Source organism: Polistes dominula, unplaced genomic scaffold, assembly GCF_049000335.1.
Source record: "Polistes dominula isolate Pdom_NZ unplaced genomic scaffold, Pdom_raw_medaka contig_373, whole genome shotgun sequence".
Taxonomy (NCBI): domain Eukaryota; kingdom Metazoa; phylum Arthropoda; class Insecta; order Hymenoptera; family Vespidae; genus Polistes; species Polistes dominula.
In genome coordinates, this window is record NW_028300899.1 from 7,346,837 (window position 1) to 7,875,491 (window position 528,655).

Consider the following 528,655-nt stretch of genomic DNA (forward strand, 5'->3'; position numbering starts at 1 on the left):
ATAATAGGTAATCTCCTTTTTGCGAAAAACGGTGATTAAAGTACAATACACGTTTGTTATTTTTTTTTTCTACTTTATAATTTTAATTTGATTTTTTTTCTCTCGCTAGAAATTTATAGAAAATTTTCTCCACCATTTTCCGATGAAGATTGAAGGTTTATTAAGACGTTCAACGCACTAACTCGCTGAATATTATATCTTTCAATATCGCGCAAAATTCCTTATACACCTTACAACGTTCCTCGACATACTTAATTATAGGTGTATAATAGCAAATAAGATCTTACGACAGGTAAAATACAAGGTATAGAGACGCATTGAAAATATAAGATAACGTCGTAGAATGTTATACTAACTTTCTTATCTTATTTGTTTGAAGAATTTTGTTCGAGTGATCGGTCTTACGTGAAATACGAGCCTCAACGGGATGGCTCTTTTCAAGCGATCATCAAAGGATCGTATGACTTTATAGAGGGTAGGTGGTACGCGATCGGCAAACCGATATGGAGGGTCGTCTCTCCAATTCGCCTATAGAGAAAGGGAGAAGAAAAAAAGAAAAAGGTGCGAAACGTAGCAACTAGCGGGAAATCGTTTCCGCCAGGGAATTAGATCCAAGTGGGAAAAAGAGACAAAAGGGAGGAAGATCGTTTGATTTTCGCGGTCACGTAGCTGTCATCTCCCGTGCGAGCCAGCTCCCATAAAGGAGTTGCATTTTCTCTTCCTCCTTGTCGGGTCGTCTTGTCATAAACGGTCCCATTTTCCGTAGCCTCACCTAAATTGGATGAGTTTGCACGAAATTAGCTCGGAATTCGATGGCTCCCCGAAGACAATTAAAACAGAATCAAAGTCATTGCAAATTTTCCTATTTTCTTTCTAATTACACCTGACTTCGTAACTTTAAATATGCAACTGCAAAAGCAACAACAAAAAGCAACCCTTACGAAATTTTCATCTCGAGCATTTATTCGACAAAATAAATAGAAGCTTACTTCGATAATGGAGGTAATGAAAGTGTTCTCGCGAAAATTCTCACAATTAGGGCTAATAAAAAGGAATCGTTTTGTTGGCAGAACTCGCACGGTGGTAAAACGTATCGATGGGAAAAGGTAGCATCTGCCGTTCGTCATGCAACTTTCGCTTCGTACACCGTTTTAATTGCTAATTATCCCGCATATTTAACGCGAATGTCGGGGAACAATTGGCCGATCAACCTATTTCTCTCTTTCTCGGTGTGTCCTCTTTACAAATTCGCTGGACAAACGAATCGCGATCATTACCGGAGCATCGCTAGATCCACATCCTGATTGTAATTTTATCACCAGCATTCTCATTCATTTGATACCCCTATTCCTCCACCCCCTGCTCCCTATTTTGTAACTAGTAACGAATCGTCCATTATTATTTTATTTCGTCCATTCGTTTTTGCGATCGACCATTTCATTTTTTGCTAGCCCCTTTTCCTTTTCGTTAAAACTACGAAAGAAAATGTGCAACATGAAAGGGGTTGAAAGAGAAAAAAGATAACAAATGTGGCAACAAGAGACATATTTCGCGAATCACTCTCGTGTCGTTTCGTTTCGTTTCGTATATTTCTCTCTTTCTCTCTTTCTCGCTCTCTCTCTCTCTCTCTCTCTCTCTCACTTTCTATGCTAATTTACTTTTTCCACGCTCGAGCTTGTAACGCCATGTCGTATTACGTTTACCGCGTAATATCGCGACTACATCTATACGTACTTTCATATTTTCATTCCCTTTTTTTTATACGCACTGTCATATACGGGATTCATGCTGGTTTTTTTTTGTTGCTTTCATTTCTTAGCGCTCACGTAATACAACGCGTCATATTACATAGACACAAAGCTCGTGACAATTGCAACGCTCTCACTCTCTTTCATTTTCTTCTACTGCTGCATCGTCGACATTGATTCTTTCGAGCAATAACGCAGTCTTCTTTGAAATCTTACTTTTTCTGATAAGAATAGGTCGACAAAATAAATAGAAAGAGAAGATAGAGATAATTTAGAGGGATTATATCTTATCGATTTCGAAAGAGATGCCAATATTACCAATCAGCATCTTCATTATCTGATATAAATATTTTAGATAACGGAAGGAGATGGATATAACGTCGAACGGAATCGTTTGCTGGTATGTTTGATTATATGTGAAAGGAACGAAACATATATATATATATATAAATGATGGAACGAATTGAAAAACGATTCGCGATTTCGATTAAATGCGCTTGCTAGCATTGCCAAAGAGGATGAAAAGAAGAAAAAATTCAGAAAAGATCTCTCGCACTCGTTAAAGGGAATTACAATAAGACGGATGAAATGGGGGGAGTGTAGAGGGTTGCTGCGTGGTATGATAACAGAAGGGAAACAGAGAGAGAGCCAATGAGAAGATCCATTTTGTCGCTTACAAACACCAGGAACAGAGCAGGATCCACGACAAGAGATTTGGATTTATTCGTGGTATGATTTACGTTACGGTGGCACGAACACGTGTGTGCTTTCTCTCTCTCTCTCTCTCTCTCTCTCTCTCTCTTTCGTTTGCTCTTTGCTGTACAGCAGTATCATCGACAAAAAAAAGAGACGAGTGCACTATTGTTTGTGCATCGAGTACGCTCTCTTTCTCTCTCTCTTTCATTCGCTTAGCGGGTCGGTCGTTGCATTGTATGCAAATATCGTACGGTACGCGGCACGGTACGTACGCGACACGGTATCGCGATTTTTTCCTCAAATGGCCCGGACGATATCGTTGCTCCGTTTTCCCTTTCAGTGTGTTTTCCCGTTCCTACATAGTAGTATCACCCTCTCCAACCGAGTTGGTATAATTAACATTATGCAAAACTTATGAGTCATTACTCATTTCCTTCTTTTCCTAACTTTTTTCTTATTTTATTTTTGGTACCTTCCTCTTCTCTTTCATATTTTTTCTTCTTTCTCCATTCTCTTCGTACATTTTCGCGTTTTCTATCCTTCCTTCCTTCCTTCCTTCCTCTCCCCTTTCGTTAACGTACTCTATGTTCAAGCAGGGTTTGAATGTATAATGTACTTGAAAAAACTACAGACGATATTATCTTTAGTTTATATCAACGGTAAAGTAAACTCAAGTCTCTATACAGGCGTATTCTAGAAAAGCATACACACACTTATAATATATTTATCATAGCATGTGCGCATTATTTTCGTGGAAAACAACGTGAATTTGAGCTTCGTTTAGAAACAGAAGTAAAATTAAACAAGAATAATTATTAATCTATTTTCAGAGACCGGGGTCGGTTCGAATTTAACGTTTCAATTTTCATAAATAAGATACGAGTTTATTTGTAATTCAATATTTTAATTCTATTCGATTATAAACAATGAAAATTGTACTCATACGTACGTATGTTGTCCTTTTTTTTACCTCAAAGAATATTTATTGTCTCATTTACTTTGGCCAAGCAAAGTTAATGCTTTCTCGTCGCGAAATAACGCGGATTAAAGTTCGACGAAATGTTCGAAAGTAGAGAAGAAAGGACCGATGTTGTAGTAGTGCCACCACCTGCCAATAGAAAAATCTTTTTCCTTCTCAGAAAATCGAATTGAAGTTTAAGTCTTCTGGGAAATTACAATAAAGTTTTGTTGCATCGTCGTCTTATGCATTATTTAAGGACACGCCTTTTTACATTTGGATCCGTGTTGCGTTTCGCAAACCGGAGATGGCCTGCTGAGAGATGGACCAGATCCTAAGTCTCCTTTTCTTTAAGCGAGACAACCGGGGAAACTACATATCTTTTTCTGGCTCCTCACATTGAGAAAAGTTTTATGCCAGAAATTTTCTTCCAATGAAAAAGATAGAAAGGAGTTACGGAGGGATGGTAAAAAGGTCAGGTCAAAGGTTCGAGCGAATTCTCGGAAGTTAGGATAATTGCAGTTAAAGCGGAACCTCTCGTTCTCCTATAAAACGATTCAGACTCGATTTCTTTATCTTCCCTAAAGTTGTTCGTGCTCATTGTCGGATCTAAAATTTTCCTTTTTTTCTTCTACTACTCTATCTCTAATTTAACCTTTTGCCGAGTGGCGATTTTATCACAAAATTTGACCTAAGTCTTTTTCTTTTGTATCAATATTTTCGTATTTCTACCTTCACCTTCTACTCGCACTACTCAAAGTTTACTTTTCTTTTTCTCGCATTTGCATTCTCTCTCTCTCTCTCTCTTTCTCGCGAAGATTTCGATATCTACCAGGGCGAAGTAGTCGCTTCCAATTACCGCGGAAAAAGCCGCCAATTACCGGACGGAATTTGTTCAGCGCGCCCGCACTCCGTTCTGGAGATCGCCCACGCTCCATCGGAAAAGACACGCACGACTTCGTTCGAACCTTTTTACTTTGCAATCTTTCTCCCTTTTTTTCTTTATCTTCCTATCGAAAAGTTTCGTTTACTTTCTTCTACGATTGGTTTTATCGATTCGATAAAAAATAAAAAAAGGGGATAGATAGAAGGAAAAAAGAGAGCAGTTAATATTTATTTAAGATATAATAATATTCGATAGATATCGAAAATGTTGGGAAAGTTTCGTATAAACTAAATGTCCTTTAGATGGAATTTATAAGAGACGTATAACCGGTTAGAAAGGACGAAAATCTCTGGTGCAGTTTTGTGCATAAATTCTGTCGAACGTGTCTTTACTTTATTAATGATAGAAGCAGCAATTTAATCTATAGATCGTGCAACAACTTGGCAAAATAGATGAAAATAAATATAAGGGCAAGTATCACCTTTAATCGAAACGCGATGCGATAGAGAAAATCAAAGTTTCCACGTATTTCGATAACCCAGATAGGAGATTTCGGATTTAACATTCGATATCGTGCTTCTAGAAAAAAAATAAAAGAAAAGAAAAGAAAAGAAAAAAAAGAGGCAGACAATTTTTGTTTCGTTTGGAATATCGTTCGACATTCGAATCGATGCTTACCATTCGACGTTGTAACCTCGGCCGACGTTGAAATCTATTTTTCCTCGAAATATACCGATCGTTGAAATCTATTTTTCACGAGATGAATTTTCGACGTTTCCGTTAAATCTACGAGCCTCGCAGGAATGCGCGACTTTCAAAATTGAAACAATCCGAACGGCGTTTTGAAAAAGAAGGAAAAGAAAAACATTCCAAATCCTAGTACATTCTTTGTACGTGTGTGCGTGGCATCTCCGATGAAAACGAATTTACGGTGTCCTACCTCGAAATAATCGACAAGAATTTAACTATGTTTTTCTAACTTTTACCTTTTTCATTTTATAAAATAACGAGAAAAATCTCATCCAACGAACGCGAGAGTAAATTTTTGTTGATCTGATGTTTTCTCTTTTCTTTGTTCTCATTCGTAAGATAGTAGTACACATACTTCCGAAGGAAGGTTTTTTCTTTTTATTCGATCGGACATTCTTGTGGAAAGCGTGCGCAAGATGCGAACCGAGAAAGGTGGAACGCTGGAAAATATTGCGAACCAGCTTTATCGTGTTTCTTTTCTCTCTCTCTCCTGTTATACACTTCAAAAGACGAGAATACGAGGACTAAAACGATGAGCAGAAGAAGAGTTGAAAGGAAGACCAATTTTGTCGTAAACGACGAGGGAGGAGATACGCGTGTCCTTCGTTTTTCTACAGTTAAAGAGAGAGAGAAGAGAGAGAAAGAGAGAGTATGATACTGCTTTTTATACCTTTGGAAAATTAAAAAGCTGTCGAACGATCTGGCGAAATTTAGATAGAATATTATATATATAGAAATTTCCGGCATATGGATATTACTCTCCCGCCTCTGTCAAGAACATCCGATTGAATACGTAACATCGATACTTAAATATTTAAACGTTCCATTAACGTATCAGTCATTTCATCGCAATTGCTTATTGCTCGGAATTATTAACGCTCGATATCGCGTCATCCGCTTTTATTCCTTTTAACTTTTTTTTTATTTTTTTTTTTTATTTTTATCTTCTCTCTGTCTCGTTTGTAACGAACATTGTAAATCCGATTAAAAAATTGTCAAATAATTACAGGGGCAAATTCGTGTGTGTCGATCACGACTAACACAATATATAAAACAGAAAATAGTAGGATATGGTTTGGGACAATATTAAAACTTGTATTCGCGTTAGAAATTGTGCGCTAATTAAATCCGAATGTCGGTCAGTCGATTTCTCTCTCTCTTTCTCTCTCTCGTTGTCTGTTCCCCTCTATTTAGCTAATTCGTATGTCGGCCGCAGGCAGAAGCATTAATGGGACTGTCACTTTGCGTTAGACATTCGATGCCAAATCGGTGAGTCCCACGACTTCCATTTAACGAAGCTTAACGTACTACATGAAAGGAAAAGTTGTTTAGAGGACGATGACGTGTCGTAATAGTTTTAAAACGAGGACGCACTCGTCTTTCTTCATCTTCTCTCTACTTTAATAGTACTAACCTATGCGATTTTATCCGTGCTTCCAAACGAACAGGAATCGATCGAATCAACCAACGAACGATTTAACCGATAAAAAAGCTTTCCTCGATAGCTGCTGAATTTATCTAAAAGCTAGCTACTATTCTTTCCCTCTTCGATTAGTCGGAGACAAGAAAAGTCCCAGCGGAAGTCCACTGCGACTGAAGATAATTTGTTCGAGGCGTCGTCGTCGTCGTCCACTACCTATTTTCTTTCTTTCTTTTTTCTTTCTTTCTTTCATTCTTCCTTTCTATCGGCGAGCGGGAAAAGAATTCTACGAGAAAAACTTGAACGAGACAGGGACGCTTAATTTTCTAACGTTTCACAAACGGACGGATGGACGGGAGCTACACTTTTTGTCCAATTGCGAGAAGGATAGCCTATAATAATAGCAAAGTCTACTACTTTTGTTTTATTTGAAATCTCTTTTACGATACTTTTCATACCATCCTTGTTATAACCATTCGAGTTCTATCCAACGAGGTAATAAACGCTACCGAAAATAAAGCAACCCCCGTTAAATTTCAGTGGCAACGAGGAAAACGTGCCTAAGGCAACTTTTCTTTCTCTTTTTTCTTTTTTTCTTTTTTTCTCTTTTTTTCTCCCCTATGTTTACTATTACTTAAGGCACTTTTCCTTCGGACATCATCGGTATCGCGCGTGCGCGTACCACCCGTGAACGTTTACTTAGGATTCTCTTTGCAATTTACACTCGACAAACATCAAACAATTCCGCGCGAATACACCTCCGCGGAAGAATCTTGAAAAGTAGGCAAGCGCTGTTGATAAACTTTCATTTATCTATCGAGTATCATCCGTCTACTGATTTTCTATTAATTGACAGGAGCCGTAGGCACACCTAGTCCTCCTCGTCGTCGTCGTCGAATTTAGCATTCTCAAAGCCGGATGTTAGGATAGAAAAAGTTTTTTTTATTTGATTTCTTAACAAATCGGCGCGAGTTTAGCCGACTTTTAACGAGCTTTCCTCGCACTGACATATCTCCATCGAAATCTTTCGGTAAGCGGCACGTAACTTGGACTCCCGCTGGCTTTACCCTTCTCGTAGATGAGATTATCGGAAGCTTTTCGATGGATCCATCCTAAAAGTTCAGTTTTATGACGCGCGTCGCCTACAACACCTCGATAAATTCGTCTTTTTCGCAAGGGACAACTTTTGGCAGCTCGTATGGTGTATGCTCGTTCGGTTTGAGTAGCAACATCTTTCGATTCTTTTTCTTCATCTTCCATCTCCTCCGTCAAATTACTTTAATAGTAATAATAATAGTAATAATAATAATAATAATAATAATAATAATAATAATAATAATAATAATAATAATAATAATAATAATAACGATCTTTTAAGGATTAGTCGAGAAGAAGGACAAAAAAGAAAGAAAAAAGTAAAAGCTGTACAGCCCTCGTTAACGCTCGTCCTTTGTCTACTTACTTTTCCTCTTCGTTAATTTTTCTTTCCTCGGCAAACGTCCAAGGTAACTCAACGTTCTTGTCTTTTTCCATCCGATTCTTCGTTAGATTTTTTTCTTCCACTTTGTCATACTTTGAAATTTTCGACGGATTTGTTTTATCTTCCTTTTTCTCCCTGTAATTCGTATCATCTTTTACTACACAGATATCGTTTGACGTCATTTATATATATATATAGCAATTTGTAACTTTTAGATATACTCGTTGAGTAGAAGAAACGTCCGTTTGTTCATTTTCCTTCCAACGACGTCAGTCGTATCCGAATGAACTTTCCTCAAAAGCTTTCTCTCCCTCTCCTCGTATCTTTTCACTTCCGCCGCTATCATTGATCGAATAAGCCCGTACAACTTTTCTTCCTCTCTTCCACAGTATTTGACCACCCTAAACAATTTATTCTTACTTCCTGCAGTCCTTTATTTCTCATGAACTTACGGTTACCCTGACAAAATCTGTCCAACTTCTTCCTTCCTTTCTTTTTCCTCGAGTTTTTTTTTCAAATTTATTTCGATAAGATCGGTCATTTCTGCTGCACCATTCTCCTTTTTCTTTGTAATTTTTTCTTCGAAAACAATGGGAAAGAAATCTTGTGGTCCAACTGCATCATCATCATCGTCGTCATCGTCATCATCCATTGTCATTGAATTAGTTAATACGATCCGTTGTTCCTGGTCGTCTTCCATATCCTTCAAAGACATTTCACGCTTCAATTGTTCTACTATAAGGTCCAAACTCATCTTAGCTTGGACGCTGGCGCTGTCCATCGAGTTAGTTGACGAAACTTTGTCCTTACTCGGATCGATTTGATGGACTCCTCCGTTAGTTTCGGTTTCTTGCGTTCTGAAATGACGGAAATAACGAGAAACGCCTACTCATTTTGATTACCCGTGTTTTCGATCGAACGAGAACAAGCCCATATGTTCCATGTGTTTTTGACGGTTAGGAGTGGTCGATTCGTAATCAGAAGCAATCGCTTTTGCGCGTTCATTAAATCGAATGAAATTTAATTGCAAACCCGGTACTTGAACTAAAATCGATGTACTCGATTGAGCTCTCTCTCTCTCTCTCCCCCTCTTGTCGTTAATAATAACGTGATACGAATGCGAAGAGAATTTTGACGATATCACAAATCTGGCATCATCATCGATTAACAAAACGAACGTACTTGCTTTTTCGAGGACACGTCGATCCCATGGTTGTTAGTCCTCCTCTCTAATTCATCCAAATTCCTTACAAATCCAACAATATTTTCATAGGATAAAAGGGTTAATAATTTGCCAAAAATATCCAAGAAAGATCAACGGTGTCAGGATTGATAGATCAAAAGTTCTCATTCCTCTCATGATACCAAGAATTTTTATCTATCTTTACAACATTACGAAAAAATATTTGTCTTTTTTCAGGTTAACCAAATCGCGTTTTTTTTTGTCTTTTGTTTATCGATATTTTTCATTAGACGTGCGATTTGCTCGTATTAATTTAAATAGTTGATTAAGTCAGAGCGAAGGTAACGCATTGGTCCAGTAGCTTTTTGCCTGATTAAGAGGAACGTTTGAAACGTACAGAGACTAGAAAATACATCATCCGCTTTTGTTCAATTTTTCGGTACGCGTTTCTCTACGTCGCGTCATATTTATTGCTTCTTTTCTACGTGTGTGTGTGTGTGTGTGTGTGTGTGTGTGTGCACTCGGGTCAAGTACTCGTTGCGAGAGAGCGAGAGCCTGTTCAAATAAAGTTTCTCTGTTATTTATCCAATGTGTATATGCATGTACTGTTACCCGGATCATACTTTTCGCGTTAAATCGCGATCTACTAACTGGTCTATCGATCGAGTCTTAAATCGAGAGGAAAATTCAAGAAATGGATGAACTACGAACGCCTACTATTATGATTAAAATGATTGAAAACATTTACGTTAAATGTCGAGCGTGATGCAAGAGAATCGCGAAAAAATGTAACGCGTCGTAAAAACATTTGATTTTCAATTTGATCCATGTTTATTCGAATCGATTCATCCGACCGAAAGTTATATCACCGGTGGAGTAAGAGTCAATGAAAATACAAAAAGCTCGGGGTAATTTTTAAACGTGCATATAAAGCCCCGAGGGTTCCACTGTATATTTTTTAAAAATATTTTTCTTCTCTTTTTATTACCAGTATTCATAAATTCACCTCGACCGCGTGCACCTCCTGGCTTTCTCTTTCCTTTTTACTTTTTTTTTTTTTGTTATTTTTTCTCTTTTTAACAAATAAATCAGAATATAATAGCGGAAAGAGAAAGGGTGGAAGAGTAGTTACGTTTTATCTTTTACAGTGATTCGGTCGGGCGGAAGGGGGGATAGAACAAAAACTAATTTTGTTCGGCAACGAAAACGGGAGAAAAATCCAATTGATCCGCTACGTTTTCCTTTAATTTATTTGGATAATGCATTAGAACACGTCCTCTCAATCGGCGAGAATTCGAACACGCATCTAACGTTAATTCAATGCTGCAATAGAAATTCGAGTACCGTCGTTAAGGATCTTCTATTAAACTTGACCTTTTGACGAGCTTTCATTTCTTTCCCAATCGTAAATCGTATTGGCATTCGTTCGATATCTCTCGAAAAATCCTCTTCTACTCTTTCGTTTATTTTTCTCTCGATATTGTTGGAGAAATTTCTTTTTACGATTCTTTTCGAATGGAATTTACTTCTTACGTATTCAATCTCGTCATGCGAGTGAATTTCTTTCATATAAAATGTCTTCTCTTTCTTTCGCGTTTGCTTTTGACCTTTCCACGTTGAATTCCCTTTTTTTCTCGGAAGGCGAGGAGAAAAGAAAGAAAATGTATCAATACCTTCTCCCCCCCCCCATTGTATTCGTGGACGCGCGTGGCAGAAAAAATAATAAAAAGGAAGGCATGAGAAGAAGGGACCGAACGAAAGGCAAACGAAGACAGAAAGAGGAGAGCTGAAAAGGAAAATGACGAGGAACGTGTCTCTCTTTCTGTCTTCCAGGCACGGCCGAAAACGACGCGGTTCAAGCCCTCCTGGCCAGATACCTTCAGAAACGTCTCCAAGGTACTCAACTGTCGACCCTGCCGCCACCAGCCGTCATCTTCAACTCTCGTCATCGGGCCAAAGTTCGTCAGGCCGGTGCTCATCAGAAAACCTCCAACACTGCTGGATTAACTCGTTACAAGGATACTAGGAAGAACAACAAAGAGGACTACGTGGACGATGATTACGTGGACGATCTTCAAGGGTTCGAAGACAGCGATAGGAGTAGGACTAGAATCGATCTTCTTGCTGGTAAATCCTTCCTCGTCATCTTCATTTTCTTTTTATTTCTATCCGAACCAACCCAACCATTTTTCTTTTCCTCGTACTATTATTAGTTTACTCTTTTTACTCTTTCTCTCTCTCTTGAAAAACACGCAACAGGGTAAGAAAGAAGAAAAAGAGAATTGGATGGAACTAGGCTGATAGATAGCCCGCAGGAGTAGGCGATAACGAGGATATGCAGCCAGATACGAATGCACGCGGCGTTGACTTTCATTCTCCTCTCATCGATTTTCTATCTTCCAAATTCTCGCTCCGAACGTGTATCCTTCTCTTTGAAGGGAAACAAAAAAAAATGGGAAATAAGAGTGTGTCCACCTATGTTGATTTTTCTTCTTCTTCTTCTTTTTTTTCTTTATTCGCGCGGATCTATTTCCTCGAAGAAAAATCGTTTTACTTGAAGGGCTTTGAGAAAAGCAGAGAACAGTAATTTTATTCGTTGATCTCTTCTCTATCCGCGGGATACCACCTTGCTAGAGATTTTTCTTTTCAATTCATTTTATTTGTTCATCGAGTGAATGCCTTTATCGATCTTGCGTAAAAATGCCACGTGATTCATATTTCCTTCTTTTTTTCTTTTTCCAATTGCAACATATCTAGGAGCTGTCAAAATTGTTTTATTATTTTGTTACATTACGATGAAAGTAGAAAAATATTGAATAAGTCGATGTGTGAAAATATTAGGGATGCATAATATATTCCATTTTCTGTTTCATCAAACGTGTGTACGCACATAACGTATCTAAAAGAATCCCGTTTATTCGCGCACGTCCTATTTCCGTCGGTCGCATTCTCTCTTGTCAGCGTTTTAAACGACCACGCCGGAGACGTACGTTTACCGAATCGACTTGCTCAAACTATGAAATACGTATATCTATGTATATATATATTGTACGTGCAACGGATACGCGCGACATGACTTTACTGTAACGTAATACGTAAAATATGCGGACAAGCATATGGCGTGTCCGCGTGCGTCCACGTGTACACATACACACACACACACAGACACACATATATATATATATATATATATATATATACCTATAAGCGAAAGCAGTCCGGCAATACTTCCCGTTCAAAGTATATCTGCTATTTGCGAGTTTATTCTCTAACGTCATACTTCTTTTCCAAACCCTACCTATTTGTTTCGATAAAAGATCTGAGGGATGATCTACGAATCGAAAAAATACTTCAATGTCTTTTGATCTTTTGATATTTGTGATTATTATATGAGTATCTCTCTCTCTCTCTCTCTCTCTCTCTCTCTCTCTCTCTCTCTCTCTCTGTGTGTGTGTGTGTGTGTGTGTGTGTGTGTGTGTGTGTGTGTGTGTGTGTGTGTGTGTGTGTGTGTGTGTGTGTGTGTGTGTGTGTGTGTGTGTGTGTGTGTGATTTCGTTATTTGAACAAAAGCTGTCAAGGATTTAATCGAGTACAAGAGGGCTTTGATATCAAACGAGCTATTCAATATGCAATCGGTTGACCAATCCAATCGCGAATACACGCGTGACACGAAACATCCGAATCACGCGTGCTTATTCTCTTTTGTATTTCATTTCTTTATCCTCTAGAAATTTTTCTTATTCAAATTCTTTCACCGAAGGGTTGATTCGAAAATTGCCATCGATATTCCTCTTTTTATTCTCCCCTCTCTTTTATTTCTTTACTTATCACGTAACAACGCTCTATTTTTTTTTCTTCTTCTTCCCTTCATCTACCTACCCTCCTACAAAAGTATTGCATTTTGATGGGAAGAAAAGAGTTCCATCAAACTTGGAACGAATAATCCAGCAGCAATGGCCCTCTTTTTTCTTTAACTCTTTTCTATTTGACGATGAAGAAAGAAACGTAGCTGTAGATCAGAAATTGACAAACACTCTCGGGGTATTTGGGTGCTCGCGGCAATACGAAGCAACGATAAGGGGAGGAAAAGGAAAGCAAACTGAAAAAATAAGCGAGAGATGGCCAATAAACGAACAGAAGAAGTATGGAAAGTGAAAAGAGAAGATGGAATAGAAAATGAGAGAGACAGGGATAAGAGATATCCAGTTGAAATTTGAAACGAGAGGAACAATCCTACCAATATTCTGTTTCATTTAAATACAAAAAAGATCCAAGCGCAAATAATTCACAATATACAAAAATATTTGGAGATTTGATTTTGAATGCGTGTACCCAATACATAGAATTTGAAGCAAGCGTTTCAATTATATTTCGGGGGAAGGGGGAAGGTTTATGATAAAGTTTAGTACGAGCGTGTCCCGAGTAAATGTTTAAATCAAGTTTAATTTGGTAAACGTTCCGCGATATCCGAACCCAACGGGGGAACGAAGGTTCGAGTACAACGTGAGTAATTTTAGCCGACAAACAGCGACTTTCTGCTCAAGAGTTTCCAAACTTCTGTTTGTCTTGATAACTCGCTAGCAAAAGTGAGAGAGAGAGAGAGAGAGAGAGAGACATGAAGTGGAAGAAGGGAGACAAAGAAAGGGAAGTAGAAGGCATAGTTGAAGGAGGCAGTTGCAGAAGCGACCTCGATGTATACGGTTCGTATAAATAAGACGAAGAGTACTGGTGGCTTCAAGTTTTAAGTGGAACTCCATAAAGGTTCCAATAAAAGAGGTGGAGAAGAAGGATTGAGGGAGAGAGATAAAGAGAGAGAGAGAGAGAGAGAGAGAGAGAGAGGGAGAGAGAGAAAGAGAAAATGTTCAGCATCGTCGAGCATAATCACCCTTCTTGCGCGAACTATGATCGAGATTGCAAATGTGTCTTTAAGGAGAACATTCCTGTCGATGTGAGAGTGTATATGTGCATGTATGTATCTGTGTCTATGTGTGTGTGTATTTTAGACGTTCTAGCATGATGGCATAATTCACAAACGTCCTACATGGTGTTTGGCGAAAGCATCGGTGCCGGGGATAGAAGGAAGGTCTCTCGCTCTTGTTAGCTACCACTTGATAATCCTGAAGCTCTGGATATGCAACCACGGATGTTGCTCCCGAGATGGTGCTGGCGGTAATGGTGTTGGATGCATATGCGAAGAGACCCTGCAAAGCATTAACGTGTTTGTCTACTTCGGGCCACCCATTCTGTGTGTCTTTGTCAGAGACCCTATTCTACCATATATAAATGTATCTCTCTCACTCTCTCTAACGAACCCCATCTTACGAACGCTTGAGCGCCTCGTGGAAATAATTAATGGTTATGCTATTCCATGTATGACGATTAAACGTACATATGTATATATACTGTATGTAGCCATGCTCGCGATATACTCGCTAATCGTTCTAATCGTGCAACGAAACTTTATCTTCAATCTGCAAGTAAAACCTTCATAGATTTATTTCGCTACGTAATAAAAACTATATTTTAATTACAGATGTAAATTTCATACGAACTTGTCAATGATTCTTTAGGAAACCCATTAAAAAAGATAAAATGTTTTATCTCGTAGACCATTTTTTCTCTCTATGAATTTGATTTTTATTGATATCCACGAACCAAAGTTGAAATTGTAAAAGTAAATTGGTCTTCCCATCGAATCGAATGTAAAAACCATGACCGTGGATCTTTAATGCAAATACATATTCAGTATTTCCAATCGGGAAGGATAAATCCGGAGAAATGTGCGCTTAAATGAATCCAGTTTAGTTTGCCAAGGACGGCTGGCTCGGGTCTCGGAGAAAGTGGTTTCGCTGGACCGTGCGTAACGTAAATACGTGACCACTCTTTCTCTATACAACCTTTTGCTAAATATTTCATTATATTGCTTACTATTAATTTCCTTTTAGATTCGAATAGATGAATAAATTTCCGAGATGACTCTCTGTGATAAATATTCGAATTCATTTAGCGATGCACCTCTATAAAAATAAATGAAACGGACAAGGATGGAACACCCGTGTGTATGTATTTGATCGTGCATGTGTTTCGTTCAATAAAACATTGTCCCTGATAACGCCTCTCGACTTGTGTGCTCTCTTTTTCTCTATTTTTTTTTTTGTTCTTTTTTTTCAAAAAATTTCAAACGATATCCAAGTCTTTTCTCAATTATGAAAAGGTCGATGAACCAAAATTTTTTTTAACCTTTGAAAGAAAGGAAATATCGATTTGGAATAGTCTCTCGAAGCCTATCGTTCGTTCTCTCATTCGTTCGATATTCATGCGTATACGAACACGCGTCAACAAATTTGCTAATTAGCTGTCATCGGAAAACAATGATAGCTGACATTTTTATGAGTGTCGTTGTGCTACTAACGAGTAGACCAAACTTTCTTTCTGGCGTATCATATGCACGTTCCTTGTTTTAATCGAAAATCAATGTTACCTCGTAGGAAGAACGGGTTTTTATGAAAATCAAAAAGCAAAAATTGAAATAAAACGAATTTCTCGTGTAATAAAATACTTTCGAAAGTCGAAGGTCGAAGAAGAAGAAAAAGAGAAAATATAATTGAAGAATTCGAGATGATCGGTGGGTGAGAATATCATCTTTGTCCTCGAAAAAGAACGGAACGAGTTTTACCTGTAGGGAATGTTGTATCGATTGGACAAAAAGTGAGATGTTTGTCCAGTTAAAGAGGAGAGCCTCCTCTCTCTCTCTCTTCCAATGCCTTTCTAAGCAACCAACGGTGCACGCGATTGCGAAAGATCCCTCCGTGGAATCTCAACTTTCATTTTCAAGCGTTCGTCCCGACTCTCTCGCGACGTTTCACGAGCGCATGCTGATACACGTGATGCTGAGAGAGAAAAACTCTTAAAACGCTCTTCCACCACTTTCGGAGATGTAATAAAATTGCAAAATATCCCGTTTAGTTGGAAGAGAGAAAAGGATTCGTTTTCTTTCAATTAGTCGGCAAATTTGAGGTCACCGTGTCCCGATCCTGATAGTTCTGACCGAGGCCTACATTCCTTCGCGGTGTGTTCACTTGGCAAAACACGTTGCGAAAGAATCCTGCAGGCTATTCCATTCTATAGAAACAAAACGAGCAATCAATCGGCCGCGCCGGTAATGCCATGTTATATTACTGCTTCGTGGATTTGTGTGGTCAATGTTCTCTCGCGCGACAGTAGCCGTTGCCTTGATCCTTGAGTGCCCTCGAGAATATATTTTCTGTTTCTTTTTCTTTTTCTTTTTCTTTTTCTTTTTCTTTTTCTTTTTATTAATATTCCCTAACTTTTAACGACCTTTTCCAAACTTCTCTTCTAGACATATTAAATGGATATAAGTGTCGATACTACTGATATCGTTCGGAACCGTAATTAACGACGGCATTTTTTTTTCTTTTTCTTCTTATTTTTAAACTTTACAATCGATACACTCGCCTCCTTGCGATCAGTCATCCGTGAAGTTCGCTAATGGCTAAATAATAAAACTTCGAACATTGATACCCATTGGAAAAGAAAATATTCGATACACGACTCCAATACGAAAGAGTAATTCTTTCTTGTCATTCAAATATAATTCGAATTCTATCTCTGTAGCTTTATTCCGGCCAGTTTTCCATCGAATATTCTTTGATAGAATCTCTCTATTCCGATCAGCGCGGCACACATATATGTACCACCTACACGCGTCCTGCAGAGGGTTCAATTACGGAACGTCACACGGACAGAGGCGTCGAGTAATCTCGGTACAAATCTCATCTCATGAATAATTCGCTAGGTGTGTACCCCTTGTTGGCCGTTTCCTATATCCTGCGACTTTTCATGAATGTTGTATCGACGATGCTTAGTTTTCTCTCTCTCTCTCTCTCTCTCTTTCTCTCTTTCTCTCTCTCACACATGAGCATCTTTGTCGCAGAGAGCATTAAATAATTTTCTTTGCACGTCGCTGACAAATCTCTCTCCCTCGTGTGCGTATTTGCGTGTATGCGTATGTACAGGGTTCGATAACATTCGGGTGGTCTCTCTCGTAGCTTGCACTCATGAATAAATTTATATCGAACGCTTGCGTTTGTCGTGCGAGCAGTCTGTAGAATGGTATGTTTCCAATTCGAACGCAATTAGGACTTGTTTCGTTTACAGTTACCACGAAACATAATTTCCTTGCTACGTTCCATGTTTACCAGGTTTCTTGGCTTTTACATAAAATTCGAGCTGGTAACAATATTACGGAAGGAAGGGCCAACCAACACCCGTGCGTTATTTCGAGCATGTGCATCGTACCACCGATACAAACAAACGTTTTCTCTCTCTCTCTTCACTTCGCATGATATTTAACGAGTGAAAGTAAACGAGTATGCCGAATACGTCGAAATGACTGCTTCGCTCTTCTTTTTACTCTTACAATATACTCTTGTAATACATCGGTTATTGCAACATTTACCTGCAACATTTACCTGCAACATTGCTCGTTATATTCTTTTTTCATTTTCATTTTCATCTTCTTGGTAAGCGACGACAAGCGATTTACTTTTCAAATTTGCACGTTTCTCTTCGTATCAAAATAAGTGTTGAGGAAAAACGCGTGACGTTTTAACATCTAACATCGTTGTCTCCTTTCATAGTTTTATCGGATCGAATAACATCCCTCTCGTCTTCATCATCTTCTTCTTCTTCTTCCTCTTCTTCTTCTTCTTCTTCTTCTTCTTCTTCTTCTTCTTCTTCTTCTTCTTCTTCTTCTTCTTCTTCTTCTTCTTCTTCTGTTTTCGTCATTGTCTTCGTTCTCGTAGAAGCTGTACTCTTGGATAAATAAAATGGTTGCGACGCTAAGCAAATAATTGTATTACGTTGACAGACTCAGGAATATTTATGAGACGTCAGAGAACTGTCTTTCTCGTTCTACGGTAATAAACTTTGGAGACTGTAATATTTTGTCGAAGTAAAAGAAAATGCTCGACTCGTAAAGAGATCGACATCGCAAAATATTTCAAAGTGCCTTCCTTAAGTTCGTTAAGGCTATGGACAGAGCATCTTTCCAATTCGCTAGAATCTTTCCTCATTGTCGGTTAGATAGATCTCCATGACGTCAACTTATAATATCGTATTTCTCATTTTCATATAAATTCGTAAAGTTTCTCGAAAGATCGTATAATAAGATGGGAATAATATTTTCGAGTATATTTAATACACGTTTTATTACTACAATTTTTCGTATTATATATATATATATATATGATAATGACTAATATTAAACAAATATCATAGGTATAAAGATAAATAGAAAAAGATTGAAATTAAAATGGTATTTTACATGCGTGAAAGTAAGTAATACGTGTTTATGGACGTATGCATGTGGGACGGTTCGCGTAATTCGCATCCCATTGGGGAAGCAAGATGTTGTAGAAGCCGGTTAAGGTCGGCCAGTGTAGAATCCTAATTGAAAAACGAACGTCGGAGCTTGTGATCGCTCAGTTCTTCGTCGTAGTTTGCCTTAGAAGGTTGATCGTGCTTGGAACCGGCTATAGATCGATACTCTCTCACTCTCTCTCTCTCTCTTTGCCAGAAATCGAAATTATAACCAAAGGGAAAAGAAATAAACCCTTGAACTCGTTCGTACTCCGGTGCATCTCCTTACATTCGTCGAAGGTTTTGGCAAGGTTAAAAGCAAAATACTTTAGTGGTGAAAAGGTCCTTCCAGAGTGTGTTCGTATTCGGTCGCTCGTAGCTACCACTTTCACTTGGGACGGTATTTTCAGAGGGGACAACGGCGATTCGATCGAAATATAATCGCACTTGTAACCCTACTACTATTTTACTTTCTAAGATTTCGTGCAAAGCAAACACAAATTTGTCCGTAGAAAAATATAAAAGGACATTTCTCGATACTTACATTTACGTTTACATAAAAACGGTGATGCAAAGTTTAGATAGCGAGAGAGAGAGCGAGTAACAGCTGGCGAAGTAAACACCAGAGGTCGAGAGATATCTCCTCTCATTCGGAGTTACACGCCTCTCGAGTATAGTTCGTGCGTCGTAAGTCGCAGAGTAACAACTCTCGTTTTCCTTTGAAAACGTGACTGACCCTCTCCACGTTCTCTGCATACATGTGCATACGGTAATTGCATAGGTAGACGCGCTTCTGCATTTTCTCTTTCTTACGCGTTTTCCTTCTACTCTATCAAGCGTGTGTGTGGTGCGTAAAAGAAGAAGATTCAAAGAAGAAAAAAGAAAGCAACCAACCGCCATGACGAAGAGGAAAAGTCATTTAATCGTCCCACTACTCGTTCTATTCGTGGCTTCCTTCGATGCGATTTCTGGCAGACTAAACGGTACGTTGCACCTTGCCAATCCTACTTTACCACTTTCTCTTGCAAACCAGAGAAAGAAAGAAAGAAAGAAAGAATGGAAGATAGAAAGAGGGAGAGAGACGAGAGGCGAGTAAGTATATAGGTGTCTCTTTATCGAAACTTTCCTCGGTACTGCAACGCATTCCCAATCTTTGATGGTAGATTAGTTTAATGAAATACCTCGAAAAGATTACTTTGCTCCCAACGAACTTTTAACCTAGTCCTACAATGTCCTATAACTCTACCAATAAAATAGCTTTTCTCTCTTTCTTTTTTTTTTTTTAATCTGTTTTTTAATAGAAGAAAAAGTAGAGACAGACAATGTTAATTTTAAATTTAAAACGAACAACCCGTAAATTTTCATCATCGATTTTCTTTTTCTGTTCCCTTGGGCGTTTGAATGAAAAGAAAAAAATTCCATTCTCTTTTTTTCTACGATAAACGGATCTGATCCAGTTGCCGTCCTTTCACTGACCGTGATCGTTGAAAGTTTGTAACCTTGGAATTGGCGACGCAGCCGTGTCTATACAAAGAATACGACGTCGGGATCGAATTTTAATAACCTTTCGAGTTCATCGGCTCGAGCTAAAATCGAAGGTTTTTTTAATGCAGAGAGAGAAAGAGAGAGAGAGAGAGAGATCGTTGCACGTCAGGTTAAAAGCGTAGCAGACCGAACGGCCGGCCGTTTACCTTGCGTTCAACCGCACCTATTCCGCAGTCAGTGCAACGCAACGATTTGCAACGGCGACTCGCTTCGCATAGCGGAAGTGCAACGGAGCTGCGCCATCCCCTATCCTCCCCATCCCTCATTTCAATCCTTCTCATTTGCAAAACTTTCCTCTCGCGACAGCACCGAGCTTAACGACTCGTGTCCCAAACTTGAACTTTAATTTTTTTCATAAAAAAACCAATGACAAAAAGTTAAGATCACGAAGAAAACGTTAAAAACGAATGTTAGTTTATGGTAGTTTATTATAAAGCCACAAACTTGTTCGAATGGTTGGTCGGCCGATTATATGCATCCTATATTTCTATCGGTTATGCGTTTTACGGTATTACACGGATAACCTCAGAATGGCCAGCGATTATCTCGTTCATCGCGTTATCGCTCGTTGCGGTCGAAATCCATCGATGTGTGGAACGCGCTAACGCATAGGCGTACTTCATTCGCGATATATCGAAAATTTATTTGGTAAAACCTTTCGAACGGGTCGAGCCCTTCCAGTTAGTACCGGCCATACTACTAGAATAGAAATCACTGTATTTAGTAGATATATGGATAGATAGGTTTGTAGGTTGCTAGGTAGATAGGTAGGTAGGTAGCTAGCTAGCTGGGTAGGTAGTAGGTTGATATCTAGAACGTAATTTTACGTTTGCATTCTGCTAATGGGTATTAGCGGTGGTAATATTCGCGATATCGCGTTCCTCTTGGTCCTCTTGCATGTACCTTAAACGGATATTTCTGTCGCAGTAAATCCGTCGTGGGAAAATTTGTAATGGCGCGTACTGTGCGTTTATAGCTCTAATTGTGACGTGTGCACAGACCGTAAACGACCACTAGGGTCCACCATCGTCTAATGGTACGCGTTGAATTTATTACAATCTCATTACTATCATCTCACCTTCGTAATATCTTTTCTTTTTCTTCTTCCTCTTTCTCTTTCTCGTCTTCGATAAATTCTATCAAATAAAATAGAATAAAATAAAATGGAGAAAATAGTTTTCATTAATGCGAGAAACGCGTTATCGGTGTTTCGCTAAGAAAATTCCTTCTCTCGCCTGTTCTCTCGTTTTCCTTTATCTCTCTTCAAAGACGACGAAACGCAGCTCTACGTTAAGAAGAGGGTGTTACAATTCCTCGTTATTCTCGTACAGCCTCTTCTACGAAATGCATTCAATTTCTCGACGATGCTCCAAGGGCTACCTTTCTCTCTCTTTCTCTCTCTCTCTCTCTCTCTCTTTTCTTTCTCCGTCTGTTTCATTCGTCGTCGACTTCGTTCCGTTCCTAAGGGGGTAGAGGTTTCGTCGAATGAAGTCTGGAAGGGACGATTCGTGCAAAATAGGAGAGAACGTCTGCTACCTTACAAAGTACGCCACGGGAAATGACGTTTGCGGATAAGGAGAAATTTTCTCGAGAAATAAGAAGAAGAAGAAGAAGAAGAAGAAGACGAGAGGAAGTAGTGGAATAAGAAGAACGAAAGGGTGCGAGCACTCTCTTCGGTGTCTTCTTGGATGGCACGTACGTGCGATAGTAAGCGTTACGTAAAGTCTCGAGTATCCTCTCTTTCTCTCTCTTTACTTTTTTTTTATTTCTCTCTCTCTCTCTCTCTCTCTCGCTTTCCATGAAGAAGACCATCCGTTCATCCTTTAAATATCAAACTAATTATCTTCTTCGTGTACTTGCCATCCCTCCCCGTTATCTTCTCGGTGTATACACATTTACCACACACACACACACACACACACACACACACACACACACACACACACACACACACACACACACATATATATATATATATATATATATATATATATATATATATATCATCGTAAGACTTCGTAACGTAGAACGCAAGAACCAGCTTTCACAATATTCCAAAGAGCGAGTCACGCTCGGCGTTACAATGTTCTAACCACGGCATGATTTTCCACCTTGCTTGCTGCTCGTGGCTGGCCTTGCTCAAGGTCGGATCTCGGAGAGAAATTTATACTTCTCTAGCGCATTTACGATCGACGACCTTCCTTTATATGACACGTACTTCTCGCGTAAACGCATACTTGCACCTCATAGAATTGATATTAAAACAAATCCTATATAGTTTTAATGAAATGTTTGCAAAGGCGTCAGAAGGGTGGGTAGACGATGCAAACGTGTAGGTGGAGACAGATAGGTCATTCATTCCTCGCAATGGAACATTAATAAAAAAGAAATGACGGTAATTTGCATAAAGCCAAGTACGTCGAGCTCATCTTTGTCTATTCTCGTTTCGAAACGTAACGAACCGAGCGAGCGAACGAGATGATAAAAGAGGATGATAGCTTTTTATTTCGTTAGCCTTTCTCTTCTCACGTGGCCGATCCACGTGGCGCGTAGAACGAGCAAAGTAAAACGAGCAGACAACCGAGGAAAAGCCTGGTCTTCTTCTTCTTTCTCCTCTTATTCCAAGAGAACTCTAAACGCTGAAAATAAACGCACCAACGCTCGCTCGCTCGCTTGCTATTTCGCTCAGCCGAGCGTACGTGAAATATTCACGGTACTGGAAAAGAGACGTTAAGTTCAACCACGTTGGGATGCGATTCTGAACGATACGATGCAGGAATATCGACGTGGAATATCGACGACCCTACGTTGACGCTTATCAACATTCTTTTTATTTTTCTATTTTACTATTTTTCAAAGTAATCTACTACCTGTCAAATATTAACGATAAAATGAAGATAATGATCGATTTCATCCTGATCAGTTTATTTTCGTATGACTCCAAGTGTCGTAAAAGTCAATAACGTTGAATGCAGTATTAAAATAACAAATTTACAAGTAATCATTTGGTCGGTCGTTTAGTATCAATTGCAGCGAGAAAAAGGTTAGCATTAGAATGGATGGATGGATCTCTCTCTCTCTCTCTCTCTCTTTCTCTCTTTTTCTCTCTCTCGTTTCGAAGAGAAAGTTTCTCCTCTGATTGAAGAACGCCGTTTCCTCTCCCGACGACTCGGTGGTTCTCCGCGTTGTTGGATGGAAATATCGAAGAAAAAGAATAAACATTCAAGCGGAGTTTAATATCTTTATTGAATAAAAACGAATCTGGAGTTTGTATTTTACGTTTGTATAATGTTTCGTGCATGGAAAAAGAATGAAATTGTGCGAAACAAAGTTCGAACGAAGCCCGGTTTGATATAGTTGGATACAATAAGAGAGAACGCGAAATTATTCCGATTGAATACAAGGACGTTACTTTCCAGAGCGCACTTTTTGCATAATGAAGGCTCAAGGCGACGTATCTAAAAGCGTAAAGGACAAGACAGGACAGGGAAGACAGCAGGAACGTTGTCAGTACCGTTGTTGATATTCGAGAAACGAAAGAGAGACGGCAGAAACTTTTTTCCAAATAGAAAAAAGAAACTAGCTTAACTTTGTTTTTTACGTTTCGACCAAACACCCTTTATTTCGGAGAAAGCACAGGAAGCTTCTTCTTCCGAAAGAAGAATTCCTTTTCTTGAGATGATAGAAAGAAAGAAAGAAAGAAAGAAAATGCAATGTTGGTTGTCTTGCAGGACTCGTCCGAACGAATCGGAAGGTTCCATGATTCTTCGAGCGAGTAACGTCTTCTCTCCTTCTTTCGTCCTGATTTCGCTTGGATAAATCCCACCCATCTTCCCCCCGGACTTTTTATTTTTATTCTTTTCGTTCGGCAACTAAACGCTAAAGATGTAAACTTAATCTTTAACCGAAGATGCTTCGCTTCACGTTCCCTCCCTTGAAACGTTAGTTCCGTCTATTCGGTCAAGTGGTTCGGAAAGAGGGGAGAAAAAGTTGGATAAACAAACTGGGGAGGGGGGTTTCGATTTATCGAATTTCGTTAATCCTTGGCCGTGTGCGAATTCCTTGAAAATCGAAAAAAATGAAAAAAAATAGTAGCACTGGTGGGTGGGTGGATGGGCTTTTAGATGAACCAAAGCTCGCTCTACCGAAATTAAAAACATCCACGTACTTTTTCCCTTATTTTATTTTCTTTTTGTTAGATGTACAACAACAAATCCTATAAATGGAAATGAAAGTTTGGAGAGCGAAGGACTATAAGAAAAAAATTAGATTTTCGTCGCGCGTAGCAACGTTCTTTCTAATTGCGATTCGGCAATGATTCACGAGAAAAAGAGAGAGAGAGAGACAAGGAGAGAGACTGGCTTTTGCTGGGTTTTGCTGGGTTTTGTTGATTGATGTTGTAGAGGATGGCACAGAAGATGGTACAGAGGATGGCACAGAGGATGACACGCACGTGCGCGCTTACTCGTTCGCTTCTAGTTTGCTTCTAGTTTGCTTCTAGTTCGCTTCTCGCTCGACTCTCTCGACCGAGTCAATTCCAGTCGATGGCAGCCGTTTCCATCGGTGGAGGATTGAAACCTGTCCCTTTCATCCTTCGGAAAACGAATCGACCAAGCGGAACAGAAGTTTCCCCGAAATCGTTTAAAGTTTGAAGAAATGCTAGGCAGACAAAGATGAAGAAGAAAAATCGAATATCTTAATTTCATATATTTCCACACACACACAAGGCTAAGATCTTCCAAGATTTTAGCGTGCACTTACCCTAACATTTTGCTATACTCCTACCCATTGTTTGCGTCTTGGAAATTAATTACGCCAATAAGGGAAGAGTTTTCGGGTAACTCGAAATTCGCGGTTTCGCGTTATATGTTTAGAATAATGAGAGAGAGAGAGAGAGAGAGAGAGAGAGAGAAAGAGAGAAAAGGGGGTGTAGTAACAGACGAGGGCAAACTCGGCTATAATTCGATATTTCATACGGCCTTGGGAATTTCGTATCGACCTTACGGAACTCGATTTTGCAAATTCAATCTATAAATTCGTATAAAATGAATGGAAATGCAATTTATGCGTTATTTAGCATTGACTAACTCATTGTAACTAGTATGTAATATTCCCTGACCGTAAATGCAATCGTTTTTAACGCGTATCAGTTCTCACGATTCGGTTAACCATTCGATTTCGCGATATTTCTCTCATTTTGATTAATCCTGTTTGAAGAATATATCAAGAAGATTTGAAACGATGTAAAGTAGAGAATCTCTGGGCGGAAAAGCAATCGCAAACGATACGCGAACGTACGAACGAACGAACGAACGAGCTATTTTAAGCTCTGATAATGGTTGCTCGCGGATTTGTAAATCGAACCGATGGATTTGGGTCGATGGTATTGTAAATGCGGTATTGTGTGAAACAACTTGTTCGTAGTACGTGCGTACGTATGCACCAACCATGCTAAAAAACATCCATGCTAACGTGGTACAACAAGAGAGAGAAGAGAGAGGATACACGCTGGGAGCAACGACGCGTGCCTTCATTTTCCTCTTCCTCTCAGTCAAAGTTGGAATTTTCTGACATAAGAGTATACGTAGATCTCGTTCGTGAAACAAGCTTTACAGGAATGTTTAGAAACTTCTCTCTGTCTTTGTACGTCCTCTTCTCTCTCTCTCTCTCTCTCTCTCTCTCTCTCTCTCTCTCTCTCTCTCTCTCTATTTTATTCTCTTATCTTTCCCACTCGAAAGAGAGAGAGGAAGAAAACTCTATGCTCCCCCATTTAACCACCACGAGAGCTAGTAATTACGAGAGAATTTAATTACAATTTAACCGTCTTTAAACGGACTTAGACCCTAAACGAGTACTCGAAAATGCGTTCGTCCTTCCACTCGTTCAACCTTTCGAACGCGTTGCGCGTTCTTTTCATCTTCGCGTACACTCGCAGGAATTTAATTACCGATGGACGGAAAATCGGTAGCAATCAAGTTTTCCCAAGACGAAGAAGTGCCCTTCGAATGACTATGTACCTATGTATTAGTACAACCTTTCCTCTTTCTCTCGTACATCGTCGAGCTCGTTAAATTAAACCCTATCGCTTTCCACTATCCAAGATTATATCGAAGACCAAATACGTTTCCTTGCTTAATACGGAGGAAGAGAGAAAGGTCGTCTTAATCGATCTACCCCTATTCGACCCTTCCCTCTAACCTTCTTACCTTTGCTCTCTTCCTATCTTTATATCGACGCGACGATCTACTATCCTAAAGTGCACTTATTCTTGACCATAAAGAACCGATCGAATAACAAGTGGAACAGGAAGTAACATCTCGAGATGTCTGTTAGAAAATTTCCTTGAATATTAATGCAACGATGCAATTACTAAAATATGCAATACACCCCTTTTAATTATTACCTTTTTTTCTTCCTATTTGATAACCGTTTTCGTGAAGATTCAGGCACTTGTTGGCCATGGTTGTTCTTTTTTGTTTTTTTTTTGAAGGCACGCGTTAACTCGCTCGATTTAATCCCATTGGAGATAATCTTACTCAGGTGTCACGACCGTTGACTGCGGTCGAACGAACACAAATTCGTTCAACGTGTTTCTCTAACCTATGCCACGAGAAAAGAAAACCTTTTTAAGATAGAAAATTGCTACCATTTTTTACCACTTCCTATTCGTTTAATCTTTCTTATTCTTCTTCTTCTTCTACTTTTTCTTCTTCTTTTTCTTCTTCTTCTTTTTCTTCTTCGAAGATTCGAATCACGGAAAACTTTATCAAAGGGAATTCCTTGTATCGGGGAGAAATAAAAGAAGAAAAATAACCAACATAAGTCTCTCTCTCTCTCTCTCTCTCTCTCTCTCCCTCCCTCCCTTTCTCTTTTTCGATTAATTTTCTTTTACACTTTTGTCTTTTTAGATCTCACATGTGTGTTGCTAAATAAGTAAAATATTTGACAAAATTCTGTTTGAAATGATAATCCGTTAATATATAAAATAATATTGGTATAAACTATATTACTTTAAATGATTAATGTAAAAGTTTATGAGAAATGGTGAAGAAATTCGATATTCTCTCGGAAACCGGTACGGTATAGAGAAGTAACTTTTGGAGGATGCAATTTACCCACAGTTGTTATATATAGTATCCTATAAAAACTTTCATTTCTAACACAATACTGTGATATAAATTAATAAGAAAGAAAGAAGGAAAAAAATGGGGATATACGCATAGATAGTAGAAGGTGTATACGTCATCTTCCTCCGATCCTTTCTTTGAAGAGCTTTCCGTGACTCGCCTTTTTATTACGCAATTGCAATTCCAAGCATGTCGATCATTCGAATACTACACTAAGCTCGGCCAAAGCGAATTTCCACTTTTGGATAAAGGGGTGGGAGGGAGAATAGCAAGCATTCTTTTTCATTATTTTTCTCTGTCTATGTTTCTTCTGCATGCTGATTTATCGAACCGTATTGGATCGTTTATTTTTCAAAACGAATAACATATGCACAATGAAAAAATGTTTTTTATTATTTAATGGACGACATACTTGTTTTGTCGGACAGGAAAAAGTATTTTACATCGTTTGATGTAATTTTGAAAATCATCCGAGTATTTGTATACGTCTATGCTTGTACGGAGATAATCGCCGTTAAATTAAATTGAAATTTAATCGTCCTCTTTAAAGCATTTTCCGTCGTAAATTAATTACAGATTGGCAACGTAGATATCACGCATAGAATCAAGCGTAATTGATACTACAAGCGAATTTTCGTGCTTTTCAATTATGTATAAAACGAAAATAATAGTGATATTCGAAGCATACATGTATGTACGTATATCTATGTACTATAACCCACCTACAGATAGTCCCCATTTTTATGATTCCATTCATTCCTATCTGTATTTTTCGTAACATGAGAGAGCGATACTAAATAGTAATAATTTTAAATAAGAGATGAAATTGATTGATGTTATATCGTGGCAGAAAAAAAAATAGAAAGTCGGGAATGGATAAAATGGAAATTCATAAGGCTGGAATTAACCGTACGTCGCAAACGACGAACGTGCATCTCTTTGAAGTCAAAATAATACTAACAAATAACGTATGAAACAATTTTCATGAATTCGTTCGGACGAAGCATGCAGTCCATCGATTTCGATCATATTTTTCATTGAATGAAAGAACGACGAATGTACGATTTAGGTAAGAGATCGTAAAAACTTTTCGGTCTTTCGCCATTGCATTTCTCACGGTGAAAGCAATAAAATTATGCGAATGAGAGACAAGTCAGTCCCAAGAAAGAAACTTTTTCTTCATACCACTTTCTCCAATAATCTTCGATATCGTATAATTATAATTTGCTTACATTAGTTTTTCTCTCTGTTTCAGATGACTGTCCAAATTGCGTGGACGAACAGAGCAACACCTTGAGCACTTCGAGATGGACGATGCCGTTGCTGAAACTTGGGGAGAAACGATACTACCTGGGTATATTTTTCAAGGTAAATCGCGTTAGTTCGATTTAGCTGTCGCGTTCTCATCGGTGTCATCGCCCTCTAAAGAGAGGAGAGCCACTACGAACACGCTCTCCAGCCCATCCGAACTTGATTCGATTATTTCCGTATCTCTAAGCACATCGAGTGACGCTTCACGGTGCATAGAGTAATATACTCCTATACAACCACAAATATCTACACGATATTTTATCGATCTTTCTCAAGTCCACATGCTGTCTACTCGAAACTTTTCATCCCTTCTATTATAAATATTAGTCACAGTACATTTCTATTATATTATATACGAGTATTAATTTAAACAATTTCAAACTTATTAGGATTAAACGAACGTACGCTTTTTACGATGGGAATATGTTGAGATAGACAACAATTACTTTTGTTGAAATAACGTTTATAAAATGTTTTTCTTCACTCGGTAAGAGAAATTCTACTCACAGGTTTCCTGCATTCATAGAGTTAGAGGTACATTAGATTTTATATAACGACTATTGCGACGTTATCGCGTATTCATAATTCGAACGAATGACTTAAGAAATATCTTGACTCTTTCGTAACTAGTATATACATATATATATAAGTTCATCCGGAGATGCATCTCGATAGACTCTTGAGTACTTGATAATCGGGCGCGTCCTCCGTAATGTGTTGTAACCTATAGAAAATAGGAAAAAACTTTCGAAATGGTCGCGTGAGTCTATGTGGAGACGTTTCCACGTTATGATCGTTCTTAAAGGCGAATAGGATAGAACCCAACTTCTATGTGAGCTACCAAGTAGATACATATGTACTTTTCGTAGAAACACCTATCCAAGCAGCTGATCCAAGCAAGAAAGAACGTGCCACTCGAGAGCTCGTAAAATTCGATCGTCTTCATGGCTAATAGGAAAAATTGCAAAGGTTTTTTTTTCTTTTTAAATCGTTTGGTAATGTTTTTCACAGGCAAATTGGTACAGAGCGTCGCAGTACTGTCGTTATCATGGTATGCACTTGGCTAGCATAGCATCGCAAGAGGAAAACGATAGACTGGAGAAACACATCAAAGATTTTGGCCTTGGACACGAACATTTCTGGACGTCTGGTACCGATCAAGCGGAAGAAGGAACCTTCTTTTGGATGGCCAATGGTCGGCCAATCACATTCGAGAATTGGAACGTTGGCGAACCGAACAATTTTCGGTCGGTAACATCTCTCATTTATTTGTAATCCTTTAAAAGTATAGCACTTATTCGCTTAAACTTCCTACTTCCTCTTTTTCATTTCTCGATCGTTCTTGTTTTCTTTTGTTTTTTTTTTCTTTTATAGATACGAGAACGGCGAAGAGGAACATTGTTTGGAATTGTGGAATAGGGACGGTAAAGGGTTGAAATGGAACGACAGTCCTTGCAGCTTCGAAACTTTCTTCGTCTGTGAAGTGCAGTGAGGGAGAGAGAGAGATTGGGTCGTCGTAACATGAGCGATAACAACCCACACACGCGCACGTACACACATAGACGACGACACATGTTAAAGGGTAAGAAGGACGAATAGGATAGACGTCGAGGAGACGTCGAAAATGGAAGTAGGAAGGATGGAAAGAACGAGAAGTCTGTCAGGCAATTTTCAAACCTCCTTCGAGCTAACCCGGTGCCAAAGGTTTTCCCAGGAATGTGTGTAGTCAGTCCTTCATCGATCACTTTGGTTTCGTTTACGCTTACGCGAGGCGGCGTACGGAAAGAAGGAGAAAAGAGTGGAATGGGCACTTCCAAGGAAATCTATGGAGAAGAAAAGAGTTTCCGAATTGACCGAAAAAACAAACAAAAAAAAACGTCACAGGATGGAGAAGTGTTTTATTGTCAACGTCGTGCCAGGGAAGTTCTTATCGTGTATTTTTTGGTGTTTTCACGTGTTCAACGATCCGTGTGTGTATGTGTGTGTGTAAAAAAAAGTGCGTGCATGTCTCGTTGGTTTTATTTTATTCTCTCTATTTTTTTTTTTTTTTTTTTTTTTTTTAATTATCGTCAGAAGGTTATTCTATTGACTCCACTTTTTGTACGAAAAACCTTCGAAAGAAGAACGTTAAAGTTAGATGAACGATGAGAAAAAAGAAAATGAAGAAACTAATCGGGCCATCGAGAGCCCCACTCATCGTTCGACGTTTCGAGTTATCGAGTTATAATTGAAAAACAAAAAAGTTTATTTCAGCTAGAAGTAAAGTTTCTTGCTGAACGCGAAGCGAGATGCGTCGGTCACGGTTACATTATTACACGATTTTTAGTTATCCTACATACTGCTTTTTTTGTTTTCCTATTGTCTTTAATTAAGGTGAGATCGTCAAAGAAATAGATGACGATGATAATAATGATGATGATGATGATGATGATGATGATGATTATGACGATGATTATTGTTCTTTCAGGAAAAGAACATGCTGGGAATCGTTTTATGTACATATGAAATAGAAACATGCGAATGGATAGATACTTGCTTTAAAAAGCATTGCTTTTGCCTTTCACCTTACCCAAACTATACCTATATATATATGTATGCATGCATGTACAGTGCATAGACGGATACATATGTATATGCATATAGTATATGGACGAGTTCGTTCGATGTAGCAAATAAAATCCAGACGTAATGACAAAACAATAATGGTCGCTTTGAAAGTCCGAATTTTAGCCATCTCTCGTGGTTCGCGGACGAGTTGAAAAAAATATTACGCCAGTAACGTTATTCTATTTTTTTTATTTTTTATCAGCGAAAGCATACTAACGAACGAACGAGATGGAGATAGAAAGAGAAAAAGTGCGAAAATGAGAGAGAGAGAAAGAGAGAGAGAGAGAGGTGGATGGATGGATGATGGGTAGAGCGTGGGAAGCCGAACGAGTTGGCGAATAAAATACAAGGCGACCTCCTGTAAATGCAACCTCGTTGTATTTTCATAGGAACGCGAGTTGTAATTTAAAGCATCGCTCTATGAAGCTACGGTGAAAGAGTAACGGTCCTTTTTGAACTTGAATTTGTGCGCACTCCCGACGAGCCTCTCTCTCTCTCTCTCTCTCTCTCTCTCTCTCTCTCTCTCTCTCTCTCTCTCACTTTTCTCTTTCGCCTATTTTTTAATCATTCGGGATGCGGCACGTATCCATCGATGGTCAAAAAAAGAAAAAAAAAACGCTGGACAGGATCTAATTGGAGAAGTTACGGTGGTTGTTTGTTTTTTGCTCATCTCGTCCGAGTTCTTCACGAGCAAAGGACAAAAAGACCGAAGAAAGAAACCTCCTAACGAAATTTCGACTCCGACGCGCGCTAAAAATGGAAACACGAGGATGAGTTTGGGGTGTTACGTCGACGCTAGGAAAGGTTTACTTCCCTCTTCCCCTCTCAACGACCGGATTGACAGAACCAATTAGTGGTTCTGTCGATTTTTCGCTCTTCCACGAGACAATGCACTAGGGAGAGGCACTGAACCGAGCAGAGAGAGAAAGAGATAAAGAGAGAAAGAGAAAGAGAAAGAAAAAGAAAAAAACAGCTACGATATTAACGAGAGTAACGTCCTCGATCTGTCTCTGTATCTCCCACCGAAATTTTTATATCAAATTTCTTAAAACTTTTCAATTTTTTCTCAAACGGAGTTAACCTCTGGTACGTGACGTTTCAGTTGAAAATGCGTAATAATAATCGTCGGGGGAAAAAATGTCATTAGCGTAGGTAGAGAAGCGACGATTCGGCTGATTTTATTTAGTAGGCAATAAACGTGAGTTTAGGAGAGATACAGGTGCACTTTCATACGAGTCGTAAAGTATATAAATAACATAGAGAAACTAAAATACATACGCGCTTCTCCTCCTCTTCTTCCTCCTCCTCCTCCTTTTTCTTCTTTATATTCGCACGACTCGAACTGCAATTCGGAAGGCAGGAAATCTTTCCCATGTGTCGCCTACCAACCCTTTTTTCTCTCTCTCTCTCTCTCTCTCTCTCTCTCCCTCTTTCATAGGATTACTGCAAGGTATTCCGTACGTTGAATACTGCTCGCGCGAGATGGTACCGAGAAGAAAGAAAATTCAACTCGGATTTCCCCGGACGTTTTCCCCTGACGCGCACTTAAAAAGATTTAACTCGAGCGTAGAGACGCGTCCGTTTAACCCAACTCTTAATTTAATCCTTTCGTTCCGCTTGAAATCTTCGGCGAACAAACGACCCGTCGATCACTCTTCTTCTCGCTTAGATTATACGACGTTTATACCTAACGTTTCCGTCACGATAAAGACAAACCGAATGTTTTCTCTCTTACTCTTTACTTCAATCCTTTATCTCCGACACACACACACACACACACACACACACACACACACCAAAAATTCCAACTTTTTATCTCGAGCTTGAAGCTTTTTATCGTTTGATCGTTCAATCGTTAGAAAAGCGTTTGCTTCTTAATAGCAAATAGATAGATGAGATATAGAAAGTGATGGGTAGGTGGGTGGTTAGTTGGTTTCTAGAATCCAATTGATAGACAGCATATCGAAGGTAATAGCGTGATACGGTCGAAACGTCTTCCATTATTATCCATCTCATCGAAATTGCTATTGCAATTGGAAGTTTGAATTAGGGTCGGTACGATATAGGTATATACTACTACTTAGGTTGATATTAGTTCGATATTAAGCATGTTAGAGACATCTGGGATATTGCGTCGATACGTTAGCGTCAAGCGACTTCTCTCGCCGATAAAGAAAACTGCAAACTCGTTTCTAAAGAAAATCGATAAATTCGAGCTACCGTTGATAACATCATCGAGTCTACGAAAAATTTCTATTGGCATCGAATTAGAAGAAATTAGGAATTGTAAAATTGGTAGGATTTGAAAATAAAATGAGACTGCGCTGTAGGTATACAAAACAACAATGTTTTATTTGAAACAACATATATAATTACGTGCCCATGTAGTTTCCTTATTAAGCCTTTATCATTCGTACTTTTCGCAAAAGTGCATCGATCAACGGAGTACGCGAGTAGAAATAAGTTTTTTTTTGTTTTTCTATCCTCTCTTCTTTTACTTTCCCTCTCCGTTTTCATCATCTTCTTCTTCCGAATCAAAGCTCAATCCACGAACTACCACCTAATATTATAAACGTTTCTTCGTATCTCAACAAATGACGTATTTCATGACAATCCTCTTTCTTTTTCTTCCTTTTTATTATCTCGGAGACAGGAAACGGGGGAAATATTGAGAAGAAAAATCCAACGGGAACAGGGTTGAAGTTGAAAAAGTTTCCTGACTTACAATTACTTTTTCTTCTTCCTTTTTCTTCTTTTTATTCGCACTATTCTAATATTTTCCTACGGTTTCTCTCATTCTTTTGAAGTCTTCCTATATCATCGGTTCAGGATGATGATGAAGAAGAAGCAGACGACGAGAACGAAAAGTTCCAATCGGTCGGATGATAGTTTCCCGTATTTTAGATTTTATTTTATGTACAAGTTAAACACACACATCATACATACGCATACGCGCGCGCACACATACAAGAGAGATATAGAATTCGTACAACGATTCTGTTTTTATTTCTTTTTTTTTTGTTTACTTGGCACAAAATTTCTCACCTTAGTTTAAATTTCTCTGACTGACTACACCAACGAGGGATACGTACTCTCTCTTTCTTTATACTTGTTTTTTTCTTCCATCGGTAAAATGCATATACTATGTATATATGTATTTATAATATTCACACATATGGATTTACATTAATAACATATAAGAAATGTCAAATAGATTTAATTGTAAGATAAAACAAGAGACAGAAACAGAGACAGAGAGACACACTCGAGTTTGATTGAGAGGAAAGATGAATAGAAAAGTCACGTTTGTTTTATTGGAAAAATGATATATCTTCGTATTCTCGAAAAGGAAAATGAGAAACAGACAGATAGATAGACGAGAGAGAGAGAGAGAGAGAGAGAGAGAGAGAGAGAGCAACGCGTGTTCCGGTTTCTTCGTTGTACCGTATCGATCCTTTGTATTTTTTACGCGTAAATAACAAAAGACAAAAAGGGGACGTCGCGAGCTATAATAAATCAATCGTAGAACAATTTTCCTGGACGAATAAATGAATTGATCGCGTTGTTGATATTTCTTTCTTTTACTTTGATTTCTTCAAATAATCCAATTTCCATCCATCGCATTGTAATTTTTCATGCAACTTTTAAAGGTTTAGATGTCACCGTTTTCATCGAAAGAATCACCTTTGACGTAGATGGAATATAAGAAAAGGATCGGAAACTCTTTTTTTTTTGTGTATAGATAGATTGATAAATAGATCGATCGATCGATCGGATAGAACGAATATGCGTGCGCATCTGAACTGCGTCTGCGTGTATGTTGCGTGTATGGTACGAGTGAGAGGTCATTGTCATTTGGCAAAACAAATCTTAGAGTGTTCCTACGTCAACCATATTTCATACGATCGATCATCTATCATTACAAACGGGAAGAGGAGGGATTGCAGTAGTAAATAAATATTAGAAAAAAGAGAAAGAAGAAAAGGTAATAAAAGTATTCGCGCTTTTTAACCCTTTGAATGTGACGCGCTCTCGAACCAATCCATTAATATGAACGGCACGGTGCGATTTTCGCATGTCAGTCGCTACGACTGTTTTTCCATTAACTACTGACCAAAACAGATAATAATAGCAAATAAAATAAAAATATGAATTTTTTTAAATTTTTTTCAAGTAATTTTTTAAGCTATTTTAATTTATTTTATTTATTTTGTGCATTCCTTCAATAATAATTGGTAATTTAAATATCAAAGAAAAAATACAAAATTTATAATGTAACACAGAGTATAATAACTTTTAACAGGATATTTTTTATAATTTTAACCTAATTATAAAAATAATAAAATTAAAATAGACGAATTTTAAATAAAAAAGCAATTAACTAAACGACATTGAAATAATTGCCAATATTTAGTTGCTATGTTACATATCATAATAAATTCCATGTTAAATTAATCGATAAAACAGCAATATAAAGGTGTTATAGTAAAAAAATACAGAGGGCCTATGTATATTTACGCCTTTCGTGTATATTGATGGATTTGTGAGAGCTTATATATACGCCTTTAGCAGTCAAAGGATTAATCTAAACATATATGCATGAGAATGTGTTTGTGATTTATGCGCATGGTTGTTTCACGTGTATATATATGTAATAATTAATTCACCTTCCCTTATATTTTTCTTAAATTTAAGGAGTAATTAACATAGCTTTATAGTTTAGACTTTTAGAAGACGGCTTATTTCGTACTCCGCGACGACGCGAGATAATTATCACGTGCAATCAAGTTTCCTCCCTTAACAAATGTAACACTTCCTTTTATCTTTAACAACAACAGTAACAACGTGTTCTAAGATTGTTATCCGGGATAGGTCATTGGCGCTAGGACCTCTCCCATCTGCGCGCACTTGAAATTTTTTACTTTACTTTACTTTACTTTACTTTACTTTAATTTATACTTTACTTTACTTTATCTTAATTTAATCTGTTTTATTCTTTTTTTTGTTTTTTTTTCAATTATATTTATCCGTATCGTATGTATATATATAATATATTTATACACTTAATCTCAAAACCGACAAGTTGAATTCTCAACGGTCAACAACGTTGACCGTCTTTCCTTCTATTTCTCTCTCTCTCTCTCTCTCTCTCTCTTTCTCTCTCTCTCTTTCTCTCTCTCTCTCTCTCTCTCTCTCTCTCTCTCTCTTTCGAGAAAGGGAAAGAAAATCGTAGAAAAATTATTGTTAACATTTCCCATTCGTCGTTTCCGCTTCCGGTTTTGAATTGACGGGACGCATACGTCATATGTGCGTACTCTTGTCGACAATTATGCAACGCTTGGAAAGTAGAAAAACGTAGTTAGTGAAAGCGCCTTGGAAATATTCGAGAGAAGACTCCGACTAAAGTGTCGCGACAATTCCACTTTATATTTTTTATTTTATTTTTTTTCCCTTCCTCTTAACGAAACGTCCCGTCAGTTAGGATTATTGTTTATTTATACCTCTCTTCATTTGAATAATCTTCTTTTTTATTATATTTGTTTTTTTTTGCGTATTTCTTACGATCACGGGACGTTTTTTTTATTTTGACGGCACACGCACGATAATCCCACCACTTTTTTTTTATTAATTACGATTATTAATCATGTACTTATATGAATATATATATATATGTATATGTATATTTTTATTCGTATGTATAATATGTGTATAGTTAACCGTGTTTTTGCAAAAAATTTATCGGAGCGTCAGAACGTCGAAGCGAACAATGCTACAGATGATGATAATCTTTTTTTGATATGATCTAAAAAATATGACGATTCATTTACAAATAATATCTCGACAATTGATATTTCAGGCACAAAATTACGCTTTAGAAAATATTTTTTTTTCTCATTCTCCTGAGGGGCTAGGGGAAGAGGGACAAGGGGAATGGGGAATTCTTTTATTAAATCGAACGATCATCCTAACTTCTATCCCATATTTTCCATTAACGCGTCGTCTACACGTTGTACTTTGCCATCTTATTATTATTAGAATATTGTTTTTTCATCTCTTTTACTTTCTTTTTTTTTATTTATTTTTTTATTTTCTGGACACAATTTTGTTCAAAATTCGAACAAACGACGCCTGACGCTCCACGACTCGTATTAACCCTTTTTTTCTTTTCTCCTCCCCTATTTCTCTTGTTGACTTTACATATCGTTCATCGTTACATATATATATATATATATATATTTATAATTATATTTATTTAATGTATTTTATTTTTATATGTGTTTTTTTTTTCGTCGAGCGAGTTATTACGTCCTCAAAGTAAGGTTGTTGTTTTTAGAATATCTCATTGTTGTCCATAAGTACATTAATTGTCTTTTACTCTTTCTCACATTACGTGGAAATATAACTTATGCATCTAGTATGAATATGCACGTATATAATATACCTATATGTATAATTATTAAATATATCGATGCATGTACAATATAACGTTAACCGACATACATAATATTTTTTCTTTATTTTTTTTTCTTTTATTTTATATTAATTTTTTTTTATTATTATTTTATTTTTTTTTATTTCATTCGCAGATATCCGATCTACAATTTCGTAGGATACACATAGACACGCTTTTTTTCTCTTTGGGATAAACTACCCTTCCTTTTATTTTTTTTTATTTTTCTTTTTTCTTACAACCTCGTCGTCTTTTTCTTTGTACGTGAATTTGGATGTACGTATATATGTGTATGATTTTTTTTCTTATGTATAATTACGTTACGTGTCGCGTATGTGTAATGCGTGTATGCGTGTATGTGTGTTGCGGTTGTCGGTAATGAATTTATACAAAGTTTAAAATAGTTCTTCTTAAAAATGAGAAGAACTCGGTTAACTATCTATTGCATTGTTGGTACCCGATTGTGTTTTTTTTGTCCTAATAATAATAATACATAATAATAATAATAATAATAATAATAATAATAATAATAATAATAATAATAATAATAATAATAATAATAATAATAATAATAATATAATAATAATAATAATAATAATAATAATACATAATAATAATAATAATAATAATAATAATAATAATAATAATAATAATAATAATAATAATAATAATAATAATAATAATAATAATAATAATAATAATAATAATAATAATAATAATAATAATAATAATAATAATAATAATATTTATTTATTCATTTCAGTTTCCCTCGCGCAACAATTATTAAATAGCACACCTCCTTACGTGAATATCTCTCAAATACATTTTTTGCCCATTACAAACACGAAAGGACAATGAGAAAATCGAAGAATAATTTCGTTGCGTTTTTCCTTGTATTTTTCTTTTTATTTTCTTTCGTGTTCTTTTTTTTATGTTTCATTTTGTTATTGATGTTGGGGAAGGAAAATTAATTTGTTCCTTCTCCTAATAAAATCGGTCATTAGCCAAAACCACCCATATTTCAATAGGATTTCTTCTTCCTCCTTCGTTAGTATCGCACCACCGATATTTGTAGGCACAAATTGAATTTAGAAAGGACCGAGAAAAATGTCGCTCGTACGTTTCACGGTACGTGTTAGAATATATTTCATACAATCATTTTTTTTTTCTTTTTCTATTCAATTATTTTTCATTTTCATCCAATGTTTTTTTTTTTTTATTATTATTTCTATTGCGAAGCTTTCGCAATTTATTCTCGTCGCATTTCCTCTTTTTCCAACCTCTCTGTATTTGATTTCGTGAAAATTTCCTTTCTCCGGATGGAAGAGAGAGAGAAAAAGAAGGATAGAAAAAGATAGACAAAGAGAGAGAGAGAGAGAGAGAGAGAGAATGAGAAAGAGAATGAGAAAGAGGATAAGGGATATAGAAGGATACTTAATCATAAAGAAAAATATTAGATAGATATCTGTGTGTATCTGTGTCTGTATGTGTGTATGATGTGTATACGTGTGTGTGATATATATAATACAGAATAATAGAGAAAGAGAATTATAAGAGAGTGATAAAGAATGAGAGAGGTTTTAAATGGACCTCCGTTATTTATCTTTATCAGTGAACTAATACGACGAGCTAATTAGGCACTGAACCTTGCCCAAACATTATCCTCATCGTGCTGTTCTCTCTCTCTTTTTTTTCATTTTATTTCTTTTTCTTTGATATCATATACATGATACTGTTCTCCCTAAGATTAAGCAGAAAACGTTGTAAAATTGAAAGTGTTCTCCTGCTGCTGTTTGCGAAGGAGCTTCGAGATTTGGAAAAATCTTTTGGATTAACCTTCGCAAGAGAGACGAAAAAACTGGTCGTCCGTGATTCCGCGATGGCAGAAGGTAGTAAGGAAGCAATTCGAAACTCGTGCTGGATTCGACGGAATTTTTGTTCTTATTTTTATCGACAAAAAAATAAGAAAACATCTTTTTCTCTCTCTCTTTTCCTCTGAACTCCTCGCTTGGTTGGTTGGTTGCTTGCTTCCTTCAATTGATTTTTAACATCTGGGCGATCTAGGCCGATCCTCTTACGATCACAGAACTGTTTCCATCTCTGCAATTTCCGTTCTTACCCCTTCCGTGCCCGGAATTCTAAAATAAAATAAAAAGCAAAGAGTGAAATGAAAGACTGGGGCAAAAGAAAAATGATGTATCATAATTATGTTATATAATATTTAATACTTTAGTATGACATAAAAGTTCAAAAGATTAATAGAGAAAATGAAATAGAAAAGGAAGAAGAGAAAAGACTCGACGAATGACCAACCTGTAAATCTCCGTAGGTAAAAACGTTCCCGCGTATTCAGTGCTTACAACATGGTTGGTGCTCATATCTCTCGGCCTGGCAACTTCGACCGCGTCGATGAATCTAGGTAAAAAATGATGACAAAAGTGAGAGGAGAAAACGCACGTCCTCGTTGAAATCTTCGATGCGTAATAAATGTTCTTTTTGTTTGTTTTTTTTTCTTTTTTCTTTTTTTCTTTTTTTCTTTTTTCCATTTTTCTTCTTACTTTTTTTCTCACGCACGCTCGCACACAGAAATACCAATTTCACAGTCCAACGAATAAGATGATACATCTTTGTTCCGTTCAATGAATAGACCGACATAGATTAGAGTTGGCCCATAACAAGAACCAACCCTTTATTATCTACTCTATCTCCGATTTCTCGAATTTGTCATTTTTAACTGGCATGCCTCATGCTTTACGAGCACATCGAAGTGTAAAAGTATAGATAGTTTTGTGATAAAGTACAAATATATGAGAAAGTGTGAGTATATTTATATGTGTATATATGAGATAAAAATTCGAATGCATATACGCACAAGATCTAACAATCTACAAGCGAAGCAGCTAATCTACGATTCGGGCTTTCTTTTTTTTTCTTTTTTCATATTTTTTACTGTGCCCGCGCCATCCTTCGAGTCTCGGAGGACGCGTTCAAATTGTCTTGTAAATCCTCGTCAAAAACAAATTTTAAATCTTTTGTTCATTAGACTGGATATTTCATTTAAAAAAAAAATTAGAAGTGAAACCTTCAAAAAAGCAACTTTCGAGAGAATGAGACGAGTGCATAGTATCAGGAGTAGGATAATTTATTATATAATATTATCTATTTATTTTATAATTATAAAAATGTGCGCCTGTAGGCATGCAGCCCTCCAGACACACTTTGAAAATGTTGCTTATGAGCGACATCTGCTGGGACGGCATTTTTTTCAGCCCAAACTGTTCGTACACGTGTGTATTACGGGTTGCCTATCTTTCGGGCAGAAAAAAATTCCGTCTTAACAGATGTCGCTCGCAAACAACATTTTCAAACGTTGTCTGGGGGGTTGCATTCCTAGAGGCGCAATGTTTTTATAAATAATTATAAAAATTTAACTTTAACGAAGAAGAGATCGAGAATAGGAAAAACTACATAGTATATTTTATCTCATTCTCTCTTATGCTATATCCTATAGATGTTTGTCGTCTCTCTTCTTACTAACATAGCTGGTCTTTTTGTTTCATCGAGTTTGTTTATTTTATTTATGGCTACCTGTCGCTTTTTCGTCGCATCCATTTTCAAGTCGCCACTATTCTAAAGAAGTTTTCACTTCAATAAAAGAAATAATCTCGTGTTCGCGACGCACGTCCGAGACTCGTCGTTGGTAACGTAGGAACTGTCCTTATCCGATATTCGGTTAACTCGGACAAAGCGGTGATTTTGAAAAAAGTAAAAAAAAAAAGAAGTTTTGTGAAAGGTTCCTACGTCACTTTACGTGACCTTAGAATCGTAACATTTTTCGATTTCTTTTTAATATTATATTTTTGAGAGTTTCTTATCATTTTTCTTTTTTACTTTTTTGTTGTTATTGTTGTTGTTGTTGTTGTTTTTGTTGTTGTTGTTTTCGTAGAGCGGACTTACGAATCGATGTATGGCGGTAGCGGATGCGGCGGTTCGACCGTCAATGGTTCCGGATGTCGCTGCCGCTCCGAACTTTGAAAGCATCCTCGCCACCAGGCCAGACTTCCGGTTTTCCTCCTTTAAAAAAGCCGACGTGCCAGGATATGTGCCAAGATATTTCGTTAGGTCTCTTTCCATCATCATCATAACCATCATCATCATCATCATCATCATCATCATCATCATCATCATCATCATCATCATCATCATCATCATCATCATCATCATCATCATCATCATCATCATCACCATCATCATCAGAGAAAGCAACGTTATGTCCTCGTCGATTCCTTTACAATATCTTTTGCTATCGTTTTGCGACACGCGAAGTTAACTTCGACGATAAAAGTTTTTTTTTTAGTTCTTTGAGAAATGAAACGAAACGATTCGCGCTACTTTCTTACTTTTCTTCCGATACGCGTAATTGATTTTATCATTTTGTTTAACCCTATCAAACTTCTCCTTTTTAGATTTTATTTCTCTCTTTATAGAGCGATATACGAAAAATTATTTCCTTCCGCGAAATTTCCCATTTATATTTTAACAAACGAAAAGTATGAACGCGATTAAAATAACCCCCACCTCAGATTCGATGGACTAACACGAATAAACGCTTACCCTTTTTCAAACTATCCACGTAAGAAAAGTTTTTGGATCGCGAGTAGACAAGGCATTATTCTTTTATATTTCACATTACCATTTACCTCCACCCCCTCCCGTTATACCTCATCGAATTCTTTTCCATTTTCAAGTTATTTCTTTCTTTCGCTCTCTTGAAATCTTCGTTGTTTCATCGATAACATCCGAACTCTGGACTTCGATTCTATTAATTTTCTATAACGAAAAGAATAATTTAATACTGATTCTCATTCCCGATAAAATTTTTTGAAAGAAAGTTAACTTAGCGAAGAAACATTTTCTTCCTATCATTTATATTCCTTGAAAATTGTTCTTTTCTCATTTTGATTCTTTCTCATTTAACGCTAAAAAGCCACGCGTCTTTCTTTTTTTGTTATTTTCTTATGCATTTCAAAACGAGTACGTAAAAAGACAAGTGTAAGTATATACATGTGTACATACTCGATTAAAAAAATCGGTGATATTGGAAAATACGCGCGTGCATGCTGGTGCGAGCTAAGTATTGAGCAAAAGAGTGACATGAGAGAGTATTATTATGTATAATATACATATTGTGTTTTATATATATTTTTTCTTTTCTTTCATTTTCAACTCTCGGGCTAGAAACAAGATAGAATCAATTCGACTATATGAGCTTACATGCTTAGATGATATACGGGAATCAAGTATATATATATATATATATATATAAAGCACTTAGAGCAAATATTCCATATATTTTCGATAGATTGATAGATAGATAAAAAGCTTGCGAGTATCGTTCTGCGGAAAAACAAAATAATAAAAACAGAAAAGAAATGTAATAGAGAGTAATATTAGTAGAAAGCAAAAGAAAAACAAAATGATAGGAAATAAGATAAAAGTAAAAGGGAATAAAATAGATGTCGATCGACCTTTTCTGTATAATATATGAGTATAATAGAAAGAGCACGTATGTAAGTAGAGCATACTCGAGAAAACGTAGAAACCATTAAAATCGGAAAAGGGAAAAGGAATAGAGAATTGAAGGAAGATAAAAGGAAAGGTCAACCGATCGTCGAGTGCGAATGAAAGAAGGAATTTTGCGGGATTCGACAACGAAAGCTTTTGTTCGGAATGCGATCAGAAGCGGTGAGCTTCCTGGACCATAACCAAGCAAGGCAGGAGGAGAGGATTGGATAGCAAAGAGAGATAGATAGATAAATAGATAGATGAACCCAGAGAGAGAGAGAAAGAGAAAGATCTAAACGGACCGAAGCGTGGGAAGGATCTACTCGACTCGTTCGTTGGAAGAGTCCTTGCTCAATCGCAATGCAAATACTCGATGCGGGTAACTGCCGAGTGGATTTTCCTTCTTAGGGTAGACGGAATAAGATAGAAATAGAAATAGATAGATAGATAGATAGATAGATAGATAGATAGATAGATAGATAGATAGATAGATAGATAGATAGATAGATAGATAGATAGATAGATAGAGAGAATCAAGTTAGGTAAAACTAGATGGTAGCAACATAAGACGTACTTGGTCTGACTGGGCTTTATTCCATGCGCCTCGAGATCCTTCTCGAGTTGTCGTATTCTGATCCTGGCCATGTCCAACTCGTGCTTCACTTTCCACAAGTGAGTGTCGCAAATTGGATCTCTGCATCTGTGATGTCTGAGTATGTCCTGCGCCTCGTAGACCGCACCGCGAAAAGTCAAAGATTTTCCCATGCTCTGCAAAGTTAATATTCGTCGCGGTTTAGTTCGGCTCAAGTCCTTAATTCGTCGTCTACTATTTTACAACTAAATACAAGATGGAAGAAATTACCAAGCTGAATAGAGCGCAACATCCACCGCCATCGCTTTTAGCCAAATGCTGTCTCACGTATTTGAAATAGAGATGTTCGAGAAGAAGAAAAACGGCTGCCAAAAGGATTCCCATCATCAACAATAGGAAAGCGCTTAAAAATTGTTCAAGCGCAAGGGGATCGCTACTTTTCTGAACTTCTTTTCCCGGCTTACAAGTGCCCGTCATCCAAAAACGTCTCAAACGTTCCAGATCACCTGTTTGTCGTCGAGTAACTTATATATATAGTCGTCCTAATAATATTATAATTTAAATGATTTCTTACCGTTGTCCCGAAAGTCGAGCAAATGTTTATTGAACATTTGCAAATACTTTGAATTTCGTGAAAATGCCAAACCGTATCCCGTCATGGCGTACCAAGATCCAACCGTGAGAAGCCTGCAATCTTCGTCTTGAGCAACTAAATAGTCGAGGACTGTTCCATCGTATATAAACGCGTCCATTTCGCTGCGCGACAAAAACATTTTTCAAACATTTCATAGATATTCTATAGGAGGATAACGAAAGAGGAAAAAGTTTCTCTACGATAAACTTGCTAAAGTATATTTGTAAGAAGAAGTTTGCGTTGAGATGTTTTTTCGAACTTACCCGCTTATGACAGCCTCGATTCCCTCGGCAACGCTGCTCTTGTTAAAGGCCTTCATGTAAGTGTGCATCTCCTTAAAATATTTGGCCAGCGTACTATCGGTGTGACTCCATGGTATGGTGCCAAATTTAAACATAGGCTTGTGCGACCACGGTCTGGCCAGTCGATGATCGTCGACACCGGTGAACTCGTGAAACTCTTCCCTCGTTATCATAAAGGCAGCCAAGTTGGCAGTGTAAATGGCTAGGAAGACTACAGCGAATAGCGCCCAAACGTTCGTCATGAATCTGTTTAAGTAATTGGGTTCGTTTAATCGCTCCAACGGATCGATACTAAATGATCTCGATTATTTGTAGGTTCGCTAACCTGGCTGTAAATCCTCTGGGAGAATCGATATGAACCGCTGCTTGGAAGAGTACTGCCCAGACCAGCCAGTATGTGCGACAAAACGAAAACCGATGATTCGGCGATGGATTTGTCTACATATTTGAAATAACCAAAAGAAAATATTTTTCATTCGTGCGAATATTTGCGTTCAGGAAGAAAAATAAATGCGGCAAGCGTGCAAAATAGTCATATCTTGTTTTTCTTTCTTTACGATAACAATAATATTAAATAATAATAATAATAATAATAATAATAATAATAATAATAATAATAATAATAATAATAATGGTGATTAAAGTGTATATAATATATGTAGGTACATGCGAAAAGAAACATACAGCCATACACACTAATTAATCGTAGATATGCACGAATTATTTCCACAACGTTGACTATGAGAGTCACATTGATGTGCGAGAGACGACTTTAAAAAATAGACAGACAGAGAAAAAGAGAAATAGAGAGAGAGAGAGAGAGTGTTGGTGCGAAATGATGTAAATAGAAAAAATATATTATAATAATAATAAGAATAAAGTAAGAAGCAGAAATAAAAGGTACCAGTTTCCGCGCAGCGACTGAAGGTTTTACCTTCATGTTGAAACCGGATGGTGACAGCCACTCGAAAAGGAGTATCATTACCGTCGCGGTGTGGATCGCAACGATTCCCACTAACATCCAGGAAGCCGTGTCGAATGGCTCTGAAAGTATTTATGCGTGTTTTTGTTTTTCTTTCCAAAAAAACCCCTCCCAAAAAAAAGAAACTCACCCAAGAAAGCAGTGGGTGATATTATCCCAGTACGTTTTGCAACGACGATGGCTATTCCAGTTTCCATGTAAGGAACGGTAAAATCCACGAAGGCCTCTCTTTCGGAATTTATCATCAAGGACGTCATTACCATGTCTGTTTTCCGGTTTACCAAATCCGCTATAAGGCCGTTCCACTTTCCGTTCTGCATGGAGAAAGAAAGTTTCTTTCAGATGGAACAATTTGAAATATTTTATCGCGCGCGTCGTTGTCGTCGTTTTCTTAAACGGCATTATTTTTCAAATTTACTACCTCAAGTGTACCCCATTTGCCATCCTCCACTCTGACCAATTCGTAGGTGAACCCTATCTCTTCGGAAAATTTTTGCAACAGATCTATGCAAAATCCGCTGCAGCATTGAAAGAAACTATCATTTTTTTGTGCCGATTGAATGTCCACCCTGAAACGAGTCAAATTTATCGTCGTATCAATATTTTATCTAAAATGTGTTGTACTGAATGTATTATAGGCAAAACGCATTACATCTCTTTATTGTAAAATTTATCGGTAACTTTGTTATTTCAATCGCTACATCAAAAATTCTACTCTTGAAAGGTACAAAGTTTTAGAGGAAAAAAAAAATAGAAGCAGAATAAGAAGAAAGTTGTTCACCAAGAAGTAATTTGTTGTATAGCGCTTAACGAATGTTGCTATATCTGCGTACAGATACGTAAGTAGGTACTTATTTAGAGGCGAAGTAGCAAAAGCCATTACTCGTAGTAAAAGGCACGATAACGCGAAAGAAAAGTATACGGCAGTTATACTTGAAAAGGGAATGGAGGAAAAAAAAAGAAAAAAGGAATAGGTGGAGAGTAAAGAGGATGATTTAAAGCTTATATTTGCATCGGGTAGTATCGCTCGAATTACAGCGGATCCATTGGCAAACCAGCAACAGTAGCAAAGGATAGAGACGCGTAAAGATCCATACGGACGTTTATTGCTGCTCATAGGACACTCGTAAATAAAAAAGAAATGGTCGAATACGAGAAAAATGTGTCGTTTCGTTAAATGGTCAAAACTTATATCGAGGAAAGCAATAAATATTTGGCGTACGATACCAAAGGGAACACTCGTCGGACTCGATGATAGGAAAGACTACAAATAATTCATAATTAATCAAGTGTCGGTTAATAGATTCATAATTATACGAATAATACTTCAAGTATGTATATGTGTGTGTACTCTGTTTGTAATGCTTACAAGAATCCTTTAAAAGGAAGGATTCACGAAGGATATGGTTAAATCCGTTTGAGGATTTACCGAAAATGCATTCCATTTGTTGTAGATAAGAAAAGATTTGTCTTTGCTATTAGAACGTTAAATTGCATAAACGAAAAGGAAAGAGAACTAGATATGCGAAAGGATAAAGAATAAAGCTTCTGGTTTGCAGGTTAATGTACGGGGACGATACTGGCAAATGTACAGCCCTTAAACGCGCTTAGGGAAGTTCCTCTGTCATGTGGATTACTCGCCTGGGGTTGACTCCCCTAACTTACGAGGCAACCGTTGTCGATTCCTGTGGGATGCCGCTTATTTGGGAAAGAAAAGAAAGAAAATAAAATCGTTCGTTTGCTTTTCTCCATTCCTTGCGTTTTTCCGGACGAGAAAAAGAAGAAAAAGGAAAGTAAATCATCGGTATTCGATTTTCTTGAAAAAAAGTTTTCCCTTTTTTCGTTTGCATAGTATAACGTGCATGTAATATATATTAACGTATGTTATAAATTCTGTCTCCAGGGAGAAACATACATATACATAAATGTACATATAGTGCAGGTTACATCGTTTCGATGGAAATATTTGTACTCGTTTATCTAACGAAAAACCGTGCGTCAAAATTACTTCCAACGGAGGAAAATGAAATAACGTCGATTTCGATGTTTGGTGTCTCTATGTATGTACTAGGCTCTCGTTCGTATAACAAACGGAAAAATAACAAACTAACTGTGAGAGAGGAAGTTCGAATCCCCATTAGGTTGAATTTAAATTGTATCGATGTTTTTTTCACGAGTGTTAATCAATTTTACTTGTCTTTTTTTCAATCATCATTTTGCTTGGAATTTTGAAGATATTCTTTCCGATGGACTCGTTAGTCGGTTACTTGATCCTCTTTCGCTATTATTACGTTCAAACCCTAACCCCCTTCCTTTTCCCGCGCTCGAATCGTTCTCAAAGGCCTCCTCCGCTTTCACCTTAATTTTGCATAAACTACTACAAGCCCTAACTCTCTTTAGCTACGTTTAGCAAGTTGGTAGAGTTAGGAGAGAAACAACTAGCCTCTTGAAATATTTAAAAAAGCCCTTGCACGTTAAACCCTATGTGCATCGGACGGTCTCGATTGACCTGAGGGATCTTGGATTGCTCAAAAGAGAAAATATTCGCCTTTTACATTTTCAATAGCATTTCATTTTTCATTATCTTGAAAAGATCAAAATTAAAAGAAAAAACAAGAGTAAAACTTTGATAAGATTGTTTTCACTTACTCGGTAAACTCCGATTCCTTGGCTACTCGACAGTGAACACCACGATCCATTAAGCATTTCCCGCTGACGGGATCGGGTGGGGCGAGATTGATGTACGGTGGTTCCTCGAGAAACGTTATCTTCAGATTAAACTTTTCCGGTACTCCTTGAGGTGGCGTGTGCGTGTTACCCGGCCAGACGATGTCCTTTATGTCCAATCCTTCTTTTTTCCAAGACTTCCACACGCCAATCTGTCGACAGAGAAAAGGAAAAAAGAAAAACAAAGGAAAAGAAGATTAAAGGCTCAACGAAGCTCTCATCCCGTCGAGATAATTAATGAAATACGGTATATGTATGTAATTTATACTGGCAATCAAAAAACAAAAATCAAGTCGTACACGTGGACGTAATTAAACGTGTATATACGACCATCAGATTGCAATATCGTAGATACTATAGTAGATTTTACTAGAAAGGTTAAATGGCAGTCGCTTGGTCCCAAATCAAAGGAACCTCCTCTTGTAAGAGGATTTTGCGTGTGAATCTCGGATTAAGAAAGGATAGATAGCCATCCCCAACAGTTTGAAATTTGACGTTTGACGAAGCTTACGCTAATCGATATTATCATTGCCGACTCATAGTTCAAACGACTAAAGCCTTGAATATGCGAAATAGAGTGGATCGCGTTGTCCTCTCTTATTCCTTCGTCGGACGCAACGCGATCGTTCGACACACGCTTATTGGAAGTCGATATTCCTTGAAATTCGACGAGGTAGAATGTTTCGTCATGAAAATTCATGAACACGCATGTTGCCACCCTCGCGAGACTTTTTTCCCAACCCTCTCTCTTTCTGTACACGATTATATACGCTAGGATGTACGAGCATACACACACACACGAATACATTTCATCGAGCGTGAATTTTTTTCATTTAGGCACTGACACCAAGTTGACGGACGTTCGCTAAAAGAGATTTTAGCAGCACAACCAACGCCTCCTCTATATGAGAAAAAATAAAAAAAATAAAAAAAGCCGAGCGCGATAATAGTGATAATATGGAAAGTAGGAAGGAGGATCTTCTTTCGCGTTTACACGCGAAAATGAAAGCTTATATAAGTTTTGGTATTTCATTTTGTAGAATAGCGACGAAAAGAGAACGGAAAGAAACGTCAAGGGATAGTGGACGCGCGAGTACGGATTAATCGAAATAACGTCGAACATGACGAGAACGTAATTAAGAGCGTCGACGCCCATCTGCTAAAGGAAGGAAAAGTGACTATGTATTTTATGGAGGTTACCGCGACGAAACATTGAATTTTCCTATTTACCCGGCCTTCACTACGACGTTTTAATTACATCTTCAATGAGATTAGAACACCGTCATCGTCTAACTACTACTCTTCACTTTGCTTCGATCCATCAAAGTCTGCCGATTTTTATCTAAAGTTCGTTTATCGAAAGGGAACGGCTTTCAAACTTTTCACTACTTTCTCGGATGACAGTTCATCGCGACACGAACTAAACTTTTGCAAAATTAATGGCCTCTATTATTCGTAGCTTGTCCTTCAATGAAAATTCGAATGGACCTCTAATCTCTATATCTCTATATCTCTCTCTCTCTCTCTCTCTCTCTCTATCTATCTATCTCGATTTTTCTTTCGGATGACTGCAAAGATCTTAAAATCATCGTAAGCTCCCTCTTCCACTTTGAAGATAAACAGACGATATTCGTGCATTTATTCCAACCTAACATTAACTCACCAAGGTAGAATCCATGAATTTTCAGAAATGTGAGGAGACCCATAGGAGCAAACTGAGTTCTAATAGTCTCGTAAATATTCATTCTCACGCGATAGAAAAGACCAACGATTTAGTTCTTCAAGTCGTTTCACCTATTTTTCGATAGGAAAAGTAAAAAGCGAAAACGACGACTATGATGCCGACGAAGACGATGACGATGAAGATCGACGAAATGCTTTCGTAATTAGCGAATAATATTCTGTAGAACAAGAGATATTCTCTCTCGTTCGCAATTCGAACAATTCTGCTAATTAGACGTCCATACTAGGCAACGTTCGACGTGCAAACGCGTACTAACTCTCTCACCCTCGGTGTATTGAACAAGAAAGAGAGAGAGAGAATATCGAAGCGTCCGCTATTTCCGATAACCGATTAATTACTAGCCTCGACCTTGCACGATTAGCGCGCGTTTCATGCTTGACACACAAAACTCGCAAAGTTCCACACCGGTGTGCCTATCCCATTATTCGCGTTTTACGCGTATCATTTTATCGACATCGAATTGGCCGCATCAAAGGAAAAATATTTGTTCTTTCCAAAAAAAATAACCGAACAATAAAAAATGAATTATTTTTAATTAAAGAATGGTCCAGAAAATAACAAACAGAAACAACGGGATACGAATTAAAATTATAATTGAACGTGTGCAAATTTTAAAAGTGTGAAAAATGCATTGGAACATTTTGTTCCTCTCGTAGAAAATAAATGAGTGAATAGAAAGATAAAGTGTTCATAATGATTCTCCCTAATTTCATCGACGCGTAAAGAGCAGCAATAAAATTCTCTCGACGTAGAATCGATAGGAACGCGTTTAGTGGCCATCAAACGAGAGAGTAGAACGTTGATATAATTCTCATTGATGTCAACCCTGCACGAGGATCTAATTAGAAACGAAACGAAGGGTGCTTGCGGCTTTCCGTTAGGAGATTGATATCCGCGCACCTCTCAATGCTATTCGTGTTTTTGGAGAAGCCGATAATGCTTATTCGATCAAATCGATAAGTTCCAAGGTATTTGCAATTTCTTTCTTGCAATGCAATACAATTGCAGGTCATTTTTCTATCAACCTGTGTAATGTATCCATAAAAAGGAATCTAGTGTAAAAAGTATAGATTCCAAGGGGAAAATTTCTCACCCTTTTTTGTCCGCGACAGAACAAAATGCTCTAGCCCATTGTTCCTTTATAACGTTGCAAAGCTGCGGCATTCGCATTGCTTTTTCTCTTTAGGAACATATCCCTTTGTTTCAAGATATCTCTCTCACCCCTTATCCCCATCTCTATCTCTATCTCTATTTCTCTTTCATTCGCTATCAATATGCGAAAAATCGCATTCAATCAATGTTCGAGCATAGATATAGGTGGTACCCACCTACGCGTTCACTGTTTTTACCCTCATGCATTTCTTTTTCTAATAGGTTTTTTCTACGACTAGAACAATGAGAATCCTTCCTATGTTTTTTCCCTTTTCTCTCTCTCTCTCTCTCTCTCTCTCTCTCTTTCATTTTCCTTCATGCCCACGCACACACAAACAGATGAATTTATCGCCAGGATTTCCCGAGCACTCGGAGTAATGTGTTTAAGCGAACGAAAGGGTCGAATTAACGGTACTGAGAATTCATGTAAATAGAAAGCTGCCAGCACCTGCGCACATGCACTTGCCTAGTTTTGCATTCTCTCTCTCTCTCTCTCTCTCTCTCTCAAAACCCCTTTTTTATTTCCATCCTTTCGAGCTAAATTGTATTACAACTTAACTTCGTAGCGAATGCAGAAAAATGCTTGATTCCTTTAATTGTACGTTTCTGCCTACATCGTTAGAAACAAAACTTTTCGTAGATGATTAGCCCGATTAAATTACTAATAAAAGTATATTCCATGAGTACGTACCTCCTCCCAAACGAGTTGCCGACTAAGTCCAGGTCGAAGATTCATAATCTTCAATTCTGCAGCTTTGAGAACACCGTCTTGAGTGAACTGAATGTTTGGCTTTCCTTGATCACCCTCCACCGACACGTTCTTCAAATATCTACGTTACAAAAGTTTAGCATGAGCCATCCTCTTCTTTCTAAATAAACATAGGATACGTGCTTAGCAGATATCGAAGGATTACTTAAAAAATAAGTCGCCCGTTTTCCATCGAGCTTCTCCGGCTCCCTCGCAACTCAGTTGAGTATCCAAACTGCGGTTCGCGTTCTCGGGATCGTTTACAAAGTCTTCTACAGCATTGGCATAAACTTTGACAGCCGTATTGATTTCGTTGATGAGGCTCTCGCTGCTCGTGTCGAAGTGCACGCCTTCGAATACGAATGCAGACGAAAAAAAGAGATGAAAAGATTACGGATGCTGATCGTTAAACCATCGTACGCGGTAAGATCCCAATACTTAACCGTTTCCAAGAAAACGATGGGAAAAGTTTCGTACGAAGAAACTAGTAAAAGATATTCTTATTTACCGAGCATTCCAACCGGGAACTGACTGGCAAATTGAAGGTTTTCGATGACGCTTTGGGTGACGATCCAAACGTAATTCTCTCCAGTGATTTTGTAATCTTGCGCTGCCTTGAGTATTCGCGTTGCCTCTTCTCTAGTCGAATATAGAAGCATAACCCTTGACTCGCTGTTTACCAACTCTATGATATCTGTCGGATCCGTAAACTGTATCGTGGTCAATATGTTAAACTTGAATCTATCTTGCATCTCGGAAATTCGTTCTCTTATCGCCTGAATAAAATCGTCGTGACCGGCGATTTGCGACGTAACTATACTGAACTGATGCCACTTGTATCTCTCCATGATACTCAACATAGCAGCCGTTTGATGCTCTAACGAAGGGGCCAACTGTAGTTGCAGATTACTCTGCGAGGCTCGCTGAAATAAACAGACATGGAGATATATATATATATGGATAGTGATGGATGACCAGAGTGAGAGTGAGAGAGAGAGAGAGAGAGAGAGAGAACTACTTACCCTTTCGAGGCCAGAATTATCGGCATTCCAAGCAATAACGGGAATCCCTAGATAACCGGCCAATTGAAGAAAATACTGAGCGCTGGCCGTACTACGACCGTATTGTTCGTAATTCATCAGATATAAAATAGCCGATACGTTCAACGACAGGAAATCCTTGCAGAGGGAATTCAGTATTGCTGTAACAGAAATTCACACTCGATTCTAGCATCCAATTGTAAAATGATTTTACGAGCTTTTCCTTACTTCCACGCGTGTTACTCGAAAAACTTTCTCTCGCAATTGAGAGAAAAAGGAAAGAAAAATATAAGGAAGAAAATAAAATGAAAAAGGAAAAAGCAAAAGAAGAAAAAGAAAAAGAAAATAGCTAGCGCTCAGAAAGCTTCAGCGAAGAAACTAGTTCGATATCCAGGGTCTCGAACGTAGGGCACGAATGCGATGACCGAGTGACCTCTTTTCCACGTTCGACTCCAACGTTTTGCCAACGTTCTCTTTTCCCTTTAGTTTCTTTCCGTAAGTACTTGCTTGCATACGCAGTACTTAAACGATTCCTCGTTCGATCGATAACGGATCGAAGATGATACTCGAGAGATTTTCAAAAACGAATACGCGACATCGTTGGTAGATAGGTTGATAGGTAGGTAGATTGGTTCTTCTCAGTTATCTATGTTCCATCCGAGTTTACGTTATTCCACTACACACTTCTCGATAAGCAAAAGAAACTTTATCGATCGTTACTCCGAACTTTTTCTTCGGTCCACTTGTCTATTTTCGTCTCTCACCTTTTTTTTTACAAACGAATACTCCCGCCGTTGCTTTCTTCTCGTCCTTCCCTCTTTCTTATGTCCCCATCAAAAATGCATACCATAACGAGATTCCGTAGTTCGTTCCTCCCTTTTTACTCGAAAAGGGAGAGTAATCCTTGCATACGCGAGGAAGAAAATATCGATGGATGAAAATTTCAACTTTTCGTGCTTATAATAATGCATTATTTAATCGTAATTGTCGAGTGATAAGAGTCGTGCCGTGCCGTGCCGTGACAAAACCAAAAGACAAAACCAAACAAGACGAGTCGAAGAGTTTCCCAAAAGTTTTGTTTTTCCAAGCCGATTTTCCTTCTCGGTGCTTCAGTATTTTGCATTAAATACCTGCTCGTAAAACTTAATTTCTGTCGCTCTTCTAAATCCCTGCTCAACTCATTGAGGAAAGAAAAAAGAATTTGAAGATAGACAAATTTCTCGTGCAAATGTTGTTTCGTGTTGATTTCTTTGGCAAAGCTTTCATGCCTTAAACCGTGAAAGCAATTTCGACATCATAGGTTCGGCTGACGAAGAGAAAGAAGAGACAGGGAGAGTAGAAAAGATTATATTCGATGTAATAAAGTATCTATTTTGAACGTACTTGGAAGGGTGTATCGGTCAGATACAGTCGAACGATTTCTCGATCGTGCGTTCCTAATTTGTCGATGTAAAAGCATTGTACATACTAATCCCGTCGTTCTATAAGAAAATAAAAATGGTCAAGCAAACGCAATACATTGGGAAACAAAGGGAGAAAGAGAAACTAGAAAAATAGAAGGAAGATGGAAGGAAATTCAATTTCGAATTGACCACTGGCGCGCATCCATATACTCGTGCGTTAAACGCAAACTTGGATGTTGAGAGAGAGAGAGAGAGAGAGAGAGAGAGAGAGAAAGAGAGAGAGAGAAAGAGGAATGGAGAATGAAGGAGAGGAGGGATGAAATTTACAGGGGAATTTCATCTGGTGTATATACTGGGTGACAGTAACTCGAGCGTATAAATAAACACAGGGACGCAAACTCGGTAACGTCGAGAGCGCTTTGGTATGAGTTAAGCCTGAAATATTGGCTGGTCAGAAGATCTTTCGGATATGCCACGAGATAAGAGAAAAAAAACCGAGTACTTCCTGTTCGAACTTTCATTATCCGCGACAAAGAGAGAAAAAGTTACAGAAGGAAAAGGAAGAAAAAATAAAAGAGGAATTAAGAGAGAAAGGATTAGAAAAAAATGAGAGAAGTACTTGAATTATCTTTCGTTACATTTCACGCGAACGATTACCTTTAACGTGTTGGTATTTCATTTGTAATTTTTACCTGTAGGACTTGGCGTGAGTCTCAGCATAGTACTCTTGACATGGTGCTGGGTGAACGCGTACTTGTCGAAAAACGTGAATCTCCCATGACCCTTGTTTCTTCCTGTGTGACCCTTACGAAGATTATTGACCACTCGATTGATCGTTTTCGTATACTCGCGAGCATTGAAATTCGTATGGGGCACCACCAAACCGATTGTCAAATTCGGTAAATGACCAGTTTTCTCGACATTTTCTTCGATCGATCTCTCACGAATTTCATTTTGACCGATCGACGATCCCCAAGTTTGCACTCCCGAGACGACTAGCGTCCCGAGAAGTGGAAGGATCATCATCGCCGATAAAATCTTAGCGTCTCGCATCTTCACCCCTTCCTTCCTTCCTTCCCTCCTCTTCTTATCTTCCAACACTCGTCATTTTCTCATTCGTGTTTCTTTTGACTTTATTATAGATTGTCACTGTATATTTGAAACTATTTATCGCGTGCTTCTTTTACCTTGTTATGTTTCGCTTGAGGAAGACGACATTGAATGATTGAACAATCGCGAAATATAAGTTACTCTTTATAGCATGTATCTAATATATGTTGTACGATTCGGAGATTGTTGTAAAATACGATTAATCGTCACTCGTCCCTTATCAAAGGTATTGTTTTACGGAAGACACTGGAAAAAAGGAAAATAAAAAGCACGTTTTATTGCGTTTTATTTTTGTTCTTTTAGTTTTGTTCTCGCCTTTTAAATAGGAAAAGTTCGAGCCTCGAGTAATAATTTAAGGGAAGAAAAGTCGATGCCTTGTAGACTCGAGTTAGAAACAAGGCGAGTTCGTGCAAACCTTCGACTAAAGGACATCGCAAAGTTTTAATAAAACAAACAAGACTAGAGTAATTACATTGGAAAACCGATTTTGAAACCCTACGATAATTTTCTTGAAGAAAGTTTAGATCGAAAGCGTTAGACGATCGATGAAATTTTCTTTGCCTCTTCCATTTCCTCGGACTAATCTCGATTTAATAGGTAATTTAATCGAGCCTCGTCTACGCAACCCTGACATTCACATTCTTTGCAAATTCCGATCGTTTTCCTTAGAAAAATGTTACAAATATTTGTCGTATCTTTCACTCAACGGTAGACGGCGAGTCCATTGTCGAACGTCGAGTCCATTGAAAGTGTCATGGCTTGAAAGACGAATATAATCGAATAGCAACCCGATTCAAAAAAAGGATTATCCGATAGTATCATACCGTTCATTTTTCCATAGTTTTTGCATTGGTTTCTTTATAAAAAAAAAACCCGATGTCCAATAGCTCCCGTCGATGGAAAATCGAATTTCAACGAACTGACAATGAGAGGGGGACTAAGAAACGCAATTTCCCTTAGGTAGATCCAATTGGATTTATCTGCGGTCCCGCTGAAGGAAAGTACTATCGGGGCAACGCGATATTCATCGGAAATACCGGATTTAAGTTTGCGACAGTTCGCGTCAGAAGACATTTTCACGCGTATCGAATTTCCTTCTTTGTAAAATAGGAAAAAAATGAAAGAACGTGATATAAGTTAAAGCTTGTAGTTTTGAGATATCAGTTATTATGCATGGACGTTCATGCAAATCGTGCTGCTTCGCACGTTTCGAATACATTATCTACTATTTGGTAGAAGACTCATAATTTGCACGCGTTGCTTGCTACCCATAAATTATTCGCTCTCGTGCACTCATTAAACCTCACCTTTTACAACGCTTTAATTGATCATTACCTCCACGGACAATAACTAATATTAATTATAATTATATAAAACGAAAGGTTGCTCCTTTGAAAAGCTAATTTGTGCGAAGGAATATCAAAGATAATAAAAAACGAAGGCAATGATAAATGGCAATTGGTAATTTACGAGCAAGTATTATTTCATTGACAAGCTAGAAGAAGAAAAAGTACTAAACATTCCTGACTGTTGCTTTCCTTATTCCTTTTTCGAATTCTTCCTACGATCAAGAATGATCGAGTGTCGAGTTCGATTATCAGAAGGGAACCTTTTTTCCCCTCCCTTAGGAAGTTGCGTAAAGAATAGAAATCGGAGCTAGCATTTCTCTCGATGGAGTCCTTTGAAAAAAGAGGAGCTTCTTCGATTATTGAGAAAAAACGCTAGCAACGTTTTGGCCATCTATTTTCTTTTTCATTTCTTTTTTTCTCCCTCGACACCTCAAACCCTATTATTAAACACATTGTGTTTGCACGCGCGGTAAAAAGAAAAGTTTAATCAGCGTTTATTTTTCAGAGGAAAAATTTTCACCAAACTCCACTCATATATTTATATATATGGTGCTGGCGGTAGAACGCGTTCCTGTTTAAGAGTTAAATCAATTTTGTGAAGTGCACGAAGCCGATGTTTTAATAAGAGCGTCTATACTGGTACCTCGGTACTTTGAGTAGCTTGTCCAGCTATTATTAAGTTAAAGTTTCTCACGAGAGCTTGTCAGAATCGAAGCAGATAGATGATATCTACGTCATTGGCGAACAACCGAGTTTTCTATGCGATAACACCTAAGAAAAATATCTACTTTGATGATTTAGAGGAAAGAAAAGAGAAAAGACTTTCTAAGCAATCGTAGTACTCTACAAAATCATTTCAAACTTTCTCTTAATCGTTACTAATTCTTTTCTTTTATTTACTCTAACTTTATCCACGTGCCTTCGCCAAAGTAAAACTTCATACTCATTTCCGACGTTTTTTTCTTTGACAGAATTTCAAGATAGTTTTGATAAGATTGTTCGGTGAAAAGTCGATCGCGACGATGCTTTCGCGAGAATCTAAAATTGAGGAAAGAAAGAAAGAAAGAGATAACGAATCCTCCTCCCCTCTTGAAGGCCACCTAACCCCTTTTTTCTTTTTTTCTTTTTTTTCGTTGCCGTTTGAAGCGAAAATGAAATTCGACCTCGATTAAAAGTGTACACTGGGCAAAGTTAATTAAATTCCTTTGATTTACGAGTCCGCATTAAATCGATGATCGATTTTCCACCCAAATGAAATATAATAATAAGAAAAATGAAACGTTTTCATTTGGTTTCATCACAGCTACTCTCTTTTACTATTAGCGCATCTCCCAACTCTTTCATTTTTATTATTTTTTTCAATTCTTTTTATCTTTTATCAAATCGCGACAATTTTTCTCGTATTATACAAGAAGAGAAAGAGAGAGAGAGAGAGAGAATACTGTCCTCGGTTTAACGCCGTCTCTAAAAACGACGTAATTAAACACAGCTCGCTCGCGGAAAGTGCGAGATGACAAATGGCAAGCATTAAATTACTCCTTCTTGCTCGTTACTCTTCTTCGTTGAAAACGTACTATATCTTTGTTGTCCCTTCGATCAGAACTCTTTTTCTATTTTTTCTTTATTCTCCAACGAAACTCCATTGAAACTTTTCCTTTGACATTAAAGAGATACTTTGATTTCCATCACGGTGTAACAGAAAAATAAAATTCCAATGTAAACAATTAGTTGTTGGAAAAATGCTTTTTACATTTTACATAAAAGTAAAGGATAATATAAAAGAAAAATGTGAGAATGTTCTTTATCGTTAAGAGGATCCTTCGTTTTCAACAATTCGACGTTAAATTGATCGGACGACGTTAGTTATCGGTAAACTCGTTATCGGGATCTACGAGAGAACAACTTACCCCAAGGTTGATATCTTTTTTTTTCTTATTTTATACTTTTTTTTCTTTTGGTATCGCATCGAATACATTGACATGGTCGATAAGAATTGGGTGATAAAGCATCAATAGTCTCTAACGCGTTTCCACTGACCGCGATATTAACCAAGAGGGAACCTACATTCCACATTCTCGTTGCGAAGGGGGACTCGAAAAAGTGAGTCACAGCTGGCACGCAAACTTTTTTTCCATGCCAGAATGTATTTCCAACGAGAAGATTAACACAATTTTTTTTCCCTTTTTCCTCGACGACAAATTCTATGCCTAGGTATGTTGTATAGAACTAACATATATGCACAGAGAAAAAGGTCGCGAGATGAAAAATTATTGAAATATTTAAAATAAAAGGTTAAACACAGGATCGAACGATAAACCTTGATTACCGTTACGACGATTTTTCTGGCAATCTATTTGAGAAAAAGGAAAGGATTTTTGCGATAAATACCGGAATACGTGAGTTCGATCGTGCATGAAAAGAAGAGATAAATAAAATTGAAAATAAGTATTTCGGATGTCCGATACTCGATATTAAAACGAGGATGATGGAAAAAAAACTCGTTTAGCTACATATATGAAATCAATAGCAAATTGAAATTCGTTAAAAAGAAAAAACTTATAAAGCTTGTTTTGGTCGATAAAAGAAAATGCGAGAATATGTAAACGTGTCCGAACTTGTGGCTAACTCTTGCGAATGAAATATAACGAGATGGAAATAACCGTATGAAAGAAAAAAAAATAGATAGTAGAAAGTTGCGGAAGGAAGTGCATAATGGTCAGGTTGGAGGGTCGCAAGAGGTAACCGCAGGTCATGGCTTGAAGCTGTGCCATAATCGTCAGCGGTTCTGTTCTCGTCAGAGTCAAGTAAACAAAAGATGCCTCAGCTTCCTGCGCTTTAAAGGAATCTCGATAAAGCTGCCTGAAGGAATTGTTTTCTCCGATCGTATCGCTAAGCTTCCTTTTTTCTACCCTCGTACGTGAATTGATGCTTGCCAATCGACTTAATATATATTATTTATATTAAGATGAAAGAACGCTTTCTGCAAATCCATAAAGTCCTAAATAAATACAAACGAGCGATGATAAAGAATAATAAAAGAGAAAAAAACAAACTAGCTATTACGGAGATCAATGCTTTATAATCATTATACGCTTCAATTTACGATACTTTTGTCAACTCATGTAGATTATTTTGAGCCGCTACCACTCTCGACTCATCAAATATTTACAAACGTAAATTCGCTTGTATATCGATGCAAAAGCGTTAGCAAGTTTCGCGTGTGTGTATTTAACGACGACGCGATCTACCTCGTAGAATAGCAAAGTTTATTAGAGATAATAATTAATCGGTTGGTTTACAGGAGGATTCTATTTATCGTACGGGAGAGAGAATAAAGGGAAATAAAAAGAATAATCTTCCATTAAATCGGTTGATACATCGAATTGATGCACCTCGAGTGTGACTCGAGTGGACCGAGCCAGGTTTCCCCCACCGTTGCTGGAAAATGACGAAGGATAGCGAAACAGAGATAGACTCTGGCATGGTCAAGTAGTAATTTATCGCGTCAGTTACAAAACTCGCTCTATTTTTCAACGATTTGGACAGCTAGTCCGCGTGTCTATGAAACGTAATACTCGAGGCTCGGAGAGTATCATCCATCGAATAAACGTATGTGTGTGTGTGTGTGTGAGAAAGAGAGAGAGAGAGAGAGAGATTTACGTACCTTCTTCAAAAGAATACCCGAGAATAAATCGAGCGGATTTGGCAGTGGTAAACAATCATCGGGTTCAACCAGAATAACTAAAAGTTATCCTTTAGAAAATTTCGTGTTCATAAGTGTGCGTGCGTGGATCGTGGATCGTATAACATGGAACGAAACGAGATGATGGTCCAGGGAGAACAACAAAGAAATACAAGAGAAAAGAGAGAGAGAGAGAGGCACAAGCTCGTAGAGGATCGATCCTCCATTCGTTCAAGGACGAAATCAGGTCAACTCAATTCTCGATCATGCGGAACTCCTGGATAACGATACTTTTCAAACCAAGTTGTAAAGCATTTCCTCATTTCGGCCGTTGTTCTACCTCTATCTTTCTCGAACGTTAAAAAAGGCACACTTTGAGAAGGCCGCCGAGCATTCCCCCGAGCGGATAAGCAAAGTCATCGTCACACACGCACACACACACACACACAGGACGTGATTCGCGATGTTTACGCGGTTATCTCTTCGACACTTTCACTCGTTGCAGGATGCACGATGCACCCCCCACCCTCTCTCCTACTTTCTTTATACAGTATTACTTCTTTACTTATTTTTCAACACACGTGTCGATTTTTCGCGCTATCGAATGAACGTACGATAAGATAAAAGAGATAGATAGATAGATAGATAAATAGGATAGGATAAATGAACAAGAAAGGTGAGAAAGGAAAAGAGAGAGAGAGAGGAAGAGAATAGAGGGAAAAAGAGAAAGAGAAAGAGAGAAAGAGAGGAAGGAAAAGGAAGAAAAAAACGTGGCGGTCAGCAGCCCCGTAGCCTTTGATTTTCGGGAGGAAAGTGAAGGCTGCAGACACCGCCCAGCCAGCAGAGAGCCCGGGTGTGCCAACGCGAAAAAGCAGCTACCCGTGTTGTGTTCCACCGCACGACGTGGATCCTTCTAATGCGCTCGCGCGCACCTCCTGCGCATGCCTTGGAAACCTGATCACCATGACGACGCCTCCTCGCCGCGAAACGCTTTTAACCACCCTCGCATGCCACCCACGAGATAGGTGGATATCTACCCCCAGTCCTTCCTGCTACTTTTCTTATTCTCTTTCTTTTTTTTTATCTAATCGACTCCGAAGGTGGTTTCCAATGAAATTTCGCGAATTCGACCACCCTATCTCGTTCGCAATTATTCTACAAATATCTTTTTCGTTAGAGAAGATATCTTTAGAGTTGTATGCGTGCGCGTGTCCTACTTTTCCTTTCATTCGCGAATAGCCTGAAAAATAATACATTCCCTGGGACATATTCGATTTTGCTGATCTCATTCTTCTTAGATTTATTATATTATACGGTATAACATAGTTATAAATTATGGTAAAGTCATTTTCGTATTTGCCGGATAGATCGGAACGGTTCGTTGTTAATAGAACTTGTACTATTATATATTAAATTGTGAAATTTGATAAAAATTGTGTCGTTTAATTAAAGAGCGTATTTTCTATCTCGTAAGGAATACACGAAAGTGCCGGTCCATTCGCAAAAGGAACAAGATATTCCGCGATGAATACAAAGGAAAGGAAAAGCGAATTCCGTGTTCGCATGCATAATGAAAAATGACGAACTCTTGAATTCCCTCGCCATCTTCTGAATAAATCGAGACAAAGGCTCTATGTATATACTTTCGTTTGCAAATCGATTAGAAAATTTGCAACGATAAGAATCGAAGCTTTATAAATGACGTTGTTGCATATTACAGTAGGTACTAATATGTTGTTTTCCATTTTAGATTCTCTTACAAAGGAAGAAACCATTTCGACAAATTCGATACTTTTTATTTTCCCTAGGAAATTTGGCGACGGTGAAAGAGATATCACCCGATGTTAGGTTTAAATGTAAATCAAAGGTACACGCGCTCTGCGTTTGTCGGCTGTGGCCAAAGAAAAGGGAAAAGGGAATAAAGGGAATCGATTTCGTATGCCACGCCATGGGAATATCCTCCTAGGTTCGCGGAAAATTTAGCTTACAAGTATTTTCGAGACTTTCTTTCTTTCTCTATTTCTCGATTATAGTTTCGCGTTTGGAAGTTCACCCTTAGGGAAAAGGGAATGTAAGAAAATAGAAAAGAGCATGCTTTCAACGTGGCTTTTAGAAAACGAAAAAGTCTGACTTTAATACCTTATTCTAGCTTTCTTTCTCAATGGAACCTAATCTTCCTACCTTTCTTTTACATTTGATTTTTTTTAATATCACTCGCTCCCTTTCTCTTTTACATTATTAATGCTGATACTTCTCTTTAGAAAAAGAAAGTCCAAATTTACGAGACACCGTACGAAAGGAGCCATATATTTTTGTTAGTACGTACTCTTTAACGGAAATAGAAGAGATCGTTACTACCAGGTTAGTGCCATTTGCGTTATTTTTCGCAAAAACGTTCGTCGTTAAATCCTCGAATAGATGGAAACGAAAGCGTTAACTATCAAATTTGTTTTTTTTTTTATTGGAAACGAAACACCATTTCGATATTTACACCAAAATCAAGAGCCATTAACTCAAATGTCAGAAGAAAATGATGCTTTACTAATTATGAAACATATTCGATCGTTGCAGCACATAGATAGAAACGACAGCAAGTGGCGTCGGTGTATGTTTAACGAGAACGTTGATCGAATTTTCGCAGATAATGTACATTCCAATTCATTTTCCATTGTGAAATCTGAGCGTAGCAAGGTAATTAACTTCGTTTAACGATTAACATGTAATTGGTATCGAATGAAAAAGTATTACACTTTTCTGCATCAAGTTTCATCAACGATATATAGGTTTATAACGCGAATAAAAAAGTATCTTCAACGATCTATCAATGATATTTGAAGATAATCGAAAAATGTCTAAAGTTGACGAGCGGATGCACATATATAATATAATAATAGAAGGAATCGTGATTTCCCAGTAGAATACGTAAGGTGTGTCCTGAATGCGATCGAATTCGCGATCCTACCATAGTTGGCTTTTGGAATTTGCTGTGGTATTCGCCGGACGTTCTACTCGTCCTATAGACCACATAGGGATGCTGGGATGGAGGTGGAAAACGATCGCGAGTTGGTTTTGTTCTTGTCCTCTTTCAATAGTAGTTATCTTTTTGCCTAGTCGCCAAGAATTCCAAGAGTAGTCGAGAAAATTCTTCTTGTATCAGGCACGCATTTCGCGATGAGGATTGCTAAAGGGCTCCAGGGATAAAAGGGATAAAAAAAGTCAATCGTCCGTTGGAAAGTGGTAGTCGAGTGACCGTCTAGTGCTCGTCGAGTGGTCATCGAGTAAACTTCGTCCCTACTTTCGGAAACGAGCGGCCTATCGATCAACCGATTGCTTTTTTCTTTAGAAAAAAAAAAGAAAGAGAAAAGTGTCTTCTCTAGCATATTCAACGTGGCACGTTTTTACGAGTGTTCGTTAGGGTGAGTTGCGTCAGCTTGATATCTTTTCAAATAAATTATTCTCTTTGAAAATAAACGCTAACATTTGATCGTAATTAAATTGACTCGGCTAAAAGAGGACATCAATTATAATGAAAGAGCGAACGCGCGAACCTTTTCATCGTTCGTGCAAAGCGGTGGGAAATTTGTTGGTTTATCTAGCGTCGTAAATTACAGATCGACCGTAACATTTTTCAAGCCCTCTTTTATGGAAATGAAAGATCTTGAGAAAAATCAAACTATTTATTACCGGCAAACGCGTTAGACGACAAACTAAGAATTATTTTCGTTAAAAGGGTGAGACGGTTGAGACTTGGAAGATAACGTTTAAGAGTAAAAATGTTGCGAGATCCTTCGACAGATGGCAGGAGCTTGCAACTTCTCTCTGTTCTACCCTCGATCGCTTTATTTAATCGGATTTATGTAAAGCTCCGAGGGAAGAGAGATCAAAGAAAGCTCGACGAATTGCATCTTACCTCGACGCGTTGTCGTCCCGTTATCGCCCTGACTAAATTAATCGAAATCGTTAAACAAAAGCTGGCAACCAAATGGTGGATAGAAACTGCACCGACTTAAACGACATCCTCCTTGATACAACATCCCCTAGTGGGATGTCACTGCACGATTATTCTAGCGCCCTACCTTATTTAGCTCTCGTTTCTTATCCATCGATTATTTTTCTACTCTCCTATCCTATCCTATTTCTATTATTTCCTCTGTTTCCAAACCAAACAGAGTATTCACATGTTGCTGGAATACGTACGTTTACACTCTCTTTTTCCATTTAAAACGTGCTACCCTTCACTCATTTCCCTTCATTTGAGATTCAATGAACGAGTACATAGATGTACATTGAATTTACATGTACGCATCGCAAATTCATTTATAAATGAAAATCATTATGCTTAATTCGTGAAGAATCGTCAAATTAAATTCCTGACAAATTTCAACGCTTACTCGTTATTATTTAATATTATTCTCGTCAACGATCGTCATTGTTACGAAGTGAAAAAAAAATATAACAACAAGAAAAATAGCTATAAACATTTCGATTTCAACGAATTAAATAGCAAGGTGGTTTGTATATACTACTATATAGGTTAATGAAAAATATAAGTAAAAAGGATTGGATAGGAGAATCGATTTTCGTTACGTTTCAAGCAAAGTGTAACGTTTCGCGATATCGAGATACGATCGTCGTTTTCTATTTCACGATTGCTGATAATGAAAGGTATCGTAACGAGGAGGATGAGATTGCCTTCGAGTGACGTACATACTCTACACGCGCGTACGCAAATACATGAATATGTGTAAATACATCGGTAGGATATGAAAAAAAAAATCAAAAAAGAGGTGAAACGGAAATCGAGAAGCGTATCGATCACGGATGTAAACCACAGGATTTACTTTTGAGAACATGTCAGCCACCGCAGAATTCGCGTTTAACCGCGATGTTCAATTTGCTCTGTGGTCGATATACCTTTCTCTTCTCCCTGCTTGTCCAATGCTGTTTCCCAACGTCATTGAATTTTCCTCGTCTTCTTTTCTGCCATTGCAAGAAGAAACGTGCGAAACAATCCTAACACTAATATCCTCCTTTAGAAAAACTTGAACAAAAATTCTGCGCAGATATTCTAATTAATCCAAGCAAATGTTAAAAGAAAAAAAAGTCTTTCAGCGCTTACAACCGAGAAAGACTTCCTTTTAATATCACGGTTACATATTCCAACCAATTATAAAGTCTCTCAAACTCCGACGCATAATGTAAATCAGAACTGCGCAAAGTTTTCGTGGAAGATGAAACCGTGGCAACTCTATCCTAGTTCGATTTTTTTTCCAACCGAGTATACACGGCTCGGATGACTCACTTGAACGACTAATATACATAGAAATTATAGACATTTGCAGACGAACGGATAGATCTTTGCTAAATGAAAATTTCTACGAGATTATTTTACAGAAAGAAACGACCAGATAAAGGATCCTTTTTTATTATTACGAAATACTTGGATTCATTAAGTCAGCCCTTTGGTAGAAATTACAAAAGAGATAAAGAGTGAAATAGAAGGCAAGTTAGCGATCGTAAAACGTCGATCAGAAAAACGAGCTTTGCGCGGATGTTTAAATTGGAGGTATAAAGGATCGATGAATAATCTATATAGACCTTCTTTACACTATGTTTCCCGATAACTTCGCGAATAATAAAATAATTAAATCATTTATCTTAGATTTAACAAATGGTTAAAAGTAACATCAAATTTCCAACAAAAAATACTGCATTTTTTAACGTCTTTAACCTGAAAACGTTAGATGATTTAACGCTTCTGTTAAAAACGATAAGATAAAAAAGAAAGATGTGCAAGGTGAATAGGAACCTCGAGGCTATTTCGAATTTTTCTTGAAAACGAAAAAAAAAATGGAATGGATGCTTGAATGCAAGGCTGCCAAATTGATGGTACGAAGGTACGGTTAAACGGGAATCCTCCGTCAAGGAGTTTCTCAACATCATTCAAACGAGATCTTTATCTCCCTTTTCATACGTCGCTTTAAACTTTACAACTCGTGAAACGCACTCTCCATTGCACTAGCGCATGCATCCATGTAAGTCGTAAGTGCATGAATTATACGCGTATTTTACGCGTATTGCACGTATAACCGAGATTGAATGGAGCCGTTTCTTGGAGCATGAAAAAGAATATATGGAAAAGAAAGAGGAGGGAAACTTTTCACGAGCATGATAATCAAATATTTTTCGATAAATGAATTTAAAAATGATTAACTAACATTTCGACTTTCATCATTTGCAAAGCAGTCATTCGAGAGAGGAAGCTAATAATTAATGTCTTAAGATAAGAAAGTGCAAATATTGTCTTACGAGAGCTCCCTGAGCAAAGCTATTTTATTATATCGTATCGATGAAAATAAAAGGGGATAAGGTCGATATCCCTTTAGCAATGGGAACCCCTTGGAGAGACCTTTATTCGAGAGATCTTCGATACGTCTGTTGAGAAAAATTAAAGGAAAAATAGAAAAATATCTAGATAGAAAAGATACGGAGCAGGGCGGGGGCGGGGCGGGGGCGGGGGCGGGGTTATGTAATAAAAAGAAGGACTCACTGGTCGGGCTAGGCGTTAGTTCCATCATGGATATTTTCACACGAATACCATGCTGTTGGAAGAGTCCTAGTTTTGGTCCTCTCGTACTCTTCTGAAGCGTATTTATCGCCGATGTAACAGCCTTGGTGTAATCCCTCACGCCGAACGTTTTGTACGGTACCATCATGCCAACCTGCCAAGCAAAATTACGGGAAAAACCTTTCTTTAATTAATTATTCTATTCTTTTATTCAGTCGTGATTCATCTTAACGCGATACATAATTCTATAAAAAGAACTTTTAATCCTCGTCGTAAATAAACGAAACGTTGTCGAGAAAAAACAGCGACAGAGAAAGAAAGAGAGAGAGAAGAAGAGAGAAAGAGAGAGAGAAATTCTAATAATAATATTTCATAATATTCTTTCGCAGAAAGACGACGAGTAAGTGCTAGCTGAGTTTAAGAGAATTTCAACGAGTAGATACCCGAATGATACAATAACACTTACCAGGAAACTCCAGTTTAATGAATGAATATAAAAGCGATTAAGCGTTGGACCAAATGAATGATCGTTAACTTAACAAAAAGAATAATATGAAGGGAAGAAAAAACAATATGAATATATCATACATTGGTGCAAATCTAATTAACAGTAAAAAGAGAGCATATGTGTGTTTCGCGTATACTTGAAAAAATTCATTCGGGAAAAAGCGAACAAATATTTGCCACTTTTAATAAACGAAAGCTCAATCTCCAACGGATAAGAACACTCGATGGACGTTTATTTGACGCGATCATTACGACTGATAATCGATAAAATAATTCAACAAAAAACATCTCTCTCTCTCTCTCTCTCTTTCTCTTGGCAAGTTTCGCGATCGAATAAATGTAAGAGGCTACCGTCGTATCGTTAAAAATACTCTTTCATATGTTAGCGTAGAAATGAAATAAAGGCAACGAGATATCAATACGAAGCCTAGAAACTTGAGAGAGCTTTTAGCTGATAAGACAATCAAGAGAATTGGCAATTAATGTGAGAAAATTCTTCTCTCTCTCTCTCTCTCTCTCTCTCTCTCTCTCTCTCTCTCTTCATCTTCATCCAAGAAATTTTCTCTTTCGCATAACAAGCGGTGAATCATTAAGTCTTTTACGGTAGCCTTTCTACACTTATACAATGAAGGCAATTAAAAAGCCCAAAAGTAAGAGCATTTTCGCGACTTTATTATCGCGCAACGAACCACCACCGATGAACACCTGTTGCATAAATCGATTGTTACCGATGAATAGACCACAAACACACTCGCGCATCGAGAGACTAATGCACGAGACCAAAGTAGTTTCAACTCTCTTGGTATATCGAGAAGAAAGATTAGAAATGAGATTTCTCTCTCTTCCTTTTGTCTTTCATAGCACAGTAACGAGGGGAGATCATTAGCGGAGAATGATAGATACTATGAAGATTTTACCTTCAAGTAAGTGTTATTATTATTATTATTTTCCAGGGATGATTGTGGAGGATAAGTGAATCTTGGGGGTTGCAAAGTCGTCGTAATCATCCTCGTAGTAGCAATAGTCGTGGTTGTCGTGGTTGTCGTAGTCGTGAAGATTCTCTTTCTCGTTGAGTTTGGAAATCCACCCTCTCCTATCCTTACCCCGGAACTACCCCTCATGAGAGGACCTCTCGGCGTGGTCGTCCCTCTCTCACCCATGCCTATTTTAATCCCACTTTCGCCACGAGTGACGGCACCCTCCGGAAGACCAGCGAGCACCGGCATCATCAGCAACGACGCGAACCACCACCAAATAGACTTCATCTTACCCCGCGCGCGCAAGATCCAAGTCGACGAACCCAACTTTCCGAGCAAAGATCCTTCCTCCTTTTTCCCTCTTTCCTTCTACCGAATTTGTTCACCTCGATTCTTCCTCTCTCCTTTTCGCTGCCTCTCTTCCATTCAAGACGCTTCCGATCTTCTTCTGGTAAGCCTTTCGATCATCTCTGTCTTTCCAAGCTCGTTTCACCGTTTCACCGAATACTGAAAAACAAATCGTCCGATCGATGAACATTCCTTTTATTCATTATTCAAACATTGAATCTTGTGCAACATTTTGGTCCATGAGAAATGATCTTATATTCTTGTAAGTAGGTCAACCCCTTTTGTTGAACGAAAGAAAGAGCAATGGCAGATGATTAATAAGATGTAGGAGTAAGTCGATTAAAGAATTTGTCAGCGTAGCAATTGGCGGCTACCTTGACCCCCGTGGAAACGTCTATCAGCTTTCAGAATATCGAACGTGTCGCATATGGATGGCTTTGGTAAACCGAGCGTTCTCTATCCTAAATACTTGTGGTCTGCGCGATCTCCGAAAGCCTTGTGTACACTCTCCTATTAAGGTAACCAGCCGCAACGGCACAAAGGACACTAAGGTCCCGAAGATCCCCGTTTGGGGGATATACCCATGCTGTTTAGACGGTCCTTTTGTCATGATTTCGACTATCAGATCATCCGAAATCCTACAAACGCTCGTGCACCTTTACTATATTATGCCAAAGTAAAATGTTTACAAAACGATTCGTCCAAATTTAATTAATCGAGGAAAAACAATAACGATCGGATGGATAAAAAGGCTTCCCAAGCTAAATGACGAAGATAAGATTGAAACCGTGAATTATCTTGGCTCCCATTCTTTCATCGAAACAATATCGTCCCATTATGAGAAAGTCTTTAAAAAGGACAAAAAAAAAGAAAAGTAGAAAAGTCTCTTTCACGCACGAACGGGAAATATTTCTCGAAAGGAAAGTTCGACTAAAGAAGCCATCGAAAAATGTAAGTACCTTAAAGAGACATTCTCGTAAATTATTCTATTACGATTCGTTAAGAAGAAACCGGTCGAGTAATTACACTTTCCTTTCTTCTAATCGAATATACAGAGATGTAATGAACGGGGTTTGTTCTTTGACAACGAAATGGGAACACGTTTGATTGTTTAGTAAAATAAGATTAATGAGATTAATGGGCGATAAGGTATAAATTGGGCGGTATCCAATTAAAAGTCCATAGAGATCCGATTTCGTTCGTAATCCGTTTACGTTATACCGATGTTTATTAACGTCATTAATACGAGCCAAGTTGATTAATAGCAACATCCGTGTTTCATCTACCTCGTCGTCAAATTAACGTTAGATGACGTTTTATCACAGCATTAATTAAGACGGTCTCTCGTCGTCGTCGTCGTCGTCGTCGTCGTCGTCGTCGTCGTCGTCGTCGTCGTCGTCGTCGTCGTCGTCGTCGTCGTCCTCGTCCTCGGTCGATGCTGACGTTTTGAAAGTTACATATCTGTAGAAGAAACGATCCGATCGGGAAGAGATTATAGCGAATCGCTGGATCGAGACTAGCTGTTGAACGGATCATAGGTATTGTAACTAATTCTTCGTAAAGTTCGTTGGAGTATCGAGGAGAGATAAACTATCTCTAATCCTATATACCTAACTAACTAGATCCTACGCCAGTAGTAACGAACTCTATCAGTCTCGCGAAAGTGCAGACCAAAACGATCCTTGCTCTTGTAATCGGCCTGTCTTTCGACTCGTAAGCTTGCCCTGTTACCTAGCACTACCGTTATCCGCGGTACAACAAAATCCGATTTACCTCTCGCTATTCCGATATTCGACATGACGTAGTTTCACGAACAACTTAACTCGCATTTATACAATTTTCTTCCGATTCTACGCGTTTTCCTATCATTCTTTCAATTTGTCTACTTCTAAATTTCGAAGAATGAAAGGTGATCTCTTAGGTTCGTTCAAGCGAAATGACCAAAGGTCCTATTTGTTTTTCTAATTGTACGGAACGATCCAAAGATTTATAGAATCATTAAGCATTGATATATTTTTCAAAAAAAAACTTTTCTCACTTTCTATTATTTTTGTTCTTTTTTAAGCGGCTTATCAAACATTTTTTGTCGCAGTAAAAAATCGTTACTCTGTCAACGTAGAAAAAAAATAATAGAATACCTCCCCCTTTATAACAAAATGTGGCTATCTGGTTATTTATTTCATAAAGAATGAAAATATAGAGACGAGATAGACGGTGCACATGGTTGACAATATGAAACTATTTCAACAACGAGAGGGAGCTTCACATCCGTGGCTGCGAACTGCGGCAACGTTTGCGGCCCCGAATGCAGCTCCGAATGCAGCCAGAAACGCGACTATGCGTGCGGTTCCTACGAATCAATCGATCCTTCTTGTTTTCTCCTTCTCTCTATCGTATCTTTCTTCATTTCATATTTTTCCAAATAAACGAAATTATATTTTTTTTCTACGAATCAAAATATAGAAGTATAATTCTTAACACTATGAACCTTGAATGCATAGAGTTAATGGCATACTCGTTCGCGTTATAAGTGGAAAAGTCAATATTTCATTTAGACTAATTCTTTACTTTCTTCAACACATAGAAAAGTAAAATGGAAAAAAGAAGTAGACATTTGGAGGAAAGACTGTAACAATAAAATAGAGGAGGTTTTTTTGTCGGGCTTAACGCGAAAGAACGAGCACCTTAGCGTACGTCCGGAACTTCAAGGAACTTAACTTCGACGAGACTATAAATTCAATAAGGGACAAAGTGAGAGAAAGAAAGAGACATTGTAATTTCAGTATATACGCTCCTGAGTATCCCTCTTGTCTTTTCTCGCAACTCCGCCCCTATCACCCTTTCTCGCTTCTCTTGGAGGCCACCGCCCTTTTATAACGCAAGACGAATATCTTAGGGCGTGAAATAAAGAAGATAAATCGGGTAATCCTTGCCACCGACAAAAGTGGCAAACAATGTTTTCTTACGCGAATGAACGCGTCCATTTGCGGACAAAAAAAGTACAAGATGTATTCTCCAATCGGTTCTTATCCCTTGCGTTTTCCTTTCAAAACTTTTGTCACAACGCATTCCTGGATCCTATTTCGTTCAGAGAAATAAAAAGTAATGGAAGTTGGTGAAAAAAAAAACGCAAACCATACCAATCTACTTGATCTAAAATTTGTCGAAATTATAAATAATATTTCTTTGTAAAAAAGAAAAAAACTAGATAAATGTGAAATTGGCTTGAAATCTGAACGATCCGACACGCTCGATTTACAATGATTCAAAGCGAATGCGAATCGAATTCAAAAGAACGATATTCTAGATAAAAATGAGTACGCTCTTTATCATCTCTTCGACGACGAAGACGAAGACGACGACGATGGTATAAATCCCCCATCCTATTTGAGGATTTTTATCTTCGCAAGGAAATATATTTATTTCGCGATAATAAGGAAGAAGGAAGAGAAAATCTCGCGATTAAAGAGGAACGAGGATGAAAATAAGAGACGAATAGAAAGGTTTAACCGAGAACGGATTATAGCTCTTTTGTCGCCTTTCTCGAGTAGGATCCCATTGTTATGGTGGGTCATACTGCTGGAGAAATAAATCCGAGGATCTCCTGGTCATCTTTGCTTTTTACTCAACACTATACTCTTTCATATACCAACCACGTACTAACTTTATCGAATGTTTATATACGAAGAAATACGCATGCGCGCAACGTTAAACACAACACGCAGCACGTAATATATTACAAATACGCATAGGTAGAAATACGAATAGGTAGAAATCGAGGGAGAAAAAATGATAGTTTCCGATTGCAGGAAGACCCACTTGCAAATTTATTGCTATAACAGATACACAATATAGGAGCATTAATCAGTAGAGTTTCGCATAGTTCATTAAGGCTACCTTTATATTTCTATCGATTTTATTTCCAGCCCACCTCATTATCATTTATTAAATTGTTGTTACAGCTACGATGAGGTATTGGTATTATTATACCGATTGTCTTGCGTATTCATGATCAGCGTTGGGAGAACAAACGAATAAAACTATTTCAGTCGGTGAAACATATTTGATCGGTGTATATTTTCTTCTCGCGAAGCTTTGGGTCGACGTTTCATTTGGGTCATACGGTTGATCCAGCTTGGTTCTACGTGATCCGGCTACGAACCATTTCCGCGACAGCTTTAAACCGTCGCACCGTTAGAATTTTTCTAACCGTGTAATCTTGCCGATATAACCAGAGGCACGGCAACACTCTCGGAAGAAGCCAGATGGAGGGAGGAAAATTCTCAAGCGTTGAATAACTTTCGCCTGTTGGTAAATAGAACGCCTCGAGGAGTAAAAGCTTCGTTTAAGTTTTTCTCCCGAGGATAAAAAAGTAAAGAAACGATGAAACGGCCCAAAACTACGAGAGAAAACTTATAAAACATTCATATCCGTACACTGATATTTTTCAAATATAAACGAAACTCACAAAAAATCAACGCAATATCGGCATAGCAAATTTCAAAAGGACAGATTTTAGAATAAACGTATTTGCATGTTTACGCCGTACCGCAAAACGATCCTATTTCATTGCCGAGATGCTTCTAAATGTCGTCGAAAATGCATTTAGTCGTTCACAGGGAAATTCCAAACGAGTTACCACCTTTTTTTTCTTCCTACTTTTTTCACAAATAAGTTGAGGATCGATCGAAAATTTGCAAATGATCGATACGAATCTATTCTTCTGTTTTCGCTTAATTCTCTCTCTCTCTCTCTCTATCTATCTATCTATCTATCTATCTATCTATCTATCTATCTATCTATCTATCTATCTATCTATCTATCTATCTCCTCTCTTATAAAGTTTCTTGCTTTATTTGCTAGCTCACGTAGAACTCATTTAAATACTTATCTAATATCATGCTGACTAATTCTCAGCATGCGAATGCAACGAGAACACACGTAGAACGTAGTTCGTGAAATGTTATCGTACATACAGATTCAGCTTGTCGCGTTAGTACCTTGATATTTCTACCCCGTCGCTTTTAAACCACCGTTTCCATTCGTTTCCCAAAAGTCGTTTACGTTGTCAAAACTCCCTTCTCTCTCCCTCTCACCCACCATTTACATTTATCTCTCCGATCACGATATTACATTTGCTCTCACAAGTATGTTCGTCATTTTTTAAATGAAAACTTTTTTAGAATAGGGGTCATTTGAAAATGGATGAGGACAAGTAGCAATAAACAAGACAAACAAACTCAATGAACGATGAATATTATTTTTACTTCTGTTCTAATTATTTATTTAATAATTATCAAAATGTGCGCCTGTAGGAATGCAACCCTCCAGCTATACTTTGAAAATGTTGCTTACAAGCGCCATCTACTGGGACGGAAATTTTTTTCTGCCCGAAAGATAGGCAACCCGTAATACATGCGTGTATAAACAGTTTGAGCTTAAAACAAATTCCGTCCAAACAGATGTCGCTCGCAAGCGACATTTTCAAAGTGTATCTAGAGGGTTGCATTCCTACAGGCGCTCATTTTTATAATTATTAAATAAATAATTACAATAATATTATATAATAAATTATCCTACTGATGATACAATGCACTCGTCTCATTCCTGGAAAACTTGCTTTTTTTTAAATGAAAAAGGCGAAATTGCGTAGGTACTATATACACATATATGCATATATATATCGAGAAGAAAACGTCCTCGAAATTTGTAGAGCTCGTACACTAGGGTAGGTACTTTGGATCCAAGAGAAGTTGGAAAAGCAACGACGCAGAAGCAGCGAACCGCGGCACGCGCCTCGAAATACCAATGTATACCTACGCGAGATACCAAGGAATGCAGATTTTCTTCGTGAAAATTCGCCTAGCAATCTGTGTGAATAAAAACGCTCACGGATATCTTATGCCATTTTTTCTTTTATTTCGATAAAATTTCTAAAGTGAAGACACATATTTGAATAAACTTAAAATAAAGAATTGGTATTACATTAGAATCTCGTATTTCTTCATCTGACGGTTCTCGAAACAGCTTATCTTTGAGAATCACTGTAATAAAATCTCTCACATTTTTCGTCAAATAAATTCGAGTCGGAAAGGAAAAATAAGAGACTAGTCGACTCGCATGCAAACCCTTTAAGAACAAACGTGTTCCCGTCCGTCCGTCCGTCCGTCCGTCCATCTGTGTTCTCCACTTTCTTTATTTCCTTGCATTCCGTAGAGAAGAATTTCCATTTGAACGAAAACTATCCTTCCCTCTCAACCCCCGACCGATAAATAATCGTCGAGAGTCACTCGTATTTATTTGCTTCGCTTCCTTGAATAAAATATGAAGAAAAAAAGCAAAAAAAAAGATAATGTTATAGTTCGATAAGGCGCAAATTGACGTTGCGCGTCCAAAGGATTAAAGGATTTACGGATCGTCAACGAGACTAATCCTTATTACATACGTAATGCATGTTCAGTTAATTTCCCTTTGACTAGTCAGCTTAATATTGCTAAAGAACATGTAAATTCTCGCTGGAAAAGTCGAGTAAATCAAATTTTCGATCAAATCGGGCATCCCCACCCCCTCTCTCTCTCTCTCTCTCTTTCTCTTTTGAAGCGTTCCCTTTATGTCTCGCTTTATTGCAGACTTTATCGCGATACCGTTTCGTCCCTCTTTATCGTCACGTCATTTTTCCTTACCTTCAAACTGGTTAGTCCGCCTTCCTGTTATATACAATAACTTTAGAGTTACTGGTTTCGACGGGCGTTACTCTTCCTCAACAAATTTGTCATAAATTGACGTCACTTTTGGAGATATTCACTCGACGAAACGTCAATTTCGCAAAGACTCGCGCGCAACTAGTCTATCCTAAAAGAGAATTAGCCTACATATTAAAACTATTTATATTTCACGTTTGAACATTTTGCCAAAGTGTATTCTCGATATAAAGGGAAATAAGAAAATGATTTGGTGAAAACCAACAGATTGCTTTAACTTCGATATTCGGTATTTCATATTTTCGTGCACACTCTAACGCGTCCCGTAATGCATATCGTATAACTTATTTTTCTTATCCTATATCCAAGCGAGGAACTTGGACGAGTAGCTTATTCACCCTATTATACACCCCGTATTCTCGAAAATAGACAGCAACTTTGATCGTTACGTACAACGAGTTACGAGTAAGAACGGTACCGTGCCATCGCGATAAACCCCTTGCGAATAGTATTTTACCTTTTAACCTTACCCTAGGCAAAATATCAAAAGAGGGGGAGAAAGGTAGGAAAAAAAAAGAAAGAAAAAATAATGAAGGAAAAGAAAAAGATCCGTATAAAATCGCCTCTTCGCACTAAAATCTCGTTGAAACTCACGTTGAAGAAATTGGTTCGCGAACGTGGTTTCGCATTAAACCACGACCCAGCGAGTATATTATAAATCGCGAAATAGCGCCGTGAATTTCAAGAGAATACGTTAGGGGTTCAAATATATATATATATAGAAGGAGAAAAAGGAAGGGTGTGTCAAAGCCTTGGTAAAAATTCACGAGCATTTCGTGATTATCGTTGGCTATCCACAAATAATATACCAGCAATCTTTTCCTTTTCTTCTTTCCCTCGCGAAACTAATTACTTTTGAGTGCGCGTGTTGCTTTCTTTGTTAAGAAAAGAACAGAAGATTCTTTTTATCCATATAGAAAAGTGTTTGTTATCTAACGGCGTAATTATAATTTACGGCCGCGTTACTTCACAAGAGGATCTTTTTCGTTCGGTTAAAAAAAACTTGTTGAAATTCATGTCACCTTTTGCTAGCTCCTCTTATTCTTTCAGCAAAACACGCTAATTTCACGACTCTATAATTTCACTACTATATTATATCCGATTTTCAATGTAGAAAATTCGATATTCCGCATTTTGTCTCGTTCGCATCACCCCGAGATCGGATATTCCGCTCGATTTCCATAGGATGATGATACCAAGCACGTTTATTCCAATACGTCAAGTAGATCTCGATGATACAGTTACAAATTTAACTCGACTGCTCATTCCATCGTGCTTTACGAGAAACATCCTGATTACGAGAATACCTTTGACGAGTGATAAGAGAATAAATATTTCAATGATATATGCACGAATAAACGTTACAAGAAACATCTGCTTTCGGCTTTTCTTCTTCTTCTTCTTCTTCTTCTTCTTCTTCTTCTTCTTCTTCTTCTTTTCTTACATTTTTTTCTCCAAGTCGCAAAGAGAGGTGCGACTCGACGAAACTAATGACGAGTTTCAGGGTCAAGACACGACAGTCTGGAAAGTCTCGACGGAAAGAATGAGGAAAAGAAATAAAAGAAGGAAAAATATGCGTCCTTAAAAGCGAAGAAAGTCTCGAAAAACTGACAGAGACGAACGGCCGAAATTTACTCGAGCGGTATAGTTTATCTCTCTTTACATTCGCTCTGAAACAATAACTTTTTCTAACTTTTTTTTTATGTACCTACTTTATTAGAACTCCGTCTCTAACTCTTTCTCTAGCTCTTCTCTCTCCCAATATATCAACTCTCGCGAAAAATTGTCAAACAATACGATTATTAGAGGTAGTTGGTTAAGAAATTTCTTCGAGAAAAATACACGTGGATTATTCCAGAGAATATAACAGTATATATACATATATATATATAAAAGGTACTCTCACTTTGATGAGGATTTTCTACTCGAAGAAGCACGAGGATTCGAATTTCGTGCCGACACAACCGTAAAGACGAAGTTTAATTTGTCGCGACTATCACGGTACGCCTTTCTATTTTCGATTAAACGGCACTCGCCTAAATCGATTTGGGAGAGTCAAAGATTAAGTTAAGGATCTTTGATTCCAACTTAAAATTCCACCGAGAGAAATTGCCTTAATTAATTTACCAACTCGAGAGCAAATGAAAAAGTTTTCGGATAATTTTGTAAAACGATAATAAACGATTACCTTACTTACACTACCCTTTCTTCAATTTGATTATTTTGAAAAAGCTTTTCTTTCGCGAATATTTGATATCTCTCACATACGGTACAGTTCATATCGATTTCCACATTACTATTCTCAACATGTAGGTCAAACAATAATAAAATCCAATATCCTGTTATCCCTTGTTACTTTAATAAACGTCGATAGATAAACACGACGCAGCTATTGAGTGCATTTCGTGGATCCGGAACGCTTAGCTGCAATGATTCAACGCGAGCGAGCGAGGTTTATCAATTTCTCACTAGAACGAAGAAACTTCTCGCCTTTTCGTCCTATCTTCCTTTCTCTCTCACCCTTAATTGAAATGTCTAATGTAAGTGGCAGTATTATGCGCGTCCGTTAGAGCTGCCCAAGTTTCTCCTCTTCAAAATCAATTAACCTTAATTATTTCGTTGATTGGTCAGAATTTTTCCAAGCTTATTTCTACGCTTCTAGCGAGAACAAATGGATGAAGAATTTTTTCCTAATCTCGAATGACGAATAAACGCGCTTTGTTCGTCGCAAAACGAACCCGTATAGAAAAATAATCGCACAGTTATAGTTATACGGAACAATTATCGTTTTTTTTCCAAAAAGAATTGTCACAATTTTTCCTACCATTCGTTCGGAATAAAAGGATAAAGAAATAAAAATTCATATATTTTGGAATCTTTTCTCATTTCATTTATCTTTAATATCTATGTAAAAAGTGACCATCCCCTATCACGGTTTTCTGACTTATATCGACACTCGTAATAAAGGGAAAAAAGGTGAAGAGATACAAAAGTCAAATCGATCAGTCGAAAGAAGATCATTGGAAAGCTTTTACGAAAGCAAAGAGATTTTCTTCGACTTTGTATCGAAAAAAAGTTGCTTCGCAAAAAAGGGAAAATCAATCATTTCGCGTAAGGACTTGCGTGCGTGTGTGTATGTATAGAAAATAAATGGGAATGCTTGGGGACAGTTGGCACGAAAACTACATTGCTGTATCACGTCCTGCTTCGTCTGAACAAATCTAACCTTGGCCTCGTGCCTTAGAAACCACTCGAAAAGTACTGCACCCACTCTATTTTACCACACCATTCGATAGATTTTCTTGCGTTCACCTAATTATCCGTCTCTCCTAAAGGACTTCTCTTTTCTTCCTTTCATTACTTTTATCTAATCTACGACTTGATCGATTCGATTAACGTGCAAGACGACTTACACTCGATTTACATTTTAAATACGACCAACTCTTTTATACTTTTCCTCTTTCATCGAACGCGTGCTTTGCCAGCTAAATTGTATGAGAAAAATTCTATCGTTAAATGGAAATTTCAAAGGCAGGTAATTAGAGAATATTTTGATATAATAGCTTTGTTATAATAGCTTTGAAACCCTTTTACATTTTGAAAGAAGGAAGAAGGATCAAGCAAGGGTCGATCGTAGGTAGTAGCAATAGTCGGTAAGTGTCAAACATTACGCTACGTCGTGCGGTAATTTGAAACTTCTTAGTATTAAGGACAAAAGACAATGGACTTCTCTGAAGGAGAAAAGTTTCTTCGATATAGGGAGGGATCAGCTCACGAGAGAAAAGTAGTTGGCAAGACAGGAAGTAGGTTTCGATGAGAAACCGTCTCTGGGTCGTTGACAGCTGTCCGAGTTGGCAACCTCCTCAACGACATCTCCCTTTCTCTGTCACCAAGTGTCCTAAACTTTGCCACGATCGGACAGACCAAGTGGAATTTTCAACGAACTTGAAAACCCAACTTCCAAAGATATTACGGTCTTATGTATCTGTAAAAAAAAAAAAAGAGAAACGAAACTAATAAAAACTGGGAAGGGACCTTGAAACTTCGACCTATCGAATCTTTCTCTAGTAAACGGTACACCCACGCGAGGGGGTGAATTTTAATTCGCGATTACAAACGACCAGAAAGGAAGAGAAAGGTATCCTTAGGAAAAACAAAAAAAAAACTAAAAGAAAGAACCAGGTCGTTCCAACAAAAGGTTCGTTCGGTCGGTGCGGCTAGAATTTAAGACACGGCGTGTCGTTGACAGATAGTCACGATCCTGTTTCTAACTTTTAATTACTGCATCCTTTGCATATCCGAGGAATTCTATTTAGTTCAGAGTATCCCACGAACGATCTATCGTTTATACTGCACACATTGCCACTTAAAAAGTAAGAACAAAAGTAGACATGCAGGGAGAGAGAGAGAAGGGAACAAAATAGCACGCTTAGTTCTCGTTAAAAAGTGAAAAGCTTTCCATTGGTCTCGTTAACAAAAGTCGCGTACTGTATTTTTCCATTCATGAAAAATGATTTAGCAAACTCAAGGAAACAATTGGACAGCCTGTGGCTAGTCCAATATTTAAAAATATTAATGAAAAAACGAAACTTCTCTTATCATTTTTTTTTATTCCAATTGTTTACTTTTCAATCCATGGAAAATTCATTTGAAAATTTAGCGAGTTATTTTTTTGCAAATTGCTCGAAGTGAATGATATTCTAGTCTACGGTTAAATGTGCTCCGCGCGAAATTTGATTAGATTTGTTTCTGCCAATTTGTCGTATTCATCGAAAAAAGTTGACGGACGAGCTCTCGCTTGGCAACTTATATTTATGTTAGATAACGTCATGATTTATACAGTGCATCAAACAGAATTAAAATTTGTTATTTCTGTCTAAAGTTATAACAAGCAAAAGCTATTCGCGCAACGGTGATTGCATAAGACACCCACCCACCCACCATGGTGGTTGTGCCTGAAAAGCAGAAAAAAAGGAATGAACAATAAAAATATTCTTCGCTATTGGATGACTGGGAGAAAAAGGGAAATAAAATGGAAATACGAATAGAAGGTAGGTACTTTTGTTTCTCTTGGAACGTTCACCCAACGTACAGTCGAAGCTTATTCATAGGCATGAAAAAGAATAAGATGTATCGCAAAGGGTAGTTCAAGGGGTAGAAAGGAACAACATATGTGGACAAAAAGGGGGATTCGTATAATAAAAAGACCGAAGAACAAAATATTTCGAAATCTTTCGGACTAAATTTGATTGTACTACCAATTGTATGAACCTTTGTCATAGCATTAATAACACAAATAATATCAATATCCTTCGCGAGATTGCGAAAATATGTAATTATTAAATCAAATTCATTTATTTAGTGAAATATTTAAATATTGGACATTGTTTTCTTTTATGCATACCGAGGCTAACTTCCAATAAAACGAAACATGCTAGATATTTCATAACCATGAATGCATATTTTCTCTCTCCTCCCTCTCTCTCTCTCTCTCTCTCTCTCTCTCTCTCTCTCTCTCTCTCTCTCTGGTTTTATCCCTTTTCTTTTATATGAACACGCTTACACGTAGAGGCAGAAAAACACCCTCGCTAAGCTTGCCTTGCGTTCGTTAACCTCCAACGTATTCAACTTTTGTTGGCCAAGCATAAATGTGTTGTTTTCCGATTCAATGCATTTTCCAATTTTTTCGCATTGCTTTTCCTATCTATTCGCGAATTTTAAATGTTTGAATAAAAAAAAAAGGGAAGGAAAAAAGGAGGAGGCTACAGGTATTGTATTTCTCGAGTTCAGAAGACAAATCGGGGAAGAGCACCATTCCTTTTTTTATCTTTTTTTCTTTTTTGTTTCAAGAGAACGAGAAGAATTTTAATTATTCGTCCAAAAGAAAATAACATCAAGAAAATATTCGACATAAATCTTAAGCATTGTCCTACGAAATAATCATCGAAAAAAAGACCATTTGTGAAACGATTAAAGCTAATACTTTTTTACTTTCAGAGAAAATACGTCAAAGTTGTTTTTTAATGAAATATCTCGAAATGGTACGAGCAGTGATAAAAACAAACTCATTAAACTAAACGAGATGAAATGCGAATCGAATAACGTTGAAAAATAGAAGGAGCATTCTTCGTATAAACGAATGAAAGGAAAAAAAAAGAAAACATCTATATAATCTAGCAATAAGCAATAACGATACTCTCCCGGTCTTACAATTAGAAATTAAAATGCTCTCTCTCTCTCTCTCTCTCTCTCTCTCTCTCTCTCTCTCTCTCTCTCTCTCTCTCTCTCTCTCTCCCTCTGCATCGTCTCTATATACATGAAAGACATTCACAATTCCGGCCCAATTCCGTTAACTTCCAACTAAAAGTTCAAACCGCAACTCCATGAGTACGTACTTACATTGTACGCAGAACTAGGGGCAGAATAGAAACAGTAGTATCGTTCTACTATGATTCACTTCTTCTCATTACGGCAATTATGAACACGCCTGAAGAAAATACGATTCGCGATCATTTAAAGAAATAACTGAAGTTACAATTCTTAAGTGAAAAAACTTACAAAGATTAAAGTTAACAAAAAAAATCGTATCAAACCCTGACGTAATCCTTGCACGTGGACAATTCGTCGTATTTTTATTCCCTACTTAAAATCACAAATCATGGGACTTATCCGACAACTTCTGCAGGAACGACGAGCTATAAATTGAACTAGTGTATCTTACTTTTGCAAAGACCTCGTTCTTAAATATTAAGTTTCAAGTGACTCCTCCTTTCATACTTTATCGTTATTTCGCAAGACGAATAGTGTATCGGAAAAAAAGTCATTATCTATCCATCTAATATCTCTCATTTTCATTCTCGACGAAGAGCTCGATTATAGCCCAAGTGTTCCTCCAGCTTTCTAATAAGCAGGATCGACATGTATATACATTCTGTTATCAAGTAAAAAAGCTTAAAATGAAGATAAATATATAAAAGAGAAAGTACGATTACGTTACTTTCCTAGATCGTATAGTTATGGTCGTATGAGAGTTATGAAAGGTGAAACAAATTGTACAACATTTTGAAATAATATTTTTCTAACACCAGCGAAAGAAAACTCGAGGAAGAAACTGGCCTTACCAAGAGGAAGTCACGCGCAAGTGTATTGTGCCAGAGTAGGCTGCCCACTTTTCCAGATAATGTGAAAACCTAGGTGGGCGCAAGAACTCGAGTAAAAGAACGTTTCTGTTCGCCCTTTAACTTGCCATTGTACGAGACCCATTCAGAAGACATTATTACGGCATCCGTCGTAATATGAAAGAATGTTCACGATCTTTTTCTCGTGTTTTTTTAAAACCGAACAAGATGAGAAAGGGGTGAGCAAGAGAGATCGCGTAGATTAACATTTCAGATTTTGTTGAAATGTTCTACATACATGTATAAAAAGCCATGAGGGAGAGACATCGAATAAGATTGATATTTGTTTGCGTACTATGATATATTGACGAATCATTTTCTCCGCGATATATTTTTGATCGTACACAAGAAAGAAGATAGAAACGAAGTATTTATTGTCTTTATCTATGCTTTATCAAGTTCTAGCTGATTGCAACAATACCGATTAATATTTTGTCGAGAATATCTAATAACTGTTCATCTATCTTTTTTTATCCCTTCTCAAGACAAATATAATTTCAGTGAAAAGCTCTGTTAGTAAAAAGAATGAAAATAAGTGGTTACTTTCCTAAATTTGAAGTAATACATACTTATCTCAAAGATGAAACGTTGTCTCCGAAATAAGAAATACCATTTACTTTTTTAAAATCATCCAGAATAAAAAGTTCGAAAGGAAAAAAAGTATGAAAGTAAGATCCGAACACGAGAAAAAAGTCGTCAAAAAAGTTGACCTCTTTTAGGATTGATTCTTCTTGTCAATTATCTTTTATTTCTTATCTTCCAAGTTCTTCCTTTACTCCTTTTCTTCCGTTCTTCAATTTTGCTAACCGCGATTACAGGAAAATGATTACATTTCAGCTTCAGCTACGTCTACTATCATTTTATTCACGATGTTTAGCGTTGCGTCTTCAAAACAGGATCGTAGAATAGATAGCACATTTTCTTTCTAACCTGATGATATTCATAGCAAATAGGAATATATATGTAATCTGCATAATTAGAATTTGCATTCGTTGATTTGAACCAGCAACACCTAGGGCAAAAGTTAAAACGAACCTTTTCCTCTATCCACCTATTTTAGTTTATAGATGATATCGCCAAAAATATCCTAAAAAAGATCGAACCAAGCATACATTTCGCGTCAAATCCTTCCACCGTTCTTCAATCCAATGGAAGGAAAAACTTTGTTTCTTTCCAATAACGCTAGAAATATTATCCAACGAAACTAGCGTTTCTCGCTACTAAGCGGTTTTTCGCTACTAAAACAAAAAATCAGAACTTTGTGATCGTTCGTTAAGCATTATTATTTTATCGATTTTCCGATTTTTTTTAATTAACCACACGTATCGATCCCAGGAAAAGACGATATTTATTTCTCGGCGAAAATTTTCGTTCTTTCCGATTGGCCGGAAATTTTTGTCGAACTAGACACAGGCAGAGAGAGATAGAGAGAAAGAACTAATAAACAGAAAGTGTACTATTAAAACGAAAACAATATCACGTATCGAGTAACACAATAAAAGCAACGAAACTGATTTAAAATGCAGGACATACGTGACCGGGAAACTATCGATCGAACGAGAAGAGTCCACTTTTTTCTAATTTGTTCAAATTTTTGTCAGTCGATAGAAAAATATTACCTAGTATTATTTTGATAGTAATACGTCAATAGTACTGAGACACTTCTGTAAGGGTATTTTCTTTCTTTTTTCTTTTTCTTATGCACATTTACACATTTCGCGACGAAGGAAATCGCTTTATGCGTTTATCGATAAGAAAAATCGCGGATTGAATTCCAATGAGAAAAGGTGGAAAGAAGAAGTCGCTGCATCAAGGAAAAAAAAAAAGAAAGAATGTAAAAAAGTCAATATCCAGGGTCATTCTATTACATTGTCTTTTTGTTTCTCCTAGTCAGGTAATCCCTAAAACTCCTCACTCTCTCTCTCATCCTGTTTCTATCCATTTCTTTTGTTCTTTCTCGCGTTTAACATTACGAAAGGAAATTTCATTGTTCGGCTCCATCGAGCAACTCTTCTTGAGATCGATAAAGAAGCTGAGAAAAAGTCACATCGTTCGTCGAAAATATACGGTTCGTTCGCAATCACTCACATTTATTTAGACGAGAGAAAAAAAAAGAAATCCGCTCCTCGCTTGGTTTTTTATCGATCACACTCAGCTTCGTTAAAGTTAAGCGACGCTATGAAATTCGAGCGAGAGCCGATAGTCCAATACCGAAAACCTTAGGGAGAGATCCGTTGGGGCTTATTTTCAGATAGAGAAAAGTTCCAAGACAAAGTTTCATCGTGGATGCAGACGATGGTGGTAAAGTACGTTATATGGTGCTGTTCAACTACTCAACCCACGTAAACCCGCGTGAAAAGGAGGTAGATGAAGTTCATGGTGGTGGTAGAAGGGTGGTAGAAGGGTGGAAAGGTAGTAGTGGTCTGGGAGGCATTTGTTTCGCGGACAAGATATGCTTTCGCAGAGTGTCGCCAGACAACACAACAACTAGGAAAGCTTTGTTTGTTTCCTCTTACTTAGGAAATACGCAGCACCGATGGTGGTGGTGTAGCACTCTCTTCTACCGACGATGGCTTTGAGTTTACTCTAGACAAATCCTTACGAAATACTGACACGTCTTTTTCCCGGGCTGAACAAAGGGCTGGCTACTACTTTTCCTCCTTTTCCCGCGATTTAAAACTATTCTCTCGGAAACGCCAATACATCCTCCTCCTCCCTATGATAGTGTTTGCCTTTTCCTACTATACTCACGAACATTCCTCCTATTCCTTAAAAAGGATAAAGAAATAACGGACCTTATTTTTCCCTGTCTATCCTACTACGTTATGGATTTCATTGAGAATTTTCAGAGTAGAAAATGGAAGGATAAGTAAACTTGAAAAGATGTTCGCTTTCTATCATAAGAGTTAAAGGAAGAGAAATAGAGTCCAGCAACGTTGTAACGCTCGTTCATACACCCCATCGTCAAAGGACACTCGAGAGATGTTACTTCGAAAACCGACGGATAGAACGTAAAGCAGTATTTTTTCAAGTAAAACGTAAAAGCGATTCGCAAGATACACGTAAATAGTAACATCTTCCTTTCAATTTCATGGGGTTATTTGCTTACGAACGCGTCTAATTCATTATCCCAGGACGAATGAACGAAATTAGATTTTCTATCGGATCGTAACGTTTGCCTGCAAATTTCATTTTCTTTTGATTCTATTGGAAAACGAGTAGCGCATTATTTAAATCTACCAATGCGCAAAGTTAAAACGACCGAGTTGTGATAGATTTTCTAAACGATTAATACGCTCTCCCACTGACTTTGATTGTCAATCAATATATTGATTTATAATCAAGCATGTATATTTTCTTGTTTTTTTTTTCTATTTCCGTTGATTTGGTTGTATTCATTTTTTGTACGTTCATTATTCGTTCATTTAGCAAACGAATTGGCTCTTTGATCGTGTATTCTGTAATTTAGAATCAGAGCTTGGTCTCTTTGAAAGGACCCAATCAAGTTTTCCATCTCTATTCCCGAATCTTCCTGTCCCGTTGATAACGACATTAACGTAACGAACATTAATGCCTAGCAAGGGTGAAGTCGATCGCGCTTAAGACCACCACCTTTCGTCGTCTAGTTGAAAATTTATTCGAAACTCGATGTGTCGTTTCCATTCTCGAAGACGAATGAGGGCGTGGTCTTGACATATACTCCCATACATGTACCTATCTCGAAGAAGAAGCTTTCGCGAATATATTTTTACATGTATACTCCTTTTTCCTCCGTCTTCCCTCAACGATATTCGTCATTTTGATCGAGTTACAATTACCCGCGTCTCATTTCGTTAAGTACCCAAGAAAAGGGCACGAACATTAAGCGTCCAAGAAAGTTAAAAGGAAAGACAGAATTTCTGCTTACTCCATCAAATTTAAATCGCACGTCAAAAGAAGTTTCCTATTTGATTAACCAAACAACGGCAACACCAGAAACAACGTAGATTACATTAATCAGTTCAGTTCTTAAGTATACGCGCGAAAGCCTTCGACGGAAGAACGAACGAATTTGTTAGAGAGAAAATGAACCATCGTGGGAGAGAGAGAGAGAGAGAGAGAGAGAAAGAGAGAGAGAGAGACAAGGATGAGAATAAGAGGAAAAGTAAAGTTATCCATCTGAAATGCTTCTGTCTCTTCGACGGGATAAATCTATCGCAGAAGGTTCATGATAAATCCAGGAAATTGCGAAACTTTAATTGCAAATTGCAACGGCTCGCGACAATTTCCAGTATAAAAGCAGGGAAAGGGTTGGGGCGATGCCCGGCCCGGGACGTCCATCGATTATGTTAATGAGTTTTCACTTTAACTTTTTATTGCGATCAATTTTGGACGGTTAGAAGATAGTCCAGTAGATTCGCTAGCTAAACGACCAATGAAAGGATCATTGATCTTTCGATTCTTATTGTCTACCTGCTTTTACTGCTTTTTGTATCAGTTTGTTTATCAATCGATAGTTTGGATCTTTCCTTTCTTCGATCGAATAGATTACCATAGCAATTATCTCTCATACCCTTGATCAGTTTCTAAGATAATCTCATTCGGTGACAACATTCTCTGCACCTTCTTGTTAATAGTATTAATTTATCGAGCGGTAATTACTCTATTCGACTAATGTGCACCAATTTATCTTGTAAAATGGTGCAATTGCAATCTCCTATAAAATATTTGGATATATCAATATCTATAGCTGCTCGATATTATTGAATACGTTTCGAATATCAATTCGAAGCATATTCTCTTTTTCTATCGTCGAATGAACTTCCCTTTTTATTTTCTCGAAAATGTAATAGTCGCTGGGGAATAGAACAAAAACGTTCGAAATGTTTTCCGAGTCGATTGTCGTGCGACCAAATAAGAGGGAACCTTTTTGTAGTTACTATCGGCACCAATGATTACACGCCAAGCTGCTCCTATTTACACGATCATTGGTTGAATCCAATGAAAAGGAAATTAGTTAGATGCGTTTAAACGTAATCGGTGTTACTGCCTACGGTCTGATGAGAAAAAAAAACAACAAGAGAAAAGTTTCAAACAAATTTATTCTCGTAGTACGTTGAAAGTGCATGTACTTTCGCATGTTACCAGAGTATGCCAGAGAGAATGTGGGTTTATTCGTCCATGCTACTGCAACGATTGAGAAACATCGAGGTACGTGAATTCAAAGATAAGAATTATTCGAAATTTCTATCGCCATTTCTCCCAGATGTTATATCCGTCGTTAATAGCACGTGTCATTGCAATCTACGGAAAGAATGGTCTTCGTATTATATCAAATGTGCTGTGTTAAGATGATATCGTTCGAAATTGCTATCGCCAATGAATTTTCCAAATGAAAATAAAAAAAAGGAAAAAATGGTGCACGGGACGTTCGTTGCGTGTTGAGTTGTCGTTTATTTTCACGTGTAACAAATGTGGTCAATGCTGGATGATATCAAAGGTAGAAAAGAAAAATATTCATTTCGATAGAACAGCAAAATTGGAAGAATCGGCAAATCGTCGGTTCGGCTACCGAATGGAAATCATTTTAAACTCTCCGTGAAAATAGCTTCGTAGTGGATGCAATTTCACCGGTGAATATATCGAAAACGATTGTATTCCAGATTGTCGACCTCCAACGACGTTACACGTCGTCCTGGTGCTTTCTCTCCCTGACGACCAAAACTGTGATCGAATCGTTTTTCCTAGAAAAATTCTGAAATTGATCTGCAACGCTTTGGACCGCTTTCCCCAAATTGCTATCCCCCTAAGAGAAGAATAAAATCAATGTTTCGATAGCGTTTCAAACCAGAGAGAGAACACCTCCCTTTTTCTTTTTTTTTCTTTACCAAATCCTAAACAATTTATTCGTTGATAAAAGATCGAGATAATGAATGGGGTAACGACTATAACTTTGCACAGCGATCCACCATGAGCAATGAAGATAATTTGTATCTGAAAGTAACGCAACCCGTAATTTAGCAGCTCGATCTATCTTTATTCCATCGACATTTCGTAAGAAAGTATCTACTCGGAATAAATTTGAAGACGTTCGTACGATGAAATATTAAAGACAAAATTTGTATGAAAGTAGAAAGAAGAAGCACATTGGATAGGAGAAAACTTTATATGTACACATACTATATATGTGTACATATAACTTGTATGCATAGAAGAATGAAAACCTCAAGTTGCGCATGTTTTTACCTCTTTCAAACTACATTCTTTTTTTCCTCTAAAAGCGAAACACGCACAATTTGACATCGCTTCCTGTCCTACTTTCCATCATTCGACATAGCGAATTGTTTTTTGTCTCTTTTATTCCACTCGCTATGTCCATGCTAAAATAATCGCTCGAATCGATAATAATGCTTCGAGTATTTCAAGCATTCTACGATTACATTCTTTTCATCTATTCGCTATTATCGATATCGCGCGAAATTCAAGGAATTGCACAAAAATTTCGCTTGCTTTAACTTCTAATTTATATCCAAAGGAAAAAAGCAACCAACGAATGACCTATTATACCTTTATCGTATCCCAATACTTTTCAACTTTCTTCTTTTATTTGCTCTAATTAGCTAACAATTAATGAGCCAAACTGACTAAACATCAAACAATTGCAGTGCTTCGTAAATTGGATACCGTACGATCGTTGTTTCGTTAATTAATTGCTCTCCCATTTTATTATTGTATATTCTTCGATCTCTTCGAATAGAAATTTACAATTATCGCGCAGAATTTCCATTCTAACTTGGACTATTTCTTTACTTGTGACTAGAAGAAGGAAAATCCTTCGTAATATAATATATCTAGAGAAGCAAAGATACTAAGAATAATCCTAGACACGACAACACTGTCGGGTGTGTAAAACAGTCGCATTATCAATATGGTATGAGCCATTTATTATGTAAATCTGGATGATATCGCTAAGAACGCAATCGCGCCAAGTACCTACCACTAAATATTCGTCTTCTTACAGTTGTTCCGTTGGAAGATAAGGAATGCAAGCGTTCTAAAAGGATATACTCTTAAGACGTCACGAATTTCGAACGAGGGATTAACAATTATATTTCCAAATAATCCACTCTCTCAAAAAGTTGACTTTGCATTTTCTCAAATTTGTAGAAAAACTTATTCGGAAGAATTATTATTAGTTGAAAATATATTTTTCTTTACAAATTGCCGTACTCGTAAAAAGAAGATCTACTATGTTACTTTGAAGAGTCTACATTAACTGAGATTTTCCTCTGTATATTTCAGAAGGAGATAGACCGGAAAATAATAATACACTGGAAGAACGATCTAAAGTTTTTTTGGGGGGTGGGGGTCCTCGATGGCTTCCACGGCGATGTAACGAGAGAACAAGGAAAAAAATATAAAAATTCGTAGAGGAGAAGGTGAAAGGAAAATACGTTCCCCGTGGAGTCACCCTTTATCCACTTTCTAGTAACGCAAGTATCTCGCCAGGAGCAAAAAGCAGGAAGCATTTGAAAGGAAAAGAGAAAGTATGTAAAAGTTGATGCGATACGCGTTTTTCCTACGAGCTTTTCTACGCACTTTTTTATGCACTTTTTTATGCACTATCGCACCATCCTACCACTTTTAATTGATTGATAACGTTAAAAACAAAATTTCATTACTCGCTCGAGAGGGCTTCTTATTTTCTGAATAAACAAAAAGATCATAGATATTTCCTAGCTTGGAAATTAGTCGACTTGGTAAGAAAAAAAAGCAGTTTACAGTATGTACGAGTGGAATATGCATTTGCAGAAGAACAACCGTACAGAGTAAGATACATTAGGTCCATTAGAGCGTTGCTTCGTACACGTAATCGCACTGGGATCGTTGAAAAGGAACTATACTACCCATTTCCCTCCCTTCCTATACATATGAACGACCGAGGTTTTTCGACGCGTTCTTTTCCTCGCGAACTGTTTCTGACTTACGATAACATTCGGCGAAAAACGTTGAAGCGATAATCCTCGCGAGGAAAATATTTTCATCTCTAAAATCTACGATGGAACACTAAGGATAGACATTTTTTTTTTTTGATAAACAATAATATAGAAAAAATATAATAGAAACAAGTTCGTTGTTATAAGGAACGTTATAACGCGGTGGTTTGCGAGTATTCTTCAAAAGTTTCTTTCTTTTTTTTTTCTATAAAAAAAAAAATAAAGAACGAGCTTGAGAAAAGAAAGGGAAAAGAATATTGCTGTCCGGCATGGGTATACGCGCGTGAAAACTTTGTCTAACTTAATACAATGTTGATAACTAGTTAGATACTTCGGAGATCCCTGTAAAATTCATAATTGAAAAGTCTCTCGACCATTCCCGATGGTGATTTCAATACGTTTAAAAAGTTTCACAAGTTCATAAAATCCACACGTTCCTATGAATGATCTACGAAGCGCGAATAAGAAATGAATTATTCAACGACTATATCGTTCTACAAGATCGCCCTAATACGTTTCTATTTATTTTACTCTTTTCCTATTCCTTAAGAAAGATCATCATGATGGATCTTCCGTCCAAGTACAATCGACATTTGTAATATTCCCTATTAGAATCGATGTACAAACGCGCATACATATTTTTATAAATAGAAAGACGCATTTTTTTTTCTTTTTTCATTGAAATTACAAAGAAATAAACCAAGGAAAATCGAATTCCGAGCACGCGTCGACCTATATCCGTTGATGAACTATGAGTCGTCCTAAGAGATTCGGGGATACTTTTTAAGAATACCAACCCATGGCTTTTGTCCAAATTTATTCTGAAAACGAGAATTGTTTGAATTAAAAGACCGAACGTAACGATAAAACTATGATCCGATAAACGCGATCCCTTTTCGCGCCAAAAATCAACTTGCCAATTCGCCTAAAGAAAATTCCTTGTTTTATGAAAATTCGAATATTCGAAGATGAATCTCGCTACAGAACTACAAAAGTTCCAACGATTTAGGAAGGATTTAACTTAAACTAGCAAAGAAATAGGTAGTAGTCATTTGGTAGCGTTTAATTCGATCATTGTTACTCTCTTGACAGTATTAACGACGTTATTAAATTTTATTAATACCGAAACTAGAAACTAGAAGTAAGTAAAGGATAGGGGGGAAGAAACGATGCAAGAGTATGTACCTTAAATACCGCCCATCTTTCCTAAGTTCACTCGACGTTCACGCGATTAACAACGCGATGTCACTCGTGATGTTTACTCGACTTCCCATTTCTCTCGTTTATGCTCGAAGGAACACGACAATAGCTGAAGCAAGTTTTGACAATATAATTAATCATATTTTCTTTGACGTTTTTTATTTTGATCGTCCGATATACACACAACTAACGTTCAGAGAGAAAGAAACAACGAGCTTGCCAAGTCGTTGGCTAAATTTCTACGTAGATAAAAAGAAAGAGACAAAAATTCGATGAAAATGGAAGTACCACGTGATTCGGATTTCGCACAACGGCCAGGAAAACGCTGTTAATGGTTATCTCCGGCTAATGCCAGAACACCAACCTCGATATTCTGGATTCCGTTGACTGCAGGTAGATGAGAGGAAAGGAGAACGCAAATACCGAAAATATCTTTGAACCTAGACACACAAGCCATTAACGTTCTTCCGTTGTATCATTTTATCCTCCTCCTCTATCCAGCTCATTCTTATCCTTGTTTATCCAGAATGGCATACCACGAAAGACTTGTAGTCTACTGTGATCGGACGGATCGATTTTATCCTTTCCACCCTATACAGCTTTCATCATAACGAACGATGACTTCTAATAGCCAAAGGAAAAAAAAAGTCTCTAGATATACCCGAAGAAAATGATGTTAAAGCGTCGGTTAATAATCTCTTTATGAACTCGAAACATATCGGATTTGTCATGATCGACGGCATAGTCGATTCGTGACGTTGACGCACCATTCATCATGCTACTCGACGTGCCAACGTATATGTATGAGTAGGTACGTATTTATGTAGGTGTAAATATAAAACGAAAGGAAAAATAGATATCTATGGAAAAGCAGAGACAAAAAGAAAAAAGGAGAGAGAAAGAGAGAGAGAGAGAAAAGGGAATGAATTTTATTAAACGTACGAATAGCAAAAAGGAAATCACGATTTAAAGAGCGGGAATGTGTTAGCTCGATCACGTTACGACCCAAATCGAGAATCGTTTTAATAGCTATCGTTCCAAAATTGATGCGATTCAAAAGTTTTAAATGGCATGGTCAAATTAGAGCCAAATCTTTAATCGTATCGAAGCTTGATAAAGACTTTTCTCGTTGTGCTTCGAGCTCGTATAATAGGGAAGAAGATACTTCGAAAAGATAAATATTATCAGCTATTCACGTTCCTTCTCATTCTCCAAATGATCGATTTAGAAAAGTCACGAAAAGTGATAGTTATTCACCCTCTTGTCCTGAGCTATTTCGTCAGACGTGTACTATTGTAGACACATAGGGTCGGAGGTAGGACCGACGCGCGTTTATACACGACGTGCCTCGTGCATAAGCGAAATGAGAATCGATACCCAATTGCCGTCACAACGTCGAGACATCGAATGTTCCAACGAGAAATAAAAACAAATCCAACGAATTCGCATTCGTCCGTCCCTCCTAACAAGATAACGATCGATCGATCGATCGATCCATAGATCAATCCTTCTTTTTTTCCCTCCCATCTCGCGAGGATCCAAACAATAAAATAATTTGAACAATTCGAGAAAAAAATGAGAAGAGAATGGATATCGAAGAAGAAAATTGTAAAAGTATTTTACCAGCAAAGATTCGCGCATTCCTTCGTGTCGCATCTTCCCGACGGTGAGAATCTTCCTTCGAATGTTGCTCCTCCTTGTTGTTGCTTCAAACCCTTTTCCTTTATTCTCCCTTGAGAAAGAATGAGGAATGATAAACGTTGTCTATACGCTACACGACTAAAAGAAAACGACTTCGAGGAATGATACGAGAACGACGCGGTTAATAGAAAAGTCGAAATGCAAGAGGACAGTCGTGGAACGCGTATCAAAGCCAACTGGGGAGCAACTGTTCTCTGCCCCATGACCGCGCCCCCGCCCTCACCCTTACCCTCACCCTCGCCCTCGCCCTTCCCTCTCCGTCTCCGATTAAAACCGCTCGCGCACGCGTTTCACCTCGAAACTCGCTCGAGCTAACACCTTCGGGGGTGGAGGGCGAGTACTATACCTTCTACTTCTATTTCTTCTTCTTCTTCTGCGTCTTCATCTTCGATGTCCGATCCTGCAACTCTTCTTTTTCTCTATATACTATTTTTCTTTTTATCTTCTTTTTTATTTTCAACCTTTTACTTCCTAAAAGATTTTCTCCCATCCCTTGGTTGGTACCCATATAAATTAGAGGATTTGTTGGGCTCCTTGATTGAAACGATCCTGCGTTCCATATTCTCTCTCTCTCATTTGCTCTCCTTCTTAAGTAAAGAAACGTAAATATTTTGCTACGATTAAAATCAGGACATTCGTGGAGACGAAAGGGAAGTGTACTCTTAATGAAAGTTCCGGATGGAATCCAACGTTAAATGAAGCGCGAAGAGAGACGAGAACGATAACAAAATAGAAAGGTAAAACAACAACGAACTCTCGTCTCATTCCGCGAATTTCCGCGAATCTCCTGGCGTTCACTTGATCGTGCATCGATGAGAATGACTCGATAATTTGATAAATATTCAAGGCAAACTACTCGACGAGTTCGTTAAAATTAATGGAATAACGATATGTGTTTTTTCAAGCGAAAATCGGGTTACTTGTGAGTGGTATACCAATTTTAATGGATTTTCTACGAGCAACCCTGAAAACACATATACGAACGCTGCTTCCTATTAACGACAGTTGCGTTGTTAATTCATCGAGAGCTTTTCAATGATCGGTTGATAGATAATCGTTGCTAATTAAATACCTCACGGCACCACGATTTGCCGTAATAAGCTTTTCCTCCCCCTGGCCTCTTTTCAACTCGATATAATTACAAGTGTAGGAAATGCATTTGTACATTCAGTTTCTATCGATGCTCGAGATAAATTTTGCAAATCATACTCTTCTATATACCATACTGTATACCTATGAGTTTAACATAAGAGCGAGATCGTTTTACCATGCACATAAACGTCCAACGATTTCTATATCTCTTTATTATTAAATTCAATTGATTAAGAAAATTCAAAACAAATAGAACGTTCACGCGTAGAAATATCTTGCAAAACGAGATGAGGTTTAAAAGTAAACCGTGGTTCACGCTCATCTGCTACGGTAAGATAAAACCTAATATAATTATGGTAATGAAATTAGATCCTAGGGAGAGAGAGAGAAAAAGAAGCGCCACGTCGCATCCGATGCGTTATTTCATTTCCGACCTGTCGTAAAATCCCTACTTACATACGTCGTGTTTGACGATAAATAACGGTGATGATAATAATAAAAACATTGGAAGGAAAGTTTCGACCGCTCGTTTATGTGACCTCGGTAACGGGGTAACGATGAGACGTACGTGTTTAAAGGAAAAGACATTTAATATCCGTGTCAAGTTTGACACGAAGAGAAACATTTCCTCGGTTAAATTCTCGAACGTCATCGAACAATGGTACTTAATACCTCCGAAGATCATGATTCAAGTGACGTTCTACGCGTTGCTTCCAACTCCTCCAAACGACGCGGAATTATATGGAATGTTGTCTGTTCCATCTGTCTCTACGACGAAGCCAAAGATCGATTAGCTACTCGAATAATCTCCATAGACGACGATCTCTTCTCCTTTACCGTCTACTCGATGTCTCGCCATGCATTTCACTCGAAAATAATATTGCAAGAGTACGTGCACGAAAGCAGAAGGATTGGTTGGTTGGTTGGTTGGTTGGTTGGTTGGTTGGTTGGTTGGTTGGTTGGTTGGTTGGTTGGTTGGTTGGTTGGTTGGTTGGTTGGTTGGTTGGTTGGTTGGTTGGTCGTGATTAACGCATATATAGGTGGGACGTATTTTAAGTACCTATGTCTTTCAGCAAGTTTACTCGGAAAGTATCCCACACGGTTGAAAAAAAAGAAGAACCTGTTGCGTTTGTACGTGTGGGTCAATATCATTGAGGGTCCTCTTTCTCTCCCCCTCCCCTTTTTCTCCTCTTTCTATCTCTTTGTTCGCATAAAGTCTCGTTAAAACTCGAACTTGTAAACTCGTACTTGACTCGAACCACCAAGCAATCTTATCACCACTCTCATTTCTCAGTTGGTATCCGAGTTTTAGGCACATCCGCCTAAGAGAAAGTATTTCGTGCCAAGGGCCATCTTCTTACTTTTTTGGTCTCTTTCATAAATCGAAGAAGAAGGAGAGAAAATAAGACGACGGTCATCCTCCCTATCAACCTTTTCATTCGAAGATTTTCTTCTTATACCTGTTGCTACCTGAACGAGTACGTGCAGAAGTGGTACGAGAAAGCGAATTACACGTCACCGTTACAGAGGAAACGTACGGCGTGTCTAGCGTCATCGAAAAGCTAGGAGAACCTCATTAAAGTTCGACAGGATCGAGATTGAAAAGAACGCAGTACCGAGTAGATTTTATCTCAGGATAGAGTACCTCCTTTCGACGTTGAAACTTTAGCGTTTTCTTTGGAAAAAGAAGATGGACCAAAAGGAAAACAAAGACAAGAGAAAGAAGAGAGAAGGAAGAGAAAAAAGATAAGGAAGAAAAAGGAAAGATAGGGGATGATGATCTTCTTGGCTTTTTTTTTCTTGGTCCACCAATGACTCTCGGTCCACCAAAACTTTTATCCACGGTCGTCTAAACCCTCGAAACTTTCTCTCGAGCATATTTCGCTTTTGAAATCAGTCTTGAAACTTTTAATCGAGTCCATATTCCACCTTAGTGGTACGGGAAAGATCGCGGCGAAAGATCAACCGAATCGCGAACAATGAGCACGATTTACCGGATTAATAAAGAAATTCTCTCAGGGGAAAAGAAGGTAAATCTTTGAGAAATTTAACGATTAGTCCAAATAAAAGGAAGTAAAAATATAGGGACAATTAACGAACAATACCGAAGATGACATAATGAATTAAATTGTGCATCGGTAATTTTCAAATACTTGACAACAAAATCCAAAAGTTGTCTGTCTTTCTTCTATTAGCATTTTCTGATGGTGGTTCTCGATCTTTCTCTTTTTTTCTACCAGGAAGCATTGAAAGTGTTGTAACGAGACGTGACAGGATGCGCGTATTCTCGCGCGTTTATTAATGTCTGGCATTGTTGTTTTCGAAATAGGAGATGCAAATTATAACATCCGAAATGTCCGACGGGCACAACGATGATGTTGCGAGGATGTCCCTAGAGACTTACTATTTTCGTATTTTGTTTCCATCGTGAAAAATGAGACTGGTGAGAGATCATTAACATGTAACAAGGAGGATCCTTTCTTGTATCTCTTTTCTACCATTTTATTTTCCTTTCTTTTCTACACGCGTACCACGTATCGCGAACAAAGAGAAAACCTCATTCTCTGTGCATTTTCTCCGTATACACCTAGGAAGATATTTAACCCTTTAGCTGCACTGTGTTCTTTACCAGTCATTTACATTTCCCTACATTGAGTTTATATTTAATCGGTTAACAGTATATTTACCCCCGTCGGGCGCGACATATATCTAAAACAATGCTGAATCATAATTACAGGAAAATTACGAACCACGCAGAGAGATTTGGAAGTTTGGTTATGCGCATTTGGAATATTATTCGTAGAGCATGTAACCTTTAATTACATTAATTTACATTTTATTTGACAATTTCAAATTGATCTCCCGTGGTTTTCAATTTGGAATTTTTAATTTGGAACGATTAAACAAAAACGGGATAGGAACTCTACGTGATGAAGATTTTTCTATTATAATAATATTATATCGATTTGATAAGACAGAAAATTATATTGTAAAAATAAACGAGAAGAAAAAATGACAATATCCGTTCGGCGTGAAATTCGAACTTGTCAAATTGGAAAGCAACATTGTAAAAAAAAACATCGAAGCTTAACGATAGATAGAAGCATCAAGCGGGAATAGTTCGATCCGTTCTTGATCGATTAACTCTTTCTACGGACAACTTGCAGCGAATGTAGCTTGTCAAGAAAGAGATAGAAAGAGAGGATTCGCATACACCACTGGCATCAAACGAGTCGGAAACTTCTGTTCGAAGGTCACGTCGAGGTTACGTCATATTTGTTTATGGGGCACAAGAGCAGAATGGTTTTATTGTGAAACAATGTTATTACACGTCAATTCTTCCACGGAAAATGACTGAATGCGGTACCGTTACTTTAATTTTTTTTCTTTTCGATGAAATATACAAAACATTGAAAATATTCATTTATAAATGTACCGTTTAGAGAAACAACAAAAGAATTCATTGCGATTTCGTAGTAAGTTCGAAGAAATCGATACAAAGTTTGTCGAAATGAAATTACAATCAGAGAAGCATCGAAAAGAATTGGGAGGTAATTTTCCTGTTAAATAATAATTTAACAATTGGAAGTAATTTAGTTGCTTTTTTTTATCCACACACACACACGTACTATATTTGATCTCCTCGATGTCGCGAGTCCTTCTATAGATATAACGATAAAACACGAACTAACAACAAACCCCATCTAAGGGTAAGGAGAAGAAAGAAAAAAATGGTCGATTAATCTTCAGAGATTCAAAGATTCGCCGAGGAATGCTTGCGAGACGTCACGGAAATGAAAATAAAGTTGAAAAAGACGGAGAACGAGAGGGACCTTTGGAAGAACACGGCGATGCGTGAACGAATACAAGGTCATAGAACAAGGTAACGATCCAAACACCTTTGATCGATCCTACTTACACGTCTTGTACACATTGACAAACAAAATTCATATACCGTCTTGTAAAGTAAATAGTTAATATTGTAATACATACGTAGGGTAGTCAATGTCTCGAAGAAAAGGTACTACATCGATCTATCTTGATTCCCATTAATCTTGATTAGTCGCACTGGATCGAGCATGCATTCCCTCATTCCTCCTCGTTGTTCGAACGAGCGAATAGTATCTCGAATCTCTATACTAGAAGGAATCCGTGAGAAATTCAATTGCTGGCATATTTGATCGGCACGTGCGATTCGTGGTATCATATTGAATATCGGCTTGAAAAATTAAACAACGGTTAATACCTTCCAACGTGCCGAGCTTTATTTGTCAAACGAATAATTTCCATTTTTCTTTCTTTCTTTCATATGCCCTTTTTGCTTCTTTCTCCTCTCTCGATTTAGTTCCCGAGGCCGTGTCATAATCTTTTTTTCAACCGAAATCAATCGTGGATCGCGAGGGTCGCGATACTCGTTCCAATGAACCAAATCGTTTGTGAAATCAAACGAAACGAAACGAAACAAAACAAAAATTCTCGTGAAAAAAGCGTTTCCATGTGCTTCGCGTTCTCCTGTAAAAATAAATTTCATTCGAAACGTGCTCGGAGTCCGTTCAGAGAAACACTACGTGTAATAATAATAATAAAGTATCGGGGATGGGTGGGGTCAAATTTAGAAGAAGTTCCTCGTCCTATTATCATTAATATTGACGATATGAAAGGAAGCTTTGAAAGTGTATTCGGAATACTATTAATTGACTAAAATATGTATTAAAATGTGTTTATGGTCAGGATGAAAGCGCGAGGAGTTACATTTAAGCACGTAAAGCACACGGCGTCTTTATGCACACGCATTATAAGCTGATATGAAACGCAATCTATGTATATGGTTATTTATCGTTATACATATCTAGCTTGACACGAGCCAGGAAACAGGGTGGTGTAAACACACACACATACACGAACGAACGACACGTACAATAGTAGTACACACGTTTGCGTGATAAATTTAGTTGAGACGGTCAGATAAATCGCTACAAGCAAGGGACACGCGAAGATAAGGGATGGAAATTTTCAAAGAAGAAATTCGAACGATGATCCAGTTGATAGATAGATAGATAGATCGATAACTTGATCTCGTCGTTATGTTTTCTAATATCCTCTTCTGTTATCTTAAAGGGGAAAACGAGGGGAAAACGAGGAGAATGAAAAAGTAAGTAGATGTGTCATTCGATCGAGTTCGAGTTGATGCAAATTCGCAAACAGACGTACTTCCCGTTATATATATAGAGAATATATGTATTTACGGTTAATAGTCTTAGTTTGTTGACTCATCTAGAGTGAGAGGGAAAGAGCCGGCCGGCATTTCGTATTCCAACGTAGTACACGAAGGATTAAGCCGAGCGCAGAACGATCGTTTGTCCGCGCGATTACGCCCTCAATAATTTATGTTACGATAGTGATAGCGTAGATGCGCGACAGAGAAAGCTGCATAATCATAGACGGCTTCGTCTCGTTATTCCAAATACGAATACTCGCACTACGACTCGAGATCAATCAATCTATTGAAGATTTGAAGAAAGAAAAAAAACAGCTATACTAAAGACTAGGAAAATCTTGAATACCATCGAGTACGATTTTCGTTTCAGAAGCGAGATCAAAGACGCGACAAAATCTGTTGAAAAGAAGTGGGAACATGAAGAGATGGATAAAAAGCACGACGAATTATACTTTTTTTACAAGGAAGCAAAAGAAAAGGTATATTTATGTATCTTTAATATTTACCAAATTGATAAACGGACAAAGAAGGAGAAATGAGAGAGATGTTCAATAGAACGAACGAAGTAAATGTAATTCCCAAGTTCCTTTCGCGGCTGTAAATTCAAAGTCCATACGACACTCCCTTTCAAGGATCGAAAATGCAATTTCGATTACAATAGTGACCCGCGTGCGAAAAGCTTCAGGATCAAAGTACTTCTTCTTGACTTTACTTTTCGCCATTTGCACCAATACCCTATTCGATATAGAGAAATCCCGAGGTCCTCTGTCTTCCATTTATGCGAGCTAAACGTTCTCGGTGCGAAATCTAATTCCCTAAATCTAATATAACGAACTATCCGATCGGATAATTTAATTGGTGATTTCTGTCGAGCTGAAAACGGAAATAGTAATTTCTATTTAATTCCCAAAATAACGATGGGTTTCCCAATATATTACTCCAATACAAATATACGTATATACGTGTGCATCGAAATGTTCTCGCGTTAATCAAGCAGATTTTTATCTAGATATGTCGACTCGACGAAAAAATCAAGGAACACGATAAAGAAAAGGTATCCTTCGAAAGGAGAACTCGCGAATTAGCAAATTTGTTGGAAACTTTAGAACACTTCGATCTCGACGTTAAAACCTTGTGTCGCCTTACCGCGGAAGGTGAGTTTAATCGACGATTTTCCAACTTCTTGAAAATACCTTTCAGCTTACTTCCGCAGCCGTGGCAAATTTAACCAAAGTCGAACCACATTTCGAAGAAGCTATAAAGAAACTGAGACAGTTTACTTGGAAAGTCAATGAAAGAGAGTACGATAAGGAAACAGACAAATTGAGGTCTCAAAATTTAGTACTGCGAGAAATTATCAAGAGTCTCAAACGAAAGGTACCAACTCCAATCAATTGTTCTAAATTGAAAATATTACAAAGCTCCTCATCTCGTGATTGAATCCTAGACACAAAATGATTTAAGCAAAAGTACCGATGAGAGCACGCAAAAAAACAACGACGTACAAAATCTAGCAAATGATTTTAAAAAGGAGCAAACGATTACAAATGATTTGACAAAATGTACAAAATGTTCTTTAACAAAATGTAATCTTGAAAATAAGGACATCGTGTCGAAAAGCGTTGATAAAAAAGTGCTCTGCATCGAGTCGCATAAAAATGGAATTTTTTATGATGAATATGTGATCGGATTCTCAAACACTCGGCAAATGAAAATCAAACATTCGCCTATGACTAGTACAAAGATGGCACACTTAAAATTGGAAATTTTCGATTGCGAGGAAAAATATCATGAAAGTTCGCCAGATAAAGTTGTAATACTCTTAAAAAATCTTTCAACATCCATTAAAATCGAACGTACTGGTATTAACTGTGCCACTCAAACTGTGTTAACACGAAAATGTGATAATTATACGCAAACTTCGATCACTCAAATACGCGATTTTCAACGATTAAACGTTGGCCATACGGTATGTATTCGATCATTTTTTTTTTTATAAAATGAATATCATGTTTCTACAAAAAGTTTCATCGATCAAACAGATGTTAAATAGCGAAAAACGTGCCATCGAAAGGAATTTATCAAATTTGGAACGAACCGTAGACCTTTTAAAATGTAACACGTTACATCACGCAAGATCTATGATCGAGAACAAATCAAAGTGTTTGAGAAAGGAGGAATTTGTTGAATGCATCGAACGTTTAACTGGAGGATAAATAAAATATCCTACACGTTGTAAAAAAGTTTTTATAATAGGTAAGAAATTAAATAAAAAGTGACTGGACAATTAACAAAACTCTCACATTTAGTAGAAGGTCACTGATCGTGTTTTCTCTTTAAAAACGCTATCCAATTAATCTTATACAAGTACTATACACGCATAGATATACATATTATAAAACATATACATATCATACATACACATATGCGTGTTGGTGTGTGGGTGTTTGTGTGTGTTACGTACTTATCGTTAAAATTATGCAGTAATAATTCTGCGAATTGCATCTACTATAAAAATTCACCAATCTAAATTCACGTATATAATAACATTTCATTGCTTTTATATTATTATTAATAGTAATAATTCTAGAACACGTTTAGAAAAATTTGTTCCTATTTTTGTTTCAACATAAATATCTCTTTTTTTTTCTTTTTTTCTTTTTTTTTTTTTTGTAAGTGCCGAGAAGAGCAAAATTTTTATTAGTGTAAAATGCAATTAATGTGAAAATTCATTATATATATATATATAAATTCTTACAATCATATCATATATATATGGTATATATATATATAAATTCTTAAAAGTAAAAGTTGAAACTATCTACCCACATACTTTTGTCAATTGTGATTACAATATCGATTAAATGCTTTGTGCATTAAGTTAATTTTACTATCCACATGAATCTTAATTTAAAGATGTAAAAATCGCACGGAATTTTTGTTGTGTTTATATACATGTTTATCTTAACGCGTATTATATATATATATATCGTTAATTAATAGAGAAAATCGAATTGCAGAATAGCCTAGTACCTATGTTTAGATATTTCTTTGCAAAATAAAATAAATAATTCATCATGCATCAACGTTTTCCTAATTATTTCTATAAATCTTATTAAGATAGTGTATGCTAGAACTAGAAAAAGGTAAAAATTTTAATTTCATATAATACACGTGTCTCTTAAACTGGCGAAGTAAAAGATAACATTGCATTAGAATACGATCAAAGGTAAGAGGAATGTTGTTTAGTAGCATATGCATCAAATAATGCTATTCTCCTTTCCTCTTGTTTTTCCGCAATATTCATCAACTCGTTATCAAAAATTTCACAAGATTTACCTGTGCTTTTTTCTTATATATATTTGGGCTTGCGTTTGCGTGTTGTGTAATACGATCTGTGTTACGGTTTTAAGTCAGAATAGTGTCAAGGTTGCACCAACTTTGAGATTATCTTTTCTGCTTCTTATGTCTGTTTGAAAACGTTCGATTGTAACCAACAGTTTCGGCCTGGCACTAGGAGCTCGAATTCCTGGTAATATTTTGAACTACGCGCTTTCCCCACCAGGCTTCCAGATCAAATGGCTCAAAATCTATATAAACAAACAAAAAAAACAATTTATTTAATATCACTGATTCTTACATCAACTACAGTAATTCTTTATATAGTCAAGGAAATGAAAAGATTATTTACCTTTAAGTTTAGGATTAGGTTCGTGCTCTTGATAATATGTAACGGTAATGCCATTCCTATAACTCGAAGAATTCAAATGCGGTTGGTTACACATGTCTAATTCTTTTGATACGGAGTTCCAAGCTGTAAACAGAAACAATGCCCATCTTATTTGTTTCTATAAGAATAAAATAACATTGATTGATTATTTGAAATACATACAATCAAATATATATTTAATCAAGTCGAAATGCTGAGCTACAGTTTCAGGTTGATGTTTGGCAGGCATCGTAGATAGCCTTTTTCCATTCATCGCCGTCATTTGTGATCTTCCACTGAAAACAGTCAAGCAATCATTAAACCATCAGAAAAATTCTATATTTTGTTGGTAGCTAATTCTAATGGCTTTACATCCAATAATAATATCACTTTCATATATGTAAATATTGCATGAAATTGTATAAAAAAAAAAATGATCGTCAATCATTTGAATAACATTTATTAAATATCGATGAGAGATAAAGTAAATATGGAAAGAAAACACTTGTATCTATTATCTTAAGAATCAACGATCAACGCATAGCGTCGTTTAAAAAAATATGGCGGCCTTGTATGACAGCTAACGTACCGCCTTTATCTCTTCCCGCCTCTCCCTCCTTATCCTAATAGCAATACACTACGGTACGTTCGAGCTTGCGACGAACGTTTATCGTTTAATTGGATTGGCATGCCGCCCAAAACATCCATAAAATAATGTCGTGCCAAACGTGATTTTGGAAATACGAAACATTTATTTAACCAATAAAATTTAGGATAAGAGAGGAGAAGAGAGTATGCAGCATGTAAAAGAAGTCACAATAAGAGAAGCCAGTGAATACTTACCTCATTTTGTTCTTCTCACGATATCTCCCTATGGTGGATCGTCCGATGAAATCAAAACTAACTTTAGAATAAATTCTTCAAACAATTTCTATCGTAGAACAATTTTCGAAATTTTCTAAACAAAATTCCAGATATCAGCATACAAACTCTCTATAGTCGTACAAGCTTCTACAAGCTCATTCCAACAGAGCTCTGTCAACAATCATCATGTCACTAGACCACTGTTACTAGAGACTACTATAGAGAGGAAACTCACTTGCGAAAATGATCTCCCTAAAGAAAGAGAAAGAGAGAAAGAGCCGTTGACCTCAATAATAATCTATTTTTATTTTTCTATTTTTCACGCTATCCTACACATTCAAATCTTTTCTTTCCTACTACTGCGACTTTGTTTTTTTTTATCGAAAACAATCGCTCCAAATTTCATTTTTATTTTGTTTTATTTTGTGTGAGCAACATGCCTTTTACAGGCATGTGTACATATGTCAATATGTGCCATATTTTTATCGTAAATTTTGTAAATAACATTCGAATTACATTAAAAAAAAGTATGTTGAATGAAAATGAATTCCTGCAAATGTCTATTATCATAATACATTACTTTAAATAAACATGTACCATTTATTTAAGCCTACATCAACGTTATATATCAATGAAGACTAATTGAATAATTTAACATGTTAGATTAATTTATAGTTGATTAAAGCATGAATCATAAATTAAATTTTATACCGTATGAAAAAAAAGGGAAAGAAAAACAACAATCCACTTAACGATAATGATCCTTCGACAAGTTGGACTTTCAACTTACGCGTAAGAAAGTCAAGATAAATAAATTAAATTAAACTAAGAAGCACACAAATATTCTTATATACAGTCATCTTATTTTTTAATTTAATTGTAAATATCAATATCATACGACTTATTTCTGTCTTCTATCTATTATCTGGTACGATAATTTCAAGTAATTAACTATACTTTATTTGCATTTATATTATTTCTATTATTTCTATGTAAATATATATTTGTTATTATAAAATTAAATCCCAGTTATTATTTTAATTGTTGGAATTTAACTTTATTTGAGTGAAATATTTACAAATAGTGAAATACTACGTAATGCAGAACTTGAGGTTATATGGTGAGCTTGTATTCATGATATGCATAATCGGACGATCGAATCGTATAGATTTTTCTCATCATTTTCTTTCTCTTCTTCTCTTTAGGAAAAGTCCGTAATTTTGTTCAAACATGTTACTCGAGTACTCGAAACATCGCATCAATTTCTTCTTTACCCGAGACACATCAGATGCTATACAAAACTTGCAGGTTATAATCATTATTTTGTTGATTATTATTTAGTTTTTCAAATTACAAATGAACACTTATACATGTATTATAACACTATATACTTTCTAAATCTCTCTAACTCTCTAATAATATTGAGTTAATATATAAGCCATCGTTGATATTTTAATATAGAGACTTCGCAGAAGGTGAACTAAAACCTATCGCAGCAAAATTGGATAAAGAACATCTTTATCCAAAAGAACAAATAAAAAAAATGGGAGAGCTTGGTCTCTTAGGTATTGCGGTTCCTGAAAATTTAGGTGGAACTGGCTTAGATTATTTGGCGTATGCAATTGCCATGGAAGAAATATCTAGAGGTTGCGCTAGTACAGGAGTAATAATGAGCGTACATAATTCATTGTATCTGGGACCCATTGAAAAGTTTGGCACTGCGAAACAAAAAGAAAAATATATTGGAACATTTATAGATGGGGAAAAAGTTGGTTGCTTTGCTCTAAGCGAACCTGGTAATGGATCAGATGCAGGTGCTGCTTCTACCGTTGCAAAACATGTTGGAGATGGATATGTTATCAACGGAACTAAATCATGGATAACAAATGGGTATGAATCGAAGGCAGTTATTTTATTTGCTACCACGGATAAATCAAAGAAGCATAAAGGAATAAGTAGTTTTATAGTGGACAAACCTATAAAAGGTTTATCCCTAGGTAAAAAAGAAGATAAGTTGGGTATTAGAGGTAGTAGTACCTGTTCTTTGATATTTGAAGACTGCAAAATACCGGAAGAAAATATTTTAGGAGAACCAGGAATGGGTTTTAAAATTGCAATGATGACATTAGGTCGGTATATCCACGTTTTAGTACATATAACGTTAGATGATCTAATCAAATTACAGATACTTTCTAGATTCTGGAAGAATAGGTATTGCTAGCCAAGCTCTTGGAATAGCCCAAGCATCTCTTGATTGTGCAATAGAATATGCAGCTAAACGCGAAGCATTTGGAAGTCCTATTATGAAACTACAAATCATTCAACAAAAATTAGCAGATATGGCTTTAAAATTGGAAAGCTCCAGATTATTAACATGGAGAGCTGCATATCTTAAAGATATTAGTAAACCGTATACGAAGGTATAACATTTCTTTCGCATATGTTAAAGCTATATTATAGTTATTTAAAAAAAAAAAACTAAGTAATAAGAAGACATTATATACAGGAAGCTGCTATGGCAAAACTATCAGCATCTGAAGCTGCTACTTTCTGTGCGCATCAGTGTATACAAATATTAGGTGGTATGGGTTACGTCACTGATATGCCAGCAGAACGACATTACAGAGATGCACGTATTACAGAAATATATGAAGGAACTTCAGAAATTCAAAAATTGGTTATAGCTGGAAATCTTATTAAAGAATATGATTTCAGTTAAATTTTAGTTCGTATTCACAAGTTACATATTTTATATATTTTTTATATGACATAATTTTATATATATATAAGAAAAAAAAACAATACGTCTTGCATATTATGCTCTCTATTTTTATTTACTTTTATCTATGTAAATGTTTGACACATAAATACACATGTATATATGTATGCTAATGCACAGCATGCATTTACACATATATACTGGTATTTCACTGATTAATCCTTGTCAACATTACAAGAATTGTTATTCACGATTTTTATCCTGTTTGTTATAAGAACTAGCTAATGCTTACCTACATATTAAGTAATGAATATTATAATACAGGTAGTATCTATTACGCACAGTGTAGTCCAACTCCATAAAAGTAATCTGCATTAATGGAATTTAATGAAGAAACTACAGGTTTGAAACATATAGTGAAAGTTCTAATTGAGCAGCATAGACATCATTTGTTGGCAATCAATATTCTAACCAAAAGTAAATTAATTATTTGTTTATTTAACTATTAACGCATATAATATTTATAATAATTATATGTGTACCGATTTTTATTATATATATATATATATATTGTATTTTCTTTAAACTATTATTGTAAATGAATTCAAGTTTCAAAGTCTATCTTACACATTAGCCTAAGTTCGAAACTGTATAATTAGTTTTGTGCAAACGACACCTCATACTATTTTCTTTATTTTTAATTGCTGCAGTTTTCATCAATACTTTCACTATGCACATACTATATTATTTCAAGAGTGCGCATACAGAACCTGTTTTGAAAAAATTTATATCATTTTATAGAGATCCATTGGAATGCAAAAGAAACATTATATGTGTTATTTTAATTTGGATTTTATCATTATTTGCCTTCCTTATATACAATAGACGATTTTTTTTCCATTTCTTCTTTTATCATTTATATTGAGCAAAGAGTAATTTTTTCTCGATGCCTGTCATATTGATATTTTTAATTAATTTTTTTTTATTGTTTTGCATAAAATATATACATCCCACAATTCCATACAATGAATTATTTATGCCATTTTATTGCATTCGAATTTATTATTTCAGAAATCTATCAATTTGGTCCTAAATAAAGAATGTGGGACAACTTGGCTTTTCGATGAAAAGCACATAATACACGAGCCTCACTTTTTGTAACCTACCATCTATTATAACATTGGTATACATTCTGAGAGATATATTAGTGAAATTCGTATTGTGATTCTAACAAAATAGATTTCTTTAATTTCCTGATTATAATACATTGTGCAGGCCTTGAGGAATGCTGGAGAACATCATCACAATATGCCAGTAAGCTTGAAGATACAAGAGCAAAGGTATCTTATCTACGCAATTTAATTATTATATAAATATGTAACCAGATTCCACTATAATAAGATTTAAATCATGGTCTTCTTTTTTTTTTCTTTTTTTTCCCACTTCCCCTTTTTAAACATCTGCCTATAAATTAAATTCACATCAAGTCACATTTACCCTTGCACGTACCTTGCACCAAGCAATGTCAGTTGCTTGTCAATAAATTTAATTATATATTATTATCGAACTACTAAGTTATTAATTATTACTGTTTTTTTTTAATCTATATCGGTTTCAAACAAATCAAATTCTCTTTTTCTTGTAATTTATGCATTACTTAAATAGGACCGATTTATATCAGTTCTCCATGTTAACAGTTATATTCTAATGACAATCTTTGACTGTAGGTACATTTATCTAAAATGGTTGTAAATGTAAATAAATTAAAATTGTAAGTAATTGTATTAGACACTGAATCTAGACACATAAGTTCTGGAAAATGTCCCGATCCTGCAGGATCGCCTATGGCAGGGTTTGTCTGGGTATACATCCATAGGTATGCGCATATATCTATGTATGACAAGTATAAGGAAATTGATTTAAACCATTTATGAGAGAGGCTTTTGAAGCCTCAATCATCGGCTCGCATTCCACGTACTTCTCCTTGATGTCTTTGCTAAAAAAAAAAAAAAATCAAAATAAATTGTTAGTATTTTATAAATATTCATTGTTATGTAATTAACAAAATAGAGATGATTCCATACCCTGTCCAATTCTTCTTTAGTATTGTCTTCGATAGCTCTGATATCTTCCATTGTTAATCCATACCAACGGTCTATCCAGCAGAAGACTTGTCTATGAAAATTTGTAAATAGACGTCTCTCTGCTTTTTGAATAAAACTTTCAACACGCGTTTGGAAACCAAACCATTTAAATTCACAAGTAACTAGCTTATAACATGTCATCACAGGTTGAACATTGTTCATCCAATCTTTGCCCACAAGAGGACCCCGTCCTGTTTTTTGCGATTTAAACTTTGTTGGGTCTTCGTCTTCTTTATAATCAGCACTAGCAATAGGATCATTTGCTATATCTATATGTACTACTTCTCTCATCTTAAGCTTATCAGGGGGTAATTCATGAACCTGCCGAAATAAACAAAATAAATATATAAAAAAAACAATAAATAATGTATACCATTACTTTAAAATGACACTTACATTATGCTGATTTCCACAATCTCCAATATGAAAGGATTCTATCATAATTATAAAATTCTCTTTCATATAACCAGGATTCTACGAAAGAAATTGATATAAAGTAAAATACAATTTCAATATAATGAAGAAATATTTATGGATGGATAATTACAGTTATAACAGTTTTGCAGTATGGATATGCATTCCAAGCTTCTTCATGAATTTCCAAAGAATTCTTTGGAAGTAAAATACGAATAAAAGCAGGCACTTTACTGGCTAAATGATAAATCTTATATGTATATTGACCAGCAGAATACTTTCCACCGAGCAGAGGATAATCCGTAAAAGGTTCATTTTTTAGAACCTCTATACCTTCTCCTCCACCTGTATTATTTTTACTCGCTTCTGCCACGGAATATAATTGGGCAACTTGGTACTGTTGAAAATAGAGAAAGATCAAATAATATTAATATATATTTTTTCTATTACCATAGACAGAAAAAGTCATATAAAAATCTGAACATGAAATAAAGTTGTCACATAGTATCTAAGATTTAATTATCCTTGAAGGATTTAAGACAATTATTTGAAAAAAATTTGTATTCAAGAATTTGCATATCTTATGTAAAATTCTTCTTTTTATCACAACTAATTAATAATAACATCTGTTTTATAGAACATCGTATAATTAAGAAGTAAAAGGTAATATTCCAGTAATGAAGAAATAGTAATTAGATGAATTGCAATAAAAGATAAATATAGAGTATCATCATAAAAAAAGATCTCAGTTATAATTAAAGCTTAAAATGATTTTAAATACATACTTCTTCCACGGTCAGAGGTAAAGTGACACGACTGTAACAAAAACATATTATTATTTGTATTATAAATATGTAAGAACATGAAGAAATATCAAAAGTTAGCCTTGAGATATCTTCCTTCATTAAATAGAAGCACGTACATAGATAAGTGCAGGTACATACGATCAAGTACAAGAAAATTTTGCTCGAGCAGCAAATTCGTAATAAATCAATATTGCCGAAAAATTTGGAATAAGGGATTAAATAATGAAATGCTAAGATAATAATCACTTTGTGTATAGAACAAATGCTTCCCTTAAAAGGCCGTGAGGGATGAAAATGTCTCTTCTCCCTTCCATTATCACGTACCGTTAAAGATCGGTAACCATATCTCAAACTTCAGTTTCAAATTTGGTATTTGCGATTACGCATAGTGCATTCATTAATACTAAATGTAATAGAATGAAACAATCTACTTACAATTCTTTGATGAGCATCTTAATCAGTTGTGCATGTGGTCCGTATTAATTTCGTTTAATCGAAATCCACTACCCTTAGTTCGGTAAAATCACTCGCGTTATCTTACTACTCGTAAGCATAGACATAGACGAGTAATGCAGACTTAGCAAGCAACTGACACTCTCCTCCGCCACTCTACGAACTATACGATGCCACGGCCACCAGCCAGGGAACACATATACTTGCGCACACGTGTACAACTATTTCCCCTACCACTTTTCATTCTTACTTCCTCTCTCTTTATCTCTCTCCTTATCTTTCTTTTGCCAATGACGTCATTCCAGCCCACACATGTAAACCGCATGCGTAAACACAGTACTAAATAAAGACCTTTTTTTTGATTATTTTTCTATTAGAAAGCATCGAAAAATCAAACAATAACCTAATGTATAATCTGCAAGTTAATAGGAAGAAATAATCAGTAAATCAATGAGTCGCGTATTAAATGCGCTAGATTTCACGTTCGAGTCAACTACCAATCGAACTATTTGCCCTCTTGCGTCATATCCGTCCAAAATCTAGTATCTTTTTCTCTCTTCCTCTTTCTCTTTCTCTTTCTCTCTCTCTCTCTCTCTCTCTCTCTCTATTCCTTTTTTGCACTGCTATCAGTAACTTAACACATGCAGGGACACGAATACTCGAGATTTTTTACGAAAGTCAATTAAAGAGAGTACCAATCAAATACCGGCTTTATATAATACGTTTACCGATTGGTATATTTCAAATGACACCGTTGACAGTGACTAGTTTCAAGAATACTACTATTTCATGTAAACTCTAATATCTATCGGTAATATTCATTTTTAAATATATCTGTCAAAAAGTTATTTGAACAATTATTTAATTATATTTAAAATAACAGATATTTTATAAAAAAGTTACCATATCAGAGATTTCGATAAGATGTTAATCATGTAGTTGTTGAAAGTTGTCCAATTAACAAGTTGTGTTGAGTAATGATAAACAGAAGCACAGGCATTTCTGAATAACGTGCGTTCAAAGACAAGCAATTCAATGCTGCACCCAGATACATCTCCGCGCATTTGTAAGTGGTCATTTTAAACAAAAAAAAAGCAACCAAAGATGTCGAATTATGATTTATTATCAATCATTGTTAAATTAGCATTAGTTTTGTAAATGACGCGCATAAAATTATATTTTCCTAATGGTAGGTATTATCAAATTTGTGGACCGGATTCGTAATCGACAAGTGCGATTGATCGATGCACTGTGCGCAACGGTGTGCGACAATATTCGTGATGAAAGCAGCAGTTGGATGACAGTACTTTAAACAAACTCGAAGAGTATCATTTTCTTCCCATTTCCTTGGTTATACAAATTCATTAGCAATTGGAGAAATCTAAATAGATTTTCGATGGCGTTTTGAATAATTCAACCACGTCATCCGGTTGATAAAATTCGCATACTTTTCAGCACGGAATAGTGTGCAGTGCTGTGGCAAAGCAATTCCGAATAAGATGACATGAAGGAAATGAACACATTTTTATGAATAGAAGAAAGACAAACCATGGTTTTAATGAACCATGGTTAAGATAGAGGGTGTACTAATTGTGAAAACAGATGCACATGTAAGCTGAAGAAATTAAAAGGCTACAAATAAACGCACGTTTTATTAAATACAAATACAAAATGGATGAGTGTATGTTAAACGATTTATTGGAATGTTCGGTGTGCTTAGAAAGGCTGGATACTTCTAGCAAAGTATTACCTTGTCAGCACACTTTCTGTAAAAAATGTTTAGAAGAAATTGTTAGTACGCACAGAGAACTACGCTGCCCTGAATGTAGAGTGCTGGTCGATGTTAAAGTAGACGACTTGCCACCAAATGTATTGCTTATGCGTATTCTGGAAGGAATGCGCAATGCTGCGCCTAAGAATATAAAAACTGTTATTCGAAATAATCCAGGTCCGCAGCGGCTATTTGGTGGTCATCAAGTTGCTCCAGCACCTATTGTAACCGCAAATATCACATCTGTTACGCACACTAACGAAGTAGTACGTCATGCTAATGCAGCAGCTAAGCAGGTACATTTACACAATCAGACATATAGTCGAGCCATATATGATTATGTGTCCAAAGTACCTGGGTAAGTATTACTAAATCTATGATAAAATAAGATATAATTATATCTTTTATCATTTCAAGTTATTTACTGATGTATTTATTTCTTTTCTTTTAGCGATTTAAGTTTTAAGAAGGGTGATATTGTTATCCTCCATAGAAAAATTGATAATAATTGGTATTATGGAGAATGTGGTACTATTCATGGTGTTTTTCCACTATCCTATGTGCAGGTATTCAAAAGTTTTAAATCAAATGAAATATTATTTTACTTGTGTGTATCCATTACATATACTGCTTCAATTGATTATATATTGCAGGTGATGACTCCACTGACACCACATGTACCACAATGTAAAGCTTTATATGATTTTAGAATGACCAATGACGACGAAGATGGTTGTCTTACTTTTAATAAGGCATGTATTAAAAATAGAGGCATTTCATTGATATATCTTTCAAAAATGCTTTGTAATATATCTATTTATTTTGTAGGGAGAAGTGATTAGCGTTATTAGAAGGGTAGATGAAAATTGGGCGGAAGGAAAACTTTTAGATAGAATAGGCATTTTTCCTTTAGCCTTTGTAGAACTTAATAGCGTTGCTAGAGCTTTAATGAAGTTGTCAACAAAGTAAGTACCATCCTTGATAACATATGTATACATATCATGAATATATTTATAATAATATTGTCTATGCATAGTGTACAACCAGGTCCTTCACGAATAGCACCACCTACTCCTACCAACGAAGAAACTACTCCTTTGATACCAACCGATCACTCACGTAACATTCAAACAACGAGCCAACCTCATTCACAGATAACACAGGTGCATGATAAATTTTATGATAGAAAACAAAACAAAATATATTAACATGTTTGTTATTTTAATATATTAACATATATTAAAATTTGTCATGTTTTATTTGTAGACCACAGCATTGCCAGTATCAGATTCTAGCTCAACTGTATCTTCTGGAGGTAGTTCTACTACAACTACTCCAAACACACCTAATAGTTCGAGTACTTCCAGTAGTTCTAGTACTGCTCCTAGCAGTCCTAGCAGTCCTGCTACTTCTCCCTCAGCAGTTGGAAACAGACACAATGTCAAGCGTCATAGTTTTACTGCTATGAATACTGGTCATCATGCACATTCCCATCATCGACATAGTGCTGAAATACTTAGTCCAGCTATAGACAGTGGCCTTAACAGTGGAAACAATAGTTCTGCCAATGAATCCTCATCTGTACAGGTAAGATTTTTGATTGAAGTAGTCTCCTGAATAGTTTTTTTTTTTTTTTTGTATTAAACACTGATAATGTTCTTTTCCTACAGGCATTAGGTAATAGCGTAGATCAAAGTTTCCGACATAGACGAAGTGGTAGCAGTGATTTAGTTCTTGCTCAACCATCCCAAAATTTATCCAGTAATTCTAATAATGGTACTCATTTACCAGCTGCTTATGTAGCTTTATATCCATATAAACCACAAAAAGCAGATGAACTTGAGTTAAGGAAAGGGGGAATTTATATGGTAACAGAACGTTGTCAAGATGGTTGGTTTAAAGGAACATCCAATCGTACACAAAAATGTGGAGTTTTTCCTGGAAATTATGTCACACCAGCAAAGCAAGTACTTTTTCAGATGGCATATATTCAGACTATTTACGTTTATAGTTGTATTTATATATATATATATATATATATATTATGCAGGTGCCAGCGTGGTTTATGCAGAGGAACATCAAATACTACACAACATCAAAACTCTCCATTGACAATTGGTCAGAGCAATAATGAATCACGATTAACTGTTACATATACCAAAAACAAAGGACCTGCACCTCAACCTTACAATATAAGAACATTACCACCACCTGCATTACCACCTCGTGCTATTAATCCAGTTCCACCTGTATCGTCTTCACGACTCAATCAAAATCAAGGCATAACACAAGATAATAGTCCTCCCAGACACAATGAACAAACCTCTGTTATAACGCCGTTAGGTCGTAGTCATAGTGCAGTGATGACATCAAATTTACGTATGTATTTTTATTCATTGTCCTTATTTCGAAATTTATAAGAAATATTTTACGATTATAGCTTCCCCCGGTAAACAAGTATTGTTGCAACCTGCTTTGACAACATCAACAACACCTGCTATTAGCAGTATAACCAATAACAACGGTACAGGTATAAGTGCTACTGTTGCTGCTATTTCTGCTGTACCCGACAGAAGCAAAAGTCCAAATAATACTTTGCATACAGCTAGTGTCTCTACTCCTACTTCAAGTACTGCTCCAACTTCAAATAAAACTGGTGAAAAGGTAATTTTTCTCTAATATTGAATAATTATTAATTATAGTATTAATATTCACTTTTTCTTGTTCATATTTCAGCCAAAGGAGAAAAAAGATAAATGTGTTTCATTAATGCGTCGTCTAACTAATATAAAAAAATCTAAATCACCCCCGCCTGCTACTTATTCAATGGATAATCCTGTATTTGAGGATGGTAATGCCGTGAATACAATGCATGTTAGGTAAGCTTTATGTATACTTTTTATAGCCTAAAGCTTTGTGCTTGTATATGTTACATGGTTCAATTTTTTGATTATTATTCACAAGAAAAAAATTTTTAATATATTTAGTCTGCATGTTTCTTTATGCATTCTTTTTAATTTTATTGACAATATCTTTGTGCACGTACAATTGTGAATGTACTCATTTTGGAATCAAATAAAATATTTTATGTATGTGTGCTCGTATTTGCATATTTTGTTTTAGCAGAATTCATTAACATATTTTACATTAGTTCAGCACTACCTATGGAATTACATTTTGTATGATTATTTCATTGAATAGAGATATTAATGTTCCTGTGATATATATTTCATTAATATACATTTAATAAAGAAATCAATTTGAATAATACAATTCAAAGCCAGAAACAATAAGAATAAGTGATATTTTGCACGCATCGATATGTATCTAATATATCTGTGGGGTGGGGGGTTGTATTAAAAATTAGATCGGGATCTTGTCCAAGTCAGTTGCTACAGGTGGCACCCACGCAGGAATTAAATGCTTCGAACAGCCTTCATCGCATGTACCCAGGCTCTGTGCAAGGGCACGTCACGTCCTCACAGAGACTAAAATTCAAGGAGAGACCCTCTTTACAGGTCTCAGTTTTTGAGAGGTTAGTCGTTGCAAAGTAGTTATAAATATAAACTTAAATTCGACTTTTATCGTATTAAAGTACAATGTAGCTGTCGCACAAGCTATCTATGCTTTTGGCAGTTATACCTTAAAATACAATTATGAGTTTATAGTGTCGACTATTATAATACTATATGTGTTAATTGTGTAATTTAGTCAGGTAAGTGTTTTATAAATGCACTCAAACAAATAACATGCACTAAATATTTTGTTCTCTTTGTTTGTAGTATTTCATGATAGCAATAAATCTAGTATCGTTACATGTGTATTAAAATGAATTAAAACGTTTATTTTTATTATTATTATTTATAGTTTTTTATTGTTCTCATTTGTAATAATTCTAGATTATTTGTTATATAATACTCATTTGTTCTCGTTGTATTTTTATTAACACACTCATGACACATATAATCCATTTTGATAAACTGTATATTTTTTGTTCACATAGAGATAAGAATGCTCGTGAATGTGTTAATTTTGTATGAATTTTCAAGCTCGTGTTTAATAGTTCTATATTTTATATGACATTCTTTTTAATAGATCGAACGATACAAGTGGAGTAGTAATGTCTATGCCAATTGCCGGTAATCATCATCGTAAAAGTAATTCTTTGGATACTGGTATAGGTAAACAAGTGAAACAGCAACCTTCGCGTGAACGGTAAGATAAATAATTTTGATTTCATTTGCAACGCTCTATTATATTTCACTCTGTTATTTATTCATGACTATTAATTAGAGCTACTCAATTATTATTTTTATACAGTGACCGAATATATAGATTTCGTTGTATAGTACCGTATCCACCTAATAGCGAATTTGAATTAGAACTACGAGAAGGTGACATCATTTATGTTCATAAAAAACGGGATGATGGATGGTACAAAGGGACACAAGAACGTACCGGACGTACCGGCCTTTTTCCAGCAAGTTTTGTAGAAGCTTTCTGAGAACCAGCTCAAGGTAGATTAGTATTGGAGACGTGTATATAACAAGCGTGGTATAATACTGTAAAAAGATACTAATAAGTCATGACAAATGTAAGAATTAACAAATCATTTCTTAATGAACTTTCGGTATCGCATAAAAAATAATACTGCAATTAAGATATGCATGATCAGAATGTTCAAGGTATATATATTATCCGAATATTATACACTAGACTAGTAAAATGTGCTTACAATTTATATACTATTTATACCAGAGAGGGGACAGAATAATGTAAATAAATACGCTGATACTTCAAACATATACTGCCATTAATAACATAGTAAGTACAGGAATGACTAGGTAATAAAATACATTTTGTGCAATTTTTATACTGCCACTTATAAGTGACTATTGTAAAGACTTTTTGTTATTCTTCTTTTAATGCTTTTTTATTTCATTTGCAATAAGGCTGCAATTATAACAAATGCAAATACGTAGTGTCTCAACTAAATGAGATCACTAAATATTTCCTTTGTTTTTAATTGTATAAAAAGATTTCAAAGGAAATAGTAATATTGAAAAAAAAAAATATATATATATATATACATAGAGCTTCATTCAAAAAAACATGGAGCATCTTGAAATTTCGTAATACGAAATACGACGACAAATATATATATATATATTTAAATGAGTACGGGTATACGTAACATATTAATATTATCAGCACATTAAAATAATAATAACATTAATTCCAAATCATTATTTGAAAGAATTAATTCAACGTAACAATTGTTAATATTTACATATCATTAGTAACTTGATTAATATTGTTCCAATTCTGAACAATAATTATTTTCTTCCATTTTTATTAACAATATATTATTAAGTCGATCCAAAATGACACAAAAGTGACAGTTTCGAGGTAATGATTCTGTATCACATATAATGTTTTCTGCTAATATATTATATATATATATATATGTATGTATGTATATGTAATAACAAAATTATTCATGCTACTGCTAATTATTTCAAAAATTTGTAGTACTGTAATTATCTGTTGGTATAAATTTTTGATCTCTTTTATAGATCTTCATGTACCAAATACATATATATATATACCTATGTATCTGTTATATATGAATCAGTTTAATCTTTAAAATATGATAATATATTAGAGAAAATATGTATAGGAAATTAAAAATAATGTAAATAATAAAGTGATTCTTGATGATACACAGAATGATCGAATAAGTTATATCGCATAAAGAAGCTTAATTGAAATATCTTGATCGATTAGCATGAATAACTAATAAATTGATTTCTTTTTTATAAGAAATAATCACAAATATACATTGTTAATCTTAAGTACAATTATAATCATAGGAGAACTACTTGTGTTCAAATATATCATTATAAAATCAATCACTTTGATTAGTATTGGAGGAAAATACTAAACTGTATTATACAGGATGATTTAAAATGAATGGTAATAAAAGTTTGTAACTTTTATCCTTATGAATTATCAAAAAATTTAAATTATTCTTTTGTTTTTTTATATATTCAAAATAAACAACGTTTGTATGAAATTTTTAAACGCTTACTTTAAACTTATGTTGTAAAATATAATTCTCTACTTGCGTTATAAATAAATAAATAAAAGGTGATTGAAGTTTTTTGGTAGTTCATGAGTTAGAAACTTGGAAATTATTGCCATTTATTTTGAATTATCTTGTAACTACAAACGATGATATATATATATTATCCTCATTACGCATGCATGTGTATTTGTGCGATAAAGATGATAGAATTGTTAATAGTGACAACTATTTCTTACGTAATACGTAATAGTTCTTTAACTTATATAATATACATTTATAATTATATTATACCATATTTATCATGAACATTTTATAAGAATTCAATTTCAAGGATATTATTAGAAACAGCATAAGAAAAAGGGCAAAAGAGGTGAAAGAATACTTTATCATCAATTAATTAATAGATAAAAAACATATTAAAAAGTCTAACATTTAATACTGCAATAATATTAATTACCATATGTAATGACTCAAAATTAAATCTTTCATAATACTATGTAAAATTATCCTCGAATGCTATATCATTGAATAAATGTAATCGTCTATATATACTCGATATACAAGGCACCAATATAAATAAAACTAAAACGTAAACGTATCTAGAACTATAATTACTGTAAATAATATATCTATAATTTTATGATAAATTACAATAAGATATCGTAATTTTACGAAATTTTTAATTATTTGTAACATTCTTTTTTTTTCAATTAATTTATTAAATCACGAAGCAACGCTCCATGATGTTATGAAGAAAAATTGAATCGACTGCGTATAGTTAATAGTTCGTGCAATCTGTTAAATAATATTTTATATATTAACGATTTCGTACGTAAAAAAAAAGATAATATTTCAATTGAATTTTGGAACATTGTGTGTACGAATTTAAATGTTAATGTAAATGTTACTTTGATTTAAGTTTTAATAATTTATAATGTTTCTTCAGGACTGCAAATGTGTGTGTGTGTGTGTGTGTGTGTGTGGATGGGACACATAAATTTAAATCATTCGCACGAGACATAAGTCAGTACGAAATATTTCTATCATTAGCATATAATAATCTATAAAGTTAATCTTGATGTTGTGTCCACGGTGTAATTTGCGTATCTACAATTATACAAATATTTAAATTATAATCGATATATATATATATATATATATATATATGTATAAGAGCTGTAATAAAACAATGAACGAACGCCTATCACCAATCGTTACATGTGGGTGCGTGTGTCGCGTGTGTATACATATACATATATTGTTTTTTCTTGATTACTTCGTACTATTAAAGAAAATGACACGTCAGATAATATATCTCAGTGTATAATATAAGCATCGTATTTCTGAAATAGAAATAAAGAACCAAAAAGAAATAATGAATTACAGTCTAGTTTGCATTATGCGGTCTTGAGAAGACCGCGTTCCATACGAAAAAGACTATACAAACTACAGTTTGAAATAGGATATTTTGTAGTGTTAAAAAGTTTGAAAAAGTTTTCACTCAAACATACTATATCGTTTCATTTATCAACGTTTTAATGATGCCAAATGATAAAATTATATTTGCTAACTTTCCACGATGATAAGAATATTCCAACCAATTTTGTAGATGAAACAAAGGTCAGACAAAATGAAATTTATTATCGGACAATGAAAGTTTTATCGTCTTAAGTGCTTCTCACGTTACTAATGCGTGCCGATTAATTCATCATTCGTATGTCAATGAAGGTCATCGAATATGAAAAACAAACGAAAAGTGATCAAGTTAATTCGTAACAAATTGATGTTGCAGATTTCGTCCTGGATTTCGTCCAGAATGCTACGTTTTTTGAATATTTAAATTAATAGAATAATTCGAACAAGGTTATGTTCTCAATTTTATTTCATTCATTTAATTAATTAAATAGTGTTTGCATCCTTAATTGCGTGCTCATTTATGAAAGGAAGATAGAAATGTAATAATGTTTGCAAAGATCATGCGATTGAACCTGTTCAATATGTTTATTATTCATTTAATCGTCGATCTTTGATAACAAATAGTAATCTTTTTTTTATGTTAATATATCAACCTCATGAAAATGATAGTGTCGTTGACATAAGAGCATGCGCGATCTTATTTTTAGTAGCTTCAATATCGTGTAGTTAATTATATTGAATTCAGTGAATATACATATTGACACGCAACTGTAGTAGCATCGGTACAACCACTATCATTTTAAGTATGTATTCAAGTCTAGTTGAAGCCAGTCTGCATTAATGCTTTGTCTTCGACAGAGTTGCATCTTGTAAGTTTAATTTTTAATTACGTAGTATTTGTACACTATTTTTACTTTTGTAAATTTTCTACAATTTGACATTTCATATTGATTACTTTTTCTCATCTGGTTTCATACAACTAAACGTTTACGTGCATTAATTCATTGTTTTGTTTTGGTTTATTGTCAGATTTATTTAGATTATTATCATTTAACGTTTAAACAGATCGTAGCCTAAATCCAAATTACATTCTTTTATACAGACAAAAGGATTACAAAGCAAACAGGTACACGTAGATTGATTTAAATTTCAATCGACTCGTCACTACTTGGCAATAACTGTCAACGTGTCATTAACTGTTTACAACTAAATTCAACCTCTCTCTTCAAATATGTATTCACATCTTAATTCGATTCATTTCAATCTGAAAAATTAATAATCGAATTTAAATCGAAATTTGATCTTCGCTATCTTTCGATATCTAGGGTATCTACATGATTAACAAAAGATACAAGATTACGGCGATAAATAAACATGTGATTTACCTAACACATTAATCCAACAGAAGTAGTTTTAGATTCGTGCAGTTATGATTACCATTTATTCGATTAAAAGTATTGATATTATAGCCACTGAAATAAACTCTTCTTGCCATAATGGTACCCGGAAGAATATTAATGTCTTCCTTTTTATGGAAACAATTTAATCATCGTTTACTGCCTAAACAGTTAATCACTACACAAAATAAGGTAACTTTTTTGACACTTAATGAAATCATAAATATCATATAAGTAATTATTAGAATTAATTGTTCTACCAAATTTTCTTTTATTAGGCTGTTATGCTAATATATCCCAGACTGTTATCAACTTGTGAAGTCACCAAAAATATTAAATTCATTTCTCAAGATAATGACGTTAAAATATTAAAATATTCAGTACAGAATTCTAATTCCTCGGAAAAACGGCCTTTGTTAGTTTTGCTTTGTTGGCTTCTAGCTAAAGAAAAACATATTATGAAATTTGCTGATCTGTATTTACAACAAGGATTTGATGTTACATTAGTAACAATCACTCCATGGCAACTTATGTGGCCTGAAAAAAGGTTCCAGGGTGAGTTTGAATGAATTTTATATTATTTATTAATATGTTACCTAAAATATAATAAATTAATTCCTTTGAATGAATTTTACTTGTAGTTAATTGCAGTAGATTTGTTGACATTTTTACTAGAGAATCAAGATTATCAACAAATTATCTTACATGGGTTTTCTGTAGCTGGCTACATCTGGGGCGAAGTTTTAACTTTTATACATGCCGATCGCGAAAAATATAACAATGTTGTTGATAGAATTATTGGTCATGTATGGGACAGTGCTGCAGATATTAGCGAATTTGTTGTAGGTACACCACGTGCCATTTTTCCTAATAATCCTTTGTTACAATCTATAATACGAAAGTATTTAATGTAAGTTTAAAAAAAACATTTAGAGTATAAATATATTTAATTTCAGACTAATTAATTTTTTTATATTTTTAGTTATCACATGAAAGCGTTTTACAAACAATCTACACAGTATTACCTTCGTTCTAGTCAGATGTTTCATACAAATTTGATACGGAGTCCAGCACTTTTCTTCGTAAGTAATAAGGATCCTGTGGGTTTAGTAAGTAGTAACATGAGAGTTCGAGATTCCTGGGATTCCTCAGGTACAAAGGTAAAGAGAAAAATTGTTATGGGTAGTTTTGGACAAATATGAATACTCCCAATTAATCTCAATCTATTGATTGTAGACTTATGTTAAAATATTTGATGGATCACCCCACGTTGGACATTATCGAAAATATCCGAAAGAATATGTTGAGGAACTTAATGCATTCTTAGGAATGTTAAACTTAATCAAAAATAAAGATAAAATTACAGCTCAAGGCTAAGCTGAAATGAAAAATTGAATATAAATATTTTCAAGATATTTATATTCATCTCTATTTCTATGTAATATAAATGCACCATTTATCATAATTCAGTATCTATATACGTAATTAACTGATATCAATTTTGCATTAACATATTAAAAACCTAATTAAGCAAATCGGTATGATTGAAAGTTTTAATTTTATATAAATAATTTCATTAATGAGATTGTGTATTATATATAGGGAATAAAAGGGAATAAAAGATCTTGATTATTTAAGGTGAAAGAATATATTTTTAAAATTAATAATGATTTTAAAAAATATATATATAATACTTATTCGAGGCTGAAAAAATTTACATTTTAAATTCACATCTTTGTAATATATTTTTATAACAATTATTAAAATATAAAAATATAAATATTATTAAATTCGTAATTACGAATGAAGTGCCTTTTTTATAATACAAATCATTGTTTAAAATACTAAAAATAAACAATTCAATCTGCATTATCTATGGGTATTTTTATCTGATATTTCTTTTTTCTTTTCTCTAATTTTCGTCGTTTCTTATGTTCCTTTAAAAGTAAATCGACTTCATCTGGATCTTTCCCTTCCAAGATTAATTGTTTTCTTTTATTAATTATTTTCTTCTCATAAAAATCGGCTTCATCTAATTTTATTTCTGCTTCTCTTTTTGCTACAGATACCTGAGTTAAAATTGTAACAACCTCTTTATCTATAAAAAAAAGAAATATAATATTTATTATAAATATAACAAGATTGAACCCTACAAATAGAATGTAATGTTGGAAAAAGTATCTTACCATCTATCTTATATTCAATTAATTTCGTTCCAATAACATCTTCTATCGCATGTAATAATTTAATATCATATGGTGTTATCAGACTAATTGCCATACCACCTTTACCTGCTCTCGCTGTTCTACCAACTCTATGAATATATTCCTTTGGTACATTTGGTATTGTATGATTAATTACCAATTCTACTGCAGATATATCTAAGCCTCTTGCTGCAACATTGGTTGCTATTAAAATTTTAATATGATTTGACTTAAATTTATTAAGAGCTGCTAAGCGTTCTTTTTGTTTTATCATTGCATGAAGTGCAACGTTTGGAAATCCTACATCATTTAATGTCATAGATAACAACTGGCAATTCCTGTAAAAATAACACGTTTAAAGAAAGCTTTTAAAAAATTTACAAATATATCTCTTACTTGCAAGTATCCGTAAATATCATAATGGACCCAGTTTCATTTGTTCTACGAAATGTTCTTACAACTTCTACAAGATAAGAATCTATTGCATCTTTAGAACACAAGACATAACGTTGATCAAGTTCTTTCACTGTAGCAATACCAGATTCATCTTTTGCTTCCCACATAAAAACCTGAAACAATAATAATAATAATAATAATAATAATAATAATAATAATAATAATAATAAATATATATATATATATATATATATATATATATATATATACAAGCATAATAATAGATATAAATATAGTTGCCATACCTTCCCAGGGGCAAGGTTTTTTGCTTTTTCAAGAGCATCTGTAATTGTAGCGCTGAATAACAGTACTTTTTTTTCTTTAGATAAGGTAGGAAATATAACTTTAAGTTGCTCGTCAAAAGATCCACCCAATAATCTGTCAGCTTCATCTAATACTAAGAACTTAATTTTTTCTAGAGAAAATGTATTACAACTTTCTATATGATCTGCTAATCTTCCAGGAGTAGCTACAACTATGTGTGGTCTTTTTGATAATTCTAAACCTTGTACCATCATGTCCATTCCTCCTACGACTACACATGTTTTTAAATTGATCGATTTTCCAATAGCAGCAAACTGATCAGCTATCTGCAAATAAAATCTATTATAAATTACATTCTTATCAAATATCTAATCTTACAGAAATGTTGTACAACATACTTGGAACGCAAGCTCCCTTGTAGGCGTTAAAATTAAAGCAAAAATGCCATAAGGATCTTCACATAATTTCTGTAATATAGGAAGTGCAAAAGCAAGTGTTTTACCACTTCCAGTTTTTGCACACCCTATACAATTATCGCCTGCAAGTATACGTGGAATACATTGTTGCTGGATTGGTGTAGGTTTTTTCAATCCTATATATGTAAGAATATTAAAGTTAATGATCGTTTTGCTTAAAACGGTTAGGTATAGTTTAAAAAAATCATAAACAAATAATAAAATTAAATATTTATACCCATAGAATTGCATTGAGTAATGATCCATGAATTGAGATTTAGATTAGCGAACGATTTACAGTCTGTTGCCATTTTATACTTTTGCGTAAAATAATTATTTAAATAGAAACTAAACTAATTAAATTGAGAGCTATTTTTCAAACACGTGGTCATTGGTCAGATACATCACAGAACTGTAAAATGTAATAAAATGTTTTTATTTCTTCAATACAGCCGCCATAAAGTGTTTCTTAGTATGTAGGGAACATTAAAAAATTACTATTTTCTCGTACTGATGCTAGATGGCGTTAATTAAACCAACAACTACGACCATAACCTATCTTCTTTGTTTTATTCCGTGGCTTCTTCTGAATGCACGCACATCACCTGGTCTTGGGTTTTAACAATATATACACAGTGTTTTGAATTTAAAATATTTGATGGCTAATCTGTTAGTAAGAATAGCAGTAATCCCTCATAAATTCTTACAGAAGAATAGAAATAATTCTAGGTAGAGATTAATAATTCTAAATCGTGTGTTAACCTTTTATATTCGTCAATGTAAAATAACAAGTCAAGAATTTCATTATGTGATTGATTTATTACTATATCTTAAATCATAGAAAATAATAATATGGTAATATACATTGTCTATATATATATTTTTTGTTTTAATAAATCATTTGTCGAATTACTCAACAAAGACAACAATACAATTATAATGAACAGATGAAGATGAAAGTATATGAATTATTCTGATGAATCTTCAATAATATTTCTGTTTGTTTTTTTTAACGCCATACATACGTAAAACTTGTTTATAGGTATTATAATAATCATGATACTAATAACATTGCACTTCACAAAATCTCGTGAACGCTAAAAAAACAGGATTTTTTTTATTAGTGGCAGTGATGTGGATTCTGCCGACAATGAAAGCTAAATATTTATTCATAGATTTAATAGAATTATAAGATTAGATTTAATTTTGAAAATGTACTCATACGCATTACTTTGACTAATAATTTAGTTTGTTTTAAGAATACATTTGTGAACGCATTCAAAATATGGACGTAGTGTTTCCTTCATCATGCATATCCATCGAAAATACGTTATTCAAACTACACGAAGAACCACAATTTTATAGTCTTCTATTGTCACATGAGGCTTTTTCTTTCATCATCGAAGATTAAATAATAAAATGGGCCGTTACGTTTAGATTATATTTCAGATAATCAATGTGGATATAACGATTAACACGTTATTATATAAGAAAAAAATGTTTAATAAAATTCTATAAAATGCACATAATATTGAAATAAATATAAAGTAAACATTTACGTAGTTTTCAATTTTGGAGAGTACACAAATTGAAATCCATTCAAATGAAATTTATTTTGTTTATCTCTTCTGAATGAGTGACGCGCTTTATTTTTTTATTTTCTATTTTTATGTAATTGAATAAATTCCCTATACATTATAATATAGGATTTACACTTAAATTATTCATTCTTGCATATATAAATAAACGTTGAAATTGCCAGTAGATAATTAGAATTAGCTAGAAAATTACTAGTAATTATGCATATTTAAATCGTGCTATTGTACCCATTACCTGTTTTCATGAGACATTAGAGTAATTATAATATATCAAGAGGCAATACTCAATTTATCGGCTTAAATATTCTCCGAAAAAAGAGAAAACTAAGAAAAATACTTAGTAGTATTATTTAGTAATATTTACATTGATTTGATCACAAAAATGATTGAGATACAAAACACATAAAAATATATTAATGATTGCTTGTGTTTTGTACCGTAGCCATGCAGATAAGAGGCACAAAAATAGATACAATTTGTTTACATATGAACTATTACAGTTTTAATTCTGCCGTATTATTTCGTATTTATTTCTATATATACGATACTATAATTAATTCATAATTATTTATAGCAGAAAAAGCGCTGTCTAAATCATATATTAAAAGATGCAAATTGAAATAAGTTTTGTATGCAAATGTAACTGATAAATATTTTACTTGGAATTTTCAATATTTTTGTTGTTGGTGTCATCGGCTTACTTTATATTATTTATTATTATTATTATTATTACTATTATCATTATAATTATAATAATCATTATTATTATTATTGTTATTATTATTATATGAAGATATTTTTATTGCAGTCGCGGTGATGTAAAATTTGTTACTTATAATTCCCTTATAATTTGTCATAAGCATAGTTCCTAAATAATAAAGAAATATACACCTAATTATTAAATAACATGTATAATACACAGATCCAAATAGTACTTATATTACAAGTAACGGCCCATTTAAATAATAAACTTATATATTATACCACATAAAATAATCGAAATAAGAACCTTTATCTGGCAAATATCTCAATAAACGATTACAATTTTATGTACAATAGTATATGCTCACACAAAATGTATGTGCATAATTTTCCTTGCTATTTAATGATTTTTATAATGTTTTAAATATGTTGTAATTTGTTAATAAACATAACAGCTCTTTACAATTAGTGCTATGTTAGCGACTTCGATTACGTATGTATAAATTCAAGTGATATCAGGTCACATCACGTTATGCGGATAAATGTAACAGAAAATATAATATTCCAAAAGTATATTATAACGATTGCTTTAAATTATAACAAAAAAAAATTTCGGAATATTCAAGTAAGCATTTCATAGCCTGTGTCACTAACTAAATTTTCTTTTAATACTTTTGCACAATTAATGAAATGGTAGTAGCATTCGGTATAATACCCTGGTATGTGTTAATGCTCGTTTTTGATATTAATTCGTATCAAAGCATTGATTTACATCCAGATACAGAATACAAATACGAATTCTTTTTACACACAAATACGCATGTACATTGTTTTCTACAGGCGCCAACGTACACACATATTTATATATAAGTATTATTTACAAAGTTATCATGAAATTCGATCACGCATTTGGAAATAATAATTATTACATGCTGGCTATTACTTAGCCAATTCAATTATTTAATATTAATTATTATACATAGTATAAGTGTGTGTGGATCTTTCTCTTTTATCCGTGTTGCCTGCAGTAACACACAAAGACACAGTGTGTAGTATACCTTGTCCTATTTAACCACAATTATTTATCGTTAAAAAAGAATCAATATTATATATAAACTTTACATGAGAAACATTTTTTCATCTAATTCGTGAATTTCGTTAATTAATATTTCAAATAGCCACTAAAATGTATATTTTTGATGTTTTATATCTTAAAACATCAAAGTTGTGGAAGAGAGTTAAGTTTTTCGGATAATTATCTATTAATACTTCATTTACTAATCAACACAATATAAGTAGAAAAAAAATGTTTGTGTTTTATCTAGATTACGATGACTAAATAATTACGATGACTGAACAAGTCATTTTATGAAACTATTTTGCATAAATATTTCTATATTATGGACTAATCTTTCCAAATCTAATATCATTTGCCAATTTTAGTTTCATATATAGAATTTATAGATGATATTTTTGTGTTCATATAAAAATGACATATTTTGTTCAATTTATAAGCATATTTGAAGAACGTTACTAGGCCTTTAGCTATTCGTTGTTACAGGAATATAAGTACATTTTAATTGAAAAGAACAAGGAATAAATTAAAAATTGAAGAGAACTAAAGAAAATAGAAAAATCTAATAGGTCATGTTTCTTTTGTTGTTAATAATGAATCATAAACAATACCTATATAAAATCTTAAAGGACAAGGAGGCTTAAATTCTTGACAGTGCGTAAATTAAATTATAATGATAATAATAGTCTGTTATAATCAATGAGAATGTATACACAATGAATTTTATAGCTGTTAAGAATGTGGCAGATCAATAGTGTGTGTTTCATTTCCAAAAATTAATCTCAATCTTTTCATAGGTGGTGGAGGCGGATCAGGATTTGATTCACGTTTCTTATGCCGTCTTTCTCTATCCCGAGTTTTATGTTTCTTCCGACGTTTACTTCTTTCAACTCCTTCAACGCGTAATACTTCGTATTCAGGTTCGTAACTGTCTTCGCTCAGACTAGTACCTGATTCTACTATATCATCTAAAACTGGAGAACGTTTCATACGTAATGTGAGCTTTAATCTGCCACCAGTTCTTTCAGGAGTTGTGGGGCAAACTCGACAATTACTATTGTCAGTCTGCCATTGACACTCGGATAACGTTGGTCTTTTTTCTATACTACCATTGTTGCAAACGGTCAATCTGGAAAAACAGCATTTCAATTTGTGTTTATATATTAGTTGGATATTAGTTAAAAGTGTTATGTATATCTGTGTATAATAGCTCATAGATTTGCTAACTGCAAAAGCATACCTTTTCAAACTCTCACCAACATCGACAGAGTTTTCTCTCGATTGGCTACTGATATCCGTTTCCGTAGAATGATTCACATTACTAGATGGAGGCCATGGTTCTTCAGGTATCAATATCGGAGGGTCAGTTTTATTATATTCGTTATTACACTGTACTTCTTCAAGATGCGACGAAACTCCAGACATGTGACGATTACTTTCGCATTTGCCGCGTCGTATTATCGATGGTATACCAATATCCTCCAAGTTACTTTCCTTTTCGCTAAATTCATATATATCACCCTGTATGCCTGAATCATCATCCGCTACTCCAATTTCAGAAGCCTGTGGTCTTTGCTGATCCCTTCTTTGACTCCTTGTTAGTCTACTTTTTTCTTTTTCCGTTTTAGCACAGTTCTTAGTTACCACCGCATTCCCACTATTTTCTGTATGACATTGCACATCAGTTATGATTTCATTGAATCGAGATTTTGAACAACGTTTTGTACTTTTCTGATTCTTTCGCGATTTTTGCGGCACATCCGTCGTTATCTCCTTTTGTTGATGGGTGGATCTTTTCATTGTAAAACTACAACTATCGTCAGAATTTGTATCATTAACACTCGCAATGCAGTCATTTTCTTCAATTCTACTTAAGTTTGTGCTAATTTCTTTAGCCGTTAGAATCTTAGATTCAGTATCTGTTGTACTGACTTCAGGTATTTCACAGTCTTCAGGTTTGACATCTACTTTGCTTTGAATATTTTTAAAATACGTATTGCCTTTTGGATCAAGCTCATTTGTATGATCCAAAATTGCATTACAAGACATTTGAACACTTTTAACACTTTCACTCTTTATATTGGCAGTATCTTTAACTGTATCAAGTTCACAAAATCCAACGTTAACAGAAGTATTCGTTGGATCACTCACAATATTTTCCACCTTTTCTTTTACCCTATCACATTTATTATCCACTATTATTATACTTGCAGTATCCATTTTGCGGCACTCGTCATCAGATCTAATTTCACACGAAATAGAAGATATTCTATTGGATTCTCGAAAATCATTATTCCGAGAAATGTTTCTATACATCGGTGAATTATAACAATTGATCTCCTGAGAAAATTCATTATATACAACATTACTATCGTTTTTCGCGTCATCTACTAACACTGATTTGGAACATGTCGTTAACTTATTAATACAATTGTTAGACATTTTTTCAGGTGTTTCGCAGAGGTTGCCTTTTTCATTAACATTTTGCGTATTCGGTAAAGTGCAGCAAAAACTGTTAGATGTATTATTTGTATTTTGTATACCTGGTTCATGATTATTCGTGGCACTTAAATGATCGACATGAGGCAGGGATGTAGAACTTATTTGAACTGAATCACAGGAATTTGTACTATAATGTCTTTTTTTATAACTGAAAGTGTCAATATTACTTAAAATATCTCGATCAACTTCTACCGCAAGTTTAGGTATTCCTTTCTCTTCTATGTTATCGTTATTTGCGTGTCTTGTATTTCCAACAATTAATCTAATAGAACATTCTTTTTGAAAGGCAGAGGAAGTCAACTGCTTTGACGCATTGTGAATAGAATCTCGAAGATCAGGCTCAAAATTTGGAGACGAAGATGATGTATCATGAACATGGTGTTTCGGCACTCTTGAAAATACCGTTTCTTTATCTGCTATTGTTCTATCTAATTTTTCTTTGTGATCATCTGATTCTAATGCTGACGAAGTTTTTTCTATAGATACATCCAAACAGATAGGTTCACTTTTTTCATTATTCTTTGATCTTTTGGACTCTGTTCTCTTTTGAAGCCTATACATAAATGCACATAACAACATAAGTTTAAAAAGGACAAACAAAATTTTAATATGAAATAAAATATTGAATTTAATTAGAGATATTACCTGGAAGCTCGGAGACTTTGACCAGTTTTTATATTTCTTTCATTGCTATTGTTTTCGCATTTGTTATGTTGCACCTTGTTTCGAAGATTTCTTGTCACAGAATTAGTATTGGTGTAGGGATGAGGTCGAGAAGTTTGCAAGACATTTTCTCCATTATTTATCGATGGTTGTTGTTGAGCGATATCTGAAAATCTACAGCCTTGCGCTATCAAAAGTTCTGCATCATACTTGGTAAGTCCTTTGCGCCGTAATTCTTTCATACTAAGAGACTGGGGAGCAATAGCTGCATTGTCAACGAGGACTGCATTTTTTTCTGTCAAAGCACCATCAGCTTGTTGTTTGTTTCTACCCAATGGTTGTTGTCGATGCTTTGTTCTATTAATGCGGTTATCCGTTTCTCTTAAGCGGTATCCTAAAATGTTATAAGATTTTAATAAAGAGTGTTAGATTTTTACTAAACAAATTTGTACTTCAACTACCGGAAGAAAGTTCTTCTCCAGGTTTCTGACTGGCAAATGCTCCGGTTCCTCTTCTTTCACACGTTTCACATTCGCAGTAACAATTTCCATCTCCAAAAAAATCTTCAGCATAGAAACAAGTTATCTCTTCGCCTATTTCGATATCTCGTAGTACTTTGACGCACGCAGTATCTCGACCGGTAGCTACAAACTGAAAAATATTACGAAGTATATAAATATATTTGTGCATAGGATATTGCGAAATTAATAATCTCATTTAATATCAAAAATATATATTTATTAACTTTGCAATTGGCTCTACAGTCGTGATTTATATAAGCTGCAGGACCTAGCCACAATTGAGCACAATTTTTTCTACAACTGTACATCACAGAGAAATCATTTTTCCCTGGATGCAGAAGAGCAGCTTCTTCCTATAAAAAAGAAAAAATATTCTCTTTGAAGTACTGATAATTTATGCTTAGTTTGACTAAAGTAGTTATGTCGCAACAACAAACCTTTTCGCTAAGTTCTGCAATACAACCGACGAGACAAGATATTTTTTCATGCTTTAACCACTTACGAGTAGCACATATCTTAGCTCCTTTTTGTCCTTCTAAACTGTATCTATAACACGGTTCAATGGCAAATCCAGAATCTTTATCGAACACTCTCAAATACCTGTAAATCTATAAAAGTGAAACAATTTGTAATGTTTCTGAAATACATACTTGTATTGTATACAAGTAAATCAGGAAAATATACTTTAAACATTGCTTACATGTTTCTCCAAATTAATCTGTTGTTGTTTAGATTTAGTGTGAGGAAGTCTCGCTCCCCAATCTCCACCCATAAGTTTTTTATAAGCCTTATCATAATTTTGCGTTTGAATAAATTCACAAATAATTTTGCGTAAATCTTCTTTATTTGCTTTGGGCGGTCGATATCTATAATAAACAAATGGGATTCGTCAAATGGGAAAGATTCAATTGAATAATACATTATATACCTTATATTCATCTTATGAGTGGTAAATCCTAAATATGGATCTAGCACGAGGGAAGTAGCTAGGTCATCGTTATCTGAAAGTTCTTTCGGTGTCATTCCACCTCCACCTCCATTCCCACTGTTAAGGGCATTTGATTGCATTTTTGCACCTACGGATCCACCTAGCCTTCGCTCCTGCTTCCGTGCTGCAGCTGCTGAGCCTTGGATCGAGAAACAATCTACCACCATTCTGCAATCCGGACTTTTACTGCAAACACACCGTTAAATTAAAAGATAGTTTGCAACCAAAGTATAAACGTTGCATGTCATTTCGTCAAAGTTATCATTAGTAAGTTATCATTCGTAATTAAATAGAAGGACATCCTGGTAAATTTCGATCGATAAAAACTCTCGTTAAACATAGATTATTCTCAATGGGGAATGTAACAAATAAATAGTAAATATTAATTAACGTAATTGAAGTTGAACGTGAAAGATGGTTTGGTAAAAATATGAAATGAAAAAAAAAGGAAAGAAAAAGGATACAAAAGGAAAAAAAAAAAAGAAAAAAAAAGAAAAATATAAAGTAATGTTTTACTTGGAAAGTCATCACGGCCAATTGGAAAAAGTTTAGTATAGCACAGCGTTATCGATCGAAGTGCATACTGATTAAACTTTTTTGCATCGTCGATCAAACGGAGAGAAGAATTGGAAGTAGTGTAAGAAAAGCACGACCGTATGTTATTTCCCTAAATTTTCACGAATTGTTGTAAGTATCGTAAAGGAAGATAGGGATGTACTAGGACCATGCCCTAAACGCTAATGGCGCAGGTAGAATCCGAGCGCTTTACTCGGCTCTCTGCCTTTTCCGAGCTTCTCTAAAAACCGTTAACCGGATTGATATCTTTATTCACTTCACTCCTCGGATCGAAGAAAATCCTGACTTTTCGACAAGGAGCGTACTTACCACGAAATAACACTCCTTATAGCAGTATTCACGCATTTTTCTAACGGTCCTCAACTATTTTCGGGCGCCGCGAAGACGCGTTCGGACCTATATCATGGCAGATCCGATCGCGACGCACACTTTCACACTCGAGTCTGCAATTCGTCGAAAATTTATTCTCGCCGCTTAATTCAAAAGTAAAAGAACTCGTTCCTTTTCTTTACGAAGGGAAGACCTTCGACGAGATCTTTTAATTCAGCTGATAGGAGAGAAGATCCATCTTTTTCGAGTATATGACTGTAGCGTACGTCATGCATACACATATGTGCACTCTGGAATACGACAGAGTATGATCATCCTTTAGGGACTTTGCTCGATGGACCATCTTTCTATTTCTTTTCTTTTCTTTTTTCTTTTTTTCCTTTTCTCTCTCTCTCTCTCTCTCTCTCTCTCTCTATTTTTCTCCCCCTCCTTTGTAGCTCTTTCGCCTCTCTTACCTGTTTTTATTTTATATTTTTTAAATTTCCATTAGATGCAATTTTAATTTAGAACGTCCGAGGAACTATCTTTCGAAAATAATTGCGAGATTAAAAGTGAATTCGTTGTTGCGAGGTCGATACCTTCCTTCTATCTAATTTAAAGGGATTCGACATGTGCTGCTACTATCGCGTGTTAGTAAAGTGCCTAGAACATTCTAGTTATTTATTGTTCTTTAGTTACATTTCTGCGTTACCATAGTAACCATATGTTGCATCTTGCTGTAACTAAGCAACAGTGTCGACATTTTTTACTTAACAATAATGAGTGATAATAGTATAAGATCTGTCTCATATATATTTGTATATAATTCTAAGTTTTCTCCAATTTGCAACTTTTTATCAATCAAAGATTCAAATTTGTAGATAACCTTCTTTTATAGCTATGTTCAGACAAACAAATGAATTTTTCGTTTTGATCCGATGCAAAATCTTATCGAGATCTTATCTTCGTACATTTAATATTTGTAATTAAAACAAACAATGTTATTCAATCATCTGTTATTCAAGCCCTGCATCCGTAACTGGATCATACCGTAGTCTGTAGACCTAGTAATGCGCATGCGTCTGCTGTCGAAATCTTGTGGACCTTTCAACCTGTTTCGTATGAGTGTTTAAGCATGCTTTTATTCTTTTTTCATTTTCATTCTTATCTCATATAGAAATATCGCATTTATTAAACTTAATTATAATAGAAAGAAAATGCCACTTGAATCTGTACAAGACCAACCTAATTATATGAACAATTTAAAGGATGGAATTATTGACTTTCTTGCTGGTTCAATTGGTAAATATCAAGTTATTCATGTCTTTTCTATGTAACATTTAATACATATTTCTTGTAGAAAATGTTAATTTATTATAAAACAATATCTCCTTATCTTGTGACTTGCAATTCTCCAAGTTTTTTTTCCAATATTTTTGTTTTCTTTTTTCTTTTCTTTTCCATATTTCTCCCATTGATAAGAGAACAATGCTAAACGATTGATAAAATAAAAAAATATCACGATAAACTTGCACTTTTACAGGTGGAGTAGCATTAGTATATATTGGTCAACCATTGGATACAGTTAAAGTAAAAATGCAAACATTTCCATCGATTTACAAAGGAATGATTGATTGTTTTGTAAAAACAGTTAAAACAGATGGAATAGTAAGAGGTTTATATGCAGGAACTGTGCCTGCTATTGTAGCTAATGTAGCTGAAAATTCAGTATTATTCACTGCTTATGGTGGATGCCAAAAAGTTGTTTCTAAAATATTAGGTAAATGTTTTTCTTACATTTTTCATTTGTTTACTTTAGTTACATCATTTGTTAGTCAAGCTTTTTAATTTTTAATTTTATATGTACAAAGGTTTAGACAAAGTTGAGGATCTTAGTTCATTGGGCAATGCGTGTGCTGGATTTTCCGCTGCATTTTTTTCTTCATTAACATTATGCCCAACAGAACTCATTAAGTGTAAATTACAAGCAATGCACGAAATGCAATATCAGACCAACATGCCAAACACAATTATGGTAATAAAATACAATGAATATATTTTGTAATATACTAAATGATTATCTTATGAATATTAATGATTGCATAGAAACGAATAGGACCATGGGAGTTGACTAGAAATATCCTTAGAGAACAAGGTATAAGAGGTCTATTTACGGGTCTAACCTCGACCATAGCCAGAGAAATGCCAGGTTATTTCTTTTTTTTGGTGGTTATGAAGTTACAAGAGAACTTTTAGCAAATTCGAATCAAAAGAGAGATGACATTGGTTGGCAAAAAACGGTGATAGCTGGTGGTGTGGGTGGTACGGTTTTTTGGCTTGTCATTTTTCCAGCAGACGTAGTTAAAAGTAGAATACAAGTCAGTAATATCTTTTAACTTATCTAATGATATTTTCTATCTTATGATTTAATAGTTTTAGCATGTTTATTAATCTTTCGTTATAATTTATGAAGGTACAAAATCTAAAAACATCTGCTTTAGTGATCACAAAAGATATTATAAAAAAGGAAGGAATTGGGGCATTGTATAATGGTCTAACGCCAACTTTAATAAGAACAATACCAGCAACTGCAACATTATTTTTAGCTTTTGAATATAGTAAAAAGCTAATGCACAGATTTGTTGATAACTAACTTGGTTTTTAATACGTTTCTTAATTATTGGCTACCTCAAATATTTTTAATGAATTAAACAAAATATATTGGGTAAAAATCGCTTTAATTGAAATAGTCTATTTTATTCTTGTGTGTGTGTGTGTGTGTGTCTATATCCAATATTACATTTCTTTTATGTTATTTTGCATTTGTTATAAGATTTTTCAAATAATTCGTTTTCCCTTCTATATTTCCTCCTAATTGAAACCATTCATGACTCGAAACCTAAAATGTAATACATGAATTTGAATTCATATTAGAATTGACATATCAATGTGAAAAATTGTCTGAAATGTAAAATATTAAACTTACTACAATAGGCGTATATCCAATTAGTTTCAGTTGCCTTAATTTTGCCATTAGAATGCCTGTTGGACTATTAGTTTCTCTTATTGTATGCTTATAATGAAATACAACAAATATTAGCCATTTAATGTTTTCTGGAAATGTATCATCTACTCTCTTAATGTCAGTTTCAGATTTTTTTGATAAAATTGGTTTTGCTGAGATGAAATTCTGATGTTCATCGATACCAACGACAATATTATTTTTTACAAATTGAGGTAATACTCTACCATTATATAAATCTACGTCCTTTACGACAGTCTCCTAATATTATTATATTATTATATTACAATATCATAGATTAGATAGACAGAGATTAATTGAATAAATTGAAATATAAGTATAGTCATACCTTCAGGACAAACATAACTTCATTAAATATTTTACGAATCAAGGATGAATTCTCCAAATCCATTATCTTCCAATGTCGCTATTATAAAACACACATTCTCATTTATATCTCTAATTGTGAATTATTTTCAATAAAAAAATATCTACAGAATATTACCAAATGAAGTAAATAATATTTATATACCTTAGTTGAAGTTAGAAGAATATTTTCCGAAAGAAATGGTCCAGTATATTCAGGTTGTTCTACCTTTACACAGTATTCTATTATGGAATATTCCCAGCCAATTAAATAAACATTACCTTTGCATCTTATGCTAACATAAGATGGATCTAATACTAGTTTTATCAAATGAAGAGGATAAACGTTTGAAAAGCATAAATACCTAATAATACTAACAAATATCCATGGAAATCTAGGCAAAAGCAATTTGAAATAACATTAAAGCTTTTCAGCACTTAAAACACATTTTGATAAATAATAAAAGTATAGTTTTAAAAGGAAACTTACTTAAATATTTCTTTCTTATCGTTGGATATACGACAAGTTAATTCGTCAACTATTTTATTCCATATAGGATGTGTTGATTCAAAAGAGTATATACATAAGGCAAATGTCAATTTTTCTATGTCTTTCAATCTTGCTTTTTCGATGTTATTGAAAAAACTGAATAATTTCATTAAAGTTTCATTACTTTTATAATCTTAATTGATTGATTTAGGAAATTTTCAATTACCTTGTTATAATGACATCCATAAAGGGTTTTGAGTACAAATGTGCTTTAGCAAAAACGTGTACTATATGTCCTAGACTTTGAAAATCGTATGTAGGAAGCATTGGACTGATACATTTCATTAACAATTTCAAGTTTTCCAATTCGTTAAATTTCATGCTATACCTAAAATAGACACATATACGATATTATTTGATTATTGTATAAAGTTAACTTAAAGCTTAATATTAATATGTTTTATTACCGTATAAGTTTTAATAAAGATGTTAAGCTGATTTTATCCACAATATTTATATCACGAGCTAAACGATCTGTCATTTGTTTCAATAGTGCAGAATCTCGGATTTTCGACTTACTTTTAAAAAATCCCATCGCTATCAGACCTAATTCATTTATAGTAAGATCATCTAAATGTTGGTCTAGAACTGATTCGACTTCGTACATATTTAGTGGATTATCACGTCTAATATTAACAAGAAACATAAGTTGAACAAGATTATTTGTTGTTAGTTTATTTAGCTTTGAATTCATTTTTCTCATAAATTTCCATACAAAATTACTATTGTAATAGTAAAGACAATAAAATGCGTCACTTATTAAAAACATTGATTCAATAGGCCAGTTTATATATTGTTTTGCACAATAATTATCTAGTGATGCCATTAAATCTTTGAATTCTTTTGTTCTTCCCAAATGTTTCTGAAATGGTATTAAACTGATTAATATTTCTTCTAATAAATCATATGTAAGATGATTACTATTTTTTTTTAAAGCATGTAAGATAAGATTATATTTTGGCAGTTGATGCATAACATCATGATCACTTTGATTTTCTATATGATGTGACAATCTCTTTAAAGCAGAAACCAGATCATTGATAGTAGCCGTCGACCAATCTTTATTTAATAATTCTTCTGCCTCTGCATCTGATATAATTACTTCCAATTTCCTTTGAGGTACAGTCGTTTTATTATAATGAACAGAATTTAGAAAATAATTGCGAGCATATTGATTTTCCGTTAGTACATTTTCATCTTTATAATCATCATGTAATTCTTGTTTTGTTGATTGTACATTTATATTACTTAATTGATTACTATAAGTTCGATTAATAACATAGTAATTAAATTTTTCTCTAGGTCTTAACAATAATTTATTCATTTTGTTCGGTTTATAGTTAACATTGCAAATGTTTTTGGTATCACGAGTTAACCTCAAAAATAAATTTCTATGATTTTTGTATCCTGTTCCTATGATTGATCTCGTTATATTAATCATATTGAATGACTAGATCTTCAATTGTATAAATAAACGTTAAATCAATATTGTTTTTATTTATAAGTAACAACTTTAAATAATAGCACAACAATTGTATATATTATACCGGTGGACAGGACACGATGCGGATGCGCATAAGATGACATGAGGTTATCATGAGGTATTCAGAGGCATACAGGGTGTCTTGACAAGTTACTACATCATTTCAAAATAGATATGATTAGAAATTATATTTCGTAAGAAGTAAAGATAATCAAATTTATAGCAAATGATATAATGATAAGATTCTTTATTATTTGTTATTGGAGGAATAAATTTCCATTGTTTGTACATAAGAATACTCGTATTTTCGACACCCACATATCATACGTAGATGAAAATAGAGAGATTCTGATATTTTATAGAATATAATAAATATATTTCTTTGATGATGACTTTTATTTTTTTAACGATGATAAATGAACATAAATGATACAGGGTGTGTCGTTTTCTAGATTACTTATATAATTTACAAGCTAAAAATGGTTGAAATATCATTGCAAAGCGAATAAGACAAGGCAAAAAGAAATGATTTTTCTTCTTATTCGATGTATTTATCAAGAAAATTCATACTTATTTTTTCATTTCCAAATGTTTACATGCACATATACGAGGAAATAAATATACATAGATTTAAATATGTAAATAAGTTGTAAAGTCAATGTATGAAATATGAGCAAGAGAGTAAGGCATTTATAGAAAATTAGAATTTTGTGAGATATTTGAGCTTAACGCGTGACATTTATTTCGGCATTTTCCAAATTAATAGTCGTTCGAGTTGGTCAAGTCTGACAGAAAGATCGCGTCGATCAGTGGTATTCTTTGGTTGCTGTACTTCTTTTTTTTCGATTGTCTATCATAATCCGAATCGTAGATGTCATGGATGGCATTTAGGCTGATCCCCTAAATATAAGATTTATAGAAAAAAAATCAATTGTCTAAAGATAAGTTTAATTATAGTATTTAAACTTACGCTCTCGAGAAGGCTTTTCCAAAATTTCGATCTTGGATTCGAGACAAAGTGTCGATTAGTTTCGTGCGATTTTATTTCGCCGTTTAAACAATTTCTATCCCTTTTAGATTCATCGCATTCCTTATAAACTCCAATCGTATTCATTCGTTTTGTCAACATTTGACCTCGACATGTTGGATAAAAGGGAAACTTTCTGCAAAATGATCATTAAATTCAAATTATTATATAATCGTTTGTTAGTGTTATTTAATATTAATAATTACAAAGAAGCAAGTACGTACTCGCAATCCACATCGTCGAACATGTCCGACCATGCGTGAGTATAGCAGACGAAGAGAGGAATAAAGATGATGCATCGACGAAGAAAATTTTTAGACTGAAACATTCATTATTACATGATTAAATTAGACTTATTTATTAACAATAATTTCTTTTTTAGAATAGGAATGATTTGAAAACGAATGCTACGAAAAAGCAATATATAGGTAGCGATAAATAAAACAAACTTATTATTTCTATGACGATCATTAAATGTCTAACATTGAATAATTTCAATCTTTCAAAATTTACTTTTCATGTAAGATACTAAATATTATTCTAAAAATATGCATATAAAATTAAAATTAAATTTTAATTATAATTTATAAAAATGCGCGCCTGTATGGGATGCAACCCTCCAGACACACTTTGAAAATGTTGCTTGCGAGCGCCATCTGTTGGGACGGATTTTTTTTCGACCCAAACTGTTTATACACGCGTGTATTACGGGTTGCCTATCTTTCGGGCAGAACAAAAATTCCGTCTCAACAGGTGGCACTCGCAAGCAACATTTTCAAAGTGTGTATGGAGGGTTGCATACCTACAGGCGCAATGTTTTTATATAATTATTAAATAAATAATTATAATAATATTATATAATAAATTGTTCTACTCCTAATACTATGCACTTGTTTCTTTCTCTCAAAACTTGCTTGTTTGAAAATTTTGCTTCTGACTTGTGTGATCTGCGTACATGTTTTTTTATATTTATGTTATTATATTTTTTATATTATTTTAATAAACAAATTAAACATTTTATTAAAATATAAGAAAAAACTTACTTTTTCTTTTCAATACTTTTATCTTTTCTAAGACACTCATCATTGAATGGAAAGAAATCTCCTTGTTAGTTTCAGTAACAAGTATGACGGAAATTGACGAAAAACAATGTCGTTTCTTTCACATAAAGGAAAAAGTATAAAAAGAAGAGAAAATAATGTACTCCTATAAGTGGATATATGTTGTCCAACATTTTTCTTCAAAAAAATAAGATCTCGCAATAGAGGAAGGATAGAATAAGATGTTTCTATCGAGCGTCCACCATATATGATTTGTTTTATTTTTTTCAAAACACACACTATAGAGATACTCGGAATAAAAAGCAAACGAAAGTATGAAAGAAAACAAGAAACATACATAGTTGGAAAGATTGTCTTGATTGTACAATGATTCCTTCTTCGTTATTTTACTCGATACTCGATACTCGAAAAGTGGGAGATGGTAACTGAATAAATGTCCAAGGGATTATTGACGCACGGATCACGTAACGTACACCTCATAAAAAAGAGTTTCGTCATATGCATTAACTTTCTTTTCGTTAATTCATTTTGCTTTTATCGTTATTTATCCTATAATAAGTATGGATATCTGTTTTACTTGTTATTCTTCACGGTTAGATTTTCAAATAATTCGAGCCTCTCGAAAGATTTAATCGGTCACGGGGGAACACTTTAAAGTTACATCGATTTTTTGGAAAGATATGGAATGGAAAATAACGGAAAATATTTTTCTTCGGCTAATACTGGTAATCGTTTAACAAGTAGTAAAAAGCGATAAGCAAAGACGATGAGTTCAGAGAATTGTTATCTCCCCGAAGAATTCTTACCTATACGCGGAAAAAATTAACACGTTACCCCTATCATCGATCTTCTTCCCTTTTCGTATTATAATGTGTTTAGTTAATTACGAATATTTCACCATAACCATATAATATATGTGATACATAGCGTTAGAAAACAGAGAGAGATTTATAAGTCATTAAGGCAATGGCCTTAATTGTAAGGTCTCATTTCGTTATATCAATAAACTCGTTCATTTTTACGAAATTAATCAGTCTTATTTGAATAGCGATTTAATCCTATCTCAAATATGATATAATATAAGTTCGTTTAGACACAATTTTTTAAGGGGTTTCAACTTGGGTCGTTAGTTTGCCTCGATCGTGGGTTCTCACGTCTATTGAAAATTTATCAAAGGACCTACACACACGCGCACATGTCAGAGAGTGTGAGAGAGAGAGTAGGTGTTTACGTGATGTCGCAGCTGACTGAATTTAGTTAATTAGCGGCAATCGAAATTGCGGAAATTATACAAATGGATTGGTGGTGTGGCTCGAAAAAAGCCGCTGGTAGCCGCAACGATTGCACGTTGCGTCTCCTTTTCATACAAGGATGAATTTCAACGATTTGCACAATTACTTGCGGACAATCATCGATGTGTACGTTTAATAAAAAGAAAATTAATGCTTATTTTGCATTAATGTACTGAAATATATCGGAGCGAATTTTTGCGCTAATTTGATAAAAAGAATGCCAAAGTTTTCCCAAATTCATCGTAAATGGTGAGAAAGTCGATAGGTCGTTCACGGAACTAACTATGAAAAGAAATAGTTAGGGAATGATTGAAACAATTCAATCGTTTGTTCTATTGAAAAGCATCAAAGCGAATGCACATTGTTTATGAATACGAGTTTATATACGTATCAGCATTTCGGTCATTAGCATTCACACTAGGGACAATGTGCTTCATGAAAATTACGTACTAATCTTTACAACATTTACGTATGTGTACCAAACATTACGCGTTCCTCTCTTTTTTACTTTAGAAAATTAAATTGTACCTGTAAAAACCTACATTTTTCAAGCATATCTCGACCACCAATGGTGTAATATTAGCGTTGAGATAATAAGCCATGATCATTAGAAAGATTTTCTCTGTTTTCCTGTACGTAGATTTTGACGCTAAGCAATGCGTGTAAGGCGTCAGAATGACGATTTATGTAGCAATTATGCTACCACGTACAAGCCCCGTATAAAGTAACACCATGGGGTCACGTTATTAGCAAGATTAATCAATAAGCCTTTGAGCACGAAACGTGTCGAGGAGTTTCGTTGATCGCTTGAAACGTTTCAATATATATATATAACACCTTGTTAGTTTGATTTGTCACATGTTTGACATTATATCGATTTTATATTTCATTAATTAATCGGCAATTTGCATATCGCGGTAACGAAACGGCTAATCGAGAATGAAACTCTAGGCAACAGCTACTACGATGTAAACTTTTATATCAATTTACAAAACCACGATCTACTACTATTAATTGAAACTTTTAGACGACGTTTTGTGGAGGAAGATGGTAAACTATGTTCATAAAATGAAATTTGTTTTCGTAGATTGTAGAATAGTTTTTGAAATCGATAGTTGACGTGCAGAAGAATGTGTGACGTGACAGAAAAAGATATCAAATAGGTCTTAAGTTGAGAGATGATCGATAGCAGATCGGTAGAGATGACTACAAAAGAGAATAGAAAGAAAAATGTAATTCGAGTTTTCGCAAAAACGCTTCATTCTCGCTGACTCGTCGAGATCCGGTTAAAGCTCGTGCAATAGAAATCTTCAACATTCCCTTTTTCTATCATTTCCGTGATTTTCGTAATACCGATTTTCCCCTAAGTCAAACAAAAGATTGATTTTGACAAGATTTGACTAACCCTCTTGGATTGATAACGAATAAATGATCTAACAATAAGATGATGAATCGATTTCATTCGAAAGTACAAAAGAAGATGAGGGAGATGACAATAAGAATGAAAATAAAGATAGAGACAGAGATAGAGATAGTTTCTCTATCGCGGATGTAGGACATAGTGGCGACTCTCTGTCTCGTGGCATATAAAAAGATTCCTCCTTCTTTTAGCTCGATTGCGTCCCTTCGTCGCCATCGAATTTTTTCTTTGCTTTAACGTAACGAAAGAAGAGACTTTTGTCTCCATTCTACGAGAATCGATCAACGAGATCGCGAATCGCATTTAAGTTTTTCGTTTAATCTCGTAAATATTTTCATTCGTTAGCTTGATCCACCAAAGGTTTCTTAAATCACGCGTTTACTCTTTCTTATATAATACTTTTATCGCGCGCGGGTTCACAAGTTTTCTCTTCATAATTCCAAACAAATAAGCGTTCGATTTTGCTACGAGTTAAAAGAGGATAGAATATTTATAAGGATACAATATGAACGTTTTTATGATTTTCTTGAGAGTAATGAAAAACTTTTTAGTTTGTATATATTTTTGCAAGAGAAAAGTTTATTTGGCAAACTCACAAGTAGGCGACTAGAAACGTCTCGTATTCAGTTATGTATCTACTTAAGTAATGCGTACTCAATAAGCGTAAATAATAAAAAGGATTATCATCTATCAAAAGTTCGTTAAAAGCGCAAACTTTTTTATTCGACAATTTAAGTACCCGCTTTGAATAGAAATACTCGCGTATATCTAGTTTTATCAAGTTTCGAGTAAAACTCTACAAACAATGATTTAACGAAGAAATATTATTATTTGCCAGATATTATTTGTAGGATACTTTTTATTCGTTACAATAGGATTCATCGTCGATCGATTCGATTCTCATACGAAGAAGATGAACGAGTTCGACAAGTTTCGACAATTTGTCTAGTTCATTTTCCAAAGTGAACTTTAAAAGTACATTTTAAAAGTGCATCAAACCTAGATAGCACATTCGCGAGTCGATCGTTTGCATTTCTGATTGCTTTTTCGAGATACGAAACGAAGGGTTAGAAGAGATTGCGACCGAACGCAACTTATTGCCCGAGGCATAACAGTCTATAAACTAATAGTCCTTGAGAAAATTGCTTTAGAGAAGTTAGAGAATTTAGCCTAGAGAATTAGTTTACAAATAATGCATATGCAACTTGTACATGATTCAAGATTTACATTTTTTCTGGAGATTTCAATTAAAAAGGAAGAATTGCTAGAGACTTGTCACTTGTTCTCGTGCGGCAGTCACACTTTTGAATAAAAAACGAACTTTCATCGATGATGATAATAAAAAGGAAAAAAGGAAAAAGAAATAAATAGATATTAGGATTTTTCTCCTCACCGTGGACATTTTAGCGTTGAAAATCTTCAAGTGGATCTTTTGAAATGAGAAAAATCTCTGGTAAGAAGAAGTAACCACCACCACGAGGTTGTCACGAGGCACGAGTTCCTGTCGAGGGTGGCGGGTTGTAGTTCACTGAGGAAAATAAGGAGGGGGTCGTTGGTAGCGCGGAGTTTGGTGGTTAGAGAACGAGTGATTGGTCGAGCTTGCGCGGGCTACATTTATACCAAGCGCGAGCTCTCACCCCCTTCTTCATTCTTCTTCCGTACCATCAAGAGATTTCTCCTAGAATTCTATCCAGCATTGTGGATGGTTGCACCACCACCACCACCACCACCACCACCACCACCACCTCCACCTCCACCACCACCATCATCGTCATCCCTGCGTTTCTTCTTTTCTCTTAGGGGCGTACTCTATTCTTATTACGTCATCGAGCTTAGTCTTCATCCAGGAATCCACGACGATGATATTATGAAAAAATTCGACGAAACCACCAACGATGCCAAAACAGGGTGGAAGGGAAACAAAGAGAAAAAGAAAAGAGGAAAAATATAACTGGCAGACTCTGTGTCTCGGCGCCGAGCATCGACGTTTCTTAAACGCGCTCATGAATGAACTTTCATGAATGACTCCTATCCGGTTGTAGGGGACCGTCTACGACAATGAGAATATCAATGGCGAGTCAACGAATCGCGCCAAATCAAATTGACTTGTATTTCTTTCATCAAATATTCCTGCCCACGAAGAAAAAGTAAACCATCGACACATATATAATATTCGCTCTCTCTTTTTTCGGAAAAGAAGCTTTTTAATTCATCATTAACAATGTGTTCGTAAAAGCGTATATTTTGTTTATTAGAGAATTTTATTTGTTTTCTATTTAAACAGAAATGAGGATGAAATCTCGGAGTTCTAGTTACGATTACGTACGTTCGATGAATTTACGTAGGAAGGTGCATTTAAAATCAAGAAAAAGAAAAAGAAAAAGAAAGAAATCAAGAGTCTGGAACTAGTGCCCTCCAAAGAGAAGATCTTAATCTCAAAACGAACTTCGCAATTTGTATTTATAGTTATATATATATATATATATATATATATATATATATATATATATATATATATTTAATATACCAGCGCACATTGGAAGAAGATACACAATGGTAACTTTTATGTCTACAACGAAAGCTCCTTCGAATATTTTCATTTTCCTCTCACATCGCGTAAAGTACACGGAATAGACAATACTTGCGTCTAAAGCAATGGATACTTTAATACGATTCATCGTTTTTTCAAGAGCCCTAATAAACGAAAGTATTTACTTACGTAGAAGAAAAACCATAAGTTGCTTGGAGAAATGAAATGAAAGTGATCATCATGTGTTTTTGAAAGAAAAATTAAGAGAAACCTACTCTCTCGTAAGAAAAAAAGCGCTATTATTATTGCGTTGGTTTTGCATTGGAGAGTAATTATTTTGAGAAACAATTATCTCGCCGCAATGACGTAGAATATGCTCATTAAAAGCAACAAGCAAGACTTGTCTTGACTTGACAAATATTCGTTCGACGACACAAGTTTCTTTTGTTTGGCTTTCCTATCTTCCCTTTACATTGGACAGTTTATTGTACATTGTCGTGATTTACGTCGAGAATAACTTTTCTAAATCATACAGCTTGAAAAATATTTCTTGACCATATTTTCTATTTATATTAGCATATATTCTCTTTTTTGCGAAGATCTAACGAGTTGCCAGGTGACCTAGGAAATTATATTTTTTAATATAAGCGGGGGATAACTAATTTAGCGTCCCAGATGGATTGAAAGAGACGGAAAAGAAAGATGAAAAAAGACAAAAGGGAGATATATCTAAGTTCCGAGATGGTTTTAAGGAGAAATGGGAGACAGACCTAGTGGCGCCTTCGCACCAAAAGGACCTGCGTAATTCACTATTTATCGCCGATTCTCTTCTATATATATACTATTATATTTTCACTATATCGAGAACTAATAATAAAACAAAGATACGTAAGACAAGTTGAGAAATGAAAAAAGAAATTTTTAAGCCCTTTTCCACTCGGATAAATTCTTCATCAAGTAACAACAAATAGATCGATTCAAGCGAAGGAAAGTCAATCGTTACTATTAATTCTCGATTTGTGTCTTTTCTTGTGAAATTAATTACTAACGCTTCGTAAGTGTAATAAAGGATCATTTAATTGACTTCATTTATGTAACGAGAGAGAAATTTATATAGGTAGGAGACCTCTAAAATTCACAGATTGCAGATTATGGCAACGGTAGGGCAAAATTGAAAAACGTCATTTTCGCGTCTGCTTCTCTACCAAAGTTTCCTTATTCTTTCCTATAATTGCGATAATTGAATTCACAACATTTAAAATATATCAATTAATTACGTAATTACACGTGCCGATCTTTATATCCGATTATCTATTGCTCTTCGTTTAATATTTATGCGGTATCGGAGATAAATCAAAGAAATGTATCAATCGATTCGTACGTCGATAAACATTGAAATTTTTCTTTCATAAAAATTCACTTTTAGTACGTTTATGAGTGTTTGGGATATATAGGACAGGTTGTAGGATGTGCGTAGGTTGCTGGCGCCTGTAATAAGCTAAGCAGATATACATTCGTGTTCTAATTATCTGCATTCGAGCTCAACAATTTTAGATTTTCTGATATTATTTCAATCGAAAAAGTAAAAGCATTATATTTTACAAGTTTTACACTCTTATGTTAGATATTTTATCTTGACGTCGCATCAACAATTTCAATCATTCTCAACGATACTCGGAAGTTTCATAATTGCAGAAAAACATCGAATCGTTTCGCTCATAACATTATGCTAACTACTCGACTCGATAAACTCCTTACCTTATCATTTGCGCGATGACTATGACTATTAGTGATCTCCTTAGCAGCAACAGTACCATATGATTTACAGTAATTAAGTTAATGGGAAGAAAATGTAATTATCCTTATTCATATGGCCTATTGATTCCGGGCCAGTAATTAAACGAAACCTTTCCTTTCTTTACTCTATATATTTCTTTTAGGCTTATCAACGTGAATTCCTCGTTTTTCTAAAAGGAATGAAGCTTGGACTTTACGTGTAAAGTTTACGAAAGAAAGTTTAGGGTAAGACAAACCATGGGTCCACATATTCTATCTATAGTATTCTTATCATCTTTCTACCATCTCTTCCGAAGATACCGAAATCCTTCTAAATTTTTGTAAAACTTTTTAACTCTGTTAAACTAATTCCTTCCGATTCGTTTCCCGCGTACAGACCCAATCTCGTCTTCCTTTTAACAACTTTTTCATTAAATTCGACATTGATGCGATTACGAGGTAAAAGAGGGCCTTTCAAATATTTTTTATTATCAAACAATCTGATTCTGATCCGTTGTCTCACGTATACGTATTTCTTCTACATCGTTTAGTTTTAACAAACGTTTACGACAATCTAAAGCGTTAATATCTTATGCGAGAAATGACCATAAAAGGTAACTATAAATGAAACAGTATCTTTACAAGATTGTCTTCAAATGTCCACACCATTATCGTTCTCTTTTACGCTACGTTCATCAATTATGATCGTCGTTTACAATCTAAAACGTCTTGTTCTCATTTTTGAATTGAAGAGAAAACTTATTTAAAATGGGGGTGATTTGAAAACGAATGCGACGAAAAAGCAATAGATAGTGATAAACGAAACAAATAAACTTATTATTTTTACAACGATCATTAAATGTCTAACATTGAATAATTTCAATCTTTCAAAATTTACTTTTTATGTAAAATACTAAATATTATTCTAAGAATATGCATAATTAATTGCAAAATTAAAGTTAAATTTAATTATTATTTATAAAAACACTACGCCTAAAGGAATGCAACCTTCCATACACACTTTGAAAATGTTGCTTGCGAGCGCCACCTGTTGGGACGAAATTTTTGTTCTGCTCGAAAGATAGACAACCCATAATACACGCGTGTATAAACAGTTTGGGTCGAAAAAAATTCCGTTCCAACAGATGGCGCTCGCAAGCAACATTTTCAAAATGTGTCTGAAGGGTTGCATACCTACAGGCGCGCAATCGATATTACAGATTTCTATAATATTTTATAAAATGTAATTATTTTTTTTTTATTGATATATTTTATCATAATCTTGATCTATCTATATGTTCCATACAATATAACAAACGTGTGTAATAAAAAATTAAATTTCGTGAACTTTTGATATATGAAATGTCGTTTATATGTATATAAGCCTCGTACTATTCTACGCTACGTAGCCATATTTGTGAAACGTCAGTAACGTGACATACGCTTGAAACGTCATACTAATATTAAACTTGTAAATACATTAATACTTTAATCGAATGTATTGTTTTTCATTATACCAATCAATATAAAACGAATGAACGAAAATCGTCATGAATACGTAGTAAGTTTTAATCGAATAATATTTATAAATGATCAGAAAATATCCTACAATCGTTTTATTTTCATTTCCTCTAGTTTGATGATAAGATTTTTATCAGTAAACGAATAAAACTAGTGTCAGAATTTGTACATTTTCATTTGTAATCTAATTTATATTCTATTATATTAGATAAAAATGAAAAATGTTTGTATGTTAAAAGCGACAGAAACAATTCAGGAATATCGGGAAATTCGTTTGATCGATGGATACAAAAATCAAATGCACAAAATGACTCTCCCATAATTAAGATGCAACATCAATATTGGGTAACAAAACAAGCCTTATCTCGTAAACTAGGAAAAAAAGAAGATGACTGTATAGTCGCTTCGGATGCAGAGTTGGATGCCAAACTTGAATTATTTCGTAGCATTCAAGAATCCTGTTTCTATTTGCAAAGAGTTATTGATAAGTATCAAGAAAGATTATGCAGTAAGTATTATTCTAGTATATAAAGTGATTAATATTTTCATTATCCAAAGAAAAGTAAAACAATAATATTTGTTACAATGGTATGTCTCTTCTTCGTAGATCTTGCACAAGAAGAAAATGCTATGGGTCGTTTTCTAAAAGAAGCTGGTAAACAAGATAAAACGAGAGCTGGCAAAATGATGTTAGCTGTTGGAAAATCCTTGTCTTATTCCGGACAACAAAGGCTTGCGCTAAGAGTACCGTTGGGAAGGTTGTATCAAGAGGTTGAAACATTTAGGCAAAGAGCTATCGAAGATACATTGCAAAATGTTCAGTCCATGGAAAAAGCACGAACAGAATATCGAGCTGCGTTATCGTGGATGAAAAATATTTCTCAGGAACTGGATCCAGATACATCTAAACAATTGGAGAGATTTCGAAAGGTTCAAACACGTGTCAGACAGTAAGTATTTTGTATCTGTAATTAATAATATTTCTTTTGAGAAATAATATGAACCATCTAATCGATATAATATAAATATAGAGGGAAACAATCATTCGATAACTTGGCTTTGGACTGCCTACAGAAAGTAGATTTATTAGCAGCAGCCAGATGTAATATGTTTAGCCATGCCTTAGTTTTATATCAAAGTACTTTGCTTAATTTTACCAAAAAATCTGCACAAGCTTATTCTACAATCGCGAATAGCTTCAAAGGCTATCAAAGATACGACTTTATGGTTGTAAGAGAACTTGCAGAAACCTCTTCTAAATTGGCACAGGAAACTGGCGGGGATGACGATCCTGATAACAAAGATAAGTAAGTTAGAAAAGAAAAATGAAATTATTTGTAATATAAGATCATCTCTTTTTTTCAGATTATTATTTTTTGAATCAGAGTATCATGACAATGTTGAAGAAGCTGAAGAGGTGAAACCACTTACAGAATGTACAGATAATCCAAATGAGAAACTCTTAGATATCGAATCTGATCCAAAAGATAATTTGGGTTTGAAAGATTTAAATATTAGTCCAAATTTAACCAAGAATGGAGTAGTAGAACATCATAATATTGAACATGATAGTGAACTAAATCAATTTTTTGGAGACTTGAATCTTGAAATAAATAAATCTCTAGATGAGAGCAAACAAAAATTAGACAAAATAAACATAAAAAGTCATTTAGATATAGATAAAAGTTTGTCAGAACTTGATTTGGCAATGAATGTATTTGATATATGTGATACAAGTTTTAATTTAACAGACCTGTCTTCTACAATATCGGAAAATCAGAGCAACCAGAGTTCTCAACCGCTACAATTGTTGACTTCGGAAAATGCTGCACTTTTAAATGATATAATAAATGACAAAGATGAAAGTAATTCTAATGAGTGGGATGCTATATTAAATGATACATTCTTGCCACCAAATATATTAAAACAAAGTTTAGGTGATGCAACGCTAGGCGTTGGACAAAAAGATATGCAACTTACAAATACAGATGATAAGGTAAATTTGTTTATGTTAAGATATCTGAGATATATACCAAATGTTCCACATATCAAGTGCTTGCACACATCACATTTGATTAATAATGTATGTATATTGTTTGCAGAAAAAAGATAAGGTTAAAAAGAGCAAAGGTAATTCATGGTTAGATTTATTTGCAGAACTTGATCCTCTAGCGAATAATCCGATGGAAAGCTTAGGTAGTGATGGAAATGCACCCGTATAACTTGTTGTATGACGTCGATATAGTATTGTCACAAAACGATGATTAGTTGCATTTGATAAACGGGACAAAGAATGATGCTTTATTTTTCATTATGTATATCGAGTGTTGATAAAATATTCATCTGTTAATCAACATCAAGTGATTGCATAAACCTATACCTGCATTTAAGCTATTTAAAATAATGAAAAATATAATGAAATTTAATATTTTAAAAATGTATGGTTTAAACATAACCATGATAAAGAGATATATTTCCATTTCATAAATTTTTCATACAAGTTCTCTACCAAAGATACAAGCTCCAAATAGTTATTAAGGTCTACCTGTCAAATATTTATTTAAAATATATGAAAGAAATTTTGTTCTCACGATAATAAAATGTATTATGAGATTACTATGTAAAGGTTATAGTACAATTTGCCAGAAGATGCATTGAAACATCGAATGTATATAAGCACTCTCATATTTTCTTGTATTCGTAATCTTTCTAAATGTTTGATTTTCCTTACTGTAATCGAGAACTTGGATTACAGACCTTTGTTTGTGAAGTACTCAGAAGGTACCAAGCAGCATTCCATATCCCTTCCTCTCTCACTTTTTATGTTCGTGGGATATATGTTCATTTTCTAAGATAATTTGTTTTCTTTAAATTAAATAAATATAGTGTAAATAAGCTATAAGCTCAGGCTTACAAGTATTATTTTCACCTTATTTCAGTAGCTTTAAAATGCTTATGTATTAACAAAAGCACAGGATCACAGTATTAATTCTACATCAAATAATATCATTCAAATAAAAAATTCACAAATTGAAAATCTAACCTTCGTTATTAACATGATTAATATTCATGCATCGTAGAATTGTGCCATGGCAGTTTTTACTCTGAAATGAAGATGATAATAATGTTAAAACTATCATATATAAATGTTTTATCTTCTTAATATACGCGTAAGTGTAGTAACTTATAATATATAACGGCGACATACTTATCAAATAATTGAGAATCTTTTGTATGACGTAATTGTTGGAGAATACGATAAAGGCCTAACTCTTTTAAACGTGCTTGGCGTTGTGCTGCTCCGGGTTCTTCTCTCCATACTAAATTGCACACGCAAAAGATTGCTGCGACTTGTAGCTTTACATTGCTGTGCATCTACAATAATAATGAAATATCTTACATACAGCAAACTATATAACAGTTTAACTATATAAACAGTTAATTATACTTAATACTTATTAGTTATTCCTTAATATCTACAAAAATGACTAACATGTACCATATAATCCATTAACTTTTTCAAAACATCTTCGTTAGCCATAATGTGATCTCTGGCGCGATCACCGTCAGCTACATTTGCCAAAATACAGAGAGCTTGTTCCTTCACATCTGCTGGATGTTCTGGATCTTCTAATACTAATATAACTGCTTGCATAAAATGAGCAGCATGTTCACCCATTATACGATCTATATGTGCTTTTGTAGAAAGCAAATTTCGTAGCAAACCAAGTGTCTTCATTAAAACTGCTAATTCTGGGTCAGCCAAAAGACGAAAGATTTGGTCAGTGCCTAAGCAAGATAATATTTGTGACTTCACTCGTTGTTCCGCTTGAAAAGCAACATTCATTAAAGCCCAAATTCCGTTTAGTCGTAATGCTGGATCGGGTCGTTTGGTAAGAGAACATAATAGTTCTACTCCACCAGATTCAAGAATTGGTTCTTTACTTGGACTGAATTCTAATAATAAATTACATAAAGTACTTGAAGCAACAGTCAATAAATCATCTTCGCTCTCTGTTCTACCTATGAAGAAATGATAACAAATTCATATTTGATCAATAAATGAAATTTATTGTATATTTATTTACCATTACCAACAATAATAAGATACCTTCCAACCCTTTATCTGCACCATGAAGCAATTGCATGAGGGGCCTCCACACAGCATGATCTTGAAACGTTGTGCGAAGCTGTTGCACGCTTCTAGAAAGAGAATGTAAACATCTAACTGCAGCTAATCGAACTCGAGGACCTCCAGGATCTTGCAAACCAGAAACAACTTGCTCCATTAAACTTTCTGTTTCAATGATGCGTTTTCGAATTCCTTCGTCATTAGCACCAAGAGAAGCAAAAGCTCTAAATGCTGCTTGGCGCATATCTTGCGTTAATGTCGCATCTTGAACCTATAACAAAGTTCAATTAAATTCAATTTATGGAAAATTTAATATTAATTTATATGAAGAAAATATATCACCTTTACCTGCGAATGTGGTCTCAGTAACTCGGCTAATGTTGGAATGAGATGATTACTAATAGAAGCTAGACGTTGCAAATCTGTATCAACTTCTGTAAGATAAGCTAAAGTTTCTGCTGCAGCTATTCTCTCTCTTGGTGGTCGATCTCTATGACAAAGTCTCACAAGACAAGGTAAAGCACGATATAAGACTCTCGGGTCCGTAGACGACAATGCACCAGCCCTATGCATGTATGCTATACATCTTGCAGCTTCCAGTTGAACTAATGAACTTCTTTCACGTCCCATCAATTGTCCTAATGCTACAGGCACAAGTTTACCCCTAAGAGTATTACTTGTTGTCGCTGCAGCAACCATAGCAGATACCATATGATTTTGATAGCACATATTTGCAAGACAAGCCAATGCAGGTAATTGTACATCTGCTAATGGCGAATCAAGTTGCATCGCTAATGTTTCAACTGCTCCTCCTTTGGAAAGGGCATTTTGTTCCTCTGCAGTCTAGTAATATCAAATAAATCATTTCTATTTTACTTATAGAAAAATTAAAAGCCAGACGTATCGTTTATTCATACCTTACATGCTGTTGTCAAAATAGTTGCTACGCAGACTTGACAAGTAACAGATCTACTTGCTAACGATAACAAACGTGGCACCAAAGCAGGATCCTGGTATATAGAATGAACAGGTGCTGAAGTGTGTTGGAACACTGTACGTAAACAACGTAAACATGCTTCATTTAAGGAATCTAAAAGTTTTCCTTTTCCTTCTGCATTAGGATCGGAAATAGGCATAGAAAGCAAAACTTGAAGAAGTAATGGTACCACACCAAGTTCAATAAGAGCTAAGACATGTTGATCGGTACCCTTAGCCAAAGAACCTAATGTTACAGCCGATTCTAATTGTATACGCTCTGCAAGTGGACCAGATGAATTACCAAGTAATTGTAATAATCGAGGCACTACACCTTGCGCTATTACTGAACCTTTTTGTCTATTGCTTCCAATTACAGAATTTTTAAGGCATCTAAAACAAATAATTCAGTATTAATTTAACTTCTAAATATACACAAAATTATATGTATTTATAAGAAAGTATCTCATGGATAGTTAGACTTATATGAAACATATATGTCAAGTTCATATTAATCACAATAATGGCAGTTCATTTAAAATGAATTTAAAGTAAAATATGTACGATTTATTTAAATAATTAATCCATATAAATAATGTATATTTTAGAAATAATAACTCTACATAATCGGAATTAGAGGTTAAGTCTCGCGCTTACTCACATAATTGCTTGTAAACATTTAAGAGGATCCGGCGAATACAGCTCATCGATGTAACTCCTTGAACTTTCAACATCCTAAGTATAAAATGAAACAATTATTTTTAATTCAATGTAGTTAACTATACTTATACGATTTAAAGAATACCAAAATCAAAAGCAAAACCGGTGCAAATTTCTAAGTTTAATCTCGACGACTCACCATGAATGGCTGCATCACCGAAACCATACTTTCTCTTTTTATTTCTACATAAGTATTAATAATCTTTTATTTTACTATATTTCGTTTGACCGATCACCACAAGGAACAATCGATGCCAGTTTCCTTATTACGTGAAAATTCGGAATTTTTATGCCCTAACCGAAGATAAACTACGTCCTGATATTGTAGCAAATTTTGTTACAGTTTTGCCAACTATTGGAATTACTTCAGTCTAGTTAAAATTATTTTTCTCTGTTGCCAATAGGAGCGCTAATATTCCTACTAATAGCATTCAACATATCAAACATTTTAAATATGTCAAAGATTACTTAAAAATTACATTTATATAATTTTTGTCTATTTTCCTGGTTAAGTATCAACAAGAAATTAGAATTTCATAAGATCTGGGATAATATCAAAATAATCTAAGTTCATATCTCTAAGAAAGTTTATTAGATTTTAACATTGTCACTTTAGGGAAAGTTGCAACATTTCTATAATTTGTAATTTCTTATCATAAAATATTTGAAAATAAAAGTCAAATGTTTAAATAGATTTTTATTAATTGATTATTGATATTGATTAAATTTATTCAAGACAGCCCACATATATTTCTAAATCATACCCTCTTAAATATCATCAATAAACTTTAAATATATATATAATATCTATGTAATAATAAATATAAAATTTAAATATCTGTGAAGATAAGTATCTATATACAAATAACAAAAATTTCCAGTGCCTTAATTAACATCAATGTACTTCTGGCGATTGCGAAAAAAGTACCACAAGAACCCAGAATTGAAGTAATGCCTAAAAAAAATGCAAAAAGTAATTAATGGATGTTTATGTGCAATAACAGATTTTGACTATATACTGACCATATAAATTAAAACTAAAATTCTTGCAAGTGGGTATCGTCTCAAAAAAACTCCTGTACGAATACTAATAGCATCCAATGATGAATAAGCTCTTTTCACTCGTCTCGTGACACCAGTATCGAATGGTGTTTCCATTAAAAACATAGGAACTTGAGTTTTTATGTCATCATTATCATTTGTATTACTGTACGTTACATTTCTATTGGAATTTCTTATAATAGTTCTGAACTCGTGCTAGAAGTAAAATAAATGATTATAATTTAAATAGATATTCATTTTATATTCTACTTAACTTACTTCTAGCTTTTCAAACTGAAGACGTAATGCATTACGTTCTGTAGTTATGTTCTCTAATGCTTGTTGTTTTAGAACTAAAGTTTGTGTAAGAGCTGCTAATCTAGATTCTACTTCGCTATTTGGTGTAGACGTTGCGGACACTTGTAAACGGAGTCTCGATATTTCTGCATCTTGTTTTTGTATTTGTATAGTATAATTATTTTGTTGATTAATCATTTCATCTTTTAACGACCTTATCTCCTAAAATAAATTATTTTATTCATTTTTATTTTTTTACGATTGAAGAATCTTTAATTGCATACTATGTATTACCTCTGAGTGTAATCTTGCAATTTCTTCCGCATCTTGTCTTCTTTGTCTTTCGCTCGCAAGACTTTCTTGAAATTTTAAATTGACTTCATTATATCTTTGTCTCATCTTTTCTAAAGTAAGGTCGCTAACGTTTAATTCATCGCGTACTGTTCTTAATTGTTCATGAGTCTGTTGATTTTCTTCTCTGAGGAGATCGCGCTCTTGCCTATAATATTATGTACATGTTTATTGAATAAAGGAAATAAATTTTAAATAGATTTTTTGTTAAGGAATTATTAAGAAATATAGTTTAGTAATTATTACCTCAATTGTTTCAATTCCACAAGTGTAGCATCATCTATGCCTGCAAATTCACTTCGCCTTAACTCTGCTATTAGTTTCTCTTTGTCTTGTAGTATTCTAAAAGCTCTTGCTTTATGTTGTTCTAATTCAGATCTAGTTGAAAGTAATTCTAATCTACTTCTACTAAGAGCAGTTTGTAAATCTGCCATTTCTTTTAATATTTGGACATTTGTAGTTCTTAAGGATTGTAACTTATTGCTTAACACTATAATTTGTTTTTGATGATCTGTTAAGGTTTCAGATGAAGATTTTAATAAAGAATCAGGTGAAATCATTAATTCATCCGTTTCTAATAATTGCAATTTGGAATCATATGAATATTTTGGCTCGACAGCTTCCAAAGTATGATCTAGAAGTAAATTAAAGAAAATAACAACAAACAAAAATGAATTTTCACAATATACCATAATAAAATAGAAAGTTTAATGAATAATTAATAATCACATGTTATTACCATTATCTGCAGTTCTTTGTAGCATTTGCGTATGGAAAGCATTATCTTGATATCTGTGCATTTGATTTCTTAAATGCACATTTCTAATTTGTAGATCATTTTCCAAATTGTAATTTTCAGTATCAATTGCATTTGTAGAAGTAGATGAGTTTTCTGGATTTGATTCGTTACTCTGAGTGGACGATTGCAATCTGGGATCTACATTATTTGTGGACCGATCCATTAATAACGAAGATATTGGCGATGACAATTCAGATTCAATTGCTGTGTTTGTCACACCTTTGGATGATGTATTTAAATATTCGAGAAAATTATCTTCGTGTGTAAACTGTTTTGAATTTTCCAAGGAAGATTTGGTAATAATATTATTATCGTAGCTGAAATGGACATAAATAAATAGTTCTTATAAAAAATATATTTGAAAATCCCTTAAATTAATATCTAGTTTGTTAAGTGTATATATAGAGCACTTCATTACAAAAATAACGTTAATATTTACCGCTTCCAATAATCACTGTTCAAAACAGTTGCACTATTTTTATCTATCTTATTCAATAGGTCCTCTACTTTATCTGTAATATCTGACAGCCAAGCCATTTGGACGCATATACACACTTACGTATTTTTTACAGCAATTATTACAACTGACGGCAATTACAGATTAGAGTACTGAATAGTACTAAAATACCTACTCGCAAATTCTCGCACTCGTTCGTGGTTATGCTGGTTTCATTTACAATTCCGATCACGGAGCCTAGATAACAGGAGGGCGATCGCAATGTATTAGAAATGTTCGAAAATGACAGGACAGATATTATGCCACTAGACCGCGTTAATGTGGCTAATATCAGGTTTTTAAAACCTTGTTTATTATCACGGGAATGTAACAATTGTACTCACGCGTTAGTCAAAATAAATTAACCAAATCTTATAATTAACGTTAAAAATAACAATAAGAAAAAATTTTTTATTATTTTACAATTATTCCCGAGATATTATCGTCCACTTGTTGTGTAAATCTATTCAATTTCATCTTACTTAGTCGTAGTTGAGTAAAGGATGGAAAACTAAATTTAAAAAGTCCAATTAAAAGTAAATTGTAATTTATTATCGTAAATTGCACTTTTTACAAGACTAGAATTTTTACCATTTGCATCATTGCATTTTTTTATATTAGTAATTAATAACTATCAATTAAGGTTATATTACCTGTGGTAAAGTGAATAAAGACGTATTTCTCTAATTTAATTTAATATTCTTATTACGATCCTTGACTCATCCACTTGTACACCCGTGAACAATACATTTATTTACCATTTTTAAAGAAATATTACTTTTTATAAATTAAAAAAACATTAATACAATTGCTAATGATGCAGTATTGCCAACAATTGTCAATGAAAAATATGACGTTATAAACTTGACATTGTAGAGGGTTTCTCTATAGTAAAAGTAATATTAGACTGAATTTTATTTATTATTTTTATTTAAAGGATGCGATTTGCTTTTCTTTCTTGTACACTTCTCAACGGCTACGTACAGACTAGTGATTACTTCTTGTTAGCGTGGTTCCCTAGCCTTCTAGTAACCTTAAAGAACGCGACCTTCGGTCGTACCGTAGGGATCCTACGGTACGATAGGAATCCTATAGGAGGGATGCGCCATGTACATTTTTGAGGGACCGGAACTCGATTTTGCGCGCGAATGATTTAAACGTTGAAATAATTATAAAATAATGAATTGCATCAAACACAGAAAAAAAAGAACTATATTTAATGATAATTAAAAATTTATATTAAAATAGAATAGATTACATGAAAAAATTATTATAAATTCAAGCTGTCCCCCAAAATTTTCAGCCAATGGCACATGAGCTGAATATGAATGGCGCATCCCTCCTACAGGATCCCTAATGCAGTGATACTATTCGTAAAATAATTCTTGTACGCGTCACATAATTTGAAGCATTGTACGATCCAAAATTTAGCTTGTACGATCCAAAATTCAGCTTGTATGTAATTAACGACAATTCGAAATTTCGATGTCTTGATTTTGTTTTTGTTCCGCGATTCGGTTGTCGGTCGTAGCGCACCCTACCGTACACAGTTAGACAATTTTTTGATGACCACAGCCAGGTAACAAATGAAAATAGCTCGTAAACCAATTAAAAGTCAAGAAAAACCTGAAAACTGAAAAACAGAAAATAGGAAAAAGAAAGATACGGAAACGAACTTGAGGACCTAAAAAAAAAGGTCATCAAGTTTGAAAAAGTTGGTACTTTTACTCTTTTTGCAGATTTGAAAATGTAAAAATTATAAAATTTATAAATCTAAAAACTAATCTTCAGAAAATCAGGAGTGTCAAACCGAAAATTCCAAATTTTTTCCTGTGCGTACGATAATTTTCCGGTGTGTACGATAATTTTACGCCCCTGTGTCGATCAGACGAACTAAAGTCTCTGGGATCATTGGGGATCACTGCCTACATTAATAACACGATCGTTTAGAAGTTAGATAGTTATTCGCGTAGATACAAATATTAATATATAAGTTTATATTAAAATTAAAATTTTATGTGTCAAAACAATTTTATAGTTAATAAAATTTATTTATTTTTAAAGTGATATCATAAAAATGTTATCTTTTAAGGTAATATTAAATCATTTGACAATTAAAAGGTTAGGTTAATTATACAATTTCTTTTGTAGGTTGGTTCTACTATGTTCAGAATTATTATAAGTGATACAATTTGTCGAGAAACTGGACGTATTGGAATTTTAACAAAACCCTTCTCCGCATTAGTGAAAGTAAAAAAAACGAGGATTTAAATATAAATATATTGAAGGTATTTATATGTTTTTTTAATAACATTATGTTTGATGCGTATTTTTTCTAGCCTAATCCTGACAAATTATATAAAAAAATAGAAATTGAAGTAAGAGGAAATGATCCTGCAGTACTTAAAAGTTATGGTCAATTTACTGAAATGACTGCAAACCATTTAGGAATTAATATGTTAAGAAAGTAAGTTTTTATTTATCTTTCTTTTATTTTTTTATAATAATGTTTTTATAATATAAATCAATCAATTAAAATGTATATATTTTTATTTTAAAGTACGACGCCAAGAAAACCTATTCATGAACGACTAACGGTATTAAAGTCTGTACATGTACATAAAAAACATCGCGTACAATATGAAACCAGAACTTATTACAGATTTATGGATTTTGTCAAACTGACTGGATCAACTGCAGATACTTTTTTAGAATATCTTCAAAGAAATTTACCGGAAGGTGTAGCGATGAAAGTTACAAAGGTTTGTTTAAATATGCATTTTATTCTCAATATTTACATATTTTTTTTCAATTAAAAAATTCTTTCATAGGTTGAATTACAAAAGTTACCAGAATCTATACAAACGCCACCGATTGTTATTTAATTTTGTATAAATTATTAAAGATATATAACCACAGTGCATATAGTAAGTTAAACGAAATCACTCGTTAAAATAATTTATCTGTAATTTATAAATTACATATTTTTAGAGTTTTATCTACGAAAGAATAAAAAATATTACATATTCATACTCACTTTTTTAAGTCCATCATATATTACGCGTGACTAATTATTTCCAATGATTTTATTAGAACTACTATTTTTCTGGCAAAAAGAACAATATCTTTTTATGATTATAATGATTTAATGGTAATAACATTAGTCGGCATTTCAAATGCATTGTTGAGTGCATTATGTTAAAGCTCAGGTATTTTTCTTTTGAAATATTAAATGCTTATCTTTAAGTATCAAGTAGTAATCAAAAATATTAACAGTTTTAAGAGAACAATTTAATATCTTCAATATTTGTAAATTTTAAACGTTGTCGATCATTGTTGCGTGATTTAATTCGTTTATTATTTCGTTGCATTGTAGCAGTTTCATCAATATTATAAGATATATATATATCAGATGAAATTAATCGTATTTTATTTCTTTCAGCTAAATGCGTTTTAATTAATTCAACATTAGCGATACACTTTCGTAGGATAAATTCATCTGCAAAAAATAATCTTTATTTTTATTTTTAATTAATTAATCAGAAAATTAGAAATAATTCATAATCACTCGATCATTTCGGATGATAAAAAGTTCTCGCGGAAGATTCATCATTTAAAATCAAAATCAAGAAAACACTAATTACGAGTATGTTTCTTATATTTATCATTTGTAACGAAATGGATCAAACAATTTTTTCAGTAATAATTTCTTGAAAAATATAATTATATAAAAAAATAAATAGTATTTGAAGATTGTAAGGAGAGATACGTTTTGTTCACACCGATACTTCACAAATGTCAGACAACTGAAGAATGTAGAAGAAAAAATGTTAAGATTCATGTTCAAAAAAGAAAGGAAACTAGATAGGGTGGTATAGCCAGTTTAAGATCATTCTCTATATCTCTGGAGATTTTATTATTCGAATTTATTTCACAAATTTTTCAAAAGTAAGATAATTAAAGCTCATATTAACTTTCATTAAATGTATTCATTTTAGACATTTCGTATATTCGCTTATGTTTAAATCATCATAAATCGAGAAGAAAAGATAAAAATCTTTATTTTTTTTAATATCAATCTAAGTAAACCAGTTTCGTATTAACACATTGTTGACCGGCTATTTTTTTAAGAATTTATCTCATGTCATCGGCTATTACTTTGTAATTTAATTGAAAAGTAAAACAATATAAGTAATTTTTAATAAATTTTACTTATTATTAGACTTTGAATATTTCTTCTTCGTATGATAAACAGTATAACAATAGTACAAAAAAATCTGTTATTATTGTAATATTTATTTTCGCTGCGTTTTCCTTTTAAATATCGTGATGCGAAAAAAGCGCATCACGAGTTAACTCGTGACCGGTCAGCGACGTTCGGCTACAGAAATACGAGTTAATTCGAGACAGATTAACAATGTGTTAACATCGAAGGTCAATATGCCGTTTTTATAGTAAACCGGTTATTTTTAGAGTAACAAAACACTGATTAAATTTATGTGTATGGGTGTTTAACAATTACATTTTTTTTAAATATAAAATACCATACACACATAAACAAAAGAAAACAAGTTTTCAAAGAGATTTATTAGGGGAGAGTAGGGTAATGGGAGTCAGCGGGTAATAGGAGTCACCCTTACATCTACGAATCAGTACGTGTGAGCGACGCGTAAACAACGTACCTAGCTTCCCTCTGACCCCTCAACACTACCTGGAACGGCTCGCGCTAGTCAGCGCCCGCGCTATTGAGATACGCGCGGTATTTTTTTTTGTGCTCCGCTGATATAATTTTTCGTCAATGCAAATTAGAAGGTAAGTGTCGAATATCTGGCAGTATGCGATTAAGACTTTTACACGAGCCTAGTTAGACGTTCGAAATTGTGATGTGCAGTTCAGATTATGTCAATGTTTTAAAGATTTTTTTTATTTTATTCTTTTACTCATTAGTGTAATTGTGGGAAATGAGAGTCAGGTGACTCCTATTACCCGCAAGTATAGGGTAAGCAAAACAAAACAAAACAAATAGATTCACCGGTTCTTAGGATGTCTAAACAAGTAGGCCCACTTGGTTCTGAACCAGATATTGTATCACCAGTACCTGGCCCGTCAAACCAAATTAGTGCTAATTTGCATGATTTAATCAAGTTGCCAGAGAAAACATCTATTATAATTTCAAGAAAGGGTCGAAAGAAGCAACACGCAACAATTATAACTTCAACGCCAATAAAAAAAAACCTAATAGAAAAAGAAAATAAGAAAAAGAAAAAAACAGGGGGTATAGAAAAAGAAAAGAGATGGAAAGGTAAAGGTCAGGGAAAAAAGACTGCGATACAGAAAAAGGGTTCTGAAAAGGCGAAGCGCAAAGTATTTCAAGAAACAAACGAGACTGTTAATGTGGTTTAGATGCACCTCATGTGGGCTATGGGCTCACGATTCTTAGATTTTTTTTGACTCCAATTGCCCACAGGGTGACCACCATTACCCCCATGTTGGTGCAATGGGAGTCAAATCTGTTTTTTTTTTAAACTTTTATTATATCCAAAGTTGATTGCCAAAGACACTGAGAAGTATTTATAATGATAGTTAATAAGGTAAATGATTTTTAAAGGCCGTTGCAATAAATAGTTTGCTTATAATTAAAAATTTATTTGAATTCTCGCTTAAGTGACTCCCATTACCCTACTCTCCCCTACTCTTAATTATAATAATAATAATTTATTATTAACTTCTTAATGCGTATTTAAAAAATATTTTATGGGTACGAAATGTTAGAAAAATGATCAAAAATGATTATAAATTGCAGTTATAATTCTTTTTCTATATAATAATGACTTCCTTCGAGATTATTTCTTTTGAGATCGTTCAACTTTTATTCCAACGACCAAACCTTCAAATAATCGATTTCCAAAGCAGTTTTGCGGCTGTCCTCTCGTCTCCAGCTTTGCAACCATTGATTTCTGGAATTCCAGAACTGTATCATTGCCTATAATTAATGAAAGATATTAATAAAATTTTATTCTGCTGAATAAATAAATGAATTGTTTTGAAGAAAGAAGATCGAACCTTTGCGCCAACATTTTTCCAAGGTTTGATAAAACCAGAACTGATTGTTTTGTCTGGGAAAACTCTTATACCACCAACACCTACACCAATACTGATATAAAACTGTAAAAAAATGTTTCTTTTAACCCGTTACACTATAGATAATAATAATTATTTATATAATTATCATAAACTTACTTCTTGATCAAACGGAGAAATGTTTGTTATACTACTAATATTAAACTGGTGTAACCAGATTCCTTTTGTCGTAGAAGTTAAACGACCAATTTCTTCACCATCCACTAAAAATTCAAATCCATTTTCATTCCAAATAGTTGTATAAACATGAAAATCTTGATTCCATCGAGAACCACGATCCATTATTTTGTGAACAGTTTCTTCGTGAATCGTTGAGGAACCTGATCTCAAACCAAATTCTAATTTTCTCGCATCGAAAATTTTTCCAAAATCTTCGGCATCGACCAAATTTTCATTCCCACGAGTAAAACCAAGAAGAACACGACCACTAGCATATTTTGGACCGTAAAGAGAGTAAAGTGGTTCCAACCAAAGTTCTATCGATTAAATAAATCAATATTTAATGATTATTTTTAACTTAAAGAATGTAAATTATTAGATATAATTTTGACTGACCTGGATAAAGCCAATCACCTTCAGGAAATTTAGCACGAATTTCAATTTTACCATATTTAAATGCAAATCGAGTTTTTGTATTCAATCTGGCTGATATAATTGGAGGTAAAATGTTAAAAGCTACAGCGTTTTGTGAACATTCTTGAGGGATATTGCTGGTGCAACTTAAAAAATACAAAATACAAAAATATAATAACATTTTAATCATACATATATTAATTATAAATAGAAATAGAAAAAAATATACCCAGCAAGATTTAATTTTCCATAAAGAGTTACATTTATTCCATACAAATCTTCTAAAATAACCGGTTGAATACGAAGAACCCCATCAATAATTTTAACAAGATATGGATGATTGTCATTGTGATAAACACAAAACTCGTAATCCTAAGATAAAAACATAAAAAATTAGGCAAATATTCAGTTCTCCATTTAAATTTCTTATGTATCATCGATTAGTATTAAATATCAAAAATTCGTGCTCACAGGTTCTAACGGTATTTTTACATCGCGAGACCAAAGCGATTCATTTAAATAATTAAAATCTTCGTTTAATATCAATTGGCCTTTTTCAGGACGTGAACTAACTGTTGATTTTACAGGAGATGCAATTGTAGGTGTAACAGACGATACAATTGTAGTTGGTTTTGAACTGTCCAGTGCTGTAAAGAAATTATTAAATAAATATGATTAATTTATTAGAAAATAATTGAATAATAATAATAATATTGTAGGTATTTAAATTTAATTTACCGTTAATCGTATAACTTTGATTTTGTTTTTTAAAAGGAGCGCCATTAACTTGCACGTATATCCAATAATTAATAATATCTCCATTTTGTATGATAAGATCTTTTTTTTCTAACGTCCATCGTCCATTTTTTGCTCGAAAAACATCATCTGTTAATTGTCCAACTTCCTCCGATAATATTGGACTATTTATATTTCCGTGAAACGTAAAATATTGCAATCCCGGTTCATCTGTTAACACAGACATATATTTAATTTAAGCAAAAAATTAAATATATATAATTTTATATAATACAAACCTTTTTTTTCTCATCTAAAATTATTTTCAATAAATGTGAATAGTATTTAGAAACTATAATCGATTACTAATATATAAATAGCAAATGATCGATGTAGTATGACCTAGCGATAACAATGATTACATCGTCTAAAAAAAAATGTTCTTCCTTCTTCGCTTAACGAACATCGGTAATGCGTTATGATCGCAAGATTAAAAACTACGGGGATTCACCTTAGATGATGCATCATTCTTCCAATAATTTATTTTGGAAGAATAATTTATTATTTGAAAAATATTATTTATATACATTCAATAATTTATGTTGAAAGTTTTTATGATTTATTTGTCAAATTTTTCAGGGACATTACATTTTATTTAAAATAATTGAAATAACATAATAGCAATGTGATATTTTATTTTCAATTATTAATAAGAATTATCCGTTATATGCAATAATTAATTTAATTTACCTGGTATAGAAATACGTAATCCTTGTGGTTTAAGTACTTCAAACAACGGTTCTGGTATTATATAAGATTTTACTAAAACTATAGTAATTAATAAATTCAATTGGAGTAAAATTAACGTTGAAATTGAATTATTTTTTAACGAATACATTGGTTTTTGTTTTTATTGACTTATTTTTTTTTTAATGAACACTTTATTCAAAGAAGTTTACACATGCGATGCTGATAGATGATTCAGAATAAATCGAAATAATCTCTGTTTATGAATATGATAAACTTTAAAAATATACTCAAGCTTGAATCTTCTATTTCTTTACCTCTACACTATCCTCATCTCTTACAATACTCCCATCTTTTACAATACCCCCACCTCCTACAGCACTATATATATATATATATACACACACACACACAATATATATATATATATATATATATATATATTCAAATTTATTTTAATACTTATAATTAATAATATACAGGATGCCCCGTTTAAATCGATCCACTTAAATATTTTCGAAACTGTTAATGGTAGAAACAAATGTGTTAGACAAAAGTTGAATGATTTAAGGGGGCACATTATCTGATATTATTTATTTTTTTGTAGGTGAACCTTTAAATGTCACATAAAGGTCAACTTTGATTTTTTAAATAGAATCATATACTTTTTAATATACCAGTTCATGCAGGTTTTTATTCCCTACATAAAAGTTCTAACCAGTTATGATGAAAAATCATTAGTTTATAAGATATTTTAATTTTAATATTGATTAGTCATATTGGTATATTTAGTAATATTGTACGCGATTAGTATAATTACCTTTCCTTAGTAGGTGTTCAAAAGTAGATGCTTCAACTTAATAGTTTCGAAGATATTTAAATTGATCGATTTAATCTTAAGTTGTCCAGAATGTTTGTACTGACTTGTTGAAAAATTATTTGTATTTAATAAAAATATTAATCGGTAGGAACTTTTCAGACAACTCAATATAAATACTAATACTACAAAATATTAATATAATATTAATATTTAATAGAAGAAATAATATTTAATTATTAAATAATAATTCTTTATTAGAAAAATATTTAAATACGGAATACGTCTAATTATTTAGGATTAATTAAACTTAAAAAGAAAATATTACATGAATAATCGACAATTACTCTATCAATTTCCGATAAAAAAATCCCTAATTATTAAATAGCTACATTGCTTATAACTGCGTTGGTCTCGTTTTCTTTTTTCGAAAAAATATAAAAGGACAAGCCTGTTTTCTCGTAAGTCGGTAGTTTAATAAATGAATCATAGTTGTAAAGTAAAAGTAGACTTCGAGAAGAATTTCCAATTGAAACAAGTTCATTACAGTTCATTTTGAAGACGCGATGATCTGCACGTAGCCATGTCAAAAAAGGCGGGTAGTTGATACCTCAGGAAAGCACGTAGATTTTTAAGCACCCGTGTAAAAATATTCTTTCAGTTATTAAAATTATTTTATATTTTTTATTATATTTTTTATAATCGTTGTTAAACAATAATTGATAATAACTAGTATTAATATATAATAAAAGATAAAATAAAAAAAGATAATAAGATATAATAAAAGATAATAAAAGTATTTTATAAATTAAATTTTGTTCCTTTAATTTTTTTGTCTATACTTTATTAATATTTATGTGAATAATTTAAATGCATTGAATATTTAAATAAAATGTTTATCAATTTCTCACAATTGAAAAGAAAATCATGATGAATTTCTTACGATACAGTTTTTCGTTTCTATTCATACGCTACTGTTACAATAGCCTATATATACAATCAAAAAATGAAGGGATCGCGCATTATAATGATACATACGTATTTCTTAAAGGTTAAATAGTGGAAGATATTATAAGCTTGTTTTAATCTGTAATGTCACAGAGTGAATTATATAAGGTAAGCAATATTGTACGTAATAAAATTACTATACAAAATAAAAGTCATTTTTAATGAAATAATGTCAATTTTTATTGATCAAAATCTAAAATAAATAACCAACTTTTTTAATAACTTGTTCTATTTCTATTTTTTGTATTGGCGTAAAATCTCTATTTAAAAAACATTTATTATTAGAATTTAACCAATAATATGTTGATTGACAAAAAATGATTAATGATTGATCATCATAATTTTTAATTAAGTTTAACTTCCTTTTTATTATGAATATTGTTTATTTGTAAACACATTGACAATAAAATTTTGTTAAAAATAGCAAATTAGCATTTTAAAAAAGGAAAAGTATTTTTTTTTACAATATGAATTTTTTGATATGCATACAGATATATACAGATAAATAACTATGACGCAGTTAACATACAGTTCAATATTATCCAGAGTAATAAGACAAGTTTATTGTAATGGTAAAGGAAAGAATAAATTTATGTCGACACAAGGCCCTAAAGTAGAAACCAAAAGTAATCCTGATCCTGTTCAAAGATTAGGTAAAAAATAAATGATTCATCTAAGAAGGAATAAAAGAATTTATTAGATAATTTTATAACTTCATTTTTGTAGGGCCTCACATGTATGCTCCTACCAATCTAGACAAAAGGATGTTAGTGTGGGTGAAACGATATCCATCCATGGCTGAAATACCTTCTCAAGTGACGTAAGTTTGATGATAATATTAGCGTTATTATAAAATATCTTTCGTTCTTTGATTCGTATATTAACATTGTATTATAATATATTCTATGAATAACAAAATTTTCTTTATTTTTTTGTTTATTCTCAATAGACTTGATTGTATGTTGCAAGCACGATCCAAAGTTAGAGTACGCATATGTAATATTATGATAGTAATCACACTAATAGGATTTTTAATTGCCGCTGTAAGCGGGAAAAAAGAAGTGGCATCAGGGAATACTCTTTTTAAAATAGATCAAGACTGGCAAAAGAATTTACGAGAAGAACATGCAGAAGCTACTAATAAAAATGGAAGTACTTAAAATCTATATCGATGTTGTTTTTTCATTTTATATAGATACTAATTTATATAACATGATAAAAATTAGAATATACAAATATACACTTTTATTATATGCAGTATTTTAAAAATTATGAAGTGTTATGGTATTACAATGATATTACTATTTAGATTAGTTTTGAAAAATAGTCGACTGTATTTATTACACGTAAAAATAAAAACTATTTTTATGAAGTAGCCTTAGTAACCAAAATATATATATATATATATGAGTACGCAAATTTCTTTATATTTCAATAATATAACTGTCATATGTACATATATAGATGCATTAAAGTGTCATTTATACCATATTCTTTTTAATGTTAGGGAAAAATATTTTTTAAATTGTGAAATGTATTTTGTTCGTAACTGTTTGGTGTTTTCATTTGTTTCTTTTTATTATATTTTATTTATATAAAATATGTATCATAAAGACAATGAATAGCAAATTTCCATTATATGTATATATAACAAAATATTTTATATTTGTTCGTTGTTATAATTAAACTTTAAATTCTTTATTACACAACTAAGTAACTTATACATTGTAACAAGAGAATCAAGAATTCTTCCATATTGATCTCTCCATAGAGCAAACCATATATACTTTTTATTGTAATAACTATTACATACATTATTTTTTATATAAATTATACATCATCATGCAGAAGAATTCTATTAAAAAAAATTTTATAAGGATACATTCGTTGGCTTGTAATAACCACGACACTTATCATGAAAAGCGTTCATTGTACGGTTTTTCAAAACTTCTTCAACGCTGAGCTCTGATTGTAGTAAGCGTAAGTTAGTCTGTTCTTTTCTTAAATTTTTTATAAATATTGGATTATCTCCTTGACTGTCTTTTTGATTCTTCAAATATTTCACTCTTTCTTTGGCAGCGAGTAAACATTTGTTTATAGCACTTTCTCTTTGTATATGACTATTCTGAACTTCTTCAAATAATTCTTCACACTTCGATGATAAATTTATTTGCCCTTTAAATGATTCAGTTGGAATAGTTTCATTTAGCTTGTAGATAATTTTATCATCGAATTGTCTCATTTTTTTTAACGTATCCTGGAATATAAACAAAAGAAAAACAAATATATTTTAATACATCACAATTCACACGTATATTAGTATTTAATTATAAAATTACTTTTACAAAACGATTAAGATTAACCTATAAAAAAGAAACATTTTCTGTAATTCAAAAAACCGAATCATTTATATTATTATCAATTACGAGATACATTAACGTTGATGTTAACATGAACTATTGTTTAAAAATAATTAAACTAACCTTAAAAAAGGAACGGTTTTTTACTTTATCAAAAGCAAATCATTTATATCGTCATAAATAACGACAAATATTAATTGTAATATTTTGACATCCATTTTTATTTATAAATTTAAACAAATCTCTAATCTACAGATTTCCATTAATAAAATGCAATTAATACTATCAGCCGGTAAAAATCTAAATCTAAGCATGGGTTTTAAAAATTATTTCTATTGCGTTATTTTAAGTGTTGTATAACATAGACGTTATATAATATAATTATATTAATTAATAGAATATATTTTTTTCACTATTACGTTATAGTTTATTACAAATATACCTGAAATTCTAAAAAATCGACACATTCCACGTTAGTCGCAGCCATCTTTATTAAGGCGAACTTTGTGGTATCGTTGATATGTTTTTTAAGTATTATGAATCATACATGTGTGTGCGAATTTTCAAAAAAGCTTAGGGTGATTTCTCATCAAAAAAGATTTATTGCATCTTACAATTGAAAATTTTTCTTTTTTTATGGATACCATCATAATTAAATAAATTTAGATTTTGTAGATATATTAAAATTTCATTCAAATACAATTTATTAAATAAATTATAACGTAATAATATTAGTACTCCTAATTTTAATTATACGTGTTAACCATTGTATTTATTTTTAAGCCTTTTAAATAAAAATACCCACATAAGGAAGATTTCATTATAATTTTATAATGAATATATACATAATTAACATTAACTAAAAGCTTTAATTTATTTTAATGAACATTTATTTTAACTACAATATTAGGTTGGTAAGAAAATCAAGACGTCTTTTTAAAGAAATTTTAATTTCTTATATTTAAACTCATAAATGAGATTAATTAATGTAATATTAACCACTGTTTTCTATGACCTTCTTCCATTTGTCAACAAGGTCATTTATACCTGATGTATAAAAGATCCTATCTTTTGAAATCAGGAAATATCCTCAGAACATTTTTTTCTTTAAGAACATTTACATTGGGTCGAACAAGCAGTAGTTAGATGGTGCTAGATCAGGTGAGTATAATGGATGTGATAAAACTACAAAATCAAGAGCTTGGAGCTTCTCCTTCGTCTATAAAGCCTTGTTAGATCTGGCATTGTCATGTTAGAAGACAACACCTTTTGGGTTATACAGTGCTGAACGAAATTCACGTATTTTTGTATTCAGTCGGATTAGTTGATCACAATATAGGTTTCCTGTGACAATTTGATCTGGTTGCAATATTTTCCAGTGAATAGAATCTCGACAATCTTACCAAATGTAAAATATTAGCTTTTCTTGGTGCAAATTGGCTATGCAAGGGTAGGAGGCGAACTGCCTGGTATCACCTTAACTCTTTTCTTCATTACATTGTCATACATAATCCACTTTTCGTTATTAGTAACCAGGCGATCCAAGTGTGGCTCATATTGTTGTCAAGTAAACAAAGAAGAAGCAATAGAAATTCGATATGCTATATTTTATTAGTTTAAGAGGTTACATCACCCTGGCGCTCGGAAAAATAGCTATAAATTTAAATTGTTTTTTGACACAGACATTAAGTATAATAAAATAATCTTTATTCTACATATAATACATAGTACTTTTATGAACAATTTACAATGTTAAAAATTAAGAAAAAAAAGAATGGCGGGGATATAAGATATGTAGAACTCTGTTTTGCTGATGGTTGGCAAGATATCTCAAGATTTTTTTTTTTTTTTTATATAGCTTTATTTAATGTCGCATCAACCATCGGGGATTATTAGCGACATAAGAGTTATACATTAAAGTATGTTATACATATTGGTTTGCTTAAGATATTTTAGTAAATTTATTGTAGTTGTTTTGGCATTTAAGTTGTTTTTAGTGGTAGATTTCGTAAAAAATTTCTGTCGGACTGAAGTGAGTTTTCTGCAGTGCAAGATGATGTAATGCTTGATAGAGGTTGCAATTTTTGTAGGTTTTTAAGTTTTCCAGTTTCCCTGAGTTGTCGTTTTTTTTAAAAATTGGTTCCTTGTGGCAGATTATTTCTGGTTGTAGTTCGTTAGTTAATGTTTGTAAGTGTTCTAATCTACTGTAGGAGCTGTTAAGGTTCCACTGTATTATGCGTAAAGGCATTTTTTGTTGTTGTTAAATTTGTTTATGATGATTCGAGTTCGGAGTCAGAGGATTCGCGAGGATTTATTTCTTTCTCCAATTTTTTGACAAGGCGATGTAGCCTGTTTTTGATGCTTCTTTCTTTTAGTAGGGTCCGTACTTCTCTAATCATATCTATTGTTGATTCCGTGTCTGAAGTGTACTCCTTTAGGGTGTCAAAAGGATTTTCTTTGTTGTAGGTATTTTATTATTGGGCTTTTAAATTGGTTGTAATTGAGGATGAAATTATTTTTTGGGTCGTTAATGGTTGCTTTGGCTGGCTTTAACATTTCGTCTATTTTCTCAATGTTTCTTGTGGCAAGTGAGCTTTTTTTTTGGTTTTTGTTTAGGTTTGTTTTTAACAGTATCCCAGCATCCAGCATCTCAGGAAGAATTCATATTTCCATCTCCAGGAATTGTGGAGATGGGTTCGATTTCAGGTAGGGTGGCTGTTTCATCTACATCTGTGTGGTTGGTTGAGGAAGCAGATAGTGGTCTTTTGTTTGGGAAGGGTTTAGAGATGGTAATTAAGTGGTCTTCTATAACCATAGTGGTAATGGAAGAGAGTTTTGGTTCGATGTTGCTGGAGTTGGTAAATTGTTGGCTGTCCGTCTTTACTATTGCTGCTGTTAGGGGGAGGACAGTTTTTGGTTTTTCTATGTTAGATATTGGGATGTTGGTTTGTTGCTATCATTGGCTGGTGATATGACCATTTTGCTTAGATAAGGAGAAGATAACCTTGTCGTTAGCGGTGAAAATTCTATACTGAATATCTTCGTGGGTGACCATGAACGATTCAGGGGCCTTTCTTGCGTCGTCTGGGTTAATGTGTCGATTACAGGCCCGTGGCAAAAATCGATGGGTCATTTGAACCACCAGGAAACCTATTTGAAAAGATGCAGGGGCATGAAATAATAACATTTAGCACTATGCCGTCACTTGTAAGCTGTCCAACTGAGTGCAAGTGAGAATTCAAAAGCATAGGTAGAGGGGTTACTTTTTGGTCATATATTTTTGTACGGCATTCTTACCACCAATAGATCTATCGAAAATAATGAGAAAACAGTGTGCCACAAAGTCGGAAAAAATTTTTGATTTTCCGGCTATTTTCTGGGTCAATTTGGTCATTTGATTTTGTACGGCGTTGGTTCCATACAATTTTAATACCTTTTATAATTCATTATTCCGCAACGCCGTACAAAAATCATGCAACAAGGGTGAAAAATCGAGGGTGTCAACCTCCCCCTCTTCAGTGGTCCTGGAGGGTGATTTGACACAATATAAAATTAATTTATTTTGAAAGTATTTTATGCATAAATAATATTTTTCCACATGAGGTACATTTTTTGGAGTCCAAGGTTCTGTAGGGGGAAAAAACTCCCGAAAAATCCATATAAAAAAATTTACTTTTGGGTGATATTTAGTACGACATTTTTTTGTACGGCATTTAGATAGTTTATTTTTATTGAATACAATTGTTTATAAAAAATCAATGCCGTACAAATTTGAAAGTTCATATTCATAAAAAAGTAATAAAAATAATAAATATATATAATTTTCATTTTATGTTGTTTGCTTCGTAAAATGAACTCTCCTTTAAAATAATTATTAATTAAATTATTATTATTACTATTATTAACTGGCATTAGGAACTCGAAAGTTCATTGCCGCAAATACCAAATCCCACCATTGTTCCCGTCCCTGAGCGCGATCCTTCTATTTGCGGTCTTCGTATCCTATTTCTTTCAGGTCCCTTCTAATATTATCCTCCCATCTACGTCTTGGTCTACCTAGTGGTCTTTTCCCGTTTGGTATACCGACCAATATTTTGTGCGCCGTTCGATCCTTCCCCATGCGCGCCACGTGACCAGCCCATCTTAATCGGCGTGATTTTACGATGTTGATAATGTTTGTTGTACAATCGATGTACTTCAACGTTATGGAGTTTTCTCCATTTGCCCGTTCTCCATCGCGTTTTGCACCGAAGATTTTACGAACAACTTTGTTTTCGAAAACCCTAAATTTCTTTTCGTCCTGTAACGTGAGCGACTACGATTCGCTACCATAAAGAACTACCGGCAGGATGATTGTCCTGTATATCCTGATTTTTAATCGCCTAGACAGCAACCGCGAGCAGAGTAATTTGTTAACCGAATAGTAACATGAATTGTCTAGATTAATTCTTTTCTTAAGCTCTTCGTTAATTTCATTCGTCTGGTTTATGATCGATCCTAAATACTTAAAGTTGCTGACCCGCTCAAAAGTTTTATCCCGGACGACCAAAGTTCCAGTATTAGGCCTATTCTGAACTCTATCGGTTACCATATATTTGGTTTTTTCCGCGCTTATTTGCAGTCCCAGATCTTTAGTACTATATATTAATATTTTTGCGTTATTAGTTAATGCCTTATCATTGTCCCCTAACAAAGCAATATTGTCCGCGTATGTCAACAATTGTGTTGTCCCGTTCAACTGTAGACCATTTTTACTTTTCTGCAGTTCTTTGACAGCGAATTCCAGTACTAAATTGAACAAAAGGGGTGACAATGCGTCCCCCTGTTTTAACCCGCTATGGATATTAAAATCTTCCTAAATTTGGTTACTTAACCTCACTTTACCCCTAGTTTCCTTTAGGCAAAGTTGAACAAGGTTGACCAATTTTCTTTGTATCCCCTGTCATATTAGGATTTCTAGCATTTTTTCTCGTTTTACCGAGTCGTACGCTTTTTGAAAATCTATATAAAATTGATGTACCGGCTGATTAAATTCCCATGTTTTCTCTAAGATTTGCTGAATAGTAAAAATTTGGTCTGTAGTCGATCTATTTCTTCTAAAACCGCACTAGTGATCTCCTATTATCTCGTCCGCATACGGTACTATCCTAGCTAGTAAGATGTTTGATAGTATTTTGTAACACGTCGGTAAAAGTGAAATACCCCGGTAATTATTACAATCCATTTTGTCTTCCTTTTTAAAGATTGGGATTATAATCGACTCTTTCCATTGTTCCAGCAATGTTTCCTTGCTCCATAATTATTTGATTAGCTCAAAAATTTCTTCGATTAATCTATTTCCCCCCCCATTTTATTAGCTTCTCAGGAATCGAGTTGTTACCCGGTGATTTATGATTTTTTAGTTTTTTAATCGTGCTTTTTATTTCTAACATCGTTGGTTCACTAACCATAGGTTCCGCCGTATGGAACTCGAAATTCTCAGTTTCTCGGTCGTTCTCAGATTCTACATTTAATAACCGATCAAAATAATTTTTCCACCTGTTCAACATCCCCGTTGTATCCGAAACTAAATTATTGTTCGCATCTTTCACTAGATCCGTCCTAGCTTGGAATTCCTTTCTGAGTCTATTAATCCCGGCCTACATACCACGGACGTTACTGCTTTGGCAATTTTCATCAATTTCCTCAACTTTTTACTTTAAAAATTGTCACTTTTTGTTCTTAATTAAATTTTGAGTCGCTTGCCTAATATTGTGAAATTGGTCCCGGGTTAGATCCGTGTTTTGGGTCAGCCACGAGATACGCGCTTCGTTTCGGACTTTGACAGCTAACTCGCTTTCTTCGTCGAACCATGGTTTGTTTTTGTGTCTTTTGCAAAAACCAACGACAGCTTCCTAGCAATCCAAAAAGTGATCCGAATCACAATCCGCTCCCCTGTACGACCTAACATCTAGTAAGTTCGTGTGTTGTCCTTTATCTGCCAGAACGTGATCTATTTGGTTACGCGTATTTCCGTCCTGGGAAATCCAAGTTTGTTTATGAATATTTTTGTGTTTAAAAAACGTGCTTTTAACGATGAGATTTTTCCTGGTCGCAAAGTTAATTACCCTTACTTCGTTATCGTTACTTTCCTCATGGAGACTCTCGGACTCGATCGTTGGTCTAAAGAACTCTTCTTTACCGATTTTCGCGTTAAAATCTCTCACGACTATCTTCATGTAATCTTTCGGCAATTGATCCACGACGCCCTCAAGTTTCTTGTAGAACCCGTCTTTAACTTCGTCCTCTTTATCTTCCATCTGCGCGTGCACATTAATAATCGCGATCTTGTACTATCGCCCCTGCAATATGATCAATCCTAATCTTTCATTTATAAACCTAGCGTCTTTTACCGCGGATAGTATTCTTTTCCTAATCATGAACTCGACGTCGGAACTATGGGTCTCCGACTCTCCATAGTAAAGCGTATACGCCCCCGCATTAACCGATCCTTCTCCAGCCCATCGAGTTTCTTATAGCGCGACGATTTCTACCCCGTACTTCTCGACCTTCCCGACCATCACCTGGAACGCCCCGAGTCTGAACAGGCTTTGCACGTTCCAGGTGCCCACTTTAAAGTCCCTTCCGTTTTTTGACCTTACCCAACACGAATTCCCTAAGGTAATACCCACCCGGAGATCCGAACGGGGAACTAGTTTACCTCCGGAAAATTTTACCCTAGTAGAATTCATGGCGGTATTTTTTGATGCTCGATAAAGTCTTTTTACTGAGTGGGGTAATCAGACCTACGTCCAACCCCCGAACAGGAGGGTCAATTCCAAGTAAGGGGAATTGCTGACAGCTGATTTAAACTATATGATATTTATGTGGAAATATTTATATTTTTAATTTTATGACTTGTTTATTTATTATTAAAAGTAGAATTGAAAATAACTAGTATCGTTAAACTAAAAAGTTGTTGTAAAGAATTTTTTTTTTTGTTATGGAGTTCCCAGCAAAAAAAATACAAGTAAAGTGTATTGTTGTGTATTTGATTGTACAAGCATAGGTTGTCGTGATGAAAAAATTAGGTTTTTTCAAATTCCACCTCGTAAAAAACAATTTGTTTATCGAATAAACAAATTTGGTGATAAAGAACTAATTGATATACATATAACTTGGGTACGAGCGCTAAAAATTGGAAAAAGTATAACTCCCAGTATCAAAGACTGTTCACTCCATTTTATTAAAGATGATTTTTTAGCTTAACGTTAGTATTTTCAACAATTATTTTTTCTGGTTATTATAAATTGTTAAATCAATAAATTTACTCATGCTTATATTGTTTTTGTGTATTGTTATAGCTATTGATTCAACTCGAACTTATTTACAAAAAACAAGTATTCCTAGTCAAAATCTTCCTTTAGGATCATCCAAAGAATGTGCTTTTCTTGTAGATGAAATAGATTCTCGAGAAGAAAGAATACGTAGAAGATCAATTGAATTTGTGACAGTTAATGATATTGCAATACTGCAACAACATGTTTACAAATACCACTTAAATCAACCTTGCATGAACAACTCATTCTAATTATTCGACCATTTTTTAATATTTCACCAGTTATTTCATGTGGATTATCTTTAATATGTGAAGTTTGTAAACAAAAAGTTAAAATACTTATAATATTACAATCACGACTTGATACTTGTTCACACTTAATAACATGTCCAGTATTTAATACACTTTCACCACCAACAAAATTTTTATTGCTTGGTTTTCTGCAAGCAAACTTACAAAGGGTATAGCCGGATTAATATGGGAAATCTGCCCCCGTGGCTTTTTTGACTCGCACTTGGGGGATTGATTTAGTGTCGAATAAAAATAATTCACCTCAAATTTTAGCTGTTTTACTCAAACGGTTCTCGAAATTTTCAAAAAAAATCCTGTTTTTTCGATTTTATTTTTATTTTTATAGTAAAATTCAAAACTAATCAATGATGATTTTTTTCTAGTTCTTAGGAGTCCAAGACATGAAAAAAAAGTATAATCATAATATTTAAATGAAAAGCCGATTTTTAGCGGACGAAAGAAAATTAAAATCTTTTTTTTTCTATCTTTTTTGGAATATGTCACTCACCAAAACTCGTCATAAAATGTCTTTTGTACTCCTCTACACTCAGGAATTTTCTTGAATTTTTTGAAGTGGTGGAACAATATAAAAAAAATTAAAAACTCATTTTTTTTTCTAAAATCTCAAGTTTTACCTAACTTATATTTTTTTTTCAGTTAAAAAAAATGTGAAAAAATATTTTTTTACTCAAAATACACTTTGCCAGAAATAAACATAAAGATTATTATAAAACAATTAAGATATATTCCGTCTAACGTAATTAGACGGATTATTGATTATAGAAAATACACTTAAAGATGATACTTATATATTTTTTATACGGTTAGATATTTTTCTAAATCTTATGCAATAAAAATAAAAATTATAATAAAAGATGTAACTATATTAGTCTTCATCACTGTCTTCATTCACTACGACACTAATTTTTTCATCGATGAACAGGCGACTCAGGATCTCAGCAAGTTTTACAATTTTCGCTAAATATCGAGCGTAAGATAAATAATATATGTATAATAATATGTAATAATATAAATATATGTATAATAATGTAATAATATAGCAGCAATGTGAGAGCAACATCCAACAGTGCATCTACCATTCGCACAATCACAACAATATCGAGTTATTCCGGAAATATCGTTCTTATCTGGCTGATATTCAATAAAACAACGATATTTCTTCGAATTAATATGTCGAGATCTAACTTCGAACTTTATAATATTAGGTGTAATTTTTAAATAATGGAATGTGATTATTTCTTTTTCATCCATCATCTCAGCTAAATACGATACAGCTTGAGTCATTTGATATGATCCAGTGAAAAGAATTTTGAGTTCTTGCTCTGATAATTCTGGAAAGTCAGTTAATGGCTTTGAAATTATTGCAAAGGGAACTTTTCTTCTGGCCCAACGATTAGTTTCTATCTCCAAGGCTGAAGTATTCTCTTGATCTTTTTTTTGAATTCATGGCAGCAATTATTTTTTTCTGTAAGATCAAGATCAGAATCAAGTCTTGTTCCAAATTAAAAAAAAATAGATATAAGTTAGTAAAAACTTGAGATTTTAGAAAAAAAATGAGTTTTTAATTTTTTTTATATTGTTCCACCACTTCAAAAAATTCAAGAAAATTCCTGAGTGTAGAGGAGTATAAAAGACATTTTCTGACGAGTTTTGGAAAGTGACATATTCCAAAAAAGCTAAAAAAAAAAAAATTTTAATTTTCTTTCGTCCGTCAAAAATCGGCTTTTCGTTGATCATACTTTTCGTTCAGGATTGGTGCACGTCGATGTCTTTGAGGATTAACCCGAATAAGACTGAAATGGTGATCTTTACGAGGAAGAGGCATTTCAACATAAGGCCTCCCTCAATATTTGGAACTGAGCTGAGGAAGTTCTCCCGGGAAGTTCGCTACCTGGGGGTGACGTTTGATAGCAAGCTCAGTTGGAAAAGCCACATCGACAACCAGGCCAGGGAGGCTATTAATACCTTCTGGGCCTGCAAGATGATGTTTGGAAAGACGTGGGGGTTAAAACCACGGATGGTCAGATGGATTTACATTGCCATACTGGTCCCCCAACTGACGTACGCCTCCCTAATTTGGTGGCCCAGCGTTGAGCGGGCTCAAAACAAGAAAGCGTTAGACAGGGTCTACAGGCTAACAGGGCTGGGAATTACGGGCGCGATGCGCACTACCCCGACCCTGGCTCTCGGGGCCCTGCTCAACATCTTACCTCCGCACATTGCAGCGGAGGAGAGAGCCAGAAGCGCAGCCTTCAGGCTGCTGGTCAGTGGGAGCTGGAGGCGGGCCACCTACGGGCACGCATCGATCCTGTCAAGAACGGCAGACTTCGAGGAAGTCAACCGCCTTGGGGGTGACTGGTGCCCAAAGGAGTACCATTTCCAGCACAACTATGAGGTCCTCTTCCCAGACAGACAGTCTGGCAGCACAGATTTACAGTGATCCAGTTTTTATCGTTTTCATGATAGGGTTTTGAACTTGGTGACTAAAAAAAAAAAAAAGGTCCTCAAAAATTTTTTTTACTATAATTTTACGCCCCTGTGTCGATCAAACGAACTAAAGTCTCTGGGATCACTGCAGTGATCCCATTCGTACGATAATTATCGTACACGTCACATAATTTGAAGCATTGTACGATCCAAAATTCAACGTGTACGATAATTTACGATTATTCAATATTAAATATAATTTTCGATATGTCTTGATTTTGTTTTTGTAACGCGATTCGGTTGCAGCTCACTCAGTTTGATAAGATAATAAGATATACATTATTACTTTTTTTTGCAGTATTTCAAATCCTAAAATTATCCTAAAATTTGGAATTTAAGAAAATCGGTCCTGTGCATACGAGCGTACGATAATTGTACTGAGAACCCGATAATTTTACGGCACTGTGTCGATCAGACAAGCAAAAGTTTCTGGGATCACTGGAGCAGCTGCTTTTTTATTTCGGCGCAAAAATAGTTAGTGTGTCAACGTTGTGTATTTTGCAGCTCGATCATGTCGGAATCCGATGAGATTGCAAATTTTAGTGAAAATGAAAGGATTGTTGAAGAAAATAAACAAGAACCAGTGTGTTTTATTTGTAGTTTAACGAGTGATCCGATTGACAATAAAATAAAATGTTTAACAAGCGCAATTTTAAAAAATTGTATAGAAGCGACTAAGGTTAGGAAAAAGCAGCAATCTAACACCTCCAGAAGATCCATGGATGTTTCTTCAATCGAATTGCCCAAAGATCTTGAGGAGAAAGGATATCATCAAAAATGTTATAGACAACTAACAAACTTATCTGGAAACGCAAAATTGAAAAAGTTGTTGATATCGACGCCAACGAGGATTCAGTCAATAATAATAGAAGGTAATAATTAGTATTTATTATAAGTAGCAAAAAATTTTTAGTTTATCGCATTCATATTTTTGTATTTACGTTAGTTAATAGTAACATTTGTTTCATATAATCTGACAATAAATATCATAAAATATACATGAATGAATAAAGGCGTAGAATTCGGAGTTTAATATTATTTCGTACATTGTGAAAAGTATTGCATTAAATGTAATTGTAATATTTTAAATAATAAGTGCAAAATTGAAAACAACATTAACTTTTTTCCATACGAACAAAATATTATTTGCTTCAAAATGGATTATGTGATAGCTATATTATATGTATATGTGCGTTTACACGATCTCGGTGTACACACATTTCGTGCAGAAAATGGAATCTCGAAGTATTTATTTTTTCAGTTGTGTTCATTTCATAAAATACAATAAATACTTTATTAACAAATATATTTGAAAAATTTTTTTTTTATTGAAATAATACCGAAATTTTAAAGAGTTCAATTATCAAACTAAAATTACAAGTATTGTGACAATCTTCAACGTACTATGAATAATCAGAATAATAATTTTTTTTCAGCGAAAATAACGAAAAACATAAAGAGCACGTATCTTTTGAACATGGTGCAAGTGCTTGTGTATTTTGTACACAAGTTCGCAAAAGACAAAAATTATGAAACATTTCATGTAGTTATAGATAAAGCTACTCAAAATTATGATTTACCGATTTTACAAAGAATTGATCAGTGTCAAGACATGTCTGTACCCATACCATATCACAGAGTTTGCAAAACGGAATATTTGAACAAGTGCAGGCAAAAAAAAAGAAATTACTGATTGGCACTTAAGGAGAGAGAAACACGAGCGAGCTCGTGTGAATTTGTTTAAATTTATTCAAGAGGAAATTGTCGATAATATGCACATATTTCAATATTCTTTTTTGCTTAATTTATTCAGACATTTTTTATTGGAAGAGTATGATAACGAAAATTACCAAAATGTTTTGACACGTCAAATTTACAAAAAAAAATTGTACAACATTTCAAAGAGTCTGTTAAAATTATTAACAATCGCGGACGCAAACACATTGTTTCTACTAAAGCTAGTTTAGAAAATATTGACATGACTTACGTTAATGAAGAAAATGTTATCAATTCTTCGGCGTTACTTTTACGCAAGATTGTTTTAAGAGTAGAAAAAAATGCAATCAGTGACAATGTAACTGCGCCACAACTTATCAAAGGTGAATGTGAAATTCCATATGCTCTATTACGGTTTTTTTGTCTTTTGTTAACTGGAGATAATGTAGATAGAATAAAAGATCCGAAAATGTTGGTGTTAGCCAAGTCTTTTGCTTTTGATGTTATATATGCAATTCACAGAGGAAGAGTTAAGACATCCAAACATATAAGTCTTGGAATAACATTAAAAAGTTTGAGTAGTAGTGAAAAGCTTGTACGGTTCTTACATTCCTACGGACATTGCATTTCATACTCAAAAGTATTAGAATTGGAGACGGAAGCAACCTATGCAATCTCGGAAACAAATCAAGTATGCCCTGCTGGTATGGTATTACAACCATCTCTCAATAGTGGTTTTGCTTTCGATAATTTTGATTGATACGTGGAAACATGTGATAGTAAAGATACCATGCACGATACGGTTGGAATTTCATTTCAAGATCGTGCTCCACAAGCTGAAACATCTTCTCAGGAAAGTAACTGAAACGGATGAGGAATCAGGCGAAGAAGCTGATGACATTGTAGGTAAACAAATTTATCCTTACATTTTTAATTTGCACGTAACACTTTGATAATGAAAACACATATTTATGTTCTAGAAGGTGATGAAGAAGAGAATTCGGACATCGATGAGGACGATGATTCCGATGACGACTCAGTTGCTGATTCTGATGACGAATTATAATTTAAAAGAGAAACCTAATTTTTTTCATTTTTGTAAAAATTTTACTTTTACTTTTCATTAAACATATGTGAAATTATTCAATAAAATTGTAGTACTTTTTATTTTTTTATTAATACTTCCTATATAAACAAATTATAATAATGTTTGAAGTATATTTCATCAAAAATTATAGAAAAATGTTAATACTGAGTTTGATAATTTTTATTTTTTGGATATAATATTCACACTGTTTCACTTTAAATAGACGGCATAATGATTTTTACATACTATCAATTGTTCCCTTCAAAAGTATGTTAATGCCGTACAGTATCAGATGACCATAAAGTACCCCTAAAACAGTAGTGTCTGCCAAAAAATATGGTCTGCATTAAAATGTACGGCATCATTTTTTCTTCATTCATTTACCCAAATACTATTTAAAACAACAATAATATTTCAAAAAATTGCTTTATTTTATTAATGTACGATAATTTAAACTTTTGAAAAAATTTTTAAAATTTCATTTTTTGTTTTTCTCTATATTTTTTTTAGAAGAGTTTTTTTTTGAACGGCAATAATATATAACAATTGTATTTAGCAATATCATATTAAAAAAAAGTTGCCGTACAGGGTCAAATGACTTTACAGCTGTAAAAATCAAATATACGATTAAATTAAGTTAATTATTGATATACATTCAAATTAATAATAATTTTTAGACGGCATTATTTTTAATAGTACTTTTGAGTGCTAAATAATGATTTGAAACCGATGCCGTACTTTTTCAAATCACCCCCCCCTTTCCCGGACTACTGAAGGAGGTGGGTTGACACCCTCGATTTTTCACCCTTGTTGCATGATTTTTGTACGGTGTTGCGGAATAATGAATTAGAAGAGGTATTGAAATTGTATGGAACCAACGCCGTACAAAATCAAATGACCAAATTGACCCAGAAAATAGCCGGAAAATCAAAAATTTTTTCCGACTTTGTGGCACACTGTTTTCTCATTATTTTCGATAGATCTATTGGTGGTAAGAATGCTGTACAAAACTATATGACCAAAAAGTCTCTACCTATGCTTTTGAATTCTCACTTACACTCAGTTGGACAGCTTACATGTGACGGCATAGTACTGAATGTTATTATTTTATGCCCTTTCATCTGCCCTTTCTCATCTTTCCAAACAGGTTTCCTGGTGGTTTAAATGACCATAGGGTTTTGTATACCAGCTCGCAGAAAGGTCATTTTGGAAGTGAGACTGATATTGTTTTTTTTAAAGAGGTTTTCTAGAAATTCGTACGGAATGAAAAGAGAGACATTGAATAATATGATTCTTTGAGATGAGTTTATCAGGGGTCTAACGGTAGTGGCTATATTGTTGATGGTTAATGTTTTATGCTTATTTGTGAAGTTTGTGGCTGTCATTTTGCAGTAGAGGTACATGCATATTCTGTTGTTGGATATTCGGGAGACAAAGTGAATTGCTTGGGGCCCGAGAATGTTTCCAACCATGATTGCGTAGTCTAGAATGGTTGCACCTTTAATTGCGTCAATTATGATAGCCTGGTCTTTTCCTGCTGATTGCTGCTGTTGTGGCATATGATTTGGTAGGTTGGGTGGATGGAAGAGTCGTGGATATGTATGGATATTTCTTTCTGTTTGTTTCTTTAATTCATATTGATGGATTTTTTTTCTGTCGTGGATATTTCTTTCCATTCGTTTCTTAAATTCATTTTGATGGGTTCTTTGTCTGAAGGATTATTCGTGACGTAGGCAAGATAACTCATGCTGTACACATAGTCGTCGACCCACAGGTATAGGCACTATCGCTATGCAAAGATACACCACATTGTAGCGATACGATGGTAGGGGCGATAACGGTAGGAGATAAAACACGAAGAGCGCTCGAGCAGAGCTGGGGAAAAACACGTCCGATCGGTTCGGTTGCTTCGGTAAGACTGATTTCAAGATTTACTCAACCGATTTGTTTGAAATTTATAACACACTTCATAAAATTGTTTTAGTATTCATCGGACCGTTTTTTGATTTTGTGTCTTGTTCAAAAGTTATTAATTTTTTAAACTCAAAATTTCAAGAAAAATTTGAAATTTTTTTTCAAACAGCTGCTATTTCTAGAAAAATTTAAAAAAATTTTTTCTCGCAATGAATACTAAGCCATTTCTTTTTTTTATTAATAAACAATTATAGTTTTTTTTTCAGAACATCTGTTAAACCGAAATCAGGATCACCCTCAGAAAAACACCCACATAACACGAAAGGTTTTGAAATCTTTCAACGAAAGTTTCGTAAAATATTTCCAAAAAATCTTTCAGAAACCTTGCAGGCATCATTCTAAAATATTTTAAAAAAGATTCATAAAAGATTTTACAAAAATATTTTACTGGTAGAGTAATCTTTTGCAAGTCTCTGAACGCGGACATTTTCACCTTGTAGAAAAATTTTTAGAAACCTTTTTGAAAGGTTTAAAACTTTTTAAAGAAATGTTTTAGAAAGTTTTTAGAAAGTTTTTATGTTATGTGGGCAGGGCTCTACATATCATCTTATATCTCCGCAATTTTTTTTGTTTCTTAATTTTTAATATTGTAAATTTTTCATAAAACTACTATGTATATATGTAGAATAAAGACTATTTTATAATATTTAAAAATGTCTGTTTTAAAAAAAAGTTTAAATTCTAAGTTACTTTTCCGAGTGATAGGGTGGCATAACTCTTTAATACATTGCATGCAGACATCGTACTTTTATGTTTTTCACAGTTAGTCACTGCAGCACGGATCACGTAAAAGTACGTATTTAGTAGATTTTTGCTAGAGAGCGGACATTTTATAAATACAATGAGCAATGTATGTATGGTGTTTATTCGAAGTAGTTTTCGATTTATTGCGATTTTACTGAATGACCAACGCATCTTACTGCACGCGTAAGACCGTGGCGAAATATACCTGCATGCAATGTATTAACACTTAGCCGACCACTCGGGGAGATCTCCCCGTTTCAATGTAGATCGGTGCCCGACCGATCGGGGAGATCTCCCGTTTGACCTTACCAACGCATTTTTTTTCGTTTATTTATCTATATAGTGTAGGAAAAAAAACTAGTATTCAGTTCTTTTCGTTATATTTTATTTTCTGGAAAGGAAAACTCCATTCAGAAACTAAAGGGAAAGTTTAGGAGGACCATAAAACCATAAACAAACCTAAGAATTATCGGGATATATTGGTATTTTGTATAAACAAAATGTGAAATCGTTAAATAAAATTGTTACGTAGGATATAATTATAATGATAATTGTAATGTAAGATATAATTGACAATTAAATAATTTTCAAACTACTTTGATTTCAAATGTCGCATATTAGTACGCGTCACTTACGAAAAATGCGTGGTGGACAGCGTAGTTTTGGTTGCTCAAGCGTGGTAGAAACCGTACAGTTCGCTGCGGCACGCATGGTTGGCTAAGTGTTAATGCACGAGAAATCCAACGACACCATTCGTAGACAAATCCAAGCTTATTCAAGTGGTTCTCAATCGTTATGTGACTAATGCTTAACTTATCCCTGATCTTCTTCGTAGCCAATAGTGGTTCATTACCCTCTAAGGCCCTCAGAATGTCGTCATCAAACTTCTTTGGTCTTTCGGTGCGAGATTCATCTTGAAGATTCATATCGCCTGACCTGAATTTTTCAAACCATTTTTGAATCGTATGCATTTTAACTTTAAATGGTCCAAAGATAAAAAACAAGATTTATGAGTTTCCGTCGCATTATGATCAAGTTGGAACTCATGAAGTATAAAGTACCTAAAAGGAAGTTTTTCTTGATGCATTAAATATTACTATTTTTAAAAATTTAATGATTGAAAAACATCTGTTATATAAAAAAAACCATGGAAATATTAGCTTTTGATTTAATACCAAAATTTTCTAAATTGCAAAAAGAATAACGAAATAATGAACATTTTAATTGGAGCAACAGAAAGACAACGTAACTTTCTTACTAATCTAATATATTCCACAAAAACAAATTGTATTTAATAGTACTACATTTGTATTTTTATTGAAAAGAGCAGAGCACCGTAAAATAGGAGAATGATGTTTTTATCGCCTTAAATAAAAGAAGATAATTATTATTTATAAAGAATAAAATAAGAAAAATGGTAATTAAATAAAAATATATTTATAGACTACGTTACCACACCAAAACTTTGATGCGAGATTTCGATTGATTTCATAAAAATGATGGGAGTATCTATTATACTTCTTTTTATTACTAACAATAATAATTTTTGTGCTTTAATTGGTGCGAGATACCAAAATCCATTGTATCTACAAATTGATGGAAATCGAGCAATAGAATTGAATTATAATAATAATACTTAATTATAATAATTTAATACTTAAAAAAATATATATATTTATATATTATTACTAACGCATTTTCGAATAAAATATTACTATGATCCATAACTTTTTGTGCAGGATAAGCACAAAGAAATCCATGACAAAAAACGCTTCCAAGTAAAGTTAAATATAATAATACTTCTAATTTTCCAAGGAGCATTTTAATCTAATTGTAAAAAATATAAATTTATCATCAAAAATATATTGCTACTTTATATATAATATAAACATGAGTGAAAATAAACACCGAAAGAATAATGAAACGATAATTAAATAAAAATATTTACTTACTTGGACCAAAATGATACTCGTTAGTAGTACAATAATTAGAAATTGAATAATAAAGGAATATTCATGATAGGAAATAATAGTTGCGACGAACCTTGATAAAAAAAATAATATGTCATTTAAAAAGAAAATCATAGCCTTACTAAGTTCTTTCTTTTTTTTTTAAATATAAATAATTATCTTCTATATTATCATTGAAAATATTTAAGAATAGAGGTGATCCAATGATTAACATTTATTATATGATAAGGCACGTTAAGTGAATGTTATTTGATGTTTACATCTTGCATAGATTATGCGATTAAATTATAAAAAAAGAAAAAAGATTGATTAGAATGAAAAAAAAATTATTGCATTGTTGATAATTCGTGGTAGTTATTAATCATGATAAGTGTTTTTTAACAACAATTGATAGACTGTGCGCAATTATATGATATCAAACGATATTAGAAATATTTTTTATTAATAAAATGATGATAATCGTTGATGTTGCGTTCAATTAAACGGCGTCTTTTAATATAGAAAGAAAAGTCTATAAATGATTGGTTTATATCAATGAATCCAAGCCACATTAATACCAACTCCAAGATTTTTGTATGATATTTAACGCAATCCGTTATTTTATAACGAGCCTCGTAATAAGCATTATCCATATCAGTGTTTTCTAAGTTTGTATCAAATGCATGCTCCAATCTGTAACTAATAATCATTTTTAATTAAGAAAACAATCATAATTATAATTATACGAACTGTTAATCGATTTCTTTATGAAATAAGAAAATAAGAATACAATGAAACATTCTAAACACCTATTTAATTGCGTTCGATAAGATCAAATATTTGTTTTAATTTTTTAATCTCTTCTATTATGACTTTAATTATGAAAAAAAATACATAGGCATATATACATACATGCAGAGAAAATTCATATATTCACATACCAAAGTACTTTGTACATACTGCAACAATGTTGAGCGAACATAAGAAATATACTTTCTGTAGTGACCAATATAGTTACGCCAAAAAATAGAGTTATCCACGTGTGCAAGAGAATTGGATAAAAATATTTCTCCGTATCGAGAAAAAATTCTGCTTGATACAAAAATTTACGTGTTCGCGTAACGTTGAGTGGCAAAACGATGTCCAATATGCACGGCATTAAAGATAATAAATTTACGAAACCTAAGGAAAAATAACTGATCACTGCAACAAATGGTACAATGCTAAGTAATTGGAAAAATCGAAATTTAAATGGATCCTGACATTTGTCTTTTCTTTTCTTTTTCTTTACCTGTAAGAAATAAAGTATAATTTCTATTTTCTTTAGCATACATTTTCATTATTTCTATTTCTTCCTTCTTTTTTGTCACATTCCAAAGATCTTGAATATCTTTAAACAATTTTGTAAACTATGAAACAATTGCAAAAATGATTTATTTCTTTTCTTTTTATCGAATTTTATGATAATATTTTTTTATTTTTATTTTTTCTATTAATTTCTCACCTTTTTCACATTGACGATGCAATTGCAGTACCTTATTATGCAAATACTATTAGACAAGAATGATACTAAAATTTCAAATATAAGATCCAAATGATGTTCAGCTTTGACGAGCTTAATTATCTAAATTTTTTTAATCCATCAAAATTGTGGAAAAGAATATACAGTATGAAATATCCAGATAAATCAGAAATATGAATAAAGATTTGAATATTTCTTACCTGTCCTAACAAACAGAAACCTAAATAGGAAACCATGGTAATCATAAGAATTAATTTCATTTTGCAATCTTGATCAGGCCATTGGCCCATTATTAATAGAAGTAAACGATTGAGTTTGTAATAGCCATCGATAAACAAATCCATTCTTTTATTTTATTGTTTTTTTGTCAATTCCAAGGATTTTTTTACGATCAATGATATCAAAGAAAAATTCTAGTTTACGTTCCCTTTCAAGAAACACCAGCGAAGTCATAATATCCGAGGTTTTTTTCTCTAGTCAGTATTTTCTTATGAGTATATTGCATATAATTATTGAAGTGTGAGTGTGACACGAAAGCATATAATTTTGTATTCGTATATACCCTATAATTTTCTATAAAAAAAGTTTTGTGAAGCGTCGAGACAATCAATAAGACTTTACGCAGAATTTTTCAAGCAATTCTATTATTAGGACTGAAATACCATCCTTCGATGCAACGTCTCATACACAAATAATTTATTTATCAGTTGTTATCTAGATTTCTTTTTCTTTTTCTTTTTTTTCGTGATATCTGTCCACCCAAAGAAAAATATTCATTTAACTCTTCATATTTTTATTTTTTTTATTTCTTTCTCCAAACAAAGTGATAAGTCCATGAAAATTTTGATTTTATTTTAACATATGTTTGTTAAAAATTATTTTTCTATAAAAAAATTAAATTCTTACAATTGGTACATATATATTCGATTTACTCAGTTATTAAGTTTTTTTCATTCACGTATGTATGTAAGGTATTGCCTATTGCTAGGAACCCGGTATTTTAGTTATACGTTCCATCGCTAGATGGTACTTCGAACGATCGATAAATTATCAACAAAAATCTGTAAGATTCAAATTTAAGGTTATTTTAGTGTTGTCTTGTGAAAATGTATTATTAATGTAATATAAAAGTGTTATAAAAATAATTGTAAAATGGAAGATATAAGAGAACGTGTAAGAAAAACTATTAGTGTCGAAAGGAAAAAGCAACGTGCTAGAATTCTTAATGAAAATCGTCCTGCTCTTGGAGAATTTATAGAAAATACATCTTATTCTGCAGCATTTGTTACAGAAATTGCAATGAAGCTTAAAAAAAACACGCTTCACGTCAACGATTATCGTCGTTTGCAAAATGCTTTAATTCAGGTTGTAATTATATTTAGAAATAAATTTGCAAAACTACAAATTTTGATAGGCTTAATTGAATAATTTCAATTAATTAATATTCAAATATATTGTAGTCAGAATCGAATATTAAAGCATTATTACAAGTTGATAATATAATATTTGCATTGGCACGAGATATTTCTGGGAACAATCCAATCTCGCAATTGGGCGCTACAAATTGTTGTTGCAACATTGCTCTTGGTAATACAAAAGCTTGCACAGCGATAGCCAAATATATATCTCCGTATTTAATTACCGAATGCGAAAGCTTGAACTGTCCTTTATTGGTAAATAATATTAGTGTATTTTTTAAATATTCACATCTCTGAATTGATATGACAAAAATTATTAATACTTTAATTCTAGGAAGTCTGTCTTTGGACCATTGGAAATTTGTCTAGCGAAAGTAAAAAAGCTTTTGAAATTTTACATGCGCAGAAGTGTCTATGTTATCTAATAAAATTGTTAAATGAATGTGATGATAAAATTCTTCCTTCCGTAGTATATGCAGCTTTGCACTATCTATATGGGGGATTTTCTTTTATCAAGTACATAACTTTAGAAAACACTAAAAATTATTTATTAAATTCCATATTTATTATCTTATATTGTAAACATTGCTAATAAATTTATTAATTTTTCAGGGAAGCTGAGTTGATGGAACTTGCGGAAGCATGTAAAAACAGACACTTGTTTGAAGAAAATTCTGATACTCTCTGGCTACTGGCATTATTATCTTCCAATGTAGCATGTGGCAATTCATTATATTACGTGTTATCATCTATCGTTAACTTTTTGCAATTCTCTATTCCTAATTATTTGTCTAATAATAGTTCCTTGGTACATATATATGTTTTTATTCTATAAATACTATATTATGTTCTAAATATTAATATAATTGAATTATATCAGATTGCAGCGTGTTTACGTATATTAGGAAACTTACTAACCGCTAATACGCTTGAAGATATTGTAAATACTTTTTTAATGGATCTACAGATTGGTGATTTGAATGTGCAAGAATTACTCAGAATTTTATTATCTCATCATCATAAGCATATAAGAAAAGAAACCTTGTGGTTATTAGGTAAAAATTCATTAATAATTTAATTATTAAATTTATATAACAAAAAGAATATCTTTGTAGGAAACTTATGCAATCATGCATCTTCGAATGTGAGTCAAACATTTCAAGATATCATCCCATTTTTACCACCATTAGAAGAAATTATTGCATCCACGATGGAATAGTATAAAAGTAAACTATTTATATCGACAATGGTATGTATAATAAATAAACAGTATACATTAATTTGTTTTAATATTTAATTATGTCAGATTTAAAATAGAAAAATTGTACAGTTTAAAAAATAATCTGTCAAAGAAGACTAATACTTCATTTTCACAGAAATAAATTGCTTTTCAGATTCTTGATTCCATCGACTTGAAATATCCTCTATGCATGGCACTCTTATAATATTAAAATATATGTTGCCTATAAGATCGGCTATTGAATTTTTAGTATTTTTTAAACAGTTGTAAAATAATTCGTCACAAGTACAGTGCGATCTGAAATAGGTAAGAATAAAAATCATATGATGATTCATCAAACGTGTTGATATTAAATTTCTTACAGATAAACACATTTACATATAATATTATTTAATATTTATAGATATATTATAAGAAATGTGGGATATGCTTGAACAAAATAAAAAGAGGGTAAATTGTATATTCAATTATTAAAAATAAAATTTAATACAGACACACAGTCTCACTTTTAGACACACTTTTAGTCATGTCGCCTCAGAAATACATACACACATATTCTTTTCACTCATTCTACATAACATTTTTATTTTAAATATTTATATATAAAACAAAATATTGTATTACACTTACTTAGTGTACAAAGAATTATTGTTTAAGTTGAAGCGTGATGTACGAGCTCTTACTTTTACAGGGCACAAATCATGATTGCGACAGCATCTGTTGAAGCAGAAAGTATTTGTCAAATTAATTCTATTTGCATTTTGATATTAATAAAGGTATTCGAACCTATCAATATTTGCTTCTCGTCCCAAATCATGATAATTATCAGCTATGTCTCCAGCTCCACACCATTTTGTTCCTTGAACAAAATGAACAAAATAAATTAGATGTTCAATTCGAATGACATACTGTAAAAGAAGTAAAAAGAGTATAAGAAAGTAATGAATTACCTGGTAATATTCCTGAAAACAAAGTAAACGGACTTATTCGAGAATAATTTTTTCCATCTTGTGTATCTTCCGAAGTATCTAATAAATCTTGAGTTTGTAGGCCATCCAAAGTTTCACATTGTTGTAGAAGCTTCATTATTTGCATAAATGATACTCTTTGTGGATTTACAGTTAGTGATAAATTTCTAAGTACTTCGATAGCTTCTTCTGGTTCACTATAAGATGAATTTATAAATTATATTTAATCATTTTTTTCTTATAATTTTTTAAAATTATTTAAACTTTAACTTACTATACTTCAACGATATTGCAATCGTGTAATTCGTTGTTAAATCCGAGATCGACGATAGCAACGGTTTGCTCGTGATAATAAACCGCTCTTATGTGTTTTAACAAATTTATATTCGTTGAAATTCCTCGCAATCCTTTGAAAGTATTTTTAAAAAAAGTAGGCCTTTGCAAACTACTCGCGGATAACGTTAGTAAAATAAATACTATCATATTCACCGAAGTCATTTTGATATTAGAACAAAACTTGTCATCCATAGATTAAATTAATGATATCCGAATGCTATAATTTTGTTATCTCTTCCACAATATTTATACTTAGAACCTTTCTTCGTAAATAAGTATAGTAACGAATATATTGATGATTAGTTTTAAATTAATTAACGAAAACAAAGACACCAAAATTCTTATGTTTGAGATTTAATAAAGTACAATTATTTAACAAAGTTATTTAGGATAATGTTATTATGCGCGTTCAAAAGATATTTTTTTAATTACGATACTTAATTTTTAAGGTAAAGAAAATTTAACAAAAAAAAAATTCTTTTTTTTGCGTCTAACGTAAAACGTGACAAAGCAATTGAATTATATCAATTATAAGTGATAACATTTAAAACGTACCGTCCTGTCGTAGAAATTGATAGAATATGTAGTAGTTAAAAAAGACATCGTACGGTTTTTTGATGATTACTTTAAAGATTTAACTTTCCTTTTGTATTTTTTTACCTTAAAATGATGATAAATTCCATATTTTTCATGATGTTTACCTAGAAATGTTCATTGAATTACGCGAAATTTGATGTGTAAAAATCGTTTCCAAATAATAAAATAAAATTTCAATTTCTTTGAGTTCATATATTTTAACTATTTAACTCGAAACATTTGTAATTCTCGCTTTTTAATCTTTAAATGATTAAACACAAGAGAGGAAGAGATAATCTGTCGATAGAATTAAATTAAATAACTGAATATAACTGTACGAATGTAATATCTTATTTTCTTATATTAATGATCCCTTCTCTGTCACTCGAAACAACGTTGTTGTGTGTCGTTTGATCACGAAGTCATCACTGAACATTCACTGCGACTAGGACGAAGAAAGTGGGACGCAGACAAGAAGAAGGGAAAAGAATATATATAAGAACACAGAAACGTTTTGCATTAGTGGTAAATTATAGATTTCCTTGCAAATTTTTCGTAAGTCGAATTTCATCTCGACTCCTTAGATATTGTAATACGTATTTTAAAAAGAAATGACTTTGAGTTCGATTTACATTTCTTAGCAGAGAGAGAAAGAAAATACATTTTATTAAAATGAATTTTTATTGTACCGTACACATAAACAAATATTTTTATTAATAAAGAATAAAATAATAAAAAAAATATTAGAAAAAAAAAGTTGGAGAAGTTATTTCCGTATTACTCTTTCGATTTCTTCGTTGAAAAAGAGAAACTTTCATAAGTAACATTGGCACGATAGCCTAGTTATCGGAAAATAAATCTATAATTAGTCTTTAACTATAGATTATATGAATCATGGATCGTGTGAACATGAAATTTGAAAGATTTGAAGTAATTGATATCAAAGAGGAAATAAAAAAGATGAGAAAATTATCACTTTGAAGCTTTAAAGAACACTATCGCTTAAGAAAGATTTGATTTCAATGGTGATAACTCTTGGGGTGAAGGCGTTGATTTATTATTGGTAAGATTCGACGAATATTGGCCTTCGGCACGTGCCGTGCTTAAAGTGATGCTGATAGGAGTAGCGTTGGATAATTGCAATCTAACAGGACATTGTCGATAGCCTAAAATATGACGATTATAATGAATACAATGAATGAAGATTAAAATAAAAACAAGAACACAGGAGTATATCGAATTAAGTTTACCCGCATGATGAGGGCCGGAACAGTGACAACAGATAGGATTATTTCTTGGTCTTGGACAAAATTCAACGCTGTGCGGTTCACCACAACGAACGCATCTTGGTAGATGTCGACAATTAGCAGCTACGTGCCAAAATCCTTGGCATCGATAACATTGAAGAACACTATCGCCTTGATGAGAATTGGATGTTTCAGGAGGATGTCCTGGAGCGAAATTACCCGAAAGAATCGGTGGCATAGCTATATTTCCAGCTCCAGGACGCCACCATCTTTCGGGAATAGCACTGAAGCGTACAGCACCGAAGAAATCTAATCCTTGTCTTAATAGAAGCTCATAATGTTCCGCATCCAAAAGCTAAACGCATCATTGTTAGTGTCTCATTTACTTCTTTGTATTCAATCGTAATTATGAGATTATTTAAATCATTATTGAGATTACCTCAACTCGAACATATTGACGCGATCTTTCGATAATTCCAGTCGCTATTCCTTGCTTCGCCAAGGCAGAGCTAAGTTCTTGAAGTGGTATTGCCCAAGGTACGTCACGAAGTAGCACAGATTGTTTATAACGAGTATCTTTTGCAGCAAATCGAACTACCTGATATATAAACTCATTAAATATTTTTACATTAATAGAAACTGAAACGTTCAACTTATATATAAAACATGATTAAGACTAACTTGTACAGGTCCTTCAAAAAGTCGTGTAAAATCGCAATGTTGTAAGAGATTATCCACATCACTTTCTCGTTCGAATGTTACAATAAAGCCACACAAAGTTTCGAAAATTTGGCACTTTCCTGAAGGCTCTGAACTACCAATAGCTTCTTCTAATCGCGACCGAAGAGTCTCTCCATCTTTAATAATTATAATAAATATAATAAAGCTAGAAATTATGTTCTATAAGGATTTACAGGTTCTCTTAATCAATCTACCTTGACTTCGGTGATCCTGACCACAAGGAATACCACTGCAGGAAAGATAGAGAGAACATGTAAGTTGTTCGTCCGAATTAGGAGAAGAACAGGGTTGTTTATTTACAACAATTTCTTGTTCTTCTTTTTTATCTACGTCCTCTTCCATCCTTTGCAGGATCTCCTTCGGTTACCTAAAAAATAAACAAAACAAACATGAAACTAGATTCAAATAGTATGATTTAATGTTTTATTTAGTATTATTTTTCTATTACTTTATTTATTATTTAGATAAAAGACAAAATTAATCATTTACCTTAAATACGTCTTCTAATCTTTTTTTAAATGAAAAGAATATGGGCCTGGAGAAGGCATGGCCCAATAATCGCGTCATTTATTGCCCTCTCGTACGATCATAAAAATATCGATTCTATAGTGTCTCTTTTTTTTAAATCGATTATTCATTGACTGGCAATGTTCGTTGATCATTTAATCCTTTGTTAACCGTTTGTTTAATTTTTGTTAATTACGATTGGTGACGTGTTTTATCGCTTATTGGATATTCATAAATAAAAAACATTTTGATTGATCATTTATTAAATAGAAATGAAAGAAGAGTATATATATATATACATTGATAAATAATAATAAATTAACACACACGTTATATGTTCGTCATATTTTTGTGTGTTTTAAAAGAATAAAATTAAATTCTTAAACTCCTATTGATTTATTTTTCTATGTGCTTTTTTTCTTCTTTTCTAATTATCATATTTATTTAATAACGTTATCCTTTTACATGTTACAAGTTTTATCCGGTTGATTTGGTTCTTTATCTTCTTTGGCGATTGGTCGTATTGATAAAATATTATATAAAGCACGAGGGAAAAGAGACGTTGGTCCCAACACGTGCAAACGTACATCACATTTTTCCATAACATACATCCATTTTAAATCGGCTCGTTGAGCTACTGTCATAGCCTATAGTATATTGTATCCATACATAAAAAAAATAATATATGTTAATTATAAATCGTAATTAATTTAATTCCAAAATTTAATTTTGAAGACCACACTAAGATAACAAATTAATAAGAAAAAATAGCGCCGAGGTTGGCTTTCTTCTTTGAACAAAGAAAACCTCTTGACCTCGTACATGCATATATACTATGCATAAGTACATATGTAAGTATACATGCTGTGTAACGATACGTATCGGTAATATACAGGAAACCGGTTAACGATATAGCAACCAGAATGATTTCTCTCAATATATTCCGTATTCTATACTCGTTTGAACTCATGTAAATACGCATGTTACGGTTGACGTAACAAAAAGAACTAACTGCGTCCAAAAAATATACAACGATGAATTGAAAAGTTTTGAACTAGGCTCAAAAATGTTCAATACATTTACGTATATATATATATTCATTTATGATTAATTTTAATAATTTTATTGCTATCGTCGTCTTTGTTGTTGTTGTTAATGTAGAATTTTGATTGAAGAATTTGTGGATAATACTATCACCTGAAATTCATTAGCTGTACAACCCAAAACACATTCCGCAATTTCTCCACTTAATCTACAACCGATTAGGTATCCAGTATCGTCTTTTAAATTAACTTTCACATTAATAGTTATTGCATTAAATGGTGGACGAGTACCGTTACCACATGGACAATTCAAGTTCATACAAGAGTCATGATTTTTCAGAACCAATCTTTTACACAAAGCGCTGTAAATTTAATAATTATTCCTTAATCATAATCATATAAACTTATATTATATATTTATTAGATGAATATTATGATAACACTGAAAATACCATCTCGTTGATATTAAACCAGGATTAGTGTCATCCAAATTCATATCAGTTACCATCGCTTTCAAAATTGTTGCAAATTGTAATCTTCCATCTTCGACAATAGTTGCTTGATTTATTTTTTCTGAAATTTCTTCTATAGTCATCACCGTGACGATCGTATCGGCTATTTTGTTCAAATTATAAAATAAATGTCACTAATTCGATTTTCTATTAAAGAATTTAGAAGTAAAATTTAAAATTCATTCTCACGATTAGGTACTGCAAAAGGATCGGCAGAAAAAATATCTCGACCAAAGTGATCTACTGCTTTCCTTACGAGTTCTGTCTCCGGTATATTCGGATTCTCTGTGATCAATGTCTTTCTGACTAAATAAATTATTTCATTACATCGTTAAATTTATAAATAATACAATAATTGATTACTGAAAAAATTTGTATCGTTCTTAGGTTTGCATATTCATTTTTTTCTATTAATTTAAACAACAAGAACTTTCGTGGTTTCCTTATACTTGGATGGATTAAAAAGTTATGAACCTAACATAGAAATAACTTTTTTCTTTCCAATTCACTTTTATTTTAAAAAAATAATAAAAGCTTTTTTTGTTGAGGCACACAACTTTTTAACCTTCCCTGATATAAAAATAATATAATATTAAGAAATATTAAAAATTTATAATATTGCATAAAATAAGATAATTTAGGACCTATACTTATGACGGTTTTTTTTTAAATTTATCAAACATGATACGAGCATCGGATAGAAAAAGAACAGTGTATTTAGGTTGCCATGTAGCTGCTCTTTCAACCCATTCGTTTTCCCAAAGTATAAAAACTATAGGCGACTCGCTGGATCCATCCGTAGCTTCGAAATTACGACATTTTAATGTTCTACCATCTCGAGTGGTTATATTACGTTCTCCGCTAACCTATGCACAATGTTAATAATAACAATTGAAAAATTATCTTTAACATAAGAATAAGAAAAATAACATTTACGTACGAACGTGATCACGACCAAAATGTCGACATATTGATCGCATAAATTTTCTAGTTGTTGTAATACACTTTTTAATGTTTGCAAACGTTCAGCACTTTTAGTTGGTATTGTTAATAATTTTTCATAGGTATCTCGAACAGGTGCATAGTGGGTCTGTATTAGTGCAACACCTTCATTCACTATTAATTTATATGGAATTGATACAAAAGGTACAAACATTTCGTCTTTGTCCTCAGCTTGTCGAGCTAATATTTTTGCATTTATCACTTCAACTGCAATCATATTTTAATACGTATAATAATTACTATAGTAATAATGATATAAATAATAAATCAATAAAATAAAAATGACTATGTTAAATTATAATAGAAAAAAAAAACAATAGTATAAAACTGCTTGGCATTCAATGCATTTATCTATACGGCCTTATTTTTAAACAGTTGAATATCTAATTGCAACGTTTAAGTTTCCTTGAACAATAGTAAATAATAACTAATTTATTCATTATATTTTGCTCTATTATTTGTTTAATAAAAAATTATATCTAAAAGAATTTATATAAATAAAGAAATAATTTTTAAATGCTGGAGAATTAATTAGCTTATGATATTAATTATGATGATATAATATTTGTTCAAAAATCATTCATCTATTTATCTAACATTTTTTGCGTTTATCTATGCGCTTATCTATGCGTTATAAGGCCATATATATGACTTTGTCATTTAAAAAGTAAAATATTTAACTACAATTTTTAAGTAAATTTTAACGTTAGTAAAATATCTAATTTATTCACAACGTTTCGCTCTCTTATTAACCCTTTTGTTGCGATATAATTTAGCAGAAATATCATTTCATATAAATTTGTTTGTAAATAAATGCGTGACGTTGCATGATATACGATTCCTATATGGGGCCTTTACATGGACAACCCGTATAAGGATTACTCATACATACGAGCCTTTGTATGGACAACCCATACATGAGTCGCTAGTAATGAAAGAATTAATTTTTATAATTAAATTTCATTACAGATTTGCTATGAAAATTTATGGTACAAACCTATTGAACCTATATGAAATGCGGTTACTAATTTTTTAACATATTCTACAGTACCCCATACAGTTACGTTAATAAAATCTTCTTCGGAATCTCGTAACGTAAACGTCCAAACAGCACGTTCGCCATTATTAACTGCAATAAATACATTCAATATTTTTTGAATAGTCACGTTTAATATATTTATATTATGATATAAGTTCTGTAAGTCTAAGTTATGATATAAAGTTTGTAAAATAAGATGACCAATTCGTACATCTCGTTTGTGTAGCGTCGAATGTTCTTACATTCGAACTATTAATAATAATTCCAATAACTAAAGTATTAACAGCGCCTGCTTTTAATGTTCGTAATACTTGCTTACAAATTCCTGACATATCTTTCAACTAATTCGTAATAATTAATAAACGCCAGTTGTAATACGTGTTTCGAATTTTCGAATATGTTAATCATATGAAGGGTGAATAGAGACAATTATAGCGGACTTTTTAAAATGGGCCAATCAAAAAGCACGTTGTCATTTCGATATGATAATCGATTGAAAATTCGATTTTAATCGATAGTATTTAATTATGTTCTATGCTTCATAAAAAATGTTAAAATATTGTTAAAAATAATAATAATATATTTTAAATTTACCCCCGGCTTGGATCGAATAGTCTGAAAGTAATCTTTGCTGTCTGTTCACAGCAAAAGTTATACGTGAAGGACTTGAATTAGGGCAAAAATTGGATAATCATTTTCTACAAAATGATCCGAACGTTGAACAAGCTCTCTTATTTCAGAAAGATATTAATAAACGCTTAATTTAATATGAGGAAGTCTATAAACATTTGATCAAATACCAAACACAATTGCTAATTATGGATTTCATTACCAAGACTATCCAATCTGAAATTGTTTTTAATTTATTTTACATCGAACTTGAATTGCATCAAGTATTATCAAGGGAATCAAAGTGACGTCATACCAATCAGGAATAAAAGATTAATAGTTGACGAAAGTGATAACAGTAATTAAATTTTTGTTTAATTTTTGTATTATATACTACTTGTTTCTATATGTAAAATAAATTACATACATATATCTTTATATTTTTATCATTTTATGAATAAAACGTTATTTTCATGTTTTTTGAAATATATTTAGTTTTATTTTACATTGAAATAAAAGACTGAATTATTTACATTTTAGTTTATTTTCAATTTACACGGTTTTCTAAGGAACCTATCTTCAGTGTAAATCGGGGGATAAGTATATTTATGTTTATAGAAAAATTTTGTATTTTAATTTATTTGCTTACATGCGTATAACATAATAAAAATGTTAGTTTATACAAATGTTAAGTTACAGATAAAGTTCCACCGGCTTTGGAAATTTTGGCAATTTCTTCTTTAAAGTTGGATATAGTTTCTTTAGCTAATGTCAATTTTTCTTTGAGTTCTATCACTTGTAATCTAATCTTTGTACGAGCATCTATCAACGCCTTCATTGTTGACTCTTTTTTAGCTTCAACTGTTTGATAAAAATAAGATATTAATGTGAAGTAATGAAATAAATATATAAAGAGTATTTAAGTAATTTAATAAATTTATATCTGGTAATATTTAATAGTTTATATTTACAATCTGAATTATGTCGCCAATTTCCAGCGGAAATAGGTCTAGTTGTACTCAATAAATGTTGCATTAACGCTGTAGGATCTTGGAAAACAATTTCTTCATAAAATTCAGATACTAAACTTTTTTTTCCAAGTTGTATTTCCGGAGTCGATTGAAATAATTTTAGTATATGATATATAGTCACCTATAAAAAAACAATATGTAATTATTAAAAATCTTTTATATTTTATATAATAAAGTATATGTGTATACATACAGGTCGTTCATTGGGATCATGAAAATATATTTTAATAACAATTTCAAATTCACCCCAACCTGTTTCAGTCAATTCGTATGGGGGTTTAATCACAATGCGATTAGGATTATTATAACTTTCATGTAACTTGAAATGTATTTTTTTAACATATGTTGACATATCTTCATTATGATATGGTTTAACGTAAACAGTCCATTGATGTGTATGACCATCTTCTTCTCTTTTTTTGCCAAAGTAACGAGAAATATTTCCATAAACTATAGGTTTAACTATAGTAACACCCTAAAAAAGAAATTTGCAATTATTACAATATTATTCCATATTGTAATGGTATACTAATATATTTTAAATCTTAATAGTTTTTAAGACTATTCTAATAAGTGAAATATAACCTCAAATACCTTGATTCTACCACCAGAATCAGGGCCAAATTCATTGGTGCTTGCCATTGTATCAAAATTAAAATATATAAACAATTAACTGTTTCTTCATTAAACACATTATTAATGAAACATTGAGTTCATTAAAATTGTCATTTTTTTATATTGCAAATCCAAAGTAGAACATCGATTCTTTACACTTTTTAGTATTCATTTATTCTAATAAAAATAATAAGTACATAGGATACATACAAAAATGATTTATGGAAATAGATTACCAATTGTTACTACACATCACTAAAACAATAATAATAATTATTATATATTATTTATTTAATAAAACAAATTCATATTTCAAAATTAAAAATATGATATAAAATTAATATAATTAATTACTTCCAGAAATTACAATTCAATGTCCAAATTTTAAACAAACTTATGTTGAGAAAAATTTAATGAATAATATGTAATAAGGTAATTAATTATTTAAAAAAGAGAATAACAATAGGGATCCTGTAGGAGGGATGCGCCATGTACATTGCTGGGGGACCGGAACTCGATTTTGCGCGCGAATGATTCAAACATTGAAATAATTATGAAATAATGAATTGCATCAAATACAGAAAAAAATGAACTATATTTAATGATAATTAAAAATTTATATTCAAATAGAATAGGTTACACGAGAAAATTATTATAAATTCAATAAGAAAGACTTAATTAAGTTTGATTTGATAAAAGGCATTACAGTATTTTGAAATTTCAAAACAATTTGTAGGAATTTATACAATTTTGATAAATATAATTATCTACTATATATATTATATTAATAATAATAAGAAGAATAATAAGACAAATATATAAAACAATTAAATAATAGATTTATTTTAACACATTTTTATTTCTCAATGTGATACATGATCATAGTTTTACTCGAACTGAGATTGGTTTGCTTAAAATTTTGTAAATTTTAGCGATTATACCTACGCGATGGTATAAGGTATTTACGGTCGTGCGTAGTTCTTGTTGAACTTTTCAGTAATTAAGAATACACTGTCGAACCATGATTATTCATCACAAACAATAAGTCTGTAAACAAACGATAAGTTATAGGTTAAGTTTGTACATTTATACTTGTAACTATTAAATGAGTAAATTAAACTTACACTTATAGAAAACTACTAAAAAAAAAAAAAAAAAAATAATTAAACATAAATATCGCAATAAAAATTATAAGTATTCCAAACTTAAACTAACCACAGCCGTTAATACATACTAAAGATAAACATGGCTGCGGGTTGGATCGGAAACGGTCCCCTAAAATTTTCAGCCAATAGCACATGAGCTGAAAATTTTGGGGGACCGCTTGAATTTATAATAATTTTTTCGTGTAACCTATTCTATTTTAATATAAATTTTTAATTATCATTAAATATAGTTCATTTTTTTTCTGTATTTGATGCAATTTATTATTTCATAATTATTTCAATGTTTGAATCATTCGCGCACAAAATCGAGTTCCGGTCCCCCAGCAATGTACATGGCGCATCCCTCCTATAGGATCCCTAAATAGCAACTATTAACAGTACCATCTATTAAAAATTTTTGTAAACTCACACGTTGTCATCAACATAGAAACATTTTTGAGAGAATTAAATGGGAAATGTAAATAATGAACAAATGCTTTATTAAAAATATCTAAATTCTTATAACCTCATTTCAAGTTAGTCATTTAAAATGATATTTTATAATTATAAAAATAATTATGTTTGATTTTGGTATAAATAAATGCAGCAACTATAAACTGCATATGATTGGTCGACTTTTCGAGTATTTAATTTCATTCATGGAAACTTCCATAATGGCGGATTTTAAATGATTTTGTCGTGACTTGTAGGGCATGATACGTACTATAAAATTGAACCTTTCTATACATTGCTATAGCTTACATAATGTATGGTTATAATCAGTGAAAAAAGAGACGAATTAGTTTTGTCTCGATTAAAATATCTGTGAAAATGATTGCCAGCAGAATAATTGTTAGTAATTAATACTTAAATCTTATAATATCAACATCAATCTTTTTTTGATTAATTAAGAATACTAAGCAACATTTTTCAAATATTTTTCAAATCGAAATTAAATTTTAAATATTTCACTGATTTAATTATAATCGTATTTTTGTTGTATAATATTAATATAAATTAAGACAAAATAATACTATTCCATATTTATATTTAAAAAAATATCATTATTTTAGGTTCGGTCTTTCTCATCATCTACTACTGTACAACAATTGGTGAAGGTATTAAAATGTTCATATTTTAATCAATAATGCTAAATTGTATAATAATTTGTATAATTTATTAAAATGATTATGTGACTGTAGCCACCAATTCAAGTGTTCGGCTTAGAAGGAAGATATGCTACCGCACTTTATTCTGCTGGAAGCAAACAGAAGTCGCTTGGCAAGATCGAACAAGATTTAGACAAATTCCAGGTGTTTAAATACGAATACTTATTAAAAACATTTGAATAAAGCATTCAAATGAAATATTCATATTTATTTATTGATTTATATTATTTTTTATATAACTATTATTATATTGTTCTTAACAGGGCTTAATGAAGACAGATGCGACATTAGCAGAATTCGTACGAGATCCTTCAATTAAGCGCAAAACTAAAGCAGAAGCGCTTAAGCTTATTGGAGATAAGATATCTCTTAACCCAGCTACTTCTAATTTGTTAATTTTATTAGCTGAGAATGGTAGACTTAAAAATTTTAGTCAGGTATTTAACGCATATAAAATTATTATGGCTGCAGATAAAGGAGAAGTAGTTTGCGAAGTGATCACTGCTAAAGCATTGGATGCCGATATTAAAAATAAATTAGAATCGACTTTAAAAAATTTCCTCAAAAAAGGTGAGACTATCAAGCTTACTTCCAAAGTTGATCCATCAGTAATTGGTGGTATGATCGTGTCTATCGGTGATAAATATGTTGACATGAGCGTTGCTAGTAAAATTAAGAAATATTCTGACATTATTCAGTCTGCAGTTTAAAAGTTTTATTGCTTACTACCCGTAATAAAGTCAAAACCGTAAATGAAACTTAGGAAATTACCAATGTAATGTAAATAATTGGAAAATAAATACATATAAATAAAAATTAAAATATAACAAATAAATAAAAATGTTTTTAAAGTAATTCATTTTATAAATTAATAATCATTATGTCTCATTTATTACATTATATATAACACTTATCTGTTTATCATTTGTAACAGCATCCTACTTACATGCTTACATACTTATACTTTAATACTTTTTTGTTACCCAAGTTTCGTTTTTCTTTTTTACATACAATTATAACGATATTCGTTTTTATTAATATAATTATTGCCCATATTATTGTTTACAAAAAATAATTACATAATAATAGTTACCAGCGAAGGTTGTTTTTTACTTAACATGAAAAAAATTATGTTATATTCGTCGCAGACAGTAATTTAATAAAAACTCAAGATAGTCGAGTATTACAGCTAAGTACGAGAACGATAAAATATAATGTAAAAATTAATTTAAATATTATATATAAATATAAAATTGAATGAGTTTAATTTATGATAAGCAAAATATTATTATAAAAGAATTTAGATAAGGCAAGGAAAAAAATATTTAAAATATTTGAAATTTAAGACTAGATCGTAAATTTAAAAACTTAAATATTAAATTAAATAAATATTTATATATATAATATATAACACAGATTATTACAAAGAAAACAAAAAAAATGTTTTTTGTAATTAAAAATCGTGTTCGTCATGTACACAAAATATGTGACTTCCTCATTTTTGATCTATTCTATTATAAATGCAAGATTGTACACGAGGAGATAGGATCGTTTAAAAATTAATTTATCCGAAAAAAAAAACAATAAAAAAGTAAATTTTTTTACGATTCTCATTTAATTTGATCCTTATCGATCTTTGGGGAATGTTTATGAACCAAAACCCAGTCTTCGTCTTCAGAAATGTTCGATGCTGTTATACTTTCATTTAATACTGAAACCATAAGAAGAATTCAAAACGAATAAGTGTTTTTTTTTTTTATTATTATTGAGTTTTTTATTTTATTTTTATTTTTAAGCGTTACAAAATAATAGTAAAATTTTTGGTAATTCATATGGTAGACAGACGATCAAATGATAATAAGAAATTAATTTTATTTACCTGCTAAATCGATTTCAAGATCACTCCAGCTTGAGTCACTGTTGGTGGCTCGAGTCGTTCGTTCGTGCGTAACATCTTGTAAATCTTCCAGGGAAATTAATTCCGCGCTCTTTAATTTACTTTTTATTAATTCTTTACTATTTTTTTCAAGCTCTTCTAATTTTTTAAATTCCATTTGATGAACGGCTTCGTCATTCTCTATTTCAGCAGATGCCTTATCAAGTAATTTTTCGCTTATTAATTTAGTTTTTTTTCTTTTTTACTAAATTCACGAATCTCCTCTAATATTTTTAACACCATATCATAAGTAATTTTATCATATTCTGACTCATCGGACGCATTGCCAAATAATAGATCGTTCTTTAATTTATTTTTTGCTATTTCTTTAGCACATTCTTCAAGCACTTCTAACATTATTAATATCGCTTTATAACAGTTTTGATCATCCCCTGATTCAACAGGTGCCTTATCAATGAATTCTTTAATTTTTAATTTACATTTTGTTATTCCTTCGCTACTTTTTAAAAGCTCTCCTAATTTTGTTAATTCCGTGCCATAGTCAATTTTATTCTCTCTTGACTTGGTAGGTGTGTTATCAATTAATTCATCATTTTTAAATTTATTTTTTTGTAGTTTTTTAGAAGTTAATATGAGCAGATCTAACATTTTTAACACTACTTGATAGGAGGCTTTTTCATTTTTTATTTCAGCACATGCATTATCAATTAATTTTTCACTCTCCAATTCGCTTGTAGTTAGTTTTTTACTACTTTTTTCAAACTCTTGTAACATTTTTAAAGCAGTTTGATGGTTGGCTACATCATTCGCTAATTTAGCATGTATGTTAACAGTATATTCGTCAATTGTTATTTCTTTATTAGTTTCTACAAGCTTCTTAAATATTTGTATTATTGTTTGATAACTGATTTTATCATTCTTTGATTCATCAGATATATTGTCCTTTAATTCCTTAATGATTAATTTACTTCTTTTTTTATCTTTACTAGTTTCAAGAAGCACCTCTAACTTATCTATAACTGTTTGATAGCTATTGGTTTCATCATTCCTTGATTCATCACATGAGTTATCCAGTAATTCTTTAATTCTTAATTTATTTGTTGTTATTTCTTTAGCAATTCCCAAAAGTTTCTTTAATTTTTCTAAGTCTATTATATAGCTGGTATCATCATTCTCTGATTCAGCTAGTATATCGTCTACTAATTCTTTATTCCTTAATATACATTTTGTTATTCCTTCACTACCTCCTGAAATATTTTCTAACTTTTTAAATTCCGTTTCATTGCTAGCTTTGTCATCCCCTGACTCAGTTGGTACTTTATCAATTAATTTTTCATTACTTAATTCATATTCTTCTAACATTTTAAGTGCCTTTTGATAGTTAGCTTCAATATTCTCTATTTTAGCAGGTGTTTTAGCAATATCTTCATCAAATGTTAATTTACTTTTAGTTAGTTTTTTATTAGTTTCTACAAGTCTTTTAAATGTTTCTAACACTGTTTGATAGCTGACTTCGTCATCCCCCGATTCAACAGGTTTGTTATTATTGCTTTGATTATATTCATTTTCATGATTTCCAATATGCGAGTGATTACGGTCCCAATCAGGAAACTCATTGCTTAGATTAACATTATTCGATTCAATACCTACAATAGAGCATGAAATAGTACTAGAAGGATCAGTAATGATATCAATACTTTTATTAGCAGCGTCGATGTTCTTCTTAGAACTAATTAAATCAAAATCGAGCATATGTGCAAGTAATTTTTCTTTATCTTCAACGTCTCGTTGAATTGATTCCAAATCTCTCGGGGATGGTACCATAAGCTTATCATCAATACTTGTCGACATAAATGTTTGTATTCCTTCAATTCGTGAAGGAAAAGATGCTTTCGAAATTTCATCAGAAGTCGATACTTCAGATTTATTTCTATTTTGCGATTTACTACGTAATTTCTTATTTTTCTTTTCCGGCGTGAAAACAACGTCTTCAAAATCTTGTTCGCTAATTTTTTCAAATATTTGTCTCCTTAAATTTTGTTTATTTTCTTCCTCCTCTTTTTTGTTTTGTTTATTAAGATCCATTTGCGAGTCTGTACTAAAATCTACTGAAAAGACAGATGGTATTTCCACAGCTTCTTCTGCGTCTGTTATAGAATTTGCTTCCATACTAGTATTATCATTCAATGTAATACTGAAACATAATCCACTTTTTGGTTAAACTATATTCTAATGCAATTTTATAAGTTCTATATATCGTTTTATCACGTTTGAACAGAAATAAATTAATTAATAAAAAAATCAAATGGGTAACTTACGACGTAGATGAAGTTTCGTTTTTTTGTTTCTTTTTGGAGAACGACAAAACTGGAAGAACTTTACTTTCCGCAATTATAGTAGTAAGTTCAAGTAAACCGGCAGTCCTCGACTGACTTAAAGCAGGAAAAGACATGACATCTATTGGGTTAAGAAAATTTAATGAAATATTTAACAAATAAATTATAAATTTAATATATAGCTAATATACAACTGAAAATAATAACGCATTACCTTTAGCCGTAGTATCGGGGTAGTATGAAATACGTATAATATTTCTGTCTCCTTCGACAATAAATATTTCTTCTTTAGTACAAGCAACGTTAGTAACTCTACGTACATCCGTTACAGCTGTTACAGTAATGTTATTTGGATTTACGATATATATTATATCACTGTTATATGTTATTAAATAATCTTCATTAAATTGCAACAATGTGCCGAATGCTGTCTCCGTTCGACTATTTCTTACACTTTCTGGAGCAGGATTTAATAATTTTACATATGCTTCGTTAAACTTAATTGCATCCTTTAACACACATAAAAAAAAAAGAAAGAGATAATTTATTACTATAACAATGATCATTAATAATGTTTCTTACAACTTTCCTTATAATTCATTTGATAAAAAATGTATTTCAAATTTCATTAACTTCTCGTGAGATTTCATATAATTAAATGGTCGAATAAAGCTTACCTTAAACATAAGAGTTTTTAATACTGTTCCCTTTCGATCTGCTTCCCATATTCTAAAGCCTGGTCTAGTAGCATAAATAATAAACTTTCTCGTATAACTGTGCCGAAATATGGCACCAAATGGACCTAAACTGTAATTTAAAATGCGTTTTTTCGAACAAATTTTCATTTTGTATACACTTCGTTTATTGATATTGTTCAAATACTATTTTAAAAATACTTACTTTTTACGTTCCCTTTGGCCAATTTGCGTAACTCTATTATTGTCACATCTGTCTAATAAAATGGTACGTAATGTAGTTGAAATTAATAATAATCCGCGATGACAACTCAATTGTACAATGGGATATTTTTCATTGCACAATTTACTAACTTCAAGGGTATTCTGTGTGAAAATATATATTAAATAAATATTATATTCTTGATAGATTCAAGATACATATTATCAAATATTTATATAAAAATGTTATCATCATTACGTACATTGTAATAATCGAAGTCCGCTACTACTACTAAACCATTTTCATCTCCACTAAATAAATGCATGCCATTTTTTGACCATTCTAATGCCGTCACTGTATCTTTGTGTAAATTTATAGAATTTTGTAGAATCTTGAAATACAATAAACACATTAATAAACACATTAGTATTACAAACTTATTTCAGTCACATATCGCATGTAATAAAAATTCAATTACGTGCAATGTTTGTATACCTTTTTTTCTCCTTTGGTTTTATTCTTTCAGGTACTGAATCAGGAATAACTTTAGGTATTCGAAAAATTTTAACTCCTTTTTCGCTACCAGCTGCAACCATGTAATCAACGGTTGATACTATTTGCAAACAAGTGATTGGTGTATTTACACACTAAAATCAGAAAATTATTGGAATCGTTAGTATTTTTTATTTTATATGCATTTTTTTTAAGATTCTAATTCAAATGATAATCATTATACCCAGCAACTAAGTTTGGTAGTCTCATGTGTTTCCCTATTGTACCAGTAAACAGCACCAGAATTAGTTCCTACAGCAATGAAATCACATAATGCAGCAATACAAGTAAAATTAATATCATGATTGAATAAACCAATTGCTGTTCTTGCAGGAATGCTTTCTAGAAGTGCAGTAGGTGGTGCCCATTCTTTTAAAGGTCCAGCATCTTCACACTTAGGGGTTGTCATATCGCTTTTTGATTTACATAAAAATTCATGAAATTAATTATACAAAATTATACTAAGTTACTAAATGAATTTATTTTTATATTATAAATTAAGATCATTTACTTTGCTTACGTAAAATAGACGCACAAAATAATGTTTACAATAAATACATATACAATCATTAATCATGTAAACTATTTAGCATCTTTTATCTTAGTATAAGATAATAATAATCATCTCTTAAACGTCACATTGTTTTCATGTACAATTAATTATACGTATTGTATATAAGTGATAAAACTGTTTAAAACGCCACGATGCTTGCAACGTTGATCATAAAACATATCACCTCTTTTATCATGTGTTTATAACGAGCCTGCGCAACTTAACCATACCAAGTGAGCATATATTATACATATAGTCTATATACATATATATAACAGCGCCATGTTTTTACCAATGCCATCTATAAGATTTTACCTTTCACTGAATCCGTATTGCCATTAGTTGAATAGCAAAATGTCAATGATATCTTATGATAATGTGTTATCATACAAAATGATTATTATTAGATACTTTAAATAAATTTTAATTTTATATTTTGTATTTAAGAAAAATTATCAATCGCATAATTTACAATTATATAATTTAATAATAATTTAGTTAATAAAGAAAAACGTTTATATGTAGATAACTTATGTTTTAAATTATCGTAGCTCAGATGATAAGAGAGATGTAAATGTTCTGCTTAATTATTTTATTTTATTTATTTACATTAATATCAATTAATTGATTTAATTAATATTAATTTATCGAAGCAAACTCGTGTTATTTATATTTAAAAGGCTTTCTATTTAATATTCGATTAAATAATAAGTTATAGTTTAGGAAAAAAGTTAAAAGGTAATATATATATATATAAATAAATAAAATAATTTTATTCATACCTCTCCATCTCGCTATAATTTTTCAAGGTCACAGCATTACGTTACAAGTAGATTACTAGTTGAACCTGTTTCGGTTTACGATTTTACCACCAACTGACTTAGAAATCTGACTTAGATAAAAAGAAATGAGTGAATTATATGTTTTATACTTATACACAAACTAATGAGTTTTTAGAATTAGTTACATAGGTAACAAAAAGATCCCAGGAAAAAAAGGAGGAATACGAAGGGAAAATACGATAATAACTCGCGACAATACCCCGCTATTGTATTCAACGATTATTTGTATTTTCCACCGAAGAAAAAATTTGAAATTATCGATCTATTGCAACAATTATAGATCCTTTTTAACTTTCTCTGGCAATTAAAAAAATTATTGTAAAAAGGAAGATTAAAAAACAATTTCTTAGCACAAATATACCTTAGAAAAATACAGACAAGTTAAACGAAGAAGAAGAAAACGAAGATACAATGCTTCTACAATCTTACTTAATATCTAACTCGTATTAGATTAAAACCTATGCTTATATACCAACCATGTATAAATGTATAGAACAAGAGAAATTAAAGGGAAATAAGAAAAGAATAAAAAAAAAACAAAAACAACAAGAGAAAGTTTATTTTATATATACAAATACAAAACTATCGTTTAAGGTCGCCTTAAATATATTTATATATATATATATGAAAACAAAATGGATAGAATTTGAGTTAACAAATATGGAAGCATGGTGGTCTGATTAATACTCAAAGCTCAATAAAGAATGTTCTTGACACATTCATTGATCTTACGTTTCGTATTCGAATAATCTTAGTTGGCTTTAGGTTTAGAGACACCTTCTCTTACCAGCACTGGTCCAATGTCTCTTACACTCTTCATATAGGTAGGTGGCTTTCTACATTAAGCAGTGTACACAGCTGTGTGACAAATCCATCTCTGTTTTCACCTCACCCTACTTCACCCCTGATAACCACCCTCCTCTTACTCCTCCTTTTCCTGACAGGACACCATCACGCACTTCTATCCCTATAGCAAACAACAAGAGCCGCAAATAAAAGGAGGGGATATAGTTTCATCAAAAATTAATTATCGATTCTTTTTCTATCCTTCGTGTCTTTCCTATTCTCTCTTTTGTCTTTTTATTTATGGATATTATTATAAATTTGTGATTAATCGAATTTATTTGATAAGAATAAAAAAAAATATTGAAATAATTGTGTATCTCTAGTTTGAAAAATAATGCTCTGCTTTACAATGCATAAACATTTTATTTTAATTGGGTAACAAATATTAAAAGTTATTAGCAAATTTTGTGTACCTATTTTTTCTGCAATGTAATATTTATTGAGATCTCTAATATAAAATAAATGTGAATTTGTATACATTTATCTATAAGTATAGATCTCTTACCGAGTTCCTTAAGTACTTACAATTAGTTTATCTTACAATTAGATGTACTATTCGGTAATATCTAATAACAAAATAATCTTGTCAAATTTAAAGCATAAATAACTGATTTTAATGCATTTTCAATATTTCCTTATGTTTATTGCTGTCGTAATTTATAAATTAAAAAACGTAAGAATAAGCATTAAATAAATGAAACTAATCTTATTTAATGTCTAAATAAACGTTGCCCTTTATATATCTTTAACAGAAAATGATTCATTCCATTTTTCTCTAACGAGGGGAGAGCTAAGTTGATGGGATAGCAATATTTTTTTAAAATTCTATACAATTATAGAGATATATGGGTCCATACATTGTGCCAACAGTAAGACCCAATACTTAAGGGGGTATTCTGGTCTAGAGGCATGAATTTTGGATACTTTTTCAAGTGTAATAACAAAAAGACGAATAATATTTTCACTATCTATAATATTACAAGATATTTATTAATATTTCAAGAATACATGGAAAAAAAATGATGAAAAAATTCAAAATTGAAAAAGATATAGGCTGATGAGTGGGGGGTTCGCTAAATTACAACTGTTTGAAAAAAAGATACATTATTCTTATCACTTTTTTTACTTTTCCAAATTTTTTTAAAATAGTAAAAATTGAAAATTGTTATAAGAGTTTAGTTAGTACGATAGAGAAATGCATAGAGAAGACTCTCACCAAATTTCAAGCAAATCGGTTTAGTAGAACTTGAGATATCTTGACAATTGTGAAAAAAAAACAGTTTCGAGAAAAACGCGTTCAAAATTTCGTGTAATAAGAATAGGATATAGGATGCCGTGTCACTAAAACAACTAAATCTCAGAAAATAATTTAAATTTTGAAAAATCCTCTTAAGGACATATTCTTAAAAGGTTAAGCTTTGAAAATATGAAAAAAATCGATTTTTTCACATTTCTAGACCAGAATACCCCCTTAACTATTTCAAAGAAAACGGATAGAAAAGTTTCACATGTATTCTTATATATCAGTTCATTTCATTTTACATAGAAAAGTAATTTTTTACACTTTAATTAAAAACAAAAGAAATTGTAGAAAAAATACACATGAATGGAATGAAAAATTCTGATTGTGAGTCTAATAAACGACGGTGAGTTGAAAAGTTTTGAGCCTAATATTAGAAAACTGAAAAAAGTCTTAAGCATAATATTCGAAAAGGGGTTTAAAAGTTCTGAGCTTAACGCACGAAAGTGGATTGATAAATTTTAAGCTTTCTTTTCTTCTTAAGGTTTCTCACATCTTCTTAGGCTCAAGACTTTTGAACCCTCTTATGTAAATATTTTCTAGAATTTCTTTTTTTCTTTAAAGGGACCTCTTTATACCTTTTTTTAAAATGACCTGTAAACTTCGTTCTTTCCTTTGTAACTTTCTACGATCATTGTGTATTTTTTATCTATTTTTGTTTTACTACTTTGGCTATCTTATTCTAGACCAAGTGAACTTCGTATTAACAAACCTCATTCTTTCCATTTGAAAAAAAAAGAGATTTAGTTAAGTCATTGAAAAGTATTCACAAATTGTATATATTCCGATGTGAGATCAGATAATACTTTTCGTAAAATAAAAAACCATATTAGATTAATTTCAACACAACTTTTGTTTACATACAGTAAATCAAATCATTTTTCCAACGATCTCCAATTATTATCAATCAGAAGAGAAAATAAATAAAATAATAGGAGCAAAAATATTTTTCCATACATTTTGTCGCGGTAGACCGCAAAGGTAAAGAAAAAACCTGTCCGATTGAATCAGGATTAAATTTATCATAATAGGATGAGGTTTTACGGTGAATCGAGATCACAGTACGGTTTTAAAAAGCCACCCACCCTTTTTAACTCACCCCTTTAGAAATAGCAATAGCGGTAAGAGAAGAGAAGAGGAGCAAGGTGAACCGGACATATTGTATTGGATTAAATTAAACACATGGGGTGGCTCTCGGACTAGTATTAAATGCACTGAACTCCTGTGCCAAGTGAGCCGAACTCGGTGGAGGCTGGCTTTTCAACAGAGAGCATGGATTCTCGATCTAGAAAAAGAGAACGAGAGAGAAAAAGAAAGAAAAGGGATGCAATATTGCTATCATTATTATTATGTCATGTGACCCGTGTCACCTGCATTTTTCTCAATGCAACATTTTTGTCTTTATTTTTTTTGCAGATCAAAATTTTAGTAAAACTTTCTCAATCAATATCATTTATTTTTCAATTTTTATTAAAGGAATCAAAAATATTATTATTATCATTATAATTATATCAAGTGATTTGTGTTACCTGTATCTCTCTAAACGCAAAATTTCTTTTTTTATGGTTGAAATTTTACTGAAATTTTTATCAATCATTTGTTTTCAATGTTCATTAATACAGTTTTACAAAAGTTAGTTTCCAAATAATAAACGTGTTTGCTAATAAATATGAATTGACTCTTAAAATCAAGTAAATAGCTGCTAATGGTTAAATACAATTTTCTTTCCATAGAGTTTGCGAACGAAGTGCAAAGAGCTTATGGGGTATCTCTGATGGTCACGTGTCATGTTACACGGTATTCACTTCTATGTAACAGTGGCAATATGTCCATGGCACGTGCCCAAAATAGAACTTGATTTTTCATCTGTGAACAAGTACATACTCGATGAAGTCATTTGAGAAATAACTTGACATTCGATTTCAGAGAAAATTTGTTCAAATTTGCTAAAATTATTTTTATTGTAATTAATTTTCGATCGATATACATGCACCATTTTTACAAAAGCTGTAAAATTGAATGTTAGTATTTTTGAAATTACGTTAATTAAATATTAATCAATCTGTTCAGTCAAGAAATTATCAAATAATGGGTAGTTAACGAGAAAAGTCATACAGAAATGGAAATAAATAGAAAGATTGGAAATGTTAATAATACACGAAGCGCTCTGTCTATCTCTCTGTTAGAAGAAAAAAATCATTAGACTAGGGGAACTTTTGACACTTGCAGAACCGAAACGAATCACCTTTACGAGTACCTCCCCGCAAAATTCACCATAATTCAGAATTCACCCTGCAGCATCCGGTGTTCCCGTGTAACCATACATAGTCCTTGCATAAGTACTATGCGTAGGTCCTACTCTTGTAAAGGGTCGAATAACAATAAGATTTGTTCCATCTCCGCGATGACGAAGAGACTAAAAGTTACTAATACAACCTTATCCAACAATCGATTTTATTATTTTCGCACCTCCTGTATCGCGTATTTGAGTATTTTATACAAAACATAGATTTTCGAAAATGAGAAAATAATATCAATTGACAATTTCCTAATCATGTTTTCTAATATACAATTTTTATAATAATTAAGTACATACTTTTTTGAAAAAAATGAATTCAATTTTAAAAACATAAAAAATCATTTTACGTGTATACAAGGGACATTTATTTTTTTGTCTTTCTTCTTTTTTTTTTTTAATAATCCTATTATTATAGATTCTAAAAATGTGTAGAAAAAGTATGATATTGCTTGTACTAAGGTTTGAGAAATACCATGCGTACAAGCAAAAGAGGGTATCTTTTGTAGGCTTATTTGAAGGATCGTGCGTAGAGGAGAATAACGATAATAAGTAGATGATAATCGCGATATTAATATCGCATTGGGAAGTGCACACATGCGTGCAAGAGCCCATTGGTCACGGAGGAACACTTGCTCGCTTGCTGGCTTGTGCTTGCTTCTCTCAATGCACCCTGATTTTAGAAAGAGATGGACTATCCAAGGGTGGGGGTATCTAAAAGTGGGGGTATCCAAGGGACCATCCCCTTGCCTTAGATGCGGGTAAATTTTTGAGGTTCGCCAATAAACCACAAGAAAAATCTACAAAGAATCTTGTCAACGAAATAAGAAAACAAATTTTTATTTCCTTTCCTATATTTTTTGTTTATTTCATTTTTCGTTTTGTGAAAATTACGTGTTAACGTTTAACCAATATGAATAAGATTAAAAATTTATGAAAATACAGTCCTGAACACTTGCAGCAACTTTCGAAGAAGAACGAAAGGCTTGCGTACTCTAGTTTCGAAATATCAGAGAAAAATAAAGAGAGAAAAACAGAAATAATTATATGTGTATATAAAGAGAGATATACATATATACAGAAGGGTCCTCCTAGGAGATGGTGCGGTTTGTGAAGACTTGTCATTCTCTGCTACGGAACCATAAACCTACATGAATCATGATGTTCACGGCGACAAGAAGTATCGCTATCTTTAATTTTTCCTCATTAATATTATTTAATATAATTATTATTAATTTCAATGTTATCGTTAAGAAAACACATTAAAGCAAGCATTTTAACTCGTATTGTTATATGACTAACAATAAACGCTTGTATTGTAGGTAATATTTTTGAAAAATCTATACTTTTAAACAAATATCATCGAAAATAACGGGAGATAGAAGTCTCGAGTATAAAAATGAGTCACTTAACTTTCGAAGCGCTATTTACTTATGTTAATATTTTATATTTTTATTCCACTTTTCAAAATAAAAAGACAAAAAGAAAGTATTAAATAATAAAAGAAAAAGAAAAAGAAAAAACTTATCGTCAAATGTTCGATAAATCCGATTGGAATAAAATACCCGATCGAGATCGAAACGGACGATTAGGTCAATCCTTGATACCTATATCGCACTTGTTAGATCTGTGCAAGAGTGCATAGAAGAATGAGCCACTTAATTTCCTAATCAAGCGTTGATTCAGATGCACCTTTCGACAGTTCCCCCTCTTCTCTCTCTTTTTCTCTTTGGATAGGTCCTAGACCGAATTGCAGCTGAGCCAAACAATGTCCTTTCACATGAGGCTTTTATAGCCCCATCAAACGTGTCCCATCATCTCCCGTTGACGTTCCACAAATCGCGAATCTTCTTTTTCTCGGCATACGATCTAACACTTATCTCGATTCACTCTCCCTCGAGTCCCTTTGTAACAATTTTTTTTTAAATTTGATACGCAAATTGTCTATAAAGATAAAATTGTATGAATAACAAGAAAATTTGGAAAGAAGTCTGAGGTTTTTATTAAAAACTATATTTTACATAGTAATAATAAGTTATAAAAATACTTTAATAATAAAATTTGTATAAATTGTTAACTATTTTTAAATATAAAAGTGTTGTATAGACACGAGAGTCGACACGGATTTTTGGGGATTATGTTAAATTATATTATGCTAAAAGTGTACTACAATTCATTTTTTAAGGTTTTAAAGTTAAAAGAAAATGATAGATAAGAATAATTAAATTTGTTCGTCGGGCAATTCAAAGGTTCATATTTAAATTTCTAACATGTTTTATGGTTATTTTTGTACCAAAAGAGTTCTATTGTGAAATTTCTGATCATGCTGATTTAATCCTTTCAAAAATATAGCTATTAGATTTTACCCTTTTCTTATCAAATCCATTGCTCATTAAAGAAAATGATCTTCAATGGAAATTACATTGCATTGTCCACACGAAAATTGAGCAATAAATCATCCTAATCTATATTTTTTATAATTTCTTTTGAAAAATGTAAAGAATTTCAAATTACTCTATTTTGTTAGTTAAATAACATTCTCAAAGAAACACGAGTAATATTTTTGATAAACATTTATCCAAAAATCTTACAACAAATGTATCACAATAAATATTTCATTTGCTGTTTATTTAAAATTTGAATGAAACTTCTTTCAATTTTATTGGTAAATTTTGGATATTATCAAATATAAAATTTATAATGAAGTGTCAAAATTTTGTTATACCATTTTTTTGTATAACAAAATTTTCTTATGAATAATTATTAATAATATATTAACAATATAAATATATTATTTATAATGTATTATATAAATTATATGTTTAAAAATCTACACGGATAAGAGTGGGGGGCCTAAACTGTAGGCGGTCCTACTGCATCTTCCATTAAGAAAAATGCTTACCATCCCTTTTGAAACCCCACCATCCTGCGATACTATTGGGCAATAAGTCTAGGATGGATGTTAGAAATACTCCCTCTAGAACATTTAAATACGATTAGATCTTTGGAAAGAGGTAGTAAGGATCAAACCAACATACTCGAACGTAGATAAGTTTCATTCTTTACTTATTGTCAGTTGACATTTAGTTGGCAAGTAGATGACCGTCAATAACACAAATCAGTAGAACTTTAAGTGAATTTTTAACAATTGACCTTGAAATATTAAATTAAAATTCTGTATGAGGATTATTTCTAAGTAACAATTTTGAAAGTGTTGAAGTATCCAAGTTTTTAGTGAATTTGTTGTCTTCTGTAAAAACAATGTGTACCCCGGATGAAATTAACTCAACGATGATAAGATTTTATCGTTTTTCTGATCCAAGTTCGTTAAATAATCGTGGTCCAATTGTTAAAGCAACCAGTTTTATTAAAAAAGATGCTACCAGCGACATCATTGATCTTAATAAACTTTCACAAACATGCATGTATACAGTAAACTGTGTAAGTATTCGATTTTTTTTTGTTTACATTTGTTATTGTTAGTTCGAAAGAAAAATTATTCTAAAAAACTAATCCCAATAATCATCTGAGATAAAAAAAAATATATTAAGATTTGCCAACCATTGCAGGTTGAAATTATCGAATCGGAAGGAAGACTCCACAGTACAAATAAACGCATTAATGCTAACTTTTGGCTGAAGATAGTGAATTTAGCGGTTGATTGTCAAACTTATAATATAATTTTAATACCAAGCGAAAAGGGTGTAGTGATAAAAGCGATCAGAGATATAGCACCAGATGAAATTTTGTTTTTGTGGTTCTCAGAGAATCTCCTGATCATCTTAAATATGCCATTCTTGACATTAAAAAACATTCAAAGTAAGTAGAAGAAACACTTAAATACTTTCATTAGAAAAAATTTTTTTTTACATTCCTTATAATTTTGTTTATTTGTTACAGGACAAGATCGATACATTTGTGATACGTGTTACACTGTTTATGAACATCCAAATCCTTTAAAAATTCACATGTTCTTAGATTGCGATCGTTTAGATCATGATCATTTGTGGAATGTTTTAGTAAGGGAATTTGCGTCTTTGCAATATCTTCATCATCCAAGACCTTTTCTATTCCAATTGAATGGTCCCATAAACGCGATTTCACCAGATCCCATTGATACGTCCAATTTGCATTTATATTCTAATCCATCACCAACACTATCTAATCAGCTATCTTCTTCATCTTCAAGTCAACCTTCTTCAATTTCACCACAGTCTCTATCTTCGATATATCCCAATGGACACAACATTTCTCATCGATTATCGGCGTTTAAACCATACGGAAAGGCAAAGAAATTAAGAAGTGTATCTAACGTTTGCCCATCGGTCGCAAATACCACAGGCTTAACTTTGAGAAGCAATCTCTCTACTGATCCTGCTGATATTGAAAATTATGCCAGTAATATTGGCAAAAGTATAAATGGTTATATTTGTGTGTATTGTAGTAAAGTATATTCAAGAAAGTACGGATTGAAAATTCATATAAGTTAAGTAAATTGATCATTTTCCATATTGACTTGTAATTTGAATTTTGTATAATAATGTAAATAATGGCATAAGTGATAACAAAAATAAATTTTTTATTTGATTTTCTTTTTTAGGACTCATACTGGTTACAAACCATTAATTTGCTCCTATTGTAAACGATCATTTGGAGATCCAAGCAATTTGAACAAACACGTTAGACTTCACAGGGATTCTTCCAATTCGCCATACAAATGCGACATTTGCGGTAAAGTTTTGGTTAGAAAAAGAGATTTAGAAAGGCACATTAAAACGAAACACGAAAATAACAATCGACATACTGATATTTCCAACGAAGGATTGGAATTTTAGAATTATATATTCGGTAACAGTTATTTAGTTTTAGTTCGTGATGTTCACTGTGATGGTAATCTAATAAAAGAATTTTTTTAAATTGCAATAACAATTAGAAATAAGAAAAGGTTTAAAAATAACAAAAACATAAAAAAAGATTACCAACAAATTATTGAGTCTATAATTAGTAATAGTCCAATAATCACGAAAGACTTCAATATCAGTTTCAGCACATTGCGTGTCTAATAGCATATAATGTTGCATACAAGCTAATATGAAAAATTTTTTTAAGAAATAAAAATATATATTTATATAATCAATTACATTGTAATGTCAAGATACTTTTAATAAGATAGAGAGGACGTAAAAAAATAATTTTTATTAATTAGATATATATTCTTATACATTTAAAATATATACGATTCTAATTTCTCGCAAAGTGCAATTATATTTATTGTTAAAGAATTTAATGTGCCTTCTTCGCCATATTTGATGCATTGCTTTACATTAAATTTACAGATAAATATATATCTAATAATTCGTTATTTCCCTTTGTAAAGTATATTGTTACAAAATGGATAAATTTAATATAATTATTAAAAGCTCTATTAATTAATTAATAAAAGAATAATGTATATTGTGATAGATATTAAAGTGTATTTTTAATGTATTTTTTATGGTTGATCATAAAATATAAGTGTTTTATAGTAAAATTGAAAATTATACAATTATGTTATATAAATCATTTCACTGCGAATTTCGAGATATCCAAAGTGAGAATATCACAATTTTCTACCAAATAAATACGTGACCATCTATCGATAAGTTCGAATTTTCTATTACCAGTAGCTATACACTAGCGACTCTAGTTAATCAATTAAGAAACTAAGTTACAATTCACTCCGAAATCGTCTCTGTGCTGTGTGATCTTGGATAGCAGCATTGAACTTTAAATTCACACAGGTAAAAATTAATATCTTAAAGATATTTAAAACATTAAGATATAATTTAGAATATGTATAATTCTTTAAAAAGTGATTATGTATATATATATATATTTTAATAAAAAAACTTCCAGTATAAATAAGATATAATTAATTGAAATTAAGGTTATATATTTCGATCTTATGATGTAACAATGTCACTGAATCATCTATATCAAAATGATATAACATTTAAAAAAATGGTAATTTTTAGGTCAGTAAAATGGCAACTATCGCTCGTAATCTTCGGCCGTATTTAAAATATGTACGTAACCAAATCAGAACTTACGCCGATGCACCTACTAGCGATGAAATGAAATTCACATTTGCTGGTGCGAATCAGGTACAATGTAATACTTGTTAAATATTTTCTCATATATATATAACTTAAACAATTATCAAAGAAGTATTAAATATGTATATACAAATAAATAATCAATTATTCTTATCAAGTAAATTTTATTTTTAGGTATTTTATGATAAAAGTGTCATTCGACAAGTAGATGTTCCATCATTCTCTGGTTCCTTTGGTATTTTACCAAAACATGTACCCACTCTAGCTGTTTTAAAACCAGGTGTTGTTACAGTTTATGAAGAAGATGGTAATACTAAAAAAGTATTTGTTTCTTCCGGTACGGTAACCATAAATGAAGATAATAGCGTACAGGTAGAAATTTAATTTATTAACTAGAAATGTTAACACAATTTTGTTTCTATATATATATAGAACACATGTACACATGTATTTATAAAATATGTAAAGATTTTAGCGGAAGAAGCACATCTTGTAGAAAACCTGGATGGTTCTGCGGCAAGAGAAATTCTTAGTAAAGCTCAACAACAACTTTCTTCTGCATCGTCGGACAAAGATAAAGCTGAAGCAGCTATCGCTGTCGAAGTTGGAGAAGCTCTTGTGCAAGCAACACAATAAGTATTAAAAATTGCTGAATTGTTTGCTATTAATAAAATCTTAGATACAAGTATTTGACATACAATTACAATTATCTTATAATTGCTGTATAAAATGCAGTACAAATAAAATCTTATATTAAGATCATTTGTTCTCTACCAGATAAATTAACTTCTAAATAAAATTAATATATATATATATATATATATATATATATTAATTATAATATATAAATAATTATTTTATAGGGGAAAAAATTAATATATATATATATATATATAAAGAAAAAGATATTTTCGTATTATAATTTATTGTATCATTTTATTTTACTTTCTTTTCTATAACAGCATGGAAATATTTCAAAATTATGATTTATTTAGGTACATAAAAGTTATCTTGTGATTTGATATATATTTTTCAAATAAATGAACACCCATAAAAAATCTCACTCTATTATTGTTAAAATAATATGAAATATATCATAAGAATCATATTAATCGATTATTATTAAAATATTAGAATATGTATGATTAATCGTAAAGGTTAATTTGTAATCGTTTATATATATATATATATATACGACATAGATATATTATACAGGGTGATTTAGCTCTTGCGACCCAAATAGCTCCAAAAGTGAATGAGAAAAAAGTTGCATGAAAATTTTAAGACTACAATATGACATAAGTATTTTTTTTGCTAGGTTGAGACATTATCAAGATTTATTGGTCAATTTTGTTTTTTTAAATACAATATTATATTTTATTACTTATTTTCGAATAGTGGCTGGCAAGACGAATCCAATGATGTGCAACATTAAATACAAAACCTGACAATGACCAATAAAAACTATTCGGAAAATATCTGTTCCGTCCGTTGTAGAAATAACTAAAGGATGACGCAACCCTGACGCGACCATGACACGGAAGAGCTGTATTGTGGCTGACTTGTTCGCCAGTTTTGACCTTCGTTGACCTTTAAAAATATTAATGTTGCACATCATTGGATTTATCTTGACAGCCGCTATTCGAAAATAAATATTAAAATATAACATTGTATTTAAAAATACAAAGTAACCAATAAATCTTAAAAATGTCTCAACCTAGCAAAAAAATACTGTCATATTGTAGTCTTGAATTTTTCATCCACTTTTCTGTTACTATCATACTTTCGGAGCTATTTGGGTGGCAAGAGCTGAATCACCCTGTATACTACTCTACAGTATAAAGAATATATTACTTAAAAATATCTAACATTTTTTTTGTTTTTCTGAGACATGGTGTATAAGTATTTGGCACTTTGTACAATATAGTTATACAGTAATACATAAACATTCGCTAATAATTAAATAATAAATAATTTTCTTTTAATAGTTACTATTAATTTATAATTATTTATAATGCACAATTTATATTTAATACCATTTTACTTTAGTATTTAATATATTCATATTAAAAATAATAAAAGTTCCGATTGATTGTGCACAAATTTTACCAATAGAAAGAAAAAATAATCCATTATTGTTTACATTCCTTTTTCAAATGTATTTATATAATATAATATAATATTAATTTAATTTGTACTGATTTATAACCATATTTAATATGTAATATCAAAAATGCATTTCTACTAATTGAAATTGTGCAATAATAATAATTAATATAATACGGTATATATATAAAAATGTTATAACAAAATTTATCAACATTTTGGCACAAGAATCTCACAGCTTATATATTGCATTTTTAAGAAATCTTGTTAAATATTGCATACGCGCGCGCGCACACACACACACTACATAACATATATATATATATTAGGGTGGGTCAAAAAAATGCCTTTTTTTTTTTCAAGTGCCACGGAAAAATGGGTTGCTAGACACCTTAAAACAATTCTCACCAAATATGAGCTCTTAATTTTAATAGGAAGATCCTCCGCATCGCAGTTTTTTATTTTTTTTTTCAGTCCAATAGAATAAAACTCATACCTCATTATTTATTGATTGTACAGAAAAATGTTCTGGACGAATTTTGTAGGAAATTTAATGCTCTACAAAAAAGGTATCATATATTTTTTCCTCACCATTTGAATGATATTGAAGATTTAAATTTGATGATTTTTAGACAAATTTCATTTTTGTTTAAGAATTTTATAACTCGACAATAAATGACAAACTTTCATGTGTACTGATTTTTGTCTCTGAATATCTTTTGAACGCTTAATTTAATCGCCAAAACATAAGACACCATTTTTATAGAGTAGTTAATTTCCTACAAAAATTTGTATTGTGCACTTTTTAATAGTCTTTTATTGTCGAGTTATAAAATTCATAAAGAAAAATGAAATTTGTCTTAAAATCATCAAATTTAAATCTTCAATATCATTCAAATGGTGAGGTTTACGGAAAAAATATAAGATGCCTTTTTTGTAGAGCATTAAATTTCCTACAAAATTCGTCTAGAACATTTTTCTGTACAATCAATAAATAATAAGGTATGAATTTTAATCTATTAGACAAAAAAAAAATAAAAAACTGCGATGTGGAGGATCTTTCTATTAAAATTAAGAGCTCATATTTGGTGAGAATTGTTTCAAGGTGTCTAGCAATCCATTTTTCCGTGGCACTTGAAAAAAAAAAGTCATTTTTTTGACCCACCCTAATATATATATATGCATGTAGTCATATTTTCTTAATTTATTCTAAGTAAAAACCTATAAAGGCATTTCAATTGCTTAAATTAAATTTAAAGCTAAGCAACGTAGTGTATCTATTATAGAATTACAAATATTTCTTTTTTTTTATACATAAGTTTACACTGTACTTTTTTCTTTTTTGATGACTAGTTTATTTCACACGACTTTGTACTTCATTGATTCTTAGTCAATTGGCATTTTAACGATGATAACAAAGATTTTTCTTTATAACAAATATCGGCGTTAACATCTCTACAGCAATTAGTATTAAATATTTTTTGAAGCTGCTGTAAAGTTTGCAAACAAACTACCACGCAACAAGATTCACCATTTCCAGAAATGGAATTGCAAGCGCATTCTATTTGTAAACATTCATTATTAACATTTTTCAATAATATATCTTTTTTGGTAATATCAGATAAGGTAGAGTTGTTAGTGCAATCTTGACAATTCTGCAAGTGATTACATTTACAATCAATGCATTTACAAATGTCTGCATCAGCTGCAATCTCTTGCAAAACATTTCTATGCTTTTTATATCTTAAGTAATCAACCTTATGTACGTCATTTTCATTTTCTTTAGACTTAGTTTCAATGGGATTTGAAATAGCAGTGTCTATACTTACTGCATTAACCCTTTCTAAATTTTGCGTATTATGAAACTGGTTTTCTATTTCTAATGGATAAGGATCGGGTCCTACTAAATCTACTAACGAATGTACCGCCGTAGGAAAGGCATTCAATTCTGACCAAGATTCAGTCTTGAGCACAGGTGCTGTAGCCAATGCTGTAACGTCTACCCAAGCTGAAGGTATTTCTTCTTCAGATGCTATAGCTAATTCCACAGCCTCTGATGGCCCATTTATTAATGCGTTAGATGCCAAGGAATGAGTCATTACTTCGAGAGATTCCGTTTGTAGTTTTGCACCATGGATGAATGAAAGGTTTTCTAATTCTTCATTAAAAAGTTGCACAGGGTCTGATGAATTCAATATATTTCTATCTTGACTAGTCTCGTTGTTGTATAATGTAGTTGCATTATTATTTTTATTTTTCAACGTTTCATTCATCAGATTATTAGTAAAATCATTTTCACGAACCAATGGTTTACTATTAAAATGTGTACCTTCCGAAATCTCGACTATCGTACTTTGTAAACCGTCTTGGATAATTTTCTGTTCTAAATTTAGCGGATTAGGCGATTTATGATCACTTATATCGCTGTGCAAATTGCTCAAAGAACAGGGCAATACTTCAGGCTCGTATATTTCGTTTTGAGCTTTTATCATATCTGTTATTTTAGATTCCATGTTGGAATCGTCGACGTGATGAAATTTTTTATAATCTTCGTTATCAAAATTACAAATTGTCTGACTATCAAAGCTATTAAGAATATTATTAGTTGAAAGAAGATTAACAGTTATAGTCTCGTTTGGACAATTTATTATTTCATTGTCAATGTTATATTCTAATTCTTTATTAATTGAATTATCGTTTAAAATATTTAATATCGAAGTTTCTGATATGTGTTCGTTATTATCTGAAGTCGCGATATACGCTATACTTTTATGTTCTTGTGCGTCATCCGCAGGTAATGAAATATCAAAAGACGATACAGTTGCATCATTGACACAATCCGTTTCATTTCTTATATCCTTTACAATTTGAGATTTATCTCTTTGGTTTTCAATACTATCGTCTATTGTGTCTTGCTGACTCTGTAATAATGTATACATGCATAAATATTAAATATTTATTATCTTTTTAATTATCTATTATGTTTTTTTTAATAAATTATTTCCTAGTACTATTAATGTATTACTTACCACGTCTTCGTTATTAACAATCTTATTATGAGTTTTAATATGACTCTTTAAACTATGAGGAGTAGTGAACGATCGTTTACAATTCTTATAGGTACATGTGTAAGGTCGTTCTCCTGTATGTGTTCTCTTATGTGTTTTTAAATGATGTGAAGCTGTAAAAGCCTTTCCACAACCTTTTTCTCTACACCTTTAAATATTAAAGAAAAAGGAAAAAAATAATTAATATATATATATATAGATATACAATTAAACTCATTTATATGTTAACATATTTAATAAAACTAATAAAGAAGAAGAAAAATATGTTATCAAATGTTTAAGCGAGTTTACAAGAAAATTCTTACCCTTGGACTACAAAGCGCTCAAAAACAAAATATTAAAATTGTATAGAGATTGGTGACTTCTACTGGACGTTTATAGATGCTTTGCGGTCAAAGGGTTAAAAGAAATACCTTAGATTGTTAAATTTCTCAAACGTACTTGTAAGGTCTTTCTTGAGTATGAGTACGAACATGTTTCTTGAGATCGCTTAGAGTAGTGAAGAATTTAATACAGCCAATTTCTTTACAGTTGAATGTATTGCCACTATGAAGTCTTTGGTGAGCTCTCAATCTGTAAAGGGTATTAAATGCTTTCCCACAGCCTTTGTGGGTGCATTCAAATGGTTTTACTTTTGTATGTACCCTAGAGTGAATCTTTAGGCTGTATGATGTGAGAAAAGCCTTTCCACAACCTGGCTCTGCACATTTAAATCGAAACTCGCCTGAAAGTTTTGAGAATCCCTCCACATATAAAAATTTGTGGGGCTACCTTTTCTTGCGGCATCTGAAAGCCATGCAGGTCAAAGCATTCCCTTTATACTAACACAATGATGACGCTATAATTTTGAATCAAGACTACATAAGCGACAATTTTAAAAAACATTAAGCATTGTAAATTTCATATATTAACAATAATATAGAAATTTAAATATACGAACTTACCTTATCAAACTATCCTTTGATAGCACTAACACGAAGATTATTATTAATATAAAAGTCATTATTATTTTCTTTTGTATTCTTTTTCATTTATATTTAACTATATAAACATAGCATTATAATAATATATAAATTCCAATTATAGTTAACAATATACAATTACTTTCTTTAGAAGAAAAACAAAAATGACAAGATGCTGAAGCATGTTAAACAAGACACACACTTTGCCTGGACTAACAACACACTAACGGATAGAAGAAAATGTATAGATGTATTTGGTTCTATTAGAATATATTATACATTATTTTAGAAGAATATATATATATATATAAATAAAAGTATATTGTTGGTAAAATAAATACTATGTTAAACAAGCGAGTTGTTTTATAAAAAAAAAATTTAAATTAACCTATAAACAAATTGATAGACAACACTGCATTCGTATAAACTTATATAGTTAAATATAAAGGAAAAGAAACTCTTACCTTTGTGAGTTTTAATATGAGTGCGTAAATTTCCAATTGTACTATAAGTTCTAGGACATCCTTCGTATTCGCAAGTATAACGATTAATATGCTTTTGATTGGTATCCATGTCTACATTATTATAGACGATAGTTTTATGCAAGGGATCATTGGATGACGTATAAATTTCTTTGGAATGAATATGCATATGAATTTCTTGAGGACGAATTGTATGGTGGATGTGCCTAAATATAATCATAACAATATTATTTTACGCAAAGAAGTAGGTTTATACAAATTTTGTAAAGAAGAAACAGAAAAGAAAACAAGATATTATTTATATTAAATAATTTAATAGGGATAGATCATTTAAAGAGTATATTGTAACACATTTTGAAAATAAATTATAAATGAAATTTATTGGAAAATAATAAAAGAAAATATATAGAATACAATGAATTATCAAACATTGAAAGTATAAAAAATATTAGAATTCAATTTCAAAACTACTCAATCCTTATAAGGAAACGACGCAAAATCTTCAGATACATATAGATATCATCGAGATTTTTTAAGGTAAAGTTAGTTTATTTTAATTCTAATTGTTAAAATATCTAATTTATGAGAATAAAATTAATCAGTTATTATAAATATCGATTAAAAAAAATGATCCAACCTTACCCTGTACTGTTGTTGTTAGATAGCCTTTCATTATTAACATGTTCATCATCGGACTGTTTTCCATATTCAAATACATCCGATTGTTCGTAAACTTTTCTGAAACTAGGTAAATCTAAACTATCATCCAAGTAATCCTGCAAATCAGGTGCGACAATAATATCGTTGAAATTATCATTAATACCATCGGCATTTTCATCGTCATTTATATTATCACTTTCCCACGTCGCCATAATTTTTAGGCCTGCACAAACAAATCATGAGGTAACATGAACGTAGATGATATTATACTATCATCCACATTGGAACCACTCTTCAAAATTATTTTACAAAAATATAACTTTTCTCTTTTTATTTTTCTTCCTTTCTTTATTTCTTTATTTATTTCTGCCAATCGTAGATAAGTTATAGAAGATTAATATTTTCTAGCGGGAACTTTAAATAATTCATTTATTCATATTTCAACAATATTAAGAATCTTAATACTTCTGTAAACTAAATTCTATGTTATGCTATATCATTGCATTATTTTTAATCGTATTACATTTAATCCATGTTAATTATTATTATTTAATTTATAATTTATGTTATCAATATTATAATACAAAAACTAAGAGAGATTGATTTTAATATTCTTCGGTGAGTAAAAATATAAAAAACGAACTGACAAATAAAATAGTGCGCCTTCTTACTTACGATCAGTAAAGTAGGAATCTTTAATACCGTTAAAAATACCTTAATCGTTTCTTATGGTAATTTCATTTTTTTCTTCCTAATGCTACATATGTGCAATTCTTCTAATCAACGAAAAATAAAAGCTCGTGATTATTTCTTATCTTATATCAGTAGATTTAGTATATCGACAATATTCGTTAAAAGAATCTTGAGTATAAAAGTAGAAATATGAATTCGAAAAAAAGTCCTCGGATTCTCTCGATCCAAAGTCATGTAGTTTCAGGATATGTTGGTAATAAAAGTGCTACATTTCCTCTGCAAGTAAATACAAAATTTAATTATTATTTAAAGTAAAAATTTATTTATTTTCTAGATTTATTTCTAAAAAATGTAATTGATTTCTTTTTTTAGTTATTGGGCTTTGAAGTAGATGCCATCAACTCTGTTCAATTATCAAATCATACAGGATATAAAGTTATTAAAGGCCAAGTACTTAATGATAAAGATATAGGTAAAAACAATTTTACAGTAATAAGCTTTATTATTTGTTGTGTATAGAATATAAGTATAATCAAAAATATATGTTTTCTATAATATTATATTATCTAATATAAAAAATATATATTTATATTTTAGATGAATTGGTAGATGGTTTGGCGGAAAATAATTTGAATCATTATACTCATCTACTAACAGGATATGTAGGATCTGCATCATTTTTAAAAAGAATAGCTGCACTGGTTCAAACTTTAAAACGCAAAAATCCTAATCTCATATATGGTATAATTATTTGTTTCATATTTATTCATTATAACTAATAACAATGAATTATTAATGATTATTTGTAGTATGCGATCCTGTTATGGGTGATAATGGTCATATGTACGTTCCTAAAGAATTAAAGGATATTTACAAAAATGACATAGTTCCACTGGCAGATATTGTAACTCCAAATCAATTTGAGACGGAGTATGTACAAATTTAAATATATATTCACCCTTTAATAATATTTAATCATCGACAATCACACTTTCTTTTTATTATGAACGGTATGTGTGTTGTTATAGATTGTTAACAGGTAGAAGCGCTAATAGTTTAAATGAGTTGCAAACTATTATAAAAGAGTTACATAAAATGGGACCACAAACTGTAGCCGTATCATCTGTAGAAATGAATAATAGAGTAATAGCAGTAATCAGTTCATTGAAAGGTAATTTAAACGCTTTAATGTTCAGCATTTGTCCAATTTGTGACACTAACATGGTGCCAACGGACAGTATAGTGTCGAATAATTTATATATTAAGAATTATTATTAATTAATTTCTTTATATTTATAAATGTACTGAAGTAAAACTTCTTATTTGTATATACAATGTAAAATAAGTTTTACTTCTCCCATTTGTATTCATTGACAAGTATAATGCATACTTTTCATTTACAGATGATATATTGCTTAAAATTGATATTCCAAAGATACCATCAACCTTTACTGGTTCTGGTGATTTATTTGCTGCTTTATTTCTCGCTCATACATATCTACAAGAGGATATCAAAACTGCCACTGAAAAGACAATAAATTCTTTACAAGGTGTTCTTTGTGAAACTTTTAAATCATTCCAAGGTAAAATTTATATTTAACTCTGTTTCTTTAACTAAAATATTCATATATGTCTTTAATTATTTAATTTTCAGAATATAAAGACGATGGGGCACAATTTGCACAAAAAATAGAATTACGCTTGATACAAAGTAAAAGGCACATAGAAAATCCAGAAATTAAATTACGTGCTGAATTTCTATGATGACGAATTTATTACAAAGAATAATTGTATATATATATATAATTATATATCGCACGTATATATATTTACACATGTTCTTAAATTTAAACTATTATTTTATTTTGATTTTAATGCTATGATAATATTAATAAATACAAGAACAATATATCATAGAGAATGTTTTTATATATTATAGACTATTAAAGATTAATAATGGATTTAGATAAAATGTAAAAATTAAAAAAGAGAAGATATTTTATTATTATACTTACAATAAATGAAAAATTATTTAAAGCATGTATATACAAAAATAAAAATAAAATATTTATAAATAGGATTCGTGAAAAAGTTGAGTTGCTGGACTGACTGGACAGGAACTCGAAACCAGGGATCTTTTACTTTCAAGTGACTGCTCTTATCCATTGAGCTATCCAGGGCCAACCGTCCAATCCTTTCACAAATGTCTATTTAATAGATTTGGCATGAAGGCACTCGTCCCATGATCTACTGTCTCTTTAAAAGGTAATAAACAACCTTGCCGATCCTTTTAGCATACGTTTTCCGTACACAGATTTATACAACTCGTTCCAACCCAACAATGCGCTGGTATCTTTAAAGTCGTGGATCCAATGATTTACTAATAGCTTATCGTTTCTACTGAAGTATAAAAAGTTGTCTTCACATTATTCATCTTCCATCGCATTCTTTAAGCGATTTCTTAACGCCTATTTGTTGCCTAACGTAAATAATCTTAATTTCTTTAATTTTGCCTTCCTTAATTCTATTAATTTTATTAAATTGATCTGTTCATATGTATAATTAATAGTTTCTTCTTCTTTAGTTATTTTGTTTTTGTCTATACGTTTCTGCTCTGAATATTTTCTTCTTTGTGTTGTGTTTTCAACGATCGTTTCGTCCAATTCTTCATAACCGATCTCTTGCTCTTCCTCACTACTTTCAAACGTTAACTTAATTTAAGCCATTATTTTAGTCTCTTTACTTACTTTCATCACTTCACCGTCTAATTATTTTATTGTTACATCACACTACCGATTGTTCGACGACTTTTTATTATCATTCACGCCTAGTCAACTTACCTCACGTAATACTCGACTTTCACACAATTGACTTAAAACAACTTCATTTTATACGACTTAATACTGCACTCATGAGATTTATTCTCTTCGCATAATTTTGGCTAAAAAAAGACTAAAGAGAGGTTAGAGAAAGGGATATATATATAAAGAAATTATAGTGCATATCTATGTTAAATTGTAGTCATAATTAGTGGAAAAAAATATGTTTATGAAATCAATTAGATATACATCGTACATTGGATTATACAAAACAAATGCATTTGTTTTATTTGCAAATGATCATAAATTATAATTATGTTTAATCACAATAATGCTTCAATGTTAAACGAGGTACAATATTCATAGATTGCAATTCTTGGAACAGTAATTTGCAAGCGTATGGCATGGAAATAGTTGAAACACAAGTGCTAGATCTGCAACTATGACAATAACCGCTGTATGCCATTAGACCACACTTATTACAAATATCAACATCAAACGCATCACTTGATATCATCAGTCTTTCCACTAACATCATACTAGCTCCGTAGCCGATCAGGCAATCACGTTCCATTTCACCTAAACGTAAACCACCTTCTTTAGAACGACCTTCTGTCGGTTGACGCGTTAGGACTGCTCTGGGTCCACGAGCTCGAGCATGCATTTTGTCCTGTACCATATGTTTGAGTTTCTGATAAAATATCTGTTCGAGAAAAAAATAAAAATTTTTAATATTGAATAAATAATATTTATACAATTATAAAAAGTTATTTATAAAAATAAAAATAAAATATTTTATATTAGATATCTTACAGGGCCAGAATAAATGTACGCTTCAAGTGGTTCACCAGTAGTTCCAGAGTAAAAAAGTCCTTTCCCATGTAATTGAAACCATTATTAATGAGTTCCTCACGTAGATCTTCAATTTTGGAACCACCAAATGCTACGAATATAATTTATAATTATTTACAATACTTAATCATTGTAACTTTTGTTTTTATATAAATTCACCTGTTCCATAATGAAATTTTCCTTCAAGAACGCCTGCTTTACTAGCAAGCAATTCTAGTAATTTTCCAACAGTCATACGGGATGGAAAACCATGAGGATTCATTATCATATCAGGAACTATACCACAATCGTTAAATGGCATATCTTCTTGTTCGACTATTAAACCTATGTGGAAATACATTATATAATTATTAAATAAAAAATTGCAATGAAAAATATTTCTTATTTTAGGTAAATAAGAAGGAAAAAGAAATAAAGAATGAGATTGTACCCGTTACTCCTTTTTGTCCGTGACGACTACTAAATTTATCGCCTACTTCAGGTCTCCGAGTTTGTCTTAACAATAGCTTTATTAAAAATACTTCTTCTGCATTACTAGTAATCATAACTTTTTCTACATAAGCAGGAACTGGACCTTTGAATAGAAGAGGAGTATCACGATATTCTGTTTCATTTTGGGCATTAGCAGGATTAACTACATCGGCGGTGGATGGCGTAGATTTATTTACCATTACTTTTCTATTTTCTACCATTTCACCCGGAGCAGCAATCCCATCGCTGTCAATGATCTCGTGCTTCCATACTGGTTTTTTTGTATTTGAATCGACTAATGGACCCATTATTCTATCAAACGTTTGATTAGAGTATTTTTTTAAATTACATTTAGCACTTCGATATACTAAGCATCTTCCATATCCTCTATCAATAGAAGCTTTATTTAAAATTAAAGCATCCTCAATGTCATATCCACTGTAAGACATAACAGCTACTATTGCATTTTGGCCAGCAGGTAACTTGTCATAATTAATTAAATCTATTGTACGTGTCTTAACCATTGGTACATGTGGATATGCTAAAGTATACAGAAGAGTATCAATGCGATTGCATTGATTGTAACCAATAAATCCCATAGCTTGTTTACCCATAGCACATTGGTAAGTGTTTCTTGGACTTTGGTTATGATGCGGATATGGTATTAAACCGGCACAAGCTCCCAATAATGTAAAAGGTTCAATCTCTAAATGTGTCGTGTTTGCGTTTATATGTTTTTCGTCAAATGCTATAAGACTATCATTTTCTTCATTCACATCTAAATATTCAATGTAACCTGCAAGTAAGAATATTAAATATAAAATTAGAACATTTGAACATAATTTATTTATTTTAATTTCTGAGTTACATTTACACTGTACTTACCCTTTACTAAAAAGTCTTCAAATCTCATTACTTTTCTTTCCAACAATTGAATATGATTAGACGTAACAAGTGGTTGTCCATTTTTTACGATTATATACGGCCTACATAAACGGCCTCCATCAGAACTAATATGAATGCATCTGTAAAAAAGACATTAGATTATGTTGTAATAGTAAAGAAATATAACTAATAATAATAAGAATGAGAACAAAAATTTTAGGTATACCTATGTTGACGTTGCGTATATATGGAAACAAAATTATTTACTTGACCGCGTCTGCGTAAAAATCTGAACGTATCAACAAGTCTTTGATGATCTCGCACGATGCCCAAAATATTTCCGTTTAAACATACTATATAACTACGTTTATCATAGATAGCTTCTCCACCAAGAACATTAATCTTTTCAATTCCGAGATTGTATATTAAGTTTGTAATGGGTTTTGCATCTACTTCCGTGGTAATATGTGTCATAAGAGCTAAGTTTTTAACCAATCCGCAACTCTGTTGAAATAAATCATATGAAAAATAATGAAATATAAATTATGATAAAAGATATTTTTTACCTCTCCTTCAGGTGTGTCGCTTGGACATAACATTCCGTATTGAGACGGTTGCAAAGATCTAGGACCAGAAACTTTTCTACTTTTTTCAAACTGTGAGTTAACACGTGTCATCATACCAAGTGCTGAAATATATGATAATCTTGACAAAACTTGAGTTACTCCATGGCGTTCCATTCTGAATCTTTTAATAATCCAATTGCCCTACAAATTTAAATATATTTCGATACTGACCATTTTTGTTCATGTATTAGTAAATTATTAAAATTAATTAAATATTTATAAATTAAATTAATAATAAATTATAACTTACAGATGCTATAGCAAATGCTAAACCATTTGTTATTTGATCTTGTCTCATATGTTTTACAATATCAAATTGGGCCGCTTTAACTTTTGGTATATTTTTATCAGCAATTTGCTTTAACTGCAAACAAACAAAAGTGGTAATATGTAAATATTTTTTTCACAGGATAAAAAAATAATGTTAAACATACCTCTCGATTAAATCTTTTAAATAAATCCTCAAACATAAGAGATAAAAGGGAACCAGCCAATTCCAAACGTTTGTTACCATAATAATCCCTATCATCTAAAAGACTTCTATCATTTTGCACTTGTATGACTTTGCGAATCATCAAGCCTAGATAAATGGCTTTCAATGTTAAATCGAAATTATCGACCTATATTTTCATACAATTTTCCATTTTTTAAATAGATATTTTCAATAAATATACTATAAACATATTCTAAAAATACTTACAGGAACATGAGATAAAACATTGGTAGCTAAAATATCCTTTATCTCATCAGTAAGATTACCTTTGATTAAGGGATATCTTTTTTGCTTTCTTTTATTACTCAAATATCTAACAAGAAAGAAAAATAATTAGATTCATTTTTTATATTATGTTAATTTAATGTTATTGTAAATAAAAACCTTAAAGCCTGATTTTGAGAGAAAACGTTTAACGTATGACATTCTTCTAAACTTAAAGCAAATTTTGTCATATATTCTTCTTCGGCTCCAATAAATTGCATTATTTCTAGATCACTTACTATTCCCATTGCCTTCATTACCACTGAAACAGGTATATCCTAAAAAATAAAATTAATTATTAGTCATTTTTATTTTTCATCAACGCGAATGTATATTATTCATTATAATTTTTTATTTATTTACATCTTGAAAAATATTATGCCTCATGTAATACTTTCCGTTTTTACCAACTACAGTAGTTTTGGTTTTTCTTTCTTGCGTGGAACTATTAACAAACGCTATTGTACACCCTTTATTATCTTCTTCTACAATGATTCTATTTCTAAGCATTTGCTCTTGAATGAGTATAACTTTTTCTTGACCGTTAATAATGAAATAACCACCAGGATCATGTGGACACTCATTTATATTAGACATTTGAAATGGAGTTTTATTAGTTAATACGCAATTGGAACTCCTAAGCATAATTGGCATTCTGAAAACAAATATTCAACCTAGTATCTCTAATAATGTACTTTTAACCATAAAAAAAAAAATACCTTCCAATCGTTAAATTATTTCTAATAATGGGTTGATGTCCTCTGATATATTCTATGTCTACGGTAATCGGTGCTGAGTAATTTAAGTCTCGTAATCTACATTCATGTGGTGTTGTAGTTCGAACTACACCAAAACCATCCTCTACATCCGGAGTACCAACGTGTACGTCCAAGTACCTAGGAATAAAATTTGAGCAAATTAAATAAAAGATTAGTAACCAAAATATTATTTATTATTATTAAAACATTGGAATAATAATAATTATTATTATTATTAAAAATACTTACTTAACATAAAACAAAGGGTCGGCATCGCTTATCATTTTTTCATTAGTTTTAACAATCTTTTTTATTTCAACATTTATAAAATAATTAAACGAATCTATATGTTGCTTGACTAAACCTTTTCCTTCTAAAAAAGCGGGTACTAATTTCCATTTATTCTACAAATATAAATATCAAATGAAATTTATTTTAATTATTATTGTTATTATTGCTACACATTTATCAGGTCAATCCAAAAGTTAGTGCACATTTTTGTGAAATTTTTAAATAGTGTAAATAAAACGCAATTTAACATTTTAATCAATGATATATTTTCCTCCGCTATTTACAATTTCTTACCATGTTATAGGTAGCTTTTTAATTCCATTTTTGTAGAAAGAATCTGGTTTTGATGCAAAAAAAACTTCAAAGTTAATTTTGTAGAATCTGTTTAGAATTAAGCTTTTTCCCTAGTAAAAAATTTTGTAAATCATGAAATAAGTAAAAATCACTTGGGGTAATATTCGGGGAGTAAGCAGGATACAGCAAAAGTTTCCAATTAAATGACTGACTCCACAAGATTTTTAAGAACGTCGCTATCAAAATTAACAGGATGTCCTGAACGGAGCCTATCATAAATGCTGTAAATCATTTTTGAGCAGTTCTTACACTGACAGTATGTCCACAATGTACACTATTAATTTTTATCACTGCAGATTTGGCAGATTCGCCACACGAAAATAAAAAATATAATACAGCACGTTTGTATTGATTATCGATATTCATTTTTAATGGGTACTAATTGCGTCTGATTTTAAAAATTTTCGGCAGGTTGGAAATCTTATTGGTCTAGAAGTGAATCATAGTGAATCCCATGCATGCTATTAATGCGCACGAAGTTATGGATTGACCTGGTCATTTTTTCAATACAATTAATATAATTAATTACAGTTACAAATAAATAAATAAAAATGTATTTCAAAATACTACTTAATAAAACATAACCTCTTTAATACCTGTATTGGTTTTACAACATTGTTAAATTGTTTTTCTGACATCTTATCCTTCGTATTGCTAAATTTTACTTCACCCATGTTTTATTTTTCAAGTACAACTAATATATTTCATTTAATAGTCAGTAAGTTAGAAATTCAAGTTTAGTACGGTAAAAAAGTATTTTTGTACCACGGAGCTTAGATACCAGGACTGACCAGGAAGGCGATCGACATAGGAAAATATCTAGTAAGGATCCTGTAGGAGGGATGCGCCATACATATTCAGTTCATGTGCCATTGGCTGAAAATTTTGGGGGACCTCATCCGATCCAACCCGCAGCCATGTTTATCTTTAGTATATATTAACGGCTGTGGTTAGTTTAAGTTTGGAATACTTATAATTTTTATTGCGATATTTATGTTTAATTATTTTTTTTTTTTTTTTTTTTTAGTAGTTTTCTATAAGTGTAAGTTTAATTTACTCATTTAATAGTTACAAGTATAAATGTACAAACTTAACCTATAACTTATCGTTTGTTTACAGACTTATTGTTTGTGATGAATAATCATGGTTCGACAGTGTATTCTTAATTACTGAAAAGTTCAACAAGAACTACGCACGACCGTAAATACCTTATACCATCGCGTAGGTATAATCACTAAAATTTACAAAATTTTAAGCAAACCAATCTCAGTTCGAGTAAAACTATGATCATGTATCACATTGAGAAATAAAAATGTGTTAAAATAAATCTATTATTTAATTGTTTTATATATTTGTCTTATTATTCTTCTTATTATTATTAATATAATATATATAGTAGATAATTATATTTATCAAAATTGTATAAATTCCTACAAATTGTTTTGAAATTTCAAAATACTGTAATGCCTTTTATCAAATCAAACTTAATTAAGTCTTTCTTATTGAATTTATAATAATTTTCTCGTGTAACCTATTCTATTTGAATATAAATTTTTAATTATCATTAAATATAGTTCATTTTTTTCTGTATTTGATGCAATTCATTATTTCATAATTATTTCAATGTTTGAATCATTCGCGCGCAAAATTGAGTTCCGGTCCCCCAGCAATGTACATGGCGCATCCCTCCTACAGGATCCCTAATCCTACAGATTTTTTTACATGAAAAGTGGTCTTGCGGTCTTCTATATACTTCTATATTCTTTGGTGCTACAACTCAACGTATTTCTATAAATATTTTGAAGATAATTATTTATCACTTATTGATAACATAATATTAAAAATAATCTTATATAAATTCTAATATACAAAATAATAATTATATAATATATACCGAGAGAATGACTATAATACAAATAGAAAATTATATATATATATATATATATATATATATATATATATATATATATATATATATATATACATATATGTTAACTGTACATACAATAAATAATAAATATGCATGTTAATTTATTATTATTATATGCATTATAAATATATAGAATATACATTTTTATTATCATATTTATTATAAATAAGTTCATTATTTCCTTTAAAATAATGATCTTATGTTGTATATTTTTCTTGTGTTTTATATTCATCCCTATTTCATTCTTTTTCTTTTTTTTTTAAATATTAGATGAACAACCTTGTTTTTTTTAAACGCAGTTTTTAAATTTGTCGTTTTAAACACTTTTTTAAACGTTAGTATTGTGAATATTTTTGAATAGATAACTCAAATTGTCCTCAGTTGCGCAATACTTTTGTAAATAAGAAGACGAGTTAGTACGTTGTCTGTTTAACAGACCAGCACCTATCAATAAGTTCTTGATTTTGGAAAATGTGGCACTTTAATTTATTAAAAAGAGTACGGCTTGATAAATCAATAAAATCTGTGTATGGATGTCATGTTAAATATTCAACAAGATATTATAAAATAGATGATAATGTCATCGGATTAAATGAATCGCAGAAAGAGGTTAGTTAATTTTACTTTTTAATGATGATAACAAGAAAAAAAACGACTCACAGTTAGCATGTCACTACTAATTCAAAAGTTACTCGATTATTAATCGTTCGATATAAATCGAGATTGATTTTTCAAATAGCCTTCCACCAAATTATCGAACTAGTGGCTCGCTCTAACGGAAAAATGTAATAATTAATTTTTTAACACTTAACGTACGGGCCCCTTAGTTTTACGTTTTTCCTTTGTGACTTCCTAGGACGGGCCACGTAAATCTAAGTTTTTCCTTGAATTTTTAGTATGTTGCATTAGGGTTTTCTTTTATGCACATTGTTATTTCTTCATGATACCATCAGTTACAGATATAAATACCGTTATAAAATATTATAAGAAATTTAATTGATTTAATAAAATTACAACGCTTTAAATCCATACATTCATGTTTATTTAATTCTCCTGAAAAATGCCCGGAAACTAGAAAAGACAGAGCTGATTCGACCCGTCCCTTAAGTGTTAAGTTTAAGTTAAGTAAAATTTACTTTAATATGCCCCTTACATTAAGCAATTTTTGTTACAAGCATGCATATAGAAGTATCAATGCCATGGCGCATATTAGCACATTTATTTTATTATTTAATTTGATCTTATATTTTTATTTATTTCTTCAGCTTCGCAATTTGGTTTTTAATTTTGCTCAAAAAGAATTGGCTCCAAAAGCTGCAGAAATCGACAAAGAAAATAATTTTACCGAACTCAGAGTAGGTATTATTAATTTTTTATAATTAGTAACGTATTTTATAATACAAATTAATTAAATACCGAATTTATACGTATTCTTTAGACATTTTGGAAAAAACTAGGCAATTTGGGTCTATTAGGAATAACAGCTGATGCAAATTATGGGGGAACTGGTGGTTCGTATCTCGATCACGTAATAGTTATGGAAGAAATAAGTAGAGCATGTGCAGCTATTGGGCTTAGTTATGGTGCGCATTCGAATTTGTGTATTAATCAAATTAATCGAAATGGTACAAACGAACAGAAGCAGAAATATTTGCCAAAGGTAAATTCATTAATTATTAGGAAAATCTATTAATTATGTTAATAATTATAGTTATAAGTAATAATATAGTTGTGTAGTGGAGAACACATTGGTGCTTTGGCTATGTCAGAACCAGGATCTGGATCAGACGTCGTATCAATGAAATTAAAAGCCGAAAGAAAAGGCGATTGCTTTGTTTTAAACGGTAATAAATTCTGGATCACCAATGGCCCAGATGCTGATGTTCTTATAGTTTACGCTAAAACTAATCCAAACGCTTTGAAACCACAACATGGAGTCACAGCTTTTATAGTAGAACGAGGAATGGAAGGTTTCAGTGCAGCTCCAAAATTAAATAAATTTGGTATGCGAGGATCGAACACATCGGAATTAATTTTCGAGGATTGTAAAGTTCCTGGTATATCATTTAAAATACTTTTCTATACAAATTTTAATCCAATTAATATAAATTAATATTTAATCCATATTTTTGCAGTGGAAAATGTACTAGGTGAATTAAACAAAGGAATATATGTACTTTTCAGTGGTTTGGATTTGGAACGTTTAATCTTAGCAGGTGGTCCTGTAGGGTAAGAACAAGATGATTATACAATTTTTTAATGAAATTTTTTATATTGTTCATAATATAAATGTACTTTTATTTTTTTGTAGTTTACTTCAAGCTTGTTGCGATGTATCATTCGAATATGCGCACACTAGGAAACAATTTGGAAAATATATATCTGAATTTCAATTGATACAGGTATCATCTACAATATACAAAAAAGAACAGTGTAAAATAATTTAAAAAAGCGTGTAATTAAATTTGTTGTATTAAAATTTACAGAAAAAAATCGCGGATATGTACACAACCCTAAACGCAAGTAGAAGTTATTTGTATTCTGTTGCAAGGTCTTGCGATACAGGCCACATAAATCGCAAGGATTGCGCTGCAGTGATACTTTACTGCGCTGAGAATGCAACGAAGGCTGCTCTAGATGCTATACAAATACTTGGTAATTGTTCTTTTTCAATTAACTTATTCTATAACATCTATGACACCTGTTTTATGAATTTAATTTTTATTTTTTATTAATTTTAGGTGGAAACGGATATATCAATGATTACCCTACTGGAAGATATTTAAGAGATGCCAAACTTTATGAAATTGGTGCAGGTACCAGTGAAATACGTAGAATGGTTATAAGTAAAGCAATTACCGAAGAATATTTACAATAATACGAGAGAGTTTGAGAGAAAATTTGTAGAATCTTTTACAAAATAGTTGTAACAATTTCCAAAGAGGAAAATAGCAAAAATTAATTAGAAGAATATCAAAATTGTGTAAAATAACATTCAGGGTTTACGTGGTTATTTTGACTTTAGCCACAATTAATAACGTTTTATTAAATTTGTCTACTATACCAATTTATTTTAGTTAATTTCCTATCTATATAAAATAAGTATTTTTATATATAAATAAATCAATCATTTGAGAAACATAACTTTGAATAATTAAAAAGTTATTTTCTTTACTAATAAGTGTACTCAAACTTTTTGTCTATAGTTTATGCACAAGGAATATTATTTTTACATACTTTTTTCAAACTGGCAAAATATATATTATTAAAGATCATTAAAATAGATAGAAGAGTTTAATATCAATTAATGAATCATTTCGATAATGTTATATTTGAAAACAATCTATATAGATGATTCTTATATAGAATCGTTCGAATAAATCTATACAAATGAGTCACTAGAACAGTAAAGTCTTAACACTCTGATTGACTAACCTTTCGCGCCATAGGTTGCTAATTTAAGGCGAAGTTTACGTATACAATAGATCCCTCTTGCTCCATCTTAGGTGCCTTACACCTTATCTCTCACTTCCTTTCTCTTTTCTATCTAAAGAGAGTTAGAATCAGACAGTGTAGCCAAACTAATTCAATTGAAGGGATGCGTAAGGGAGGAGCTTTCGAACGATTGCGGACCTCGTACGGTGAAAGCAGCACTTTCTCTTTCTCTTTCTCTTTCTTTTTCTTTCACTGATTGTGAAAAAAATACAAGGGGAATAATAAGGATTTTCATTAATTAGCAAGTTAAGAAGAGATGGCTCTTAAGTTCTCTATAGGCAATTATTACGAGACCTATGTGAGTATGTGACTCAACCCGGAATTGTATTTAATTCTCTTACCTTATTATAGTGTTTTAGTTTTTTTACGATTTTATATCTATATATATATAAAAAGAAAAAATAAACCAAATATCTACAATGTTATATTCCCCTTCCCGCAATTTATCGTATGTAAACCTTTGTAAAGATTCTGTTAAATGTGTAATAATATATTTAACTAATTGCGTAATATATATAATATATGCAATAATATATCCTTCGTGTTATACTCATTTACAATCCCTACAATAAATTATTTTGCATAGATCATTGTACGTAATAAATTATCCTTGTTTAATTGATTTTATTTACACACATGAATGATATAATCAGCGATGGATTAAAACAGGCTAATAATATCAACATTCTAATGAAAGGTATTAGATCATCGGTGAAACCCCCAATGAACCGTTCCACAAGTTAGAATTGTATGGAAATAAATTTGAGCAGGGTTGTGATTTTGTCCGGAAGAAAGATCTTATGTGCGCGCGCAAATATATGTGCATATGGTACGTGTACATATATACTTACATGGATACATATGTGTATGTTGCCGCCCTCCCCAACTTGTAAATGCCAGAGAAATGAGTGCAGGTCGAGCCAGAACAATACAAGTGGGATGCCAATTCAAAATGGGGCCAGAATAGCAGAGGCTCTGTTAGTTGAGCAACGAGCTTTCGAGTTAGGCCTGTCAAAGTCAAACACCGACGTGAAACACCTCAGTTCTCTTCTAGATTTTCTCTAAACGCGCATCTTTTTTTTCTAATCCACTGTTTATTGATAAATCATAGAATAATCCTCATTTTATTTATTCGTTCATTTTATTTATTTTTTATTGGTTTCTTTTTAATCATTCGTGCTAGAAGAATCCTATCAAATATTCATTTTTTGAGAAAAGTTTTTACATTCTTTCTCTCTTCTTCTCTTCTTTTATTTTTCTGTTTCGTTTGGTGTGTTTGTTTGTTATCACATTTCATCGTGAAGTAAGGGATTAGAGCATGACGAAGAAGCAAACTTTGATCATAAAACTTAAAAGATCCAGTACTGGTAGACCTTGGGGAATCAGAATTGCCGGAGGGGCTGATTTGGGCTCACCCATTGTTGTCACCCGCGTGAGTTTCTTTTTAATTTTATATGTATGAACGGAAAGGGATGAAAAAATGTTTTAGAGAAATCTGAAATATAAAATAATTATAGATCTATAATAATTAATATGAGACTAGATGAGACTTATATAAATCCAATTTCCATGTGTTCATTTTTACATAACTTTTAAACAAAATATATATGTGATAAATGAAAATATTGAGAATATACGATCGTGTATCTAAAAAAAAAGAAAAAAAAAACAACAGGCTGTTAAAAAATACGGACAATGAACTCTTTAATTAAATTTAAAATTGTCACGTGAGCAATAAAGGTTCCTTAAAGTTTTTAAGTTTTCAATCGAAAAATGTTAAATTGAGTATTAAAATATTGTTGTATTTGATTTGCACGAATAAATCTTACAGTTAGTTAAAAAAAGTGAACGTAGATATATTGTAAAATTAAAGTATAATAAACTGTAAAAGTTTTCATGAGCTCCACGATCTATGAAATCTTCTGGCACGATTATTAGATATGGGAGGAGAACGATAAACACAAATGGACCAATGCCAACTATTTTACTATCAATACGACTGTAAGACTAGTCTCGTTTACTTTTACACATAAATACTACAGATATTATGTGCGTGTGTGTGTTCATGAATACACTATTTCATTTAGGAAATATAAGTTATTATTTTTATTTAAAAAATATAATTTATTTGATAAAATGTTATTCTTAAAAAACAATAGGGAAAGTGTCACAAATTTAATAAAAATAATTTGATATTGATATCTCCTATGTGAGTGCCATTTTTAAAGTTTGTAATGTCCACAAAAATACTTTAAATACTTACTTATACCAGTAACACTTTACTGATTGATATTTTTCTTTTTTCTTTCTTCTATGAAAAATAATGTATTTTGCTTGTTTAGCATATTTCGAAAATGTTTAGTGTCGTCTCATGTAACAGATTATGTAAAAATCTTTATTTTGATTTTTAATGAATATAATGGCTTTATAAAATGTGGACGACTCATATAATATAAAAATATATATAATATTATGTATATTTATTTATTAATAACCATTTATGTCCGAAGAATTATTACAAAGGATAACACATATGTATAGGTGAAATTAGGCGTATTTTACTCAAACAGAAAATATTTATAAATAAATTATGTAAACACACGGACATGGAAAACTTTCATTGTGTGCAATCCCAGTGGCACAGGGAGAGGGTAAGATTTACCCACGATCTGACAGCACTGGATCGGCTTCGTTCTCATTCCTACTCCGTGCTGTTTACTGGGTCAGAAGTGACACCTGTAGACATCTGGCGGGGATAACTAATTAAATGACGATTGATCAGTTTTCGACCGGAGAGGAAAAATGATTAAATTACTAAAATGGCTATTAAAAAATAAGGGTTGATCGTAGAAGGGTGAAAATTGAGGATTGTATGTATTTTTGTATGTTGTATCATAAAAAAATAGAAATTAAAAATTTTGTCTGAAAAATGAAAAAAAAGTTTAGGGGTGGACTACCCCTAACATTTAGGGGGATGAAAAATAGATGTTGGCCGATTCTCATAGATACCGGATAAGCACAAAAAATTTCATCAAAATCGGTCAAGCCGTTTCGGAGGAGTATGGCAACGAAAACTGTGACACGAGAATTTTATATATTAGATATATATATATATATATATTATATATATATATATTATTAATTAATATTATTATACGTAAGTGAATTGAAAAGTTTTGACCTTAATATAGAAATAATTATTTGCTTTCCAATCAAACCAATTTTTATTTCATAGATTATTCTTGAGGATCGAAATTTTTCAACACACTCACGTATATATTTTTATTATTGTTTATTATTATTTAAAAATATTTTTATTGCGCATATAATATATTAAAATATATTAATAGTATTATTAACGTGTTTAATTATAGTCGGAGAACGAGGAGCTCCAGAGGGGTGACGTGATAAGAAAAATCGACGATTACGACGGACGTGATGTGAGGCATGTAGACGCCCAGTATCTTCTACAAAACTCAGAAAGAATAAAGCTCGTCGTGGAAAGGTCCGAGAAATCTAAAGCATCTCGTATCGACATTCCTACAACATCGCCTATGATTAGCGGATCGATCATTGGCGACAGGGCTGCGGTTACTAGTCTGTCAGAAAATCACATAAATATATTAAATTATTATTATTATTATATAATTCAGTTGAGTTTAGCAAAAAAAGAAATAACGCCACTCTTTATCAACGCTTTTATTTAATTCCTTATCATTTACGATGTGATATAACCTTCTAATATTTTATAATATGTATTTTCGCATATAATCGACAGCTTGCAACACCGCAGAACAAACAAACAAAAAACTTTCGATTGGTCTTTGAACAAACATAAAAGAGATTTATATTCGAATTTATTCGTAGGTAGGTTTGAAAAGTTTTGTACTAAAACTTGTAGAAAAGAATAGGCTCATAACTTTTCAAACCACCCTCATAATTTGTTACTTCAAAAAGTAGTATACAATCGAAAATGCGTTTAAATCGTTCAAAAACAGTTCGTTGGTTTCGCTATGACGAAGCTCAAGTAAACATTAGGTTAATTATTTCTTTACGAGTAAAAATAATATTGTTATTGATCATTTTTGTTTGTAATTTGATCGAACAGAGCTAAATCGGCTAAAAATCCAGGAGAATTACCAAAAAGCCCAGTACCACCGGCATCGTACGAAGAATTTATATCATCTCCTATTCCGTCGGATCGTTTTCAACCACCACACGAACATCTCGATGAAGTCCGCGAAGAACGAGCATATTTATCACAGGTACTTCAAATATATAAACCAGAGATTATTTAAACTATTTCTAATTACCACAAATATATTTTATATTTCTACAATATCTAACAATTAATTACTGTTAATATTATTGATTATCTTATTGTTGCTTTTTAATTGTAAGATTATATATTTAATTTTTCTGGAACTAATACAATCGAGAATTTTTTTCAGAAATCTATAATATTCAGACATTAATTGATCGGTCAAAAATAAAATAATTAAAAGCAAGTATTTATCTATTTGAAGGCTGTTTTCTACCAAGATTAAACGATTATTTATCAACATGCATAGAAATGCACACTACTGAATTTAAATTATCAGTAAAAATTTCGACGAAATTGCGATGCAAATGTTTATAATGAATTCCATTTGTGAATAGAAAGGAAAACGTTACCTATTTCTTAAGAACGTGCCTAAGTTCAAAAATATGTATGGGAATGGTTCTTCAAAATACATTTCACAAAATGATCAGAAAATTGGATCGAAATCAGAATCTAAATTAAATTGAAATTTGATTCAAATCATTTTTGATACTTCTATGTATACATTTAATTAATTTATTTATTTATTTAGTAAATATATCTATAACTGTAGAATATCATTGTAATATTCTCTAGCAATTTCACTGTACATTTCTGTCCAACTAACATAAGAGTTATCGAATTTCAAAAAGCAAACGAGTACTACGTTTGGCAAGCTCTTGCACGTCCAAAATTATATTTCCACTTTGAAATCCAATAACTAATATATTTAGGTAATGATATCCAAGATAATTTAATTTTTTATTCTTGATTTTCTTCAGTGGCATATAAAATGTAGGCTAGTTAAAATGAATTTGTTAAAAACGAGAACATAAGTAATTTCATTTCGTTATTTAAAAAAAAATATTTTATCCAAGTTAGGAATATTTTTGTAGAGTATAGAATTCGATTTTGTCGAATGGTATCGGATAGATGATTATCGCGAAAAAGCGTACGCGACACCGTCTTTATTTGTGGAACACTCGAAGTGTGAATATATTTTTGTTGGCCCGATACGATGCCGGAAAGTCCGCGTGCGGAGGCTGTTGCCACGCTATAAATATCGCTTTTGCATCGAAACCACTGTCTCGATCCAATACTATCTCTTTCTGATCTAGAAGGTTTTATAAAACGATTCGATTAATACGATTTATTGATCAAAATGATAGATTATATTTGACAATAATTTAAATCCAGTTAACGAGTGATTCTTCTGCTTACCAAAGTTTATTATAAATATAAATAATTAATTATTGATTGCACATCGATTTTGTTTGTCTCTCTGATATAAAGTTTCTTCAAAGATGACTGACGATGAGATAAATGTGATGGAATACAACAGAGAAGACTTCTAGACGTACAAACGGGAGTCATTAATTTCAATGTGAGATTAAATGTTGCCAAAGAAAACACTTCTCCCATGTTTCATCGTTGTCTCAACGTCATCTTTTATCGTATCGAATCGGTTTACTAGAATAAGAAATGTAATCATTAATGATGAAAATTTGTTGATTATTCTAGCGACCTTTAATGAACATAATTCCGATAGAACATGTAATGGGAAATTTAATTCAACATTAGAATTGAAATTGGAATAACAAATAAGGGTATAAGTGTGTTTAACTGTTAACGCCAAATTCAAAATGTTCTCACTTTTGAGGAAACGATGAGACAACTGTTCAACGAAATTAAGTCTCTTGCATTTATATAAAAAAGGTATCTTATATCTATCTAAACGTCAAAAACGTAGGAGTTGAGTTAGCCCTCGCATAATACGTTAGAGAGAGAGAAAGAAAGAAAGAGTGAGAGAGAGATGGAAGAACGAGAAGTCAAACGGAGCCACTTCGGAAAAGACTAGAGTTAGTGCCTCCCGCGCAACGAACCAGTGCGTTAGCGAATTATCATTACGAATAAAGATAGTATAAGTCGAAAAAATAATTTATAAAATTAGCAAGTAGGATTTGATTGTCTTGATGATCGTCTTGTAAAAACAAAGACGAAAGAAACAAACGAGAAGAAGAAAAAGAAGAAGATAGTGTTACGAAAAGGAGGATTTTCAACAACAGCAAGTTTTTAACAAGAAGAAGAAAAGTTTCAAAGAAGGAGTGAAGAAAATAAAGAAAATTATTTGACAGGAGAGAGAGGAGGTAAAAATGCCAGCTTTTACCACTGTCTATCGTCAAACCATCGAGCATCATCCTAAAGAGGAAGAGGCTGCTGTTTATTGGGTAGGAATATGTTAACGTATGCACAATTCTAATTTGTTCTCGGTCGTTCAATTACATTTGTCTCTGTCTTTTCTTGACATTTTATTATCTAGGAATTTTCATCATGTCTCTCATCAACGTACACGCGTACTTACTGCGTGAACGTATGTATGAATATTTTTACTTATATTCGAATATATTATAGTCGTCATGAATGAACGAACTTTCTAATATCTCTTACTACAAATGACCCAGAGACTAGAATATTTCCTTGAGAATTGTTCACATTGAAATTTATTTAAACTCGACAACGTAACGTAGCGTAATAAATTTTTTCGACGTTTTGGCAATGTCCAAATCCTTGATCCTCATCATCAACTACAATGTCTCTCTTGACACACAATGTGTATTATTTAAATTAAATTAATTTATTAATAGTTAACCTTGACATGATATTCATGCACATGAAAATATGACCTACTGAAGATAACGCGTTGACAAATTTTATTCATATTTATAATCTAAGTTTGATATCGTTAAATTGATCATCGAATTATTAGAGTTGGTTAAGAGATACAGAAATAAGAAAAAATAAGAAGCATTTATACTAATAAACATTTGCAATAAAACTACGCATAACGTATCGCATAAGTCGTTCATCGATATCTTATTCTATTTTCGTTAACGGGATCTGGGTTACTCAAACATCGAAAGAGGTATGATCATGTTTACACCTACAGCATACTAATGCCTTTTCAAAGGCGATATTTTTCACTGAAGTACGCTACTGATCTTAAAAAAGATTTTAGCGACGTTAGCGAATTCTTTTCTTGTCATCTTCTTTTTTTCTTTTTTTTTAATAGATCTACAAAGATTGAGGAAAATAAAATAGAATCGTTTGTACCAAACAATAATCGATTTCAAATAATAATTGATCAGTTAATGCCCACTGCTGACTATCAATTAAAAAATATAATTACTTAAGATATCTACTCGTATAAGTCGAGCACTTGCCAATTTTTGAAGAAAAATTTAGTAAAGAAAACTACAAATTTCATGGCACTGTTAGCGGTACATAAGCAATAAAGTTTCAACGAAACAGCTGTATCGTTATGTCTGAATTTAGTTCGGCCAACTTTTCATCAGAAGACACAGATAGAACAGCACATCTGTAAAACAATAAGCTTTTGAACTTAAGAAAAAAATTCTTTCTCTCTTTTTTCCATCAATATACGCATACACACAAAATTCCAATTTCTTCAACACTAATTATGTATCACTGGTATCTTTCTTTTTTCACAAAAAATAAGTAACATAAAGTTTTGTTTGTCAATAAAAATTCTTCTTCCAAAACAATCTTAAAGGAAATTAATCCTAGCTTCTCTAATTCGATGATTCTTCTGCCGACGATGACCTTGAATCTGCCCTTCAACATAGAATGGCGACCTTGTTGGCGAGAGGATTCGTCCAGATTTTTTAATGGAAAAACTCAAGAGTGGACATTGTAGCGACACTGGCTTATTCCGTATCACACAAACACAAATACATAGGGTGGACGTTATTTTTGTCAGCTGGGAGCCTTCATCTATTTCGAGAGAGTCACTCTTGCTCACCCTGTAACATAATGTTCCTGACCCATTTATAATGAAATTCTCCTAATCGCAATTTTCATCTTAGGTATGAGAGATAAATTTCAACATCAACATTCATAATGATTGTTATCAATTAAAAGCTTCTTTTAGTTGCCAAACAACTAAATAATCGTATAATAGTTATTAACAATAATTAAAGTTTAAACAGTTTTCCCGTTTTTATTTGTATTACCATGCATTATCATAAACAAGCAAGAATTTACATAATCCTTGGTAAAAGAAAATATAAAGAGTCGATGGTTATGATGCCAAGTTTCTCTTTCGCGAGGAGATATAAATTCGGCGTATAATAATAGTCATCGCGTTCCTCTGACGTACAATCCTAAGAAGTTGTTTTTAAAAACGAAATGAAGAAAAGGAAAGAAAAAGAAAAAGGAGAAGAAGCAGAAGAAGAAGAAGAAGAAGAAGAAGAAGAAGAAGAAGAAGAAGAAGAAGAAGAAGAAGAAGAAGAAGAAGAAGAAGAAGAAGAAGAAGAAGAAAAAGAATCATAGATTAATTTTATCTTGTCAATTTCAAAGATCTTTCGATACTTCAACACCATTTGTCGTTATTTCGTAATAGTTTCAGGATGAGGAGTGGAATGGTGAAGTAGATAGGGGTGATGAAGTAATAAGAGAGAAGGAGAGGTTCAACGAAAATAATATAATGAAGAAAATCTTGTCAAACTTTCCTTCTAGCGACTTTGTGCAATTTTCTTCTTACACCAACATAATGAGCGAACAGTCTAAAAATTCTTTACAGCATTTATTTGTTTTATACTTACTGACAGCAATAACAACAGAAGAAAGAAGAAGAAGAAGAAGAAAGAGAAAGAGGAATGGAGGAACAGCATCGCGTAATACGTTCTTATATACTTCCGGTTTTCCAAACGATGCCAAGAATATCGTTAGATTTACGTTAGACGAATTTGCTCGAGTTCCTCTCTTAGTTTAATGAAAAATTATTGACAATTAATTTTAATGATAGGTTAAAAGAGAATTTAATGAACTATCGTTTAGTGCTAGTTCGTTAACGTTTAAACGCTGATTATGTTTTACCATTGACGATATATTTTTAAAATGTCTGATTATACTTATTTGTATATTCAAACGTAACACGTATTATTCTTTTTATATCATCCTTAGTCATATCCCAGTTCTTTTTCGAGATTATTTATAAAAATAACTGAACTTCGATTTAAAAAGTACTTTCATTTTAAAATTGAATGAAAATAAATTGTATGTCTATGCAATCGTAAATGCAAGGTTACTGCAAATTATTCAACGAATTTTGACGACATATGAAAGAGAAAGAAAAAAACCTAATGCAATCCCTTCTTTTGGTAGAAGGAAAATGCCTTATGAATTTTTAGAGGATGATATTTTGCTCCCAGTGTGTGGAAGCAAAATCCGTTCATTCATTCCCAAATCATCCATTAAAAAATTCCCTCCTTAGTTTTTTCTAAATCATGTTCTCCGAGTGGTAAAATCGTTGAAGTGATTTCATTATTTTTAATGACGCAATCTTGATGCAAAACAAAATCCAATGAATTCTTTGTAATAATCCTACATTATATTTCTTTTATTCTTTCATATATCTTATAATTGAATTGAATGTATTTTTTGTTTTAGCCATACCGTACGACTCCTTTAGTCTTGCCTGGTGCTAAGGTTAAAAAGGATGCCCCCTTGGGAGAATGCTACCTTCGTCATCATCCCAATCCTATGATTCGTGCTGCACCACACCATTACGAACCAGCTCATCCTGAAGTAGCTATGAAACAAAAAGTATGTAATTAACTTATTAATTGTTTATGAAAACGATTAATATTTATAAGATTTTTCGAAAATGAGAAATAACGAATTGAACGAAACGTTAAAAACAAATGCTGTGATTAGATCTTACAGATCTTTTTGTTAGTATGTATGTGATTAGCAGAATTAAATAGCACATATATTTGATTAAATATCTGACCAGGTGGCGGAAACAGTACTTCAACGTGTCTTGGGACCAAATGAAGTTCCAAAGGTTTGAACGAAATTATCTCTTTAATTAGTTTCTCTGCTTTTTGAGATTATTCAATGGTTTCGCTTATAATATATTTAATTAGCTAAACAAATGCATTTACAGTAATTTATTAACTTTATTATATTTAAAAATAATCATCAATCTAAAATATAAATATATATATATATTAATAAATTAATAAAAATAAAATAAATTTATATATATATATATATATATATATATATTTATATTTATATTTATCGTACTTCATTATGTAACATTTTTAATTCTTACATTTGTTAAGATTACAAATTATAAATAAAAATGGCACATTTAGGGCCAATTTTAATATAAATTAGATATAATCTAAGCTTGCAACTTTTACTAAAGTTTGACTAATTTGCTGAAACGCTTTTATAATATATATTGATCTGGGGCCTGTGTGCAAATATCGGATAAAAGCATAATTATAAAAATTGTGGCGTTAGATTTTATGAATAAAGATAGATAGATCAATAATATACTAATTATTATCAGAGATTTAAAAACTGACATACATAGGAGAACAGGTTGAAAAGTTTTGAGTCTTGACTAAAAAACTATTATTTATTTTTAAATAAAAATGAGTTTATTCCTGTATTAAATTCAAAACTTTTCAACTCACCCACGTATATTGAGCAACCCGAAAAGTTCGTGCCGTTTCTAGGTTTGTACGTCATTTATTTCTGTTGTTTAAAACTTCACGAACTTTCTTAATTAAATTAAAAAATGATTTTATACTAGAAATAATCTTACTTCTCGCATAGGTCGTCCACAAACAATTCAATTCACCGATTGGACTATACTCCGAACAAAATATTGCAGATACTATCAAATGTCAGGCATCGGCCATACCGTAAGTATAGTTTCAATGATAACATAATTTAATAATATCAATTATTATGGAATTTCTTCAATACTTTTCTTATTTATTTCATTAAAAGAAAAAATAAAAGGAAACAAAAAAAAAACGAAAAAACGCCATACTAATCGCCATACAAGTTTGCGATAGCATGATTACATAGATTAGATTAGATGTAACAAAATAATTTATTATACATATTGGTTTTTCGTTAAAATACTGACAAATACTTATCAAATAATCGTTTGATTGACATGATTTATTCACGAAGAAAATTTTTGTACTTACTATCGTTAATTGTAATAAAAAAAATATAAATTTTTTTAGTAAATACAAATTAATTAGATATTTTAAATCAATTAATTCGATATACAGTGTTGAACAAAAGTATCTACACACATTCAATCTTTTTAAAACATTTTCTGTACATTTATAAAAAGTGCTATGTTTTATTTAATCTTTTTGGTAAAATATATCACTCAAATATAAAATTAAAAGTTTCGTTTTTAGTTACAAATTATTTTTTGATATCTATTTTTTAATATTATTTTTTACAATTCATAGAGTATATATGTATATATACATTATAAACAAATATAATTTATTCAATATTTTTGTTCACAACTGTACATTATGATCAAGTTACAATTACAAAAATAAATAAATAAATAAAATATTACTCTTCACACAAGATGGCGGTCCTCTGGAAAAAGAGTACAAGATTGAAGTTCTTCTTCTTCTCTATCTCTCTCTGTCTTACGCAGCTTTATCCAATTCCTTCTTATTTAATCCTATAAAATTGACATGCCTATTGTTTGTTTTACAGCATTTTCATAGACTTTTCCTTCCTGAAACAAAAACAGGATATAAGGGAGCAAGCGAGAATTTTGAAGGAACAGGCCAAAGCCGCTTCCTCGAAGAACGTATGGCCGCAATTCAATAAACCGAATTAGAATCACCTTCGAGATGTTTTTGATGTTTTATTTCCGCGATCAAAGAACATAAAAGTACTACTTATCAATTTTACCGACTGATTTATGAAAGATCTGCATTATCGATTGTCGATCACGCTCGTCATCATCTTTCTTTTTTTTTGTTATAAATTTCTTTTTCAAACAAAATAATTAAATTCGTGCGAACGTGATTATTCGATCGATTAAATTATAAATTATCGATATTAATTAATCTATTATCTTTAGTGTGTGCTATATATTCTACGGATTGAATATATTATAATCTTCGAATTAAAGAGGAAAAAATTTACACAAAAAAATTATACAAAAAGATTTAAAAAGTCATGTATATATATATATATATATATATATATATAAAATAAATAATAATAATAATAATGATTGCATGCAGTAGAATAATAAAGTAGAAAATAATAAACTAACTTAACATGCGGTATCTCGCTATAGCTTTCGAAGATTACGTTCCTTTATTTTTACAAATTACTTATATATGTATACCCAAAATTCGTAATTTCGAATTAATATATATATAAATATTTAAGTATATCGTTCTATAAATATTTCGCAGAACGCCTTACATCAAAAGTAATCTGAATGGAAATGCAAATACGAATGGAAAAGCTGGGTAAGTAATTGTGTAATAGCGAATTGTTTAAATTTATAATACTATTCTTTTCAAAGCGAATATGATATTACATTAACATTCAATACTTTTTTGATGTTATGAATAAATAACGCACGTATGTTAATATATATATAGTATTTTTTATGCAAAAATATTTTAAATCTATCGCGCATGAAAAATGCAATTTTCTCTCTCTCTCTCTATATATATATACATATATTAGGGTGGGTCAAAAAAATGCCTTTTTTTTTCAAGTGCCACGGAAAAATGGGTTGCTAGACACCTTAAAACAATTCTCACCAAATATGAGCTCCTAATTTTAATAGGAAGATCCTCCGCATCGCAGTTTTTTATTTTTTTTTTCAGTCCAATAGAATAAAATTCATACTTCATCATTTATTGATTGTACAGAAAAATGTTCTAGAAGAATTTTGTAGGAAATTTAATTCTCTATAAAAAAGGCATCTTATATTTTTTCCGTAAACCTCACCATTTGAATGATATTGAAGATTTAAATTTGACAATTTTAAGACAAATTTCATTTTTGTTTATGAATTTTATAACTCGACAATAAATGGCAAACTTTCATGTGTACTGATTTTTGTCTCTGAATATCTTTTGAACGCTTAATTTAATCGCCAAAACATAAGACACCATTTTTATAGAGCAGTTAATTTCCTACAAAAATTTGTATTGTGCACTTTTTAATAGTCTTTTATTGTCGAGTTATAAAATTCATAAAGAAAAATGAAATTTGTCTTAAAATCATCAAATTTAAATCTTCAATATCATTCAAATGGTGAGGTTTACGGAAAAAATATAAGATGCCTTTTTTGTAGAGCATTAAATTTCCTACAAAATTCTTCTAGAACATTTTTCTGTACAATCAATAAATGATGAAGTATGAATTTTATTCTATTGGACTGAAAAAAAAAATAAAAAACTGCGATGCGGAGGATCTTCCTATTAAAATTAAGAGCTCATATTTGGTGAGAATTGTTTTAAGGTGTCTAGCAACCCATTTTCCGTGGCACTTGAAAAAAGAAAATAATTGATTTTTTTGACCCACCCTAATATATATATATGTAAATACTCGATTAATTATTACTTTTATTTTCCATCGTAAAATAATAAAAGTGTCAATCGGACGAAAAGCCTTTTGTTATAGATTTCTTTTTAAATTATTAACTATAAACTTTCTTGCTATGTGTAAGAATAGGGCTCGTAATTTTCGGAAACTTTGGGGTACCGTTTAACGATCTTTTCGTGTACTCTCTCTCTCACTCTCTTATTTTCTTTTTCTTCTTCTTGCTTATCTTCTTAACGGAGCTTGCACGTCATAGTTGCTGCACTGTTGTTGCAAATAGTTGCTTTAACATTAATTTAAAAAAAAGCACAAGATTTAAAGTGCGCGCCGAAAGTAGCTCTTGGACATTAATGAGCAATAACATTGATGTTGCTGTTAATTGATGTTACTCGAAAACACAAAAAATAATAAATTTAAACGAAATAAGTCGATTAAAAGTGATTCGTATATATATGTATAAATATATATATATGCATCGCCGACAGTCCGAAGGTGTCAGTAAAGTACGATCCGAGCAAGAGTGAAGCTTACAAGGCCCTTCAAGAAGAAGCTCTCGGTGACACTGTTCAAGAAAGGCAACCGGCACGTACCGGTGTATTTTCTCCACAAAAAGTCAATTATAATAGGGTAAGTTAACAAATCATTTCATTTATCTACATACAAATTGAATTCATTCTTTTAAAATTCATTCTAATTTCAAACTGCGCATTTATTTCAATTTTTTGGGTTTAAAATTTCCCTTTCTAACAATTAAACGTCTTATAATAAGCCGGGTAATCTAAAGATTACGGTACGAAAGTAAATTATTTTCGATTTAATTTTAGGTTTCTCATGCTCGGCCGAAAAGTCCTGCTGCATCATATGTAAGTGATTTTTAAATAAAATCAATATTATATCTGTTATTTAACTTACATATGTATAAATGTCTAATATATGTGCATATAAAAATGCTTAAGCTTGAAAAATACCCAAATGTTTCTTTTAAACACTTTTCGATGAATACCATTTTTGGAAAATGAATATCATTCGTTCGATATTTACTATGTAATATGAAATTTTTTAATTGTTCTAATTTGTCTGATTTGTTTAATTAAGGGTGGAAATAATAGACGTCCCTTCCCCCTTCCTTTCATTAAGGATCGCATCAACGACTATTAAATTTGTTCATCGAATTGTACGTGTTATATGTTTATAATTATCAAACCTTAATTATTATATGAATGCTTTTCTATTAAAAATTTTATGCAAATTAGCCTTTTCGAAAGAGTTAATCAATTATATAAGTATATACATATATATTTAGACGAATTAATCAATAATAATGATAATAATAATAATAATAATAATAATAATAATAATAATAATAATAATAATAATAAAAAATATATAATATGTAATTAACATATAAAAACATAAATTATTACAATTAATTACAATATACGTATAATAACAAGATTACTTCCGTAAGAATTTAATATATTTTGAAGAAATTGTTACTAATGCGTTGTAGGTAAATGTTCTTGATGACGATGGTGAAAAAATACATCAAAGCAACAGCTTCAAGAGGATTATGTACAGTGTTCTGGGACAAACCGATTATTAAAATAGTTCCTAAACTGATATTATATTATTGAATATATATATTTTATTTATTGTACTGTGCAATAAAAAAAATTTGACGTGCAAGAAGAACATCGGAGATAAAAAAGAAAAAAGTAATCATATAATATTTTAATCAACATTTGTAAGCATAGTATTATTATTATTCTCTTCAGAGCTTGTAGACTTCTTTTTTAATTTAGTGAAAACGTGTTAATTAAAAGAAATTAATCCTCATCATTATGGTGTATATCTTTTGTTGAATACATTAAATTATATTGCTTTTATCACGTTTTTATGAACACAACGAATAAATTATTTGCATGCTGTATCATATACGTTTGACATTATGTATTTCAAAGAAAATAAATCTTTTCAATGATTTTTATTTTAATTATTACACACTATCTAAAAATATCTCTAGTACATAACTTTAAGATTCACGCATGAAACACGTATATGATGTTGAAGAAATAAATATATTACCAAAAAAATAAGTGTAACAGTTTTTATTTTAAAGTACTACAATTTTATGTTTATTTATTTATTGAATAAAGTTTATTTTCTTGATTTTTTGTAATTCTTTTTATTTCTTTGTTTTCGTTATCAGTCATACATATGCATTTTTAAATTGTTGTTATTATGCATATTATTACAGGATTGTTGATAACACAACACTGCAGTTCGCATTTGACCAGATTGCATCTCTATATAATATCCTAGCAGTAATTTCCACAAGTATCATTTCACTATCGATGATTAGAATCATTAAGACAAACAAAAATTTTCTAGGAATTACCATTTTTCATTTAAATAACAATCCAATTTCTTGGATAATATCATTATTCAAAAACACAGCGCGTGTAATTATTATTATAATTATTCATTGATTATCAAATAATAACACGCCCCAATAAATATAATTCGCGAATCCCAAAATTTAAACTTTTCACAAATAGAGAAATATAAATATTATCCCTTCGTAAACTATGTAGTTTCCAATCTGTATAATTGGCTCTTTCTTAAGATGTTCGATTATTAAAATTATATATTAAACTAGTTGTACTAGTTTATCACCATCATCATATCTTTATTTTCACCACCTTCTTTTCATAATGAAATATTTACTGAAACTCTTCATGTAAAATATTATTTATCAACGAAACCATAATGAATTGTAGATAATAATAATAATAATAATAATAATATTATTATTATTATTATTATTATTATTATGTAGTCCTCAGAATATTAAATACCAATAAATAAATATTAATTAAGTTTTTCATTCATATTTTTACTTTACGGTAAAAGATATACATATTTTTCTTAACTACGGTAAAAGAACGTAGTTGATAGTTCTTTTTTACCTTTGGCATGTATGGATCACAGGAAAAAATAAATAATTATGTTTTGCTTCTTTATATAATAAGACATAAAGAGATTCAGTTTATATTTCGAAAATGTTACTATTAATAGACACATACGCTCTGCGTAGTATTTCATTAAATTAAAAATAATACTTTTTGTTCACAGGATCGTCGTATTTTTTTTCTTCCTCATCGTAATATTAACAAATAATATATTTAATACTTTCACATGAGTATCTTATCCTAATACAAATGTCAAATTTCCTTCAAATCTATGGACCGGCATTGAATAATACATGACGGCAACATTTCATAGAACTGATTTAAACGAATGAAAATTACTTTTTCAGAAATTTTAATTTAATTTTAGCATGTATATTTATTTGTAAAATATTTATGCGTACGCTAATCAAAGAAACAAAATAACATTTAATTATATTTAAGTAGTAAATGAAAAAAGATGTTACATATATGTATTATTCACTGCAAGAATATATGGGTAACTATATAAAAAGTAATAATTAATTATTAACAAAAAAAGAGAGATAAAAAATACAAAATAAAAATTATATAATATATATAGCTTCGTTTACCCATAAAGTTCATGCAATTAAAAATATAAGCCATATAAATAATATTATATATATATAACAAATATACATCTTGCATTAGTCAGATAAAATATCCATGTGTATCAGTTGATTTTAAATGTTGGTCGTTAGCAAAGAAATCATTTACATAGTTGAATGGTGATATTATCTCCGTAAAGTAGTAAGTGTAAAGTGTAAAATAGAAGAGGAAAAGCATTAACAAATATGGTATAATAGAATAAATAAAATTTGTTTCTACATAGCGTAACGAAGGATTATTAAACATTCAATGAATCGTCCAGGATTTGTTTAAGTTCCTTTAGATGTTGCATTTTGCTACCTGTTGCGGGAGACGCTGCAGTGGGACGGCCTGCATATCTGTAAAATAAAAATTATTGATCTAATTATATTTGATAATACGAAGAAAACAAATAAATAAACAAAAAAACAAACAAAGGACTCTCTCTTTCTACGAAATGCGTAATATAAATAAATGTATAATGTATAATTTACAGCGATATACATATAAGTGAAGCATAAGCAATGTGCCATCGATATTACCTCACTATTCTTGGCTTAGGTTTATTAGAATCTGATGACTCAGGCATAGGAGTAGGTTTTACTGGTTTCAATGAAGAAAACCAATCACTTAACCATCCTCCACTACTTTCACTTGCTTTGGAATTTGTCGCATCTTCAAAACTGTAACATGGCCCAAATTTCTTTCATTTTTTATTTTCTTCTAAAGACATTTGCTTTTTCTTTTTTAAATAAGTGTGAAATTTGAATGAACCATTATTATAACATTATAAGTATTATTATTACTAACATACTAATAAAGTGGAAAAATGTGGGCCATGTGAACAGACAAAATTATAACAAAAAAATAAAAGAAATATTTCAATGTATAAAACTCACTCTCTCATACATACAAATGTAATTATTAAACAATCTGAATGATTATTAATAATTACATTTACGTATTTCTCGTCAATCATATCACAGAATTATCAAACATATCTTCTTCTCTTTTCTATATGAATCTAGAGACTCAAATAAATTCAAATTAATTCATATTAACACTAGATTTATGGGCATTGCCTGTATACCTTTTTTTACTGAAATCCGTCTTTTTGACGGGCATGTTAAAATGCAATTTTATTTGAAATTATTTATTAACCCTTTGACTACTAAGTACTCTAAGTTGAAGCGAATAGATTTTCATGTACTGTTGTCTTCAATACATTTTTTTATATGTAAACTCTATCTTATAATCTTTCACTTTGATCTACTTGTTTTATAAAATAATAAGAGATGTTTCACCTCCAAAAATAACTTCTTTTACCGGCAAAGCTCACCAGTAAACCGTGAGCATTTGTGATATGAAAAGGTTTGATCTAACGGTAGACAACAAGTCCAAACTTGTATATTTACTGGAAAATAGCCGTCATTTGTTTAGTGTTCTTTTTTCTTATTCATTGTTATTTCATTTCTATTATTTCCAGATATTGTCTATCTATATAACTTAAACCGTTAAATAGACGTATTTTTGTAAAAAGAGGTATACCACATGTAGAAATAATAAAATAAAGGTGTTCCAGAGAACATGACTAAAAATATATATTCACTGCATTATATAATAAAAAACGAATATGTAATATTTTAAGAATAATAAAGAATAATGTTTACATGTTCAGAATTTTTAAGGATTGAATCGAAAACCTGTCATTTTGACGGGTTCCGTAAATCTAGTGTTAAAAAAAAAAGAATATGATCGTGCATCAACAATAGAGGGATCAAGGAAAGTACTCTCTTATAGAATTTCTTTGATATTTGAATTAAAAAAAAACAAAATCTGTAAAATGATACTTACGTAACACCGCGCGTTCCATTGAGTGCAGTGTGGAATCTTGGTTGCACATAAGTCCATGCGCCTTGATTCTTGTGTTCCTCCTGAGACCATATTAATTCTGCATTTGGATATTTAGCAGCTTCTTTTTTCACAAGGTCATATGGGAATGGTGAAATCTGTAAAGAATATAATATAAATAAAAACATTTTTAAGAATTAGAATAATGTTTTATCCTTTATATTTACTTGTTCAACTCTGGCGATAGCAATTTGATCATCAAGTTTCTTTTCAGAACGTCCCTTTTTCAAATCATAGTAGACTTTGCCAGAACAGAAAACTAATCTTTTAACATTACTAGCGTTGTTTGCAGCTGGCCCTTCCTCAGGTATCACTCTCAGAAATTCGGTGTCTTCTAGCATCAAATCAAAACTTGACTTTGCTTCTGGATGACGAAGTAGAGATTTGGGTGTCATCATTATCAATGGTTTTCGGAACGGTAATGCTATTTGTCTTCTTAGAATGTGAAAGTAATTAGCTGGTGTACTACAATTGGCAACGATCCAGTTAATGTCATGTAATTGTCTTACGGCAAATTCTTCGCTTTCTGGTGGAAAATAATCCGGATCGTCAGCAGACATTTGCAAGAAACGTTCTAAACGAGCGCTTGAATGTTCAGGTCCCTACAAATATATTATTATGAAGACTTAAGCACTTAGCAATCTATTTTCATTTTTGAAGTGAAAACTTCTTTAGAATGGATGTGATTTGAAAAAAATGTAACGGAGCGGTAGGCGGCTATAAAACGGCCGCGATACTAAATAAGAAGAGAAAAAGAGACAAACATATAGGATTGAGCCTGCGAGAGAACGAGACAGAATATAGCTATACAGTTTTTCCTATTCTCAGTCTTTGATTCGTAGTCCCCGCTCCTGGCTACTAAGCTTTTTGTGTGTGTGTGTCAAAGCAAAGGCAAGCTCTGCGCGTGGCATGATGTTGCTATGTCAGAGCGTTGCTACGTTAACCATCAACGGTTTTTCATAACCAACATAATCAACCAACCGTACTTTGTCCATTACAAAAAAAATTTTCCTATTTCTTCACTGGACGTCTACGGCGATACATCTTAGACAATCTGTGAATAAATAACATTACAAGCAACTAAGAGTTGACGAAATTCGACAAACAAGGTTAAGTTCCACACTATCATTTATATTTATTATAAATAAGACTTCATCGTTGCATTTGCATACAGGCGAAGTCAAAAGAAGGTAAGCTACATGTCCTATTTTTGCTTGGACGATATTATATTTTTTATATATAAACTAGGGTTTTTTAGGAAGGGAATCTTTCCTTTAACGAACAAATAAGGTTTTATTATACCATCTATTAGGTTCGATCACATGTTTTATTTTTCATTTTAATTTCTCTCATTTTCCCCTCATCATAGCTTTTCGTTTAGGCCAGAAGACTTTATTTTTCATATATCTGTTTAACAATAAAAAAAAATGCCGCAAACTAGAGAAAAAAAGTGTGATATTAAGCAGAAAAACACGATAAGGAAGATTCCAAAGAGTTCAACAGAATGTGTTCGTACATTTCGTGCACTCCAAAAGGCGTTATTAAATGTGCAGAATAATATCTCTAATGCGGGTAATAATGCGTCCACTATTAGAAATAGTGAAAACGATCATCGTAAGTCATTAAATAGCTTTCAATCAATATATTTCTTTCTTAATTCTTTCTACTCATACTAAACAAGCATAATCTCAATAGATTACTTTTGTATCATTATTTTTTATTTTCTATTCAGATGATTCGCAATTGGATATTGTGAATTGTGATTCAAGTGTCTCTTTACTGAAAAATAACGCCGAACAGTGTCGTGAAAATCTGCAGAAAGAAAATATTAGCAAAGTTTCAAAGAGTTCGACGGAACGCGTCGTGCATTTCGTGCACGCAGAGAGGTGTTTAATTACCATACATATTTTAGTTACCTCATTTCTTCAAATTGAGAACTTGCTTATTGTGTAATATGTTATGTATTATATGTCAATAAAACGTAAAATAATTTTTGAATTTGGTAACAATATTATAATAATAATATTATAACAAATAAACCCCCTACAATTATCCTATACCTGATATTTTGCATTCGTCTCATTCTCTCGAAACTTAGTTTTTTGAAGGTTTCACTTCTAACACGTGTTTATTTATGAAACTTACCATTCCTTCTAGACCATGAGGCTGGAGCATAACAAGTCCAGACTGACGTACCCATTTAGCTTGTCCACTACTAATAAACTGATCGATTATGCATTGTGCTGTGTTGTTGAAATCACCGAACTGTGCCTCCCAGCATACCAATGCATTAGGATTCGTCATGGAGTAACCCAATTCAAAACCTATTAAATTAAATTATAAATGTAATTAATTTAAGATATATCTTCAAATATATAATTAATTGAGAATATAAGAGTTTAATTTTTTTTATCTTACCAAGAACACCAAATTCTGAAAGAGAACTGTTGCACACAGTGTAAGGAGCTTGATCGGGATACAAGTAACAAAGTGGCCTATACGTAGCTTTGTCAACAGTTTGATGATGCAAGACATGATGCCTGTGTGAAAATGTACCTCGTTCCACATCTTGACCAGACAACCTTACATGTATTCCTTCTTTTAAAAGAGAACCAAATGCCATTGCTTCTCCAAGAGCCCAATCAACTGTTCTAGCTTCGACCATTTCCATACGAGATTTTAAAATACGTTCGATACCTTGATTGAAAATAATAATTAGAGATTATCATGATAGTTCATTGTAATTTATGTAAAATTTTGAATAATTAAACACAACCTTTGTGAATCACAAATTCTGCGGCATTAGGTGGAGGAGACGAGAATTTCTTTCCAATATGCACAAGTGTATCTTCCTTAATTCCAGTAGGAGATACTTTCAATGGATCTTTGCCTTCAAAAAAACCAGACCATGGAGAATCTAACCAATCTTTATATTTAATATGTGTTTCTTGTTTAGCATTCACGTATGCTTCTTCGCATATTTTTTCATATTTATCTTGCACATCCTATAGAAAAATATGAATATGTAATATGAACATGAAATAATAATTAGATGATTAAAAAGAATAGAAAGACAAATAGTATACCTTTACTTCTTCCTTTGTAACAACGCCATCATCGATAAGTGATTTAGCATATTTATCAAGAGCCGGTGGTGTATGTCTAATTTTACGATACATTAAAGGTTGCGTAAACATTGGCTCATCAATTTCGTTGTGTCCATTACGTCTATATGAAACTATATCAATAACAACATCTTTATGAAATGTTGCTCTCCATTCAGCAGCCACTTTACATACGTGCATTACAGATTCAGGATCATCAGAGTTTACGTGGAAAATTGGTGCGTTTACCACTCTGGCAACATCTGGAAAAATGATGTTTTAAAAAATAATTCCTAAGATATAAAAAATATATAAACGAATGCATGAAACTAACCAGTACAATAAGGAGAAGATCTGGAGTGTCTTGGATCCGTCGTAAAACCGATTTGATTGTTAACAACAATATGGATAGTACCATGAGTTGTATAATCTGGTAAATCTGATAGATGCATAGTTTCAAATACAATGCCTTGTCCACAAAATGCTGCGTCACCGTGAAGGAGAATGGACATTACCTAATACAAGGATTTAATAACATTAATATAATTCATTCTTTCATGCATGTATAATAATAATAATAATTTATATTGATCAAATACATACTTTTTTACCTTCACCATCCCCTCTGTAAAATTGTTCAGCTCGAGTTTTTCCTTGTACGATCGGATCAACTGCTTCCAAGTGAGATGGATTTGCCACAACTGCTAAACGAATATTTTTATTTGTTACACGATTAAGACGTTCAATGTATGTTCCCAAATGATATTTCACATCTCCAGAACCCTTAACAAATAGTTATTTTGTCATTAGAAAGTAATATGATTAATAATATAAATAAATTAGATAATTTATATGCATACATCATCAGCAGCTTCAAGTGCAGCAAATTGTGTAAATATCTGGCTCAATGGTTTACGACAGACATTAGCCAAAACGTTGAGACGACCACGATGAGGCATACCCATAACAATAGATTCCACACCAAGCTCTGTAGATTTGTCTATTACTTGCTTCATTGCAGGAATTAAGATTTCACAACCCTCCAATCCAAATCTTTTTTCAGATGACCACTTGCGTGCGAGGAAAGCTTCGAACCTAAAAATAAATTAATTAAATATATTTTCAAAAGAGAGAGAATATTGTAACTATCAGTTGATAATTAAATTACCTTGTTGCTCGAGTTAATCTAGCCAAAATAAGTCGTTTCTCATCGTTTGTAACTTCCATGATACCAGGAGTTTCCATCTTTTGTCGAATCCAATTGCATTGCTCCAAGGAATTAATGAACATAAATTCTACGCCGATATGACCGCAATAAGTTGCTTCTAATCTTTTAAGAATTTCACGCAGCGGTAATGATTTTTCTTTACCGCCGATAAAAGTAGTGGATGGCAATTTAAATACGCGATCCATATCTGATTCCTCTGTTTAAATAATAAAATTAACAATTTTAATTTCATTAATGATCATCTATACAAATTAAAAAATTACCTATGACTTATAATCGAAAATATTATTATTAGATATCTTTTGTTAATGTACCTTTATACTATAATGGAAATTTTTTAAATCGTGATAAATATAATATTTTATTGAATTTATCTGATAATAATATTTTTTGTTTTTCATTTACAAACACAATCACAGAAATTATAGAAAGATATAAACATAAAAAATATAATAGATTTATATTTCTACATTATATTTACACTTCTCTATAAAATTAAAACTGATACTGAAATTGTATTTAATATATACTGTGTAACATATCGTATATAAACTTTTCATCTTAAAATTCAATTTTAAAGTCTTATGCTTTAGTTATTTAATACATACAGGAACACATGTCTTCTTAAAAGAAAACTTAAATGTGCAAACTTTAATTAAACTTCATGCAAATTTCAAATCGACAAATATAATAGCTTTTCTTATAAAACTGCGTGTAAAGCATTTAGTAAGTATTTCATCAAATTTAAATGCTGTTTATTATTCTTCTCAAATCATATAAAGCTTTATATATATGTACACAAGAAGCATATTAATGTTATAAACATCTACTAAACAAATTTAAAAAATCGAGAAAAGCATATTACTAAACAATTACAAGTTAATCAATGCTATATGAAATTATTAAAAAAAAAGTAATAATAATTACTAACAAAACTATAAATATAATAATAATAATTAAAAAATAATACAAATAAAATTAATGCAAAGCGATTAGTTTAAAAGTCAAAAAGGAAGGTCATATTTTTTTCTTACACCTTAGCTCTATATTATTTATATGATTTTGAATTAATCATTATAACATGCACGTGGACCTTCACCAGTACTTTGTCAACAACAACAAAATAATAATTAATAAATTAATTTTTTTTTTAATAAAAATAAAGAAAAAATAGTTTTAACATGTACAGTAGTGTAATAGTTCCCAAGCACCTTTATTGTGACATTAGAAACCGTATATACTTCCAAAATGAACCAGTGCCTTCCAGAGAATAATACAAATGAAAAAGAGAACTGCAGAAGGAATTTCTGCTTTGGATGTAATAATTACATACTTTTCATAAGAGCAGCTACTCGGTATTGTAGTTCCTGAGCGTAAGTAGTGCGTTGTCCCCTCCCTGTGGACATCAGACTCAAACTCAATAATAAACTTGAGAGCTAATTTTCACTTCATTCTTTATTTGTACTTACTACCGAAGTACTTTTGTGAAAACGCACTTTGAGTTCGAGTGAATCTTGGTAACACATTTCCATAAAAAATAATATATATCTTAAATGTATTCACATAAGTTTATATATAACTAAATTTTTTAATAAATATCATCTAGTTCACTGGTTCAAAGATTCACTGGTTATTTGAAAGTTTAAATTTCATATACATTTATAATATAAACGATAAGGTTTACTTAAAAACGGATAAAACAATAAATGTCATAATAATGTGTACGTGTTTTTAGAAACTAATTAATCTACAAATCTTGTTAGTTTTTTTAAAGACAATCTATACTTAGTTTACGATATAAAAGATTAATTCTGTGTCCAAAAAAGACTAGATGATAACGTAACTTCTCTTGGGCAATAAAACTTTCTTATTAAATATCGCTATTGTGCATATTTATATCAAAATGACTACTATTACATATTAAGCTAAATAAATAGCAAAACATAAACTAATGATTGTGATTAATTGTTAAATAAAAGATTTTATATGTATGCGTGTTGTTTCCTCTACAATATATAATCTTAACTAATATAAATATAATTATATCTTTTTTTAAACTGTTAAGTACAGGTGCTCCTTTATCTTTTATGTTAAATATTCCTCTTTTTACACATATTCACGTTTAGTTGGGCTTACCGAATGAGTAATGATTATAGAGCAACTCTTGAGGATGCCTATCATCAAGATCTGCACTGTTGATTCCAAGTGGGTCCAATTTTGCGATATGATGGCCACGAATCTGTCAATGTAATGCCATATTCATACGGACCGAATTTCATTTACAAATTCGGAGACACCAGATTACAGAATTTTTTTTATTCTGTATTCTGTATTTATTTTTTAAATCATAATTTTGTATGATATAATTTAAATATTAAAAATTAAAATATAACTATTATATACAATTAACATTAAACACAAATATACATATAATAAATACATTCGATTTTCACAATAGTTCCTTTGTTTATACAAAAATAAATAAATTCCTTTTTTTATATGGAGTTTGGTAGTAAAGCAAAAAACTCGTATAAAGCAAGTAATCGAATAAATATTCAAGTTACATTGAACATGCCAAAAAAAAGTAAAGCGGAAACATATATAATAGCATAAGTACGTGCAAAGCAATAGAAAGTATATCTTATAGATTATATTCTTACCTATATTGTTTTGTATACATATTAATATGTAATTAAAAATGTTTAGCAGTAAATATACTTTAGTAGTAAATATAACTTTGTTTGTTTTCTTTAACCCTTAAAGTGCTATGGACGCATATATGTGTTTAATAAAAATTACCAGAGTGGTCTATCGACGCATATACGTGTTTGTCAATATTAATGTAAAATAATGTAATGTTTATGTTAATTAATTAAATTATATTCACAGAAAGAAAAACTTTAATTATTAAATATATTTTATTATTAGAATCTAGTTAATAATAAATTATTCCGTTCCTACAAATCATTTTAGTTAAAAGTATTCAGCACTCAAAGGGTTAACATATACAATAAATGATTTGATCTGCAAATTTACAAACATGTGTTTGAATACAGTGTTGTACACGTGTTGTATACAGATATTCATTGGACAAAATACATTAACAAAATAAAACAAATAAATATTGATATTATACTTTAGATTTTTTCCTGATATGTACCTTTCCTTCATAAATATTTCATCATTATACATAAGCAATACATTTTCAGTACCAGCATAAAACTATGATGTTTTCACATTTACCCCTTTTTCCTCCATTGCACCCAAAATATACAAATATATAAAGGGAATAACCATGATATCAAAATCACAATTTTCTAATTTAAATAAATCTTAACATTGTATATGTGTATATAACTAAAAATATCTTGTATACCAAATGCATAATGTCAACGAGCCATTAAATATTAAAATAAAGAATTATATATTTTTTGAAATATAATTTAGATAACATCATATAAAAATATATATAACAAAAAATAAATAAATTAATATAGATATATACACATATACATGATTAAAAAAGGAGATAATGCAAATGAACATCATACATATGTATGTGACAAGATATCCTGTGTGCATATTGGCATAAGGTGATATAATATAGGATGAAGAATGCTCTTAATAATTGCATGTCATTAAAGTTTGGAAAATATACTTTTTTTAGTAGAATATATTTAGTACACCTTTACCTTATCGCACACAGGCAAATTAACAATTTTAAATGATAGCTCAAAGAAATGGCTTAGGACAAAGCCTTACCAAGCATGTATTGTCGCAGAACTTGTTCTGGAGCTCCTTGCGGGCTGCATAATGTGTATGTATCAGGTCTGTTTGCATGATACCCAGTGGGTCCAAATCAGCGACTAAGTGACCTCGAGCCTATATGCCAATGAATAATCCCAACAAATAGACCTCACATATATATATATATATATATATATATATATATATATATATATATTTTGTTTAACTAATTGTGTAAATTTTTTAAATAAATAATCACCATCACGTTCATGATAAATATATAGTATCAAACAATTGTATTAGTTATATGTACAAACGCTTCATCAGTTAATTTCTAATTTTTTCAAATTATATAAGGTGTACTAATAATCGCATCAATTCTTCACATATCATTAAAGTAAAATTGATTAATTAGTGTAATCAAAAAGGAGCATATTTGATTAAATAAAAAAATATTAATTAAACCCAAGAAAAAAAATTATTAATGCGATGCTACTGCTTTTTCCTCGTTCATTAAAAAATGTATACGAGAGATGTTTTGTAATTACGACAAGCAATCATTGAGCAGGAACATTGTTCATATTAAAATTATTTAAAGATAGATTATTTTGAGTAAAGAGAAAAATATAAATTGCATGACATGCTTGAAATAGAAGATACAGTGTACAGCCAGTGTAATCATATGATATAAGGGTCATTATGCAACATTCAACCATGATACAATCTTAAGACACCTCATGTTTAAATATTTTTAAACACATATGATAGTCCTAAACAATAAAGAATAGAAAACAATGCGTCAACCATCTGAGCTTTGAACAACTACATTCTGCTTCAATAGATTTTTTCTAAATTTAAAACAGAAATTGTAATTTTTAACATCTTTAATATATGCAAATATACACAAAAACTTGTTTAATAAATTTTGTGCTAGATGGTTAAGCATAGTATTTGATATAATTCTACATGCATTCAGATATTTATGATTTCCCCTAAACATGTAACACACATGTATTTGATATAGATAGATAATACATGCTATGACAACATAAAAATTCAAATAAAAATGAAATATGCGGGCAATAAACTGACTAAATCGTACAATTACCAGTGATACATTATCTGTGATTTGAATTAATAAAATTAATAAAAATTGACATAACTTTTAATAGAATAAATATTGTGTAATATATATAATATTTTCATTTGATTTATATTTTTTTTATATCTCATAATTCTAGATATATATTTTTAAATAAATTCATTCTTCTCAATAAATTCAAATAAAAGAAAATAAAATACTTTAAAAAGTTAAACATTCTATCTAATCACTTTTATTGATATAAAATTAAATAATAAGCATGGTAAAAAAAATTAATCCAAATAAGATATAATCAACAAAATAATAAAGACGATATCATACCTGATAGGAACGAATAATGGCTTGTACTGCCAAATGGTCATCTATAATTTTTTCATTAATGGGCATCTGACTTATTTGAGATCCACCGCCGAGAGGCAACAATGCTCCAAGTGGTACCTGATTATGACTTGGAGCAAGAGATGGTGGAGCTTGATATGCAAGGCCTGGACCAGCTCCAGCAGTACTACTACGGAAAAATGAATCCCATGACTGCAAAAACATAAATCGATGAGTACTCACACATAAAATTATACAAAAATGTTATACATATTTAATGTGTAACATGTTATATTTAATACAATTAAAAGAATACTTACCACATGTACGCTGTGAGGATCTTGCAACCATGCATTGTACATTTCTTCTACATAAGAGCTGGTACTACCATTTAAGAAAGGTTCAGTAGCAACACGACTGTTATATTTCCGAGCCGGTGTTGCGACTATGGTTTGAGTTGTTCTAGCCAAAGGATGACTACGTACTAACCATGAAGCAAATCTTTCCGGTCCACACACACGTGGTGCCAAAGGCACCAAGGTGTTCAGCATCGTCCTGGCTTTATACATTTTACCTATAATTTAAATATGATTATAGAATAATAAACAAATTTTTGGATAAAAATAACAATAACAGTTAACATATAGACGCAAATATAGAATATTATTTAAAAAATTAGCAATGATCCAAAACATATTCTGTAATATGAAAAAAGAAGTATGGAAAATTTTATAAATAAATCAGACTTTTAAACTCTTATATTAAATAATTCATTGATGTAATGTAAATTAAATTGTGCATTAGATATTTCAACAAAAAACATTACATACCAAACTAGTCTGAAATAACACAAACAATGATTAACGTAAATAAGTATAAGTTACTTAAAGACGTAAAACATTAGAGAACATCATCGGTTACTGTGATAAATATTTTTATCATTTTAAAAAGATAAATTAAAAAGTGTTTATAAAGATATGTAATACTATATGCATATAAGCGCGTAGATTCGTACGCGCACGCACCAACAAATAAATATATACGTCTTACAATACAATCGAAAAGAAAAAAAAAAGCGATACGCATCAATACACATATATAGTTTGTTGCAGGATATTACACAATACTAACCCATTGCTAACGTCATACTAACCTAATTATTACTAACCTCTATAAGACGAATCTACAAAATAATCGATTAAAATAATACCGGAATATTTATAAATGTTCTAGAACATCAAAATATATCGCAAATCGATCTATCTATGTCGAGAGAAATTTTATTTGTCGATATTAATATACAATATACAGGTGCATATATAATATATATATTATATATATATACGCGTATATAGTATATGTCAAAATCATGTGACACTAATTTCAAACGCATGTTACTGATCAAAAATCGTTCGTGATACATATTAGTTTGTTATATTGATTATATTCATAGATATAAGAACTATTCAATACGTATATCGAAATTTACCTATGTATATCTGATGCACTTCACAGAGTACGAATAGAATTAACTATTTATATATAATTCCTTTATTTAAATCTTATTTTATATATATATCTTTTATATATATATATATATATATATATATAAAATAAGATTTAATTCTTTATCTTTATTTTTTACTCTTAGATAAATATTCTATACTTCTTCGGTTAATTATCTTTTTGTTATAAGAGAAAAAGAAAGAAAAAGATAGAGATATCTAATGGTTGAGTTACCGGGAAAAATCAACTTTCTGGTGAATGCAAGGTTTGGTTTATTAAGGATCAATTGACTATTTTCGTCTGGTGTAAAAATTTTACGTAATCGTAAGGAATTTTGAAAATATTTAACGAAATCCGTATCGTCAAGTGCCGCTTTTTGTATTAACTTTTAGTAGGTTTTTTCCAGAATTATAATTATATTTTATAATCCTTATAAATGTAAAATAATCAGAAATAAATGTTTACCTGATGTCACAGAGCAATAATGCCAGGCCGTCCACCATTTGCAACTCGCAGGTACACCGATTTACGTCTTCTTTAAAATACATTAAAGAAGTTGATTTTAACGCACCTAGCGGTAGAATAGTGTATTGAGATTGTAGTGAATTTTATTCACAATTTAAATGTATTTCGCGCCGTTTTTTCTAGATTTCAAATGATACAATAACACTAATTGTTTCTTCTTTTTTCAGATTGATTTTCATTTAAATCTTTCATTTTTAACACTGAAATTTTGTATGAAATATTTTATCTTTATTATTTACAGATTATGTATTTATAACATTTCTAATAATAATAAATCATAAAACAGTTAACTTCTGAAGTCTCTCAAACGATGCTCATCTGTTCTTAAGTCTAATTTATATTGATTTCATTTATATTAATTAATTTTATTTATATTAATTTTTTTGTTTAGTATTTTAAAATTAGTTCTTTTTTTTACTATGATCAATTCATCCTTCGCATAAATATCAGGTATATAATTTTATATAATTACTCTTTTTTTTTATAAACAAAAGAAACAGATTTTTAAACAACTTTTTTTTATTAATAGTTCTAGAGACGTAACCTGCGCGTAACCTTTTTTAATTTTTAAATATTTTATATAATATTTATTTTTTGAGAAATTTTGTTAATTATTGTCTTTTTTTTATAAACATATTCAAATGATAAACTTAAATTTAAACCTAAACATTTAATGTTTACTCAGTTTCTTTCATGTTTTATAATAATTCAAATATTCGCAGATAAATTTTTAAATTCTATATAATAAATAATTTGATACAATGACAACTAAAAAAAATGGAGCAGATATCAGGCGAACAGGTTTTAATTTTCTCTTCTATATTTTGAATATATTTAAATTAATTTATGATAAATTTATATACAAATTTATTGATTAATTTAGAGTTGGAGCAATGCTGTAGAAAATTAAAAGTAGCAGAAACAAAATGCGGCTCATTGAAATCTAAAATAAATTATATGAAAATGTATTGTCAAATTAAAACAGATAAGACAAAAGTAGAACCGATAATTGAAACAATTACTGATAATTCTCAAGAACATAATTTAATACCAGAAAATTCTAAAACATATTGTAACATCAATCTTTGTGATTCAAATGTCAATGATATAACAAATCCAAATTATTTTAATTTTATACAAGAAAATAAAAATTCTGAAGAAAGAATTCAAGGAGACAATGGTATAAGTCAAATACTTCATTTTAGTAATTTTTAAACTATTATTATTTATTAATATTATAGAAATGAATATGTGTAACGAAAAAGTATCAAAAGTAGATGAAACTGAAAAATTGTATAGAATGCTTGATTCTATTTCTGTTTGCTCAACGTTAAAATCGACTACACATGAAACAAAAGAGGAAGAGAAAGGGAAAGAAAAAAGGAATTTTTGGAAAATATGATTTGCGATGATAAAAAGCAAGAGATAGAATATATGACGCAAAAGAATATTTTTTCTTTTAAAGAACCAAATGAACAATTGATAATAAATAATCCAACCGAATGGACCAGTCAAATTTCATCTTTTACAAGTCCTGATATTAATTTACAAAAATTAAGGTTGAATATTTCTAGTAATATAAAAAGTTCGCAAATGTCCAAATGTAGAAGTTTAATCAAAGGAAATAAGGAGTCTGCAATTAATGCTGTTAATATAGATAAAAAACAATCTACTTGTAAAGGCGATCAAACAATTAATAACAAAATTAAGAAGAGACGAGGAAAATTACGTAATATTAATTCGAAAAGTACAGTAGCTACCAAAGAAATGAATTTAACTGCAAGAAAAGATGTTAGAAAACCTAAACAGAAAAGTAAAATATTTTTTTAAGTTTCTGTTTTTTTGATAAATTTATTATTAACACAATTAATATCACAGATCATAGAACAAATCATCAATTATTTGAGCAATATGTACCATCTTCTAAACTTCAACACAATTGGAGTGGAATAGTAGAACTTTATCATAATGCTGCTATGAAGAGTGATAGCATTTCTGCAATTTCCAGTAAACTTGAAGTGAAAAAAATGAACAAACGGCTAAACAATGGTCAATGTAATATACATATAAAATTACCTCACATTTATAATCAATCTCAAAATTATCAGAATCATCAAACAAATGAATATCATAATGATAATAAGCTACATCCTACTTCTGAAGAGATTACAACGTAAGTGTTCATTAAAAAAAATGTAATTAATTTTAATTATAAGATAATGATATAATATTCTTTTCATAAATTAGGGTTAAAGATCAATACGCTTATAAATCAACTCAAAATATAGACAAAATAGCAATTTCTAATAATGAGCCTAAATTATATCAACAACAGAACACAATATTTGATTTAGCGTGTTATGTTCCAATGGTTAATCGTAATTATGAGATGCCAACTTTAGCTTCTAAATTAAAAAGGACAAATCGATCATATTTTAACAGATTTAATTTTAGGAATATACCATTTGTAGTGGGAACTTCAGTAACTCCTAGTCACAATTTAGGATTAAATATTCAACAAGTATATTTAATGTAGAATGTTAAATATTATATTTATGTTTAAATTTGTTTTTATAATGTGGTAGGTATTAAGTATTATGAAAACAAGGCAACCAAATACAACTGGAATTACTCCATTACTTATACGTAAAGTAAGTAGAGGATTAGAACCTGTATCTACTCTTATGAATCAAATGGTTATTGAGATGGGAAATGATCATCACATTGTTAGCATATTAGAGAACAAATGTTTATATGATGGTCAATCGTCTTCAAAATTTATAAAACAGTCTCCAACAATACAACCTCAAGTGAAACCGCAAATTATCGTACAGAGTGAAACTAATTCTTGCATTAACCTTGATAACATAGAAAAACAGAAAATTCAAGCAGGAAGAGAATCAATCAAGGATTACTATTCTCCTGTAAAAAATACTGCAACAAAATTTACTTCCAAGTGTAATTTCAAAAACTATCCGCAAACAATGCATTCTGTTTCAAAAGTAAGTGACAAATAGATGCTAATAAATTAATCTATATCTCTAAAAATAAATATTATAGCAAGAGCACAATACGGTGGACTTTATTAAATCTAATTTCAAATCAAATATACGATTATCTGAATCAAAAGGAATAAGAGAAGTCTTAATGAATCTTCATAATCAATTTGAAGCAATGAACGTGTAAGTTTTTACACAAATGTTGTATTCTTTTCAAGAATACTTACATGCATTTTATATACAGGAAATATGAAAATTTACGAAAAGAAGCAGAAAATACTAATGATCAATCATTAATGAACGAAATCGTTACGCTCGAAAAAGAATTGAATTCCAAAGAAGAAGAAATAAATGCGTTGATTAGTCTTTATAAAGAGGTAAGATAATATTGCATACAGTTTGTATAATTATTGTTCTATAAATATATCATTCTTTTAAAACATACATATATATGTATGTTGTTATATGTATATAAAATAGACATAGTATATAATTGATGACTTCATGCTATTACAGTTATGGGTAACTGACTTTTAATATTATTTTCCTCATATTTTATACAGGTTATGGCATTGAAACAACAAATGAAAATAATACAACAGAAAAATAGTTTTGTATGCATTGATACGAAGGTTCCCGCAACTGATAAAATGTATTCTTCTACTCCGGTTAGTTTAAATAAAACAAGCAAGAATTGTACAAGAGATGCAATGCATGTGTTCAGTATGAAACGCCAAACTATTACAAATACTCCAAAAGAAGTTTCGACTTCAATGAAACTTGCAGGTCTCTTAAGACAAATTCAAATGTTCCAAAAACAGCTCAAGCTCCTCTCTTAATGAATAAATCGTAAGTAATTTCAACATTTTATTAAGATTTCCTTAATAAAGAAATATTATAATAATCTGATTAGAAATCTGAGATAGTAAATAATGCATATTAATGCGGATCATACTCTTTTTATTAATTTTTTGTTAATTTTTTTCGTGCTACTTTGTATAATACGTGATATCTATATGTATTCAGGCATTGATTGGATTCATGCACAACACCTTGTTTTTATTCATATAATGTATATGGGGCATTCCACATCAAATTGACCACTTTTGACCCCGACCCCTTTCGATTTTGCTGAAACTTTGTTATCATTTTCAAGTTCATTAAAAACCTTTTGTGAGTATTTTTTTTTTTTTTTTAATTTTTATGCCTAACCCACAAAAATTATGAATGTTTTTTCAAAATGGCTTTTTTTGTTCAAATAGCCATAACTTTGTCAAAAATTGACTTATCGAGATGTTTACTTTTTAAATTTTTTGTTTTTAAATGTACTTTTTGAAAAAAAAATATTAAAAAAATATTCAAAATCAAATTATTTAAGAAATTTAGTTCTTTTGGAAAGAATCTCAAATTTTTCAAATTTTGGTATTTTTGATTTTTTTTTATTCGTTTTTTTTTTAAAGTTTGGTTCATTCTAAACTTAATTTATACCTTGTCTAGATGGGCTGACATTTTTTTCTATTTTTTTTTTTACTAATTCAAAATTTTTGTTTTTTCGCAATGTAATTTTGTTTTCATACTAAATAAATATTTTTAAAGGGGTCGGGTGTCAAAAGTAGTCGATTTACCGTGGCATGCCCCATATGTATATATATGTTACTGTCAATATATATTATATATTCTGGGCATTATATAGATTACTCGGGGCATTTTATAGAATGCTCATTAAAATTGGGCAATATATATAATGAGCATGTATTTCAGACATCACTTGGTCATTCTATAGAATGCCTAGAGGGTTTTAATCAATCTATAAAATGTGCTTCAGTGGGGTATGTTGAAAACACAGAGAGAGGAGAGAAGAAAAAAAAATCTTAAGCTTCTTAAAATTTAAAACTTCTTGGATATTGTACATAGTGTTTCCTAGAATAAAGTATTTAAATCTTATGTGTGTAGTTAATGAAAAAAGATGCTTTTATATTTATCTTATTTCATATATTCTATGGAAAGTACCTTGGAAAATAACAATAAAATAATTTTAAATATATTTCATACTGAATAATAAACAGTGTACACATTTCCTATTATGAGTGAACATTTACCAAAAAATATCATGATAAACGATTCAAAGAATGTTCATGCACAATTAACAAATCCAACTGTATACTCTTATGAAATAGAAAAATGAACAAAGTGGATTGAAATTCATAATTTAAAAAAGATTTGTATCTTCTTTCTTTTACATTTAATTTTTGGTAAAAAATAAGATAATTCATATTATATATATACTATGTTCAATATAGGTTTGTTGGTTTAAAACGTATTATAATTAATATATTATATTTTGATACTTTTAATTTTATGGCATAACTATTAATTTCAATGTAAAACATGAAAAATGATATATGTTTATAGATATGTTTACAGTTCCCAGATGACATTTTGAATTTTTTTACTGAATAGATTCAGTGAACATTGCATTAAATCTAAAAAAAATATAAATAAAAAAGTATATATTGTTACGAGCCAGTTTGATTGTTACAGTGAGATGTTTTAGGGAGAACTTTATGAATGGTTGCATTGTACATACGTGTAAAGAGAGATCGCGGAATTATCTAAGAATTTATGTCTATTATATTGTTGATAATACTCTTCGAATAAAGTTTTTGTTCTTGTTTTATTCCGTGCCGGAGTGTTACAATATTTTGGGAAACACTACATGTGCCAGTTGTTATGTCAATATAATTATTGCTCAACACGTCAATGCTGATAGCATACATTTTGGACATGCTTGTCTTAATCCTATAAATTAAATATCAGTTTTTCATGTGTTACCAAAAAGAAAAATTGATGTTTATTGATGAATTTGTACAATTGAATACATATATTTAATATATATATATATATATATTAATTGATACAATTGAAAAAATTGATGAAGTTTATTTTAATCAGAAATAGAGTTAAGTTATTTTATTATTTTCAAAATTTATATACAGCAGTTTACAACTTACATTTAATAATTTAATTTTATTCTTATTAAAGTATACATTACAATAAACACAAATGTGGAATTTAAAGATTTCAAAAGTTCATCAAAAATGATTATTTTAGATAGAGTATAGAGCAGATATGCTTTAAATCGTAGCGCACGGCACCACAACCGTGAAGTTAAATCGTAGGTCAAGTGGTTAAAGATGCTAAAGTTGTAGGTATAGTTGTGATTTTATTAGAAATTAAAGATTATCTGAAATGTATATCAATGTCTAAAAATACTTTTAAGCAAAATAATAAAAAGACATATATTTTGTCCGTTGGTAAAATAGATCCAACAAAATTAGCTAATTTTCTAGAAATATGGAAAATATTGTACTTATCCATCTATTAATTTAGTTTTAATAACTAAAATGCGCATTTAATGTTTTATTTTAGATCGATGTCTTTGTTGTTAGATACTTTGTTGATAGCATGTTCAGAGAATGCGATATTTGATTCTCGAGATTTTTTCTGATCCATGTCAATGTATTTTGAAGTTGATTTAATATTCAATGCTTCAAGGAAATTTTCTACACAATATTGCATCGATTTTAGGCAAATACTGCTTAGTGGTTTAAATTACTGTGATTTAAAAACATTCAAGAAAACAATTATTTTATCGATTTCTGGAGAAATTAAAAATACAGATAAGGATATTCTCCACATAGATAAAATGGATGTTTTAGTTTTAAAAACACCAGGTAATGTTTCAGTTATAATTACATACAAAATTAGCAGTTAAATCCACGTTAATATTCTATATGTGTTGTCGCTATTGGCTCTACAGGAGCGCAATTTCTTCAAGAACAATCTTGAAAAGGATTTCAGCAAAATTTAGAAAAAGATTTCCATGTCCTGCGCAGATAGGATACAGTGATATAGCGAATTATTACAATGAATTATTATATACAGATATAAAAAGAGGATATGCAACATAGGAAAATTTTTATAGTTGTAATTATACTAAATAAAATAGAAATAAATATTGATTGTAATATCAATAAGGAATTATTTTCGACTATATATAACATAGAAATTGTCCATAATATGGATGAAATAATGTAAGATAAAAACAGGTTTAATTGATTGCCGCCTAAATAGTGTCATGGCGTCTAACATTTGATTGGATTTTTATACGCTTGCGTTATCATATTACTTTAAGTCTAACCATTCATATTCCATTGAATACAGCGGAATACCAGAAATTAAGTAACTGTAATATGTGTAATTAAATTCCTTTCGAAAGTAATGTGATTTATATTTAATTCGTGGAAATAATTATGTAAAGAAAAGTGTAAAAATGAATCTATTTATAACACAATATAAAGTGCTGAGTAAATGTTGTGTTCTTTTTTTTATATGGCAATTTGATGTTATGTGTGGTGAAACATCTTTTATGACAGAGGTTCCTAACCTTGAAAACGATAAATTGTCATTGGCAAATAACACTGTTTTGCCGATCCTTGACAATTCAAAAATTATTATAAATACAACGAGTCAAGTGTCTGTAATCACAAATACAGATTCGATAAATGAAAATGAAAGTAAGGTAAATGTGTCTAAAAATTCTGATGATGAAGTTAAATTGTCTACAATTAATGTTATTGAGACGACTTTAAAATCTCAAAGTATATCGGCTAATATTGAACAAAATGACAAAAATATAACGACTGAAAAAATTAACACTGAAGTAACGGCTACCTCGATTAATGAAAAAAATGGAAGCATGATTACAGATTATCCTTCTCAAAATCCAGATATCACTAATGCAACAAATACAAGTACAACAACGGTTACACCCGCAGAACCAGTACTTCCTGACAAAGGTTCTGCAGAAGAGGAACATAATAGTTCCATGTCCATATTTTTTGTTCTTTGCGTATTAGCATTAGGAATTCTATTAATACATCTTATGCTTCAAACCAATTTCCAATATCTACCGGAGTCTGTGGTTATTGTTTTCTTAGGTGGTGCTATTGGCATGATTATAAATCTTATGTCCCATCAAAATATAGCAAATTGGAGAAAAGAAGAAGCTTTTTCTCCAACTGCTTTCTTTCTTGTACTCCTACCACCAATAATATTTGAGTCTGGTTATAATTTACATAAGGGAAATTTTTTTCAAAATATTGGTAGCATTCTGGTATTTGCAATTGTTGGCACAACGATTTCTGCATTTGTTATTGGCGCAGGAATTTATTTATTAGGTTTAGCACAGGTTGCATATAGACTTAGTTTTGTGGAAAGTTTTGCATTTGGATCATTAATATCTGCTGTAGATCCAGTTGCTACGGTTGCAATTTTCCATGCATTAGAAGTCGATCCAATTTTGAATATGTTAGTTTTTGGAGAATCTATTTTAAATGATGCAATATCCATTGTTTTAACTACCTCGGTGTTAGAATCTAATAATGCTACTACCACTAGCGAAGCAATTATTCTTGGCATAAATAGATTTTGTCTCATGTTTTTTGCCTCTGCTGGTATTGGAGTTGTTTTTGCACTTATAAGTGCTTTACTATTGAAGCATGTAGATCTTAGAAAAAATCCATCTCTAGAATTTGGAATGATGCTGGTGTTTACATATGCTCCTTATGTCTTGGCGGAAGGCATACAATTATCTGGTAAAAATCTTTTTTATTAATTTAATATACATATATAATAATATTAAATTACACTTTTCTTATATAATGTGTGATATTATTATAGGTATTATGGCAATATTATTTAATGGAATAGTGATGTCACATTATACTCATTTTAATTTATCAACCGTTACTCAGATTACAATGCAACAGACTATGAGAACTTTAGCTTTTATAGCTGAAACATGTGTCTTCGCTTATTTAGGATTAGCTCTCTTTAGTTTTAGGCATAGAGTAAGTATATATAATGCAGTATTATATAATATTAGAGTAGTTTCATTGAACATCCTTAGCAATAACTGTGATTGGTTTCTTAGATTACTATATTATTTAATTTCTTACAGGTCGAACCTGCTTTGGTCGTATGGTCTATTATATTGTGTCTTATTGGTAGAGCAGCAAATATTTTTCCCTTAGCTCTTCTTGTTAACCGATTTAGAGAACATCAAATTACAAAAAAAATGATGTTCATCATGTGGTTTAGTGGTCTTCGAGGTGCTATATCATATGCACTCTCTCTTCACTTAGATTTTAGCGATGAAACTCGTCATGTGATTATTACAACTACATTGATTATTGTGTTAATTACAACATTAATATTTGGTGGCTCTACAATGCCATTGCTTAAATTTTTGCGAGCAGAAAAGAAACCAAAGAATAGTAGAAGAAAAAAGAAGGATAAAGAAGTTTCATTAAGTAAAACAAGAGAATGGGTATGATTAAATGTTATGCGAATTATACACACAAATTTTATTCATATTATATATTCTATATTTTGTATCTGGTAGGGTCAAACAATCGATTCTGAACATTTGTCAGAACTAACTGAAGAAGAAATGGAAGTATCTTTTCTCCAATCTCGGATTCATGGTTTCGCGAGATGGGATCTGAAATTTTTCATTCCTTTCTTTACTCGAAGATTTACACAGCAAGAACTGAAAGATTGTAAATCACAAATGACAGATCTAACGAACCAATGGTATCAAGCAATTAGGATTAGTCCATTAGAATCAGATGACGACGTGACGACTACATCAACAGCACAATTAAATATTAATGTTTCTGGAGAGTCTGGAAACGAAAGATGGATAAAGAATAAAAAAGGACATTCTAGTCATGGGTCGATATTAAGTATTTAATATATTTCTTTAAGTGTGTCTAATGCGTATTAAAAAAAAGTGCTTCTTACTGAAAAAAATTATCCGTTTATATATAGGTAGTATATACAAATATACTACATATACTATATATAGACCGTTTATTTAGAAAGTGGTGTAAATCCATTTGTAACACCAAACGAACCGGTCGAATCTGCTCTGTCTTTCCTAGTTTCCGGGCATTTTTCAGGAGAATTAAATAAACATAAATGTATGGATTTAAAGCGTTGTAGTTTTATTAAATCAATTATATTTCTTATAATATTTTATAACGGTATATTTATACCTGTAACTGATGGTATCATGAAAAAATAACAATGTGCATAAAAGAAAAGCGTAATACAACATACTAAAAATTCATGGGAAAACGTAGATCTACGTGGCCCGTCCGTTAAGCGTTAAAAAAAAAAGATATCACGTAATTTATGCTTAATTTAATGTAAACTTTTTATGGATAACTAGTTAATATTTAATTTTTTTAAAAGTGCCCATGTTTTGTACAATTTAAAATTGGTCGGTAAAAGAAATTGAGTAATAGAAAGTAGACTTACACCACTTTCAAAATAAACGGTCCATATAATGGCGTGCTAAAGTTTCCGGCCAAATAATTTTTTCATGATTTCTATCCAAAGACAAGTTCAAATGAAATTTTCATTAATACTAAATATAAGGCTATATCGTATAAAAAGCTACTAAAAAAAAGAATGCTAATGATTCTTCTATATATGTTTATTTAAACAATCCTGGAATTATCATGTTCAAAAGTTTATGCAAGTTTCATTGTATCCTCTTTTATGTACGTGCATATGATTATTATTACGTTGCTCAGCAAATCTTGGATGATATATGGTATACAATTGCAAAAAATTCTTCTGCATCCTTTGAAGTGTTTGGTTTGCAGTAAATAATGCTTCTGGTGGTGATGGGTTGCGTTTTATCATTAATTAATTTTTGAAAAATTACTAATCAAATTGTAATTAATTTGCAGAGATGATGAAGAATGGTCTGATTCAAATTGAAGTTTATATAATTGTTTAAAGAAATAATACTATATCATGCAGCGATATGTAATTGTACAATAAGTGACTTTTAAAATGTAAAATCTGGCATATCTTACTTAATTATTAATTTAATATTGACTCTGTGTGGATAAATTTCTAGATAATATTATAATATATGACTTCTTTTTTACAATTAGTCATATATGGTACCCTTCAATATCCTATTTATAATTTGTCACTATAAGTGAACGTTAAATCTGTTATGTTTTTATTTGAAAAAAATGTGCATATTATATAAACATTTTATAATTAATTTAATAATTTATGCTTATATAACTTTATTACAGATTATAATGGAAAGTGTTACAGTATTTAAGACTTAAAATTAAACAGAAATTAAATATTTTTTTATCTTCTTCACTTTTTTCACTGGCTACTTTATCTTTATAAAACATTTTAAATGACATAAACAAAGATAATGTAAACTGATATTTTTATCTATTACGCCTTATATATTATGCACAATTATATCTGTACAATTTTACAAATATATTTAATACTAACGATGTAAAATAATTTTCCAATGTATTTTATAATTTATAAATATTCGTATATATTATGAGTTATTGTATTTTATAAGTAATATGATGCATAATATCGTTCTAAGAATGTAAGAACGAAATTACGTCTATAAATGAATATTTTTTTAAAAACATGAGCATTTAGATGGATAGCTTAAAAAAATATTATCCTTAAAGATGGTTTATAAAAATCCTGTTAGTACGTAATTTATACATACGTACAGTATAAGTATTTACATTTAATCTTAATAATGTTATTTCCAATTATATTTCAAATGACAGTATATCACGTGCTGGCATAGGGTTCAAATATATTGGTCAAGTACTTTACTTTTTATTAACGTTTATTCATATTTTATGTAAAAACATAATTTATCTTTTTTAAAACATAGAAGGTTGAAGAAGTATTTATAATTACGTGCATGCTCGAATACAATTTAATTTATTATACGTACGAATGTAATATTTGTGATGAACGTTAGTATATATAATCACAGCTTATTTAAATATTATATATTCCTATCTTATAGAAAGTGATATTTAATACGAAAAATAAAAAAAATTGATAGTATATATTAGATTGTATTTGGATTGGTAGAAGATACCTATTTTTCGGAGATTTATAAATAATTAAATTAAAAGAATAATTAAAAAAGTGAAGAAAAAGACTTTATAAATAAATTTTATAAATGCTATAACAATGATAAGTAGTATATATATAAAGTAATGGTAAAGTCATTTTAGAATTCGTTGAACTGTGATTTAATTAAAAACAGTGTAAGGTGATTACGTTTAATGACTGTTTATGTAGACAACAATAATAAAACTGTCATTTTTCACATTCAATTCATTTTATACAAAAATTGCACATTTATATTTCAATATAATTATAACTCTTCTTAAAAGAATTTTTATTTTTAAAATATCTTGTTATGATTTAAAATAATTTAGTATATAAATATAAGTAAAAATTATCATTTTCTTTGTTATACGTAAAATGTATAAAAAATTAATATTCTTAACATAAATATGTAAATTATGTAGTATATATTCTATATTATTAATGATTAAAAATAATTTTATTAATTGAAAATATTTCGTAAAATAAAAAAAATGTTAATTTCTATAAAATCAATAAAATGCGTAACTGTATTGAATTTTTTCTTTTTGTATATTATATCTCTATTTGTTTTACTCTTCCTCTCTCTTCCTTTCTCATTTGATGGGACATTGAATAAAGTTGAAAAGAAAACATTACCGCTTTTTTAAATTTATTTTTATTTTCTTGCGAATTTATTTTTTATGTATATATCATTCTTTTAAAGGTGGGTACATGGGTCTATGTTTATTATCTTACTTTTTCCTGTGGCAGGGCATATAATGGAGGCAGCATCTAAACATCAAATCCATTTATTTCCTTCGGCTTGTTTCTTCCTTGTCTACTGATCATAATAATTTACGAATGCCTCATGTATTTATTACGAGAAATTTATTAATCTCGAAGAACTGGAGCACATGAGACATCGTGCCGATTTAACGTGCATAATTTTACGGATTTATTTTTCCTTTTTTTTTTTTACTTATTTCTTGTTTTTTTTATTATTATTATTCTCAATTAATTCATTTATCTTGCGAAACACATAAGAAAAATTTACAAATAAACATATGTAGAGGCGGACACAATGCGAAAATAGATAATGATTATTTTTGTGAAACACGTGATAAATTCAAAAATAAAAATATTTAATACGAAATAATTCTGTTTCGAAACTATCTAACAATATGAATTCACAATCATCAAGAAATGAATTTAGTTTGAAGAAAATAAAATCAAAGATAAAAAGTAAAACCAAAGAAAAAGAATCAAATTAATTGTCGCTCACTCCTTTTCTTTACAATTAGTTGATTAAAATTTTCTAATCATTTCTTTTTTAAGTACTTTCTCGTAACGATATCGGAAGGAGGGGTTGGCCAGGAAGGGGCACTTTTATTGTTAGTGCTAATATTTAGGATATTGTCTAAAAGCTCGGAAGCTTATTTTTCCTAAAAACACTCCAGTTAATTTTTATAACCGCTATTTCTGTGGGTATTTTCTTTTTTACTCTTTTATATTGTTGTTCAAAGTTTAATTTTTTCGTCCGATCTCACTCGTATCGATAAATGATTCTAAAAATGATCACGCGTATGAAGATGTCCTATATAATGTATTTTTTTTTCTTTTTTACTTGCTTTCGTTTTTTCTTTTTTTCATTAGTATTTATAGTTATTGTTTGTCATTTTCTTGAGATGTTGCGAGAGCTTGTAATATATACCTTTGCGCCTTAATTTTCTAAACATGCATAATTTTTTAACGAAGAGTCTTACGTGACTGCACGATCAAGACTGACTATATGTACCAATCAGTAAGATACGCTTCTTTTACCAATTTACTATTGTTTCTGACAACTGTCCCGTTATTCATGATTTAATCTGCAGACTGATGAAAAAACTCAGTTCATAGTTAGAACACGGTGCAAAAACAAAAATTGTCTTCTAACCATTTTCACGTATATTTACAAAAAGCATCGGCGAGAACAATGCTATGTTGATGTTCTTTTCTCATCCGAGTGTCTTATTTTTCTTTTTCTTCTCTTTTCTTATTTTACATTTACTAAAATGATTTAATCTTCATTGTTAATCCTTACGGTACCTTTTTATCATCAAATAGTTCATTCTTTTTGTCTTCTCTGTTATTTTGAAATTATATAAAAATCACAGACAACTATAGCATTAATTTTCTATCTATTTTTCGAATCTCTTCCTTTTTTTTTTTTTCATACGAGCCTCGACATTTTACCACAATTTATTTGAACGAATCATTACCAAACATTTTAATGTTTCCCCTACCGATTGGAACATGATCTGCTGGTGTAATTCAAAATTGGGTCCCTATACAAACCATTTTATTCCACTATCTTTTTCTTTTCTTTTATCTTCGAGTAGATAGAAATACACGTAAATATGACACGCTATTAACAGTGTGTGATTCTATTATTAATTATAACACGCTCGAGAAGATCATTAGCCATTGAAACGTCTATTAAGTTTAGATGTTTCAAAGTTATACAAGTTAATTAATTTTGTCTCCTAACTATAGCATTTAAGCAGCCATCGTATGCTTACGTAAATAATTGATGTATATCTCTATATAAGTCGGTATTCATTTTTCTCTTTCAATTTAAACGTTTTTTTTTGTATTTCTATTTTAATTTTAATATACGATCTACAAGACGAACTTACGACAGGCCAATGAAATTCGTTAATTTTTTATAAAGTCGATCGAAAATTCTTCTGTCTAATGTTAAAAGTTCAAAATATTTTGTTGTTTACAAAACTTTTGTCTTTAAATTCAATTCTTAGTTCAACTAATTTCTCCTTCTTCTCACTTAACTCTCTTATTTTCAATAGGATTTTTATGTATTATGTAAATACACGTTTATAATTGTATTGAATTTTATTGACCGATTAATTTAGAAAGAAATAAAAGAAAAAATGATAAAGTAGACGCGATCCGTCAAACTATCTCGTGATGATAGCAACGAATTTCAATGGCCATTAAATCTTCTCACAAAAAATTATATCAATCTATATTCGCTATTTACTCTAATATTTACTGTACAAATTTGACAACATTGTCATTAAACGATGCGAAGCCACGATTATACCTAGAGCTCGCATACTTCATTGGTAGCTTACAGAATCAATTAAAACAGACATTAATTTGTAGGACGCATCATTAGCTAAATGAATTATCTATAATCTTAAGCGCGTTTCATATTAATTAATGTATTACAAGTAAAGATCTTATTTATTCGGTGTTGTTTTTTCTTTTCTTTGCTTCTGTCACAGAGAAAATATCGTACTCCTCATATGTGTCACAATATCTTTGCTTTTATACAGAACAGTGATTCATAATAAATCATAATTTTAATTTCAATAACGAAATTAATAGTTGTTTTGTTTTCCTCCCAGATATAACTACAATAAACAACACGTCTTTCTTAAGTATGAAGAATATATCATGCAAAGACTTTTGTCGACATTGACAAATTGATATCTTGTTAGTGACATCAGATGTACATTGTTTACATGAGATCAACCATTGAACAGGCTCCCTTTGTTTTTATCAAATATCTTGTTGACATAAAACGAAATGACTATATAATACGAGATAATAAATACTTACATAAATAAAATCGCTTACCTGGTGGAATACACCAAGTACACAAAGAAACAAAATATGATTTTATTATGATCCTTGTACGTATACATAAGCCTATCAACATGTCGATATGAAACCCTTAAGTCTTACAAAAAAAAAATAAAAAGGAATTAAAAAAAATAAAAGGGAACAATATAAAAGATATTGGAAATGATAAAGCAGGGTAACAGGTGAACGAACCAATGATGATTAGTATACTGTGTATACACTGTTCTTTTGTTTTTGTTTTGTTTTAATATAAAACAGGAAACAATTTATCGGCGGAAAACATAATAATCAGTTAATGAAGATGCAAAACTTGTGTGCACGTATACACATGATGTTTTAAGCTTATATAGAGAGTTTCAGGCATAAGAAAGTATCCAGGATGTTAAAAAATATCATTCAATATTTATACAGTACACAGAACACACTATACCTACTGATGTGAGTAAACCAATCTTATTGTTAGTAAACATAGGTCGAAAATTCAACCGTTTCTAACATAACATTTTTGTATGTTAGTATTATAGGAATGACTGACTTTTTTGAGTATTTAAACTTTGTGTTAAGTCAAAGGTGGATTGAATGTGGTGGATTAATGGTGTGGGCCCCTCGATCCCTTTTTGGATGTCTTTTTATGAGAATATTTGAACAATAAAATGTATTCTTCACCAATAAATGACATGAATAGTTAGAAAAATTACGAAACTGAATCCACAATGCTTTTTTTGCATCGTTCGACAGAGATGTAAAATTTTCGAGACTGTTCGCGACTATGTAATGCTAAGAATGCATGGAAATGGAAAGACATGTAGAACATTATCTATAAATCGAAAAGCTAGTAAAAAGTTAATTGTAATACTACATTCAAAAATATTTATATCTCAAAACCGGTTCACTTTTCGATTTATGTTTATTAAGAAAAACTTTTTTACTTGGTATAGCGTTTTTATGAGCTTTATAAATATTGAATAGTTTTCTTTAATATCCTGTATACAATTCGGAACACACAACGAAATAAGACAATTTGTGTGCATTCGTTTCATTTTCAAAAGAATATAGTAATAAATATAGTGAGTAAAATTGATATTGGGAAACCACAAAATTTTTATTTTTTTATTTCTATAGCACTTTTGGGTAAATTATTTTTTAAATATTTAGATGTATGTGTTTGTCCATTCTGTTAACAATACAAATTATTTCATGTCAAAATACATCTCATGTAAGCACATTTTTATTTCTGTTTGTTTCATATTTTTAAAATTATATTTTTTCTGCTTCTATCGTTGCACTATTCTTCGCTTGTTTTCAAACCAAAAATGTTAAATTTACTTTTTGCCTTAAAAGTAACGTCATTCCACTCATGTATTTTCCTTTAAAACAAATTATTTTGCATGATTTATTCATTTTTTTCTATTCACTTTGTTCATAAATGTTTTTTTTCCGAATAATTTCCATTATAACTACTTTTTTTTAATATACTGTATATTATATTATTGAAGAGCGTACAGTTTCTTCAAAGAAGTTGTTAGTTAATTTTCGTGCATTTAATGTAGAATTTTATTTTACTTTTTAGATAATTTCCTTTCCGTCACAGATATTCGATTTCTTTAATTGGCCTCTTTATGATCTAGACTGTATACGATTCTCGTGTTTAAATTTTCTAATGTCTCATAGTGTGCTTTTATTTATATTAAGCAAGTCTATACGATTTTCTGTTGGTATTATGAAAAACCACAAGTTCGCGTTTATTACAACTAGTATTAATTTTACCTACTATTATGACAAGTAGATTTCATAAATATCGAAATAAAAGTAATTATACAAGATTTTACATTATCCATACGGACTATTGTGTTTATAAACCAACATTATTCGGAATTAATCAAAGTTGTTAAATTTCTACAAATCTAAATATTAGAGTAGCATTTAAGTCAAACATTATTTCATTTAAAATATATTATTTAACAGATATTATAAATTATAAAAAGAAAATTTATATTATTATTATTTAAGTCTTTTACATTATTATTATTTAGTCTAAACATTAATATTATACCTATTTGTTTTTATTTGATTTTTTTTCGTTATAAAGAAAATTATAACGTGGAAAAATAAAAATTTTGTGGTATTTGAATATTAAAGTTACTCACTGTATTTTATTGCAATTAAAACAATAAGATATTAATCATCCCATAAGTAATGTTTTTTTCTCATTAGACAGAATAGATAATCAATTTTCTTTTTCAATATTTTACAACTATTGTATATTTAACGGAATTTATACGATACAGGGAAGGAAGAGTAATAAAGCAGAATGGATCATATTTGAAATTTACTAAAAAAACGCAGGAAGTTTTTAGGACGATCCAATATCTTAGATTAAAGTTGCATATTTTTTTGTTTCGTTATTTAAAAACTTATTTTAAATAACCGTATTACTTTTGGGACGATTTATCAATATATAAATTCATAAAATTTGTTCAATCAAAACTAATATTGCTTTAGACACTTGTACGTTCGACTCATATTTCTAATATAATATATTAGTTTAACAATCTTTTCTTTACTCAAATATTTGTGCCCCTTTAAATATTCCATCAAAACATATTGTCTCATATCGATTTGTGTTCACACTTGGCTTTATATACCAAGAATCTGATGACCGACTCTCACTTGATATCAATCATTAGTACGTTCGAATAAATTGTAAATTCGTAGAAATATTCTGTGCATTAACTACATCTTTCGGCATGTGTGTATGAGTATTTTAAAATATCTAATGCAACGAGGTAGTGAGAAATTTACATTGTATGTCTAACAGTTTATAGAAAATTCTAAATAACAAAAAGAGAAAAAAAATATTTTTATTAAATTTGACTATAACCGCAATTATCTTAAAAAAAAAAACGTAGCTAAGTGAAATGTAAATATGTTTTAACGGGCCAGCCCTTAAATATCTATAAAGTATCTTATGAGTGGGTACTCTAGGAATACTTGTAGATAAATGAAGAGGCTGGTACGAAGGATGTAATGAATGCATAAAGTAATAAAATACTATTTACTTTAATTTAAATTGTCATCACTAAATGAAGATGATTTAACAAATTTATAAATACACGCATAGGTGGCTGATGTCGAGAGTATTTCATTAGGAAGCATATCTCAGTATCAGTACAGAGATTTTGTAACAAGATTTTACATAATCGATTTCTAACTTCTTTTATAGAAGCGTTTTTTAACTCTTAATAATATCGAGACATTACATTTATCAATAGAGTTTATTATCGTAGCCTATATTTTTACATTATGATGTGCTATGTTTGTGTCATATATAGACTCCATTTTACAATTCTTTTGTGAAATAGAATATGATGTAAATATAAGGTATGAGCGTCTAGTAGTGGTCGTTTTACATAAAAATTGAAACTGTAATTAAATATAAAAATTTATTTTTTCTGATCTCTGCTTCCTGTCACACTCTCGACTTTTAATTGCATCAGGGTTGTAAAGAGTAAGGATCTCAGAAATTTTAAAATAAAAGAATTAAAAAAAAAGAAAAAAGATAAAATAAAATAAAATAAAGTAAAAACAGGATCACTTGATTTGCAACCAAGGGTGCTTCAGGCACTCAGCAGCAGTAGCACGCATACTTGGATCAAATTCTAACATCGGAGTTAAAAATTCAGCAAATTCACGTGCTTCACTGGGTGACCAATCATATTTTTCTGTAAGCACCTCATAAAGTCCCCATGGCTTTAAACCGGTAATGTGCTTCAATTCACCTTTTTTGTTAAAGTACTTTTTTGAATTTTTTCCGGAAAATGCTATACGTCTAGGTATTTCTCCGAGTAGCTCTATAATATGAGCTAAATGGTCTTCGTCTCTAAAATTATTTTTTAAAATGCATGTATAGAAAATGTTACCCATTCTAAAATGATATTCTCAATAATGTGTGCCAAATACTAACCTACAATATTCTTTACCACTATGTGGCTCAAACAAATAATCACCAGTAGCCAGTTCAAATGCCATACATGCTGTGGACCATATATCTGCTGAAGTATCGTAGCCTGATCCTAACAATACCTCTAAAGATCTATATTGACGTGTTTGTATATCATCCGTAAATTTTTTATGAACCCAGCATGCATTTCCAAGATCAGCTATCTTTACTTCAACTTCACAATCTACCGTAGCTGGATCAAGTGGTGCTACAGATGCCCGTTTTAATTGTTTACTCTCGGGTGGATTCAAATTACGTCCTAAATACAAAAAAAAAGCCAAAATTAATAAAACTATGATCATTTCACAATTTTAATAATGAAATTTACCTTCACTACATTCGTCTGTATCTTCTGGATCTCGAGGTAGAGTAGTACTCTCACCACAACTTTTGTCAACGTCACACAAAGTCATATTCTCCACTTTGTCCGACCGATTGGTTGACTGATTTTGTATTTTTTCTCCACCTGCTAAACCATCCACTCCATTAACGTGTAACGATGGCGCAGATGGTTCTGAGATTTCGGGGGAACCTTTACTTTCTGTATTATCTTCTATACTTTCTGTATTCACATCTTGATCTGGACTATTTGTCTCCAATTCACCATTTTCTCTTGTACTATTTGCAAGTTTATTCTGCTCTTCTATTTCCTCTATTTGTTCCATTTGTTTCTTCAACAATTCGTTTTGACGTTTAGCCTTTTTCTTTAATTTCTTCTTTTTATTTTTAGACATTTTGGAATTTGGCGTAGGTTCTTGAAATTCTTTGGGCGCAGTAGAAATTAATGAAACTGGTAATTTTATACCCATAGAATGTAATTCGGTTGCTTCACAAGCTAATTTTCTTATATAAGTTTCATCAACGCATATAAGAACATTTTCAGGTTTAATGTCTGTATGAATAATTTTACCTACAAAATATATAACATTAGATATTACGTTTTTTGTGCGTTATCTATATTTTTAAAGTTGTAGATACTTGATTTATTTAATCTGTGCACATGAAAACTTAATCTAAAGTAATAATTAATCTATAGTTGTGTTTTATTTTCTTACATTTATTATGAAGATAATCTAAACCTTCAAGGACTTGACGGATGATGCGCTTAACATTGTTTCTTGGAATTCCTCTATAGCTAGATTTAATGATTAATTTAAGAAGATTATGTCCAAGCACTTCGAATACCATGCAAACATGAAGACCATTAATGCCACTGATTTTGAAGTCATTGAGCAATTGGACGGTCTTATTTCGCTTAGGATCAATAGGATCCGTATCACGTACATCTTTTAATAACTTTATTTCATCTAAAGCAGTCTCAGTAAAATGAGTTGCGGATTTTACCACTTTAAGTGCCACAAATCGCTTATCCTATACGTAAAACGATTTTAAAGTATTAACTCATACATATATTCAAAAAGTATTAGATGCAAATAAATTATCTTAATATTTGTATTTACATACCTGTAGATCCCAGCAAAGCCAGACTGTAGAGAAATGACCCCAGCCAAGTTTTCGAGTCACATGATAACGACTTAAAAACAAATCCCCTATCTTTACAGGATGATAACCTCCTTTACAATAATCACCGCTATCTTCTTGCTCTTCATCTTCGCTACTGTACACTTCATCGTCATCCTCTATTGTTTCATTGCTGGAGCTGTGACACGGTTCCATTCTACAAATTTAATCGATCGTTAATAAGATTCTGATATCTTTATAATTTTCCTGAACATGCAGTTGTTATGTTTGTGTTTGTGTGTGTGCACACTTTTATGTAAATGTTATTTATATACATTTTTCTCCAAATGTGTAAATAACTTTAAAAATGACAAAAGAACGGATTCGTTGTTATTGACACTAGTGATATATCAAAGCAATAATATCGCAAAGATCGATTTATTAAAAAGACGAATTAGCTTCTATATCGTCGTATAAAAAAATTAAATTTTGTTTACCAATTGTAAACTGAAAGAAAAAGAATGTATTATTACGTCGTTATTAGAAAACGGAGGAAACCTAAATAGAACAAAAAAGACGTTTGCTTAAATTTAAAAAAGAATATAAAATATAGCTAGGAATAATTCTAGTAAGGTTTGAATAGATAATATTTTAATAGTAACCGGTTACCTATTTCCATTATCGTTAGAATACGGTCTCTGGCCCGAAGAGGCGTCTTGAAAGAAATCGGATCCTTGTCCTTGTCGAGCGACGCTTGGCTGTGGTTTCGAGCACTGTCCGGTGGTTGAAGAGTCCGTATCACCCTGAGAATTACCCTTTCCTTTTCTTTTACTCGGCTTGTGTCTCTTTTTTTTCGCCTGAATCGCTAGGACTCTTCTGTTAACGTCTGTCTTTGCGCTCATACCGTCTGCTCAAAGTCACCACCGATATTCGACGGCGGAGCCCCTTCTTTTCCTCGATACACTCTTTCTTTTTCCTCTCCGAACTTTGCCGCACTTCCGCCCTGATTCTTTTACGGCCAATCGGTCAAACTCGCGTCTTACGCCTCGTCCCAGGCCCTGAACGTTTAAACGTGCCGTATTATCGTTTCATTTCTATGCCGCTCCGCGCTCTTCGCACTTCGCTCGGCGGTTGTTTGAGTATGGCTGCCCCCGCTGCCACTGCCGCCTCCACTGCCACCACCACTGCCACCACTACTACCATCAACAGTAACAGCTCTATCACTACCATTACCATTAACACCACCTTTACGACCACACCAGAGTACCAACACTACACGCGAATATAGTTAGGATCTACCACATCACCCCACCTTTATTACTATTGGATACTATCGAACCTCACTACTGTTCGTTTTGTCCTTTTATTCCTTTTCTTCTTGTTATTATCAATAAATTTTTCCGCGTTTTAATTAGCTTCGAGCACTTATTTTTGTATCCTATATTACTGTATTCTTGATCTTATGTTAGTGAACTCTTTTTATTTCTTATGATCGTACATCTCTCGATTAATCATATTGTAGTTTCTACTCTGCGTGTGCTTTAAATATTGACAGGATCATTATTTTTTTTTCCTTCGTCGTCTTTTTTATTAAACACGGTCAATCACCGTAACTTACTGCACTATCGACTATACGAACGGTCGTTTTTCCACGTAATCTTTTGTAATCTCTATTTTTGATAATTCTTTGCAAAAAAAAAGTCGCGTGTTTATGAGATATCAAAATGCTCCAATTAATAGTACACATTTAAAAAATGTCATTTCTGAAGACTCGACTAATCACAAAGTGGTATCAGCGTTATTTCTTTTTCCAATGGATTAAATAAAATCTTATTGGTAGATACGTTACACAAAATGGCTTTTTATTGGCTGTTTTTTACATAGCAATGTAATTCCTTAATGTATCACATAACGTTCATGAGAATTATTCATAATAGACAAGAGCGCCATTCGACGAGTAAACGAGGTAACCTATCTTTCTAGATTATTTTCCTCGTGCATGCTAGTGACATAAAAATGTCTATGGAGAGCATACTGAGCTTATCTTATCTGTGATTCATCTGTTCCTGCTTTGATGGCAGAATTATGTGCGAAGTAACTGATTAATCAATGTGATGTTTTGTAGAAACAATAACAAGGTGAGTTTAGATATAAAAATAAATATCTACGTTAATTCTTAATCGAATCGGTTTATGATACAATGATAGAAGCATAAATATATTTTGTGGGGATAAAATGTAGAATAGATGTTACGAGCATTTATTGCACATAATTAAACAATTTAATTGCGACGATCATGGGACAAGAATGTATATTTGTAGTGTGTATTTGTGCGTGTCTGTAAGCGTTTGTCTGTTGGACTGTTTGTACGATAAGCCTTGATATATTAATAATATTAATTCTATAGAAATATACATATTTACGAAGTTTACCTAGATCGTTTTCGTTATAAAATATAGAAATAAAAGTTGATGAGCATTTAATATTGAATTTTTATTCGGAGATGTATTAAAACAAATTCTTACAAGTATATTGCTTGCAATATGCATTAATATTTTGAGAAATTTAGTTACACGTGCTTATCTATTGTCTATTAAAATATTGCAAATGGTTAAAGTATGTACAAAATATTTAATTTTCATAAGAATTTTAAGTTCTTCAAAATTTACAGATTTAATTGAATTGTTATTTTATTATAAAAAAAATTAATAATTATATTTAAATATAAATAATATAAAATAACTTATTAAAATAATTTGTTTTTATGTTTTAGAATGCCAATACAGGCACCACAGTGGACTGAATTTCTTTCTTGCCCAGTTTGTTGTCATGACTTTGATGTGGCTGTACGAGGTCCGATATCTTTAGGATGTGGTCATACTATATGCCGTACATGTTTAGCAAATTTGCATCGCAAGCAATGTCCTTTTGATCAGGTATAAAGTCCATTATCACTTCATAAATTATATATATAATATAATATAATGGAACTTAATAAATAATATCATTTTTAGAGTACTATAAACACTGAAATAGAAAGGTTACCAATAAATGAAGCTCTGCTTCAACTAGTTGGTAATACTGTTCCAACAAATGTTGCGACATCTTATCAAAAATTATTACCACCTGAAGATCATGCTAATTATTTAGTGGCTAAGCGCTGTGTAGAAGAATTAGCGCTTTATTTAAAACCATGTCAAACACATCCAACTATAGCAGCAGGAATGGGACTTGTGTCTCGTCCTATGCAAAGAAAATTAGTTACGTTAGTAGGCTGCCAATTAGTAGAACCAGAAGGAAGAGCACGTGCTGTACGAGCAGCTCGAAGCCTAGGAGAAAGGTCCGTCACAGAACTAATATTACAACATCAAAATCCTCAACAACTTAGTGCCAATTTGTGGGCTGCTGTACGTGCACGCGGTTGTCAGTTCCTTGGTCCAGGTACAATAATTATACGTATTAAAATTTTAACTTTTTCAATAATTTTTCTGCACAAAAAACTTATTTTTCACTTCCCTTTGTTTTATACTCTTTTTGCTTTTTTTTTTATTCTTTCTACTAGCAATGCAAGAGGAGGTTCTCAAACTAGTTCTTTTAGCTTTGGAGGATGGTTCGGCACTTTCAAGAAAAGTTTTAGTAATGTTTGTGGTTCAACGTTTGGAACCGCATTTTTCACAAGCATCGAAAACAAGTATTGGACATGTAGTACAGCTTCTTTATAGAGCAAGTTGCTTCAAGGTAAAGTTTATTTATCTTCTATAATTATTATATATTATTCAATCTACTTCTATAATATTTAAAGTAATAATTTCTGCATAATTAGGTATCCAAACGAGAGGGTGATTCATCTTTAATGCAGTTAAAAGAAGAATTTAGAACATATGATGCATTGAGAAGAGAACATGATGCCCAGATTGTTCAAATAGCAACTGAAGCTGGATTACGAATAGCTCCTGATCAATGGTCAGCTCTATTGTATGGAGATACTGGTCATAAGTCTCATATGCAAAGTATTATTGACAAGCTACAAACGCCACAATCTTTTGCTCAAAGTGTGCAAGAATTAGTTATTGCCTTACAACGTACACCTGATCCAGGACAACTTAGTGGTTTAAGGCCACAGCTAGAATTATTAGCTGCCATAGATCCTAGTCCAGGTATTTACTTTTTTTTCACCTCTTTAATATATTTTATATTTATAAATATATAATATTGCTATATAGAAACAGAACTACCCACATTAGCTGAATGTCGCGCAGCATTGGAAGCTGTTAGAACTGTGGTTGTAGCATTGGTGGAATTCATTCAGCAGCATGGAAGTAGAAAATGTTCAGATGGCACTCATAATATTGGTCCAAGTCAACCAAAGTATAAAGTGAGCATGTGCAGAGATCTTGCTCTTCGAGGATCTTGTCCAAGAGCTACAAATTGTACTTTTGCTCACAGTGACATGGAACTTGACAAGTAAGTTTTCATTAATTAGATAATATATTTTCGTTTCTCATTATAGTATTACATTTTTCTTTTCTTTTTACGTTTTTGGTCAGGTATAGGTCAAAGAATCGAAAGTTGAGTATCAGGTCAAATTTACCTTTGAACAGTAACACGGAATTAAAAACAGATAAATCTATTGTTCAAAACAATAAGGTTTTTAAGCAAAACGAAGAGGCACATTATCATTCCATAAAACCACATGATATTCATAGGGATAGTATGTAATATTGTAATGAATTAATAATTGTCATTTTATTTTCAAAGTTCTAAAGCATTCTTATATTCTTTATAGGTTTTACTTCATTGAATAAAGTTAATCCAACGCAACATCCTATTATTAATAGTGAAAATAATTTGGTTGGATCTGTGACAAATTACATGTTGGCACCACCACAGAATTTATCACATATGGTTCCAGTAAAAAACATGGATATTCATTGTCCTCATTATATTATGCCTGTAGCATCCTTAGATTATAATACAACAGATATGAATATGTGGGATTCGCCGCAAGTAACGTCAGGTGTTACAAATGGAATTTCTAATAGTAAAAAGGTAATTTATAAACATGAGTGAATGTATATAAAATGTACAAAAAGTTTTAATTGTAAATATTTTGTATTAGTTATACATAAATGATCGTGTATCTATATATTAATTGTAGCAACGAATAGTAGCAAAAACGTTGGCAATGTTGTTACAACGTAGAATGGAAATTCTAAATCAACTTAAAACTATAGTCAACAAGCAAGCTCCACAAATGAAAATGGTATAAGAAATGAACCTATACTGTTTATGGTTCTGCATATGTCATGTTATATAGTGTATAATTTTCTGTTCTGTTTTGTTCTTTTTTACAGAATTGTGACATCCAAGGAGATGTGCTTTCATCGAATTTATCAATTTGGACAAATTCATCTGGAAGTCCCATAGGTCCTTCATCAAATATGAGTTGCAGTAATAATTTTCGATGTGCAGATCCTGTATTATTGGATGATGAATTTGTACCATTCGATGCATCATCTTCGAGCAAATATGGACCAATATCCAAAATATCAACAACCATGATAAGGTTTGTTTAATAAATAAATGATTTTCCTTTATTTTTTCCTACATCTTCATAATACTTCAATTTTTCATAAGATCTCCAAATTGTGTATCACCTACAAGTTTATATAATGAGGGTCCAACTACAATATCTACTTTTCGACCTATGCCTCCTAATTCCATTTCATCGTGGTATTACGGCAATCAACGTATGTACTAATAATAAAATTATTCTTCAATGATATGTCCAGAAAATAAAGTCGTATTTGAGTGATATTTATATTCGTAATAGCTTATACACCTATTGGTACAAACGGAGGAATGCAATCTGTTACAACATCTAATTATGGGGATGGATATATTGCTCTTGGACGAAATATATCAGAATCACATACACATTCACATCTTTTGCAACAGGAATGTATGTCGAAAGAGTAAGTTTAAATGTACTAATTAAATTAATAATTTACTAAATATTTTATTGGTTGAAATGATTTTAGTAACATTTATTACAGTTTAATCTTGGAGTCACAGAAAGTAAAACAACAATTAAAACATTTAGAGAAAAAAATAAATGATTTAAAGGTACCACTAATTCCTTAGAAACAATCGTATTTTGTTTTATTAATTTAGAATATGTTACAATATTATGAATGTCCGTAGATTGCAACACAAGGTGCAACTTTAACAGCCAGTGAAAAACTTGCACAGGAATTGCAAATGATTGAAGCAGGTATTAGGGAAAAAGAAAAGGATGTAAGAAATTGGAGTCCATATGGTACCGTACCATGGATTCAATCATCAACTAGCTTACTTACAAATCAAAGTTTCAATCAGGATTATAAGACCGAAGAAGTAATAATTTAATTATAATATATATAACAAAAATATATAAATTTAAATATATTTAAAGTATATATTTTAATATCTACATTAATTATATATTTAATATCTAGGAAGATACATATGAGGCTGGTATTGCAAATGATATGCGTGAATTAGAATTACGATGGGAGTTTGAACTGCAAGAACAAGAAAAACATTGGTCAAGCGAAGAAGATAGCTCGAAAAAGTAACATAATTTTGCAGTATTAAATATTAACTCCCAGATTTGACAATGACTCAAGATAACGCATGTGTTTTCACATGTTTGTATAATTTTTGAAAAAATCTTTTATGCGTCAATGCGTTTACTTCTATAATTGGATAATCGAAAGTAAGTAGAATTTTTATTCTTTGCATAAAAAGATCTAAGATTATTCTATTTAAAATCAACATTATATACAAAAAATGATTATATGAGCATTTTTAAAACAGCATAGATTTATTATCTGATTGAGATAAGTGAACCCTTTTGTTAATACTATAGTATTGTAAAAAGTGGACTCACTACTTTTGCATATACGCTTTTGTAATTACCGATTTTGTAATATTTCTTATGCAGAAAAATAATACCTTTCTTGATATTTAACCTTTTAACTGGGGATAACTTGTCATAGTACTTTGAAGACTACGCATGTCGTCTATATTCTTTAATATCATACGTATTATATATAATATTCTTTAATAATCGTATAAAGAGCAAATTTTTATTTAATATGTTTACTGTTATTACATAAAATATTTGCGCTTTTAGTAAATTAGCTTCCCATTTAAAAGGTTAAACATATTAATTATTGCTGTAAATATGTGATATTTTAAAAAATTTGTTAAACATGTGACAATTTATAAAAGCAATTCATTTAACCAAACAGAAGGTTAGATTGTTTTTACTTATATTATTTTGCTGATATTTTGAAAGTAATTTAACGTACTTGGAAACTTAATAATTCAACTGCCGCTTTGTCAAATACATTCAGACAAGCGAAAGGTAGTTGTTACTTGTAATAAAATAAAAAATTTCATTGAAAACAAATGGACATATGAACACAGATTTGTTAAAATTTAACAGAAATTGATGTCAGTGTTTTATAAACATGACAATGTAGTATACTCAATTTATATGTTTGCACAATGAAGTAAAACATACTATAATACAGAAACATTCTAAAGGAATGTTATTTAACCTGAGTGAAGGTTATATGATAAAAATATACAATTATATATAAGTATTGCAGATAGGTGAAATTAACATATAATGTGTGTGTGTGTGTGTCCAAATTTTATATAATTATTATCATTCTGGTCATCTACTAATTCATTATTGACATACAAGATATTAATGATAGACTTTTATTATCCTACATAATTTTATATAAACAGAATTTGTTTTAAAAGAGCATAAGTATCTTCTGCTTAAAAAAAGATTTTAAGTTGTATAAGTAACTAATATAACTACAAAATTATAACCTTATTATCCTTAAATATCTATAGAATAATTATAATAATTCTATTATAGCATTGTTTAGTATGTTCACCTGTACAAATAGAAGAAAATTATTTAAACAAGTTTTTCATATTGAAGTATTTATGGTACTGTACTGATACTAAATTATGTTTTAGTTTAAATAAATTTATTAGTGTTATATATACATATATTTTATTTTAAATTACTTTTTTTATTTAAAAGTCTTATTTTCAAGCACACACCATACTTATCTTAATTCTTTAAAAATTTTTAAAATTGACACTATTAAATATAATATTATGAATCTATCTGGCAAAAATTAACCAGAATTTTTTTTCTGTTTGCAAATTTATTTCTTTTAAATTTTTTTTTTAATACGATCAGAAATCAGATGAACAAATTGTCTTTTTAATTTCTATTTCTTTGTCAAAACTTTAAAGAGTTTACATTAATACTATCATTATATTTTGTGTTTGTCAATTAATAAACGATAGTTGACCAAAAAAATAGTGATTAAAAATTTGCTAGCAATTGCCAACTTGACTTTTTAAAAGATAATATATTTTTAAATAAATTATTCACTTCTCTAGAAACAGTGTTTATAGATCTATAGATTTTATTTGATTATCAATATAAAGCTGTCGGCTTTTTAAAATTGATATGTTGACGAAAAATTTCCTAGGATAAGATATATTAATCAACTTACTGTGTTCTTTTATAGCATCTTAATATATGCATTGCAATAGTCTTTAGGTTTTCTTATTTTTATGAAATAATATATAATATAAATATTACGATAATTTTCCAGTTTTAGTGGAAGAAACATTATTGATTTTTCGTGCAAAATGAAGGTTAACACAAGTTGACTTATTATGTATCAGAATTTTAGTTAGTAAACTTATATTTGTTTATTAAGTATATCCATTGATAACTTACTTGAAGTTGGTACACAATAATACTATTCAGTATAATAATATATAATTGATTTACAATGTCTGTTTTATTATGTTATATAAATTTATTGGAAATAGTAAGAAGTACATTTATTTTTAGAGCATAATATTTTTAGTAATTATAGAGACAATGGTGCAATTTTCTTTTTACACGATATCTAATATCAGAAAATATAAAATGTTACGAATTATGCAAATAGTGTTCATAGATTAAATTTGTTTACTAGATTTTGTATGCGAATGAATAGCAAAAATTGTTCATTTCATATTGGAAACTTATTATTAGTGTTGGATAAATTTTAGATTATTATTCTTTTTTATTGTATTAAAAGACTTATTTCCATTGTTGCAAAATCTATAGATGGAATCAAAATATAAGCATTCGTTTAGTAAGTATACTTTGATAAAATCAGACTATTTTCATTTTTTCAAAGTCATTTCATATATACAATTTAAAAATTGACCATGGCTATGGCCACCGTCATTAATCAATATAAATGACAATATCGCAGAGAAGGGCAATCTATTAACACATTCTGTGCTAAGCCGTTTTTTGCTCGACTTTTCATTCAAGTTACTTGATGTTTTGACGCATTAAATAAATCAGCGTATATCATTGGTGGTACACAAGGCCTAAATGAAAAGTTTAACGTGTACAATCGGTGGTACACATGACATGGAAAGTGTTAATTTTGCTCATATATAAAGAAAATTGAAGTAGAAAAGCTATTTTAAGAAGGAATAGATACAATATGTGAAAATACTTATTAAATTTCTTTTTAAATAACGATTAAACGATTCTGCACTAGATGTTAAGTTATTTTCCGAGTTTAATAATTATTCTAATTTATAAATAATTACGTTAACGTTTAAATTGCGGCTACAGTATCTATATTTCATTTATGGTTTTACATAAAGAACATTGAATAAAAATGGAATGGTTTAGTTTGAACAAAACAAGATTGAAAATAAAAATTTTAATTTTATTTATTCTCTTCTCAAGAAAATTATGTTCGTATATCATATAAAAAAAATTGTATTTTATTTTTTTGGTATAAATAGATATCTATATATATCTATGTATCATTTTCTTAATAATTCCTAAATATGCATTTTGAAAACTGCTATGATGTGTTTACCTTTTACATATATAATTTATGTAAGATTTCAATCTTTTCCGTTAAAAGTTTTGTGTAGAATGTAAAACAAAGGATAAAATTGATGGAAGATTACTAAGAAATATCTAGACTTTCTATCAATTTTATCGGTTTCTATATGTAATCTTATTCTGCAAGAGCTCAATGATAGCTCTAATTATTTTGTCTCGTTTGTATACATAATATGAAGCATTAACTTGAATGCAGAATAAAAGCGAAGAGGGCTGTGTACAATGGGAAGTAATAAGCGCAACAATACTGTTTGTGCAAGCTTCAGATTAATTGCATGTTAAACATGTCACTATGTCTATAATAATACACACATACCTATGTTGATGGTATGAAATCATATACAATCTATACTAACGTTCTTTGTTTGAACATACAAAACTATAATAATTATATACATATCGGTATATAATGTATAGTCAATGCACTTGGCACTTAGCAGTACAGATCCTTAATAAGTTTTTTGTTATATTACACGCTTAACCCTTTTGCTACGGCGGTCCTCGCTGCGGAGTGCGTTGCGTGGAACGGAGCACCGTGCCGAAAGTGCGAACATTAAACGCGTCTTTAACATTGGGAACCAAGATTTTTGTCTCAAAAACAACTTTGTAACATTACTTTTAAAAAGTAAAAAGTAAAAAATAGCGCTTGCAATTGTTTGTGAACAGAAAAAATCGAGTCGATAGCATTTGGCTTGATTTTTGACTCCATTTCAGTAAGAGATGCGACGGTTGACTAGAGTCACCCATAGTAGCGAAAGGGTTAATGACTTTAAGTATCTTTCTTTTTTCAACATTTATATAGTATTCATTATATAAAATTTTTAGACTATATCTAAACCGGTATTCACAATATACAACTTTTATATTGTAAATTTACTTTTTCTAAATATTATGTAAAAGAAGAAAATTGGTTGCTTAAGACATTGAGAATAAATATACATGCTATATTAGCATTATGCTTTAGTAATAGGAATTTGAGATTATAATTTAAATAAAAAAAAGTAAAAAAATATTAGTAAAGAGCTCTGTTTTATGGAAGACAAATTTTTATGTCTCTTTTATCATCTTAGATGTTGAAATATAAGAAAACTTTGAAAAGACTTATTATATATGTATATGGTATAGTATGTTAATATCATATATATATATGAAAAGATTATTAAAACATATATTTAAATATTCGTTATTTTGGAAAGGTTGCTAAAAGTATGGCCACGATGTGGAATATATTGCATAGAATATTCATTTCCGTTTATCGTTCCTTACCATCAACATCACACGATAGCATGTGAAAAATAGATCTTTTACGTATAAATGTTATTAAAATGGACTGTACTGAACAAATTTTTATTAGATTGCGTCTTAATTGTCCATGCGATATAGCTGTGTAAGTCTGATGTATTTTTCACAAATGTACTGTAAGTGAAAGTGTAATATATTTATCTACTCAATATTTTGTGTCAATCATTTGACCCATTGTGATCTTTCATGTCTTTAGTTATAAATATATAATAATAATATATATGTAGGGATAATTTATTTAGGGTGAGAGGTGCGAGGTGAACATACACCCAGTTTAATCCTACTAATAAGATTTATTTAAAACAGGTATTAGAAAAGGTACAATATTAGTTTCACAATCTTACGGTTACAACTTAGATGAGCGACTGAATTCTTACGACTGTTACAACTGATACAACTGCGACTGTTACAACTGATATCTAACTAAGGCTACGACTGCTACTGTTCTACTTCTACGACTGAGACTACCTTACATCTACCACCGAGACTCCTTTACTTCTACCCCCGAGACTCTGCTTTCTTATTCCTTTCCATGTCTTTTATATCAGAAATCATCTACACCCCTTTTTGAGAGGGAAGAAGCTTACAAATCTTACTGACCAATAGCATAAGGATCCACCCTATAGTCCACCGACAGGTACAGCCTATGGTTTTCGGTAGTGGGAACTATGCATACAGAAACTTAATCTAGCACATCGGAATGTTACCCCTTTTTATGGCATCGCATATGTTTACACAGGTATTGGAAATTCTTCAAAGGGTCCCTACACTACACACATGGTTTTTTATTACACCAATATCCTAATAACCCTCAAGGTTCGTTTATGGTTTTATGGCCCACCTAATCTTTTCTTTTAATCTGAATAGATTTTTCCTTTTCAATAAAACAAGATCTACAGAAAGGACTGAATACTAGTTTTTGTCTACCTCTGCTACACTTAAAACTCTCCTACATATATATTATTATCTAATTTTGTTTAGGTTTGCAATGAAAATACACCTCAGACAAAAGTTACTTGTTTTTACATAAGATATGTGAGAGTGAGAGAAAGACGAAGAGTGCGAGTGTATGGTGTGCGTGAAAACAATTGATGAATGTGAAAGATGTGTAAGAGTATGCAGCGATATGGGTATAAGTGAGTGCACGCAGCGATATCGGTATAAGTGTGAGTGCGCGCAGCGATATGGGTATAAGTGTGAGTGCATGCAGCAGTATAAATATGAGTGTGTCCAGTAAGAAAGAAAAGCGAGCGTGCACCCCGACGTCTCTCGAATATTCCCGAACCGGAAATCGGGAAAAGGTCTTTTGTTTAATCGGTCGGGAATAGTCTGGAGATTTCGAGAATGATTGACGGAAGTGATTGGGACCATTGGTGGGGTGAATGAGTATATAAGCGCGGCGAAGAATGCGATCTTCGCCTTTTTGATTCTGTGCGACTATTTGTGAGTGAAAGAGTGTAATACGAGTGTACTTAAGATTTCTAAGTATTGTTACTTACTTTCCTTTTCTTTTCTATCTCTTTATTATTATATTAAACCTTAATAATTAAGTATTTGTTCTATTATAATAAATACTTATATTTTTAAATTCAATAAATCTTACATTTTTGGGGGCTCAGCCGGGATAGAATCGATTTTATGAGCGTGTAAGTAATTGTTAGTTGGAAGCGTTAAAGTGTTTAGTGCATCATGGAATCAAGGGGGACATCACAAGAAGATGTATCTTATACGACTGTTGTGGCAGCAGAGCCAGACGTCGATCAGATGAAGTACCTGGAGCTGAAAGCCAGCTTGAAGAGAATGGGCTTAAGCTCAAAGGGTAGAAAGAAGGAGTTAGCGGAACGCTTACGAGCAGCTAACAATAAAAAACAAGATGACGATGATGATGAAGAGGATTCAGAGGATGATGATACCGAAGACGAGGAATCTATCATCGACGAAAAAGAAACTTCTGCAAGTGCAATGCAGATGTTGTCTTTTAAAGACGTTGAAGAGTCGGTCAACACATTCAGTGGAGACGGAACAACTAGTGTTAAATGCTGGTTAAGAGAGTTTGAAGAGATGGCTGAAATATGCCAGTGGGGTAATTTGCAAAAAATTATCTATTGTAAGCGATTATTACGAGGACCGGCGAAATCTTTCGTGCGGTATGAAAAGTGTTGTAAGTCGTGGAAACAACTGAAGAGGGCATTAGTAGAGGAATTCATGGAAGTAACAAACACATATAAGGTACATGAGACACTTAGAAGACGACAAAGAAAAGCAGATGAAACCTATCAAGAGTACATTTACGAGATGTGTGAAATTGCCGCTCAAGCAGGTATCGATAAAACATCTACGATACAATATATCATCGACGGCATTCAAGACGAAGAAATAAATAAAACAATTCTGTACGGAGCTACAACGATCAAAGAACTAAAGAAGAAAATTGCATTATATGAAGTCATGAAAGAAAAAATGAAGGAGAAGACGAAGATGACAAAGACGTAAGGGACACATGTTACCAACGAGAAGGGGAAGTAGTCACGCAGACCACCGTCGGAGACTAGCGGCGAACGCTGCTTTAGTTGCGGAGGGTTGAATCATCAGAGACGGAGTTGTCCATTTAAGAAAAAAGGATCAAAGTGTTTTAAGTGCGGTGAATTCGGACATATTTCAACAGCTTGTCAAAAGAACGAGAAGCAACGGGACGCGTCGGAGAAAGTGTGTGGTGTGAGTATGGAAACCAAACGGAAGTGTGTAAAAGAGGTGTAAATGGGAAACGATGTAATTACAGCGCTAATAGACACGGGTAGTGACATAAGTTTAATAACAACAGAACAATATTTTAAGGTAGGCACACCGAAATTAAATAAAGAGATTTTGCGTTTTCGGGGTGTGGGCTCTGATCTAATTAAAACATATGGCGTGATAGAAACAAGTATCATTATCGATAAGAAAATGTATCCGATCAAAGTTCACGTAGTTTCCGATGCTCTTTTAGATCATAGTTTACTAATAGGCAATGATTTTTTGCGGAAGATGAGTGTAAAAATAGACGCCGGTAAAGTTTCCATTAGTGACGCGAACGAGGTTGCGAAGACAGACAACGAGGTACACGAAATCTTTAAAATCAATGCATTGAATGACTGTAGCGAAATAGATCTGTCACATATTGTAAGCGCGGAAAAAAGAGAGAAAATAGAATCAATTATTGAAAATTATCGACCAGAGAAAGTCCGTGAAGTAAACTTAGAAATGAATATCATTTTAAAAGACGATGAGCCGGTATATGCGCGCCCAAGACGGTTATCGCCGAAAGAGAAAGACGAGGTAGACGCCGAGATAAGAAAGTGGCTGGACGACGGTATAATACAACCATCGTTTTCTGATTACGCTAGCCCGGTTGTATTAGTAAGAAAGAAAGACGGGTCGGGAAGATTGTGTGTCGATTATCGTAAACTAAACGATAAGATTGTAAAGGATCGATATCACTTACCGCTGATCGAGGATCAGTTGGACGCTTTACAAAACGCACGCGTGTTCACCACAATAGATTTGAAGAATGGTTTTTTCCATGTGTCAGTAAATAAGAGCAGCCGAAAATACACAGCGTTTGTGGTGCCGAATGGTCATTATGAGTTTTTAAAGGTTCCGTTTGGATTATGCAATTCACCTTCTGTTTTTCAAAAGTTCATTAATCTGGTATTTGGGGAATTGATAGCTTCAAAAAAGGTATTAACTTATTTAGATGATATAATTATACCCTCTGACGACATCGAAGACGGGATAACTAGCTTAGTTCGGACTGATAATTAATTGGAAAAAATGCGAGTTCTTGAAGAGACGCGTGGAATATCTAGGACACATAATTGAGGACGGTCGGATACAACCTTCTGTTGTTAAGACGGCCGCGGTCGCGAGATTCCCTAGACCGACTAATTGTAAAGGGGTACAAAGCTTTCTCGGTTTAACGGGGTATTTTCGGAAGTTTGTACCGCAATATTCGATAATTGCAAGACCGTTGTCTAACCTATTGCGGAAAGAAGTAGAATTTAAGTTCGGAAGCCAAGAAGAGGAATCCTTCAAAAAATTAAAAGAGATATTGTGTGGTAAACCGGTTTTGCGCCTATATAGGGTGAACGCCGAAACCGAGTTGCATACAGATGCGTCCGCTAAGGGATACGGTTCTATTTTGATGCAGCGAGATAACGCTGATAATATGTTCCATCCGATATATTACGCGAGTGGAAAGACCACACCTGCCGAAGAGAAGTATCCTAGTTATGAACTAGAGGTGCTCGCGATTATCAAGTCGTTGCGAAAGTTTAGAGTGTATCTACTAGGGATAGAATTTAAGATAGTTACAGATTGCCGTGCTTTTACACTCACTATGCGAAAAAAGGATTTGTGCGTTCGCGTTGCGAGGTGGGCTTTACTTCTCGAAGAATTTCGGTATACGATTGAACATCGAGCGAGCAGGCAGATGGTGCATGCGGATGCGTTGAGCCGCAATCCTTTGCCGACGGTAATGTTTGTTCGCGAGGACGAAAGTGGACTTATAGCTAGCTTCAAGCGAGCGCAGCACGAAGACGAAGGTCTGCGCGGCATAGTTAACGGTGTGAAGGAAAATAAACTAAGTGGTTATATTATAAGAAACGAAATATTGTATAAAGATGTAAACGGTGATATGCTGGTGGTAGTACCTAGGGCATTACAGGCGCAAGTTGTTCGTCGAGCGCATGAACAGGGACATTTTGCGGTAGATAAGACTGTAATGTTGGTAAAGAAAGACTATTGGTTCGAAGGAATAGGCAACGTCGCGGAGAAAGTAGTGCGAAATTGTGTTAAGTGTATTTTGGCCGAAAGAAAGGGTGGAAGAGCGGAGGGGTTGGCTGCATCCAATCGACAAGGGAGAGGTTCCCCTCCACACTTTCCACGTCGACCACCTTGGACCTATCCCCTCCACCAGGAAGAACTATAGGTACATATTCGTAGTGGTAGATGGATTCTCGAAGTTTGTATGGTTGTATGCAACTAAATCTACGGACTCAGCTGAGGTGTTACGTCATCTACAAAAACAGGCGAGTGTGTTCGGAAATCCGAAACGAATTATCTCGGACAGAGGAACCGCTTTCACATCAAATGATTTCGAGAAGTATTGCGAGGAGGAGAACATTGAGCATATAAAGATCGCAACCGGAATGCCGAGGGGTAATGGGCAGGTGGAAAGGGTTAATCGCACGCTTATACCCCTATTAACGAAAATGTCTTCTCCAAAACCGGAAGATTGGTATCGCTACCTTGACTTGGCTCAGCGATATCTGAATGCTACGCCTAACAAGAGTATAAAAACAACCCCATTTAAATTGCTGTTTGGTACGGATATGAAGATGAAGGAGGATCCATCTATACGTGAAATGATAGAAGACGAATGGAGACAGATGTTTGAAGAACAACGGGAGGAGTGTCGCAGACGTGCGAAAGAAGCCATCCTAAGGGCACAAATGAAAAATCGTAGATCATTTAATAAAAAAAGAACTGTCGCAACGCGATATAAAGAATGGAGTTTGTCATCTGCTTCTAATGTTTTCTATAGCTTTGTCTAATTTTTTTCTCTGATGTATTTTGTAATTTTTTAATATACAGAGTAAGATATCCTTAACAAAAGGATTTGAGAAGTGAGTAGGAATGATGACAACACGCCCATATTTTTTGCAAAACTATAGGCAAGAATATTATCAAACCAATAAAAAAGATTAGGAATATAGATCAAATTTCAACGAACTTTCTCTGTTTATTGAAGTGAAAACTTCTTTAAAATGGGAGTGATCTGAAAAGTAAATAAACGGTAACGCAGCTATGAAACGAAGCTATGTAACGAAGCTATGTAACGAAGCTATGAAACGGCTGCTATACTAAATAATGAGAGAAAAAGAGACAAACATATAGGATTTACCCTGCGAGAGAATAAGACGGACATAGCTATACAGTTATTCCTATTCTCGGTCTCCTCTTTATGCTATGCTTCGTAGTTATCGCTCCTGGTTTTATATGTGTGTGTTGTGCGCGACTGCATACTACAAAGCGTGGACACGTATTCTTTTGATACTCGAAATGTTTGTAGTTAGGAGCGATAGAAGGGTAGAACGAATAAACAGAGATAAGCACGTAGGTATGCGACAAAAGTATAAGGTCCAAACGAACCGACGGTCGAAATAAAGAAAGAAGGTGCGTGGTCTGTTTTTATTTTACCAAACGTGTCATTTCTTTTCTATTTAAAAATGTTTCTATTTTATTAAAAAAATAATATTAATTATTTATTTCGCAAATATTATAATAAATAATTATAAAGTACATAGAATATATAATAATTGTATTGTCTGCAATATTTTGCAAAAAATGAAATGATTATCAGATACATCAGAGAGCAAAATTAAACAACATTGTAAAATATTTTTCTTATAAATATCCAGAGACATGTTTTTTAATTATAATTTTGTGTATGTAAGATTTATTTAAATTTAAAGTATAAGTATTTATTATAATAGAACAAATGTTTAGTATAATAATAAAGAGATAGAAAAGATAAGAAAAGTAAGTAACAATAGTTAGAAATCTTAAGTACACTCGTATTACACTCTTTCACTCACAAATAGTCGCACAGAATCAAGAAGGCGAAGATCGCATTCTTCGCCGCGCTTATATACTCATTCACCCCACCAATGGTCCCAATCACTTCCGTCAATCATTCTCGAAATCTCCAGACTATTCCTGACCGATTAAACAAAAGACCTTTTCCCGATTTCCGGTTCGGGAATATTCGAGAGACGTCGGGGTGCACGCTCGCTTTTCTTTCTTACTGGACACACTCATATTTATACTGCTGCATGCACTCACACTTATACCCATATCGCTGCGCGCACTCACACTTATACCGATATCGCTGCGTGCACTCACACTTATACCCATATCGCTGCATCCTTTTACACATCTTTCACATTCATCAATTGTTTTCACGCACACCATACACTCGCACTCTTCGTCTTTCTCTCACTCTCACACTCGGCCGTTCTGACAAACATATCTGTCCTCAGCTATACGATCAACTTTAACCGTTTTCGTTACACATTTTTTCTGCCTCTTGAGTCCATGGTTTCATCGAATCGGCTACAGTCGATGCTATATATAGATCTTCATGTTCCCCCACTTTCCGCACCATATAACGATCGCTCCTTAACACCGTAATTACCTCATATAGTCCTAAATATTTTGGGTGTAATTTCAATCCCGGTCCAAATTGCGTTCGTCGTATCGCAACCAAATCTCGTTCTTTATATCGCATAGCGGCAGTTCTCTTTTTATTGATCAATCTATGGTTTACCATCTGTGCTTTTAGGACATCTTCTTTCGTACGTCTCCAACACCTCTCATGTTCTTCTTTCGTGGATTCAATCTTGACTGTTTTTTCAATTTCTTCTGGAAATACTATTGCAATTACTACAGGTTCTTCAAGTTTACCTTCAGCTACATCCATCATTGACATCTCCTCCTTGATTTCTTCCCTTGTTATCTTTACCAGATCGACAATTTTCGTTTCTGGTTTGATTTCCGTTTTCTCTTGAATTTTTCTAACAGGTTTCGATATCACTCCTTCTCTAATAACCATCCCTTCATGTACATCTTCTTTTGGTTCCTCTTTGACTACCTGTTCCATGATCTCATCCTTGACTGGGGACACAATTTCTTCTTTTTTACCGAACCCTTTACACTTTTCAACTTTAGCACTAGGTAATACACTTTCAGCACTCTTTTCCGAACATTGTGTTATCTGTTCCGCGTGTTTATAATCTTTAACCAACGGTTTCGCTTCTTCCACACTTGCAATATGAGACAGATCTATTTCGCTACGGTCGTTAAACGCATTGATTTTGAAGATTTCGTGTACCTCGTTGTCTAACCTCGCAACCTCGTTCGCGTCGCTAATGGAAACCTTACCGGCGTCTATTTTTACACTCATCTTCCGCAAAAAATCATTGCCTATTAGTAAACTATGATCTAAAACAGTATCGGAAACTACATGAACTTTGATCGGATACATTTTCTTATCGATAATGATACTTGTTTCTATCACGCCATATGTTTTAATTAGATCAGAGCCCACACCCCGAAAACGCAAAATCTCTTTATTTAATTTCGGTGTGCCTACCTTAAAATATTGTTCTGTTGTTATTAAACTTATGTCACTACCCGTGTCTATTAGCGCTGTAATTACATCGTTTCCCATTTACACCTCTTTTACACACTTCCGTTTGGTTTCCATACTCACACCACACACTTTCTCCGACGCGTCCCGTTGCTTCTCGTTCTTTTGACAAGCTGTTGAAATATGTCCGAATTCACCGCACTTAAAACACTTTGATCCTTTTTTCTTAAATGGACAACTCCGTCTCTGATGGTTCAACCCTCCGCAACTAAAGCAGCGTTCGCCGCTAGTCTCCGACGGTGGTCTGCGTGACTACTTCCCCTTCTCGTTGGTAACATGTGTCCCTTACGTCTTTGTCATCTTCGTCTTCTCCTTCATTTTTTCTTTCATGACTTCATATAATGCAATTTTCTTCTTTAGTTCTTTGATCGTTGTAGCTCCGTACAGAATTGTTTTATTTATTTCTTCGTCTTGAATGCCGTCGATGATATATTGTATCGTAGATGTTTTATCGATACCTGCTTGAGCGGCAATTTCACACATCTCGTAAATGTACTCTTGATAGGTTTCATCTGCTTTTCTTTGTCGTCTTCTAAGTGTCTCATGTACCTTATATGTGTTTGTTACTTCCATGAATTCCTCTACTAATGCCCTCTTCAGTTGTTTCCACGACTTACAACACTTTTCATACCGCACGAAAGATTTCGCCGGTCCTCGTAATAATCGCTTACAATAGATAATTTTTTGCAAATTACCCCACTGGCATATTTCAGCCATCTCTTCAAACTCTCTTAACCAGCATTTAACACTAGTTGTTCCGTCTCCACTGAATGTGTTGACCGACTCTTCAACGTCTTTAAAAGACAACATCTGCATTGCACTTGCAGAAGTTTCTTTTTCGTCGATGATAGATTCCTCGTCTTCGGTATCATCATCCTCTGAATCCTCTTCATCATCATCGTCATCTTGTTTTTTATTGTTAGCTGCTCGTAAGCGTTCCGCTAACTCCTTCTTTCTACCCTTTGAGCTTAAGCCCATTCTCTTCAAGCTGGCTTTCAGCTCCAGGTACTTCATCTGATCGACGTCTGGCTCTGCTGCCACAACAGTCGTATAAGATACATCTTCTTGTGATGTCCCCCTTGATTCCATGATGCACTAAACACTTTAACGCTTCCAACTAACAATTACTTACACGCTCATAAAATCGATTCTATCCCGGCTGAGCCCCCAAAAATGTAAGATTTATTGAATTTAAAAATATAAGTATTTATTATAATAGAACAAATACTTAATTATTAAGGTTTAATATAATAATAAAGAGATAGAAAAGAAAAGGAAAGTAAGTAACAATACTTAGAAATCTTAAGTACACTCGTATTACACTCTTTCACTCACAAATAGTCGCACAGAATCAAAAAGGCGAAGATCGCATTCTTCGCCGCGCTTATATACTCATTCACCCCACCAATGGTCCCAATCACTTCCGTCAATCATTCTCGAAATCTCCAGACTATTCCCGACCGATTAAACAAAAGACCTTTTCCCGATTTCCGGTTCGGGAATATTCGAGAGACGTCGGGGTGCACGCTCGCTTTTCTTTCTTACTGGACACACTCATATTTATACTGCTGCATGCACTCACACTTATACCCATATCGCTGCGCGCACTCACACTTATATCCATATCGCTGCGCGCACACACACTCCATACCGATATCGCTGCGTGCACTCACACTTATACCCATATCGCTGCATACTTTTACACATCTTTTTTCACATTCATCAATTGTTTTCACGCACACCATACACTCGCACTCTTCGTCTTTCTCTCACTCTCACATGTATTTGGGAAATTTATACTAATTTTTCAACAAAATAGAAAAGTTTTTAAATAGAAGAAACTAGACACGTTAAAAAAACAAAAAAACCTTAATAAATACTTTATGTTTTCAATAGGAATAAAATAATATAATTTATTTTACAAATATAAAAGATAAATGTAAAAAAAATTTTTAATATTATAAAATAAACCAACGAAAATTGAAATAGATTTTAAAATCGTTGTAATTCATAACCCGATGAAACGAAAAAGATACTACCACAACTGTTCCCTTCCTTAACAGCATCTACAGTTATTAGTTGCAACACAAAAAGAAATACTTGTGTATGCTAACCCATAATAAAGATATCTCTCATTCACAGAAAGTGTGAAAAGTGTAAGGAAAAAAAAATATCATATGGGCAGATCCCACGAGTTAGAAGTGAAACCTTCCAAAAACTAAGTTTCGAGAGAAAGAGATGACTGCTGAATATCAGGAGTAGGATAATTGTTGGGTTTATTTGTTATAATATTATTATTACATTACTGTTATCACATTCAAAAATTATTATACGTTTTATTGAAAAATATAAATAGATAACATATTACACAGCAAGCAAGTTCTTAATTCAAAGAAATGAGACAAGATGCTTCTGGTAACTAAAAAATGCATGGTAACTAACCACCTCTGTTAGTGTAGTAAACATCTCTATAGTAAGGTTTTTCCCGATAAGTAGTGAGGTTTTTGCCCAAAAGTAGTAAAGTTCTTTCCGAAAATTGGTGAGGTTTTTTTCGAAAAGTAGTAAAGTTTTTTCTGAAAAGTAGTGAAGTTTTTTCCCAAAAGCAATGAGGTTTTTTTCAGAAAAGTAGTAAGGTTTTTTCCGAAAAGCAGTGAGGTTTTTTCTACTAAGTAGTGAGGTATTTTCCGAAAAGTAGTAAAGTTTTTTCTGAAAAGTAGTGAAGTTTTTTCCGAAAAACAGCGAGGTTTTTTTCCGAAAAGTAGTGAGGTTTTTTCCGAAAAGCAGTGAGGTTTTTCCCGAAAAGTAGTGAGGTTTTCTACGAAAAGTAACGGGGTTTTTTTCCGATAAGTAGTTGGGTTTTTTCCCAAAAGTAGTAAGTTCTTTTCGAAAATTAGTGAGGATTTTTCTGAAAAGTAGTGAGGTATTTTCCGAAAAGTAGTGAGGTTTGTTCCGAAAACTAGTGAGGTTTTCTGCGAAAAGCAGCGAGGTTTTTTTCGAAAAGTAGTGAGGTTTTTTCCGATAAGTAGTTGTGTTTTTGCATAAAAGTAGTAAGGTTCTTTCCGAAAATTAGTAAGGTTTTTTCCCGAAAATAAGTGAGTTTTTTTCTGACAAGTAGTGAGGATGTTTCCAAAAAGTAGTGAGGTTTTTTCCAAAATTAAGTGAGGTTTTTTCCGAAAAGTAGTGGGGTTTTTGCCAAAAATTAGTAAGGTTCTATCCAAAAATTAGTGAGGTTTTTTTCGAAAAGTAGTAAAGTTTTTTCTAAAAAGTAATAAGGTTTTTTCCGAAAAGTAATGAGGTTTTTTCCGGAAAGTAGTTGGGTTTTTGCCAAAAAGTAGTAAGGTTCTTTCCGAAAAGTAGTGAGGTTTTTTCCCGAGATATAAAGAGGATTTACTCGAAAAGTTGTGAGGTTTTATCCAAAAAGTAGTGAGGTTTTTTCTTAAAAGAAGTGAAATTTTTTCCGAAAAGTAGTAAAGTTTTTTCCGAAATGTGTAGAGGTTTTTTCCAAAAAGTAGAGAGGTTTTTTCCGAGAAGCTGTAAGGTTTTTCCGAAAAGTAGTGAGGTATTTTCCGAAAAGTAGTAAGGTTTTTTCCGAAAAGTAGTGAGGTTTTTTCCCGAAAATAAATAAGTTTTTTTCTGACAAGTAGTGAGGATGTTTCCAAAAAGTAGTGAGGTTTTTTCCGAAATGTGTAGAGGTCTTTTCCAAAAAGTAGTGAGGTTTTTTCCGAGAAGCAGTAAGGTTTTTTTCGAAAAGTAGTGTGATATTTTCCGAAAAGTAGTAAAGTTTTTTTCCGAAAAGTAGTTAGGTTTTTTCCGATTAGTAGTTGTGTTTTTGCCAAAAAGTAGTAAGTTTCTTTCCGAAAAGTAGTGAGGTTTTTTCCCGAAAATAAGTGAGTTTTTTTCTGACAAGAAGTGAGGATGTTTCCAAAAAGTAGTGAGGTTTTTTCAAAAATTAAGTAAGGTTTTTTCCGATAAGTAGTGGGGTTTTTGCCAAAGAGTAGTAAGGTTCTTTCAGAAATTAGTGAGGTTTTTTCCGAAAAGTAGCAAAGTTTTTTCTAAAAAGTTGCAAAGTTTTTTCCGAAAAGCAGTTAGGTTTTTTTTCCAAAAAGTAATATGGTTTTTTCCGAAAAGTAGTAAAGTTTTTTCCGAAAAGTAGTGAGGTTTTTTCCGATAAGTAGTTGGGTTTTTGCCAAAAAGTAGTAAGGTTCTTTCCGAAAAGTAGTGAGGCTTTTTCCCAAAATATAAAGACGATTTTCTTGAAAAGTTGTGAAGTTTTATCTGAAAATTAGTGAGGTTTTTTCTTAAAAGAAGTGAAATTTTTTCCGAAAAGTAGTGAGGTTTTTTCCGAAATGTGTAGAGGTTTTTTCCAAAAAGTAGTGAGGTTTTTTCCGAGAAGCTGTAAGGTTTTTTCCGAAAAGTACTGAGGTATTTTCCGAAAAGTAGTGAGGTTTTTTCCGAAATGTGTAGAGGTCTTTTCCAAAAAGTAGTGAGGTTTTTTCCGAGAAGCAGTAAGGTTTTTTCCGAAAAGTAGTGTGATATTTTCCGAAAAGTAGTAAAGTTTTTTCCGAAAAGTAGTGAGGTTTTTTCCGATAAGTAGTTGTGTTTTTGCCAAAAAGTAGTAACGTTCTTTCCGAAAAGTGGTGAGGTTTTTTCCCGAAAATAAGTTAGGTTTTTTCCGATAAGTAGTGGGGTTTATGCCAAAAAGTAGTAAGGTTCTTTCAGAAAATTAGTGAGGTTTTTTCCGAAAAGAAGCAAAGTTTTTTCTAAAAAGTTGCAAAGTTTTTTCCGAAAAGCAGTTAGGTTTTTTTTTCCAAAAAGTAATATGGTTTTTTCCGAAAAGTAGTGAGGTTTTTTCCGAAATGTGTAGAGGTTTTTTCCAAAAAGTAGTGAGGTTTTTTCCGAGAAGCAGTAAGGTTTTTTCCGAAAAGTAGTGTGGTATTTTCCGAAAAGTAGTAAAGTTTTTTCCGAAAAGTAGTGAGGTTTTTTCCGATAAGTAGTTGGGTTTTTGCCAAATAGTAGTAAGGTTCTTTCCGAAAAGTAGTGAGGTTTTTTCCCGAGATATAAAGAGGATTTTCTCGAAAAGTTGTGAGGTTCTACTTGAAAAGTAGTGAGGTTTTTTCTTAAAAGAAGTGAAATTTTTTTCGAAAAGTAGTAAAGTTTTTTCTAAAAAGTTGCAAAGTTTTTTCGAAAAGCAGTTAGGTTTTTTTTTCCAAAAAGTAATATGGTTTTTTCCGAAAAGTAGTGAGGTTTTTTCCAAAATAAAGTAAGGTTTTTTCCGAAAAGTAGTTAGGTTTTTTCCGAGAAGCAGTAAGGTTTTTTCCGAAAAGTAGTGTGGTATTTTCCGAAAAGTAGTAAAGTTTTCTCCGAAAAGTAGTAAAGTTTTTTCCGAAAAGTAGTGTGGTTTTTTCCGATAAGTAGTTTGGTTTTTGCCAAAAAAAAGTAAGGTTCTTTTCGTAAAGAAGTGAGGTTTTTTCTTAAAAAGAAGTGAAATTTTTTCAGAAAAGTAGTAAGGTTTTTTCCGAAATGTGTAGAGGTTTTTTCCAAAAAAGAGTGAGGTTTTTTCCGAAAAGTAGTGAGGTTTTTTCCGAAAAGTAGTGAGGTTTTTCCGATAAGTAGTTGTGTTTTTGCATAAAAGTAGTAAGGTTCTTTCCGAAAATTAGTAAGGTTTTTTCCCGAAAATAAGTGAGTTTTTTTCTGACAAGTAGTGAGGATGTTTCCAAAAAGTAGTGAGGTTTTTTCCAAAATTAAGTGAGGTTTTTTCCGAAAAGTAGTGGGGTTTTTGCCAAAAATTAGTAAGGTTCTATCCAAAAATTAGTGAGGTTTTTTTCGAAAAGTAGTAAAGTTTTTTCTAAAAAGTAATAAGGTTTTTTCCGAAAAGTAATGAGGTTTTTTCCGGAAAGTAGTTGGGTTTTTGCCAAAAAGTAGTAAGGTTCTTTCCGAAAAGTAGTGAGGTTTTTTCCCGAGATATAAAGAGGATTTACTCGAAAAGTTGTGAGGTTTTATCCAAAAAGTAGTGAGGTTTTTTCTTAAAAGAAGTGAAATTTTTTCCGAAAAGTAGTAAAGTTTTTTCCGAAATGTGTAGAGGTTTTTTCCAAAAAGTAGAGAGGTTTTTTCCGAGAAGCTGTAAGGTTTTTTCCGAAAAGTAGTGAGGTATTTTCCGAAAAGTAGTAAGGTTTTTTTCGAAAAGTAGTAAGGTTTTTTCCCGAAAATAAATAAGTTTTTTTCTGACAAGTAGTGAGGATGTTTCCAAAAAGTAGTGAGGTTTTTTCCGAAATGTGTAGAGGTCTTTTCCAAAAAGTAGTGAGGTTTTTTCCGAGAAGCAGTAAGGTTTTTTTCGAAAAGTAGTGTGATATTTTCCGAAAAGTAGTAAAGTTTTTTCCGAAAAGTAGTTAGGTTTTTTCCGATTAGTAGTTGTGTTTTTGCCAAAAAGTAGTAAGTTTCTTTCCGAAAAGTAGTGAGGTTTTTTCCCGAAAATAAGTGAGTTTTTTTTCTGACAAGAAGTGAGGATGTTTCCAAAAAGTAGTGAGGTTTTTTCAAAAATTAAGTAAGGTTTTTTCCGATAAGTAGTGGTGTTTTTGCCAAAGAGTAGTAAGGTTCTTTCAGAAAATTAGTGAGGTTTTTTCCGAAAAGTAGCAAAGTTTTTTCTAAAAAGTTGCAAAGTTTTTTCCGAAAAGCAGTTAGGATTTTTTTCCAAAAAGTAATATGGTTTTTTCCGAAAAGTAGTGAGGTTTTTTCCAAAATTAAGTAAAATTTTTTCCGAAAAGTAGTTAGGTTTTTTCCGAGAAGCAGTAAGGTTTTTTCCGAAAAGTAGTGTGGTATTTTCCGAAAAGTAGTAAAGTTTTCTCCGAAAAGTAGTAAAGTTTTTTCCGAAAAGTAGTGTGGTTTTTTCCGATAAGTAGTTTGGTTTTTGCCAAATAGTAGTAAGGTTCTTTCCGAAAAGTAGTGAGGTTTTTTCCCGAGATATAAAGAGGATTTTCTCGAAAAGTTGTGAGGTTCTACTTGAAAAGTAGTGAGGTTTTTTCTTAAAAGAAGTGAAATTTTTTTCGAAAAGTAGTAAAGTTTTTTCTAAAAAGTTGCAAAGTTTTTTCGAAAAGCAGTTAGGTTTTTTTTTCCAAAAAGTAATATGGTTTTTTCCGAAAAGTAGTGAGGTTTTTTCCAAAATAAAGTAAGGTTTTTTCCGAAAAGTAGTTAGGTTTTTTCCGAGAAGCAGTAAGGTTTTTTCCGAAAAGTAGTGTGGTATTTTCCGAAAAGTAGTAAAGTTTTCTCCGAAAAGTAGTAAAGTTTTTTCCGAAAAGTAGTGTGGTTTTTTCCGATAAGTAGTTTGGTTTTTGCCAAAAAAAAGTAAGGTTCTTTTCGTAAAGAAGTGAGGTTTTTTCTTAAAAGAAGTGAAATTTTTTCAGAAAAGTAGTAAGGTTTTTTCCGAAATGTGTAGAGGTTTTTTCCAAAAAGAGTGAGGTTTTTTCCGAAAAGTAGTGAGGTTTTTTCCGAAAAGTAGTGAGGTTTTTCCGATAAGTAGTTGTGTTTTTGCATAAAAGTAGTAAGGTTCTTTCCGAAAATTAGTAAGGTTTTTTCCCGAAAATAAGTGAGTTTTTTTCTGACAAGTAGTGAGGATGTTTCCAAAAAGTAGTAAGGTTTTTTCCAAAATTAAGTGAGGTTTTTTCCGAAAAGTAGTGGGGTTTTTGCCAAAAATTAGTAAGGTTCTATCCAAAAATTAGTGAGGTTTTTTTCGAAAAGTAGTAAAGTTTTTTCTAAAAAGTAATAAGGTTTTTTCCGAAAAGTAATCAGGTTTTTTCCGGAAAGTAGTTGGGTTTTTGCCAAAAAGTAGTAAGGTTCTTTCCGAAAAGTAGTGAGGTTTTTTCCCGAGATATAAAGAGGATTTACTCGAAAAGTTGTGAGGTTTTATCCAAAAAGTAGTGAGGTTTTTTCTTAAAAGAAGTGAAATTTTTTCCGAAAAGTAGTAAAGTTTTTTCCGAAATGTGTAGAGGTTTTTTCCAAAAAGTAGAGAGGTTTTTTCCGAGAAGCTGTAAGGTTTTTTCCGAAAAGTAATGAGGTATTTTCCGAAAAGTAGTAAGGTTTTTTTCGAAAAGTAGTAAGGTTTTTTCCCGAAAATAAATAAGTTTTTTTCTGACAAGTAGTGAGGATGTTTCCAAAAAGTAGTGAGGTTTTTTCCGAAATGTGTAGAGGTCTTTTCCAAAAAGTAGTGAGGTTTTTTCTGAGAAGCAGTAAGGTTTTTTTCGAAAAGTAGTGTGATATTTTCCGAAAAGTAGTAAAGTTTTTTCCGAAAAGTAGTTAGGTTTTTTCCGATTAGTAGTTGTGTTTTTGCCAAAAAGTAGTAAGTTTCTTTCCGAAAAGTAGTGAGGTTTTTTCCCGAAAATAAGTGAGTTTTTTTCTGACAAGAAGTGAGGATGTTTCCAAAAAGTAGTGAGGTTTTTTCAAAAATTAAGTAAGGTTTTTTCCGATAAGTAGTGGGGTTTTTGCCAAAGAGTAGTAAGGTTCTTTCAGAAAATTAGTGAGGTTTTTTCCGAAAAGTAGCAAAGTTTTTTCTAAAAAGTTGCAAAGTTTTTTCCGAAAAGCAGTTAGGTTTTTTTTCCAAAAAGTAATATTGTTTTTTCCGAAAAGTAGTAAAGTTTTTTCCGAAAAGTAGTGCGGTTTTTTCCGATAAGTAGTTGGGTTTTTGCCAAAAAGTAGTAAGGTTCTTTCCGAAAAGTAGTGAGGTTTTTTTTCGAGATATAAAGAGGATTTTTTTCGAAAAGTTGTGAGGTTCTACTTGAAAAGTAGTGAGGTTTTTTCTTAAAAGAAGTGAAATTTTTTCCGAAAAGTAGTAAAGTTTTTTCTAAAAAGTTGCAAAGTTTTTTCGAAAAGCAGTTAGGATTTTTTTCCAAAAAGTAATATGGTTTTTTCCGAAAAGTAGTGAGGTTTTTTCCAAAATTAAGTAAGGTTTTTTCCGAAAAGTAGTTAGGTTTTTTCCGAGAAGCAGTAAGGTTTTTTCCGAAAAGTAGTGTGGTATTTTCCGAAAAGTAGTAAAGTTTTCTCCGAAAAGTAGTAAAGTTTTTTCCGAAAAGTAGTGTGGTTTTTTCCGATAAGTAGTTTGGTTTTTGCCAAAAAAAAGTAAGGTTCTTTTCGTAAAGAAGTGAGGTTTTTTCTTAAAAGAAGTGAAATTTTTTCCGAAAAGTAGTAAGGTTTTTTCCGAAATGTGTAGAGGTTTTTTCCAAAAAAGAGTGAGGTTTTTTCCGAAAAGTAGTGAGGTTTTTTCTGAAAAGTAGTGAGGTTTTTCCGATAAGTAGTTGTGTTTTTGCATAAAAGTAGTAAGGTTCTTTCCGAAAATTAGTAAGGTTTTTTCCCGAAAATAAGTGAGTTTTTTTCTGACAAGTAGTGAGGATGTTTCCAAAAAGTAGTGAGCTTTATTCCAAAATTAAGTGAGGTTTTTTCCGAAAAGTAGTGGGGTTTTTTCCAAAAATTAGTAAGGTTCTATCCAAAAATTAGTGAGGTTTTTTTCGAAAAGTAGTAAAGTTTTTTCTAAAAAGTAATAAGGTTTTTTCCGAAAAGTAATCAGGTTTTTTCCGGAAAGTAGTTGGGTTTTTGCCAAAAAGTAGTAAGGTTCTTTCCGAAAAGTAGTGAGGTTTTTTCCCGAGATATAAAGAGGATTTACTCGAAAAGTTGTGAGGTTTTATCCAAAAAGTAGTGAGGTTTTTTCTTAAAAGAAGTGAAATTTTTTCCGAAAAGTAGTAAAGTTTTTTCCGAAATGTGTAGAGGTTTTTTCCAAAAAGTAGAGAGGTTTTTTCCGAGAAGCTGTAAGGTTTTTTCCGAAAAGTAGTGAGGTATTTTCCGAAAAGTAGTAAGGTTTTTTCCGAAAAGTAGTGAGGTTTTTTCCCGAAAATAAATAAGTTTTTTTCTGACAAGTAGTGAGGATGTTTCCAAAAAGTAGTGAGGTTTTTTCCGAAATGTGTAGAGGTCTTTTCCAAAAAGTAGTGAGGTTTTTTCCGAGAAGCAGTAAGGTTTTTTTCGAAAAGTAGTGTGATATTTTCCGAAAAGTAGTAAAGTTTTTTCCAAAAAGTAGTTAGGTTTTTTCCGATTAGTAGTTGTGTTTTTGCCAAAAAGTAGTAAGTTTCTTTCCGAAAAGTAGTGAGGTTTTTTCCCGAAAATAAGTGAGTTTTTTTCTGACAAGAAGTGAGGATGTTTCCAAAAAGTAGTGAGGTTTTTTCAAAAATTAAGTAAGGTTTTTTCCGATAAGTAGTGGGGTTTTTGCCAAAGAGTAGTAAGGTTCTTTCAGAAAATTAGTGAGGTTTTTTCCGAAAAGTAGCAAAGTTTTTTCTAAAAAGTTGCAAAGTTTTTTCCGAAAAGCAGTTAGGTTTTTTTTCCAAAAAGTAATATGGTTTTTTCCGAAAAGTAGTAAAGTTTTTTCCGAAAAGTAGTGAGGTTTTTTCCGATAAGTAGTTGGGTTTTTGCCAAAAAGTAGTAAGGTTCTTTCCGAAAAGTAGTGAGGTTTTTTCCCGAGATATAAAGAGGATTTTCTCGAAAAGTTGTGAGGTTCTACTTGAAAAGTAGTGAGGTTTTTTCTTAAAAGAAGTGAAATTTTTTCCGAAAAGTAGTAAAGTTTTTTCTAAAAAGTTGCAAAGTTTTTTCGAAAAGCAGTTAGGTTTTTTTTCCAAAAAGTAATATGGTTTTTTCCGAAAAGTAGTGAGGTTTTTTCCAAAATTAAGTAAGGTTTTTTCCGAAAAGTAATTAGGTTTTTTCCGAGAAGCAGTAAGGTTTTTTCCGAAAAGTAGTAAAGTTTTTTCCGAAATGTGTAGAGGTTTTTTCCAAAAAGTAGAGAGGTTTTTTCCGAGAAGCTGTAAGATTTTTTCCGAAAAGTAGTGAGGTATTTTCCGAAATGTAGTAAGGTTTTTTCCGAAAAGTAGTGAGGTTTTTTCCGAAAAGTAGTGAGGTTTTTCCGATAAGTAGTTGTGTTTTTGCATAAAAGTAGTAAGGTTCTTTCCGAAAATTAGTAAGGTTTTTTCCCGAAAATAAGTGAGTTTTTTTCTGACAAGTAGTGAGGATGTTTCCAAAAAGTAGTGAGGTTTTTTCCAAAATTAAGTGAGGTTTTTTCCGAAAAGTAGTGGGGTTTTTGCCAAAAATTAGTAAGGTTCTATCCAAAAATTAGTGAGGTTTTTTTTCGAAAAGTGGTAAAGTTTTTTCTAAAAAGTAATAAGGTTTTTTCCGAAAAGTAATGAGGTTTTCTCCGGAAAGTAGTTGGGTTTTTGCCAAAAAGTAGTAAGGTTCTTTCCGAAAAGTAGTGAGGTTTTTTCCCGAGATATAAAGAGGATTTACTCGAAAAGTTGTGAGGTTTTATCCAAAAAGTAGTGAGGTTTTTTCTTAAAAGAAGTGAAATTTTTTCCGAAAAGTAGTAAAGTTTTTTCCGAAATGTGTAGAGGTTTTTTCCAAAAAGTAGAGAGGTTTTTTCCGAGAAGCTGTAAGGTTTTTTCCGAAAAGTACTGAGGTATTTTCCGAAAAGTAGTAAGGTTTTTTCCGAAAAGTAGTGAGGTTTTTTCCGAAATGTGTAGAGGTCTTTTCCAAAAAGTAGTGAGGTTTTTTCCGAGAAGCAGTAAGGTTTTTTCCGAAAAGTAGTGAAGTATTTTCCGAAAAGCAGTAAAGTTTTTTCCAATAAGTAGTTGGGTTTTTGCCTAAAAGTAGTAAGGTTCTTTTCGAAAATTAGTGAGGTTTTTTCCGAAAAGTAGTGAGGTTTTTTCTTATAAGAAGTAAGGTTTTTTTTGAAAAGTAGTAAGGTTTTTTTCTAAAAGCAGTAAGGTTTTTTCCGAAAAGTCGTGAGGTATTTTCTGAAAAGTAGTATAGATTTTTCCGAAAAGTTGTGAGGTTTTTTCCGATAAGTAGTTGATTTTTTGCAATAAAGTAGTAAGGTTCTTTCCGAAAAGAAGTGAGGTTTTTTCCCGAGAATAGATGAGTTTTTTTCTGACAAGTAGTGAGGATATTTCCAAAAAGTAGTGAGGTTTTTTCTAAAATTAGGTGAGGTTTTTTTCGAAAAGTAGATAGGTTTTTCCCGAAAAGTAGTGAAATTTTCTCCGTAAAGTAGTGAGGATTTTTCTTAAAAAAAAGTGAAATTTTTTCCGAAAAGTAGTGAGGTTTTTTCCAAAATGTGTAGAGATTTTTTCCAAAAAGTAGTGAGGTTTTTTCCAAGAAGCAGTAAGGTTTTTTCCGAAAAGTAGTGAAGTATTTTCCGAAAAGCAGTAAAGTTTTTTCCAATAAGTAGTTGGGTTTTTGCCTAAAAGTAGTAAGGTTCTTTTCGAAAATTAGTGAGGTTTTTTCCGAAAAGTAGTAAAGTTTTTCTAAAGAGTAGTAAAGTTTTTTCCGAATAGCAGTGAGTTTTTTTTTCCAAAAAGTACTGAGGTTTCTTCCGAAAAGTAGTGAGGTTTTTTCCGAAAAGTTGTGAGGTATTTTCCGATAAGTAGTGATGTTTTTCCCAAAACGACGTGAGGTTTTTTCAGATAAGTAGTGGTGTTTTTGCCAAAAAGTAGTAAGGTTCTTTCCGAAAAGTAGTGAGGTTTTTTCCCGAAAATAAGTGAGTTTTTTTCTGACAAGTAGTGAGGATGTTTCCAAAAAGTAGTGAGGTTTTTTCCAAAATTAAGTTAGGTTTTTTCCGATAAGTAGTGGGGTTTTTGCCAAAAAGTAGTAAGGTTCTTTAAGAAAATTAGTGAGGTTTTTCCGAAAAGTAGCAAAGTTTTTTCTAAAAAGTTGCAAATTTTTTTTCCGAAAAGCAGTTCGGTTTTTTTTCCAAAAAGTAATATGGTTTTTTCCGAAAAGTAGTGAGGTTTTTTCCGAAATGTGTAGAGGTTTTTTCCAAAAAGTAGTGAGGTTTTTTCCGAGAAGCAGTAAGGTTTTTTCCGAAAAGTAGTGTGGTATTTTCCGAAAAGTAGTAAAGTTTTTTCCGAAAAGTAGTGAGGTTTTTTCCGATAAATAGTTGGGTTTTTGCCAAAAAGTAGTAAGGTTCTTTCCGAAAAGTAGTGAGGTTTTTTCCCGAGATATAAAGAGGATTTTCTCGAAAAGTTGTGAGGTTCTACTTGAAAACTAGTGAGGTTTTTTCTTAAAAGAAGTGAAATTTTTTCCGAAAAGTAGTAAAGTTTTTTCTAAAAAGTTGCAAAGTTTTTTCGAAAAGCAGTTAGGTTTTTTTTCCAAAAAGTAATATGGTTTTTTCCGAAAAGTAGTGAGGTTTTTTCCAAAATTAAGTAAGGTTTTTTCCGAAAAGTAGTTAGGTTTTTTCCGAGAAGCAGTAAGGTTTTTTCCGAAAAGTAGTGTGGTATTTTCCGAAAAGTAGTAAAGTTTTCTCCGAAAAGTAGTAAAGTTTTTTCCGAAAAGTAGTGAGGTTTTTTCCGATAAGTAGTTGGGTTTTTGCCAAAAAAAAGTAAGGTTCTTTTCGTAAAAAAGTGAGGTTTTTTCTTAAAAGAAGTGAAATTTTTTCCGAAAAGTAGTAAGTTTTTTTCCGAAATGTGTAGAGGTTTTTTCCAAAAAGTAGTGAGGTTTTTTCCGACAAGTAGTGAGGTTTTTTCCGATAAGTAGTTGGGTTTTTGCCAAAAAGTAGTAAGGTTCTTTCCGAAAAGTAGTGAGGTTTTTTCCCGAAAATAAGTGAGTTTTTTTCTGACAAGTAGTGAGGATGTTTCCAAAAAAGAGTGAGGTTTTTTCCAAAATTAAGTAAGGATTTTTCCGATAAGTAGTGGGGTTTTTGCCTAAAAGTAGTAAGGTTCTTTCAGAAAATTAGTGAGGTTTTTTCCGAAAAGTAGTAAAGTTTTTTCTAAAAAGTTGCAAAGTTTTTCGAAAAGCAGTTAGGTTCTTTTTCCAATTAGTAATATGGTTTTTTCCAAAAAGTAGAGAGGTTTTTTCCAAAAAGTGTAGAGGTTTTTCCAATGAGTATTAGGGTTTTTTCCGAAAAGTAATGAGGTTTTTTCCGAAAAGTAGTAAAGTTTTTTTTTGAAAAGTAGTGAATTCTTTTCCGAAAAGCAGTGAGGTTTTTTACGAAAAGAAGAGAGGTCTTTTACGAAAAGTAGATAGGTTTTCCCTGAAAAGTAGTGAGGTTTTCTCCGTAAAGTAGTGAGGTTTTTTCCGAAATGTGTAGAGGTCTTTTCCAAAAAGTAGTGAGGTTTTTTCCGAGAAGCAGTAAGGTTTTTTCCGAAAAGTAGTGAAGTATTTTCCGAAAAGCAGTAAAGTTTTTTCCAATAAGTAGTTGGGTTTTTGCCTAAAAGTAGTAAGGTTCTTTTCGAAAATTAGTGAGGTTTTTTCCGAAAAGTAGTGAGGTTTTTTCTTATAAGAAGTAAGGTTTTTTTTGAAAAGTAGTAAGGTTTTTTTCTAAAAGCAGTAAGGTTTTTTCCGAAAAGTCGTGAGGTATTTTCTGAAAAGTAGTATAGATTTTTCCGAAAAGTTGTGAGGTTTTTTCCGATAAGTAGTTGATTTTTTGCAATAAAGTAGTAAGGTTCTTTCCGAAAAGAAGTGAGGTTTTTTCCCGAGAATATATGAGTTTTTTTCTGACAAGTAGTGAGGATATTTCCAAAAAGTAGTGAGGTTTTTTCTAAAATTAGGTGAGGTTTTTTTCGAAAAGTAGATAGGTTTTTCCCGAAAAGTAGTGAAATTTTCTCCGTAAAGTAGTGAGGATTTTTCTTAAAAAAGTGAAATTTTTTCCGAAAAGTAGTGAGGTTTTTTCCAAAATGTGTAGAGATTTTTTCCAAAAAGTAGTGAGGTTTTTTCCAAGAAGCAGTAAGGTTTTTTCCGAAAAGTAGTGAAGTATTTTCCGAAAAGCAGTAAAGTTTTTTCCAATAAGTAGTTGGGTTTTTGCCTAAAAGTAGTAAGGTTCTTTTCGAAAATTAGTGAGGTTTTTTCCGAAAAGTAGTAAAGTTTTTCTAAAGAGTAGTAAAGTTTTTTCCGAATAGCAGTGAGTTTTTTTTTTCCAAAAAGTACTGAGGTTTCTTCCGAAAAGTAGTGAGGTTTTTTCCGAAAAGTTGTGAGGTATTTTCCGATAAGTAGTGATGTTTTTCCCAAAACGACGTGAGGTTTTTTCAGATAAGTAGTGGTGTTTTTGCCAAAAAGTAGTAAGGTTCTTTCCGAAAAGTAGTGAGGTTTTTTCCCGAAAATAAGTGAGTTTTTTTCTGACAAGTAGTGAGGATGTTTCCAAAAAGTAGTGAGGTTTTTTCCAAAATTAAGTTAGGTTTTTTCCGATAAGTAGTGGGGTTTTTGCCAAAAAGTAGTAAGGTTCTTTAAGAAAATTAGTGAGGTTTTTTCCGAAAAGTAGCAAAGTTTTTTCTAAAAAGTTGCAAATTTTTTTCCGAAAAGCAGTTCGGTTTTTTTTCCAAAAAGTAATATGGTTTTTTCCGAAAAGTAGTGAGGTTTTTTCCGAAATGTGTAGAGGTTTTTTCCAAAAAGTAGTGAGGTTTTTTCCGAGAAGCAGTAAGGTTTTTTCCGAAAAGTAGTGTGGTATTTTCCGAAAAGTAGTAAAGTTTTTTCCGAAAAGTAGTGAGGTTTTTTCCGATAAATAGTTGGGTTTTTGCCAAAAAGTAGTAAGGTTCTTTCCGAAAAGTAGTGAGGTTTTTTCCCGAGATATAAAGAGGATTTTCTCGAAAAGTTGTGAGGTTCTACTTGAAAACTAGTGAGGTTTTTTCTTAAAAGAAGTGAAATTTTTTCCGAAAAGTAGTAAAGTTTTTTCTAAAAAGTTGCAAAGTTTTTTCGAAAAGCAGTTAGGTTTTTTTTCCAAAAAGTAATATGGTTTTTTCCGAAAAGTAGTGAGGTTTTTTCCAAAATTAAGTAAGGTTTTTTCCGAAAAGTAGTTAGGTTTTTTCCGAGAAGCAGTAAGGTTTTTTCCGAAAAGTAGTGTGGTATTTTCCGAAAAGTAGTAAAGTTTTCTCCGAAAAGTAGTAAAGTTTTTTCCGAAAAGTAGTGAGGTTTTTTCCGATAAGTAGTTGGGTTTTTGCCAAAAAAAAGTAAGGTTCTTTTCGTAAAAAAGTGAGGTTTTTTCTTAAAAGAAGTGAAATTTTTTCCGAAAAGTAGTAAGTTTTTTTCCGAAATGTGTAGAGGTTTTTTCCAAAAAGTAGTGAGGTTTTTTCCGACAAGTAGTGAGGTTTTTTCCGATAAGTAGTTGGGTTTTTGCCAAAAAGTAGTAAGGTTCTTTCCGAAAAGTAGTGAGGTTTTTTCCCGAAAATAAGTGAGTTTTTTTCTGACAAGTAGTGAGGATGTTTCCAAAAAAGAGTGAGGTTTTTTCCAAAATTAAGTAAGGATTTTTCCGATAAGTAGTGGGGTTTTTGCCTAAAAGTAGTAAGGTTCTTTCAGAAAATTAGTGAGGTTTTTTCCGAAAAGTAGTAAAGTTTTTTCTAAAAAGTTGCAAAGTTTTTCGAAAAGCAGTTAGGTTCTTTTTCCAATTAGTAATATGGTTTTTTCCAAAAAGTAGAGAGGTTTTTTCCAAAAAGTGTAGAGGTTTTTCCAAAGAGTATTAGGGTTTTTTCCGAAAAGTAATGAGGTTTTTTCCGAAAAGTAGTAAAGTTTTTTTTTGAAAAGTAGTGAATTCTTTTCCGAAAAGCAGTGAGGTTTTTTACGAAAAGAAGAGAGGTCTTTTACGAAAAGTAGATAGGTTTTCCCTGAAAAGTAGTGAGGTTTTCTCCGTAAAGTAGTGAAGTTTTTTCTTAAAAGAAGTGAAATTTTTTCCGATAAGTAGTGAGGTTTTTTCCGAAATGTGTAGAGGTTTTTTCCAAAAAGTAGTGAGGTTTTTTCCGACAAGTAGTGAGGTTTTTTCCGATAAGTAGTTGGGTTTTTGCCAAAAAGTAGTAAGGTTCTTTCCGAAAAGTAGTGAGGTTTTTTCCCGAAAATAAGTGAGTTTTTTTCTGACAAGTAGTGAGGATGTTTCCAAAAAGTAGTGAGGTTTTTTCCAAAATTAAGTAAGGTTTTTTTCGATAAGTAGTGGGGTTTTTGCCAAAAAGTAGTAAGGTTCTTTCAGAAAATTAGTGAGGTTTTTTCCGAAAAGTAGTAAAGTTTTTTCTAAAAAGTTGCAAAGTTTTTCGAAAAGCAGTTAGGTTCTTTTTCCAAAAAGTAATATGGTTTTTTCCAAAAAGTAGAGAGGTTTTTTCCAAAAAGTGTAGAGGTTTTTCCAAAGTGTAGTAGGGTTTTTCCGAAAAGTAATGAGGTTTTTTCCGAAAAGTAGTAAAGTTTTTTTTGAAAAGTAGTGAATTCTTTTCCGAAAAGCAGTGAGGTTTTTTACGAAAAGAAGAGAGGTCTTTTACGAAAAGTAGATAGGTTTTCCCTGAAAAGTAGTGAGGTTTTCTCCGTAAAGTAGTGAAGTTTTTTCTTAAAAGAAGTGAAATTTTTTCCGATAAGTAGTGAGGTTTTTTCCGAAATGTGTAGAGGTTTTTTCCAAAAAGTAGTGAGGTTTTTTCTGAGAAGCAGTAAGGTTTTTTCCGAAAAGTAGTGTGGTATTTTCCGAAAAGTAGTAAAGTTTTTTCCGAAAAGTAGTGAGGTTTTTTCCGATAAGTAGTTGGGTTTTTGCCAAAAAGTAGTAAGGTTCTTTCCGAAAAGTAGTGAGGCTTTTTCCCAAAATATAAAGAGGATTTTCCTGAAATGTTGTGAGGTTTTATCTGAAAATTAGTGAGGTTTTTTTCTTAAAAGAAGTGAAATTTTTTCCGAAAAGTAGTGAGGTTTTTTCCGAAATGTGTAGAGGTTTTTTTCAAAAAGTAGTGAGGTTTTTTCCGAGAAGCTGTAAGGTTTTTTCCGAAAAGTAGTGAGGTATTTTCCGAAAAGTAGTAAGGTTTTTTCCGAAAAGTAGTGAGGTTTTTTCCCGAAAATAAATAAGTTTTTTTCTGACAAGTAGTGAGGATGTTTCCAAAAAGTAGTGAGGTTTTTTCCGAAATGTGTAGAGGTCTTTTCCAAAAAGTAGTGAGGTTTTTTCCGAGAAGCAGTAAGGTTTTTTCCGAAAAGTAGTGTGATATTTTCCGAAAAGTAGTAAAGTTTTTTCCGAAAAGTAGTGAGGTTTTTTCCCGAAAATAAGGGAGTTTTTTTCTGACAAGTAGTGAGGATGTTTCCAAAAAGTAGTGAGGTTTTTTCCAAAATTAAGTGAGGTTTTTTCCGAAAAGTAGTGGGGTTTGTGCCAAAAATTAGTAAGGTTCTATCCAAAAATTAGTTAGGTTTTTTTCGTAAAGTAGTAAAGTTTTTTCTAAAAAGTAATAAGGTTTTTCCGAAAAGTAATAAGGTTTTTTCCGGAAAGTAGTGAGGTTTTTTTCCGAAAAAAAGTGATGTTTTTTCCGAAAAGCAGTGAGGTTTTTCCCGAAAAGTAGTGAGGTTTTCTAAGAAAAGTAACGGGGTTTTTTTCGAAAAGTAGTGAAGTTTTTTCCGATAAGTAGTTGTGTTTTTGCAAAAAAGTAGTAAGGTTCTTTCCGAAGAGTAGTGAGGTTTTTTCCCAAAAATAAGTGAGTTTTTTTCTGACAAGTAGTGAGGATGTTTCTAAAAAGTAGTGAGGTTTTTTCCAAAATTAGGTTATTATTTTTCCGAAAAGTAGTGGGGTTTTTGCCAAAAAGTAGTAAGGTTCTATCCAAAAATTAGTGAGGTTTTTTTCGAAAAGTAGTGTGGTATTTTCCGAAAAGTAGTAAAGTTTTTTCCGAAAAGTAGTGAGGTTTTTTCCGATAAGTAGTTGGGTTTTTGCCAAAAAGTAGTAAGGTTCTTTCCGAAAAGTAGTGAGGCTTTTACCCAAAATATAAAGAGGATTTTCTTGAAAAGTTGTTAGGTTTTATCTGAAAATTAGTGAGGTTTTTTCTTAAAAGAAGTGAAATTTTTTCCGAAAAGTAGTGAGGTTTTTTCCGAAATGTGTAGAGGTTTTTTCCAAAAAGTAGTGAGGTTTTTTCCGAGAAGCTGTAAGGTTTTTTCCGAAAAGTAGTTAGGTTTTTTCCGAGAAGCAGTAAGGTTTTTTCCGAAAAGTAGTGTGGTATTTTCCGAAAAGTAGTAAAGTTTTTTCCGAAAAGTAGTGAGGTTTTTTCCGATAAGTAGTTGGGTTTTTGCCAAAAAGTAGTAAGGTTCTTTCCGAAAAGTAGTGAGGCTTTTTCCCAAAATATAAAGAGGATTTTCTTGAAAAGTTGTGAGGTTTTATCTGAAAATTAGTGAGGTTTTTTCTTAAAAGTAGTAAAATTTTTTCCGAAAAGTAATGAGGTTTTTTCCGAAATGTGTAGAGGTTTTTTCCAAAAAGTAGTGAGGTTTTTTCCGAGAAGCTGTAAGGTTTTTTCCGAAAAGTAGTGAGGTATTTTCCGAAAAGTAGTAAGGTTTTTTCCGAAAAGTAGTGAGGTTTTTTCCCGAAAATAAATAAGTTTTTTTCTGACAAGTAGTGAGGATGTTTCCAAAAAGTAGTGAGGTTTTTTCCGAAATGTGTAGAGGTCTTTTCCAAAAAGTAGTGAGGTTTTTTCCGAGAAGCAGTAAGGTTTTTTCCGAAAAGTAGTGTGATATTTTCCGAAAAGTAGTAAAGTTTTTTCCGAAAAGTAGTGAGGTTTTTTCCCGAAAATAAGTGAGTTTTTTTCTGACAAGTAGTGAGGATGTTTTCAAAAAGTAGTGAGGTTTTTTCCAAAATTAAGTGAGGTTTTTTCCGAAAAGTAGTGGGGTTTTTGCCAAAAATTAGTAAGGTTCTATCCAAAAATTAGTTTGGTTTTTTTCGAAAAGTAGTAAAGTTTTTTCTAAAAATTAATAAGGTTTTTCCGAAAAGTAATGAGGTTTTTTCCGGAAAGTAGTGAGGTTTTTTCCCGAAAAAAAGTGAGGTTTTTTCCGAAAAGCAGTGAGGTTTTTCCCGAAAAGTAGTGAGGTTTTCTAAGAAAAGTAACGGGGTTTTTTTCGAAAAGTAGTAAAGTTTTTTCCGATAAGTAGTTGTGTTTTTGCAAAAAAGTAGTAAGGTTCTTTCCGAAAAGTAGTGAGGTTTTTTCCCAAAAATAAGTGAGTTTTTTTCTGACAAGTAGTGAGGATGTTTCCAAAAAGTAGTGAGGTTTTTTTCCAAAATTAAGTTATTTTTTTTCCGAAAAGTTGTGGGGTTTTTGCCAAAAAGTAGTAAGGTTCTTTAAGAAAATTAGTGAGGTTTTTTCCGAAAAGTAGCAAAGTTTTTTCTAAAAAGTTGCAAATTTTTTTCCGAAAAGCAGTTCGGTTTTTTTTCCAAAAAGTAATATGGTTTTTTCCGAAAAGTAGTGAGGTTTTTTCCGAAATGTGTAGAGGTTTTTTCCAAAAAGTAGTGAGGTTTTTTCCGAGAAGCAGTAAGGTTTTTTCCGAAAAGTAGTGTGGTATTTTCCGAAAAGTAGTAAAGTTTTTTCCGAAAAGTAGTGAGGTTTTTTCCCGAAAATAAGTGAGTTTTTTTCTGACAAGTAGTGAGGATGTTTCCAAAAAGTAGTGAGGTTTTTTCCAAAATTAAGTTAGGTTTTTTCCGATAAGTAGTGGGGTTTTTGCCAAAAAGTAGTAAGGTTCTTTAAGAAAATTAGTGAGGTTTTTTCCGAAAAGTAGCAAAGTTTTTTCTAAAAAGTTGCAAATTTTTTTCCGAAAAGCAGTTCAGTTTTTTTTCCAAAAAGTAATATGGTTTTTTCCGAAAAGTAGTGAGGTTTTTTCCGAAATGTGTAGAGGTTTTTTCCAAAAAGTAGTGAGGTTTTTTCCGAGAAGCAGTAAGGTTTTTTCCGAAAAGTAGTGTGGTATTTTCCGAAAAGTAGTAAAGTTTTTTCCGAAAAGTAGTGAGGTTTTTTCCGATAAGTAGTGGGGTTTTTGCCAAAAAGTAGTAAGGTTCTTTCAGAAAATTAGTGAGGTTTTTTCCGAAAAGTAGTAAAGTTTTTTCTAAAAAGTTGCAAAGTTTTTCGAAAAGCAGTTAGGTTCTTTTTCCAAAAAGTAATATGGTTTTTTCCAAAAAGTAGCGAGGTTTTTTCCAAAAAGTGTAGAGGTTTTTCCAAAGAGTAGTAGGGTTTTTTCCGAAAAGTAATGAGGTTTTTTCCGAAAAGTAGTAAAGTTTTTTTTGAAAAGTAGTTAATTCTTTTCCGAAAAGCAGTGAGGTTTTTTACGAAAAGAAGAGAGGTCTTTTACGAAAAGTAGATAGGTTTTCCCTGAAAAGTAGTGAGGTTTTCTCCGTAAAGTAGTGAAGTTTTTTCTTCAAAGAAGTGAAATTTTTTCCGATAAGTAGTGAGGTTTTTTCCGAAATGTGTAGAGGTTTTTTCCAAAAAGTAGTGAGGTTTTTTCCGAGAAGCAGTAAGGTTTTTTCCGAAAAGTAGTGTGGTATTTTCCGAAAAGTAGTAAAGTTTTTTCCGAAAAGTAGTGAGGTTTTTTCCGATAAGTAGTTGGGTTTTTGCCAAAAAGTAGTAAGGTTCTTTCCGAAAAGTAGTGAGGCTTTTTCCCAAAATATAAAGAGGATTTTCCTGAAATGTTGTGAGGTTTTATCTGAAAATTAGTGAGGTTTTTTCTTAAAAGAATTGAAATTTTTTCCGAAAAGTAGTGAGGTTTTTTCCGTAATGTGTAGAGGTTTTTTCCAAAAAGTAGTGAGGTTTTTTCCGAGAAGCTGTAAGGTTTTTTCCGAAAAGTAGTGAGGTATTTTCCGAAAAGTAGTAAGGTTTTTTCCGAAAAGTAGTGAGGTTTTTTCCCGAAAATAAATAAGTTTTTTTCTGACAAGTAGTGAGGATGTTTCCAAAAAGTAGTGAGGTTTTTTCCGAAATGTGTAGAGGTCTTTTCCAAAAAGTAGTGAGGTTTTTTCCGAGAAGCAGTAAGGTTTTTTCCGAAAAGTAGTGTGATATTTTCCGAAAAGTAGTAAAGTTTTTTCCGAAAAGTAGTGAGGTTTTTTCCCGAAAATAAGTGAGTTTTTTTCTGACAAGTAGTGAGGATGTTTCCAAAAAGTAGTGAGGTTTTTTCCAAAATTAAGTGAGGTTTTTTCCGAAAAGTAGTGGGGTTTTTGCCAAAAATTAGTAAGGTTCTATCCAAAAATTAGTTAGGTTTTTTTCGTAAAGAAGTAAAGTTTTTTCTAAAAAGTAATAAGGTTTTTCCGAAAAGTAATAAGGTTTTTTCCGGAAAGTAGTGAGGTTTTTTTCCGAAAAAAAGTGATGTTTTTTCCGAAAAACAGTGAGGTTTTTCCCGAAAAGTAGTAAGGTATTCTAAGAAAAGTAACGGGGTTTTTTTCGAAAAGTAGTGAAGTTTTTTCCGATAAGTAGTTGTGTTTTTGCAAAAAAGTAGTAAGGTTCTTTCCGAAAAGTAGTGAGGTTTTTTCCCGAAAATAAATAAGTTTTTTTCTGACAAGTAGTGAGGATGTTTCCAAAAAGTAGTGAGGTTTTTTCCGAAATGTGTAGAGGTTTTTTCCAAAAAGTAGTGAGGTTTTTTCCGAGAAGCAGTAAGGTTTTTTCCGAAAAGTAGTGTGGTATTTTCCGAAAAGTAGTAAAGTTTTTTTCCGAAAAGTAGTGAGGTTTTTTCCGATAAGTAGTTGGGTTTTTGCCAAAAAGTAGTAAGGTTCTTTCCGAAAAGTAGTGAGGCTTTTTCCCAAAATATAAAGAGGATTTTCCTGAAATGTTGTGAGGTTTTATCTGAAAATTAGTGAGGTTTTTTCTTAAAAGAATTGAAATTTTTTCCGAAAAGTAGTGAGGTTTTTTCCGTAATGTGTAGAGGTTTTTTCCAAAAAGTAGTGAGGTTTTTTCCGAGAAGCTGTAAGGTTTTTTCCGAAAAGTAGTGAGGTATTTTCCGAAAAGTAGTAAGGTTTTTTCCGAAAAGTAGTGAGGTTTTTTCCCGAAAATAAATAAGTTTTTTTCTGACAAGTAGTGAGGATGTTTCCAAAAAGTAGTGAGGTTTTTTCCGAAATGTGTAGAGGTCTTTTCCAAAAAGTAGTGAGGTTTTTTCCGAGAAGCAGTAAGGTTTTTTCCGAAAAGTAGTGTGATATTTTCCGAAAAGTAGTAAAGTTTTTTCCGAAAAGTAGTGAGGTTTTTTCCCGAAAATAAGTGAGTTTTTTTCTGACAAGTAGTGAGGATGTTTCCAAAAAGTAGTGAGGTTTTTTCCAAAATTAAGTGAGGTTTTTTCCGAAAAGTAGTGGGGTTTTTGCCAAAAATTAGTAAGGTTCTATCCAAAAATTAGTTAGGTTTTTTTCGTAAAGAAGTAAAGTTTTTTCTAAAAAGTAATAAGGTTTTTCCGAAAAGTAATAAGGTTTTTTCCGGAAAGTAGTGAGGTTTTTTTCCGAAAAAAAGTGATGTTTTTTCCGAAAAACAGTGAGGTTTTTCCCGAAAAGTAGTAAGGTTTTCTAAGAAAAGTAACGGGGTTTTTTTCGAAAAGTAGTGAAGTTTTTTCCGATAAGTAGTTGTGTTTTTGCAAAAAAGTAGTAAGGTTCTTTCCGAAAAGTAGTGAGGTTTTTTCCCGAAAATAAATAAGTTTTTTTCTGACAAGTAGTGAGGATGTTTCCAAAAAGTAGTGAGGTTTTTTCCGAAATGTGTAGAGGTCTTTTCCAAAAAGTAGTGAGGTTTTTTCCGAGAAGCAGTAAGGTTTTTTCCGAAAAGTAGTGTGATATTTTCCGAAAAGTAGTAAAGTTTTTTCCGAAAAGTAGTGAGGTTTTTTCCCGAAAATAAGTGAGTTTTTTTTCTGACAAGTAGTGAGGATGTTTCCAAAAAGTAGTGAGGTTTTTTCCAAAATTAAGTGAGGTTTTTTCCGAAAAGTAGTAGGGTTTTTGCCAAAAATTAGTAAGGTTCTATCCAAAAATTAGTTAGGTTTTTTTCGTAAAGAAGTAAAGTTTTTTCTAAAAAGTAATAAGGTTTTTCCGAAAAGTAATAAGGTTTTTTCCGGAAAGTAGTGAGGTTTTTTTCCGAAAAAAAGTGATGTTTTTTCCGAAAAACAGTGAGGTTTTTCCCGAAAAGTAGTAAGGTTTTCTAAAAAAAGTAACGGGGTTTTTTTCGAAAAGTAGTGAAGTTTTTTCCGATAAGTAGTTGTGTTTTTGCAAAAAAGTAGTAAGGTTCTTTCCGAAAAGTAGTGAGGTTTTTTCCCAAAAATAAATGAGTTTTTTTCTGACAAGTAGTGAGGATGTTTCCAAAAAGTAGTGAGGTTTTTTCCAAAATTAAGTGAGGTTTTTTCCGAAAAGTAGTGGGGTTTTATCCAAAAAGTAGTAAGGTTCTATCCAAAAATTAGTGAGGTTTTTTTCAAAAAGTAGTAAAGTTTTTTCTAAAAAGTAATAAGGTTTTTTCCAAAAAGTAATGAGGTTTTTTCCGGAAAGTAGTGAGGTTTTTTTCCGAAAAGTAGTGAGGTTTTCTAAGAAAAGTAACGGGGTTTTTTTCAAAAAGTTGTGAGGTTTTTTCCGATAAGTAGTTTTTTTTTTGCAAAAAAGTAGTAAGGTTCTTTCCGAAAAGTAGTGAGGTTTTTTCCTGAAAATAAGTGAGTTTTTTTCTGACAAGTAGTGAGGATGTTTCCAAAAAGTAGTGAGGTTTTTTCCAAAATTAAGTGAGGTTTTTTCCGAAAAGTAGTGGGGTTTTTGCCAAAAAGTAGTAAGGTTCTATCCAAAAATTAGTGAGGTTTTTTTCGAAAAGTAGTAAAGTTTTTTCTAAAAAGTAATAAGGTTTTTTCCAAAAAGTAATGAGGTTTTTTCCGGAAAGTAGTGAGGTTTTTTTCCGAAAAGTAGTGAGGTTTTCTAAGAAAAGTAACGGGGTTTTTTTTCAAAAAGTTGTGAGGTTTTTTCCGATAAGTAGTTTTGTTTTTGCAAAAAAGTAGTAAGGTTCTTTCCGAAAAGTAGTGAGGTTTTTTCCCGAAAATAAGTGAGTTTTTTTCTGACAAGTAGTGAGGATGTTTCCAAAAAGTAGTGAGGTTTTTTCCAAAATTAAGTGAGGTTTTTTCCGAAAAGTAGTGGGGTTTTTGCCAAAAAGTAGTAAGGTTCTATCCAAAAATTAGTGAGGTTTTTTTCGTAAAGTAGTAAATTTTTTTCTAAAAAGTAATAAGGTTTTTCCGAAAAGTAATAAGGTTTTTTCCGGAAAGTAGTGAGGTTTTTTTCCGAAAAAAAGTGAGGTTTTTTCCGAAAAGCAGTGAGGTTTTTCCCGAAAAGTAGTGAGGTTTTCTAAGAAAAGTAACGCGGTTTTTTTCGAAAAGTAGTGAAGTTTTTTCCGATAAGTAGTTGTGTTTTTGCAGAAAAGTAGTAAGGTTCTTTCCGAAAAGTAGTGAGGTTTTTTCCCAAAAATAAGTGAGTTTTTTTCTGACAAGTAGTGAGGATGTTTCCAAAAAGTAGTGAGGTTTTTTCCAAAATTAAGTTATTTTTTTTCGAAAAGTAGTGGGGTTTTTGCCAAAAAGTAGTAAGGTTCTATCCAAAAATTAGTGAGGTTTTTTTCGAAAAGTAGTGTGGTATTTTCCGAAAAGTAGTAAAGTTTTTTCCGAAAAGTAGTGAGGTTTTTTCCGATAAGTAGTTGGGTTTTTGCCAAAAATTAGTAAGGTTCTTTCCGAAAAGTAGTGAGGCTTTTTCCCAAAATATAAAGAGGATTTTCTTGAAAAGTTGTGAGGTTTTATCTGAAAATTAGTGAGGTTTTTTCTTAAAAGAAGTGAAATTTTTTCCGAAAAGTAGTGAGGTTTTTTCCGAAATGTGTAGAGGTTTTTTCCAAAAAGTAGTAAGGTTTTTTCCGAGAAGCTGTAAGGTTTTTTTCCGAAAAGTAGTGAGGTTTTTTCCGAGAAGCAGTAAGGTTTTTTCCGAAAAGTAGTGTGGTATTTTCCGAAAAGTAGAAAAGTTTTTTCCGAAAAGTAGTGAGGTTTTTTCCGATAAGTAGTTGGGTTTTTGCCAAAAAGTAGTAAGGTTCTTTCCGAAAAGTAGTGAGGCTTTTTCCCAAAATATAAAGAGGATTTTCTTGAAAAGTTGTGAGGTTTTATCTGAAAATTAGTGAGGTTTTTTCTTAAAAGAAGTGAAATTTTTTCCGAAAAGTAGTGAGGTTTTTTCCGAAATGTGTAGAGGTTTTTTCCAATAAGTAGTGAGGTTTTTTCCGAGAAGCTGTAAGGTTTTTTCCGAAAAGTAGTGAGGTATTTTCCGAAAAGTAGTAAGGTTTTTTCCGAAAAGTAGTGAGGTTTTTTCCCGAAAATAAATAAGTTTTTTTCTGACAAGTAGTGAGGATGTTTCCAAAAAGTAGTGAGGTTTTTTCCGAAATGTGTAGAGGTCTTTTCCAAAAAGTAGTGAAGTTTTTTCCGATAAGTAGTTGTGTTTTTGCAAAAAAGTAGTAAGGTTCTTTCCGAAAAGTAGTGAGGTTTTTTTCCAAAAATAAGTGAGTTTTTTTCTGACAAGTAATGAGGATGTTTCCAAAAAGTAGTGAGGTTTTTTCCAAAATAAGTTATTTTTTTTTCCGAAAAGTAGTGGGGTTTTTGCCAAAAAGTAGTAAGGTTCTATCCAAAAATTAGTGAGGTTTTTTTCGAAAAGTAGTGTGGTATTTTCCGAAAAGTAGTAAAGTTTTTTCCGAAAAGTAGTGAGGTTTTTTTCGATAAGTAGTTGGGTTTTTGCCAAAAAGTAGTGAGGTTTTTTCCGAGAAGCAGTAAGGTTTTTTCCGAAAAGTAGTGTGCTATTTTCCGAAAAGTAGTAAAGTTTTTTCTAAAAAGTAATAAGGTTTTTTCCAAAAAGTAATGAGGTTTTTTCCGGAAAGTAGTGAGGTTTTTTCCGGAAAGTAGTTGGGTTTTTGCCAAAAAGTAGTAAGGTTCTTTCCGAAAAGTAGTGAGGTTTTTCCCCGAGATATAAAGAGGATTTACTCTAAAAGTTGTGAGGTTTTATCCAAAAAGTAGTGAGGTTTTTCTTAAAAGAAGTGAAATTTTTTCCGGAAAGTAGTAAAGTTTTTTCCGAAATGTGTAGAGGTTTTTTCCAAAAAGTAGAGAGGTTTTTTCCGAGAAGCTGTAAGGTTTTTTCCGAAAAGTAGTGAGGTATTTTCTGAAAAGTAGAATAGATTTTTCCGAAAAGTTGTGAGGTGTTTTCCGATAAGTAGTTGATTCTTTGCAATAAAGTAGTAAGGTTCTTTCCGAAAAGAAGTGAGGTTTTTCCCGAGAATAGATGAGTTTTTTTCTGACAAGTAGTGAGGATATTTCCAAAAAGTAGTGAGGTTTTTTCTAAAATTAAGTGAGGTTTTTTTCGAAAAGTAGATAGGTTTTTCCCGAAAAGTAGTGAGATTTTCTCCGTAAAGTAGTGAGGATTTTTCTTAAAAAAAAGTGAAATTTTTTCCGAAAAGTAGTGAGGTTTTTTCCAAAATGTGTAGAGATTTTTTCCAAAAAGTAGTGAGGTTTTTTCCAAGAAGCAGTAAGGTTTTTTCCGAAAAGTAGTGAAGTATTTTCCGAAAAGCAGTAAAGTTTTTTCCAATAAGTAGTTAGGTTTTTGCCTAAAAGTAGTAAGGTTCTTTTCGAAAATTAGTGAGGTTTTTTCCGAAAAGTAGTAAAGTTTTTCTAAAGAGTAGTAAAGTTTTTTCCGAATAGCAGTTCGGTTTTTTTTCCAAAAAGTAATATGGTTTTTTCCAAAAAGTACTGAGCTTTCTTCCGAAAAGTAGTGAGGTTTTTTCCGAAAAGTTGTGAGGTATTTTCCGATAAGTAGTGATGTTTTTCCCAAAACGACGTGAGGTTTTTTCAGAAGAGTAGTGGTGTTTTTGCCAAAAAGTAGTAAGGTTCTTTCCGAAAAGTAGTGAGGTTTTTTCCCGAAAATAAGTGAGTTTTTTTCTGACAAGTAGTGAGGATGTTTCCAAAAAGTAGTGAGGTTTTTTCCAAAATTAAGTTAGGTTTTTTCCGATAAGTAGTGGGGTTTTTGCCAAAAAGTAGTAAGGTTCTTTAAGAAAATTAGTGAGGTTTTTTCCGAAAAGTAGCAAAGTTTTTTCTAAAAAGTTGCAAATTTTTTTCCGAAAAGCAGTTCGGTTTTTTTTTCCAAAAAGTAATATGGTTTTTTCCGAAAAGTAGTGAGGTTTTTTCCGAAATGTGTAGAGGTTTTTTCCAAAAAGTAGTGAGGTTTTTTCCGAGAAGCAGTAAGGTTTTTTCCGAAAAGTAGTGAGATTTTTTAAAAAAGTAACAGGGTTTTTTTTCGAAAAGTAGTGAGGTTTTTTCCGATAAGTAGTTGTGTTTTTGCCAAAAAGTAGTAAGGTTCTTTCCGAAAAATGGTGAGGTTTTTTCCCGAAAATAAGTGAGTTTTTTTCTGACAAGTAGTGAGGATGTTTCCAAAAAGTAGTGAGGTTTTTTCCAAAATTAAGTAAGGTTTTTTCCGATAAGTAGTGGGGTTTTTGCCAAAAAGTAGTAAGGTTCTTTCCGAAAAGTAGTGAGGCTTTTTCCCAAAATATAAAGAGGATTTTCCTGAAATGTTGTGAGGTTTTATCTGAAAATTAGTGAGGTTTTTTCTTAAAAGAATTGAAATTTTTTTCCGAAAAGTAGTGAGGTTTTTTCCGTAATGTGTAGAGGTTTTTTCCAAAAAGTAGTGAGGTTTTTTCCGAGAAGCTGTAAGGTTTTTTCCGAAAAGTAGTGAGGTATTTTCCGAAAAGTAGTAAGGTTTTTTCCGAAAAGTAGTGAGGTTTTTTTCCCGAAAATAAATAAGTTTTTTTCTGACAAGTAGTGAGGATGTTTCCAAAAAGTAGTGAGGTTTTTTCCGAAATGTGTAGAGGTCTTTTCCAAAAAGTAGTGAGGTTTTTTCCGAGAAGCAGTAAGGTTTTTTCCGAAAAGTAGTGTGATATATTCCGAAAAGTAGTAAAGTTTTTTCCGAAAAGTAGTGAGGTTTTTTCCCGAAAATAAGTGAGTTTTTTTCTGACAAGTAGTGAGGATGTTTCCAAAAAGTAGTGAGGTTTTTTCCAAAATTAAGTGAGGTTTTTTCCGAAAAGTAGTGGGGTTTTTGCCAAAAATTAGTAAGGTTCTATCCAAAAATTAGTTAGGTTTTTTTCGTAAAGAAGTAAAGTTTTTTCTAAAAAGTAATAAGGTTTTTCCGAAAAGTAATAAGGTTTTTTCCGGAAAGTAGTGAGGTTTTTTTCCGAAAAAAAGTGATGTTTTTTCCGAAAAACAGTGAGGTTTTTCCCGAAAAGTAGTAAGGTTTTCTAAAAAAAGTAACGGGGTTTTTTTCGAAAAGTAGTGAAGTTTTTTCCGATAAGTAGTTGTGTTTTTGCAAAAAAGTAGTAAGGTTCTTTCCGAAAAGTAGTGAGGTTTTTTCCCAAAAATAAATGAGTTTTTTTCTGACAAGTAGTGAGGATGTTTCCAAAAAGTAGTGAGGTTTTTTCCAAAATTAAGTGAGGTTTTTTCCGAAAAGTAGTGGGGTTTTATCCAAAAAGTAGTAAGGTTCTATCCAAAAATTAGTGAGGTTTTTTTCAAAAAGTAGTAAAGTTTTTTCTAAAAAGTAATAAGGTTTTTTCCAAAAAGTAATGAGGTTTTTTCCGGAAAGTAGTGAGGTTTTTTTCCGAAAAGTAGTGAGGTTTTCTAAGAAAAGTAACGGGGTTTTTTTCAAAAAGTTGTGAGGTTTTTTCCGATAAGTAGTTTTGTTTTTGCAAAAAAGTAGTAAGGTTCTTTCCGAAAAGTAGTAAGGTTTTTTCCTGAAAATAAGTGTGTTTTTTTCTGACAAGTAGTGAGGATGTTTCCAAAAAGTAGTGAGGTTTTTTCCAAAATTAAGTGAGGTTTTTTCCGAAAAGTAGTGGGGTTTTTGCCAAAAAGTAGTAAGGTTCTATCCAAAAATTAGTGAGGTTTTTTTCGAAAAGTAGTAAAGTTTTTTCTAAAAAGTAATAAGGTTTTTTCCAAAAAGTAATGAGGTTTTTTCCGGAAAGTAGTGAGGTTTTTTTCCGAAAAGTAGTGAGGTTTTCTAAGAAAAGTAACGGGGTTTTTTTCAAAAAGTTGTGAGGTTTTTTCCGATAAGTAGTTTTGTTTTTGCAAAAAAGTAGTAAGGTTCTTTCCGAAAAGTAGTGAGGTTTTTTCCCGAAAATAAGTGAGTTTTTTTCTGACAAGTAGTGAGGATGTTTCCAAAAAGTAGTGAGGTTTTTTCCAAAATTAAGTGAGGTTTTTTCCGAAAAGTAGTGGGGTTTTTGCCAAAAAGTAGTAAGGTTCTTTCCAAAAATTAGTGAGGTTTTTTTCGTAAAGTAGTAAATTTTTTTCTAAAAAGTAATAAGGTTTTTCCGAAAAGTAATAAGGTTTTTTCCGGAAAGTAGTGAGGTTTTTTTCCGAAAAAAAGTGAGGTTTTTTCCAAAAAGCAGTGAGGTTTTTCCCGAAAAGTAGTGAGGTTTTCTAAGAAAAGTAACGCGGTTTTTTTCGAAAAGTAGTGAAGTTTTTTCCGATAAGTAGTTGTGTTTTTGCAGAAAAGTAGTAAGGTTCTTTCCGAAAAGTAGTGAGGTTTTTTCCCAAAAATAAGTGAGTTTTTTTCTGACAAGTAGTGAGGATGTTTCCAAAAAGTAGTGAGGTTTTTTCCAAAATTAAGTTATTTTTTTTCGAAAAGTAGTGGGGTTTTTGCCAAAAAGTAGTAAGGTTCTATCCAAAAATTAGTGAGGTTTTTTTCGAAAAGTAGTGTGGTATTTTCCGAAAAGTAGTAAAGTTTTTTCCGAAAAGTAGTGAGGTTTTTTCCGATAAGTAGTTGGGTTTTTGCCAAAAATTAGTAAGGTTCTTTCCGAAAAGTAGTGAGGCTTTTTCCCAAAATATAAAGAGGATTTTCTTGAAAAGTTGTGAGGTTTTATCTGAAAATTAGTGAGGTTTTTTCTTAAAAGAAGTGAAATTTTTTCCGAAAAGTAGTGAGGTTTTTTCCGAAATGTGTAGAGGTTTTTTCCAAAAAGTAGTAAGGTTTTTTCCGAGAAGCTGTAAGGTTTTTTTCCGAAAAGTAGTGAGGTTTTTTCCGAGAAGCAGTAAGGTTTTTTCCGAAAAGTAGTGTGGTATTTTCCGAAAAGTAGAAAAGTTTTTTCCGAAAAGTAGTGAGGTTTTTTCCGATAAGTAGTTGGGTTTTTGCCAAAAAGTAGTAAGGTTCTTTCCGAAAAGTAGTGAGGCTTTTTCCCAAAATATAAAGAGGATTTTCTTGAAAAGTTGTGAGGTTTTATCTGAAAATTAGTGAGGTTTTTTCTTAAAAGAAGTGAAATTTTTTCCGAAAAGTAGTGAGGTTTTTTCCGAAATGTGTAGAGGTTTTTTCCAATAAGTAGTGAGGTTTTTTCCGAGAAGCTGTAAGGTTTTTTCCGAAAAGTAGTGAGGTATTTTCCGAAAAGTAGTAAGGTTTTTTCCGAAAAGTAGTGAGGTTTTTTCCCGAAAATAAATAAGTTTTTTTCTGACAAGTAGTGAGGATGTTTCCAAAAAGTAGTGAGGTTTTTTCCGAAATGTGTAGAGGTCTTTTCCAAAAAGTAGTGAAGTTTTTTCCGATAAGTAGTTGTGTTTTTGCAAAAAAGTAGTAAGGTTCTTTCCGAAAAGTAGTGTGGTTTTTTTCCAAAAATAAGTGAGTTTTTTTCTGACAAGTAATGAGGATGTTTCCAAAAAGTAGTGAGGTTTTTTCCAAAATAAGTTATTTTTTTCCGAAAAGTAGTGGGGTTTTTGCCAAAAAGTAGTAAGGTTCTATCCAAAAATTAGTGAGGTTTTTTTCGAAAAGTAGTGTGGTATTTTCCGAAAAGTAGTAAAGTTTTTTCCGAAAAGTAGTGAGGTTTTTTTTCGATAAGTAGTTGGGTTTTTGCCAAAAAGTAGTAAGGTTCTTTCCGAAAAGTAGTGAGGCTTTTTCCCAAAATATAAAGAGGATTTTCTTGAAAAGTTGTGAGGTTTTATCTGAAAATTAGTGAGGTTTTTTCTTAAAAGAAGTAAAATTTTTTCCGAAAAGTAGTGAGGTTTTTTCCGAAATGTGTAGAGGTTTTTTCCAAAAAGTATTGAGGTTTTTTCCGAGAAGCTGTAAGGTTTTTTTCCGAAAAGTAGTGAGGTTTTTTCCGAGAAGCAGTAAGGTTTTTTCCGAAAAGTAGTGTGGTATTTTCCGAAAAGTAGTAAAGTTTTTTCCGAAAAGTAGTGAGGTTTTTTCCGATAAGTAGTTGGGTTTTTGACAAAAAGTAGTAAGGTTCTTTCCGAAAAGTAGTGAGGCTTTTTCCCAAAAATAAGTGAGTTTTTTTCTGACAAGTAGTGAGGATGTTTCCAAAAAGTAGTGAGGTTTTTTCCGAAATGTGTAGAGGTCTTTTCCAAAAAGTAGTGAGGTTTTTTCCGAGAAGCAGTAAGGTTTTTTCCGAAAAGTAGTGTGATATTTTCCGAAAAGTAGTAAAGTTTTTTCCGAAAAGTAGTGAGGTTTTTTCCCGAAAATAAGTGAGGTTTTTTCCGAAAAGTAGTGGGGTTTTTGCCAAAAATTAGTAAGGTTCTATCCAAAAATTAGTAAGGTTTTTTTCGTAAAGTAGTAAAGTTTTTTCTAAAAAGTAATAAGGTTTTTCCGAAAATTAATAAGGTTTTTTCCGGAAAGTAGTGAGGTTTTTTTCCGAAAAAAAGTGAGGTTTTTTCCGAAAAGCAGTGAGGTTTTTCCCGAAAAGTAGTGAGGTTTTCTAAGAAAAGTAACGGGGTTTTTTCCGATAAGTAGTTGTGTTTTTGCAAAAAAGTAGTAAGGTTCTTTCCGAAAAGTAGTTAGGTTTTTTCCCAAAAATAAGTGAGTTTTTCTGACAAGTAGTGAGGATGTTTCCAAAAAGTAGTGAGGTTTTTTCCAAAATTAAGTTATTTTTTTTCCGAAAAGTAGTAGGGTTTTTGCCAAAAAGTAGTAAGGTTCTATCCAAAAATTAGTGAGGTTTTTTCCGAAAAGTAGTGAGGTTTTTTCCGATAAGTAGTTGGGTTTTTGCCAAAAAGTAGTAAGGTTCTTTCCGAAAAGTAGTGAGGCTTTTTCCCAAAATATAAAGAGGATTTTCTTGAAAAGTTGTGAGGTTTTATCTGAAAATTAGTGAGGTTTTTTCTTAAAAGAAGTAAAATTTTTTTCCGAAAAGTAGTGAGGTTTTTTCCGAAATGTGTAGAGGTTTTTTCCAAAAAGTAGTGAGGTTTTTTCCGAGAAGCTGTAAGGTTTTTTTCCGAAAAGTAGTGAGGTTTTTTCCGAGAAGCAGTAAGGTTTTTTCCGAAAAGTAGTGTGGTATTTTCCAAAAAGTAGAAAAGTTTTTTCCGAAAAGTAGTGAGGTTTTTTCCGATAAGTAGTTGGGTGTTTGCCAAAAAGTAGTAAGGTTCTTTCCGAAAAGTAGTGAGGCTTTTTCCCAAAATATAAAGAGGATTTTCTTGAAAAGTTGTGAGGTTTTATCTGAAAATTAGTGAGGTTTTTTCTTAAAAGAAGTGAAATTTTTTCCGAAAAGTAGTGAGGTTTTTTCCGAAATGTGTAGAGGTTTTTTCCAATAAGTAGTGAGGTTTTTTCCGAGAAGCTGTAAGGTTTTTTCCGAAAAAGTAGTGAGGTATTTTCCGAAAAGTAGTAAGGTTTTTTCCGAAAAGTAGTGAGGTTTTTTCCCGAAAATAAATAAGTTTTTTTCTGACAAGTAGTGAGGATGTTTCCAAAAAGTAGTGAGGTTTTTTCCGAAATGTGTAGAGGTCTTTTCCAAAAAGTAGTGAAGTTTTTTCCGATAAGTAGTTGTGTTTTTGCAAAAAAGTAGTAAGGTTCTTTCCGAAAAGTAGTGATGTTTTTTTCCAAAAATAAGTGAGTTTTTTTCTGACAAGTAATGAGGATGTTTCCAAAAAGTAGTGAGGTTTTTTCCAAAATAAGTTATTTTTTTTCCGAAAAGTAGTGGGGTTTTTGCCAAAAAGTAGTAAGGTTCTATCCAAAAATTAGTGAGGTTTTTTTCGAAAAGTAGTGTGATATTTTCCGAAAAGTAGTAAAGTTTTTTCCGAAAAGTAGTGAGGTTTTTTTCGATAAGTAGTTGGGTTTTTGCCAAAAAGTAGTAAGGTTCTTTCCGAAAAGTAGTGAGGCTTTTTCCCAAAATATAAAGAGGATTTTCTTGAAAAGTTGTGAGGTTTTATCTGAAAATTAGTGAGGTTTTTTCTTAAAAGAAGTAAAATGTTTTCCGAAAAGTAGTGAGGTTTTTTCCGAAATGTGTAGAGGTTTTTTCCAAAAAGTAGTGAGGTTTTTTCCGAAATGTGTAGAGGTTTTTTCCAAAAAGTAGTGAGGTTTTTTCCGAGAAGCTGTAAGGTTTTTTTCCGAAAAGTAGTGAGGTTTTTTCCGAGAAGCAGTAAGGTTTTTTCCGAAAAGTAGTGTGGTATTTTCCGAAAAGTAGAAAAGTTTTTTCCGAAAAGTAGTGAGGTTTTTTCCGATAAGTAGTTGGGTTTTTGCCAAAAAGTTGTAAGGTTCTTTCCGAAAAGTAGTGAGGCTTTTTCCCAAAATATAAAGAGGATTTTCTTGAAAAGTTGTGAGGTTTTATCTGAAAATTAGTGAGGTTTTTTCTTAAAAGAAGTGAAATTTTTTCCGAAAAGTAGTGAGGTTTTTTCCGAAATGTGTAGAGGTTTTTTCCAAAAAGTAGTGAGGTTTTTTCCGAGAAGCTGTAAGGTTTTTTCCGAAAAGTAGTGAGGTATTTTCTGAAAAGTAGTAAGGTTTTTTCCGAAAAGTAGTGAGGTTTTTTCCCGAAAATAAATAAGTTTTTTTCTGACAAGTAGTGAGGATGTTTCCAAAAAGTAGTGAGGTTTTTTCCGAAATGTGTAGAGGTCTTTTCCAAAAAGTAGTGAGGTTTTTTCCGAGAAGCAGTAAGGTTTTTTCCGAAAAGTAGTGTGATATTTTCCGAAAAGTAGTAAAGTTTTTTCCGAAAAGTAGTGAGGTCTTTTCCCGAAAATAAGTGAGTTTTTTTCTGACAAGTAGTGAGGATGTTTTCAAAAAGTAGTGAGGTTTTTTCCAAAATTAAGTGAGGTTTTTTCCGAAAAGTAGTGGGGTTTTTGCCAAAAATTAGTAAGGTTCTATCCAAAAATTAGTTAGGTTTTTTTCGAAAAGTAGTAAAGTTTTTTCTAAAAAGTAATAAGGTTTTTCCGAAAAGTAATGAGGTTTTTTCCGGAAAGTAGTGAGGTTTTTTTCCGAAAAAAATGAGGTTTTTTACGAAAAGCAGTGAGGTTTTTCCCGAAAAGTAGTGAGGTTTTCTAAGAAAAGTAACGGGGTTTTTTTCGAAAAGTAGTGAATTTTTTTCTGATAAGTAGTTGTGTTTTTGCAAAAAAGTAGTAAGGTTCTTTCCGAAAAGTAGGGAGGTTTTTTCCCAAAAATAAGTGAGTTTTTTTCTGACAAGTAGTGAGGATGTTTCTAAAAAGTAGTGAGGTTTTTTCCAAAATTAAGTTATTTTTTTTCAGAAAAGTAGTGGGGTTTTTGCCAAAAAGTAGTAAGGTTCTATCCAAAAATTAGTGAGGTTTTTTTCGAAAAGTAGTAAAGTTTTTTTTAAAAAGTAATAAGGTTTTTTCCGAAAGTAGTAAAGTTTTTTCCGAAAAGTAGTGAATTCTTTTCCGAAAAGCAGTGAGGTTTTTCCCGAAAAGTAGTGAGGTTTTCTGCGTAAAGTAGTGAGGTTTTTTCTTAAAAAAAAGTGAAATTTTTTCCAAAAAGTAGTGAGGTTTTTTCCGAAATGTGTAGAGGTTTTTTCCAAAAAGTAGTGAGTTTTTTTCCGAGAAGCAGTAAGGTTTCTTCAAAAAAGTAGTGAGGTTTTTTTCGATAAGTAGTGAGGTTTTTTCTTAAAAGAAGTGAGGTTTTTTTCGAAAAGTAGTGAGGTTTTTTCCGAAAAGTAGTGAGGTTTTTTCCGAAATGTGTAGAGGTTTTTTCCAAAAAGTAGTGAGGTTTTTTCCGAGAAGCAGTAAGGTTTTTTTCGAAAAGTAGTAAGGTATTTTCCGAAAAGTAGTAAATTTTTTTCCGAAAAGTAGTGAGGTTTTTTCCGATAAGTAGTTCGGTTTTTGCCAAAAAAAAGTAAGGTTCTTTTCGTAAAGTAGTGAGGTTTTTTCTTAAAAGAAGTGAAATTTTTTCCGAAAAAAAGTAAGGTTTTTTCCGAAATGGGTAGAGGTTTTTTCCAAAAAGTAGTGAGGTTTTTTCCGAAAAGTAGTGAGGTTTCTTCCAAAAAGTAGTGAGGTTTTTTTCGATAAGTAGTGAGGTTTTTTCTTAAAAGAAGTGAGGTTTTTTTCGAAAAGTAGTGAGGTTTTTTCCGAAAAGTAGTGAGGTTTTTTTCCGGAAAAAAGTGAGGTTTTTTCCGAAAAGCAGTGAGGTTTTTCCCGAAAAGTAGTGAGGTTTTTCCCGAAAAGTAGTGAGGTTTTCTAAGAAAAGTAACGGGGTTTTTTTCGAAAAGTTGTGAGGTTTTTTCCGATAAGTAGTTGTGTTTTTGCAAAAAAAGTAGTAAGGTTCTTTCCGAAAAGTAGTGAGGTTTTTTCCCGAAAATAAGTGAGTTTTTTTCTGACAAGTAGTGAGGATGTTTCCAAAAAGTAGTGAGGTTTTTTCCAAAATAAGGTGAGGTTTTTTCCAAAAAGTAGTGGGGTTTTTGCCAAAAAGTAGTAAGGTTCTATCCAAAAATAAGTGAGGTTTTTTTCGAAAAGTAGTAAAGTTTTTTCTAAAAAGTAATAAGGTTTTTTCCAAAAAGTAATGAGGTTTTTTCCGGAAAGTAGTGAGGTTTTTTTCCGAAAAGTAGTGAGGTTTTTTCAGATAAGTAGTGAGGTTTTTCCCGAAAAGTAGTGAGGTTTTCTAAGAAAAGTAACGGGGTTTTTTTCGAAAAGTTGTGAGGTTTTTTCCGATAAGTAGTTTTGTTTTTAAAAAAGTAGTAAGGTTCTTTTCGAAAAGTAGTGAGGTTTTTTCCTGAAAATAAGTGAGTTTTTTTCTGACAAGTAGTGAGGATGTTTCCAAAAAGTAGTGAGGTTTTTTCCAAAATTAAGTGAGGTTTTTTCCGAAAAGTAGTGGGGTTTTTGCCAAAAAGTAGTAAGGTTCTATCGAAAAATTAGTGAGGTTTTTTTCGAAAAGTAGTAAAGATTTTTCTAAAAAGTAATAAGGTTTTTTCCGAAAAGTAATGAGGTTTTTTCCGGAAAGTAGTGAGGTTTTTTTCCGAAAAAAGTAAGGTTTTTTCCGAAAAGCAGTGATTTTTTTCCCGAAAAGTAGTGAGGTTTTCTAAGAAAAGTAACGGGTTTTTTTTCGAAAAGTAGTGAGGTTTTTTCCGATAAGTAGTTGTGTTTTTGCAAAAAAGTAGTAAGGTTCTTTCCAAAAAGTAGTGAGGTTTTTTCCCGAAAATAAGTGAGTTTTTTTCTGACAAGTAGTGAGGATGTTTCCAAAAAGTAGTGAGGTTTTTTCCGAAATGTGTAGAGGTCTTTTCCAAAAAGTAGTGAGGTTTTTTCCGAGAAGCAGTAAGGTTTTTTCCGAAAAGTAGTGTGATATTTTCCGAAAAGTAGTAAAGTTTTTTCCGAAAAGTAGTGAGGTCTTTTCCCGAAAATAAGTGAGTTTTTTTCTGACAAGTAGTGAGGATGTTTTCAAAAAGTAGTGAGGTTTTTTCCAAAATTAAGTGAGGTTTTTTCCGAAAAGTAGTGGGGTTTTTGCCAAAAATTAGTAAGGTTCTATCCAAAAATTAGTTAGGTTTTTTTCGAAAAGTAGTAAAGTTTTTTCTAAAAAGTAATAAGGTTTTTCCGAAAAGTAATGAGGTTTTTTCCGGAAAGTAGTGAGGTTTTTTTCCGAAAAAAAATGAGGTTTTTTACGAAAAGCAGTGAGGTTTTTCCCGAAAAGTAGTGAGGTTTTCTAAGAAAAGTAACGGGGTTTTTTTCGAAAAGTAGTGAATTTTTTTCTGATAAGTAGTTGTGTTTTTGCAAAAAAGTAGTAAGGTTCTTTCCGAAAAGTAGGGAGGTTTTTTCCCAAAAATAAGTGAGTTTTTTTCTGACAAGTAGTGAGGATGTTTCTAAAAAGTAGTGAGGTTTTTTCCAAAATTAAGTTATTTTTTTTCAGAAAAGTAGTGGGGTTTTTGCCAAAAAGTAGTAAGGTTCTATCCAAAAATTAGTGAGGTTTTTTTCGAAAAGTAGTAAAGTTTTTTTTAAAAAGTAATAAGGTTTTTTCCGAAAGTAGTAAAGTTTTTTTCCGAAAAGTAGTGAATTCTTTTCCGAAAAGCAGTGAGGTTTTTCCCGAAAAGTAGTGAGGTTTTCTGCGTAAAGTAGTGAGGTTTTTTCTTAAAAAAAGTGAAATTTTTTCCAAAAAGTAGTGAGGTTTTTTCCGAAATGTGTAGAGGTTTTTTCCAAAAAGTAGTGAGTTTTTTTCCGAGAAGCAGTAAGGTTTCTTCAAAAAAGTAGTGAGGTTTTTTTCGATAAGTAGTGAGGTTTTTTCTTAAAAGAAGTGAGGTTTTTTTCGAAAAGTAGTGAGGTTTTTTCCGAAAAGTACTGAGGTTTTTTCCGAAATGTGTAGAGGTTTTTTCCAAAAAGTAGTGAGGTTTTTTCCGAGAAGCAGTAAGGTTTTTTTCGAAAAGTAGTAAGGTATTTTCCGAAAAGTAGTAAATTTTTTTCCGAAAAGTAGTGAGGTTTTTTCCGATAAGTAGTTCGGTTTTTGCCAAAAAAAAGTAAGTTTCTTTTCGTAAAGTAGTGAGGTTTTTTCTTAAAAGAAGTGAAATTTTTTCCGAAAAAAAGTAAGGTTTTTTCCGAAATGGGTAGAGGTTTTTTCCAAAAAGTAGTGAGGTTTTTTCCGAAAAGTAGTGAGGTTTCTTCCAAAAAGTAGTGAGGTTTTTTTCGATAAGTAGTGAGGTTTTTTCTTAAAAGAAGTGAGATTTTTTTCGAAAAGTAGTGAGGTTTTTTCCGAAAAGTAGTGAGGTTTTTTTCCGGAAAAAAGTGAGGTTTTTTCCGAAAAGCAGTGAGGTTTTTCCCGAAAAGTAGTGAGGTTTTTCCCGAAAAGTAGTGAGGTTTTCTAAGAAAAGTAACGGGGTTTTTTTCGAAAAGTTGTGAGGTTTTTTCCGATAAGTAGTTGTGTTTTTGCAAAAAAGTAGTAAGGTTCTTTCCGAAAAGTAGTGAGGTTTTTTCCCGAAAATAAGTGAGTTTTTTTCTGACAAGTAGTGAGGATGTTTCCAAAAAGTAGTGAGGTTTTTTCCAAAATAAGGTGAGGTTTTTTCCAAAAAGTAGTGGGGTTTTTGCCAAAAAGTAGTAAGGTTCTATCCAAAAATAAGTGAGGTTTTTTTCGAAAAGTAGTAAAGTTTTTTCTAAAAAGTAATAAGGTTTTTTCCAAAAAGTAATGAGGTTTTTTCCGGAAAGTAGTGAGGTTTTTTTCCGAAAAGTAGTGAGGTTTTTTCAGATAAGTAGTGAGGTTTTTCCCGAAAAGTAGTGAGGTTTTCTAAGAAAAGTAACGGGGTTTTTTTTCGAAAAGTTGTGAGGTTTTTTCCGATAAGTAGTTTTGTTTTTAAAAAAGTAGTAAGGTTCTTTTCGAAAAGTAGTGAGGTTTTTTCCTGAAAATAAGTGAGTTTTTTTCTGACAAGTAGTGAGGATGTTTCCAAAAAGTAGTGAGGTTTTTTCCAAAATTAAGTGAGGTTTTTTCCGAAAAGTAGTGGGGTTTTTGCCAAAAAGTAGTAAGGTTCTATCGAAAAATTAGTGAGGTTTTTTTCGAAAAGTAGTAAAGATTTTTCTAAAAAGTAATAAGGTTTTTTCCGAAAAGTAATGAGGTTTTTTCCGGAAAGTAGTGAGGTTTTTTTCCGAAAAAAAGTAAGGTTTTTTCCGAAAAGCAGTGATTTTTTTCCCGAAAAGTAGTGAGGTTTTCTAAGAAAAGTAACGGGTTTTTTTTCGAAAAGTAGTGAGGTTTTTTCCGATAAGTAGTTGTGTTTTTGCAAAAAAGTAGTAAGGTTCTTTCCAAAAAGTAGTGAGGTTTTTTCCCGAAAATAAGTGAGTTTTTTTTCTGACAAGTAGTGAGGATGTTTCCAAAAAGTAGTGAGGTTTTTTCCAAAATTAAGTGAGGTTTTTTCCGAAAAGTAGTGGGGTTTTTGCCAAAAATTAGTAAGGTTCTATCCAAAAAATAATTAGGTTTTTTTCGAAAAGTAGTAAAGTTTTTTCTTAAAAGTAATAAGGTTTTTTCCGAAAAGTAATGAGGTTTTTTCCGGAAAGTAGTGAGGTTTTTTTCCGAATAAAAGTAAGGTTTTTTCCGAAAGGCAGTGATGTTTCTCCTGAAAAGTAGTGAGATTTTCTAAAAAAAGTAACAGGGTTTTTTTTCGAAAAGTAGTGAGGTTTTTTCCGATAAGTAGTTGTGTTTTTGCCAAAAAGTAGTAAGGTTCTTTCCGAAAAGTGGTGAGGTTTTTTCCCGAATATAAGTGAGTTTTTTTTCTGACAAGTAGTGAGGATGTTTCCAAAAAGTAGTGAGGTTTTTTCCAAAATTAAGTAAGGTTTTTTCCGATAAGTAGTGGGGTTTTTGCCAAAAAGTAGTAAGGTTCTTTCAGAAAATTAATGAGGTTTTTTCCGAAAAGTAGTAAAGTTTTTTCTAAAAAGTTGCAAAGTTTTTTCCGAAAAGTAGTGAGGTTTTTTCCCGAGATATAAAGAGGATTTTCTCGAAAAGTAGTGAGGTTTTATCCGAAAAGTAGTGGGGTTTTTGCCAAAAAGTAGTAAGGTTCTTTCAGAAAATTAGTCAGGTTTTTTCCGAAAAGTAGTAAAGTTTTTTCCGAAAAGTAGTGAGGTTTTTTCCGATAAGTAGTTGGGTTTTTGCCAAAAAGTAGTGTGGTATTTTCCGAAAGATAGTAAAGTTTTTTCCGAAAAGTAGTGAGGTTTTTTCCGATATGTAGTTGGGTTTTTGCCAAAAAGTAGTAAGGTTCTTTCCGAAAAGTAGGGAGGTTTTTTCCCGAAATATAAAGAGGATTTACTCTAAAAGTAGTGAGGTTTTTTCCAAAATTAAGTTATTTTTTTTCAGAAAAGTAGTGGGGTTTTTGCCATAAAGTAGTAAGGTTCTATCCAAAAATTAGTGAGGTTTTTTTCGAAAAGTAGTGTGGTATTTTCCGAAAAGTAGTAAAGTTTTTTCCGAGAAGTAGTGAGGTTTTTTCCGATAAGTAGTTGGGTTTTTGCCAAAAAGTAGTAAGGTTCTTTCCGAAAAGTAGTGAGGTTTTTTACGAAAAGTAGATAGGTTTTTCCCGAAAAGTAGTGAGGTTTTCTCCGTAAAGTAGTGAGGTTTTTCTAAAAAAAAGTAAAACTTTTTCCGAAAAGTTGTGAGGTTTATTTCGAAATGTGTAGAGGTTTTTTCCAAAAAGTAGTGAGGTTTTTTCCGAAAAGCAGTAAGTTTTTTTTTGAAAAGTAGTGAGGTTTTTTTTTCGAAAAGTAGTAAGGTTTTTTCCAAAAAGTAATGAGGTTTTTTCCAAAAAGTAATGAGGTTTTTTTCACAAAGTAGTGAGGTTTTTTTTTCGAAAATTAGTAAGGATTTTTCTAAAAAGTTATAAGGTTTTTTCCAATTAGTAGTAAGGTTTTTTCCGAAAAGTCGAAAGGTTTTTTTTTGAAAAGAAGTGAGGTTTTTTTCCGAAAAGTAGTAAGGTTTTTTCCAAAAAGTAATGAGGTTTTTTCCGAAAAGTAGTGAGGTTTTTTCCAAAATGTAGTGAGGTTTTTTCCAAAAAGTAGTGAGGTGTTTTCTGAAATAAAGTGAGGTTTTATTCCGATAAGTAATAAGCATTTTTCCGAAAAGTAGTGAGTTTTTTTCCGAAAAGTAGAAAGGTTTTTTTACGGAAATAAGTGAGTTTTTTTTTCTTAAAAGTAGTAAAGTTTTTTAAAAAATTTAGTGAGGTTTTATCCGAAAAGTAGTAATTTTTTTTTGAAAAGTAGAGAAGTTATTTTCGAAAAGTAGTAAGATTTTTTTGGAAAAGTAGTGAGGTTTTTTTCCGAAAAGTAGTAAGGTTATTTCTTAAAAGAAGTGATGTTTTATTCCGATAAGTAATAAGCATTTTTCCGAAAAGTAGTAAGGATTTTTCCGAAGAGTAGTGAGTTTTTTTCCGAAAAGTAGTGATGTTTTTTTTAGAAAGTAGGGAGGTTTTTTCCGAAAAGTAGTAAGGTTATTTCTTAAAAGAAGTGATGTTTTATTCCGATAAGTAATAAGCATTTTTCCGAAAAGTAGTAAGGATTTTTCCGAAGAGTAGTGAGTTTTTTTCTTAAAAGTAGTGAAGTTTTTTCCCAAATGTAGTGAGGTTTTTTCCAAAAAGTATTGAGGTTTCTTTCAAAAAGTAGCTAGGTTTTATTCCGAAATTTCGTGAGGATTTTTCCGAAAAGTAATGATGTTTTTTCCTAAAAGAAGTGAGGTTTTATTTTGATAAGTAAGAAGCATTTTTCTGAAAATTAGAAAGGTTTTTTCAGAAAATTAGAGAGGTTATTTTCGAATAGTAGTATGGTTTTTTCTAAAAAGTAATGAGGTTTTTTTCCTAAAAGTAGTAAGGATTTTTCTAAAAAGTAATAAGGTTTTTTCCAAATAGTAGTAAGGTTTTTTTCAAAAAGTAGAAAGGTTTTTTCTTAAAAGTAGAGAGGTTATTTTCGAAAAGTAGTAAGATTTATTCCGAAAAGTAGTGAGGTTTTTTCCAAAATGTAGTTAGGTTTTTTCCAAAAAGTAGTGAGGTTTTTTCTGAAATAAAGTGAGGTTTTATTCCGATAAGTAATAAGCATTTTTCCGAAAAGTAGTGAGTTTTTTTCCGAAAAGTAGAAAGGTTTTTTTACGGAAATTAGTGAGTTTTTTTTCTTAAAAGTAGTAAAGTTTTTTAAAAAATTTAGTGAGGTTTTATCCGAAAAGTAGTAATTTTTTTTTGAAAAGTAGAGAGGTTATTTTCGAAAAGTAGTAAGATTTTTCTGAAAAGTAGTGAGGTTTTTTCCAAGATGTAGTGAGGTTTTTTCCGAAATGAAGTGAGGTTTTATCCGAAAAGTAGTAAGTTTTTTTTTGAAAAGTAGTGAGGTTTTTTTCCGAAAAGTAGTAAAGTTATTTCTTAAAAGAAGTGAGGTTTTATTCCGATAAGTAATAAGCATTTTTCCGAAAAGTAGTAAGGATTTTTCCGAAAAGTAGTGAGGTTTTTTTCCAAAAAGTAGTGAGGTTTTTTGCGAAATGAAGTGAGGTTTTATCCGAAAAGTAGTAAGTTTTTTTTTTTAAAGGAGTGAGGTTTTTTTCCGAAAAGTAGTAAGGTTTTTTCCAAAAAGTAATGAGGTTTTTTCCAAAAAGTAAGGAGGTTCTTTCCAAAAAGTAGCTATTTTTTATTCCGAAATTTCGTGAGGATTTTTCCGAAAAGTAATGAGGTTTTTTTAAAAAAAGTGAGGTTTTATTCCGATAAGTAATAAGCATTATTCCGAAAAGTAGTGAGTTTTTTTTTCGAAAAGTAGAAAGGTTTTTTCCCGAAAATAAGTGAGTTTTTTTTCTTAAAAGTAGTAAAGTTTTTTAAAAAATGTAGTGAGGTTTTATCCGAAAAGTAGTAATTTTTTTTTGAAAAGTAGTGAGGTTTTTTCCGAAAAGTCGTAAGGTTTTTTCCAAAAAGTAATAAGGTTTTTTCTTAAAAGAAGTGAGGTTTTATTCCGATAAGTAATAAGCATTTTTCCGAAAAGTAGTGAGTTTTTTTTCGAAAAGTAGAAAGGTTTTTTTACGGAAATAAGTGAGTTTTTTTTTCTTAAAAATAGTAAAGTTTTTTAAAAAATTTAGTGAGGTTTTATCCGAAAAGTAGTAATGTTATTTCTTAAAAGAAGTGAGGTTTTATTCCGATAAGTAATAAGCATTTTTCCGAAAAGTAGTAAGGATTTTTCCGAAAAGTAGTGAGGTTTTTTTCCAAAAAGTAGTGAGGTTTTTTGCAAAATGAAGTGAGGTTTTATCCGAAAAGTAGTAAGTTTTTTTTTTAAAGGAGTAGGGTTTTTTTCCGAAAAGTAGTAAGGTTTTTTCCAAAAAGTAATGAGATTTTTCCAAAAAGTAAGGAGGTTTTTTTCAAAAAGTAGCAAGGTTTTATTCCGAAATTTCGTGAGGATTTTTCCGAAAAGTAATGAGGTTTTTTTAAAAAAAAGTGAGGTTTTATTCCGATAAGTAATAAGCATTATTCCGAAAAGTAGTGAGTTTTTTTTCGAAAAGTAGAAAGGTTTTTTCCCGAAAATAAGTGAGTTTTTTTTTTTAAAAGTAGTAAAGTTTTTTAAAAAATGTAGTGAGGTTTTATCCGAAAAGTAGTAATTTTTTTTTGAAAAGTAGTGAGGTTTTTTCCGAAAAGTCGTAAGGTTTTTTCCAAAAAGTAATAAGGTTTTTTCTTAAAAGAAGTGAGGTTTTATTCCGATAAGTAATAAGCATTTTTCCGAAAAGTAGTGAGTTTTTTTTCCGAAAAGTAAAAAGGTTTTTTTACGGAAATAAGTGAGTTTTTTTTCTTAAAAGTAGTAAAGTTTTTTAAAAAATTTAGTGAGGTTTTATCCGAAATATAGTAATTTTTTTTTGAAAAGTAGAGAGGTTATTTTCGAATAGTAGTAAGATTTTTCTGAAAAGTAGTGAGGTTTTTTCCAAGATGTAGTGAGGTTTTTTTCGAAAAGTAGTAAGTTTTTTTTTGGAAAAGTAGTGAGGTTTTTTTCCGAAAAGTAGTAAGGTTTTTTCCAAAAAGTAATGAGGTTTTTTCCGAAAAGTAGTGAGGTTTTTTTCCAAAAAGTGGTGAGGTTTTTTCCGAAATGAAGTGAGGTTTTATCCGAAAAGTAGTCAGTTTTTTTTGGAAAAGTAGTGAGGTTTTTTTCCGAAAAGTAGTAAGGTTTTTTCCAAAAAGTAATGAGGTTTTTTCCAAAAAGTTAGGAGGTTTTTTTCCAAAAAGTAGCTAGGTTTTATTCCGAAATTTCGTGAGGATTTTTCCGAAAAGTAATGAGGTTTTTTTTAAAAAAAAGTGAGGTTTTATTCCGATAAGTAATAAGCATTATTCCGAAAAGTAGTGAGTTTTTTTTCGAAAAGTAGAAAGGTTTTTTCCCGAAAATAAGTGAGTTTTTTTTCTTAAAAGTAGTAAAGTTTTTTAAAAAATGTAGTGAGGTTTTATCCGAAAAGTAGTAATTTTTTTTTGAAAAGTAGTGAGGTTTTTTCCGAAAAGTCGTAAGGTTTTTTCCAAAAAGTAATAAGGTTTTTTCCTAAAAGAAGTTAGGTTTTATTCCGATAAGTAATAAGCATTTTTCCGAAAAGTAGTGAGTTTTTTTCCGAAAAGTAGAAAGGTTTTTTTACGGAAATAAGTGAGTTTTTTCTCTTAAAAGTAGTAAAGTTTTTTAAAAAATTTAGTGAGGTTTTATCCGAAAAGTAGTAATTTTTTTTTGAAAAGTAGAGAGGTTTTTTTCGAATAGTAGTAAGATTTTTCTGAAAAGTAGTGAGGTTTTTTCCAAGATGTAGTGAGGTTTTATCCGAAAAGTAGTAAGTTTTTTTTTGGAAAAGTAGTGAGGTTTTTTTCCGAAAAGTAGTAAGGTTTTTTCCAAAAAGTAATGAGGTTTTTTCCGAAAAGTAGTGAGGTTTTTTCCGAAAAGTAGTAAGGTTTTTTCCAGAAAGTAGTGAGGTTTTATTCCAAAAATTCGTGAGGACTCTTTCAAGAAGCAGTGAGGTTTTTTCCGAAATGTAGAAAGTCTTGTTCCGAAAAGTAGTGAGGTTTTATTCCTATAAGTAGTGACTATTTTCCGGAAAATTAGTAAGGTTTTTTCCGAAAATTAGTGAGGTTTTTTTCCAAAAAGTAGATAGGTTATTTTCGAAAAGTAGTAAGATTTTTTCCGAAAAATAGTGAGGTTTTTTCTGAAAAGTAATGAGGTTTTTTCCGAAGAGAAGAGATGTTATTTACGAAAAGTAGTGAGGTTTTTTTTTGAAAACTAGTAAGGTTTTTTCTAAAAAGTAATAAGGTTTTTTTCCGAAAAGTAATGAAGTTTTTTCCAAAAAGTAGTAAGGTTTTCTCCAAAAAGTAATTAGGTTTTTCCCAAAAAGTAGTAAATTTTTTTTCCGAAAAGTAGTGAGGTTTTTTCCGAAAATTAATGAGGTTTTTTCTTAAAAGAAGCGAGGTTTTATTCCAAATAGTAACAGGCATTTTTCTCAAAAAGTAGTGAGTTTATTACCGAAAAGTAGTGAGGTTTTTTCCGAAAAGTAATGAGGTTTTTTCTTTAAAGAAGTGACGTTTTATTCCGATAAGTAACAGGCATTTTTCCGAAAAGTACTGAGTTTTTTTCCGAAAAGTAGTGAGGTTTTTTTCCAAAAAGTAGTGAGCTTTTTTTCCGAAATGAAGTGAGGTTTTATCCGAAAAGTAGTAATTTTTTTTTGAAAAGTAGTAAGGTTTTTTCCGAAAAGTCGTAAGGTTTTTTCCAAAAAGTAATAAGGTTTTTTCTTAAAAGAAGTGAGGTTTTATTCCGATAAGTAATAAGCATTTTTCCGAAAAGTAGTGAGTTTTTTTTCCGAAAAGTAGAAAGGTTTTTTTACGGAAATAAGTGAGTTTTTTTTCTTAAAAGTAGTAAAGTTTTTTAAAAAATTTAGTGAGGTTTTATCCGAAAAGTAGTAATTTTTTTTTGAAAAGTAGAAAGGTTATTTTCGAATAGTAGTAAGATTTTTCTGAAAAGTAGTGAGGTTTTTTCCAAGATGTAGTGAGGTTTTTTCCGAAAAGTAGTAAGTTTTTTTTGGAAAAGTAGTGAGGTTTTTTTCTCGAAAAGTAGTAAGGTTTTTTTCCAAAAAGTAATAAGGTTTTTTCCGAAAAGTAGTAAGGTTTTTTCCAAACGTAGCTTGGTTTTATTCCGAAATTTGGTGAGGATTTTTCCAAAAAGTTGTGAGGTTTTTTCCAGAAAGTAGTGAGGTTTTATTCCAAAAATTCGTGAGGACTCTTTCAAGAAGCAGTGAGGTTTTTTCCGAAATGTAGAAAGTTTTGTTCCGAAAAGTAGTAAAGTATTATTCCTATAAGTAGTGACTATTTTCCGGAAAATTAGTAAGGTTTTTTCCGAAAATTAGTGAGGTTCTTTTCCAAAAAGTAGATAGGTTATTTTCGAAAAGTAGTAAGATTTTTTCCGAAAAATAGTGAGGTTTTTTCTGAAAAGTAATGAGGTTTTTTTCCGAAGAGAAGAGATGTTATTTACGAAAAGTAGTGGGGTTTTTTTTTGAAAACTAGTAAGGTTTTTTCTAAAAAGTAATAAGGTTTTTTCTTAAAAGAAGTGAGGTTTTATTCCGATAAGTAATAAGCATTTTTCCGAAAAGTATGAGTTTTTTTTCCGAAAAGTAGTGATGTATTTTTTAGAAAGTAGGGAGGTTTTTTCCGAGAAGTAGTAAGGTTATTTCTTAAAAGAAGTGAGGTTTTATTCCGATATGTAATAAGCATTTTTCCGAAAAGTAGTAAGGATTTTTCCGAAAAGTAGTGAGGTTTTTTTCCAAAAAGTAGTGTGGTTTTTTGCAAAATGAAGTGAGGTTTTATCCGAAAAGTAGTAAGGTTTTTTCCAAAAAGTAATGAGGTTTTTTCCAAAAAGTAAGGAGGTTTTTTCCAAAAAGTAGCTAGGTTTTATTCCGAAATTTCGTGAGGATTTTTCCGAAAAGTAATGAGGTTTTTTTAAAAAAAAGTGAGGTTTTATTCCGATAAGTAATTAGAATTATTCCGAAAAGTAGTGAGTTTTTTTTTCGAAAAGTAGAAAGGTTTTTTCCCGAAAATAAGTGAGTTTTTTTCTTAAAAGTAGTAAAGTTTTTTAAAAAATGTAGTGAGGTTTTATCCGAAAAGTAGTAATTTTTTTTTGAAAAGTAGTGAGGTTTTTTCCGAAAAGTCGTAAGGTTTTTTCCAAAAAGTAATAAGGTTTTTTCTTAAAAGAAGTGAGGTTTTATTCCGATAAGTAATAAGCATTTTTCCGAAAAGTAGTGAGTTTTTTTCCGAAAAGTAAAAAGGTTTTTTTACGGAAATAAGTGAGTTTTTTTTCTTAAAAGTAGTAAAGTTTTTTAAAAAATTTAGTGAGGTTTTATCCGAAATATAGTAATTTTTTTTTTGAAAAGTAGAGAGGTTATTTTCGAATAGTAGTAAGATTTTTCTGAAAAGTAGTGAGGTTTTTTCCAAGATGTAGTGAGGTTTTTTCCGAAAAGTAGTAAGTTTTTTTTTGGAAAAGTAGTGAGGTTTTTTTCCGAATAGTAGTAATGTTTTTTCCAAAAAGTAATGAGGTTTTTTCCGAAAAGTAGTGAGGTTTTTTTTCCAAAAAGTGGTGAGGTTTTTTCCGAAATGAAGTGAGGTTTTATCCGAAAAGTAGTCAGTTTTTTTTGGAAAAGTAGTGAGGTTTTTTTCTTAAAAGTAGTGAAGTTTTTCCCAAATGTAGTGAGGTTTTTTCCAAAAAGTATTGAGGTTTCTTTCAAAAAGTAGCTAGGTTTTATTCCGAAATTTCGTGAGGATTTTTCCGAAAAGTAATGATGTTTTTTCCTAAAAGAAGTGAGGTTTTATTTTGATAAGTAAGAAGCATTTTTCTGAAAATTAGAAAGGTTTTTTCAGAAAATTAGAGAGGTTATTTTCGAATAGTAGTATGGTTTTTTCTAAAAAGTAATGAGGTTTTTTTCCTAAAAGTAGTAAGGATTTTTCTAAAAAGTAATAAGGTTTTTTCCAAATAGTAGTAAGGTTTTTTTCAAAAAGTAGAAAGGTTTTTTCTTAAAAGTAGAGAGGTTATTTTCGAAAAGTAGTAAGATTTATTCCGAAAAGTAGTGAGGTTTTTTCCAAAATGTAGTTAGGTTTTTTCCAAAAAGTAGTGAGGTTTTTTCTGAAATAAAGTGAGGTTTTATTCCGATAAGTAATAAGCATTTTTCCGAAAAGTAGTGAGTTTTTTTCCGAAAAGTAGAAAGGTTTTTTTACGGAAATTAGTGAGTTTTTTTTCTTAAAAGTAGTAAAGTTTTTTAAAAAATGTAGTGAGGTTTTATCCGAAAAGTAGTAATTTTTTTTTGAAAAGTAGTGAGGTTTTTTCCGAAAAGTCGTAAGGTTTTTTCCAAAAAGTAATAAGGTTTTTCTTAAATGAAGTGAGGTTTTATTCCGATAAGTAATAAGCATTTTTCCGAAAAGTAGTGAGTTTTTTTCCGAAAAGTAGAAAGGTTTTTTTACGGAAATAAGTGAGTTTTTTTCTTAAAAATAGTAAAGTTTTTTAAAAAATTTAGTGAGGTTTTATCCGAAAAGTAGTAAGGTTATTTCTTAAAAGAAGTGAGGTTTTATTCCGATAAGTAATAAGCATTTTTCCGAAAAGTGGTAAGGATTTTTCCGAAAAGTAGTGAGGTTTTTTTCCAAAAAGTAGTGAGGTTTTTTGCAAAATGAAGTGAGGTTTTATCCGAAAAGTAGTAAGTTTTTTTTTTAAAGGAGTAGGGTTTTTTTCCGAAAAGTAGTAAGGTTTTTTCCAAAAAGTAATGAGATTTTTCCAAAAAGTAAGGAGGTTTTTTTCAAAAAGTAGCAAGGTTTTATTCCGAAATTTCGTGAGGATTTTTCCGAAAAGTAATGAGGTTTTTTAAAAAAAGTGAGGTTTTATTCCGATAAGTAATAAGCATTATTCCGAAAAGTAGTGAGTTTTTTTTTTCGAAAAGTAGAAAGGTTTTTTCCCGAAAATAAGTGAGTTTTTTTTTTTTAAAAGTAGTAAAGTTTTTTAAAAAATGTAGTGAGGTTTTATCCGAAAAGTAGTAATTTTTTTTTGAAAAGTAGTGAGGTTTTTTCCGAAAAGTCGTAAGGTTTTTTCCAAAAAGTAATAAGGTTTTTTCTTAAAAGAAGTGAGGTTTTATTCCGATAAGTAATAAGCATTTTTCCGAAAAGTAGTGAGTTTTTTTCCGAAAAGTAAAAAGGTTTTTTTACGGAAATAAGTGAGTTTTTTCTCTTAAAAGTAGTAAAGTTTTTTAAAAAATTTAGTGAGGTTTTATCCGAAAAGTAGTAATTTTTTTTTGAAAAGTAGAGAGGTTTTTTTCGAATAGTAGTAAGATTTTTCTGAAAAGTAGTGAGGTTTTTTCCAAGATGTAGTGAGGTTTTATCCGAAAAGTAGTAAGTTTTTTTTTGGAAAAGTAGTGAGGTTTTTTTCCGAAAAGTAGTAAGGTTTTTTCCAAAAAGTAATGAGGTTTTTTCCGAAAAGTAGTGAGGTTTTTTCCGAAAAGTAGTAAGGTTTTTTCCAGAAAGTAGTGAGGTTTTATTCCAAAAATTCGTGAGGACTCTTTCAAGAAGCAGTGAGGTTTTTTCCGAAATGTAGAAAGTCTTGTTCCGAAAAGTAGTGAGGTTTTATTCCTATAAGTAGTGACTATTTTCCGGAAAATTAGTAAGGTTTTTTCCGAAAATTAGTGAGGTTTTTTTCCAAAAAGTAGATAGGTTATTTTCGAAAAGTAGTAAGATTATTTCTTAAAAGAAGTGAGGTTTTATTCCGATAAGTAATAAGCATTTTTCCGAAAAGTGGTAAGGATTTTTCCGAAAAGTAGTGAGGTTTTTTTCCAAAAAGTAGTGAGGTTTTTTGCAAAATGAAGTGAGGTTTTATCCGAAAAGTAGTAAGTTTTTTTTTTTAAAGGAGTAGGGTTTTTTTCCGAAAAGTAGTAAGGTTTTTTCCAAAAAGTAATGAGATTTTTCCAAAAAGTAAGGAGGTTTTTTTCAAAAAGTAGCAAGGTTTTATTCCGAAATTTCGTGAGGATTTTTCCGAAAAGTAATGAGGTTTTTTTAAAAAAAAGTGAGGTTTTATTCCGATAAGTAATTAGAATTATTCCGAAAAGTAGTGAGTTTTTTTTCGAAAAGTAGAAAGGTTTTTTTCCCGAAAATAAGTGAGTTTTTTTCTTAAAAGTAGTAAAGTTTTTTAAAAAATGTAGTGAGGTTTTATCCGAAAAGTAGTAATTTTTTTTTGAAAAGTAGTGAGGTTTTTTCCGAAAAGTCGTAAGGTTTTTTCCAAAAAGTAATAAGGTTTTTTCTTAAAAGAAGTGAGGTTTTATTCCGATAAGTAATAAGCATTTTTCCGAAAAGTAGTGAGTTTTTTTCCGAAAAGTAAAAAGGTTTTTTTACGGAAATAAGTGAGTTTTTTTCTTAAAAGTAGTAAAGTTTTTTTAAAAAATTTAGTGAGGTTTTATCCGAAATATAGTAATTTTTTTTTGAAAAGTAGAGAGGTTATTTTCGAATAGTAGTAAGATTTTTCTGAAAAGTAGTGAGGTTTTTCCAAGATGTAGTGAGGTTTTTTCCGAAAAGTAGTAAGTTTTTTTTGGAAAAGTAGTGAGGTTTTTTTCCGAATAGTAGTAATGTTTTTTCCAAAAAGTAATGAGGTTTTTTCCGAAAAGTAGTGAGGTTTTTTTCCAAAAAGTGGTGAGGTTTTTTCCGAAATGAAGTGAGGTTTTATCCGAAAAGTAGTCAGTTTTTTTTGGAAAAGTAGTGAGGTTTTTTTTCTTAAAAGTAGTGAAGTTTTTTCCCAAATGTAGTGAGGTTTTTTCCAAAAAGTATTGAGGTTTCTTTCAAAAAGTAGCTAGGTTTTATTCCGAAATTTCGTGAGGATTTTTCCGAAAAGTAATGATGTTTTTTCCTAAAAGAAGTGAGGTTTTATTTTGATAAGTAAGAAGCATTTTTCTGAAAATTAGAAAGGTTTTTTTCAGAAAATTAGAGAGGTTATTTTCGAATAGTAGTATGGTTTTTTCTAAAAAGTAATGAGGTTTTTTTCCTAAAAGTAGTAAGGATTTTTCTAAAAAGTAATAAGGTTTTTTCCAAATAGTAGTAAGGTTTTTTTCAAAAAGTAGAAAGGTTTTTTCTTAAAAGTAGAGAGGTTATTTTCGAAAAGTAGTAAGATTTATTCCGAAAAGTAGTGAGGTTTTTTCCAAAATGTAGTTAGGTTTTTTCCAAAAAGTAGTGAGGTTTTTTCTGAAATAAAGTGAGGTTTTATTCCGATAAGTAATAAGCATTTTTCCGAAAAGTAGTGAGTTTTTTTTCCGAAAAGTAGAAAGGTTTTTTTACGGAAATTAGTGAGTTTTTTTTCTTAAAAGTAGTAAAGTTTTTTAAAAAATGTAGTGAGGTTTTATCCGAAAAGTAGTAATTTTTTTTTGAAAAGTAGTGAGGTTTTTTCCGAAAAGTCGTAAGGTTTTTTCCAAAAAGTAATAAGGTTTTTTCTTAAATGAAGTGAGGTTTTATTCCGATAAGTAATAAGCATTTTTCCGAAAAGTAGTGAGTTTTTTTCCGAAAAGTAGAAAGGTTTTTTTACGGAAATAAGTGAGTTTTTTTTCTTAAAAATAGTAAAGTTTTTTAAAAAATTTAGTGAGGTTTTATCCGAAAAGTAGTAAGGTTATTTCTTAAAAGAAGTGAGGTTTTATTCCGATAAGTAATAAGCATTTTTCCGAAAAGTGGTAAGGATTTTTCCGAAAAGTAGTGAGGTTTTTTTCCAAAAAGTAGTGAGGTTTTTTGCAAAATGAAGTGAGGTTTTATCCGAAAAGTAGTAAGTTTTTTTTTAAAGGAGTAGGGTTTTTTTCCGAAAAGTAGTAAGGTTTTTTCCAAAAAGTAATGAGATTTTTCCAAAAAGTAAGGAGGTTTTTTTCAAAAAGTAGCAAGGTTTTATTCCGAAATTTCGTGAGGATTTTTCCGAAAAAGTAATGAGGTTTTTTTTAAAAAAAAGTGAGGTTTTATTCCGATAAGTAATAAGCATTATTCCGAAAAGTAGTGAGTTTTTTTTTTCGAAAAGTAGAAAGGTTTTTTCCCGAAAATAAGTGAGTTTTTTTTTTTTAAAAGTAGTAAAGTTTTTTAAAAAATGTAGTGAGGTTTTATCCGAAAAGTAGTAATTTTTTTTTGAAAAGTAGTGAGGTTTTTTCCGAAAAGTCGTAAGGTTTTTTCCAAAAAGTAATAAGGTTTTTTCTTAAAAGAAGTGAGGTTTTATTCCGATAAGTAATAAGCATTTTTCCGAAAAGTAGTGAGTTTTTTTCCGAAAAGTAAAAAGGTTTTTTTACGGAAATAAGTGAGTTTTTTCTCTTAAAAGTAGTAAAGTTTTTTAAAAAATTTAGTGAGGTTTTATCCGAAAAGTAGTAATTTTTTTTTGAAAAGTAGAGAGGTTTTTTTCGAATAGTAGTAAGATTTTTCTGAAAAGTAGTGAGGTTTTTTCCAAGATGTAGTGAGGTTTTATCCGAAAAGTAGTAAGTTTTTTTTTGGAAAAGTAGTGAGGTTTTTTTCCGAAAAGTAGTAAGGTTTTTTCCAAAAAGTAATGAGGTTTTTTCCGAAAAGTAGTGAGGTTTTTTCCGAAAAGTAGTAAGGTTTTTTCCAGAAAGTAGTCAGGTTTTATTCCAAAAATTCGTGAGGACTCTTTCAAGAAGCAGTGAGGTTTTTTCCGAAATGTAGAAAGTCTTGTTCCGAAAAGTAGTGAGGTTTTATTCCTATAAGTAGTGACTATTTTCCGGAAAATTAGTAAGGTTTTTTCCGAAAATTAGTGAGGTTTTTTTCCAAAAAGTAGATAGGTTATTTTCGAAAAGTAGTAAGATTATTTCTTAAAAGAAGTGAGGTTTTATTCCGATAAGTAATAAGCATTTTTCCGAAAAGTGGTAAGGATTTTTCCGAAAAGTAGTGAGGTTTTTTTCCAAAAAGTAGTGAGGTTTTTTGCAAAATGAAGTGAGGTTTTATCCGAAAAGTAGTAAGTTTTTTTTTTAAAGGAGTAGGGTTTTTTTCCGAAAAGTAGTAAGGTTTTTTCCAAAAAGTAATGAGATTTTTCCAAAAAGTAAGGAGGTTTTTTTCAAAAAGTAGCAAGGTTTTATTCCGAAATTTCGTGAGGATTTTTCCGTAAAGTAATGAGGTTTTTTTAAAAAAAGTGAGGTTTTATTCCGATAAGTAATAAGCATTATTCCGAAAAGTAGTGAGTTTTTTTTTCGAAAAGTAGAAAGGTTTTTTCCCGAAAATAAGTGAGTTTTTTTTTTAAAAGTAGTAAAGTTTTTTAAAAAATGTAGTGAGGTTTTATCCGAAAAGTAGTAATTTTTTTTTTGAAAAGTAGTGAGGTTTTTTCCGAAAAGTCGTAAGGTTTTTTCCAAAAAGTAATAAGGTTTTTTCTTAAAAGAAGTGAGGTTTTATTCCGATAAGTAATAAGCATTTTTCCGAAAAGTAGTGAGTTTTTTTCCGAAAAGTAAAAAGGTTTTTTTACGGAAATAAGTGAGTTTTTTTTTCTTAAAAGTAGTAAAGTTTTTTAAAAAAATTTAGTGAGGTTTTATCCGAAATATAGTAATTTTTTTTTGAAAAGTAGAGAGGTTATTTTCGAATAGTAGTAAGATTTTTCTGAAAAGTAGTGAGGTTTTTTCCAAGATGTAGTGAGGTTTTTTTCGAAAAGTAGTAAGTTTTTTTTGGAAAAGTAGTGAGGTTTTTTTCCGAAAAGTAGTAAGGTTTTTTCCAAAAAGTAATGAGGTTTTTTCCGAAAAGTAGTGAGGTTTTTTTCCAAAAAGTGGTGAGGTTTTTTCCGAAATGAAGTGAGGTTTTATCCGAAAAGTAGTCAGTTTTTTTTTGGAAAAGTAGTGAGGTTTTTTTCCGAAAAGTAGTAAGGTTTTTTCCAAAAAGTAATGAGGTTTTTTCCAAAAAGTAAGGAGGTTTTTTCCAAAAAGTAGCTAGGTTTTATTCCGAAATTTCGTGAGGATTTTTCCGAAAAGTAATGAGGTTTTTTTAAAAAAAAGTGAGGTTTTATTCCGATAAGTAATAAGCATTATTCCGAAAAGTAGTGAGTTTTTTTTTCGAAAAGTAGAAAGGTTTTTTCCCGAAAATAAGTGAGTTTTTTTTCTTAAAAGTAGTAAAGTTTTTTAAAAAATGTAGTGAGGTTTTATCCGAAAAGTAGTAATTTTTTTTTGAAAGGTAGTGAGGTTTTTTCCGAAAAGTCGTAAGGTTTTTTCCAAAAAGTAATAAGGTTTTTTCTTAAAAGAAGTGAGGTTTTATTCCGATAAGTAATAAGCATTTTTCCGAAAAGTAGTGAGTTTTTTTCCGAAAAGTAGAAAGGTTTTTTTACGGAAATAAGTGAGTTTTTTCTCTTAAAAGTAGTAAAGTTTTTTAAAAAAATTTAGTTAGGTTTTATCCGAAAAGTAGTAATTTTTTTTTGAAAAGTAGAGAGGTTTTTTTCGAATAGTAGTAAGATTTTTCTGAAAAGTAGTGAGGTTTTTTCCAAGATGTAGTGAGGTTTTATCCGAAAAGTAGTAAGTTTTTTTTTGGAAAAGTAGTGAGGTTTTTTTCCGAAAAGTAGTAAGGTTTTTTCCAAAAAGTAATGAGGTTTTTTCCGAAAAGTAGTGAGGTTTTTTCCGAAAAGTAGTAAGGTTTTTTCCAGAAAGTAGTGAGGTTTTATTCCAAAAATTCGTGAGGACTCTTTCAAGAAGCAGTGAGGTTTTTTCCGAAATGTAGAAAGTCTTGTTCCGAAAAGTAGTGAGGTTTTATTCCTATAAGTAGTGACTATTTTCCGGAAAATTAGTAAGGTTTTTTCCGAAAATTAGTGAGGTTTTTTTCCAAAAAGTAGATAGGTTATTTTCGAAAAGTAGTAAGATTTTTTCCGAAAAATAGTGAGGTTTTTTCTGAAAAGTAATGAGGTTTTTTCCGAAGAGAAGAGATGTTATTTACGAAAAGTAGTGAGGTTTTTTTTTTGAAAACTAGTAAGGTTTTTTCTAAAAAGTAATAAGGTTTTTTTCCGAAAAGTAATGAAGTTTTTTCCAAAAAGTAGTAAGGTTTTCTCCAAAAAGTAATTAGGTTTTTCCCAAAAAGTAGTAAATTTTTTTCCGAAAAGTAGTGAGGTTTTTTCCGAAAATTAATGAGGTTTTTTCTTAAAAGAAGCGAGGTTTTATTCCAAATAGTAACAGGCATTTTTCTCAAAAAGTAGTGAGTTTATTACCGAAAAGTAGTGAGGTTTTTTCCGAAAAGTAATGAGGTTTTTTATTAAAAGAAGTGACGTTTTATTCCGATAAGTAACAGGCATTTTTCCGAAAAGTACTGAGTTTTTTTCCGAAAAGTAGTGAGGTTTTTTTCCAAAAAGTAGTGAGCTTTTTTCCGAAATGAAGTGAGGTTTTATCCGAAAAGTAGTAATTTTTTTTTGAAAAGTAGTAAGGTTTTTTCCGAAAAGTCGTAAGGTTTTTTCCAAAAAGTAATAAGGTTTTTTCTTAAAAGAAGTGAGGTTTTATTCCGATAAGTAATAAGCATTTTTCCGAAAAGTAGTGAGTTTTTTTCCGAAAAGTAGAAAGGTTTTTTTACGGAAATAAGTGAGTTTTTTTTTCTTAAAAGTAGTAAAGTTTTTTAAAAAATTTAGTGAGGTTTTATCCGAAAAGTAGTAATTTTTTTTTGAAAAGTAGAGAGGTTATTTTCGAATAGTAGTAAGATTTTTCTGAAAAGTAGTGAGGTTTTTTCCAAGATGTAGTGAGGTTTTTTCCGAAAAGTAGTAAGTTTTTTTTGGAAAAGTAGTGAGGTTTTTTTCCGAAAAGTAGTCAGTTTTTTTTGGAAAAGTAGTGAGGTTTTTTTCCGAAAAGTAGTAAGGTCTTTTCCAAAAAGTAATAAGGTTTTTTCCGAAAAGTAGTAAGGTTTTTTCCAAACGTAGCTTGGTTTTATTCCGAAATTTGGTGAGGATTTTTCCAAAAAGTAGTGAGGTTTTTTCCAGAAAGTAGTGAGGTTTTATTCCAAAAATTCGTGAGGACTCTTTCAAGAAGCAGTGAGGTTTTTTCCGAAATGTAGAAAGTTTTGTTCCGAAAAGTAGTAAAGTATTATTCCTATAAGTAGTGACTATTTTCCGGAAAATTAGTAAGGTTTTTTCCGAAAATTAGTGAGGTTTTTTTCCAAAAAGTAGATAGGTTATTTTCGAAAAGTAGTAAGATTTTTTCCGAAAAATAGTGAGGTTTTTTCTGAAAAGTAATGAGGTTTTTTCCGAAGAGAAGAGATGTTATTTACGAAAAGTAGTGGGGTTTTTTTTTGAAAACTAGTAAGGTTTTTTCTAAAAAGTAATAAGGTTTTTTCTTAAATAAGTGAGGTTTTATTCCGATAAGTAATAAGCATTTTTCCGAAAAGTATGAGTTTTTTTCCGAAAAGTAGTGATGTATTTTTTAGAAAGTAGGGAGTTTTTTTTCCGAGAAGTAGTAAGGTTATTTCTTAAAAGAAGTGAGGTTTTATTCCGATATGTAATAAGCATTTTTCCGAAAAGTAGTAAGGATTTTTCCGAAAAGTAGTGAGGTTTTTTTCCAAAAAGTAGTGTGGTTTTTTGCAAAATGAAGTGAGGTTTTATCCGAAAAGTAGTAAGTTTTTCTTTTAAAGGAGTGAGGTTTTTTTCCGAAAAGTAGTAAGGTTTTTTCCAAAAAGTAATGAGGTTTTTTCCAAAAAGTAAGGAGGTTTTTTCCAAAAAGTAGCTAGGTTTTATTCCGAAATTTCGTGAGGATTTTTCCGAAAAGTAATGAGGTTTTTTTAAAAAAAAGTGAGGTTTTATTCCGATAAGTAATTAGCATTATTCCGAAAAGTAGTGAGTTTTTTTTCGAAAAGTAGAAAGGTTTTTTCCCGAAAATAAGTGAGTTTTTTTTCTTAAAAGTAGTAAAGTTTTTTAAAAAATGTAGTGAGGTTTTATCCGAAAAGTAGTAATTTTTTTTTTGAAAAGTAGTGAGGTTTTTTCCGAAAAGTCGTAAGGTTTTTTCCAAAAAGTAATAAGGTTTTTTCTTAAAAGAAGTGAGGTTTTATTCCGATAAGTAATAAGCATTTTTCCGAAAAGTAGTGAGTTTTTTTTCCGAAAAGTAAAAAGGTTTTTTTACGGAAATAAGTGAGTTTTTTTTCTTAAAAGTAGTAAAGTTTTTTAAAAAAATTTAGTGAGGTTTTATCCGAAATATAGTAATTTTTTTTTTGAAAAGTAGAGAGGTTATTTTCGAATAGTAGTAAGATTTTTCTGAAAAGTAGTGAGGTTTTTTCCAAGATGTAGTGAGGTTTTTTCCGAAAAGTAGTAAGTTTTTTTTGGAAAAGTAGTGAGGTTTTTTTCCGAATAGTAGTAAGGTTTTTTCCAAAAAGTAATGAGGTTTTTTCCGAAAAGTAGTGAGGTTTTTTTCCAAAAAGTGGTGAGGTTTTTTCCGAAATGTAGTGAGGTTTTATCCGAAAAGTAGTCAGTTTTTTTTTGGAAAAGTAGTGAGGTTTTTTTCCGAAAAGTAGTAAGGTTTTTTCCAAAAAGTAATGAGGTTTTTTCCAAAAAGTAAGGAGGTTTTTTCCAAAAAGTAGCTAGGTTTTATTCCGAAATTTCGTGAGGATTTTTCCGAAAAGTAATGAGGTTTTTTTAAAAAAAAGTGAGGTTTTATTCTGATAAGTAATAAGCATTATTCCGAAAAGTAGTGAGTTTTTTTTTCGAAAAGTAGAAAGGTTTTTTCCCGAAAATAAGTGAGTTTTTTTTCTTAAAAGTAGTAAAGTTTTTTAAAAAATGTAGTAAGGTTTTATCCGAAAAGTAGTAATTTTTTTTTGAAAAGTAGTGAGGTTTTTTCCGAAAAGTCGTAAGGTTTTTTCCAAAAAGTAATAAGGTTTTTTCTTAAAAGAAGTGAGGTTTTATTCCGATAAGTAATAAGCATTTTTCCGAAAAGTAGTGAGTTTTTTTCCGAAAAGTAGAAAGGTTTTTTTACGGAAATAAGTGAGTTTTTTCTCTTAAAAGTAGTAAAGTTTTTTAAAAAAATTTAGTGAGGTTTTATCCGAAAAGTAGTAATTTTTTTTTGGAAAATAGAGAGGTTTTTTTCGAATAGTAGTAAGATTTTTCTGAAAAGTAGTGAGGTTTTTTCCAAGATGTAGTGAGGTTTTTTCCGAAAAGTAGTAAGTTTTTTTTGGAAAAGTAGTGAGGTTTTTTTTCCGAAAAGTAGTAAGGTTTTTTCCAAAAAGTAATGAGGTTTTTTCCGAAAAGTAGTGAGGTTTTTTTCCAAAAAGGAGTGAGGTTTTTTCCGAAATGAAGTGAGGTTTTATCCGAAAAGTAGTCAGTTTTTTTTGGAAAAGTAGTGGGGTTTTTTTCCGAAAACTAGTAAGGTTTTTTCCAAAAAGTAATGAGGTTTTTTCCAAAAAGTAGTGAGGTTTTATTCCGATAAGTAATAAGCATTTTTACGAAAAGTATGAGTTTTTTTTCCGAAAAGCAGTGATGTATTTTTTAGAAAGTAGGGAGGTTTTTTCCGAAAAGTAGTAAGGTTATTTCTTAAAAGAAGTGAGGTTTTATTCCGATAAGTAATAAGCATTTTTCCGAAAAGTAGTAAGGATTTTTCCGAAGAGTAGTGAGTTTTTTTCTTAAAAGTAGTGAAGTTTTTTCCCAAATGTAGTGAGGTTTTTTCCAAAAAGTATTGAGGTTTCTTTCAAAAAGTAGCTAGGTTTTATTCCGAAATTTCGTGAGGTTTTATCCGAAAAGTAGTAATTTTTTTTTGAAAAGTAGTGAGGTTTTTTCCGAAAAGTCGTAAGGTTTTTTCCAAAAAGTAATAAGGTTTTTTCTTAAAAGAAGTGAGGTTTTATTCCGATAAGTAATAAGCATTTTTCCGAAAAGTAGTGAGTTTTTTTCCGAAAAGTAAAAAGGTTTTTTTACGGAAATAAGTGAGTTTTTTTTTCTTAAAAGTAGTAAAGTTTTTTAAAAAATTTAGTGAGGTTTTATCCGAAATATAGTAATTTTTTTTTGAAAAGTAGAGAGGTTATTTTCGAATAGTAGTAAGATTTTTCTGAAAAGTAGTGAGGTTTTTTCCAAGATGTAGTGAGGTTTTTTCCGAAAAGTAGTAAGTTTTTTTTGGAAAAGTAGTGAGGTTTTTTTCCGAATAGTAGTAAGGTTTTTTCCAAAAAGTAATGAGGTTTTTTCCGAAAAGTAGTGAGGTTTTTTTCCAAAAAGTGGTGAGGTTTTTTCCGAAATGTAGTGAGGTTTTATCCGAAAAGTAGTCAGTTTTTTTTGGAAAAGTAGTGAGGTTTTTTTCCGAAAAGTAGTAAGGTTTTTTCCAAAAAGTAATGAGGTTTCTTCCAAAAAGTAAGGAGGTTTTTTCCAAAAAGTAGCTAGGTTTTATTCCGAAATTTCGTGAGGATTTTTCCGAAAAGTAATGAGGTTTTTTTAAAAAAAAGTGAGGTTTTATTCTGATAAGTAATAAGCATTATTCCGAAAAGTAGTGAGTTTTTTTTCGAAAAGTAGAAAGGTTTTTTCCCGAAAATAAGTGAGTTTTTTTTCTTAAAAGTAGTAAAGTTTTTTAAAAAAATGTAGTAAGGTTTTATCCGAAAAGTAGTAATTTTTTTTTGAAAAGTAGTGAGGTTTTTTCCGAAAAGTCGTAAGGTTTTTTCCAAAAAGTAATAAGGTTTTTTCTTAAAAGAAGTGAGGTTTTATTCCGATAAGTAATAAGCATTTTTCCGAAAAGTAGTGAGTTTTTTTCCGAAAAGTAGAAAGGTTTTTTTACGGAAATAAGTGAGTTTTTTCTCTTAAAAGTAGTAAAGTTTTTTAAAAAATTTAGTGAGGTTTTATCCGAAAAGTAGTAATTTTTTTTTGGAAAATAGAGAGGTTTTTTTCGAATAGTAGTAAGATTTTTCTGAAAAGTAGTGAGGTTTTTTCCAAGATGTAGTGAGGTTTTTTCCGAAAAGTAGTAAGTTTTTTTTGGAAAAGTAGTGAGGTTTTTTTCCGAAAAGTAGTAAGGTTTTTTCCAAAAAGTAATGAGGTTTTTTCCGAAAAGTAGTGAGGTTTTTTTCCAAAAAGGAGTGAGGTTTTTTCCGAAATGAAGTGAGGTTTTATCCGAAAAGTAGTCAGTTTTTTTTGGAAAAGTAGTGGGGTTTTTTTCCGAAAACTAGTAAGGTTTTTTCCAAAAAGTAATGAGGTTTTTTCCAAAAAGTAGTGAGGTTTTATTCCGATAAGTAATAAGCATTTTTACGAAAAGTATGAGTTTTTTTCCGAAAAGCAGTGATGTATTTTTTAGAAAGTAGGGAGGTTTTTTCCGAAAAGTAGTAAGGTTATTTCTTAAAAGAAGTGAGGTTTTATTCCGATAAGTAATAAGCATTTTTCCGAAAAGTAGTAAGGATTTTTCCGAAGAGTAGTGAGTTTTTTTCCCAAAAGTAGTGAAGTTTTTTCCCAAATGTAGTGAGGTTTTTTCCAAAAAGTAATGAGGTTTTTTCCGAAAAGTAGTAAGGTTTTTTCCAAACGTAGCTTGGTTTTATTCCGAAACTTGGTGAGGATTTTTCCAAAAAGTAGTGAGGTTTTTTCCAGAAAGTAGTGAGGTTTTATTCCAAAAATTCGTGAGGACTCTTTCAAGAAGCAGTGAGGTTTTTTCCGAAATGTAGAAAGTCTTGTTCCGAAAAGTAGTCAGGTTTTTTTCCTATAAGTAGTGACTATTTTCCGGAAAATTAGTAAGGTTTTTTCCGAAAATTAGTGAGGTTTTTTTCCAAAAAGTAGATAGGTTATTTTCGAAAAGTAGTAAGATTTTTTCCGAAAAATAGTGATGTTTTTTCTGAAAAGTAATGAGGTTTTTTCCGAAGAGAAGAGATGTTATTTACGAAAAGTAGTGAGGTTTTTTTTTTGAAAACTAGTAAGGTTTTTTCTAAAAAGTAATAAGGTTTTTTTCCGAAAAGTAATGAGGTTTTTTCCAAAAAGTAGTAAGGTTTTCTCCAAAAAGTAATTAGGTTTTTCCCAAAAAGTAGTAAATTTTTTTCCGAAAAGTAGTGAGGTTTTTTCCGAAAATTAATGAGGTTTTTTCTTAAAAGAAGCGAGGTTTTATTCCAAATAGTAACAGGCATTTTTCTCAAAAAGTAGTGAGTTTATTACCGAAAAGTAGTGAGGTTTTTTCCGAAAAGTAATGAGGTTTTTTTTTAAAAGAAGTGACGTTTTATTCCCATAAGTAACAGGCATTTTTCCGAAAAGTACTGAGTTTTTTTCCGAAAAGTAGTGAGGTTTTTTTCCAAAAAGTAGTGAGCTTTTCTCCGAAATGAAGTGAGGTTTTATCCGAAAAGTAGTAATTTTTTTTTGAAAAGTAGTGAGGTTTTTTCCGAAAAGTCGTAAGGTTTTTTCCAAAAAGTAATAAGGTTTTTTCTTAAAAGAAGTGAGGTTTTATTCCGATAAGTAATAAGCATTTTTCCGAAAAGTAGTGAGTTTTTTTCCGAAAAGTAGAAAGGTTTTTTTACGGAAATAAGTGAGTTTTTTTTCTTAAAAGTAGTAAAGTTTTTTAAAAAATTTAGTGAGGTTTTATCCGAAAAGTAGTAATTTTTTTTTGAAAAGTAGAGAGGTTATTCTCGAATAGTAGTAAGATTTTTCTGAAAAGTAGTGAGGTTTTTTCCAAGATGTAGTGAGGTTTTTTCCGAAAAGTAGTAAGTTTTTTTGGAAAAGTAGTGAGGTTTTTTTCCGAAAAGTAGTCAGTTTTTTTTGGAAAAGTAGTGAGGTTTTTTTCCGAAAAGTAGTAAGGTTTTTTCCAAAAAGTAATAAGGTTTTTTCCGAAAAGTAGTAAGGTTTTTTCCAAACGTAGATTGGTTTTATTCCGAAATTTGGTGAGGATTATTCCAAAAAGTAGTGAGGTTTTTTCCAGAAAGTAGTGAGGTTTTATTCTAAAAATTCGTGAGGACTCTTTCAAGAAGCAGTGAGGTTTTTTCCGAAATGTAGAAAGTTTTGTTCCGAAAAGTAGTGAGGTTTTTTTCCAAAAAGTAGTGAGGTTTTTTGCAAAATGAAGTGAGGTTTTATCCGAAATTAGTAAGTTTTTTTTTTAAAGGAGTTAGGTTTTTTTCCGAAAAGTAGTAAGGTTTTTTCCAAAAAGTAATGAGGTTTTTTCTAAAAAGTAAGGAGGTTTTTTCCAAAAAGTAGCTAGGTTTTATTCCGACATTTCGTGAGGATTTTTCCGAAAAGTAATGAGGTTTTTTTAAAAAAAAGTGAGGTTTTATTCCGATAAGTAATAAGCATTATTCCGAAAAGTAGTGAGTTTTTTTTCGAAAAGTAGAAAGGTTTTTTCCCGAAAATAAGTGAGTTTTTTTTCTTAAAAGTAGTAAAGTTTTTTAAAAAATGTAGTAAGGTTTTTCTCCGAAAAGTAGTAAGGTTTTTCTCCGAAAAGTAGTAAGGTTTTTCTCCGAAAAGTAGTAAGGTTTTTTCCAAAAAGTAATGAGGTTCTTTCCAAAAAGTAGTGAGGTTTTTTCCAAAGAGTAGAGTGGTTTTTTTCCAAAAAGTAGTGAGGTTTTTTCCAAAAAGTAGAGAGGTTTTTTTCCAAAAAGTAGTGAGGTTTTTTCTGAAAAGTAGTAAGGTTTTTTCCGAAAAGTAGTGAGGATTTTTCCAAAAAGTAGTGAGGTTTTTTCCGAAAAGTAGTGAGGTTTTTTCCAAAAAGTAGTGAGGTTTTTCCGAAAAGTAGAGAGGTTTTTTCCGAAAAGCAGTGATGTTTTTTCCGAAAAGTAGAGAGGTTTTTTCCGAAAAGAAGTGAGGTTTTTTCCAAAAAGTAGAGAGGTTTTTTCTAAAAAGTAGTGAGGTTTTTTTCGAAAAGTAGTGAGGTTTTATTCCAAAATTTCGTGAGGATTCCTCCGAAAAGTAACGAGGTATTTTCCAAAAAGTACCTAGGATTTATTCCACAATTTCGTGACGATTTCTCCGATAAGTAATGAGATTTTTCTTAAAAGAATTGAGGTTTTACTCCGATAAGTAATAAGCATTTTTCCGAAAAGTAGTGAGGTTTTTTTTGAAAAGTAATGAGGTTTTTTCTAAAATGTAATGAGGTTTTTTTCTAAAAAGGAGAAAAGTTTTATCTAAAAGTAGCGAGGTTTTTTCTAAAAAGTAGCTAGTTTTTATTCCGAAATTTCGTAAGTATTTTTCCAAAAAGTAGTGAGTTTTTTTCGAAAAGTAGTAAGGTTTTTTCGAAAAGTAGAGAAGTTATTTCCGAAAAGTAGTAAGGTTTTTCTCCGAAAAGTAGTAAGGTTTTTCTCCGAAAAGTAGTAAGGTTTTTCTCCGAAAAGTAGTAAGGTTTTTTCCAAAAAGTAATGAGGTTTTTTCTTAAAAGAAGTGAGGTTTTATTCTGATAAGTAATAAGCATTTTTCCGAAAAGTAGTGAGGTTTTTTCCAAAAAGTAGTTTAGTTTTATTCCGAAAATTCGTGAGGATTTTTCCAAAAACTAGTGAGGTTTTTTCAGAAAAGTAGTGAGGTTTTATTCCGAAAATTTGTGAGGACTTTTTAAAAAAAGAAGTGAGGTTTTATTCCGATTAGTAATAAGAATTTTTCCGAAAAGTAGTAATTTTTTTTTCAGAAAAGTAGTGAGGTTTTTTCTAAAAAGTAGCTTGGTTTTATTCCGAAATTTCGTAAGGATTTTTCCAAAAAGTAGTGAGTTTTTTTTCTGAAAAGTAATGAGGTTTTTTTTAAAATGTAGTGAGGTTTTTTCCAAAAAGTAGAAAGGTTTTTTCCGAAAAGAAGTTAGGTTTTTTCTGACAAGTAGTAAGGTTTTTTCCGAAAAAGTGGTGAGGTTTTTTCTAACAAGTAGTAAGGTTTTTCCGAAAAGTAGAGAGGTTATTTCCGAAAAGTAGTAAGGTTTTTTCCAAAAAGTAGTGAGGTTTTTCCTGTAATGTATTGAGGTTTTTTCAAAAAAGTAGTGAGATTTTTTCCAAAAAGTAGTGAAGTTTTTTCCAAAAAGTAATAAGGTTTTTTCCAAAAAGTAGTGAGTTTTTTTCCGAAAAGTAGCGAGTTTTTTACCGAAAAGCAGTGAGTTTTTTTTCCAAGAAAGAGCTTGGTTTTATTCCGAAATTTCGTGAGGATTTGCCCAAAAAGTAGTGACGTTTAGTCCTAAATGAGGTGAGGTTTCTTTCGAAAAGTAGTGAGGTTTTTTTTGACAAGTAGTAAGGTTTTTTCCGAAAAGTAGTGAGGATTTTTCCAAAAAGTAGTGAGGTTTTTTCCGAAAAGTAGTGAGGTTTTTCCCAAAAAAGTAGAGAGGTTTTTTCCGAAAAGAAGTTAGGTTTTTTCTGACAAGTAGTAAGGTTTTTTCCGAAAAGTAGTGAGGTTTTTTCCAAAAAGAAGTGAGGTTTTTTCCGAAAAGTAGAGAGGTTTTTTCCGAAAAGCAGTGATGTTTTTTCCGAAAAGTAGAGAGGTTTTTTTCAAAAAGTCATGGGGTTTTTTCCAGAAAGTACTGTTGTTCTTTCTGAAAAGTAGTGAGGTTTTTTCCAAAAAGTAGAGAGGTTTTTTTCTAACAAGAAGTGAGTTTTTTTCTGAAAAGTAATGAGGTTTTTTTTAAAATGTAGTGAGGTTTTTTCCAAATAGTAGAAAGGTTTTTTCCAAAAAGTAGTGAGGTTCTTTCCGAAAAGTAGTGAGGTTTTTTCCAAAAAGTAGAGTGGTTTTTTTCCAAAAAGTAGTGAGGATTTTTCCAAAAACTAGTGAGGTTTTTTCAGAAAAGTAGTGAGGTTTTATTCCGAATATTTGTGAGGACTTTTCAAAAAAAGAAGTAAGGTTTTATTCCGATTAGTAATAAGAATTTTTCCAAAAAGTAGTGATTTTTTTTTCTGAAAAGTAATTAGGTTTTTCCAAAATGTAGTAAGGTTTTTTCCAAAAATTAGAAAGGTTTTTTCTGAAAAGTAGCGAGGTTTTTTTTAACAAGTAGCTAGGTTTTATTCCGAAAAGAAGTGAGGTTTTTTCCAAAAAGTAGAAAGGTTTTTTCCAAAAAGTAGTGAGGTTTTTTCCCAAATGCAGTGAGGTTTTTTCCAAAAAGTAATGGGGTTTTTTCCAGAAAGTAGTGTGGTTCTTTTTTGAAAAGTAGTGAGGTTTTTTCCGAAAAGTAGTAAGGTTCTTTCAAAAAAGTAATGAGGTTTTTTCTTAAAAGAAGTAAGGTTTTATTCTGATAAGTAATAAGCATTTTTACGAAAAGTAGTGAGGTTTTTTCCAAAAAGTAGTGATGTTTTTTACAAAAACTAGTGAGGTTTTTTCAGAAAAGTAGTGAGGTTTTATTCCGAAAATTTGTGAGGACTTTTAAAAAAAGAAGTGAGGTTTTTTCTAACAAGTAGCTAGGTTTTATTCCGAAATTTCGTAAGGATTTTTCCAACAAGTAGTGAATTTTTTTCTGAAAAGTAATGAGGTTTTTTTTAAAATGTAGTGAGGTTTTTTCCAAAAAGTAGTGAGGATTTTTCCAAAAAGTAGTGAGGTTTTTTCCGAAAAGTAGTGAGGTTTTTTCCAAAAAGTAGTGAGGTTTTTCCGAAAAGTAGAGAGGTTTTTCCGAAAAGCAGTGATGTTTTTTCCGAAAAGTAGAGAGGTTTTTTCCGAAAAGAAGTGAGGTTTTTTCCAATAAGTAGAAAGGTTTTTTCCAAAAAGTAGTGAGGTTTTTTCCCAAATGCAGTGAGGTTTTTTCCAAAAAGTAATGGGTTTTTTTCCAGAAAGCAGTGTGGTTCTTTCCGAAAAGTAGTGAGGTTTTTTCCATAAAGTAGAGAGGTTTTTTTCCAAAAAGTAGTGAGGTTTTTTCCAAGAAATAGTGAGGTTTTTTCCGAAAAGTAGAGAGGTTTTTTCCGAAAAGCAGTGATGTTTTTTCCAAAAAGTAGTGAGGTTTTTCCTGTAAAGTATTGAGGTTTTTTCAAAAAAGTAGTGAGATTTTTTCCAAAAAGTAGTGATGTTTTTTCCAAAAAGTAATAAGGTTTTTTCCAAAAAGTAGTGAGGTTCTTTCCGAAAAGTAGTGAGGTTTTTTCCAAAAAGTAGAGTGGTTTTTTTTTCAAAAAGTAGTGAGGTTTTTTCCAAAAAGTAGAGAGGTTTTTTTCCAAAAAGTAGAAAGGTTTTTTCCGAAAAGAAGTTAGGTTTTTTCTGACAAGTAGTAAGGTTTTTTCCGAAAAGTAGTGAGGATTTTTCTAAAAAGATGCGAGTTTTTTACCGAAAAGCAGTGAGGTTTTTTCCAAGAAAGAACTTGGTTTTATTCCGAAATTTCGTAAAGATTTGCCCAAAAAGTAGTGAGGTTTAGTCCTAAATGAGGTGAGGTTTCTTTCGAAAAGTAGTGAGGTTTTTTTTGACAAGTAGTAAGGTTTTTTCCGAAAAGTAGTGAGGATTTTTCCAAAAAGTAGTGAGGTTTTTTCCGAAAAGTAGTGAGGTTTTTCCCAAAAAGTAGAGAGGTTTTTTCCGAAAAGAAGTTAGGTTTTTTCTGACAAGTAGTAAGGTTTTTTCCGAAAAGTAGTATGGATTTTTCCAAAAAGTAGTGAGGTTTTTTCCGAAAAGTAGTGAGGTTTTTTCCAAAAAGAAGTGAGGTTTTTTCCGAAAAGTAGAGAGGTTTTTTCCGAAAAGCAGTGATGTTTTTTCCGAAAAGTAGAGAGGTTTTTTTCCAACAAGAAGTGAGTTTTTTTCTGAAAAGTACTGTTGTTCTTTCTGAAAAGTAGTGAGGTTTTTTCCAAAAAGTAGAGAGGTTTTTTTCCAACAAGAAGTGAGTTTTTTTCTGAAAAGTAATGAGGTTTTTTTTAAAATGTAGTGAGGTTTTTTCCAAATAGTAGAAAAGTTTTTTCCAAAAAGTAGTGAGGTTCTTTCCGAAAAGTAGTGAGGTTTTTTCCAAAAAGTAGAGTGGTTTTTTTCCAAAAAGTAGTGAGGATTTTTCCAAAAACTAGTGAGGTTTTTTCAGAAAAGTAGTGAGGTTTTATTCCGAATATTTGTGAGGACTTTTCAAAAAGAAGTAAGGTTTTATTCCGATTAGTAATAAGAATTTTTCCAAAAAGTAGTGATTTTTTTTCTGAAAAGTAATTAGGTTTTTTCCAAAATGTAGTAAGGTTTTTTCCAAAAATTAGAAAGGTTTTTTCTGAAAAGTAGCGAGGTTTTTTTTTAACAAGTAGCTAGGTTTTATTCCGAAAAGAAGTGAGGTTTTTTCCAAAAAGTAGAAAGGTTTTTTCCAAAAAGTAGTGAGGTTTTTTCCCAAATGCAGTGAGGTTTTTTCCAAAAAGTAATGGGGTTTTTTCCAGAAAGCAGTGTGGTTCTTTTTGAAAAGTAGTGAGGTTTTTTCCGAAAAGTAGTAAGGTTTTATTCTGATAAGTAATAAGCATTTTTACGAAAAGTAGTGAGGTTTTTTCCAAAAAGTAGTGATGTTTTTTACAAAAACTAGTGAGGTTTTTTCAGAAAAGTAGTGAGGTTTTATTCCGAAAATTTGTGAGGACTTTTCAAAAAAGAAGTGAGGTTTTTTCTAACAAGTAGCTAGGTTTTATTCCGAAATTTCGTAAGGATTTTTCCAACAAGTAGTGAATTTTTTTCTGAAAAGTAATGAGGTTTTTTTTAAAATGTAGTGAGGTTTTTTCCAAAAAGTAGAAAGGTTTTTTCCAAAAAGTAGTGAGGTTCTTTCCGAAAAGTAGTGATGTTTTTTCCAAAGAGTAGAGTGGTTTTTTTCCAAAAAGTAGTGAGGTTTTTTCCAAAAAGTAGAGAGGTTTTTTCTAAAAAGTAGTGAGGTTTTTTTCGAAAAGTAGTGAGGTTTTATTCCAAAATTTCGTGAGGATTCCTCCGAAAAGTAACGAGGTATTTTCCAAAAAGTACCTAGGATTTATTCCACAATTTCGTGACGATTTCTCCGAAAAGTAATGAGATTTTTCTTAAAAGAATGGAGGTTTTACTCCGATAAGTAATAAGCATTTTTCCGAAAAGTAGTGAGGTTTTTTTTGAAAAGTAATGAGGTTTTTTCTAAAATGTAATGAGGTTTTTTTCTAAAAAGGAGAAAAGTTTTATCTAAAAGTAGCGAGGTTTTTTCTAAAAAGTAGCTAGTTTTTATTCCGAAATTTCGTAAGTATTTTTCCAAAAAGTAGTGAGTTTCTTTCGAAAAGTAGTAAGGTTTTTTCCGAAAAGTAGAGAGGTTATTTCCGAAAAGTAGTAAGGTTTTTCTCCGAAAAGTAGTAAGGTTTTTCTCCGAAAAGTAGTAAGGTTTTTCTCCGAAAAGTAGTAAGGTTTTTTCCAAAAAGTAATGAGGTTTTTTCTTAAAAGAAGTGAGGTTTTATTCTGATAAGTAATAAGCATTTTTCCGAAAAGTAGTGAGGTTTTTTCCAAAAAGTAGTTTAGTATTATTCCGAAAATTCGTGAGGATTTTTCCAAAAACTAGTGAGGTTTTTTCAGAAAAGTAGTGAGGTTTTATTCCGAAAAATTTGTGAGGACTTTTTAAAAAAGAAGTGAGGTTTTATTCCGATTAGTAATAAGAATTTTTTCGAAAAGTAGTAATTTTTTTTCAGAAAAGTAGTGAGGTTTTTTCTAAAAAGTAGCTTGGTTTTATTCCGAAATTTCGTAAGGATTTTTCCAAAAAGTAGTGAGTTTTTTTCTGAAAAGTAATGAGGTTTTTCCTGTAAAGTATTGAGGTTTTTTCAAAAAAGTAGAAAGGTTTTTTCCGAAAAGAAGTGAAGTTTTTTCCAAAAAGTAATAAGGTTTTTTCCAAAAAGTAGTGAGTTTTTTTCCGAAAAGTAGCGAGTTTTTTACCGAAAAGCAGTGAGGTTTTTTCCAAGAAAGAACTTGGTTTTATTCCGAAATTTCGTAAAGATTTGCCCAAAAAGTAGTGAGGTTTAGTCCTAAATGAGGTGAGGTTTCTTTCGAAAAGTAGTGAGGTTTTTTCTGACAAGTAGTAAGGTTTTTTCCGAAAAGTAGTGAGGATTTTTCCAAAAAGTAGTGAGGTTTTTTCCGAAAAGTAGTGAGGTTTTTCCCAAAAAGTAGAGAGGTTTTTTCCGAAAAGTAGTGAGGTTTTTCCCAAAAAGTAGAGAGGTTTTTTCCGAAAAGTAATGGGGTTTTTTCCAAAAAGTAGTGAGGTTTTTTCCGAAAAGTAGTGAGGTTTTTTCCGAAAAGTAATGAGGTTTTTTCTTAAAAGAAGTGACGTTTTATTCCGATAAGTAACAGGCATTTTTCCGAAAAGTACTGAGTTTTTTTCCGAAAAGTAGTGAGGTTTTTTTCCAAAAAGTAGTGAGCTTTTTTCCGAAATGAAGTGAGGTTTTATCCGAAAAGCAGTAATTTTTTTTTGAAAAGTAGTGAGGTTTTTTCCGAAAAGTCGTAAGGTTTTTTCCAAAAAGTAATAAGGTTTTTTCTTAAAAGAAGTGAGGTTTTATTCCGATAAGTAATAAGCATTTTTCCGAAAAGTAGTGAGTTTTTTTCCGAAAAGTAGAAAGGTTTTTTTACGGAAATAAGTGAGTTTTTTTTTCTTAAAAGTAGTAAAGTTTTTTTAAAAAATTTAGTGAGGTTTTATCCGAAAAGTAGTAATTTTTTTTTGAAAAGTAGAGAGGTTATTTTCGAATAGTAGTAAGATTTTTCTGAAAAGTAGTGAGGTTTTTTCCAAGATGTAGTGAGGTTTTTTCCGAAAAGTAGTAAGTTTTTTTTAGAAAAGTAGTGAGGTTTTTTTCCGAAAAGTAGTCAGTTTTTTTTGGAAAAGTAGTGAGGTTTTTTTCCGAAAAGTAGTAAGGTTTTTTCCAAAAAGTAATAAGGTTTTTTCCGAAAAGTAGTAAGGTTTTTTCCAAACGTAGCTTGGTTTTATTCCGAAATTTGGTGAGGATTTTTCCAAAAAGTAGTGAGGTTTTTTCCAGAAAGTAGTGAGGTTTTATTCCAAAAATTCTTGAGGACTCTTTCAAGAAGCAGTGAGGTTTTTTCCGAAATGTAGAAAGTTTTGTTCCGAAAAGTAGTAAAGTATTATTCCTATAAGTAGTGACTATTTTACGGAAAATTAGTAAGGTTTTTTCCGAAAATTAGTGAGGTTCTTTTCCAAAAAGTAGATAGGTTATTTTCGAAAAGTAGTAAGATTTTTTCCGAAAAATAGTGAGGTTTTTTCTGAAAAGTAATGAGGTTTTTTCCGAAGAGAAGAGATGTTATTTACGAAAAGTAGTGGGGTTTTTTTTTGAAAACTAGTAAGGTTTTTTCTAAAAAGTAATAAGGTTTTTTCTTAAAAGAAGTGAGGTTTTATTCCGATAAGTAATAAGCATTTTTCCGAAAAGTATGAGTTTTTTTCCGAAAAGTAGTGATGTATTTTTTAGAAAGTAGGGAGGTTTTTTCCGAGAAGTAGTAAGGTTATTTCTTAAAAGAAGTGAGGTTTTATTCCGATATGTAATAAGCATTTTTCCGAAAAGTAGTAAGGATTTTTCCGAAAAGTAGTGAGGTTTTTTTCCAAAAAGTAGTGTGGTTTTTTGCAAAATGAAGTGAGGTTTTATCCGAAAAGTAGTAAGTTTTTTTTTTTAAAGGAGTGAGGTTTTTTTCCGAAAAGTAGTAAGGTTTTTTCCAAAAAGTAATGAGGTTTTTTCCAAAAAGTAAGGAGGTTTTTTCCAAAAAGTAAAAAGGTTTTTTCCGAAAAGAAGTGAGGTTTTTTCCGAAAAGTAGTGAGGTTTTTTCCAAAAAGTAGTAAGGTTTTTTCCGAAAAGTAAAGAGGTTTTCTCCGAAAAGCAGTTATGTTTTTTCCAAAAAGTAGAGAGGTTTTTTTCCAAAAAGTAGTGAGGTTTTTTCTGAAAAGTAGTGAGGTTCTTTCCGAAAAGTAGTGAGGTTTTTTCCAAAAAGTAGAGTGGTTTTTTTCCAGAAAGTAGTGTTGTTCTTTCTGAAAAGTAGTGAGGTTTTTTCCAAAAAGTAGAGAGGTTTTTTTCCAAAAAGTAGTGAGGTTTTTTCTGACAAGTAGTAAGGTTTTTTCCGAAAAGTTATGAGGTTTTTTTTAAAAAGTAGTGAGGTTTTATTCCAAAATTTCGTGAGGATTCCTCTAAAAAGTAACGAGGTTTTTCTTAAAAAAAGTGAGGTTTTATTTCGATAAGTAATAAGCATTTTTCCGAAAAGTAGTGAGGTTTTTTCCAAAGAGTAGAGTGGTTTTTTTCCAAAAAGTAGTGAGGTTTTTTCCAAAAAGTAGAGAGGTTTTTTTCCAAAAAGTAGTGAGGTTTTTTCTGAAAAGTAGTAAGGTTTTTTCCGAAAAGTAATGAGGTTTTTTCTAAAAAGTAGTGAGGTTTTTTTCGAAAAGTAGTGAGGTTTTATTCCGAAATTTCGTGAGGATTCCTCCGAAAAGTAACGAGGTATTTTCCAGAAAGTACCTAGGTTTTATTCCAATATTTCGTGACGATTTCTCCGAAAAGTATTGAGGTTTTTTCTTAAAAGAAGTGAGGTTTTACTCCGATAAGTAATAAGCATTTTTTCGAAAAGTAGTGAGGTTTTTTTTGAAAAGTAATGAGGTTTTTCTAAAATGTAATGAGGTTTTTTCTAAAAAGGAGAAAAGTTTTATCTAAAAGTAGTGAGGTTATTTCCAAAAAGTAGCTAGTTTTGATTCCGAAATTTCGTAAGGATTTTTCCAAATAGTAGTGAGGTTCTTTCCGAAAAGTAGTGAAGTTTTTTCCAAAAAGTAGAGTGGTTTTTTTCCAAAAATTACTGAGGTTTTTCCCGAAAAGTAGAGAGGTTTTTTTCGAAAAGAATTTAGGTTTTTTCTGACAAGTAGTAAGGTTTTTTCCGAAAAGTAGTGAGGATTTTTCCAAAAAGTAGTGAGGTTTTTTCCGAAAAGTAGTGAGTTTTTTTTGAAAAGTAGTAAGGTTTTTTCCAAAAAGTAGAGAGGTTATTTCCGAAAAGTAGTAAGGTTTTTCTCCGAAAAGTAGTAAGGTTTTTCTCCGAAAAGTAGTAAGGTTTTTTCCAAAAAGTAATGAGGTTTTTTCCTAAAAGAAGTGAGGTTTTATTCTGATAAGTAATAAGCATTTTTCCGAAAAGTAGTGAGGTTTTTTCCAAAAAAGTAGTTAGGTTTTATTCTAAAAATTCGTGAGGATTTTTCCAAATAGTAGTGAGGTTCTTTCCGAAAAGTAGTGAAGTTTTTTCCAAAAAGTAGAGTGGTTTTTTTCCAAAAATTAGTGAGGTTTTTCCCGAAAATTAGGTTTTTTCTGAAAAGTAGTGAGGTTTTTTCTAACAAGTAGCTAGGTTTTATTCCGAAATTTCGTAAGGATTTTTCCAACAAGTAGTGAGTTTTTCTCTGAAAAGTAATAAGGTTTTTTTTAAAATGTAGTGAGGTTTTTTCCAAAAAGTAGAAAGGTTTTTTCCCAAAAGTAGTGAGGATTTTTCCAAAAAGTAGTGAGGTTTTTTCCGAAAAGTAGTGAGGTTTTTTCCAAAAAGTAGTGAGGTTTTTCCGAAAAGGAGAGAGGTTTTTTCCGAAAAGCAGTGATGTTTTTTCCGAAAAGTAGAGAGGTTTTTTCCGAAAAGAAGTGAGGTTTTTTCCAAAAATTAGAAAGGTTTTTTCCAAAAAGTAGTGAAGTTTTTTCCGAAAAGAAGTGAGGTTTTTCCGAAAAGTAGAGAGGTTTTTTCCGAAAAGCAGTGATGTTTTTTCCGAAAAGTAGAGAGGTTTTTTCCAAAAAGTAGTGAGGTTTTTTCCCAAATGCAGTGAGGATTTTTCCAAAAAGTAATGGGGTTTTTTCCAGAAAGTAGTGTGGTTCTTTTTGAAAAGTAGTGAGGTTTTTTCCGAAAAGTAGTAAGGTTCTTTCCAAAAAGTAATGAGGTTTTTTCTTAAAAGAAGTAAGGTTTTATTCTGATAAGTAATAAGCATTTTTACCAAAAGTAGTGAGGTTTTTTCCAAAAAGTAGTGATGTTTTTTCCAAAAACTAGTAAGGTTTTTTCAGAAAAGTAGTGAGGTTTTATTCCGAAAATTTGTGAGGACTTTTCAAAAAAGAAGTGAGGTTTTATTCCGATTAGTAATAAGAATTATTCCGAAAAGTAGTGATTTTTTTTTCCGAAAAGCAGTGATGTTTTTTCCGAAAAGTAGAGAGGTTTTTTCCGAAAAGAAGTGAGGTTTTTTCCAATAAGTAGAAAGGTTTTTTCCAAAAAGTAGTGAGGTTTTTTCCCAAATGCAGTGAGGTTTTTTCCAAAAAGTAATGGGGTTTTTTCCAGAAAGTAGTGTGGTTCTTTTTGAAAAGTAGTGAGGTTTTTTCCGAAAAGTAGTAAGGTTCTTTCCAAAAAGTAATGAGGTTTTTTCTTAAAAGAAGTAAGGTTTTATTCTGGTAAGTAATAAGCATTTTTACGAAAAGTAGTGAGTTTTTTTCCGAAAAGTAGTGAGGTTTTTTCCGAAAAAAGTTAGGTTTTTTCCAAAATGTAGTAAGGTTTTTTCCAAAAATTAGAAAGGTTGTTTCAGAAAAGTAGTGAGGTTTTTTCTAACAAGTAGCTAGGTTTTATTCCGAAATTTCGTAAGGATTTTTCTAACAAGTAGTGAGTTTTTTTCTGAAAAGTAATGAGGTTTTTTTTAAAATGTAGTGAGGTTTTTTCCAAAAAGTAGAAAGGTTTTTTCCAAAAAGTAGTGAGGTTCTTTCCGAAAAGTAGTGAGGTTTTTTCCAAAAAGTAGAGTGGTTTTTTTCCAAAAAGTAGTGAGGTTTTTTCCAAAAAGTAGAGAGGTTTTTTTCCAAAAAGTAGTGAGGTTTTTTCTGAAAAGTAGTAAGGTTTTTTCCGAAAAGTAATGAGGTTTTTTCTAAAAAGTAGTGAGGTTTTTTTCGAAAAGTAGTGAGGATTTATTCCGAAATTTCGTGAGGATTCCTCCGAAAAGTAACGAGGTATTTTCCAAAAAGTACCTAGGTTTTATTCCAATATTTCGTGACAATTTCTCCGAAAAGTATTGAGGTTTTTTCTTAAAAGAAGTAAGGTTTTACTCCGATAAGTAATAAGCATTTTTTCGAAAAGTAGTGAGGTTTTTTTTGAAAAGTAATGAGGTTTTTTCTAAAATGTAATGAGGTTTTTTCTAAAAAGGAGAAAAGTTTTATCTAAAAGTAGTGAGGTTTTTTCCAAAAAGTAGCTAGTTTTGATTCCGAAATTTCGTAAGGATTTTTCCAAATAGTAGTGAGGTTCTTTCCGAAAAGTAGTGAAGTTTTTTCCAAAAAGTAGAGTGGTTTTTTTCCAAAAATTAGTGAGGTTTTTCCCGAAAAGTAGAGAGGTTTTTTCCGAAAAGAAGTTAGGTTTTTTCTGACAAGTAGTAAGGTTTTTTCCGAAAAGTAGTGAGGATTTTTCCAAAAAGTAGTGAGGTTTTTTCCGAAAAGTAGTGAGTTTTTTTCGAAAAGTAGTAAGGTTTTTTCCGAAAAGAAGAGAGGTTATTTCCGAAAAGTAGTAAGGTTTTTCTCCGAAAAGTAGTAAGGTTTTTCTCCGAAAAGTAGTAAGGTTTTTTCCAAAAAGTAATGAGGTTTTTTCTTAAAAGAAGTGAGGTTTCATTCTGATAAGTAATAAGCATTTTTCCGAAAAGTAGTGAGGTTTTTTCCAAAAAGTAGTTAGGTTTTATTCTAAAAATTCGTGAGGATTTTTCCAAATAGTAGTGAGGTTCTTTCCGAAAAGTAGTGAAGTTTTTTCCAAAAAGTAGAGTGGTTTTTTTCCAAAAATTAGTGAGGTTTTTCCCGAAAATTAGAAAGGTTTTTTCTGAAAAGTAGTGAGGTTTTTTCTAACAAGTAGCTAGGTTTTATTCCGAAATTTCGTAAGGATTTTTCCAACAAGTAGTGAGTTTTTCTCTGAAAAGTAATAAGGTTTTTTTTAAAATGTAGTGAGGTTTTTTCCAAAAAGTAGAAAGGTTTTTTCCAAAAAGTAGTGAGGTTCTTTCCGAAAAGTAATGAGGTTTTTTCCAAAAAGTAGAGTGGTTTTTTTCCAAAAAGTAGTAAGGTTTTTCCCAAAAAGTAGAGAGGTTTTTTCCGAAAAGAAGTTAGGTTTTTTCTGACATGTAGTAAGGTTTTTTCCCAAAAGTAGTGAGGATTTTTCCAAAAAGTAGTGAGGTTTTTTCCGAAAAGTAGTGAGGTTTTTTCCAAAAAGTAGTGAGGTTTTTCCGAAAAGTAGAGAGGTTTTTTCCGAAAAGCAGTGATGTTTTTTCCGAAAAGTAGAGAGGTTTTTTCCGAAAAGAAGTGAGGTTTTTTCCAAAAATTAGAAAGGTTTTTTCCAAAAAGTAGTGATGTTTTTTCCAAAAAGTAGTGAGGTATTTTCCGAAAAATAGAGAGGTTTTTTCCGAAAAGCAGTGATGTTTTTTCCAAAAAGTAAAGTGGTTTTTTTCCAAAAGGTAGTGAGGTTTTTCCCGAAAAGTAAAAAGGTTTTTTCCGAAAAGAAGTGAGGTTTTTTCCGAAAAGTAGTGAGGTTTTTTCCAAAAAGTAGTAAGGTTTTTTCCGAAAAGTAAAGAGGTTTTCTCCGAAAAGCAGTTATGTTTTTTCCGGAAAGTAGAGAGGTTTTTTCCAAAAGGTAATGGGGTTTTTTCCAGAAAGTAGTGTGGTTCTTTCTGAAAAGTAGTGAGGTTTTTTCCAAAAAGTAGAGAGGTTTTTTTCCAAAAAGTAGTGAGGTTTTTTCTGAAAAGTAATGAGGTTTTTTCCAAAAAGTAGAGAGGTTTTTTTCCAAAAAGTAGTGAGGTTTTTTCTGAAAAGTAGTGAGGTTCTTTCCGAAAAGTAGTGAGGTTTTTTCCAAAAAGTAGAGTGGTTTTTTTCCAGAAAGTAGTGTTGTTCTTTCTGAAAAGTAGTGAGGTTTTTTCCAAAAAGTAGAGAGGTTTTTTTCCAAAAAGTAGTGAGGTTTTTTCTGACAAGTAGTAAGGTTTTTTCCGAAAAGTTATGAGGTTTTTTTTTAAAAAGTAGTGAGGTTTTATTCCAAAATTTCGTGAGGATTCCTCTAAAAAGTAACGAGGTTTTTCTTAAAAAAAGTGAGGTTTTATTTCGATAAGTAATAAGCATTTTTCCGAAAAGTAGTGAGTTTTTTTCCGAAAAGTAGTGAGGTTTTTTCCGAAAAAAGTTAGGTTTTTTCCAAAATGTAGTAATGTTTTTTCCAAAAATTAGAAAGGTTTTTTCAGAAAAGTAGTGAGGTTTTTTCTAACAAGTAGCTAGGTTTTATTCCGAAATTTCGTAAGGATTTTTCTAACAAGTAGTGAGTTTTTTTCTGAAAAGTAATGAGGTTTTTTTTAAAATGTAGTGAGGTTTTTTCCAAAAAGTAGAAAGGTTTTTTCCAAAAAGTAGTGAGGTTCTTTCCGAAAAGTAGTGAGTTTTTTTCCAAAGAGTAGAGTGGTTTTTTTCCAAAAAGTAGTGAGGTTTTTTCCAAAAAGTAGAGAGGTTTTTTTCCAAAAAGTAGTGAGGTTTTTTCTGAAAAGTAGTAAGGTTTTTTCCGAAAAGTAATGAGGTTTTTTCTAAAAAGTAGTGAGGTTTTTTTCGAAAAGTAGTGAGGTTTTATTCCGAAATTTCGTGAGGATTCCTCCGAAAAGTAACGAGGTATTTTCCAAAAAGTACCTAGGTTTTATTCTAATATTTCGTGACGATTTCTCCGAAAAGTAATGAGGTTTTTTCTTAAAAGAAGTAAGGTTTTACTCCGATAAGTAATAAGCATTTTTTCGAAAAGTAGTGAGGTTTTTTTTGAAAAGTAATGAGGTTTTTTCTAAAAGTAGTGAGGTTTTTTCCAAAAAGTAGCTAGTTTTCATTCCGAAATTTCGTAAGGATTTTTCTAAAAAGTAGTGAGTTTTTTCCGAAAAGTAGTAAGGTTTTTTCCGAAAAGTAGAGAGGTTATTTCCGAAAAGTAGTAAGGTTTTTCTCCGAAAAGTAGTAAGGTTTTTCTCCGAAAAGTAGTAAGGTTTTTTCCAAAAAGTAATGAGGTTTTTTCTTAAAAGAAGTGAGGTTTTATTCTGATAAGTAATAAGCATTTTTCCGAAAAGTGGTAAGGTTTTTTCCAAAAAGTAGTTAGGTTTTATTCCGATAATTCGTGAGGATTTTTCCAAAAAGTAGTAAGGTTTTTTTAGAAAAGTAGTGAGGTTTTATTCCGAAAATTTGTGAGGACTTTTCAAAAAAAGAAGTGAGGTTTTATTCCGATTAGTAATAAGAATTTTTCCGAAAAGTAGTGTTTTTTTTTCCGAAAAGTAGTGAGGTTTTTTCTGAAAAGTAATGAGGTTTTTCCCGAAAAGTAGAGAGGTTTTTTCCAAAAAGTAGTGAGGTTTTTTCCCAAATGAAGTGAGGTTTTTTCCAAAAAGTATTGGGGTTTTTTCCAGAAAGTAGTGTGGTTCTTTCCAAAAAGTAGTGAGGTTTTTTCCAAAAAGTAGAGAGGTTTTTTTCCAAAATTGCGTGAGGATTCCTCCGAAAAGTAATGAGGTTTTTTCCAAAAAGTAGAAAGGTTTTTTCCGAAAAGTAGTGAGGATTTTTCCAAAAAGTAGTGAGGTTTTTTCCGAAAAGTAGTGAGGTCTATTCATAAATGAGGTGAGGTTTCTTACGAAATTAGTGATGTTTTTTCCGAAAGTAGAAGGGTTTTTTCCGAAGAGTAGTGAGGTTTTTTTCTCAAAAGTAGTGAAGTTTTTTTAAGAAATATAGTGAAGTTTTATCCGAAAAGTAATGAGGTTTTTTCCAAAATGAAGTGAGATTTTTTTCCAAAAAGTAGTGATGTTTTTTCCGAAATAAATTAAGGTTTTATCCGAAAAGTAGAATGGTTTTATCCGAAAAGTAAAGAGTTTTTTTCCGAAAAGTAGAAAGGTTTTTTTCCGAAAAGTAGTGAGTTTTTTTTCTTAAATGTAATAAAGTTTTTTAAGAAATTTAGTGAGGTTTTATCTGAGAAGTAGTAATTTTTTTTTTGAAAAGTAGTGAGGTTTTTTTCCGCAAAGTCATAAGGTTTTTTCCAAAAAGTAATGAGGTTTTTTCCAAAAAGTAGTGCGGTTTTTTCCGAAAAGTAGTAAGTTTTTTTTCCGAAATTTCGTGAGGACTTTTCCAAAAAGTAGTGAGGTTTATTCATAAATGAGGTGAGGTTTCTTTTGAAATTAGTGATGTTTTTTCCGAAAAGTAGTAAGGTTTTTTCCAAAAATTAGAGAGGTTATTTACGAAAAGTAGTGAGGTTTTTTTTTCGAAAATTAGTAAGGATTTTTCTAAAAAGTTATAAGGTTTTTTCCAAATAGTAGTAAGGTTTTTTCCGAAAAGTAGAAAGGTTCTTTTTGAAAAGTAGTGAGGTTCTTTTCCAAAAAGTATTGTTGTTTTTTTCGAAAAGTAGAGAGGTTATTTTCGAAAAGTAGAGAGGTTTTTTCCCAAAACCAGTTAGGTTTTTCCCGAAAAGTTGTAAGGTTTTTTCTGAAAAGTAGAAAGGTTTTTTTCCGAAAATTAGTGAGTTTTTTTTCTGAAAAGTAATGAGGTTTTTTCAGAAAAGAAGAGAGGTTATTTACGAAAAGTAGTGAGTTTTTTTCCGAAAAGTAGAAGGGTTTTTTCCGAAGAGTAGTGAGGTTTTTTTCTTAAAAGTAGTGAAGTTTTTTAAGAAATATAGTGAAGTTTTATTCGAAAAGTAATAAGGTTTTTTCCAAATTGAAGTGAGATTTTTTTCCAAAAAGTAGTGAGGTTTTTTCTTAAATAAAGAGAGGTTTTATCCGAAAAATAGTAAGGTTTTTTCCGAAAATTAGAGAGGTTATTTACAAAAAGTAGTGATTTTTTTTTTTCGAAAATTAGTAAGGATTTTTCTAAAAAGTTGTAAGGTTTTTTCCAAATAGGAGTAAGGTTTTTCCGAAAAGTAGAAAGGTTCTTTTTGAAAAGTAGTGAGGTTCTTTTCCAAAAAGTAGTGTGGTTTTTTTCGAAAAGTAGAGAGGTTATTTTCGAAAAGTAGAGAGGTTTTTCCCTAAACCAGTTAGGTTTTCCCCGAAAAGTTGTAAGGTTTTTTCTGAAAAGTAGAAAGGTTTTTTTCCGAAAATTAGTGAGTTTTTTTTCTGAAAAGTAATGAGGTTTTTTCCAAAAAGTACCTACGATTTATTCCACAATTTCGTGACGATTTCTCCGAAAAGTAAGGAGGTTTTTCTTAAAAAAAGTGAGGTTTTATTCCGATAAGTAATAAGCATTTTTCCGAAAAGTAGTGAGTTTTTTTCCGAAAAGTAGTGAGGTTTTTTCCAAAATGTAGTAAGGTTTTTTCCAAAAATTAGAAAGGTTTTTTCTGAAAAGTAGTAAGGTTTTTTCTAACAAGTAGCTGGGTTTTATTCCGAAATTTCGTAAGGATTTTTCCAACAAGTAGTGAGTTTTTTTCTGAAAAGTAATGAGGTTTTTTTTAAAATGTAGTAAGGTTTTTTCCAAAAAGTACCTAGGTTTTATTCTAATATTTCGTGACGATTTCTCCGAAAAGTAATGAGGTTTTTTCTTAAAAGAAGTAAGGTTTTACTCCGATAAGTAATAAGCATTTTTTCGAAAAGTAGTGAGGTTTTTTTTGAAAAGTAATGAGGTTTTTTCTAAAAGTAGTGAGGTTTTTTCCAAAAAGTAGCTAGTTTTCATTCCGAAATTTCGTAAGGATTTTTCTAAAAAGTAGTGAGTTTTTTCCGAAAAGTAGTAAGGTTTTTTCCGAAAAGTAGAGAGGTTATTTCCGAAAAGTAGTAAGGTTTTTCTCCGATAGTAGTAAGGTTTTTCTCCGAAAAGTAGTAAGGTTTTTTCCAAAAAGTAATGAGGTTTTTTCTTAAAAGAAGTGAGGTTTTATTCCGATAAGTAATAAGCATTTTTCCGAAAAGTGGTAAGGTTTTTTCCAAAAAGTAGTTAGGTTTTATTCCGATAATTCGTGAGGATTTTTCCAAAAAGTAGTAAGGTTTTTTTAGAAAAGTAGTGAGGTTTTATTCCGAAAATTTGTGAGGACTTTTCAAAAAAGAAGTGAGGTTTTATTCCGATTAGTAATAAGAATTTTTCCGAAAAGTAGTGTTTTTTTTTCCGAAAAGTAGTGAGGTTTTTTCTGAAAAGTAATGAGGTTTTTTCAAAATGTAGTAAGGTTTTTTCCAAAAAGTAGAAAGGTTTTTTCTGAAAAGTAGTGAGGTTTTTTCTAAAAAGTAGCTAGGTTTTTTTTAAAATGTATTGAGGTTTTTTCCAAAAAGTAGAGTTGTTTTTTTCCAAAAAGTAGTTAGGTTTTATTCCGAAAATTCGTGAGGATTTTTCCAAAAACTAGTGAGGTTATTTCAGAAAAGTAGTAAGGTTTTATTCCGAAAATTTGTGAGGACTTTTCAAAAAAAGAAGTGAGGTTTTATTCCGATTAGTAATAAGAATTTTTCCGAAAAGTAGTGATTTTTTTTCCGAAAAGTAGTGAGGTTTTTTCTGAAAAGTAATTAGGTTTTTTCCAAAATGTAGTAAGGTTTTTTCCAAAAAGTAGAAAGGTTTTTTCTGAAAAGTAGTGAGGTTTTTTCTAAAAAGTAGCTAGGTTTTTTTTAAAATGTATTGAGGTTTTTTCCAAAAAGTAGAGTTGTTTTTTTCCAAAAAGTAGTGAGGTTTTTCCCGAAAAGTAGAGAGGTTTTTTCCAAAAAGTAGTGAGGTTTTTTCCCAAATGAAGTGAGGTTTTTTCCAAAAAGTAATGGGGTTTTTTCCAGAAAGTAGTGTGGTTCTTTCCAAAAAGTAGTGAGGTTTTTTCCAAAAAGTAGAGAGGTTTTTTTCCAAAATTTCGTGAGGATTCCTCCGAAAAGTAATGAGGTTTTTTCCAAAAAGTAGAAAGGTTTTTTCCGAAAAGGAGTGAGGATTTTTCCAAAAAGTAGTGAGGTTTTTTCCGAAAAGTAGTGAGGTTTTTTCCAAAAAGTAGTGAGGTTTTTTCCAAAAAGTAGAGAGGTTTTTTCTTAAAAGAAGTAAGGTTTTATTCTGATAAGTAATAAGCATTTTTCCGAAAAGTAGTGAGGTTTTTTCCAAAAAGTAGTTAGGTTTTATTCCGAAAATTCGTGAGGATTTTTCCAAAAACTAGTGAGGTTTTTTCAGAAAAGTAGTGAGGTTTTATTCCGAAAATTTGTGAGGACTTTTCAAAAAAGAAGTAAGGTTTTATTCCGATTAGTAATAAGAATTTTTCCGAAAAGTAGTGATTTTTTTTCCGAAAAGTAGTGAGGTATTTTCTGAAAAGTAATTAGGTTTTTTCCAAAATGTAGTAAGGTTTTTTCCAAAAAGTAGAAAGGTTTTTTCTGAAAAGTAGTGAGGTTTTTTCTAAAAAGTAGCTAGGTTTTTTTTAAAATGTATTGAGGTTTTTTCCAAAAAGTAGAGTTGTTTTTTTCTTAAAAAGTAGTGAGGTTTTTCCCGAAAAGTAGAGAGGTTTTTTCCAAAAAGTAGTGAGGTTTTTTCCCAAATGAAGTGAGGTTTTTTCCAAAAAGTAATGGGGTTTTTTCCAGAAAGTAGTGTGGTTCTTTCCAAAAAGTAGTGAGGTTTTTTCCGAAAAGTAGAGAGGTTTTTTCCGAAAAGAAGTGAGGTTTTTTCCAAAAAGTAGAAAGTTTTTTTCCCAAAAGTAGTGAGGTTTTTTCCCAAATGCAGTGAGGTTTTTTCCAAAAAGTAATAAGGTTTTTTCCGAAAAGCAGTGATGTTTTTTCCGAAAAGTAGAAAGGTGTTTTCCAAAAAGTAGTGAGGTTTTTTCCGAAAAGTAGAGAGGTTTTTTCCAAAAAGTAGTGAGATTTTTTCCGAAAAGTAGAGAGGTTTTTTCGAAAAGCAGTGATGTTTTTTCCGAAAAGTAGAGAGGTTTTTTCCGAAAAGAAGTGAGGTTTTTTCCAAAAAGTAGAAAGGTTTTTTCCCAAAAGTAGTGAGGTTTTTTCCCAAATGCAGTGAGGTTTTTTCCAAAAAGTAATAAGGTTTTTTCCAGAAAGTAGTGTGGTTCTTTCTGAAAAGTAGTGAGTTTTTTCCGAAAAGTAGTAAGGTTTTTTCCGAAAAGTAGAGAGTTTTTTTCCGAAAAGTAGTAAGGTTTTTCTCCGAAAAGTAGTAAGGTTTTTCTCCGAAAAGTAGTAAGGTTTTTTCCAAAAAGTAATGAGGTTTTTTCTTAAAAGAAGTGAGGTTTTATTCCAATAAGTAATAAGCATTTTTCCGAAAAGTAGTAAGGTTTTTTCCAAAAATGAGTTAGGTTTTATTCCGAAAATTCGTGAGGATTTTTCCAAAAAGTAGTGAGGTTTTTTCAGAAAAGTAGTGAGGTTTTATTCCGAAAATTTGTTAGGACTTTTCAAAAAAGAAGTGAGGTTTTATTCCGATTAGTAATAAGAATTTTTCCGAAAAATAGTGATTTTTTTTCCGAAAAGTAGTGAGGTTTTTTCTGAAAAGTAATTAGGTTTTTTCAAAAATGTAATGAGGTTCTTTCTAAAAAGGAGAAAAGTTTTATCTAAAAGTAGTGAGGTTTTTTCCTAAAAGTAGCTAGTTTTGATTCCGAAATTTCGAAAGGATTTTTCCAAAAAGTAGTGAGTTTTTTTTCGAAAAGTAGTAAGGTTTTTTCCGAAAAGTAGAGAGGTTTTTTCCGAAAAGCAGTGATGTTTTTTCCGAAAAGTAGAGAGGTTTTTTCCAAAAATGAGTGAGGTTTTTTCCAAAAAGTAGAAAGGTTTTTTCCATAAAGTAGTGAGGTTTTTTCCCAAATGCAGTGAGGTTTTTTCTACAAAGTAATGGGGTTTTTTTAGAAAGTAGTGTGGTTCTTTCCGAAAAGTAGTGAAGTTTTTTCCAAAAATGAGAGAGGTTTTTTCCGAAAAGTAGTAGGTTTTATTCCTACAATAAGTGAACATTTTTCCGAAAAGTAGTGAGACTTTTTCCGAAAAGTAGTGAGGTTTTTTCCAAAAAGTAGTGAGGTTTTTTCCCAAATGCATTGAGGTTTTTTACAAAAAGTAATGCGGTTTTTTCCAACAAGTAGTGAGGTTCTTTCCGAAAAGTAGTGAGTTTTTTTCCGAAAATTCGTGAGGACTTTTCCAAAAAGAAGTGAAGTTTTATTCCGATTAGTAATAAGCATTTTTCCGAAAAGTAGTGAGTTTTTTTCCGAAAAGTATTGAGGTTTTTTCTAAAAAGTAAAGAGGTATTTTCCAAAAAGTAGCAAGGTTTTATTCCGAAATTTCGTAAGGATTTCTCCGAAAAGTAATGAGGTTTTTTCTTATAAGAAGTGAGGTTTTATTCCAATAAGTAGAGAGGTTTTTTCCAAAAAGTAGGGAGGTTTTATTCCGAAAATTCGTGAGGACTTTTCCAAAAAGCAGTGAGGTTATTTCCGAAAAATAGTAAGGTTTTTTCCGAAAAGTAGTAGGTTTTATTCCTATAATAAGTGAACAATTTTCCGAAAAGTAGTGAGACTTTTTCCGAAAAGTAGTGAGGTTTTTTCCAAAAAGTAGTGAGGTTTTTTCCCAAATGCAGTGAGGTTTTTTACAAAAAGTAATGCGGTTTTTTCCAACAAGTAGTGAGGTTCTTTCCGAAAAGTAGTAGGTTTTATTCCTATAATAAATAAACATTTTACGGAAAAGTAGAGAGGTTATTTCCGAAAAGTAGTAAGGTTTTTCTCCAAAAAGTAATGAGGTTTTTTCCGAAAAGTAGTTAGGTTTTATTCCGAAAATTTTTGAAGACTTTTCCAAAAAGAAGTGAAGTTTTATTCCGATTAGTAATAAGCATTTTTCCGAAAAGTAGTGAGTTTTTTTCTGAAAAGAAATGAGGTTTTTTCCAAAAAGTAAAGAGGTATTTTCCAAAAAGTAGCTAGGTTTTATTCCGAAATTTCGTAAGGATTTCTCCGAAAAGTAATGAGGTTTTTTCTTATAAGAAGTGAGGTTTTATTCCGATAAGTAATAAGCATTTTTCCGAAAAGTAGTGAGGAATTTTCCAAAAAGTAGTGAGGTTTTTTTCTAAAAAGTAGTGAGGTTTTTTCCGAAAAGTAGAGAGGTTTTTCCGAAAAGTAGAGAGGTTTTTTCCGAAAAGCAGTTAGGTTTTTTCTGAAAAGTAGTAAGTTTTTTTTCGAAAAGTAGTGAGGATTTTTCCAAAAAGTAGTGAGGTTTTTTCCAAAAAGTAGCTAGGTTTTCCTCCGAAATTTCGTGAGGATTTCTCTGAAAAGTAACGAGGTTTTTTGCAAAAAGTAGCTAGCTTTTATTCTAAAATTTCGTAACGATTTCTCGGAAAAGTAATGAGGTTTTTTTTTAAAAGAAGTCAGGTTTTATTCCGATAAGTAATAAGAATTTTTCCGAAAAGTAGTGAGTTTTTTTCTGAAAAGTAGTGAGGTTTTTTCTGAAAAGTAATGAGGTTTTTTCCAAAATGTAGTGAGGTTTTTTCCCAAAAGTAGAAAGGTTTTTTCTGAAAAGAAGTAATGTTATTTCCAAAAAGAAGTGAGGTTTTTTCAAAAAAGTAGGGAGGTTTTATTCCGAAAATTCATGAGGATTTTTCCAAAAAGTAGTGAGGTTTAGTCCGAAATTAAGTGAGTTTTTTTCCAAAAAGTAGTGAGGTTTTTTCAAAAATGCAGTGAGGTTTTTTCCAAAAAGTAGCTAGTTTTTATTTCGAAATTTCGTAAGGATTTTTCCAAAAAGTAGTTAGTTTTTTTCCGAAAAGTAGTAAGGTTTTTTCCAAAAAGTAATGAGGTTTTTTACAAAAAGTAGTTGAGTTTTTTCCAAAAAGTAGTGTGGTTTTTTCCCAAATGCAGTGAGGTTTTTTCCACAAAGTAATGGGGTTTTTTCCAGAAAGTAGTGTTGTTCATTCCGAAAAGTAGTGAAGTTTTTTCCAAAAAGTAGAGAGGTTTTTTTCCAAAAAGTAGTGAGGTTTTTTCTAAAATGTAATGAGGTTTTTTCCTAAAAGGAAAACGGTTTTTTCTAAAAGTAATGGGGTTTCTTCCAATAAGTAGAGAAGTTATTTCCGAAAAGTAGTAAAGTTTTTCTCCGAAAAGTAGTAAGGTTTTTTCCAAAAAGTAATGAGGTTTTTTCTTAAAAGAAGTAAGGTTTTATTCCGATAACTAATAAGCATTTTTCCGAAAAGTAGTGAGGTTTTTTTCAAAAAGTAGTTAGGTTTTATTCCGAAAATTCGTGAGGATTTTTGTAAAAAGTAGTGAGGTTTTTTCCCAAATGCAGTGAGGTTTTTTACAAAAAGTAATGCGGTTTTTTCCAACAAGTAGTGAGGTTCTTTCCGAAAAGTAGTAGGTTTTATTCCTATAATAAATGAACATTTTACGGAAAAGTAGAGAGGTTATTTCCGAAAAGTAGTAAGGTTTTTCTCCAAAAAGTAATGAGGTTTTTTCCAAAAAGAAGTGAGGTTTTTTCAAAAAAGTAGGGAGGTTTTATTCCGAAAATTCGTGAGGATTTTTCCAAAAAGTAGTGAGGTTTAGTCCGAAATTAAGTGAGTTTTTTTCCAAAAAAAAGTGAGGTTTTTTCAAAAATGCAGTGAGGTTTTTTCCAAAAAGTAGCTAGTTTTTATTTCGAAATTTCGTAAGGATTTTTCCAAAAAGTAGTTAGTTTTTTTCCGAAAAGTAGTAAGGTTTTTTCCGAAAAGAATAGAGGTTTTTTCCGAAAAGTAGTGAGTTTTTTTTCCGAAAAGTAGTAAGGTTTTTTCCAAAAAGTAATGAGGTTTTTTACAAAAAGTAGTTGAGTTTTTTCCAAAAAGTAGTGTGGTTTTTTCCCAAATGCAGTGAGGTTTTTTCCACAAAGTAATGGGTTTTTTTCCAGAAAGTAGTGTGGTTCTTTCCGAAAAGTAGTGAAGTTTTTTCCAAAAAGTAGAGAGGTTTTTTTCCAAAAAGTAGTGAGGTTTTATTCCGATAAGTAATAAGCATTTTTCCGAAAAGTAGTGAGTTTTTTTCCGAAAAGTAGTAAGGTTTTTTTTGAAAAGTAATGAGGTTTTTTCTAAAATGTAATGAGGTTTTTTCCTAAAAGGAAAACGGTTTTTTCTAAAAGTAGTGGGGTTTCTTCCAAAAAGTAGAGAAGTTATTTCCGAAAAGTAGTAAAGTTTTTCTCCGAAAAGTAGTAAGGTTTTTTCCAAAAAGTAATGAGGTTTTTTCTTAAAAGAAGTGAGGTTTTATTCCGATAACTAATAAGCATTTTTCCGAAAAGTAGTGAGGTTTTTTTCAAAAAGTAGTTAGGTTTTATTCCGAAAATTCGTGAGGATTTTTCCAAAAAGTAGTGAGGTTTTTTCCCAAATGCAGTGAGGTTTTTTACAAAAAGTAATGCGGTTTTTTCCAACAAGCAGTGAGGTTCTTTCCAAAAAGTAGTAGGTTTTATTCCTATAATAAATGAACATTTTACGGAAAAGTAGAGAGGTTATTTCCGAAAAGTAGTAAGGTTTTTCTCCAAAAAGTAATAAGGTTTTTTCCGAAAAGTAGTTAGGTTTTATTCCGAAAATTTGTGAAGACTTTTCCGAAAAGAAGTGAAGTTTTATTCCGATTAGTAATAAGCATTTTTCCGAAAAGTAGTGAGTTTTTTTCCGAAAAGTAATGAGGTTTTTTCCAAAAAGTAAAGAGGTATTTTCCAAAAAGTAGCTAGGTTTTATTCCGAAATTTCGTAAGGATATCTCCGAAAAGTAATGAGGTTTTTTCTTATAAGAAGTGAGGTTTTATTCCGATAAGTAATAAGCATTTTTCCGAAAAGTAGTGAGGATTTTTCCAAAAAGTAGTGAGGTTTTTTTCTAAAAAGTAGTGAGGTTTTTTCCGAAAAGTAGAGAGGTTTTTCCGAAAAGTAGAGAGGTTTTTTCCGAAAAGCAATTAGGTTTTTTCTGAAAAGTAGTAAGTTTTTTTTCGAAAAGTAGTCAGGATTTTTCCAAAAAGTAGTGAGGTTTTTTCCAAAAAGTAGCTTGGTTTTCCTCCGAAATTTCGTGAGGATTTCTCTGAAAAGTAACGAGGTTTTTTGCAAAAAGTAGCTAGCTTTTATTCTAAAATTTCGTGACGATTTCTCGGAAAAGTAATGAGGTTTTTTCTTAAAAGAAGTCAGGTTTTATTCCGATAAGTAATTAGAATTTTTCCGAAAAGTAGTGAGTTTTTTTCCGAAAAAGAATGAGGTTTTTTCCAAAATGTTGTGAGGTTTTTTCCAAAAAGTAGTGAGGTTTTTTCCGAAAAGTAGTGAGGTTTTTTCCAAAAAGTAGTAAGGTTTTTTCCAAAAAGTAGTGAGGTTTTTTTTCCGAAAAGTAGTGAGGATTTTTCCAAAAAGTAGTGAGGTTTTTTCCTAAAAGTAGTAAGGTTTTTTCCAAAAAGTTGTGAGGTTTTTTCCGAAAAGTAGAGAGGTTTTATCCGAAAAGTAGTGAGGTTTTTTTCAAAAAGTTGTGAGGTTTTTTCCGAAAAGTAGAGAGGTTTTTTCCGAAAAGAAGTGAGGTTTTATCCGAAAAGTAGTAAGGTTTTTTCCAAAAAGTTGTGAGGTTTTTTTCGAAAAGTAGAGAGGTTTTATCCGAAAAGTAGTGAGGTTTTTTCCAAAAAGTTGTGAGGTTTTTTCCGAAAAGTAGAGAGGTTTTTTCCGAAAAGTAGTGAGGTTTTTCCGAAAAGTAGTGAGGTTTTTTCCAAAAAGTAGCTTGGTTTTCCTCCGAAATTTCGTGAGGATTTCTCTGAAAAGTAACGAGGTTTTTTGCAAAAAGTAGCTAGCTTTTATTCTAAAATTTCGTGACGATTTCTCGGAAAAGTAATGAGGTTTTTTCTTAAAAGAAGTCAGGTTTTATTCCGATAAGTAATTAGAATTTTTCCGAAAAGTAGTGAGTTTTTTTCTGAAAAGTAGTGAGGTTTTTTCTGAAAAGTAATGAGGTTTTTTCCAAAATGTAGTGAGGTTTTTTCCCAAAAGTAGAAAGGTTTTTTCTGAAAAGAAGTAAAGTTATTTCCAAAAATTAATGAGGTTTTTTACAAAACGTAGTGGAGTTTTTTCCGAAAAGTAATGAGGTTTTTTCCGAAAAGTAATGAGGTTTTTTCCCAAAAGTAGAAAGGTTTCTTCTGAAAAGAAGTAAAGTTATTTCCAAAAAGAAGTGAGGTTTTTTCAAAAAAGTAGTGAGGTTTGATTTTGAAAATTCGTGAGGATTTTTCCAAAAAGTAGTGAGGTTTAGTCCGAAATTAAGTGAGTTTTTTTCCAAAAAGTAGTGAGGTTTTTTCAAAAAAGCAGTGAGGTTTTTTCCAAAAAGTAGCTAGGTTTTATTCCGAAATTTCGTAAGGATTTTTCTAAAAAGTAGTTAGTTTTTTTCCGAAAAGTAGTAAGGTTTTTTCCAAAAATTAATGAGGTTTTTTACAAAACGTAGTGGAGTTTTTTCCGAAAAGTAATGAGGTTTTTTCCGAAAAACAATGAGGTTTTTTCCAAAATGTAGTGAGGTTTTTTCCAAAAAGTAGAAAAGTTTTTTCCTAAAAGTAGTGAGGTTTTTTCCGAAAAGTAGTAAGGTTTTATACCGAAAATTGGTGAGGATTTTTCCAAAAAGTTGGGAGGTTTTTTTCAAAGAGTAGTGAGGTTTTATTCCGATTAGTAATAAGCATTTTTCCGAAAAGTAGTGAGTTTTTTTCCGAAAAAGAATGAGGTTTTTTCCAAAATGTTGTGAGGTTTTTTCCAAAAAGTAGTGAGGTTTTTTCCGAAAAGTAGTGAGGTTTTTTCCAAAAAGTAGTAAGGTTTTTTCCAAAAAGTAGTGAGGTTTTTTTTCCGAAAAGTAGTGAGGATTTTTCCAAAAAGTAGTGAGGTTTTTTCCTAAAAGTAGTAAGGTTTTTTCCAAAAAGTTGTGAGGTTTTTTCCGAAAAGTAGAGAGGTTTTATCCGAAAAGTAGTGAGGTTTTTTTCAAAAAGTTGTGAGGTTTTTTCCGAAAAGTAGAGAGGTTTTTTCCGAAAAGAAGTGAGGTTTTATCCGAAAAGTAGTAAGGTTTTTTCCAAAAAGTTGTGAGGTTTTTTTCGAAAAGTAGAGAGGTTTTATCCGAAAAGTAGTGAGGTTTTTTCCAAAAAGTTGTGAGGTTTTTTCCGAAAAGTAGAGAGGTTTTTTCCGAAAAGTAGTGAGGTTTTTCCGAAAAGTAGTGAGGTTTTTTCCAAAAAGTAGCTTGGTTTTCCTCCGAAATTTCGTGAGGATTTCTCTGAAAAGTAACGAGGTTTTTTCTTAAAAGAAGTCAGGTTTTATTCCGATAAGTAATTAGAATTTTTCCGAAAAGTAGTGAGTTTTTTTCCGAAAAAGAATGAGGTTTTTTCCAAAATGTTGTGAGGTTTTTTCCAAAAAGTAGTGAGGTTTTTTCCGAAAAGTAGTTAGGTTTTTTCCAAAAAGTAGTAAGGTTTTTTCCAAAAAGTAGTGAGGTTTTTTTCCGAAAAGTAGTGAGGATTTTTCCAAAAAGTAGTGAGGTTTTTTCCTAAAAGTAGTAAGGTTTTTTCCAAAAAGTTGTGAGGTTTTTTCCGAAAAGTAGAGAGGTTTTATCCGAAAAGTAGTGAGGTTTTTTTCAAAAAGTTGTGAGGTTTTTTCCGAAAAGTAGAGAGGTTTTTTCCGAAAAGAAGTGAGGTTTTATCCGAAAAGTAGTAAGGTTTTTTCCAAAAAGTTGTGAGGTTTTTTTCGAAAAGTAGAGAGGTTTTATCCGAAAAGAAGTGAGGTTTTTTCCAAAAAGTTGTGAGGTTTTTTCCGAAAAGTAGAGAGGTTTTTTCCGAAAAGTAGTGAGGTTTTTCCGAAAAGTAGTGAGGTTTTTTCCAAAAAGTAGCTTGGTTTTCCTCCGAAATTTCGTGAGGATTTCTCTGAAAAGTAACGAGGTTTTTTGCAAAAAGTAGCTAGCTTTTATTCTAAAATTTCGTGACGATTTCTCGGAAAAGTAATGAGGTTTTTTCTTAAAAGAAGTCAGGTTTTATTCCGATAAGTAATTAGAATTTTTCCGAAAAGTAGTGAGTTTTTTTTCTGAAAAGTAGTGAGGTTTTTTCTGAAAAGTAATGAGGTTTTTTCCAAAATGTAGTGAGGTTTTTTCCCAAAAGTAGAAAGGTTTTTTCTGAAAAGAAGTAAAGTTATTTCCAAAAATTAATGAGGTTTTTTACAAAACGTAGTGGAGTTTTTTCCGAAAAGTAATGAGGTTTTTTCCGAAAAGTAATGAGGTTTTTTCCCAAAAGTAGAAAGGTTTCTTCTGAAAAGAAGTAAAGTTATTTCCAAAAAGAAGTGAGGTTTTTTCAAAAAAGTAGTGAGGTTTGATTTTGAAAATTCGTGAGGATTTTTCCAAAAAGTAGTGAGGTTTAGTCCGAAATTAAGTGAGTTTTTTTCCAAAAAGTAGTGAGGTTTTTTCAAAAAAGCAGTGAGGTTTTTTCCAAAAAGTAGCTAGGTTTTATTCCGAAATTTCGTAAGGATTTTTCTAAAAAGTAGTTAGTTTTTTTCCGAAAAGTAGTAAGGTTTTTTCCAAAAATTAATGAGGTTTTTTACAAAACGTAGTGGAGTTTTTTCCGAAAAGTAATGAGGTTTTTTCCGAAAAACAATGAGGTTTTTTCCAAAATGTAGTGAGGTTTTTTCCAAAAAGTAGAAAAGTTTTTTCCTAAAAGTAGTGAGGTTTTTTCCGAAAAGTAGTAAGGTTTTATACCGAAAATTGGTGAGGATTTTTCCAAAAAGTTGGGAGGTTTTTTTCAAAGAGTAGTGAGGTTTTATTCCGATTAGTAATAAGCATTTTTCCGAAAAGTAGTGAGTTTTTTTCCGAAAAAGAATGAGGTTTTTTCCAAAATGTTGTGAGGTTTTTTCCAAAAAGTAGTGAGGTTTTTTCCGAAAAGTAGTGAGGTTTTTTCCAAAAAGTAGTAAGGTTTTTTCCAAAAAGTAGTGAGGTTTTTTTCCGAAAAGTAGTGAGGATTTTTCCAAAAAGTAGTGAGGTTTTTTCCTAAAAGTAGTAAGGTTTTTTCCAAAAAGTTGTGAGGTTTTTTCCGAAAAGTAGAGAGGTTTTATCCGAAAAGTAGTGAGGTTTTTTTCAAAAAGTTGTGAGGTTTTTTCCGAAAAGTAGAGAGGTTTTTTCCGAAAAGAAGTGAGGTTTTATCCGAAAAGTAGTAAGGTTTTTTCCAAAAAGTTGTGAGGTTTTTTTTCGAAAAGTAGAGAGGTTTTATCCGAAAAGTAGTGAGGTTTTTTCCAAAAAGTTGTGAGGTTTTTTCCGAAAAGTAGAGAGGTTTTTTCCAAAAAGCAGTGATGTTTTTTCCGAAAAGTAGAAAGGTGTTTTCTAAAAAGTAGTGAGGTTTTTTCCGAAAAGTAGAGAGGTTTTTTCCAAAAAGTAGTGAGATTTTTTCCGAAAAGTAGAGAGGTTTTTTCGAAAAGCAGTGATGTTTTTTCCGAAAAGTAGAGAGGTTTTTTCCGAAAAGAAGTGAGGTTTTTTCCAAAAAGTAGAAAGGTTTTTTCCCAAAAGTAGTGAGGTTTTTTCCCAAATGCAGTGAGGTTTTTTCCAAAAAGTAATGGGGTTTTTTCCAGAAAGTAGTGTGGTTCTTTCTGAAAAGTAGTGAGGTTTTTTCCAAAAAGTAAAGAGGTTTTTTCCAAAAAGTGGTGAGGTTTTTTCTGAAAAGTAGTAAGGTTTTTTCCGAAAAGTCATGAGGTTTTTTCTAAAAAGTAGTGAGGTTTTTTTCGAAAAGTAGTAAGGTTTTATTCCAAAATTTCGTGAGGATTCCTCCGAAAAGTAACGAGGTTTTTTCAAAAAAGTACCTAGGATTTATTCCACAATTTCGTGACGATTTCTCCGAAAAGTAATAAGGTTTTTCTTAAAAAAAGTGAGGTTTTATTCCGATAAGTAATAAACATTTTTCCGAAAAGTAGTGAGTTTTTTTCCGAAAAGTAGTGATGTTTTTTCCGAAAAAAGTTAGGTTTTTTCCAAAATGTAGTAAGGTTTTTCCAAAAATTAGAAAGGTTTTTTCTGAAAAGTAGTGAGGTTTTTTCTAACAAGTAGCTAGGTTTTATTCCGAAATTTCGTCAGGATTTTTCCAACAAGTAGTGAGTTTTTTTCTGAAAAGTAATGAGGTTTTTTTTTAATTGTAGTAAGGTTTTTCCAAAAAGTACCTAGGTTTTATTCCAATATTTCGTGACGATTTCTCCGAAAAGTAATGAGGTTTTTTCTTAAAAGAAGTGAGGTTTTACTCCGATAAGTAATAAGCATTTTTTCGAAAAGTAGTGAGGTTTTTTTTGAAAAGTAATGAGGTTTTTTCTTAAAAGAAGTGAGGTTTTATTCCAATAAGTAATAAGGATTTTTCCGAAAAGTAGTAAGGTTTTTTCCAAAGAGTAGTGAGGTTTTTTCCCAAAAGTAGAAAGGTTTTTTCTGAAAAGAAGTAATGTTATTTCCAAAAAGAAGTGAGGTTTTTTTCAAAAAAGTAGGGAGGTTTTATTCCGAAAATTCGTGAGTTTTTTTCCAAAAAGTAGTGAGGTTTTTTCAAAAAATGCAGTGAGGTTTTTTCCAAAAAGTAGCTAGTTTTTATTTCGAAATTTCGTAAGGATTTTTCCAAAAAGTAGTTAGTTTTTTTCCGAAAAGTAGTAAGGTTTTTTCCGAAAAGTATAGAGGTTTTTTCCGAAAAGTAGTGAGGTTTTTTTCCGAAAAGTAGTAAGGTTTTTTCCAAAAAGTAATGAGGTTTTTTACAAAAAGTAGTTGAGTTTTTTCCAAAAAGTAGTGTGGTTTTTTCCCAAATGCAGTGAGGTTTTTTCCACAAAGTAATGGGGTTTTTTCCAGAAAGTAGTGTGGTTCTTTCCGAAAAGTAGTGAAGTTTTTTCCAAAAAGTAGAGAGGTTTTTTTCCAAAAAGTAGTGAGGTTTTATTCCGATAAGTAATAAGCATTTTTCCGAAAAGTAGTGAGTTTTTTTTTCTGAAAAGTAGTAAGGTTTTTTTTGAAAAGTAATGAGGTTTTTTCTAAAATGTAATGAGGTTTTTTCCTAAAAAAGGAAAACGGTTTTTTCTAAAAGTAGTGGGGTTTCTTCCAAAAAGTAGAGAAGTTATTTCCGAAAAGTAGTAAAGTTTTTCTCCGAAAAGTAGTAAGGTTTTTTCCAAAAAGTAATGAGGTTTTTTCTTAAAAGAAGTGAGGTTTTATTCCGATAACTAATAAGCATTTTTCCGAAAAGTAGTGAGGTTTTTTTCAAAAAGTAGTTAGGTTTTATTCCGAAAATTCGTGAGGATTTTTCCAAAAAGTAGTGAGGTTTTTTCCCAAATGCAGTGAGGTTTTTTACAAAAAGTAATGCGGTTTTTTCCAACAAGTAGTGAGGTTCTTTCCGAAAAGTAGTAGGTTTTATTTCTATAATAAATGAACATTTTACGGAAAAGTAGAGAGGTTATTTCCGAAAAGTAGTAAGGTTTTTCTCCAAAAAGTAATAAGGTTTTTTCCGATAAGTTGTTATGTTTTATTCCGAAAATTTGTGAAGACTTTTCCGAAAAGAAGTGAAGTTTTATTCCGATTAGTAATAAGCATTTTTCCGAAAAGAAGTGAGTTTTTTTCCGAAAAGTAATGAGGTTTTTTCCAAAAAGTAAAGAGGTATTTTCCAAAAAGTAGCTAGGTTTTATTCCGAAATTTCGTAAGGATTTCTCCGAAAAGTAATGAGGTTTTTTCTTATAAGAAGTGAGGTTTTATTCCGATAAGTAATAAGCATTTTTCCGAAAAGTAGTGAGGATTTTTCCAAAAAGTAGTGAGGTTTTTTTCTAAAAAGTAGTGAGGTTTTTTCCGAAAAGTAGAGAGGTTTTTCCGAAAAGTAGAGAGGTTTTTTCCGAAAAGCAGTTAGGTTTTTTCTGAAAAGTAGTAAGTTTTTTTTCGAAAAGTAGTCAGGATTTTTCCAAAAAGTAGTGAGGTTTTTTCCAAAAAGTAGCTTGGTTTTCCTCCGAAATTTCGTGAGGATTTCTCTGAAAAGTAACGAGGTTTTCTGCAAAAAGTAGCTAGCTTTTATTCTAAAATTTCGTGACGATTTTTGGAAAAGTAATGAGGTTTTTTCTTAAAAGAAGTCAGGTTTTATTCCGATAAGTAATTAGAATTTTTCCGAAAAGTAGTGAGTTTTTTTCTGAAAAGTAGTGAGGTTTTTTCCAAAATGTAGTGAGGTTTTTTCCCAAAAGTAGAAAGGTTTTTTCTGAAAAGAAGTAAAGTTATTTCCAAAAAGAAGTGAGGTTTTTTCAAAAAAGTAGTGAGGTTTTATTTTGAAAATTCGTGAGGTTTTTTCCAAAAAGTAGTGAGGTTTAGTCCGAAATTAAGTGAGTTTTTTTCCAAAAAGTAGTGAGGTTTTTTCAAAAAAGCAGTGAGGTTTTTTCCAAAAAGTGGCTAGGTTTTATTCCGAAATTTCGTAAGGATTTTTCAAAAAGTAGTTTGTTTTTTTCCGAAAAGTAGTAAAGATTTTTCCAAAAATTAATGAGGTTTTTTACAAAACGTAGTGGAGTTTTTTTCCGAAAAGTAATGAGGTTTTTTCCGAAAAGTAATGAGGTTTTTTCCCAAAAGTAGAAAGGTTTCTTCTGAAAAGAAGTAAAGTTATTTCCAAAAAGAAGTGAGGTTTTTTCAAAAAAGTAGTGAGGTTTGATTTTGAAAATTCGTGAGGATTTTTCCAAAAAGTAGTGAGGTTTAGTCCGAAATTAAGTGAGTTTTTTCCAAAAAGTAGTGAGGTTTTTTCAAAAAAGCAGTGAGGTTTTTTCCAAAAAGTAGCTAGGTTTTATTCCGAAATTTCGTAAGGATTTTTCCAAAAAGTAGTTAGTTTTTTTCCGAAAAGTAGTAAGGTTTTTTCCAAAAATTAATGAGGTTTTCTACAAAACGTAGTGGAGTTTTTTCCGAAAAGTAATGAGGTTTTTTCCGAAAAACAATGAGGTTTTTTCCAAAATGTAGTGAGGTTTTTTCCAAAAAGTAGAAAAGTTTTTTCCTAAAAGTAGTGAGGTTTTTTCCGAAAAGTAGTAAGGTTTTATACCGAAAATTGGTGAGGATTTTTCCAAAAAGTTGGGAGGTTTTTTTCAAAGAGTAGTGAGGTTTTATTCCGATTAGTAATAAGCATTTTTCCGAAAAGTAGTGAGTTTTTTTCCGAAAAGTAATGAGGTTTTTTCCAAAATGTTGTGAGGTTTTTTCCAAAAAGTAGTGAGGTTTTTTCCGAAAAGTAGTGAGGATTTTTCCAAAAAGTAGTGAGGTTTTTTCCTAAAAGTAGTAAGGTTTTTTCCAAAAAGTAGAGAGGTTTTTTCCGAAAAGAAGTGAGGTTTTATCCGAAAAGTAGTAAGGTTTTTTCCAAAAAGTTGTGAGGTTTTTTCCGAAAAGTAGAGAGGTTTTATCCGAAAAGTAGTGAGGTTTTTTCCAAAAAGTTGTGAGGTTTTTTCCGAAAAGTAGAGAGGTTTTTTCCGAAAAGCAGTGATGTTTTTTCCGAAAAGTAGAAAGATGTTTTCTAAAAAGTAGTGAGGTTTTTTCCAAAAAGTAGAGAGGTTTTTTCCAAAAAGTAGTGAGATTTTTTCCGAAAAGTAGAGAGGTTTTTTCGAAAAGCAGTGATGTTTTTTCCGAAAAGTAGAGAGGTTTTTTCCGAAAAGAAGTGAGGTTTTTTCCAAAAAGTAGAAAGGTTTTTTCCAAAAAGTAGTGAGGTTTTTTCCCAAATGCAGTGAGGTTTTTTCCAAAAAGTAATGGGGTTTTTTCCAGAAAGTAGTGTGGTTCTTTCTGAAAAGTAGAGAGGTTTTTTCCAAAAAGTAATGAGGTTTTTTCTTAAAAGAAGTGAGGTTTTATTCCAATAAGTTATAAGCATTTTTCCGAAAAGTAGTAAGGTTTTTTCCAAAAAGTAGTGAGGTTTTTTCCCAAAAGTAGAACGGTTTTTTCTGAAAAGAAGTAATGTTATTTCCAAAAAGAAGTGAGGTTTTTTCAAAAAAGTAGGGAGGTTTTATTCCGAAAATTCGTGAGGATTTTTCCAAAAAGTAGTGAGGTTTAGTCCGAAATTAAGTGAGTTTTTTTCCAAAAAGTAGTGAGGTTTTTCAAAAATGCAGTGAGGTTTTTTCCAAAAAGTAGCTAGTTTTTATTTCGAAATTTCGTAAGGATTTTTCCAAAAAGTAGTTAGTTTTTTTCCGAAAAGTAGTAAGGTTTTTTCCGAAAAGTATAGAGGTTTTTTCCGAAAAGTAGTGAGGTTTTTTTCCGAAAAGTAGTAAGGTTTTTCCAAAAAGTAATGAGGTTTTTTACAAAAAGTAGTTGAGTTTTTTCCAAAAAGTAGTGTGGTTTTTTCCCAAATGCAGTGAGGTTTTTTCCACAAAGTAATGGGGTTTTTTCCAGAAAGTAGTGTGGTTCTTTCCGAAAAGTAGTGAAGTTTTTTCCAAAAAGTAGAGAGGTTTTTTTCCAAAAAGTAGTGAGGTTTTATTCCGATAAGTAATAAGCATTTTTCCGAAAAGTAGTGAGTTTTTTTCCGAAAAGTAGTAATGTTTTTTTTGAAAAGTAATGAGGTTTTTTCTAAAATGTAATGAGGTTTTTTCCTAAAAAGGAAAACGGTTTTTTCTAAAAGTAGTGGGGTTTCTTCCAAAAAGTAGAGAAGTTATTTCCGAAAAGTAGTAAAGTTTTTCTCCGAAAAGTAGTAAGGTTTTTTCCAAAAAGTAATGAGGTTTTTTCTTAAAAGAAGTGAGGTTTTATTCCGATAACTAATAAGCATTTTTCCGAAAAGTAGTGAGGTTTTTTTCAAAAAGTAGTTAGGTTTTATTCCGAAAATTCGTGAGGATTTTTCCAAAAAGTAGTGAGGTTTTTTCCCAAATGCAGTGAGGTTTTTTACAAAAAGTAATGCGGTTTTTTCCAACAAGTAGTGAGGTTCTTTCCGAAAAGTAGTAGGTTTTATTCCTATAATAAATGAACATTTTACGGAAAAGTAGAGAGGTTATTTCCGAAAAGTAGTAAGGTTTTTCTCCAAAAAGTAATAAGGTTTTTTCCGAAAAGTAGTTATGTTTTATTCCGAAAATTTGTGAAGACTTTTCCGAAAAGAAGTGAAGTTTTATTCCGATTAGTAATAAGCATTTTTCCGAAAAGTAGTGAGTTTTTTTCCGAAAAGTAATGAGGTTTTTTCCAAAAAGTAAAGAGGTATTTTCCAAAAAGTGGCTAGGTTTTATTCCGAAATTTCGTAAGGATTTTTCAAAAAGTAGTTAGTTTTTTTCCGAAAAGTAGTAAGGTTTTTTCCAAAAATTAATGAGGTTTTTTACAAAACGTAGTGGAGTTTTTTCCGAAAAGTAATGAGGTTTTTTCCGAAAAGTAATGAGGTTTTTTCCCAAAAGTAGAAAGGTTTCTTCTGAAAAGAAGTAAAGTTATTTCCAAAAAGAAGTGAGGTTTTTTCAAAAAAGTAGTGAGGTTTGATTTTGAAAATTCGTGAGGATTTTTCCAAAAAGTAGTGAGGTTTAGTCCGAAATTAAGTGAGTTTTTTTCCAAAAAGTAGTGAGGTTTTTTCAAAAAAGCAGTGAGGTTTTTTCCAAAAAGTAGCTAGGTTTTATTCCGAAATTTCGTAAGGATTTTTCCAAAAAGTAGTTAGTTTTTTTCCGAAAAGTAGTAAGGTTTTTTCCAAAAATTAATGAGGTTTTTTACAAAACGTAGTGGAGTTTTTTCCGAAAAGTAATGAGGTTTTTTCCGAAAAACAATGAGGTTTTTTCCAAAATGTAGTGAGGTTTTTTCCAAAAAGTAGAAAAGTTTTTTCCTAAAAGTAGTGAGGTTTTTTCCGAAAAGTAGTAAGGTTTTATACCGAAAATTGGTGAGGATTTTTCCAAAAAGTTGGGAGGTTTTTTTCAAAGAGTAGTGAGGTTTTATTCCGATTAGTAATAAGCATTTTTCCGAAAAGTAGTGAGTTTTTTTCCGAAAAGTAATGAGGTTTTTTCCAAAATGTTGTGAGGTTTTTTCCAAAAAGTAGTGAGGTTTTTTCCGAAAAGTAGTGAGGTTTTTTCCAAAAAGTAGTAAGGTTTTTTCCAAAAAGTAGTGAGGTTTTTTTCCGAAAAGTAGTGAGGATTTTTCCAAAAAGTAGTGAGGTTTTTTCCTAAAAGTAGTAAGGTTTTTTCCAAAAAGTTGTGAGGTTTTTTCCGAAAAGTAGAGAGGTTTTATCCGAAAAGTAGTGAGGTTTTTTCCAAAAAGTTGTGAGGTTTTTTCCGAAAAGTAGAGAGGTTTTTTCCGAAAAGAAGTGAGGTTTTATCCGAAAAGTAGTAAGGTTTTTTCCAAAAAGTTGTGAGGTTTTTTCCGAAAAGTAGAGAGGTTTTATCCGAAAAGTAGTGAGGTTTTTTCCCAAAAGTTGTGAGGTTTTTTCCGAAAAGTAGAGAGGTTTTTTCCGAAAAGCAGTGATGTTTTTTCCGAAAAGTAGAAAGGTGTTTTCTAAAAAGTAGTGAGGTTTTTTCCAAAAAGTAGAGAGGTTTTTTCCAAAAAGTAGTGAGATTTTTTCCGAAAAGTAGAGAGGTTTTTTCGAAAAGCAGTGATGTTTTTTCCGAAAAGTAGAGAGGTTTTTTCCGAAAAGAAGTGAGGTTTTTTCTAAAAAGTAGAAAGGTTTTTTCCCAAAAGTAGTGAGGTTTTTTCCCAAATGCAGTGAGGTTTTTTCCAAAAAGTAATGGGGTTTTTTCCAGAAAGTAGTGTGGTTCTTTCTGAAAAGTAGTGAGGTTTTTTCCAAAAAGTAGAGAGGTTTTTTCCAAAAAGTGGTGAGGTTTTTTCTGAAAAGTAGTAAGGTTTTTTCCGAAAAGTCATGAGGTTTTTTCTAAAAAGTAGTGAGATTTTTTTCGAAAAGTAGTGAGGTTTTATTCCAAAATTTCGTGAGGATTCCTCTGAAAAGTAACGAGGTTTTTTCAAAAAAGTACCTAGGATTTATTCCACAATTTCGTGACGATTTCGCCGAAAAGTAATGAGGTTTTTTCTTAAAAGAAGTGAGGTTTTACTCCGATAAGTAATAAGCATTTTTTCGAAAAGTAGTGAGGTTTTTTTTGAAAAGTAATGAGGTTTTTTCTAAAAGTAGTGAGGTTTTTTCCAAAAAGTAGCTAGTTTTCATTCCGAAATTTCGTAAGGATTTTTCCAAAAAGTAGTGAGTGATTTCCGAAAAGTAGTAAGGTTTTTTCCGAAAAGTAGAGAGGTTATTTCCGAAAAGTAGTAAGGTTTTTCTCCGAAAAGTAGTAAGGTTTTTCTCCGAAAAGTAGTAAGGTTTTTTCCAAAAAGTAATGAGGTTTTTTCTTAAAAGAAGTGAGGTTTTATTCCAATAAGTAATAAGCATTTTTCCGAAAAGTAGTAAGGTTTTTTCCAAAAAGTAGTGAGGTTTTTTCCCAAAAGTAGAGCGGTTTTTTCTGAAAAGAAGTAATGTTATTTCCAAAAAGAAGTGAGGTTTTTTCAAAAAAGTAGGGAGGTTTTATTCCGAAAATTCGTGAGGATTTTTCCAAAAAGTAGTGAGGTTTAGTCCGAAATTAAGTGAGTTTTTTTCCAAAAAGTAGTGAGGTTTTTTTCAAAAATGCAGTGAGGTTTTTTCCAAAAAGTAGCTAGTTTTTATTTCGAAATTTCGTAAGGATTTTTCCAAAAAGTAGTTAGTTTTTTTCCGAAAAGTAGTAAGGTTTTTTCCGAAAAGTATAGAGGTTTTTTCCGAAAAGTAGTGAGGTTTTTTTCCGAAAAGTAGTAAGGTTTTTTCCAAAAAGTAATGAGGTTTTTTACAAAAAGTAGTTGAGTTTTTTCCAAAAAGTAGTGTGGTTTTTTCCCAAATGCAGTGAGGTTTTTTCCACAAAGTAATGGGGTTTTTTCCAGAAAGTAGTGTGGTTCTTTCCGAAAAGTAGTGAAGTTTTTTCCAAAAAGTAGAGAGGTTTTTTTCCAAAAAGTAGTGAGGTTTTATTCCGATAAGTAATAAGCATTTTTCCGAAAAGTAGTGAGTTTTTTTCCGAAAAGTAGTAAGGTTTTTTCCAAAAAGTAGTGAGATTTTTTCCGAAAAGTAGAGAGGTTTTTTCGAAAAGCAGTGATGTTTTTTCCGAAAAGTAGAGAGGTTTTTTCCGAAAAGAAGAGACGTTTTTTCCAAAAAGTAGAAAGGTTTTTTCCCAAAAGTAGTGAGGTTTTTTCCCAAATGCAGTGAGGTTTTTTCCAAAAAGTAATGGGGTTTTTTCCAGAAAGTAGTGTGGTTCTTTCTGAAAAGTAGTGAGGTTTTTTCCAAAAAGTAGAGAGGTTTTTTCCAAAAAGTGGTGAGGTTTTTTCTGAAAAGTAGTAAGGTTTTTTCCGAAAAGTCATGAGGTTTTTTCTAAAAAGTAGTGAGGTTTTTTTCGAAAAGTAGTGAGGTTTTATTCCAAAATTTCGTGAGGATTCCTCTGAAAAGTAACGAGGTTTTTTCAAAAAAGTACCTAGGATTTATTCCACAATTTCGTGACGATTTCTCCGAAAAGTGATGAGGTTTTTTCTTAAAAGAAGTGAGGTTTTACTACGATAAGTAATAAGCATTTTTTCGAAAAGTAGTGAGGTTTTTTTTTGAAAAGTAATGAGGTTTTTTCTAAAAGTAGTGAGGTTTTTTCCAAAAAGTAGCTAGTTTTCATTCCAAAATTTCGTAAGGATTTTTCCAAAAAGTAGTGAGTTTTTTCCGAAAAGTAGTAAGGTTTTTTCCGAAAAGTAGAGAGGTTATTTCCGAAAAGTAGTAAGGTTTTTATCCGAAAAGTAGTAAGGTTTTTCTCCGAAAAGTAGTAAGGTTTTTTCCAAAAAGTAATGAGGTTTTTTCTTAAAAGAAGTGAGGTTTTATTCCAATAAGTAATAAGCATTTTTCCGAAAAGTAGTAAGGTTTTTTCCAAAAAGTAGTGAGGTTTTTTCCCAAAAGTAGAGCGGTTTTTTCTGAAAAGAAGTAATGTTATTTCCAAAAAGAAGTGAGGTTTTTTCAAAAAAGTAGGGAGGTTTTATTCCGAAAATTCGTGAGGATTTTTCCAAAAAGTAGTGAGGTTTAGTCCGAAATTAAGTGAGTTTTTTCCAAAAAGTAGTGAGGTTTTTTCAAAAATGCAGTGAGGTTTTTTCCAAAAAGTAGCTAGTTTTTATTTCGAAATTTCGTAAGGATTTTTCCAAAAAGTAGTTAGTTTTTTTCCGAAAAGTAGTAAGGTTTTTTCCGAAAAGTATAGAGGTTTTTTCCGAAAAGTAGTGAGGTTTTTTTCCGAAAAGTAGTAAGGTTTTTTCCAAAAAGTAATGAGGTTTTTTACAAAAAGTAGTTGAGTTTTTTCCAAAAAGTAGTGTGGTTTTTTCCCAAATGCAGTGAGGTTTTTTCCACAAAGTAATGGGGTTTTTTCCAGAAAGTAGTGTGGTTCTTTCCGAAAAGTAGTGAAGTTTTTTCCAAAAAAGTAGAGAGGTTTTTTTCCAAAAAGTAGTGAGGTTTTATTCCGATAAGTAATAAGCATTTTTCCGAAAAGTAGTGAGTTTTTTTCCGAAAAGTAGTAAGGTTTTTTTTGAAAAGTAATGAGGTTTTTTCTAAAATGTAATGAGGTTTTTTCCTAAAAGGAAAACGGTTTTTTCTAAAAGTAGTGGGGTTTCTTCCAAAAAGTAGAGAAGTTATTTCCGAAAAGTAGTAAAGTTTTTCTCCGAAAAGTAGTAAGGTTTTTTCCAAAAAGTAATGAGGTTTTTTCTTAAAAGAAGTGAGGTTTTATTCCGATAACTAATAAGCATTTTTCCGAAAAGTAGTGAGGTTTTTTTCAAAAAGTAGTTAGGTTTTATTCCGAAAATTCGTGAGGATTTTTCCAAAAAGTAGTGAGGTTTTTTCCCAAATGCAGTGAGGTTTTTTACAAAAAGTAATGCGGTTTTTTCCAACAAGTAGTGAGGTTCTTTCCGAAAAGTAGTAGGTTTTATTCCTATAATAAATGAACATTTTACGGAAAAGTAGAGAGGTTATTTCCGAAAAGTAGTAAGGTTTTTCTCCAAAAAATAATAAGGTTTTTTTCCGAAAAGTAGTTATGTTTTATTCCGAAAATTTGTGAAGACTTTTCCGAAAAGAAGTGAAGTTTTATTCCGATTAGTAATAAGCATTTTTCCGAAAAGTAGTGAGTTTTTTTCCGAAAAGTAATGAGGTTTTTTCCAAAAAGTAAAGAGGTATTTTCCAAAAAGTAGCTAGGTTTTATTCCGAAATTTCGTAAGGATTTCTCCGAAAAGTAATGAGGTTTTTTCTTATAAGAAGTGAGGTTTTATTCCGATAAGTAATAAGCATTTTTCCGAAAAGTAGTGAGGATTTTTCCAAAAAGTAGTGAGGTTTTTTTCTAAAAAGTAGTGAGGTTTTTTCCGAAAAGTAGAGAGGTTTTTCCGAAAAGTAGAGAGGTTTTTTCCGAAAAGCAGTTAGGTTTTTTCTGAAAAGTAGTAAATTTTTTTTTCGAAAAGTAGTCAGGATTTTTCCAAAAAGTAGTGAGGTTTTTTCCAAAAAGTAGCTTGGTTTTTCCTCCGAAATTTCGTGAGGATTTCTCTGAAAAGTAACGAGGTTTTTTGCAAAAAGTAGCTAGCTTTTATTCTAAAATTTCGTGACGATTTCTCGGAAAAGTAATGAGGTTTTTTCTTAAAAGAAGTCAGGTTTTATTCCGATAAGTAATTAGAATTTTTCCGAAAAGTAGTGAGTTTTTTTCTGAAAAGTAGTGAGGTTTTTTCTGAAAAGTAATGAGGTTTTTTCCAAAATGTAGTGAGGTTTTTTCCCAAAAGTAGAAAGGTTTTTTCTGAAAAGAAGTAAAGTTATTTCCAAAAAGAAGTGAGGTTTTTTCAAAAAAGTAGTGAGGTTTTATTTTGAAAATTCGTGAGGTTTTTTTCCAAAAAGTAGTGAGGTTTAGTCCGAAATTAAGTGAGTTTTTTTCCAAAAAGTAGTGAGGTTTTTTCAAAAAAGCAGTGAGGTTTTTTTCCAAAAAGTGGCTAGGTTTTATTCCGAAATTTCGTAAGGATTTTTCAAAAAGTAGTTAGTTTTTTTCCGAAAAGTAGTAAGGTTTTTTCCAAAAATTAATGAGGTTTTTTACAAAACGTAGTGGAGTTTTTTCCGAAAAGTAATGAGGTTTTTTCCGAAAAGTAATGAGGTTTTTTCCAAAAAGTAAAGAGGTATTTTCCAAAAAGTAGCTAGGTTTTATTCCGAAATTTCGTAAGGATTTCTCCGAAAAGTAATGAGGTTTTTTCTTATAAGAAGTGAGGTTTTATTCCGATAAGTAATAAGCATTTTTCCGAAAAGTAGTGAGGATTTTTCCAAAAAGTAGTGAGGTTTTTTTCTAAAAAGTAGTGAGGTTTTTTCCGAAAAGTAGAGAGGTTTTTCCGAAAAGTAGAGAGGTTTTTTCCGAAAAGCAGTTAGGTTTTTTCTGAAAAGTAGTAAGTTTTTTTTTCGAAAAGTAGTCAGGATTTTTCCAAAAAGTAGTGAGGTTTTTTCCAAAAAGTAGCTTGGTTTTCCTCCGTAATTTCGTGAGGATTTCTCTGAAAAGTAACGAGGTTTTTTGCAAAAAGTAGCTAGCTTTTATTCTAAAATTTCGTGACGATTTCTCGGAAAAGTAATGAGGTTTTTTCTTAAAAGAAGTCAGGTTTTATTCCGATAAGTAATTAGAATTTTTCCGAAAAGTAGTGAGTTTTTTTCTGAAAAGTAGTGAGGTTTTTTCTGAAAAGTAATGAGGTTTTTTCCAAAATGTAGTGAGGTTTTTTCCCAAAAGTAGAAAGGTTTTTTCTGAAAAGAAGTAAAGTTATTTCCAAAAAGAAGTGAGGTTTTTTCAAAAAAGTAGTGAGGTTTTATTTTGAAAATTCGTGAGGTTTTTTTTCCAAAAAGTAGTGAGGTTTAGTCCAAAATTAAGTGAGTTTTTTTCCAAAAAGTAGTGAGGTTTTTTCAAAAAAGCAGTGAGGTTTTTTCCAAAAAGTGGCTAGGTTTTATTCCGAAATTTCGTAAGGATTTTTCAAAAAGTAGTTAGTTTTTTTCCGAAAAGTAGTAAGGTTTTTTCCAAAAATTAATGAGGTTTTTTACAAAACGTAGTGGAGTTTTTTCCGAAAAGTAATGAGGTTTTATCCGAAAAGTAATGAGGTTTTTTCTAAAAAGTAGTGAGGTTTTTTGCGAAAAGTAGTGAGGTTTTATTCCAAAATTTCGTGAGGATTCCTCTGAAAAGTAACGAGGTTTTTTCAAAAAAGTACCTAGGATTTATTCCACAATTTCGTGACGATTTCTCCGAAAAGTAATGAGGTTTTTTCTTAAAAGAAGTGAGGTTTTACTCCGATAAGTAATAAGCATTTTTTCGAAAAGTAGTGAGGTTTTTTTTGAAAAGTAATGAGGTTTTTTCTAAAAGTAGTGAGGTTTTTTCCAAAAAGTAGCTAGTTTTCATTCCGAAATTTCGTAAGGATTTTTCCAAAAAGTAGTGAGTTTTTTCCGAAAAGTAGTAAGGTTTTTTCCGAAAAGTAGAGAGGTTATTTCCGAAAAGTAGTAAGGTTTTTCTCCGAAAAGTAGTAAGGTTTTTCTCCGAAAAGTAGTAAGGTTTTTTCCAAAAAGTAATGAGGTTTTTTCTTAAAAGAAGTGAGGTTTTATTCCAATAAGTAATAAGCATTTTTCCGAAAAGTAGTAAGGTTTTTTCCAAAAAGTAGTGAGGTTTTTTCCCAAAAGTAGAACGGTTTTTTCTGAAAAGAAGTAATGTTATTTCCAAAAAGAAGTGAGGTTTTTTCAAAAAAGTAGGGAGGTTTTATTCCGAAAATTCGTGAGGATTTTTCCAAAAAGTAGTGAGGTTTAGTCCGAAATTAAGTGAGTTTTTTTCCAAAAAGTAGTGAGGTTTTTTCAAAAATGCAGTGAGGTTTTTTCCAAAAAGTAGCTAGTTTTTATTTCGAAATTTCGTAAGGATTTTTCCAAAAAGTAGTTAGTTTTTTTTCCGAAAAGTAGTAAGGTTTTTTCCGAAAAGTATAGAGGTTTTTTCCGAAAAGTAGTGAGGTTTTTTTCCGAAAAGTAGTAAGGTTTTTTCCAAAAAGTAATGAGGTTTTTTACAAAAAGTAGTTGAGTTTTTTCCAAAAAGTAGTGTGGTTTTTTCCCAAATGCAGTGAGGTTTTTTCCACAAAGTAATGGGGTTTTTTCCAGAAAGTAGGGTGGTTCTTTCCGAAAAGTAGTGAAGTTTTTTCCAAAAAGTAGAGAGGTTTTTTCCAAAAAGTAGTGAGGTTTTATTCCGATAAGTAATAAGCATTTTTCCGAAAAGTAGTGAGTTTTTTTTCCGAAAAGTAGTAAGGTTTTTTTTGAAAAGTAATGAGATTTTTTCTAAAATGTAATGAGGTTTTTTCCTAAAAGGAAAACGGTTTTTTCTAAAAGTAGTGGGGTTTCTTCCAAAAAGTAGAGAAGTTATTTCCGAAAAGTAGTAAAGTTTTTCTCCGAAAAGTAGTAAGGTTTTTTCCAAAAAGTAATGAGGTTTTTTCTTAAAAAAAGTGAGGTTTTATTCCGATAACTAATAAGCATTTTTCCGAAAAGTAGTGAGGTTTTTTTCAAAAAGTAGTTAGGTTTTATTCCGAAAATTCGTGAGGATTTTTCCAAAAAGTAGTGAGGTTTTTTCCCAAATGCAGTGAGGTTTTTTACAAAAAGTAATGCGGTTTTTTCCAACAAGTAGTGAGGTTCTTTCCGAAAAGTAGTAGGTTTTATTCCTATAATAAATGAACATTTTACGGAAAAGTAGAGAGGTTATTTCCGAAAAGTAGTAAGGTTTTTCTCCAAAAAATAATAAGGTTTTTTCCGAAAAGTAGTTATGTTTTATTCCGAAAATTTGTGAAGACTTTTCCGAAAAGAAGTGAAGTTTTATTCCGATTAGTATTAAGCATTTTTCCGAAAAGTAGTGAGTTTTTTTCCGAAAAGTAATGAGGTTTTTTCCAAAAAGTAAAGAGGTATTTTCCAAAAAGTAGCTAGGTTTTATTCCGAAATTTCGTAAGGATTTCTCCGAAAAGTAATGAGGTTTTTTCTTATAAGAAGTGAGGTTTTATTCCGATAAGTAATAAGCATTTTTCCGAAAAGTAGTGAGGATTTTTCCAAAAAGTAGTGATGTTTTTTTCTAAAAAGTAGTGAGGTTTTTTCTAACAAGTAGCTAGGTTTTATTCCGAAATTTCGTGAGGATTCCTCCGAAAAGTAACGAGGTATTTTCCAAAAAGTACCTAGGTTTTATTCCAATATTTCGTGACGATTTCTCCGAAAAGTATTGAGGTTTTTTCTTAAAAGAAGTAAGGTTTTACTCCGATAAGTAATAAGCATTTTTTCGAAAAGTAGTGAGGTTTTTTTTGAAAAGTAATGAGGTTTTTTCTAAAATGTAATGAGGTTTTTTCTAAAAAGGAGAAAAGTTTTATCTAAAAGTAGTGAGGTTTTTTCCAAAAAGTAGCTAGTTTTGATTCCGAAATTTCGTAAGGATTTTTCCAAATAGTAGTGAGGTTCTTTCCGAAAAGTAGTGAAGTTTTTTCCAAAAAGTAGAGTGGTTTTTTTCCAAAAATTAGTGAGGTTTTTCCCGAAAAGTAGAGAGGTTTTTTCCGAAAAGAAGTTAGGTTTTTTCTGACAAGTAGTAAGGTTTTTTCCGAAAAGTAGTGAGGATTTTTCCAAAATGTAGTGAGGTTTTTTCCGAAAAGTAGTGAGTTTTTTTCGAAAAGTAGTAAGGTTTTTTCCGAAAAGTAGAGAGGTTATTTCCGAAAAGTAGTAAGGTTTTTCCCAAAAAGTAGAGAGGTTTTTTCCGAAAAGAAGTTAGGTTTTTTCTGACATGTAGTAAGGTTTTTTCCCAAAAGTAGTGAGGATTTTTCCAAAAAGTAGTGAGGTTTTTTCCGAAAAGTAGTGAGGTTTTTTCCAAAAAGTAGTGAGGTTTTTTCCGAAAAGTAGAGAGGTTTTTTCCGAAAAGCAGTGATGTTTTTTTCCGAAAAGTAGAGAGGTTTTTTCCGAAAAGAAGTAAGGTTTTTTCCAAAAATTAGAAAGGTTTTTTCCAAAAAGTAGTGATGTTTTTTCCAAAAAGTAGTGAGGTATTTTCCGAAAAATAGAGAGGTTTTTTCCGAAAAGCAGTGATGTTTTTTCCAAAAAGTAAAGTGGTTTTTTTCCAAAAGGTAGTGAGGTTTTTCCCGAAAAGTAAAAAGGTTTTTTCCGAAAAGAAGTGAGGTTTTTCCGAAAAGTAGTGAGGTTTTTTCCAAAAAGTAGAGTGGTTTTTTTCCAAAAAGTAGTAAGGTTTTTCCCAAAAAGTAGAGAGGTTTTTTCCGAAAAGAAGTTAGGTTTTTTCTGACATGTAGTAAGGTTTTTTCCCAAAAGTAGTGAGGATTTTTCCAAAAAGTAGTGAGGTTTTTTCCGAAAAGTAGTGAGGTTTTTTCCAAAAAGTAGTGAGGTTTTTCCGAAAAGTAGAGAGGTTTTTTCCGAAAAGCAGTGATGTTTTTTCCGAAAAGTAGAGAGGTTTTTTCCGAAAAGAAGTAAGGTTTTTTCCAAAAATTAGAAAGGTTTTTTCCAAAAAGTAGTGATGTTTTTTCCAAAAAGTAGTGAGGTATTTTCCGAAAAATAGAGAGGTTTTTTCCGAAAAGCAGTGATGTTTTTTCCAAAAAGTAAAGTGGTTTTTTTCCAAAAGGTAGTGAGGTTTTTCCCGAAAAGTAAAAAGGTTTTTTCCGAAAAGAAGTGAGGTTTTTTCCGAAAAGTAGTGAGGTTTTTTCCAAAAAGTAGTAAGGTTTTTTCCGAAAAGTAAAGAGGTTTTCTCCGAAAAGCAGTTATGTTTTTTTCCGGAAAGTAGAGAGGTTTTTTCCAAAAGGTAATGGGGTTTTTTCCAGAAAGTAGTGTGGTTCTTTCTGAAAAGTAGTGAGGTTTTTTCCAAAAAGTAGAGAGGTTTTTTTCCAAAAAGTAGTGAGGTTTTTTCTGAAAAGTAATGAGGTTTTTTCCAAAAAGTAGAGAGGTTTTTTTCCAAAAAGTAGTGAGGTTTTTTCTGAAAAGTAGTGAGGTTCTTTCCGAAAAGTAGTGAGGTTTTTTCCAAAAAGTAGAGTGGTTTTTTTTCCAGAAAGTAGTGTTGTTCTTTCTGAAAAGTAGTGAGGTTTTTTCCAAAAAGTAGAGAGGTTTTTTTCCAAAAAGTAGTGAGGTTTTTTCTGACAAGTAGTAAGGTTTTTTCCGAAAAGTTATGAGGTTTTTTTTAAAAAGTAGTGAGGTTTTATTCCAAAATTTCGTGAGGATTCCTCTAAAAAGTAACGAGGTTTTTCTTAAAAAAAGTGAGGTTTTATTTCGATAAGTAATAAGCATTTTTCCGAAAAGTAGTGAGTTTTTTTCCGAAAAGTAGTGAGGTTTTTTCCGAAAAAAGTTAGGTTTTTTCCAAAATGTAGTAATGTTTTTTCCAAAAATTAGAAAGGTTTTTTCAGAAAAGTAGTGAGGTTTTTTCTAACAAGTAGCTAGGTTTTATTCCGAAATTTCGTAAGGATTTTTCTAACAAGTAGTGAGTTTTTTTCTGAAAAGTAATGAGGTTTTTTTTAAAATGTAGTGAGGTTTTTTCCAAAAAGTAGAAAGGTTTTTTCCAAAAAGTAGTGAGGTTCTTTCCGAAAAGTAGTGAGGTTTTTTCCAAAGAGTAGAGTGGTTTTTTTCCAAAAAGTAGTGAGGTTTTTTCCAAAAAGTAGAGAGGTTTTTTTCCAAAAAGTAGTGAGGTTTTTTCCAAAAAGTAGAAAGGTTTTTTCCAAAAAGTAGTGAGGTCCTTTCCGAAAAGTAGTGAGGTTTTTTCCAAAGAGTAGAGTGGTTTTTTTCCAAAAAGTAGTGAGGTTTTTTCCAAAAAGTAGAGAGGTTTTTTCCCAAAACAAGTTAGGATTTTCCCGAAAAGTTGTAAGGTTTTTTCTGAAAAGTAGAAAGGTTTTTTTCCGAAAATTAGTGAGTTTTTTTTCTGAAAAGTAATGAGGTTTTTTCTGAAAAGAAGAGAGGTTTTTTTTCCGATAAGTAATAAGCATTTTTCCGAAAAGTAGTGAGTTTTTTTTCCGAAAAGTAGTGAGGTTTTTTCCAAAATGTAGTAAGGTTTTTTCCAATAATTAGAAAGGTTTTTTCTGAAAAGTAGTAAGGTTTTTTCTAACAAGTAGCTGGGTTTTATTCCGAAATTTCGTAAGGATTTTTCCAACAAGTAGTGAGTTTTTTTCTGAAAAGTAATGAGGTTTTTTTTTAAAATGTAGTAAGGTTTTTTCCAAAAAGTACCTAGGTTTTATTCTAATATTTCGTGACGATTTCTCCGAAAAGTAATGAGGTTTTTTCTTAAAAGAAGTAAGGTTTTACTCCGATAAGTAATAAGCATTTTTTCGAAAAGTAGTGAGGTTTTTTTTGAAAAGTAATGAGGTTTTTTCTAAAAGTAGTGAGGTTTTTTCCAAAAAGTAGCTAGTTTTCATTCCGAAATTTCGTAAGGATTTTTCTAAAAAGTAGTGAGTTTTTTCCGAAAAGTAGAAAGGTTTTTTCCGAAAAGTAGAGAGGTTATTTCCGAAAAGTAGTAAGGTTTTTCTCCGAAAAGTAGTAAGGTTTTTCTCCGAAAAGTAGTAAGGTTTTTTCCAAAAAGTAATGAGGTTTTTTCTTAAAAGAAGTGAGGTTTTATTCCGATAAGTAATAAGCATTTTTCCGAAAAGTGGTAAGGTTTTTTCCAAAAAGTAGTTAGGTTTTATTCCGATAATTCGTGAGGATTTTTCCAAAAAGTAGTAAGGTTTTTTTAGAAAAGTAGTGAGGTTTTATTCCGAAAATTTGTGAGGACTTTTCAAAAAAGAAGTGAGGTTTTATTCCGATTAGTAATAAGAATTTTTCCGAAAAGTAGTGTTTTTTTTTCCGAAAAGTAGTGAGGTTTTTTCTGAAAAGTAATGAGGTTTTTCCCGAAAAGTAGAGAGGTTTTTTCCAAAAAGTAGTGAGGTTTTTTCCCAAATGAAGTGAGGTTTTTTCCAAAAAGTATTGGGGTTTTTTCCAGAAAGTAGTGTGGTTCTTTCCAAAAAGTAGAGAGGTTTTTTCCAAAAAGTAGTGAGGTTTTTTCCCAAATGAAGTGAGGTTTTTTCCAAAAAGTATTGGGGTTTTTTCCAGAAAGTAGTGTGGTTCTTTCCAAAAAGTAGTGAGGTTTTTTCCAAAAAGTAGAGAGGTTTTTTTCCAAAATTGCGTGAGGATTCCTCCGAAAAGTAATGAGGTTTTTTCCAAAAAAGTAGAAAGGTTTTTTCCGAAAAGTAGTGAGGATTTTTCCAAAAAGTAGTGAGGTTTTTTCCGAAAAGTAGTGAGGTCTATTCATAAATGAGGTGAGGTTTCTTACGAAATTAGTGATGTTTTTTCCGAAAGTAGAAGGGTTTTTTCCGAAGAGTAGTGAGGTTTTTTTCTCAAAAGTAGTGAAGTTTTTTAAGAAATATAGTGAAGTTTTATCCGAAAAGTAATGAGGTTTTTTCCAAAATGAAGTGAGATTTTTTTCCAAAAAGTAGTGATGTTTTTTCCGAAATAAATTAAGGTTTTATCGGAAAAGTAGAATGGTTTTATCCGAAAAGTAAAGAGTTTTTTTCCGAAAAGTAAAAAGGTTTTTTTCCGAAAAGTAGTGAGTTTTTTTTCTTAAATGTAATAAAGTTTTTTAAGAAATTTAGTGAGGTTTTTCTGAGAAGTAGTTATTTTTTTTTTGAAAAGTAGTGAGGTTTTTTTCCGCAAAGTCATAAGGTTTTTTCCAAAAAGTAATGAGGTTTTTTCCAAAAAGTAGTGAGGTTTTTTCCGAAAAGTAGTAAGTTTTTTTCCGAAATTTCGTGAGGACTTTTCCAAAAAGTAGTGAGGTTTATTCATAAATGAGGTGAGGTTTCTTTTGAAATTAGTGATGTTTTTTCCGAAAAGTAGTAAGGTTTTTTCCAAAAATTAGAGAGGTTATTTACGAAAAGTAGTGAGGTTTTTTTTTCGAAAATTAGTAAGGATTTTCTAAAAAGTTATAAGGTTTTTTCCAAATAGTAGTAAGGTTTTTTCCGAAAAGTAGAAAGGTTCTTTTTGAAAAGTAGTGAGGTTCTTTTCCAAAAAGTATTGTTGTTTTTTTCGAAAAGTAGAGAGGTTATTTTCGAAAAGTAGAGAGGTTTTTTCCCAAAACCAGTTAGGTTTTTCCCGAAAAGTTGTAAGGTTTTTTCTGAAAAGTAGAAAGGTTTTTTTCCGAAAATTAGTGAGTTTTTTTTCTGAAAAGTAATGAGGTTTTTTCAGAAAAGAAGAGAGGTTATTTACGAAAAGTAGTGAGTTTTTTTTCCGAAAAGTAGAAGGGTTTTTTCCGAAGAGTAGTGAGGTTTTTTTCTTAAAAGTAGTGAAGTTTTTTAAGAAATATAGTGAAGTTTTATTCGAAAAGTAATAAGGTTTTTTCCAAATTGAAGTGAGATTTTTTTTTCCAAAAAGTAGTGAGGTTTTTTCTTAAATAAAGAGAGGTTTTATCCGAAAAATAGTAAGGTTTTTTCCGAAAATTAGAGAGGTTATTTACAAAAAGTAGTGATTTTTTTTTTTCGAAAATTAGTAAGGATTTTTCTAAAAAGTTGTAAGGTTTTTTCCAAATAGGAGTAAGGTTTTTCCGAAAAGTAGAAAGGTTTTTTTTTGAAAAGTAGTGAGGTTCTTTTCCAAAAAGTAGTGTGGTTTTTTTCGAAAAGTAGAGAGGTTATTTTCGAAAAGTAGAGAGGTTTTTTCCCTAAACCAGTTAGGTTTTCCCCGAAAAGTTGTAAGGTTTTTTCTGAAAAGTAGAAAGGTTTTTTTCCGAAAATTAGTGAGTTTTTTTTCTGAAAAGTAATGAGGTTTTTTCCAAAAAGTACCTACGATTTATTCCACAATTTCGTGACGATTTCTCCGAAAAGTAATGAGGTTTTTCTTAAAAAAAGTGAGGTTTTATTCCGATAAGTAATAAGCATTTTTTCGAAAAGTAGTGAGGTTTTTTTTTGAAAAGTAATGAGGTTTTTTCTAAAAGTAGTGAGGTTTTTTCCAAAAAAGTAGCTAGTTTTCATTCCGAAATTTCGTAAGGATTTTTCTAAAAAGTAGTGAGTTTTTTTCCGAAAAGTAGTAAGGTTTTTTCCGAAAAGTAGAGAGGTTATTTCCGAAAAGTAGTAAGGTTTTTCTCCGAAAAGTAGTAAGGTTTTTCTCCGAAAAGTAGTAAGGTTTTTTCCAAAAAGTAATGAGGTTTTTTCTTAAAAGAAGTAAGGTTTTATTCCGATAAGTAATAAGCATTTTTCCGAAAAGTGGTAAGGTTTTTTCCAAAAAGTAGTTAGGTTTTATTCCGATAATTCGTGAGGATTTTTCCAAAAAGTAGTAAGGTTTTTTTAGAAAAGTAGTGAGGTTTTATTCCGCAAATTTGTGAGGACTTTTCAAAAAAGAAGTGAGGTTTTATTCCGATTAGTAATAAGAATTTTTCCGAAAAGTAGTGTTTTTTTTTCCGAAAAGTAGTGAGGTTTTTTCTGAAAAGTAATGAGGTTTTTTCAAAATGTAGTAAGGTTTTTACCAAAAATTAGAAAGGTTTTTTTCTGAAAAGTAGTGAGGTTTTTTCTTACAAGTAGCTAGGTTTTATTCCGAAATTTCGTAAGGATTTTTCCAACAAGTAGTGAGTTTTTTTCTGAAAAGTAATGAGGTTTTTTTTAAAATGTAGTGAGGTTTTCTCCAAAAAGTAGAAAGTTTTTTTCCAAAAAGTAGTGAGGTTCTTTCCGAAAAGTAGTGAGGTTTTTTCCAAAAAGTAGAGTGGTTTTTTTCCAAAATGTAGTGAGGTTTTTTCCGAAAAGTAAAGAGGTTTTTTCCGAAAAGTAGTGAGGATTTTTCCAAAAAGTAGTGAGGTTTTTTCCGAAAAGTAGTGTGGTTTTTTCCAAAAAGTAGTGAGGTTTTTTCCGAAAAGTAGAGAGGTTTTTTCCGAAAAGCAGTGATGTTTTTTCCGAAAAGTAGAGAGGTTTTTTCCGAAAAGAAGTGAGGTTTTTTCCAAAAAGTAGAAAGGTTTTTTCCAAAAAGTAGTGAGGTTTTTTCCCAAATGCAGTGAGGTTTTTTCCAAAAAGTAATAGGGTTTTTTCCAGAAAGTAGTTTTGTTCTTTTTCGAAAAGTAGTGAGGTTTTTTCCAAAAAGTAGAGAGGTTTTTTCTTATAAGAAGTGAGGTTTTATTCCGATAAGTAATAAGCATTTTTCCGAAAAGTAGTGAGGATTTTTCCAAAAAGTAGTGAGGTTTTTTTCTAAAAAGTAGTGAGGTTTTTTCCGAAAAGTAGAGAGGTTTTTCCGAAAAGTAGAGAGGTTTTTTCCGAAAAGCAGTTAGGTTTTTTCTGAAAAGTAGTAAGTTTTTTTTCGAAAAGTAGTCAGGATTTTTCCAAAAAGTAGTGAGGTTTTTTCCAAAAAGTAGCTTGGTTTTCCTCCGAAATTTCGTGAGGATTTCTCTGAAAAGTAACGAGGTTTTCTGCAAAAAGTAGCTAGCTTTTATTCTAAAATTTCGTGACGATTTTTGGAAAAGTAATGAGGTTTTTTCTTAAAAGAAGTCAGGTTTTATTCCGATAAGTAATTAGAATTTTTCCGAAAAGTAGTGAGTTTTTTTCTGAAAAGTAGTGAGGTTTTTTCCAAAATGTAGTGAGGTTTTTTCCCAAAAGTAGAAAGGTTTTTTCTGAAAAGAAGTAAAGTTATTTCCAAAAAGAAGTGAGGTTTTTTCAAAAAAGTAGTGAGGTTTTTTCCCAAAAGTAGAACGGTTTTTTCTGAAAAGAAGTAATGTTATTTCCAAAAAGAAGTGAGGTTTTTTCAAAAAAGTAGGGAGGTTTTATTCCGAAAATTCGTGAGGATTTTTCCAAAAAGTAGTGAGGTTTAGTCCGAAATTAAGTGAGTTTTTTTCCAAAAAGTAGTGAGGTTTTTTCTAAAATGCAGTGAGGTTTTTTCCAAAAAGTAGCTAGTTTTTATTTCGAAATTTCGTAAGGATTTTTCCAAAAAGTAGTTAGTTTTTTTCCGAAAAGTAGTAAGGTTTTTTCCGAAAAGTATAGAGGTTTTTTCCGAAAAGTAGTGAGGTTTTTTTCCGAAAAGTAGTAAGGTTTTTCCAAAAAGTAATGAGGTTTTTTACAAAAAGTAGTTGAGTTTTTTCCAAAAAGTAGTGTGGTTTTTTCCCAAATGCAGTGAGGTTTTTTCCACAAAGTAATGGGGTTTTTTCCAGAAAGTAGTGTGGTTCTTTCCGAAAAGTAGTGAAGTTTTTTCCAAAAAGTAGAGAGGTTTTTTTCCAAAAAGTAGTGAGGTTTTATTCCGATAAGTAATAAGCATTTTTCCGAAAAGTAGTGAGTTTTTTTCCGAAAAGTAGTAATGTTTTTTTTGAAAAGTAATGAGGTTTTTTCTAAAATGTAATGAGGTTTTTTCCTAAAAGGAAAACGGTTTTTTCTAAAAGTAGTGGGGTTTCTTCCAAAAAGTAGAGAAGTTATTTCCGAAAAGTAGTAAAGTTTTTCTCCGAAAAGTAGTAAGGTTTTTTCCAAAAAGTAATGAGGTTTTTTCTTAAAAGAAGTGAGGTTTTATTCCGATAACTAATAAGCATTTTTCCGAAAAGTAGTGAGGTTTTTTTCAAAAAGTAGTTAGGTTTTATTCCGAAAATTCGTGAGGATTTTTCCAAAAAGTAGTGAGGTTTTTTCCCAAATGCAGTGAGGTTTTTTACAAAAAGTAATGCGGTTTTTTCCAACAAGTAGTGAGGTTCTTTCCGAAAAGTAGTAGGTTTTATTCCTATAATAAATGAACATTTTACGGAAAAGTAGAGAGGTTATTTCCGAAAAGTAGTAAGGTTTTTCTCCAAAAAGTAATAAGGTTTTTTCCGAAAAGTAGTTATGTTTTATTCCGAAAATTTGTGAAGACTTTTCCGAAAAGAAGTGAAGTTTTATTCCGATTAGTAATAAGCATTTTTCCGAAAAGTAGTGAGTTTTTTTCCGAAAAGTAATGAGGTTTTTTCCAAAAAGTAAAGAGGTATTTTCCAAAAAAGTGGCTAGGTTTTATTCCGAAATTTCGTAAGGATTTTTCAAAAATTAGTTAGTTTTTTTCCGAAAAGTAGTAAGGTTTTTTCCAAAAATTAATGAGGTTTTTTTACAAAACGTAGTGGAGTTTTTTCCGAAAAGTAATGAGGTTTTTTCCGAAAAGTAATGAGGTTTTTTCCCAAAAGTAGAAAGGTTTCTTCTGAAAAGAAGTAAAGTTATTTCCAAAAAGAAGTGAGGTTTTTTCAAAAAAGTAGTGAGGTTTGATTTTGAAAATTCGTGAGGATTTTTCCAAAAAGTAGTGAGGTTTAGTCCGAAATTAAGTGAGTTTTTTTCCAAAAAGTAGTGAGGTTTTTTCAAAAAAGCAGTGAGGTTTTTTCCAAAAAGTAGCTAGGTTTTATTCCGAAATTTCGTAAGGATTTTTCCAAAAAGTAGTTAGTTTTTTTCCGAAAAGTAGTAAGGTTTTTTCCAAAAATTAATGAGGTTTTTTACAAAACGTAGTGGAGTTTTTTCCGAAAAGTAATGAGGTTTTTTCCGAAAAACAATGAGGTTTTTTCCAAAATGTAGTGAGGTTTTTTCCAAAAAGTAGAAAAGTTTTTTCCTAAAAGTAGTGAGGTTTTTTCCGAAAAGTAGTAAGGTTTTATACCGAAAATTGGTGAGGATTTTTCCAAAAAGTTGGGAGGTTTTTTTCAAAGAGTAGTGAGGTTTTATTCCGATTAGTAATAAGCATTTTTCCGAAAAGTAGTGAGTTTTTTTCCGAAAAGTAATGAGGTTTTTTCCAAAATGTTGTGAGGTTTTTTCCAAAAAGTAGTGAGGTTTTTTCCGAAAAGTAGTGAGGTTTTTTCAAAAAGTAGTAAGGTTTTTTCCAAAAAGTAGTGAGGTTTTTTCCGAAAAGTAGTGAGGATTTTTCCAAAAAGTAGTGAGGTTTTTCCTAAAAGTAGTAAGGTTTTTTCCAAAAAGTTGTGAGGTTTTTTCCGAAAAGTAGAGAGGTTTTATCCGAAAAGTAGTGAGGTTTTTTCCAAAAAGTTGTGAGGTTTTTTCCGAAAAGTAGAGAGGTTTTTTCCGAAAAGAAGTGAGGTTTTATCCGAAAAGTAGTAAGGTTTTTTCCAAAAAGTTGTGAGGTTTTTCCGAAAAGTAGAGAGGTTTTATCCGAAAAGTAGTGAGGTTTTTTCCAAAAAGTTGTGAGGTTTTTTCCGAAAAGTAGAGAGGTTTTTTCCGAAAAGCAGTGATGTTTTTTCCGAAAAGTAGAAAGGTGTTTTTCTAAAAAGTAGTGAGGTTTTTTCCAAAAAGTAGAGAGGTTTTTTCCAAAAAGTAGTGAGATTTTTTCCGAAAAGTAGAGAGGTTTTTTCGAAAAGCAGTGATGTTTTTTCCGAAAAGTAGAGAGGTTTTTTCCGAAAAGAAGTGAGGTTTTTTCTAAAAAGTAGAAAGGTTTTTTCCCAAAAGTAGTGAGGTTTTTTCCCAAATGCAGTGAGGTTTTTTCCAAAAAGTAATGGGGTTTTTTCCAGAAAGTAGTGTGGTTCTTTCTGAAAAGTAGTGAGGTTTTTTCCGAAAAGTAGTGAGGATTTTTCCAAAAAGTAGTGAGGTTTTTTCCTAAAAGTAGTAAGGTTTTTTCCAAAAAGTAGAGAGGTTTTTTCCGAAAAGAAGTGAGGTTTTATCCGAAAAGTAGTAAGGTTTTTTCCAAAAAGTTGTGAGGTTTTTTCCGAAAAGTAGAGAGGTTTTATCCGAAAAGTAGTGAGGTTTTTTCCAAAAAGTTGTGAGGTTTTTTCCGAAAAGTAGAGAGGTTTTTTCCGAAAAGCAGTGATGTTTTTTCCGAAAAGTAGAAAGATGTTTTCTAAAAAGTAGTGAGGTTTTTTCCAAAAAGTAGAGAGGTTTTTTCCAAAAAGTAGTGAGATTTTTTCCGAAAAGTAGAGAGGTTTTTTCGAAAAGCAGTGATGTTTTTTCCGAAAAGTAGAGAGGTTTTTTCCGAAAAGAAGTGAGGTTTTTTCCAAAAAGTAGAAAGGTTTTTTCCAAAAAGTAGTGAGGTTTTTTCCCAAATGCAGTGAGGTTTTTTCCAAAAAGTAATGGGGTTTTTTCCAGAAAGTAGTGTGGTTCTTTCTGAAAAGTAGAGAGGTTTTTTCCAAAAAGTAATGAGGTTTTTTCTTAAAAGAAGTGAGGTTTTATTCCAATAAGTTATAAGCATTTTTCCGAAAAGTAGTAAGGTTTTTTCCAAAAAGTAGTGAGGTTTTTTCCCAAAAGTAGAACGGTTTTTTCTGAAAAGAAGTAATGTTATTTCCAAAAAGAAGTGAGGTTTTTTCAAAAAAGTAGGGAGGTTTTATTCCGAAAATTCGTGAGGATTTTTCCAAAAAGTAGTGAGGTTTAGTCCGAAATTAAGTGAGTTTTTTTCCAAAAAGTAGTGAGGTTTTTTCAAAAATGCAGTGAGGTTTTTTCCAAAAAGTAGCTAGTTTTTATTTCGAAATTTCGTAAGGATTTTTCCAAAAAGTAGTTAGTTTTTTTCCGAAAAGTAGTAAGGTTTTTTCCGAAAAGTATAGAGGTTTTTTCCGAAAAGTAGTGAGGTTTTTTTCCGAAAAGTAGTAAGGTTTTTTCCAAAAAGTAATGAGGTTTTTTACAAAAAGTAGTTGAGTTTTTTCCAAAAAGTAGTGTGGTTTTTTCCCAAATGCAGTGAGGTTTTTTCCACAAAGTAATGGGGTTTTTTCCAGAAAGTAGTGTCGTTCTTTCCGAAAAGTAGTGAAGTTTTTTCCAAAAAGTAGAGAGGTTTTTTTCCAAAAAGTAGTGAGGTTTTATTCCGATAAGTAATAAGCATTTTTCCGAAAAGTAGTGAGTTTTTTTCCGAAAAGTAGTAATGTTTTTTTTGAAAAGTAATGAGGTTTTTTCTAAAATGTAATGAGGTTTTTTCCTAAAAGGAAAACGGTTTTTTCTAAAAGTAGTGGGGTTTCTTCCAAAAAGTAGAGAAGTTATTTCCGAAAAGTAGTAAAGTTTTTCTCCGAAAAGTAGTAAGGTTTTTTCCAAAAAGTAATGAGGTTTTTTCTTAAAAGAAGTGAGGTTTTATTCCGATAACTAATAAGCATTTTTCCGAAAAGTAGTGAGGTTTTTTTCAAAAAGTTGTTAGGTTTTATTCCGAAAATTCGTGAGGATTTTTCCAAAAAGTAGTGAGGTTTTTTCCCAAATGCAGTGAGGTTTTTTACAAAAAGTAATGCGGTTTTTTCCAACAAGTAGTGAGGTTCTTTCCGAAAAGTAGTAGGTTTTATTCCTATAATAAATGAACATTTTACGGAAAAGTAGAGAGGTTATTTCCGAAAAGTAGTAAGGTTTTTCTCCAAAAAGTAATAAGGTTTTTTCCGAAAAGTAGTTATGTTTTATTCCGAAAATTTGTGAAGACTTTTCCGAAAAGAAGTGAAGTTTTATTCCGATTAGTAATAAGCATTTTTCCGAAAAGTAGTGAGTTTTTTTCCGAAAAGTAATGAGGTTTTTTCCAAAAAGTAAAGAGGTATTTTCCAAAAAGTGGCTAGGTTTTATTCCGAAATTTCGTAAGGATTTTTCAAAAAGTAGTTAGTTTTTTTCCGAAAAGTAGTAAGGTTTTTTCCAAAAATTAATGAGGTTTTTTACAAAACGTAGTGGAGTTTTTTCCGAAAAGTAATGAGGTTTTTTCCGAAAAGTAATGAGGTTTTTTCCCAAAAGTAGAAAGGTTTCTTCTGAAAAGAAGTAAAGTTATTTCCAAAAAGAAGTGAGGTTTTTTCAAAAAAGTAGTGAGGTTTGATTTTGAAAATTCGTGAGGATTTTTCCAAAAAGTAGTGAGGTTTAGTCCGAAATTAAGTGAGTTTTTTTCCAAAAAGTAGTGAGGTTTTTTCAAAAAAGCAGTGAGGTTTTTTCCAAAAAGTAGCTAGGTTTTATTCCGAAATTTCGTAAGGATTTTTCCAAAAAGTAGTTAGTTTTTTTCCGAAAAGTAGTAAGGTTTTTTCCAAAAATTAATGAGGTTTTTTACAAAACGTAGTGGAGTTTTTTCCGAAAAGTAATGAGGTTTTTTCCGAAAAACAATGAGGTTTTTTCCAAAATGTAGTGAGGTTTTTTCCAAAAAGTAGAAAAGTTCTTTCCTAAAAGTAGTGAGGTTTTTTCCGAAAAGTAGTAAGGTTTTATACCGAAAATTGGTGAGGATTTTTCCAAAAAGTTGGGAGGTTTTTTTCAAAGAGTAGTGAGGTTTTATTCCGATTAGTAATAAGCATTTTTCCGAAAAGTAGTGAGTTTTTTTCCGAAAAGTAATGAGGTTTTTTCCAAAAATGTTGTGAGGTTTTTTCCAAAAAGTAGTGAGGTTTTTTCCGAAAAGTAGTGAGGTTTTTTCCAAAAAGTAGTAAGGTTTTTTCCAAAAAGTAGTGAGGTTTTTTTCCGAAAAGTAGTGAGGATTTTTCCAAAAAGTAGTGAGGTTTTTTCCTAAAAGTAGTAAGGTTTTTTCCAAAAAGTTGTGAGGTTTTTTCCGAAAAGTAGAGAGGTTTTATCCGAAAAGTAGTGAGGTTTTTTCCAAAAAGTTGTGAGGTTTTTTCCGAAAAGTAGAGAGGTTTTTTCCGAAAAGAAGTGAGGTTTTATCCGAAAAGTAGTAAGGTTTTTTCCAAAAAGTTGTGAGGTTTTTTCCGAAAAGTAGAGAGGTTTTATCCGAAAAGTAGTGAGGTTTTTTCCAAAAAGTTGTGAGGTTTTTTCCGAAAAGTAGAGAGGTTTTTTCCGAAAAGCAGTGATGTTTTTTCCGAAAAGTAGAAAGGTGTTTTCTAAAAAGTAGTGAGGTTTTTTCCAAAAAGTAGAGAGGTTTTTTCCAAAAAGTAGTGAGATTTTTTCCGAAAAGTAGAGAGGTTTTTTCGAAAAGCAGTGATGTTTTTTTCCGAAAAGTAGAGAGGTTTTTTCCGAAAAGAAGTGAGGTTTTTTCTAAAAAGTAGAAAGGTTTTTTCCCAAAAGTAGTGAGGTTTTTTCCCAAATGCAGTGAGGTTTTTTCCAAAAAGTAATGGGGTTTTTTCCAGAAAGTAGTGTGGTTCTTTCTGAAAAGTAGTGAGGTTTTTTCCAAAAAAGTAGAGAGGTTTTTTCCAAAAAGTGGTGAGGTTTTTTCTGAAAAGTAGTAAGGTTTTTTCCGAAAAGTCATGAGGTTTTTTCTAAAAAGTAGTGAGATTTTTTTCGAAAAGTAGTGAGGTTTTATTCCAAAATTTCGTGAGGATTCCTCTGAAAAGTAACGAGGTTTTTTCAAAAAAGTACCTAGGATTTATTCCACAATTTCGTGACGATTTCGCCGAAAAGTAATGAGGTTTTTTCTTAAAAGAAGTGAGGTTTTACTCCGATAAGTAATAAGCATTTTTTCGAAAAGTAGTGAGGTTTTTTTTGAAAAGTAATGAGGTTTTTTCTAAAAGTAGTGAGGTTTTTTCCAAAAAGTAGCTAGTTTTCATTCCGAAATTTCGTAAGGATTTTTCCAAAAAGTAGTGAGTGATTTCCGAAAAGTAGTAAGGTTTTTTCCGAAAAGTAGAGAGGTTATTTCCGAAAAGTAGTAAGGTTTTTCTCCGAAAAGTAGTAAGGTTTTTCTCCGAAAAGTAGTAAGGTTTTTTCCAAAAAGTAATGAGGTTTTTTCTTAAAAGAAGTGAGGTTTTATTCCAATAAGTAATAAGCATTTTTCCGAAAAGTAGTAAGGTTTTTTCCAAAAAGTAGTGAGGTTTTTTCCCAAAAGTAGAGCGGTTTTTTCTGAAAAAGAAGTAATGTTATTTCCAAAAAGAAGTGAGGTTTTTTCAAAAAAGTAGGGAGGTTTTATTCCGAAAATTCGTGAGGATTTTTCCAAAAAGTAGTGAGGTTTAGTCCGAAATTAAGTGAGTTTTTTTCCAAAAAGTAGTGAGGTTTTTTCAAAAATGCAGTGAGGTTTTTTCCAAAAAGTAGCTAGTTTTTATTTCGAAATTTCGTAAGGATTTTTCCAAAAAGTAGTTAGTTTTTTTCCGAAAAGTAGTAAGGTTTTTTCCGAAAAGTATAGAGGTTTTTTCCGAAAAGTAGTGAGGTTTTTTTCCGAAAAGTAGTAAGGTTTTTTCCAAAAAGTAATGAGGTTTTTTACAAAAAGTAGTTGAGTTTTTTCCAAAAAGTAGTGTGGTTTTTTCCCAAATGCAGTGAGGTTTTTTCCACAAAGTAATGGGGTTTTTTCCAGAAAGTAGTGTGGTTCTTTCCGAAAAGTAGTGAAGTTTTTTCCAAAAAGTAGAGAGGTTTTTTTCCAAAAAGTAGTGAGGTTTTATTCCGATAAGTAATAAGCATTTTTCCGAAAAGTAGTGAGTTTTTTTCCGAAAAGTAGTAAGGTTTTTTCCAAAAAGTAGTGAGATTTTTTCCGAAAAGTAGAGAGGTTTTTTCGAAAAGCAGTGATGTTTTTTCCGAAAAGTAGAGAGGTTTTTTCCGAAAAGAAGTGAGGTTTTTTCCAAAAAGTAGAAAGGTTTTTTCCCAAAAGTAGTGAGGTTTTTTCCCAAATGCAGTGAGGTTTTTTCCAAAAAGTAATGGGGTTTTTTCCAGAAAGTAGTGTGGTTCTTTCTGAAAAGTAGTGAGGTTTTTTCCAAAAAGTAGAGAGGTTTTTTCCAAAAAGTGGTGAGGTTTTTTCTGAAAAGTAGTAAGGTTTTTTCCGAAAAGTCATGAGGTTTTTTCTAAAAAGTAGTGAGGTTTTTTTCGAAAAGTAGTGAGGTTTTATTCCAAAATTTCGTGAGGATTCCTCTGAAAAGTAACGAGGTTTTTTCAAAAAAGTACCTAGGATTTATTCCACAATTTCGTGACGATTTCTCCGAAAAGTGATGAGGTTTTTTCTTAAAAGAAGTGAGGTTTTACTACGATAAGTAATAAGCATTTTTTCGAAAAGTAGTGAGGTTTTTTTTTGAAAAGTAATGAGGTTTTTTCTAAAAGTAGTGAGGTTTTTTCCAAAAAGTAGCTAGTTTTCATTCCAAAATTTCGTAAGGATTTTTCCAAAAAGTAGTGAGTTTTTTCCGAAAAGTAGTAAGGTTTTTTCCGAAAAGTAGAGAGGTTATTTCCGAAAAGTAGTAAGGTTTTTATCCGAAAAGTAGTAAGGTTTTTCTCCGAAAAGTAGTAAGGTTTTTTCCAAAAAGTAATGAGGTTTTTTCTTAAAAGAAGTGAGGTTTTATTCCAATAAGTAATAAGCATTTTTCCGAAAAGTAGTAAGGTTTTTTCCAAAAAGTAGTGAGGTTTTTTCCCAAAAGTAGAGCGGTTTTTTCTGAAAAGAAGTAATGTTATTTCCAAAAAGAAGTGAGGTTTTTTCAAAAAAGTAGGGAGGTTTTATTCCGAAAATTCGTGAGGATTTTTCCAAAAAGTAGTGAGGTTTAGTCCGAAATTAAGTGAGTTTTTTTCCAAAAAGTAGTGAGGTTTTTTCAAAAATGCAGTGAGGTTTTTTCCAAAAAGTAGCTAGTTTTTATTTCGAAATTTCGTAAGGATTTTTCCAAAAAGTAGTTAGTTTTTTTCCGAAAAGTAGTAAGGTTTTTTCCGAAAAGTATAGAGGTTTTTTCCGAAAAGTAGTGAGGTTTTTTTCCGAAAAGTAGTAAGGTTTTTTCCAAAAAGTAATGAGGTTTTTTACAAAAAGTAGTTGAGTTTTTTCCAAAAAGTAGTGTGGTTTTTTCCCAAATGCAGTGAGGTTTTTTCCACAAAGTAATGGGGTTTTTTCCAGAAAGTAGTGTGGTTCTTTCCGAAAAGTAGTGAAGTTTTTTCCAAAAAGTAGAGAGGTTTTTTTCCAAAAAGTAGTGAGGTTTTATTCCGATAAGTAATAAGCATTTTTCCGAAAAGTAGTGAGTTTTTTTCCGAAAAGTAGTAAGGTTTTTTTTTGAAAAGTAATGAGGTTTTTTCTAAAATGTAATGAGGTTTTTTCCTAAAAGGAAAACGGTTTTTTCTAAAAGTAGTGGGGTTTCTTCCAAAAAGTAGAGAAGTTATTTCCGAAAAGTAGTAAAGTTTTTCTCCGAAAAGTAGTAAGGTTTTTTCCAAAAAGTAATGAGGTTTTTTCTTAAAAGAAGTGAGGTTTTATTCCGATAACTAATAAGCATTTTTCCGAAAAGTAGTGAGGTTTTTTTCAAAAAGTAGTTAGGTTTTATTCCGAAAATTCGTGAGGATTTTTCCAAAAAGTAGTGAGGTTTTTTCCCAAATGCAGTGAGGTTTTTTACAAAAAGTAATGCGGTTTTTTCCAACAAGTAGTGAGGTTCTTTCCGAAAAGTAGTAGGTTTTATTCCTATAATAAATGAACATTTTACGGAAAAGTAGAGAGGTTATTTCCGAAAAGTAGTAAGGTTTTTCTCCAAAAAATAATAAGGTTTTTTCCGAAAAGTAGTTATGTTTTATTCCGAAAATTTGTGAAGACTTTTCCGAAAAGAAGTGAAGTTTTATTCCGATTAGTAATAAGCATTTTTCCGAAAAGTAGTGAGTTTTTTTCCGAAAAGTAATGAGGTTTTTTCCAAAAAGTAAAGAGGTATTTTCCAAAAAGTAGCTAGGTTTTATTCCGAAATTTCGTAAGGATTTCTCCGAAAAGTAATGAGGTTTTTTCTTATAAGAAGTGAGGTTTTATTCCGATAAGTAATAAGCATTTTTCCGAAAAGTAGTGAGGATTTTTCCAAAAAGTAGTGAGGTTTTTTTCTAAAAAGTAGTGAGGTTTTTTCCGAAAAGTAGAGAGGTTTTTCCGAAAAGTAGAGAGGTTTTTTCCGAAAAGCAGTTAGGTTTTTTCTGAAAAGTAGTAAGTTTTTTTTCGAAAAGTAGTCAGGATTTTTCCAAAAAGTAGTGAGGTTTTTTCCAAAAAGTAGCTTGGTTTTCCTCCGAAATTTCGTGAGGATTTCTCTGAAAAGTAACGAGGTTTTTTGCAAAAAGTAGCTAGCTTTTATTCTAAAATTTCGTGACGATTTCTCGGAAAAGTAATGAGGTTTTTTCTTAAAAGAAGTCAGGTTTTATTCCGATAAGTAATTAGAATTTTTCCGAAAAGTAGTGAGTTTTTTTCTGAAAAGTAGTGAGGTTTTTTCTGAAAAGTAATGAGGTTTTTTCCAAAATGTAGTGAGGTTTTTTCCCAAAAGTAGAAAGGTTTTTTCTGAAAAGAAGTAAAGTTATTTCCAAAAAGAAGTGAGGTTTTTTCAAAAAAGTAGTGAGGTTTTATTTTGAAAATTCGTGAGGTTTTTTTCCAAAAAGTAGTGAGGTTTAGTCCGAAATTAAGTGAGTTTTTTTCCAAAAAGTAGTGAGGTTTTTTCAAAAAAGCAGTGAGGTTTTTTCCAAAAAGTGGCTAGGTTTTATTCCGAAATTTCGTAAGGATTTTTCAAAAAGTAGTTAGTTTTTTTCCGAAAAGTAGTAAGGTTTTTTCCAAAAATTAATGAGGTTTTTTACAAAACGTAGTGGAGTTTTTTCCGAAAAGTAATGAGGTTTTTTCCGAAAAGTAATGAGGTTTTTTCCAAAAAGTAAAGAGGTATTTTCCAAAAAGTAGCTAGGTTTTATTCCGAAATTTCGTAAGGATTTCTCCGAAAAGTAATGAGGTTTTTTCTTATAAGAAGTGAGGTTTTATTCCGATAAGTAATAAGCATTTTTCCGAAAAGTAGTGAGGATTTTTCCAAAAAGTAGTGAGGTTTTTTTCTAAAAAGTAGTGAGGTTTTTTCCGAAAAGTAGAGAGGTTTTTCCGAAAAGTAGAGAGGTTTTTTCCGAAAAGCAGTTAGGTTTTTTCTGAAAAGTAGTAAGTTTTTTTTCGAAAAGTAGTCAGGATTTTTCCAAAAAGTAGTGAGGTTTTTTCCAAAAAGTAGCTTGGTTTTCCTCCGTAATTTCGTGAGGATTTCTCTGAAAAGTAACGAGGTTTTTTGCAAAAAGTAGCTAGCTTTTATTCTAAAATTTCGTGACGATTTCTCGGAAAAGTAATGAGGTTTTTTCTTAAAAGAAGTCAGGTTTTATTCCGATAAGTAATTAGAATTTTTCCGAAAAGTAGTGAGTTTTTTTCTGAAAAGTAGTGAGGTTTTTTCTGAAAAGTAATGAGGTTTTTTCCAAAATGTAGTGAGGTTTTTTCCCAAAAGTAGAAAGGTTTTTTCTGAAAAGAAGTAAAGTTATTTCCAAAAAGAAGTGAGGTTTTTTCAAAAAAGTAGTGAGGTTTTATTTTGAAAATTCGTGAGGTTTTTTTCCAAAAAGTAGTGAGGTTTAGTCCAAAATTAAGTGAGTTTTTTTCCAAAAAGTAGTGAGGTTTTTTCAAAAAAGCAGTGAGGTTTTTTCCAAAAAGTGGCTAGGTTTTATTCCGAAATTTCGTAAGGATTTTTCAAAAAGTAGTTAGTTTTTTTCCGAAAAGTAGTAAGGTTTTTTCCAAAAATTAATGAGGTTTTTTACAAAACGTAGTGGAGTTTTTTTCCGAAAAGTAATGAGGTTTTATCCGAAAAGTAATGAGGTTTTTTCTAAAAAGTAGTGAGGTTTTTTGCGAAAAGTAGTGAGGTTTTATTCCAAAATTTCGTGAGGATTCCTCTGAAAAGTAACGAGGTTTTTTCAAAAAAGTACCTAGGATTTATTCCACAATTTCGTGACGATTTCTCCGAAAAGTAATGAGGTTTTTTCTTAAAAGAAGTGAGGTTTTACTCCGATAAGTAATAAGCATTTTTTCGAAAAGTAGTGAGGTTTTTTTTGAAAAGTAATGAGGTTTTTTCTAAAAGTAGTGAGGTTTTTTCCAAAAAGTAGCTAGTTTTCATTCCGAAATTTCGTAAGGATTTTTCCAAAAAGTAGTGAGTTTTTTCCGAAAAGTAGTAAGGTTTTTTCCGAAAAGTAGAGAGGTTATTTCCGAAAAGTAGTAAGGTTTTTCTCCGAAAAGTAGTAAGGTTTTTCTCCGAAAAGTAGTAAGGTTTTTTCCAAAAAGTAATGAGGTTTTTTCTTAAAAGAAGTGAGGTTTTATTCCAATAAGTAATAAGCATTTTTCCGAAAAGTAGTAAGGTTTTTTCCAAAAAGTAGTGAGGTTTTTTCCCAAAAGTAGAACGGTTTTTTCTGAAAAGAAGTAATGTTATTTCCAAAAAGAAGTGAGGTTTTTTCAAAAAAGTAGGGAGGTTTTATTCCGAAAATTCGTGAGGATTTTTCCAAAAAGTAGTGAGGTTTAGTCCGAAATTAAGTGAGTTTTTTTCCAAAAAGTAGTGAGGTTTTTTCAAAAATGCAGTGAGGTTTTTTCCAAAAAGTAGCTAGTTTTTATTTCGAAATTTCGTAAGGATTTTTCCAAAAAGTAGTTAGTTTTTTTCCGAAAAGTAGTAAGGTTTTTTCCGAAAAGTATAGAGGTTTTTTCCGAAAAGTAGTGAGGTTTTTTTCCGAAAAGTAGTAAGGTTTTTTCCAAAAAGTAATGAGGTTTTTTACAAAAAGTAGTTGAGTTTTTTCCAAAAAGTAGTGTGGTTTTTTCCCAAATGCAGTGAGGTTTTTTCCACAAAGTAATGGGGTTTTTTCCAGAAAGTAGGGTGGTTCTTTCCGAAAAGTAGTGAAGTTTTTTCCAAAAAGTAGAGAGGTTTTTTTCCAAAAAGTAGTGAGGTTTTATTCCGATAAGTAATAAGCATTTTTCCGAAAAGTAGTGAGTTTTTTTCCGAAAAGTAGTAAGGTTTTTTTTGAAAAGTAATGAGATTTTTTCTAAAATGTAATGAGGTTTTTTCCTAAAAGGAAAACGGTTTTTTCTAAAAGTAGTGGGGTTTCTTCCAAAAAGTAGAGAAGTTATTTCCGAAAAGTAGTAAAGTTTTTCTCCGAAAAGTAGTAAGGTTTTTTCCAAAAAGTAATGAGGTTTTTTCTTAAAAGAAGTGAGGTTTTATTCCGATAACTAATAAGCATTTTTCCGAAAAGTAGTGAGGTTTTTTTCAAAAAGTAGTTAGGTTTTATTCCGAAAATTCGTGAGGATTTTTCCAAAAAGTAGTGAGGTTTTTTCCCAAATGCAGTGAGGTTTTTTACAAAAAGTAATGCGGTTTTTTCCAACAAGTAGTGAGGTTCTTTCCGAAAAGTAGTAGGTTTTATTCCTATAATAAATGAACATTTTACGGAAAAGTAGAGAGGTTATTTCCGAAAAGTAGTAAGGTTTTTCTCCAAAAAATAATAAGGTTTTTTCCGAAAAGTAGTTATGTTTTATTCCGAAAATTTGTGAAGACTTTTCCGAAAAGAAGTGAAGTTTTATTCCGATTAGTATTAAGCATTTTTCCGAAAAGTAGTGAGTTTTTTTCCGAAAAGTAATGAGGTTTTTTCCAAAAAGTAAAGAGGTATTTTCCAAAAAGTAGCTAGGTTTTATTCCGAAATTTCGTAAGGATTTCTCCGAAAAGTAATGAGGTTTTTTTCTTATAAGAAGTGAGGTTTTATTCCGATAAGTAATAAGCATTTTTCCGAAAAGTAGTGAGGATTTTTCCAAAAAGTAGTGATGTTTTTTTCTAAAAAGTAGTGAGGTTTTTTCTAACAAGTAGCTAGGTTTTATTCCGAAATTTCGTAAGGATTTTTCTAACAAGTAGTGAGTTTTTTCTGAAAAGTAAAGAGGTTTTTTTTAAAATGTAGTGAGGTTTTTTCCAAAAAGTAGAAAGGTTTTTTCCAAAAAGTAGTGAGGTTCTTTCCGAAAAGTAGTGAGGTTTTTTCCAAAAAGTAGAGTGGTTTTTTTCCAAAAAGTAGTGAGGTTTTTTCCAAAAAGTAGAGAGGTTTTTTCCAAAAAGTAGTGAGGTTTTTTCTGAAAAGTAGTAAGGTTTTTTCCGAAAAGTAATGAGGTTTTTTCTAAAAAGTAGTGAGGTTTTTTTCGAAAAGTAGTGAGGATTTATTCCGAAATTTCGTGAGGATTCCTCCGAAAAGTAACGAGGTATTTTCCAAAAAGTACCTAGGTTTTATTCCAATATTTCGTGACGATTTCTCCGAAAAGTATTGAGGTTTTTTCTTAAAAGAAGTAAGGTTTTACTCCGATAAGTAATAAGCATTTTTTCGAAAAGTAGTGAGGTTTTTTTTGAAAAGTAATGAGGTTTTTTCTAAAATGTAATGAGGTTTTTTCTAAAAAGGAGAAAAGTTTTATCTAAAAGTAGTGAGGTTTTTTCCAAAAAGTAGCTAGTTTTGATTCCGAAATTTCGTAAGGATTTTTCCAAATAGTAGTGAGGTTCTTTCCGAAAAGTAGTGAAGTTTTTTCCAAAAAGTAGAGTGGTTTTTTTCCAAAAATTAGTGAGGTTTTTCCCGAAAAGTAGAGAGGTTTTTTCCGAAAAGAAGTTAGGTTTTTTCTGACAAGTAGTAAGGTTTTTTCCGAAAAGTAGTGAGGATTTTTCCAAAATGTAGTGAGGTTTTTTCCGAAAAGTAGTGAGTTTTTTTCGAAAAGTAGTAAGGTTTTTTCCGAAAAGTAGAGAGGTTATTTCCGAAAAGTAGTAAGGTTTTTCTCCGAAAAGTAGTAAGGTTTTTCTCCGAAAAGTAGTAAGGTTTTTTCCAAAAAGTAATGAGGTTTTTTCTTAAAAGAAGTGAGGTTTCATTCTGATAAGTAATAAGCATTTTTCCGAAAAGTAGTGAGGTTTTTTCCAAAAAGTAGTTAGGTTTTATTCTAAAAATTCGTGAGGATTTTTCCAAATAGTAGTGAGGTTCTTTCCGAAAAGTAGTGAAGTTTTTTCCAAAAAGTAGAGTGGTTTTTTTCCAAAAATTAGTGAGGTTTTTCCCGAAAATTAGAAAGGTTTTTTCTGAAAAGTAGTGAGGTTTTTTCTAACAAGTAGCTAGGTTTTATTCCGAAATTTCGTAAGGATTTTTCCAACAAGTAGTGAGTTTTTCTCTGAAAAGTAATAAGGTTTTTTTAAAATGTAGTGAGGTTTTTTCCAAAAAAGTAGAAAGGTTTTTTCCAAAAAGTAGTGAGGTTCTTTCCGAAAAGTAATGAGGTTTTTTCCAAAAAGTAGAGTGGTTTTTTTCCAAAAAGTAGTAAGGTTTTTCCCAAAAAGTAGAGAGGTTTTTTCCGAAAAGAAGTTAGGTTTTTTTCTGACATGTAGTAAGGTTTTTTCCCAAAAGTAGTGAGGATTTTTCCAAAAAGTAGTGAGGTTTTTTCCGAAAAGTAGTGAGGTTTTTTCCAAAAAGTAGTGAGGTTTTTCCGAAAAGTAGAGAGGTTTTTTCCGAAAAGCAGTGATGTTTTTTCCGAAAAGTAGAGAGGTTTTTTCCGAAAAGAAGTAAGGTTTTTTCCAAAAATTAGAAAGGTTTTTTCCAAAAAGTAGTGATGTTTTTTCCAAAAAGTAGTGAGGTATTTTCCGAAAAATAGAGAGGTTTTTTCCGAAAAGCAGTGATGTTTTTTCCAAAAAGTAAAGTGGTTTTTTTCCAAAAGGTAGTGAGGTTTTTCCCGAAAAGTAAAAAGGTTTTTTCCGAAAAGAAGTGAGGTTTTTTCCGAAAAGTAGTGAGGTTTTTTCCAAAAAGTAGAGTGGTTTTTTTCCAAAAAGTAGTAAGGTTTTTCCCAAAAAAGTAGAGAGGTTTTTTCCGAAAAGAAGTTAGGTTTTTTCTGACATGTAGTAAGGTTTTTTCCCAAAAGTAGTGAGGATTTTTCCAAAAAGTAGTGAGGTTTTTTCCGAAAAGTAGTGAGGTTTTTTCCAAAAAGTAGTGAGGTTTTTCCGAAAAGTAGAGAGGTTTTTTCCGAAAAGCAGTGATGTTTTTTCCGAAAAGTAGAGAGGTTTTTTCCGAAAAGAAGTAAGGTTTTTTCCAAAAATTAGAAAGGTTTTTTCCAAAAAGTAGTGATGTTTTTTCCAAAAAGTAGTGAGGTATTTTCCGAAAAATAGAGAGGTTTTTTCCGAAAAGCAGTGATGTTTTTTCCAAAAAGTAAAGTGGTTTTTTTCCAAAAGGTAGTGAGGTTTTTCCCGAAAAGTAAAAAGGTTTTTTCCGAAAAGAAGTGAGGTTTTTTCCGAAAAGTAGTGAGGTTTTTTCCAAAAAGTAGTAAGGTTTTTTCCGAAAAGTAAAGAGGTTTTCTCCGAAAAGCAGTTATGTTTTTTCCGGAAAGTAGAGAGGTTTTTTCCAAAAGGTAATGGGGTTTTTTCCAGAAAGTAGTGTGGTTCTTTCTGAAAAGTAGTGAGGTTTTTTCCAAAAAGTAGAGAGGTTTTTTTCCAAAAAGTAGTGAGGTTTTTTCTGAAAAGTAATGAGGTTTTTTCCAAAAAGTAGAGAGGTTTTTTTCCAAAAAGTAGTGAGGTTTTTTCTGAAAAGTAGTGAGGTTCTTTCCGAAAAGTAGTGAGGTTTTTTCCAAAAAGTAGAGTGGTTTTTTTCCAGAAAGTAGTGTTGTTCTTTCTGAAAAGTAGTGAGGTTTTTTCCAAAAAGTAGAGAGGTTTTTTTCCAAAAAGTAGTGAGGTTTTTTCTGACAAGTAGTAAGGTTTTTTCCGAAAAGTTATGAGGTTTTTTTTAAAAAGTAGTGAGGTTTTATTCCAAAATTTCGTGAGGATTCCTCTAAAAAGTAACGAGGTTTTTCTTAAAAAAAGTGAGGTTTTATTTCGATAAGTAATAAGCATTTTTCCGAAAAGTAGTGAGTTTTTTTCCGAAAAGTAGTGAGGTTTTTTCCGAAAAAAGTTAGGTTTTTTCCAAAATGTAGTAATGTTTTTTCCAAAAATTAGAAAGGTTTTTTCAGAAAAGTAGTGAGGTTTTTTCTAACAAGTAGCTAGGTTTTATTCCGAAATTTCGTAAGGATTTTTCTAACAAGTAGTGAGTTTTTTTCTGAAAAGTAATGAGGTTTTTTTTAAAATGTAGTGAGGTTTTTTCCAAAAAGTAGAAAGGTTTTTTCCAAAAAGTAGTGAGGTTCTTTCCGAAAAGTAGTGAGGTTTTTTCCAAAGAGTAGAGTGGTTTTTTTCCAAAAAGTAGTGAGGTTTTTTCCAAAAAGTAGAGAGGTTTTTTTCCAAAAAGTAGTGAGGTTTTTTCCAAAAAGTAGAAAGGTTTTTTCCAAAAAGTAGTGAGGTCCTTTCCGAAAAGTAGTGAGGTTTTTTCCAAAGAGTAGAGTGGTTTTTTTCCAAAAAGTAGTGAGGTTTTTTCCAAAAAGTAGAGAGGTTTTTTCCCAAAACAAGTTAGGATTTTCCCGAAAAGTTGTAAGGTTTTTTCTGAAAAGTAGAAAGGTTTTTTTCCGAAAATTAGTGAGTTTTTTTTCTGAAAAGTAATGAGGTTTTTTCTGAAAAGAAGAGAGGTTTTTTTCCGATAAGTAATAAGCATTTTTCCGGAAAGTAGTGAGTTTTTTTCCGAAAAGTAGTGAGGTTTTTTCCAAAATGTAGTAAGGTTTTTTCCAATAATTAGAAAGGTTTTTTCTGAAAAGTAGTAAGGTTTTTTCTAACAAGTAGCTGGGTTTTATTCCGAAATTTCGTAAGGATTTTTCCAACAAGTAGTGAGTTTTTTTCTGAAAAGTAATGAGGTTTTTTTTAAAATGTAGTAAGGTTTTTTCCAAAAAGTACCTAGGTTTTATTCTAATATTTCGTGACGATTTCTCCGAAAAGTAATGAGGTTTTTTCTTAAAAGAAGTAAGGTTTTACTCCGATAAGTAATAAGCATTTTTTCGAAAAGTAGTGAGGTTTTTTTTGAAAAGTAATGAGGTTTTTTCTAAAAGTAGTGAGGTTTTTTCCAAAAAGTAGCTAGTTTTCATTCCGAAATTTCGTAAGGATTTTTCTAAAAAGTAGTGAGTTTTTTCCGAAAAGTAGTAAGGTTTTTTCCGAAAAGTAGAGAGGTTATTTCCGAAAAGTAGTAAGGTTTTTCTCCGAAAAGTAGTAAGGTTTTTCTCCGAAAAGTAGTAAGGTTTTTTCCAAAAAGTAATGAGGTTTTTTCTTAAAAGAAGTGAGGTTTTATTCCGATAAGTAATAAGCATTTTTCCGAAAAGTGGTAAGGTTTTTTCCAAAAAGTAGTTAGGTTTTATTCCGATAATTCGTGAGGATTTTTCCAAAAAGTAGTAAGGTTTTTTTAGAAAAGTAGTGAGGTTTTATTCCGAAAATTTGTGAGGACTTTTCAAAAAAAGAAGTGAGGTTTTATTCCGATTAGTAATAAGAATTTTTCCGAAAAGTAGTGTTTTTTTTTCCGAAAAGTAGTGAGGTTTTTTCTGAAAAGTAATGAGGTTTTTCCCGAAAAGTAGAGAGGTTTTTTCCAAAAAAGTAGTGAGGTTTTTTCCCAAATGAAGTGAGGTTTTTTCCAAAAAGTATTGGGGTTTTTTCCAGAAAGTAGTGTGGTTCTTTCCAAAAAGTAGAGAGGTTTTTTCCAAAAAGTAGTGAGGTTTTTTCCCAAATGAAGTGAGGTTTTTTCCAAAAAGTATTGGGGTTTTTTCCAGAAAGTAGTGTGGTTCTTTCCAAAAAGTAGTGAGGTTTTTTCCAAAAAGTAGAGAGGTTTTTTTCCAAAATTGCGTGAGGATTCCTCCGAAAAGTAATGAGGTTTTTTCCAAAAAGTAGAAAGGTTTTTTCCGAAAAGTAGTGAGGATTTTTCCAAAAAGTAGTGAGGTTTTTTCCGAAAAGTAGTGAGGTCTATTCATAAATGAGGTGAGGTTTCTTACGAAATTAGTGATGTTTTTTCCGAAAGTAGAAGGGTTTTTTCCGAAGAGTAGTGAGGTTTTTTTCTCAAAAGTAGTGAAGTTTTTTAAGAAATATAGTGAAGTTTTTATCCGAAAAGTAATGAGGTTTTTTCCAAAATGAAGTGAGATTTTTTTCCAAAAAGTAGTGATGTTTTTTCCGAAATAAATTAAGGTTTTATCGGAAAAGTAGAATGGTTTTATCCGAAAAGTAAAGAGTTTTTTTCCGAAAAGTAAAAAGGTTTTTTTCCGAAAAGTAGTGAGTTTTTTTTCTTAAATGTAATAAAGTTTTTTAAGAAATTTAGTGAGGTTTTTCTGAGAAGTAGTTATTTTTTTTTGAAAAGTAGTGAGGTTTTTTTCCGCAAAGTCATAAGGTTTTTTCCAAAAAGTAATGAGGTTTTTTCCAAAAAGTAGTGAGGTTTTTTCCGAAAAGTAGTAAGTTTTTTTCCGAAATTTCGTGAGGACTTTTCCAAAAAGTAGTGAGGTTTATTCATAAATGAGGTGAGGTTTCTTTTGAAATTAGTGATGTTTTTTCCGAAAAGTAGTAAGGTTTTTTCCAAAAATTAGAGAGGTTATTTACGAAAAGTAGTGAGGTTTTTTTTTCGAAAATTAGTAAGGATTTTTCTAAAAAGTTATAAGGTTTTTTCCAAATAGTAGTAAGGTTTTTTCCGAAAAGTAGAAAGGTTCTTTTTGAAAAGTAGTGAGGTTCTTTTCCAAAAAGTATTGTTGTTTTTTTCGAAAAGTAGAGAGGTTATTTTCGAAAAGTAGAGAGGTTTTTTCCCAAAACCAGTTAGGTTTTTCCCGAAAAGTTGTAAGGTTTTTTCTGAAAAGTAGAAAGGTTTTTTTCCGAAAATTAGTGAGTTTTTTTTCTGAAAAGTAATGAGGTTTTTTCAGAAAAGAAGAGAGGTTATTTACGAAAAGTAGTGAGTTTTTTTTCCGAAAAGTAGAAGGGTTTTTTCCGAAGAGTAGTGAGGTTTTTTTCTTAAAAGTAGTGAAGTTTTTTAAGAAATATAGTGAAGTTTTATTCGAAAAGTAATAAGGTTTTTTCCAAATTGAAGTGAGATTTTTTTCCAAAAAGTAGTGAGGTTTTTTCTTAAATAAAGAGAGGTTTTATCCGAAAAATAGTAAGGTTTTTTCCGAAAATTAGAGAGGTTATTTACAAAAAGTAGTGATTTTTTTTTTCGAAAATTAGTAAGGATTTTTCTAAAAAGTTGTAAGGTTTTTTCCAAATAGGAGTAAGGTTTTTCCGAAAAGTAGAAAGGTTTTTTTTGAAAAGTAGTGAGGTTCTTTTCCAAAAAGTAGTGTGGTTTTTTTCGAAAAGTAGAGAGGTTATTTTCGAAAAGTAGAGAGGTTTTTTCCCTAAACCAGTTAGGTTTTCCCCGAAAAGTTGTAAGGTTTTTTCTGAAAAGTAGAAAGGTTTTTTTCCGAAAATTAGTGAGTTTTTTTTCTGAAAAGTAATGAGGTTTTTTCCAAAAAGTACCTACGATTTATTCCACAATTTCGTGACGATTTCTCCGAAAAGTAATGAGGTTTTTCTTAAAAAAAGTGAGGTTTTATTCCGATAAGTAATAAGCATTTTTTCGAAAAGTAGTGAGGTTTTTTTTGAAAAGTAATGAGGTTTTTTCTAAAAGTAGTGAGGTTTTTTCCAAAAAGTAGCTAGTTTTCATTCCGAAATTTCGTAAGGATTTTTCTAAAAAGTAGTGAGTTTTTTCCGAAAAGTAGTAAGGTTTTTTCCGAAAAGTAGAGAGGTTATTTCCGAAAAGTAGTAAGGTTTTTCTCCGAAAAGTAGTAAGGTTTTTCTCCGAAAAGTAGTAAGGTTTTTTCCAAAAAGTAATGAGGTTTTTTCTTAAAAGAAGTAAGGTTTTATTCCGATAAGTAATAAGCATTTTTCCGAAAAGTGGTAAGGTTTTTTCCAAAAAGTAGTTAGGTTTTATTCCGATAATTCGTGAGGATTTTTCCAAAAAGTAGTAAGGTTTTTTTTAGAAAAGTAGTGAGGTTTTATTCCGCAAATTTGTGAAGACTTTTCAAAAAAGAAGTGAGGTTTTATTCCGATTAGTAATAAGAATTTTTCCGAAAAGTAGTGTTTTTTTTTCCGAAAAGTAGTGAGGTTTTTTCTGAAAAGTAATGAGGTTTTTTCAAAATGTAGTAAGGTTTTTACCAAAAATTAGAAAGGTTTTTTTCTGAAAAGTAGTGAGGTTTTTTCTTACAAGTAGCTAGGTTTTATTCCGAAATTTCGTAAGGATTTTTCCAACAAGTAGTGAGTTTTTTTCTGAAAAGTAATGAGGTTTTTTTTAAAATGTAGTGAGGTTTTCTCCAAAAAAGTAGAAAGGTTTTTTCCAAAAAGTAGTGAGGTTCTTTCCGAAAAGTAGTGAGGTTTTTTCCAAAAAGTAGAGTGGTTTTTTTTCCAAAATGTAGTGAGGTTTTTTCCGAAAAGTAAAGAGGTTTTTTCCGAAAAGTAGTGAGGATTTTTCCAAAAAGTAGTGAGGTTTTTTCCGAAAAGTAGTGTGGTTTTTTCCAAAAAGTAGTGAGGTTTTTTCCGAAAAGTAGAGAGGTTTTTTCCGAAAAGCAGTGATGTTTTTTCCGAAAAGTAGAGAGGTTTTTTCCGAAAAGAAGTGAGGTTTTTTCCAAAAAGTAGAAAGGTTTTTTCCAAAAAGTAGTGAGGTTTTTTCCCAAATGCAGTGAGGTTTTTTCCAAAAAGTAATAGGGTTTTTCCAGAAAGTAGTTTTGTTCTTTTCGAAAAGTAGTGAGGTTTTTTCCAAAAAGTAGAGAGGTTTTTTCTTATAAGAAGTGAGGTTTTATTCCGATAAGTAATAAGCATTTTTCCGAAAAGTAGTGAGGATTTTTCCAAAAAGTAGTGAGGTTTTTTTCTAAAAAGTAGTGAGGTTTTTTCCGAAAAGTAGAGAGGTTTTTCCGAAAAGTAGAGAGGTTTTTTCCGAAAAGCAGTTAGGTTTTTTCTGAAAAGTAGTAAGTTTTTTTTCGAAAAGTAGTCAGGATTTTTCCAAAAAGTAGTGAGGTTTTTTCCAAAAAGTAGCTTGGTTTTCCTCCGAAATTTCGTGAGGATTTCTCTGAAAAGTAACGAGGTTTTCTGCAAAAAGTAGCTAGCTTTTATTCTAAAATTTCGTGACGATTTTTGGAAAAGTAATGAGGTTTTTTCTTAAAAGAAGTCAGGTTTTATTCCGATAAGTAATTAGAATTTTTCCGAAAAGTAGTGAGTTTTTTTCTGAAAAGTAGTGAGGTTTTTTCCAAAATGTAGTGAGGTTTTTTCCCAAAAGTAGAAAGGTTTTTTCTGAAAAGAAGTAAAGTTATTTCCAAAAAGAAGTGAGGTTTTTTCAAAAAAGTAGTGAGGTTTTATTTTGAAAATTCGTGAGGTTTTTTCCAAAAAAGTAGTGAGGTTTAGTCCGAAATTAAGTGAGTAATTTTCCAAAAAGTAGTGAGGTTTTTTTCAAAAAAGCAGTGAGGTTTTTTCCAAAAAGTGGCTAGGTTTTATTCCGAAATTTCGTAAGGATTTTTCAAAAAGTAGTTAGTTTTTTTCCGAAAAGTAGTAAGGTTTTTTCCAAAAATTAATGAGGTTTTTTACAAAACGTAGTGGAGTTTTTTCCGAAAAGTAATGAGGTTTTTTCCGAAAAGTAATGAGGTTTTTTCCCAAAAGTAGAAAGGTTTCTTCTGAAAAGAAGTAAAGTTATTTCCAAAAAGAAGTGAGGTTTTTTCAAAAAAGTAGTGAGGTTTGATTTTGAAAATTCGTGAGGATTTTTCCAAAAAGTAGTGAGGTTTAGTCCGAAATTAAGTGAGTTTTTTTCCAAAAAGTAGTGAGGTTTTTTCAAAAAAGCAGTGAGGTTTTTTCCAAAAAGTAGCTAGGTTTTATTCCGAAATTTCGTAAGGATTTTTCCAAAAAGTAGTTAGTTTTTTTCCGGAAAGTAGTAAGGTTTTTTCCAAAAATTAATGAGGTTTTCTACAAAACGTAGTGGAGTTTTTTCCGAAAAGTAATGAGGTTTTTTCCGAAAAACAATGAGGTTTTTTCCAAAATGTAGTGAGGTTTTTTCCAAAAAGTAGAAAAGTTTTTTCCTAAAAGTAGTGAGGTTTTTTCCGAAAAGTAGTAAGGTTTTATACCGAAAATTGGTGAGGATTTTTCCAAAAAGTTGGGAGGTTTTTTTCAAAGAGTAGTGAGGTTTTATTCCGATTAGTAATAAGCATTTTTCCGAAAAGTAGTGAGTTTTTTTCCGAAAAGTAATGAGGTTTTTTCCAAAATGTTGTGAGGTTTTTTCCAAAAAGTAGTGAGGTTTTTTCCGAAAAGTAGTGAGGATTTTTCCAAAAAGTAGTGAGGTTTTTTCCTAAAAGTAGTAAGGTTTTTTCCAAAAAGTAGAGAGGTTTTTTCCGAAAAGAAGTGAGGTTTTATCCGAAAAGTAGTAAGGTTTTTTCCAAAAAGTTGTGAGGTTTTTTCCGAAAAGTAGAGAGGTTTTATCCGAAAAGTAGTGAGGTTTTTTCCAAAAAGTTGTGAGGTTTTTTCCGAAAAGTAGAGAGGTTTTTTCCGAAAAGCAGTGATGTTTTTTCCGAAAAGTAGAAAGATGTTTTTCTAAAAAGTAGTGAGGTTTTTTCCAAAAAGTAGAGAGGTTTTTTCCAAAAAGTAGTGAGATTTTTTCCGAAAAGTAGAGAGGTTTTTTCGAAAAGCAGTGATGTTTTTTCCGAAAAGTAGAGAGGTTTTTTCCGAAAAGAAGTGAGGTTTTTTCCAAAAAGTAGAAAGGTTTTTTCCAAAAAGTAGTGAGGTTTTTTCCCAAATGCAGTGAGGTTTTTTCCAAAAAGTAATGGGGTTTTTTCCAGAAAGTAGTGTGGTTCTTTCTGAAAAGTAGAGAGGTTTTTTCCAAAAAGTAATGAGGTTTTTTCTTAAAAGAAGTGAGGTTTTATTCCAATAAGTTATAAGCATTTTTCCGAAAAGTAGTAAGGTTTTTTCCAAAAAGTAGTGAGGTTTTTTCCCAAAAGTAGAACGGTTTTTTCTGAAAAGAAGTAATGTTATTTCCAAAAAGAAGTGAGGTTTTTTCAAAAAGTAGGGAGGTTTTATTCCGAAAATTCGTGAGGATTTTTCCAAAAAGTAGTGAGGTTTAGTCCGAAATTAAGTGAGTTTTTTTCCAAAAAGTAGTGAGGTTTTTTCAAAAATGCAGTGAGGTTTTTTCCAAAAAGTAGCTAGTTTTTATTTCGAAATTTCGTAAGGATTTTTCCAAAAAGTAGTTAGTTTTTTTCCGAAAAGTAGTAAGGTTTTTTCCGAAAAGTATAGAGGTTTTTTCCGAAAAGTAGTGAGGTTTTTTTCCGAAAAGTAGTAAGGTTTTTCCAAAAAGTAATGAGGTTTTTTACAAAAAGTAGTTGAGTTTTTTCCAAAAAGTAGTGTGGTTTTTTCCCAAATGCAGTGAGGTTTTTTCCACAAAGTAATGGGGTTTTTTCCAGAAAGTAGTGTGGTTCTTTCCGAAAAGTAGTGAAGTTTTTTCCAAAAAGTAGAGAGGTTTTTTTCCAAAAAGTAGTGAGGTTTTATTCCGATAAGTAATAAGCATTTTTCCGAAAAGTAGTGAGTTTTTTTCCGAAAAGTAGTAATGTTTTTTTTTGAAAAGTAATGAGGTTTTTTCTAAAATGTAATGAGGTTTTTTCCTAAAAGGAAAACGGTTTTTTCTAAAAGTAGTGGGGTTTCTTCCAAAAAGTAGAGAAGTTATTTCCGAAAAGTAGTAAAGTTTTTCTCCGAAAAGTAGTAAGGTTTTTTCCAAAAAGTAATGAGGTTTTTTCTTAAAAGAAGTGAGGTTTTATTCCGATAACTAATAAGCATTTTTCCGAAAAGTAGTGAGGTTTTTTTCAAAAAGTAGTTAGGTTTTATTCCGAAAATTCGTGAGGATTTTTCCAAAAAGTAGTGAGGTTTTTTCCCAAATGCAGTGAGGTTTTTTACAAAAAGTAATGCGGTTTTTTCCAACAAGTAGTGAGGTTCTTTCCGAAAAGTAGTAGGTTTTATTCCTATAATAAATGAACATTTTACGGAAAAGTAGAGAGGTTATTTCCGAAAAGTAGTAAGGTTTTTCTCCAAAAAGTAATAAGGTTTTTTCCGAAAAGTAGTTATGTTTTATTCCGAAAATTTGTGAAGACTTTTCCGAAAAGAAGTGAAGTTTTATTCCGATTAGTAATAAGCATTTTTCCGAAAAGTAGTGAGTTTTTTTCCGAAAAGTAATGAGGTTTTTTCCAAAAAGTAAAGAGGTATTTTCCAAAAAGTGGCTAGGTTTTATTCCGAAATTTCGTAAGGATTTTTCAAAAAGTAGTTAGTTTTTTTCCGAAAAGTAGTAAGGTTTTTTCCAAAAATTAATGAGGTTTTTTACAAAACGTAGTGGAGTTTTTTCCGAAAAGTAATGAGGTTTTTTCCGAAAAGTAATGAGGTTTTTTCCCAAAAGTAGAAAGGTTTCTTCTGAAAAGAAGTAAAGTTATTTCCAAAAAGAAGTGAGGTTTTTTCAAAAAAGTAGTGAGGTTTGATTTTGAAAATTCGTGAGGATTTTTCCAAAAAGTAGTGAGGTTTAGTCCGAAATTAAGTGAGTTTTTTTCCAAAAAGTAGTGAGGTTTTTTCAAAAAAGCAGTGAGGTTTTTTCCAAAAAGTAGCTAGGTTTTATTCCGAAATTTCGTAAGGATTTTTCCAAAAAGTAGTTAGTTTTTTTCCGAAAAGTAGTAAGGTTTTTTCCAAAAATTAATGAGGTTTTTTACAAAACGTAGTGGAGTTTTTTCCGAAAAGTAATGAGGTTTTTTCCGAAAAACAATGAGGTTTTTTCCAAAATGTAGTGAGGTTTTTTCCAAAAAGTAGAAAAGTTTTTTCCTAAAAGTAGTGAGGTTTTTTCCGAAAAGTAGTAAGGTTTTATACCGAAAATTGGTGAGGATTTTTCCAAAAAGTTGGGAGGTTTTTTTCAAAGAGTAGTGAGGTTTTATTCCGATTAGTAATAAGCATTTTTCCGAAAAGTAGTGAGTTTTTTTCCGAAAAGTAATGAGGTTTTTTCCAAAATGTTGTGAGGTTTTTTCCAAAAAGTAGTGAGGTTTTTTCCGAAAAGTAGTGAGGTTTTTTCAAAAAGTAGTAAGGTTTTTTCCAAAAAGTAGTGAGGTTTTTTTCCGAAAAGTAGTGAGGATTTTTCCAAAAAGTAGTGAGGTTTTTTCCTAAAAGTAGTAAGGTTTTTTCCAAAAAGTTGTGAGGTTTTTTCCGAAAAGTAGAGAGGTTTTATCCGAAAAGTAGTGAGGTTTTTTCCAAAAAGTTGTGAGGTTTTTTCCGAAAAGTAGAGAGGTTTTTTCCGAAAAGAAGTGAGGTTTTATCCGAAAAGTAGTAAGGTTTTTTCCAAAAAGTTGTGAGGTTTTTTCCGAAAAGTAGAGAGGTTTTATCCGAAAAGTAGTGAGGTTTTTTCCAAAAAGTTGTGAGGTTTTTTCCGAAAAGTAGAGAGGTTTTTTCCGAAAAGCAGTGATGTTTTTTCCGAAAAGTAGAAAGGTGTTTTCTAAAAAGTAGTGAGGTTTTTTCCAAAAAGTAGAGAGGTTTTTTCCAAAAAGTAGTGAGGTTTTTTCCCAAAAGTAGAGCGGTTTTTTCTGAAAAGAAGTAATGTTATTTCCAAAAAGAAGTGAGGTTTTTTCAAAAAAGTAGGGAGGTTTTATTCCGAAAATTCGTGAGGATTTTTCCAAAAAGTAGTGAGGTTTAGTCCGAAATTAAGTGAGTTTTTTTCCAAAAAGTAGTGAGGTTTTTTCAAAAATGCAGTGAGGTTTTTTCCAAAAAGTAGCTAGTTTTTATTTCGAAATTTCGTAAGGATTTTTCCAAAAAGTAGTTAGTTTTTTTTCCGAAAAGTAGTAAGGTTTTTTCCGAAAAGTATAGAGGTTTTTTCCGAAAAGTAGTGAGGTTTTTTTCCGAAAAGTAGTAAGGTTTTTTCCAAAAAGTAATGAGGTTTTTTACAAAAAGTAGTTGAGTTTTTTCCAAAAAGTAGTGTGGTTTTTTCCCAAATGCAGTGAGGTTTTTTCCACAAAGTAATGGGGTTTTTCCAGAAAGTAGTGTGGTTCTTTCCGAAAAGTAGTGAAGTTTTTTCCAAAAAGTAGAGAGGTTTTTTTCCAAAAAGTAGTGAGGTTTTATTCCGATAAGTAATAAGCATTTTTCCGAAAAGTAGTGAGTTTTTTTCCGAAAAGTAGTAAGGTTTTTTCCAAAAAGTAGTGAGATTTTTTCCGAAAAGTAGAGAGGTTTTTTCGAAAAGCAGTGATGTTTTTTCCGAAAAGTAGAGAGGTTTTTTCCGAAAAGAAGTGAGGTTTTTTCCAAAAAGTAGAAAGGTTTTTTCCCAAAAGTAGTGAGGTTTTTTCCCAAATGCAGTGAGGTTTTTTCCAAAAAGTAATGGGGTTTTTTCCAGAAAGTAGTGTGGTTCTTTCTGAAAAGTAGTGAGGTTTTTTCCAAAAAGTAGAGAGGTTTTTTCCAAAAAGTGGTGAGGTTTTTTCTGAAAAGTAGTAAGGTTTTTTCCGAAAAGTCATGAGGTTTTTTCTAAAAAGTAGTGAGGTTTTTTTCGAAAAGTAGTGAGGTTTTATTCCAAAATTTCGTGAGGATTCCTCTGAAAAGTAACGAGGTTTTTTCAAAAAAGTACCTAGGATTTATTCCACAATTTCGTGACGATTTCTCCGAAAAGTGATGAGGTTTTTTCTTAAAAGAAGTGAGGTTTTACTCCGATAAGTAATAAGCATTTTTTCGAAAAGTAGTGAGGTTTTTTTTGAAAAGTAATGAGGTTTTTTCTAAAAGTAGTGAGGTTTTTTCCAAAAAGTAGCTAGTTTTCATTCCAAAATTTCGTAAGGATTTTTCCAAAAAGTAGTGAGTTTTTTCCGAAAAGTAGTAAGGTTTTTTCCGAAAAGTAGAGAGGTTATTTCCGAAAAGTAGTAAGGTTTTTATCCGAAAAGTAGTAAGGTTTTTCTCCGAAAAGTAGTAAGGTTTTTTCCAAAAAGTAATGAGGTTTTTTCTTAAAAGAAGTGAGGTTTTATTCCAATAAGTAATAAGCATTTTTCCGAAAAGTAGTAAGGTTTTTTCCAAAAAGTAGTGAGGTTTTTTCCCAAAAGTAGAGCGGTTTTTTCTGAAAAGAAGTAATGTTATTTCCAAAAAGAAGTGAGGTTTTTTCAAAAAAGTAGGGAGGTTTTATTCCGAAAATTCGTGAGGATTTTTCCAAAAAGTAGTGAGGTTTAGTCCGAAATTAAGTGAGTTTTTTTCCAAAAAGTAGTGAGGTTTTTTCAAAAATGCAGTGAGGTTTTTTCCAAAAAGTAGCTAGTTTTTATTTCGAAATTTCGTAAGGATTTTTCCAAAAAGTAGTTAGTTTTTTTCCGAAAAGTAGTAAGGTTTTTTCCGAAAAGTATAGAGGTTTTTTCCGAAAAGTAGTGAGGTTTTTTTCCGAAAAGTAGTAAGGTTTTTTCCAAAAAGTAATGAGGTTTTTTACAAAAAGTAGTTGAGTTTTTTCCAAAAAGTAGTGTGGTTTTTTCCCAAATGCAGTGAGGTTTTTTCCACAAAGTAATGGGGTTTTTTCCAGAAAGTAGTGTGGTTCTTTCCGAAAAGTAGTGAAGTTTTTTCCAAAAAGTAGAGAGGTTTTTTTCCAAAAAGTAGTGAGGTTTTATTCCGATAAGTAATAAGCATTTTTCCGAAAAGTAGTGAGTTTTTTTCCGAAAAGTAGTAAGGTTTTTTCCAAAAAGTAGTGAGATTTTTTCCGAAAAGTAGAGAGGTTTTTTCGAAAATTCGTGAGGATTTTTCCAAAAAGTAGTGAGGTTTTTTCCCAAATGCAGTGAGGTTTTTTACAAAAAGTAATGCGGTTTTTTCCAACAAGTAGTGAGGTTCTTTCCGAAAAGTAGTAGGTTTTATTCCTATAATAAATGAACATTTTACGGAAAAGTAGAGAGGTTATTTCCGAAAAGTAGTAAGGTTTTTCTCCAAAAAGTAATAAGGTTTTTTCCGAAAAGTAGTTATGTTTTATTCCGAAAATTTGTGAAGACTTTTCCGAAAAGAAGTGAAGTTTTATTCCGATTAGTAATAAGCATTTTTCCGAAAAGTAGTGAGTTTTTTTCCGAAAAGTAATGAGGTTTTTTCCAAAAAGTAAAGAGGTATTTTCCAAAAAGTGGCTAGGTTTTATTCCGAAATTTCGTAAGGATTTTTCAAAAAGTAGTTAGTTTTTTTCCGAAAAGTAGTAAGGTTTTTTCCAAAAATTAATGAGGTTTTTTACAAAACGTAGTGGAGTTTTTTCCGAAAAGTAATGAGGTTTTTTCCGAAAAGTAATGAGGTTTTTTCCCAAAAGTAGAAAGGTTTCTTCTGAAAAGAAGTAAAGTTATTTCCAAAAAGAAGTGAGGTTTTTTCAAAAAAGTAGTGAGGTTTGATTTTGAAAATTCGTGAGGATTTTTCCAAAAAGTAGTGAGGTTTAGTCCGAAATTAAGTGAGTTTTTTTCCAAAAAGTAGTGAGGTTTTTTCAAAAAAGCAGTGAGGTTTTTTCCAAAAAGTAGCTAGGTTTTATTCCGAAATTTCGTAAGGATTTTTCCAAAAAGTAGTTAGTTTTTTTCCGAAAAGTAGTAAGGTTTTTTCCAAAAATTAATGAGGTTTTTTACAAAACGTAGTGGAGTTTTTTCCGAAAAGTAATGAGGTTTTTTCCGAAAAACAATGAGGTTTTTTCCAAAATGTAGTGAGGTTTTTTCCAAAAAGTAGAAAAGTTTTTTCCTAAAAGTAGTGAGGTTTTTTCCGAAAAGTAGTAAGGTTTTATACCGAAAATTGGTGAGGATTTTTCCAAAAAGTTGGGAGGTTTTTTTCAAAGAGTAGTGAGGTTTTATTCCGATTAGTAATAAGCATTTTTCCGAAAAGTAGTGAGTTTTTTTCCGAAAAGTAATGAGGTTTTTTCCAAAATGTTGTGAGGTTTTTTCCAAAAAGTAGTGAGGTTTTTTCCGAAAAGTAGTGAGGTTTTTTCAAAAAGTAGTAAGGTTTTTTCCAAAAAGTAGTGAGGTTTTTTTCCGAAAAGTAGTGAGGATTTTTCCAAAAAGTAGTGAGGTTTTTTCCTAAAAGTAGTAAGGTTTTTTCCAAAAAGTTGTGAGGTTTTTTCCGAAAAGTAGAGAGGTTTTATCCGAAAAGTAGTGAGGTTTTTTCCAAAAAGTTGTGAGGTTTTTTCCGAAAAGTAGAGAGGTTTTTTCCGAAAAGAAGTGAGGTTTTATCCGAAAAGTAGTAAGGTTTTTTCCAAAAAGTTGTGAGGTTTTTTCCGAAAAGTAGAGAGGTTTTATCCGAAAAGTAGTGAGGTTTTTTCCAAAAAGTTGTGAGGTTTTTTCCGAAAAGTAGAGAGGTTTTTTCCGAAAAGCAGTGATGTTTTTTCCGAAAAGTAGAAAGGTGTTTTCTAAAAAGTAGTGAGGTTTTTTCCAAAAAGTAGAGAGGTTTTTTCCAAAAAGTAGTGAGATTTTTTCCGAAAAGTAGAGAGGTTTTTTCGAAAAGCAGTGATGTTTTTTCCGAAAAGTAGAGAGGTTTTTTCCGAAAAGAAGTGAGGTTTTTTCTAAAAAGTAGAAAGGTTTTTTCCCAAAAGTAGTGAGGTTTTTTCCCAAATGCAGTGAGGTTTTTTCCAAAAAGTAATGGGGTTTTTTCCAGAAAGTAGTGTGGTTCTTTCTGAAAAGTAGTGAGGTTTTTTCCAAAAAGTAGAGAGGTTTTTTCCAAAAAGTGGTGAGGTTTTTTCTGAAAAGTAGTAAGGTTTTTTCCGAAAAGTCATGAGGTTTTTTCTAAAAAGTAGTGAGATTTTTTTCGAAAAGTAGTGAGGTTTTTTTCCAAAATTTCGTGAGGATTCCTCTGAAAAGTAACGAGGTTTTTTCAAAAAAGTACCTAGGATTTATTCCACAATTTCGTGACGATTTCGCCGAAAAGTAATGAGGTTTTTTCTTAAAAGAAGTGAGGTTTTACTCCGATAAGTAATAAGCATTTTTTCGAAAAGTAGTGAGGTTTTTTTTGAAAAGTAATGAGGTTTTTTCTAAAAGTAGTGAGGTTTTTTCCAAAAAGTAGCTAGTTTTCATTCCGAAATTTCGTAAGGATTTTTCCAAAAAGTAGTGAGTGATTTCCGAAAAGTAGTAAGGTTTTTTCCGAAAAGTAGAGAGGTTATTTCCGAAAAGTTGTAAGGTTTTTCTCCGAAAAGTAGTAAGGTTTTTCTCCGAAAAGTAGTAAGGTTTTTTCCAAAAAGTAATGAGGTTTTTTCTTAAAAGAAGTGAGGTTTTATTCCAATAAGTAATAAGCATTTTTCCGAAAAGTAGTAAGGTTTTTTCCAAAAAGTAGTGAGGTTTTTTCCCAAAAGTAGAGCGGTTTTTTCTGAAAAGAAGTAATGTTATTTCCAAAAAGAAGTGAGGTTTTTTCAAAAAAGTAGGGAGGTTTTATTCCGAAAATTCGTGAGGATTTTTCCAAAAAGTAGTGAGGTTTAGTCCGAAATTAAGTGAGTTTTTTTCCAAAAAGTAGTGAGGTTTTTTCAAAAATGCAGTGAGGTTTTTTCCAAAAAGTAGCTAGTTTTTTATTTCGAAATTTCGTAAGGATTTTTCCAAAAAGTAGTTAGTTTTTTTCCGAAAAGTAGTAAGGTTTTTTCCGAAAAGTATAGAGGTTTTTTCCGAAAAGTAGTGAGGTTTTTTTCCGAAAAGTAGTAAGGTTTTTTCCAAAAAGTAATGAGGTTTTTTACAAAAAGTAGTTGAGTTTTTTCCAAAAAGTAGTGTGGTTTTTTCCCAAATGCAGTGAGGTTTTTTCCACAAAGTAATGGGGTTTTTTCCAGAAAGTAGTGTGGTTCTTTCCGAAAAGTAGTGAAGTTTTTTCCAAAAAGTAGAGAGGTTTTTTTCCAAAAAGTAGTGAGGTTTTATTCCGATAAGTAATAAGCATTTTTCCGAAAAGTAGTGAGTTTTTTTCCGAAAAGTAGTAAGGTTTTTTCCAAAAAGTAGTGAGATTTTTTCCGAAAAGTAGAGAGGTTTTTTCGAAAAGCAGTGATGTTTTTTCCGAAAAGTAGAGAGGTTTTTTCCGAAAAGAAGTGAGGTTTTTTCCAAAAAGTAGAAAGGTTTTTTCCCAAAAGTAGTGAGGTTTTTTCCCAAATGCAGTGAGGTTTTTTCCAAAAAGTAATGGGGTTTTTTCCAGAAAGTAGTGTGGTTCTTTCTGAAAAGTAGTGAGGTTTTTCCAAAAAGTAGAGAGGTTTTTTCCAAAAAGTGGTGAGGTTTTTTCTGAAAAGTAGTAAGGTTTTTTCCGAAAAGTCATGAGGTTTTTTCTAAAAAGTAGTGAGGTTTTTTTCGAAAAGTAGTGAGGTTTTATTCCAAAATTTCGTGAGGATTCCTCTGAAAAGTAACGAGGTTTTTTCAAAAAAGTACCTAGGATTTATTCCACAATTTCGTGACGATTTCTCCGAAAAGTGATGAGGTTTTTTCTTAAAAGAAGTGAGGTTTTACTCCGATAAGTAATAAGCATTTTTTCGAAAAGTAGTGAGGTTTTTTTTGAAAAGTAATGAGGTTTTTTCTAAAAGTAGTGAGGTTTTTTCCAAAAAGTAGCTAGTTTTCATTCCAAAATTTCGTAAGGATTTTTCCAAAAAGTAGTGAGTTTTTTCCGAAAAGTAGTAAGGTTTTTTCCGAAAAGTAGAGAGGTTATTTCCGAAAAGTAGTAAGGTTTTTATCCGAAAAGTAGTAAGGTTTTTCTCCGAAAAGTAGTAAGGTTTTTTCCAAAAAGTAATGAGGTTTTTTCTTAAAAGAAGTGAGGTTTTATTCCAATAAGTAATAAGCATTTTTCCGAAAAGTAGTAAGGTTTTTTCCAAAAAGTAGTGAGGTTTTTTCCCAAAAAGTAGAGCGGTTTTTTCTGAAAAGAAGTAATGTTATTTCCAAAAAGAAGTGAGGTTTTTTCAAAAAAGTAGGGAGGTTTTATTCCGAAAATTCGTGAGGATTTTTCCAAAAAGTAGTGAGGTTTAGTCCGAAATTAAGTGAGTTTTTTTCCAAAAAGTAGTGAGGTTTTTTCAAAAATGCAGTGAGGTTTTTTCCAAAAAGTAGCTAGTTTTTATTTCGAAATTTCGTAAGGATTTTTCCAAAAAGTAGTTAGTTTTTTTCCGAAAAGTAGTAAGGTTTTTTCCGAAAAGTATAGAGGTTTTTTCCGAAAAGTAGTGAGGTTTTTTTCCGAAAAGTAGTAAGGTTTTTTCCAAAAAGTAATGAGGTTTTTTACAAAAAGTAGTTGAGTTTTTTCCAAAAAGTAGTGTGGTTTTTTCCCAAATGCAGTGAGGTTTTTTCCACAAAGTAATGGGGTTTTTTCCAGAAAGTAGTGTGGTTCTTTCCGAAAAGTAGTGAAGTTTTTTCCAAAAAGTAGAGAGGTTTTTTTCCAAAAAGTAGTGAGGTTTTATTCCGATAAGTAATAAGCATTTTTCCGAAAAGTAGTGAGTTTTTTTCCGAAAAGTAATGAGGTTTTTTCCAAAAAAGTAAAGAGGTATTTTCCAAAAAGTAGCTAGGTTTTATTCCGAAATTTCGTAAGGATTTCTCCGAAAAGTAATGAGGTTTTTTCTTATAAGAAGTGAGGTTTTATTCCGATAAGTAATAAGCATTTTTCCGAAAAGTAGTGAGGATTTTTCCAAAAAGTAGTGAGGTTTTTTTCTAAAAAGTAGTGAGGTTTTTTCCGAAAAGTAGAGAGGTTTTTCCGAAAAGTAGAGAGGTTTTTTCCGAAAAGCAGTTAGGTTTTTTCTGAAAAGTAGTAAGTTTTTTTTCGAAAAGTAGTCAGGATTTTTCCAAAAAGTAGTGAGGTTTTTTCCAAAAAGTAGCTTGGTTTTCCTCCGTAATTTCGTGAGGATTTCTCTGAAAAGTAACGAGGTTTTTTGCAAAAAGTAGCTAGCTTTTATTCTAAAATTTCGTGACGATTTCTCGGAAAAGTAATGAGGTTTTTTCTTAAAAGAAGTCAGGTTTTATTCCGATAAGTAATTAGAATTTTTCCGAAAAGTAGTGAGTTTTTTTCTGAAAAGTAGTGAGGTTTTTTCTGAAAAGTAATGAGGTTTTTTCCAAAATGTAGTGAGGTTTTTTCCCAAAAGTAGAAAGGTTTTTTCTGAAAAGAAGTAAAGTTATTTCCAAAAAGAAGTGAGGTTTTTTCAAAAAAGTAGTGAGGTTTTATTTTGAAAATTCGTGAGGTTTTTTTCCAAAAAGTAGTGAGGTTTAGTCCAAAATTAAGTGAGTTTTTTTCCAAAAAGTAGTGAGGTTTTTTCAAAAAAGCAGTGAGGTTTTTTCCAAAAAGTGGCTAGGTTTTATTCCGAAATTTCGTAAGGATTTTTCAAAAAGTAGTTAGTTTTTTTCCGAAAAGTAGTAAGGTTTTTTCCAAAAATTAATGAGGTTTTTTACAAAACGTAGTGGAGTTTTTTCCGAAAAGTAATGAGGTTTTATCCGAAAAGTAATGAGGTTTTTTCTAAAAAGTAGTGAGGTTTTTTGCGAAAAGTAGTGAGGTTTTATTCCAAAATTTCGTGAGGATTCCTCTGAAAAGTAACGAGGTTTTTTCAAAAAAGTACCTAGGATTTATTCCACAATTTCGTGACGATTTCTCCGAAAAGTAATGAGGTTTTTTCTTAAAAGAAGTGAGGTTTTACTCCGATAAGTAATAAGCATTTTTTCGAAAAGTAGTGAGGTTTTTTTTGAAAAGTAATGAGGTTTTTTCTAAAAGTAGTGAGGTTTTTTCCAAAAAGTAGCTAGTTTTCATTCCGAAATTTCGTAAGGATTTTTCCAAAAAGTAGTGAGTTTTTTCCGAAAAGTAGTAAGGTTTTTTCCGAAAAGTAGAGAGGTTATTTCCGAAAAGTAGTAAGGTTTTTCTCCGAAAAGTAGTAAGGTTTTTCTCCGAAAAGTAGTAAGGTTTTTTCCAAAAAGTAATGAGGTTTTTTCTTAAAAGAAGTGAGGTTTTATTCCAATAAGTAATAAGCATTTTTCCGAAAAGTAGTAAGGTTTTTTCCAAAAAGTAGTGAGGTTTTTTCCCAAAAGTAGAACGGTTTTTTCTGAAAAGAAGTAATGTTATTTCCAAAAAGAAGTGAGGTTTTTTCAAAAAAGTAGGGAGGTTTTATTCCGAAAATTCGTGAGGATTTTTCCAAAAAGTAGTGAGGTTTAGTCCGAAATTAAGTGAGTTTTTTCCAAAAAGTAGTGAGGTTTTTTCAAAAATGCAGTGAGGTTTTTTCCAAAAAGTAGCTAGTTTTTATTTCGAAATTTCGTAAGGATTTTTCCAAAAAAGTAGTTAGTTTTTTTCCGAAAAGTAGTAAGGTTTTTTCCGAAAAGTATAGAGGTTTTTTCCGAAAAGTAGTGAGGTTTTTTTCCGAAAAGTAGTAAGGTTTTTTCCAAAAAGTAATGAGGTTTTTTACAAAAAGTAGTTGAGTTTTTTCCAAAAAGTAGTGTGGTTTTTTCCCAAATGCAGTGAGGTTTTTTCCACAAAGTAATGGGGTTTTTTCCAGAAAGTAGGGTGGTTCTTTCCGAAAAGTAGTGAAGTTTTTTCCAAAAAGTAGAGAGGTTTTTTTCCAAAAAGTAGTGAGGTTTTATTCCGATAAGTAATAAGCATTTTTCCGAAAAGTAGTGAGTTTTTTTCCGAAAAGTAGTAAGGTTTTTTTTGAAAAGTAATGAGATTTTTTCTAAAATGTAATGAGGTTTTTTCCTAAAAGGAAAACGGTTTTTTCTAAAAGTAGTGGGGTTTCTTCCAAAAAGTAGAGAAGTTATTTCCGAAAAGTAGTAAAGTTTTTCTCCGAAAAGTAGTAAGGTTTTTTCCAAAAAGTAATGAGGTTTTTTCTTAAAAGAAGTGAGGTTTTATTCCGATAACTAATAAGCATTTTTCCGAAATGTAGTGAGGTTTTTTCCAAAAAGTAGTTAGGTTTTATTCTAAAAATTCGTGAGGATTTTTCCAAATAGTAGTGAGGTTCTTTCCGAAAAGTAGTGAAGTTTTTTCCAAAAAGTAGAGTGGTTTTTTTCCAAAAATTAGTGAGGTTTTTCCCGAAAATTAGGTTTTTTCTGAAAAGTAGTGAGGTTTTTTCTAACAAGTAGCTAGGTTTTATTCCGAAATTTCGTAAGGATTTTTCCAACAAGTAGTGAGTTTTTCTCTGAAAAGTAATAAGGTTTTTTTTAAAATGTAGTGAGGTTTTTTCCAAAAAGTAGAAAGGTTTTTTCCCAAAAGTAGTGAGGATTTTTCCAAAAAGTAGTGAGGTTTTTTCCGAAAAGTAGTGAGGTTTTTTCCAAAAAGTAGTGAGGTTTTTCCGAAAAGTAGAGAGGTTTTTTCCGAAAAGCAGTGATGTTTTTTCCGAAAAGTAGAGAGGTTTTTTCCGAAAAGAAGTGAGGTTTTTTCCAAAAATTAGAAAGGTTTTTTCCAAAAAGTAGTGAAGTTTTTTCCGAAAAGAAGTGAGGTTTTTCCGAAAAGTAGAGAGGTTTTTTCCGAAAAGCAGTGATGTTTTTTCCGAAAAGTAGAGAGGTTTTTTCCAAAAAGTAGTGAGGTTTTTTCCGAAAAGTAGTAAGGTTCTTTCCAAAAAGTAATGAGGTTTTTTCTTAAAAGAAGTAAGGTTTTATTCTGATAAGTAATAAGCATTTTTACCAAAAGTAGTGAGGTTTTTTCCAAAAAGTAGTGATGTTTTTTCCAAAAACTAGTAAGGTTTTTTCAGAAAAGTAGTGAGGTTTTATTCCGAAAATTTGTGAGGACTTTTCAAAAAAGAAGTGAGGTTTTATTCCGATTAGTAATAAGAATTATTCCGAAAAGTAGTGATTTTTTTTCCGAAAAGCAGTGATGTTTTTTCCGAAAAGTAGAGATGTTTTTTCCGAAAAGAAGTGAGGTTTTTTCCAATAAGTAGAAAGGTTTTTTCCAAAAAGTAGTGAGGTTTTTTCCCAAATGCAGTGAGGTTTTTTCCAAAAAGTAATGGGGTTTTTTCCAGAAAGTAGTGTGGTTCTTTTTGAAAAGTAGTGAGGTTTTTTCCGAAAAGTAGTAAGGTTCTTTCTAAAAAGTAATGAGGTTTTTTCTTAAAAGAAGTAAGGTTTTATTCTGGTAAGTAATAAGCATTTTTACGAAAAGTAGTGAGTTTTTTTCCGAAAAGTAGTGAGGTTTTTTCCGAAAAAAAGTTAGGTTTTTTCCAAAATGTAGTAAGGTTTTTTCCAAAAATTAGAAAGGTTTTTTCAGAAAAGTAGTGAGGTTTTTTCTAACAAGTAGCTAGGTTTTATTCCGAAATTTCGTAAGGATTTTTCTAACAAGTAGTGAGTTTTTTTCTGAAAAGTAATGAGGTTTTTTTTTAAAATGTAGTGAGGTTTTTTCCAAAAAGTAGAAAGGTTTTTTCCAAAAAGTAGTGAGGTTCTTTCCGAAAAGTAGTGAGGTTTTTTCCAAAAAGTAGAGTGGTTTTTTTCCAAAAAGTAGTGAGGTTTTTTCCAAAAAGTAGAGAGGTTTTTTTCCAAAAAGTAGTGAGGTTTTTTCTGAAAAGTAGTAAGGTTTTTTCCGAAAAGTAATGAGGTTTTTTCTAAAAAGTAGTGAGGTTTTTTTCGAAAAGTAGTGAGGATTTATTCCGAAATTTCGTGAGGATTCCTCCGAAAAGTAACGAGGTATTTTCCAAAAAGTACCTAGGTTTTATTCCAATATTTCGTGACGATTTCTCCGAAAAGTATTGAGGTTTTTTCTTAAAAGAAGTAAGGTTTTTCTCCGATAAGTAATAAGCATTTTTTCGAAAAGTAGTGAGGTTTTTTTTGAAAAGTAATGAGGTTTTTTCTAAAATGTAATGAGGTTTTTTCTAAAAAGGAGAAAAGTTTTATCTAAAAGTAGTGAGGTTTTTTCCAAAAAGTAGCTAGTTTTGATTCCGAAATTTCGTAAGGATTTTTCCAAATAGTAGTGAGGTTCTTTCCGAAAAGTAGTGAAGTTTTTTCCAAAAAGTAGAGTGGTTTTTTTCCAAAAATTAGTGAGGTTTTTCCCGAAAAGTAGAGAGGTTTTTTCCGAAAAGAAGTTAGGTTTTTTCTGACAAGTAGTAAGGTTTTTTCCGAAAAGTAGTGAGGATTTTTCCAAAAAGTAGTGAGGTTTTTTCCGAAAAGTAGTGAGTTTTTTTCGAAAAGTAGTAAGGTTTTTTCCGAAAAGTAGAGAGGTTATTTCCGAAAAGTAGTAAGGTTTTTCTCCGAAAAGTAGTAAGGTTTTTCTCCGAAAAGTAGTAAGGTTTTTTCCAAAAAGTAATGAGGTTTTTTCTTAAAAGAAGTGAGGTTTCATTCTGATAAGTAATAAGCATTTTTCCGAAAAGTAGTGAGGTTTTTTCCAAAAAGTAGTTAGGTTTTATTCTAAAAATTCGTGAGGATTTTTCCAAATAGTAGTGAGGTTCTTTCCGAAAAGTAGTGAAGTTTTTTCCAAAAAGTAGAGTGGTTTTTTTCCAAAAATTAGTGAGGTTTTTCCCGAAAATTAGAAAGGTTTTTTCTGAAAAGTAGTGAGGTTTTTTCTAACAAGTAGCTAGGTTTTATTCCGAAATTTCGTAAGGATTTTTCCAACAAGTAGTGAGTTTTTCTCTGAAAAGTAATAAGGTTTTTTTTAAAATGTAGTGAGGTTTTTTCCAAAAAGTAGAAAGGTTTTTTCCAAAAAGTAGTGAGGTTCTTTCCGAAAAGTAATGAGGTTTTTTCCAAAAAGTAGAGTGGTTTTTTTCCAAAAAGTAGTAAGGTTTTTCCCAAAAAGTAGAGAGGTTTTTTCCGAAAAGAAGTTAGGTTTTTTCTGACATGTAGTAAGGTTTTTTCCCAAAAGTAGTGAGGATTTTTCCAAAAAGTAGTGAGGTTTTTTCCGAAAAGTAGTGAGGTTTTTTCCAAAAAGTAGTGAGGTTTTTCCGAAAAGTAGAGAGGTTTTTTCCGAAAAGCAGTGATGTTTTTTCCGAAAAGTAGAGAGGTTTTTTCCGAAAAGAAGTAAGGTTTTTTCCAAAAATTAGAAAGGTTTTTTCCAAAAAGTAGTGATGTTTTTTCCAAAAAGTAGTGAGGTATTTTCCGAAAAATAGAGAGGTTTTTTCCGAAAAGCAGTGATGTTTTTTCCAAAAAGTAAAGTGGTTTTTTTCCAAAAGGTAGTGAGGTTTTTCCCGAAAAGTAAAAAAGGTTTTTTCCGAAAAGAAGTGAGGTTTTTTCCGAAAAGTAGTGAGGTTTTTTCCAAAAAGTAGAGTGGTTTTTTTCCAAAAAGTAGTAAGGTTTTTCCCAAAAAGTAGAGAGGTTTTTTCCGAAAAGAAGTTAGGTTTTTTCTGACATGTAGTAAGGTTTTTTCCCAAAAGTAGTGAGGATTTTTCCAAAAAGTAGTGAGGTTTTTTCCGAAAAGTAGTGAGGTTTTTTCCAAAAAGTAGTGAGGTTTTTCCGAAAAGTAGAGAGGTTTTTTCCGAAAAGCAGTGATGTTTTTTCCGAAAAGTAGAGAGGTTTTTTCCGAAAAGAAGTAAGGTTTTTTCCAAAAATTAGAAAGGTTTTTTCCAAAAAGTAGTGATGTTTTTTCCAAAAAGTAGTGAGGTATTTTCCGAAAAATAGAGAGGTTTTTTCCGAAAAGCAGTGATGTTTTTTCCAAAAAGTAAAGTGGTTTTTTTCCAAAAGGTAGTGAGGTTTTTCCCGAAAAGTAAAAAGGTTTTTTCCGAAAAGAAGTGAGGTTTTTTCCGAAAAGTAGTGAGGTTTTTTCCAAAAAGTAGTAAGGTTTTTTCCGAAAAGTAAAGAGGTTTTCTCCGAAAAGCAGTTATGTTTTTTCCGGAAAGTAGAGAGGTTTTTTCCAAAAGGTAATGGGGTTTTTTCCAGAAAGTAGTGTGGTTCTTTCTGAAAAGTAGTGAGGTTTTTTCCAAAAAGTAGAGAGGTTTTTTTCCAAAAAGTAGTGAGGTTTTTTTCTGAAAAGTAATGAGGTTTTTTCCAAAAAAGTAGAGAGGTTTTTTTCCAAAAAGTAGTGAGGTTTTTTCTGAAAAGTAGTGAGGTTCTTTCCGAAAAGTAGTGAGGTTTTTTCCAAAAAGTAGAGTGGTTTTTTTCCAGAAAGTAGTGTTGTTCTTTCTGAAAAGTAGTGAGGTTTTTTCCAAAAAGTAGAGAGGTTTTTTTCCAAAAAGTAGTGAGGTTTTTTCTGACAAGTAGTAAGGTTTTTTCCGAAAAGTTATGAGGTTTTTTTTTAAAAAGTAGTGAGGTTTTATTCCAAAATTTCGTGAGGATTCCTCTAAAAAGTAACGAGGTTTTTCTTAAAAAAAGTGAGGTTTTATTTCGATAAGTAATAAGCATTTTTCCGAAAAGTAGTGAGTTTTTTTCCGAAAAGTAGTGAGGTTTTTTCCGAAAAAAGTTAGGTTTTTTCCAAAATGTAGTAATGTTTTTTCCAAAAATTAGAAAGGTTTTTTCAGAAAAGTAGTGAGGTTTTTTCTAACAAGTAGCTAGGTTTTATTCCGAAATTTCGTAAGGATTTTTCTAACAAGTAGTGAGTTTTTTTTCTGAAAAGTAATGAGGTTTTTTTTTAAAATGTAGTGAGGTTTTTTCCAAAAAGTAGAAAGGTTTTTTCCAAAAAGTAGTGAGGTTCTTTCCGAAAAGTAGTGAGGTTTTTTCCAAAGAGTAGAGTGGTTTTTTTCCAAAAAGTAGTGAGGTTTTTTCCAAAAAGTAGAGAGGTTTTTTTCCAAAAAGTAGTGAGGTTTTTTCCAAAAAGTAGAAAGGTTTTTTCCAAAAAGTAGTGAGGTCCTTTCCGAAAAGTAGTGAGGTTTTTTCCAAAGAGTAGAGTGGTTTTTTTCCAAAAAGTAGTGAGGTTTTTTTTCCAAAAAGTAGAGAGGTTTTTTCCCAAAACAAGTTAGGTTTTTCCCGAAAAGTTGTAAGGTTTTTTCTGAAAAGTAGAAAGGTTTTTTTCCGAAAATTAGTGAGTTTTTTTTCTGAAAAGTAATGAGGTTTTTTCTGAAAAGAAGAGAGGTTTTTTTCCGATAAGTAATAAGCATTTTTCCGAAAAGTAGTGAGTTTTTTTCCGAAAAGTAGTGAGGTTTTTTCCAAAATGTAGTAAGGTTTTTTCCAATAATTAGAAAGGTTTTTTCTGAAAAGTAGTAAGGTTTTTTCTAACAAGTAGCTGGGTTTTATTCCGAAATTTCGTAAGGATTTTTCCAACAAGTAGTGAGTTTTTTTCTGAAAAGTAATGAGGTTTTTTTTAAAATGTAGTAAGGTTTTTTCCAAAAAGTACCTAGGTTTTATTCTAATATTTCGTGACGATTTCTCCGAAAAGTAATGAGGTTTTTTCTTAAAAGAAGTAAGGTTTTACTCCGATAAGTAATAAGCATTTTTTCGAAAAGTAGTGAGGTTTTTTTTGAAAAGTAATGAGGTTTTTTCTAAAAGTAGTGAGGTTTTTTCCAAAAAGTAGCTAGTTTTCATTCCGAAATTTCGTAAGGATTTTTCTAAAAAGTAGTGAGTTTTTTCCGAAAAGTAGTAAGGTTTTTTCCGAAAAGTAGAGAGGTTATTTCCGAAAAGTAGTAAGGTTTTTCTCCGAAAAGTAGTAAGGTTTTTCTCCGAAATGTAGTAAGGTTTTTTCCAAAAAGTAATGAGGTTTTTTCTTAAAAGAAGTGAGGTTTTATTCCGATAAGTAATAAGCATTTTTCCGAAAAGTGGTAAGGTTTTTTCCAAAAAGTAGTTAGGTTTTATTCCGATAATTCGTGAGGATTTTTCCAAAAAGTAGTAAGGTTTTTTTAGAAAAGTAGTGAGGTTTTATTCCGAAAATTTGTGAGGACTTTTCAAAAAAGAAGTGAGGTTTTATTCCGATTAGTAATAAGAATTTTTCCGAAAAGTAGTGTTTTTTTTTCCGAAAAGTAGTGAGGTTTTTTCTGAAAAGTAATGAGGTTTTTCCCGAAAAGTAGAGAGGTTTTTTCCAAAAAGTAGTGAGGTTTTTTCCCAAATGAAGTGAGGTTTTTTCCAAAAAGTATTGGGGTTTTTTCCAGAAAGTAGTGTGGTTCTTTCCAAAAAAGTAGAGAGGTTTTTTCCAAAAAGTAGTGAGGTTTTTTCCCAAATGAAGTGAGGTTTTTTCCAAAAAGTATTGGGGTTTTTTCCAGAAAGTAGTGTGGTTCTTTCCAAAAAGTAGTGAGGTTTTTTCCAAAAAGTAGAGAGGTTTTTTTCCAAAATTGCGTGAGGATTCCTCCGAAAAGTAATGAGGTTTTTTCCAAAAAGTAGAAAGGTTTTTTCCGAAAAGTAGTGAGGATTTTTCCAAAAAGTAGTGAGGTTTTTTCCGAAAAGTAGTGAGGTCTATTCATAAATGAGGTGAGGTTTCTTACGAAATTAGTGATGTTTTTTCCGAAAGTAGAAGGGTTTTTTCCGAAGAGTAGTGAGGTTTTTTTCTCAAAAGTAGTGAAGTTTTTTAAGAAATATAGTGAAGTTTTATCCGAAAAGTAATGAGGTTTTTTCCAAAATGAAGTGAGATTTTTTTCCAAAAAGTAGTGATGTTTTTTCCGAAATAAATTAAGGTTTTATCGGAAAAGTAGAATGGTTTTATCCGAAAAGTAAAGAGTTTTTTTTCCGAAAAGTAAAAAGGTTTTTTTCCGAAAAGTAGTGAGTTTTTTTTCTTAAATGTAATAAAGTTTTTTAAGAAATTTAGTGAGGTTTTTCTGAGAAGTAGTTATTTTTTTTTGAAAAGTAGTGAGGTTTTTTTTCCGCAAAGTCATAAGGTTTTTTCCAAAAAAGTAATGAGGTTTTTTCCAAAAAGTAGTGAGGTTTTTTCCGAAAAGTAGTAAGTTTTTTTCCGAAATTTCGTGAGGACTTTTCCAAAAAGTAGTGAGGTTTATTCATAAATGAGGTGAGGTTTCTTTTGAAATTAGTGATGTTTTTTCCGAAAAGTAGTAAGGTTTTTTCCAAAAATTAGAGAGGTTATTTACGAAAAGTAGTGAGGTTTTTTTTTTCGAAAATTAGTAAGGATTTTTCTAAAAAGTTATAAGGTTTTTTCCAAATAGTAGTAAGGTTTTTTCCGAAAAGTAGAAAGGTTCTTTTTTGAAAAGTAGTGAGGTTCTTTTCCAAAAAGTATTGTTGTTTTTTTTCGAAAAGTAGAGAGGTTATTTTCGAAAAGTAGAGAGGTTTTTTCCCAAAACCAGTTAGGTTTTTCCCGAAAAGTTGTAAGGTTTTTTCTGAAAAGTAGAAAGGTTTTTTTCCGAAAATTAGTGAGTTTTTTTTCTGAAAAGTAATGAGGTTTTTTCAGAAAAGAAGAGAGGTTATTTACGAAAAGTAGTGAGTTTTTTTCCGAAAAGTAGAAGGGTTTTTTCCGAAGAGTAGTGAGGTTTTTTTCTTAAAAGTAGTGAAGTTTTTTAAGAAATATAGTGAAGTTTTATTCGAAAAGTAATATGGTTTTTTCCAAATTGAAGTGAGATTTTTTTCCAAAAAGTAGTGAGGTTTTTTCTTAAATAAAGAGAGGTTTTATCCGAAAAATAGTAAGGTTTTTTCCGAAAATTAGAGAGGTTATTTACAAAAAGTAGTGATTTTTTTTTTTCGAAAATTAGTAAGGATTTTTCTAAAAAGTTGTAAGGTTTTTTCCAAATAGGAGTAAGGTTTTTCCGAAAAGTAGAAAGGTTTTTTTTTGAAAAGTAGTGAGGTTCTTTTCCAAAAAGTAGTGTGGTTTTTTTCGAAAAGTAGAGAGGTTATTTTCGAAAAGTAGAGAGGTTTTTTCCCTAAACCAGTTAGGTTTTCCCCGAAAAGTTGTAAGGTTTTTTCTGAAAAGTAGAAAGTTTTTTTTTCCGAAAATTAGTGAGTTTTTTTTTCTGAAAAGTAATGAGGTTTTTTCCAAAAAGTACCTACGATTTATTCCACAATTTCGTGACGATTTCTCCGAAAAGTAATGAGGTTTTTCTTAAAAAAAGTGAGGTTTTATTCCGATAAGTAATAAGCATTTTTTCGAAAAGTAGTGAGGTTTTTTTTGAAAAGTAATGAGGTTTTTTCTAAAAGTAGTGAGGTTTTTTCCAAAAAGTAGCTAGTTTTCATTCCGAAATTTCGTAAGGATTTTTCTAAAAAGTAGTGAGTTTTTTCCGAAAAGTAGTAAGGTTTTTTCCGAAAAGTAGAGAGGTTATTTCCGAAAAGTAGTAAGGTTTTTCTCCGAAAAGTAGTAAGGTTTTTCTCCGAAAAGTAGTAAGGTTTTTTCCAAAAAGTAATGAGGTTTTTTCTTAAAAGAAGTAAGGTTTTATTCCGATAAGTAATAAGCATTTTTCCGAAAAGTGGTAAGGTTTTTTCCAAAAAGTAGTTAGGTTTTATTCCGATAATTCGTGAGGATTTTTCCAAAAAGTAGTAAGGTTTTTTTAGAAAAGTAGTGAGGTTTTATTCCGCAAATTTGTGAGGACTTTTCAAAAAAGAAGTGAGGTTTTATTCCGATTAGTAATAAGAATTTTTCCGAAAAGTAGTGTTTTTTTTTCCGAAAAGTAGTGAGGTTTTTTCTGAAAAGTAATGAGGTTTTTTCAAAATGTAGTAAGGTTTTTACCAAAAATTAGAAAGGTTTTTTTCTGAAAAGTAGTGAGGTTTTTTCTTACAAGTAGCTAGGTTTTATTCCGAAATTTCGTAAGGATTTTTCCAACAAGTAGTGAGTTTTTTTCTGAAAAGTAATGAGGTTTTTTTTAAAATGTAGTGAGGTTTTCTCCAAAAAGTAGAAAGGTTTTTTCCAAAAAGTAGTGAGGTTCTTTCCGAAAAGTAGTGAGGTTTTTTCCAAAAAGTAGAGTGGTTTTTTTCCAAAATGTAGTGAGGTTTTTTCCGAAAAGTAAAGAGGTTTTTTCCGAAAAGTAGTGAGGATTTTTCCAAAAAGTAGTGAGGTTTTTTCCGAAAAGTAGTGTGGTTTTTTCCAAAAAGTAGTGAGGTTTTTTCCGAAAAGTAGAGAGGTTTTTTCCGAAAAGCAGTGATGTTTTTTCCGAAAAGTAGAGAGGTTTTTTCCGAAAAGAAGTGAGGTTTTTTCCAAAAAGTAGAAAGGTTTTTTCCAAAAAGTAGTGAGGTTTTTTCCCAAATGCAGTGAGGTTTTTTCCAAAAAGTAATAGGGTTTTTTCCAGAAAGTAGTTTTGTTCTTTTCGAAAAGTAGTGAGGTTTTTTCCAAAAAGTAGAGAGGTTTTTTCTTAAAAGAAGTGAGGTTTTATTCTGATAAGTAATAAGCATTTTTCCGAAAAGTAGTGAGGTTTTTTCCAAAAAGTAGTTAGGTTTTATTCCGAAAATTCGTGAGGATTCCTCCGAAAATAACGAGGTTTTTTCCAAAAAGTACCTAGGATTTATTCCACAATTTTGTGACGATTTCTCCGAAAAGTAATGAGGTTTTTTCAAAATGTATTAAGGTTTTTTCCAAAAATTAGAAAGGTTTTTTTCTGAAAAGTAGTGAGGTTTTTTCTTACAAGTAGCTAGGTTTTATTCCGAAATTTCGTAAGGATTTTTCCAACAAGTAGTGAGTTTTTTTCTGAAAAGTAATGAGTTTTTTTTTAAAATGTAGGGAGGTTTTCTCCAAAAAGTAGAAAGGTTTTTTCCAAAAAGTAGTGAGGTTCTTTCCGAAAAGTAGTGAGGTTTTTTCCAAAAAGTAGAGTGGTTTTTTTCCAAAATGTAGTGAGGTTTTTTCCGAAAAGTAAAGAGGTTTTTTCCGAAAAGTAGTGAGGATTTTTCCAAAAAGTAGTGAGGTTTTTTCCGAAAATTAGTGTGGTTTTTTCCAAAAAGTAGTGAGGTTTTTTCCGAAAAGTAGAGAGGTTTTTTCCGAAAAGCAGTGATGTTTTTTCCGAAAAGTAGAGAGGTTTTTTCCGAAAAGAAGTGAGGTTTTTTCCAAAAAGTAGAAAGGTTTTTTCCAAAAAGTAGTGAGGTTTTTTCCCAAATGCAGTGAGGTTTTTTCCAAAAAGTAATAGGGTTTTTCCAGAAAGTAGTTTTGTTCTTTTCGAAAAGTAGTGAGGTTTTTTCCAAAAAGTAGAGAGGTTTTTTCTTAAAAGAAGTGAGGTTTTATTCTGATAAGTAATAAGCATTTTTCCGAAAAGTAGTGAGGTTTTTTCCAAAAAGTAGTTAGGTTTTATTCCGAAAATTCGTGAGGATTTTTCCAAAAACTAGTGAGGTTTTTTCAGAAAAGTTGTAAGGTTTTATTCCGAAAATTTGTGAGGACTTTTCAAAAAAGAAGTGAGGTTTTATTCCGATTAGTAATAAGAATTTTTCCGAAAAGTAGTGATTTTTTTTCCGAAAAGTAGTGAGGTTTTTTCTGAAAAGTAATTAGGTTTTTTCCAAAATGTAGTAAGGTTTTTTCCAAAAAGTAGAAAGGTTTTTTCTGAAAAGTAGTGAGGTTTTTTCTAAAAAGTAGCTAGGTTTTTTTTAAAATGTATTGAGGTTTTTTCCAAAAAGTAGAGTTGTTTTTTTCCAAAAAGTAGTGAGGTTTTTCCCGAAAAGTAGAGAGGTTTTTTCCAAAAAGTAGTGAGGTTTTTTCCCAAATGAAGTGAGGTTTTTTCCAAAAAGTAATGGGGTTTTTTCCAGAAAGTAGTGTGGTTCTTTCCAAAAAGTAGTGAGGTTTTTTCCAAAAAGTAGAGAGGTTTTTTTTCAAAATTTCGTGAGGATTCCTCCGAAAAGTAATGAGGTTTTTTCCAAAAAGTAGAAAGGTTTTTTCCGAAAAGGAGTGAGGATTTTTCCAAAAAGTAGTGAGGTTTTTTCCGAAAAGTAGTGAGGTTTTTTCCAAAAAGTAGTGAGGTTTTTTCCAAAAAGTAGAGAGGTTTTTTCTTAAAAGAAGTAAGGTTTTATTCTGATAAGTAATAAGCATTTTTCCGAAAAGTAGTGAGGTTTTTTCCAAAAAGTAGTTAGGTTTTATTCCGAAAATTCGTGAGGATTTTTCCAAAAACTAGTGAGGTTTTTTCAGAAAAGTAGTGAGGTTTTATTCCGAAAATTTGTGAGGACTTTTCAAAAAAGAAGTAAGGTTTTATTCCGATTAGTAATAAGAATTTTTCCGAAAAGTAGTGATTTTTTTTCCGAAAAGTAGTGAGGTATTTTCTGAAAAGTAATTAGGTTTTTTCCAAAATGTAGTAAGGTTTTTTCCAAAAAGTAGAAAGGTTTTTTCTGAAAAGTAGTGAGGTTTTTTCTAAAAAGTAGCTAGGTTTTTTTTAAAATGTATTGAGGTTTTTTCCAAAAAGTAGAGTTGTTTTTTTCTTAAAAAGTAGTGAGGTTTTTCCCGAAAAGTAGAGAGGTTTTTTCCAAAAAGTAGTGAGGTTTTTTCCCAAATGAAGTGAGGTTTTTTCCAAAAAGTAATGGGGTTTTTTCCAGAAAGTAGTGTGGTTCTTTCCAAAAAGTAGTGAGGTTTTTTCCGAAAAGTAGAGAGGTTTTTTCCGAAAAGAAGTGAGGTTTTTTCCAAAAAGTAGAAAGGTTTTTTCCCAAAAGTAGTGAGGTTTTTTCCCAAATGCAGTGAGGTTTTTTCCAAAAAGTAATAAGGTTTTTTCCGAAAAGCAGTGATGTTTTTTCCGAAAAGTAGAAAGGTGTTTTCCAAAAAGTAGAGAGGTTTTTTCTTAAAAGAAGTGAGGTTTTATTCTGATAAGTAATAAGCATTTTTCCGAAAAGTAGTGAGGTTTTTTCCAAAAAGTAGTTAGGTTTTATTCCGAAAATTCGTGAGGATTCCTCCGAAAATAACGAGGTTTTTTCCAAAAAGTACATAGGATTTATTCCACAATTTTGTGACGATTTCTCCGAAAAGTAATGAGGTTTTTTCAAAATGTATTAAGGTTTTTTCCAAAAATTAGAAAGGTTTTTTTCTGAAAAGTAGTGAGGTTTTTTCTTACAAGTAGCTAGGTTTTATTCCGAAATTTCGTAAGGATTTTTCCAACAAGTTGTGAGTTTTTTTCTGAAAAGTAATGAGTTTTTTTTTAAAATGTAGTGAGGTTTTCTCCAAAAAGTAGAAAGGTTTTTTCCAAAAAGTAGTGAGGTTCTTTCCGAAAAGTAGTGAGGTTTTTTCCAAAAAGTAGAGTGGTTTTTTTCCAAAATGTAGTGAGGTTTTTTCCGAAAAGTAAAGAGGTTTTTTCCGAAAAGTAGTGAGGATTTTTCCAAAAAGTAGTGAGGTTTTTTCCGAAAATTAGTGTGGTTTTTTCCAAAAAGTAGTGTGGTTTTTTCCGAAAAGTAGAGAGGTTTTTTCCGAAAAGCAGTGATGTTTTTTCCGAAAAGTAGAGAGGTTTTTTCCGAAAAGAAGTGAGGTTTTTTCCAAAAAGTAGAAAGGTTTTTTCCAAAAAGTAGTGAGGTTTTTTCCCAAATGCAGTGAGGTTTTTTCCAAAAAGTAATAGGGTTTTTTCCAGAAAGTAGTTTTGTTCTTTTCGAAAAGTAGTGAGGTTTTTTCCAAAAAGTAGAGAGGTTTTTTCTTAAAAGAAGTGAGGTTTTATTCTGATAAGTAATAAGCATTTTTCCGAAAAGTAGTGAGGTTTTTTCCAAAAAGTAGAAAGGTTTTTTCCAAAAAGTAGTGAGGTTTTTTCCCAAATGCAGTGAGGTTTTTTCCAAAAAGTAATAGGGTTTTTTCCAGAAAGTAGTTTTGTTCTTTTCGAAAAGTAGTGAGGTTTTTTCCAAAAAGTAGATAGGTTTTTTCTTAAAAGAAGTGAGGTTTTATTCTGATAAGTAATAAGCATTTTTCCGAAAAGTAGTGAGGTTTTTTCCAAAAAGTAGTTAGGTTTTATTCCGAAAATTCGTGAGGATTTTTCCAAAAACTAGTGAGGTTTTTTCAGAAAAGTTGTAAGGTTTTATTCCGAAAATTTGTGAGGACTTTTCAAAAAAGAAGTGAGGTTTTATTCCGATTAGTAATAAGAATTTTTCCGAAAAGTAGTGATTTTTTTTCCGAAAAGTAGTGAGGTTTTTTCTGAAAAGTAATTAGGTTTTTTCCAAAATGTAGTAAGGTTTTTTCCAAAAAGTAGAAAGGTTTTTTTCTGAAAAGTAGTGAGGTTTTTTCTAAAAAGTAGCTAGGTTTTTTTTAAAATGTATTGAGGTTTTTTCCAAAAAGTAGAGTTGTTTTTTTCCAAAAAGTAGTGAGGTTTTTCCCGAAAAGTAGAGAGGTTTTTTCCAAAAAGTAGTGAGGTTTTTTCCCAAATGAAGTGAGGTTTTTTCCAAAAAGTAATGGGGTTTTTTCCAGAAAGTAGTGTGGTTCTTTCCAAAAAGTAGTGAGGTTTTTTCCAAAAAGTAGAGAGGTTTTTTTTCAAAATTTCGTGAGGATTCCTCCGAAAAGTAATGAGGTTTTTTCCAAAAAGTAGAAAGGTTTTTTCCGAAAAGGAGTGAGGATTTTTCCAAAAAGTAGTGAGGTTTTTTCCGAAAAGTAGTGAGGTTTTTTCCAAAAAGTAGTGAGGTTTTTTCCAAAAAGTAGAGAGGTTTTTTCTTAAAAGAAGTAAGGTTTTATTCTGATAAGTAATAAGCATTTTTCCGAAAAGTAGTGAGGTTTTTTCCAAAAAGTAGTTAGGTTTTATTCCGAAAATTCGTGAGGATTTTTCCAAAAACTAGTGAGGTTTTTTCAGAAAAGTAGTGAGGTTTTATTCCGAAAATTTGTGAGGACTTTTCAAAAAAGAAGTAAGGTTTTATTCCGATTAGTAATAAGAATTTTTCCGAAAAGTAGTGATTTTTTTTCCGAAAAGTAGTGAGGTATTTTCTGAAAAGTAATTAGGTTTTTTCCAAAATGTAGTAAGGTTTTTTCCAAAAAGTAGAAAGGTTTTTTCTGAAAAGTAGTGAGGTTTTTTCTAAAAAGTAGCTAGGTTTTTTTTAAAATGTATTGAGGTTTTTTCCAAAAAGTAGAGTTGTTTTTTTCTTAAAAAGTAGTGAGGTTTTTCCCGAAAAGTAGAGAGGTTTTTTCCAGAAAGTAGTGAGGTTTTTTCCCAAATGAAGTGAGGTTTTTTCCAAAAAGTAATGGGGTTTTTTCCAGAAAGTAGTGTGGTTCTTTCCAAAAAGTAGTGAGGTTTTTTCCGAAAAGTAGAGAGGTTTTTTCCGAAAAGAAGTGAGGTTTTTTCCAAAAAGTAGAAAGGTTTTTTCCCAAAAGTAGTGAGGTTTTTTCCCAAATGCAGTGAGGTTTTTTCCAAAAAGTAATAAGGTTTTTTCCGAAAAGCAGTGATGTTTTTTCCGAAAAGTAGAAAGGTGTTTTCCAAAAAGTAGTGAGGTTTTTTCCGAAAAGTAGAGAGGTTTTTTCCAAAAAGTAGTGAGATTTTTTCCGAAAAGTAGAGAGGTTTTTTCGAAAAGCAGTGATGTTTTTTCCGAAAAGTAGAGAGGTTTTTTCCGAAAAGAAGTGAGGTTTTTTCCAAAAAGTAGAAAGGTTTTTTCCCAAAAGTAGTGAGGTTTTTTCCCAAATGCAGTGAGGTTTTTTCCAAAAAGTAATAAAATTTTTTCCAGAAAGTAGTGTGGTTCTTTCTGAAAAGTAGTGAGTTTTTTCCGAAAAGTAGTAAGGTTTTTTCCGAAAAGTAGAGAGTTTTTTTCCGAAAAGTAGTAAGGTTTTTCTCCGAAAAGTAGTAAGGTTTTTCTCCGAAAAGTAGTAAGGTTTTTTCCAAAAAGTAATGAGGTTTTTTCTTAAAAGAAGTGAGGTTTTATTCCAATAAGTAATAAGCATTTTTCCGAAAAGTAGTAAGGTTTTTTCCAAAAATGAGTTAGGTTTTATTCCGAAAATTCGTGAGGATTTTTCCAAAAAGTAGTGAGGTTTTTTCAGAAAAGTAGTGAGGTTTTATTCCGAAAATTTGTTAGGACTTTTCAAAAAAGAAGTGAGGTTTTATTCCGATTAGTAATAAGAATTTTTCCGAAAAATAGTGATTTTTTTTCCGAAAAGTAGTGAGGTTTTTTCTGAAAAGTAATGAGGTTTTTTCTAAAATGTAATGAGGTTTTTTCTAAAAAGGAGAAAAGTTTTATCTAAAAGTAGTGAGGTTTTTTCCTAAAAGTAGCTAGTTTTGATTCCGAAATTTCGAAAGGATTTTTCCAAAAAGTAGTGAGTTTTTTTCGAAAAGTAGTAAGGTTTTTTCCGAAAAGTAGAGAGGTTTTTTCCGAAAAGCAGTGATGTTTTTTCCGAAAAGTAGAGAGGTTTTTTCCAAAAATGAGTGAGGTTTTTTCCAAAAAGTAGAAAGGTTTTTTCCATAAAGTAGTGAGGTTTTTTCCCAAATGCAGTGAGGTTTTTTCTACAAAGTAATGGGGTTTTTTCCAGAAAGTAGTGTGGTTCTTTCCGAAAAGTAGTGAAGTTTTTTCCAAAAATGAGAGAGGTTTTTTCCGAAAAGTAGTAGGTTTTATTCCTACAATAAGTGAACATTTTTCCGAAAAGTAGTGAGACTTTTTCCGAAAAGTAGTGAGGTTTTTTCCAAAAAGTAGTGAGGTTTTTTCCCAAATGCATTGAGGTTTTTTACAAAAAGTAATGCGGTTTTTTCCAACAAGTAGTGAGGTTCTTTCCGAAAAGTAGTGAGTTTTTTTCCGAAAATTCGTGAGGACTTTTCCAAAAAGAAGTGAAGTTTTATTCCGATTAGTAATAAGCATTTTTCCGAAAAGTAGTGAGTTTTTTACCGAAAAGTATTGAGGTTTTTTCTAAAAAGTAAAGAGGTATTTTCCAAAAAGTAGCAAGGTTTTATTCCGAAATTTCGTAAGGATTTCTCCGAAAAGTAATGAGGTTTTTTCTTATAAGAAGTGAGGTTTTATTCCAATAAGTAGAGAGGTTTTTTCCAAAAAGTAGGGAGGTTTTATTCCGAAAATTCGTGAGGACTTTTCTAAAAAGCAGTGAGGTTATTTCCGAAAAATAGTAAGGTTTTTTCCGAAAAGTAGTAGGTTTTATTCCTATAATAAGTGAACAATTTTCCGAAAAGTAGTGAGACTTTTTCCGAAAAGTAGTGAGGTTTTTTCCAAAAAGTAGTGAGGTTTTTTCCCAAATGCAGTGAGGTTTTTTACAAAAAGTAATGCGGTTTTTTCCAACAAGTAGTGAGGTTTTTTCCAAAAAGTAGTGAGGTTTTTTCCCAAATGAAGTGAGGTTTTTTCCAAAAAGTATTGGGGTTTTTTCCAGAAAGTAGTGTGGTTCTTTCCAAAAAGTAGTGAGGTTTTTTCCAAAAAGTAGAGAGGTTTTTTTCCAAAATTGCGTGAGGATTCCTCCGAAAAGTAATGAGGTTTTTTCCAAAAAGTAGAAAGGTTTTTTCCGAAAAGTAGTGAGGATTTTTCCAAAAAGTAGTGAGGTTTTTTCCGAAAAGTAGTGAGGTCTATTCATAAATGAGGTGAGGTTTCTTACGAAATTAGTGATGTTTTTTCCGAAAGTAGAAGGGTTTTTTCCGAAGAGTAGTGAGGTTTTTTTCTCAAAAGTAGTGAAGTTTTTTAAGAAATATAGTGAAGTTTTATCCGAAAAGTAATGAGGTTTTTTCCAAAATGAAGTGAGATTTTTTTCCAAAAAGTAGTGATGTTTTTTCCGAAATAAATTAAGGTTTTATCCGAAAAGTAGAATGGTTTTATCCGAAAAGTAAAGAGTTTTTTTCCGAAAAGTAAAAAGGTTTTTTTCCGAAAAGTAGTGAGTTTTTTTTCTTAAATGTAATAAAGTTTTTTAAGAAATTTAGTGAGGTTTTATCTGAGAAGTAGTTATTTTTTTTTGAAAAGTAGTGAGGTTTTTTTCCGCAAAGTCATAAGGTTTTTTCCAAAAAGTAATGAGGTTTTTTCCAAAAAGTAGTGAGGTTTTTTCCGAAAAGTAGTAAGTTTTTTTCCGAAATTTCGTGAGGACTTTTCCAAAAAGTAGTGAGGTTTATTCATAAATGAGGTGAGGTTTCTTTTGAAATTAGTGATGTTTTTTCCGAAAAGTAGTAAGGTTTTTTCCAAAAATTAGAGAGGTTATTTACGAAAAGTAGTGAGGTTTTTTTTTCGAAAATTAGTAAGGATTTTTCTAAAAAGTTATAAGGTTTTTTCCAAATAGTAGTAAGGTTTTTTCCGAAAAGTAGAAAGGTTCTTTTTGAAAAGTAGTGAGGTTCTTTTCCAAAAAGTATTGTTGTTTTTTTCGAAAAGTAGAGAGGTTATTTTCGAAAAGTAGAGAGGTTTTTTCCCAAAACCAGTTAGGTTTTTCCCGAAAAGTTGTAAGGTTTTTTCTGAAAAGTAGAAAGGTTTTTTTCCGAAAATTAGTGAGTTTTTTTTCTGAAAAGTAATGAGGTTTTTTCAGAAAAGAAGAGAGGTTATTTACGAAAAGTAGTGAGTTTTTTTCCGAAAAGTAGAAGGGTTTTTTCCGAAGAGTAGTGAGGTTTTTTTCTTAAAAGTAGTGAAGTTTTTTAAGAAATATAGTGAAGTTTTATTCGAAAAGTAATAAGGTTTTTTCCAAATTGAAGTGAGATTTTTTTCCAAAAAGTAGTGAGGTTTTTTCTTAAATAAAGAGAGGTTTTATCCGAAAAATAGTAAGGTTTTTTCCGAAAATTAGAGAGGTTATTTACAAAAAGTAGTGATTTTTTTTTTCGAAAATTAGTAAGGATTTTTCTAAAAAGTTGTAAGGTTTTTTCCAAATAGGAGTAAGGTTTTTCCGAAAAGTAGAAAGGTTTTTTTTGAAAAGTAGTGAGGTTCTTTTCCAAAAAGTAGTGTGGTTTTTTTCGATAAGTAGAGAGGTTATTTTCGAAAAGTAGAGAGGTTTTTTCCCTAAACCAGTTAGGTTTTCCCCGAAAAGTTGTAAGGTTTTTTCTGAAAAGTAGAAAGGTTTTTTTCCGAAAATTAGTGAGTTTTTTTTCTGAAAAGTAATGAGGTTTTTTCCAAAAAGTACCTACGATTTATTCCACAATTTCGTGACGATTTCTCCGAAAAGTAATGAGGTTTTTCTTAAAAAAGTGAGGTTTTATTCCGATAAGTAATAAGCATTTTTCCGAAAAGTAGTGAGTTTTTTTCCGAAAAGTAGTGAGGTTTTTTCCAAAATGTAGTAAGGTTTTTTCCAAAAATTAGAAAGGTTTTTTCTGAAAAGTAGTAAGGTTTTTTCTAACAAGTAGCTGGGTTTTATTCCGAAATTTCGTAAGGATTTTTCCAACAAGTAGTGAGTTTTTTTCTGAAAAGTAATGAGGTTTTTTTTAAAATGTAGTAAGGTTTTTTCCAAAAAAGTACCTAGGTTTTATTCTAATATTTCGTGACGATTTCTCCGAAAAGTAATGAGGTTTTTTCTTAAAAGAAGTAAGGTTTTACTCCGATAAGTAATAAGCATTTTTTCGAAAAGTAGTGAGGTTTTTTTTTGAAAAGTAATGAGGTTTTTTCTAAAAGTAGTGAGGTTTTTTCCAAAAAAGTAGCTAGTTTTCATTCCGAAATTTCGTAAGGATTTTTCTAAAAAGTAGTGAGTTTTTTCCGAAAAGTAGTAAGGTTTTTTCCGAAAAGTAGAGAGGTTATTTCCGAAAAGTAGTAAGGTTTTTCTCCGAAAAGTAGTAAGGTTTTTCTCCGAAAAGTAGTAAGGTTTTTTCCAAAAAGTAATGAGGTTTTTTCTTAAAAGAAGTGAGGTTTTATTCCGATAAGTAATAAGCATTTTTCCGAAAAGTGGTAAGGTTTTTTCCAAAAAGTAGTTAGGTTTTATTCCGATAATTCGTGAGGATTTTTCCAAAAAGTAGTAAGGTTTTTTTAGAAAAGTAGTGAGGTTTTATTCCGAAAATTTGTGAGGACTTTTCAAAAAAGAAGTGAGGTTTTATTCCGATTAGTAATAAGAATTTTTCCGAAAAGTAGTGTTTTTTTTTCCGAAAAGTAGTGAGGTTTTTTCTGAAAAGTAATGAGGTTTTTTCAAAATGTAGTAAGGTTTTTACCAAAAATTAGAAAGGTTTTTTTCTGAAAAGTAGTGAGGTTTTTTCTTACAAGTAGCTAGGTTTTATTCCGAAATTTCGTAAGGATTTTTCCAACAAGTAGTGAGTTTTTTTTCTGAAAAGTAATGAGGTTTTTTTTAAAATGTAGTGAGGTTTTCTCCAAAAAGTAGAAAGGTTTTTTCCAAAAAGTAGTGAGGTTCTTTCCGAAAAGTAGTGAGGTTTTTTCCAAAAAGTAGAGTGGTTTTTTTCCAAAATGTAGTGAGGTTTTTTCCGAAAAGTAAAGAGGTTTTTTCCGAAAAGTAGTGAGGATTTTTCCAAAAAGTAGTGAGGTTTTTTCCGAAAAGTAGTGTGGTTTTTTCCAAAAAGTAGTGAGGTTTTTTCCGAAAAGTAGAGAGGTTTTTTCCGAAAAGCAGTGATGTTTTTTCCGAAAAGTAGAGAGGTTTTTTCCGAAAAGAAGTGAGGTTTTTTCCAAAAAGTAGAAAGGTTTTTTCCAAAAAGTAGTGAGGTTTTTTCCCAAATGCAGTGAGGTTTTTTCCAAAAAGTAATAGGGTTTTTTCCAGAAAGTAGTTTTGTTCTTTTCGAAAAGTAGTGAGGTTTTTTCCAAAAAGTAGAGAGGTTTTTTCTTAAAAGAAGTGAGGTTTTATTCTGATAAGTAATAAGCATTTTTCCGAAAAGTAGTGAGGTTTTTTCCAAAAAGTAGTTAGGTTTTATTCCGAAAATTCGTGAGGATTCCTCCGAAAATAACGAGGTTTTTTCCAAAAAGTACCTAGGATTTATTCCACAATTTTGTGACGATTTCTCCGAAAAGTAATGAGGTTTTTTCAAAATGTATTAAGGTTTTTTCCAAAAATTAGAAAGGTTTTTTTCTGAAAAGTAGTGAGGTTTTTTCTTACAAGTAGCTAGGTTTTATTCCGAAATTTCGTAAGGATTTTTCCAACAAGTAGTGAGTTTTTTTTCTGAAAAGTAATGAGTTTTTTTTTAAAATGTAGTGAGGTTTTCTCCAAAAAGTAGAAAGGTTTTTTCCAAAAAGTAGTGAGGTTCTTTCCGAAAAGTAGTGAGGTTTTTTCCAAAAAGTAGAGTGGTTTTTTTCCAAAATGTAGTGAGGTTTTTTCCGAAAAGTAAAGAGGTTTTTTCCGAAAAGTAGTGAGGATTTTTCCAAAAAGTAGTGAGGTTTTTTCCGAAAATTAGTGTGGTTTTTTCCAAAAAGTAGTGAGGTTTTTTCCGAAAAGTAGAGAGGTTTTTTCCGAAAAGCAGTGATGTTTTTTCCGAAAAGTAGAGAGGTTTTTTCCGAAAAGAAGTGAGGTTTTTTCCAAAAAGTAGAAAGGTTTTTTCCAAAAAGTAGTGAGGTTTTTTCCCAAATGCAGTGAGGTTTTTTCCAAAAAGTAATAGGGTTTTTTCCAGAAAGTAGTTTTGTTCTTTTCGAAAAGTAGTGAGGTTTTTTCCAAAAAGTAGAGAGGTTTTTTCTTAAAAGAAGTGAGGTTTTATTCTGATAAGTAATAAGCATTTTTCCGAAAAGTAGTGAGGTTTTTTCCAAAAAGTAGTTAGGTTTTATTCCGAAAATTCGTGAGGATTTTTTCAAAAACTAGTGAGGTTTTTTCAGAAAAGTTGTAAGGTTTTATTCCGAAAATTTGTGAGGACTTTTCAAAAAAGAAGTGAGGTTTTATTCCGATTAGTAATAAGAATTTTTCCGAAAAGTAGTGATTTTTTTTCCGAAAAGTAGTGAGGTTTTTTCTGAAAAGTAATTAGGTTTTTTTCCAAAATGTAGTAAGGTTTTTTCCAAAAAGTAGAAAGGTTTTTTCTGAAAAGTAGTGAGGTTTTTTCTAAAAAGTAGCTAGGTTTTTTTTAAAATGTATTGAGGTTTTTTTCAAAAAGTAGAGTTGTTTTTTTCCAAAAAGTAGTGAGGTTTTTCCCGAAAAGTAGAGAGGTTTTTTCCAAAAAGTAGTGAGGTTTTTTCCCAAATGAAGTGAGGTTTTTTCCAAAAAGTAATGGGGTTTTTTCCAGAAAGTAGTGTGGTTCTTTCCAAAAAGTAGTGAGGTTTTTTCCAAAAAGTAGAGAGGTTTTTTTTCAAAATTTCGTGAGGATTCCTCCGAAAAGTAATGAGGTTTTTTCCAAAAAGTAGAAAGGTTTTTTCCGAAAAGGAGTGAGGATTTTTCCAAAAAGTAGTGAGGTTTTTTCCGAAAAGTAGTGAGGTTTTTTCCAAAAAGTAGTGAGGTTTTTTCCAAAAAGTAGAGAGGTTTTTCTTAAAAGAAGTAAGGTTTTATTCTGATAAGTAATAAGCATTTTTCCGAAAAGTAGTGAGGTTTTTTCCAAAAAGTAGTTAGGTTTTATTCCGAAAATTCGTGAGGATTTTTCCAAAAACTAGTGAGGTTTTTTCAGAAAAGTAGTGAGGTTTTATTCCGAAAATTTGTGAGGACTTTTCAAAAAAGAAGTAAGGTTTTATTCCGATTAGTAATAAGAATTTTTCCGAAAAGTAGTGATTTTTTTTCCGAAAAGTAGTGAGGTATTTTCTGAAAAGTAATTAGGTTTTTTCCAAAATGTAGTAAGGTTTTTTCCAAAAAGTAGAAATGTTTTTTCTGAAAAGTAGTGAGGTTTTTTCTAAAAAGTAGCTAGGTTTTTTTTAAAATGTATTGAGGTTTTTTCCAAAAAGTAGAGTTGTTTTTTTCTTAAAAAGTAGTGAGGTTTTTCCCGAAAAGTAGAGAGGTTTTTTCCAAAAAGTAGTGAGGTTTTTTCCCAAATGAAGTGAGGTTTTTTCCAAAAAGTAATGGGGTTTTTTCCAGAAAGTAGTGTGGTTCTTTCCAAAAAGTAGTGAGGTTTTTTCCGAAAAGTAGAGAGGTTTTTTCCGAAAAGAAGTGAGGTTTTTTCCAAAAAGTAGAAAGGTTTTTTCCCAAAAGTAGTGAGGTTTTTTCCCAAATGCAGTGAGGTTTTTTCCAAAAAGTAATAAGGTTTTTTCCGAAAAGCAGTGATGTTTTTTCCGAAAAGTAGAAAGGTGTTTTCCAAAAAGTAGTGAGGTTTTTTCCGAAAAGTAGAGAGGTTTTTTCCAAAAAGTAGTGAGATTTTTTCCGAAAAGTAGAGAGGTTTTTTCGAAAAGCAGTGATGTTTTTTCCGAAAAGTAGAGAGGTTTTTTCCGAAAAGAAGTGAGGTTTTTTCCAAAAAGTAGAAAGGTTTTTTCCCAAAAGTAGTGAGGTTTTTTCCCAAATGCAGTGAGGTTTTTTCCAAAAAGTAATAAGGTTTTTTCCAGAAAGTAGTGTGGTTCTTTCTGAAAAGTAGTGAGTTTTTTCCGAAAAGTAGTAAGGTTTTTTCCGAAAAGTAGAGAGTTTTTTTCCGAAAAGTAGTAAGGTTTTTCTCCGAAAAGTAGTAAGGTTTTTCTCCGAAAAGTAGTAAGGTTTTTTCCAAAAAGTAATGAGGTTTTTTCTTAAAAGAAGTGAGGTTTTATTCCGATAAGTAATAAGCATTTTTCCGAAAAGTGGTAAGGTTTTTTCCAAAAAGTAGTTAGGTTTTATTCCGATAATTCGTGAGGATTTTTCCAAAAAGTAGTAAGGTTTTTTTAGAAAAGTAGTGAGGTTTTATTCCGAAAATTTGTGAGGACTTTTCAAAAAAGAAGTGAGGTTTTATTCCGATTAGTAATAAGAATTTTTCCGAAAAGTAATGTTTTTTTTTCCGAAAAGTAGTGAGGTTTTTTCTGAAAAGTAATGAGGTTTTTTCAAAATGTAGTAAGGTTTTTACCAAAAATTAGAAAGGTTTTTTTCTGAAAAGTAGTGAGGTTTTTTCTTACAAGTAGCTAGGTTTTATTCCGAAATTTCGTAAGGATTTTTCCAACAAGTAGTGAGTTTTTTTCTGAAAAGTAATGAGGTTTTTTTTAAAATGTAGTGAGGTTTTCTCCAAAAAGTAGAAAGGTTTTTTCCAAAAAGTAGTGAGGTTCTTTCCGAAAAGTAGTGAGGTTTTTTCCAAAAAGTAGAGTGGTTTTTTTCCAAAATGTAGTGAGGTTTTTTCCGAAAAGTAAAGAGGTTTTTTCCGAAAAGTAGTGAGGATTTTTCCAAAAAGTAGTGAGGTTTTTTCCGAAAAGTAGTGTGGTTTTTTCCAAAAAGTAGTGAGGTTTTTTCCGAAAAGTAGAGAGGTTTTTTCCGAAAAGCAGTGATGTTTTTTCCGAAAAGTAGAGAGGTTTTTTCCGAAAAGAAGTGAGGTTTTTTCCAAAAAGTAGAAAGGTTTTTTCCAAAAAGTAGTGAGGTTTTTTCCCAAATGCAGTGAGGTTTTTTCCAAAAAGTAATAGGGTTTTTTCCAGAAAGTAGTTTTGTTCTTTTCGAAAAGTAGTGAGGTTTTTTCCAGAAAGTAGAGAGGTTTTTTCTTAAAAGAAGTGAGGTTTTATTCTGATAAGTAATAAGCATTTTTCCGAAAAGTAGTGAGGTTTTTTCCAAAAAGTAGTTAGGTTTTATTCCGAAAATTCGTGAGGATTCCTCCGAAAATAACGAGGTTTTTTCCAAAAAGTACCTAGGATTTATTCCACAATTTTGTGACGATTTCTCCGAAAAGTAATGAGGTTTTTTCAAAATGTATTAAGGTTTTTTCCAAAAATTAGAAAGGTTTTTTTCTGAAAAGTAGTGAGGTTTTTTCTTACAAGTAGCTAGGTTTTATTCCGAAATTTCGTAAGGATTTTTCCAACAAGTAGTGAGTTTTTTTCTGAAAAGTAATGAGTTTTTTTTTTTTAAATGTAGTGAGGTTTTCTCCAAAAAGTAGAAAGGTTTTTTCCAAAAAGTAGTGAGGTTCTTTCCGAAAAGTAGTGAGGTTTTTTCCAAAAAGTAGAGTGGTTTTTTTCCAAAATGGAGTGAGGTTTTTTCCGAAAAGTAAAGAGGTTTTTTCCGAAAAGTAGTGAGGATTTTTCCAAAAAGTAGTGAGGTTCTTTCCGAAAATTAGTGTGGTTTTTTCCAAAAAGTAGTGAGGTTTTTCCGAAAAGTAGAGAGGTTTTTTCCGAAAAGCAGTGATGTTTTTTCCGAAAAGTAGAGAGGTTTTTTCCGAAAAGAAGTGAGGTTTTTTCCAAAAAGTAGAAAGGTTTTTTCCAAAAAGTAGTGAGGTTTTTTCCCAAATGCAGTGAGGTTTTTTCCAAAAAGTAATAGGGTTTTTTCCAGAAAGTAGTTTTGTTCTTTTCGAAAAGTAGTGAGGTTTTTTCCAAAAAAGTGAGAGGTTTTTTCTTAAAAGAAGTGAGGTTTTATTCTGATAAGTAATAAGCATTTTTCCGAAAAGTAGTGAGGTTTTTTCCAAAAAGTAGTTAGGTTTTATTCCGAAAATTCGTGAGGATTTTTCCAAAAACTAGTGAGGTTTTTTCAGAAAAGTTGTAAGGTTTTATTCCGAAAATTTGTGAGGACTTTTCAAAAAAGAAGTGAGGTTTTATTCCGATTAGTAATAAGAATTTTTCCGAAAAGTAGTGATTTTTTTTCCGAAAAGTAGTGAGGTTTTTTCTGAAAAGTAATTAGGTTTTTTCCAAAATGTAGTAAGGTTTTTTCCAAAAAGTAGAAAGGTTTTTTCTGAAAAGTAGTGAGGTTTTTTCTAAAAAGTAGCTAGGTTTTTTTTAAAATGTATTGAGGTTTTTTCCAAAAAGTAGAGTTGTTTTTTTCCAAAAAGTAGTGAGGTTTTTCCCGAAAAGTAGAGAGGTTTTTTCCAAAAAGTAGTGAGGTTTTTTCCCAAATGAAGTGAGGTTTTTTCCAAAAAGTAATGGGGTTTTTTCCAGAAAGTAGTGTGGTTCTTTCCAAAAAGTAGTGAGGTTTTTTCCAAAAAGTAGAGAGGTTTTTTTTCAAAATTTCGTGAGGATTCCTCCGAAAAGTAATGAGGTTTTTTCCAAAAAGTAGAAAGGTTTTTTCCGAAAAGGAGTGAGGATTTTTCCAAAAAGTAGTGAGGTTTTTTCCGAAAAGTAGTGAGGTTTTTTCCAAAAAGTAGTGAGGTTTTTTCCAAAAAGTAGAGAGGTTTTTTCTTAAAAGAAGTAAGGTTTTATTCTGATAAGTAATAAGCATTTTTCCGAAAAGTAGTGAGGTTTTTTTCCAAAAAGTAGTTAGGTTTTATTCCGAAAATTCGTGAGGATTTTTCCAAAAACTAGTGAGGTTTTTTCAGAAAAGTAGTGAGGTTTTATTCCGAAAATTTGTGAGGACTTTTCAAAAAAGAAGTAAGGTTTTATTCCGATTAGTAATAAGAATTTTTCCGAAAAGTAGTGATTTTTTTTCCGAAAAGTAGTGAGGTATTTTCTGAAAAGTAATTAGGTTTTTTCCAAAATGTAGTAAGGTTTTTTCCAAAAAGTAGAAAGGTTTTTTCTGAAAAGTAGTGAGGTTTTTTCTAAAAAGTAGCTAGGTTTTTTTTAAAATGTATTGAGGTTTTTTCCAAAAAGTAGAGTTGTTTTTTTCTTAAAAAGTAGTGAGGTTTTTCCCGAAAAGTAGAGAGGTTTTTTCCAGAAAGTAGTGAGGTTTTTTCCCAAATGAAGTGAGGTTTTTTCCAAAAAGTAATGGGGTTTTTTCCAGAAAGTAGTGTGGTTCTTTCCAAAAAGTAGTGAGGTTTTTTCCGAAAAGTAGAGAGGTTTTTTCCGAAAAGAAGTGAGGTTTTTTCCAAAAATTAGAAAGGTTTTTTCCCAAAAGTAGTGAGGTTTTTTCCCAAATGCAGTGAGGTTTTTTCCAAAAAGTAATAAGGTTTTTTCCGAAAAGCAGTGATGTTTTTTCCGAAAAGTAGAAAGGTGTTTTCCAAAAAGTAGTGAGGTTTTTTCCGAAAAGTAGAGAGGTTTTTTCCAAAAAGTAGTGAGATTTTTTCCGAAAAGTAGAGAGGTTTTTTCGAAAAGCAGTGATGTTTTTTCCGAAAAGTAGAGAGGTTTTTTCCGAAAAGAAGTGAGGTTTTTTCCAAAAAGTAGAAAGGTTTTTTCCCAAAAGTAGTGAGGTTTTTTCCCAAATGCAGTGAGGTTTTTTCCAAAAAGTAATAAAATTTTTTCCAGAAAGTAGTGTGGTTCTTTCTGAAAAGTAGTGAGTTTTTTCCGAAAAGTAGTAAGGTTTTTTCCGAAAAGTAGAGAGTTTTTTTCCGAAAAGTAGTAAGGTTTTTCTCCGAAAAGTAGTAAGGTTTTTCTCCGAAAAGTAGTAAGGTTTTTTCCAAAAAGTAATGAGGTTTTTTCTTAAAAGAAGTGAGGTTTTATTCCAATAAGTAATAAGCATTTTTCCGAAAAGTAGTAAGGTTTTTTCCAAAAAATGAGTTAGGTTTTATTCCGAAAATTCGTGAGGATTTTTCCAAAAAGTAGTGAGGTTTTTTCAGAAAAGTAGTGAGGTTTTATTCCGAAAATTTGTTAGGACTTTTCAAAAAAGAAGTGAGGTTTTATTCCGATTAGTAATAAGAATTTTTCCGAAAAATAGTGATTTTTTTTCCGAAAAGTAGTGAGGTTTTTTCTGAAAAGTAATGAGGTTTTTTCTAAAAATGTAATGAGGTTTTTTCTAAAAAGGAGAAAAGTTTTATCTAAAAGTAGTGAGGTTTTTTCCTAAAAGTAGCTAGTTTTGATTCCGAAATTTCGAAAGGATTTTTCCAAAAAGTAGTGAGTTTTTTTTCGAAAAGTAGTAAGGTTTTTTCCGAAAAGTAGAGAGGTTTTTTCCGAAAAGCAGTGATGTTTTTTTCCGAAAAGTAGAGAGGTTTTTTCCAAAAATGAGTGAGGTTTTTTCCAAAAAGTAGAAAGGTTTTTCCATAAAGTAGTGAGGTTTTTTCCCAAATGCAGTGAGGTTTTTTCTACAAAGTAATGGGGTTTTTTCCAGAAAGTAGTGTGGTTCTTTCCGAAAAGTAGTGAAGTTTTTTCCAAAAATGAGAGAGGTTTTTTCCGAAAAGTAGTAGGTTTTATTCCTACAATAAGTGAACATTTTTCCGAAAAGTAGTGAGACTTTTTCCGAAAAGTAGTGAGGTTTTTTCCAAAAAGTAGTGAGGTTTTTTCCCAAATGCATTGAGGTTTTTTACAAAAAGTAATGCGGTTTTTTCCAACAAGTAGTGAGGTTCTTTCCGAAAAGTAGTGAGTTTTTTTCCGAAAATTCGTGAGGACTTTTCCAAAAAGAAGTGAAGTTTTATTCCGATTAGTAATAAGCATTTTTCCGAAAAGTAGTGAGTTTTTTTTACCGAAAAGTATTGAGGTTTTTTCTAAAAAGTAAAGAGGTATTTTCCAAAAAGTAGCAAGGTTTTATTCCGAAATTTCGTAAGGATTTCTCCGAAAAGTAATGAGGTTTTTTCTTATAAGAAGTGAGGTTTTATTCCAATAAGTAGAGAGGTTTTTTCCAAAAAGTAGGGAGGTTTTTATTCCGAAAATTCGTGAGGACTTTTCTAAAAAGCAGTGAGGTTATTTCCGAAAAATAGTAAGGTTTTTTCCGAAAAGTAGTAGGTTTTATTCCTATAATAAGTGAACAATTTTCCGAAAAGTAGTGAGACTTTTTCCGAAAAGTAGTGAGGTTTTTTCCAAAAAGTAGTGAGGTTTTTTCCCAAATGCAGTGAGGTTTTTTACAAAAAGTAATGCGGTTTTTTCCAACAAGTAGTGAGGTTTTTTCCAAAAAAGTAGTGAGGTTTTTTCCCAAATGAAGTGAGGTTTTTTCCAAAAAGTATTGGGGTTTTTTCCAGAAAGTAGTGTGGTTCTTTCCAAAAAGTAGTGAGGTTTTTTCCAAAAAAGTAGAGAGGTTTTTTTCCAAAATTGCGTGAGGATTCCTCCGAAAAGTAATGAGGTTTTTTCCAAAAAGTAGAAAGGTTTTTTCCGAAAAGTAGTGAGGATTTTTCCAAAAAGTAGTGAGGTTTTTTCCGAAAAGTAGTGAGGTCTATTCATAAATGAGGTGAGGTTTCTTACGAAATTAGTGATGTTTTTTCCGAAAGTAGAAGGGTTTTTTCCGAAGAGTAGTGAGGTTTTTTCTCAAAAGTAGTGAAGTTTTTTAAGAAATATAGTGAAGTTTTATCCGAAAAGTAATGAGGTTTTTTCCAAAATGAAGTGAGATTTTTTTTCCAAAAAGTAGTGATGTTTTTTCCGAAATAAATTAAGGTTTTATCCGAAAAGTAGAATGGTTTTATCCGAAAAAGTAAAGAGTTTTTTTCCGAAAAGTAAAAAGGTTTTTTTCCGAAAAGTAGTGAGTTTTTTTTCTTAAATGTAATAAAGTTTTTTAAGAAATTTAGTGAGGTTTTATCTGAGAAGTAGTTATTTTTTTTTTGAAAAGTAGTGAGGTTTTTTTTCCGCAAAGTCATAAGGTATTTTCCAAAAAGTAATGAGGTTTTTTCAAAAAGTAGTGAGGTTTTTTCCGAAAAGTAGTAAGTTTTTTTCCGAAATTTCGTGAGGACTTTTCCAAAAAGTAGTGAGGTTTATTCATAAATGAGGTGAGGTTTCTTTTGAAATTAGTGATGTTTTTTTCCGAAAAGTAGTAAGGTTTTTTCCAAAAATTAGAGAGGTTATTTACGAAAAGTAGTGAGGTTTTTTTTTCGAAAATTAGTAAGGATTTTTCTAAAAAGTTATAAGGTTTTTTCCAAATAGTAGTAAGGTTTTTTCCGAAAAGTAGAAAGGTTCTTTTTGAAAAGTAGTGAGGTTCTTTTCCAAAAAGTATTGTTGTTTTTTTCGAAAAGTAGAGAGGTTATTTTCGAAAAGTAGAGAGGTTTTTTCCCAAAACCAGTTAGGTTTTTCCCGAAAAGTTGTAAGGTTTTTTTTCTGAAAAGTAGAAAGGTTTTTTTCCGAAAATTAGTGAGTTTTTTTTCTGAAAAGTAATGAGGTTTTTTCAGAAAAAGAAGAGAGGTTATTTACGAAAAGTAGTGAGTTTTTTTCCGAAAAGTAGAAGGGTTTTTTCCGAAGAGTAGTGAGGTTTTTTTCTTAAAAGTAGTGAAGTTTTTTTAAGAAATATAGTGAAGTTTTATTCGAAAAGTAATAAGGTTTTTTCCAAATTGAAGTGAGATTTTTTTCCAAAAAGTAGTGAGGTTTTTTTCTTAAATAAAGAGAGGTTTTATCCGAAAAATAGTAAGGTTTTTTCCGAAAATTAGAGAGGTTATTTACAAAAAGTAGTGATTTTTTTTTTTCGAAAATTAGTAAGGATTTTTCTAAAAAGTTGTAAGGTTTTTTCCAAATAGGAGTAAGGTTTTTCCGAAAAGTAGAAAGGTTTTTTTTTGAAAAGTAGTGAGGTTCTTTTCCAAAAAGTAGTGTGGTTTTTTTTCGATAAGTAGAGAGGTTATTTTCGAAAAGTAGAGAGGTTTTTTTCCCTAAACCAGTTAGGTTTTCCCCGAAAAGTTGTAAGGTTTTTTCTGAAAAGTAGAAAGGTTTTTTTCCGAAAATTAGTGAGTTTTTTTTTCTGAAAAGTAATGAGGTTTTTTCCAAAAAGTACCTACGATTTATTCCACAATTTCGTGACGATTTCTCCGAAAAGTAATGAGGTTTTTCTTAAAAAAAGTGAGGTTTTATTCCGATAAGTAATAAGCATTTTTCCGAAAAGTAGTGAGTTTTTTTCCGAAAAGTAGTGAGGTTTTTTCCAAAAATGTAGTAAGGTTTTTTCCAAAAATTAGAAAGGTTTTTTTCTGAAAAGTAGTAAGGTTTTTTCTAACAAGTAGCTGGGTTTTATTCCGAAATTTCGTAAGGATTTTTCCAACAAGTAGTGAGTTTTTTTCTGAAAAGTAATGAGGTTTTTTTTAAAATGTAGTAAGGTTTTTTCCAAAAAGTACCTAGGTTTTATTCTAATATTTCGTGACGATTTCTCCGAAAAGTAATGAGGTTTTTTCTTAAAAGAAGTAAGGTTTTACTCCGATAAGTAATAAGCATTTTTTCGAAAAGTAGTGAGGTTTTTTTTGAAAAGTAATGAGGTTTTTTCTAAAAGTAGTGAGGTTTTTTCCAAAAAGTAGCTAGTTTTCATTCCGAAATTTCGTAAGGATTTTTCTAAAAAGTAGTGAGTTTTTTCCGAAAAGTAGGTAAGGTTTTTTCCGAAAAGTAGAGAGGTTATTTCCGAAAAGTAGTAAGGTTTTTCTCCGAAAAGTAGTAAGGTTTTTCTCCGAAAAGTAGTAAGGTTTTTTCCAAAAAGTAATGAGGTTTTTTCTTAAAAGAAGTGAGGTTTTATTCCGATAAGTAATAAGCATTTTTCCGAAAAGTGGTAAGGTTTTTTCCAAAAAGTAGTTAGGTTTTATTCCGATAATTCGTGAGGATTTTTCCAAAAAGTAGTAAGGTTTTTTTAGAAAAGTAGTGAGGTTTTATTCCGAAAATTTGTGAGGACTTTTCAAAAAAGAAGTGAGGTTTTATTCCGATTAGTAATAAGAATTTTTCCGAAAAGTAGTGTTTTTTTTTTCCGAAAAGTAGTGAGGTTTTTTCTGAAAAGTAATGAGGTTTTTTTTCAAAATGTAGTAAGGTTTTTACCAAAAATTAGAAAGGTTTTTTTCTGAAAAGTAGTGAGGTTTTTTCTTACAAGTAGCTAGGTTTTATTCCGAAATTTCTTAAGGATTTTTCCAACAAGTAGTGAGTTTTTTTCTGAAAAGTAATGAGGTTTTTTTTTAAAATGTAGTGAGGTTTTCTCCAAAAAGTAGAAAGGTTTTTTCCAAAAAGTAGTGAGGTTCTTTCCGAAAAGTAGTGAGGTTTTTTCCAAAAAGTAGAGTGGTTTTTTCCAAAATGTAGTGAGGTTTTTTCCGAAAAGTAAAGAGGTTTTTTCCGAAAAGTAGTGAGGATTTTTCCAAAAAGTAGTGAGGTTTTTTCCGAAAAGTAGTGTGGTTTTTTCCAAAAAGTAGTGAGGTTTTTTCCGAAAAGTAGAGAGGTTTTTTCCGAAAAGCAGTGATGTTTTTTCCGAAAAGTAGAGAGGTTTTTTCCGAAAAGAAGTGAGGTTTTTTCCAAAAAGTAGAAAGGTTTTTTCCAAAAAGTAGTGAGGTTTTTTCCCAAATGCAGTGAGGTTTTTTCCAAAAAGTAATAGGGTTTTTCCAGAAAGTAGTTTTGTTCTTTTCGAAAAGTAGTGAGGTTTTTTCCAAAAAGTAGAGAGGTTTTTTCTTAAAAGAAGTGAGGTTTTATTCTGATAAGTAATAAGCATTTTTCCGAAAAGTAGTGAGGTTTTTTCCAAAAAGTAGTTAGGTTTTATTCCGAAAATTCGTGAGGATTCCTCCGAAAATAACGAGGTTTTTTCCAAAAAGTACCTAGGATTTATTCCACAATTTTGTGACGATTTCTCCGAAAAGTAATGAGGTTTTTTCAAAATGTATTAAGGTTTTTTCCAAAAATTAGAAAGGTTTTTTTCTGAAAAGTAGTGAGGTTTTTTCTTACAAGTAGCTAGGTTTTATTCCGAAATTTCGTAAGGATTTTTCCAACAAGTAGTGAGTTTTTTCTGAAAAGTAATGAGTTTTTTTTTAAAATGTAGTGAGGTTTTCTCCAAAAAGTAGAAAGGTTTTTTCCAAAAAGTAGTGAGGTTCTTTCCGAAAAGTAGTGAGGTTTTTTTCCAAAAGTAGAGTGGTTTTTTTCCAAAATGTAGTGAGGTTTTTTCCGAAAAGTAAAGAGGTTTTTTCCGAAAAGTAGTGAGGATTTTTCCAAAAAGTAGTGAGGTTTTTTCCGAAAATTAGTGTGGTTTTTTCCAAAAAGTAGTGAGGTTTTTTCCGAAAAGTAGAGAGGTTTTTCCGAAAAGCAGTGATGTTTTTTCCGAAAAGTAGAGAGGTTTTTTCCGAAAAGAAGTGAGGTTTTTTCCAAAAAGTAGAAAGGTTTTTTCCAAAAAGTAGTGAGGTTTTTTTCCCAAATGCAGTGAGGTTTTTCCAAAAAGTAATAGGGTTTTTTCCAGAAAGTAGTTTTGTTCTTTTCGAAAAGTAGTGAGGTTTTTTCCAAAAAGTAGAGAGGTTTTTTCTTAAAAGAAGTGAGGTTTTATTCTGATAAGTAATAAGCATTTTTCCGAAAAGTAGTGAGGTTTTTTCCAAAAAGTAGTTAGGTTTTATTCCGAAAATTCGTGAGGATTTTTTCAAAAACTAGTGAGGTTTTTTCAGAAAAGTTGTAAGGTTTTATTCCGAAAATTTGTGAGGACTTTTCAAAAAAAGAAGTGAGGTTTTATTCCGATTAGTAATAAGAATTTTTCCGAAAAGTAGTGATTTTTTTTCCGAAAAGTAGTGAGGTTTTTTCTGAAAAGTAATTAGGTTTTTTCCAAAATGTAGTAAGGTTTTTTCCAAAAAGTAGAAAGGTTTTTTCTGAAAAGTAGTGAGGTTTTTTCTAAAAAGTAGCTAGGTTTTTTTTAAAATGTATTGAGGTTTTTTTCAAAAAGTAGAGTTGTTTTTTTCCAAAAAGTAGTGAGGTTTTTCCCGAAAAGTAGAGAGGTTTTTTCCAAAAAGTAGTGAGGTTTTTTCCCAAATGAAGTGAGGTTTTTTCCAAAAAGTAATGGGGTTTTTTCCAGAAAGTAGTGTGGTTCTTTCCAAAAAGTAGTGAGGTTTTTTCCAAAAAGTAGAGAGGTTTTTTTTTTCAAAATTTCGTGAGGATTCCTCCGAAAAGTAATGAGGTTTTTTCCAAAAAAGTAGAAAGGTTTTTTCCGAAAAGGAGTGAGGATTTTTCCAAAAAGTAGTGAGGTTTTTTTTCCGAAAAGTAGTGAGGTTTTTTTCCAAAAAGTAGTGAGGTTTTTTTCAAAAAGTAGAGAGGTTTTTTCTTAAAAGAAGTAAGGTTTTATTCTGATAAGTAATAAGCATTTTTCCGAAAAGTAGTGAGGTTTTTTCCAAAAAGTAGTTAGGTTTTATTCCGAAAATTCGTGAGGATTTTTCCAAAAACTAGTGAGGTTTTTTCAGAAAAGTAGTGAGGTTTTATTCCGAAAATTTGTGAGGACTTTTCAAAAAAGAAGTAAGGTTTTATTCCGATTAGTAATAAGAATTTTTCCGAAAAGTAGTGATTTTTTTTCCGAAAAGTAGTGAGGTATTTTCTGAAAAGTAATTAGGTTTTTTCCAAAATGTAGTAAGGTTTTTTCCAAAAAGTAGAAAGGTTTTTTCTGAAAAGTAGTGAGGTTTTTTTCTAAAAAGTAGCTAGGTTTTTTTTAAAATGTATTGAGGTTTTTTTCCAAAAAGTAGAGTTGTTTTTTTCTTAAAAAGTAGTGAGGTTTTTCCCGAAAAGTAGAGAGGTTTTTTCCAAAAAGTAGTGAGGTTTTTTCCCAAATGAAGTGAGGTTTTTCCAAAAAGTAATGGGGTTTTTTCCAGAAAGTAGTGTGGTTCTTTCCAAAAAGTAGTGAGGTTTTTTCCGAAAAGTAGAGAGGTTTTTCCGAAAAGAAGTGAGGTTTTTTCCAAAAAGTAGAAAGGTTTTTTCCCAAAAGTAGTGAGGTTTTTTCCCAAATGCAGTGAGGTTTTTTCCAAAAAAGTAATAAGGTTTTTTCCAGAAAGTAGTGTGGTTCTTTCTGAAAAGTAGTGAGTTTTTTCCGAAAAGTAGTAAGGTTTTTTCCGAAAAGTAGAGAGTTTTTTTCCGAAAAGTAGTAAGGTTTTTCTCCGAAAAGTAGTAAGGTTTTTCTCCGAAAAGTAGTAAGGTTTTTTCCAAAAAGTAATGAGGTTTTTTCTTAAAAGAAGTGAGGTTTTATTCCGATAAGTAATAAGCATTTTTCCGAAAAGTGGTAAGGTTTTTTCCAAAAAGTAGTTAGGTTTTATTCCGATAATTCGTGAGGATTTTTCCAAAAAGTAGTAAGGTTTTTTTAGAAAAGTAGTGAGGTTTTATTCCGAAAATTTGTGAGGACTTTTCAAAAAAAGAAGTGAGGTTTTATTCCGATTAGTAATAAGAATTTTTCCGAAAAGTAATGTTTTTTTTTCCGAAAAGTAGTGAGGTTTTTTCTGAAAAGTAATGAGGTTTTTTCAAAATGTAGTAAGGTTTTTACCAAAAATTAGAAAGGTTTTTTTCTGAAAAGTAGTGAGGTTTTTTCTTACAAGTAGCTAGGTTTTATTCCGAAATTTCGTAAGGATTTTTCCAACAAGTAGTGAGTTTTTTTCTGAAAAGTAATGAGGTTTTTTTTTAAAATGTAGTGAGGTTTTCTCCAAAAAGTAGAAAGGTTTTTTCCAAAAAGTAGTGAGGTTCTTTCCGAAAAGTAGTGAGGTTTTTTCCAAAAAGTAGAGTGGTTTTTTTCCAAAATGTAGTGAGGTTTTTTCCGAAAAGTAAAGAGGTTTTTTCCGAAAAGTAGTGAGGATTTTTCCAAAAAGTAGTGAGGTTTTTTCCGAAAAGTAGTGTGGTTTTTTCCAAAAAGTAGTGAGGTTTTTTTCCGAAAAGTAGAGAGGTTTTTTCCGAAAAGCAGTGATGTTTTTTCCGAAAAGTAGAGAGGTTTTTTCCGAAAAGAAGTGAGGTTTTTTCCAAAAAGTAGAAAGGTTTTTTCCAAAAAGTAGTGAGGTTTTTTCCCAAATGCAGTGAGGTTTTTTCCAAAAAGTAATAGGGTTTTTTCCAGAAAGTAGTTTTGTTCTTTTCGAAAAGTAGTGAGGTTTTTTTCCAGAAAGTAGAGAGGTTTTTTCTTAAAAGAAGTGAGGTTTTATTCTGATAAGTAATAAGCATTTTTCCGAAAAGTAGTGAGGTTTTTTCCAAAAAGTAGTTAGGTTTTATTCCGAAAATTCGTGAGGATTCCTCCGAAAATAACGAGGTTTTTTCCAAAAAGTACCTAGGATTTATTCCACAATTTTGTGACGATTTCTCCGAAAAGTAATGAGGTTTTTTCAAAATGTATTAAGGTTTTTTCCAAAAATTAGAAAGGTTTTTTCTGAAAAGTAGTGAGGTTTTTTCTTACAAGTAGCTAGGTTTTATTCCGAAATTTCGTAAGGATTTTTCCAACAAGTAGTGAGTTTTTTTCTGAAAAGTAATGAGTTTTTTTTTTAAAATGTAGTGAGGTTTTCTCCAAAAAGTAGAAAGGTTTTTTCCAAAAAGTAGTGAGGTTCTTTCCGAAAAGTAGTGAGGTTTTTTTCCAAAAAGTAGAGTGGTTTTTTTTCCAAAAATGGAGTGAGGTTTTTTCCGAAAAGTAAAGAGGTTTTTTCCGAAAAGTAGTGAGGATTTTTCCAAAAAGTAGTGAGGTTTTTTCCGAAAATTAGTGTGGTTTTTTCCAAAAAGTAGTGAGGATTTTTTTCCGAAAAGTAGAGAGGTTTTTTCCGAAAAGCAGTGATGTTTTTTCCGAAAAGTAGAGAGGTTTTTTTCCGAAAAGAAGTGAGGTTTTTTCCAAAAAGTAGAAAGGTTTTTTCCAAAAAGTAGTGAGGTTTTTTCCCAAATGCAGTGAGGTTTTTTCCAAAAAGTAATAGGGTTTTTTCCAGAAAGTAGTTTTGTTCTTTTCGAAAAGTAGTGAGGTTTTTTCCAAAAAGTAGAGAGGTTTTTTCTTAAAAGAAGTGAGGTTTTATTCTGATAAGTAATAAGCATTTTTCCGAAAAGTAGTGAGGTTTTTCCAAAAAGTAGTTAGGTTTTATTCCGAAAATTCGTGAGGATTTTTTCAAAAACTAGTGAGGTTTTTTCAGAAAAGTTGTAAGGTTTTATTCCGAAAATTTGTGAGGACTTTTCAAAAAAAAAGAAGTGAGGTTTTATTCCGATTAGTAATAAGAATTTTTCCGAAAAGTAGTGATTTTTTTTTCCGAAAAGTAGTGAGGTTTTTTCTGAAAAGTAATTAGGTTTTTTTCCAAAATGTAGTAAGGTTTTTTCCAAAAAGTAGAAAGGTTTTTTCTGAAAAGTAGTGAGGTTTTTTCTAAAAAGTAGCTAGGTTTTTTTTAAAATGTATTGAGGTTTTTTCCAAAAAGTAGAGTTGTTTTTTTCCAAAAAGTAGTGAGGTTTTTCCCGAAAAGTAGAGAGGTTTTTTCCAAAAAGTAGTGAGGTTTTTTCCCAAATGAAGTGAGGTTTTTTCCAAAAAGTAATGGGGTTTTTTCCAGAAAGTAGTGTGGTTCTTTCCAAAAAGTAGTGAGGTTTTTTCCAAAAAGTAGAGAGGTTTTTTTTTCAAAATTTCGTGAGGATTCCTCCGAAAAGTAATGAGGTTTTTTCCAAAAAGTAGAAAGGTTTTTTCCGAAAAGGAGTGAGGATTTTTCCAAAAAGTAGTGAGGGCTTTTTCCGAAAAGTAGTGAGGTTTTTTCCAAAAAGTAGTGAGGTTTTTTCCAAAAAGTAGAGAGGTTTTTTCTTAAAAGAAGTAAGGTTTTATTCTGATAAGTAATAAGCATTTTTCCGAAAAGTAGTGAGGTTTTTTCCAAAAAGTAGTTAGGTTTTATTCCGAAAATTCGTGAGGATTTTTCCAAAAACTAGTGAGGTTTTTTCAGAAAAGTAGTGAGGTTTTATTCCGAAAATTTGTGAGGACTTTTCAAAAAAGAAGTAAGGTTTTATTCCGATTAGTAATAAGAATTTTTCCGAAAAGTAATGATTTTTTTTCCGAAAAGTAGTGAGGTATTTTCTGAAAAGTAATTAGGTTTTTTCCAAAATGTAGTAAGGTTTTTTCCAAAAAGTAGAAAGGTTTTTTCTGAAAAGTAGTGAGGTTTTTTCTAAAAAGTAGCTAGGTTTTTTTTTAAAATGTATTGAGGTTTTTTCCAAAAAGTAGAGTTGTTTTTTTCTTAAAAAGTAGTGAGGTTTTTCCCGAAAAGTAGAGAGGTTTTTTCCAAAAAGTAGTGAGGTTTTTTCCCAAATGAAGTGAGGTTTTTTCCAAAAAGTAATGGGGTTTTTTCCAGAAAGTAGTGTGGTTCTTTCCAAAAAGTAGTGAGGTTTTTTCCGAAAAGTAGAGAGGTTTTTTCCGAAAAGAAGTGAGGTTTTTTCCAAAAAGTAGAAAGGTTTTTCCCAAAAGTAGTGAGGTTTTTTTCCCAAATGCAGTGAGGTTTTTTCCAAAAAGTAATAAGGTTTTTTCCGAAAAGCAGTGATGTTTTTTCCGAAAAGTAGAAAGGTGTTTTCCAAAAAGTAGTGAGGTTTTTTCCGAAAAGTAGAGAGGTTTTTTCCAAAAAGTAGTGAGATTTTTTCCGAAAAGTAGAGAGGTTTTTTCGAAAAGCAGTGATGTTTTTTCCGAAAAGTAGAGAGGTTTTTTCCGAAAAGAAGTGAGGTTTTTTCCAAAAAGTAGAAAGGTTTTTTCCCAAAAGTAGTGAGGTTTTTTTCCCAAATGCAGTGAGGTTTTTTCCAAAAAGTAATAAGGTTTTTTCCAGAAAGTAGTGTGGTTCTTTCTGAAAAGTAGTGAGTTTTTTCCGAAAAGTAGTAAGGTTTTTTCCGAAAAGTAGAGAGTTTTTTTCCGAAAAGTAGTAAGGTTTTTCTCCGAAAAGTAGTAAGGTTTTTCTCCGAAAAGTAGTAAGGTTTTTTCCAAAAAGTAATGAGGTTTTTTCTTAAAAGAAGTGAGGTTTTATTCCAATAAGTAATAAGCATTTTTCCGAAAAGTAGTAAGGTTTTTTCCAAAAATGAGTTAGGTTTTATTCCGAAAATTCGTGAGGATTTTTCCAAAAAGTAGTGAGGTTTTTTCAGAAAAGTAGTGAGGTTTTATTCCGAAAATTTGTTAGGACTTTTCAAAAAAAGAAGTGAGGTTTTATTCCGATTAGTAATAAGAATTTTTCCGAAAAATAGTGATTTTTTTTTCCGAAAAGTAGTGAGGTTTTTTCTGAAAAGTAATGAGGTTTTTTCTAAAATGTAATGAGGTTTTTTCTAAAAAGGAGAAAAGTTTTATCTAAAAGTAGTGAGGTTTTTTCCTAAAAGTAGCTAGTTTTGATTCCGAAATTTCGAAAGGATTTTTCCAAAAAGTAGTGAGTTTTTTTCGAAAAGTAGTAAGGTTTTTTCCGAAAAGTAGAGAGGTTTTTTCCGAAAAGCAGTGATGTTTTTTCCGAAAAGTAGAGAGGTTTTTTCCAAAAATGAGTGAGGTTTTTTCCAAAAAGTAGAAAGGTTTTTTCCATAAAGTAGTGAGGTTTTTTCCCAAATGCAGTGAGGTTTTTTCTACAAAGTAATGGGGTTTTTTCCAGAAAGTAGTGTGGTTCTTTCCGAAAAGTAGTGAAGTTTTTTCCAAAAATGAGAGAGGTTTTTTCCGAAAAGTAGTAGGTTTTATTCCTACAATAAGTGAACATTTTTCCGAAAAGTAGTGAGACTTTTTCCGAAAAGTAGTGAGGTTTTTTCCAAAAAGTAGTGAGGTTTTTTCCCAAATGCATTGAGGTTTTTTACAAAAAGTAATGCGGTTTTTTCCAACAAGTAGTGAGGTTCTTTCCGAAAAGTAGTGAGTTTTTTTCCGAAAATTCGTGAGGACTTTTCCAAAAAGAAGTGAAGTTTTATTCCGATTAGTAATAAGCATTTTTCCGAAAAGTAGTAAGGTTTTTCTCCAAAAAGTAATGAGGTTTTTTCCAAAAAGAAGTGAGGTTTTTTCAAAAAAGTAGGGAGGTTTTATTCCGAAAATTCGTGAGGATTTTTCCAAAAAGTAGTGAGGTTTAGTCCGAAATTAAGTGAGTTTTTTTCCAAAAAAAAAGTGAGGTTTTTTCAAAAATGCAGTGAGGTTTTTTCCAAAAAGTAGCTAGTTTTTATTTCGAAATTTCGTAAGGATTTTTCCAAAAAGTAGTTAGTTTTTTTCCGAAAAGTAGTAAGGTTTTTTCCGAAAAGAATAGAGGTTTTGTCCGAAAAGTAGTGAGTTTTTTTTCCGAAAAGTAGTAAGGTTTTTTCCAAAAAGTAATGAGGTTTTTTACAAAAAGTAGTTGAGGTTTTTTCCAAAAAGTAGTGTGGTTTTTTCCCAAATGCAGTGAGGTTTTTTCCACAAAGTAATGGGTTTTTTTCCAGAAAGTAGTGTGGTTCTTTCCGAAAAGTAGTGAAGTTTTTTCCAAAAAGTAGAGAGGTTTTTTTCCAAAAAGTAGTGAGGTTTTATTCCGATAAGTAATAAGATTTTTTTTCCGAAAAGTAGTGAGTTTTTTTCCGAAAAGTAGTAAGGTTTTATTCCAAAATTTCGTAAGGATTTTTCCAAAAAGTAGTTAGTTTTTTCCGAAAAGTAGTAAGGTTTTTTCCAAAAATTAATGAGGTTTTTTACAAAACGTAGTGGAGTTTTTTCCGAAAAGTAATGAGGTTTTTTCCGAAAAACAATGAGGTTTTTTCCAAAATGTAGTAAGGTTTTTTCCAAAAAGTAGAAAAGTTTTTTCCTAAAAGTAGTGAGGTTTTTTCCGAAAAGTAGTAAGGTTTTATACCGAAAATTGGTGAGGATTTTTCCAAAAAGTTGGGAGGTTTTTTTCAAAGAGTAGTGAGGTTTTATTCCGATTAGTAATAAGCATTTTTCCGAAAAGTAGTGAGTTTTTTTCCGAAAAAGAATGAGGTTTTTTCCAAAATGTTGTGAGGTTTTTTCCAAAAAGTAGTGAGGTTTTTTCCGAAAAGTAGTGAGGTTTTTTCCAAAAAGTAGTAAGGTTTTTTCCAAAAAGTAGTGAGGTTTTTTTCCGAAAAGTAGTGAGGATTTTTCCAAAAAGTAGTGAGGTTTTTTCCTAAAAGTAGTAAGGTTTTTTCCAAAAAGTTGTGAGGTTTTTTCCGAAAAGTAGAGAGGTTTTATCCGAAAAGTAGTGAGGTTTTTTTCAAAAAGTTGTGAGGTTTTTTCCGAAAAGTAGAGAGGTTTTTTCCGAAAAGAAGTGAGGTTTTATCCGAAAAGTAGTAAGGTTTTTTCCAAAAAGTTGTGAGGTTTTTTTCGAAAAGTAGAGAGGTTTTATCCGAAAAGTAGTGAGGTTTTTCCAAAAAGTTGTGAGGTTTTTTCCGAAAAGTAGAGAGGTTTTTTCCGAAAAGCAGTGATGTTTTTTCCGAAAAGTAGAAAGGTGTTTTCTAAAAAGTAGTGAGGTTTTTTCCGAAAAGTAGAGAGGTTTTTTCCAAAAAGTAGTGAGATTTTTTTCCGAAAAGTAGAGAGGTTTTTTCGAAAAGCAGTGATGTTTTATCCGAAAAGTAGAGAGGTTTTTTCCGAAAAGAAGTGAGGTTTTTTCCAAAAAGTAGAAAGGTTTTTTCCCAAAAGTAGTGAGGTTTTTTCCCAAATGCAGTGAGGTTTTTTCCAAAAAGTAATGGGGTTTTTTCCAGAAAGTAGTGTGGTTCTTTCTGAAAAGTAGTGAGGTTTTTTCCAAAAAAGTAGAGAGGTTTTTTCCAAAAAGTGGTGAGGTTTTTTCTGAAAAGTAGTAAGGTTTTTTCCGAAAAGTCATGAGGTTTTTTCTAAAAAGTAGTGAGGTTTTTTTCGAAAAGTAGTAAGGTTTTATTCCAAAATTTCGTGAGGATTCCTCCGAAAAGTAACGAGGTTTTTTCAAAAAAGTACCTAGGATTTATTCCACAATTTCGTGACGATTTCTCCGAAAAGTAATAAGGTTTTTCTTAAAAAAAGTGAGGTTTTATTCCGATAAGTAATAAACATTTTTCCGAAAAGTAGTGAGTTTTTTTCCGAAAAGTAGTGATGTTTTTTCCGAAAAAAGTTAGGTTTTTTCCAAAATGTAGTAAGGTTTTTTCCAAAAATTAGAAAGGTTTTTTCTGAAAAGTAGTGAGGTTTTTTCTAACAAGTAGCTAGGTTTTATTCCGAAATTTCGTCAGGATTTTTCCAACAAGTAGTGAGTTTTTTTCTGAAAAGTAATGAGGTTTTTTTTTTAATTGTAGTAAGGTTTTTTCCAAAAAGTACCTAGGTTTTATTCCAATATTTCGTGACGATTTCTCCGAAAAGTAATGAGGTTTTTTCTTAAAAGAAGTGAGGTTTTACTCCGATAAGTAATAAGCATTTTTTCGAAAAGTAGTGAGGTTTTTTTTGAAAAGTAATGAGGTTTTTTCTAAAAGTAGTGAGGTTTTTTCCCAAAAAGTAGCTAGTTTTCATTCCGAAATTTCGTAAGGATTTTTCCAAAAAGTAGTGAGTTTTTTCCGAAAAGTAGTAAGGTTTTTTCCGAAAAGTAGAGAGGTTATTTCCGAAAAGTAGTAAGGTTTTTCTCCGAAAAGTAGTAGGGTTTTTCTCTGAAAAGTAGTAAGGTTTTTTCCAAAAAGTAATGAGGTTTTTTCTTAAAAGAAGTGAGGTTTTATTCCAATAAGTAATAAGCATTTTTCCGAAAAGTAGTAAGGTTTTTTCCAAAAAGTAGTGAGGTTTTTTCCCAAAAGTAGAAAGGTTTTTTCTGAAAAGAAGTAATGTTATTTCCAAAAAGAAGTGAGGTTTTTTCAAAAAAGTAGGGAGGTTTTATTCCGAAAATTCGTGAGGATTTTTCCAAAAAGTAGTGAGGTTTAGTCCGAAATTAAGTGAGTTTTTTTCCAAAAAGTAGTGAGGTTTTTTCAAAAATGCAGTGAGGTTTTTTCCAAAAAGTAGCTAGTTTTTATTTCGAAATTTCGTAAGGATTTTTCCAAAAAGTAGTTAGTTTTTTTCCGAAAAGTAGTAAGGTTTTTTCCGAAAAGTATAGAGGTTTTTTCCGAAAAGTAGTGAGGTTTTTTTCCGAAAAGTAGTAAGGTTTTTTCCAAAAAGTAATGAGGTTTTTTACAAAAAAGTATTTGAGTTTTTTCCAAAAAGTAGTGTGGTTTTTTCCCAAATGCAGTGAGGTTTTTTCCACAAAGTAATGGGGTTTTTTTCCAGAAAGTAGTGTGGTTCTTTCCGAAAAGTAGTGAAGTTTTTTCCAAAAAAGTAGAGAGGTTTTTTTCCGATAAGTAATAAGCATTTTTCCGAAAAGTAGTGAGTTTTTTTTCTGAAAAGTAGTAAGGTTTTTTTTTGAAAAGTAATGAGGTTTTTTCTAAAATGTAATGAGGTTTTTTCCTAAAAGGAAAACGGTTTTTTCTAAAAGTAGTGGGGTTTCTTCCAAAAAGTAGAGAAGTTATTTCCGAAAAGTAGTAAAGTTTTTCTCCGAAAAGTAGTAAGGTTTTTTCCAAAAAGTAATGAGGTTTTTTTCTTAAAAGAAGTGAGGTTTTATTCCGATAACTAATAAGCATTTTTCCGAAAAGTAGTGAGGTTTTTTTCAAAAAGTAGTTAGGTTTTATTCCGAAAATTCGTGAGGATTTTTCCAAAAAGTAGTGAGGTTTTTTCCTAAATGCAGTGAGGTTTTTTACAAAAAAGTAATGCGGTTTTTTCCAACAAGTAGTGAGGTTCTTTCCGAAAAGTAGTAGGTTTTATTCCTATAATAAATGAACATTTTACGGAAAAGTAGAGAGGTTATTTCCGAAAAGTAGTAAGGTTTTTCTCCAAAAAGTAATAAGGTTTTTTCCGAAAAGTTGTTATGTTTTATTCCGAAAATTTGTGAAGACTTTTTCCGAAAAGAAGTGAAGTTTTATTCCGATTAGTAATAAGCATTTTTCCGAAAAGTAGTGAGTTTTTTTCCGAAAAGTAATGAGGTTTTTTCCAAAAAGTAAAGAGGTATTTTCCAAAAAGTAGCTAGGTTTTATTCCGAAATTTCGTAAGGATTTCTCCGAAAAACAATGAGGTTTTTTTTCCAAAATGTAGTAAGGTTTTTTCCAAAAAGTAGAAAAGTTTTTTCCTAAAAGTAGTGAGGTTTTTTCCGAAAAGTAGTAAGGTTTTATACCGAAAATTGGTGAGGATTTTTCCAAAAAGTTGGGAGGTTTTTTTCAAAGAGTAGTGAGGTTTTATTCCGATTAGTAATAAGCATTTTTCCGAAAAGTAGTGAGTTTTTTTCCGAAAAAGAATGAGGTTTTTTCCAAAATGTTGTGAGGTTTTTTCCAAAAAGTAGTGAGGTTTTTTCCGAAAAGTAGTGAGGTTTTTTCCAAAAAGTAGTAAGGTTTTTTCCAAAAAAGTAGTGAGGTTTTTTTCCGAAAAGTAGTGAGGATTTTTCCAAAAAGTAGTGAGGTTTTTTCCTAAAAGTAGTAAGGTTTTTTCCAAAAAGTTGTGAGGTTTTTTCCGAAAAGTAGAGAGGTTTTATCCGAAAAGTAGTGAGGTTTTTTTCAAAAAGTTGTGAGGTTTTTTCCGAAAAGTAGAGAGGTTTTTTCCGGAAAAGAAGTGAGGTTTTATCCGAAAAGTAGTAAGGTTTTTTCCAAAAAGTTGTGAGGTTTTTTTCGAAAAGTAGAGAGGTTTTATCCGAAAAGTAGTGAGGTTTTTTTCCAAAAAGTTGTGAGGTTTTTTCCGAAAAGTAGAGAGGTTTTTTCCGAAAAGCAGTGATGTTTTTTCCGAAAAGTAGAAAGGTGTTTTCTAAAAAGTAGTGAGGTTTTTTCCGAAAAGTAGAGAGGTTTTTTCCAAAAAGTAGTGAGATTTTTTCCGAAAAGTAGAGAGGTTTTTTCGAAAAGCAGTGATGTTTTTTCCGAAAAGTAGAGAGGTTTTTTCCGAAAAGAAGTGAGGTTTTTTCCAAAAAGTAGAAAGGTTTTTTCCCAAAAGTAGTGAGGTTTTTTCCCAAATGCAGTGAGGTTTTTTCCAAAAAGTAATGGGGTTTTTTCCAGAAAGTAGTGTGGATCTTTCTGAAAAGTAGTGAGGTTTTTTCCAAAAAGTAGAGAGGTTTTTTCCAAAAAGTGGTGAGGTTTTTTCTGAAAAGTAGTAAGGTTTTTTTCCGAAAAGTCATGAGGTTTTTTCTAAAAAGTAGTGAGGTTTTTTTCGAAAAGTAGTAAGGTTTTATTCCAAAATTTCGTGAGGATTCCTCCGAAAAGTAACGAGGTTTTTTCAAAAAAGTACCTAGGATTTATTCCACAATTTCGTGACGATTTCTCCGAAAAGTAATAAGGTTTTTCTTAAAAAAAGTGAGGTTTTATTCCGATAAGTAATAAACATTTTTCCGAAAAGTAGTGAGTTTTTTTCCGAAAAGTAGTGATGTTTTTTCCGAAAAAAGTTAGGTTTTTTCCAAAATGTAGTAAGGTTTTTTCCAAAAATTAGAAAGGTTTTTTCTGAAAAGTAGTGAGGTTTTTTTCTAACAAGTAGCTAGGTTTTATTCCGAAATTTCGTCAGGATTTTTCCAACAAGTAGTGAGTTTTTTTCTGAAAAGTAATGAGGTTTTTTTTTTAATTGTAGTAAGGTTTTTTCCAAAAAGTACCTAGGTTTTATTCCAATATTTCGTGACGATTTCTCCGAAAAGTAATGAGGTTTTTTTCCAAAAAGTAGAAAGGTTTTTTCCGAAAAGGAGTGAGGATTTTTCCCAAATGAAGTGAGGTTTTTTCCAAAAAGTAATGGGGTTTTTTCCAGAAAGTAGTGTGGTTCTTTCCAAAAAGTAGTGAGGTTTTTTCCAAAAAGTAGAGAGGTTTTTTTTCAAAATTTCGTGAGGATTCCTCCGAAAAGTAATGAGGTTTTTTCCAAAAAGTAGAAAGGTTTTTTCCGAAAAGGAGTGAGGATTTTTCCAAAAAGTAGTGAGGTTTTTTCCGAAAAGTAGTGAGGTTTTTTCCAAAAAGTAGTGAGGTTTTTTCCAAAAAGTAGAGAGGTTTTTTCTTAAAAGAAGTAAGGTTTTATTCTGATAAGTAATAAGCATTTTTCCGAAAAGTAGTGAGGTTTTTTCCAAAAAGTAGTTAGGTTTTATTCCGAAAATTCGTGAGGATTTTTCCAAAAACTAGTGAGGTTTTTTCAGAAAAGTAGTGAGGTTTTATTCCGAAAATTTGTGAGGACTTTTCAAAAAAGAAGTAAGGTTTTATTCCGATTAGTAATAAGAATTTTTTCCGAAAAGTAGTGATTTTTTTTCCGAAAAGTAGTGAGGTATTTTCTGAAAAGTAATTAGGTTTTTTTCCAAAATGTAGTAAGGTTTTTTCCAAAAAGTAGAAAGGTTTTTTCTGAAAAGTAGTGAGGTTTTTTCTAAAAAGTAGCTAGGTTTTTTTTAAAATGTATTGAGGTTTTTTCCAAAAAGTAGAGTTGTTTTTTTCTTAAAAAGTAGTGAGGTTTTTCCCGAAAAGTAGAGAGGTTTTTTCCAAAAAGTAGTGAGGTTTTTTCCCAAATGAAGTGAGGTTTTTTCCAAAAAGTAATGGGGTTTTTTCCAGAAAGTAGTGTGGTTCTTTCCAAAAAGTAGTGAGGTTTTTTCCGAAAAGTAGAGAGGTTTTTTCCGAAAAGAAGTGAGGTTTTTTCCAAAAAGTAGAAAGGTTTTTTCCCAAAAGTAGTGAGGTTTTTTCCCAAATGCAGTGAGGTTTTTTCCAAAAAGTAATAAGGTTTTTTCCGAAAAGCAGTGATGTTTTTTCCGAAAAGTAGAAAGGTGTTTTCCAAAAAGTAGTGAGGTTTTTTTCCGAAAAGTAGAGAGGTTTTTTCCAAAAAGTAGTGAGATTTTTTCCGAAAAGTAGAGAGGTTTTTTCGAAAAGCAGTGATGTTTTTTCCGAAAAGTAGAGAGGTTTTTTCCGAAAAGAAGTGAGGTTTTTTCCAAAAAGTAGAAAGGTTTTTTCCCAAAAGTAGTGAGGTTTTTTCCCAAATGCAGTGAGGTTTTTTCCAAAAAGTAATAAGGTTTTTTCCAGAAAGTAGTGTGGTTCTTTCTGAAAAGTAGTGAGTTTTTTCCGAAAAGTAGTAAGGTTTTTTCCGAAAAGTAGAGAGTTTTTTTTCCGAAAAGTAGTAAGGTTTTTCTCCGAAAAGTAGTAAGGTTTTTCTCCGAAAAGTAGTAAGGTTTTTTCCAAAAAGTAATGAGGTTTTTTTCTTAAAAGAAGTGAGGTTTTATTCCGATAAGTAATAAGCATTTTTCCGAAAAGTGGTAAGGTTTTTTCCAAAAAGTAGTTAGGTTTTATTCCGATAATTCGTGAGGATTTTTCCAAAAAGTAGTAAGGTTTTTTTAGAAAAGTAGTGAGGTTTTATTCCGAAAATTTGTGAGGACTTTTCAAAAAAGAAGTGAGGTTTTATTCCGATTAGTAATAAGAATTTTTTCCGAAAAGTAATGTTTTTTTTTCCGAAAAGTAGTGAGGTTTTTTCTGAAAAGTAATGAGGTTTTTTCAAAATGTAGTAAGGTTTTTACCAAAAATTAGAAAGGTTTTTTTCTGAAAAGTAGTGAGGTTTTTTTCTTACAAGTAGCTAGGTTTTATTCCGAAATTTCGTAAGGATTTTTCCAACAAGTAGTGAGTTTTTTTCTGAAAAGTAATGAGGTTTTTTTTAAAATGTAGTGAGGTTTTCTCCAAAAAGTAGAAAGGTTTTTTCCAAAAAAGTAGTGAGGTTCTTTCCGAAAAGTAGTGAGGTTTTTTCCAAAAAGTAGAGTGGTTTTTTCCAAAATGTAGTGAGGTTTTTTCCGAAAAGTAAAGAGGTTTTTTCCGAAAAGTAGTGAGGATTTTTCCAAAAAGTAGTGAGGTTTTTTTCCGAAAAGTAGTGTGGTTTTTTCCAAAAAGTAGTGAGGTTTTTTCCGAAAAGTAGAGAGGTTTTTTCCGAAAAGCAGTGATGTTTTTTCCGAAAAGTAGAGAGGTTTTTTCCGAAAAGAAGTGAGGTTTTTTCCAAAAAGTAGAAAGGTTTTTTCCAAAAAGTAGTGAGGTTTTTTCCCAAATGCAGTGAGGTTTTTTCCAAAAAGTAATAGGGTTTTTTCCAGAAAGTAGTTTTGTTCTTTTCGAAAAGTAGTGAGGTTTTTTCCAGAAAGTAGAGAGGTTTTTTCTTAAAAGAAGTGAGGTTTTATTCTGATAAGTAATAAGCATTTTTCCGAAAAGTAGTGAGGTTTTTTCCAAAAAGTAGTTAGGTTTTATTCCGAAAATTCGTGAGGATTCCTCCGAAAATAACGAGGTTTTTTCCAAAAAGTACCTAGGATTTATTCCACAATTTTGTGACGATTTCTCCGAAAAGTAATGAGGTTTTTTCAAAATGTATTAAGGTTTTTTCCAAAAATTAGAAAGGTTTTTTTCTGAAAAGTAGTGAGGTTTTTTTCTTACAAGTAGCTAGGTTTTATTCCGAAATTTCGTAAGGATTTTTCCAACAAGTAGTGAGTTTTTTTCTGAAAAGTAATGAGTTTTTTTTTAAAATGTAGTGAGGTTTTCTCCAAAAAGTAGAAAGGTTTTTTCCAAAAAGTAGTGAGGTTCTTTCCGAAAAGTAGTGAGGTTTTTTCCAAAAAAGTAGAGTGGTTTTTTTCCAAAATGGAGTGAGGTTTTTTCCGAAAAGTAAAGAGGTTTTTTCCGAAAAGTAGTGAGGATTTTTCCAAAAAGTAGTGAGGTTTTTTCCGAAAATTAGTGTGGTTTTTTTCCAAAAAGTAGTGAGGTTTTTTCCGAAAAGTAGAGAGGTTTTTTTCCGAAAAGCAGTGATGTTTTTTCCGAAAAGTAGAGAGGTTTTTTCCGAAAAGAAGTGAGGTTTTTTCCAAAAAGTAGAAAGGTTTTTTCCAAAAAGTAGTGAGGTTTTTTCCCAAATGCAGTGAGGTTTTTTCCAAAAAGTAATAGGGTTTTTTCCAGAAAGTAAAGAGGTATTTTCCAAAAAGTAGCTAGGTTTTATTCCGAAATTTCGTAAGGATTTCTCCGAAAAACAATGAGGTTTTTTCCAAAATGTAGTAAGGTTTTTTCCAAAAAGTAGAAAAGTTTTTTCCTAAAAGTAGTGAGGTTTTTTCCGAAAAGTAGTAAGGTTTTATACCGAAAATTGGTGAGGATTTTTCCAAAAAGTTGGGAGGTTTTTTTCAAAGAGTAGTGAGGTTTTATTCCGATTAGTAATAAGCATTTTTCCGAAAAGTAGTGAGTTTTTTTCCGAAAAAGAATGAGGTTTTTTCCAAAATGTTGTGAGGTTTTTTCCAAAAAGTAGTGAGGTTTTTTCCGAAAAGTAGTGAGGTTTTTTCCAAAAAGTAGTAAGGTTTTTTTCCAAAAAGTAGTGAGGTTTTTTTCCGAAAAGTAGTGGAGGATTTTTCCAAAAAGTAGTGAGGTTTTTTCCTAAAAGTAGTAAGGTTTTTTCCAAAAAGTTGTGAGGTTTTTTCCGAAAAGTAGAGAGGTTTTATCCGAAAAGTAGTGAGGTTTTTTTCAAAAAGTTGTGAGGTTTTTTTCCGAAAAGTAGAGAGGTTTTTTCCGAAAAGAAGTGAGGTTTTATCCGAAAAGTAGTAAGGTTTTTTCCAAAAAGTTGTGAGGTTTTTTTCGAAAAGTAGAGAGGTTTTATCCGAAAAGTAGTGAGGTTTTTTCCAAAAAGTTGTGAGGTTTTTTCCGAAAAGTAGAGAGGTTTTTTCCGAAAAGCAGTGATGTTTTTTCCGAAAAGTAGAAAGGTGTTTTCTAAAAAGTAGTGAGGTTTTTTCCGAAAAGTAGAGAGGTTTTTTCCAAAAAGTAGTGAGATTTTTTCCGAAAAGTAGAGAGGTTTTTTCGAAAAGCAGTGATGTTTTTTCCGAAAAGTAGAGAGGTTTTTTCCGAAAAGAAGTGAGGTTTTTTCCAAAAAGTAGAAAGGTTTTTTCCCAAAAGTAGTGAGGTTTTTTCCCAAATGCAGTGAGGTTTTTTTCCAAAAAGTAATGGGGTTTTTTCCAGAAAGTAGTGTGGTTCTTTCTGAAAAGTAGTGAGGTTTTTTCAAAAAAAGTAGAGAGGTTTTTTCCAAAAAGTGGTGAGGTTTTTTCTGAAAAGTAGTAAGGTTTTTTCCGAAAAGTCATGAGGTTTTTTCTAAAAAGTAGTGAGGTTTTTTTCGAAAAGTAGTAAGGTTTTATTCCAAAATTTCGTGAGGATTCCTCCGAAAAGTAACGAGGTTTTTTCAAAAAAGTACCTAGGATTTATTCCACAATTTCGTGACGATTTCTCCGAAAAGTAATAAGGTTTTTCTTAAAAAAAAGTGAGGTTTTATTCCGATAAGTAATAAACATTTTTCCGAAAAGTAGTGAGTTTTTTTTCCGAAAAGTAGTGATGTTTTTTCCGAAAAAAGTTAGGTTTTTTCCAAAATGTAGTAAGGTTTTTTCCAAAAATTAGAAAGGTTTTTTCTGAAAAGTAGTGAGGTTTTTTCTAACAAGTAGCTAGGTTTTATTCCGAAATTTCGTCAGGATTTTTCCAACAAGTAGTGAGTTTTTTTTCTGAAAAGTAATGAGGTTTTTTTTTAATTGTAGTAAGGTTTTTTCCAAAAAGTACCTAGGTTTTATTCCAATATTTCGTGACGATTTCTCCGAAAAGTAATGAGGTTTTTTCTTAAAAGAAGTGAGGTTTTACTCCGATAAGTAATAAGCATTTTTTCGAAAAGTAGTGAGGTTTTTTTTGAAAAGTAATGAGGTTTTTTTCTAAAAGTAGTGAGGTTTTTTCCAAAAAGTAGCTAGTTTTCATTCCGAAATTTCGTAAGGATTTTTCCAAAAAGTAGTGAGTTTTTTCCGAAAAGTAGTAAGGTTTTTTCCGAAAAGTAGAGAGGTTATTTCCGAAAAGTAGTAAGGTTTTTCTCCGAAAAGTAGTAGGGTTTTTCTCTGAAAAGTAGTAAGGTTTTTTCCAAAAAGTAATGAGGTTTTTTCTTAAAAGAAGTGAGGTTTTATTCCAATAAGTAATAAGCATTTTTCCGAAAAGTAGTAAGGTTTTTTCCAAAAAGTAGTGAGGTTTTTTCCCAAAAGTAGAAAGGTTTTTTCTGAAAAGAAGTAATGTTATTTCCAAAAAGAAGTGAGGTTTTTTCAAAAAAGTAGGGAGGTTTTATTCCGAAAATTCGTGAGGATTTTTCCAAAAAGTAGTGAGGTTTTTTTCCGAAAAGTAGTAAGGTTTTTTCCAAAAAGTAATGAGGTTTTTTACAAAAAGTATTTGAGTTTTTTCCAAAAAGTAGTGTGGTTTTTTCCCAAATGCAGTGAGGTTTTTTCCACAAAGTAATGGGGTTTTTTCCAGAAAGTAGTGTGGTTCTTTCCGAAAAGTAGTGAAGTTTTTTCCAAAAAGTAGAGAGGTTTTTTCCGATAAGTAATAAGCATTTTTCCGAAAAGTAGTGAGTTTTTTTTTCTGAAAAGTAGTAAGGTTTTTTTTTGAAAAGTAATGAGGTTTTTTCTAAAATGTAATGAGGTTTTTTCCTAAAAGGAAAACGGTTTTTTCTAAAAGTAGTGGGGTTTCTTCCAAAAAGTAGAGAAGTTATTTCCGAAAAGTAGTAAAGTTTTTCTCCGAAAAGTAGTAAGGTTTTTTCCAAAAAGTAATGAGGTTTTTTCTTAAAAGAAGTGAGGTTTTATTCCGATAACTAATAAGCATTTTTCCGAAAAGTAGTGAGGTTTTTTTCAAAAAGTAGTTAGGTTTTATTCCGAAAATTCGTGAGGATTTTTCCAAAAAGTAGTGAGGTTTTTTCCTAAATGCAGTGAGGTTTTTTACAAAAAGTAATGCGGTTTTTTCCAACAAGTAGTGAGGTTCTTTCCGAAAAGTAGTAGGTTTTATTCCTATAATAAATGAACATTTTACGGAAAAGTAGAGAGGTTATTTCCGAAAAGTAGTAAGGTTTTTCTCCAAAAAGTAATAAGGTTTTTTCCGAAAAGTTGTTATGTTTTATTCCGAAAATTTGTGAAGACTTTTCCGAAAAGAAGTGAAGTTTTATTCCGATTAGTAATAAGCATTTTTCCGAAAAGTAGTGAGTTTTTTTCCGAAAAGTAATGAGGTTTTTTCCAAAAAGTAAAGAGGTATTTTCCAAAAAGTAGCTAGGTTTTATTCCGAAATTTCGTAAGGATTTCTCCGAAAAACAATGAGGTTTTTTCCAAAATGTAGTAAGGTTTTTTCCAAAAAGTAGAAAAGTTTTTTCCTAAAAGTAGTGAGGTTTTTTCCGAAAAGTAGTAAGGTTTTATACCGAAAATTGGTGAGGATTTTTCCAAAAAGTTGGGAGGTTTTTTTCAAAGAGTAGTGAGGTTTTATTCCGATTAGTAATAAGCATTTTTCCGAAAAGTAGTGAGTTTTTTTCCGAAAAAGAATGAGGTTTTTTCCAAAATGTTGTGAGGTTTTTTCCAAAAAGTAGTGAGGTTTTTTCCGAAAAGTAGTGAGGTTTTTTCCAAAAAGTAGTAAGGTTTTTTCCAAAAAGTAGTGAGGTTTTTTTCCGAAAAGTAGTGAGGATTTTTCCAAAAAGTAGTGAGGTTTTTTCCTAAAAAGTAGTAAGGTTTTTTCCAAAAAGTTGTGAGGTTTTTTCCGAAAAGTAGAGAGGTTTTATCCGAAAAGTAGTGAGGTTTTTTTCAAAAAGTTGTGAGGTTTTTTCCGAAAAGTAGAGAGGTTTTTTCCGAAAAGAAGTGAGGTTTTATCCGAAAAGTAGTAAGGTTTTTTCCAAAAAGTTGTGAGGTTTTTTTCGAAAAGTAGAGAGGTTTTATCCGAAAAGTAGTGAGGTTTTTTCCAAAAAGTTGTGAGGTTTTTTCCGAAAAGTAGAGAGGTTTTTTCCGAAAAGCAGTGATGTTTTTTCCGAAAAGTAGAAAGGTGTTTTCTAAAAAGTAGTGAGGTTTTTTCCGAAAAGTAGAGAGGTTTTTTCCAAAAAGTAGTGAGATTTTTTCCGAAAAGTAGAGAGGTTTTTTCGAAAAGCAGTGATGTTTTTTCCGAAAAGTAGAGAGGTTTTTTCCGAAAAGAAGTGAGGTTTTTTCCAAAAAGTAGAAAGGTTTTTTCCCAAAAGTAGTGAGGTTTTTTCCCAAATGCAGTGAGGTTTTTTCCAAAAAGTAATGGGGTTTTTTCCAGAAAGTAGTGTGGATCTTTCTGAAAAGTAGTGAGGTTTTTTCCAAAAAGTAGAGAGGTTTTTTCCAAAAAGTGGTGAGGTTTTTTCTGAAAAGTAGTAAGGTTTTTTCCGAAAAGTCATGAGGTTTTTTCTAAAAAGTAGTGAGGTTTTTTTCGAAAAGTAGTAAGGTTTTATTCCAAAATTTCGTGAGGATTCCTCCGAAAAGTAACGAGGTTTTTTCAAAAAAGTACCTAGGATTTATTCCACAATTTCGTGACGATTTCTCCGAAAAGTAATAAGGTTTTTCTTAAAAAAAGTGAGGTTTTATTCCGATAAGTAATAAACATTTTTCCGAAAAGTAGTGAGTTTTTTTCCGAAAAGTAGTGATGTTTTTTCCGAAAAAAGTTAGGTTTTTCCAAAATGTAGTAAGGTTTTTTCCAAAAATTAGAAAGGTTTTTTCTGAAAAGTAGTGAGGTTTTTTTCTAACAAGTAGCTAGGTTTTATTCCGAAATTTCGTCAGGATTTTTCCAACAAGTAGTGAGTTTTTTTCTGAAAAGTAATGAGGTTTTTTTTTAATTGTAGTAAGGTTTTTTCCAAAAAGTACCTAGGTTTTATTCCAATATTTCGTGACGATTTCTCCGAAAAGTAATGAGGTTTTTTCCAAAAAGTAGAAAGGTTTTTTCCGAAAAGGAGTGAGGATTTTTCCCAAATGAAGTGAGGTTTTTTCCAAAAAGTAATGGGGTTTTTTCCAGAAAGTAGTGTGGTTCTTTCCAAAAAGTAGTGAGGTTTTTTCCAAAAAGTAGAGAGGTTTTTTTTCAAAAATTTCGTGAGGATTCCTCCGAAAAGTAATGAGGTTTTTTCCAAAAAGTAGAAAGGTTTTTTCCGAAAAGGAGTGAGGATTTTTCCAAAAAGTAGTGAGGTTTTTTCCGAAAAGTAGTGAGGTTTTTTCCAAAAAGTAGTGAGGTTTTTTCCAAAAAGTAGAGAGGTTTTTTCTTAAAAGAAGTAAGGTTTTATTCTGATAAGTAATAAGCATTTTTCCGAAAAGTAGTGAGGTTTTTTCCAAAAAGTAGTTAGGTTTTATTCCGAAAATTCGTGAGGATTTTTCCAAAAACTAGTGAGGTTTTTTCAGAAAAGTAGTGAGGTTTTATTCCGAAAATTTGTGAGGACTTTTCAAAAAAAGAAGTAAGGTTTTATTCCGATTAGTAATAAGAATTTTTCCGAAAAGTAGTGATTTTTTTTTCCGAAAAGTAGTGAGGTATTTTCTGAAAAGTAATTAGGTTTTTTCCAAAATGTAGTAAGGTTTTTTCCAAAAAGTAGAAAGGTTTTTTCTGAAAAGTAGTGAGGTTTTTTCTAAAAAGTAGCTAGGTTTTTTTTAAAATGTATTGAGGTTTTTTCCAAAAAGTAGAGTTGTTTTTTTCTTAAAAAGTAGTGAGGTTTTTCCCGAAAAGTAGAGAGGTTTTTTCCAAAAAGTAGTGAGGTTTTTTCCCAAATGAAGTGAGGTTTTTTCCAAAAAGTAATGGGGTTTTTTCCAGAAAGTAGTGTGGTTCTTTCCAAAAAGTAGTGAGGTTTTTTCCGAAAAGTAGAGAGGTTTTTTCCGAAAAGAAGTGAGGTTTTTTCCAAAAAGTAGAAAGGTTTTTTCCCAAAAGTAGTGAGGTTTTTTCCCAAATGCAGTGAGGTTTTTTCCAAAAAGTAATAAGGTTTTTTCCGAAAAGCAGTGATGTTTTTTCCGAAAAGTAGAAAGGTGTTTTCCAAAAAGTAGTGAGGTTTTTTCCGAAAAGTAGAGAGGTTTTTTCCAAAAAGTAGTGAGATTTTTTCCGAAAAGTAGAGAGGTTTTTTCGAAAAGCAGTGATGTTTTTTCCGAAAAGTAGAGAGGTTTTTCCGAAAAGAAGTGAGGTTTTTTCCAAAAAGTAGAAAGGTTTTTTCCCAAAAGTAGTGAGGTTTTTTCCCAAATGCAGTGAGGTTTTTTCCAAAAAGTAATAAGGTTTTTCCAGAAAGTAGTGTGGTTCTTTCTGAAAAGTAGTGAGTTTTTTCCGAAAAGTAGTAAGGTTTTTTCCGAAAAGTAGAGAGTTTTTTTTCCGAAAAGTAGTAAGGTTTTTCTCCGAAAAGTAGTAAGGTTTTTTCTCCGAAAAGTAGTAAGGTTTTTTTCCAAAAAGTAATGAGGTTTTTTCTTAAAAGAAGTGAGGTTTTATTCCGATAAGTAATAAGCATTTTTCCGAAAAGTGGTAAGGTTTTTTCCAAAAAGTAGTTAGGTTTTATTCCGATAATTCGTGAGGATTTTTCCAAAAAGTAGTAAGGTTTTTTTTAGAAAAGTAGTGAGGTTTTATTCCGAAAATTTGTGAGGACTTTTCAAAAAAGAAGTGAGGTTTTATTCCGATTAGTAATAAGAATTTTTCCGAAAAGTAATGTTTTTTTTTCCGAAAAGTAGTGAGGTTTTTTCTGAAAAGTAATGAGGTTTTTTCAAAATGTAGTAAGGTTTTTACCAAAAATTAGAAAGGTTTTTTTCTGAAAAGTAGTGAGGTTTTTTCTTACAAGTAGCTAGGTTTTATTCCGAAATTTCGTAAAGATTTTTCCAACAAGTAGTGAGTTTTTTTCTGAAAAGTAATGAGGTTTTTTTTAAAATGTAGTGAGGTTTTCTCCAAAAAGTAGAAAGGTTTTTTCCAAAAAGTAGTGAGGTTCTTTCCGAAAAGTAGTGAGGTTTTTTCCAAAAAGTAGAGTGGTTTTTTTCCAAAATGTAGTGAGGTTTTTTCCGAAAAGTAAAGAGGTTTTTTCCGAAAAGTAGTGAGGATTTTTCCAAAAAGTAGTGAGGTTTTTTCCGAAAAGTAGTGTGGTTTTTTCCAAAAAGTAGTGAGGTTTTTTCCGAAAAGTAGAGAGGTTTTTTCCGAAAAGCAGTGATGTTTTTTCCGAAAAGTAGAGAGGTTTTTTCCGAAAAGAAGTGAGGTTTTTTCCAAAAAGTAGAAAGGTTTTTTCCAAAAAGTAGTGAGGTTTTTTCCCAAATGCAGTGAGGTTTTTTCCAAAAAGTAATAGGGTTTTTTCCAGAAAGTAGTTTTGTTCTTTTCGAAAAGTAGTGAGGTTTTTTTCCAGAAAGTAGAGAGGTTTTTTCTTAAAAGAAGTGAGGTTTTATTCTGATAAGTAATAAGCATTTTTCCGAAAAGTAGTGAGGTTTTTTCCAAAAAGTAGTTAGGTTTTATTCCGAAAATTCGTGAGGATTCCTCCGAAAATAACGAGGTTTTTTCCAAAAAGTACCTAGGATTTATTCCACAATTTTGTGACGATTTCTCCGAAAAGTAATGAGGTTTTTTCAAAATGTATTAAGGTTTTTTCCAAAAATTAGAAAGGTTTTTTTCTGAAAAGTAGTGAGGTTTTTTCTTACAAGTAGCTAGGTTTTATTCCGAAATTTCGTAAGGATTTTTCCAACAAGTAGTGAGTTTTTTTCTGAAAAGTAATGAGTTTTTTTTTAAAATGTAGTGAGGTTTTCTCCAAAAAGTAGAAAGGTTTTTTCCAAAAAGTAGTGAGGTTCTTTCCGAAAAGTAGTGAGGTTTTTTCCAAAAAGTAGAGTGGTTTTTTTCCAAAATGGAGTGAGGTTTTTTCCGAAAAGTAAAGAGGTTTTTTCCGAAAAGTAGTGAGGATTTTTCCAAAAAGTAGTGAGGTTTTTTCCGAAAATTAGTGTGGTTTTTTCCAAAAAGTAGTGAGGTTTTTTCCGAAAAGTAGAGAGGTTTTTTCCGAAAAGCAGTGATGTTTTTTCCGAAAAGTAGAGAGGTTTTTTCCGAAAAGAAGTGAGGTTTTTTCCAAAAAGTAGAAAGGTTTTTCCAAAAAGTAGTGAGGTTTTTTCCCAAATGCAGTGAGGTTTTTTCCAAAAAGTAATAGGGTTTTTTCCAGAAAGTAAAGAGGTATTTTCCAAAAAGTAGCTAGGTTTTATTCCGAAATTTCGTAAGGATTTCTCCGAAAAACAATGAGGTTTTTTCCAAAATGTAGTAAGGTTTTTTCCAAAAAGTAGAAAAGTTTTTTCCTAAAAGTAGTGAGGTTTTTTCCGAAAAGTAGTAAGGTTTTATACCGAAAATTGGTGAGGATTTTTCCAAAAAGTTGGGAGGTTTTTTTCAAAGAGTAGTGAGGTTTTATTCCGATTAGTAATAAGCATTTTTCCGAAAAGTAGTGAGTTTTTTTCCGAAAAAGAATGAGGTTTTTTCCAAAATGTTGTGAGGTTTTTTCCAAAAAGTAGTGAGGTTTTTTCCGAAAAGTAGTGAGGTTTTTCCAAAAAGTAGTAAGGTTTTTTCCAAAAAGTAGTGAGGTTTTTTTCCGAAAAGTAGTGAGGATTTTTCCAAAAAGTAGTGAGGTTTTTTCCTAAAAGTAGTAAGGTTTTTTCCAAAAAGTTGTGAGGTTTTTTCCGAAAAGTAGAGAGGTTTTATCCGAAAAGTAGTGAGGTTTTTTTCAAAAAGTTGTGAGGTTTTTTCCGAAAAGTAGAGAGGTTTTTTCCGAAAAGAAGTGAGGTTTTATCCGAAAAGTAGTAAGGTTTTTTCCAAAAAGTTGTGAGGTTTTTTTCGAAAAGTAGAGAGGTTTTATCCGAAAAGTAGTGAGGTTTTTTCCAAAAAGTTGTGAGGTTTTTTCCGAAAAGTAGAGAGGTTTTTTCCGAAAAGCAGTGATGTTTTTTCCGAAAAGTAGAAAGGTGTTTTCTAAAAAGTAGTGAGGTTTTTTCCGAAAAGTAGAGAGGTTTTTTCCAAAAAGTAGTGAGATTTTTTCCGAAAAGTAGAGAGGTTTTTTCGAAAAGCAGTGATGTTTTTTCCGAAAAGTAGAGAGGTTTTTTCCGAAAAGAAGTGAGGTTTTTTTCCAAAAAGTAGAAAGGTTTTTTCCCAAAAGTAGTGAGGTTTTTTCCCAAATGCAGTGAGGTTTTTTCCAAAAAGTAATGGGGTTTTTTCCAGAAAGTAGTGTGGTTCTTTCTGAAAAGTAGTGAGGTTTTTTCCAAAAAGTAGAGAGGTTTTTTCCAAAAAGTGGTGAGGTTTTTTCTGAAAAGTAGTAAGGTTTTTTCCGAAAAGTCATGAGGTTTTTTCTAAAAAGTAGTGAGGTTTTTTTCGAAAAGTAGTAAGGTTTTATTCCAAAATTTCGTGAGGATTCCTCCGAAAAGTAACGAGGTTTTTTCAAAAAAGTACCTAGGATTTATTCCACAATTTCGTGACGATTTCTCCGAAAAGTAATAAGGTTTTTCTTAAAAAAAGTGAGGTTTTATTCCGATAAGTAATAAACATTTTTCCGAAAAGTAGTGAGTTTTTTTCCGAAAAGTAGTGATGTTTTTTCCGAAAAAAGTTAGGTTTTTTCCAAAATGTAGTAAGGTTTTTTCCAAAAATTAGAAAGGTTTTTTCTGAAAAGTAGTGAGGTTTTTCTAACAAGTAGCTAGGTTTTATTCCGAAATTTCGTCAGGATTTTTCCAACAAGTAGTGAGTTTTTTTCTGAAAAGTAATGAGGTTTTTTTTTAATTGTAGTAAGGTTTTTTCCAAAAAGTACCTAGGTTTTATTCCAATATTTCGTGACGATTTCTCCGAAAAGTAATGAGGTTTTTTCTTAAAAGAAGTGAGGTTTTACTCCGATAAGTAATAAGCATTTTTTCGAAAAGTAGTGAGGTTTTTTTTGAAAAGTAATGAGGTTTTTTTCTAAAAGTAGTGAGGTTTTTTCCAAAAAGTAGCTAGTTTTCATTCCGAAATTTCGTAAGGATTTTTCCAAAAAGTAGTGAGTTTTTTCCGAAAAGTAGTAAGGTTTTTTCCGAAAAAGTAGAGAGGTTATTTCCGAAAAGTAGTAAGGTTTTTCTCCGAAAAGTAGTAGGGTTTTTCTCTGAAAAGTAGTAAGGTTTTTTCCAAAAAGTAATGAGGTTTTTTCTTAAAAGAAGTGAGGTTTTATTCCAATAAGTAATAAGCATTTTTCCGAAAAGTAGTAAGGTTTTTTCCAAAAAGTAGTGAGGTTTTTTCCCAAAAGTAGAAAGGTTTTTTCTGAAAAGAAGTAATGTTATTTCCAAAAAGAAGTGAGGTTTTTTCAAAAAAGTAGGGAGGTTTTATTCCGAAAATTCGTGAGGATTTTTCCAAAAAGTAGTGAGGTTTAGTCCGAAATTAAGTGAGTTTTTTTCCAAAAAGTAGTGAGGTTTTTTCAAAAATGCAGTGAGGTTTTTTCCAAAAAGTAGCTAGTTTTTATTTCGAAATTTCGTAAGGATTTTTCCAAAAAGTAGTTAGTTTTTTTTTCCGAAAAGTAGTAAGGTTTTTTCCGAAAAGTATAGAGGTTTTTTCCGAAAAGTAGTGAGGTTTTTTTTCCGAAAAAGTAGTAAGGTTTTTTCCAAAAAGTAATGAGGTTTTTTACAAAAAAGTAGTTGAGTTTTTTCCAAAAAGTAGTGTGGTTTTTTCCCAAATGCAGTGAGGTTTTTTTCCACAAAGTAATGGGGTTTTTTCCAGAAAGTAGTGTGGTTCTTTCCGAAAAGTAGTGAAGTTTTTTTCCAAAAAGTAGAGAGGTTTTTTTCCGATAAGTAATAAGCATTTTTCCGAAAAGTAGTGAGTTTTTTTTCTGAAAAGTAGTAAGGTTTTTTTTGAAAAGTAATGAGGTTTTTTCTAAAATGTAATGAGGTTTTTTCCTAAAAGGAAAACGGTTTTTTCTAAAAGTAGTGGGGTTTCTTCCAAAAAGTAGAGAAGTTATTTCCGAAAAGTAGTAAAGTTTTTCTCCGAAAAGTAGTAAGGTTTTTTCCAAAAAGTAATGAGGTTTTTTCTTAAAAGAAGTGAGGTTTTATTCCGATAACTAATAAGCATTTTTCCGAAAAGTAGTGAGGTTTTTTTCAAAAAGTAGTTAGGTTTTATTCCGAAAATTCGTGAGGATTTTTCCAAAAAGTAGTGAGGTTTTTTCCTAAATGCAGTGAGGTTTTTTACAAAAAGTAATGCGGTTTTTTCCAACAAGTAGTGAGGTTCTTTCCGAAAAGTAGTAGGTTTTATTCCTATAATAAATGAACATTTTACGGAAAAGTAGAGAGGTTATTTCCGAAAAGTAGTAAGGTTTTTCTCCAAAAAGTAATAAGGTTTTTTCCGAAAAGTTGTTATGTTTTATTCCGAAAATTTGTGAAGACTTTTCCGAAAAGAAGTGAAGTTTTATTCCGATTAGTAATAAGCATTTTTCCGAAAAAGTAGTGAGTTTTTTTCCGAAAAGTAATGAGGTTTTTTCCAAAAAGTAAAGAGGTATTTTCCAAAAAGTAGCTAGGTTTTATTCCGAAATTTCGTAAGGATTTCTCCGAAAAGTAATGAGGTTTTTTCTTATAAGAAGTGAGGTTTTATTCCGATAAGTAATAAGCATTTTTCCGAAAAGTAGTGAGGATTTTTCCAAAAAGTAGTGAGGTTTTTTTCTAAAAAGTAGTGAGGTTTTTTCCGAAAAAGTAGAGAGGTTTTTCCGAAAAGTAGAGAGGTTTTTTCCGAAAAGCAGTTAGGTTTTTTCTGAAAAGTAGTAAGTTTTTTTTTCGAAAAGTAGTCAGGATTTTTCCAAAAAGTAGTGAGGTTTTTTCCAAAAAGTAGCTTGGTTTTCCTCCGAAATTTCGTGAGGATTTCTCTGAAAAGTAACGAGGTTTTCTGCAAAAAGTAGCTAGCTTTTATTCTAAAATTTCGTGACGATTTCTCGGAAAAGTAATGAGGTTTTTTTCTTAAAAGAAGTCAGGTTTTATTCCGATAAGTAATTAGAATTTTTCCGAAAAGTAGTGAGTTGTTTTTTTCTGAAAAGTAGTGAGGTTTTTTCCAAAATGTAGTGAGGTTTTTTCCCAAAAGTAGAAAGGTTTTTTCTGAAAAGAAGTAAAGTTATTTCCAAAAAGAAGTGAGGTTTTTTCAAAAAAGTAGTGAGGTTTTATTTTTGAAAATTCGTGAGGTTTTTCCAAAAAGTAGTGAGGTTTAGTCCGAAATTAAGTGAGTTTTTTTTTCCAAAAAGTAGTGAGGTTTTTTCAAAAAAGCAGTGAGGTTTTTTCCAAAAAGTGGCTAGGTTTTATTCCGAAATTTCGTAAGGATTTTTCAAAAAGTAGTTAGTTTTTTTTCCGAAAAGTAGTAAGGTTTTTTCCAAAAATTAATGAGGTTTTTTACAAAACGTAGTGGAGTTTTTTCCGAAAAGTAATGAGGTTTTTTCCGAAAAACAATGAGGTTTTTTCCAAAATGTAGTGAGGTTTTTTCCAAAAAGTAGAAAAGTTTTTTTCCTAAAAGTAGTGAGGTTTTTTTCGAAAAGTAGTAAGGTTTTATACCGAAAATTGGTGAGAATTTTTCCAAAAAGTTGGGAGGTTTTTTTCAAAGAGTAGTGAGGTTTTATTCCGATGAGTAATAAGCATTTTTCCGAAAAGTAGTGAGTTTTTTCCGAAAAGTAATGAGGTTTTTTCCAAAATGTTGTGAGGTTTTTTCCAAAAAGTAGTGAGGTTTTTTCCGAAAAGTAGTGAGGTTTTTTCCAAAAAGTAGTAAGGTTTTTTCCAAAAAGTAGTGAGGTTTTTTTCCGAAAAGTAGTGAGGATTTTTCCAAAAAGTAGTGAGGTTTTTTCCTAAAAGTAGTAAGGTTTTTTTCCAAAAAGTAGCTTGGTTTTCCTCCGAAATTTCGTGAGGATTTCTCTGAAAAGTAACGAGGTTTTCTGCAAAAAGTAGCTAGCTTTTATTCTAAAATTTCGTGACGATTTCTCGGAAAAGTAATGAGGTTTTTTCTTAAAAGAAGTCAGGTTTTATTCCGATAAGTAATTAGAATTTTTCCGAAAAGTAGTGAGTTTTTTTCTGAAAAGTAGTGAGGTTTTTTCCAAAATGTAGTGAGGTTTTTTCCCAAAAAGTAGAAAGGTTTTTTCTGAAAAGAAGTAAAGTTATTTCCAAAAAGAAGTGAGGTTTTTTCAAAAAAGTAGTGAGGTTTTATTTTGAAAATTCGTGAGGTTTTTTCCAAAAAGTAGTGAGGTTTAGTCCGAAATTAAGTGAGTTTTTTTCCAAAAAGTAGTGAGGTTTTTTCAAAAAAGCAGTGAGGTTTTTTCCAAAAAGTGGCTAGGTTTTATTCCGAAATTTCGTAAGGATTTTTCAAAAAGTAGTTAGTTTTTTTCCGAAAAGTAGTAAGGTTTTTTCCAAAAATTAATGAGGTTTTTTACAAAACGTAGTGGAGTTTTTTTCCGAAAAGTAATGAGGTTTTTTCCGAAAAACAATGAGGTTTTTTCCAAAATGTAGTGAGGTTTTTTCCAAAAAGTAGAAAAGTTTTTCCTAAAAGTAGTGAGGTTTTTTTCGAAAAGTAGTAAGGTTTTATACCGAAAATTGGTGAGGATTTTTCCAAAAAGTTGGGAGGTTTTTTTCAAAGAGTAGTGAGGTTTTATTCCGATGAGTAATAAGCATTTTTCCGAAAAGTAGTGAGTTTTTTTCCGAAAAGTAATGAGGTTTTTTCCAAAATGTTGTGAGGTTTTTTCAAAAAGTAGTGAGGTTTTTTCCGAAAAGTAGTGAGGTTTTTTCCAAAAAGTAGTAAGGTTTTTTCCAAAAAGTAGTGAGGTTTTTTTCCGAAAAGTAGTGAGGATTTTTCCAAAAAGTAGTGAGGTTTTTTCCTAAAAGTAGTAAGGTTTTTTCCAAAAAGTAGAGAGGTTTTTTCCGAAAAGAAGTGAGGTTTTATCCGAAAAGTAGTAAGGTTTTTCCAAAAAGTTGTGAGGTTTTTTCCGAAAAGTAGAGAGGTTTTATCCGAAAAGTAGTGAGGTTTTTTCCAAAAAGTTGTGAGGTTTTTTCCCAAAAGTAGAAAGGTTTTTTCTGAAAAGAAGTAAAGTTATTTCCAAAAAGAAGTGAGGTTTTTTCAAAAAAGTAGTGAGGTTTTATTTTGAAAATTCGTGAGGTTTTTTTCCAAAAAGTAGTGAGGTTTAGTCCGAAATTAAGTGAGTTTTTTTTCCAAAAAGTAGTGAGGTTTTTTTCAAAAAAGCAGTGAGGTTTTTTCCAAAAAGTGGCTAGGTTTTATTCCGAAATTTCGTAAGGATTTTTCAAAAAGTAGTTAGTTTTTTTTTTCCGAAAAGTAGTAAGGTTTTTTCCAAAAATTAATGAGGTTTTTTACAAAACGTAGTGGAGTTTTTTCCGAAAAGTAATGAGGTTTTTTCCGAAAAGTAATGAGGTTTTTTCTAAAAAGTAGTGAGGTTTTTTTGCGAAAAGTAGTGAGGTTTTATTCCAAAATTTCGTGAGGATTCCTCTGAAAAGTAACGAGGTTTTTTTCAAAAAAAGTACCTAGGATTTATTCCACAATTTCGTGACGATTTCTCCGAAAAGTAATGAGGTTTTTTCTTAAAAGAAGTGAGGTTTTACTCCGATAAGTAATAAGCATTTTTTCGAAAAGTAGTGAGGTTTTTTTTTGAAAAGTAATGAGGTTTTTTTCTAAAAGTAGTGAGGTTTTTTCCAAAAAGTAGCTAGTTTTCATTCCGAAATTTCGTAAGGATTTTTCCAAAAAGTAGTGAGTTTTTTCCGAAAAGTAGTAAGGTTTCTTCCGAAAAGTAGAGAGGTTATTTCCGAAAAGTAGTAAGGTTTTTCTCCGAAAAGTAGTAAGGTTTTTCTCCGAAAAGTAGTAAGGTTTTTTCCAAAAAGTAATGAGGTTTTTTCTTAAAAGAAGTGAGGTTTTATTCCAATAAGTAATAAGCATTTTTCCGAAAAGTAGTAAGGTTTTTTCCAAAAAGTAGTGAGGTTTTTTTCCCAAAAGTAGAACGGTTTTTTCTGAAAAGAAGTAATGTTATTTCCAAAAAGAAGTGAGGTTTTTTCAAAAAAGTAGGGAGGTTTTATTCCGAAAATTCGTGAGGATTTTTCCAAAAAGTAGTGAGGTTTAGTCCGAAATTAAGTGAGTTTTTTTCCAAAAAGTAGTGAGGTTTTTTTCAAAAATGCAGTGAGGTTTTTTCCAAAAAGTAGCTAGTTTTTATTTCGAAATTTCGTAAGGATTTTTCCAAAAAGTAGTTAGTTTTTTTCCGAAAAAGTAGTAAGGTTTTTTCCGAAAAGTATAGAGGTTTTTTCCGAAAAGTAGTGAGGTTTTTTTCCGAAAAGTAGTAAGGTTTTTTCCAAAAAGTAATGAGGTTTTTTACAAAAAGTAGTTGAGTTTTTTCCAAAAAGTAGTGTGGTTTTTTCCCAAATGCAGTGAGGTTTTTTCCACAAAGTAATGGGGTTTTTTCCAGAAAGTAGTGTGGTTCTTTCCGAAAAGTAGTGAAGTTTTTTCCAAAAAGTAGAGAGGTTTTTTTCCAAAAAGTAGTGAGGTTTTATTCCGATAAGTAATAAGCATTTTTCCGAAAAGTATTGAGTTTTTTTCCGAAAAGTGGTAAGGTTTTTTTTTGAAAAGTAATGAGGTTTTTTTTCTAAAAATGTAATGAGGTTTTTTCCTAAAAGGAAAACGGTTTTTTCTAAAAGTAGTGGGGTTTCTTCCAAAAAGTAGAGAAGTTATTTCCGAAAAGTAGTAAAGTTTTTCTCCGAAAAGTAGTAAGGTTTTTTCCAAAAAGTAATGAGGTTTTTTCTTAAAAGAAGTGAGGTTTTATTCCGATAACTAATAAGCATTTTTCCGAAAAGTAGTGAGGTTTTTTTCAAAAAGTAGTTAGGTTTTATTCCGAAAATTCGTGAGGATTTTTCCAAAAAGTAGTGAGGTTTTTTCCCAAATGCAGTGAGGTTTTTTACAAAAAGTAATGCGGTTTTTTCCAACAAGTAGTGAGGTTCTTTCCGAAAAGTAGTAGGTTTTATTCCTATAATAAATGAACATTTTACGGAAAAGTAGAGAGGTTATTTCCGAAAAGTAGTAAGGTTTTTCTCCAAAAAATAATAAGGTTTTTTCCGAAAAGTAGTTATGTTTTATTCCGAAAATTTGTGAAGACTTTTCCGAAAAGAAGTGAAGTTTTATTCCGATTAGTAATAAGCATTTTTCCGAAAAGTAGTGAGTTTTTTTCCGAAAAGTAATGAGGTTTTTTCCAAAAAGTAAAGAGGTATTTTCCAAAAAGTAGCTAGGTTTTATTCCGAAATTTCGTAAGGATTTCTCCGAAAAGTAATGAGGTTTTTTCTTATAAGAAGTGAGGTTTTATTCCGATAAGTAATAAGCATTTTTCCGAAAAGTAGTGAGGATTTTTCCAAAAAGTAGTGAGGTTTTTTTCTAAAAAGTAGTGAGGTTTTTTCCGAAAAGTAGAGAGGTTTTTCCGAAAAGTAGAGAGGTTTTTTCCGAAAAGCAGTTAGGTTTTTTCTAAAAAGTAGTAAGTTTTTTTTTGAAAAGTAGTCAGGATTTTTCCAAAAAGTAGTGAGGTTTTTCCAAAAAGTAGCTTGGTTTTCCTCCGAAATTTCGTGAGGATTTCTCTGAAAAGTAACGAGGTTTTTTGCAAAAAGTAGCTAGCTTTTATTCTAAAATTTCGTGACGATTTCTCGGAAAAGTAATGAGGTTTTTTCTTAAAAGAAGTCAGGTTTTATTCCGATAAGTAATTAGAATTTTTCCGAAAAGTAGTGAGTTTTTTTCTGAAAAGTAGTGAGGTTTTTTCTGAAAAGTAATGAGGTTTTTTCCAAAATGTAGTGAGGTTTTTTCCCAAAAGTAGAAAGGTTTTTTCTGAAAAGAAGTAAAGTTATTTCCAAAAAGAAGTGAGGTTTTTTCAAAAAAGTAGTGAGGTTTTATTTTGAAAATTCGTGAGGTTTTTTCCAAAAAGTAGTGAGGTTTAGTCCGAAATTAAGTGAGTTTTTTTCCAAAAAGTAGTGAGGTTTTTTCAAAAAAGCAGTGAGGTTTTTTTCAAAAAGTGGCTAGGTTTTTTATTCCGAAATTTCGTAAGGATTTTTCAAAAAGTAGTTAGTTTTTTTCCGAAAAGTAGTAAGGTTTTTTCCAAAAATTAATGAGGTTTTTTACAAAACGTAGTGGAGTTTTTTCCGAAAAGTAATGAGGTTTTTTCCGAAAAGTAATGA

The 528,655-nt window shown here is 31.7% G+C and overlaps 43 protein-coding genes, 4 long non-coding RNA genes and 1 pseudogene across 102 annotated transcripts; 23 read left to right on the top strand and 25 right to left on the bottom strand.

Moving 5' to 3' along the window:
• The first annotated feature begins 10,007 nt into the window (after window positions 1-10,007).
• On the top strand, window positions 10,008-31,028 carry LOC107067665 (uncharacterized). Its single transcript, XM_089179285.1, has 5 exons — window positions 10,008-10,029; window positions 10,928-11,248; window positions 28,429-28,541; window positions 29,496-29,731; window positions 29,859-31,028. The coding sequence occupies exons 1-5, from the start codon at window positions 10,008-10,010 to the stop codon at window positions 29,974-29,976; spliced, it is 810 nt and encodes a 269-aa protein (XP_089035411.1). The 3' UTR covers window positions 29,977-31,028.
• Window positions 31,029-38,183: 7,155 nt separating this feature from the next.
• Window positions 38,184-93,967, bottom strand: Nmdar2 (glutamate ionotropic receptor NMDA type subunit 2). 7 transcript variants are annotated; one of them, XM_015323443.2, is made up of 19 exons: window positions 93,711-93,967; window positions 68,565-69,131; window positions 67,123-67,294; window positions 53,011-53,189; window positions 52,497-52,911; window positions 52,155-52,338; window positions 51,932-52,070; window positions 48,267-48,496; window positions 46,039-46,186; window positions 45,748-45,931; window positions 45,570-45,679; window positions 44,961-45,073; window positions 44,597-44,881; window positions 44,274-44,455; window positions 43,970-44,205; window positions 43,682-43,875; window positions 41,500-41,616; window positions 39,856-39,957; window positions 38,184-39,680 (listed from the first exon to the last, which is right to left on the bottom strand). In XM_015323443.2, the coding sequence occupies exons 2-19, from the start codon at window positions 68,910-68,912 to the stop codon at window positions 39,623-39,625; spliced, it is 3,396 nt and encodes a 1,131-aa protein (XP_015178929.1). In that variant the 5' UTR covers window positions 68,913-69,131; window positions 93,711-93,967; the 3' UTR covers window positions 38,184-39,622. The 7 variants fall into 7 exon arrangements, 6 of the variants coding, with proteins under 6 accessions (XP_015178929.1, XP_015178928.1, XP_015178930.1 ...); XM_015323442.2 differs by having other exon boundaries at window positions 45,540-45,679; XM_015323444.2 differs by lacking the exon at window positions 41,500-41,616 and having other exon boundaries at window positions 45,540-45,679.
• A 1,155-nt stretch (window positions 93,968-95,122) lies between these two features.
• On the top strand, window positions 95,123-103,180 carry LOC107067601 (uncharacterized). 2 transcript variants are annotated; one of them, XM_089179315.1, is made up of 6 exons: window positions 95,123-98,763; window positions 100,469-100,577; window positions 101,108-101,252; window positions 101,312-101,475; window positions 101,546-102,067; window positions 102,141-103,180. In XM_089179315.1, the coding sequence occupies exons 1-6, from the start codon at window positions 98,675-98,677 to the stop codon at window positions 102,312-102,314; spliced, it is 1,203 nt and encodes a 400-aa protein (XP_089035441.1). In that variant the 5' UTR covers window positions 95,123-98,674; the 3' UTR covers window positions 102,315-103,180. The 2 variants fall into 2 exon arrangements, with proteins under 2 accessions (XP_089035441.1, XP_089035442.1); XM_089179316.1 differs by lacking the exon at window positions 101,108-101,252 and having other exon boundaries at window positions 95,125-98,763; window positions 101,299-101,475.
• LOC107067654 (MAPK regulated corepressor interacting protein 2) lies at window positions 102,403-104,864 on the bottom strand. Its single transcript, XM_015323333.2, has 4 exons — window positions 104,651-104,864; window positions 103,991-104,103; window positions 103,790-103,912; window positions 102,403-103,688 (listed from the first exon to the last, which is right to left on the bottom strand). Exons 1-4 carry the CDS (start codon window positions 104,653-104,655, stop codon window positions 103,612-103,614), a joined length of 318 nt encoding a protein of 105 aa, XP_015178819.1. The 5' UTR covers window positions 104,656-104,864; the 3' UTR covers window positions 102,403-103,611.
• A 150-nt stretch (window positions 104,865-105,014) lies between these two features.
• Window positions 105,015-107,484, top strand: Arc42 (Activator-recruited cofactor subunit 42). Its single transcript, XM_015323332.2, has 6 exons — window positions 105,015-105,599; window positions 105,756-105,791; window positions 105,877-105,979; window positions 106,133-106,800; window positions 106,868-107,091; window positions 107,178-107,484. Exons 2-6 carry the CDS (start codon window positions 105,770-105,772, stop codon window positions 107,388-107,390), a joined length of 1,230 nt encoding a protein of 409 aa, XP_015178818.1. The 5' UTR covers window positions 105,015-105,599; window positions 105,756-105,769; the 3' UTR covers window positions 107,391-107,484.
• vib (phosphatidylinositol transfer protein vib) lies at window positions 107,480-111,680 on the bottom strand. Its single transcript, XM_015323330.2, has 6 exons — window positions 111,190-111,680; window positions 110,734-110,764; window positions 110,082-110,345; window positions 109,931-110,008; window positions 109,475-109,855; window positions 107,480-109,386 (listed from the first exon to the last, which is right to left on the bottom strand). Exons 1-6 carry the CDS (start codon window positions 111,204-111,206, stop codon window positions 109,342-109,344), a joined length of 816 nt encoding a protein of 271 aa, XP_015178816.1. The 5' UTR covers window positions 111,207-111,680; the 3' UTR covers window positions 107,480-109,341.
• Window positions 111,681-111,827: 147 nt separating this feature from the next.
• POSH (SH3 domain containing ring finger posh) lies at window positions 111,828-120,446 on the top strand. The gene is given in 15 exon segments (XM_089179314.1): window positions 111,828-112,018; window positions 112,091-112,273; window positions 112,401-113,336; window positions 113,430-113,544; window positions 113,632-113,734; window positions 113,811-113,943; window positions 114,015-114,141; window positions 114,245-114,565; window positions 114,649-114,941; window positions 115,029-115,357; window positions 115,419-115,642; window positions 115,715-115,857; window positions 116,346-116,513; window positions 117,074-117,193; window positions 117,299-120,446. Coding segments are annotated over 13 exon segments (2,718 nt in total). The 5' UTR covers window positions 111,828-112,018; window positions 112,091-112,273; window positions 112,401-112,878; the 3' UTR covers window positions 117,483-120,446.
• On the top strand, window positions 120,328-123,752 carry l(2)k09913 (transmembrane protein 53-like lethal (2) k09913). Its single transcript, XM_089179317.1, is given in 6 exon segments — window positions 120,328-122,071; window positions 122,158-122,421; window positions 122,423-122,434; window positions 122,521-122,789; window positions 122,862-123,039; window positions 123,116-123,752. Coding segments are annotated over 6 exon segments (957 nt in total). The 5' UTR covers window positions 120,328-121,978; the 3' UTR covers window positions 123,257-123,752.
• Window positions 123,739-125,746, bottom strand: Dbp45A (putative ATP-dependent RNA helicase Dbp45A). Its single transcript, XM_015323322.2, has 6 exons — window positions 125,497-125,746; window positions 125,202-125,395; window positions 124,785-125,129; window positions 124,480-124,652; window positions 124,066-124,421; window positions 123,739-123,977 (listed from the first exon to the last, which is right to left on the bottom strand). Exons 1-6 carry the CDS (start codon window positions 125,567-125,569, stop codon window positions 123,739-123,741), a joined length of 1,380 nt encoding a protein of 459 aa, XP_015178808.2. The 5' UTR covers window positions 125,570-125,746.
• A 373-nt stretch (window positions 125,747-126,119) lies between these two features.
• On the bottom strand, window positions 126,120-134,818 carry Hmt4-20 (Histone methyltransferase 4-20). Of its 3 annotated transcripts, none has more exons than XM_089179310.1 (9): window positions 134,669-134,818; window positions 133,248-133,493; window positions 133,020-133,185; window positions 132,757-132,927; window positions 132,544-132,672; window positions 132,260-132,449; window positions 131,781-132,192; window positions 129,874-131,688; window positions 126,120-129,762 (listed from the first exon to the last, which is right to left on the bottom strand). In XM_089179310.1, the coding sequence occupies exons 2-9, from the start codon at window positions 133,472-133,474 to the stop codon at window positions 129,366-129,368; spliced, it is 3,507 nt and encodes a 1,168-aa protein (XP_089035436.1). In that variant the 5' UTR covers window positions 133,475-133,493; window positions 134,669-134,818; the 3' UTR covers window positions 126,120-129,365. The 3 variants fall into 3 exon arrangements, with proteins under 3 accessions (XP_089035436.1, XP_015178802.1, XP_089035437.1); XM_015323316.2 differs by lacking the exon at window positions 134,669-134,818 and adding an exon at window positions 134,193-134,655; XM_089179311.1 differs by lacking the exon at window positions 134,669-134,818 and adding an exon at window positions 133,824-133,960.
• A 72-nt stretch (window positions 134,819-134,890) lies between these two features.
• LOC107067648 (mitochondrial ornithine transporter 1) lies at window positions 134,891-136,889 on the top strand. Its single transcript, XM_015323320.2, is given in 7 exon segments — window positions 134,891-135,174; window positions 135,403-135,494; window positions 135,736-135,972; window positions 136,064-136,227; window positions 136,299-136,407; window positions 136,410-136,570; window positions 136,666-136,889. Coding segments are annotated over 6 exon segments (936 nt in total). The 5' UTR covers window positions 134,891-135,174; window positions 135,403-135,409; the 3' UTR covers window positions 136,846-136,889.
• Window positions 136,890-136,913: 24 nt separating this feature from the next.
• Window positions 136,914-139,718, bottom strand: LOC107067647 (non-canonical pre-mRNAs endonuclease FASTKD5, mitochondrial). Its single transcript, XM_015323317.2, has 7 exons — window positions 138,538-139,718; window positions 138,297-138,458; window positions 138,071-138,226; window positions 137,747-137,975; window positions 137,564-137,641; window positions 137,179-137,475; window positions 136,914-137,091 (listed from the first exon to the last, which is right to left on the bottom strand). The coding sequence occupies exons 1-7, from the start codon at window positions 139,569-139,571 to the stop codon at window positions 137,005-137,007; spliced, it is 2,043 nt and encodes a 680-aa protein (XP_015178803.1). The 5' UTR covers window positions 139,572-139,718; the 3' UTR covers window positions 136,914-137,004.
• Window positions 137,302-137,713, top strand: LOC149033507 (uncharacterized). The gene is made up of 2 exons (XR_016178844.1): window positions 137,302-137,429; window positions 137,512-137,713. It is a non-coding gene; the product is annotated as an uncharacterized LOC149033507 (long non-coding RNA).
• Window positions 139,719-140,291: 573 nt separating the features above from the next.
• LOC149033508 (uncharacterized) lies at window positions 140,292-146,004 on the bottom strand. 2 transcript variants are annotated; one of them, XM_089179318.1, is made up of 4 exons: window positions 145,807-146,004; window positions 140,865-140,959; window positions 140,584-140,776; window positions 140,292-140,513 (listed from the first exon to the last, which is right to left on the bottom strand). In XM_089179318.1, exons 1-4 carry the CDS (start codon window positions 145,813-145,815, stop codon window positions 140,373-140,375), a joined length of 438 nt encoding a protein of 145 aa, XP_089035444.1. In that variant the 5' UTR covers window positions 145,816-146,004; the 3' UTR covers window positions 140,292-140,372. The 2 variants fall into 2 exon arrangements, with proteins under 2 accessions (XP_089035444.1, XP_089035445.1); XM_089179319.1 differs by lacking the exon at window positions 145,807-146,004 and having other exon boundaries at window positions 140,865-140,968.
• A 3,988-nt stretch (window positions 146,005-149,992) lies between these two features.
• ICA69 (islet cell autoantigen 1-like protein) lies at window positions 149,993-153,142 on the top strand. Its single transcript, XM_015323464.2, has 6 exons — window positions 149,993-150,280; window positions 150,480-150,748; window positions 150,848-151,190; window positions 151,272-151,547; window positions 151,606-152,236; window positions 152,343-153,142. The coding sequence occupies exons 1-6, from the start codon at window positions 150,270-150,272 to the stop codon at window positions 152,460-152,462; spliced, it is 1,650 nt and encodes a 549-aa protein (XP_015178950.1). The 5' UTR covers window positions 149,993-150,269; the 3' UTR covers window positions 152,463-153,142.
• LOC107067706 (armadillo repeat-containing protein 8) lies at window positions 152,662-156,416 on the bottom strand. 2 transcript variants are annotated; one of them, XM_015323461.2, is made up of 8 exons: window positions 156,207-156,416; window positions 156,009-156,082; window positions 155,290-155,740; window positions 154,715-155,215; window positions 154,352-154,643; window positions 153,740-154,263; window positions 153,449-153,615; window positions 152,662-153,344 (listed from the first exon to the last, which is right to left on the bottom strand). In XM_015323461.2, the coding sequence occupies exons 1-8, from the start codon at window positions 156,231-156,233 to the stop codon at window positions 153,308-153,310; spliced, it is 2,073 nt and encodes a 690-aa protein (XP_015178947.1). In that variant the 5' UTR covers window positions 156,234-156,416; the 3' UTR covers window positions 152,662-153,307. The 2 variants fall into 2 exon arrangements, with proteins under 2 accessions (XP_015178947.1, XP_015178949.1); XM_015323463.2 differs by having other exon boundaries at window positions 154,721-155,215; window positions 156,207-156,415.
• A 331-nt stretch (window positions 156,417-156,747) lies between these two features.
• Window positions 156,748-160,050, bottom strand: Golgin84 (golgin A5). Of its 6 annotated transcripts, none has more exons than XM_015323534.2 (8): window positions 159,810-160,050; window positions 158,995-159,249; window positions 158,496-158,872; window positions 158,003-158,390; window positions 157,700-157,904; window positions 157,388-157,627; window positions 157,091-157,324; window positions 156,748-157,022 (listed from the first exon to the last, which is right to left on the bottom strand). In XM_015323534.2, the coding sequence occupies exons 2-8, from the start codon at window positions 159,090-159,092 to the stop codon at window positions 156,963-156,965; spliced, it is 1,602 nt and encodes a 533-aa protein (XP_015179020.1). In that variant the 5' UTR covers window positions 159,093-159,249; window positions 159,810-160,050; the 3' UTR covers window positions 156,748-156,962. The 6 variants fall into 6 exon arrangements, with proteins under 6 accessions (XP_015179020.1, XP_015179018.1, XP_089035472.1 ...); XM_015323532.2 differs by having other exon boundaries at window positions 159,705-160,050; XM_089179346.1 differs by having other exon boundaries at window positions 159,396-160,050.
• A 901-nt stretch (window positions 160,051-160,951) lies between these two features.
• On the top strand, window positions 160,952-162,810 carry mRpS10 (mitochondrial ribosomal protein S10). 2 transcript variants are annotated; one of them, XM_015323484.2, is made up of 6 exons: window positions 160,952-161,143; window positions 161,203-161,301; window positions 161,391-161,518; window positions 161,612-161,813; window positions 161,883-161,978; window positions 162,494-162,810. In XM_015323484.2, the coding sequence occupies exons 1-5, from the start codon at window positions 161,129-161,131 to the stop codon at window positions 161,934-161,936; spliced, it is 498 nt and encodes a 165-aa protein (XP_015178970.1). In that variant the 5' UTR covers window positions 160,952-161,128; the 3' UTR covers window positions 161,937-161,978; window positions 162,494-162,810. The 2 variants fall into 2 exon arrangements, with proteins under 2 accessions (XP_015178970.1, XP_089035473.1); XM_089179347.1 differs by lacking the exon at window positions 162,494-162,810 and having other exon boundaries at window positions 160,953-161,143; window positions 161,883-162,081.
• LOC149033509 (uncharacterized) lies at window positions 162,187-162,719 on the bottom strand (annotated as a pseudogene).
• A 133-nt stretch (window positions 162,811-162,943) lies between the features above and the next one.
• On the bottom strand, window positions 162,944-167,606 carry LOC107067718 (beta-1,3-glucan-binding protein). The gene is made up of 8 exons (XM_015323482.2): window positions 167,251-167,606; window positions 166,504-166,731; window positions 166,237-166,412; window positions 165,995-166,137; window positions 165,748-165,911; window positions 165,292-165,668; window positions 165,115-165,216; window positions 162,944-165,034 (listed from the first exon to the last, which is right to left on the bottom strand). The coding sequence occupies exons 1-8, from the start codon at window positions 167,396-167,398 to the stop codon at window positions 164,921-164,923; spliced, it is 1,452 nt and encodes a 483-aa protein (XP_015178968.2). The 5' UTR covers window positions 167,399-167,606; the 3' UTR covers window positions 162,944-164,920.
• Window positions 167,607-169,021: 1,415 nt separating this feature from the next.
• LOC107067752 (UPF0389 protein CG9231) lies at window positions 169,022-170,447 on the top strand. Its single transcript, XM_015323551.2, has 4 exons — window positions 169,022-169,180; window positions 169,564-169,725; window positions 169,799-169,892; window positions 170,022-170,447. The coding sequence occupies exons 2-4, from the start codon at window positions 169,584-169,586 to the stop codon at window positions 170,230-170,232; spliced, it is 447 nt and encodes a 148-aa protein (XP_015179037.1). The 5' UTR covers window positions 169,022-169,180; window positions 169,564-169,583; the 3' UTR covers window positions 170,233-170,447.
• Window positions 170,448-170,836: 389 nt separating this feature from the next.
• Ccdc58 (Coiled-coil domain-containing 58) lies at window positions 170,837-172,073 on the bottom strand. 2 transcript variants are annotated; one of them, XM_015323553.2, is made up of 2 exons: window positions 171,875-172,073; window positions 170,837-171,329 (listed from the first exon to the last, which is right to left on the bottom strand). In XM_015323553.2, exons 1-2 carry the CDS (start codon window positions 171,917-171,919, stop codon window positions 170,943-170,945), a joined length of 432 nt encoding a protein of 143 aa, XP_015179039.1. In that variant the 5' UTR covers window positions 171,920-172,073; the 3' UTR covers window positions 170,837-170,942. The 2 variants fall into 2 exon arrangements, with proteins under 2 accessions (XP_015179039.1, XP_089035474.1); XM_089179348.1 differs by lacking the exon at window positions 171,875-172,073 and adding an exon at window positions 171,556-171,857.
• Window positions 172,074-172,355: 282 nt separating this feature from the next.
• LOC107067617 (uncharacterized) lies at window positions 172,356-185,128 on the top strand. The gene is made up of 3 exons (XM_015323269.2): window positions 172,356-182,421; window positions 182,986-184,167; window positions 184,246-185,128. The coding sequence occupies exons 1-2, from the start codon at window positions 182,061-182,063 to the stop codon at window positions 183,240-183,242; spliced, it is 618 nt and encodes a 205-aa protein (XP_015178755.2). The 5' UTR covers window positions 172,356-182,060; the 3' UTR covers window positions 183,243-184,167; window positions 184,246-185,128.
• A 3,760-nt stretch (window positions 185,129-188,888) lies between these two features.
• LOC149033510 (uncharacterized) lies at window positions 188,889-191,447 on the bottom strand. Its single transcript, XM_089179351.1, has 5 exons — window positions 190,742-191,447; window positions 190,524-190,643; window positions 190,311-190,428; window positions 189,961-190,222; window positions 188,889-189,718 (listed from the first exon to the last, which is right to left on the bottom strand). The coding sequence occupies exons 1-5, from the start codon at window positions 190,883-190,885 to the stop codon at window positions 189,466-189,468; spliced, it is 897 nt and encodes a 298-aa protein (XP_089035477.1). The 5' UTR covers window positions 190,886-191,447; the 3' UTR covers window positions 188,889-189,465.
• Window positions 191,448-191,566: 119 nt separating this feature from the next.
• On the top strand, window positions 191,567-193,992 carry LOC107067742 (uncharacterized). 5 transcript variants are annotated; one of them, XR_016178852.1, is made up of 9 exons: window positions 191,567-191,906; window positions 192,002-192,214; window positions 192,294-192,475; window positions 192,572-192,767; window positions 192,840-193,014; window positions 193,075-193,208; window positions 193,354-193,505; window positions 193,564-193,649; window positions 193,891-193,992. XR_016178852.1 is itself a non-coding variant. In XM_015323528.2 (7 exons), the coding sequence occupies exons 1-6, from the start codon at window positions 191,694-191,696 to the stop codon at window positions 193,176-193,178; spliced, it is 1,083 nt and encodes a 360-aa protein (XP_015179014.2). In that variant the 5' UTR covers window positions 191,567-191,693; the 3' UTR covers window positions 193,179-193,208; window positions 193,354-193,694. The 5 variants fall into 5 exon arrangements, 1 of the variants encoding a protein (XP_015179014.2); XR_016178851.1 differs by having other exon boundaries at window positions 193,603-193,649; XR_016178850.1 differs by lacking the exon at window positions 193,891-193,992 and having other exon boundaries at window positions 193,564-193,694.
• LOC107067743 (uncharacterized) lies at window positions 193,236-194,695 on the bottom strand. Its single transcript, XM_015323531.2, has 5 exons — window positions 194,442-194,695; window positions 194,150-194,364; window positions 193,986-194,058; window positions 193,830-193,916; window positions 193,236-193,496 (listed from the first exon to the last, which is right to left on the bottom strand). The coding sequence occupies exons 1-5, from the start codon at window positions 194,693-194,695 to the stop codon at window positions 193,316-193,318; spliced, it is 810 nt and encodes a 269-aa protein (XP_015179017.1). The 3' UTR covers window positions 193,236-193,315.
• On the bottom strand, window positions 194,149-197,694 carry LOC107067760 (uncharacterized). 2 transcript variants are annotated; one of them, XM_015323562.2, is made up of 7 exons: window positions 197,557-197,694; window positions 197,262-197,434; window positions 197,008-197,183; window positions 196,766-196,924; window positions 196,330-196,681; window positions 195,164-196,245; window positions 194,149-194,574 (listed from the first exon to the last, which is right to left on the bottom strand). In XM_015323562.2, the coding sequence occupies exons 2-6, from the start codon at window positions 197,407-197,409 to the stop codon at window positions 196,082-196,084; spliced, it is 999 nt and encodes a 332-aa protein (XP_015179048.1). In that variant the 5' UTR covers window positions 197,410-197,434; window positions 197,557-197,694; the 3' UTR covers window positions 194,149-194,574; window positions 195,164-196,081. The 2 variants fall into 2 exon arrangements, with proteins under 2 accessions (XP_015179048.1, XP_089035476.1); XM_089179350.1 differs by having other exon boundaries at window positions 194,657-196,245.
• A 333-nt stretch (window positions 197,695-198,027) lies between these two features.
• On the bottom strand, window positions 198,028-202,146 carry hdm (meiosis specific with OB domains hold'em). Its single transcript, XM_089179356.1, has 8 exons — window positions 201,382-202,146; window positions 201,129-201,260; window positions 200,070-200,338; window positions 199,785-199,995; window positions 199,319-199,447; window positions 199,070-199,232; window positions 198,772-198,979; window positions 198,028-198,221 (listed from the first exon to the last, which is right to left on the bottom strand). The coding sequence occupies exons 1-8, from the start codon at window positions 201,500-201,502 to the stop codon at window positions 198,036-198,038; spliced, it is 1,419 nt and encodes a 472-aa protein (XP_089035482.1). The 5' UTR covers window positions 201,503-202,146; the 3' UTR covers window positions 198,028-198,035.
• A 238-nt stretch (window positions 202,147-202,384) lies between these two features.
• On the bottom strand, window positions 202,385-204,707 carry Gas41 (YEATS domain-containing protein 4 Gas41). 5 transcript variants are annotated; one of them, XM_089179355.1, is made up of 6 exons: window positions 204,550-204,707; window positions 204,371-204,472; window positions 203,405-203,602; window positions 203,004-203,285; window positions 202,751-202,931; window positions 202,385-202,640 (listed from the first exon to the last, which is right to left on the bottom strand). In XM_089179355.1, the coding sequence occupies exons 3-6, from the start codon at window positions 203,450-203,452 to the stop codon at window positions 202,468-202,470; spliced, it is 684 nt and encodes a 227-aa protein (XP_089035481.1). In that variant the 5' UTR covers window positions 203,453-203,602; window positions 204,371-204,472; window positions 204,550-204,707; the 3' UTR covers window positions 202,385-202,467. The 5 variants fall into 5 exon arrangements, with proteins under 5 accessions (XP_089035481.1, XP_089035478.1, XP_015178753.1 ...); XM_089179352.1 differs by having other exon boundaries at window positions 203,780-204,472; XM_015323267.2 differs by having other exon boundaries at window positions 203,405-203,680; window positions 203,780-204,472.
• Window positions 204,708-205,273: 566 nt separating this feature from the next.
• ATPsynO (ATP synthase subunit O, mitochondrial) lies at window positions 205,274-206,580 on the top strand. Its single transcript, XM_015323481.2, has 4 exons — window positions 205,274-205,422; window positions 205,644-205,688; window positions 205,773-205,883; window positions 206,003-206,580. Exons 1-4 carry the CDS (start codon window positions 205,402-205,404, stop codon window positions 206,447-206,449), a joined length of 624 nt encoding a protein of 207 aa, XP_015178967.1. The 5' UTR covers window positions 205,274-205,401; the 3' UTR covers window positions 206,450-206,580.
• An 18-nt stretch (window positions 206,581-206,598) lies between these two features.
• LOC149033511 (uncharacterized) lies at window positions 206,599-207,793 on the bottom strand. The gene is made up of 2 exons (XR_016178853.1): window positions 207,619-207,793; window positions 206,599-207,450 (listed from the first exon to the last, which is right to left on the bottom strand). It is a non-coding gene; the product is annotated as an uncharacterized LOC149033511 (long non-coding RNA).
• LOC107067716 (uncharacterized) lies at window positions 207,790-212,865 on the bottom strand. The gene is made up of 9 exons (XM_089179357.1): window positions 212,757-212,865; window positions 211,606-211,834; window positions 211,366-211,516; window positions 211,132-211,262; window positions 210,873-211,033; window positions 210,650-210,779; window positions 210,187-210,481; window positions 209,955-210,093; window positions 207,790-209,830 (listed from the first exon to the last, which is right to left on the bottom strand). Exons 1-9 carry the CDS (start codon window positions 212,762-212,764, stop codon window positions 207,856-207,858), a joined length of 3,219 nt encoding a protein of 1,072 aa, XP_089035483.1. The 5' UTR covers window positions 212,765-212,865; the 3' UTR covers window positions 207,790-207,855.
• Window positions 212,866-220,519: 7,654 nt separating this feature from the next.
• On the top strand, window positions 220,520-222,093 carry Prdm13 (PR/SET domain 13). The gene is made up of 4 exons (XM_089179286.1): window positions 220,520-220,699; window positions 220,828-221,077; window positions 221,159-221,740; window positions 221,855-222,093. Exons 1-4 carry the CDS (start codon window positions 220,520-220,522, stop codon window positions 222,091-222,093), a joined length of 1,251 nt encoding a protein of 416 aa, XP_089035412.1.
• Window positions 222,094-222,935: 842 nt separating this feature from the next.
• On the top strand, window positions 222,936-224,115 carry ATPsyndelta (ATP synthase, delta subunit). The gene is made up of 4 exons (XM_015323268.2): window positions 222,936-223,038; window positions 223,273-223,401; window positions 223,528-223,725; window positions 223,822-224,115. Exons 2-4 carry the CDS (start codon window positions 223,282-223,284, stop codon window positions 223,987-223,989), a joined length of 486 nt encoding a protein of 161 aa, XP_015178754.1. The 5' UTR covers window positions 222,936-223,038; window positions 223,273-223,281; the 3' UTR covers window positions 223,990-224,115.
• Window positions 224,116-224,259: 144 nt separating this feature from the next.
• On the bottom strand, window positions 224,260-231,078 carry LOC107067682 (uncharacterized). Of its 6 annotated transcripts, none has more exons than XM_089179476.1 (6): window positions 230,795-231,078; window positions 230,609-230,709; window positions 229,954-230,177; window positions 228,969-229,251; window positions 228,489-228,675; window positions 224,260-228,380 (listed from the first exon to the last, which is right to left on the bottom strand). In XM_089179476.1, exons 3-6 carry the CDS (start codon window positions 230,138-230,140, stop codon window positions 226,836-226,838), a joined length of 2,202 nt encoding a protein of 733 aa, XP_089035602.1. In that variant the 5' UTR covers window positions 230,141-230,177; window positions 230,609-230,709; window positions 230,795-231,078; the 3' UTR covers window positions 224,260-226,835. The 6 variants fall into 6 exon arrangements, with proteins under 6 accessions (XP_089035602.1, XP_089035600.1, XP_015178885.1 ...); XM_089179474.1 differs by having other exon boundaries at window positions 230,609-230,715; XM_015323399.2 differs by having other exon boundaries at window positions 230,614-230,709; window positions 230,795-231,077.
• A 167-nt stretch (window positions 231,079-231,245) lies between these two features.
• On the top strand, window positions 231,246-235,608 carry Pdxk (pyridoxal kinase). Of its 4 annotated transcripts, none has more exons than XR_001475906.2 (10): window positions 231,246-231,606; window positions 231,697-231,796; window positions 231,922-232,065; window positions 232,134-232,254; window positions 232,353-232,495; window positions 232,728-232,907; window positions 232,979-233,114; window positions 233,403-233,589; window positions 235,386-235,476; window positions 235,561-235,608. XR_001475906.2 is itself a non-coding variant. In XM_089179477.1 (7 exons), the coding sequence occupies exons 1-7, from the start codon at window positions 231,514-231,516 to the stop codon at window positions 233,086-233,088; spliced, it is 891 nt and encodes a 296-aa protein (XP_089035603.1). In that variant the 5' UTR covers window positions 231,248-231,513; the 3' UTR covers window positions 233,089-233,402. The 4 variants fall into 4 exon arrangements, 1 of the variants encoding a protein (XP_089035603.1); XR_001475907.2 differs by having other exon boundaries at window positions 231,247-231,606; window positions 232,979-233,143; XR_016178884.1 differs by lacking the exons at window positions 235,386-235,476; window positions 235,561-235,608 and adding an exon at window positions 234,959-235,122 and having other exon boundaries at window positions 231,248-231,606; window positions 232,979-233,297.
• RpIII128 (RNA polymerase III subunit RpIII128) lies at window positions 234,352-239,955 on the bottom strand. The gene is given in 16 exon segments (XM_015323392.2): window positions 234,352-234,846; window positions 234,957-235,012; window positions 235,015-235,086; window positions 235,155-235,319; window positions 235,426-236,262; window positions 236,352-236,491; window positions 236,578-236,855; window positions 236,918-237,118; window positions 237,228-237,341; window positions 237,412-237,597; window positions 237,678-237,783; window positions 237,855-238,012; window positions 238,098-238,389; window positions 238,454-238,630; window positions 238,742-238,896; window positions 239,734-239,955. Coding segments are annotated over 16 exon segments (3,399 nt in total). The 5' UTR covers window positions 239,812-239,955; the 3' UTR covers window positions 234,352-234,462.
• Window positions 239,956-240,020: 65 nt separating this feature from the next.
• Window positions 240,021-240,484, top strand: LOC107067681 (uncharacterized). The gene is made up of 2 exons (XR_001475909.2): window positions 240,021-240,179; window positions 240,257-240,484. It is a non-coding gene; the product is annotated as an uncharacterized LOC107067681 (long non-coding RNA).
• Window positions 240,485-241,355: 871 nt separating this feature from the next.
• LOC107067740 (isovaleryl-CoA dehydrogenase, mitochondrial) lies at window positions 241,356-244,134 on the top strand. Of its 4 annotated transcripts, XM_089179275.1 has the most exons (9): window positions 241,499-241,676; window positions 242,143-242,186; window positions 242,331-242,422; window positions 242,506-242,727; window positions 242,797-243,124; window positions 243,203-243,296; window positions 243,379-243,469; window positions 243,554-243,722; window positions 243,809-244,134. In XM_089179275.1, exons 1-9 carry the CDS (start codon window positions 241,660-241,662, stop codon window positions 243,943-243,945), a joined length of 1,194 nt encoding a protein of 397 aa, XP_089035401.1. In that variant the 5' UTR covers window positions 241,499-241,659; the 3' UTR covers window positions 243,946-244,134. The 4 variants fall into 4 exon arrangements, with proteins under 4 accessions (XP_015179007.1, XP_089035400.1, XP_089035401.1 ...); XM_015323521.2 differs by lacking the exon at window positions 242,143-242,186 and having other exon boundaries at window positions 241,356-241,676; window positions 242,333-242,422; XM_089179274.1 differs by having other exon boundaries at window positions 241,497-241,676; window positions 242,143-242,422.
• Window positions 244,135-244,663: 529 nt separating this feature from the next.
• Window positions 244,664-260,276, top strand: Zasp66 (PDZ_signaling and DUF4749 domain-containing protein Zasp66). Of its 10 annotated transcripts, XM_015323350.2 has the most exons (11): window positions 245,474-245,994; window positions 247,937-248,163; window positions 248,671-248,827; window positions 254,332-254,487; window positions 254,678-254,728; window positions 255,514-255,602; window positions 257,151-257,207; window positions 258,780-258,921; window positions 259,119-259,157; window positions 259,390-259,468; window positions 259,805-260,276. In XM_015323350.2, the coding sequence occupies exons 1-10, from the start codon at window positions 245,881-245,883 to the stop codon at window positions 259,450-259,452; spliced, it is 1,095 nt and encodes a 364-aa protein (XP_015178836.1). In that variant the 5' UTR covers window positions 245,474-245,880; the 3' UTR covers window positions 259,453-259,468; window positions 259,805-260,276. The 10 variants fall into 10 exon arrangements, with proteins under 10 accessions (XP_089035403.1, XP_015178843.2, XP_089035404.1 ...); XM_089179277.1 differs by lacking the exons at window positions 245,474-245,994; window positions 259,390-259,468 and adding an exon at window positions 244,664-244,860; XM_015323349.2 differs by lacking the exon at window positions 259,390-259,468 and having other exon boundaries at window positions 245,478-245,994.
• LOC149033512 (uncharacterized) lies at window positions 249,386-251,014 on the bottom strand. Its single transcript, XR_016178830.1, has 2 exons — window positions 250,084-251,014; window positions 249,386-249,976 (listed from the first exon to the last, which is right to left on the bottom strand). It is a non-coding gene; the product is annotated as an uncharacterized LOC149033512 (long non-coding RNA).
• Window positions 260,277-260,387: 111 nt separating the features above from the next.
• On the bottom strand, window positions 260,388-273,851 carry Nc73EF (oxoglutarate dehydrogenase Nc73EF). Of its 6 annotated transcripts, XM_015323342.2 has the most exons (16): window positions 273,603-273,851; window positions 273,286-273,495; window positions 270,252-270,354; window positions 269,449-269,511; window positions 268,056-268,311; window positions 267,748-267,982; window positions 267,491-267,670; window positions 267,222-267,402; window positions 266,870-267,150; window positions 266,560-266,788; window positions 266,202-266,480; window positions 265,929-266,107; window positions 263,951-264,385; window positions 263,727-263,881; window positions 262,415-262,555; window positions 260,388-262,231 (listed from the first exon to the last, which is right to left on the bottom strand). In XM_015323342.2, the coding sequence occupies exons 1-16, from the start codon at window positions 273,849-273,851 to the stop codon at window positions 262,132-262,134; spliced, it is 3,276 nt and encodes a 1,091-aa protein (XP_015178828.1). In that variant the 3' UTR covers window positions 260,388-262,131. The 6 variants fall into 6 exon arrangements, with proteins under 6 accessions (XP_015178828.1, XP_015178830.1, XP_015178831.1 ...); XM_015323344.2 differs by lacking the exon at window positions 269,449-269,511; XM_015323345.2 differs by lacking the exon at window positions 262,415-262,555.
• On the top strand, window positions 264,397-265,794 carry LOC107067661 (uncharacterized). Its single transcript, XM_015323348.2, has 2 exons — window positions 264,397-265,397; window positions 265,516-265,794. The coding sequence occupies exons 1-2, from the start codon at window positions 265,211-265,213 to the stop codon at window positions 265,734-265,736; spliced, it is 408 nt and encodes a 135-aa protein (XP_015178834.2). The 5' UTR covers window positions 264,397-265,210; the 3' UTR covers window positions 265,737-265,794.
• Window positions 273,852-275,516: 1,665 nt separating the features above from the next.
• Window positions 275,517-281,810, top strand: LOC107067659 (uncharacterized). Its single transcript, XM_089179280.1, is given in 12 exon segments — window positions 275,517-275,763; window positions 276,036-276,114; window positions 276,197-276,493; window positions 276,555-276,679; window positions 276,682-277,126; window positions 277,192-277,486; window positions 277,561-277,834; window positions 277,899-278,315; window positions 278,374-278,495; window positions 278,557-278,689; window positions 278,876-279,161; window positions 280,074-281,810. Coding segments are annotated over 10 exon segments (2,424 nt in total). The 5' UTR covers window positions 275,517-275,763; window positions 276,036-276,074; the 3' UTR covers window positions 279,152-279,161; window positions 280,074-281,810.
• Nhe1 (Na[+]/H[+] hydrogen exchanger 1) lies at window positions 281,427-289,129 on the top strand. Its single transcript, XM_015323339.2, has 6 exons — window positions 281,427-282,046; window positions 282,133-283,969; window positions 284,055-284,224; window positions 284,335-284,703; window positions 284,779-285,110; window positions 286,136-289,129. The coding sequence occupies exons 2-6, from the start codon at window positions 282,646-282,648 to the stop codon at window positions 286,164-286,166; spliced, it is 2,226 nt and encodes a 741-aa protein (XP_015178825.1). The 5' UTR covers window positions 281,427-282,046; window positions 282,133-282,645; the 3' UTR covers window positions 286,167-289,129.
• Window positions 289,130-291,913: 2,784 nt separating this feature from the next.
• Window positions 291,914-298,138, bottom strand: SRPK (SR splicing factor protein kinase). Its single transcript, XM_015323337.2, has 6 exons — window positions 297,109-298,138; window positions 296,443-296,656; window positions 296,034-296,349; window positions 295,307-295,888; window positions 294,943-295,237; window positions 291,914-294,858 (listed from the first exon to the last, which is right to left on the bottom strand). Exons 1-6 carry the CDS (start codon window positions 297,339-297,341, stop codon window positions 294,570-294,572), a joined length of 1,929 nt encoding a protein of 642 aa, XP_015178823.1. The 5' UTR covers window positions 297,342-298,138; the 3' UTR covers window positions 291,914-294,569.
• Window positions 298,139-298,424: 286 nt separating this feature from the next.
• On the top strand, window positions 298,425-307,899 carry roq (RING finger and CCCH-type zinc finger domain-containing protein roquin). 4 transcript variants are annotated; one of them, XM_015323334.2, is made up of 15 exons: window positions 298,425-298,577; window positions 299,213-299,375; window positions 299,454-299,880; window positions 300,002-300,177; window positions 300,263-300,596; window positions 300,663-300,903; window positions 300,987-301,150; window positions 301,226-301,488; window positions 301,598-301,702; window positions 301,794-302,005; window positions 302,077-302,189; window positions 302,273-302,414; window positions 302,481-302,565; window positions 302,644-302,835; window positions 302,937-307,899. In XM_015323334.2, exons 2-15 carry the CDS (start codon window positions 299,214-299,216, stop codon window positions 303,054-303,056), a joined length of 2,736 nt encoding a protein of 911 aa, XP_015178820.1. In that variant the 5' UTR covers window positions 298,425-298,577; window position 299,213; the 3' UTR covers window positions 303,057-307,899. The 4 variants fall into 4 exon arrangements, with proteins under 4 accessions (XP_015178820.1, XP_015178821.1, XP_089035399.1 ...); XM_015323335.2 differs by having other exon boundaries at window positions 302,496-302,565; XM_089179273.1 differs by having other exon boundaries at window positions 300,038-300,177.
• A 6,941-nt stretch (window positions 307,900-314,840) lies between these two features.
• Window positions 314,841-316,019, bottom strand: LOC149033513 (uncharacterized). Its single transcript, XM_089179276.1, has one exon. It carries the CDS (start codon window positions 316,017-316,019, stop codon window positions 314,844-314,846), a length of 1,176 nt encoding a protein of 391 aa, XP_089035402.1. The 3' UTR covers window positions 314,841-314,843.
• Between the last annotated feature and the right edge of the window lie 212,636 nt (window positions 316,020-528,655).

Excerpts from the sequence above, each read along its gene's own strand:
- Zasp66 (XM_015323349.2), top strand. The coding sequence starts at position 245,881 with ATGACGAAGAAGCAAACTTTGATCATAAAACTTAAAAGATCCAGTACT. Across the intron at positions 255,603-257,150 it reads TGTCAGGCATCGGCCATACC|AACGCCTTACATCAAAAGTA; the intron begins GTAAGTATAGTT and ends AATATTTCGCAG. Across the intron at positions 259,158-259,804 it reads AAAGTCCTGCTGCATCATAT|GTAAATGTTCTTGATGACGA; the intron begins GTAAGTGATTTT and ends AATGCGTTGTAG.
- Arc42 (XM_015323332.2), top strand. The coding sequence starts at position 105,770 with ATGCAGAACTTGAGGTTATATG. Across the intron at positions 105,792-105,876 it reads GCAGAACTTGAGGTTATATG|GAAAAGTCCGTAATTTTGTT; the intron begins GTGAGCTTGTAT and ends TCTTCTCTTTAG. Across the intron at positions 106,801-106,867 it reads AATTGCAATGATGACATTAG|ATTCTGGAAGAATAGGTATT; the intron begins GTCGGTATATCC and ends GATACTTTCTAG.
- Nhe1 (XM_015323339.2), top strand. The coding sequence starts at position 282,646 with ATGAATCTATTTATAACACAATATAAAGTGCTGAGTAAATGTTGTGTT. Across the intron at positions 283,970-284,054 it reads GGAAGGCATACAATTATCTG|GTATTATGGCAATATTATTT; the intron begins GTAAAAATCTTT and ends ATATTATTATAG. Across the intron at positions 284,704-284,778 it reads TAAGTAAAACAAGAGAATGG|GGTCAAACAATCGATTCTGA; the intron begins GTATGATTAAAT and ends TGTATCTGGTAG.
- Ccdc58 (XM_015323553.2), bottom strand. The coding sequence starts at position 171,919 with ATGGCTGCGACTAACGTGGAATGTGTCGATTTTTTAGAATTTCAG. Across the intron at positions 171,330-171,874 it reads TCGATTTTTTAGAATTTCAG|GATACGTTAAAAAAAATGAG; the intron begins GTATATTTGTAA and ends TTTATATTCCAG.
- ATPsynO (XM_015323481.2), top strand. The coding sequence starts at position 205,402 with ATGATTGCCAGCAGAATAATT. Across the intron at positions 205,423-205,643 it reads TGATTGCCAGCAGAATAATT|GTTCGGTCTTTCTCATCATC; the intron begins GTTAGTAATTAA and ends TCATTATTTTAG. Across the intron at positions 205,884-206,002 it reads AAGATTTAGACAAATTCCAG|GGCTTAATGAAGACAGATGC; the intron begins GTGTTTAAATAC and ends TGTTCTTAACAG.
- LOC107067718 (XM_015323482.2), bottom strand. The coding sequence starts at position 167,398 with ATGTATTCGTTAAAAAATAATTCAATTTCAACGTTAATTTTACTCCAA. Across the intron at positions 165,912-165,994 it reads GGAAAATTAAATCTTGCTGG|TTGCACCAGCAATATCCCTC; the intron begins GTATATTTTTTT and ends GTATTTTTTAAG. Across the intron at positions 165,035-165,114 it reads GGAAAAATGTTGGCGCAAAG|GCAATGATACAGTTCTGGAA; the intron begins GTTCGATCTTCT and ends CATTAATTATAG.
- Prdm13 (XM_089179286.1), top strand. The coding sequence starts at position 220,520 with ATGTGTACCCCGGATGAAATTAACTCAACGATGATAAGATTTTATCGT. Across the intron at positions 220,700-220,827 it reads GCATGTATACAGTAAACTGT|GTTGAAATTATCGAATCGGA; the intron begins GTAAGTATTCGA and ends CAACCATTGCAG. Across the intron at positions 221,741-221,854 it reads GTACGGATTGAAAATTCATA|TTAGGACTCATACTGGTTAC; the intron begins TAAGTTAAGTAA and ends TGATTTTCTTTT.
- Gas41 (XM_089179355.1), bottom strand. The coding sequence starts at position 203,452 with ATGGCAAGCACCAATGAATTTGGCCCTGATTCTGGTGGTAGAATCAAG. Across the intron at positions 203,286-203,404 it reads ATTCTGGTGGTAGAATCAAG|GGTGTTACTATAGTTAAACC; the intron begins GTATTTGAGGTT and ends TTTCTTTTTTAG. Across the intron at positions 202,932-203,003 it reads ATGATCCCAATGAACGACCT|GTGACTATATATCATATACT; the intron begins GTATGTATACAC and ends GTTTTTTTATAG.
- SRPK (XM_015323337.2), bottom strand. The coding sequence starts at position 297,341 with ATGAGCGCAAAGACAGACGTTAACAGAAGAGTCCTAGCGATTCAGGCG. Across the intron at positions 295,889-296,033 it reads AGATTATCTTCATAATAAAT|GTAAAATTATTCATACAGAC; the intron begins GTAAGAAAATAA and ends TATATTTTGTAG. Across the intron at positions 295,238-295,306 it reads TACAGACGAATGTAGTGAAG|GACGTAATTTGAATCCACCC; the intron begins GTAAATTTCATT and ends TTTTGTATTTAG.
- hdm (XM_089179356.1), bottom strand. The coding sequence starts at position 201,502 with ATGTCAGGAATTTGTAAGCAAGTATTACGAACATTAAAAGCAGGCGCT. Across the intron at positions 200,339-201,128 it reads ATTTCATATAGGTTCAATAG|TTGAAGTGATAAATGCAAAA; the intron begins GTTTGTACCATA and ends ATATGATTGCAG. Across the intron at positions 198,980-199,069 it reads GGTTTAATATCAACGAGATG|CGCTTTGTGTAAAAGATTGG; the intron begins GTATTTTCAGTG and ends TTAAATTTACAG.
- vib (XM_015323330.2), bottom strand. Across the intron at positions 110,346-110,733 it reads TACCTCTGACCGTGGAAGAA|TACCAAGTTGCCCAATTATA; the intron begins GTATGTATTTAA and ends TATTTTCAACAG. Across the intron at positions 110,009-110,081 it reads ACTGCAAAACTGTTATAACT|AATCCTGGTTATATGAAAGA; the intron begins GTAATTATCCAT and ends TTTCTTTCGTAG.
- LOC149033508 (XM_089179318.1), bottom strand. Across the intron at positions 140,777-140,864 it reads TTCGACGATGTGGATTGCGA|AAAGTTTCCCTTTTATCCAA; the intron begins GTACGTACTTGC and ends ATCATTTTGCAG. Across the intron at positions 140,514-140,583 it reads GGAAAAGCCTTCTCGAGAGC|GGGATCAGCCTAAATGCCAT; the intron begins GTAAGTTTAAAT and ends TCTTATATTTAG.
- LOC149033513 (XM_089179276.1), bottom strand. The coding sequence starts at position 316,019 with ATGGGAAACGATGTAATTACAGCGCTAATAGACACGGGTAGTGACATA.
- LOC107067752 (XM_015323551.2), top strand. The coding sequence starts at position 169,584 with ATGACGCAGTTAACATACAGTTCAATATTATCCAGAGTAATAAGACAA. Across the intron at positions 169,726-169,798 it reads TGATCCTGTTCAAAGATTAG|GGCCTCACATGTATGCTCCT; the intron begins GTAAAAAATAAA and ends TCATTTTTGTAG. Across the intron at positions 169,893-170,021 it reads GAAATACCTTCTCAAGTGAC|ACTTGATTGTATGTTGCAAG; the intron begins GTAAGTTTGATG and ends TATTCTCAATAG.
- LOC107067601 (XM_089179315.1), top strand. The coding sequence starts at position 98,675 with ATGAAAATAAAGTTGAAAAAGACGGAGAACGAGAGGGACCTTTGGAAG. Across the intron at positions 98,764-100,468 it reads ATACAAGGTCATAGAACAAG|AAGCGAGATCAAAGACGCGA; the intron begins GTAACGATCCAA and ends TTTTCGTTTCAG. Across the intron at positions 100,578-101,107 it reads ACAAGGAAGCAAAAGAAAAG|ATATGTCGACTCGACGAAAA; the intron begins GTATATTTATGT and ends ATTTTTATCTAG.
- LOC107067742 (XM_015323528.2), top strand. The coding sequence starts at position 191,694 with ATGGAAGATATAAGAGAACGTGTAAGAAAAACTATTAGTGTCGAAAGG. Across the intron at positions 192,215-192,293 it reads GCTTGAACTGTCCTTTATTG|GAAGTCTGTCTTTGGACCAT; the intron begins GTAAATAATATT and ends CTTTAATTCTAG. Across the intron at positions 192,476-192,571 it reads GGGGGATTTTCTTTTATCAA|GGAAGCTGAGTTGATGGAAC; the intron begins GTACATAACTTT and ends TTAATTTTTCAG.
- Nmdar2 (XM_015323442.2), bottom strand. The coding sequence starts at position 68,912 with ATGAAGTCTATTTGGTGGTGGTTCGCGTCGTTGCTGATGATGCCGGTG. Across the intron at positions 45,932-46,038 it reads GCAAATGGGGTACACTTGAG|AACGGAAAGTGGAACGGCCT; the intron begins GTAGTAAATTTG and ends TTCTCCATGCAG. Across the intron at positions 44,882-44,960 it reads CCCAGAGGATTTACAGCCAG|ATTCATGACGAACGTTTGGG; the intron begins GTTAGCGAACCT and ends TTACTTAAACAG.
- LOC107067617 (XM_015323269.2), top strand. The coding sequence starts at position 182,061 with ATGTCGGAATCCGATGAGATTGCAAATTTTAGTGAAAATGAAAGGATT. Across the intron at positions 182,422-182,985 it reads TCAGTCAATAATAATAGAAG|CGAAAATAACGAAAAACATA; the intron begins GTAATAATTAGT and ends ATTTTTTTTCAG.
- LOC107067743 (XM_015323531.2), bottom strand. The coding sequence starts at position 194,695 with ATGGATGACAAGTTTTGTTCTAATATCAAAATGACTTCGGTGAATATG. Across the intron at positions 194,365-194,441 it reads TGCAATATCGTTGAAGTATA|TGAACCAGAAGAAGCTATCG; the intron begins GTAAGTTAAAGT and ends TTCATCTTATAG. Across the intron at positions 194,059-194,149 it reads GTTTTCAGGAATATTACCAG|GAACAAAATGGTGTGGAGCT; the intron begins GTAATTCATTAC and ends ATTTTGTTCAAG.
- LOC107067665 (XM_089179285.1), top strand. The coding sequence starts at position 10,008 with ATGAAAATACAAAAAGCTCGGG. Across the intron at positions 11,249-28,428 it reads TAGAATCGATCTTCTTGCTG|ATGACTGTCCAAATTGCGTG; the intron begins GTAAATCCTTCC and ends TCTCTGTTTCAG. Across the intron at positions 29,732-29,858 it reads GGCGAACCGAACAATTTTCG|ATACGAGAACGGCGAAGAGG; the intron begins GTCGGTAACATC and ends TTTCTTTTATAG.
- LOC107067740 (XM_089179274.1), top strand. Across the intron at positions 242,728-242,796 it reads AGCAGAAATATTTGCCAAAG|TTGTGTAGTGGAGAACACAT; the intron begins GTAAATTCATTA and ends GTAATAATATAG. Across the intron at positions 243,297-243,378 it reads TTAGCAGGTGGTCCTGTAGG|TTTACTTCAAGCTTGTTGCG; the intron begins GTAAGAACAAGA and ends ATTTTTTTGTAG.
- LOC107067682 (XM_015323397.2), bottom strand. The coding sequence starts at position 230,843 with ATGGCGACGTGGGAAAGTGATAATATAAATGACGATGAAAATGCCGAT. Across the intron at positions 230,178-230,613 it reads TCTAACAACAACAGTACAGG|GCACATCCACCATACAATTC; the intron begins GTAAGGTTGGAT and ends GATTATATTTAG. Across the intron at positions 228,676-228,968 it reads ACTCAAGAAAGACCTTACAA|GTGTAGAGAAAAAGGTTGTG; the intron begins GTACGTTTGAGA and ends TAATATTTAAAG.
- Hmt4-20 (XM_089179310.1), bottom strand. The coding sequence starts at position 133,474 with ATGGTGGTAGATTGTTTCTCGATCCAAGGCTCAGCAGCTGCAGCACGG. Across the intron at positions 132,450-132,543 it reads ACTGTAGAGCCAATTGCAAA|TTTGTAGCTACCGGTCGAGA; the intron begins GTTAATAAATAT and ends AATATTTTTCAG. Across the intron at positions 131,689-131,780 it reads CAAAGTCTCCGAGCTTCCAG|GCTTCAAAAGAGAACAGAGT; the intron begins GTAATATCTCTA and ends ATTTATGTATAG.
- ATPsyndelta (XM_015323268.2), top strand. The coding sequence starts at position 223,282 with ATGGCAACTATCGCTCGTAATCTTCGGCCGTATTTAAAATATGTACGT. Across the intron at positions 223,402-223,527 it reads CATTTGCTGGTGCGAATCAG|GTATTTTATGATAAAAGTGT; the intron begins GTACAATGTAAT and ends TTTTATTTTTAG. Across the intron at positions 223,726-223,821 it reads ATGAAGATAATAGCGTACAG|ATTTTAGCGGAAGAAGCACA; the intron begins GTAGAAATTTAA and ends AAATATGTAAAG.
- LOC107067760 (XM_015323562.2), bottom strand. The coding sequence starts at position 197,409 with ATGGAAGAGGACGTAGATAAAAAAGAAGAACAAGAAATTGTTGTAAAT. Across the intron at positions 197,184-197,261 it reads TCAGGATCACCGAAGTCAAG|ATGGAGAGACTCTTCGGTCG; the intron begins GTAGATTGATTA and ends TAATTATTAAAG. Across the intron at positions 196,246-196,329 it reads TTCCGGCCCTCATCATGCGG|GCTATCGACAATGTCCTGTT; the intron begins GTAAACTTAATT and ends GTCATATTTTAG.
- roq (XM_015323334.2), top strand. The coding sequence starts at position 299,214 with ATGCCAATACAGGCACCACAGTGGACTGAATTTCTTTCTTGCCCAGTT. Across the intron at positions 301,151-301,225 it reads ACATGATATTCATAGGGATA|GTTTTACTTCATTGAATAAA; the intron begins GTATGTAATATT and ends TATTCTTTATAG. Across the intron at positions 301,489-301,597 it reads GAATTTCTAATAGTAAAAAG|CAACGAATAGTAGCAAAAAC; the intron begins GTAATTTATAAA and ends TATTAATTGTAG.
- Dbp45A (XM_015323322.2), bottom strand. The coding sequence starts at position 125,569 with ATGGCAACAGACTGTAAATCGTTCGCTAATCTAAATCTCAATTCATGG. Across the intron at positions 125,396-125,496 it reads TACTCAATGCAATTCTATGG|GATTGAAAAAACCTACACCA; the intron begins GTATAAATATTT and ends TTACATATATAG. Across the intron at positions 124,653-124,784 it reads AAAACCTTGCCCCTGGGAAG|GTTTTTATGTGGGAAGCAAA; the intron begins GTATGGCAACTA and ends TTATTGTTTCAG.
- LOC107067647 (XM_015323317.2), bottom strand. The coding sequence starts at position 139,571 with ATGATTAATATAACGAGATCAATCATAGGAACAGGATACAAAAATCAT. Across the intron at positions 137,642-137,746 it reads TTCTTCTAACTTCAACTAAG|CGACATTGGAAGATAATGGA; the intron begins GTATATAAATAT and ends GTTTTATAATAG. Across the intron at positions 137,092-137,178 it reads TTGGATATACGCCTATTGTA|GTTTCGAGTCATGAATGGTT; the intron begins GTAAGTTTAATA and ends ATTACATTTTAG.
- Golgin84 (XM_015323534.2), bottom strand. The coding sequence starts at position 159,092 with ATGGCTTGGCTGTCAGATATTACAGATAAAGTAGAGGACCTATTGAAT. Across the intron at positions 158,391-158,495 it reads ACAAAGAACTGCAGATAATG|ATCATACTTTGGAAGCTGTC; the intron begins GTAATAACATGT and ends ATTTACTTCTAG. Across the intron at positions 157,023-157,090 it reads TTTTAGTTTTAATTTATATG|GCATTACTTCAATTCTGGGT; the intron begins GTCAGTATATAG and ends CATTTTTTTTAG.
- ICA69 (XM_015323464.2), top strand. Across the intron at positions 151,191-151,271 it reads GTTCAAACACGTGTCAGACA|AGGGAAACAATCATTCGATA; the intron begins GTAAGTATTTTG and ends ATATAAATATAG. Across the intron at positions 152,237-152,342 it reads TTACAAATACAGATGATAAG|AAAAAAGATAAGGTTAAAAA; the intron begins GTAAATTTGTTT and ends TATTGTTTGCAG.
- LOC107067661 (XM_015323348.2), top strand. The coding sequence starts at position 265,211 with ATGCCGCAAACTAGAGAAAAAAAGTGTGATATTAAGCAGAAAAACACG. Across the intron at positions 265,398-265,515 it reads AAATAGTGAAAACGATCATC|ATGATTCGCAATTGGATATT; the intron begins GTAAGTCATTAA and ends TTTTCTATTCAG.
- Nc73EF (XM_015323342.2), bottom strand. The coding sequence starts at position 273,851 with ATGTATAAAGCCAGGACGATGCTGAACACCTTGGTGCCTTTGGCACCA. Across the intron at positions 269,512-270,251 it reads CTATAATCATTACTCATTCG|GGAGGGGACAACGCACTACT; the intron begins GTAAGCCCAACT and ends TGATGTCCACAG. Across the intron at positions 266,789-266,869 it reads TTACAAAGGAAGAAGTAAAG|GATGTGCAAGATAAATATGA; the intron begins GTATACTATTTG and ends ATTTTTCTATAG.
- LOC107067654 (XM_015323333.2), bottom strand. Across the intron at positions 103,913-103,990 it reads GATTAAATATATATTTGATT|CTTGGAACTCCGTATCAAAA; the intron begins GTATGTATTTCA and ends TTCTGTTTACAG. Across the intron at positions 103,689-103,789 it reads ACCTAATCCTAAACTTAAAG|ATTTTGAGCCATTTGATCTG; the intron begins GTAAATAATCTT and ends TTGTTTATATAG.
- LOC107067716 (XM_089179357.1), bottom strand. Across the intron at positions 210,482-210,649 it reads TAAAAACTCTTATGTTTAAG|GATGCAATTAAGTTTAACGA; the intron begins GTAAGCTTTATT and ends TGTGTGTTAAAG. Across the intron at positions 209,831-209,954 it reads AACGAAACTTCATCTACGTC|TATTACATTGAATGATAATA; the intron begins GTAAGTTACCCA and ends ATTATGTTTCAG.
- mRpS10 (XM_015323484.2), top strand. Across the intron at positions 161,302-161,390 it reads CCTTCTCCGCATTAGTGAAA|CCTAATCCTGACAAATTATA; the intron begins GTAAAAAAAACG and ends TATTTTTTCTAG. Across the intron at positions 161,814-161,882 it reads TAGCGATGAAAGTTACAAAG|GTTGAATTACAAAAGTTACC; the intron begins GTTTGTTTAAAT and ends ATTCTTTCATAG.
- Pdxk (XM_089179477.1), top strand. The coding sequence starts at position 231,514 with ATGAATTCGAAAAAAAGTCCTCGGATTCTCTCGATCCAAAGTCATGTA. Across the intron at positions 232,255-232,352 it reads CCAAATCAATTTGAGACGGA|ATTGTTAACAGGTAGAAGCG; the intron begins GTATGTACAAAT and ends GTGTTGTTATAG. Across the intron at positions 232,496-232,727 it reads AGTAATCAGTTCATTGAAAG|ATGATATATTGCTTAAAATT; the intron begins GTAATTTAAACG and ends TTTCATTTACAG.
- LOC107067706 (XM_015323461.2), bottom strand. The coding sequence starts at position 156,233 with ATGGTTTCGGTGATGCAGCCATTCATG. Across the intron at positions 155,216-155,289 it reads TTTTGACAACAGCATGTAAG|ACTGCAGAGGAACAAAATGC; the intron begins GTATGAATAAAC and ends TGATATTACTAG. Across the intron at positions 154,264-154,351 it reads TGCAGATAAAGGGTTGGAAG|GTAGAACAGAGAGCGAAGAT; the intron begins GTATCTTATTAT and ends ATTTCTTCATAG.
- LOC149033510 (XM_089179351.1), bottom strand. The coding sequence starts at position 190,885 with ATGGATTTGTTTATCGATGGCTATTACAAACTCAATCGTTTACTTCTA. Across the intron at positions 190,644-190,741 it reads GTTTCTGTTTGTTAGGACAG|ATAATTAAGCTCGTCAAAGC; the intron begins GTAAGAAATATT and ends AAAAAAATTTAG. Across the intron at positions 190,223-190,310 it reads TTATACTTTATTTCTTACAG|TGATCAGTTATTTTTCCTTA; the intron begins GTAAAGAAAAAG and ends CATTTGTTGCAG.